General features: G+C 50.1%; 23 protein-coding genes and 1 long non-coding RNA gene across 52 annotated transcripts; 13 read left to right on the top strand and 11 right to left on the bottom strand.

Annotated features, from left to right (window-relative positions):
* Nucleotides 1–9726: 9726 nt before the first annotated feature.
* On the top strand, nt 9727–52980 carry BCL9L (BCL9 like). Of its 3 annotated transcripts, none has more exons than XM_028707459.2 (8): nt 9727–10037; nt 39537–39654; nt 40206–40331; nt 41532–41730; nt 42164–42248; nt 43064–45347; nt 48626–48886; nt 49454–52980. In XM_028707459.2, the coding sequence occupies exons 2-8, from the start codon at nt 39615–39617 to the stop codon at nt 50512–50514; spliced, it is 4056 nt and encodes a 1351-aa protein (XP_028563292.2). In that variant the 5' UTR covers nt 9727–10037; nt 39537–39614; the 3' UTR covers nt 50515–52980. The 3 variants fall into 3 exon arrangements, with proteins under 3 accessions (XP_028563292.2, XP_028563290.2, XP_028563291.2); XM_028707457.2 differs by having other exon boundaries at nt 39537–39918; XM_028707458.2 differs by having other exon boundaries at nt 9730–10037; nt 39537–39918; nt 48722–48886.
* Nucleotides 52981–54831: 1851 nt separating this feature from the next.
* On the bottom strand, nt 54832–63828 carry CXCR5 (C-X-C motif chemokine receptor 5). Its single transcript, XM_028708200.2, has 2 exons — nt 63754–63828; nt 54832–57439 (listed from the first exon to the last, which is right to left on the bottom strand). The coding sequence occupies exons 1-2, from the start codon at nt 63805–63807 to the stop codon at nt 56207–56209; spliced, it is 1287 nt and encodes a 428-aa protein (XP_028564033.2). The 5' UTR covers nt 63808–63828; the 3' UTR covers nt 54832–56206.
* A 7588-nt stretch (nt 63829–71416) lies between these two features.
* Nucleotides 71417–93938, top strand: DDX6 (DEAD-box helicase 6). Of its 2 annotated transcripts, none has more exons than XM_028707556.2 (14): nt 71417–71526; nt 77362–77815; nt 81106–81169; nt 82177–82281; nt 83153–83282; nt 84192–84338; nt 84463–84557; nt 85082–85204; nt 85334–85462; nt 86066–86182; nt 86700–86763; nt 87342–87443; nt 88914–89096; nt 90269–93938. In XM_028707556.2, exons 2-13 carry the CDS (start codon nt 77616–77618, stop codon nt 89087–89089), a joined length of 1452 nt encoding a protein of 483 aa, XP_028563389.1. In that variant the 5' UTR covers nt 71417–71526; nt 77362–77615; the 3' UTR covers nt 89090–89096; nt 90269–93938. The 2 variants fall into 2 exon arrangements, with proteins under 2 accessions (XP_028563389.1, XP_028563388.1); XM_028707555.2 differs by lacking the exon at nt 71417–71526 and adding an exon at nt 74234–74443.
* A 676-nt stretch (nt 93939–94614) lies between these two features.
* Nucleotides 94615–104962, top strand: TREH (trehalase). Its single transcript, XM_028708877.2, has 15 exons — nt 94615–94786; nt 95622–95722; nt 96212–96359; nt 97645–97732; nt 98678–98778; nt 98894–98986; nt 99205–99321; nt 100582–100704; nt 100832–100881; nt 101179–101379; nt 101903–102120; nt 103717–103828; nt 104075–104187; nt 104512–104565; nt 104700–104962. The coding sequence occupies exons 1-15, from the start codon at nt 94638–94640 to the stop codon at nt 104832–104834; spliced, it is 1803 nt and encodes a 600-aa protein (XP_028564710.2). The 5' UTR covers nt 94615–94637; the 3' UTR covers nt 104835–104962.
* Nucleotides 104963–106729: 1767 nt separating this feature from the next.
* On the bottom strand, nt 106730–150339 carry PHLDB1 (pleckstrin homology like domain family B member 1). Of its 18 annotated transcripts, none has more exons than XM_077919412.1 (27): nt 149864–150339; nt 145417–145489; nt 144657–144780; nt 144189–144359; nt 132111–132236; nt 129942–131296; nt 124273–124545; nt 122222–122362; nt 121858–121989; nt 119417–119545; nt 118512–118667; nt 118300–118410; nt 117962–118051; nt 115200–115301; nt 114528–114629; nt 114062–114205; nt 112867–113034; nt 112644–112754; nt 112143–112245; nt 111617–111911; nt 111107–111197; nt 110298–110444; nt 109554–109773; nt 108703–108788; nt 108442–108471; nt 107873–107911; nt 106730–107577 (listed from the first exon to the last, which is right to left on the bottom strand). In XM_077919412.1, exons 2-27 carry the CDS (start codon nt 145474–145476, stop codon nt 107437–107439), a joined length of 4647 nt encoding a protein of 1548 aa, XP_077775538.1. In that variant the 5' UTR covers nt 145477–145489; nt 149864–150339; the 3' UTR covers nt 106730–107436. The 18 variants fall into 18 exon arrangements, with proteins under 18 accessions (XP_077775538.1, XP_077775539.1, XP_077775540.1 ...); XM_077919413.1 differs by lacking the exon at nt 149864–150339 and adding an exon at nt 147565–147696; XM_077919414.1 differs by lacking the exon at nt 107873–107911 and having other exon boundaries at nt 149864–150332.
* Nucleotides 150340–155985: 5646 nt separating this feature from the next.
* ARCN1 (archain 1 coat protein complex I subunit delta) lies at nt 155986–163938 on the bottom strand. Its single transcript, XM_028707540.2, has 10 exons — nt 163787–163938; nt 161785–162048; nt 161252–161431; nt 160935–161140; nt 160415–160576; nt 159767–159932; nt 158818–158965; nt 158528–158636; nt 158220–158424; nt 155986–157064 (listed from the first exon to the last, which is right to left on the bottom strand). Exons 1-10 carry the CDS (start codon nt 163787–163789, stop codon nt 156975–156977), a joined length of 1533 nt encoding a protein of 510 aa, XP_028563373.1. The 5' UTR covers nt 163790–163938; the 3' UTR covers nt 155986–156974.
* A 170-nt stretch (nt 163939–164108) lies between these two features.
* Nucleotides 164109–168257, top strand: IFT46 (intraflagellar transport 46). Of its 2 annotated transcripts, none has more exons than XM_028707547.2 (12): nt 164109–164264; nt 164344–164440; nt 164544–164620; nt 164774–164907; nt 165929–166003; nt 166086–166179; nt 166674–166802; nt 166910–167028; nt 167199–167265; nt 167421–167481; nt 167661–167746; nt 167922–168257. In XM_028707547.2, exons 1-12 carry the CDS (start codon nt 164214–164216, stop codon nt 168015–168017), a joined length of 1086 nt encoding a protein of 361 aa, XP_028563380.2. In that variant the 5' UTR covers nt 164109–164213; the 3' UTR covers nt 168018–168257. The 2 variants fall into 2 exon arrangements, with proteins under 2 accessions (XP_028563380.2, XP_028563379.2); XM_028707546.2 differs by having other exon boundaries at nt 166907–167028.
* A 408-nt stretch (nt 168258–168665) lies between these two features.
* Nucleotides 168666–173111, bottom strand: TMEM25 (transmembrane protein 25). Of its 2 annotated transcripts, XM_028707542.2 has the most exons (8): nt 172687–173111; nt 172264–172593; nt 171734–172024; nt 171327–171458; nt 171214–171244; nt 170775–170875; nt 170588–170674; nt 168666–169217 (listed from the first exon to the last, which is right to left on the bottom strand). In XM_028707542.2, the coding sequence occupies exons 1-8, from the start codon at nt 172742–172744 to the stop codon at nt 169144–169146; spliced, it is 1104 nt and encodes a 367-aa protein (XP_028563375.2). In that variant the 5' UTR covers nt 172745–173111; the 3' UTR covers nt 168666–169143. The 2 variants fall into 2 exon arrangements, with proteins under 2 accessions (XP_028563375.2, XP_028563376.2); XM_028707543.2 differs by lacking the exons at nt 171214–171244; nt 171327–171458 and having other exon boundaries at nt 171676–172024.
* A 1224-nt stretch (nt 173112–174335) lies between these two features.
* Nucleotides 174336–176586, bottom strand: TTC36 (tetratricopeptide repeat domain 36). Its single transcript, XM_028707548.2, has 3 exons — nt 176325–176586; nt 175360–175548; nt 174336–174840 (listed from the first exon to the last, which is right to left on the bottom strand). Exons 1-3 carry the CDS (start codon nt 176431–176433, stop codon nt 174542–174544), a joined length of 597 nt encoding a protein of 198 aa, XP_028563381.2. The 5' UTR covers nt 176434–176586; the 3' UTR covers nt 174336–174541.
* Nucleotides 176587–179252: 2666 nt separating this feature from the next.
* On the bottom strand, nt 179253–226197 carry KMT2A (lysine methyltransferase 2A). 2 transcript variants are annotated; one of them, XM_028708595.2, is made up of 36 exons: nt 225754–226197; nt 212257–212326; nt 208935–211618; nt 207807–207984; nt 207341–207575; nt 206508–206572; nt 205893–206276; nt 205456–205529; nt 204705–204833; nt 204047–204160; nt 203369–203515; nt 202856–202951; nt 202415–202535; nt 201956–202069; nt 201358–201542; nt 200042–200215; nt 199553–199663; nt 199201–199274; nt 198669–198862; nt 198162–198268; nt 196550–196687; nt 195460–195618; nt 195205–195322; nt 195030–195108; nt 194685–194845; nt 193750–193908; nt 188596–192856; nt 187913–187996; nt 187281–187345; nt 186746–186916; nt 186401–186475; nt 185741–185915; nt 185107–185214; nt 184775–184858; nt 184223–184352; nt 179253–182791 (listed from the first exon to the last, which is right to left on the bottom strand). In XM_028708595.2, exons 1-36 carry the CDS (start codon nt 226180–226182, stop codon nt 182516–182518), a joined length of 11928 nt encoding a protein of 3975 aa, XP_028564428.2. In that variant the 5' UTR covers nt 226183–226197; the 3' UTR covers nt 179253–182515. The 2 variants fall into 2 exon arrangements, with proteins under 2 accessions (XP_028564428.2, XP_028564429.2); XM_028708596.2 differs by having other exon boundaries at nt 182653–182791; nt 185088–185214.
* Nucleotides 226198–230391: 4194 nt separating this feature from the next.
* On the bottom strand, nt 230392–303397 carry ATP5MG (ATP synthase membrane subunit g). 2 transcript variants are annotated; one of them, XM_077919743.1, is made up of 4 exons: nt 303393–303397; nt 233080–233192; nt 231361–231521; nt 230392–230722 (listed from the first exon to the last, which is right to left on the bottom strand). In XM_077919743.1, the coding sequence occupies exons 2-4, from the start codon at nt 233141–233143 to the stop codon at nt 230624–230626; spliced, it is 324 nt and encodes a 107-aa protein (XP_077775869.1). In that variant the 5' UTR covers nt 233144–233192; nt 303393–303397; the 3' UTR covers nt 230392–230623. The 2 variants fall into 2 exon arrangements, with proteins under 2 accessions (XP_077775869.1, XP_028563524.2); XM_028707691.2 differs by lacking the exon at nt 303393–303397 and having other exon boundaries at nt 233080–233277.
* Nucleotides 236493–249349, bottom strand: UBE4A (ubiquitination factor E4A). Its single transcript, XM_028707690.2, has 20 exons — nt 249196–249349; nt 248751–248902; nt 247830–248006; nt 246939–247051; nt 246172–246324; nt 245916–246075; nt 245525–245727; nt 245045–245236; nt 244354–244687; nt 244039–244165; nt 243147–243454; nt 241888–242020; nt 240594–240781; nt 240012–240112; nt 239805–239918; nt 239330–239504; nt 239065–239245; nt 238572–238719; nt 237807–237964; nt 236493–237357 (listed from the first exon to the last, which is right to left on the bottom strand). The coding sequence occupies exons 2-20, from the start codon at nt 248872–248874 to the stop codon at nt 237222–237224; spliced, it is 3225 nt and encodes a 1074-aa protein (XP_028563523.2). The 5' UTR covers nt 248875–248902; nt 249196–249349; the 3' UTR covers nt 236493–237221.
* LOC114585948 (T-cell surface glycoprotein CD3 gamma chain-like) lies at nt 251524–259467 on the top strand. Its single transcript, XM_028708854.2, has 5 exons — nt 251524–251762; nt 253280–253489; nt 258006–258137; nt 258304–258347; nt 259010–259467. The coding sequence occupies exons 1-5, from the start codon at nt 251702–251704 to the stop codon at nt 259073–259075; spliced, it is 513 nt and encodes a 170-aa protein (XP_028564687.2). The 5' UTR covers nt 251524–251701; the 3' UTR covers nt 259076–259467.
* CD3E (CD3 epsilon subunit of T-cell receptor complex) lies at nt 260979–269168 on the bottom strand. 4 transcript variants are annotated; one of them, XM_028708454.2, is made up of 6 exons: nt 269050–269168; nt 265461–265587; nt 262932–263162; nt 261985–262155; nt 261375–261421; nt 260979–261092 (listed from the first exon to the last, which is right to left on the bottom strand). In XM_028708454.2, the coding sequence occupies exons 2-6, from the start codon at nt 265507–265509 to the stop codon at nt 261036–261038; spliced, it is 555 nt and encodes a 184-aa protein (XP_028564287.2). In that variant the 5' UTR covers nt 265510–265587; nt 269050–269168; the 3' UTR covers nt 260979–261035. The 4 variants fall into 4 exon arrangements, with proteins under 4 accessions (XP_028564287.2, XP_028564285.2, XP_028564288.2 ...); XM_028708452.2 differs by lacking the exon at nt 269050–269168 and adding an exon at nt 268843–268924; XM_028708455.2 differs by lacking the exon at nt 269050–269168 and adding an exon at nt 267339–268688.
* Nucleotides 269128–271474, top strand: LOC114585625 (uncharacterized). The gene is made up of 2 exons (XR_003703933.2): nt 269128–269234; nt 270820–271474. It is a non-coding gene; the product is annotated as an uncharacterized LOC114585625 (long non-coding RNA).
* Nucleotides 275225–282905, top strand: MPZL2 (myelin protein zero like 2). The gene is made up of 6 exons (XM_028708103.2): nt 275225–275389; nt 277565–277731; nt 278575–278785; nt 278923–279067; nt 280448–280513; nt 281499–282905. The coding sequence occupies exons 1-5, from the start codon at nt 275332–275334 to the stop codon at nt 280503–280505; spliced, it is 639 nt and encodes a 212-aa protein (XP_028563936.2). The 5' UTR covers nt 275225–275331; the 3' UTR covers nt 280506–280513; nt 281499–282905.
* On the top strand, nt 283042–291021 carry LOC114585441 (myelin protein zero-like protein 3). Of its 2 annotated transcripts, none has more exons than XM_028708101.2 (6): nt 283042–283319; nt 284552–284718; nt 285742–285952; nt 287331–287496; nt 288261–288315; nt 289755–291021. In XM_028708101.2, the coding sequence occupies exons 1-6, from the start codon at nt 283268–283270 to the stop codon at nt 289779–289781; spliced, it is 678 nt and encodes a 225-aa protein (XP_028563934.2). In that variant the 5' UTR covers nt 283042–283267; the 3' UTR covers nt 289782–291021. The 2 variants fall into 2 exon arrangements, with proteins under 2 accessions (XP_028563934.2, XP_028563933.2); XM_028708100.2 differs by having other exon boundaries at nt 283047–283319; nt 284549–284718.
* Nucleotides 301060–308960, top strand: SCN2B (sodium voltage-gated channel beta subunit 2). Its single transcript, XM_028708294.2, has 4 exons — nt 301060–301334; nt 304501–304667; nt 305440–305650; nt 305920–308960. Exons 1-4 carry the CDS (start codon nt 301265–301267, stop codon nt 306117–306119), a joined length of 648 nt encoding a protein of 215 aa, XP_028564127.2. The 5' UTR covers nt 301060–301264; the 3' UTR covers nt 306120–308960.
* An 11171-nt stretch (nt 308961–320131) lies between these two features.
* On the top strand, nt 320132–334889 carry SCN4B (sodium voltage-gated channel beta subunit 4). The gene is made up of 5 exons (XM_028708558.2): nt 320132–320561; nt 328932–329092; nt 329854–330100; nt 330424–330550; nt 330997–334889. The coding sequence occupies exons 1-5, from the start codon at nt 320507–320509 to the stop codon at nt 331085–331087; spliced, it is 681 nt and encodes a 226-aa protein (XP_028564391.2). The 5' UTR covers nt 320132–320506; the 3' UTR covers nt 331088–334889.
* Nucleotides 334890–337597: 2708 nt separating this feature from the next.
* TMPRSS4 (transmembrane serine protease 4) lies at nt 337598–363337 on the bottom strand. Its single transcript, XM_028708878.2, has 13 exons — nt 362936–363337; nt 351785–351818; nt 350143–350256; nt 349661–349813; nt 348557–348689; nt 344932–345036; nt 342948–342988; nt 341635–341794; nt 341042–341208; nt 340238–340333; nt 338778–338920; nt 338321–338470; nt 337598–338153 (listed from the first exon to the last, which is right to left on the bottom strand). The coding sequence occupies exons 1-13, from the start codon at nt 362936–362938 to the stop codon at nt 338142–338144; spliced, it is 1311 nt and encodes a 436-aa protein (XP_028564711.2). The 5' UTR covers nt 362939–363337; the 3' UTR covers nt 337598–338141.
* An 8165-nt stretch (nt 363338–371502) lies between these two features.
* Nucleotides 371503–379101, top strand: SMIM35 (small integral membrane protein 35). The gene is made up of 4 exons (XM_028708562.2): nt 371503–371518; nt 372401–372517; nt 375517–375550; nt 376151–379101. The coding sequence occupies exons 1-4, from the start codon at nt 371503–371505 to the stop codon at nt 376254–376256; spliced, it is 273 nt and encodes a 90-aa protein (XP_028564395.1). The 3' UTR covers nt 376257–379101.
* IL10RA (interleukin 10 receptor subunit alpha) lies at nt 379056–386099 on the bottom strand. Its single transcript, XM_028708561.2, has 7 exons — nt 385978–386099; nt 385600–385723; nt 385245–385423; nt 384014–384174; nt 383413–383563; nt 382554–382675; nt 379056–381070 (listed from the first exon to the last, which is right to left on the bottom strand). Exons 1-7 carry the CDS (start codon nt 386027–386029, stop codon nt 380174–380176), a joined length of 1686 nt encoding a protein of 561 aa, XP_028564394.2. The 5' UTR covers nt 386030–386099; the 3' UTR covers nt 379056–380173.
* A 14095-nt stretch (nt 386100–400194) lies between these two features.
* Nucleotides 400195–415876, top strand: TMPRSS13 (transmembrane serine protease 13). Its single transcript, XM_077919806.1, has 12 exons — nt 400195–400201; nt 401009–401119; nt 404784–404906; nt 405131–405260; nt 406260–406352; nt 408958–409001; nt 409704–409863; nt 410451–410626; nt 410762–410860; nt 411015–411157; nt 412131–412283; nt 413819–415876. Exons 1-12 carry the CDS (start codon nt 400195–400197, stop codon nt 413837–413839), a joined length of 1260 nt encoding a protein of 419 aa, XP_077775932.1. The 3' UTR covers nt 413840–415876.
* A 1456-nt stretch (nt 415877–417332) lies between these two features.
* Nucleotides 417333–456912, top strand: LOC114585186 (putative FXYD domain-containing ion transport regulator 8). Its single transcript, XM_077919805.1, has 12 exons — nt 417333–417692; nt 436258–436317; nt 436875–436913; nt 437019–437093; nt 437942–437978; nt 439657–439719; nt 451674–451687; nt 453456–453494; nt 454292–454366; nt 455911–455947; nt 456066–456102; nt 456709–456912. Exons 2-11 carry the CDS (start codon nt 436260–436262, stop codon nt 456094–456096), a joined length of 468 nt encoding a protein of 155 aa, XP_077775931.1. The 5' UTR covers nt 417333–417692; nt 436258–436259; the 3' UTR covers nt 456097–456102; nt 456709–456912.
* The last annotated feature ends 24259 nt before the right edge of the window (nt 456913–481171 follow it).

Here is a 481171-nt window from a genome sequence, read left to right as displayed (position 1 = left end):
TAGGTATTTGCTAAGTCCAGTATGCGGTTGGATGCTGACTGTTTGGTGGGGGGTTTTCTCCTGGAGAATTCACCCCCCACCTCCCCCTGTCCAGATTAGTATGTGCTTCCCTTTGTTCTATGAAGCCGGAATGCAAATAGATTTCTCTCTCTCTCTTTCTTTTTCTTTCTCCATGTGTAAGTAAGGGATCAGGTTGCACTGGGGATTTTCTGCGCTGGCTGGAAGGAAACTAGCCTGTACCAGTTAGAATCAACATTCCATCTTTGCCACACAGTTGTCTGGAGTGATTCACCGTAGTGTCTGCATTCAGGGGAAAATGCAGAGCAGCAAATGCAGCCATCTTTGCCCATCTTCAGATTCCAACGCAGCCCAGACAGCTCCAGTCAACATACAGCCCCCTCTCATAAATGATGTTCGGCAGACCAGCCCACTGTGCCCCCTCCCTGGATACCGTGGCCTCATAACTTGTGAAATGACATGCCAAATCCGAAACAAGGGAGTGTATGAGAGAGCACTAATTTAGGTGCGTCAGCAGGAGCAAGAACTAGCGTGAAGAGCTATGAGTACACCAATGACCCCCAGCCTTGGAGGGAAGACCATAATTCAGCAGGAGAACACCTGCTTTTGAAGGTCTCAGGTTCAGTCCTCTGCATCTCCCAACAGAGCCAGGAATATCCCCTGTCTGAAATGCGGAGGAGATGCTATGAGCTGGTACAGAGAAACCATCCTGAGCTAGATGGTCCAAAAGTTCAGTGTAAGGCAGTTTCCTATGTACAAATAAAAAGTTCCCACTATTCCCTCCCAAGTGGAAATGCAGGGAGACTAAGGCCTCTGGAAAAGGGGCTGGAGGAACCACCTGAAGCCTGAGCTCTTTCCAAGGCCAGTTGGAACTACTCTTCTTCCTGAAGACTCACAGTGATGGCACTAGCAGACAGGCCAGCTGCATCAGAAGCCTCTAAGCACCATGACTGAAGGTGGAAAGCAGATGGCTGTGGGCCCAGGGCCTTGCAAGTGTCCTCCCAGGGAGGGAGGGAGATGCACTGGTGAACCCTTCCCTGTGGCTCCCTCTGGCAGTTGCTTCAGCAGGGATCTGGCAGGGCCTGGCTGCTGGCAAGTCAGGGGCTTCTCCTTGGCTCGTGAGCCTTAGATCCAACCCTGCCTCTCCATGGCTGTTAACAGCCTCAGACTCTGGAGATAAACAGCTGAGGGCAGCCATCACCTTCATTAATCACTTGTGAGTGATCTTTCAGGACTCTGGACTAGGCAGACCCTGGGTCTGATCTTGCAAAGCAATCTGTATGTTCCCTCCAAGACCAAGGAACCAAGCCCTGGAGGGAATGTGTATGGATAGGAGGAATTTTGTAGCCACCTACATGCAAGGACGGGATGCGGGTGGCGCTGTGGGTAAAACCACAGAGCCTAGGACTTGCCGATCAGAAGGTCAGCGGTTCGAATCCCCACGACGGGGTGAGCTCCCGTTGCTCGGTCCCTGCTCCTGCCAACCTAGCAGTACAAAAGCACGTCAAAGTGCAAGTAGATAAATACTTACCACTCCGGCGGGAAGGTAAATGGTGTTTCCGTGCGCTGCTCTGGTTCGCCAGAAGCAGCTTAGTCATGCTGGCCACATGACCCGGAAGCTGTCTGCGGACAAACGCCAGCTCCCTCAGCCTATAGAGCAAGATGAGTGTGCAACCCCAAAGTCGGTCACGACTGGACCTAATGGTCAGGGGTCCCTTTACCTTTACCTTACATGCAGGGACAGTGACTTGCTTGGTGGATGAGACACCTGAGCATACCTGGGATCTCCTGGGAGCAGCTGAATCAGATGTGGCCTATGATATGACAATGTGGTCTGTTTCTGTTTATGGAAGGTGAGCAAAATATATTTATTCTGCTCACTTTACCCCTGGAGTTGCATTCTTCCATTGTCTCCCAAGGCAGACTGATGCACACAACACAACACAACACAACACAACACAACACAACACAACACAACACAACACAACACAACACAACACAACACAACACAACACAACACAACACAACAACACGTGATAAGGGATCCATGTGCTGACTCTTTGTTTATAGCTCAAGTAAACTTCTGGAACACCCCAATTATCTCATATTTTGAAAATGATTGGGGGAGTGTTGATAGGGCCTTTCCCCCATCCTCCTGCCAGCAATCCCCCTGTTCTGTCAAGTTCTGAACTTCTGGCTCTAGTGGTGGCCTCAGATCTTGGTCCCTCCTTCCAGATTTTCAAAACCCTTTCAGGGCTGAGCTTTCAAACACCTGCCTCAGCCACTCACCTTCCGCTCTCTCCCCAGCAGAACAAAGAGCTCCATTTCCCTTTGATTTCCATGTGTGTGGTGAGTGACAATAGCAGAGCAAGTCAGGACTGCTCAGGAGAAGACTCTCACATCTGCTTCAGCTGGTGGGGACGGATCAGTGACTTTTGTCAGAAGGGAAGTTGCTAAGAATCGGGTGGGAAGGGAGTTTGACGGCTCCTATCAGTTAACCCCCCCCCCCCCAACCCAAGCTCCTGCAGAGAAACCAGAGCTGGCCTTGCCTTCATTGTAATCCGTGCCAGGTGTCTCTCTGCCTTGGAACATGGGAAGTATATTTGGAGAACGGCAGTGTGTTTCTGAGCATGTATTGAGCGGCTTTTCCTTTGTCAACAAGCTCTTGCTCAAAAAGCGGGTCTTCCTTAGCTAAAACCTGATCTGTAGCCCAACAGCAATGGATACTCATCTGCCTCTGATGGGCCAGGGGCCAAAAAGCAAAGAGCCCTTCACCTTGGAAAAGGCCTTTTCCTTCCTTGTCAGCCTCAAATTCTTGTCCTGGGGGAAGGGTTGTGTGTCTCACCTGTAGGCCTCCTGCCCAGTGAGCCACACGGGTTCGTTGTGGCCTCTCCTTCCTTCTCTCTGCACATTGTCCTAAAAATTGGTGCTTGCAAACTGGTGCTTGCATGATGCCTGGAGACTCAAAGTGTCCTGTTAATTTCTGCCTTTGCCCCAGGAACTCGTGGGGTGATTCACTGTGGTGTTTAGGGGCAGAAGCCTATCATGGGGTTGCATCACCACTGATGCTAATGCATTGGTTCTCTTTGCATCTAAGGAACATGAGAGCATCTTCACTGCACTGGCCTGGGATTGGTTGCCACAAATGAAGCTTCCATGGATTCTGGGGCTGTGGCCATCACCGTTGCTCCCCTGTTCTGGGCTGGACACGTTTAGGTAAGCTCTGGGATAGCTCAGTCAGTATAGCATGAGACTGTTAATCTCAGGGGTCTTGAGTTCGAGCCCCGTCTTGGGGATAATATTTCCGCATTGCAGGGGGTTGGACTAGATGACCCCCGTGGTACCTTCTATGATTCTAGGAGTTTGCAGGTGCTGTGCCAGTGATACAGCAGCATCTCCCTCTGTATGGGATTGCTTGGTAAAACGGCATTCATTTGCATATGGGAAAAGAGCAGGTTCCTAAGCCGGGGGTTGCTCCCCTGGATCAGTCTTTGTTGCTAGAGGCCCAGGTGACCTTAGCGGCTAAAGGGGTCTTGTGCCAGCTTCAGCTGGTAAAACAGCTACAAATGTTTCTGGACCGGGATAGCCTTGCTAGTGTAGTCAATGTGCTGGTAACCTCCAGACTGGATTACTGATTTGGGCTCTACAAAGGGCTGCCATTGAGGTAGGTCTGGAAGCTACAGCTGGTGCAAACTGCAATTGGTTGACTGCTCACCGGAGCAAGGTAAAGGTAAAGGGACCCCTGACCATTAGGTCCAGTCGTGGCCGACTCTGGGGTTACAGCGCTCATCTCGCTTTATTGGCCAAGGGAGCCAGCGTACAGCTTCTGGGTCATGTGGCCAGCATGACTAAGCCGCTTCTGGTGAAACCAGATCAGCGCACGGAAACACCATTTACCTCCCGCCAGAGCAGTACTTATCTGTCATGCTTTCACACTGCTAAGTTGGCAGGAGCTGGGACTGAGCAACGGGAGCTCACCCCGTTGCGGGGGATTCGAACCGCCAACCTTCTGATCGGCAACTCCTAGGCTCTGTGGTTTAACCCACAGCGCCACCCACGTCCCGCTCATTGGAGTAGGGTATCGCTAACAAGTCGTCCCACTGTTAAAATAATTGCACTGGCTACCAATTAGCTACTGGGCTGTTTAAGGTGTTATGGTGCATAAAATCCTATACAGCTTGGGACCAGGATACATGAAAGATCATGTCAGAACTTGATCACCGTGGTCTGCAGGCAGGAACATACAGTATCTAGTTAGGTGCACCAAAGGTGCAGGCCTGGGGGGGGGGCAAAAAACATGGCATCTCTTCACTCTGGCTCCAAGTGGCTCGAAGCCCTCTTGCCCACTTGCGGGCTCCCTGCTGCTCTGGGTGGTTGGGAGATGTGTGCAGGCTGCTCTGGGTGCCTTGGCAGAGGAATCTGGTGGCTGACATGGGCCTTTGCAGCAACCCTGTGGGGGCCCTCTCCCCAGTCGGCAGGCAGTGCTATTAGAAGTGTAGGTGGAATGTTCAGTGGGGCTCAGAGGAAAGAAAGATGGAGAGTTGCGGAAGGAGGGAAAAGGAAGGAAGGGAGAAAGGAGGAAGAAGGGAAGACAATGAGCTGAGGGAGGAAGGCAGACAGACAGACCAGTGGAAGAGGCAGAGCAGGGCAGATTTGAACTCGATGGGTATGGAGGAAGTGACTGATGGAGCTCTAAAGGCAACAAAAAGCAAACTTTCTGAGTTTCTTATCCAGGGTCTCTCCCAGCTTTGGAGATGCCAATACAGCTCCTTGCCAAGGTGCAAATGAGCCTAGGTATGCCTCTGTCTGCAGGCAGAGGCCTCCTGCAAATACCATTTTATCCATAGGTCTGTTCTTCACAATGTAGTAGGTAGGAACTGGGCCTTTAGTGTGGTGGCACCTGCCGTGAGGAATTCCATCCTCTTGAATATTGTATTAGACCAGCACTGTCTGTTTTCTTTTCAGTGCCTACTAAGCTGAGATCTTTCCCAGTCTGCATCTGTGTTGGTTGTTTGTTTGTTTAATAAAGATGTTTAATCACTTGTTGTTTGCTGCCCTGGGCTCTTGTGGGAGGAAGGGTGGGATATAAATCAATAAATATACTTGACACCGGCAGTATGTATTTCACATGTGTTTCACTTTGGCTATGAAAAGACTTCCCTTGACATTTGACTTCTTGACTTTGGTAGGGGGGCTTAACTTTCAAGTAAGCACGTTTAGGATTACAGCCTTATTTTAATTGCCAGTTTTTGATTCAGTTTTATGGGTGGAAAGCACCTTTCCTTCCAGCAACTTGGGGAGGTGAGTGGGGGAGAGCTACTTGTCTGGGGAGGTGCGCTGTCCCGCCCCAACACCACCTTCGTGGCCTCTTTGGGAGAATGTCCTGCTGAGCCACTCTGAAAGGGCTTGGAGGGACAAGAGAAACGGTTGCTATGAATGGTTCAATCTTTGTGTGTGTGTATGGGGGGGGGGGTGGAATCAGCCTGCAGAGTAGAGGAAAAGCCAAACCTGAGGGCAGCATGGACACCAGTGAAAGCTGCAGCCACCATCAGGATTTAAAGCAGATATTCTTTTCCCCAGCCCCACCTGAAGACACCAGGGACCTTCTTGCATGCAGAACAGGTGCTTGTCCTTCCCCCTTGCAAAGCCCAGATCCTCCTTCAGCAGGACCCAGAGCGTTGCCTGGGGTTGGTGTCAGCCTGTGTTGCCGCAACTGCATTGCATACAGATGTGGACAGGGCAACATCTGCTTGTGTTGCCTCTTCCCTGCTCTTGCACTTTCAACAGCAGCCTGACATGGGAAAACACACCAGGGGAAGCTTTTCCAGGAACAGGAAAAAGTGCTGGGGAAAAGCTTCACCTACTTCCATTAAATTCATTTTTCTGCACCAGGTTGTAAGTGAAAAGGTAGGAAGACTGGCAGCTGGGTGCAAGGGGGCACTGGAGCCCTCTTCTGTTGCTACGGGTGCTTGAAGTGTGAGGTGGGTGGGGGGGCAGAGGGAGAGCTCATAACTATTCACAGCCACTCCCCTCCCTCTCCCTGCAGTTGGAAAGAGGGACACTGTGGAGCGCCCCCTCCACTCCCCCTCTTCCCGTAATACCTCCAGGCCTCTGCAGGAGGAGCGGAGGATCAGAGCGAAGAGTCAAGGCATCTCTCCCTGCCCTGCTCTGCTGCTGCACTGCTCACTTACTGCTTCGGAGGCTGTGGTTTGCCATTTCCATGGGAACCATTAGTTGCTAGGCGACTGGAGCATCGTCTGCACTGAGCCCTCGCATCTAATTATCCCATCACAGTGGCTGAGAGGGTCTTGGAGGGAGCAGGGGGATTAAGTCTTCCACCTCGGCAGATCTACTGACAACACTTTAGGCACATTTAAAGGAGCAGCATGCTTTTTTATATATATCACACACACATACACCAGCAGTGATGATGCTTGATCTCCGCCTCCTAGTACCTCTTGCTTTTCCCACAAATTGGACATAGGATGGACGCTGGCTTGGCCTTTGCTTGGCTCCTCTTGCTGCAAGCACAGAGCAGCTAACTTTGAAATAGAATATGGCTGTGAGGCCACACGTCCAACCAACAATCTCAAGCCTTTTGACCTGCTCCAGTCCAGGAAATAGGGGCTAGAGGAAGCGAGGGCACTCTGCACATCCTCAAAGGCAGTCTCATTTCTGCTGTCACTTTTAGATGTTCCAGAGACAATCCTCCCTCCAGAAAAAAATTGTGAGGCTGACGTGTCATCCTGGAGCCCCTGGTCTGGTTTCAAAAGTGCTCTCACCTGGACACATTGCTCTGCATCCCCTTCCTGTTACACATCTACATGTCACAGGTGGAAGCCATAACATTACAGCGGGGAGATCTCCACCCACATTCTAGGAGTCTCTTGGGAAGTGAGCTAAAGAGCAGTTTTGTGTTTCTCTGACTCGGGGCCTTTTACCTACAGTTCCTTTCCCACCCTCAGCAGACCCTGGACCTGCCATCAGGGAGGTACTGGACCCAGGGTCTTTGCAGCAGCTTACAACATAGCAAAAGGGATGCTATTGGCATTCAGGGCTGGAGATGCTGGCACAGAGACTCAGAATGGGGACAAGGGACTGAGAGGAGGAGGCGGCGGCAGAAGCTGCAGGTGGCTGTTCTCTGGCCCTGTCAGGCCTTCCACATCCCCCCCCCCACCTGATAATCCGATTTACATCCCCTTTTCTTCCACTGAATCCTCCTGTTGCCATGGGAACAGGATTTTCACTATATCACCAGCATCCTAAAGACACCCTTTCCTTGTCTTCTTTCTGCAGAGGTTGCAGAGGCCCCTGAGACCTGGCAGCAGAAGGGTGGGTGGTAACAGGGGCCAAGGGGAGCCCATGGGGCTGGAGAGGCAATGAGAGGCCTCCATCCTCCACCAGCAGAACATCTGAAACCTCCCAGTAGGCTTGCCTCACCTTGCTCCTCTTTGCAATGCAGCTCACAGAGGGAGGCAGCAGTGAGTGGGCTTTCAAAGGACCCAGACTGGGGCCTTTGGGGCCTCAATCCAAGGGGTAGTTCCCCACAAATTTCAAGATGCTTTATTGACCTGGTTCTCACAGCAAGGAAAAACAGCTTTAAAACTCCCAGAAATATGAAATAACAGTAAACTTGCCATGACAGCAAAGCACATTTGATGGAGTGTCTATGTCTAAACCTGGTAGGTAGCTGTGTTGGTCTGCCGTAGTCGAAACAAAATAAAAAAAATTCCTTCCAGTAGCACCTTAGAGACCAACTAAGTTTCTTATTGGTATGAGCTTTCATGTGCATGCACACGAAAGCTCACACCAATAACAAACTTAGTTGGTCTCTAAGGTGCTACTGGAAGGAATTTTTTTTATTTTGTTATGTCTAAACCTTCTGCTTCAGTCCCGGATCATCTCCCCACCCCAGCAAGAACAAGATGCCAGAACCTGCCATGCATGATGCCCTTCTGCCCACATCACACCTGGAAGCCACTATTTCTTTTCAGGTGCGCTGGGCCTGGCTGCTCAATGGGGTCAGAAAACCACTCTGCACACGCTCAGAGGCACCTTTATTTATTTCATCCGTTGCCCGGCTGGGACCTGGCATTGCCAGCAGGCTCCGCTGGGTGTGTGTTCTGGCTCCGACGGGACGCACCAGCAGCTGCCGGTGGGGAAGCCGCTGCTAGCCGAGCCTTGGGCGCCAGGCGGCGCGCTCTCTGTCTCCTTTCAGTCCGTTGGGTGCTGCTCGACTCCGCTGGAGGGAGCGGGGGCCCGGCCTGGCCTCCAAGGAACGAGCCGCGCCTCAACAGAGGCTGCCCCACGGCATCCCGAGCGCCCGGAGGCGTCCCAGGAAGGCTCTTCCTGCGCGTCTCCCGCGGCCGCCCTAGCGAGCTCCACTCTTGCACGGAGGGAGGGAGGGAGAGCGCAGCTGCAGGCGCCCGCCGCCCGCTTTACTGGCGCGGCTTTGCCGACGTCTCCGGGCCCGACCTGGGAGGAGGGCGCCCTGTCACGATAAGAGTCCCAGCTAAGAGCGCCTGCCAAAATTTCCTGCGCCGGCCGAGCCCGCAAATACTCGGAGGACTCGGGGTCCCGCCCCGTCTCTTTCCCGCGACCGCGCAGGAAAGAAGCAGCCAGGCAGCCCGGACTCCTGGGTTCCCCGATTAAGTCACTCGCTTCCCTTCTCCCACCCGCCACGTGCGCCGCCGTCCCTGTTTATCTTCGGCACAGAACAGCGACGGGCAGCCGGATCTCTGGGTATTTAAAGGGTTCCGTCACGTTCTAAAGCTGCCTTTCTCTTTCAACACAACGCGCACCCCTATGTGTCCACCAAGCCAAGTCCACGCGCTAAGCCTGGCTTATAAACGACCTGGAACCACACTTGTAATCACACTTGCGTGGCTGGTTCAAGGATGTGACGCCTTCACTCGTGAGAAAAGGCTCTCCTTCGCCCTGCCTCACAACACGTGCAGACTTTGATCGCTTCCTTAAGCTGGATCCTTGGAGGCGACTTCTAACGACGGGGCGCGCACGTACCCTCACTCTCCTCCAGGGCCCGCGCGCGCCAATGAAACAGAGCCGTCGAACACCCAACCTTTGCGTTTGCCCTCAAAATTTTCGGACATTCGACATTTATTACTCCGAGCCAAGTGCGACGAGGATGGGGGGAAGCCCCAAGCGGTCCTTGCGACGGCCGAGCTCGCTTTGGGCCGCCCACTGAGGAGAGCGGCCGGGAATCGCTCGGGTGGGCTGGGCTTGTCCTCCCGCCTGCGACGGCGTTGCGCAAGGCAGGCGGATGGTGACAGCAGCCCCCGTCGGTGGCCCTTCCAGCCAGCCGTGGGCTACTGCGCTCCCCAGAGCGGGCGGTGCTTGGTGGCGGCCAAGGGCGCTGCAGCTTGCAGTCCGTCGAGGAATCCAGCCTGCTCGCTTGCCGCCGGTGCCTCCCAGGTGGAGCGCCTTCTACCAAGCAGGACTACGGGGCGGCGCCTCTTCTGTCTGGGCAGTAGTGCCGGGCCTGGGGGCGCCGAATGCGCGGCTCGCCCGCCCGCCCGCCCTTCTCGCTGCCAGCCGGGTGCTGGTCCCCGACAGGCCGCTGGGAGGCCTCGCCGAAGCGGAACGCGGAGGAGGCGGCTCTTATTTTGACACGGCGGCGTCGGCGCCTGCCTGGAGTAGCTCCTCGTCTGAAGCCGAGCGAGCGCTTCTCTTCCCCCCAAATGAGCAGTCGGAGGCGGGCAGAGGCAGGCGGACGCGGCGGCGGGCGCTGCCCGTTGGCACCGGCGGCGTCTTCTGGGCAGGGCGAGGCCGGGCCAGGCGCAGCGGCAGCGCGAAGGGGCGACGCGGGAGCCGCCTCCGCGGCGCGGCCCGGCAAGTGAAAGCGAAAGAGGCGGCCCGGCGGCGCTGGAGGAAGAGGAGGAGAAGGGAAGGACCGGCCGCCGCCGCGCGTCCCGCCTGCGCCCCCGCCTTGCCGAGCAGCAGCAACCGCGGTGCTCCTGCGGCGGCCATGGGCGAGCCCCGCGGCGGCCTCTCCTGAGCAGGTAAGCGGCAGCGGAGCGCCCTGGGCCGAGCGGGGCATTGTTTGGAGCCGCGGTGCCAGGCGAGCGCCGAGCAGGCTGCTTGCTTGCTTGCTTGGGCCGCGCCTGGGCTGCCTCGGCGGGCCTCGAGCAGCCCGAGCCCGGGGGCTGCCCCCGAGACGGCGGCGGGCAAGGTGAGGCCTCCCTGCATGGCCTCTGGGCACAGTCTGCTCGCAGGAAGGAGGCCTGCGCGTCGGGGCGAGCTGCCTTGGGGACGTGACTCGTCCCTCTCGCAGGCAAGACGGGACAGAGCTCCTGTTGCTGCGGCTCCGCTGGCAGCGGCAGGGGTGGCTGCTTGGCTCCCGGCGTGGCTGGGACGGAGGCAGCGTGCCCGCTCCCCTGCCTTTCGGTGCGAGCAGCCGGCCACCGTGGAGCAGCTCACCTGGCGCTCCTTAGGGCAACGATGGCAATGGTGCCATTGGCTGAGACCCTCGGAGGGGAAGCCGCATCTTGGCAGGGGGTTTTTGCGGGGGGTTGCGTGTGGAGCTGGGGAGAAGAAATCAGGAAAGCCTTTGGGTGCCAGAACCTGGCCCTGTCTTCCCCAGATGTTGAACTCAAACTCCTCCTGGCTTCTGGTGGGTGTTTCCAGGTGGGACTAAAACCCTCCTGTGGCTTTAAGAGCCATGTGGTTGTGGTGTCCAGCAGTGCCCTTTGCCACCAAATCCCATGTAGTTTTGTCATCTTCTGCCCGGAGGATCTCTCTCCTGCTGGCCTTCCCAACAAGAGGAACCAGCCCTGGGCAAGGTCGGTCTGTGAGCTTCCTTGGTGTGCCACTGCCATGTTGGGCCTGGAACAAGCCACGTGGTTGTGTGTGTATGTGACCCTAAGAAGAGTGACTTGAACAGAGCGGTGGTGATGTCTCGATCCAGGAGCCCTCTTTGACCTCTGAATGGAGAGGCGCCTGGCACTTATTTCCTGGCTGTAGGCGGGGGCGGGTTTGGATTGTGATCTTCTGCCTGTGAGAACAAGCTGTGTCTTGGTGCGCTACCATAAACCTCACAAGTCTGGAGCTGAGGGATAGCTTTGTAATGTTTTAACATTTTCCCTGGCAGTTGGGGCAGGTGACCTGTTAGGAAGATGGTCTCTGGACCCAAGCAAGGTGGTTTCAGGAATTGACCCAGTTGAAGGTAGCTGCTGCATGGAGGAGGCTGACTCGGAGTCATGAAACGGGCCAGCTCTTGGGTTGCTAGGCTGAGCTTGGGGGCCACTGCGGTCCCAGGCTGCCAAAACATCTTGGCAGCCTGACTTACAATGCCACAGAGTTCTTGCCTTTATACACCTGGGCTAGTTGTATGGGTCAAGAAAAAGCAGAGAGGTTATCGGTCTCCCCTGCCAGGCTACCTGAAGGCTCTTATTGCTTTCTGCAGGTGACCAACCTGGAGGTGACTGGCAAGTCTGCTTTGGGCAACTGGGCTGCCTGATTTGTGCTTTCACCTCTGCTTACACTGGGGTGTGATTCCTTCCTGGCAGATTTGGGCAGGGTGATCCAGGGTAAGCTCCACAAAGTTCTGGAAGTCTTCTCCCTCCCCCCCCCCCACTTTGCCTACACAGGATGATTGCAGCCCTAGGTGGCAGGCAGGCACTTGCAGCCTGCTAGCAACTTCCTGGGAATCCTCTGGCTTCCCTCCACTCAGATCTTTGGCCTGTTTCTCTGCCCTTCCCCCACCCCCTGTGGTGTCAAGGTGTTGCTTCTGCCACCAGAGAGGTGGTCTGCAGACAAGGCTGCTTATTGGCACTAGCTAGTCATCTGGTCAAAGGTTCAGATGTACCAGCAATAGAGAGACATGCACCTGAGAGATGCATCCATGAATTGCATGTGACACTGTGGGGGTCCCAGGGTTCACCTCTCAGATTGTGTGGCCCCACTCTTTGCGCAACCAAAAAGTCTTGGCCCAGCCTTGACAGGGATGTTGGACAGGCTGGGTTAGCCTACCTCATTATGTGTGCCAAAAATCAGATTCTTTATTTTGGTAGATGTGGCTGGGGGGGGGGGCGAGGGGAGCAGAATTTCATTTAGCCAAATGGGCACTGTGGCTGTTGGTGGTGAGAGAGAGCTGTCCAAGCTACAGCTGGTGCTTTCCAGTCATCTGGACTCATAGGACTGTTGCTATTCTCTGGATCACTCATGCTAATGATCTCTCACCTGGCACTAAGGAGGGTGCTGCCTGTTCCATCTTTAGGACTCTAAAGGTGCCCTGGCAGGGGGCATATCCGGGACTGAGCTGTAAGGCCTTGTGGGTGGCCATGTGCACTGTTTGCTGAGCCACAGGCTCTGTTTGCTGAATGTCTGGGGACAGCATCCCCCCTCTCTCAATTCCTTTGCATGTTCTCTTTCTTGATGGATGCCCTGCCTTTGGCACTGTTTGTAGCGGACACTGTGGGTCTCCTGGTATTGGGTTGCCTCTCCTTGGAAGCGGCTGCATGCTTAGGCTTTGAGTGTCTTTCCATTGTGCCCCCTCCTGTCTTGGGCTGGACCAAGTCCCTCTGCTACTGAACTCCTGAGATTCTCCTGGTCTTGTTTTCTGCCTCTAGTTGTGGGGTTGTAGACTGCAGCCTCCGCCACACACATGCCTCTGTGGTGTGAAGATGAGCATTTGGCTTTGGGGAAGGGGTGCTGAGGCCAAAACAATGAAGCTGTGAACTGTTGAGTGGGCAAAGTGTGTGAGCTTGCTCCAACTGCTAGGCACGACACACGTGTCCCTGCAGTATATATTGGTTAAAACTCAGAAACTGGCCAAGAGCAGGGGAGTGAGAGGTTGAAACGTGGTTGCTTCTTGTCCTTTTCTGATAATCTTCTTGATCTTCTGCTTTAGGCCCAATCAGGCAGCCTAAGTGGGACTTAGAGGGCTAGAAACCTGGCTGGCGTTTTTGGGTTTCAGCAGTAGCTAATGAAGGCAGCAGTTTCCATTGCTTTCAGCTCAAAATTGTCCTGACCTTCTGCCTTGACACTTCATGGATTCATGGGTTTCTGTCTCTGCTGTCTCTTGGAGAGTTTTAGTGCACCTCTTTCCTTTCTCGCCACCCTTATTGGTAGGTTTGTTCTTGTGTAGTTCTTCAAGAGGGGAGCAGGTAGAATTTGATCCAGGGAATGGCTGCAAAGGGGTTCTTTACTCTACTGGGGTGGTTCAGCTGTTGAATGATACTAGGGTGATATCCTCAGTCCCAGCAGGATATTGCTTGCCCAAAGGGCTGGGTAAAAGCTCTTTGTGGAGAAGGAAGGGATGTAAAGAGCTGGCTTGTACTAAACCAGATCCATTGGCTCATCCAGCTCAGTAGTGGCTGGCAGTGGGTTCCCCAGGGTTTTAGGATGGGACAAACTAAGATGCTCTACCACTGAGCCTTCGAGACAGGACGTATGTGCCCTCCCAGCCATTGAGTATGGGGACTGGTGGAATTCCATTGCTACTTCTGCTGCATCCTGGATTCCAAATTTCTGCAGGCATCTTGTAAATGAGCCTGTGATAGTGCTCCCCCCGCAAATGTGGCTGGGCCTCACCCCAGAGCAGGCTGCCTCCTATTGAGACAACCAGGAGGAAGAGGAGGAGGAAAGAACCGTTTGCCAGCTGGGCTTTGGCCTCAGGGTGTTGCTGTTGGGTGTTGGGCAAGACAAGTTGAGCCCGGCTGGAACTGCCACAGCTGCACCAGTGGCCAGCAGCGGTGGGTCGGCGGGCTGAAAGCAGCTTGTGTCCTGCCTGCCTGCTTGACTGTGGCCTGGTTTGAACTCCTCCCTGGCAAAGGAATCCACTGGGCCAGGCAGGAAAGCCGAGCTCCCACCAGCCCAAACAGGAGCTGCCACCTAAAGTCTCTGGGGCCTGGTGCAATGCCCAGCAAATCAGCGTTGCATGTGGAGGTCTCTGCTGGGGGTGGGAGCGGTGAAGAGTATGTGTTTCTTGGTGTGTGTGTGTGTGGGGGGGGATGTGCAGCTTGGAATCGGCTCTTTGCATGGCAAGAAAAGTGCTGAGTCGAGGCTTTCCAAGCGACTGTGGCCAAAGCCCAGCTTGGCTGCCAGAAGCAACAGAGCTGGAATTTCCTCTACCGGGTGCCAGCTCATCTCAGGCTGGCCAATGTGTCTGCGACAGGGCCAGGGTGGTGGGGGGGAGGGAGGGGGGCTCCTGGAATGGGAGGGGGGGCTTGATGAGAAGCCAAGGACTACCCCCCTCCTCTTCTTCCTCCTCTTGCTTTATGCCTGGTTCTTATTTTCTCTCCCAGGACTGAGCTGTTTTGCATTAGGAGGAGGAGGAGAAGGCTGCGTCCCTCCCTCCTATTCCTGCCCTGCTCCAGGGGCTCCCCATGCAGCTGCTAATGAGCTGAGCCTCCTCGTCTTCTCTCTTCTAACCCCCCCCCCCCAATCTTTGGCTTCACTTGGAAAATTTTACAGCCTTTTTCTGAAGGGAGGAAATGCCAGTAACGGCTGTCTCTTGTTTTTATGAGGGGGTCCCAGCTGAAAGGGGAGAGACCAGGGTGGGGGCTAATGTAGCCCAGCCGCTCCCCGTTCTCAAGAATCGCTTCTAATGAGGAGCAAGGCTGTGCTGGTTTTATGGATAGGATCCTGGCTACAGAAGTGATGGAGACTGGTGAGTGGGTGGGTGTCCGTCAAGGGAGAGCAGTGTTCTAGGTGTCAGCCAGTGACCTGAGACACCTGCCAGTAGCTCAGTTGGTTAGAGTGGGTGCTGATAACACCAAGGTTGCAGGTTTGATCCCCTTACGGGACAGTCACATATTCTTGCCTTGCAGGGGGTTGGGCTGAATGACCCACGGGGTCCCTTCCAACTTTGCAATTCAGTGATTCAATGTTGGAGTAAAGGAGTATGTAGCAGGGGTGCGATGCTCTAACACAGAGTTTAGGGACGCTCTTTGGACCCTTCACAGGGGGTTGGAGGCTCATGTTTGGATGAGTCACACAACTCTTCCCGGATCTTTCATAAGTTTTCACTCTTATCAGCTTCACATCCATTTCAAGTCGCCGGCCTCCTTCCCCATCTCGGACTTGCTTCTATCCTCTGTTAGTTGGTTATGCTCCCCTCTGAATCTTCAGCAGCCTCTTCTTGGGGGTGGGGGGTTGCCCTCAGTGCGGCATGGTGGTACCAACCCCTTAGCTGGTGCTTAAATGAAGCAGTTGCCACTAACTTTCAGGGCTTTGAAGAGGTTGCTCCGGCTTGGGCAGCCTAGAACGGAACCTGCCTTTGGGGCTGTCATCTCAGTTTGTTGTGGCTCTCCTCCCCTTCATTGTGAAGACACCAGGCTGCCCCTCCCGGCTGCCCCCACATGCTACCTGGCTGCCAGAAGGATGTACTTGAACATGTGCAGGTACAGCATTTGTAAGGAGGCACAGTGGCCAGCAGCCACACAAACCTCTGCAGCAGTGTTCAAAATTTGCCAGGTGCCAGGCACATTTTGAATGGGGCTGTCAGCTACTTGCTACCAAGCCTGGGTGCCAGGATGGTGCCTGACATCTCCATCATCTGGACGTGCATGCCTGGGGATCCTTGGATCTCAACTCTTTTCACACACTAGCAGCACATCCTGTAGAATTCTATCTGGCATTTTATCTGCACAATCGGGATGAATTTCAGGAACCAAAAAGTCGTATTGAAAAATATGACTTAGGAGCCGCCTGGCCCCAAAATGGCAGCTAGGCATTCCGTTTTGGTGACTGTAACCCTGGTTTTAGGAGCCATTTGGTGCCTATCTTATACAGTGGTACCTCGGGTTACAGACGCTTCAGGTTACAGACTCCGCTAACCCAGAAATAGTACCTCGGGTTAAGAACTTTGCTTCAGGATGAGAACAGAGATCGTGTAGCGGCGGCGCAGTGGCAGCGGGAGGCCCCATTAGCTAAAGTGCTACCTCAGGTTAAGAACAGTTTCAGGTTAAGAACAGACCTCCAGAACGAATTAAGTTCTTAACCCAAGGTACCACTGTATATCTGAGTTTCTAACACCTCTCTGCAGACAGCAAATAACCACAAGAGGGTGGGGTGTTGTTGTGGTGGATCATACGGAGGAGCTTGATAGTTTGGTGTGCCCTGTGGCCCACTTTGATTTTATTGTTTCACCTTTTCGTAAGCCACTTTAAGGGTTTTGTTGTTGTTTACAATCAAGTGGTATATAAATTTTATGAAATAAATAATAGGGGCAGGTTGACTTGACCCTTAATTGTCTTGAGCTCCTGGATGGTGGCTAACAGGGTGAGGTTGAATCCTGACAAGACAGAAGTACTGTTTTGGGGGGACAGGGGGTGGGCTGGTGTGGAGGACTCCCTGGTCCTGAATGGGGTAACTGTGCCCCTGAAGGACCAGGTGCGCAGCCTGGGAGTCATTTTGGACTCACAGCTGTCCATGGAGGCACAGGTCAATTCTGTGTCCAGGGCAGTTGTCTACCAGCTCCATCTAGTACGCAGGCTGAGACCCTACCTGCCCGTAGACTGTCTTGCCAGAGTGGTGCATGCTCTAGTTATCTCCCACTTGGACTACTGCAGTGTGCTCTATGTGGGGCTACCTTTGAAGGTGACTTGGAAATTGCAGTTAATCCAGAATGCGACAGCTAGACTGGTGACTGGGAGTGGCCGCCGGGACCATATAACACTGGTCCTTAGAGACCTACATTGGCTCCCAGTACGTTTCCAAGCACTATTCAAAGTGTTGGTGCTGACCTTTAAAGCCCTAAACGGCCTCGGTCCTGTATACCTGAAGGAGTGTCTCCACCCCCATCGTTCAGCCTGGACACTGAGATCCAGCGCCGAGGGCCTTCTGGCAGTTCCCTCACTGCGAGAAGTGAGGTTACAGGGAACCAGGCAGAGGGCCTTCTCGGTAGTGGCGCCTGCCCTGTGGAAAGCCCTCCCCTCAGATGTCAAGGAAATAAGGAAATATCCTACTTTTAGAAGACATCTGAAGGCAGCCCTGTTTAGGGAGGTTTTTAATGTTTAATGCTGTATTGTGTTTTTAATATTCGATTGAGAGCCGCCCTCAGTGGCTGGGAAAACCCAGTCAGATGGGTGGGGGTATAAATATTACTACTACTACTACTATTTATTCTCGTCAGCCTGGCTTTGCAGTTTCAGGCTGTTTTGATTGCAGACGCGCTTATCCCAAACATAGTTAACAGAATCCGTCCCATCTTTGCACATACAGTAGACATTCCTCCAGGGCACTCCAGGACTGATTGATGTGGAACCTCCAGTAGATGCCTCTCTGTTTGCATGGTGCTGTTGCACTGGTGCATGGCTCTTGGTTTTGTTTTTAAACCAATGCAGCAATTGTGGTGATTGCTTGGAGTCCACAGTTCCTCTGCATTCTGAGGCAGATGCCCTGGAAGGCTTGGTCAACAATCTTGATGAGCTATTGGCTGCTGAACTATTTAGGCCTGAGCTTCTCTGTTGATTATTGTCAAGAGCTCTAGGCTCCAAATACAGATGAAAGCCAGCTTGCACGGCTTAAACTTGGAGATAGGAGAGAGTTAGGAACTCAATAAGTCTTTCTTTCTCCACTAATGTTGAAAGAATTATTTCTCATTATAAAGCTATTGAAATTATATTTCCTCTCCTTGTTGGGGGACAAGCATTCTGTTGAAATAAGAAACGAGCCTGGGGAGGGGAGGACTTGTTCAGACGAGGGTGGAAGAAGGCTGTGTGGGTGGTGCTTTAAATTCCTCCAAGAATTGAGGAATCTCCCCCCCCCCATGCCGATTCAGGTAATCGGAGGCTTCCGACAGTGAATCAAAGCAGTTTGATCGATTAAAACTGGCAGCTGCATTTCTAAGCCTTGCATGTCATGCCTGCTTTTTGAATTCTCCTTTCTTGGGATACTGGCTGCAAAGCCGGCCTCAGCTTAGCCACCTCTTTGTGTCACACAGGCGCAGGTGACCAGGCTGCCCATTGATGGCAAGAACAACTTAGCATTTCTTGCTGGGATGGGGAGTGGAGACTACATTGATCTTAATGCCTTTTTTGTGGATTCCCCTCTGTATAGCACTGCGTTCAGCCCACTTCCAGGTCTGTTGCCAGTGCTTGTGTAGCAGCAGGAATTGTACGTAACAAGTTTATGTTAGCCGTTATGATTTAGTCCTCAGTCTTTCCATGTTGAGGTCCTGCATTGCAGGGGTTGGACTAGATGACCCTCAGGGTCCCTTCCAACTCTGCAATTCTGATTCGATGGTCCCTGGCTCCTCCCTCCATGCATTCATTCCAGCATGCCTTTGGTATGGCACCAGTTCTTCATAAATTGCTCCTCTGTAAGACAGACAGAGTTTCTGAGGTGTGCCTAGCATTGAGGATTTGGTGAGAGACTTTAGGTGTATTTGCACAGCTCACTGATATGTAGTATCTCCTAGGGCCAAGGTCTCCTGATTGCTAGGGGGAGAGTTTCTGAAAGGGAGTACCATCCTCCCCCACTGGGTGTGGGTCAGGAGGCAGATTATGGGCGGGTGGGGTTGTGGCGAGGGGGTCTGGGGGAGGCAGCTCCTTGAATGCTCTAGCACATAGCTGTAGAAGCCCACCCATGAGCCACCACTTTCTCCCCTCCTGCAGTTCAAAGCAACATTCCACGCCAGAGCACAGCAGGGAATGGAACAGGCAGCTGGGCAAAAAGGATGCAGAGGACTTGAGCAAATGAGCCAAACTGCAACCTGCATGGAGGAGATTGAGAAGGGGGTGGATTTGGCATGTGTTGTATTTGTGAATCACAGTGGCTCTGCTCAGCTGCTTGGTGCTGCTTGCAGCGGCAACCTGGGAGCCACAGGTGTGCTGCCACCCTGGGTTCCATGATATGAGAAAGGTGAGATACTTGCAGAAGGAAGAAATAATAATAATAATAATAATAATAATAATAATAATAATAATAATAATAATTTATTTGTACCCCGCCCATCTGGCTGGGTTTCCCAAGCCACTCTGGGCAGCTTCCAACAAAGACAAAAAATACACTAAAATGTCACACATTAAAAACTTCCCTGAACAGGGCTGCCTTCAGATGTCTTCTGAATGTCAGGTAGTTGTTTATCTCTTTGACATCTGTTGGGAGGGCATTCCACAGGGCGGGCGCCACTACCGAGAAGGCCTTCTGCCTGGTTCCCTGTAGCTTTGCTTCTCACAATGAGGGAACCGCCAGAAGGCCCTTGGCGCTGGACCTCAGCCTCCAGACAGAATGATGGGCATGGAGACGCTCCTTCAGGTATACTGGGCCGAGGCCGTTTAGGGCTTTAAAGGTCAACACCAACACTTTGAATTGTGCTCGGAATTGTGCCATGATGAGGAACTTGCCCTGGGCTAGCCGCAGCTTGGGCAACCTTTGGGGTTCCACCTGTGTGTCTCTGTGTGTGACTTTTTATTCTTGGGTTGGGTGTGTCCCTGAACCCACTAGGCGGGCTCTGTCCTGTTATGCCACGCACTGGCAGAGACACTCTGCTCTCTCAAGAGTAATGGGAGAGGCAGAGAGGACAGCGCAGGGTCTGAAGTGCCAAGGCTTCAGCTGGGCAGAAGCTGGCTGGTCTGGCCCACCCAAAGTGCCCTTTGGAGGGGATCTCTTTGTAGCTCGGCTTGTTTTTCTGCCTGGCCGGGGAAGGGGGTGGGTGGGCAGTGACTGCCTCCCACATCTCCTGTGCCATAAAATGGAGCATAGGGGGGGTGTTGTTCTGTCAGCTCAGGAGGCTTTCCCTCTGTGAAAAGAAGCCGGAGGGGAGGGAAGTGGGACTGGCCAGGCCAAGCCAGTCTGGCCGCTTCTGCTTCCCAGGGGTGGGAATGCTCCCAAGCCCCCCCTCCACCCCGCTGCCTTCCGGGCCTCTCCTCCTGCCCTTTGTGTGTTCTGCAGGCGCAGGGGCAGATGCCTGGCTGCCTGCAGAGGCTGCGGTTCTCTCCGGCATCAGCTGCTCCCAGTCGTCGTGGATGAGCGTCAGGCAGAGGAAGTGCGCTGCCCTGGGTGGAGGGAGGCCTCGCGCCAGTCCCCCCTCTCGGGTCTCGCCTCTTTCCTTCTGTCAGGAATGCAGCTTGGGAAGGCAATTTGATTTGGCAGCTGAGGCGAGCCCAGCAGTGAGGGACAGGGTTGGGGGCGGGCGGGCAGCAGGCAGCTACTGCTGCAAATGTGAGCACACATTTTGCAGAACTGGACCAGCGGCAGCGGTGCAGGAGGCTGCTGTTCCCAGTGGGGCAGGATAGGGAGTGCTGGAGCTCCACCCGCTGACCACTGGAAGCCCTCCTCTCTAGATCGCAGCTCTGTGGCTGGGTGTGTGTGTGTGGATTTCCTCAGGGTCTGCCCACAAGTGTTTTTTTTCATTTTTGCAGCCTTCAGGGTGGTTCAACACCTCCCTTTAAAGGAACACACACACACACACACACACACACACACACACACACACACACGACTCTTGGGGTGCTCCATTCCGTCCCAGGTGATTCTCTGGCTTGCATAGTGCAGTTTGTGATGTGCCATTCCTGCTCAGCTAGGGCTGGGGCCTGAGGCTCCTGCTGCCTGGTTGGGGGAAGCGGGAAGAACCCTACTTTCAGGTAGGGGGCATGCTGTGTGAACTACAGTGGGCAAGAGAACCAAGTACCTTTCCTTTCTGGTTCCTGCTCTGCATTGGAAATCAGTTGTCAGCTCTGAGCCATCTGCACCTGCTGCTGTTACCAATTTTCTGTGGCTGCAGAGCAGGTTGGGTTGGGTCATCCTGAATGCAGGTTATCTGTGCCTTTCCCAGGGTGCTCCCTCTGGAGGTGCTGTTGGTGTCAGAAAGCCTTGCCAGCAGTGCGGTTCAACCCTGCTCACCAGCGGTTCCTAACCCTGATGGATATGTTCTGCCTCCACTGTCAGAGATGGCATTCTTCTGAATACAGTGGTACCTCAGGTTAAGTACTTAATTCGTTCCGGAGGTCCGTACTTTACCTGAAACTGTTCTTAACCTGAAGCACCACTTTAGCTAATGGGGCCTCGTGCCGCCGCCGCACAATTTCTGTTCTCATCCTGAAGCAAAGTTCTTAACCTGAAGCACTATTTCTGGGTTAGTGGAGTCTGTAACCTGAAACATATGTAACCTGAAGCATATGTAACCTGAGGTACCACTGTATAGTGGTACCTTGGTTCTCGAACTTAATCCGTTCCAGGAGTCCGTTAAGACTCCCAAAACCATTCTAAAACCAAGGTGCGGCTTTCAATTGGCTGCAGAAGTTTCCTTCACTCAAGCAGAAGCCGCATCGCACGTTCGACTTCTGAAAAAAATTGGCAAACCGGAACACTTACTTCTGAGTTTTTGGCGTTTGGGAGCCAATTTGTTCGACAACTAAGGCATTCGGGAACCAAGGTACCACTGTACCAGTTTCTGGTTAGCCACTGTGTGAACAGGATGCTGGACTAGACGGGCCATTGCTCTTCTTGTGTTCTTACCTGCCTGGGAAGAGATGATCTTAGGCAGTGGTGCTGTTAAGTCATTTCAGACTCTAGACTAGATAGTCTTATGCGACATCCCCTTTCCAGGGTTAGAAAGTCAGATATATAAGCTAGGTGCCAAGTGACTCCTTAAACCAAGGTTACAGTCGCCAAAATGGAATGCCTAGTTGCCATTTTGGGGCAAGACTGCTCTAATGTCTTATTTTCTAAACAATAGGCTGACAGCTTGATTCTCAGTTAAACGTTTGGTTAGTTCAGATGACAATTTGAGCTAGTTAAGAACTTCGGGAACTTAAAGAAGAAAGTATATAACTGACCTATTAGAGTGTTGACTGCTCCTGCTCAAGCTGCATAGAAAAAGCATTTTGGTTCCTGAAATTCATTCTGATGGTGCAGAAAAAATATAACTGATAGAATTCTACAGGATGGGGTATTAGTGTGTGAAAACAGTTTAGATCCAGTGATCCCCAGGTATGCATTTCAAGGTGTCATCCTGGTGCCCAGGCATCTTCGCTTGGCTGCAAGTGGTCGAAAACCAGGTGCAAAATGCGCCTGGCTAATTTCAAACACCGCCCTTCCCCTGCTTTAGATGATGACGTGTATTACTTCACTTACTGCCAATGTGGTTAGCCTGCCCTGCTACTGCATTTGGGGCCCCTTCTGCTAATTCTTCTGAACAGAGAGCCCTGACCCTGCTGGCACCCCTGGCATTAGTGCTCTCCATCTTCTCACTGAAAATTACTGTGTTTCATGGGATGGCTGGACAGGATGCAAGCCTTTACATGACTTTCTGGATAGAAGGAAGCTGATTGCATGCCATGAGAGATGGGCAAGGGGAGCAGGCCAACATTACCTAGTGGGATATGGGGCAGGCTGGAAGGAGTGTGGCATTTTCAGGAGGTGCAGCAGGTAGTTGTCATGGACTGGCTGGATGCAGAGAAGTAGTGGCAAGCCCCAGCCGGGTAATCCCCAAGGGGGAAAAGGCTCAGACCCAGGGCATTTGTGGTGGGAAGACAATGAGTGGTCAGAGGGAGAAGAGGGAGCAGACAGGAAGGAGGAGGAAGCTGAAGAGGTAACAGGATTCAGTAAGCAGGGAGAGGCTGGGACACGGAGCAGGCCTGATTCAGAGGCTAGAGTGGAGGGCAGGGGCCAGTAGACAGAGATGAGGTAGGCTGCTAAAGAATCCAGGGAATCTCTCCTCACTCTCCCAGAACATGCAGAGAGATGAAGAGGGCAGAGGAGAGTCTGGTTGTGTGCAGGCACAGTCTCTGGTTGTTTGGGGGAAACCCTGGAGGGGAGGGGACTTAGGCGTCTGTGGAAAGGCGGGGACCTTCAGTCCTTGCAACTGTCTCACTGGGGCAAGGCCTACCGGGAAGAGTTGCTGGGATCAGTAGGCTTGCACTGTTTTGGTTTCTTCGAATAAAGAGTTAACTTCACTGACACCAGTGTTTTTTTATTGCTGACCTTCACCTGACTCCGGCTCCTGACGGTAGTGGGCAGTGTGCTGCCTTAGCCTGGGGCCTTAGAGTTCCCTGGGAACTAGAGAGCACTTGGCTAAGGACCTCCTGGGCATGTGGGGTGGGGAATTGTCACTGCCCTTGCTTCGCAGCTGTGTGGGGCACTGATGATGGGGACAGAGAGCATCATCACAAGTGCAGGAGGGTAGACTTCCTGCGTATATTGTGGGAGCTGTCTTTGCCCTCTGCTGGAGCCCACATGCATTTCTTTTGCCTGTCTGCGTTGAACGGGGGGCTCCTTTGCCACACCAGCCTGCTTCTGCTTCTGTGTTTGTGTTCCTGCCCCTAATGCTGCTCAGCATGTAAAGGATTGGGCCTGCCACTGAAGTCTCATCTTTCTCTGCTTCCGCCTCCGCTGGAAGGGGGGTTGATGCAATCAGCAACGTCAGGGGAACTCTGGATTGCCTTGAGAATGTGTTGCTGGTCGCAGTTCAGTAAGTGGTACAGCTGTCCACCGTGATAACATCCCGCCATGCTGCCCTCGAGTGACCTTACACACTGCTCCAGTCAGAGCTGGGATATCCTACTTTGGGGGGTGGAGAAGGGAAGAGAATATAAGTTGGAGAAGTGCAGAGATGGACCAATAACCCTGGAAGCATGCTGTGTGCATGCACACAACATTTTCTGAGGGAGGAGCAATATTCTATTCTCATTGGGCTGCCTCCTTCCTTCCTTCCTTCCTTCCTTCCTTCCTTCCTTCCTTCCTTCCTTCCCCCCTCCCTCCCCCCCTCTGCTGCTGGGGGCTGAAGCATCCTACCCATGGAAAACCCGCATGTGCCCAGGCTTGAGTCTGGGCCAATAAGGAGTCTGCTTTAGATACGGTCTGATGTGCCCCAAAGTGCAGGTTTTGAGTGCTGCTTGCTTTTTGGTAGGCGACTGTCTGCAGGTGGGTGAATCTGCAGCCTGCTGCCCATCTCTGCCATCTGCTGCTTCTGTTGCATGTCTTCAGGATTCTCTCTCTCTCCCCCCTCCCTCCACCCTGGAAGGCCAACTGTCCCTGCTGGGACTGAGCAGAGCTTGTTGGCTGCTTCCTGCAATGGGTTAAGAAAGCCACAGCTTGCTCAGTGCGGTAGGAGGGGGTGTTAGCAGTTTGCTCCAGTTGGCGTCTTTCCCAGAGTGCTTTGGAAAAGCACTGACCTTAGACCCTCAGTACAAACTCAGCCCAGCACGTGGGAGGCAGAAATTGCTCCCAGACCTTCAGGCTCCAGCCTGCAAGAGACGCCTGCCACAAAGCAGCCATTTTCTTGCTCCAGAGCGGGCTTCCTTGCCTCGGGCTCCTCCTTCCTCTGCTGGGCTCCGGGCTAGGGGTGAGGTGGCACTGGGCAGTGCCACAACAGTCCTGTGGAGCAGGCAGGCAGTCACCACTACCCTTAGTAGAGAGCTGTCCCATGTGTGGGGTCTCACACATTTTGGTGTGTCCTGCTCTGCTCAGGGTTACATTTGCATGGCACACAGCCAGTCCTTCCCCATTGCAGGGCTGAAGCTGCTCTGCAAGAGCCACATATTTTATCCTGGCTTGACATTCTGCAACCGAGGGCTTGTTTGTTTTATTTGAGCTATTTATATACTGCTTAATCACCGGGATTTCTTGCTCTAAGGGGCTAGTGCATCACAAACGAAATAACCTGTCCCGGATAGAACTCTGTGGGGGAAGCTTTGGAGAAACCCAAGAAGCTGCCCCAGCTCTCTCGGTCCACCTAGCTTGGCATTGTCTTTGCTGCACTGACTGGCAGCTGCTCCCCCTGGGTTTCAGGCAGGAGTTTCCCCCAGCCCTACCTGGGGATTGAACCAGGCCCTTATGCATGCAGCGTAGATGCTCTGCCATTCAGCCGGTGCCACCAGGGGGTACCTGCTATGAAGCAGGCAGCTCCTGGCCCACAGCAGCAGCCCTGTGTAAAGCCCTCTGGAGCCAGGGAACCTTTCCTAGTGTCATTAATAGAAAATAGTCTCCTTTTTGCCAGCTCAGGGAAACTAGGAGGGCCCTGGGAAGGGATGCCGCAAGCCACAGTTCGGCACTCAGTGCCCCCCTGCAGTGTTCTCCTGCCTGTGGCTGATGCAGGATCTGCTCCTTGCTCTGCCCCCCCCCCAGAAGCCCCACTGCTTACCCCCACTGGTTCCCGGCTGCAGAAAGTGTTTTGTTTTTAACTGTGCATGGCAGGCAACCAAGCTGGCTGAGTCAGTGAGCTGGCTGGCCACCAGAAATCAAACTGTGGTTTCTCCCCCTTTTCCCTCCCGCCTGGATTTTTTCTTTCTTTCTTCACTTAGCGACAGTTTCGTGTATGCACAACAAAGCTCTTGCTGCCTCCGCTCCCCTCTTGGGGCTGGAACAAGTGTGAGCTGGTTGGATTCCTCCATGGGGAGAGCAAGCTGGGTGGCAGCAGCAGCAGCATTTGGTATTTCGGCACCGGGTGGAAAGAGCAGCCAGCTCCAGCCAGAGGGACTTCACTCTCTCTGAAAGCCCTGAGCATCCTGCCGGCCCCCAGCGGGTCTTGCAGGAAGGGACCTCTTGGGCCAGCCCTTGCTGGCTGGTGCTAGGTCCCCAGCGAGGAAGACCTCTCTGCTCCTTGGCTGTTCTGCATTCAGTGCCAATGCCTGTGTAGTGCCAGCGGGCACTTGCTTCCTTAGGCAAGGCACTGCCGTGGGGGGGGGGGAGCTCCCTCTTTGTTTAAAAACAGCATCACCAAGCCTTGTAGCATCTTGAAAGCCTAACAGATTTATTATGGCACAGGCCTTTGTAGATTAAAACCCACTTCATCCAATGATCAAGTGGACACAAAAAAGCTTATGCCACAGTATGTCTGTTAGGCTTTAAGGTGCCACAGAATAGGGCCGGGCGATACCTGGTTTTCAACATCATGATATATCACTTGCTAAACATTGCAATATACCAATATATTACACTGTCTGAAATAAGGATGGAGCTATGTAGAGGCATTGGCTGGCTTTGCGGTTTCCCCCCACATTGTGATTTTTGCATAGTGTGCTCGCGTACACACACATAATAACTCGTGATATATTGCCAGGTCAAATATTATAAAACCAATATCATGATATGGACTTCAGACCAGTTTTGAACGATATATCAATATATCCCCCAGCCCTACCACTCTGGGTCTGTTGGAGCAGAATAGCAAGTGTGGGTCACCTCTCTCACTGGCTCTGTGCTGTTTTGGGTCTGAACTCCATTATTTTTTTCTGCACCTTACAAAGGGTTCTGTTGTCTATTGATAGCCTGGTGCCTGGGCAATTGCGGGGGGGGGGGGTGCTCTTAACTCTCCCCAGCTCCTTTTGTTATGGGTTCAAAAGCTATTGGCCCAGAGCAGCTCCACACACTCAAGTAAACAAGGAGGACCTGCCCCTTATTGCACAAGACTTTCAGTTGAGAAGTGTGCGTTAGGAAATGTTGCTGGCAGGAGTGAGAAAAAAATCCTTGGCACCCGGACGACTCCTCAGAGGGGTGGGGGGGGTGGGATGCTGGCACCCAGGACTCTGGAAGCCTTTATGGCTCTGGCTTCAGGGAAGTTTGCACGAGGAACCAGAGACAGTTTCTTAAAGCAGACCAGCCTCATTCCTTAAAACTTGGGAGAATTCTCTTGGACTGTGATGTGAAAGCATCAACAATATGATCCTTGTACTGTATGAGCAAACTGCGGGAACTTTGCTAAATATTAATTCTCTCCAGGCGGAGTTTTCACCTGATTAGCATGTGTAAAGGCTCCCAAAACGCTGCAGCAGTGTGTTACCATCTCTCTGTTGGAGCAGCGGACAATAACGACCATTCAGACCGAAATTGAAGTGTGAGCTGCTTGGGCTGTGTGTGTGTGTGTGTGTGTGTGTGTGTGTGTGTGTGTGTGTGATGGTGGGTTTGTTCTGGAGGGGCCGCACAAAAGGAACTTCCCCCAATAGGGTCCCAGGAACAAAGTGCCGGGCTGCCTAGCAGACCTTTTCCTTCACTCACCCCCCCCCGTAAGTGTGTGCTTGTGTCTGTGTGGTGGGAATAAATGATTGAATTAAAAACAAAACTTTACGCTTCAACTGTGTCATAGCGGTGGTTTTAAAAAGAAACAGGCTCAAGGTGAAATCTAAATTTAATGCAGAATGTTGAAACCTGCCATTACCTTACCTGCTTAAAAACCCCGTGGCCCTCTATGCAGCATGGACTGTGTGGCTGTTTTGCTTTCCCCTTCCTTTCCTTTCTCACATTAAAAAAAATAAAATAAAGGAGGGAAACCATCTGACTCTCAGAGGCCAATTATTCCATGCATCCTCCAGAATAGGTCTTGTATTGTTACCGTGTGATTACTATATGGGACGGGTCCCTCTTGGTTCCCCTGGGGTCTGCCAGGCACTTCAGGATCAAGTGCTCCAACCTGGAATGCTTGGCTACTTGATCTCTGTAGCACTTGTCAAATGCTGTGGGTTAAACCACAGAACCTAGGGCTTGCCGATCAGAAGGTCCGCGGTTCGAATCCCCATGTCAGGGTGAGCTCCCGTTGCTCGGTCCCAGCTCCTGCCAACCTAGCAGTTCAGAAAAGCACGAAGTGCAAGTAGATAAATAGGTACTACTTCGGCAGGAAGGTAAACAGCATTTCCGTGCGCTGCTCTGGTTCGCCAGAAGCAGGTTAGTCATACTAGCCACATGACCCGAAAGCTGTACGCTGGCTCCCTCGGCCTGTAAAGCGAGATGAGCGCCGCAACCCCAGAGTCATCTGTGACTGGACCTAACAGTCAGGGGTCCCTTTACCTTTTACCCACTAAAAAGCACAGGGGTTTCCTAGCCACTTTGTGTAGAAACACTCTTCTCAGTAAGGAGCAGTGTGACTGGCTTTGGGAAATTCTGGTTGAAATAGTGATGTGTCTCTTTCTCCTTCTGGGTGCAAGCATCTTGCTGTGGGGTATGCGATTTCAACGGGGAAAATACCCAAAGGCAGAAGAGCAAAGCAGCCCCCCACCCCTTCCTCTGCTCAGGACCCCCCCCCAAAAAAAAGCTAAAGAGAGGCAGTTCTGACCTTTAGCTTTCAAGTAAGCAAGAGCCCTCCCTTGTAGGTGGGTTGGGGCCCCCCAAAACGAAATCTATCTATTTCCCAATTCCCACCTCCATCTCTCCTCTGACTCAATATAATTTTGATGGGGGGGGGGCAGGGTGGGAGCTGCATGGTGCTGCCTTTCCAGAGCGTGTGATGGATTTGGGTCATCCTGGGTGCCAAGTCTTGCTCAGGAGTAAGCATCAGGGTGGATAAAAATGATTTTTTAAATAAAAAAATCGGATTTTTCAAATTTAAATTGGAATTTTTAAAATTTAAATTGGATTTTAAAAATAAAATGCTTTTGGAGGAAAAAATCTTTCTAAAGATAATTTTCTATTTAAATTACATTATAGTCCAAAGGCTATTCATCATGAAATAAGGATTTGTTTAAGTTTTTCATGTGTGCTAAAACTCAGTCTAAGTTTTTTTTTTAATTGTTTAACCACATCAGTTAAAAAACATGGATACATGTGCCATTAGGTTATTGTTTCAGTTAAAAAAATTGTTTAAATTGTTATTAAGTAAATGATTGTTTCCCCCCTTCCAATAAAGTACAGCAGAAAAGTGGTCCAAATATAAACTTATTAAACCACACAATAATTTCATAATTATCTGTCTATGTATTTCTAATAGCATAACCAAATCAGTAATTTCTGATATAGCTGTAAAAACTACTCTGAAAATTGATTATTCCAAAAATGAAACCTTCACCTGGTTGTAGATATTATACCAACAAGAATCAGTCTTTCTGCAAAAAAATGATTTAAATCAAGTCTTACTGACTAGCGATTTAAATCAAATCCACCCTGGTAGGCATGTTCTCTGTGGCCATATGTTGGCACTGGAAATGGGCATGTGAGTACCCCTCTGGCCTGTTGCAGACACTGGTCAGAAAGTACTTTCCAGCATCTCCTGCCTGATGCCTGCTGGCTCCCTTAGAAAGCACTTGCACAGCATGGGACCCACTGGAAGGAACAAGCTACCTGCTGCCAGCCATTTGTTTGAGGCCTGGCAATAGCTTGGTGCTGAGGAGCAGAAGCAGGTGGCTTATTGACCCAGTGCATCACTGGTTGTGCTGGCAGGTTTAGAATAATGCTTTCTTAGGTGAGGGGAAGACCCTGTGGGTCTGTCTGGTTGGGCCCTTGGAAAGCCAGTGGGGTGTTGTGACTAGAAAAGGAGAGCCTTAGGCTCAAATACTCACTCAGGTGTGAAGCTGACAGGCTGATCTCGGGATTGCCTACCTAACAGGGTTGTTGTGAGAACAACAACAGCAACCGAACCACGTACCTCATTTAGAGCCCTGCAGAGGAAAGGCAGAATACAAATGCAGTAAATATTATTACTTTGCACATCTTGAAGGCAGCAGCCTCAGGGAAGGGCGGGGGGAAGGCTGTTGCGAAGTACAGTGGCCTAAGTTTGCTTTTTTTGTAAATTCCACTGTTTTCAAAATATTTCTCTTGCGGGGGAAGAAGTGGCGTAGAAGCTGTTGCATCAGCTGACCTGTAAACAGTTTGCTTGTATAGGGAGGGTTCAAAGACTTCTGAGCATCTCAGTTCTTACCCGTGCCCTCGAAATAAATAAAGCAAATCTGAATGATGTTATGAAATAAAGGGGGGGGGGGGGCGGTTTTAAAGCTTGCTTGCAGGCACGACTCGAGGAAGCCACAGAATTTGGAACCAGTTTGAGTGGAAGGAGAATAAATATTGCCACTGGTCCTTGTCCATCACTAGGAGGTGCAAGGACTGTAGGGCAGCAGAGAGGCTTCTTATGTTCTCTTCCTTACCAAAACACCAACCATCGTCTAAAAGTTCTCATGCCAAAAGATGTAGGGAGGTGTCAGTGTTCTTCCAGTTTGGGTCAGCAGGTGTTGTACTATAACTCCTGTCATTCCTAGCCAGCTTAGCCCCAGTGGTCAGAGTTGATGGGACTTGTAGTCCAACAGGGACCCAAGGTTGAGGATCACTGGTGTATAGGTCAGTCACCACTTGTGGAAATGGGTGCAGACTGACTATCTTGCTTAGGAGCAGTTTTGGGCCTTGAATGGTTGATTCCAGAGCTGCGGTTCCCCAAATGGGAGGGGAGCCTCACTCCCAGGGGAGGCAGAAAGTTGCCAGGGGAGGGCATGGGTTTCTCCCACCATACAGCAAGAACAGGCCCTGCATCACAGCACAAACCTGCCCTTCATCATACCAGTCCTTACTCTCAAAACAAATTATGTGCCCCACTTAGGAATTATGAATATTAAGCAGTGTATAAATACTTGAAGTAACTAAAATGGGGAGAGGCGCCCTGCCTCCTTTAAGTTGGTTGTCTTTGCTGAAAGGTAATGGGGGGAGGGAATTATCTTCTGCTTTAGACAAGGGGGGGGGAAACACGGGTGGCGCTGTGGGCTAAAACACAGAGTCTAGGACTTGCCAATCAGAAGGTCGGTGGTTCGAATCCCCATGATGGCGTCCCTGCTCCTGCCAACCTAGCATTTCGAAAGCACGTCAAAGTGCAAGTAGATAAATAGGTACCGCTCCGGCGGGAAGGTAAACGGCATTTCTGTGCGCTGCTCTGGTTCGCCAGAAGCGGCTTAGTCATGCTGCCTGCAGACAAACGCCGGCTCCCTCGGCCAATAAAGCGAGATGAGCGCTACAACCCCAGAGTCGTCCGTGACTGGACCTAATGGTCAGGGGTCCCTTTACCTTTCAGACAAGGGATGTGATACTGCCCTTATTGGGGTCTTGTCATTTAGCCCCCAAAGAAAGAAGAAAATAAACTCCCATAGGGAAATAGGCAAGCAGGCGATGAGACTCTTTCCGTCTGGGCATCATGGGCCACTTGTGGTGCGGAGAGGGATGGCAAGCAGAGCAGCTTGATCTGCTAGGCTCTTGTTAGAAAGCCAGCCAGCATTTCTTTGGGGGGGGGTACTGCTCCAATGGCCAGGGACGCTCCCATCAGCTTCACCTGCTCAAGTTGTCCCTCTGCAGAGCTGAACAGGAGAGAATCTCCTCCCACTAACCTGAAGAAATGTTCCTTGAGAAACGAAAGGGCTGCCTGTGTGTGATTGCAGCCTGGGCTTCCTTCCTGGTGGGAAAGAGAGGCTGCCAAGGAGTATCCTGGAATGGGCAGCCGGGGTCTGTGTGTGCAGGGGGGGGGGGGAGGGCTCCTTTGTGTGGCTCGCAGATGCTTCATCCTGGGCCTGTGCAATTAGGTCCCTGTACTGGCCTTGCCCTCTGTTCTGTCCTTTGAACAAGCAATGCAAGTTATAACAAGGAAACGGTAGCAAGGAGTAGTATCCAGTGATGCTTTATGCAGAACAGACACACTGAAATTAATGTACTTAAATTGGACCTGTATTCATAGAATCATAGAATAGTAGAGTTGGAAGGGACTCTGAGGATCATCCAGTCCACCCCCCCCCCCTTGCAATGCAGGAATATGCAGCTGTCCTTTACGGGGGTGGAACCTGCAACCTTGGCGTTATCAGCACCCACGCTCTAACCAACTGAGCTATCCAGGAGTTAAAGTAAACAAGGAATTATGTCAAGGATAGCTGAGTCAGCAGAGCCTGCTACTCTTCATCTCAGGGTTGTGGGTTCGTGCCCCAGTTTGGGCAAAAGTTTTCTGCATTGCAGGTGGTTGGACTAGATGATCTGTGTGGTCCCTTCGAACTCTACAGTTCTGTGATTCTACATTGGGGAGGAAAACACTGGCAGTTGGAATCCTTTTGCTTCTCTCTTTTTACAGGATTTATGTTTTTTTATGTTTATGCTTTTCCTTATCAAAGTTTCAGGGTGGCTAGTGGCAAAAACATACCCCATTTTTTAAAAAAAGTTTTATTTTTATTTTATTTTTAAAGGGTGAGAAAAGTACATACAACATCTCTGTTTTCAATTCTTAAGAGTCCTTTATTCAATGTGAGACACTAACTGTTATAGTCAGTAGATATGAGGTCAGGAGAGAAGAGTTTTTGAACAAGATAGCAAAACCGAGTAATGCCAATCCATTGAAACAGCAGGTGAAAGCAAACAACTAAAATCTGCATAAGAACGTAAAACAAGCCCATCTAGTCTAGCATCTTGTTCTCACGGCAGCTAGCCAGGTACATAAGCAGTACCTGAGCACAAGAGATGCCCGCTCTCCTGTGGTTTCCAGCAACTGGCATTCAGAAGCAATTGCTGCCTCCAAACCAGGGGTCAGCAAACTTTTTCAGCAGGGGGCCAGTCCACTGTGCCTCAGACCTTGGGGATGGACGGCGGACTATATTTTTTTTGGGGGGGGGGAGAACAAATTCCTATGCCCCACAAATAACCCAGAGATGCATTTTAAATAAAAGGACACATTCTGCTCATGTAAAAACACCAGGCAGGCCCCACAAATAACCCAGAGATGCATTTTAAATAAAAGGACACATTCTACTCATGTAAAAACATGCTGATTCCCCGACAGTCCGCAGGCTGGATTTAGAAGACGATTGGGCCGGATCTGGCCCCTGGGGCTGTAGTTTGCCTACTCATGCTCCAAATTGTGGAGGAAGAACATTGCCATTTCGGCTAGTAGCCGTTGATAGCTTTATCATCCAGCCTATACTTTTTTTTTAAAAAAAGAGGAAAGATCCCATTTAAACACAGTGTTAAAAGACTGCCTCTTCTCTTTTTAATGAAATACCTTTCTAGTGGTGTCTCAAAATGTCTTGGTATTTTTAAGTACCTTGTTATGAAGGACACAAAATATGCGGAGTTGAGGCAAGCTGGCTAAATCTGGTGGAGCGAGCAGCAATATGGAAGCAATGAACATCCTGTGGACTTCTGGCAAGAGAGATGCATTCTGCAGGGGAGGGGGGCTCTCAGAGGCCACTCTTAGTCCTGGGGAAACAGATTCAGAGTTTGTAATGCAAGGAGGTGTCCGTGTTCTTGGAACCAGAAACCAAGGGTTTAAAAAGACTGGGGTGTTGGGGGGGTGTTAAGGAAAGCAGATAGGTTTTTTCTCCCTCTCTTGCGATATACTGGGTCATCCAGTGAAAAGGGACCAGCAGGAGATCTGGGATAGACAAATGAAATAATCTCTTTCCATGACCTGCCCAGTTAATAAACACATCCCCACGTGGAAATGGTCTCTGGCCTAGGTGGTCTAAGAAAGGGAATAGACATGTTCAGGAAGGAGGAGAAAGGTATTTCAGGGACTATTACTATGTGAAACCTCCTTGTTCAGAGGCAGTCTATCTGAATGCAAGTTGATGCAACTGGGGGGAGAGGCTGCTGGGCTTCCAGTGGCATCTAGTTGGCTAAAGTGGTAAAGAGGTTGCCGGCAATTTCTCTTAACTGTTTCTTTCTTTGCTCTGGCGTTGGCCTGATGAAGCCTCTCCCTGCCCTTGGGTCGATCTTTGTGGCGTACTGGGTGGCTGCCCAAAGGAGCCTTGTTAAGCCAGCTGCTCAAGTGTCCCTAGTCTTGGCTGGCAGGGTACTTGTACTTCCATACTACAGCAGCAACTGTCCCTGGTGCTTCCTTGCCAGGAGAAAGAACCACCCAGATTGGCAGAGCCCCTGAACACCCCCTCTGGGTCGCCTTTACACCTGCCTACCCAGTGGGACGCGGGTGGCACTGTGGGTTAAACCACAGAGCCTAGGATTTGCCGATCAGAAGGTCGGCGGTTCGAATCCCCGTGACGAGGTGAGCTCCTGTTGCTCGGTCCCTGCTCCTGCCCACCTAGCAGTTCGAAAGCATGTCAAAGTGCAAGTAGATAAATAGGTACCACTCCGGCAGGAAGGTAAACGGCTTTTCTGTGCGCTGCTCTGGTTCGCCAGAAGCGGCTTAGTCATGCTGGCCACGTGACCTGGAAGCTGTATGCTGGCTCCCTCGGCCAATAAAACAAGATAAGCGCCGCAACCCCAGAGTTGGCCACGACTGGACCTAATGGTCAGGGGTCCTTTTTACCCAGTGGACCTAATCTCCCTGCTGCAGGATGCTGAGCTTCCTCACTGGAGCAATCATGGCTGCTGGAAGGAGCCAGGTGCCTTTGCAGGAGGTTGAGGCTCCTTGGCTTATATTATAACATGTCAGGGCAGGATCCTGTGTCACTCCCTGGAGGCCATTGTGGGTAGTAGACTGTAGCTGTGTCTTTGGGACATGTGGCTTTGCACGGAGGGAGTGTCTGCCTCTTTTCTTACCCACTAAGCTGAGATTTGCATGTTTCCCCTTTTGTGGAGTGTGCTGGGCTTGCTTCTCCCGCTGCCTTCAGCCAGTCCCCCAGAGTGGTTGTGCCTGGGCAGGGGAGTGCTCTCTGTGTGTTTCCTCCTTATCCTTTTCATAGCGCCCTGGCAAGTGCTGAATACTGCTGCGTGGGCAGGGGTGGATGGATACAGGCATGTGGACACACGCGGAAGCAGGCTCTGCCATGCACGCTGGCTTGGCCGGCTAGTGCTCAGCGTGTGGTTGGTTGCAGGGTGCTGAGAATCAACAGACTGGCCTTGGAAGTTGCACAAGAGTTCTGGGTGCTGAGCAGCTGGTTGCTATTGCTCCAGTACATGTGGGGCCGAACTGCTGATGTCCAGTACTTAAAGGTGTATTTATTTAAGGGTGGATAAAAATCAATGATTTTTTTATTAAAAACCCAGTTTTTTATTTATTTAAATCAGATTTTATTTTATTTAAATCGGATTTTTCAAATAAAACGCTTTTGGGGGGGGAAATCTTTCTAAAGATCGTTTTCTATTTAAGTTACATTATAGACCAAAGGCTATTCATTAGGGTTAATGATTTGTTTTAAGTTTGTCATTTGTGCTAAAACTCAGTCTAAGGTGTGTGTTTTTTTTAAAAAAAATTGTTTAACCACATCAGTTAACAAACATGGATACATATGCTAGAATGTTATTGTTTTGAATAAATTGTTTAAATTGTTATTAAGGAAATGATTTGTTTTTCTCCTTCCAATAAAGTACAGCAGAAAGGTTGTCCAAATATAAACAGTTAACGTATTAAACCCCACAATAATTTCATAGTTATCTATGTATTTCTAAAAGCATAACCAAATCAGTAATTTTTGATATAAATGTAAAAACTACTCTGAAAATTGATTATTCAAAAAAATGAAACCTTCATCTGGTTGTAAATATTAAGGTTATACCAGCAAGAATGAGTCATTTCTGTAAAAAATATATGATTTAAATCAAGTCTTACTGACTAGTGATTTAAATCAAATCCACCCTGATTTATTTATGCAATGCACCTTTCCTTTCTGGGTCCTGCAAACGCTTTTATGATCAGTGTCTGGGCAGGTTCTGCAGCTCAAGCATCGTTTACTCCTTCCCCGTTCACCAGTTACACAAGGGGTACACTCCCACCCGCTCCCCCATTTGTCTTCCAGCAGCCCAACAAGATGCCTCCTTCAGGATCCATCTTCAACTGAAGTTCTTCAGCTTGAGGCAAAGATGGGGAGGGGAGGGGCTTGCAAAAGCAATTTCATTTCATTTTTCATTTCACTTTTTATTTGTATACCCCTTTCTTGTTTGACTATACTACAAGGCAGTTTGCAAGCTAAAGAAAGAACAACATAGGCAGCAAAGATAATAACACCTAATAACAATCTGATCCAATACAAAAAAAAAAAACCATAATGAAAACATAACTTTAAGATAAACAACTTAATGTTTGTCAATTAAAGCAATATTCAGTAATCCATTAGAACAGTAAAATTAAATATCAGCAGATAATAATTATAAACAGTTTACACTTAACAATTGCAATAAAGAATTACTAAACTATAATCAATAAAAAATAACGGCAAGTCGCAATGCATAAAATACTACAAAACCATGTAAAAGGGTCAAATTGAGAGACAAGGACCATTGTTTACCTTGTAGTTGAGGAATCTGTTCTTTAATCCAGGCCTTAATTTTTCCCAGTACAGTGGTGCCTCGCAAGACGAAATTAATTCGTTCCGCGAGTTTTGTCGTCTTGCGATTTTTGTCGTCTTGCGAAGCACGGTGTCGGAAAAGTTTCGAAAAAGCTTCAAAAATCACCAAAGTCTTCAAAAACCTCAAAAAAGGCTACCACACCGCGTGCTATGAGTTGCTCCTCGAAGTCAAGTCGCAACTGTATTAACGGTGCTAAGAAAAAGGAAACAAACTTGCAAGACGTTTCTGTCTTGCGAAGCAAGCCCATAGGGAAAATCGTCTTGCGAAGCAGCTCAAAAAACAAAAAACCCTTTCGTCTTGCGGGTTTTTTGTCTTGCGAGGCATTCGTCTTGCGAGGTACCACTGTATATATCAGCACCAGCCCTCTGAGCAATTTTCAATACTACCATGAATTCCTGAAATATGTGCAATAGTGTTTTCAAGTACCTCTGAACATGTCCAGAGTGCCTGCCGACACCCATAGCCTCAACCTGTCCCCACCTGCTCAGATCTAAGAAGCAGCAGCCCCAGCCATTCCAAGCTAGCAGATCTGCCTCTGGGGAGACGGAGTCCTGCCTGAGTGGAGCCCATTGCCTTTGAGGTTTCATGAGGAGAACTTGGGGAAGTTCACTGCCCCACAGACGCCATTAAAAGTTGGCTCCCTCCCCACCCAACAACCAGCCAACAATTGATGTCCAATGACAGTAAATAGGAAGAACAAGAGACCAATGGTTGGGAAGAAATGGCGAGCCAGTGTGGTGTAATGGTTAGAGTGTCAGACTGGGACTCGGGAGACCAGGGTTCAAATCCCCACTTGGCAGTGAAGCTCACTGGGTGACTTTGGACCAGTCAGCTGCCTCAAAGGGTTGTTGTGGGGTTAAATAAATAAATATAATAATAATAATAATAATAATAATAATAATAATAATAATAATTTATTTATATCCCGCCCATCTAGCTGGGCTTCCCCAGCCACTCTGGGCAGCTTCCAACAAAATATTAAAATACTGTAATACATCAAACATTAAAAGCTTCCCTAAACAGGACTGCCTTCAGATGTCTTCTAAAAGTCAGATAGTTGTCTATTTCCTTGACATCTGATGGGAGGGCATTCCACAGGGTGGGAGCCACTACCGAGAAGGCCCTCTGCCTGATTCCCTGTAACTTGGCTTCTTGCAATGAGGGAACCGCCAGAAGGCCCTCAGCGCTGGACCTCAGTGTCTGGGTAGAACGATGGGGGTGGGGACGCTCCTTCAGATATACTGGATAAATGAAGAAGCGAGAGAATCACATGTACCACCTTCCTCTCCTTGGTTTGGGGCGGGCGTGGGGAAGGTGGAATATAAAGTGTAGTAAATGTGAGTAGCACAAGAGGAATATGGAAGACCTATGCTCAGAGAAATCAGAAGCAAATGTACATGGCTGGGTTTTTCTGGAATGGGCTACTGGGATGGTTTTGAAAAGAAGGGCTGCAAGGGAAAGACCTACCACCCGAAGGCTGAACTAGGGGGAGAGATTGCACTGGTGGGCTGTTAACCCTGGCAACTTGGGTGTCCCAAATGTGGGAGCTGTGCTGTGGGCAGCCTTACAGAATGGGTGGGGAGGGGCAGGATTGGCGGCTTCCTGCCACCCTTCTTGTTTAACCAGGTCAGGCCAAGAGGTGGTGCTCATACCATGCATGTGCCTTGAAAGCTCGGTTAGAACATGGTGCTCATAACACCAAGGTTGCAGGTTCGATCCCCGTGTGGGATGGCTGCATAGTCCTACACTGCAGGGGGTGTGGGAATAGATGAACCTCGGGGTCTCTTCCAACTCTATGATTCTGTGTGTGCATGGCACAACTGGAAGCCTCCGGGCACAGATGCCACCTGTTGCCCTCCTGCTATAGGACCCTGTGGCATGTGTGCATAGCCTTGGGTTACTCTTCCTGCTCCTCCACAACTTGCAGCAGTGAGCATGCGCCCTCTGTGTTATCTGCATCTGCCCCAGGTGAGAGTCCACGTGTTGCCTGGGGGCATCTCAGGCCTTTGGCCACATCCTGTTCCCTCTCTCCTCCCCCTACTCTGCGTGTGTCTGCCCCCCCCACCCCCCGCCAGGCAGGCTCTTGTGCTGGGCAGGCCTGGGTTAGGCAGCATGGAAATAAATCTCTCCTGGTGTGGAACGAAAGGGGTATAAATATCCCGGGAGTGATGTGATCTTTCCAGCTGCTATTAATAGGCCCCCAGAGACTGAGCCAGCCAGTGCGACAGGCTGACACTTAAAGGGACAGCGGCTCCCCTCCTTCCCTCCCTCCCGGATTGCAGGCAGAGAATTAATCTTCATCCCTGCCTCTGGGATTGCCACCATTAGATGGGAGTTAGAGATGGGCGCTGGTCAAGGGGAGGAATGAAGGGGCTGGCCTGGCAATGCTGCCGTCACAGCCCTCAACCCCAAATTAAACTTTTCACAGGCATGGAAGTGTTGGCTGCCTGGGCGCCCTCTGGCCTCAGCTAGCTAGCGGGCATTGCTTCACCTGTAGGAATGAGTGCACTGGGTTCTTCAAGTGTGGGCCTGGCACGGTGCCCATACATGTATGTCCCAAGGAAGCTTTTCCATTCCTCTGTCGTGTCTCGGTGTGCCTGCCTGGTGGCACTGAGTTGGCAACCCTGGAGAGGGGGAGAGCATCTCCATTCCCACGGCTGCCTCCAGCAGACTCCCTGGCAAGGGCAGCACGTTGAAGGGGAGGAACAACCGGCTGCGGAATCACAGAGAAATGGTAGGCCAAGGAGCCTGCTGCCTCTCCTGGAAGCAATAGGAAAACAATGCAGGCCCTTCCAAAATATCCACATAGTTTTCCATAGAGACCTAGCTCTGTTCCTCTGGAACTGGGTGAAGCTGTGCAAGTGCTACTTTGCCAGTGCCCGGGGTTAGTAATGGGCTGCATGACGGTCAATGAGCTAAAACTAGATGCCAACAAAACAGAGGTACAGTGGTACCTCGGGTTAAGTACTTATTTCGTTCCGGAGGTCCGTTCTTAACCTGAAACTGTTCTTAACCTGAAGCACCACTTTAACTAACAGGGCCTCCTGCTACTGCAGCGCCACTGGAGCACGATTTCTGTTCTCATCCTGAAGCAAAGTTCTTAACCCAAGGTACTATTTCTGGGTTAGCAGAGTCTGTAACCTGAAGCGTATGTAACCCGAGGTACCGCTGTATTGTGGATTGGTGGTTCCCATGTCTGGGAACTGGAGGGTTGGTCTCTTCTGGACGGGCTTACACACTCCTTGAAGGATCAGTCTCTTACTATGGCGTACTCCTTGACTTCCACCTGGTCACTGGCAGTGCCTATGTCCACCTCCAGCTGATAGTTGGGCCACGGTGACTGGCCCATGGCTTTGTAACCTCTAGACTTGACTACTGTAATGCAGTCTATTTAGGGCTGCCCTTGAAGATGGCTTGGCGATGGCTGCTATTGCAGGCTGAGTTGTGACTGTGAGAGTGTTAACTGTGTGGCAACACAGGACCGTATAACCTCGGTCATGAAGGAACTGTTGTGGTAATTGGACTGGGCACTTAGGTGGCAGCCTGGTCTGCTTCTGGACAGAGGCTAGCAGTGGTTGCGCTTGGTCCTCCACCCCCAGCTCTGACCGCCATTTTTCTTCCTTTTCTCTTTTCCCCGCCCCCTTGCACAGGTGTTTTGTCCAACAGGAAGAAGCAGCAGGGACTTGGAGCTTCCTCCAGTGTCGCTGCCAGAAGCCTTAGCCAATCAAATGCACCCTGACAATAAACTGACCAATCATGGAAAGACAGGTAACAGCAGTGCCCAGCCCCAGCACCATAATGTGAGCCAAAGCCCCACCTGCAACCTGGGCACGAAGGGCGTGGGGGCAGGGAATCATGGTGGCAAAGCCAGCCAGCAAACTCCTGGCAACTCTGGACTGAAAACCAGCCAGCCTCCTGTGCCCGTCTTTGGGGCCTTGAAGGGCAAAGTGAAGCGAGAGCGGAGTGTCTCCGTGGACTCCGGAGAGCAGCGGCAGGAAGCCACCACTACCTCACTGGACAAGGAGCTGAAAGGTGAGGGGCCTGTTGGCTGGAGGGAGAACGGCAGGCTGGAGCCATCTCCGCAGTGCTGCCCCCTGCTGAGGGCTCCTGCCTCTGCCCAACTTGGCTCCGCCTTGCCTCTCTTCCAGGCCGGAGGGTGGGGGCAGGACCGGCAGAGGGGGTGTGGCCATTCCCTGGGTGCCGCTGCCGCCACTAACACCTGCCTGCTTACCTGCCTGCCGCTTTCCCCTCTCGCTGCGCAGTTGCCCCTCTGGGCCAGAGGAGCAGCGGGTGGCTCACGGCGCATTCCTTCCTTGTAGGCGAAGTGGCCCCCCGGAGCAAGCGGCGCTGCGTGCTGGAAAGGAAGCAGCCCTACAGTGGGGACGAGTGGTGCTCTGGACCAGACAGCGAGGAGGAAGAGGAGAAGCCTCTCAGCAGCGCCCACAGTGAGTCGTCCTCGTCCCCCCATGTGTGTCTTGCATGTCCAGGTGTGCGTGGGGAAATACTGGCCCCTAGTGGCTTAGCATGAGCCCAAAGGGCTGCTTGACTTGCAGCATTTTGAGCATCACTTACTCTGGGATTTGCATGTTTTGCTTCCTGAAACTGCAGTGAATTGGCACCCAGAACCTTTGCCCACAGCCCTTCAACGCAGCGGGCAGCAGCCCCGCCGGAGCACACATGCAAACCATACATTTAAACTACACCCCTGCCCCAAGAATATTGGGAGCTGTAGTTTGGTCAGAGTGCCAGGAATTGTAGCTCTTTGAGGGGTGAACTAGTTTGCAGGATACTGTGAGTGGGGTAGGAAAAATGGACTTTAACTGTATAGAGTTTTTCACAGCATCCATCTCCTCGGGTTCTTTGCAGCTGTTCAGTTTCTTATTATTTGGATGGAACACATTTATTATGCTATTTTATTTATGCTAAAATTTCGGCCTCACTTTTCCAGTTGGGTGGAGAGGCACAATAGTTGGGTGGAGAGGCCTCACTTTTCCAGTTGGGTGGAGAGGTACATACGAATTGTTACATTTTTAAAACAACAACAACAACAACAACAACACAATAACAATAATCTGGTCATTAAAAGCAGCAAAGTAGTAGTAATAATAGTAATAATAATAATTTATTATTTATACCCTGCCCATCTGGCTGGGCTTCCCCAGCCACTCTGGACGGCTTCCAACGAAATATTAAAATACCATAACGCATCAAACATTAAAAGCTTCCCAAAGTAAATAACAGACACCCCTTGAAACAGACCCATTCACAACCATGACTTCCCATCTCCTTTCCTTTGGCCATTCCAGCCATTTCCTTAGTGAGAAGCCTCCCCACCCTCATCTCCCCCAGCAAAGAGGGATCTGTGATAGCTGGAACCAGCACAATGTGAAATGCATGGGGGACAGGGAGGGATGGGAACCTTCTCTTGCTGTGTTCTTTTTGTGGGCATGACCAGGAAATATCATCACATACAGGATGGGGATTGAAATAAACTGGAAAGGAGGTTGAGCCTCCCTGGATATGGACCTCCAGCTGTGTCCAGGCTTTTCAGCTCCCTGCTTCCAGCTCCGAGGTTCTCCTGCTGGACCCAACAGCTGACCAGCGGCTCTTGGCTCTCTAACTCCTTCTCTCCCCTTCCACTGCAGATTGTAATGTAGCGGAGTCGGCAATGACCGCGGCCTCGCAGCTGGGCCCGGGACCCAATCCGCTGCCAGCCTTGAGCGAGAGCAACGCGTCCGGCACGCCCCATGGAGCAACCCCCGGCCTGAGGTCAGACACCAGGAACAGTGGCGGGAAGCAGCCGTTGCAGTTCGTTTATGTCTTCACGACGCACCTCGCTAACACGTAAGCCTTCGTGTGGCGGATTGGGTTCCGGGCCTCCCTCTACCCGTGGCTTCTCCTGTGGGCACGGCTTGGTGGGCGGCTTTCCAAACAAACCCACTTCTGCCCAGAGTTTGTGCCCCTCTCGGCTTCGCCACTCGGCTCCCCTCACCTGTGGCTGAGGCCTTGCGGCTCATTCTTCTCCCCAACGGGAATTGAAAGGCCCTCCAGCCCCACGGGGGCAGCGTAGAGTCAAAGGAAGCATTGCATTCCCTGGGACACCCCCCTTCCTCAGCCAAGGCATCCCTTCCTTTGCATTCAGGGACCCCAGTCACGGGTACCGTTGGTGGGGAAACAGCAGGCAGGGCTAGGGGAGAGCCCAGGTTTCTTAACCGGATGCATGTGGGACGGGCCGGCAAGACGTCTGCTTCATAGCCTCCCTTGTTTGTGCTTGCAGGGCGGCAGAAGCTGTCCTTCAAGGCCGAGCGGACTCCATCCTGGGCTACCACCAGCAGCATGTGCCCCGGGCCAAGTTGGATCAGGTAGGAAAAGGATGGGGGTTCAGGGCTTTGGAACTGCTACGGGCAGAGGTGTCACGGTCCTGTTCACAGGCGATCGAAGTCCCGGCTGGGGACATCAGGACCGGGGGCAAGATGGCAGGGTGGGAGCAGGAACGGGGGTCCATAAGCCAGGAGTCAGGAAGCCAAGAGTCCAAGGGTCAGAGAGCCAGGAGTCAAGACGCCGAGGGTCAGGAAGCAAGGTATCACGAAGTCAGGGGTCCAAGGAACAAGAAGCAAGGAGTCTTGAAGTCAAGGGTCCAAGGATCAAGAAGCAGCGAGTCAAGAAGCCAAACACAGCAAGGCAGGAAACATGTTGCTGTGGCAAAGAGCCGAAGGGAAATGCTGATCTTATATCCCTTCCCAGCTCTTGCCGCCAGGCGCTGTGAGTTACCAGTCAGCCTCACCTGTGCGGCTGCACCTTGCCTCTTCAGAACAAACCTAGGAAGGCCCCAGTCCTGCAAAGTCCTATTGGTCACAGGGCCTGGCTCCTGCCAGACAAGGGGTTGTCAACCTGGTCCCTACCGCCCACTAGTGGGCATTTCAGGATTCTAGGTGGGCGGTAGGGGGTTCTACGGCACAAGCTGAATCCTCCTTCCATCCAGCACTGGTGGGCGGTAAGGAAATTTTACCATCAAGAAAGATGCATCAGTGGGCGGTAGGTATAAAATGGTTGACTACCCCTGGCTGAGGGTTTGGGTTGTTGCGGGCCACACCATTGAAGGTGAAGGTTGGACGTGTGCACCCTGGAACAAGGCATCCACTCACCCCACTGACCCTCCTCCTTTCCTTCCCTGCAGGTGCCCATCCCAAAGATACAAGCCACTCCCGAGCCGCTGCCCATCAACCCGTCTCCTGCCAGCACCCCGCAGTCCCAGCCCGCTGTGCCCCCGAGCAGCCAAGCCCAGGGGCAGCCTCCGGCTTCTGCACCGCCACCTCCCCAGCCTCCGGCACCCCCACCGCTGGGTCTTGGCCAAGGACCGCTGCCCACGGCCGGCCCCCTCCCGCAAGAGGGGGCTCCCGAGGATGCCCGCCGGGACCTGACCCCCAACTCCGTGGGGAACGGCAGCAGCAGCAGCACCGCCCCCAGCGGCACCCATCCTAACACGCCCACCGCCCCCAGCTCCTTGCCTGCTGGGGCCGCCGATGGATTGATGGGGGAAGGGGCCAACGCCGGGCCCCCCTCAGTGGGGAACGGGCCCCGCAACGCCCTCAACACGGAGGGCCTCTCCAAGGAGCAGCTGGAGCACCGTGAGCGGTCTCTGCAGACCCTGCGGGACATTGAGCGCCTGCTCTTGCGCAGCAGCGAGGCCGAGCCCTTCCTCAAGGGGAGCCCCGGGGCTGGCGAGGGGGGCGTCCTGCCTCCCCAGGCCCCTCCCCCGCAGGCCCCCCAGGCCCCTCCCCCTGGGGCCCCCGGCTTGAAGAAATACGAGGAGCCCTTGCAGTCCATGATCTCGCAGACTCAGAGCTTGGGGGGCCCCAGCCTGGAGCAGGAGGGCCCTGTTCCCTCCGGAGTGGACATGGGGCAGCAAATGAACATGATGATGCAGCGGCTGGGCCAGGACAGCCTGACGCCCGAGCAGGTGGCCTGGCGGAAGCTGCAGGAGGAGTACTACGAGGAAAAGCGGCGCAAGGAGGAGCAGGTGGGCATGCACGGCGGGCGGCCCCTGCAGGACATGATGATGCCCCAGCCCATGGGCACCATGATGCTGCGGGGGCCTCCGCCGCCCTACCACAGCAAGCCCGGCGAGCAGTGGCTGCTGCGGGGCGTGCCCATGGACATGCCCGAGCAGATGCAGCTGCGGCCGTCCTTTGCGGGGCCGCGATTCCCCGGGAACCAGATGCAGAGGGGCTTCGGGGGCATCCCCAACCTGCCCCTCGAGTCGCTGGGCCCCATGGGCAGCGTGCAGCGCCCCCCGAGGCCCGGCATGGCCTGGAACGAGGACATGCCCATGGCGGGGCCTGGCAACTTCGCCCCCGGGAACCTGCCCTACCTGCCGGGACAGGGCGAGGCAGAGCGCTTCGTGACGCCGCGGGCTCGCGAGGAGATGCTGCGGCACCACCTGGAGAAGCGGCAGGGGGCGATGCAGCGGCCCCTGGGCATGGAGATGGAGCGCATGATGCAAGCGCACCGGCAGGTGGAGCCGGCCATGTTTGCCGGGGAGGGGCTGGGCATGGAGTTTGGGGGCTCGCGGGCCATGCTGAGCCCGCCGCTGCGGGACATGGAGCCGGCGCTGGGCCCCGGCAACCTCAACATGAACATGAACGTCAACATGAACATGAACATGAACTTGAACGTGCAGATGACGCCTCAGCAGCAGCAGATGCTGATGTCGCAGAAGATGCGCGGCCCCGAGATGATGCCCTCCGAGGAAATGGCTCGGCTGCGTGCCCCCAACGGCACTGCAGCCATGATGGGGGGGGCCCCGAAAATGATGATGGGCTCCCCGTTCCCCAGTCAGGGGCAGCAGCAGCCGCCACCACCACCGCCTCCTCAGCAGCAGCAACAAGGCTTCCCCGGCATGCAGGGCCCGTACCCTGCTGTGCCACAGGAGATGAGCAACACCACAGACATGTTTGGCCCCGAGCAGGGGGGCATGGGCAGCACCACGCGGCTCAGCCACATCCCCCTGCCCCCCACCACCAGCGCCCCGTCCACAAACATGCACCAGGCGCCCGTCAGGGGCCTGGGCCGCCGCCCTTCCGACCTGGCCCTCAACATGGGGCAGATGAACTCTCCCAACGTGGGCCGCCTCAAGTCTCCAACGCTCAGCCAAGTTCATTCCCCGCTGGGCACCTCCCCTTCCGCCAACCTCAAGTCCCCGCAGACGCCCTCCGCCATGGTCAACCTGCCAGCCGCCAGTGCCACCAGCGCCCCACTCAAGTCGCCGCAGGTTCTCAGCTCCGTGCTCAACGTCCGATCCCCGACCAGCTCCCCCGGCCACCTCAAGTCCCCGTCCATGGCCGTCTCTTCTCCAGGGTGGGCGCCCTCGCCCAAAAACGCCCTTTCCAGCCCTGGCATTGGGCAGAACAAGCCAGCCCTTGGAATGAGCAACTCTGCACCCCTGGGCAGCATCGAGCAAGGTAATGGGCCTGGATTGTACCCTGAGGGCAGGGACTGCAGAAGGAGCACGTTGCTATTGAAAATAGCCAGTTTTAAATTGAAATGCGACTCTCGTGTTCTTTTTTTAAAAAGTAAAAAGAGTAAAGCCTACATTTATCTTAAAATTGGTTGTTCTTATCAAACAGGAAGTAGGCATCTTTTTAAAAATGGAAATAAAACAGGGCGGGGGGGGGAGTGTCTGCATTAGATGTCAAGCATTGCAAATACGGCTCAGTAGATTAACCGTTAGGGTGGCGCTGTGGGTTAAACCACAGAGCCTAGGACTTACCGATCAGAAGGTCGGCGGTTCAAATCCCCGTGACGGGGTGAGCTCCTGTTGCTCGGTCCCTGCTCCTGCCAACCTAGCAGTTCGAAAGCACGTCAAAGTGCAAGTAGATAAATAGGTACTGCTCCGGCGGGAAGGTAAACGGCGTTTCCGTGCGCTGCTCTGGTTCACCAGAAGCGGCTTAGTCATGTTGGCCACATGACCCGGAAGCTGTACGCCGGCTCCCTCGGCCAATAAAGCGAGATGAGCGCTGCAACCCCAGAGTCGGCCACGACTGGACCTAATGGTCAGGGGTCCCTTTACCTTTACCTAGATTAACCGTTGTATTATTATTTGCTTGATGCTGAGGATCGGCTGCTAACAAGTTATCAGCAACATCTGGGTCCAGACACTCTCCTGCTGCCCTGTACGCCAAGCCCATTCTCTGAGCCCTTCTATGTGCCCCTGTTGCCCTGCTTTATGCGGTGCTTGCAGTTCTCAGGTTGTATGTGCCGTTCTGCCAGCTTCCAATGAATATTTGCTTCCTGTTTCATAGGGAAACACAAATTACAGTGGTACCTCGGGTTACATACGCTTCAGGTTACATACGCTTCAGGTTACAGACTCCGCTAACCCAGAAATAGTGCTTCAGGTTAAGAGCTTTGCTTCAGGATGAGAACAGAAATCGTGCTCCAGCGGTGCAGGGGCAGCGGGAGGCCCCATTAGCTAAAGTGGTGCTTCAGGTTAAGAACAGTTTCAGGTTCAGAACGGACCTCCGGAACGAATTAAGTACTTAACCCGAGGTACCACTGTATTGGAAAGAAGGATCAGCCCTTTCTTGTTTCTGGAGAGAGATGGGCAATGGGTCTGAAAGCAGGTGGTCTGTTTCTGTGTTCCGAGAGAACCTCCAAATGGAAACCCTATTGAAAGAGAAATACTATGTATACCAGCTTTCTCCAACCTGGTGCTCTCTGGATGATTTGAACTGCAACTCCGTCGCAGCCTCTGCTGGTTGGGGCTACTGGGAGTTGTAGTCCAACCTATCTGGAGAGTTATAGGTAGGTAGCTGTGTTGGTCTGCCATAGTCGAAACAAAATAAAAAAATTCCTTCCAGTAGCACCTTAGAGACCAACAAAGTTTGTTACTGGTATGAGCTTTCGTGTGCTGCCACATACATCCGGACAACACCATTACTGGCCCCAACCACATCAAACATACCATCTCAGAACTATTTAATTGCTCATCTTCTAACATTGTGTATGCCAGTGTTTCCCAACCTTGGGCCTCCAGCTGTTTTTGGACTACAACTCCCATCATCCCTAGCTAGCAAGACCAGTGGTCAGGGATGATGGGAATTGTAGTTCAAAAACAGCTGGAGGCCCAAGGTTGGGAAACACTGGTGTATGCCATCAAATGCCAAAAGTGCCCTTCAGCTCTCTATATTGGACAAACAGGCCAAACCCTACGCCAAAGGATAAATGGACATAAATCTGATATCAGGAATCACAAGACAGAGAAACCAGTAGGAGAACACGTCAATCTCCCAGGACATTCTACACAAGATCTCAAAGTAGCTGTCTTATTACAAAAGAATTTCAGAAATAGACTGGAAAGAGAAGTTGCTGAATTGCAACTTATTACCAAACTTAAAACCATGGAGAGACCTGGTCTGAATAGAGACATTGGATTCTTATCTCATTATACATGATATAGCTATTTTTAGCCGTCACACCCATTGCTTTTTCCTGTAAGACCAATTGCAGTCGTTAACAGTCATCAACAGGTTTACCACACCTATCAGCCAATCACCCATTCCCACCACCCTTCTGAGTAATACCCCTCCCCACCCTCTCACTATATATAAGGGTCTGGTGACTTCTGTTTTAGTGTATCTGAAGAAGTGTGCATGCACACAAAAGCTCATACCCATAACAAACTTAGTTGGTCTCTAAGGTGCTACTGGAAGGGATTTTTTAAAATTTTGTTTCGACTATCTGGAGAGCACTAGGTTGTGAAGGCTGATATATGTGCATGTTTTCATCTTGCAACTGGCAGGCACTTTTAATCAAAAATATACCTGAAGTATATGTGGGAAACGGTGGTTTAATACATGACCTGAACATACAGTGGTGCCCCGCAAGACGAATGCCTCGCAAGACGGGAAACCCGCTAGACGAAAGGGTTTTCCGTTTTTGAGTTGCTTCGCAAGACAAATTTCCCTATGGGCTTGCTTCGCAAGACGAAACGTCTTGCGATTTTTTTCCGCTCCCCCCCCCCTTTTCTAAGCCGCTAATAGCCTTTTAGCCGCTAAGCCTTTAATAGCCGCTAAACCGCTAATAGCGCTAAGCCGCTAATAGGGTTGCTTCGCAAGACGAAAAAACCGCTAGACGAAGAGACTCGCAGAACGGATTATTTTCGTCTTGCGAGGCACCACTGTAGTTTTTCATCAACTCTTTGCCCTTTCCCACACCAGTGGGTTGGGTGGGAGTGAAATGCTGTGGCGATTGTATCCCTTTGACAACAAATGCCACCCTCACTCTGGGGCCAATATGCGCCACTGTCTTTGGCTGGCGTTGTTGTGATGGGCATTGGTTCCTGCGCAAGGGCTGCTCGCAAGTAGCGGTAGGAGCCAGGGGCGAAAAAGTAGGCGGAACAATGGATCTGATCCATACCCTTGGGGCAGTTGGCCACAGAAAATGTTCAGAGGTTTCTACACCCCTCTATAGGAAGCTTCCTAATACCCTGTCGGTCCAGTGGCCTAGTATCGTTCCACACTGACTAGCAGTCATAGGCCCTTTAAGGTTTCAGACTTAGGTGGTCTTTCCCAGATCTGCCAGGAGATGTGGTTCTCTGCCACAGAATCACAGCCCTTCCACACAAATATTTCTCCATGCGTCCAAGCAAGAGGTGTTGTCCCGGTTCAGGGATGCTGTGGAGGCCGCTGCCAGCTCTGAATCTTGCTTCCTAAGCCGCTTGCTGTCTCTCTCATTACAGGTCCGATGGCGCCTGGGCCTAGGAGCAGCTCCTCTGCCCCACCTAGCAACCCCTCTGGCCCCCTGAACCCCAACCTGCCTTTTCCTTCCTCTCCAGATCCACCCCCGTCCCAGAACCCCTTGTCACTCATGATGTCCCAGATGTCCAAGTACGCCATGCCCAGCTCCACCCCTCTCTACCACAACGCCATCAAGACCATCGCCACCTCGGACGATGAAATGATGCCCGACCGGCCGATGCTTCCGCCAGGTGCCATGTCTGGTAGGTATCGGTATCGTGGGACCCGCATCCGGCTGGATAGGGGAAGGAATTGGGGCTGCCTTCTGCCGCCTCTTCAGCCATGGGGTCTGCATTGCCTTTTTTGTGGCTGGCAGGGAGAGTCTCCAGCTCCTTCCCCCAGTTGTCCCGGAGAGGCTGCTTCAGATACTCCTGCAACCCTGAGAACCCCAACAGGCATTTTGGCTAAATGCAGGTTAAATGGCACTCAAAGTGGCAGCTGGTCTCTTTGCCTTCCTTCGTGATCTCTGCTGCCAACTGTGCTGGCTAGGAAGGGCATCTCTAGCTGCAGTGGGGTGAGCCCCTGGCATCTTCCTCCAGTTATTTCTGGAGAGAGAAGTGGGGAATGTGCCTTTCCTCCCGTAATAAATAATTCTGTCTTGAGAGAGATTGGGGTGGGGTGGGGCTGCCGTTGCTGAGCCTCCACATGCCAGCCCTGCTTCTGTCCTGCCTTTTGGGGGTGCGGGGGGGGTGCTTGGTCCCCATGGCTTCTTTGCTTCCTGTTGCCTTGCCTGCCACCTAACAGCCCCCCCTCTTTCTTCCTCCCTCCAGGCATGGGTGGGAACCAGCCCAACCAGATGCACATGAACTCCGTGGGGCCAGCTCCTGCTCAGAGCCCCATGGGGATGAACCTGCCGGGGCAGCAGCCACTCTCGCACGAGCCCTCAATGTCCTCGCCAAGCCCCCTGGGCGCCAACATTCCCATGCACAGCGGTGCGCCCCCCCAGAACCCGATGATGCTGCCCCCCAATGCCCAGGACTCCCTGAACCAGCCCTGCGGCCCTTCCGGACAGCTGATCTTCCCCCCGCGCCTCCAGCAGCCCCCTGCGAATGGGGGCAATATGCCCATGGCTCCCGGGGGGCCCGGTGTCCAGCAACACTATCCGCCAGGCTTGGGACTGCCCCCGGAGGAGCTGCCCCCACCGCAGCCGGGGCAAATGCCGCCGCAACAGCAGCAGCGCATGGCCGGGAGGATGCCGCCGGAGCCCTACCCATCGGTGCTTCCTGGTGTGGCTTCGGTGCTCAACGACCCGGAGCTGAGCGACGTGATCCGCCCCACGCCCACCGGCATCCCCGAATTCGACTTGTCGCGCATCATCCCGTCCGAGAAGCCCAGCAGCACACTGCAGTACTTCCCCAAGGGCGAGGGGCCGGGGCCCAAGCCGCAGCCGCCCTCCAACCTGCACCTCATGAACTTGCAGAACATGATGGCAGAGCAGGCCCCGGCCCGGCCCGGCCCTCCGGGCATGCAGCGTGGGATGGCCATGTGCCACCCAGGACAGGTGCCCCCCGTGCTGGGCAGGACAGGCCTGGCGCCCCAGCAAGCCATGATGAGCAACAGCATGCACCAGGGCATGATGTTGCCCCAGCAGCAGAACCTCCTCGCCCAGCAGAACTTCCTGCTCATGCAGGCCAAGCAGCGCAGCATGTCCGTCTCGGGGGAGATGTATGCGCAGCCGGGTCACATGATCTCCCCGCAAGGCTCGCTCATGGGCCCCCCACCCCAGCAGAACCTCATGGTCTCACACCCCATGCGGCAGCGCAGCGTCTCCCTGGACGGTCAGATGAGCTACGGCCCAGGAGCGGGCGGCATGGCCAACCTGCCCTTCTGAGGCTGGCAGCGGGGAGCCTCCTGGTGCAGCCATGCTGATGCCAGCCCCTGTCTCTGCCCTGGCACAGAGTTTGGTTTGGATCTTTCCTCTGAGTGTGAATTTCTTTCTTTCTCTGTCGGTTTCTCTCTCTCTCTCTCTCTTTTTCTCTTTCTCTTTTTTTAAGTAACCAAAATGTGCAAGAGGGTTTGGAACAGCTGTAAATAGGTTGGGGGGAAGCAGCAGCAGCAGCAGCAAAGTTTTGCTGGCTTGGAATTGTTTGTATTTCTGTGTTTTAATAGAAGCCTCAAAACCTGTTTTTTGGAAGAAACAAATTAAAATACAACCCATTGACAAAGTTCGACTCATTGTGGACTGGAAATCCCGAGCTCGAGGGCCCAGATGCAGGTTCCACCAGCTGATTCTCTCTGCTAGGTGCCAGCTAGTCAGGTGATGCAGTGGCCCTCTGCGTAGTCTGGCGGAATGCCTCCTCCCCACCTTTCCCCTTTTCCCTATGTGAGGGAAGGACGTCCTTTGGCTTGTATGGTTTTGGTCCAGTCTAGCCATGCTGTCAGCCCAGCAGCTCTACTCTGGGTCACTACTTTGGCACACAACCATATATTCCCCCCCCCCCCCAGAACTCCGCACAAGACATTGGTCCCCTAGCAGGTTAGGAGCAGGTTCGATGTCTGCCTCTCTTCTCTCTCATTTGTGCAGTCATAGCATTTGGAAATGAATGGCCCTTTTCTACAAACAAACACACACACACACACACACAGCCAGAATGGGAAATGTAACTTAAATGTTGGCCACCTCCTCCCATAAGCCCCTCACGTTTAGTGCCCCCTTCTTCCACAGTTTCCCCTCCAAGGCTACTGATTTGCATCAGTAAGATGGGAGAACAGAAATCCCAGCATTCCCATCTTATTTTGGCTTGTTGCAGTTGCTACATATGTTCTCTCACAGGTCAAGCAACCCTTTGCCCTGGTGCATCTCTTCCTGTCCCCTGCCCACCCCCCTCAAAAAAACCACACACCTCTATACACATATGCCACATAATGCGAGCAAAGTGGGGAGACGTCATAGTAACTGTGATTCAGTCCATGTCAAACGAATGTTTCATTGATCTCCTTTACTTAATTTGGCTTGAATCGTAGAAATGAGCCAGTTGAATGAATGGAGACTAAAAGCTGGCTTTGCCAGAGCACTGAATCAGAACGTTTGAAAAGCCCCGTCTGCACTTTTGGACTGTTTCTGATTGAAATATTTGCATACAGAAAAAGTGAGCAGCTTGATGACTAAAAGCAAATATAATGCAGATCTGTGATATGACAAAGTTCTAGGCATCTAGTATTAAGGAGTGGGTGCTCCCCACATCTCCCCACCCAGCCCATGCTCTTCTGCGCTTGTTCCAGTGCTGCACACACCTCGGTAGCATTTATCTGTTTTTGCTTGAGAAAGGCCTTGTTCATTCCCCACCAAGCCTCTATGGCAAACACCATCACCTGCTGGGTGGTACCAAGATGGCACCAGGACCTGCAAGCTTGCGATTGCTCACAAGGACGACATTCCCAAGCCCTTAGAGCGTGCCACGTAATAAAGCCAAAATTACCTGCCCTATTTTAAATTCCATCTGGCCCTTTGAAAGGTGTGCGGTACTCCTTGCAGAAGTGTGGAGATGTCTTCATCCTCCCGCTGGCAGCGAAGATGACCTGGGAGGCATCTAAGGTCTTCTGCACTCAGAACTGATCAGTGAAAGGGGTACAGAAGTGAGGGAAGGGGAAGCGGGGAGTCAGTTGTCCTGAAAATCAAAGGGAAATGTTCCTGGTTTGCGTATTTGCCCTTGTGGCTGTTGCCCCAGCCGAAGCCTGTGATCCTGATCCTCTGTGGCAGCCGCACCTGCCAGGTGTGTCACCTTCCAATCTGCTGCGTCTGGTTCATCAGCAATATGGTGGTCCTAGGCCCCTTGCCACGCAGTCATTCACACAGCCCTTTGCTCCCTCCCTGCCTCACCTTGCGCTGTGAACGTTGTCCAGTCTTGTGTCTTGTGCTTTCTCGCTCAGCTCCCCAGCTTGAGCGGCGTCTGCTGAAAGTCTGCCCTGTTCTCCTCTGTCTCTTGCCACAACCTATCCATTTCCCGTTCTCAACACACACATGCACACACACCTGACCCAAGCGATGCAATTTCAAGCAATCCAAAATGCCCACAACAGATGTGTTTGTGCCCAGGTAATGGGGACTGGCCCGCTCTCTTGTCATCCCATGTGGGGAGGGGGAAGGCCCCTCTCCCTGCCACCCATGCATTTTGTACCATTCTATAAATATATATATATATAAATATAAATATATAAATACAATATGTGAAGACATCTTATTGGTTTTTATTTTGAAATGATTTCTAGGCTTGTTTTTGGGTATCTGTGCTGCCTGTAACGTATTGATTGACCTGTTTTATAGGTGCCTTTTTATTAAAAAGACATTTCAAAACTCGCTTGGAAGGAGCCTTTTGTGGTGTCTTTGAGTGTGGGCAGGAAAGGGCTGCTTGCTAGTCTAATGTATGATTGAGAGGGGCCCCGAATCTGCAGAGTTGGTTTATCTGGACTTTCCCTGGCCACAATATTCCGTGCATGTACGCACACACCCTCGTGATAAGACCCATTTTTTGTGTTAGTCACTAGGTGGCTTTGGACTTGGTTGTATCCTATGCGATTCAGGGTATTCCATTTACAGTCGTACCTTGGTTCTCGAACAGAATGCGTTCTGGGAGTCCGTTCGACTTCCGGAACTGTTCAAAAACCGGAACACTCACTTCCGGTTTTGAACGTTCGGGAGCCGAAATGTATGAGTTCTGGGGCGTTCGAGAACCAAGGTATGACTGTACTGTTGCTCTAAGGGAGACTGCAAAGTCTCGGCCTTCCCAAGAGCCTCTCCAGGCCTTCGCTTTGCCATCCTGAGCCTGTTTTGTTTCACAAACGGATGCCAGCAGGAGCAGGAGAGGAAAGTGGGCACAAAATCACTTTATTTAATGTACCCTCTGATATTATTTGCAATAGGAGCAGAGTAATGCTGAGTAACATTTCACACAAGCTTCTCGTGCCCCCCCTCTCCACACACAGCCCTCCTCAGCTACATGAGCAACACACACACACACACACCTTGCCAGCTCCCAAACAAACAAGGACTCCTGCGCAGGTAGCAGGTGCTGCGCTGACAGGAGATGTTCACCTTGTTGAATGGGGAGCTGCATGCAATCCCAGGGTGCAAGTCCAAATGTGGTTCCCAGCTGAAAGAGGGCGGCTGCAGAGTTGGCTTTCCACAGGGTAAGGCAACATGTCAGATTGCATTTCCCACTGGCCGTGGAGGATGTGGAAGGTGAGAATTTCACCCATTTGGTCCAAAGGAAAGCTGGGATGGGAGAACTGCGTTTGTTTACCAGGAAGTTAGTGGTAGAAGGGAAGCCAACTCAAAGAGTTCACCCTGTGCTGTTGGTGCTGGCTTCAGTCTCTCCACTGAGCTAGGAAGGCAAATGTCTGCCCTTTGTTTACTTCCTGGGCAGGGTACCTTGGCTGCAGACATCCTTACTTGAGTGCTGGCAAGGCTGCCCAGTTGCACAGAGGCCACTTTGCACCATGGGATTTCCTCATCCAAGCAAGAGGAATTTAAACGGGCAGCCATAACATGTCCACTGAGCACAGCGTTGCTCTTTTCCCTTTCAGAGTCTGTGACAGCACCAGCAGCTTCCTGCTTGCTTAAAAGGTACTCTGGGGAACATCTGGATGGGTCTCCAGTTGGGGAGCCCAAAACATCTTCGGGAGAACTGGGCAGTAGCCACAGGTATTTCCAGATTCCAGCTCATTACTGGGCATAGGCCAGTGCAGGGTAGGGGGAAATGTGATCGAGAGAGGGACCTGACACTTTCCTTTCATGGTGGTTTCCTGCCTTTCCCTAAATAATTTTGTAGAAGGCTGCAGGGGGCAAGATTTGGTACAACTGTTGGGAAGGAAGTTTTGGAGGAAAATAAAATTTCGAGTTGCAAAGGTTTTAGGTTATAAAGACCCTTTAACCCAGCATTTCATTTTAAAATAAAAATCATGTGGAACATTTGGTTAGGCCAGAACATAAGGAACTGGTTTTTATGGGCTTGTTGAGCATAGAATCCTGTACACAAAATATTGGAGATTTCCAACACTTAAAGAATAGATGGATAAAATATATGACTGTCCTTTATTTATTAAAATGTATATATAAACTGTTTTTATAGGCTTGTTGAGAATAGAATCCTGTACACAAAATAATGGAGATTATTTCCAACACTTAATATTAATGAATAGATGGATAAAATATGTGACTGCCCTTTATTTATTAAAAAAAATTATATACTGCTATTCATAAAAATAGAGTGGTTAACAAAAGTTGTACATAGAACCATACAATATAAACGGGATTAAAATGTTAAAATCAGAAATCAGCTATTATGGAAAGATGTATTCTTAATTGCCTGCATAGGCCTCATGGAATAGATATGTTTCCAGCAGGTGTTTAAAAGTTGGAACAGAAGGTGTCTGTTGAATCTCTTGTTTGCAGCTATTGCTAACTCCACAACCTTTTAAGGCTATCGAGAAGGAAGAGAGGCATAAAAACTTGGTAAAATGAAAGATATTTATTGATTATGGTTTATTCCCAAATATGAGTTATGAGTTTACCATGTATTAATGAATAATTTGCTAATAAGTAATGCAGTGTGTGTACGTGTACACATACATATACGGGGTTTCCCAGGGTTGCCATACATCCGGAAGCAGTGTCCAGGCAGAAATTGGCAAAATATCTGGGAAAATTTGGACGTATGGCAGCGTATTTTTTGCCAATTTACCTTAAAAATACGTCAAAAATGTCATTTTTTTGCAATTTTGCCCAAAAAGCTCAGCAATTTGGGCAAAACTAAAAAAGATCAACAACTTTGGGCACAAAAAGCTCAATAACATTTGTGTCTGGATTTTCATTTTTTGAAATATGGCAACCATAGGTCTCTCTCCCCCTCCCCCTTTGAAATCGTGCTTTTCGAAAGTGAGATTATGGTACATACTGTGCTGCTTTTTACTGTTATAATCTGCCATTTTATTTCAAACTTGCTTAATTTATTGTTATAGTATTGTGTATGTTTTAGCAATAGAAAAAAACATTTCACACACACACACACCCCAAAAGCCTGGGGGGAGGGTCTGGGGCTTGTGGATTTCATTAAGAGCCCCCAATTTTCCCCCTCCCCGAATGTTGAGCACGGGGTAAGCAGCAGGATAGGAGTCTCTGCAACCCCAGAGGAAGTCATGTGGGCCATAGTTGATTAATAGTGGGGCTCCCCCTTTGTATGCCTGGGCTAACCTTATGCTCACAACTTGAGCAGATGCTTGTGAGTCGTCTTGGTTGAGCGCTGGGGCACAGCAGAGCTCTGAATGAATAGGCAGGAGAGGCGAGTATTTCAACACAAAGAAGGAGTGGCAGGGCTTGCATTGAAGCTGACAGTTACACATTCTCCGAGGCCCGGGGGCGGGCAGGGGGAAGCACTAAGGGAATATGAACCTGAGAAGCAAAAAGCAGGGTCTGTATCTGGAAGCATCGCATGTTCGCCAACATCACGGGACTCTCTTCCAAGGAAGCTGGAAGGAGTGTGCACATTCATCACACACAGGATTTCAGGAAGGTGGTGCCTGGCTTACTAAGCAAGGTTCTGCTCCTCCAGTCTTTGGTCTGTCGATACTTGCTTCTGACTTGGCTTAAGCTGAGCCCCAGACTCTCCCCCCTGAGCCCTTTGGTCAGCTGGGGCTTGGGGACAAGAGGAGGAAGGAGGAGAGCCTTTGAATGTGGTTAGGGGATTTGTGGAAGATGGGGAGGAAGGGTGGCGGTTGACGAGCGATATGTTGGTCTCTGCGGTGCTGCTATCCATCCTGCAGGTGCCCAGGATGTCCTGCAGGGTGCTCTGGCTCAGGCAGCCCAGGCTGTTCAGAAGTCGGCAAGCGTCGTGACGGAACCGGATGCCCACGAAAGCATAGAGGATGGGGTTGAGGCAGCAGTGGCTGAAGGCAACCATCTCGCTCAGAATAATGGCCGTGTTCAGCTCAACCGCACACCCGTTGTTGGCGGTAGCCAGCTTGTTGAGGGTGTCCAGGAAGATCACCACGTGGTATGGAGTCCAGCAGAACAAGAAGACGCTGGTGACCAAAATGGCTACTCGAACCACTTTCTGCCGCTTCAGCCGCTGGGAGCGGCACAGGACCCTGACGATGGCTATGTAGCAGAAGCACATGACCAGCGAGGGCAGGAAGAAGCCCACGATGTGATATAGGAAGCGTGTGGCCAGCCACGCGTTGATTCCATGTTTGCCGTATTCTCTGAAGTGGCAGATGCTGGGCTGGTTGTCCCTGCTCGGCCAGACTTCTGTGAAGAGCAGGTCAGGCAATGTCAGCAGCAGAGAGACAACCCAAACTCCCAGGCATGTCAGGTGGACAGAGATGGCTCGCTGCTTCTGGAAGGCCCACAGCGCATGCACCACGGCCAGGTAGCGCTCCACACTGATGCAGCCCAGCAGCAGGCTGCTGCTGTAGAAGTTGATTCTGTTGGTGGCGCTGAGCACCTTGCAGAGGAAAGGTCCAAAGATCCAACCGGCTATGTTCTGGACAACCCCAAAGGGGAAGGTGAACACGAGCAAAAGGTTCGCCAAGGCCAGGTGGAAGAGGAAGAGCTCGGTGGAGCTGCGGGAGCGTCGGTAGCACCACAGGATCACGATCACCATCAGGTTTCCGACACCCCCCAGCAAGAAGATCAGCATGTAGACAAAAGGGACCAGGAAGGCCCTTAATTGACGGGTGGTGCTCTCATCCATCGTGGGGCACATGTAGTCGGTGTAATTGGAGAGTTGTTCCGCATAGTCCGACGTATTGTAATCATCTAACTGTGGAACAGAAAGCAAGACAAAGTCATTACCAGGTGATGTGGCAGGGATAGAAATGTTATTTCCCCAGGCCCTGCTGCACTGATATTCAGCAATGCCTCCATGCCAAAATGCTTGAAGACAGAGAAACATTCATGGAAAGACTGTGTGAGTGTCTGGAGGCATAGCTGTCAACGTTTCCCATTTTTTAAGGGGAATTCCCTTATTCCGAATAGGATTCCACGCAAGAAAAGGAAAAAGTTGACAGCTATGGTCTGGAGGTGGTTGGAGGATGGATGCTGGCTAACAGATTGAGGTTGAATCCTGACAGGACTGGTGACTGGGAGTGGCCGCCGAGACCGTATAACGCCGGTCCTGGAAGACCTACAGTGGCTCACAGTACATTTCCGAGCACAATTCAAAGTGTTGGCACTGAACTTTAAAGCCCTAAACGGCCTCAGCGCAGTATACCTTAAGGAGCATCTCCACCCCCATCACTCAGCCCAGACACTGAGGTCTAGCACCAAGGGCCTTCTGGCAGTTCCCTCCCTGTGAGAAGTGAGGTTACAAGGAACCAGGCAGAGGGCCTTCTCGGTAGTGGCGCCCGCCCTGTGGAACGCCCTCCCATCAGATGTCAAGGAAATAAACAACTATCTGACTTTTAGAAGACATCTGAAGGCAACCCTGTTTAAGGAAGTTTTTAATGTTTAATGTTTTATCATGCTTTTAATATTCTGTTGGGAGCTGCCCAGAGTGGCTGGTGAAACCCAGTCAGATGGGCGGGATATAAATAATAAATAATAAATTATTTTTATTTATATTATTAGGCTGCTTGGTTTCTGCCAAATTGTTTTTATTGATTTTCCGAATTTTATCAAACCCACCACAAACTAAAACAAATTTAATACAATCAATCAATCATGTATTGTGTTTGACTAAAAGCCATTACAAATTCAGTTACAGATCCAGCAAGTCAATTAAAACCTGTTAAAAGAAATCCAGAGATATACATCCATTTACAATAAGTCAAATTAATGAATCGCCTGCACAGCCTACAGCGTTGTCTTTTATATACTGCAGCTAACACGAATACTTTAAGCGGCTTTAGCAAATAGGGCTGTTTTGTACGTGACAAGCGGATCACAGTCAGGTAACAGTCAACATATTTTCACTTCAAGGTTCTGTCCCTGTAGCAGTGCCAGCATCTGTTCCAAAAAAATCTCTTTCTGGGGTTTTGATAGAGCTGACAATGGAGTATATAACAGGGGAGATCTTCTACCTCACCTACCCCACAAATACAAAGTCTTAAATGCCTTGGAACACTTCTATAACTTCCATCTAAGACTGATGTAGGCATTGTTTGAAAACTGAGAGCTGTAAATGCAGTTCTTGGGGAGGCAAGGTAAGTTGACTGCAAGTACTGAGCTCTGGTGTGGGTAAAGGTAAAGGTACCCCTGCCCGTACGGGCCAGTCTTGCCAGACTCTAGGGTTGTGCGCTCATCTCACTCAAGAGGCCGGGGGCCAGCGCTGTCCGCAGACACTTCCGGGTCACGTGGCCAGCGTGACAAGCTGCATCTGGCGAGCCAGCGCAGCACACGGAACGGCGTTTACCTTCCCGCTGGTAAGCGGTCCCTATTTATCTACTTGCACCCGGGGGTGCTTTCGAACTGTTAGGTTGGCAGGCGCTGGGACCGAACGACGGGAGCGCACCCCGCCGCGGGGATTCGAACCGCTGACCATGCGATCAGCAAGTCCTAGGCGCTGAGGTTTTACCCACAGCGCCACCCGCGTCCCTGTCCCTGGTGTGGTTAGATTTCAGCAAATAGCACCAATGGGAGAATTCTGAGATGGATTAGTGTTAAGTCTTCCTCATTATCCTGTTTATAAATCCAATCCCTAAGCAGTCTTTTAACTCCAGGGAATACAAAAATATCTGTTGTCTGGTTTTTTGAGGCTAGCAGGTCTTGTACTAACTTCTTGTACTAACACCCTTCTTCCATTTTCCCTCCAGGCAGAGTCTAGGCAAGAGGTCCTCTGGCATATCCAGGACCCTTTTATAGTACGAAAAAGTAGCCATCTCCGCTTTTACATTGGTACCTGGGGTTAAGTACTTAATTCGTTCTGGAGGTCCGTTCTTAGCCTGAAACTGCTCTTAACCTGAAGCACCACTTTAGCTAATGGGGGCCTCCCGCTGTCGCCGTGCCACTGGAGCACAATTTCTGTTTTCATCCTGAAGCAAAGTGCTTAACCTGAGGTACTATTTCTGGGTTAGTGGAGTCTGTAAGCTGAAGCGTATGTAAGCTGAAGCGTATGTAACCCAAGGTACCACTGTACAGACACCACGCCTGTCTCTGTCCTAAGGAAGGTAGCTGGGGTACCTGGAAGTACTGCCTGCAGATACTTTAGGAACCTATTCTGGCCCACTTCTAGGTCTTTCGGGTTATTATGATTCATCCCCCAAATCTCAATACCGTACTGCATCTGAACTACTACTTCCCAAGATAAACCTTTAGGGCTGGGATTACCAGCCTGCCACCTTTAGAATAGAAAAACTTCAGGATAGCATAGGCTGACTTCTGTACTGTTGCTGTTATAGTTTATAGCTGAGGTTTCCAGGAATTTTTCTCATCAAAATATACCCCCAAATACTCTGGGCGGCTCCCAACAGAATAAAACATCACTTGGGGGTATGTTTGCCAAAGACAAAACCATTGAACGTGATGGTGACAGCAGTCCTAATGGACCAACTGCTAATTAGGACCTGCTAACGTTACCAGAATGGCCCCCAGTTTCAGAACAAGAAGTGATCTTACAGGTGCCTTAATGACTGACAAAAGTACTGGAGAGGACATAATCCCTTCAGAGTTCTTTAAGAATAATTCTGAGTGGTGGTCTTCCCTCCTAGCAAAATTATTTTCTCATATAAACTACTGACACTTTCGCTGAGGACTGGAAGCAGAGTATTATCATCCCAATTCTCAGGAAAGGTGACAAACATAACCCCCAGAACTATCTGCCTAATTTATTGGATATAAGCTCTAAAATTTAATATAATTTCCACCAAAATTGACTTCCCGCACTCCATCCTTGATGCGTCCATAATTTCCTCTTGTTGCCGCATTGTTTTGGAACCTCATAGCTTCTGGTACCCACCCCACACGATCAATCTAGGAAGATACCATGGTCAATGGTATTGAAAAACACTGAGAGATCAAGAAAGAGTGATAGAGTTGTCCTCCTCTGTCCCTCATTCAATACCAGATCATTCAACAGGGCAACCCAAGCTGATTCAGTCCCCAAAGCTGGAAGTGGTATTCAACTACATTTTTACTCTGAGTAGACCTATTGGAATTCATGAATATGACAGGTTTATTAATTTCAGTGGGTCTGCTCTGAGTAAAAATTTAGCTGAGCACCACCCCATATTTGCTAAAGACTCAAGAGACATATTTGAACCAGGAACTGCCAGTCACAGCTTTCAATCTGCCAGATTGCAGATTCATTTGATGCCTTTGTTGGACCCGTATCTGATGCAAATACTTCTAAATAAGGCCCAAGCTGCTCCCTCAAGATAGCAATCACCCTTGCTGCTCACAATGACCCATTTCTTCAGTTTACTCATGCAGTTTGAACAAACTTTCTCTCAGAAAGGATGTTGTGGTTTTCAGCTGCAGAGAAGCAACTTGGTTGATACTTTCTGGTGCCCTGGTGCTCTCAAGCTGCTTTGCTGTTTGTTTTGCTATCTGGACCTGAGAGGAATTACGCCTGTCTAACAATGGATCTATAGCTTCATTGGACTTGAATGACCAAGAGCAGCTAGTGCGCTATTCTTTAGCCTACAAGATCTGGACTTAAAACAGTCCAGCTTTGTTTGCACATGAAAGTACAAAACAGACACACAGCCTTCTGGGCGAGATCAGACTCGTGGGGATCCCATTCTCAGCAGAAGTCCAGTTTTCATAGCGTTGATTGGTTGATTGTCCCAAGCAGCAAAGCCATCACTTTCTCCTCTTTGAACAGTTTTTTAAAGTGTGCAATCCTCACCCTCCACATTTAAAGGTACTGAACAAACGATTATGCCACCATTGGGGGGGCAAGTTTAAGACTGAAATGTGATTTAAAAACAACATCGTTTCAAGTACTTGGAAGGGTGAACTACTGCTTTCCTGACATATACAGTAAAGGGAGCGTAAACACAAAGAGGCAATCAGAATTCAACTCCCCAAATGGGAGGGAGCTCACCTCCTGACCCCAAAACATACTCTTGATTATTTTAGTTTTGTCTGAATGAAACTATTCTTTTGTTTAACACTGCAATTTTTGTTCAGAGTCATTTAGAAGCTCTGATCAAAAACCACATCAACCTCATATGCCAAAGTGGTTGTAACTGCGCAGACTGCACAGCTCCCATAGACATAAAGCCAGCTGAACTGGTATAACTTATTCCTTGTAACTTATTCCTTTACAAGGAATAAGTTATCCCAGTTCAAGCATATTTTGGCTCAGCCTAGCAGTGACTGTGGCATAAGAATAAGAGAAGATCTCTGGATCTGAAGGTCAGTTAAGGTCAGTTAACTGATTGATTATTTTTAGAAAGTTCTCAGACTATAACCCTACCTCTCTGCCAAGTAGAGATTGAGCGGTCTGTCAAATTTGGTTCTTTCACTTTCTAATTTTTCTATAATATTAATTTTTCTCTCCAAATTTCTGCAGAAATTTGCAATAACAAAACCTCATGAAAATTCATCGGCATTTCAGTGCAAATTTCTCTCATTTCTGTATAAAGTTTTGACTAATGTACACATTTTTGTAAGCAATCACCCAAACGTAATGCATTTTGTATATCATTTTCACCAATTTATTTATATTCATGCATACTTTCCTCTAATACCGTATATGCATTTTTGTAAGCACTGTTTAGTTGCAAAATGCAGATAAGCGTGAATATTAAAGGATGGTGGCGTTTTAGTTTTCATATTGTTTTGGGAAGTGCTAGTTTGAGAAATTTGCCTTTAAATGCAAACTGAATCGAATCTCCCCTCATCCCTATTGCCAGTTCCTCTCAAATTAGCTAACAATATGAAATATTCTTTGACAATTTGTCTCATAACAATACAACAATAAACACAGGCTTAAAAGCATATTCTCCAAGACTCTCAGCAGCAAAGGAGGCTGAATAGAAGGTGGAGTCCACACACACACACACACACACACACACACTTGCATGGTCCTCTGTTCAATTAGCCTGAACTCCCCCAATTCTTTGGAAGGCTCTGCTTTAGAGCTCTGCTACTTAGGTGAAATGTGATTTGAGCCATTAAAGAAAAGATTGACAGGAGGCCATCGCAGTGTGGTACAGTCCAGCAAGAGCTGAATGGAGAAGCAGGACAAGAATGACTTTTGTGCCACCTTCACACCCACGCACTGCGTTTTTAAGTGTCAGCTCACCAGCCAGAGAGAGGGAGGGAGAAATGAGAATTCATCTTTCTCTCTAGGGGGATGAGGGGAGCAGCTTTCTTGCTCTCTCTCCCATGGGACTCAGTGGTTATGGTGTCCTGCCTGCAGCGGAAATCTCACCAATCTGTGAAGTACCAGCCAAACCACCATTGCAGGCAACTTCCTCCTGTTGATGAAAAGCACCCAGATCCTGCTCTCAGCTTCTCAAAGGTGTCTTCTTCTGAAACCCATTTGCATACTGGGACTCATACCCCCTTTGCCATGGCACCCTCTTTAGGCTTCACTCAGCAACCCCCCCCCCCTGCACACACATGCTATTCTACACACACGCAGCCGCAACTTGCACAGAGTGAGCTAGTCCAAAGCAGACAACTTCGTGTCAGTTGCCTCTGTGTGGCCATGCTGACATCTTAGCGATACGTGGAAGGAGCGATCCACAGACTCAAGAATGGACCACAAGCACCTTCCGAGTCTTTGCTGCAGAAAACCTTCCAATCAAATATAATTGCACAACTTTAATTTGACAGTACATGTGAATGAAACCCACCTAAAAAAGTGGGTTTAGCTAAAACAGCTTGATCTGCCCACTCCTCTCTGCAACATTTCCTAGCCTCAGGATGAAACTCCCTCTCCGGGGCTGAGACTACATCTTTAGACTTGCACAGACCTCTTTGAGAGGGGAGATACTCTAGAGAGCCCAAAAAGCCACAAATCCACAAAGCTCCCCACCCCGAAAAATTTCAGCCCGCAACTTCCATTCGTAATATTTCCGATTTAAACTTGTAAGCATCCCAAATGACATGTCTCAAATCCCAACCCTCACCCTTCCGTTGCCCCACTGTGGAAGCTGAGCCTATGCCAAACTAGCCACAACTCACCATGAAGTTATCAATGGAGATGCCTGTCATTTCTATTACTTGGGAGTCAACCATCCTCAGCAGAGTCTCGCTTTGTCTTCAGAGAGTGCAGCTAGTAGGAGGAAGGGACGGGTGAAGAAGGCTCCTAAATTGCTTTGCAAGGCAAATTGAGAATCTCCACCCACACACTCCACAATCACGTTTTTTAAATTATCATTGTAAAAGTCCCCTGTTGTTGTTGGTTTTTTTGGGAGGGGGTGGAACAAAAAACTTCCTCCATTTCCTGGTATTTCAGAGTGTTCAGTGAAGTTCTCCATCCCCTTTGCTTGAAATAAATACTACTACTACTACTACTTCTTCTTCTTCTTCTTCTTCTTCTTCTTCTTATTATTATTATTATTATTATTATTATTATTATTATTATTATTTTATACCCTGCCCATCTGGTTGGGTTGCCCCAGCCACTCTGGGTGGCTTCCAACACATAAAAACATAATAAAACCTCAAACGTTAATAGTAACAATCTGATCCAATATAAAAGTCACAATAACTTTAAAATGAACAACTTATATCAAACAATGCAACATTCAACAATCCATCAGAATCTAATGGTAAACAGTAAAAGTAAACATCAACAAAGAATAACAGTTCACACTCATCAACCACAATAAAGAATTGCCAATCTACAATCAATAAAAATAACAGCAAATCACAATGCATAAAATACCACAAAACATACAAAACCATGTGCTGTAAAAGGATCAAATGGAGAAACAAAGACACACAACTTATAAAACTTCTTTTTTATAAATATCCCTGAACTCCTCTCTTCCCAGCTGCTCCTTCCCAGCAGCTGCTGTTCTCAAAGTCATAGTCTGGGAAAGGCTGGGTTGGGGCAAGGCAGTTGGAAACGCCACTGTCTGATGAGAAACAGAAAGTCTCTCCCCTCCTGGTTGTTCCTCTGGAGCAGCTCTCTTATGAAGGCTTCCAGGGTTCTAGTGTGGGGCAAGACAGGTGGAAGTATGCCAAGACTTTTTAAGTTCAGCATCTAGGCCTGAAGCCAGGTAGAAATGTGTCCAGATAATCCTTTCCCTTCAATCATATACCCTCCAACATTTCTTCGATGAAAATAGAGACATCCTATTCTATCATCATCATCATTAATGCCCCACTCATCTGACTGGGTTGCCCCAGCTTCCAACACATATAAAAACATAATAAAACATTAAACATTAAAAAACCTCCCTATACAGGGCTGCCTTCAGATGTCTTCTAAAGGCTGAATAGTTACTTATCTTCTTGGCTCAGGGGTCTCATAACTCCATATCCTCCAACACTGGAGAAAATAGGGACGTCCTAAGGAAAAGCAGGACATTCCAGAATCAAATTGGAGACTGGGGTGGCTTCTGTAAATCTGGGACTGTCCCTGGAAAATAGGGACACTTGGAGGGTCTGCAATCACACCTGAAGCTGACATGCCACCACTGATGAACCACCTTGTCCAAGCACCCCAAATGGTTTTTTAATGTACAGATGGATGCCAGCAACAAGTTCCATGTAAGTGTCTATCGTTCAGGTAGACTGAAACTTTCATCTGCTTTCATCTATTGCAGTGCTGCAAAACAATGAATTTGATAACCATGGCTAATTCGTTGTGATTTTCTGTGTGTGTAAGTTTCCATGTGATTATGAAATATCCTGGCAATCCTATGAGTTGTTGTTGTTGTTTAGTCATTTAGTCGTGTCCGACTCTTCGTGACCCCATGGACCAGAGCACGCCAGGCACTCCTGTCTTCCACTGCCTCCCGCAGTTTGGTCAAACACATGTTCGTAGCTTTGAGAACACTGTCCAACCATCTTGTCCTCTGTCGTCCCCTTCTCCTTGTGCCCTCCATCTTTCCCAACATCAGGGTCTTTTCCAGGGAGTCTTCTCTTCTCATGAGGGGGCCAAAGTATTGGAGCCTCAGCTTCAGGATCTGTCCTTCCAGTGAGCACTCAGGGCTGATTTCCTTAAGAATGGAGAGATTTGATCTTCTTGCAGTCCATGGGACTCTCAAGAGTCTCCTCCAGCACTATAATTCAAAAGCATAAATTATTCGGTGATCAGGCTTCTTTATGGTCCAGCTCTCACTTCCATACATCACTACTGGGAAAACCATAGCTTTAACTATACGGACCTTTGTTGGCAAGGTGATGTCTCTGCTTTTTAAGATGCTATCTAGGTTTGTCATTGCTTTTCTCCCAAGAAGCAGGCGTCTTTTAATTTCACGGCTGCTGTCACCATCTACAGTGATCATGGGGCCCAAGAAAGTAAAATCTCTCACTGCCTCCATTTCTTCCCCTTCTATTTGCCAGGAGGTGATGGGACCAGTGGCCATGATCTTCGTTTTTTTGATGTTGAGCTTCAACCCATATTTTGCGCTTTCCTCTTTCACCCTCATTAAAAGGTTCTTTAATTCCTCCTCACTTTCTGCCATCAATGTTGTGTCATCTGCATATCTGAGGTTGTTGATATTTCTTCCGGCAATTTTAATTCCGGCTTGGGATTCATCCAGCCCAGCCTTTCACATGATGAATTCTGCATATAAGTTAAATAAGCAGGGAGACAATATATAATTGTTGCTTGTTACAAGTTTTTCTCATAGTCAAAGCAGCACAAGCATCCCTGATGCAAGGGGGCCCAGAAGGCCTGCCAGGTTTTTAAATGGTTCCCTACCTAGCTTCGACTGAGTGACAGCTGGCACTTTTAGCAGTTAGTCTGGGCACAGGGCACACTTGCCAGGCAGTCTGCAAACACCTTTCAGGAAGCTGGGAAAGATGGTGGACGCCTCCTGGGGCAGGGGGATGTGTATTTCTGCAGGTTGAAATTGCCACCAGGATTTTTCAGTCTTCCTGCTAGGTATAACCTATCCTTTGCTTGTGTATTTCAGAAAAATCAGTGCATCTCTCAGGTTGAAACGGAGGGCAAAAGATCGGGGCTTTTCTCCAAAATCAATATATGGGCAACTTTTTAAAAACATTTTATTGGTAAAACCTATTGGTGTTTCGCAACTTTCTGACTAGTTGCAGGACCTTAGCCAGACCTAGCAGAGTATACGCAGAATCCACGGAAGCAATTGGCAACTTGGCTGCAGACAGGATAGACGAAGCAGGAACCAGGAACTTGTAGTTAGGTGTTTATTATATACAGTGGACTATTTACAGGAACAGAACACGGATCTTTTGCTAGCTCTCTCTGACACGACTCACAACTCCTACACTCACTGACACACTGAACCACTGAACTCCAAACTCTGAACTCTGAACTACCAGTTAGTAGGCCATTAGTTATCACTCCCTTGAGAGAGCTTGACCAATCAGGGAGCCTCTGTTATCACCAGGCAGACTTACTCCTTCAGATTGCCTTCTGGCTGTCTGCCAAACCTTAATTGACTCTGTGTGAGTAGCTGCACGTACATGGTTTCCCAACACGTTTTACCTCTCCTACTGAGGTTAATGGGAGGGAAATTTCCTGGGTCAGATACCAAGCTAGTGTGCAGCTGCTCCATTGATGCAGGTGTAGCTGTGGACTGCAGAGGTATAAGATCTGGCATGGACGGGCTGCTCCCATCAGTGACCCACCCACAGCTCTTTTTCACCAGTGTTATCCATCTGGTGTCATTTTGGTGGCATGATGGAATTTACACCAGCTGGTGGGTCCTCAGCAGTGGGTTGGGTCTTGAGTAGCAGTGGCTGCTTCCCAATCTGCAAGATTAAGAAACGGGAGCCACATCTATAAAATCTGCAAAAAAGTTCTTTGATTTCGGATTAAATGTTACCCGTAACTGGGAACTCTCAGGCTGTGGAACACACGAAGTGTGTTAATATGCATGTGGATTACACAGATCTAATGTTTCCATATGTACCGGTACTTTGGTTTACATTTGTCCACACATGAACGCTTTCTGCTGAACTCCATACCTGACATTTAAAGCACTCTTACAACACTTTAAAAGCCATGGAGAATGCTGGGAACTGTTGTTTGTTATGGGTGCTGCTGGGAATTATAGATTTGTGAGGCCAGTTCCCTTAACAAAGTTTCCAGGATTCTCAGTCACTGTTAAAATAATGTAAGAGTGGCTCTTCATCAGATCCATTGTTATCTTGAGTTACAGGAGCATGCCTGTTGATAACACAGACATCCTGGGATTGGTAAGCCAATTAAAACCTGTAGCATGCTTATTAAGTAGTGGGTGGACATAGCAGACGACACAGAGATTTCTCCAAGTAGTTCTTTATAAGTAAGCTGGAACTGAACTGAACAGCAAACAGTTCAGCCGGCCTGCTTTTATAGGCAGCCAGCTGTCAATATTCTAACAACAACAGCGCAGGGTTTCCCGCCTAAATTATCTTACGTGGACCTGAGTGAAAACTATATACACAAAAACCCCTGGTGGCCAGCGTGAGAACTTCAATACATAACAATGATAAAAACCCATTGTGTCAAATCAATAAAAAAATGGTAGCACTGATCTCTTTCTCCTGACAAATTGCATTTCAGTGGTTTCATACATGACCTGCCATTGATTTAACTATATTTATAGTGCCTCTTAGGTCGTCAATTCAAGTCTGCCCAGACTTCCGGTTCCAGTCTGCCTTGATGGAGGCAGCTCCTACAACAGTGGGAGATCTTTAGCAAAGGAGAAACAAGGCTGATTGACGGTAATTATCCTTGCAAGTTCCCCCCAGGGACAAGGGGGAACGGGCTTCGCTCACAGTTCGTCTCAGTAACTGGCTCTCGCTGTGGCATGGAACGTGTGAGGCAGGGAGGCACTGAGTGCAAAAGTACTTCACCTGCTGATAATGCTCCATGGAGAAGCAGAGGTTCTCCTGTTAATTAGAGCCTAATTTGGACTAATGTACAGGTGCGTGGTAGAAAAGATGAGATCACAAACTGCGGAACAAAACCAACTGCAAGGTCATTAAGGTTTGAACTTGAGAGAAAACTTCATTTGGTGCAAAAGATGATGCGGGGGGAGGGGAGCCTATGGCTTCTTTATATAAAGTTTTCCCCCCTTTACATTTATGATTTGGCAATGCTCCCTTAAATGCTAGTTCAATTTTTATATGTACAAGTGAGGAAAAAGGAGGAAACTGTAGCTATGGAATACAACATTAAATGGAACTGTGTTTGTGTTTTTTTAAAGGACAAAGGGAGGGAAGCTCTATGTTGTAAAAAAAGTATGATGGAAACTTAGATCTGTGCTGGAACCTTTAAAGACATTTGACATTGCCCAAACCCTTAGCCCAGGGGTTGTCAACCTGGTCCCTCCTGCCCACTAGTGGCCGTTTCAGGTTTCTAGGTGGGCGGTAGAGGGTTCTACGGCACAAGCTGAATCCTCCTTCCATCGAGCACTGGTGGGCGGTAAGGAAATGTTACCATCAAGAAAGATGCATTAGTGGGCGGTAGGTATAAAAAGCTTGATTACCCCTGCCTTAGCCAAATACCACCCTAAAAGCATCATCTGCACATTACAGGCAGCGGTCTACAACAGAAATCCTGTCTGCCAGGATACCTGATAATGGTTACTGATTGCATTTCCTAGGCCCCCTGACCATTCCATTGAGATGGTAAATACTGAATCTCTTATATACAAACTTATAGCTATTGGCAACTTAACAGTTTGCTCAAATTAACAGAAACTTGCCAGACTGGATTTGCAGGAAGGGCGTGTTGTAAGAAAAACTACTGCTCCCTTTCCCTTATGGGGTATTCCAGAACCCATATAGAATCCTTGAGGGTTCCCTATCGGGAGGAGGAACTAACAGAGGGCAAGCAGAGTATATTTGAGAAGCAAAGTGGCTAGTAAGCCTGATCTTTATTAAAGGAAAAGAAACTGTTGCAACTGGACGCGGGTGGTGCTGTGGGTTAAACCACAGAGCCTAGGACTTGCTGATCAGAAGGTCAGCAGTTCGAATCCCTGCAACAGGGTGAGCTCCTGTTGCTCGGTCCCAGCTCCTGCCAACCTAGCAGTTTGAAAGTACGTCAAAGTGCAAGTAGATAAATAGGTACCACTCCAGCGGGAAGGTAAATGGCGTTTCCGTGTGCTGCTCTGGTTCGCCAGAAGCAGCTTAGTCATGCTGGCCACATGACCCGGAAGCTGTACGCCGGCTCCCTCGGCCAATAAAGCGAGATGAGTGCTGCAACCCCAGAGTTGGCCACGACTGGACCTAATGGTCAGGGGTCCCTTTACCTTTACCTTTAAACTGTTACAACAGGATCGCCACTCACCACACGCAGGAGGGAGGAGAAGCCAGAACAATGGTGTGCAAGCCCTTATATAGACTTTTGAAATTGCCCACCCTGTAGCCCAAGACCACCCCCCCTAAACATCATACATACATCACAGAATGAGGCGGTCTCCAGCAGAAATACTGTTTGCCAGGATACCTGATAATGGTCGCTGATTGCATTACCTGGGCAGTCTAGCCATTCTTTTTTGATGGTTAATACTTTTGTGATGGTTAATACTGAATCCAGGTCACAGACTCACCCTATTCATATGAAAATACGCCCTTAAGACAGGATTTGTAAGCAAATGGACAATGGGGAGGCTTTCCCATTTTCCTTCCTCACTGCAAAGGAATATTTGAGGTCATTGGGAGAGTCAACATGGCTTCGGGATTGTTCTCCTGTGCTATTTCTGACATGTGGTATATATACTTATGTATGTGTTTGCCTTGTACATTTTATATTTGAGACCTTAGAATTTTTATAACAGTGGTAAACCCCTTAGGTTCCAGGCAGTTTTGTTAATAGGATTTGCAAGTGAAAGGACAATGGGAAAGCTTTCCCCATTTCCTTCCTCCTACTGCAGAGGAATATTTGAGATCATTTTGGGAGAATCAAAATGGCTTTTTGGGATTGTTCTGTTTGCCAAAATAATGTGAGATTTTCCTTAAGTAATATTTCCTAATATTTTAAAGGGTGAGGGTTTGGTTTCTGTGGAGTGTGTGTCTACTATGTGTGTGCACCCTAACTTTTTATGACAGGAATAATTCTGAGTCTCCTTAATCTCAAGACATTTGGAACCAAATGGCAGCTTTGTGGAGGAAAGAGGGGGATCCTGGAGGAGCAGAGAGAACTGAGAAATCATTGCTGCAACAGGAAGGCTTCTTTCGTCCTCTCTCTCTTTCACACACACTTTCATTGTCTCAAAGCAAGAAGTGAAAATCTGAAGGGCCTCTTTCGATCTGAATGCTTCTTTAGCAATCAAGAATAAATATAATTTGAGGGGTTGCAGTATCACAACACAGCCCTATGCATCTTGATGTGAAACAATTCCCGTTGAATTAATTGAGAATTACACCCAGATAAATGTGCATGTCCCACTTTGCCCTAGTGGATTGTAGTGCTTCTCTAGGGGGGAAAACTCTGCTCATACAAAGCAAAACTGAATGGACTTTGGGTGGGGTGATGATGTGGGAGATTTGCAGTCAAATCTAACAGTGCATTTTATTGCTAGTTAGCATGTGAAAAGGTTAAGACCACAGAGCTGTATTGCTGATAGGCGGACTCAGACTATAGAAACATACAGTACCGGTAATTGGTAGAGAAGGTTCTGTGTGATGTCATTTCCCCTCTCCTGGGAGGAAGAAGCAAATAAGTATTTCCTGTTCCTTCTCCCACCCCCCTTTAACCAGACATGGGAGTGGATGTATGTCTGCTTACTCCTGCATCAGGCACATTTGCTGTAAATACTAGTATTTGTCTGCATTTGTTTTACTGCTGCTGCACAGGACGAATGCTTGACTGTGAGTAAACTTTTAAAACTTACTTTTCAGTTTGTTTACTTTTCAGCCTGTTTCTTTGATAAACAGGGTAACAAAAGGGGGAGATCGGCCTAACAGCTAATTCCTATGCTTTCATTTAAACTGCCTAAAATAGGATTTAAACTCCGCTCAGCCCTGTGCTTTTAAATGTTTATACACACACAGGTCTGTAGAGGGATAAAATATAGTTAATATTGCTGGGAACACGAGAAGAGGAAAGAGATTCCATTTTGCCTCAAGTACTAGGCATAAGCTTGAAGCAAGAAAGGCATAACTTTGGACTTTTCTGTAAACTTTTCTGAAACATCTCCCATGCAAGAGAGACCCAGAACCAAGAAGAAACATCTCTTTTAAGGGCTTGCATTTTGGCATGGAGAAGGAGGACATCCCCTCTACAAACAGTCAGAAATTACATAAGGCGGGGTTACTCTGCCTCAGGCAGGACAAGACAGTTTACACAAAACATTAGCATTTGATAAGACAACCAGGATGTCTGTCAGACATCCCTCAATGCAGAGTATCTGGGCAAACAGTGACAATTAATACAAAGGAGGTTCATAGATATAGGAGAGGAATCCCTTCAGGAACTTCCCCTGATTGCTGTCTAAGTCAGGCATCCCCAATCTGCGGCCCTCCAGATATTTTGGCCTACAACTCCCATGATCCCTAGCTAACAGGACCAGTGGTCAGGGATGATGGGAATTGTAGTCCATCTGGAGGGCTGAAGGTTGGGGATGCCTGGCCTCAGTGGGGACTTATGTGGGGACAAGGGGGACTAATGAGGCAGAGGAAATATTTTGAGACTTAAGGAGAGCCAAGATAGCTTTTGGATTGCTCTCCTGTACTATATTAGATATTTGGTTTATATACTTATGTGTGTGTGTTTACCTTGTGCAATTATCAACATTTATTCTATATTTGAGACCTTAGAATTCCTATAACCCTAATAAATCCATCAGATGACTGGAGAGGAGTGACTGTAGGACAGACACAAAGAAGGACTTCTTCACATAGTGCATTAACGAGAATTCGCTCCCATGAGATGTAGTAATGGCCACTCGCTCCGGTGGCTTTGAAGATCGTACAAATTAATGGAAGGGGATAAGGCTATATCTGCAGCTACTAGCTATGCTCCACCTCCGTTTGAGTTAGACCAGGGGTCGGCAAGGTTTACCTCACATGGGCTGGTTCACTTCAGCGGAGATCCCTCCGTGGGCCAGATTGCGCATGCACCCGTAATTTCCTGCATCTGCGTCTGCGCAGATGCGATTTCCGGTGCCGCAGAAGTGAGTCTCCATACCTGTGCTGGTTTAGCGGACTCACTGAGCGGCCGGCTCAGTTTGGGGGTGGCTTGTGGGCCGGTTAAATGACCCCTGTGGGCTGCTTGTGGCCCATGGGCCTTAGGTTGCCGACCCCTGGTTTAGACCACAGCGCCACCCACGTCCACTGTGAAGAAGAGATATTGGATTAGATGGGACTTTGTCCTGATCTGACCACAGGAAAATGCGTGGTGGACACTGTCTGTGCAGACAGTGCGCTTGTTCACAGCACACATGATGTATCCTTGTGGATACTGTTGCCACCAACTGTTATAAGAATTCTAAGGTCTCAAATATAGATGTTCATCAATGTACCAGGCAAACACATACATTAAGTATATAAACCACGTGTATGAAATAGTACAGGAGAGCAATCCTGAAGCCATTTTTGACTCTCTCAAATTGACCTCAAATATTTCTTTGTGCAAGGAGGAAGGAAAGGCTTTCCAATCGCTTTTGGACTGTAGGGACTTACACCTCCCTGCAAATACAGTCTGGCAAGTACAGTGGTACCTCAGGTTAAGTACTTAATTCGTTCCGGAGGTCCGTTCTTAACCTGAAACTGTTCTTAACCTGAAGCATATGTAACCCGAGGTACCACTGTATCTGAGCACGCTATCAATATGTTTAAGAGATTCAGGCACTAAAGTATTTACCATCTCAAAGGAATGGCCAGGCTACCCGGAAAATGCAATCAAGGAAGGCATTATCAGGTATCCTGGCAGGCAGGAGAGAAGCAACGCTTTCAAATTGTTTTGTGTGTATGTTTTGTGGGGGTATCTTAGGCTACACGGTGGGCAATTTCAAGTGTCTTTATAGGGGTTTGCGCAGCATTGTTCGGGGTTATCCTCCCTCCTGCATGTGGTGAGTGTGGACCTTGTTGCAAGTTTATTTCCTTTAATAAAGATCAGGCTTTGCTTTCATATACTCTGGTGGGCCTCTGCTTTCTCTCCGACCGATAAAGATCTCCTGAGGGACTCTAGACAGAATCTAGATATTCCACAAGGGAATTACAGGTATTTTCTTATAACAGTGCTTAAGTGGTTTTGAAACTACAGTACTGTAGGTACATTTGACGAGGAGGGGGAGGAGGAAGCAGCGTCCATCTGCCATAAGGGCGTAGTAGAGCCTCCATGTACAGGAGCAGAGTCTGCCCCTGAGCACCCGCGTCGAGCACGGCCCAAGGAGGCGCGCGCAGCTCGGTCCGAAGAGCGCAGGGAGGGAGGGGGCGAGCGTCGCCGTTCGAGCGCGGCCGAAAACTCCTCAGGAGCCTCTTCCCTCCGCAGACAACGGAGCGGCGCTCGGAGCATGCGCGCCCAAGCGTTCGAACGCCGAGGGGGTGGTGCTTCCGGCGTGGGCGGGGCCTGCCCTGAGAGAGGAAGGAAGGAGGAAGCCGCCATCTTGTTGTCGCGTCGCCGCCGCCGCCGCCATAGTCCGGAGCAGACCCACCGAGTGACGGGCTAGGAGATAGGCCGACACCCGGAGCGGGAGACCGAGCGCAGCAAGGCAGGCGCGAAAGAAGGGAAGAAATAAAGAAAGGAAGGAGGAAGGAGAGAGCGAGCGAGCAGGCAGCAGGGCCGGTGAGGCGCTTCCCCTCTGTGAGGCGCGGGGGCGGCAGAAGATGGGGCGCGCGCGTGCGTAGCTGGGCCTGGGATCGGGGCCTCCCTTTTCCTCCTCACACGCCCCTCAGCGACGAGGAAGCAGGGAGGGGGGAGAAAGCGGGACGGCCGGTCGACGGGCCTCGGCTTATGGGGTCGGCGGGTGCCCGGTAAGGCCCGACGAAGCTGCCCCTGCTGAGGGACGGGCGGCGGCGGCGGCTTTGTCGGCCTTCAGGCCGCGCCCCCTCCCCTTCCTTTCTTCCCTCTGCTTCTCGGTCCAGGAAAGCGCCCGGGGCCCCGGCAGTCGCAGCAGTTTCCCTTAAAAGCGGCGCTCTGCGGCTAAAGGGTTCTTGGAGTGCGCCGGGTGGAGGCTGTGGCCCCGCGGGATTCTGGCCTAGGTCTTGGTGGCTGCTCACTTGTCCAGCCAGAAACGGAGGGTGTGAAGCTGGTTCCCCACCCCCTTCCCTTTCTCAAAACCCCCCTCCGCTTTGCCGACACATAACCAAAATGGGGAAAGGGTGAGGGGAGAGAAAGAGACGCCCTGGAACTCTTGTTCCCTCCTCGGAGGGAAGCTGAAGGGCCTGGAAACCTCCTTCGTAATGAAAACGTTGCAGCCCCGCCCCCCAAAAAAAATCCAAAAGGAGGAAATGATCTTAGTGTTATAGCCAACTAGCTTCTACACGGAGTAGACCCACTGAAGTTGATGGATATAATCTAGCCATGCCTACTCATTTCACTGGGCCCCTTCTGAGTATGAATAGTAATTGATGCAAGCCATAATATGCAGCTTCGCTCCGCAGCCTGGCTGTGGAGAAAAATGTTTTTAAAGCTGCTACTTCTAACACCAAATTTTCGGTTGTTTTTTTCAGGGTAGCAGGCCCTTTATTTTCATTTGTGGCAGCTGGTCAGCCAGTCTTAAGAAACGGGGGGTGGGGGGTGTCTTCTGACCAGTGCTGTAGTTCCAGCAGGGGTTAGGGGGTTGCTTTGTGGGTCTTTTGTGATTCTCTGCCTTGGGCGTATTGAGATGCGGTTGGGGGAATGTACTACGCTCACGCACATAGTGACATTTTGGCCTGGGAATTTCTGGACTTGCCATTTTGGAAGAAATAGTAAAATAGTTCCTCAAATCACAACACTTGCAAAAGAAGGAATGCAGACTTTATTGAGTACACTCTTGTATAATCAAGCTTGTATCAGCTACACTCTTGAGCGCTTGCAAGCACTTTGGGGATTGCTCAGGGAGGCCTAGAGTGGTTTTATCTTAGTCACTTTTCAGCAGAGTAGTAAGAAAGCTAGCTACACTGCAATATCAGTAACACAAACATTTCAGAGGCCTCCCAGCAGCTTCTGTTTAGTTTTCTGGTGGTCTGCAGCCTCTCCTGAGTGACTATACTTTTGTAACATATTCTCAGAGGAACAGTTGAGTTTTGAGGGTACATACCCTTCTCTTTACATGTAACTTCAATACCAAGACTTCAGCATGTGCCATCCATAAAGAGGCTTTGCTCTGGAATCTTTGTAAGCCTGTAAGATGCATCTGGCAAACTTCACTCCTTATTTCCAGTCAGGTGGCTTTAGCTGAAGAGCTGCTCTGCAATTCAGAAGCCAAACTTCCTGCTTGGAGCGCTTGCTTGTTTCTGTGAAGTGCCATAGTTAGAGCTCCTTTCCCTTAACATGATTTGCAAGCATGTTTTGGGGCCACTAATTCTATATGTGCACAGGAAAGGGCTTTTCAAAGTCACCCTTTCATAAAAATTGGAGGGGGGACTTGTCACTGTCCCCATACTGTGTGCCTCCATTTCATTTCCAAAACAAGTTCCCCTTTAGAAGTTTTTTTTAAAAGGCAGCACACCAGTGTGCAGACTTCATTTGCAGCAATATTTTCAGCAGATAGGAGGTAGTGTAATAAAAACAATACTGAAAAGAAGAAGACAGTACATTCAGGATATTAAGAATTTTTTTTGTAGTTTTAGTAAGAGTTTTGGAAACAAAGTTTAGAGAGCTTATGGCTAGTTTATTAACAAAGACAATACACCATCTGTACTGGCATCCTTTTGCAATGCAGAGTTGCTGGGGAACTAGTGGGAGTCTTTTTGGATGTGTATCAAATTTTCTCATTTCCAGAGGTGTGCCTATGTTAGTCTGTTGCAGCAAAAATGAGTTTTACAGAACCCTCATGACACTAGGTCAGATCCATCAGGACACAAAGGATTCTCTTTTCTCTCCACCCCTACAGCCCCCACCGGCCCCAGAGGGTCCTTCAATGTTTGCAGTTGCCCAAGTGAAAGTCCCGTTGCCACAGTTGGGATATCACTGTACTGTAAAAAAAAAATTATTACTTGGTGGATTAGAGTCCACTTCATCAGATAAAGTAAGTTTGTTCTCAGTGGGCAAATTTATATACATCTGGGTGTAGAGAGAGAAATGAGAGAGAAATGTAAACAATGAGGTCAGATAGAAAGGAATGCAGAAAGCCTAGTAAGTGAAAATTGCATTAAAGTTTAAAACGTCATAAAATTACATAAAATAAGCAGGGTGATCATGATGATAACTTATTATTTTACTTTAATGTAATTTTCTGGCTTTATTTTTTGTTTTATTTCTGTCTCATCTCAATGTTTATATTTCTCTTTTTCCCCTCATGTGTATATATATCCACCAACCCGGGAGCACACTCAGTGCGTTTGAAGGGGGCCCTAGTCCATCAAGGCTTGTGCCATAAGAAATTTGTTAAGTCTTTAAGGCACCACAAGACTGTTCATTGGGGTTTTTACCTTATCAGTAGTCTATTAGTAAAATAGTTCTCCTAATCTGTCTGCAACGTTGAGGACATCCTTCCAACTGGTATAGCTTGCAGCAAATAATTAGAAATACTAACAGTATTATCTTATCTTTTTCAGATTGAACTGAGTGGTTTTTGGATAGAACTCAAGTTTGTCAGAAGACTTTTTTTTTTTAAGAGAGTTGTTCCACAGTGCAAGTTACTGCTTTACTCTTGAGTGACTTTACAGGTGCTTGCCTGCGTTGCAATAAAAGACTCATATATTGAGCAGGACCTTATTTATCTCTTCATCTTGGAGAGTCTAATAAACTATTACAGTTTCTGTACTCACAAAGTTTTGAAGTTGAAAAAGACATCTTTATAAAGCAAAACATGAGTACAGCCAGAACAGAGAACCCTGTTATAATGGGTCTCTCCAGTCAAAATGGACAGCTGAGGGGCCCCGTAAAACCCACTGGTGGCCCAGGAGGCGGGGGAACACAGGCTCAGCAACAGATGAACCAGCTGAAACATCCCAACACAATCAATAACGGCACTCAGCAGCAAGCACAGAGCATGGCCTCCACTATCAAGTGAGTACTTGCCAAACTACTCAGCAGCCATGTTGGTGCTTAAAGGATGACCTCCAGAGTTCTTCCTGTGGGCCTGTTTTGCCAACCGGAGCAGTACTTGATGCCAAGCCTTAACTGCCATCCTTTCTGTTCTGTTAGTTTTCATGCATTCTAATTGTTGATCATGAAATGCCCTCATGTGTTTGTACAGTGTTTCCATTGTTAATGAGATTGACAAAATCCACTTTGGTTGTGCTAGGCTCTGAGCACTTTGGACTCCATAGCTGCATTAATCAGACCTTAACTAGTGTACTGTGTCAGGTTCTGGGTGCTATACTTTGAGGATGCAGGCAAATGAAAATGATTTAGAGGAGGGCAACAAAGCTGATCAGCCATATGTAAAGGGAGTCATATGAAGGATGGAAGAAAAAACTGAGTGTGAATGCCCTGGAGGAAAGCCTAAGTGGTAACATGACAGCACTCTTCACATACCTGCCCCAGAGGACAGGATTAGGTCTAAGGAGCTTAAGTTACAGGTGGATAGATTTTGGTTGAAAATGAGGAGAGCCCTCTTGATGGTTCTAGCATCAAACAGGGAGGTGGGCTATATTTCCTACAAATCACCCTTCACCTCTCTGATTCTGTGGAGCTTCAACGATTTCAGCAAATACTTAATTGGGATTCTTGTACTTCAATGCTTAATGTGTATTTGTATCCATCAATGCACATGGTGCTTTAGAGAACCCTGAGAAGCTTATAATAATAATTAAGCATGTTAAACATATTAATAACATATGGTTTACACAATAATTCAGTATATGTAACTGCAGAAAAGCTTTCCTAATCAGAGAAACTTTGACTACTTCTCTGAGTAGCCTAGGCTCCTTGATCCAATAGCAAATTGCTGCAAGCACAGAAACACTATTGAGAGAGCTGTATTAATAATTGAGGCCAGCTACCCCAGAGAACGGTGAAATCCACAATCTCAGGAATATTGGACTTGTGCCTTAGAGGTAAGAACCATCATACTGATATTCACCTGGAAACAAGCTCATTGGCTACCAGAGGACTTACTCAGAATTGGTGTTGTGTATTCCCAGTAGCTGACATTGGTGATTATACTGGTGGCTGCATTTGTGATGGACTGAAGTTTCTGCATCATCTTCAAGGTCAGCTACACATAGCTGCATATTGGAAGAGTGAGGCTTCCAGACTTGCATAACAGTGGCAAGGCTACTTGCCCCCTGCCTTATTGGTTGAAACTGTTGAAATGTACTGCTGTCTGTAACTTCCACCTAAGAGTCCAGGAGGAAACTCCAGCAATTAACTTATTTCAGGAGTGTGACCCCACTCAGAGCAAACAGTTCCATCTCTTCTCAAGTTATAAGATTACCTCCTATGAGCATCTGTCTTGTCTGGACAAAGTTTGATATTGACCCTCATCTTGATCATTACTGACTTCAGGCAGTCATTTAAGAATTATCTTACCTGGTTCAGATAGGAAAGGAATAGAAACTGGGTAATCTCTCCCAGTGGCTTCCTGTCTTGTATTAATAGGGTGGGACAAAAGAGATACATGCAAGACCCCATAAGAGAGCTTCTGCAGGAAAGAAAAGCCCTTCATTATAATCACCTGTAATTGCCAGATAGGGCAGTAATGGAAGACCGCAAAGTGGTCTCCCCGGTACTTTTTTCTGGGGGAGATGCAGGGCTACGCATACCCCTAAACATTTTGTGAATCTTTGTACTTTTGTCCATTTAATGTATTTATTTTTCCCAATTTGAACTATAAAATGGTGGTTTTCTTGAGTCAAAATGAGAGTACCCCATATCATTTTTGTTTAAAAAAAAGCACTGGGTCTCCTTATTCACAAAACGTGTAGCACTTCCAGAAAGATGCCATAATCATTAGTTACAAAAACTGCTGAGAAGTTCAAGAGCATTATTGGAGTTATGCTCCCCATGTCTCTTACTGGAAGTCATCAGCTATGGTGATTAAGGCAGTCTGCCTGAAACCACAGCCAGAAGCCAGTTTGATATGGACCTAGATAGACAGCTCCTTATCTATAGTTCACTCAACCACTTTGGCTATTAGGAATATTGGCCTAAAATTTCTTAGTTTATGGTAATCAGGAAATTTTTTTTTAAAGTGGTCTTACTATAGAATTTTTTGGTTGAGATGAAAGGCATCTTTCCCCTAATGAAGAATTGACTATATTATGAATTGATTATAGTGTTTATTAAATCTCTTTAGACAACTTTTATGGAAAGACCCAAGACAAAATACATGGCTTATAAAATTTAAAACCATAATTAAAACAATTGTCCATAAAAATAACAAAATCAACAGTGGCAGAAAACACTTAAAGAAGAGATATTTATTAATGTGCTGTCAAATGCACACGGTGTAGAAGGTTTTTACCTGGCACCATATAGATACAGCAATTTCTGTGCCAGGTGAGCTTTGGGAGAATATTACCGAGGTTCAGAACCATCACTGAAGAAGCCTTCCATGAACATTTATTGGAGCTGACCAAATAGATTCACGTCAATAGGCACCTTCTACAAAGATAAGTGCCCTGAACCACACAAGGCTTTATGGGTTAAAATCAGAACCTTGAATTGACCTGGAAACATAGGCAGCTAATGTGGTTGGGTTAGACTTGTAGCCTGATCATCTGGCTGCTGCATTCTTCATTAATTGCCATTTCTGCACCTATGTTCAGCAAAAATCAAACAACTTCCTGGTTTTTAATACAATTTCAGGTGCTTGCTTAACATTTATTGGGTACTTGACTGCATAATGAGGGCTTTGGATCATATGTCTGAAGAACTTTGTGTCCTGAAACACAGGCTAAGGTGGTGCACTGTCGGTCTAGGGAATCTTGTCTTGCTTAGTTAGCAGCTTGATTAAAGTTGCCACTATTGCTTTCATTCTGACAAGTTTTCTAAGGCATGGATTTTGCATCTGCCACATGCGTAATATAAGTACAGTATATGGACCTCATCTGACATAGCTGCACAGTATAGGTTTTACACCGTTTTAATTGTCATGCCTTCCCCAAAGTGTCCTGGAAATTGTAGTTTGGCGAGTGCTGAATATTTACCGTTGGAGAGCTCTTGTTCCCTTCACAGTCCTATGAGAGGAGATGGCTATTATATGAATTTAAGCCTTGGGGTACATTTGAGGAAGCGTTAGTTTTTCTTTGGTCATGTTCTCTGGTTTGCATTTCTGGCTCTGTGGTACTCTCAGTCCAGAGTGGAATGGTGCATCCTATCAGCGGCTGACAAGTCTTATTTTCTCACTTCAGACCTGGCGATGACTGGAAGAAGACTTTAAAACTCCCTCCAAAAGATCTGAGAATTAAAACTTCGGTAAGGAGTTCCTAAACCTAGAAAGCATGCAAAAATTGGGCTTTAAATATAATTGAGGGAGGTGTGTAGGTGTTTGGACTAAAAAAGGTAAAGGGACCCCTGACCGTTAAGTCCAGTCACAGACAACTCTGGGGTTGTGGCGCTCGTCTCGCCAGCGTTTTGTCCGCAGACAGCTTCCGGGTCATGTGGCCAGCATGACAAAGCCGCTTCTGGCGAACCAGAGCAGTGCATGAAAACACCGGAGTAGTACCTATTTATCTACTTGCACTTTGACGTGCTGTACTAATCACATTAGGGGACGCAGGTGGCGCTGTGGGTAAAACCTCGGCGCCTAGGACTTTCCGATCGCATGGTCGGCAGTTCGAATCCCCGCGGCGGGGTGCGCTCCCGTCGTTCGGTCCCAGCGCCTGCCAACCTAGCAGTTCAAAAGCACCCCCGGGTGCAAGTAGATAAATAGTGACCACTTACCAGCGGGAAGGTAAACAACGTTCCGTGTGCTGCGCTGGCTCGCCAGATGCAGCTTGTCACGCTGGCCACGTGACCCAGAAGTGTTTGCGGACAGCTCTGGCTCCCGGCCTATAGAGTGAGATGAGCGCACAACCCTAGAGTCTGTCAAGACTGGCCTGTACGGGCAGGGGTACCTTTACCTTTTACTAATCACATTGGCTGTGTAGAATGGACCGAAGGGCTTGTGCATGCAAGCAACAGCATCTTTTAGTACATATTCTCCATGATGAGCAAATGGACAAGAAGCCAAGGAAGCTGCCTTACACTGTTGGTCTGTCTTTCTGAGTAGTTTCTACACTGGCTGGAAGCAGCTGTCCAAGCTTCCAGGAAGGGGTCTCCTCGGCCCTATCTATAGAATGCCAGGGATTGAACTTTGGGAGCTTCTACATGCAAAGGAGGTGCTGTCCCACTGAAGTATCACTCTGCTACCTGCTTTTATCTGGTACTGAAATTGAATGTGTGAGAGGGCATGAGCTGACTGTTCTACTTTGCTTGTTCAGGATGTGACATCCACAAAAGGAAATGAATTTGAAGATTACTGCCTGAAACGGGAGTTGCTGATGGGAATTTTTGAAATGGGCTGGGAAAAACCATCTCCGATTCAGGTTGGTTTGTGTGACAGGAGCAGATGTAAGGTGCTTACCTGGTGAATGAAAATTCAGCTGGTAGACGACTTTTTGAGCTGGATGGTGCATGATATGGTACTTTAGATGCCTGTTGAGCAAGATGCTTTATTTTGCCATGTTGCTTTCACTGGCACTCTGGCAATATCTAATAGATCAAACTTTATCTAGCTGCTGTGTGGATAACTGAGGCTCCTCCCTCACCCATGTATGTCCAGAGTTCAGGAACATTATTGTTCAATACAGTTAATGCAGAACTTTTCCTGCTTGAGTCATTCTTTTTCAGCAGTTATAAACTTCTTATAGCTGACCAACTAGGAGCAAAGCCATTATTTTCTCAATAGGCCATTGGTGTCGCAATAGCCTGAAAAATATTTATGTGGATTCTGTATTAAATTGTTTGTGCATCCAGTCCTTGGCTGTATGGAGGGCAACAGGGAGAAATCTTGACTCGTTGCTTTTTCTGTGACTCTGTTTTACTGGAGGACGAGGCTCCTGTGCTTTGACTTTGGTTCATCCTGAAAACTGTATATCATCTGAAGAAACTGGAAGCAGCTATCTCTGCCCATTTTTGAAAAGGGAAAAAAAAACCCTAGCTAGTTAGTTACCTGTTAGTCACCATACTTACAGGGTGAGAGCCCCTCTGTAGCTTCTATCACTCTGCTTGTGAGAGGTCCAGTTCATGATGGTAGACTTCTTGCTTGGGTGGCGTGGTCATGCATGGAAGATATGTGCTTATTTGCCCTAGCGTAACTAATGCTACATTAGCTCCAGTGCATTTCCCCCCACCCTTTGCTCCCAGTAGAGGTAAGCATTGTGTTTTCTTATGCTGATCCTGGTTATTTATTTTAAGGAGGAGAGCATTCCCATTGCTTTGTCTGGGAGGGATATCTTGGCTAGAGCTAAGAATGGAACCGGAAAGAGCGGCGCCTACCTCATTCCCTTACTTGAACGGCTTGACTTAAAGAAGGATAACATACAAGGTGAGTTGAAGATGGGAAATAAGTAAGCCCCATGAGAACTTTGTCCAGATCTTTAAATTTCACCCATGGCTGTGTTGAATCCCTTACTATCTTTAACTTCCCACTTCACAGATGTCAGGAAAACAAAGCATTAGACAGACTTTCTCAAGGTTGATAATGCTGCTTTATCCCTGCCTGTTCAACAACACCCCTTTAACCTTTAGCAGCACGTATTAAGAAGACTGTTCCTTTGATTTACAGCACACTTTTACAGGAAGTAAAATTTGAAGGGTTGAACTGCAAACTTGCCCACCCCAGAGTCGTGAAACAGTTGCTGAGATTTTCTCTGCATTGTAGAGATAAAATGCTTGAGAGTAGATTTAGTTGATGAAAATTACAATGGGATGCAATTAAGTGTTTCTTGTTACAGTATGCTCCCGCCAGCTAAGAACATAACTTATTTTCTGAATCAGTCTATCTTTAGTCCAATATTCTTGGTCCAACTGGATGCCTCAGGGAAGCTCATTTGCATACCAGGCAAGAGGGTGATAGACAGCCCCCAATATTTGTTGCTTAGAAATAATTGCTTCTGGACTAGGAGAAACTTCCTTTATTGAAGCTCTCTGAGCTAGTGACTTAAGACCACCACGTTAGTGAATTCAATCAATTAATTGTTCATTTTGTTAATAACTTTTATGTCCTGAGCTTGCTGCCAACTTGTTTCATTGATCTTTGTAGTCTAGGTTTTTAGATGTTTGAAGAAAAATTCTCTTTCCATTGCCTCTGTTTACAATGAACACTTTTATTGTATCTCTGTATAAGCTGGTAAGGACAATGGGATTTTTGAAAGTCTTGTGTTGAGCTCTTAAAGGGTACAATATATGAATGCAAAAATCCTTGGTCTGCCCTGAATATTCTTCTTTCTTGCAGCAATGGTGATTGTTCCCACACGAGAACTTGCCCTGCAGGTCAGTCAGATCTGCATCCAGGTCAGCAAACATATGGGAGGGGCCAAAGTGATGGCAACCACAGGAGGAACCAACCTGCGTGATGACATAATGAGGCTTGATGATACAGGTAGGATATCTTGTGATGCTGAAGTGTAGAGCCCTGGACGCCCTAGGTGGCACCTGACTGTTTAGTTTCAGACTTCCATAATTCAAGTTGCAGCTCATCTCTGTGTGCTTCTGTGTTTTTGCAGTGCATGTGGTGATAGCTACGCCAGGGAGGATTCTGGATCTCATCAAGAAAGGAGTAGCAAAGGTGGACCATGTCCAGATGATTGTTCTAGATGAGGTAATATTAGCGTTGCCAGACTCTGGAATCTGTTCTTTGCAAGTTAAAGTAGCAGCACGTGGCAACTCCTGTTCCTTGAAATGCATTTTGAGTTCAGGCCTGTATCCTGGTACCCTTGCAAAGGATGATTCTTCTGCTTAAAAGGGGTAGGGGCTGCATGGAAAAATAAGGTCAAGTTGATTCTGGTTAAGGTCTGGGAAACATTAATGTCTTTAGTGGCTGGGGAAACCCAGCCAGATGGGGGGGGGTAGAAATATATTATTATTATTGTTATTGTTGTAGTTATTGTTGTAGTTATTGTTGTTGTTGTTGTTGTTGTTATTATTATTATTAATAATTATTATTATTATTAGAATAAATTATTTATTTATTTAGGCAGGCAGGCATGTTAAAGTGAAGCTGGAACTCTAATTTGGAACTACAGTAGTTGTAAAGACAGACTAGTAAGGATCTCTGAGCGTTGAGCAAGCTTTTATATGTTGCATGAAGACTCCAGTGTTAAATTGGTCCACTTGTATTTGCAGGCAGACAAGCTGCTGTCCCAAGATTTTGTTCAAATAATGGAGGACATTATTCTCACGCTACCTAAAAATAGACAGATCTTGCTATACTCAGCCACTTTCCCTTTAAGTGTACAGAAGTTTATGGTAAGTGCAGCGTTGATTATTTTCTTGGACTGTTGGCACTTGCTACAACATTTGATAAATCCCTCTTTTCTGAATGACAGGAAATGTCAAATGTCAAAATGCCCAAATGTCAAAATGCTTCTCTTTCAGAATTCCCACTTGCAGAAACCTTATGAGATTAACTTGATGGAAGAGCTGACACTGAAGGGAGTTACTCAGTACTATGCCTACGTAACTGAGCGCCAAAAAGTTCATTGTCTCAACACACTATTCTCCAGGGTAAGCTGTGATAGACCAAGTCATATAACTAAACAGTAAACTAAGTAAAAGCCGTTCATCTAGAAAGCACAGGTCTGAAGACTCCTGGAGAGGAAATGAGGGTTTACATGGTGGCCTCCTCTAATATAGTCCAAATGCAAAGCTGTGTTTGCATATCTGCACCCCATCCCCCATAATTTTTCCCGTAGAATAGAACGCTGAATGAGAAATTGTCATTTAAGAGGCTATGCATAGCTGTAGGCTTCATGTTCTGGATTGTTCTGAAGCTACATTTCTTTCCTGAGTTGGGGCTTAAGTTGTGAGGGGCTCAGGAACTATGCTGAACTGAACCAGCCGCACCACTTGTTCATCTTGCAGCTGGTAACTCATTTTACCAGAACCATTAGAACTACTTTGAACCACCTTTCCTAGCCTGATGCTATCCAGATGTTTTGAACATCCAACTCCTATCAGCCTCAGCCAGGGGAGGATGATACATGGTTATGTGTGAGAAGTGTTTGTGCAGTTTATAAATGAGATGCTTTGTTGTGATAGTTTTGTCTTTTTAAAAAGATTAATTGCCTTGGAATTTTCAGACATTGAACACTTTGTATTTGTATTTAGCTCCAAATCAACCAATCAATCATCTTCTGCAACTCTTCCCAACGGGTTGAACTACTAGCTAAGAAAATTTCCCAGCTGGGGTATTCGTGCTTCTATATCCATGCAAAGATGAGACAGGTCAGTATGAAGTTAAAAATTAACAAGCATCTATAGGATTTTAATGCAACTTGGTTCCTGATACTAAGGGGGGGGGCAGATGAGGAGATAGATGCTGTTCAGATGTTCCCTTCTTGCTGCATAACACATTTAAATACTCTCTGGAACCACCTTTAGTTCTGTTACTACTCGTATGGCACCGAAGTATGCCAGTGTTTGAAGAGATTTCCTTCAGTTCTTAAATGAGAGTCAGATTGGTACTGGCACAATGGGGGGCTAAACAGATGGCTAAATTAAGATAGAATTGGGGTAACCTAGTGTGAAAGTGGAAGGCAGGAACTGATAGGGAGTGGCCCCAAATATAGCACTTCAGACTTGCAATATCTGGTGCAGCAGTTTTTCCTGCAGTAAGTTGTGCTTTGTGGCATGAATTGTGCAAACTGTTGTTTTCTTGCTGTTTCTCTGGAGATTCCCAGCTGCTTGGTCTCTCAGCATCAGGGGATGTTTTGGTGAATAATCTCTTCCTGTTTCCTACCAGGAGCACCGCAATCGTGTGTTCCACGATTTCCGGAATGGCTTATGCCGCAATCTTGTTTGCACTGGTGAGTACCCCTTTTGTTTTCTCTCTGGCTCATGTCTCCAACCTAGTGACTATTCAATATCAAATTGAAAGTAGAATATCTTCTCTGTGCTTCCATTTTGGAAATTCATTAAGCACCTTCAGTCAAATAGGAGAATGCAAGAGGGGTATGGGCATTATTATGAATGGACGTAAGAATGAATAAGGGGGAAAGCAGTTTGGATAACCTCCCCCAGCTTCTTGTTGGCTTAGTAGTTATCCTTGAAGAGCATTCGCAACTGAATGGTGCAACAGTTTGAGTAGCCAAGAAACGCTTTGTCCAGGTTCTGAATTTTCTTGGTTGGGAAAAGTTAGCTATGGGACAACTGTGTATTGTTCATCATAAATATCTGTGTGGCTGTGAAGGGTCCTTCAGGGTTAGTCCTTTAAAGAATCCTGCAGCTCTTGAGGCTAAAGGAAAAACTTAGTGCAAAATTAGTTGTGTCTTGGTTTCCTGTCCTGCTAATGCCTGTTGGCAGACCATCTTACCACTTCTTGGTTGAGGAGGGCTATCCTTGTCACTTTAGTCAAATTATCTAAACTGAAAACTTCATTTTTCAGATCTGTTTACCCGAGGTATTGATATCCAAGCTGTGAATGTTGTGATAAACTTTGATTTTCCAAAGCTGGCAGAAACTTATCTCCACCGTATTGGCAGATCAGGTGAGAAAGCTGTGCAGTGAAGAATGACAGCTTATTTGGTAGCTTCTCGCCAAATACTGCTCAGTGAGCAAGCAGCAGCCAACTTTGACTTTGTCCTTCATGTTGGAGACCATGGTCAGATTAGAGTTCTTTTGGTGCACCAGCCACCCCTCTGTTAAGCAGAGCTGATGTCATCAAGCTCTTTTCCTTTGAAAAAAACAATCCGTGAGCAATATTGCCCTTATTCAGTCATTTATTTCTGCACAGTTCAGATTACATAGAGAGAGGGGAGATGGGACCATGTGGGTCATCCCTCCACTGATACTACCCATGTGTTGGGGAACATGTAGGCTTCTCTTTCTTCAAACCTTTCTACAATATGTGGACAGCATGGGGTGAAACATAATGGCAGGGGTGAAGCTAATGTGTGGGGTATCACTATCGCTTATCCAGCGATCTTGATTCAGAGGAAGTTAAACCAGGGGTAGCTGTCATGATACCTCCAGATGTTGTTGGACAGCAGCCTCCATCATCCTTGACCATTGGACATGCTGGGTGGAGCTGATGGAAGTTGGGAGTCCCACAAAATCCAGCAGGCCTCATGCTTTCGATCCCAGAATTTAAACAGAGAAGCCTTATTGAGTTCCCATCATCTATGCAGTCTCTTAACCTGGTGCACTTTACAGAGGGCCGCCCTTGAAAACTCAGCTGCCGTAGTTGCAGTTCACCTGGTGTGGTAGTGGGTTGACACAGATGCATTCTCTGCAGCAGCTTTGTTGTCTGCTGATTTGATTAGGAGCACAATGCAGTGCACCAGTGAAGTCCTACTCAGGCCACTTTCTGCATGATTCTGTGAACCATACTCCCTGTGGTCCTACCCCAACCCATTACACTCTGAGAATGGGCACCTTTTCAAGAAGAGCTGGGGGGAATATTCTGAAGCAGGCTCCCCGCGCCCCCATCAGGATTGTTGGTTGCCCACTGCAGGTTTGAGGAAGCTTTGCAGGGGAATAACCTAATCTTTCTTCTTGTTTCAATTGCTATGCAGCAATTAGTTCCACAAATAGAAAGTTATTATCTATCTATCGTAGATAGCAACATATTTCATATGATATATATGTAATCTGTTTGGATTGAACAAGAAAAACAACATGCAAATAGCTTTATTACAGAGATCAAAATGTGAGTGGGCTAGCCTTGCTTGATTCTTAACTTTGTACTTCACCCCTCCTCACAGGGGAATAGTAAAATGCCCTTTTATTATTTTTGTTGAAAGTTGAAAATACCAGAATAAATGGGGATGTGAAACTTGAAAGTGCAGCTATACAGGGTATGGGGAGGAGAACTGGGTGGCCTTTTGAGTCTCGTGCTGGGGTTGAACAGTCTTCAGCATGGCTGCTGAACCAGCCATGCATTAACTGACAAAGGACAAAAGCTGCTACAAGCCTGAGGATTTTCTCAACTTATGTCAACCGATTTCTCTCCTTAAAGGTCGATTTGGCCACCTTGGGCTAGCCATCAACTTGATCACCTATGATGATCGGTTCAACCTGAAGAGTATTGAGGAACAGCTGGGTACAGAAATCAAGCCCATCCCCAGTAACATTGACAAGAGCCTGTATGTGGCAGAATACCACAGTGAGCCTGTAGAAGATGAAAAACCTTAACTGCTGCGTACGTATCTGACTTGGGGGCTGAAGGGAGAAGCAGGCTGAATTAGACTGGCCAATCACTTCTGGAGAGGTGGCTGAATAGGCCATTCTTGCTCACTTACCTGTCCTGTGCATGCCTGTGCAAAGCAATGCTACTTGTCTCCGCACTTTGCACTTATTAGTTGTTAATTCCCTATATTTATGAGGTCTGATAAGAGTTTATAGCTTGGTCATAAGGATCACTGCTTTCTTGTGGCTTTTGGACTTGTGGAGTGTCAGAGTGAGCAAATTTTCTACTTGACTCTTGGATGTACATCTTTCAAAGAGCCTGGGGGCAAGTTTACTATTCCCCCCCCCCCAAACAGTGGCTAGAGATAATTTTCTTTCTCAGGCTCCGTTAGTGGCTGTGAGAACAAATTGAGGGGCAGCTGATAGAAATAAGGGGCTGTAATTCAATGGTAGAGGATCTGCTTTGCATGCAGAAGGTCCCAGGTTCAGTCCCCAGGGAAGGAGTAGGTAAAGACGCCTGAACTGAAACTTTGAAGAAGTGCTGCCAGTCAGTACTGAGTTACATAAGACCACTGGTCTGCCTTAGTATAAGGCAACTTCCTATATTGTTGACATTCGTCTGTCTTGAGAGACAATGGAGTGCACCTTCCGGGGTGAAGTCAAACCGCTGGAGAATCACAGCACCTGCTGTGGCTGCAGAGACGTGTACAATTGTTGGGTGCCTAAGTTGTGTGTGTGTGTGTGTGTGTGTGTGTGTGTGTAAACAATTTCTCACATGTAATGGAGTGTACATGTGTTCTTACAGGAGTTTAAGGATGTCTTCCTATCAAAGGGCATTCCTATAGCTCGAAGAATGTACAAAAGAATAATAGAATTGTAGAGTTGCAAGGGACTAAAATATTCAAGCGTCTTGATTAAGAAGTAGCAGGGAATTATTTTTTAAATCATTTTTCAAAATACAAATAATTCTTCTTAAAAGTATACAGAGAAAAATATTATGCAGGAGGCAAAAAGATTATGCATGGGGAGCTAACCAGGAAGCATCTTTCCTTCTATTTATGCTGCACCTTGCTACCTGGCTTTGAGCTGTGATCGCAGCTTTGGCCTACACACCCTATAGCAAAAGTGTCAACTTTCAATACATTTTGTGTGGTACTAATGTGAGTGTTTCTTCTTCCTTTCTAGGCTTTGCTTAAACACACAAGCTTAAAGCCCTTTGATCCGGATATGTGATACATTGTTTCTTTCGGGATGCCCTTCTCTTTGTGGGTTTTTCATCTATTGTTTTTGGAACTATGAAGATTAAAGAGCTGAGTTTTTTTCCGTTTTTTTTTTTTTTTTTTAAATCTGGCTGTGAGGATGGAAGCAGAAAATAGGAAGGAAATACCTTTGTTTTTCCCACATGTTTGCACTGTGTGCTGACTGAACATTAGTTGCACTAACTGCTGGTTTTAATTTCTTTCTTTGTGGTGGAGAAGAAGAACTCTGAAAAGAGAAGACTCCCAAATTCAAGCTTGACTCTGCAATTTCAGATTCACCCACAGCCGCCTGACTGAGTGCATTTCAACTTCTCCCTGGCTCCTCATCTGTCTTTTAAGCTAAAGAGCTTGTTACTTATTTGTGCAAAGTGCCTTATGCTATGAGACCATTCAGAATATCACCTTTCAGATACAGCCCAAGGAGTCATTTTGGTTCAGGTCAAAGTCTCTCTCCCCACCTCCACTCCCTTCCCCTCTCGCACACATGCTGGGCCGGGAGGTGACACTTGTCAGTAATACTTTTTTTTTTTTTTGTTCAACTTTTTTTTTTTTTAAATGGAGGAGTTGAGATGCAGATGCAGTTCACCCACTCTGTAAATACGTGTATTTAAACAAAAGAACCCGGACCACCTGGGTTGATTTGAGTGCAACATCGACACCCCAGGAGGAAAGAGCCACTTGCCACCCACCTGCAATATGGAGCCATCCGAAAAGCCCTCCTTGTGCTCTTGTAGAACACTACAGACTGGTTTCCGTGAGTCTCCGTTGGTGGTCACAGCACTTGCTAGGTAGACTTGTCTCAGAGCCGTGGTGTTCTTTCCTTTCTGAAGCGTGTTCCACAGAAAATTGGATGTGTATACTTGTATAAACTCTGTAAATATGTGTTTTTTTCTGTTATGGGTTCATATATAACTTTCTTTTTTCCTGTTTTGATGAAGTTTGCTGGGGTTAAAGGGATTATAGATAGATCTTGACAGCAGCTAAAGGTGAGAGGGGCTCAGTTTTCTGCAACACTACTCCATGCCAAGCACTACGACTTCAGACCTGGAAGAGATCTGGGGGTGGGGTAGAAGTGTGTCTGGGGAGCCCTTTTGGAGGCACACCTGGATTCCTGCCTACAAGAAACTCCAGGAAGGTGGCATCTGTGCTGGAGGGGGCACAGTCCTCCTTTGCCTTCTTGCAAGATAGAAAAGGACATGCAAAGTGTGGATTTGAGACTAAAAAGAGCAAAAACTGTTGGCCAATTCCAGAGTTCTCTTGGATTACGTTGCCTCTTTCGACTTCTTTTTGACTTTGTCTCAAGCCTGTCTGCCTAGAGACTGGAGCAGGCCAGGGCAAGCCCCTCCTTGCCCCTGCCCAAGCCTTTGCTCTCCTCTCCCCTCTCTGCTGCAGGTGGCCCGCATGCCTTGAATACGACAGGCAAAAGCTTTAGGTCCAAGTAGTGTTGCTTTAAATTGTGCCCCTCCCAATATGCTTGATGTTTGGCCTGATCTGCAGGCAAAAGGAGTGAGTAAACTCGACCTGTAAACTTCTTAAGAATTCCCTTCCAGCCTGACCAGCAACAGGCTGCCAGGAGGCACCAGGGCAAGCACAGACCCTCTTTGCTCAGACATAGTCAGAAGCTGCACTTGCCACACCATCCTGCTTTCTTGCCCCAAGGAGCTAAGTTACCCTGATTTCTCCCACGATGGAAAATGACAACCTTACCCAGCCTACTGCTTAGAGGTCTGTGCTTAGAACCAGGTGCTTCCTGGCAACACCTTTCAAAGTGAAAATGTTTTGTCTAGTAACTCCACAGTAACGTAGCAGAAGCTGCACTAAAGTATAGCTCCACTGCTGGGGACTTTACTGCAGCTGCATCAGACTGGCAAGTACTCTGTGTGGGGTGGGAGGGGGGGAGGGATGCTTTGTGGGTGGGAAATTCTGACCAAAAGCAAAATCTTGCTCTTCTGCTGCAGCCAGTCTTCTGTCTTCCTAGCAGAGGAGGGAAGGGGGGTCATTTTAGTGCAAAGGTGACAAGTGTGCAGGAATCTAGAACCTCGTAGGAGCATGCACACCTGACATGGTGCCATGAGTTGAGGTGGCCCCCATGCCCTGTGCCATGCTCAGCCGGTCACTCTTGAAGCACAGCATTTTTAAATGGAAAGTATTACTTTAAATGTGGCCTCCTAGCAGGGGAGCAGCATTTGCGTAGATTCTTGAGCGCCAATCTTGGGTGGCTTTTGTTGGGTCAGAAAGCCACTTGGTGCTGGTTGGAAGCCCTCTCTAGGGCATAGAGGGACATGTAAATGGAAAGATGCTCCAGTTATTGACTAGGTAGACCCTGGTCTCCCTCCCATTTCCCCCTCTTAATCTGAACAGAAACCCTGAAGATTATGGGCTCGTGTTCCTAAATTGCCAATGTAGCTCCATTAATATTCATTGTGGCAGCCTAGAGCAATCTATTTTATGTTGTTCTGGCTGGGTCCAAAGAGAATAAAACACTGATGTACCTTGTGGCTGGCTTATCCCCCTGGATTGTGCAAGGAGTAAGCAATCTACATGATAAATCCCCCCCAGAGCTGGACAGGGGCAAAGCCAGGCTTGGGATACTTCAGTGTGTTCTTTCCAGAATGCCTGGCACTCGCCAGAGATTGCCCATGAGGGTGGGTGGGGGTGGGTAGGTCTTATTTGCCTTTTTTTTTTTTTAAAGATATATCCAGAATGAGGTGGGAGCATCTTTCCTTCACCTGCTTTTGTGTCTGTTGTGGAGCTGGATGAGATCAAGTAAACAGGACACAAAGGCAGACGTGCTAACATCGGGCATCTCATTCTTATTTTTTATTTTTATTTTATTTTGGGGTTGGGTTTACCTACACAGGACTCATGGACTGCTGCCAGTGAAGGGAGGCCTTGTGCGGCTTCTGGTGCATGGCAGTGTCTTTGCCACAGTGTGCCATTGTTGCCAGCAGTAGGCTGACCTATGCTGCTGGTGCCAAGCATGCCGTGGGTTTGGGGGGCACAGCTACCATTTCTTCCCTGGCAGAATATGGAAAGGGTAATCCCAAGTGGGAGCACACTAGATCTGCTGTGACATTTGTGATGCGCCTCTGCTATGCCAGGATCTCCCTTTTGGCAGCATTCCAGAGTTCTGTGCAGGGGGTGGGGGGTGGGATGCAGAAATATACAAAGATAACGGCTCTGCTGTGTCTTAACCAGGAATTGTGGGGAGGGGGTATCTGGAAGAAAAATTAGTCTCTATTCCCCTTATTGAAACAAAACTGGAAAACGTCAGGGGGAGGGAAGTTTTGTTTTCAGTTCAAGCAACATTGTATTTCATTAGTCCTCGGTCCAGGCCATGTTCACTGTGAACAGTGGGGACTAGAATTTGGAAACGGGATGGGGTGGGGCGGGAGGGAAGATAAAACATTTTTTTGAACTGGTAACTGGCAAATGTCCAGTAGAGCTCATGTTTTTGGTTTGATATGTGTCTGCGCACACAAGTATGTAATAGAAGGCTGACCATATCTGTGTCAGAGGGCAGAAGTGATGGATGATAAAAGCCTGACTTACTTTTCAAGAGAGAATTAGCTCAATAAAAGCTCACTGGGACTCAAGCTTGCCGTTTCAGTTTCTTTCTTGGTCCGGTGGGGGCGGTTTACTTTTGTGGGGTGGTGAGAGCATTTAAGTCCAGGGAAGATGTGATGCATAGGCTTCTCTACAGGACCTTGGCAGCAAACTACCCCCCTCAACTGCTGCCACCAATTTGCCTTGTGCCAATACTGTCTAAGCCAGGCCCAGAGGAACTGGCACCTGCTTCTGGTCTAGCTGAACACTTCCTGTCAGGTATCTCAGCAAGCCCGGCTGGTAGAATTAGGGCTTTCACCCAAGTGCCAAAGTGGAGCAGCTGTGTTTAGATGCTGCCTTCCCTGGTGTTTGTGCCCCTTGTAAAGGAATGAGCAACACCAATTGTGTGGGGGAGGTCAAGAGAAGTAGCCAGGCAGAAGTAAAAGTGATCCTTCTTTGCAAGCACTTCATCTGCATTCATGAGTGGGGGGGGGGGAGAGAGAGGACTTCCTTTTTATAGATCAGTCAGCGCCAGATTCTGCTACTCTTTACATGGAGTGCCATGGGAGCATAAACTAGACTCCTAGTTCAGAGTACTGTGCTCCAGTCCCTTCCACAGGTGCCAGTCTGTAGCAGGCTCCACCCAACTTCCATAGCCAAATGCTATTGGCCTGTGGCACACAAGCCACACCTACACATTCTCTTAATAAGTCCCAGGTCAGGTTCCAGAGTTGCTTTTTGGTCTTCACATGGGTAAAGTCCAACAGCTTTCTTTGCAGCAACTCTCTACAGCAAATAATTGTTCCACCAGGATGGCCTGGTGGGTGCTCCTAGGTATCTGCGTAGCTGTTGCTGGGCAGCAGGCAGTGGCAAGCAGCTTACCACCACCCTGTGACAGGTGAGTGAGTTTTCTGGGGCTATGGAGAAACGGGGGTGAGGGTAGGAGGCAGGAGTATGAGCTTCTTCAGGTTCTACCCAGGAGAGCATTTTTGAAGACCTCCTTGCCACTGCACTAAAACTGAAGGGATCCTGAGTGTGCTGCAGTGGTTAGTGCTGGCCTAGGATACAGGAAGATCCCTTCACAGCCATGAATCCCTCTGAGAGAACTGCATTGCTCGCTGGGGGAACAGCAGGAAATAAATGAGGTTATCAGAGATGTTACAGTATGTTCTCCCAGGATGGTAGGAGGCACCCCAGTCAGGGGGCTTAGATGCTCTTTGCTCTGAACCATGGTTGCTGATCTGATGAAAGGAGCAGCCGCAAGGGTCCCTTCCTTTGCCAGCATCAGGCAGGGCTCACTTTCATCTCTTGAGGGAAGTTGGCTGCGAGAGTGTCAAGTGGTCTGAGCCTCCCCCTACTGGTTCCACACTGTCCTGCTGTTCTCAGATGTTCTGTGCCAGGCAAAGTGGCTGGCTGGTTACTTGCCAGGGAGAGTGTGGAGAACCTCTGTCCCCTCCATGCCTTGCTCTGCTCGCTTTCCAGGATGACTGCAGTTTTCTCTCCTCTGGCCTTCCATTGTGTCACCTCTTCCTCCTCAGGTGTATGCTGTGAAAAATCAGGTCTCAAGTCACTTTGATTGGGTGAAGATAGTGTGTATTTGTAGGAAAGGATAACCCCAAGGTCTGGCAGGCAATTCCCTCCCCGCTCCCCACTGCCTTTAGAACAGAAGGATTCCGCTGGTGGCGGTCTTTGCTGACCCTCTTACACTTGCTTCTTTCTCCCCACCCCTCCAGTGAGATCTACTGCACCGGGGAGCTGCTGAGGCAGGTCCAGCAAGCCAAGCTCTTTACAGATGACAAGTTCTTTGTGGACATGCCGCTGAAGGAAAGTCCAGGTGAATTGGCAAGGCCCAGTCAACCCCACCCTCCACCCCATGGGGAGATGCAGGACCCTCATTATTCCCCCAGCCCTCTTCTCGCTGAGGCCAGAGCCTCTCCCCCCAAAGGGTGTATCTATTTGGCTTTACGAATACCAGGTTTTCCGGTTTCTGTAACAAGTCAAGGCAATTTGCTGGAGCTTTCAAAGTCTGAAATGTACACAGTTTGGAATGTGCCAGCTTTGGATAACACCCGGAATGACAGCAAGACAAGCTTGCAGGTGGAACCTGTCATCTCCTGAATGGTGTGGCGGTCTTGGGGGACAGCCACCCAACCTCTGTTGGAGTGGCCTAATTTGCTGCTTGTTCACATGGCAAGAAATGTGCTGGTGCTGTGAGGTTAGACTTGGGGATCGAAGGCTGGGGCTTGCTAGAACCATCCTTATCTCCTAAACCCTGAGTCTAGACAAGGCCTGGTCTTTGCTGTGATATCTCTTCCCTTCACAGAGGTGGTTCTGGAGCGATTCCAGAAGTTGGTGAACGAGACGCCTGGCAGGGACTTGACCCAAGAGCAGCTGAAAGTGTTTGTAGATGAAAACTTTTCCCCACGAGGGCAGGAGCTTGAGAACTGGGAACCTCCAGACTGGACAGACAGGTAGGGCTCTGTTGCCCAGTGTTGACCACCTCTACCCACTTCCTCTCTCTACCAGCACAGCTTGGGGGCAGGTTTCGGGGAGCAAAAGAGCTGGGGCTGGGCGCTGTGTGCTCCTGTTCTGTTCCTTTCGGACTGTGAGGTGTTTCAGAGCATTACAACGTGCTCTTATGTGGAGCTGCCGTCTAGGACTCTTGAGAAACTTCGCTGTAAAATGTAGCAGCACAACTATTAAGTGGGACTACCAGGTCTTCAACAGTCACACTGGCTTCTAAGTCCTTTCTGGGTTCTGTTCAAAATGTTGGCATTGACCTATCCAATCCTAAATGTATTGGGGCCAGGTTACTAGAAGGGCTGCCTCTTCTCCCACAAACACGAACCTGCCTGGTTGCTAAGCTCAGGGGCTCCTCTTCATCTTGCCACCTTCCGAGGTGAGTTGGGTGGTGACTCATACCCAAGGTGCCGTCCTTGTGGTAAGAATGGGCTTCTGTGCCACCTTGCTCATTACTTGAGGGAACACACCGTAACCACATTAAGCTGAGCACTGCCCCATTGCAATAGAATAAATAAATGCTGAGTCCCTAACTGGACTTGCTTTATTTCCTTGGCTCCACATTTTATTTAAGAAGAAGACGAAGAAGAGGAGTTTGGATTTGATATCCCGCTTTATCAGTGCCTGAAGGAGTCTCAAAGCGGCTAACATTCTCCTTTCCCTTCCTCCCCCACAACAAACACTCTGTGAGGTGAGTGAGGCTGAGAGACTTCAAAGAAGTGTGACTGGCCCAAGGTCACCCAGCAGCTGCATGTGGAGGAGTGGAGACGCAAACCCGGTTCACCAGATTACGAGTTCACCGCTCTTAACCACTACACCACACTGACTGTTGTGTTCCCTCAACAAGGTGGTTTAGAAGTCCATTCTTACCACACCCTGTCATGAGAACATAGGAAGAGCCCTTCTGTATCGTGTTCTCACAGTGGTCAACCAGCTGCCAATGGGAAAAACACAAACGGGACCCCTGAGGACAAGTTCATCCTCCCCTCCTGTGGTTTTCAGCAACTGGTGTTCAGATGCACAGAGCATAGCCATCATGACTTAGGAAATCTCTGAGTGGTGTGCCTGGCACCGTCCTTCTCCTTTGCCCAGGGCTCTTGCAGGTTTTGAGAACTAGGTGAGAGAGCCTCGTGAAGCGCCTCAAGGTCTCAATTGTTGCCTTCTCTTTGGGAGTTGCCATGTGGCTCTTGAGCAGCTGGACTGGCCTCTCCATCACTCTCTTTGCTCTCTTTCTAGCCCCCCACTTCTTCAGGGGATTGCGGACAAGAAGCTGCAGTCCTGGGCCCGGGATCTGAATGCCATATGGAGGCAGCTAGGCAGGCAGGTAATCCCCAAGGGCCTCCAGAGCTGAGGGCTGGCTGTGGCCCAGCAGAGGTCGACAGACAAATCTTTGCGATTTCATTAGATCATTGGGAAAAACTTTGGAAATCAGATAGTAATTTCACCACATGCATTACTATCAAAGAAAACATTATGAAGATGTTTTACAGGTGGTACTTAACCCCTGTAAAACTGGCTACAAATTTATAAATGAACATCAAATCTGTGTTGGAGATGTAAGGTATCAGAGGGATCCTTCTATCATGTCTGGTGGGGATGTGATAAAATTAAATTTTTTTGGGGGGGGGGGAATATACATGAGGAACTGAAAAAAATCTTTAAAACAACAATTGGTAAGAAGCCTGAAACATTCCTTTTAGTAATTATAACAAATGACATCCGCAAAGACATGAAGAGAATCTTTTTATATGCAACAGCCGCTGCAAGGTTATTGATTGCAAAAAATTGGAAATCAGAAGAAGTACCAACATTGAAAGATTGGCAACATAATTCTTTTGAAATGATTGAAGTAGCAAAAATGACGGCAACAATTAGAATGCAATCTAATCAAAATCTCAAACAGGAATGGAAATGTGTAGAAGAATACATGGCCAAAACATGCTCCAACGATAATTTATTGATACGTATAGACTGATTTCACAAAGTTAAGTTAAGCTAAGCAGATATATAAGACTGAATGTTTAATTATTAAGATACAAAAAATACAATCTCAATAATAAAGTTATAAAATAATAACAAGGAAGTCACGCATGGGTGGAGGGAAGACATAGGGCAAGAAATAAGAAATGGATAAATGTTGGTACATAATGAAATGTGAACTTATGAATATAATGTATATGTATCATTATGTAAAGATTTCATATATGTATTGCAACATTATAAATAAATAATTAATTAATCAATCAGTCAATCAATCTTTGCCTTTCAGATGAAACCAGAAGTCAAAACTAGCCCTGACCGTCACTCCCTGATCTACGTGCCAAACCCACTGATTGTGCCTGGTGGGAGATTCATTGAATATTACTACTGGTGAGAAGTGTGTAGAGTCAAGGATTTGGTGGGAGGGGCGTCTTCTCATGCCTGGCAGCTTCTTTTCAGTCTATTTGCTACTGCCTTCCTCTAGAACCCTGGTCTTTTCCTGCAGGGATTCCTTCTGGGTCATTGAAGGGCTGCTGCTCTCCAATATGACGGCCACCGCCAAAGGCATGATTGAGAATTTCCTCTACCTTGTGGACAAGTGAGGTTCTCCTGGGGTGACGGGGCGGGTCTCTTCCTTCTGCTCTGGCTATCTCCCGAAGGGATGAGAAGGGGGAACGAATGGCCAGACAGAAGTGTTTGGGCTTATCTTTGGGAATGGAAGGGAAACACATACCCCATCAGCGCACTGTGTGCGCACACTTCATCGGCGCAAGCTGCCATACACTCTCCTGCTCCAATTTTGTTTCCCGATGACAGATTGGGCCACATCCCAAATGGGGGAAGGGTCTACTATGAGCGCCGAAGTCAGCCCCCCTTCCTCACGCTGATGGTGGAGAGTTACTGGAAACACACAAACGACACCGACTTTTTGAGGTAAGAGCCCTGGTTCTCTCCAGTCCCCCATCCTTTTTTTTGCAGGGGGCATGGAGGGAAACCCAGTTTTGTGCTGGTGCTTCCTCTTCTGCTTCTTCCCCTGCTCTACGCGGGGCTGCCCTTGAAGCTGTCCCAGAATGCTGCAGCGAGGCTCCTCACGGGGTCTTTGCCATGGGAGCATATTCACCCAGTGCTTTTCCAGCTGCACTGGCTCCTGGTGGAGTACAGGGTCAGATTTAAGGTTCTGCTTTTGACCTTTAAAGCCCTTCACGGCCTAGGACCCTCGTACCTACGGAACCGCCTCTCCCAGTATGCCCCACGGAGTGCCTCAAGGTCCATAAATAACAACACCCTAGTGGTCCTAGGCCCTAAGGAAGTTAGATTAGCTTCAACCAGAGCCAGGGCCTTTTCAACACTGGCTCCGGGCCTGGTGGAACGCTCTGCCTCATGAGACCAGGGCCCTGCAGGATCTGATTTCTTTCCGCAGGGCCTGTAAGACAGAGTTGTTCCGCCTGGCCTTTGGCTTGGAGCCAGTTTGATTCCCTCCCCCTCTTTCTTTTTTCTTTCTCCTCCTGTGATGAGGCTGCATTTTAATATTTTAATGTTTCAATATTTTAATGTTGTATTTTAATCTTGTTTTTAAGTTGTATTCATTCAACTTGTTTTTATTATTGCTTGTTAGCTGCCCTGAGCCCGGCCTTGGCTGGGGAGGGCGGGGTATAAATATTATTATTATTATTATTATTATTATTATTATTATTATTATTATTATTATTATTATTTTATTGAGATGCTGGGTGTGGGGAGGTGTTGGACTGCCTGCTCAAGAAGGAATGGAGCTGGTGATGTGAAAAGGACAGAAAAGTGTCCATCTTCTTCCCCCTGTTTCAGCCTCTGTGCAAAAATGTAGCTTCCAAGTGCCTTTCCTGATGTCTCTAGGACATGGGTAGGCAAACTAAGGCCTGGGGGCCGGATCCGGCCCAATCGCTTTCTAAATCCGACCCGCGGACAGTCCAGGAATCAGCATGTTTTTACATGAGTAGAATGTGTCCTTTTATTTAAAATGCATCTCTGGGTTATTTGTGGGGCATAGGAATTCGTCCATTCCCCCCCCCAAATATAGTCTGGCCCCCCACAAGGTCTGAGGGACAGTGGACCGGCCCCCTGCTGAAAAAGTTTGCTCTAGGAACTTTCCCAGCCAGGACATACCCTGCCAATTGTGCCCAGTTGCTCTTTCTGGCTCTTTCCCCCTTACCTCAGGCACAATCTTCATCTCCTTGAGGCTGAGTACCAGTTTTGGCAAGATCACCGGGCTGTCAATGTCTCCTTTGGGGGCAAGGAATACACCTTGAACCGTTACAATGTCCAAGTTGGGGGGCCCAGGTGAGGTGTGCAACGCATCACATTTGGAATTGGTTGGGCAGTCACATGCCCATCTTCTGAGGTGGCGATGGGCTTCTAAGAACTGAATTCTCACTAAATCCACCTCATTTCACCCTCCTCCTCCCAGACCAGAGTCCTACATGAAGGATGTGGAAACTGCTGCTGGCTTAGATGAAGGTAACTAGCCCTGCAAGCCTCTGCCCTTTGCATCCCTCTAGGGCTGCTTTTTAGGTTGGATCCAGAGCTGAACCTGTGGGCAGAGGAGGCTTTCATATTCCCCAGCTACCCAACAGGGTCCCAGGGATTTCCCTCTCAAGACCTGGTGGGGTGTTGCTTGGCCTTGTAAACCAGGGGGAGACAACAGGGGAGCTCCATCCAGGCCTTATTTGGCAGTGCAAGGCACATTGGGGTGCTTCTCCCTGCCCTGCCTCATTGATTATCTTTTTTCTTCTCCTGTCCTGTTTCTTTGCACAGGAGCCCGGGAAATCCTCTGGGCTGAGCTGAAGAGTGCAGCTGAGTCAGGCTGGGATTTCTCCTCTCGTTGGTTCCTCCCGGAGTCATCCCTGCTTGCGGCCTCCCTGAAAGACACCAAAACCAGTGCCATCGTGCCGGTGGACTTGAACGCCATCCTTTGCAGGGTGGAACAGCTTCTGGCCACGTTCTATGGGGTTCTGGGTGAGACATCTGAGATGAGGTATCCCCTGGGAGCCCAATGGGTACATAGCCTCCAACACGCCGCAGAGGAAAATTGGGATGTGCGTCTTTTGGGGTGGCCGGTTTGTGGGAGCCAAACCAGGATGTCTCGGATCCAATCAGAAGCCGGGATGACTTCTGTAATTCCTAGATGTCATGCTTAAAGTGGAACAGTTATGGGGTATGTGGCTGCAGGGGTCTTGAATGGTGCAGCCCACATCCCTGGTGGGTGCAGAGCATATGGTCCCTTGGACTGGCTCTCAGGCACAGGATGACACAGCTGCATAGTCAGGGGGAACCTCGTAGTCCACCTCTGTGGTTGGTGTTGCACATCTGCTGTGGGTGCCACCTTGGCAGAGGTGAGCTGGAACCCCTGTATGATGCTGAGGAAGAGAGGTCTAGCCAACTAGGCAGAGAGGATACACCCTGGATTAATTGGAAGCTGAGCCTATGGGACAGAGGTTTTTTGGAGCTGCATAAATTGAGGCTGCTGTTGCCTCTCCAGGGAACAGCGAGAAGGCCAACTTCTTCCAGGCTGCTCACGAGCGAAGGGTGGCTGCCGTCCGTGCTGTCCTCTGGAGCAACAGTACTGAAGTCTGGCTGGACTACAACCTACAACAGGAGAGGCACAATGAGGCTTTCTATCCAACCAACCTCATGCCCCTGTGGATGGAATGTGGGGTGGATGTGGCCACTTCCGAGAAAGCCCTTCGCTACCTGGAGGTAAGCAGACATAGGGAGGTGGGACTGGGTTGGGGAGGTGGAGGCTGGGACCTCTCCAGCTAGCTGGAGGGAATTGGGAACAGTTCCAAGAGCTGGGGAATGAGGGTGCCCTTCTCTTCACCCAGACGGACTCCTGGGTGCTCTTGGGGGCACTTTGGAGTTTAAGGCAGGCTTCAAAGGAAATCTGCCAGAGCAGACCTGAAGGAAGGAGAGTGAACCCAGTGGCAAAGCTGCATGCTCTGCTACCAGGGGCAGAGAGCAAGTGGGGGCATGGCTGACACCCCTGGGGGTGTGACGCACCTCACAAGGGTGTGGCATGCGTTATGGGGATGTGTCACGCCACCTGTGGGGGTGTGGCACCCGGTGTGCAGTGGTGGTGCGCGGCACGGGGGCAGGGGCTGCCACGATGGCACCCTACCGGAATAGTGGTGCCGGGGGCAGTCCACTCCCTCCGCACTCCCGTTCCTCCACCAGTGAGTGGAGCACTGTTGAAATAAGCCTTCCAAGCGTTTTGTCAGGTTTAGTGGGAGAGAAGCCCTCTGGGCTTTCGACAGGAGGCAAGTTGAGCAAGAACTTCTGACCGGGAAGAGCAGTGATGGAATGAACTGCCAGGGAAACCGTGAGGCCTTCTCCTTTAGAGGAAGGCTTTGTGGGAAACCTGCACCAAGTCCTTGGTCAGGCAGCTGCTGAGGGTCCTTTTATGCAAGACACTTCCCGTGAACCCGTTCAGCTACTGACTGTACCTCTCCCCAGGGAGGTTCAGCTGACACCTACATGATACAGCTTTAGGTGCCAGGCAAAAATGCTACTCTTTAAAGTGACATCCAATGCCCACTGAAAATGTGTGTGTGTGTGTGTGTGTGTGTGTGTGTGTGTGTGTGTGTGTGTGTGATGTGATTTTATATTGTAACTGCCCTGAGACCGGCAGGTATAGGTGGTATACAGATATAATAAACAAACTAAATTTCAGCTGCTACTTCTACCTCCCTACAGTACCTGTGATTTGCGCTTGCCGAACTCTAGCAAATGCGCTGTGTTGCATGGGTGACCCCATGGCATCCTCTGCTACACCAGCCTCACCCTCTGTCCAGGCCACTGTCCTGATTCCTGAAGGTGCCCTTCTGCTCATTGTTGCTCCAGACACACAGTGGCAGACTTTGGGCTCTCAATTATTAAAATGGCGCCCTGTGCAATGCTGAAATTTGGCGCGCACACTCACCCACTTTCTTGCTCTGCTCTAGAGCATTGTTGAGGTGCCCCCTGCAGTGTGGCCAAACCGGTTGCACTGACCTATAACTGCCTCTGAACCACACAGTGTGTTTGTAGTGGTTAAGAGCGGTAGACTCGTAATCTGGGGAACCGGGTTCGCGTCTCCGCTCCTCCACATGCAGCTGCTGGGTGACGGTGGGCTAGTCACACTTCTCTGAAGTCTCTCAGCCCCACTCACCTCACAGAGTGTTTGTTGTGGGGGAGGAAGGGAAAGGAGAATGTTAGCTGCTTTGAGACTCCTTAGGGTAGTGATAAAGTGGAATATCAAATCCAAACTCCTCCTCCTCCTCCTCTTCTTCTTCTTCTTCTTCTTCTTTGTGCCCGCAGTCGAGTTCAGCGCTCTCCTATCCCCACGGAGTGCCCACCTCTCTGGTTCGAACACAGCAGCAGTGGGACCTGCCAAATGCCTGGGCCCCTCTCCAGGACATGGTGATCTCAGGTAAAGCCCTGTTCTGAAATGTTCTAAAGGGAAAACAGAGCTCTCTCTTTGGAGGTTTACTAGTTCCAGGTGTTGCAAATATATGCCCCTCTGCCAATAGCACAGAAGGGGTGTTTCCACCCACCCCTTCTTGGTCTGCTATTGCCAGTTGCAGCCTTGCCTCACCCAGGGAAAGATGCTGCACTGCTCCTCTGCAGGGCCGCTGCCACCCCTGCTTGCATTCTGACACCACTTTGTGCTCGCCAGGTCTGGCCAAGTCCTCGTTGCCTCGAGCACAAGAACTGGCCTTCACTTTGGCACAGCGCTGGATCCGCATGAATCTGGCTGTCTACGAGAAATACCACTACATGTATGAGAAGGTAAGACGCACACGCACACACCCCGTGCTCCCAGACCAGCCTTGTCTTGCTGCTGCTGCTGCTACATAGCAGATAATCCCGTGTCTGGTACTCTTAGCCACTGCCATCCTTTATTCCCAATGGGGTTGGTGAACAGGCGTTTGGAAGCTCTCTTAGCTGTCCTCCAAGCCTGCTTCGGGTACAAGAAGAGAAAACCCTCCCCGTGTTGCTCTGGGTGGAGTGATTGTCCTGCCACACACTCCATACCCAGCGTCATCCTTACCCACACCTTACTGAGGTTGTGTACCTGCCTGTCTGCCCTAACTCCCCCCTTTTTCCCCCCAGTATGATGTCGAAGGCGATGGAAAACCCGGTGGTGGGGGAGAGTATCAAGTACAGGTGAGGCATTAAGCCCTTTCCCCCATCAAAGCCATAAACTGGTGCCTGCTTCCACCACATATGGGGCTGGATGTAGGGGCACCTGGCTGCAGCTGCTGTGAAGCCTGGATTGACCTTCCCATCTCCTTTTGCAGGAGGGGTTTGGTTGGACCAATGGATTGGCTCTGCGTCTCCTGCATCTCTATGGCGACCGCCTCACCTCTGCAGGCACATTGCTCTTTCGCTCCTGGCTCTGCGTTGGGGCCTGCCTTGTTCTGTCCTTGATCTAGGAGTGGCGGCTGCTGCCGGCCCAGAATGTTGCTCCATCACCAAAAGTGGCTGTCCTTCTGATGTCTGTCTGGGTGGGCTGGTGCTCTGCATGGCTGGGGCCAGAGAATAAAGCCAATTTGCTTGCTTCTCCTCTGCATCTCTCTACACGCAATAACCCGCCCTGACCACCACATTCCCCTTGTGCAAAGCCTACAGGAAGCGAGGCAGTGTTGTGCAGTGGTTAGTGTTCGACTAGGACCAGAGTTCAAATCCCCACATGGCTGTGACACTCATGGGGTGTCCTTGGGCCAGCCACTGCCTCTCAACCTAACCTCCCTCATAGGGTTGTTCTGGGGATTGAATGAGGAGGAAGACCAGGTACACCACTTTGAGCTCCTTGGAGAAAAATTGGGAATAGAAATGCAATAAGGGCTAAATCAGTGCCTTGGTAGATCAGGTCGCTCACTGTCCTCCTCCTCCTCCTGGATGTTGCTTAGCATTGGTCCCTTCCCACAAATATCCATTAGACCAGTGGTTCTCAACCTGTGGGTCCCCAGATGTTGTTGAACTATAACTCCCACCATCCCTGAGCTCTGGTCTTGCTAGCTAGGGGTGATGGGAGTTGTGGTCCAACTACATCTGGGGACCCACAGGTTGAGAAAGGCTGCATTAGATGTTGCTGTCTCAGCAAGTGGTATATTGCCTCTGAAAAGGGCGGCTTCACCTCGGGACAGTGCCTTGTAATCACTCCCAGATCTTGAGGAAAAGAGGCAGGAACCAAGGAAGGCTAAATAGAGCGTGTCTGCCTGGTCCTACCAGAAGCTTTGACACTGCACTGCCTTTAAGCAGCTACAATACTGTGTACATCTCCGATTTCTCCCTTAAAATAAAGAACACTGTAGAGAAGGAGAAAGTTTGGACGAGAACAGCCGGAATCACCAAGGGGCTGCTGCAAACATTTTTAGCATAGGGGGAGTTAAGGGGGATGGGACTGTGGTATTAAGTTTATGTTGAGTTGTGGGAAAAGGGAAGAGGGAGATTTTCTTGTAATACTGGGACTTGGGGGCCACCCAACAAAGGGGATTGTTGGAAGATTCAATTCAGACAAAAGGAAGGATTTCTTTTAACAGGGCCTAGTTAAACTACGGCATTCATAGTATCGTAAGGGGGGGACCATCTAGTCCAACCCCCTGTGATGCAGGAATCTCAACTAAAGCATCCATGGCAGATGGCCATCTAACCTCCGCTTAAAAACCTCCAAGGAAGGACAGCCCACCACCTTGCAAGGGAGTCCGTCCCACTCTTGAACAGCGCTTTCTGTCAGAAAGTTCTTCCTGATTCAGTCCCACAAGTACTGATGCGCCCAGTAATTTAAGACAGCTTTAAAAATGGGATTAGACTTAATTCCTGGAGGATGACAATGGGGAATATCAGTAACTTCTAAAAGTCAGGCTTGACGGCACTTACAGTGGTACCTCGGGTTACATACTCTGCTAACCCAGAAATGGTACCTTCGGTTAAGAACTTTGCTTCAGGATGAGAACAGAAATCGCACGGCAGCGGGAGGCCCCACTAGCTAAAGTGTGAGACCTTTGTGCTGCCCAAGAAAGGCTGCTCAGAGGTTTCTGTGCCTGCCCTCGGTGCGATTCTGGCCAGCATCCTTCCAGGGCTCAGATTCATTTAAACGCAGGCAATCTTGGAACTTGTTTCTAATAATTCCCAAATCTACGCTGGGCATGGCTATGGCAGTCAAGATGGGAGAGAGCTTAGCTTCCAGGACAGGCCCCGCTGCCCAGATGCAAACCTGCCACCCTTTAAGAACACTACATGATGCGCACTGTGGGTGAAGTTGGGGGGATGCTGCTGTTACCTGGCGGTCCCCTTTACATGGAGGAAAAGAAGCAAATGTTCAGGCTCTAGTTACACAAAAGGTTTTATTGTCCTTCTCCCCCCCCCCCCTCAACAGCAGCAACCTCAACAGCCCTGAGGCACAGAAGGAGAGCTGCTGTAGTTTTTTTAAAGCAAGGTATAAAAGTGACCACCGAGGCAAAAGAAAAGAAATCCACCTCTTCTGGCCGAGGGTAGGATGGGAAGAGGACCAGGCTGAGCTGGAGCCCACCTTCGCCTGGCAGCGGGGAAGGTGTGGGGAGGGGTCTGCCTGCTCCCAGTACCCTACCCTGAGCCTTGGACTAGGCAAAGCCAGGGAGAACAGGTGTCGGATGCTACTCTCTCCCCCAACAAGGCACATGGTGGTAGGTGAAGCCCACCCTCCCCTGCGGTTTATAGGGCAGCTGGCACAGACCATGCCGCTAGTCCTCAGGAGGAAGAAAACTGGGCTAAGCGCCAGAAGGCACCTGTGTCTCCCCCAGCTGACTTCTGCTGCTACGTGGGCCCTGAGCGCTTTTTTACAGGAACTGAGCATGGGGCAGAGCTGGGGTAGCGTGAGATCTTTGGCACAGGTGGCCCCACGAGGCTGCCCTCCTGCAGCTGCGGCAGTGATGGAGGCCTGGCAGGGCCTTGTCAGTCCAAGCGAGTCTGGCTGGTGTCTCTTCCTGCCTCCCTCGCAGAGGAAGAGACAGCCAGGTCAGGGCTCACGGTGGCATCCTCTGGCCCTCCCCTCCGTCAGTTCAGGAACTGCGTGTAGCCCTCGGCTCCTGTCACGATGACATCCATCCAGATGCGCATGGCCTCGGCCGATGGGGCCACCATGTAGTAGAGGCGGTCGTGAGTCTTGACGCAGAAGGTGAGGGCCGGGTTGGGGCTCTGCCGAGAGAAGAGACAGGCTCACCTGGCTGTGCAAGCTGCCCCTAGCTAGAAGGTCTCTCCCCTTTCCCCCAAAATTGGTTCCGTTAGCACTAAGGAAGTTGGAAAGAGACTCAGGGCAGCTAGAGGGAGTGTGTTAAGAAACCAGCTTGTGGAACGGAGAGATGCCATATCTACCCCCTGACCAAATGTCACTGAACCCAGTTAGAGTAAGCAGAGGCTGCTTTTCCACAAACACCCCCCATCTTGCCCCCCCCCCACCCCCCAATGCACGGTAGGGAGCGTCGAGACCAACCTCTCCACTGAAGGGGGCAGGGAGAAAGTCGGCTAGGTGCTGGAAGAGAATAGAAAAACAGGAGAGAATTAAAGGCACCTTAGGAGGAGGAGGAGGAGGAGCTGGGCTTGAAGGCTGGGTGCAGCCACCAGGCATGGCTCAAGTTAGTAGCAGAAGCGCCCAAGGCCAGTTTGACTGCAGGATGAAACATGGCTGAGAGGAAGCTGGGCTGCGATTGCAGTCGGTGGCAGGGCCCTGTGAACGTTGCCCTCCAGCCTGCATCATTTTAATATTTATTCTGCGTTCAGAGGACCCGAATTCTTCACCAGGGATTACCAGCCAGTGTCCAGCCTGCACACTTTTCAATGCCATTCTGACAGCCAGGAGGGTTGTTGTTAATTATTATTATTTTGAGAAGTCATGGCACGTTGTTAAATCCTGTCTCTCGCTCCGCACACAGGCACTGAGCTCAGGTCAAAATGCAGCCGAAACCCTCCAGTACAAGGAGGCCGTGTTAGTTCAAATGCTCAAGGCAGTGCAGCATTTAGGGGGAGCCACCAGGCATGCCTATAAAAGAGGATGGTACCTACACTGGCCAGGCTGAGAGAGAAGAATCCCTTCTGGAGGAGGAGAAAGAGAGAGAGAGAGAGAGAGAGAGAGAGAGAGAGAGAGAGAGAGAGAGAGAGAGAGAAAGGGGCAGAGAGAGAAGGGAAGTAAGAGTCTAAGAGGGAAGGAGGCTTGGCTGTATGGCTGCGTTAAATCCAGCAACACCCTGACTCCCCGTCCAGCCCCTGCCCCCATGTGAAGTGGCTGCCCCCAGAAAGGGATCCTGTATCCCCTGCTTCACTCACCTTGGCTGCGCTGCGCAAGTGATCATAATAAACCTCCTCAATAGCCTGGAAGTAGATGAGGCCCTTGAGCTTCGTCTCATGCTTGTCTGCATATAGGATAGAGAAGAGGGAGTCAGCAGAGTGAGGCTAATTCTGGGCAGGAAAGAGAGGGCAGGGCTGTTATAAGAATTCTAAGGTCTCAGATATAGAATAGATGTTCATAAATGTACCAGGCAAACACACATACTTAAGTATATAAACCACGTGTCTGAATAGTACAGGGGAGCAATCCTGAAGCCATTTTGATTCTCTCAAATTGACCTAAAATATTTCTCTGCAAGGAGGAAGAAAATGGGAAAAGCTTTCCAATGGTCTTTGGACTGTAGGGGCTTACACCTCCCTGCAAATACAGTCTGGCAAGTATCTGTTAAGCTGAGCAAACTATCAATATGTGTAAGAGTTTCATGAACTAATGTGTTTACCATCTCAAAGGAATGACTAGGCTACCCATAAATTCCATTGAAGGAGGCATTATCCTGGCAGACAGGAGAGAAGCAACACTCTCAAATTTCTGCTGGAGACCTCTGCCTCCTGTGATGTATGTATGATGTTTTGGGGAGTGGCTACAGGGTGGGCAATTTCAAAAGTCTTTATAGGCGCTTGCGCACCATTCTTCTGAGTCTCTCCTACCTCTTTGCAAGGAGTGGAGGGAACTCCATTGCAACAGAAAAATAAAGATCTGCCTTGCTTTCTATGGATCTTGCTTTCATCCATTCATCTCTGACTAATCATGGACTTAAGAGGACTAAGTCCCTTGGGGAGTTGGGCAGCAAAAACCAAACCCCTTAATTTTTTAAAATAACAGGGCTTACCTGCGTAGTAGGAGAGAGTGCGCCGCAGGCGGTCAAAAACGAACCATCGCTTCTTCCAGGACTTGATTTTACCCCCCATCTTGACCAGGTAGCCTTTGCACATCTTCTCGGAGAGGATGACGTGGCTGCAGGTGTCCACGCTGTGGCCAGATGATTCAATGTGCGAACGCAGGTCGAAGTCCTCTTTGCGGATGGGCAGGTAGCGCGTCAGGGGGCGGGCCTGTGTGGGGCAGAGGGCAGTTCCCACGTCGGGCCCAGTGCAGCCCCCAGGGCTCCCAGCTCATGGGAGCCACACTGAAGGAGGAGCTGCATGCCAGAGCCAGGAGGGACCCCAAGTTTGTTCAGCGCAACCAGCTGCAATCTCCAAGCCCGTTTAGCTGGAAGCCCAATAATGCCCTCATTTCACATATTTTGCTTTTGCGCCTGATGACTGAGCGGGTCATGAACTTCATTCCATGTCAGGGAGTGGCAACAGTTCATTCAAAATGGCGGCACCCGGAGTAGGCCAGGCCCACGGAGGGAAGGAAGGGCTCAGCAGGGCTGGCTATGAAGAATCCTGGCAGGCTCCCCTCTTAAATGCTGGTTGTCCTTTCAGACCCCCCAACCCCAGGAAGTTTCCCATGGTCCAGTGGGAGATGATTTACTGGGCAGCAAAGCAGCAGCCTCCCTGCCACCTGTTCTGCCTCTCCTAACTGGGACCAGAAGAACAGGAGCTGTGCTCAGCCCATTGCCCCCGTCCCATACCTGGGCAAACTGCTTTTCTCGCATCTTGACCTCCTTCTCGATGAGCTTCTGCCGCCGCGCCGTCTCATCCTGCAGACGCCGCTCCAGCTGCTCCCGCCTCCGCCGCTCGTCCTCCAGGGCCTGGCGCCGCAGCTCCATCTCTTGCTCCTGCAAGGGGCAACCCACATCAGCACCTTGCTCTGTGCCACCCTGGGATGCCACCTGCCCACATGTATCCATACAGGGATGCAGAGAGTCAGACCCGTTGGACCATGTAGCTCAGGACTGCCTACACTGACTGGCAGCAGCTCTCCAAGGATTCAGGCAGGAGATTTTCCCCAGCTGTACCTGGAGATGCCGAGGATGCAATTGGGGACCTTTTGCTTGCAAAGCAGATCCTCCAGCACCAAGCTTTAGCCCTACCTAGTGAGCTCCTTTCTTTTTGATGTGTCTGCTGTAAGACTCCAGCGCTCATGGCTCAGAAGAAAGGGATGGTGTTTAATGAGAACATAAGTCGCCTTATGCCAGGTGAGATGACTGGTCCATTTAAGCTCAGTGCTGCCTACACTGACCAGCAGTGGCTCTCCAGGGATTCAGGCAGGGGACATTCCCAGCTCCACCTGGAGATGCCATCAAGCATTGAGCCTGGGACCTTCTGCACTACCAACGAGCTACAGGCTCCCTTCCCTTCTTGACTCTGCACCAACATTTTTCCCAATCAGCCCATGTGCAAGGGGCTGCAGTGCCCAACCAAGGGGAGGGAGAGTAGGGGGAATACAAGAGATAAGGGGAGGTGGCTGGGATGTCTCAGCCCCCAGCTTTTCTCTCACCCGCGATTCCATCAGGCGCGACTTCTCCGCGTGGGCCTCCTTCAGCATCTTCTCCATCTCCTCGATCTTCCCTGCATCTGCCCCGCTGGCGCTGCAAGGCAAAGCCAGGCTGTCAGCGGCGAGCCATGCCAGTGGGCTTCTCTGCTACGGGGCAACACCCAGACTGGGCAGAGGCAACGCTCAAGAGCCATGCGAGAAATGGAGGAAATGGATGGATGGTGGTCGGAGGGAATACTCACTGCTTGCCGGGAGGGCCAGAGGGCAGCTCACTTTCTGCCTCCCTGCAGGGAGCTCTGCCTTCAGAGCCCAAGAGAAGCCGATAGAGACATTTGGAGGGCGGGGGAATGGGGAGAGGGGAGTAGCAGGGGCAGAGAAGGCAGCCAAGCCCAGGGTTGCCTCTCGATCCACAAAAGAGGAAGAGGAAGAGAGTGTCCCCCTCCTTCCCTAAGCAGGGCAGGGGCTGAGCTGCTCTCCCGGGCCTCAGGGACGGCGGCTGTTGTCCCGCTGTACCTGGAGACGTTGTCCGGGGAGCAGGCGGAGTTGCCGCTCGTGGACAGGTTGGTGTCGAGGCTGTCGGAGCTCTCCAGGCTGAGGGTGTCGTAGGCACGCTCCCCGTCTTCGTTGGCGCGCAGGCCCAGGCCCCCCGGTGGGTGGTGATGGAGGATGGAGTGGTGGATGAGGGGGGAGTACGGAGAAGGGGGAAGGGGCTGCCCATGCAGGGCCTCCCACTGGGACTGAGCCTCGGCTGCCGCTTTCTGCTTCAGGTCGGCCAAGCGCCTCCGCTGCTCCTCAATCACCTGCTGGCCTGCAGAGATGCCCAGGACAAAAGCAGGCTGAGCACTGGGGGCAGCAGCTCAGCGCCCTCCAACCAGTCCCTGAAGGCATTCGTACGCCAGGAAGACACCCACACACCAGGGCCAAAATCACCACCCCCTCCCAACATCAGACCAGCGAGCAATGGAGCTGGCTGGGCTGCGGACATTCTCCTGCCCCCCACCCCACCCCAAACCACTCTCTCCCGCTCCCCAGCACCCACCCTTTTGCTGAAGGGCCAGTTGGCGCTTGCTCTCGATATCCTGCAGGGTGCTGGCCAGATTCCGAGGGAGGCTGCCGGTGCCGTTTTGTGGGGACAGGGCGTTCTGCGGGAGAGAAGCAGTTTGGAAGCCAGACCTCTCAGTCCCAGCTGCCCCTAGAGCAGGGTGCTATGCTGCGGGACTTGACATCTTTTCGCAGGGCCTGCAAGACAGAGCTGTTCCACCAGGCCTTTGGCCAGGGCACAGCCTGACTCCCTCCCTCAGCAATCTTCGCGGAGCTCTGGCCCAATGGTTGCCAGTGGCTTGAATTAATTAATTTTATAATGAATGATTTTAGAGTGTTGTTTATGCTGTACTTTTGTACTGTTTTATTGTTGTTAGCCGCCCTGAGCCCGGCTTCGGCTGGGGAGGGTGGGATATAAATAAAATTTATTATTATTATTATTATTAAACAGGGCTGCTGGCGAGGCTCCCCCCACACCTCGCCCGCTGTCCCACTGTACCTTGGGTGAGGGGCTGCGTCCCAGAGTGGCCACGTTGAGCTGCGAGGAGGAGCTGCCCCCTTTGGGCCAAGCCAAGCTGCTGGAGCCACCGTCCATCTTGGAGCGATAGACCTGCAGGAGGGAAAGAGGTTTGGCAAAGAGGGCGTGGCTTGTGCCCACATGGGACGTGAGGGGGGGGCCTCCAAGGGGCACAGCAGCACCTCATCCGGGGACGGTTCGTTACCTGTCGCGGGTCTGGAGATGAGTGAGCTTTAGCAGGCAGAGGAGGAGGAGGAGGGGAGGAGGAGGAGAGACAAGCAGCAGGGGGGCCTGCTTCAGCCTCAAAGCCAGCTGGGAGGTCCTGGGCGAAAAGTGGCAGCCGCACTGCGCTCTCTGCCCACCACGGCTCTCTCTGAGGGTGACGGGCAGAGGGTGGTGGCGAAGGAGGGCGAGAGAGAGAGGAAGGAGACAGCGTGAAAGATTCAGACGGGCAGGTGGCCGAAAAGCAACAGCACGCAGGCCAGACAGATGTTAGGCACCAGCCCCTGCCCAGCCTGCAGAGATCTGTGGGTCTGGCCCTCCTGCACCTTATTCTTCTAAAGGAGAAGACACTGAGTAGCAGGATACACCGTATTTTTCGCTCCACATGACGCACCTGACCATAAGACGCACCTAGTTTTTAGAGGAGGAATGCAAGAAAAAAAATGTTTTTAAAGGGAGCGCTGAGCAGAGCCTGTATGCATCCCAGGCTCTGCTCAGCACTCCCTTTCACGTGCCGCGTGGAGTGTGTGTGCGGCGCTTGCAGGCTTTTCCCCAGGAGGGAGATGCCCCCAAGAGCCGCACACACGCTCCACGTGTGTGAAAGGGAGTGCATGTGAAAGGGAGTACGGCTCTTGGGGGCTTTTCTGGGAGGTGGGGGAAGGGACTGAGGGGCTGCCGTCTGTCCCTTCCCCCACCTCCCGCAAAAGCGAGCAAGTGCCGCACACTCTTTACAGGGTGCGCGGCTCTTGTGGGCTTTTCTACAAGGTGGGAGGACAGCCCATCAGTGACAGACTGCCCTTCTCCCACCTCGTAGAAAAGCCCGCAAGAGCCGCGCGGAGTGGGGGCTTTTCCTGCCTGCCTCCCGCCTGCATTTGCTCCATAAGACACAGACACATTTCCCCTTACTTTTTAGGAGGGAAAAAGTGTGTCTTATGGAGCAAAAAATACGGTAAGTATTCTAAGTAAATACACCTCAAGGCCAAAATAATCCTCCCTCTCTCTCCCGCTGCCCCCAACAGACAGACAAACACACACAGTTATAACTCAAGGTCCCCTGCTCCTCCACCCCTGCCCCAGTGCCTTGCCACGGTCTGCAGGTCAGCCCGCCTACCCCAAAGGAAGCGATGGAGGGAGGGAGAAGGTAGCAAGGGGGTGGGGGTTGCCGCAGAAGCACAAACCTGGGGGCAGCTGGAGGAGCAGAGCAGCGCCGCCGGCAGGGCAGTAGCAGCGGAGTCTGCCGCAGGGGGGCTGGGGGAGTGGGCAAGCCCTACAGCCGACCTGACGCTGCCCAGAATCACTGCCAGTTGGTCAGTTGTCACGTACTGGGCAGGAAGGAAAAGGCAAAGAGTGAGAGGCAGGCTGCAAGCAGTCCGGGAGTGCACAAAGCTGGTGGAGAATTGGGGGGGGGGGAGGAGGCTGAGGGGGAGGCGTGTGGGGAGAACACCAGCCTCCCCCACAGCAGTCTTTTTGTGGAGGAGGCTATGCTAGGGACTCCCCAAAGAGTGGGCTGAGCTAGAGTAGGCTCCTTGTTGGGAGGTAGCATGGAATATGGACATACCTCCTTTCCCACCTGCCCCTAGACATCTCCCTTGGCTGCATGTACTGTTGCACCAGCCCCAGCAATGGGACCAGAAAGGCAGGTACCTCATAGGACAGTGGGGGTGCAGGTGAGGGGACGGCAGGTGTGGCGCTAGCATCTGGCCCACAGCCGCAAAATGGGAAAACGTCAGAAAGTCTCACGTACTCCTAGAAGCAGCCAGGCAGAGAGGAGGAGGAGGAGGAGAATCAGAAAGGGATTGGGGCACTGAGTGAAGGGAGCAATGTCACACACACACACACACACACACACACACAAGCATGGCAACCTGGGAAGGGCCTAACCTGTGGCCTGTGGCCCACAGCCGTGCCAGGTGGCATCTACCTGCAAGAGCTACCCAGAGTAGAGCATCCTGCTCTGAGCTGTTGCCCCTTGCCCAAGTGAGGCCATAGTGTGAGTGCCTCTGCCAAACCCAGGAACACTGGTGCCCACTGCTCAATGCAGAGATCCGTGGGGAACAGACATCACACTAGCGAAGAGCAGGGAAAGTCAGCAGGCAGGAGCGTTTGTGTGCATGTGGGTCGGAGGGAAGAAGTGATGTATTCCAGAGTCAAGTCTGGGTTGAAACACCTGCCCACAGGTCTAAGGCACGCTGCAAAGTCCAGCCACGGATGGGCACAGCCAAGCCAAGCAGGGAGGAGATGTTGCAGCGCATGCAACAAGCGGGGAAGCAGCTCAGAGGCAGGCAGGCATGCAGGCAGGCAGCCACATAGCATTACCTCTGTCCTCCCTGGGTAGAGCTGGGCGGAGGAAGCAGTAGCTGCACAGAAGGGGCTTGCAGAGTCAGCCGCCTCCCCCAGCTCAGAGAAAGGAAGCGTCTCCTGCGAGGATGGGAACAGCGGTGAGGGAGCTGCAAGAACAGCAGGACGCACGGAAAGGGGGGGCACGAGAGGAAAGTGGTGGGGTCTGTTCAGGGCAGCCGAACTACAGGAGAACCCTGAAAATGTCAGCTCAGGTTGTGGGGGGAGGGCAGGGGGGAGCCGTCCCGCCCTCCCCCTCTTCCTTTTCCCTTTCTTCTTCTGTGATGGACCTCCTATTTGGGGACTTCCCTGGCTTTTCTGGCCCACGTAGGACTAGTCTGGACAGTTGACCTTGGTGAAGACTTGATGTTTTCATCCCCCCCAAAAGTTTTTGATTGAGTTCCTACTGAAATGAGGCTGCATTTTAATGTTGTATTTCAATCAATTGTTTTACACTGGTGTTGGCTGCCCTGAGCCCGGTCTTGGCTGGGGAGGGCGGGGTTAAAATAAAATAAAATAAAATAAAATAAAATAAAATAAAATAAAATAAAATAAAATAATAAAAATAATAAAGGCTGTTTGGGCAATTTATTCTCAGAGGCAACGGAGGGGCCGCAGAGAGGCCTTCTTCTGTTTCCTACCCCACTAAGTGCTCTTGTGCCTCATCGCCAGTACGAGAGGCCCCCGCCCTCAAGCTTCTCCAGAAGGGAAAAAGAAAACAAGTCAGAGAAAGGAGGTTACTGCTGGGAGTCAGAAAATCACACAGGCAATATAGAAAACGGTTGCAGGGATATTGTGGCCTGAAGAAAAACGGGGAGGGAACATGTCTTTCAGGGGAGCCCCAGCAGCGTCCCCCCCATGTGCACATTTTAAAGAGAAATAGCCCCTGTAATATTTTATACAGGTGGTAATTATGCAACACCCAAAAGAACAAGACAGAACTACAGAATAAAATCACAGGAGAGCGGCCCAGACAGGTGGTTTTCTAAATACTTTGGGCGGAACTGCTCAATGTCTTCTGGGAAGATTCTGTTAAATGCACAAGGTGTACACTCCTTTAACTCCAGAATTAAGGGAGGGTCCTTGTCCTCAGGGCAGAGCAGCTGCATTGCATGCAGAAGGAACCAGGTTCCATCTCCAGCGACGTCTCCAGGTACAGGCTGGGAATGGACCCCGCCTGGTATCCTGCAGAGCCACTTCAGTCAGTGCAGACAGTACTGACCTAAATGGATGCAATAGTCTGGCTCAATATAGCACACTTAGCTTATAAAACATGGGAATGTCATAGCTCTCATACAAAAATTGAATTCCATGTTAGTGGGAAATGTGGTCCAGAGATGGAAGACCCTGCTAATAGAAATATTCCATGGATCACAGAAAGGAGTCTGCTAAACAGCAACAGATGTTTAGATCTGTTCAGAAAAGTGAACTAGGAAAAATATATTTTAGAAATGGGTTTGTGGAGTAAGATATTGGGATGGCACACAGAAATGGGCCCTTTGTTGGATTCTATTGCCCTGCCTGCGTTTCCGAAAATTTAAAAGGAAGGACGTCGCTGCGAATTCCATGCCTGTTTTTAATTATGGCTGCCCCCAAGTTAAATAAATTTTAGCTGACTAACAACAAAAGAGTCCCTCCCCTCCAGCTTGAGAAAGAGGGGAGAGGGAGGGGGAGGCAGGATGCCCCCTTCTAAGATAGCACCAACCACCTGCAGCTTTCATTTTTATCAGCAGTTCTGCAAAGCACTTAGATTAAAAATAACTGGCCTTTTTGTTGCCGAATCAGAATGCCTTTTTAGTTTATTTAAGTAGGATTTTTAATCTATTAATCAAAGTGATCAGTTCATGAAAAGTTGCAAACCTAAGACTATAAGAAGAGCCCTGCAGCAGCTGGACCAGTCCAAAGGGGCTGATCTAGTCCAGCATCCTGTTCTCACAGAGACTGACAAAGATGTCTCCAAGCAGGGCATGAGGTGGTGCCATTTTAGGGGCTGAAACTTAATTTTTGCAAATTTCTTCAATGAAGGGTCTTAAAAATGTGTTTTTGGGTATGAGGAATTCAAATCTGCTATTGTTTTCGTGACTGCACAACATTTAGCTTGGCAAGTCCAAGTCTGATGAAGAAGCACATGAACTGCTTTCGGAAAACCAAAGAATTTTATCTTCTGAAAATGACAGGTAATGCTTAATAATAATAATAATATAACTGCAAGAACTTGGCAATCATTTTTAATGATTTCTATGCGATTTTACACACATTTTACTAACCAAGCAAAACTAAACGAAATATGTTTCGAGTTCCCAATACAACATTTTAGCACCCTTCATTTTTGGAATTTGAAGGTTGAAAAATTCAGCACGCCCTAGACTGGAAGAGTCCTTTTTTAAATGGTTCTGGGAAATCTCAATAATGGGAGATAATAACAACTATCTATCTCGGACTATGGGAGACTGGCTGGAGAAGCTCTGGGCATGAGGTCCCAGCACACGAAGCTTTCCTGGGCAAGGTTTGCCTCTTCACCTCCCTCTCAGCCTCCTTCTAAGGGTAAGGAGAGATTGCCATGGAACTCTGCGCTGTTAGCAGGGTAAGGTGGGATGAAGGCAGAAACAAGCAGCGCTGCTAAGACAAGGGCTCACTACCCACTGCAAGTTCAGGAGGCTGCAAAAGCCTGCACCCTTGGGGCTTTGCTGAAGCCCACCCACCCACCCGCAGAACCTGGGCACCCACAGAGGTCCTTTTACCTCTCGCAGAGCTGTAGAGGCCTTGGGGAAGCCGGAGCCACCAGTCAGCACCCGGTACCGTCTCTCTAGCGCAAGGAGGGTCTCCTTCTCCTACCACGGGGAAGGAAAAGGGAGAAGCTTGTTGGGGTGCTTCCAGTCATGCCACCCAGCCTCCAGCTGCCTCTCCCCTATGGCACAGTGCCAAGGGGAGAGCCATGCCCTGCCCCATGTCAATAGGCCAGGTCCCACCTAACCTTACCCCTATGGGGGAATGGTTCTGGCAGGACAGAAGCCCCACCCCAGGTGGCCCTGCCCTGCCTCGCCCAGCTCTGGCAGATGCCCTCCTTGCCAGCCAGTACCTTCTGCAGCATCTGCAAGGTGGTGGCTTTCTCCTTGCCCAGCCGGTCAGCCTCCTGAGCAGCCTGCAGCCTGATCTGGTTGGCTTGACTCTCCAGCGCTGCCAAGCGTTCCTGCGGGGACACGGAAAGAGCGGGGTTGGGGGCTGAGCAAGTGCCACGTGGCCAGTGCCCCCCGGCTCAAAGGGCTTCCTTCTCCGCTGTCGCCCACCCACCTTCCTCCGTGCCACGCTGCGGTGGCTCTCGGCTTTGCTGTGCAGGAGCTGCTGGCTGAGCATCTCGCGTTCCTCCTCCAGGCGGCTCTCCTTCTCCAGGTGCTGGAACTCCAGGTCCTCAAACAGCTTCGTCTCCGTCTCCAGGGCCTCCGCTTCCTGCAGCAGGGACACAGCGGCTCAGCGGGGACTCGGGGAAGGTGGCTGGCTTGGGCAGGGGGAAGGAACATTGGTCCATCTAGCTCAGCAAGGATTCCCAGGGGTTTTTCTCCTGGAGATGCTGCTGGAGATTGGACCTAGGACTTTCTACGTGCATCCAGTCCAAGCCTTCCAGAGGGTCACAGGGCAGGTGGGACAAGGGTCCAAAGGCTGCAGAGCCAGCAGAGGCAACCTGAAGGACAGGGCTGCTCTGGCTCTCCTCTGCAAGCAAACCCTTGCAAAAAAAAACAACAAAATGGCAGAAGGTGAGCTCTTTTTTAATCAAAAGGACACGTAACCAGCAAAACGGTTCAAGGAGGAAAGTAGCCTGAGGGGCATTCAAGAGCTGGCAGCCTCCTGGAGACTCCTCTGGTGCCAGCAGGAGCCATGAGAAAGGGGTGTAGGGTAGGTTTCTTGAGGAGCTGCTGGGCCTTGGCAACCCTTGCTCCCTGCCAGGATGGGCTCAGCTTCATTCCAGTCTTAGCCCCTTCGTGCTCCGCAAAGAGGGCTCAAGGAGAGGAGGGCCCCCACCCATGATCTGAGCTCCCTCTTCCGGAAAAGCCGTCCTCCCAAGAAGACCTGCCAGGGCACCAGGCCCTGCTGAGTTGTGCCCCACCAACCCAAGCCAGCCTGCCATGCTTACCCTCAGCCAGGCGCTGACCCCGGCTACAGGCGGGGAGATGGTGGGGGGCAGGGGAGGAGACACTGACCCTTTGCATCTGGTCCTGCAACTGCTCCCTCATTGACTCAGGGCAGTTATCAAGCTGGCGCTTGAGCTCAGAGTATAGTGCCCGCAGTCGCTCAAGTTCCTTCCTTTCAGCATCAACCTTTGCCCTCTCCTGAATCCGGGAGAAAACAACACACACGGAAGAGAGAGAGAGAGAAAGAGAGAAAACACACTTCTCAAGAGCAGGCCATGCAAAGCAAGGGGGCAGGAGGTTAGCAAGGGGCTCAAACTCTAACAGGGTTACCGGGCAGCTACTGGGAACCTCAGTCTTGCGTCTCAAAGTCACCATGTGCCCAAAGGGCAGGCTTGGCCACCCACAAGTCCTCTCCGGCCAATTACTGGCCTGCCCAGAAGAGTCCACCATGTCAGCTGTTGCAAAGATCTCTAGAGATACCCAGGAGTCCAGGAAATGGGCATTTTCAGGATGAGACACACACCCTCCCTCCAGCCCCATCCCAGCCACTCCAGAGTTGACTCACGATGCACAAGCATTGCTATGTTTGAGACACAAAACTAGGCTCACACCTCTCTGGAGTTAGTGCAGCATCGTTTCCTGGGGGTTCTGGGCACTTTGGGGTACATGTCAGTGAGTGAGTTGGCAGCAGGAGAGAGGCACCAGGCCCACACTGGGGGCAGCAAGCGCCTTGCCACCCGTGGCCAGGGCTGCATGCCAGATCTGACTTCACAGGAGTCCACAGAATGTGGCAGGGGCACACAGTGAAAACCAATAGAATGTATCATCCAGTTTTCCTTGGGGCAGAATCTCAGGGTCACTGGCAGAGGAAGAGGCGTGCAGGGGGAGCGCACCACCCCCAGCAGCGCTATCCCGATGGGGTGCCATTGTGGCTGACCCCCCCCCCCGCCCGGGCTGGGTGCCACGCCCCAGGACGCGCACCACGCCCTCGGGACACGCTCCACGCCCCTACGTGCCAGCCCCGCCCCGCCTACTCTTCGCCCCCTCCCCCTGGTGCCGGAGCATGAAGCTTCACCACTTCTCAGGGTGGGTGGGTGAGTGTCAGTTGCAGCTTTTCAGTTCTGGGTCAGCCTGCCTAGGCGTCATGCCCTGGCACTCCATCCACACAGACTGCCCTGTGCAGTATTGACCCCCACCCCCTGGCTTAGGTCCTCCCGACCCTGTGAAATTAGATCACTTGCACAGCCCTCAAGGACTCCACATCACCCTGAGTTTTTATAGTGCATTTAATGTGCCAGCAGTAGACTGGGTGGTTCTCCACTGTCCTTAACGAATAATCCAAAGCTGGGGAGGCCTACACACTGGGAAACAGAACAGCAAGCCCTGAGCCCGCCTTCAACGGCATCAGCAGTTGTGCATCCAAATCCGCAGTTGTGCATTAACAAACCTGCAAGTTTCCCCGCAGCTAGACTGAAGCGCTGAAGACCCCTGCCTGTTGGGGGGCAACTGGCATGGGGGATAGGGAGGGCACCCAAGCCCCTCAGCCCCCCGCCCAGCTCCCCAGGAGGTGCCAAGGCTAGGCCCTGGAGCCGTGTCCGTGCCAGGCAGCCTCCGATCGGGTGGGATGTTTGTACACATGCAATAGACCCTCCCTCCTCCTCCTCCTCCGCCTGTCTTTTGGGCTTCAGCCATGCTCCGCCTCACTGTCTCAGTTAGGGTGGCCCACCAGCAAGATGCAGGCAGGCAGGCATCCAAGCAATCAGAGTCAGAGAGAGAAAGAGAGACAGAGAGAGAACGGAGAGAGGGTTAGAGCTGGTTAGTGCGAGGCGGGGGGTTAGTGGCAGCGCTTTGCAAGGTGTGTGCGTCCCCTCGGGCTCCCTGCGGGAGCAAAGGTTTGAGAAAGGCTGGGAATCGGCAGCCCCCAAACAAGCACCTGGGGGGGCTAAATGCCAGGGAGTCCAGGGGCATGGTGGGAATCGGGTCCCAGGGGCAACTTGCTCCCATCCCCAGCCAGCCAAGGTCTGGAGCTGCCTGTCTTGCAGGCAAACAACTTCTTAATGCCTCTGGTCTGGAAAGATGAATTGGGGCAAGGAAGGGCCCAGCCTTGAGCATCGCCAGGGAGGTGGATGCAAAGAGCACTGCCTGGCTTGAGAAGAGACACCTCAGACACCACAGCTTGGAAAGGGAGGGCTCCCCTCTGGAGCCCCCCAAGCGCTTTTCCAGCTTGCCACCAAGCACCAAGAGGAACCGCCTTGAGTTCAGCTCCCGAGCGAGTCACCTTGGCTTGAAAACCCAGCAGAGAGGTGAGGGAAAGTGCCAGGGCCCCTTTGGCAACCCAGTTCCCCCCGGTGTAGCGTCCTTGGGGGCGGGAGGGTAAGGAACAGAGCAGCCAAGCTGGGCGGAGCAGGGCCAGCCCAAGCCGAGGGCCACATATGGCCTGGTTGTGCCTCCCCAAAGGGTGGCTGGGTGGCACTGGGGCAGCCAAGAGGCCTCGGGCGCCAGCCATTTACCTTGTCCCGGTGGATGGCGGCGTCCAGACCAGACATGCGCTCCTGCAACTGCTGCACTGCCTTCTGCTCCTGCTGCAGCTGGATCAGCTCGGCCTCCCGCTCGCCTTGCAGGAGGGCCCGCTCCATCTCCGCCTGGGCGAGAGACAAGGAGCCCCATCATGCTAAGACTCAGGGCCCAGGCCTCTCTCTGCAGGAGGAGCCATCGGGAGGTGGGGGTGAGCCTCCCTGAGCTCCAGCAACTCTTCATTCATGAATGAAGTCTATGACAGGGTCCCTCCTGGGGTGTGCCCTGCCCATCAGCATGACCAAACGGGGCACAGCTGAGAGGAAGGAGCTCTACCCTTTGCCCTCATCCCTGCCTAACCTCCCGGGCTGTTTCCTGCAGCTGCTGCTCCAGCTCCTTAGCTCGGCTCTTCAGCTGATCGACGCTGGCCAGGACACGGGTGCGCTCCTCCTCCAGCAGGGCCGCCTCCTGGCTGGCTTTGGTGCTGGGTGGCTCTTCGTGCTGCGGAGGGTTTGGAAAAATCAGCAAAGAGGGTAGCCTAATTAGAAGACTAATTTGACACCTCGAAGCTACAAACATGAGTCTGACCAAACTGCGGGAGGCAGTGGAAGACAGGAGTGCCTGGCGTGCGCTGGTCCATGGGGTCACGAAGAGTCAGACACGACTAAACGACTAAACAACAACAACAATTTGACACCGGGAACAAAATAAAGTTGATGCAAGAAAACTTCATGTGTCCTTGATGAATAGGCCTCCCTGCTGCATGTAAAGCATAAGCTGACACATTTAAAGAAAAAGGGAGAGAATGCTTCTCTCGGGTCTTTAAAAACATAGAGAATTTGATAAGAACAACATAAAGGATTGCCATATTGGTATCCTCAGACTAGTTGCATCAAGGAAGCCTTGAAAGGGGGGTTATCAATTCTCCTTTCAGTCATTTTTTGTATTATATTGCTATGTTGTGGTGTTCAATGCTTGTCAATGTTAATAGTCTGGTAAATATGTCCAAGAGGGACTATGTCTTGGTAGATTAACGACTTTGATAAAGTGGGATTATAAACCTTGGAAAGGTTATAATCAAAGGGGGGAATAATGAAAAAAAAATCAGTGACCCCAGGTGTTTATTTTTTTTTTATTTTAATCATGTTTCAATATTAAGTGCATTTAACCTTTGGCTAGAATGCATCCATGAATGATTCCCGCATGTCTGCATTTTGTGACTCTCATGCCTCATTCCTAGGCTGCATTCCATCTCTCCGATCTTACCCTGAAAGTGGCACAAACGGCAGGATGTTTTCCTGTGTCTGTTGTGAGTTAGCACTGGCATCTCCTTGAGAGGTTCCAAGGACAGGCATGGGAAAGGAATGTCAACAGCCTCCACTGAATAGTTAGGACCAAATGGTTTGGGACACGCCAGGAAAGTTGATTACCAGTGTGAGGTCAAGGATCTTTATATCCCATGACCTGTAACCTTTTTTGAGGTATGTAGAAGAATGCTTGATGTTTATGACTCCTTGTCTGCTGTGCTTGAAATCCTGCATAAGCTTTGTTACGAATTTGCTCTGGGCAATCCTCCTAACTAGCATCAGGCAGGTAGCCGTGTTGGTGTATCTGAAGAAGTGTGCATGCACACTTGAAAGCTCATACCAGAACATTCTTAGTTGGTCTCTAAGGTGCTAGTGGACAATTTTTTTATTTCTTTCTCCTAACTAGCAGTTTTGCTGAATGGCTGTCCTATTGCAATAGCCCTAATAAACTGGATCTGCTGAGTCTTGCTGCTAATTCTCTTGGTTCCATGTGTTCTGTTTAATAGGTGTTCCCTGTGTAACAAACAGGTGGGGTAGAAATAAATTCATACCATTCCTTCTATCAGATCTAAATGAGCAGATAACAGCAAAGGTTGCTAGGTTCATAGCAGGGGCAATCAGAATAAGGGCAGCTGATTCAGGACTTTAGATTGTGCTCTTATATCAAATTTCCTTTTCTGCATATACCATAATGTTTTACTGTTGCTATGGCCATTGGCTAATGCGAATAAAGTTTTATCTGAAATTCATACCACAACACCAGCCATGAACTCTGTTAGCCAGAGGTCTCCCAGACACACTGGGGGTGGGACAGGCATATAATTCTTCTCCCCAAAGAGATGGAGAAATGCACAAACCACTCTCTCCTCTCTTGAGCCTACCAAGGTTACATGCGAAGTCAGCTGCCCTCAACCTGTTGTGGGACTCCAACTCCCATCAGCCCCAGCCAGCCTGGTCAGGGAAGATGGCAGCTGTATTCCCAAAAAAGTGACAGTGGAAAGTGGAAAGTGGAAAGTGCCAGTTTGGGGAGCAAAGGAGCACTCCACCGAGGGCAGTCCCTTATGCTCCTCCTCGTCCTCCCAGCTCCAAGCATGGCCCTCTCACCTCCTGGCCGGCACTCTCCGTGCTGCTGCTTTCCTCTTTCAGGTGGTCCTCATCCGAGCGCTCCAAGCTCTCCCTCTCCCGCAGGCCCAGGGTTCCCACCAGCTGCTCCTTCGCTCGTCCAAGACTGATGGAGCCCTTGGAGGGCCTCCTTCCCGGCTGGCCAGCGCCCTCGGCAGCAGCGCTGGGGAAAGTGTTGTGCTCCTGGCCCGGATCGCCATCGCTGTGAGTGTACTCGGCACACAGGCTCAGGATGGTCTCCAACCGCTGCCGCTCCTAAGCAAAGGGCAGAGGGGTGAAAGGAAAGCTGTCAGTATTGGCATCCCAGAGCATCCCAAGGCTTTCGGTGCTCTGGCAGGAGCCACAGCTGACCCCACCCCACCCCGGCTCCCTCCAACCTCTTGGCTCTTGTGGTTGGCCAGTTCCCCAACCACTGGCTTTCCCCAGCCTTTTCACAAGGGAAAAGTGAGAACGTAGCATTTCGTGTTTTTGGCCAACCTGTTCAGTGTCTTATCACACAGCTGCTTCTGTAAGCACAGACCAAAGCTGGCAAAAGACATTTTGGTGCGTGAGCAAAGAAGACCCAAAGAATTTTGCAAGCACGGACTCCAGCTAGCCTGAGACAATATCTGCCACTGTCTCTCATGTCTTGTTACGCTGCCGTTTCTACAGGGATATACGCTCGGTATTTATCACTCCTGTTATACAAAAATCTCCAAATGGGTCCGAACTTCAATGTCTAAAATTACTGGTAGAGGACAAGGATCTAGAGATCACGCTAAGGGTGGCCAAATTCTGTGCCATAAAACTTAGGGAACAAGCTGTACTACCAAAATGATTAAGGTTTTAAATGACAATTTTAGGTTATATTTTAGTGATAAAGATTTAATATATATTTTTAAACTGCCACTATATCCGAATTGTCTCTGTTATAGCCAACTGCAATTCAATGTATTCCTGTTGTGTTTTATGATTTTCCTGATATTGTAAGTGAGCTGGGTCAGGTCTGTGACCGTAATAATAAAATTCTAAACGATATCTGCCAGGAAGGTCTTGGAGCTCCTATGTTCATTGCAGCAGAAGGAAAGAAGGGGAGGAGAAACACGCTCAGAGAGAGAGGCTTCCCTCTCTCTTTCATAACACAAAAACTGGGGTGTCATCTCATGAAACCGAGTGGCTGGAAACTCAAGGCCAATGACATTCTGCCCTGGAAGGCAGAGAGGGTAGGGCAGAAATACTACAATCAGAAAGGGGAGAGCCGTGGTCCTTCTGGTGGGCAGAAACTTAGATATTTAAGCGAGGTGCCAAACGGCACCTTAAACCTGGGTTACGGTCGCCACAACGTCTATTCACCTTGGGGGTCGCTTCCAACGTTACAGCTCTATGATTCTATGATCTCAACTACATTGCTCGACTGTACCTTACTCCATTCACTTGTCCCAGTATGCAAGGAAGAGAAACACACACAGCGGAGATGGAAATGGTATTAACCAAGACCGAGGTTTTGAAAACAGTGGCTGCCAACCTGGCGCCCAGAAATCTCCGCGTTGTCGCAATTGAACTCGAGCCAGTAGCAAAACGCACCTGGTGCCTGGGGGATTTCAAATGCTGCTTCCTGGGGGTGGGGTTACCATGGGAAAGAATAGGGTAGACTAAGTGGAACCACTCAGGTCTGGTCCAACTGCTGCAGCTAGCCATTGGATTTTTTATTTATTGAAAGCCTTCACCCAGCATCTTACAATATTGATCTGGCATAAATGCAATTTGAAAATTAAGGCTTGTATGAGCCCTTCTATCTGAGCCCTATCACAGAGATCTTTCAGAGAAGTGCTAGCAGCTATCTGCACCCCTCCCCTCCCCGCCCCCATGCTACAGATGCCCAACTGGCCTCCCCCAGCAGTTGGGTACTACGTGTCGCTGCTGCTCCCATGCAGGCACCTTTCCTTTTGACTTTCAGGTGCCTCGTGAAGATCTTTTTATGCCAACAGACCTGTGCATCTGTTTTCTTGAGCAGCCAGTCATTTTAATGATCATATATATAAAACTGTATGAAAGGTAAAGGACCCCTGACAGTTAAGTCCAGTCGTGAACGACTCTGGGGTTGCGGGGCTCATCTCGCTTTACTGACAGAGGGAGCCCGCGTTTGTCTGCAGACCGTTTTTCTGGGTCATGTGGCCAGCATGACTAAGCCGCTTCTGGCGAAACCAGAGCAGCGCACAGAAACACTGTTTACCTTCCCGCTGGAGCGGTACCTATTTATCTACTTGCACTTTGACGTGCTTTCGAACTGCTATGTTGGCAGGAGCAGGGACCGAGCAATGGGAGCTCACCCCGTCGCGGGGATTCGAACCGCCGACCTTCTAACTGGCAAGCCCTAGGCTCAGTGGTTTAGACCACAGCGCCATCCACATCCCATAAAATTGTATACTGTCCTGCTATATGGTGCGGACTGAAGGTATATAAAATACTTTCAAGCAAGCAAACAAACATCTGATTCGGTGAATGAAACAGTAAAGCCAGCAGCTACCTAAAACAGGAGTCCAAGGAAATTAAAAGAGCCTCCCCAGGCAGGAAGATGGTCAGAGCAGGGAGGGCTCAGCAAACTTCCGTACGGAGCTGCCTGTACAATGGCAGCAGCTGCCCTGGGGAAAGAAAGCCTTTCTCCTGCTCTGGTGCAAGGAGCCACATCATAGGGTTCTGAAGGCTCGACAGGTGTGCTTTCAGAGTATGTCGCCTTGAGGAGCCTGATACACCTTGACTCAAGGCTGGGCCACCTCAACTGGGCTACAACAGGTGCCCTTTAGAGCTGGCAGAGAGAAGCCAGCCGCCAGCAGGAAGGAGGAACTTGGCACCCTTGGACCTCACCCATCCCACTGGGAGAAGGGCCTCACTTGCCTATGCACCTTTTCACTCCTGCACAGGTGTCCAGGTCAGCTGCTAACCAATGAAGGACAGAAGAGGCGTTGCAGGTGGGGGCAAGGGGGGGAGGAGAAAGAGAGGCTGAAGGAAACCAGGCAAGCGCCAGAAACTGCCAAGGAGAAGCTCTGCCACTTTCCCTCCATGTCATAGTGAAATCCAAGTCTAAGGAGAGCACCCCTATTTTAGCTTGTATGTAGCCCAGGATCCTGTGCCAAGCTAAGCTTCATCAGGACTAGAGCAGGCTTTCGTGGGCAACCCCCAACACTCACCTCTCCCAGCCCCCCCCCCAACTTCTACAAGAGATCAAAGCAAATTCTGTCCTGGGAGAACAGCCCCCAATCAATCCCCACCCCTGCCGCTGCTTCGGCTGTGCAGAGTGCCAAGTGGGATGGAGAGGCGAGCAGCGTGCAACATGCACAAAGGCTTACGGTACTCACAGTGAAGTCCGGAGTGACTCTCATCTCACAGACACATCCCTCCAGGCCTTTCACAGGCAAGGAACACAAACACCTCCAGCCTCCGACAACAAAGTCGAGAACCGAAAAAGACGCTCCCCGCTTACCCCGGCACGTGACCAGGCTAATGGCAGGGTGCAGGCACAGCAGCAACAGCCTCTCCCCCCCCACCTCCCCACCAGCTTATTTCTCCTCTGTGAATCACACAAGCTGTGCAAACAAGCAGTTGTGAGTCAGTGCCCAGCCACTGGCGAGACAACAGGCAGCCTGCAGGGTGTAGCTGGGGACTGGCACAGCAGCCCAAGGTGGCACGCTCCACCAGTCTGAGCCAGGCAGACACACAGCCAGTCCTGAGACCCAGACCCAGCTGGGCAAAAAGGCTGCAGAGTTACTCTGGCTAGGAGCTGTGTGGTGCAGCTGGGCTCAGAGGCTGGGCAGGCACACAAAGCACCCCACCCTGGTGTTAGCTCTGCCAGGGACTGCCCAGAGTCAACAGTTAAGGACGTAAGAAGAGCCTTGCTGGATCCAGCCAATGGAGTATCCGGTTCTCACAGTGGCCAACCAGATGCCTGCGAATCTGCAAGCAGGATTCAAACACAAGAGCGCACTCTTCCCTTCTGCCGTTTCCAGAAACTGGCATTCAGAAGCACTGCTTATTCCAGCTGTGGTGGCAGAGCACAGCCATCATGGCTAGTAGCCATTCGTAACCACGAATTTGTCTAATCCTCTTTTAAAGACTATCATTGCCTCCTGGGGGAGGGAGTTCCATAGTTTAACTGCACTCTGCATGAAAAAATGCTTTCTCTCATCGGAGTGCATTGGGGCCCCTCCTGTGCCATTCCCGGGGAGCACTGGGGCTGTGATGGGCAACGTCCGAATGATTGGTAAGGAGGTGCTTATCACCAGATAGGAACCGCAAGAGTTAACTCCAGGCAGGCGGAGCATAAAACAAAGCGACAAATGCCAAACGGAGCATGCTCAGTCTGCGCCGCATGGGAAAATCCCAGAGAATGCACCGTTTCAGGCCTGGGGGTTACAAGCCGACTCCCCCCATTCGCAGCTCCACCTCACCCCTCATCCCAGAGCCAGGTGTGCCTTGGGGGGAAAGCTTGTTGTTCATCTGCAGGGGACCACAACCCACACATTCCTGCCTCACGTCCCCAGGCAGACACTCTTGCAAAGGGGTCTGACTCCCCCGTGTTTTGTACAGAAACTGTTCCACGCAGCTATTTCTGCCACCACCTTGCTACCTGCCCAACACACAGGCTGATTTTGCCCACCCCTTGATAACACCCCCCCCCCCCCGATAACACATCTTGGTAACTGCAGCTCAAGGCTTGGGCATGTGCGAAGCTGGAAATTCCAGAAATATCACTGACTTCCACCCCCACCCCCCTCAAACAATTAGCACCCCTAGTTGTTGGCTGCAAGGAAATGCATGTATTTCACTTAAGATTCCTAACGCTCCTGGCAGGGCAGCCCCCCAACCTTCCCTTCTCTCTGGGGAACGGTTATTCCTTCGGCCTGCTCAGAATTCCCTCATTCATTCCACATCTAAAGTGTTAGAAACGCATATATACAAGCTAATCGCCAAACGGCACCTTAAACCAAGGTCACAGCTGCCACAACGGTGGTGGATTTTTGAAAAAAATATTAATATTTTTCATTTCATTTCTCTACTGCTTTATATTTTAAAGAAAAAAATCTCAAAGCGGTTTACAACACACTAAAACATCAAATACAACAAATTCAAGCTTCAAGAAAAATGCTTCAGTTCGTTCTTTAAGGTTCGTTTTGCCTTCCCCTTATTTATTTACCTACTTAATTCTGCTGCCCCCTAGCTGAAGTACTGTAGGAAGACAGTGTGGTCTAATGGTTAGAGTGTCAGACTAGGACCTGGGAGATCAGGGTTCAAATCCCCGCTCAGTCAGGAAGCTCACTGGGTGATCCTGGAGTCAGTCACAGCCTCTTAACCTACCTCACAGGGTTGTTGTAGGAATTAACTGAGGGGGGTCGTGAACCATGCACTCCTTAGAGAAAAAAAGTGGAATAGAAATGCAGTTTACAAGCTCTTCTGCCTAGCTGCTCAAGAAGGCTGGAGAGGTCAGACAGTTGGTGATGTCAGTCTGACCTCTCCAGATGTCTGGAGATCTCCACCTGGTTGCAAAAGGTCCTGCGCAAGTCGCAAAACACGCCTGGTGCCTGGCTAATTTCTAACACTGCAGCCCACCCACCTCAAAGGCACCCCGTCATTACAGAGGTCCTTGTGCCCGCTGCCTGAGCAGGTGCCCCACTCACCAGCCGCTCCATCTCCTGTTCCCGGAGCCGCTCCTGGCGCTGCCAGCGATGGTATTCCCTCAGCTCCCCCTCGTCGCCGCTGAGCTCCGAGATGCTGTGCTTGCGCTCCCGCAGGGGCCCCGGCGTCAGCTCCAGCCCCCCAGACAACTTCCGGTGCAGGCGGGGGCTCTGGCGCGGCGAGGCCGAGGTCAGGGAGCCCAGGCTGTAGGCGGGGCTCAGGCCGGTTGCGTAGCTGGGCTTGCGTTGGCCAGGCTCCCTGGCCAGCAGGGTGGGCGAGGGGCTGCGTCCCCGCAGGCAGGAGAAAGAGGCAGACATAAGGTCCTCAATGGGCTCCCTCCGCCAGCCACAGGGGGCCTCGCCGGCCTTGGCCTGCACTGGGGGGCCGCCGTGAGGGGCTGGCGACACTGCCCGGCGGGACAAGGCGGGGCTGAGAGGAGGCAGCTCCCGCATGCTCTCCAGAGGCCGCCGGCTGAGTCGGGGGCTCTCAGGGGGCTGCAGGGCCCGGCTCGACTGGCTGAGAGGCACAAACCCGGCAGGCTCAGCTGGCAGGAAGCCTTTCCCCAGCCCTTGGCGGGAGGTGCCAGCAGGCGTGTCCCGCGCTTCCCGGAAAGGGCTGGGAGGCCTCTCCTGCAGAGCCGTGGCCTTGGTCCGTGGGGTGGAGGGCGACTGGAATTTGGGGGCCAGGCGTGGGCTGGTGGGTGGCTGTACCCGAGGGCTGCCCGGCAGGCTCTCGCTCAGGCCGGCGGGCAATGCAGGTGGAGGGGAGCTGCGTGGGCCCGGGCGGGGGTTCTCCCCCGAGGGCCGGGCCCTGCGGCTGGGTGTGGGGCTCCGGGGACTCTCCTGTGTGGCCCTCCGAGCTGTCCGTGGGCTCCCCGGCCCCCGGGCTGGGTTCGGGCCTCCGGTGCTGCTCGGCAGGTCCAGGCTGGCCCCGCCGTGAGGAGTCAGCATGGTGTGGTTGAAACTAGAGGAGCGAACGGGCACCACCGGAGGCAGGGTAGGGCCCTGGTCCTGGGTGCCAGGCGAGTGGCTGGCGCAGCTGCTGCTGCTTGCGGGAGAGGAGAGGGGAGAGAAGGGCGGGGAGGTGTTTTCGTAGCTGGATCCCACAGACATGGCGCCAGGGCTCTGGGGAGGCGACAGCAGGTAGCGCCCACCCCTGCCATTCACGACGGAGGAGTCTGGTGACGGAGCGTTGCCGCGGCTGCTGGGGAGCTGCCTGGGAGTGCTGCCTTCCTCCTCCAGCACCAGGGAGTCCATGATGTCCTGCAAGTCCCGCTCGATGGAGCTGACCAGGGCACTGTGGCTGTGCCGGGAAGCCTTCGCCGTATCTTGGTTGCCGTTCAGAAGGCTCTGGGCCTCTGTGGAGAGAAAAGGGAAGGTGGGCTGGGGGATCTCTTGCCCCTCCACTGCTCCTGCTCCCACCCCACTGCTCCTGCAACTACTGCAGCTCCCTAACCCCACACATGTTGCCTAGGAGCCATGCTCAACTTCTGCGGACAGGAAACTTTCCCCCTGAAATCAAGGTTTATCAAATTCTCTGGACTCAAGCCACCAAGTTCTGCATTGGCAGCAGTGACATCATCATCATTAATTAAATTTGTATAAATTTGCATATTAAATTTCTATACCCACAGGTCTCAGGGTGGTTGCAACATAAGCTCACGACATAAAAACACAAAATTCATATTAAAAACGAAAACAACCCAATACCGCCACCCTCCTCAACACATTTTAAAAGGGCATTGGATGTCAATCGGCCAAGGCAATGTTTTTGACATGTGCCTAATGTTGTGTAAGGAAGACACCAGGTGAACTTCCCGGGGGGAAACATTCCACAGACAGGGGGCTACTGCAGAAAAGGCCCGTTCTCATGTTCTCCTCCAGATCTCTCATGGAGGAGGCAATCACAGAAGGGCCTCACATTTCACATTTTGCAGGGAGCTGAAGGAATTCCAAACCACAGCACAACAGCAGAGGTTCCCCCACCCCAGACATAATGTCCCTAGACAGGGAGCTGGGGGTACTCAACCCCCAACAACCCCATGGTTATGAAGGTCAAGGGAACATCAGGGGCAAAGGGTCATGTGGCTATTCCAAGTGACTGCAAGGATGGGGGTGCTGTGCTGTAGCTCCCAGAAGCCCACTTAAACCTCGCCCTTGAAATTCTCCTACCTGCTGTGAGCCCATGCTGGGGTGCAGGGCTTCGCCCCACGCTGGGAATCATGCTTTTCATCCACTTCGCCTCAGCCGGGTGGTTGAACCGAAGGAAGGTCGACTGGCCCAGGCAGATCATACACCCTGAAAGAAAATGAGAGGACTGATGGGGAGGGGGAAGATTCACAGTGATCTCACAGACTGAGCAGGAAATCAACCCTATTAAAACATACTTTGGGGTCCCCTCTCCCTGCGCTTTGAACCCACGTCCCACAGGGGTTGCAAAAAGGATTACACTGCCTTGGGGCCTCTTCCAAACGGCTGGGGTTCAGATATGACTGACCCTGCAAAGGGCCCAGTACCAAGACAGCCCATTGTCACTTTCCCAGGACAGCGTCACAAGGGAGAGTCCAGCTGGGTCCCTTTTAATGGAGTTGGTGCAACGCATAAAATAGGATCTTGGAAGCATGTCAAAAAGTGATCAGGTGGGTGCCAGATGTTACATGGCAACAAGCTGTGGGCAGAAAAGGAACAGCAAAGGCCACGAAACGCAGAAATAGCTACTGGGAAGAGTTAAACCAGGAGTTGGGGGTGCATCTGTGGCTCTTGAGATGCTGTCGGGACTCCCAGCTCCCACCAGCCCTCAGCCAGCACAGCCAATGCCCAGGGATTATGGCAGCTCCAGTCTAGCAACATTTGGCAGTCCACAACTGTGACCCACCCCGAGTTAAAGGAATAGGACAAGACCAGCCTGGCCTGCAGGAGGCCAAATGAGGCCACCCTAAGAGCCGCAACCTGCTGACGGGGTTCAGATGCTGAGGTTAAATAATAGCAGCAACAGTTTCCACTGTGAATGCTGCGGGGGCCCAGCCTTGCACTCCCACTCCAGCCCAGCTGTCCAAGTCTGTGAGCAGCTCTGTGAATGACAGGGCAATGACAAGCTGCCTTGTGCACACAAAAGGTGTGGCGGGGGGGGGGGTTGTGCGCAGAGGCGGAGCAGCAGGATTCTGTGCCTGCAGGGGCAGGATTCCAGCTCCCTGGCTGGCCGACAAGCCAGCTCCTGCCTGGAGCGCTGCTGTGGAATGTGAGGCAGCGTTTGCGGAGAGCAAGGTGTGGAGAAGAAGAGGCCCGCCACACCCCCTCCTGCGCACTCCTCCTGACACCACCGGTGCACTTGCAGAGGCGCCGACTTTGCCCACCCAGCACCTGCCACAGAGGCCACCCTGCTTCTAAGGAGGGATTGGAACCTGTCCAGAGAGAGAGAGCCAGGAAGGGCATTTCTTTATCTTACTTATGCAAAGGTTGGGTGGCTCGGCTGACATCCCGCCCCAATGCAGACCCCCTGGCTTTCACCAGAAATTCCCAGCCCCCTTCTGGACCCCTTGATCATGCAGCAAAGCAGGCGGTAGAAGCAGCTTCTTTTGGGAAATGGGACAGGGGAAAAACTGGCACCAGCAGCTGCTCCTTCTGCAGTGGCGGCTGCCGGCTTCCCGGCCACAAGGAGAAAAACCCACAACTAATTCTGGTCTGGTCTTGAGCTCCCCAAATGCCAGAGTCAAATCCCTCCGGACTCACCAGAACCTGGCCAGGGCAGGTCCACACCACCCAGAGAAGATACACAAACACACACACACACACACACACACACACACATTCCTGGATTTCAGAAACTGCCATGTTGGCAAGCACGTTCCTGGCCATTTTTAAAACAAACCAAGGAAATTGAAGGTTACTAAAAACGGAGCCTTTGGGTGCTCCATAGTAACCCTGACCAACCCTTCCCCTGGCAGGACTGGATGCAAAGACAGCCGTGAGCTCTAGCCAGGAGCACCTTCCAGGCAGGTTGCACTTCCTCTGGGGTGCAGCTGCTGCTTTCTGTCAATCAGGTGCAGTCACATGGCTCCCAAGATCAAATGTGCAAACATCACAATCATCCCACCTCCTTCTTAATGGGATCGCATGTTTAGCTAATCCCAGGAGTCTGAACCACACAACCCTAATATCTGCTCCTTGCCACATGGGGAGCGGGGGAGTGTTCAGAAGCATCACTGCCCCCTACTGGAGACGCAGAGCATAGCCACAATGGCTACTAGCCATATTTAGGGCTATCCTCCATGAATTTGCCTAAGGCTCTTTTAAAGCCACTTAGGTTGTCGACAATCCCTGCCATGAGTCTGAGCGTTGAGAGAGGAATAAAAACTTTTCTCTCTCCACCTTCTCCATGCATTAGTTTATATACTTCTATCGTGTCACCTCTTATCTAAACAAAAAAAGTTAGAATTACCCACACACACGTAAAGAACGAAAATGTTGGAGGAACAGAGCATTTTTCTCCAAGGACGGCCACCGTAAAGGTCAGTATGTTGAAATGTTCTCCAACTGGTTTCTGAATGCAGCCATCGCTAATGTCTGATTTGTGTGTCTTTTTATTATTTTGTCTATAGAGTGCAGGAGGGCTTTGGTGGTTGGTAATGGAATATAGGGCATTTTGGAGGAGCTGGCGAATAAACTCGATGTTATGGATCACGTTACTAGGCAGAATTCTGGAGAAGCGAAAATTGCTGCTCAATCCCTGCATGTTTCTCCCCCAGGGACAAAACTGGTGCTTCTGCACAGCCTCAAAAAGGACAACTTGACCAGCCACCCCCACAGCTCCAGAGGGGAGCTGCCAGGCTTATCTTACAACGCAGCAATGAATCTTGCAGCTCTGTGCGTGCGACACAATATGTCTCCTCTCAAGGAAAGGCCCGGGGAAGCATCCTTTAGGCAGGATGAAAGGAGGACTTGTGGGCAAGCTACTTTCCCAGGGGGTCAGATTAAGCATCTCTTCCACTGGGCCGCCCAAATGACTTAAGTTATACGGGCAACACAGACATGTACAAATTCAGAGTTCCCATCCCACCTTTCCCTGAGTCCCCAAACACTTCATACCAGTCAGGAGGCAGGAAAGATCACTCTGGGGAGAGGGAGGGAGAGAGGAGAGGAAACCATTCTGTCCTCTGTCCTGCCTGAACCCTGGGAAGAAGCGGAAGTACGTAAAAGCAGGAGCCAGCGAAAGAACAGGTGGCTGTCCTGCAGAGGAGGGAGGGGGGCAGTCTCTGCCTCTCTGCCATCCCTATACAAGGCTCAGCATGTGGAACACAGCCAAGGAGGGGGAGGGAAGGGGCAGTCGTCCCCAGGGCTTTGTGCCCCACCAAGCTCTGGTGCATTGGAGCACCAGAACTGCCACATGTCAAATCCCCCCCCCCCTCAAACAATCTGCTCTGTAAATCTCTCTGCTCCCCTCCCTCCTCGGCAGCATCGCTGGGCCTTTGTGCTGGGATCTCAGAGATAAATCACCCACGGCTGAGCTGCTCCCCATCTGGACTTCTGATCCCGATGGCTGCCTGGGAAAGGCACATATGGACCCTTCTCATTATAATGTCTATAGCAGTTCAACTATGCAGCAATAAATCACGGCCTCCACCTTGCTCACAACAACCGTGTAAGGTAGACCACTGACGTTCCTTTTTAAGGATAAACTGCGGCTGAAAACAGTGGCTTGCATGACCTGTTGTTCATCTTCTGGTCCTAACAGGCTCACCGTCTAACGTTCAAGTCTGACCAATGTTACAGTGGTACCTCTGGTTAAATACGCTTCAGGTTACACACTCCGCTAACCCAGAAATAGTGGTTCAGGTTAAGAACTTTGCTTCAGGATAAGAACAGAAATTGTGCTCTGGCGGCGCGGCAGCAGCAGGAGGCCCCATTAGCTAAAGTGGTGCTTCAGGTTAAGAACAGTTTCAGGTTAAGAACGGACCTCTGGAACAAATTAAGTACTTAACATGAGGTACGACTGTATAGGGCTGAGTGGATCCCCAGCACAGGACCACATAGCCCTGAAGAGCTATGCAACTAAGGAAAACTGATGTTTGGCGCAAGTCAGCCAGCAGCTGCAAACATCCAAACCAGGGAATCGATCCCAGCCATCCAGGGTGCAGGTGGGCTGCAAGCATCATTCCCGCCCACCCCCACACCCCGTGGCAGCCCCCTGCCCTTTTGGCTGACCTTCCGGACCTTGCTCCCTCAATTCTCAAAGACCCCTCAACAGAAGCCACACTCTGAGCGCAACCTGCTCCTCTTAGCCAGCGCGCCGCCCACTGGCCGGTGGCATAACTACCCAAGCATGGGGGGGGGGCATAAGAGAGGGAGGCGGATGGACTCGTCCAGGGAAGGCCTGAGGGCCACGCGGCCCAGGCAAACCCCCTGGTCGCTTCCAAGACCATGTGATGCGTCCCCCCCCCCCCGTCGGGTGCCACGTCTCCTGTGGGCAGCGGAGGCGGCAAAGAGCGCACGGGCCGCCAGGCCTGGCGCAGGATCAGAAGCCGTCCCTCGGGGAAAGGGCAGAGGGGAGGCGCGCAAGGCGAGCCGAGCCGACTCGGAACCGGATTGCGGGCCCCAGCCTGCCTCGCTTCCCTGGGCCCGCCCAGCTTCTCTGCGCCGGGGGAGGGGACCGGCATCTGCGCCCGGCCAGGTCCAGCCGCCGGCGCCACTTTGGGGACTCCTAAAAATAGCGCCTGCGGCTGGAGCGCCTGTTGCAAGCCCGCCGAGGCCCGGGCGGCCGCCGCCTTCTCTCCCTTGGAAGGCACCGCGGCGAGGAGGACGCGCCCCCGCCCCCGGCGCACTCACCTGCCCCCGTCGTGCCGCCGCCGCCGCCGCCGCCGCCTCCTCAGTGCGGAGCGCCCGATCCCGGTCTGGCCGCGCCTTTCGCGGTGCCAAGCCCGGCCCCAGCTGGCGGGGTCTATTCAGGGGGCGGCTCCTCCCCTGCTTCCGTCGCGCAGCCGGGCAGGGGAGACCGGGGAGAGGGTGCCGCTGAGGCGGACCTCGGGGGGGGGGCGGTCTCGGCAGGAAGAAGGGGCGCAGCGACGGGACCCCTGGAGTTGGGGGGTGGATTGCGGCGAAGGCCCTTGTTCTGCAGGGCCGGGGTCGCCACCGGCGCTTCCCCCGGAGCAGCGCCTGGACGGCAGAAGGGCTGCGCCCTCGTCTGGCCACGAGGCGGCTGGCCGGGCTTTACTTCGCGCAGGTTGGTAGGGACAGAGACTGCCCGTCGAGGCTGGGGCTCGGGGGCCGCCCCCACCCGGAGGACTCGCTAGTAGCAGCAGCCCTTTCGCTCGACTCAGCTCCGGCTGGGGGGGTGGGGTGGGGTGTGTGGCAGCCATGACACTGGCCTGCCTTGCAGGCTTGTTGGGAAAGGTGGCCGAGAGAAAACCGGAACCGTGACCAGTTCAGAGCTGCGGAAAGGCGCCGCTCTCACCCGCTTTTATTCCGCCAATAAATTCTGTCCTGGTGGGTCCTTAAACTGTTTCAACATCCCTTTGAAAGAAGCGGGCTCTAGGCGAAAAAACAGCGCCAGACACCTCCCCCCCCCAAAAAAAAACCCTTTTTGTTTCCCCATTTAGGCTCTACACAATTTTGGACTCTCCTTTGCAGGCGGCTGCCAAATACAAGAGCATCGCAGCATTATTTTGAATGCCCTCTTTTCTTGGGGGGGGGGGGAGAGAAATGACCCCCTGCAGTGTGGACCTTGCCCACCCGCATCTGTGCCGCCGAATGACGCCAGGCTGCTTAAATTGTAGTATTTTCACTGTAACTTCCTCCAGATTCAGCTGATCAAGGAGTGTGATTTAATGAATGCCCCCCCCCCCAAATCAGTTTTGTTGTCTCAAGGGTAGTGTGCCTGCACAGCTAGCTCACAAGCTCCCCGAGAGACAGTGTGGGTGCAGCAGACATCAGACACCTATGGGAGAGGCTTGCTCTTATCGTGCACCTTAAGCTCCCTTGCAGGGCCATTGTGAAGTGAAAATGAGAGTGAGATGCACTGAGCCCTGAAAGAGGGGCAGGAGAAAAAGTTGACAGACACAGAAAGCAAAGCAGCCACCTCTTCCCTTCACTGGAAAGGTCAAACCTTCACAAGGTGACCACTCTGGGGCACGAAAGGAGTGGGGCAGCAGGCTCCCCCATGGATGCTCACCTGGTGCCTGCCCCAATGCCAGACCTCTTTTCACTTGCCCTGGCTTTTATACTGCTTGGTCCGTTGAAAACTCAGCTGGCTGCTTGAAACTGCTCTTTGGTATGGCCATGTTTTAAAGCTTGGTTTACATAGGTGTGCTTTTTAAGTTTTTTCAGCGGGTGGCGCTATGGGTTAAACCACAGAGCCTAGGACTTGCCGATCAGAAGGTCCGCGGTTCGAATCCTCATGACAGGGTGAGCTCCCGTTGCTCGGTCCCTGCTCCTGCCCACCTAGCTGTTCGAAAGCACATCAAAGTGCAAGTAGATAAATAGGTACCGCTCCGGCAGGAAGGTAAACGGCGTTTCCGTGTGCTGCTCTGGTTCGCCAGAAGCGGCTTAGTCATGCTGGCCACATGACCTGGAAGCTGTACGCCGGCTCCCTTGGCCAATAAAGCAAGATGAGCGCCTCAACCCCAGAGTCGGTCACGACTGGACCTAATGGTCAGGGGTCCCTTTACCTTTTTAAGCCTCTCTGGAAACCTGCTGAAGATGGTGCCTAATGTCGGTGGTGGCATAAATAAAAAAGAAACAGTGCTTGGGAGAAAGAGAAGGTACCTTAAAAGAAGAACTGGAGAAGCCCAGCGCCTTGGACAAACCAGCAGAAACTGAAGCCAAATCACCCCTGAAAAGCAAGAGTCCGCAGGCTAGTAGTAGCACAAGCCACCAGTTGTCTCTCCAGGAGGAAATTCTTGGCACAAGGTCTCCCCGCTGCTGCATGGACTGGGCCCAGCCTTTCCTCAAAATGGAGTAACGACCTCATTGGTGGAGGCTGCTGTCGGTTAGAAAGCATCTCCCTCCCACCCCCAGGTTGGACAAAGGGACAGGAGAGATCCAAAGGCAGGCCAGGTTGTACCCCAGCTATGACTAAAAAGGGCCAGAGTGAAACCCCAAGCCCCCTGCCTTCAAAACTCTGAGTGCATCGGCCCCTGGGAGTTTCTGCCCCCTGCCAGGATCCTATTTTTGGTCAGGGTGCACCTCAGCCTCCTGAGCTGCGATTTGGGATGAGCTTTCAAGGGACATGGCAATGATGTGCTTTGAACTAGGGCAGCCTTGGTGGGATTTACTAGCATGGAAAATATAGGGCAACTGCAGGGTCCTTTGAAGGGTGATGGGCTGCTTCGGCTTCTCGCTGCTGCTGCTGCTGTCCCTCCCACATGTGAGATCACAGTTTAGCAGCACAATGGGGGGGGGGAGGAGAGGCGGGAGGCATCTATAAGAGCACATCTGTGTCTGCAGTCTGCTCGCTCTCTCCAGCCAGGCACAACAGGCTTCGGCCCACGCCTTGCGAAAGCATTTGTGTGTGTGTGTGGCTGGGATTGACTCAGTCATGGAGAGAAGTAGCTCAGCTATTTTCCTCTCTCTGCCCAGGGGAGTCCTCGGGGCTATTAATTTTTAAAATATTTTTAATGGGATTCTTTTTCCAGGGTCTGGGCGGGCAGGGGGGTGGGAAAGAAAGTGATTCAGGCAGGAAACATGGAGTATCTTGGAAAATCTGACACTGTGATCTTTGTATGAAAGGGCTGGCTGCTGCTGCTGCACCCGGTGGTGTGTGGAGGAGCTCCCTAGAAAATGTGTGTGTTTAGGGCGGTGGAGGCGGGGGAAGTCCTTAAGGAGGTCACTAGTTCCAGATCCCCATTCTTTGCTCTGCAGAGAGCAACAATTCGCTTGACGGTTTCTTCAGTCCACACCAAAGCACAGACACCGACCCCATCCCAAAGAGAAAATGACAACAGGGGGAGGAGGAAATAAGGGACTGAATATTGGAGAAAGGGAATGGCAGTGCTATGTCTTGGGGCCGGAACTAGCACATGCTTAATGCCCAGATGTGGGTGCAAAATGGGAGCCTGTATTGATGTAGGCATGTGGTTTTTCAGCCCCCTTTCAGGCAGGTGAGGCACCAAAGCTCTCCACTGTGGTCCAAGGCCAATGCAAAGAGTCTGTTGGTTTGGTGTTATTATTATTATTAAATAACAAAGCCCCCAAGAGCAGGAAACTCTGTGTGCAATGCTATAATGCATCCTGAACATCAGTTCAAAAACCAAATTGGGGCCATTGCATTATTAGGCACAAAGAGTGCATACTGTTTTGCGGTATTTTGGTGGGCCTAAACATTATTTTTTAATTTTCTTATGGACCAATATGACTATGCTTTACTTTTTATGTGACCTGAACATGTCACTCGATGTGTCAAATAAATACTTTAAATCTCAAATTAGTAGGCCACGTGAACTTGCAACATCAGGTCAGATCACCATCATCAATAGCTGAAGAAAGCTGTTGCACTCCTGTCCTGCTTTGTAGGCTTCCCACAAACATTTACTTGATCACTGGGAGGAAGAAGATGCTTAACTAGGTAGGCTTCTGTTCTAACCCAACAGGGCTGTTCCTAAAGAGGGAAATGAATCTCCAAGGGCCACAGCTGAACACCTGATTTGCATGCAGAATGTCCCAGGTTCAATCCCCAATGACATTTCCACATAGGACTGGGAGAGACCCCACCTGAAATCCTAGAGACCCTCTTCCTGCCAGGCAGTGTTTAAAAAGCCTGAATTGGATTGACTTAAATGGGCAGACTTCTCCACGGAACTGCTGTGGGTGACTAGTACTGGTGACAGACATGCTGTCAATTTCCTGACAAGTGTTCTGGGAGATGGAGAATGAAGTCAGGGAGGAAGTGGTGTACTAATGGGCAAATTGAACGAATTTCACTCAAGTAAGACTGGGCTCATGTATCACAACAAAAAGGTCTGTAGATACAGTACCCTAAATTATTGCCCTAGAACAGCTGGTCAAGGAACCAACCAGAGAGGAGATGACCCTGGACATAATCCTTAGTGGTACCAGGGAGGACTTGGAGAAAGATGTAAGTGGGCAGTTTCCAAGAAAGTACAGTCACATTTGACTTCAAAAGAGGAAACTTCTGAAGAATGAGGCGATGGGTTAAAAAGGAAGTTTGCAAGGGAAAGTCAAAAGTCTCATTAACCTTTGTCAGTAAGCACATGAAGAAGGGTGTTTTGGCAGAGAGTACATCCTTAGCCTTTCAAAAAGCATTTGATCAAAGTCCCTCGCCAAATATTCCCAAGCAGTTATGGAATAAGATCCTCTTATGGATCAGAAACTGGTTAAGAAACAGGAAGCAAAAGAAAAAGAGTAAAATTGCAGTTTTCCTGATAGAGGGGAGCAAGAAATGGGGTGCCCCAAAAATCTGTATTGGGACCTGTGTTTTTGAACTTGTTTATCAATCACCCGGATTTAGGAGTGAGCAGTCAGATAGCCAGTTTGTTGAAAACACCAAATCGTTAAGTATTTTTTATCTATCATTTTCCATCATGTACGGCTTCAAATAAGTTTCCATATGGCAAGTCATATAGTAAAACAAAATAGGCTGGCAAGAACAAAAAGGGATTGCAAGGAGCTCCATGAGGAGCTTTCCAAACTGGATGACTGGGCGTTGAAATAGCACATCCACTTCCATGTAGGCAAGTCTAAAGGGATGCACTATGGGGCAAAAAGTCCTGAGTTTACTTACACACTAATGGGATCTGAACTGCTAGTGACTGCCCGGAAAAGCAGTCTTTCAGTCACAGAAGACAGTGCAATGAAAACGTCAACCCAGTGTGTGGCACCTGTGAAAAGGGTGCACAATTGGTGCCTCTCTCTGAACCTGGTATCTGAGTCAGACTTTCTGCTGGCTCTTGCACTGTACCCACCCAGCCAGGAATTCTGGGCAAGTTCACTACAGATAACTCAGGTCAAAGCATCACTAAAGATCAAGCACCAGGGAATTCTGAAATTCCCCTGATCCACTTTCCCATTCCCTGTCCCCCAGCTGCATAGCTGCTGTAGGTTGTAGATTGCAGACAGCCCAGTCCTACTGCAAAATTTCCTCCCAACCAGCTGCCTCCCTCCTGCCATACTGGTCAGTATGTGCACCATTGATCGGGACGTGTTATGCCCTTCTACTCTGGGTGTGATCACCCAAGTGCACTCCATTGCCAGGTGGGAGCAGCACCTGGACATTCGGGACCACACACCTAGATCTCCCAGGCCTCCAGGATGCAGCCTCAGTCCTTCCCTTCATTTGGGAGTAGAAAGAGTAAAATCATAGCAGCATCTCAAGCATCTGCAAAGCAGTCAAGGGAAGGAAACACTGGCGAGTGGACACATTCAGCAAACCACCTTCCACCCACCAGTGATGTTTGGGAGTGGATCCCAAGGGGGCCAGTTTGTAGAGCGAAGGCAAGGACCTGGTCTGGAAGACCCCAGCTGGGAAAAAAGCTCTGGTCCTCTCCAGAGTCAGTTAGGAGTCAAACTATCAAGGTAGCTGCAGAACCACGCAGGCTTTCCCAGTCTGCCTGGAGCCACCAAGTGAGTGTTGCAGAACTGCCAGTTTCACGGCCTCCCAGCAAATGCTAGCTTGGCATCTGCCAGGGAACAGCCCCCTCCTCCCCTGCCGTGTCCCTGGCAGCCCCAGGGACAAGGACAGGCAGACGAGCAACAGCTTTTCTCTCCACACACCCCCCCCCCTTCTCTTGATGTGTGCAGAGAAAGAGTGTAGCAAAGCGCTATCCAGCAGCCGGCCCAAACTTGGGAGGCTAAAGACATTCTTTCCCTCTCCGAGCTTGGACTTGTCACTGTTCCTATTTTGTTGAATTTCCCTTTGTTTGTGCCAGCAAGAGCCTGCCTGCCTGCCTGCCAAGGACAAAAAGCCACAGAAGAGAGATTTGCTGCAGTGCCAGCATCTTGGTGCGGCCCCATCAGTGAACCTTCCTCAGCAACAGCAGCCCACACTTTTTGGGGGTCCCAGTGGTTGCTCCAGACCCCCCAGGAAGGGGGTTCCCCAAGTCCCCCTTGGGGCACTGCCTGGCCTGGAGCCCACCAGCCACCCACTTTCCTCAAGCGTCCCTCTGCACAGACAGTCTCGGTCATTGTTTGGGCTGCCCACGTGCCAGCGCTGCAGCTGTCAGGAAGGACCTTTGATATCTGACAGCAGTCTAATCCTTGCTAAGGAGGGGCCTCGCCTGACAGCAGCCCCTCCCCACAGCTTCCTCAGGCCAGGCCAAAGGCAGAACTCAGCAAATCATCAGGCAGAGCGGAGCCAAAATTCATTTGCAGATTATGAAAAACCACACCGGCAGCAGATTCGTCGCTGTCCTCCCTGGTTGTAGACCCCAAGCGACTCAGCCTTGCCTCAGAAACAACTACCAGGACAGCCAAACTGAAAGAGTGCCTGACCAGCAGCCACCTATGGCATAGCTGTCAACTTTTCCCATTTTCTAAGGGAAATTCCCTTATTCTGAATAGGATTCCTCACAAGAAAAGGGAAAAGGTGACAGCTATGACTACGCTGGAGTCAGGCCTGGCTGTCCACAGGCCAAGGACCTACCTAGGCCGCAGCAGGCATTGCATGGCCAAGCTAAACTCTAGTAAGGTAAAAGCAAAGTGAGCTCCACAGCCCCCACCAGAAAGCAGCATGCTACCCCCACCCTTCTTCTCCCTTCCTCCAAGGTTGATCCTCAAAAGAATGTGGGCACATGTTTTATCTTCTGTAAACCACTTGAGAGTTTTTGTTTTGTTTTTACATTTTTACATTAACAAATAAAACGTTTGCAATCCTGGATCCTCTAATAACCCTTTGGACCTGCAGGACATCCTATGGGTCTGCAGGTCCCTGCCCCACAACTCCAGGCACCTCCTGCATCCAAGGAGCCGCTGCCTCTGCGCATCAGCTGCCATGACCCCTACCTGGGGGGGGGGGGAACAAAACCACATCCCATTGCAGCCCTCCCAAGGGAGTTTCAGGAGTCCCACCCACTGGCTTCATTTTGGGACAAGGCGAAAACATTTGTTGCTTTCCAGGGCCTTTGGAAATGTAATCAGCTTCCTTGCCAACAAAGCTACTCTGTATATGTGGTTGACAGAGGTTGTTAGAGTCATTTTTTTTTATTATTGTTGGGCTACAGTGTTAAGTAGCTGTTTGCTCCCACCCGTAGAAAGGGAGGGATATATTAGTAACAAGGAAAACCACCAACCCATCAGCCTCCTTACCTTGAGAAAGGCGTGTGGGGCGTGTGACTGCCAAGCCATCTATGGCACACGGGTTGCCACAGGGGTGCAGAGTGAGAGTCCCGTGCGTGTTCTCGATGAAGCAGTGCTTGGGTGCCACGCCAGCCCCCTGCAGCACAATGTCCCCGGCGGCTGAGCCCAGCATGGTTTTGCCTGCAAGGAGACACAGGCAGATGCTCAGCAGGGCAGGATGTGGGGCAGTCACTGCCCCCCAAGCGGCTCTTCTTCCTGGCTAGTTCCCAGGAGGAGAAGCAGGTGCCCCCTCTGACCTAGGGAGCTTGACAGCCAGGGGCCTGAGAGTAGCCAAGGCTGCCCAAAAGAGATTCCTAAACTGGATGTGCCAGCGCATCGAGGTTGGAGAGATTCTGCTGGGCCACCTTTCCTGCCTGATGCCCTGATATTGTCCTCCGCATAGGAAGGGGCTTCCCAACCAGCCCTGCAGGTACTTACCTTCTTCCAGAGGCAGGAGAGTGATGGCAGTGCTGAGACGCCCGCTGCCCAGGCTCACCAGATGTGGCTTTTCAGTCTGCACTTTCAGGCCTTTGCCTGTCTCGGTCAGGTCTAGAAGACTGTTCTGCAAGGTGGAGAATAGCTTTAACTGGCTGCAGCTCCTCTGGAGCCTCCATCTTCACCCACCACCGCGAGATGTGGGTCTAAGGGAATGGGGTGGATGGCCAAGGCATGGGGCTGGCTGAGATTCGGGAGAAGGTGGGAGAGGAAGGAAGAGAACTGCCCCAGTTGCAGGCAGTATCCAGGGTCTGTAGCTCACTCTAATAGGATCACAGAGCAAGCCAATTAACCCTAAGGGATTTAGGGCCAATCCTCCTAATTGGACAAGAGCTGAGGAGCAGGGAGCAGCCCTGCTCTGCTGAAGCCCTGAAGGCTGATGAGCCAAGGAGAGGAGGAGGCCATTGGTACTGCAATGGAGGAGCGTCTCCTGGTCATTTGGGGCTGAGACCCTAATAAAACCAACAATAGCACAGCACTTAGTTACAACACAGAACTAGGGAAAGTCTTCAATTGTTGCCAAAAGATAACAAAGCTGACTCCAGGCCAACTCCATAAATAAGGGGCCAGCACCGAAAAGGCCCTGTATTGTCCTCCCTAGGCTCACTCACTGGCCTGAGGGTGAGAACCCCGCTTTGTTTGCAAGTATTTTCATTCACAATATTCCAAGTTGTTGTTTTTTCCATTCACAACATCAGCTCACCTGTAGACGTGCCTGCACTCGACCAGCTGGGCTGGCCACATTGCGGTTACAGGTCTCCATGGCAACAGTCCCCCTAAAGGAAAAGGGAAGGTCAAAAATCCTAGCCCAGAAGATGACCCAAAGTTCCACCTAGGAGATCAATCCCCCCCCCACAACACATCCTGAGTGACCATCTTGTTTTGACTTCTGCGTCAAAGCCACTTTGAATAGTGTAGAAGGGGGGGGGGGGATTAAAATAAAATCTAGGTTTCTCAGACCCATATGTTGAATCTGGGATTAACCAAGAGTAATCCCTTGCCCCCCCCATCTACCGCACCTTCACCACCCAACTGTGTCTGCACACATCCCCCCCCCCTTGTTCCCTGATCTCTCACCCCATCTGAAATCTAGATTGTAAACAGACCTACCTGCCCCTCTGGCACGATTACAAGAAAGACATGTTGCTTTCTCAAGTACATGGAAGGGTGTACATGAAAAGCAACAATATCACACTGACAACATGTTTAATGCCCCCATAGCTCCAGCGATTTCATTTCATTGTCCCTTTTCTGGTTTTCTCTCTCTCTCTCTCTCAGCTGTACCTCAGCTGTATCCAAACTACAAGAAAGAAGATTCCACCTAAACATTAGGAAGAACTTCCTGACAGTAAGAGCTGTTCGACAGTGGAATTTGCTGCCAAGGAGTGTGGTGGAGTCTCCGTCTTTGGAGGTCTTTAAGCAGAGGCTTGACAACCATATGTCAGGAGTGCTCTGATGGTGTTTCCTGCTTGGCAGGGGGTTGGACTCGATGGCCCTTGTGGTCTCTTCCAACTCTATGATTCTATGACCTCAGATCTCTGCACCCCCAGCCCCCTTCTTGGGAGGCCACCATGACAACCACAGTACGCCACCTACAGGCCGCGTCCCAACACTGCCCTACCTTGGAGGAGCCACCTGGGCCCCATCAGAGGCAAAGCAGTCACTCATGCGCCACTGGCACAGGTCAGGAGCCCCCAACCCACAGCCCCCTCTGCGGCAGGGCAGAAGCACATGCCTGCCTCTGCCCTGAACTCTCCCTCCCTCCCTCCCTCCCTTTCCCACCTCCCTGAAACGAACACAGGTCCTCCCAAGGGGATGCAAGAGTTCTTCATCAGCAGAAAAGGCAGCCAGAAGTCTTGGCTTGTTGCCTTCCTTTCTCCTCAAGTCTGAGGGAGGGGACACCTCCTCAGGAACTGCCTTGGTGAGGGTGGGGGGTGGTCTCCCTGTTCCCTTGCCTTCCCCTCTCTCCTCCAGAGCTGCTCCAGCAGGTCACAAGCCCTGACAAGCAGCCTCTGTTCTGGAGAAGGGAGGGAGGGTGGACACCCCACCTTGCCAGCAGCGACAAGGCGGCTTTCTTCTCCGTGAAGAGGTCAGAGAATGAGGCGCTTGTGTGGCTGGGAGTGGCCGGGCAGCAAATGCCAAAGGGTCGGAGCTCCAGAAAAAGTGGGCCCGGGACGGCTGCGAGCCTCCTCTTGGGCCTGGGGACCGAGCGAGTTGCGGGGGCTCCTAGCCGGACCACACACAGAAAGCACACAGAGAGGAAACAGAGAGGAAGAAAAAAGGTCCTCTGAGGGAAGGGGAAGGAAGGGAGAAAGGGCAAACCTGCCTGTGAGCCCCAGCTGTGATGTGGCCCCTTCCAGGAGAAGCTGACAGACCTCCTTGTGGGCCACTCCCTTCCCAGGCAAGGCTGCTTTTGGCCTGTCCTCCCCCCCCCCCCAGGAAAGAGCCTGGGAAAGTTGGGGGCGGTAGCCCTGGTCTTGAGCTGGGCCAAGGCCTGGCCGCCCACAACGGCTGGATTGCCAAAAGGGATGACACAAGAGCAGGGTGACCAGCTCCACCCCCCCCACACACATTGAGTTGGACCAGAGTGAGAACTGTTCTGCCCGTCCGCACCCCTCCAGTCCTCATGCAGGAGAGTCAGCCACAAGGAGAAGGAGGGGGAGCCAGTGGTGGGGCACAGATGGCACTGGCAAGGCTTGCCCAAGCTAAAGAGGGCTTGTCAAAGAGCCACGCAGCAGCAGAGCATTCCCCACAGTGCCAAGAGGAATGTGTGCATCCTCCACAGTCCAGGCCTATAGGCAAAGAGGGTCCCCAAAGGCCTCCAGGCCCCCCTCAAGAAAGGGAGACTCACCTCAAAAGTCTTCCAAGACAACCATCCTGACTCCTGGAGGGCCACCCGAAAGCTCTGCCGTTCCCACAGCTGGCAAGAGGCTCTGGAGGCCAGTTCCCTTTGCAATCCTGAGTCACCGGGAGGAAACAGCCTTTCCTGTCCCATCCACAGGCGAAGAGGGGAGGCCCAGGCCAGGCCACAGGTTGCCAAGGCAACAGCGGACAATAACAGGGGCAACAGCCACTTCCCCTTGGAAAACAAACCAAGAGCTAGATCTATCCACCAGGCACACTGGCTCAGGAGTCCCCCTCCCCAGTTCCCCAAGGGGCCGAGGTCTCCTTTCAGCTCCTGTGCCCCCAAATAAGTCAGGCAGCAACCTGGCAGCTGCAGCCCCAAAAGCAACCATGGAAGCCCACCAATGCTCACTGCCACATGGGATGCTCACAGCCATGTGCTTCTCCAACATTAACATTAGCAGATGGATATTTCAGATCCTGGCTACCCAACTCAAGCTGGGGAGAGGAACCAATAAACTGGGTGAATTCAAAATTGCCACCAGATTAGCATCCAAGTACCAAGAGAGAGGCGTCCCTGGATGGCTCTCTGTGGCTGCCAGAAAATATCACGCACACACGATGCCTTCCTTATTCCCAGGACTGGCAAATCCTGATTAAATGAAGGGGGGGAATTGCCCTCCGCTCATTAAACCCTTTAATGGGGCAGATCCAAGAGCAACAGGCTCCCTGGTTCATTTGTGAAGAAAGTCTCAGAACATTCTGGGCACCGCCCTGAGCACAAAACAGAACTGGCCCCAAGGAGGTTAGCCACAACTAGGCAAGGCAACCAGACAATTTGTCCTTTGCCTCCAAGGGGATCAGCCGTCTCAATGGTGGACCGGATGCCTTCCGCTCTGTTGGTGCAGAGAGAGAACTGATCTTAAAGATGCACTAAAAGTATTTGCTGTTCCAAGGTCTCCAAAGAGAAACTCCCTGAGGACAGGGATACTATCCTTGGTGTGTCGTAAGGGCTAAGAATTACTTTTAAAAGAGGACTCCGTATTCTTATTCTTTTTGTGTGTGTGTTTTTGTAGCCACCGTTTTATTATATGATGAAAAACTTTAATAGAAATCTCATTACAAAGAGGAACTCTCTAAGAGTCCTGCAAGTAAGAGAAAGCATCCCTCCACTCATCCTCCACCAATGCCTCCTGTCACTATGGCAGGCAGGAGTTACACAGGTTCAGCCAGAACATCATAGCAAAGCCATTCTCCTGTACTGGGAGAGCATTCCCAGGGATTCTCTGCTAGGGGTGTGGAGAGGTTATGGCTGATCAGTCCCGCTGCTGCCCACTCTGGGTGCCTTGGCTTTTGGGGTGGCTTCACCTCAGTGCCTTTGGAAGACCCTCCACCTTGTCCTAAATGAGGCCAGGTGCTATCCCTCGCCTTGCTCCCCACCTGGGCCTCCCATAAACCAGCATCGCAGGTAAGCAGAGAGAGGCTGTCACCGTTAAAGTCTCCAGCCGCCTCCCTTGTCAGCTCAACAAAGGAAACGTGCACTTTTAAAAAAAGCCAGAAAAGCATTGCATTGTTTCAGGTGGGGAGAGCGACGCACACAGCTTAATCCTGTCCACAAGCCATATACGATGACCCAGATCTTTTGTCCCTAAGTCTCCACCGGAATTGTTGGAGGGGATCTGTACTCATAACGTCCCTTTAGGGCGCTCGGGACTCTGGCACAGAGGGCAAGTGCTCAGGGCTCTGAATCAACCCCCTCAGGTGGGAACAGGATACAGGGACCCTCTTTTCTGCTCCCCAGAAGCGCGGGGAGGGGGCTCCATGCGGCTGCCAGTCTCCCCTCCTGCCAAGACGCCGCAGGTCCCCCTTCTCTCCCGTCCCGAAGACTCGCTCGCTGCGAGGATTAGGGAACAGAAATGCCAAAAATGTGTGGAATGCGCCACGTCCGTCCAGGCAGGGAGGCGGGCAGGCGAGCTCCCCCCCCCCCGTGCCCCCTTCAGGTGCCATCCAGGAAGAAGCTCCCTTGGAGAAAGACAGGAGAGGGGTCGAGCCAATCGCCTATAAGGGAGGGGGCACCGCTGGCTACATGGACATATCGCCCCCCCCAACACACATATATACCCAGACACGGATACGAACAATAGCTGGGGGGATTTGGAGAGGGGAAGATGGGGGGGGGGGTTCGAAGGGGCGAGGGAACCGCCCCAAGCCTGGGAAAGAGCCCCCCTCCCCATCCCATTTCCATCCCCAGCAGGTGCGTCCCGTCCAAAGAAGGGAATTATCCTTCGCCGCCCCGTCCCGCTTACCTGGCTGGTGGCCCCGACGGGGCGCCCCCACCTGCGGAGCCCGCTCGCCCGCTCGCTCGCGCTGCCTCCGAGCGGAGCGCTGGAACCCGCGTCTCCTCCTCGCCCAGACCGGACTCCTCTTTCCTCGGCGAGGGGCCGCCCCTCCGCCTCAGCCCAAGGAGGAGGGCGAGCCGGAGGAGCCCCCGCCCCTTCTCCCCGGGCCTGGCCTTTGTTCGCCGCCCTTCCTGGGGCACTCTGTGCCAGGCTGGGATGAGCCGCTGCCCGGCGCGTGACCTGCCAGGCACGCCGGATGCCGCCCGCCCGGGGACTGGCAGTGCCCCCCGGCTAGTGCCCGAGGAGGAGGAGGAGCAGGCAGGGTTGGAAACCGGAGAGGCGCTGCTCGCTGGCTGCAACCCGAGCTGCCGCCGCCGCCGCCGCTGGAGGAGAGCCTGAACAAAAGGGCTGGATCAAGAGAGGTGCCGGGGCGCAACTGGCTGGCTGGCTGCGCCTGACTTCGACGCCCCGTCTGGTCCCTTGGCAGCGGCACGTGCTCCGAGGGAGGGTGGCCTCCTCCTTCTCTGGAGTACGGAGGAGACGGGAGATCTCCTGGTCGCAATGGAGGGAGACTGCAGCTTAGTGGCACCAGCTGCTTGACATGCAAAGGTGACAGATTCAGTCTGCACTTCCAGCGAGGGCTGGGGATGCCCCTGCGTCTGAAATCCTGGAGAGCTGCAGCCTGTCTGTGTGGACAGTTCTGAGCTAGAGGGAACTAACGGGCAAGGCAGCTCCCTCTCTCAGTCTTGCTGCCTTGGTTGCAACACCCAGTGGAGGTAGAGGACAAAGACTCCTTCGCCCTAGTAAGCAGCCGGTACCCAGAGGTATTTTCTTGCAGGAGATGAGATGGCTGGAATAGAGGATGCAGCAGGGCAGCTGAGTCCACGTGGACCTGCTCTTGTGGTCCTTCCTGAACCACCTGCTGTCTGACCCTCCACAGGGGGGCGGGGAGAAACAGGGAGTCCCCTCCTTTTGGTGTCTGGGCACTGGGAGGCAACACAACAGCTCTGCCTGGACTCTCCCGGCTGCCCGATTCAGAAAGAAAGGTATAGGGAAAAGAAGAGGAGCAGGAAAGGAAGCGTGAGGACCAGAAAATGTCTCGAGGCAGAATCTGGGCCAGAGACAGTCCCAGGGATTTTCCTAGCCCAGCTTCCTGTACTGAGTCATGGGCTGGGGGCAGCCAGGCCAGGCAGGGTCAGCTAAGACATCCTTCTGGGTCCCAGATCCACCACAGGTGATGTTGTGGCCCACCCACCACCTTGTGTGGAGCTGGCAATCATTCAGCGTGGAGGAGGAGGAGGGGGCGATGGAGATAATGAGTTGCCGGCCACATTCCCCCTTTTTCCCACAGTCCAAATATGCTGGCAGAGACCCTGCAGCATCTGGAGCCCATCAACCCCCTCCCTGCTCCGCTCTGTGTTACACAACGGGCTGCACAGCTGTTCAAAAGGGTGACTTCCAGAGGCCCAGAGCACATCAGGCAGCAGCAGCCCCCACAGGACTTCCAGGAAAGGGACAAAGCTACAGCCACAGCCGGCAAAAGAAGACCCCCCTCCCCCTCAACTGGGATATCTTCCTGAGTGTCAGGTAGAGCCAGTGTGGTGCAGTGGTCAGAGTGTCAGACTAGAACCTGGGAGACCAGGGTTCAAATCCCCACTTAACCAAGAAGTTCACTGGCGGTGTCCTTGGGCCAGTTACTGCCTCTCAGGCCAACCTACCTCACAGGGTTGTTGTGGGGATTAAATGGGGAAGGGAAGAACCATACACGTCACCTTGGGCTCCTAGGAGAAAAAGCTGGGATATACCGTATTTTTTTTGCTCTATAAGACGCACCAGACCACAAGACACACCTAGTTTTTGGAGGAGGAAAACAAGAAAAAAAATATTCTGAATCTCAGAAGCCAGAACAGCAAGAGGGATCGCTGCGCAGCAATCCCTCTTGCTGTTCTGGCTTCTGGGATAGCTGCACAGCCTGCATTCGCTCCATAAGACACACACACATTTCCCCTTACTTTTTAGGAGGGAAAAAGTGAGTCATATAGAGCAAAAAATACGGTAAATCTTCAGATGGAAGATGGAGCAAGCTTGTTTCCTGCTGCTCCAGAGGGCAGGACCCAAACCAATGGATTCAAAGTACAGTGGTACCTCGGGTTAAGAACTTAATTCGTTCTGAAGGTCCGTTCTTAACCTGAAACTTTCTTTTTTTCTTTTTTTCTTTTTTAAATATTTTATTAAGGATTTTCTTGTTTTACAGAAGTGTAGTGCCTCGTTTTTTGTTTTTTCCATGTAACATTTTTACAAATCCATTTCATTTGTTGAGGCATTAGGGGGAGAAGAAAGAAGGAAGAGGGAAGAAAAGGGGGGTGGAGAGAGGGAAGATGGATGGGGGTGGGGTCGGGTGGCGGTGTTTCTATTATGTTTAATGTGTGTAGAGTTTGGTATCTGGATCCCCTCAACCCAACTTCGCAGTTGGCAGAGAAAACTACACTCTTTCATCTTCTCACATAAAAAACCAAGAATAAGCTCCAAATACCTGCACCTCCCCACCTCAGAAGGAGGATGGGGAATCCCCAACATAGAAGCATATTACACTGCCAACCTGAAACTTTCTTAATCTGAGGTACCACTTTAGCTAATGGCCACTGTGCCGCCACTGTGTGATTTCTGTTCTCATCCTGAAGCAAAGTCCTTAACCCGAGGTACTCTTTCTGGGTTAGTGGGGTCTGTAACCTGAAGCATCTGTAACCCGAGGCACCCCTGTACAAGAAGGGAGATTCTGACCAAATATTAGGAACACCACTCTGATGGTGAGCTGTTCAGCAGTGGCACAGACTAACTCAGAAGGTGGCGTTGGAGGTTTTCAGACAGGTTAGGTGGCTATCTGTCAGGCATTCTTTAGCTGTTTTTCGTAGGGGGACGAACAAGATGATCCTTGCCGGCTCTTCCAACCCTACATTTCTGATTCTATGAAATGCAATAAATAAATAAACATATAGAGGCCTGGAAGGTCACACGCGGTCCCTCACCACTGCAGTATGTGTTGCAAAAACCTTACAACAGCTCTGCGGGGCTGGGCAGCGCTATTTCAGCATTGCGGCAGAAGGGGCTGTGGGCAAGAACAGGACACCCCAATATCTTGGCAATTTCCCCCCGCCAGTGAACCCCCTCCCCCATTCGGAGAAAGAGCAAACAGAAGAAACAGCCCCAAATAATTCCCAGTTGAAACAAATTGGCTCACACAAGAGACCAACCTAATTATAGCTGAACATTACATCACCCCGGGAAGGGAGGTCCCTGGCGCATCTTCCTTTCCCTGCCCCCTCGAGCCCTTTTGAATAAAAGAAGGAGCCCCTGCATATTGAGAGGGAGATGCAATCCCACTGTGTGATGAATCCTTTCATCTTCCAGCATAGTTGAGTTTAAAGGGCCCGGATGCGCGCCCTGGATTCGCCTTTCCGAGGCCAGGAGGCCAGCAGCTGCAGCCTCTTGAGAGGACCAAAACAGGGGGGGTGAAGACCCAGCAAAAAGGGAAATGAAAACAATAACAGCACCGCTGCTGGTTTTTCAGAGCAGAGCACAGGATCCAGCATGGAAGCTGGTTGCCTGACGTGTTGCTCCTCTTTGCAGTGGGAGAGACAGCCTCATATGAAGCTTTCTGTATTGGTAGATACAGGTGGTTTTGCTGGCACACCGACCTGTCAAGAAGCTGTAGGGATGCTCAGGCAATCCAACTAGCAGGAGATAAACCAGGTGTGGTGAACCCCTGGCCTTCCCCATGTTGTTGGACTCCAATTCCTACCAGCCCAAACCAGCACAACCAATGGCTAGGGGATGATGTATTCCAACAACATATGGGAAGTCACAGTGGAGGAGACACCTGGGAGAGACTAGTGGGCCCCCACACTGGGGGTGGGGTGGGTGGGGGGTGGGAAGGAAACTACTGTAGATACATGATTTTTAAAGAATACTAAACATGAAGTGAATGTAAAAGAAGAGATGGAAGTGGCAGTTTGGAATGAGAGAATAACATAGAAGTGTGAAAGGAGGAGAAATTACAAAAAATGAGTAAAACTAGTTTGAGAGCCTTTGGGTTGTTAGCCAATAAATGCAAATTCTTGTTCAGGAGCTATTTTTGGACTGGTTCACAAGAGGGACAAAATTGTATTTGGGTTTTCTATTAATTTCCTTTTGTTCCAATTCTTTGGTAAACAGTGGGTTTTCCTGGAGGAGCAGCAGGACAAAAAATATATATATCTCAAACCTGTTATTATTGTTTGCTACAAAATGCTAGAAACCTTGGTACAACAAGAGTGTGGTTGAGCCCTAAATTATATCCAATTAAACACACTGAAATTAAGTTATTCATATCTATTCTTTTTAGTGGGTTTACTCTGAATAGGAGTATTGCTGGACACAACCCCCTAGATAAGCAAATTCTTCCGAATACCTCCACAGCTAATGCTTATATTCAAATGTGTAATCTACAATTCTGCAGGTGCCGCTTCCTGAAACTTTACACATACACAGTTAAAAATTTCTGTCTGCTGTATCCATAAAATGTATTATTTACAATTTCAGAATGCAGAAAGAAAAAGCTTTACCTTATTATTTATATTTGGGTGCCACCCATGTAACCAGAAATTGGGGTGAGAGTGGATGGCAGTTTCATAACCCATGGCTAGATAGATTGCAGTTCTACTCAGGCTCTTTCAGGGCAACATCTCTCACCTGTGACCAGCAGACTTGAAAGGTTTGCAAGCAGACCAAGAGGCTCAAGGACTCTGCAAGTTAATCACAGTCAAGCAGCTCAATGCTATTAAGTTTGCACCCAGAACCTTATTCCAGAGAACTGTAAATGAATACCCCAAGCTTCTTATTATAGGAAACAGTGATGCATCCTGGGGGCAGTTGTCTCCTGAAGAGCCTCCCCTTAGCCTCCCATTAATATACCATTAGTGAGTAATATTCCATTTCTATTTAAATAAAACTTTAAAAGGGAGACTAGCCATTTTATCAGACAGCAAATCCCAGTTACTACTATTTGGTAGTGGTCAGGGCAGTGCTCATTTATCCTTCCACTGGGTGAGGAAGAATTCAAAGATAGCAAAATACATTCGGAACTTTTTCAGATCAGCTGTGAACTCCTTCCAGAATCTTCAACTTTCCAAAATTCTCTTTTTCACTTAATAAATTAGCCACTTAATAGGCGTAAGGCAAGTTGCATGCACATCTTGCCATTCTGAAAGGTACTTCCTTATTCATTATATTTCTTCATTATTTGGTTTGTGTGGCATGGTGTCCTATCCAGTTTTGCCTGTACCATGGAGTTTGACTGCTCTCAGTAGCAAAGAGCCCCCGATTGGTCTGTTCACTGAACCTGGAATCTATGCAAATGAAGTTCCATTATATGTTACAAGTACCCAGTACCTTTTGATTTCTGGGTGCTATTCAACTGAATTGTATTCAGAGAAAACCCATTTATTTTAATGGGACTACTCAAGAGTATGACTAACAGTGATTAGCAGCCCCATTCCAAAGCTGAGAATGAGTGTGTCTGAACTGTTATCGTGGCGCCTGGGCTCTGCAGTTTGGTCCATGATGGAAATCAGAGACACAGCCTCAGATGCCTCTGCAGTCTTAAGACAGTACTCCATTGTTTGTATTTACATATGCAAACTTTTGTCTTGTAGAAGTTTAGACTTTACCAGAGACTGATATTTTGCAACAAGGACCCTCCACCCCACATTCTGTGTTTCTGCAGAAGGGCAAGGAAGTCACTTTGGCCTTGGAGGCTGGTAGCTCCCAGCCTTGCTGTTTGTCAGTGCATGGCCATACAGAGCAAGCTTCACAACTGTAGCAGAGGTAGGCAGAGTGTCTATATATCTTACAGATACACATGTGTGTCCAGCATTGCCACTCAAACCTTGAGCCGATTCCCCGTTCCCCAAACTGAGCTGTCAAGAGGAACCTAGAAACAGCTGCTTCAAAAGCTCTTCCATGCCAGCTCTGTGTTTAGCTCCCCACTTATAATATTAGCTCTTAAGATCAACCCCCGTCCCATTCCAGGCAGCTACATAGCTCCACGCATCTCATTTTAGAATAGTCTTTATTGGATTCAGGGGCAGGGATTCTTTTGTGTACACTGGAATGTGTTATAGGCCCTAGCTCTTTATGTTACAGGGTTACAAAATCTTATTTAAATATCACTCTTCCCCCACCCTCCTCAATGTAATTTAAGAAAGAAAGAAAAAAGCCTCCTTTGGTGGAACTAAACTTGACTCCATTTTAAAAATCAGACAAGACAACTCTTGAACACAGCTGGATCAGTAAGATTCGTAGCTACTCCTACAGTACAGGCCTAGACCACCCACCCCAGGGACATTTTGGAAAGGGCCACATCAGCAATGAGGCAGCGTGGGAGAAGCTGGTGACTTAACAGGTGGGCACAAACTGGCACATGCCCAAAGCCACTTGGGAAGTCAGTGCCTGCCACCGCATCCGCCTGCCCCAATCAATGGGCAGTTCAAGGGATTCCCAAGCAGGGAGGGTCAGAGACAGTTGCTTCTTCTTCCTCCTTTGGACAGGCAGCAGCTTCAAGAGAGTGAAGTGTCTTCAGAGAGCAGTCCAGGAAGTGGACAGTCAGGAGCAGTGGGGCCAGAGGTTCCCTCACCCAGCACCTGGTGCAGGGAAAGGGGTGCCAGGGGCTGGCCTCTGCTTCCTGCCAGGTTAGAGGTTGCTGGATGTCCAGGCTGGTTTCCCTTGACCAATGCTGGATTAAGAGCCATTCACCTCCCATCAGAGTAAGGAATCGGTAACGAAAAGGGATGCCTTGGGGACAGGGAAGGGGAAAGTTACTGTGAATTAAAGCACAGGAGGAGGAGGAGGAGTGTGCCTAAGGAGTAGGGAGGCTGGCCGAACCAGAGAAGCAAGCAGCCTCTCCCTGCCTGACTGGCTGTGACCTTGGAAATGTTGGTGGGCGAGCAAACATGTCAGTGTCCCCTGACACAGAAAGGGTTGCACCCCTCTCCCAAGAGACCACAGCCTCAAAGTCTTGCTTGCTGCTTCCCTGCAGCAACAGTTACAGGATCTCATACTTGTCCACGAGGAAGGTGGTCTCTGTGGAGAATCTCACAGGACTATTCCCATCTACCTGGGTCACTTTGGTAACCTGCGGAGAGGAAGCCATATGGTCAGTCAAGATGAAATAGCCTGCTACTGGTCTTGGATCAAATTGCTTTTGTAGTACAATGGTACCTTGGGTTCTCAAACGCCTTGGTACTCAAACAACTTGGAACCCAAACCCTGCAAACCTGGAAATAAGTGTTCTGGTTTGCGACCTTTTTTCAAAAGCTGAACATGCTGCGTTTTGAGCATTGCGCTTCTGATTTGAGTGCCACACTTCCATGTTGTTGCGCTGAGGTCTGTCTGTTTTTGCTACGTTTTTGTGGCTCTTTTTTGTGTGACTGTGTGGAACCCAGTTCAGCTAGTTTGATTGATTGTGTGATTGCAGTACATTGCTTATTGCTTTCATTTTATAGATCAATGGTCTCATTTGATAGTAAAATTCATGTTAAATTGCTGCATTAGGGGTTGTTTTTAAAAGTCAGGAATGGATTAATCCATTTTGCATTACTTTCTATGGGAAAGCATGCCTTGGTTTTGGAATGTTTTGGTTTTGGAACAGACTTCAGGAATGGATTAAGTTTGAGAACCAAGGTACTACTGTATATGCTATGAGACCAAAACAACTCTCAAGGTATGCTGACCTGTGCCTCTCCCTTGCACACTTCAAAAGGAAAGAGTTAAAGGCTCTCCCCACCCCCCCAAAGTGAAGGAGACACTTTGAGGAAACATTATTAGCCTATGAAGGGACAAGGACAATCTACACCAATGCGTCCTTTACACACAAAGTCATGGTGCCAAATAGGACACACCTCAAGGGAAGCCACCCCCGTTGCATGCAGAAGACCTGTATTCACTTCCAGTTAAAAAGCTTATGCATCCCCACCCACGTTCCTGCCCTAGACAGTGCTTGTGTGTATGTGCAGGTACAGGGGGAAGGGTGTGGCTTGCCAGCTGTTCTGGGTGCCTTAGCACACAATTGCCAGGCAGCCCCCTGCCCCCTTGGGAGCTATACCACTGCCAGGAGGATCCTTTTCCCACCTCTGCATTTTCAACGTTGGAAAGGAAAGCAGATTGCTCATCGCACTTGCCAGATGGAGAGCATAACTGTGGGCCATATGGAAAGGCAGGGTGTTTTCCAAAATAGAAGCGGGCAGCAAACAGGACCACAGCCTCCACTCGAGGCACTTCCCAGACTCACCTGGATGTTGCAGTAGTTCTTCTTGGAGACGAAAGAGACGTGCACAGGAAAGAAGTCATTTGGCTGCCCGTTGATGCTGAATTCCAGGCTGCCGCTCTTGTTTTTGGCATCGATCACAGGCAGGCACCACTCGAGGATGTTTCTCCGGCTGTCGTGGCGATACTCGCCATCAATCTCCCCAATCACAGGAGCACCCACGTTGGACCTACAGAAGCAGCAATGAGTGACCACTCAACTCCCTTGCATCAAGGCTGACCTTGCAGCTGGTTGGGTGAATCAGGGGATCAGGAGGTGCAATGGCTACTCACGGCAAAGGGATGGTGATCACCACGTCATTTAACTCCAGGTTCTCCTCTTGCAGCTCATACTCAATGTTGACATCACAGCCACTCCCGCTCTCTGATGGCCAGCAGTTAACTAAGACACAAAAAGCACCCCTGCTCATCACATGACCTTCTGCCAGCAGCAATGGGCTCTCCTGAACAGGGACAGGAGGAAGGTCTACTGAACCAAGGGAGCTATGCCTGGTTCTAGACTCATGGGAGTGTTATGTCCGTCTGCCCCTCCTCAACGCCCAACCAGATGTGCTCACACTTACTTGTCAGTGGAATGAATGACTCCTCTGTGGTCTGCAGCCGCCACTTCAGGACTCCCACATCACTATTTATGGGGAAAGACTTCTCTGGGTTCTTCAGGCCGATCAAGGACTCTGCCGTAAAAAGCTTCTTGTCAACATTGGGGTGAGTCTGAAAAGAAAAAACTGGTAAGATTCATCTGTAGATCCAAAAATTAATCATGCCATGCTCCAAATTCTGGAAGACTTTCACTAGATTAGCACACTAGCCTGCCACTCAAATCTAGAAAGATTTGCCCATGCACAGCACAGACAGGCTGGGAAGCTCCTTAAGCACAGGCAAGAATGGTGAATCATTGGGCTAAAGCCTTCTATAAGAACATACAAACTTTTTCTGTATTGTCACCATTATTTGCCTCAGTTCCTCAGACTCCCATCCTGTGAAAGTTAGTTCAGGCACAGAGATTTGCCCAATATCTTCCACTGTAAAGACTGGTACATAGAATTAATTCAGCTTCTTTGCTAACTCCCTTCTCTTCAGCACACATTTGACTCCCTTGTCAACCAAAGGTTTAGCCACCTTCCTAGCCAGTCTCTAATACTAACATTACTCAAGATTTTTTAATTGTTGGTTTCTCTGTTTTCAGAAATTTGCACTTGTACTCTCAGTGTCTTGTTTTACCCCTGCCCTGTTTAACCCATCACACATGTTTTTGACTTAAATCTTCAGCCCTATTCCAAACCTAATGCTCTTTAGCTCCTACTGGCTTTATACCCGCCATCAAATTCTTCCCTCAAAGACAGGTCTTGGAGTACTGCTAACATCAGAATCAAGTGCAGCAGAACTCTAGATAAGGATGCCCTCCACCCCACCCATGGGGCTCAATTAATCCCCACAACTTGTATCATGGACAGCACCTTTCCACCTGCATGGGCGGCAGTAGGAGCAGCAAGGCCAGTGGGCCAGCCATACCTGGAGCTGCACCCCTTTCTTGTCCTCGTTCTCAACGTGGATGCGAATCCGGGAAAACTTTTCATCCAGGATCCGCAGCATGATCATGCCGTGGAGCTCCATGTTCTGCAGCCCTCCATCCCGGCCGCAGGTGAGCGAGATCTTCTCCTCTATTTTCATGTGCACACTAGAGAAGAGAAAGCCTGAATCACCCCCGTGCATTGCTCTGCACTGCCTTCCCTTTGGCAAAAGTAGGCAGGCCCAAACAGGATGTGGAGGTTTCGCTCCCACTGGAATGGCCCTCCTTCCAAGAGTGAATCTCCCCAGGCTCTGCTAGACTAGATGAGCTGCTTGCACTTCCCATCCTTTAACCCATTCCCCTCTCCAACCCCAACATCATTCCCTCCAACCCCTGTGGCTCAGGGTAGTGACTAGATCAACTCCCCCTCCCCCACACCGTGTTATGTGCAGGACTTATACCTCAAAGAGGTATCTCTTACTCCTCATTGGGACACACTCTGGGCACCTGCCCAAAATTCTGTCAACTCCCAAGAAAGCCACGCCCCAAAAGGAAGGTTAAGGTTGATGATACAAGGTGGCCTAGGAAACCACTCTGAATCCCAGCCACAGTTTCACTGTCTTCTCCCACTGCAGAACACAAAAACCTACCTCTCCATGTTGATGGGTGGAGCTAGAACAGTGGCTGCTTCTGAGGATCGCTTGCCAACCAAAGTGACAATGTTTTCTCCTTCAGAATTTAGCTTGTCCACAAAATTGTCCACTTCCTTCCCTTTTGCGCCAAGCTTGAGTGCCTTGTTTGAACCAGATGGCCTAAGAAACAAAAAGCAGTGCAGAAGTTTTTGAGACATCCTTTCTCCACAGAAAGAACCCAGAGAGTGTCTGAGATTCATAGTGGCAGTGCTGCTACAGCCTTCCCCTTATCCTCATGCTCTAAACACACACGGATCGTATGTACAGTATGGCCACCAGAGAGCAAACATGTCATTCAGCTACTTGGGAGACACCGAAGCAGCCCCCCACAAGAACAGTCAAAGAAACCCAGAGGATCCAGATTGGAGCACCATCAACAGTCTCAAAAAGACCCAGAACTCTCCCACTTCTGAAGGTGGCCACTCATGGCAACAAGAGGTCCACAAGCCCTCACCTGCTTCTTGCCCAACCTTTATACCTGGTAGGTGTTGGAGTCACTTTTGGTCGCTCCGTCTCAATGATGGTTTCGGTAATCATGGCAGCTGTGCTGCCTCCTGACATGGCAGAGCTTCCAAAACCACCAAACCCTGGTGCTTTGGTGCCCCGGCGCTCAGCATCCCTTCGAGCTTGCTGCAGTTCCTTGGCTTTCCGACGCATCTCTGCCTTGGCCTCCCGCTCCTGAGTCTACATATACAAATGAGAAGAAGAGGACAAGAAAGGAATTGATGGCCTGGACCAAATGCACCAGAGTCCTGGGCCTGGAGCGTAGGAGGCCACAGAAAGCTTTTGGCCTACCTCACGGACAGCTCTGAAGACTTTCTCCTCATGAGAGTCCATCTCAGTAAAAGTGCGGATCTGGGCCAGGTTGACGTTTTCCCGGTAGCCAAGGGCAACAATCTCATCAAAGGCAAATATCAGATCAAAGCAGTGCTCAGAGATCTCATTCTCCTCCAGGGCTCGACAGTATTCTGGGATCTGGAGGGAGTCAGGGAAAATGGCATTCTAATGAAGCAAGGCAACCGTGGCCAAAACCCACTCCACACATCTTCATAGACCTGCAAAGCCCCCAAAGCCTCTACACCTTTAGCTGAACCTTATTGGTCCAGGAGCCTGTTTCAAGGGCAAAAATTATCCCAGCTAGCTCCCCACACTTATTCTAATGTGATCAGGTGGATCAGTTCTTCACTTTCCGATTCCAGTATCAAATAAGTAAGCACAGCAACACAACCCAAGGAAAAAGCAAGCTCCATAGGACAGCTGCTCCATGTGCAAACCCTCCCTCCCCCTGGGTATTTTGCAAGCCAGGCAGCTTGAAGCAAGATCCTCACCACTCTAGAGAAAAGCCGGAGAGTTTCAAGGTCCTCCAGGATGTTGCTGTTTTTTGTGGTGATCAGGACCATGTAGAGTTTCTCCATGGGCTGGTAGACGTAGCGGACGCTCTCTGTCTCTACGAATGTGTGCTGCTTCCCTGTGTTCATGAGCTTGGGGAAGGCTGCCAGCAGCCCCTCAATGCGGGTCCGTGACATCTCTACAAACTGGCGTGAGACGATCGCCTTTCCGGCTTTCGTACAGACGGCAGCTGCCAAGAGCACCTGTGGAGACAAGAGCTTTTGTCAGCCTCATAACTACATAGAAGATATAAGAGCCTTTCAGTTGAATCAGTGGTCAGCCAAATACCTATGTGAAGCCTGGAACAGGGCCTTGTGATTAGGGCTGGGCGGTATATCAATATATCATCCAACACTGGTTTGAAGTCCACATCATGATGTTGTTTTCATAATTTTTGACCTGACAATATATCACAAATCTTGGTGTGTATGTGTGTGTGTACTTTGCAAAAATCACAATGTGGGAAAAACCGTGAAGTCAGCCAAAGCTACTCTCGATTCCTGCAGTCCCCGTTAACTCTGCCAGCTCAGCTCTCGCCGGCAAAAATCATGATACGGGAAAAACTGTGAAGCCAGCAAATGCTGCTACATAGTAGTTCCATCCTTATTTCAGACATGATATATCGGTATATCGTGATGTTTAGCTGGTGATATACCATGATGTTGAAAACTAGGTATCACCCAGCCCTACTGACAACTGGTAAGCAGAGGTGGAAGTAATACATAGGAACTGTGCCTAATAACCATCATTAGCATTATCCTTCCTTTCCTGCCTTATGAGCAAGGGGCAAAGGTTCACACAAAGCCTGTCATTTTCTTCCTATAACTCAAGGAGACCTCTGCCTGAACTTTGGTGCAGGAGAGCCACGTTTAATTCACTGCCACGAGGTAGCTTTGGTTAGGCCAATGTCACTCAGCCTAACCAACCTCAGAAAGCTGTTGTGTGAAGAGCCACCATTGTGCTGAATTGTAACATCTCAAAAGTCAAAGGTTTGTATTAAGGAGATCCAAATCAGCTGGCCTGTGAGAACCATGGCATAAAGTTAAAAAATCTGAAATTGCCAGCGATTTGTGATTCATGCCCAAATAATTCACAATTAAAAATATATATGAAAATTTAGCAGGCAATACTTGACTTAAATGGAGATCTTTTCTATATTATCCAATCCAAAATATACTGTAGAGCTGACGGAAGCCAAATTTCAACTTGCCCCAACCTTTTGCTCTAAACTAGTTTTGCAACATGATTTGCACAAAAAAAGAACCCTGCTGCTTCATCCTTGGCCCAGCTGACGGCTTCCACAAATGCTCCGCAACTCCTGGCGTTTGACACAGGCTTTTGCAAACCGTGAAACATTTTGACACCAGCAAACTCACTGGTGGCTGTTTTTACCCTCCTCCCTCCCCCAGTCCAGTTTCCCTACCAGAGGAAAACCTGGTGGTTTTTTTGGGGAGCAAGTGAAAAGTGCAGTTGCGAGATTTCTGTGCCTACCAGTTGCAGGGCGCCTTTCTCAGTCCCAGCTTGGAAGTAGTATCATCGCGACAGCCTCAAGGCTGCCTCTTGTGACACGTTACCTTCCACCGGCAGCCACGGGCTCACGGAGGGAGGTGTTTGGGTGGCGCAGGCGGAGGCCCTTGAAAAGCTGGCAGGCTCCGGAGGGGCTTCCACAGGCCCTCCTCCACCTTCGGCCTCGGAAAGACGCCCCCGTCGCCCCGGAAAGCAGCGCTTCGCCCGCGGTGTCTTGGGAGGCGGCCAGGCAGCCGGCAACGGGCGACCGAGGAGCACCCACGGCCGACTGCCCGCTGCTCACAAGGGTGGCCGGAGAAGGAGGAGCCCCATGGAGGCCAACGGGATCGAGCAGGCCCCGCCGACACCCCCCATCTCCCCCAGTGGCAGCCGCTGACCGCGGAGGGCAGCGGGAGGCCCCTGCCGGACACTCACCATGGCGAAGGTGACGGCGAAGATGGCAGCAGCAGCAGCGGCGGCAGCGTCTCCGTTTCCTCCTCTCCCCTCCGGGCCCGAGCGCCTCTCCGCTCCTTCTGCCTGCCACACAAGATGGCGGCCCCGAGCCACGTCTCCCAGGCGGAAGCGGCGGCGTCACGCACGCAGAGGGCACGCCGCCACGCCCCTCGCCCCAACGGGTGTCCGCTAGGCCCCGCCCACCCGAGCCAATTCGCCGGTGGCAGCGCCGCCATCGCCGCCGCCGCCCTCCCTGCCGGTAGGGGCCGCTGCATCCCCTCGCTCGCTCCTTGGCCACTCTAGCGAGAGGAAGGCGAGTTCTCGCGAGGGCCTCGTCTCCCGTTTCCCTGGAGACGGGGCCGCCTAGGCCTCGCTCGCTCGCGGGGAAGACTTGGTCCTACTTGGCGATATGGCGGGTGCGCCGCCGCCTCCCGCAGCGCCGCCTGAGGCCGGCCTACAGGTGAGGAAGGGCGAGCCTTTCGTGGGCTGGGTGCTCAAGGGGATCCGGCTCACGTCCCGTTTCTCTCCCCACCTCGTAGACGCGGATCGTGGAGAACCAGCCTTACGATGAGAGCCTGGACGTCAACGAGACGGAGGACGTGGCCAGCATCTACGCGCCCAGCCCTCCGCAGCCAGGTATGGGGGGCTGGGACAACGGGGGCAGCGCACAGGGTCGGGGGAGCCGGGTGGTCGCCCCCTCCGCCTCTGACTCGGCCCTTCTCTCCTGCCACCGTCTCAGGCCCTCGCCGCGTCCGCTCCCAGCACAAGAGCCTGGCCGAAAACAGCAGCGAGGAGGACGACGAGGAGATACTCAAGGTACCCACTGAACAGCAGCCTCCTTCCCTCCCCCCCGCCTCCCTGTTTCCTGCCTGGAGGGCCAAGGAAGCAGCGGGCTGGGGTCGTGGTGGTGATGGGGCTGCTTGAGGGCCGAGTTGGCTCCCACTCCTTCGCTTTCCCCCTCTCCCCCAGGAGAAGAAGGCCTCCCAACTGGCCTCCCAGCCTCGTTTCAGTGGGAACGAGGTAGAAGACGAGGACGACGACTCTTCAGAGACGGACTCTGATGACGATGACGACGATGAAGAGCATGGCGCTCCTCTGGAGGGGTATTTGCAGGGTGGGGGGTGCCGGGAGCCATGTGGGGAGGGGGAAGTTGGCTAGGAAGGGCATGTGCTTGGCTGCCAACACATTTGCTACTTGGTAGTAAGCTTACATGCAGTTGTGCCCTTGTTTCCAATTGGCATGGCGTGTGCCAGCCTTGCAGACTAGACTGCCCAGGAAGATGCTTTCCTAAGTCGATTAATTTTGGTGGGGCAAGGGATGCCTAACCGCCAAGGATCCAATGAGCAAAAACAAGTCCTGGAGCCTTCCTTGGCCTTCAGCCTGTTTCACCCACATACTCCCTGCATAGGCCAGTTGGAAAGTTGAGAAGGTTCCTGTGTGATAACTTTCAAGCACTGAAGTCACACGTTTTAAGTGAGGGTTTGCTGGCTTCCAAAGGTCCCCATATACTGTCAGTTGGGTAGGATAGCAGTCCATAATATTGGGTTGGGGAACCTCTGGACCTCCAGATGATGCTGAACTACAATGCCCATTATACCTGACCATTAACCACACTGGCAGCTGGGGCTGTTTGGAGTTGGAGTCTGGCATCCTCTGAAAGGCCACTGATTGCCCACCTGTTCTGTAATATAGCAGGCAGGTAGAAGATGGTTGAATGTCCAAGCAGATCACGTGTCCCAGGAATATAGTGGCTTAGCTAGACCAGTCAGTCTGTTTGCTGTTTTTGGCAGCCTCACCCCTACTAAGCTGTGTGCTACACTAAATGTGTATCTGTATGCAACTTACAGGTTTTAAAAAATGGAGTGTGAAAATAATGCAGTTTCTGAGACTGCAGCAGGTGTGGAAGAATGTAAACCTTCCCCAGTGCGGTCTTATGGAAGGTGCTATTTGCTTCAGGAGGAAATATTTTTGGCCCATAGGGCGGTGGGGTGGATGGAGGAGAGTGAGAATGCAAGCTGGCTTTTCTTTGTTTCTCCTTGGAGTCAGACTCTCCCTCACCCTGCCTTTGAACACATCCTATTTCCATTGCCTCCTGCCCAGCCTCACCACTGGCTCTTTCCCCAGGGCATACAACTCAGCAGATTATGACTACCTGCCAGTCTCCCTGGAGATCAAGGAGCTTTTCCAGTACATCCGGAGGTAAGGGGTAATGTGGATCTTGGCCGCATTGTGGGCAGGCGTGTCTCTTTTCAGGCTTCTGCTCACGGTGTCTGCTCCTCAGGTATTCTTCACAAATGATTGACCTGGAGCACAAGCTGAAACCTTTCATTCCAGACTTCATTCCAGCTGTTGGGGACATTGATGCCTTCTTAAAGGTACTGCATTCATTCTGACACTCCTTTACATGCAGCACTGGCTGAGAACTGCCACACAGGACCCTTTCCCTGCAATGTCCATAGAGAGCTGTCATCTCTCTATGGAGGTGCAACAGGGCAGCACTGTCAATGCTTTGCCTCCATACCCATAGTCAACAGTGCTGAAAGGTTAGCTGCTTTGCAGAATCCTTGTAGATAAGTGGGAAGAATTTTTGTTGCCCTCAAGTGATGCTTATGGCTTTCCCACTGAGCATCTGCTTGGCCACTGAGAGGACAAAATGATGAACTACAGGGGCCTTTGGTGTGACAGGGCAGCAAAGGTTTCTTTCAGATCCTTGGCTTTCTCAGCAGGCAGGGCCACATTTTGCTTGTTATAGTGATTGACCATTCCCAGCAGAAACTCTCTTGACTGGTCTTGTTCCTGGGTGTGTACACGAAGAATAGAATAATGGAAACTCTCACGTGCAAAGGACACCCTGGCTTGTTTCTCATAGGTTCCACGCCCTGATGCGAAGCCAGATAATCTTGGATTGCTGGTGCTGGATGAGCCATCGACCAAGCAGTCCGACCCCACTGTTCTCTCCCTCTGGTTAACGGAAAACTCTAAGCAGCACAATGTGGCCGTAAGTGGGAGAGAGGGTGGGTGAAGTGACTCCTCTTGGATGCAAGACAGCCCTTGGTTCTGTTGAGGAGGCACATTGGGGCATGTTCTGGTCTCTGTTTCCAGCAGCAGATTAAAGTGAAGAGCCTGGAGAATGCTGAGAAGAATCCCAAAGCCATTGAGAGCTGGATTGAGAGCATCAGTGAGCTGCATCGCTGCAAGCCCCCAGCTACAGTCCACTATGCTAGGTGGGCCTCTTCGAGGGAGGGATGAGTACAAGGGCAAGGGCAAGGCCTGCCAGCACTCAGCCCCACCTTTGCTCCATGCTGGGGGTGGGGGAAGAAAGCCAGTCTGCAAATGCACCCTCTGTGTGGAGGATGGCCATTTCAAGCTGCTCCCTGGTATTTCTTCCTTGTAGGCCCATGCCTGATATAGACACACTGATGCAGGAGTGGTCTCCGGAGTTTGAAGAGCTGCTGGGAAAGGTAGTGTCTGCCAGCTGTCCCCCTCTCCAACTTCTAGTTTTGGCCTGGCCTAAGAGAGGGGGCTTGTCAGCAGGAGGGAGAAGCTTGTGGGCCTCTAAAGAGATTCATGCAGAGAAAGAGAGTACTGAGCTGACCTTTCCCTCTCTGCTTTTCAGGTGAGCCTTCCCACTGCAGATATTAACTGCAGCCTGGCAGAATACACAGACATGATATGTGGTGAGTGCCCTTTTGCTGATGTGGTGCTCACCTATACCAATCCTTTTAGGGGTAGAGAGCTGCTCCAGTCGGTGTCGGAATTGGCCTCTTCTCAAAATGCCCCTCAGCTATGCACCACCCAACAAAAGTCTCCTTGCTTGTTGGAATCAGACTAAATAGCCATTATTTTTTCTCTTCAGCTATTCTGGACATTCCTGTCTACAAGGGCCATATCCAGTCCCTGCACACCCTTTTCTCCCTCTACTCAGAATTCAAAAATTCACAGGTAGGAGACACAAGGATCTGAAGAGCAGCAGCTCTGGTCTGGTGTCCATGTTCATGTGGGGGCACTGCTGAATGGATTGCTCCCTGCGTCTTTTCCCCAGCCTCACCTGGAGTGGCCTTGCCCTAGCGCTGCCTAAAATGATGGTGTTCTCCCTGCCCCCTTCTCTCTCCTGCAGCATTTTAAGGCTCTGGCTGAGGGCAAGAAGGTTGCAAGCCCTCCCTCCAATCCCCCCTCACAGGCTGGTGAGACAGACATCCTGAGCTTTACCTGAGACGCCTGCCTTCCCGCCCCAGGTGGGACCTGTTCCAGAGAAGTGCCAGCCTGTGGTGCTGCAGGGCCTGAGGCCTTCTTGTTTGGGCAACCACTATTCAGGCTTCCAGTGGACCTAATGGAGCACAGTCAGGATCTGGCTCAAAGGCCCCTGACCACTCAGAAAGCCACCAGCATCTCATCTACCTTCCTTTGTACAGCTTCTGTGAGAATTTGCCTTATTAAAGTTTTGCTCATAGTGCTACTTTGTCCTTGAAGGAGATTCACAGCTGTGGAGGGTAGGCTGGGGCTGCAGCCTGAGTTGTGGATGGACTCAGAACAATTTCAGAGTACTGTGGCTATTTGGGACTCTACTTACATGCAGGACAAGGTCCAGATTTATTCCTCTGTTGTAGTGTACAGGGAATGCCCGTATAAAGGGTTCAGAATTCAAATGCAGCAAGTCTTAAATGAGCAAGGAGCCTTTTCCTCCCTTAAAGTGTCATTTACCAGCTCAGACACTGGCCAGCTCAGCCCATTGAGCATTGCCAAATCTGTTAGTGGTGAGTAGACACAATGTGTATTTCCTTCTGAGCCCTGCCTCTTTTGCCTGGGCTTAGGCTGTGGTTCCCTCCATTGGCTTTCTGAAGGGGAAGGACAGGGACGGCACTTTGATCACAGCCATTTATTTGTAAAGTGCAGAAGCTACAAAGCAGCATGCTTCAGCTCAGTTGGCAGCAGCAGCACCAGGGCTTGCCAGTTTCCTGGTGGCCTGGCTGGCCCCCTTCATGCCAAGGAAGAGCCATCACATGCAGATTGAGCCATCCCTGAGGTTGGGAAGAGGAAGGAGGAGTGGGCCAACCGATGGCTATAGTGGGAGGGACGTTCTTCAGGGGAACACGAGTCACTTGGTGGGCCTAGAGATGTACTGCAGCTTGGGGTGGGGTGGGGGCAGCCCTTTGCAGCTGCAGGTCTTCCTTGGACCACAGTCATCAATATTCTTCTTTCAGGCACTGGGGCCTCACACATGGGATCTTGCTTTAGAGGTGCAAGGCCCCATCCCTGCAGTTCAAGCTGCCTTGGAAGTCCGCCTCCTCAGGACTTCCGCTGCTGCTCTTCACGCCTGCTGGTGGGTGCAGCAACAGCCCTCACAGCCAGATCTCGTCACTGCTCATGCTGGAAGCTCTGTAGATGTATCCAACCATAGGGTATCGGCCAAAACCTGCAGGGCCAGAGAAACTGAATTGGGCTACTGACAGATATGCAACCCCAGCATATATTGTTTTCAGAGGCCAGATTTCAGCTTCTTTGGCCTTTTTGTTAAGAAAGGGCTGAGTATGTATATCTGAATGGGTGTAGGCAGTGTCTTGTAAGCCAGAGTGTGGGGAGAGCCAAATAGCATTTGCAAGACTCAAAACCGGTGGTTCAGGGCCCTCCCTATGAGCATAATCCAGCCAAAAAGGTCATCCTGTCTAACTGGAGAAGAAGGCTACAGCTGTCATCGTTTGGCCCAAACCCTGGTATATGGAGGTATATGCTGCTTCTGAATGCCAAAGTTCCATTTAGCTATTCCAAGGAGTTGCCACTGATAAGACTTCAGAAACTTGCCATCTTTTTAAAGCAGTGGATCCCAAAGTGCAAGTCTAAGCTGATGTGATAATGGCAACTCCTTGATTTACATCACATGAATTTTGGGCCTTAAAAGTCTTCTCTGCCACCAAAGTGGTTCCCAAGTGTTAAAAATGAAAGACTCGAGTCTCATGTTAGAAGTGTTAATACAGGACTATAAAACATCAAGAAATAGAAAAGCTGTAAGAGCTATTCTTCATACTGGTTAAGGATTACCAGCAATGGTTATTTTGTGTTTGCTTATAAAGCCTGAGACCCACTTGCAGACTTCACAACCCATAGGTACGGAAACATTTTAAATTGATAATTCATTATGTGTTGTATGAAAATGGCCTTTACCTCTATCCTGAAGCTCCCGCTAATCAGATTCATTGGCTAACGTGTTATGAATAACCCTACCACTTTTGTCATAACAGGGCATACTTGTGTACACCTCTGTTATGAACCCTCATCATCTTCTTGACTAAAAAGCCCCTGACTTTGTACTTTTTGTCATAAGAGAGCTACTCCAGCCCTCAATAATCTTCTGAACGTTTTCCAGCTCCTCAATTACCTTCTCTGAGATGAGATGAGCAGAAATGGATGCTCTATTTTTATGTATTTATGGATTTGTATATAGAGATGCTATAATGCTGGCTATTTTGATTTCAATTCCTTTCCTAATAACCTTTCAGGGAATTTGCCATTTTCATTTTCTAGTCACTGTGCGCTAAAGATCTCTTTTCTAGTTAAGTCAAAACATAATGTTTTAAATGGTCGTTCTTTTGTCTGACCCAGCTCTTCAGATACCTCCCCAGAAGAAAGCATCTCGGGGGGGGGGGGGGGCATCTGCCCAATATCTGGTGCAGCTTCCCTTAGCCCAAACTTGCCTCATTAAAACAAAGTAAAACTGGCGTTCAGTAAAGAGGGCAAACTGAACCCCTAGCTGTAGAGAGCAGCCACCTCCCAGCCCTCACTTCTTACCTCTTTCTACAAGGGCAAAGTTGTTCTCTGGCTCAGAGCGGGCCTCTTCCTCCTGTTCCACTGCAGCTCCTTCCATCCTGACCTTGGCTGTGGAGGAAAGTGGTGTGGGGCTAGGGCCTTTCAATGCCTACCCCCTCAAATACCTCCCAGCCCCAGGGTGAGACCTTCAGGCCCCTTTTCACCCTACCTTTGGTCTCGGGGGTGAGGTCATTGAGCTGTAGGTTGGAAGGGAGGGACATATTTGCCCGGGGAAGCCGTGCTGCCATTGGCCTCAGGTTGTTGGAGTCACTGTGGTGAGAGCAGAAGAACCCATTGGACTAGGCTTCGTCTCTTTCCCCAAGGCAGATCTGAGACCACATTCTTTCAGATTCTCCACCCTGCTCCTGGTTCTCTGGGCTGTTCCAGTGAAGACTGGCTGGCACCCTTCCAACTCGGTTCCTTTGACGCCAGGACCAGACTGTGGTCTCCTTGTGGCTAGTGCCTAGCAAACTGGGCCGCTCTCTTACTGCCAGGGTCCCAGTGTGGTGTCCATATAGACAACTACAGGGGAAGGCAGGGAGCAAGCAAAGCATTTTTACCCCAAACTCAGTCCCGCTAGAAGAGGAGCCTGTGGCTGGGAAGGTTACCTCAGAGGCAGCGGCGCTGGTGGGGCAAGTCCTGCAGGGTGAAGAAAGAGAATTGGGGAGGGCCAGTCCTGGCAGGGGGAGGCAGAATCCTGCTTGGCTTCCCCTTCACCTACCTGCCGCCTTCTTGCCCTGCCGGTAGATGGCACAGCTGATGAGACCACCAAGGGCTAGGACAGTTGCCAGGGCCGCCACACACCCCACCACAAGCACCAGAAGGGAGAGCTCAATGCGGGTATCCAGGAAACCTGAGGAGACCAGAATTGCCTGTCAGGGCTCTCAGAGTGTCTGCCACCTTCCAGCTCTGCACCCTGAGGCCTCGCCTGGTATGGGGTGAAGGGAGAGCCTCTCCCCCAGACTCTCAGACCAGTTATTGGGCAGGCTGTGCCATGCAGGGCACTTGCCCCAAGGACTCACTGCCGTGGGGGCTGACCCAAGCAGAAAATGGGAGGACTTGTTACTTACTTATTGGGCCCGTCATGCAACCAGGACCCCCAACCGACGGTGACATCCCAACCCCTACCGGACAGCGGAATAGAGGAGTTGATGATGCCCACATCATTGGAGGCGCTGAAGGAGAAGTTCTGGGCCCGGCTGCTGAGTTGCACTTGCACGGTGTGGTTGGTGAGCCAGGGGTAGGTTTTGGTGTCCACAATGAGGAAGTTGGAGGTGTTCACCATCACCTGCCCATCCTGGTCCACCCAAGTGATGTTGGCAGGGGGGTTGGCTTGGACCAACACAAAGAGCACCAGGAGGAGGCCCGGCTCCCTCGCCTCTTCATAGTGGGCATCCATCTTCACGATTTCTGGTTTAACTGTTTTCGGGAGACACAAAACCAGACAGTGTACCCCTAGGCATGCCCGCAAAGCGCTGTCTTGAAGCAGGCGGGCTGCGGGGTGGGGGGACAGAAGGATAAGGCGGAGGTGACACCTCGCCAGATTCATGGGAGGTAGGAAGCCCCGGTTGCAGGGCTGAGCTTGGAAGTGGCTGGGCATTTCCAGGCGCCATCGATCAGTCGCTCACCCACCCACCGGCCCCGGCAACCCCTCTCACACTGCACGTTGAGAAGCACGGAGGCGTTGGAGACGTGGCCCGTGGCCGGGTCGGTGGCGGAGCAGTTGAGCTGGCGATCCAGGCGTCGCGCTGTCACCACGAAGGTGCTGCTGCTGCTCTCCTCGAAGGCGCCGCCGTTGCCACTGCCACTGCCGCCGTCGCCCGTGGCCAGGAACCTACCGGAACCGCTGGTCTCCTGCCGCTCGCCGTTGAGGTACCAGGCCAGGCTGGGCGCCGCGGAAAGGCAGGTGAAGGCCCGTCTCTCCGCCTCCTGCAGGCTGCTGAACGACAGCGCCCGCCCGTCGATGGTGGTCTCGGGCTCGGCCAGGCCTGCGCAGAGCAGAGCAGAGCCCAACTTAGCCGGCTCGAGGGGGCGAGCAGTCATAGCCCGGGACCCCTGGGTGAAGCGCGCGCCCTTCTCACCTGGCGGGGGGAGCAGCAGCAGCAGCAGCAGGGCGGACAGGGGGTTGCCGGGCGCCATACGCCTCCTTGGCCGCCGGCCGGGCAGCAGGCAGGCAGGCGCTCCGAGGAGACGACCTTGATGCGCTCCAAGCTGGCAAGACGCGGGGCCCGCTGTGTTCTGGCTCCCCACACTGCGGAGCCTGCACCGCGCAGCCCGGTCCCGTCGAGGCTGCGGCTGCAATGATTGGCCGGCAAGAGCCGCCCGCCGCTCCGCCTCCTCCTTCACGTGGGCTCCTTGGCAATCCCGGTCTGGATCCTTCGCTCCGCCGTGTGTGTGGGAGGCAGCGGCGGCGGGAGCCTCACCTTCTTCTTGGCCGATGACCACCCTTCGCAGGCGGGCTGGAGAGATTTGCTTCCTAGCAAACCCTCGAGGGCAAAATGGGCTGTCGGCCGCGAGCTTCTCCAGAGAACGGGGAGGGGAAGGCGCCTCTGCTGACTGCCTCCCCCTCCACTGGCCCCGATTCGCTGCATGACGAAGAGGTGCTCTGCCAGAGTTGTCTGGCTCCTCCTTATTCCAAAGCAGTCTATCCCTGACATTCTTGCATTGCAGGGGGCTGGACTAGATGACCCTCGGGTGTCCCTTCCAACTCTACAATTTTTTGACTCCTGAGCTCACCCCGCCAGGGAAAGCTCTTGCCTTCACTCCGTCTCCTTTTGAGTTCCCACAGGCATCAGGAAGGCCACCTTTAAAACACCTGGAGTTTAAGACTGGTGATTCTGAGAAGTGATGGGGTTTATGAGTGCTTTATGAGTGTATAAAGCAGAACTTGGCCACATGAGTGTGTTTGGGGCAGGTCATCTTCTGCCATCAGGACTCCTACATCTTTCCTGGTTAGTTCAGACCCCCTTAGCAGGTCTGTGAAACTTGGATTATTATTTTTTTTATCCATTGTAATTGCATTTGCCATTTTACTGCTCATTCACTCAGTTTGGAGAGATCCCTTTGCACAGATCTCGTGGGTTGTGAGGCCACACCAAGTGGGTCACAGAGAGGCTGGATTCCAGCTTAGGCTGAGCAGACGAAAAGGAGCATTGCATGTGTGTCTGGACTAGGTCAAGTTCTGGATGAGACACCCATTTTATCAATTTCTACAAGTGCTCTGATATGGCAGGAGAAAGGTATGAGCCAATTTTTAATACGATACATATTTCTGGCCAGTCACATGCCTGTTCCTTTCTCCTGCCACATTGCAGCACTGGTTTTCATTTAATAGTAATGCTAAGGCAACACTATGTATATTGCTCTGTTAATTGCCGTTTTAGAATTAACAGCATGCACTATTAGCAATATTAAGTATAAATTAAAAGTGAAAGTGGGTCCCATGTTGCAGCTTGGGACTCAGAGGTGGGTCTTGGGTCTGGATCTGTTGAACAACACTGCTTTAGAACTCCTCCTACTCCCTGTATAGTAATGTTGTGACTTGTATTGGTTTCCACCAGTTTTCCAGGAGCAGATAAACAAACAGGCTTGTAATTTCCCAGATCCCTTTTGAATCTTTTTTTAAAAGTTGGTGCTACATTGACCGCTTTCCAGTCCTCAGGTAGGAAAGCTCATCTTAGGAATGAGCTACGTATTGTTTCTCAATCTGAACAATTAATACAACATAAAATTACAATTTTGTCACAGAGATCTTTATTAAGAAAGAAACAAAGCTTATTACAAAGGTTTTTCAGGGTGCTTAATTTGCATAGTTTATTCCGGACCATAACCCGATGGAACATTGTTTTTATATTATCTTTGGAGCTTGAAAGGTGGGGAGTAGCACCCCCAGCTTGTCTTTGGGAGAGGAATTGCAGGCTGAGCCCTTGTTTGTCCTTAGCGACACACTTTCTCCCCGGAGGAAGCCTCCGTCTGGGGCTCTTTGCTTGGGCCCCTCAGTTTCTTTATCATTTCGGAGAGCATCTGATTGCAGAGGGCTGCGTACGGATTCATCAGGACCAGCTGACGACGGGCAAAGGCACTGCCCAGTCTGGCCGCTTGCTCAAAGTCCCTATGGGCCTCTTGCTCGTGGCCTTGCAAGCGCTGGATCAGCCCTCGCTGCACAAACGCCTGGCAGGCTACACGGCCAACACCCCTGCTAAGCTGCAGTGCCATACCCAGGTCCTCCAGGGCACCTGACAGGTAGAGAAGAAATACATGCAAATGATGGAGGGGAACGCCATGGAACCTGCCTTGTGAATCATAGCAGAGATATTGCAGAAGGGGAAGCAGCAGCAGCTGTGCCCACACAGTGGCACCATCTTCAGCATGGACAGAGTTGGAATGGAAAGCAGTTGTTTTATTAAGATTGGGGATTGTTTTCAGTGGTTTGGGTTCCACTTTAGGTAGCAGGTTCTTAGCTCAGAGCTTTGATTCTCGGGGACCTTGTAGGGCTGGCTGTGGCATGGGGAGATGCCCTAGTAGGTGGGTTCCCATGCAAGCAGATGCACCAATATTGAGCCCAGAGAACAGGTGATGGGAAGGTCTCTGAAAAGCCCTTGAAGAGGACAAGGGATGTGGTGTTCCCTGTCCAGGGGGTTTGCTCAGCCCTCCTTTTGCTAGGCTCAGGCTACACAGCAGACATGGTGCCTGTCCCAGGCAGAGGGCCCCTATCCTCTGTGTCAATGCAGAACAGCACTGCCTTGCTCACTTACTTGCTGTGTTGCCCTTGAGGCGGAAGGCCTGGGCCCGGTTGTTGTAGGCTGCGGCTCGCTCAGGAAGCAGCTGAATGGCCAGGTCAAATCTCTCCAGGGCCTTCTGCAGGTCTCCAGCTTCGGCAGCTTCAATGCCCTGGATCTCTAGCTGAGTGGCTTGTTCCAGGAGCTCCGGGTCAAAGGTTGCTTCTGTCTCATTATGAGGAGAAGCACAGTTTTGTTAATAGCTCTGGGTCAAGGGCGGGGGGACAGAAGACAGCTAGGCTATATAGGTATGCACCCCCCCCCATTCTACAGCCACTGGAACTTCCACTGGCCTCCAATCCGGTGCTAATTACACGGATGACTACAATTTCTCAGGGACAAGGGGACAGAAAGCCTCTGGGGGGAAAGCCCACCCACCTTCTCCAGGGCAAAGTGCAATGAATTGTGGTCAGGTGACGATCAGAGGTCATGCTGCACCACCATGGACGTGAAGCCTGCAGAAAAAGGCTGGCAAGTTTCTGAAAGCAGCTTCCCCCCACTGCAGACCAGGGGTGCCAACTTGGATAAAATATTTAGGGGGCAGGTATAAACCCCAACCCACCATAATTGATCGCAAGACATGGTCACACACACAATTTGAATGGCAATACCCATCAACTTTTGGGGCCCCAAGACCCCTTCAATATTTTATTGGGGGGTGTCGAAGGGACCTCGGCCCCTAGGAGTTGGCTCCTATGCTGCTGATGGTGAGGGAGAGGCCCTCTCTTCCAGGGCCATGATATGAGAGCCTTGTAAAGGCCTCCTTAATGAAAAACAGAGGGATTTCCTGCTGCTCCAATTACACAGAGATGGGTAGGTGGGGCTTTCCCCTTTGCAGCCCCCCACCATCCTTGAACCTCCGGGAGCTCAAGGTAGAGACAGATGATGCCTCCAGGAAAGGCCCTCTCCCCTGCCCCATCTCATGCAGAAGCCAAACTCACCTTCTCCGTTGAGGGTCTCCTGCTCCTCCAGCTCATCAGAGAGGTCACCAAAAGGGGCGTCGGGCTGGAATATGCTTTGCAAAACTGCCCTGTCGTGTGCTGTCGCCATGTCGGCTCCTGTGGATGAGATCTTGAGTGACCTGGGAGAGCAAGTGGGGGTGAGAGAGAGAGGGGCTGGCTTACCAAGCAGCCAATAGCATTGGGGGAGGAGATGGGGCAATGCCCTGCTGCTGCTGCTGCTGCGTCTAGGTCTAAGTGGGTGCTGTTGCTGGAGCTGAAACAGGGAGTTTTTTGACCCCCAAGCACACTCCCAGGGCTGGGGGAGGAGCAAGAAGGGCGGGAACTAACACAGTGCAGGAATAACAAAAAGGGGAGGGGGCGCACACATACCTCCAGCCAGCCCAGATGCTCTGTCCCAGAGTTCCTAGCATCACTGGTCTAGCAGCAGGGCTGGAGAAAGGTCGACCCAGCCGCTTTCCCTGCTGCAGTAAAGACCAAATTTTCCTAACAGGCTTTGGGGGATTTCTGTAGCTAATCCGGATTACATTTGCTACTGTTTTGAGTTCCACGTTTTACTATGCTGTGTTACGGAGCAGTTCAAACCACAAATCTGCTAGACTGGAAGGGGCTAGGATGCAGTGCTACTGCCCTCCACAGCAGAGAGGAGCCCACGCTGCTGGGAATCTGCTGCTGCTGCCGCCAGAAGTTCATCTGTCCACTAATGGGCAGCTTGGTGGATGCAAGTCAGGCCTGCCACTGATCTGCCTGTCAAAAAAGGGGCATATTAGAAGCCAGCTGGCTGCCATATACAGTGGTACCTTGGGTTACATAAGCTTCAGGTTACAGACGCTTCAGGTTACAGACTCTGCTAACCCAGAAATAGTACCTTGGGTTAAGAACTTTGCTTCAGGATGAGAACAGAAATCGTGCTCCGGCGGCGTGGTGGCAGCGGGAGGCCCCATTAGCTAAAGTGGTGCTTCAGGTTAAGAACAGTTTCAGGTTAAGAACGGACCTCTGGAACGAATTAAGTACTTAACCCGAGGTACCACTGTATATGTAACCCCTGCTCAAGACTGCAACTATGCTTGGGCGCTATGCCTGCCAAAGGGGCAGTGCACAGGGACATGTCCTGTGGGAAACAATGGGCTCAAGCTAATCTGGGAAAATCAGGCCCCTGCCCCACTCACCGGCTACCCTCATGGTGGCATGAGAATGCCCTCCAGATGTGGTGGAACCATGCAGGCAATCAGTGTTTGGCAGGATATAAACCACACCTGTGCCAGCCACAATTATTGTTTCTCTTGTGCAGTGACATTATGCCAGCTGCACTACTATTGCGGGGACTTTTGAGCTTGGGATGCATTTCTTGAATGCTCCTCTTGCCATGCACAAGGCCAGGTAAAAGACAGAGTGAGCAGTCTCAAGGCATGGATGAGACAGTGGTGCCAGGAGGCAGGGCTTGGATTTGCAAGATGCCAAGGGACGTGGGTGGCGCTGTGGTCTAAACCACAGAGCCTTGGGCTTGCCGATCAGAAGGTCGTCAGTTCGAATCCCCGCGACGGGGTGAGCTCCCGTTGTTCAGTCCCAGCTCCTGTCCACCTAGCAGTTCAAAGGCACGTCAAGTGCAAGTAGATAAATAGGTACTGCACTGGCGGGAAGGTAAACAGCGTTTTCGTGCGCTGCTCTGGTTCGCCAGCAGCAGCTGTCATGCTGGCCACATGACCCAGAAGCTGTCTGTGGACAAACGGGCTCTCTCAGCCTATAGAGTGAGATGAGTGAGCAACCCCAGTTGTCCGTGACTGGACCCAACGGTCAGGGTACCTTTACCTTTATGGGACTTTTGGGGACAAGCTGGACCAATGCAAAAGGGATGGGCTCCACCTGAACCAGTTTGCTGGCACCTAAAATGAAAAGGGTGGCAAAGAAGCTTTTAAACTCCTAGTCAATGATGGCTGTGTACTACTTCCAGTATCGGTTAGCAGCCTGCCTCTGCACATCAGTTTCTGTGTACAAATGGCAGTGATACCCTTTACACTTGGGTCTTCACTGCGGGCTTCCCTTTGGGGCATTTGCTCAGCCCCTGGGATGCTGGACTATATGGGCCTTTATTTGGATTCAGCAGGATTGTTTCCCCACAAGGGATGCGGGTGGCACTGTGGGTTAAACCACAGAGCCTAGGACTTGCCGATCAGAAGGCTGGCGGTTCGAATCCCCGCGACGGGGTGAGCTCCTGTTGCTCGGTCCCTGCTCCTGCCAACCTAGCAGTTCGAAAGCATGTCAAAGTGCAAGTAGATAAATAGGTACCGCTCCGGCGGGAAGGTAAACAGCCTTTCCGTGCACTGCTCTGGTTTGCCAGAAGCGGCTTAGTCATGCTGGCCACATGACCCAGAAGCTGTACACCGGCTCCCTTGGCCCATAGAGCGAGATGAGCGCCGCAACCCCAGAGTCGGCCACGACTGGACCTAACAGTCAGGGGTCCCTTTACCTTCTGGACAAGGAAGCGTGTAAGACTGTTGCAGCACGTTCACCTTACAGAATATCAGATATACAGTTGTCTGACTTCCAAAACGTTTGGGAACCAAGGCACAGCTTCTGATTGGCTGCAGGAAGCTCCTGCAGCCAATCAGAAGCCACGATGGATGTTTGGGTTCCAATAACGTTCACAAACAGGAACAATTATTTCCAGGCTTACGGTGTTCAGGAGCCAAAACGTTCATCTCGAAAGGCGCTCAACTTATGAGGTACGACTGTATTGCAACAAGGAAAGAAGCCCAAGAGGTGAAGTAAATGATCTTACCTTGTGTTTGTATGGTGCAGCCTAGAAGTGGGTTCCTTTTTTATTGTTTCTTGAGAGCTATATACAAACTTGCCCCCCTCCCCTGCTGAAAACCTCCACAGCCTTGATCAATAAATGAAAACACCATCCTCTGAAGCAATAAACTTGACATGTTTATTAATTAAACTATCACTTAAATAAAAAAGTGCATAGAAAATAAACATGTTTAAAAACTCCTTTTTTTGTACAACTATATACACTTGTTTTTACATTCAGTCTTTCATGGAACTTTTCAGTCATTTCTTGAACTACTGAAAGTACTTCCTTCATCCCTGTGACGATGACAGGGAATTAACACTGATGCAGCACGAGAGACGCGTTTCCTCTTTTTAAAGAAAACAAACAAACAAACAAAAACCCAAACAATCTGGAAGAACACGAGAAATAAAACGAAGAGAGAGAGAGATTGGTTTTACATGATAAGTTGCTTTTTCTCTGGAACAAAACCCTGTTTGCGTAGCTTTTGCACGGTTTGAGACAATTATTCACTACCTTGAGCTATTAAAAGACGGCTACGTTGAATCAAAGGAACATCACGAGCACAGTTCTCGGCTGAGAGGCAAAGCTGCAGGACCTTGTTAAGGTACCAGGAAAGCAGATGACGCCGTTTTGGTACCTCAACAATCAGAACCCAGGAGGAGGCAGCGAAGGCGGCAAGAAACAAGTTGTACAAGAACTGACTGTTAACACTGAAGGTCAGGAGAATTCATAGCCAAGCCCCCAACAGCTTCCTGGGGGTTTGCATGCAGGCAGACTGAGCCAGAGCATCCACCCCTCCACCCCCGGTCCCTTACCCAGTCCTCCTTGGAGGAGGGAGACGTCAACTGGCCCCGAAGCCTCTGGCTTGCTGGTTTTCCTGCCTTTTGAGCAACTGGAACACAACTCTTATCTATAGTGTTAAAGAGAATTCAAAGCCAGGCTTCAAGACATGGTGCAGTACGATATTTGTTCCTATATATACCATATTTATAGTTATAAAAACTTGCAGGTGTGTGGGAGGAGGAGATGGTGGAGGGGAGGAGGATGGAGCAGCAATCTGGGTGAGAACGACATGATTCTGCACAAAGAACAAGAACCCGGTATTGCTTCGCAAGGGAGGACAATGAAGAGAAGATTATTATACCCCAGCCCTTTGCAGTGACCCGCTTTTCCTTTAAAAAAATAAACACCTTAAAGGTTTGACTCTTAGTATTCTCAGGTATCATGATCTCTGTCAGTCCTTAGAAATTATACATTCATATTGCCAGGAAGCTGCGTGGAGCTCCTCCCTTTGCTCCACGGATCAGAGCCAACACAACTGGCCAAGACCCCAACCCTTCCTTCTCTCCGTTCCTGCCGGCCTCCCCATGGAGCCCAGGCACAGTGGCATGCATGCCTTCTTCCCTTGGGTTACTGGCCATAGTGGCTGCCTGCTGCTGAGCTCAGTCAGAACAGGGTTTAGCAGCAGCAACAGCAGCAGCAAATGTCAGTGAGCTTGGACCCCAGTCCAGCTCTGCCCTGAGCCACATGCTTGTGCTCCTCCTCCTCCTGTTCCTTGCTTGGAACTTCCTTGTGGAAGAGAGGAAGAAGCAAGGGACGGAACTCTCTTCTGACCTGGCAGATACTGGCCCAGGGCTTTGGTAGCAGCAGGGGACATGCAAATTATGTTCCTCTTTGGCCCACAGGATGTGGCAGCCTGGAACAGGAAAGCTGGAGGGCTACTCAATTCCCCCAAAACTCTGCCACATTCACCACAGGCAACCCAAACTTGGGTTTTGCGCCCCCCCAATAGGAGAAATGGACACATGCCCTGTACCACTCCAGCTGTAGCGGAAGGCTTAGTAAGTGCTGGCCTGTCCTCCCCAGGCAACTGGAAGCTGGGCTGCAGGAGAGGCAAGATCTTCATAGGGAATGTGCTTGTTGGCCCAAAAGAAGCCTGGCTGCTGCTGCGGCTTTACTAGGCAACCATAGGAAGGTTTGCTTGCAGTTTCAGAGCCAAGGAAGTTTAATCTGGTGGCATGAGATGGAGCAGACCAGAAATGTTGGGTTACTGAGGTGTGGCGTGGTGGGATTTTGGCTTCTTCCCAAGAGAGAGGAAGGTCAGGGGGTCCCCTCTGTGCTGTACTCCCACCCCCATGTTAAAACCCAGCATCAATGCTGGGTTCAAAACACCTCTTGCAGATGTGTGTGTATCTTCTCTCCCACAATGTGTAATTCGAGGTCCAGCCAAAGCTTCCAGAAAACTGGAAAGGTTCTCCCCGCTGCCCCCACTGCTCTCTAGAGGAAGGTTCAGACTGCAGGCCTGGCCAGCAACCTCCTAAAGCCCATCCTATTAAAATAATAAGGTCATTAAAAACTGATTCTTTTAAATTAGGATGACAACCACAATTGAAAAAATAGTTTCATAAGTGCTCTTCGCTATGAAGTGCTTCTCATAGAAAAATATACAAAATATATTTACATTTACAAAACCTTAAATACTAAACTGTAAACAGAAGAACCAAGTAAAATCCAATGACATAATAATTCAAGAGGGTGCAACTGAAGGAGGCTGAAAGGAAGTTGTGCTGCTTGTGTTTGCTTTTAAACGGGCACATGATCCCACTAGGGAGATCCATCACCTTTTGGGTCCCCCAATCTTGGACCAGGGAACCCACAGCCTCTAGCTCACTGGGAGTGTTGGCACTCCCTGCCTTTTCCTATGTCAGAGAGCAGCTGGTAGGGAAGGAAATGCTATCAGCTGCTGTAGGCTGGTGCTCAGAGAGGCGCCAGGCCCACTGCCTATGGGGCTCAGTTTCCTCTGGAGTCCCAACTGGAGGGCAGATGCAGGGCAGGGAGAGGGCTCTAGGGACTGAATGCCTGGCAGGACAGCCTGCTTCCTAGGGCAGGGAGTCCTCCTCGGCTGAACTTCTAACCTAACCTCACCCAAAGCGCATGGAAGCCCTCAGTCCTCATTGCTTGCCTGCTCAAATACTGATGAGCTATTCCTCAACAAGTCATGGGAATTTCAGGGAACAGCAACCAGAGGCAAGACACAAGGGCAGCTCACGGAGACCTGCAGGCCATGTCTCCAAGTCTGAGGAGGCAAGGGCCCACCAAAGTGTGCGGGAAGGGAAGCCCCACCTCTCAAGGCAGTCCTTGGCTGCTGCAGCAGCCCAACACTCCAGCAGTTTTCCTTGCAAGATGGGACAACGAAGTCCATCATCTGGGCAGGACCTTTCACAAAGCCAAGGAGGCAGCAAACAATACCAGGCCTCGGCCACCTGCTGCCTGGCTTGACCCACTTGCCGTGGGAGGGCCACCCCACCCACCCCACCTTCCACACGCCTGAGACTGGCGGAGCCCAACCCCTACGACAGCCAGGTCAGGTCAGCGTTCAGTTGAGGAACCGGCGGCATTTCTTGGCACCGCAATTGCAGGGCAGCTTGTTGCTGGCGTCTTCGATAGGGAACTTGTAGTCGTAGGTCAGCTCCTCGCCGCGGTAGATCTTGCGCATGGCAAATATGACTATGTGCTTCTGCCCATCAATGTTGATGACTCGGGAGTAGCAGTTGGGCTCACAGGAGTGGTTGATGAAGCGGGCTGCGTTCCCGTGCATGGTGGCGTCCACCACCTCGGAGTCATCAATGCGGAACATGTAGCAGCCGATGCCCTGGGCCAGGAGAGGAGGGGGCAGGGAGAGAGAATGGGCTAGTTTCAGGTCACAGGGCACCACCACAGCTAACCCTTCAGACATGACCAGCTGCAACATAAAAGCCAACCTATGCCTTTTCAACACGCCTTTTAAAAGGTTGCCAAAGGATGTGCCAGGGAGACTGACTGATGAGTGTCTGTATTTATTTGAGTCTCTGAAGTTTCTGTGAATTGTTACAGGTCTTTATTGTAATGTATTCTTTATTGATGACATACTTTTGTTTTAAAAAGAAAGTAAGCCACTCGAGATTTTTTAATCAGAGGCTGGATGGCCATATGTCATGGAGGCCTTAGCTGAGATTTCTGCATTGCAGAGGTTTGGACTAGAGGACCCTCCCAACTCTAAAATTCTCTTTCTTTTTTGTGCTGCAAGCCTAAGAAATCTTCACGTATCATAATAGTACAACTGGAGGCCTCATTCCAATCAGGTTTTACATTTCAGCCTATGTTGTAAGAGTGCTGCTAAGGCTGGCAACCTGATGGCTTTCCTGTCCAAACACAGAAAGGCTGAGCTTTTCTCCAAATCTGAGCCCAGTAAGGCTCAAGAAGCCCCAAACCAGGTTCCTGAATAGGGAAGGCGGGAGCAGAGCCAGCTCCAGATCCCTGCATGAGGATTTGCTAGACACACTGGCAACATCTGGGATGGGGAGCCATACCTTCTATGGTGTGGAGGGGGGAATGCATGGCAAGAGCCCCACAACCCTTCCACCCTCTCTGCCCCACCAATTGCCACGTCTTGCAGCAGCCCCTGCCTGCACCTGAGAAGGACCTGACTACCAGCTCCTAGGAAAATCAGGTACCAATCCTGTCACCTCAAGAGGCTCCTAGGACAAAATGTCCTCTCCCGATGGGAGAAGAGGGGCCACGGTGAGGGAGGACTAGCTGCTCTCTGAGCCATCTTCTGCTTCTGTTTTCCTGAAGACAATAGCAACAGAAGCTCTCTCTTCAGCAACCCAAAAAAGGATTACAGGCAAGCTGTCACCCTACCTGCACTGGGAGCTGGGCAAGAAGGAAGGGTTGCCAACCCACTAAAGGGTAAATTCAACTTAATTTACATAATCCTGCCTAGTGAAGCAAGTGGGAGGGGCAACCCCCTCCCTTCTGCAGGAAAATCAACCTCTTCCTGTGCAGCCACCACTTCTCATCCCTCTTTTGCTTCCAAGGCTTAAGTGCTGGCACTTGCCTTACGTAAGGAGGAACTGCTCAAGTGCTGGCAGGGTGACCCCTGCACTGTGCATTCCGACCAAAGAACCCAGGGCCTGCTTTTCCCAGTGCTTTAGTGAAGGCCTGGGCAGCCCTTGTCCTCACTCAGGAGAACCTCAGGGGCCCTGTGGCCAGCACTCATGACCAGCTGGGTTTCAGCAGTGCCTCCGCTGTTGCTAAGGCTTACCTTGCTGTCGTAGTACTTCTCACGCTTGTCAGTTAGGATGGAACGGATCACGTTGCCGGCATACTCGATCACCATCTCTCCTGCATCGATGTTTCTTTTGCAGAACAGGCCCCGGCCATGGATAGGAGACCTGCCAAGGAGGAACACACAGCGCAGCCACGGGTGTTAGGTGCTGCAACCATAGAGGTTGCAAACATGGAGGCAGGTAGGCAGGCAGGCAGGCAACACAGCTAGGAGCAGATCTGTCCACATGACCTAGGAGAGTCGTTCCAGGCACTTTCTCATTGCTGTTCTGCTAAGCCCTGCTGGCTTAGGCTGTTCTACCCTCCCCATCGTTTATCCTGATAAGGTGGCCTCCACCTACCAACAGCGGTGGAGAGCAGGCGGGGGGCGTGGCGTGCATCCTGGGGGCGTGGTGCGCCACCTGCGGGGGCGTGGCATCCAGCGGGGGCAGCTGTGATGGAACCCCACTGGTATCGCGCTGCCGGGGGCGATGTGCTCCCCCTGCCCCACTCTACCTCCGCCAGTGCCTACCAACTCCCACCCACCTACCTGTAGACACCAACTGCCTCCTTGGAGGTTTTCTTCAAGTGTCGGAACCGCATGGGCATGGGAAGGTCCATGCTGGTTGCCCTCCTGAAGAGAGGAAGAAAGAGGCTGCTTGAAAGAGTTCAACCAATGGGGCCTTGGAGCTGCCAAGCCCCACCTTGCTCCACAAGCCACTTTGCAGTGCCAACTGCTGAGAGTTTGGCTTATGGGGCAGCTGCAGGAGGCAAAATCTGCACCCCTTCCCCATTCTTTAGCTTCCCACCACTGCTGACGAGATCAAAAAGGAGCAGCCTTCTAGCCCTCCCCACCAACTCGCCTCCGCACCCGCTATGTACCGGGCAGACTTCAGCTGCACCTCCTCTTCCTCCTCATCGTTGGGGTTGTACTCTGGTGGCTGGCGGTGCTTAGAAGCCAGGAAATTGAACATGTCGAAGGCAGACTTCCTGCAATGAAGATCCAAGAGGCGTGAGACTGGCTCTCAGGGTTAACGGGCTGCCTTACAAGCCACACAATGCTCCTCTCTCCTCCAGGACAATGCGACATTCCCAGACTGGCTGCCAGAAGCCCACTAGGCTCTACACTGGCTCCCCATACTGTGTGGAGAAACTTCAAAGTGTCTGGTCTGAGCTAAAACCACAGCAGCCCCTTTGTAGAGCCTTCTGTGGGATTCTAGCAACCTTTTCCTCCCTGGGGGTGGAGATACTCTGGTCTTCCATCATGTGACCCTCCTTGTCTTTGACAGTTGGGGGAGTTAACCCTCTCCTTCCTGGATTCCTCCTATATGCCAACTAGGGAGCACCTGGGCCCAAGTCTGTTCAATGATGACAGGCTATTCATGTGCCTCCCTCCCAAACTGATATTTGAAGAATTTATTTTCACTGTCTCTCCACAGAAAGCCTCACCCCCAAACCACTGAAGGATCTCTGAAGCAGGTGCTTTGGTTTTATGAGCGCAGAGTCTGCCACTGACCTGAGGTGCACTTCAGCTCTGGCAGAGCCATGGGGGTTCACTGGGGGCTCCTTGGCCTCCTCTGGCTTATGGAACCGGAACTTGTAGTTGTGGCAGTGCTTTGCTCCAGACAGCTGTTCTATCAGGAACACAACAGCATCGTGCAGAATTCCCAGCATCCTCAATCCGCTCACACCTGGAATAAGGAGAGAGTAGGCAGGGAAGGCAGCTTGCTGGTAGAAGAGGCTGTCCAGCCCAGGCTATGCCCAGTGGCTCCCTTCAGTCCTCCTTGTAAGAAGAAGACTGGTGGTGATGGCGGCAACATGGCCCAGCCTTTAGGCAAGAAGCAGCTCAAGAAACTGGTGGACCAGCTCAAATGGGCCCAAATCTCCATGGCTAGGCACAGGCTTAAATGATGCAGAGGGTGTTCCAAAAGAAGCACAAACCTCATTCTTTGTCCTTAAGCTGTTTGTGCAACCAAAGTACTGTATCCTAAGAAAACAGGGCATCCTGTGAGACTCTTTCTAGTGTTTATAGAGCGCAAGGAAGCAGGCCCAGGTGGCAAAGTCCCTGCCTAGGTCTTGGCCTACAGGACAGCAGTGACATTCAAGGCACTTTCTTATTGTCTTCCTATCCATGCAAGGGGTTTGGAATTCCCAACCCTGCTGCCGCCTTTCTTACCTGCGAAGGATAGCTGCTTCAAGCGGGCATTGGAACGAGCCTCCTGAACCTTGTCAGTCAGGGATTGCCAGGCCTCTGAGATGAAGATAAACAAGAAATGATTCAGTGGGAGGGAGGAGTGTTCCAGAAAAGCTTCCCTTTCACTCCTTTTTAAACCATAAAATTCACAATTGCTGCCAGGTGGCTCTGCATTCCTGCAAACTTCACGCAGGGCTGTCCCCTGCAGCACTTGGAAAGGTGCAAAGCAGTCAAAAGTGACCTTTGTAAGATGAGCACAGCGAAAATGCATCTAACCCCAAAGCAGCTGCAGCAGATGTCACCTGCCCCACCTGCCCCCTTTCCCACCTTCAATACTTTCAGCACAGATCTGAAATCCATCATCGCTTGAGATCTCGAAAATCAGTCCTTTCTTGGGCTTCTTCTCAGCGAGGCTCTCCTTTCTCTTCCGCTCTTGCTGCAGCCAGAACATGAGTGGGGAGCTGAAAGTGCTCTCTTCATCCTCAGAAGCTCTGGAGTCTGGAAGGAAAACAAGATCTTCTTACCTCCAGAGTCCTTGGCAAAGCCAAAGCCACCAAATAATGAACATTAAGAATGTAGGGAAAGGCTCTCATGAACTAAGAGAGCTGCCGAGGGCTCTCTCAAGCAGGGCTGTCATACAAGGAGAATCATAGGGCAAGCTTACAACTGGGAGTAATAATAGCAATTTTATTACTGATACCCTGCCCATCTGGTTGGGTTTCCCCAGCCACACTGGGCGGCTTCCAGCAAGGTATAAAAACATAATAAAACAAAAAATTATTTTGAAGATATATGTGCCTTTCCAAGTGGAACGTCTGTGAACTGGTGCTCAGTTTGTACGTGAGGTCGATGGAAAACATACCTGTGGGCTCTTGCTCACTTGCAGTGCTCTGTGCTGTCTGTGATTCTGGAACAGATGCCGTTTGCCTGTGGAGAGAAGCACAGCTGGAAACAATTCAAGAATCCGCTCCTGTTTCAACAACTGAAGCCTTTTAGGAGTTTTGATTCCCCAGCAGATGCCAAAGGGAGAAGCTAAACAAAACACTCTGAGCCATGAGTCTCCACTGGATGGAGAGGCCTGCTACTTATAATACGTTTGGCTGAGTGGCAAGCGCTCCAAAAAATGGACCAAGCCACAGCACAGCATTGTCTGTCCTTCTAAACAGCAGGGCAAGTGGGAAATTGGGATGTTCAATGCAAAGAACATCACTTGGAGCTTTCTGAGAGGGGTCTCCATGTTTTAGGCAAGTAGAGAAAACTTAAAGCCTCTGAGGTCAGCAGTAGAGTGACCCTACTGTAGGCTCTGGTTATCAATGTTTCATTGTTGGAACTGCCCAGAACATATTCAGAAGTGTATTTGCTTTCTTGGGGCAGAGCAATGTTTGTGCAGCCAGGCACATGTGTACCTCTACCTGCCAACATCCCTCCCGCCCCACAAGCATACATCAAACACAGGCACTCTTGATGTGACCACAACCTGAGAGACTGTCTTACCTGTCTGCCACTTTGGGTGGGGGCTGCTCTACACTTGTGGCCCCTTCCTCTTCTTCCTCCATGTGCATCTTCAGGGTAGGAATCCTGGAACAGACAAGATTATTCATACTACAATGACTAGTCACAAGCCAGATAATGCTCCACTTGCAACCAATGCAAGACTGACCTCTCTGGCTCTCCAAGAAGCAACATTTATCAAGCAGCATTTACAAGAGAAGCTCCTTTTTAATAACGTAGCTGTTGGATTTTCTAAAGGAATCTCTCATAATAATATGGAGTCAAAGAGGTGATCTTGAGCTGCCACTGAGGCTGCCAAATCTAATTTCCACCCCCCACACTTTCCCACTTAGTACAGTCCCATCACACCCACTGCTGCAAATAAAGCAGATCAGTAGCATGAACAGCTAGCAGCTCAAGCAGCTTCTCCCTCTTTCCTTCAAAGAAAAGGCCCTCAAGCATCACAGCTCATATTCAGGAGCTGCATCAAATACACAACAGCTTTCTGATTCAAATGTACATTGGCAGACAAGCAGACTGCCTGCTGGCTTCTGAATGAAGCTTGTTTTCCATCTAGGCTTTGTTATAGAAGTTCCTACAGCAGAAGTACTAAAGAAATAAAAAGGATGATGGGTTCAGAAGGGGTTGGGAGAACAGGGGGGAGACCAAAGACCTCCATCTCTTACCCTCCAGCCAAGTCCTGAGCTGCGGAGTTGGTGCCTTGCTGGGGAATGTGCTTCTCAGGGGAGCTGGACCAGAAGTGAGACATCTTGTGCTTCTTCCCAGACCCTTTGCTGATGCTGCTGTCTGATGAGGACTGAGACCGTTTCACTTTGGCTTTGACCTTCATGGAGGAGCTTCCAAGCAGCTGGTCAGAGGATGTGGAGCTTGCGGGAGAAGTAGAGCTGGCACGCGTGACGGATGAGGAGGTCTTGTTTTGCTCCAGTGCTGCAGGGTTAGTGATGTCCACCAACTGGGGAAAGCCTGAATGCGGAGGAGCTTGGGATGGCGCAAGGTCCACCTGAGGCGGGACGGCACCAGTTTTGCTGGCCAGGATCTGTGTCAGAGGCCCAGGCTGGTAAGATCCTTCGGGGTCAGTGGTCATGCCCATAGTCTGTGCAGAAGGCAAGACACAGATGCTGGATGCTGCCGTCCCCGCCACTGAGACTGTGGACTGGGCCGATGAGGCATCGCCTAGTGGTGAAAACATCCCGGAGCCAGATGGTGGCACTGCGGTGTGCTGCTCTGGAAGACCCAAGCTCTGTTGAGTGGCTTTGATCAAGAGGTTGCTGATGGAGCCCATGTCAGATACTCCTTGCAGCCCAGAGCTAGGTAGTGCAACGGACCCCCTCCCCAGCACATGTCCGCTGGGGACTGATGTGCCGGTGGAAGGTGCTGATGACGTTGGCATTGACACCACATTCAGCATGGATCCAGCAGAGGCTAGGCCTGTCACTGGCCTGTTTGCAAGATGACCGCTGTCTGGCCCAGCCACGCTAGGGGGTGTTCCAACTGCTGCTGCAGTTGCTCCCACCCCTTGGGGCAGCAGAGGGGTCTGCTCAAAGTACATTATCCCAGACTTTGAACGCTTGATGATATTGGGGACAGTTCTGTGGGATGCAGGGTTACTGGCAGTTCCCAAATCTAGCAGGCCTGGATGGCTGGGGAGCTGGGAAGGAGTGAAGTTAATCAACGTCATGTTGGGGACCATGTCAGACGGGGTTATGGCGGAAGGGGCAAGCTTTTTGTTCTTGCGCGATGGCAAGCGCGAAATCTGCCTTTTCTTGCTGAGGCCAGAGGGTGGCGTGGTGGCTGTGGACCCAATCTCGGCTCTCTGATTTGCTTCGGGGTCAGGTGGTTGCTGGACACCAATCAGAAGTCCTGAGGCAGGACTGCCAAGGGAGGATGGGAAGCTGCTTTGGGGGGCTGCAGAAAAGGAGTGCAAGTGTTGGTGATGGGGCATCGGCAGTAACCCTTTGCTGGTTGGTGGAAAGAGAGGCTGGGAGGAGGAAGGCAAGCTGGGGTTTACACCGGCCCCTAGTGCCAGCCCTGGGCCCAGGGGCCCAAGCACAGAAGCGCTGGCCTCCAACACGCCCTGCGCAGAACTGACAGAAGAGGTCAGCTGTATCTTTTGCGTGACACCATTGGGAAGAGTTTGAAGGACGTACAATGGCTGCATGTTCTGATTAACCACCAGGAGTTTTTCTGCAGCTGCCTTGAGGTGGAGGGGGGCTGTCTGCACAGCAGCATTGGAAATCTGAGATGGGCCAGGGTTCTCTGTGGAGTTTGGGCCATACTTAGGATTCTGAAGTGGGAGGGTTGGAGAAACTGGCACTTGGAGACCAGGTGTCCCGCTATTTCTGGCCAAGTCTTGGCTGGCTGAACGGCCTGGCTCTCCTGGTCCACATGGGGGGCTGGCTATGTGCTCTGCTTCCATGTGACTTTGAATAAAGGGGTCAGGGGTCAGGTGTCCTTCAGGGCTTGGGTCCACTCGTGGGCTCAACAGAGCTGGCTCCCCTTCACTGGAGGAAGCTTTCTCTGTGACAGTCACCCTCTTCTCGGCAGACTCCGTAGAAGGCAAAGCTAAGAGTGATCTCTCCCCTGACGAGGAGGAGGAGGAGGAGAGCGAGGATTCTGAAATGACAGCAAGTCTGCCGTGATTTTGGCTGGGCACTGTCGGGCTCCGAGTGGTCAAGACAGAGAGGTCAGAAGGCAGTTCCAGAGGCAGCTCAAACTGCTCCTCTGCCGAGATGGATGACGAAACACTGCTGTCAACAGGCTCTGTGGTTGGCAGCTGCTGAGAGAAGACTTCAAAGAGGCCCATATCCTTGCCCCGGTTGGTGGTGTCAAGGCCCAGCCCGTCTCCCAGCGTCAGGAGCTCGGAGGACGATGACTCAGGGCTCTCTCCGAGGGCTTGCATGGAGGGGGTGTTTTTCAGCACAAAGTCCATGATGTCAGACGGGAGAATGTTCCCGCAGTCGTCACTGTTGTTATTGTCAGAGTCGGACTTGAGCAGCTCTGTGCTGAAGGTATCCAGCAGGGTCTTCTCCGAAGGGGTGCTGGCACGAGGGCGGCGGCTGGCCTCTAAAGAACTCAGCTGAGCTTCCAGAGGATCCTGGCTCTGGGTTTTTACGCGGCAGTTCTCCATCTTGGGCTCGGCTGCTTTGTGGCCAGCTGAGCTCTTGGTGACTTGTGCTTTCTCCCCACTCTCTTCGCTCCGATCAAGTTTTAAGCTCTCTGTTCCATTTTCTTTGCCACTCCTTTTGGTCACTGGATTGACTTTCCTGGTTGTCACCGTGATGCTTGTGTCACTTTCTGTCCCGTCATCCACACCATCCAGCTGAGAGATTTTGGGAAGGCTGCACTGTTCCTCCTCCCGGAATAAGTTGTGAGGAGAAGCAAGATGCTCTTCCGTGTTTGAGACCACTGTCCTGGTGAAGTTGTAGTAGTAAAGGTCATCCTCGTCCGACGTGCTGAGGTCATCGGCACCATCTACTTGCCCTTCAGCAGACCTCTTTCCCCGCTTCTTCCCAGTGGAGTTGCTGTAGAAGGGAATGTCTTCTTCACCGTAAGACCTCACACCATACAATGGAGTCAGCCCAAAGAACATGTTGGATCTGGCCCGTGCGCTGCGCCGGGGGTACCGCCGCTTGTAGGCCCCGTCTTCCTGGGCTTTGGCTGTCTCCTGGAGCATCAAGTTGCTCTCCTGAACAGGAAGACTCTGGTAGGCCTCGCTTGGAGCCTCGGGGACTGAAGCGCAACTTGGGCTGTCTTGAACCAGGGAGCCGTTTCCTGACCGTTCTGGAGTGGAAGAGGATTGTGCCAGGGAAGCTGGTTTGCTCTCCTTAGGCTGAGATTCTACATCACCCTCCCTCTGAATGTTCTTGGACTGGCTATCACCTTCCATCTTGAGAGGAGTCAACGTGACTTTCACTGTGCGCTTCTGGGAAGTCTGCAGATCCTTGGAAGTGGCCACTTCGCCCTGGGAAGGGACCTTGGAGGTCTTCTGGTTAAGCAGCTGTCTATCGGGGGCCTTCTCTGAAGCCACAACATTGTTACAGAGCTTCTGGTTCACATGCTCAGGCGTCACAGCTTGATGAACAAATTCTGGCTCTGCGCTGTCTTTGTTGCTAGGTGTGAGGAGGCTCGGATTTGTAAAGAGTTTATTGGAATGTCTCTCTTTGGCTCCCCTTTTCCCCTTCTGCGGCCGCCTATCTCTGCCTGCAGAAGGTGCTGGGTCACTTATGGAAGGAGGAGATCTGTTACTTGCCCCAGAAAGCTTGGAGATCTTTGCTTCTGGATCCTCGTAAGAGCAGTTCTTTTCTGGCTTTACAAGATCCACCTGCTGCTCTTGCTCCTTCTTTGGGGGTCTCTGATGTAAAGGTGGAAAGGCTACTGCCTCTTTGGAAGAAAACAGCCCAGAAGAGGGCTCTGGAAGCTTCCCTACTTTGCTGGTGTTTGGCTCGGTGCCAGAAGCACTCTGCACAGGAGTACTGGCCTTCAAATTGCCCAGGGAAGAACTTGCGTCTTTTTGGCTCATCAGCTTGCTCTTCTCTGTCCCTGGAGGCCCCATTGCTTCTAATGACAGTGCTCCCTCCAAGGAAGTGCTTGTGCCTCCACCTGTCCCTGCTGGCCTCTGACCACCACAGGGAGGGGCAGAGCTACTCTGGGTGGCAATGCGTCCGGCTGCTGGGCCCGAAGAACGCTCTGAAGGCTTTGTGCTCAAGTCGTGCTCTGGCAAGGGAGACAGGCTGGGTGTTGAAGAGAGGCTGTGCCTGGAGGAGTGAGTGGCCCCAGCTCTGCTGGAAGGCATCATCCAGGATCTCAACTGTGGAGGGGGCAGAGGAGAGGAGGCGCTGTGTCGTCTGGAGCCAATGCTTCGAAGTCCAGATGACAGAAGGGGGTCTCCCACAGTCACGATCTCGTGTGTAATGTGGGTGGGGCTCCCTGGAAAAAGATAGAAGATGGGGAAGAATATTAGAACTGAGTTTGAGGTCATCTGCTGAATGCAAATATTTGGATCTATGCAGACAATGAGTAAAGCAAAGCCCAAAGCCCCAGAGTCAACCGCTTTCTTGATCTAATTATTCCTTCTACTGTTGGCTTCATTGAAACAAACACTCTATAGCTTTTTCCTTCTGACTTCAAGTTGCACAGGAGCATGTTTGGTCTTGCCTACCCAGAAATATTTCTTAACTGTAAGAACAGCAGACTGAACTTTCCCTGAGGTTCTTTCAAATTCTGATCCAGCCCCCTGACAAACTCCTATGGTTGGGGAGGAGGAGGGGGTGGCCATCTGAGCTGCAGATGGAGTTCTGGGCTTCAATATCCTGACAGGCCTTTTCTCACCTAGGCCAGGTCTTCTGACTTCACAAGGTGAGTCAGTCACCAGCTAGGATTGTCGGTGAGCAGAATTTGCAAAGTACATTATCCTTCAAGGCGTGGTTTAGAGTTCTTAGTTCAGTTTTGTTTAAAAATGGAGCCCACCTCAGCCCAAAAGCTCAGGGAGGTTTACAAGTTGTCAGCAACTCAAACATGGTTCACATGACAAGGTTAAATGTGAGGAAAAACTACATGTTAAGTATGTAGGTGAGATGCCCAGAAAGCGGATGGGGAAATGACTGAAGATGCCCCCCTCTACCAGCATCCTCAGAGCTTGGCCTTTGATGAGGACGGACAAGTCTTTTGCACCCCAGCACTTATTAAGCCCTAAACCCAATAGAGAAGGTGGAAACAAGGTTCCATGCCATTGAGGACAGCCTGAAGAAATTGCTAAACTAAGAATGAACAGACGTCAAAGAAAACCAGAGAAAGCAGCGGAGGAAGGTGGAGGGCCAGACCTGCAGAGGGCAATGGCCTTGAACCAGGAGATCGCAGGGCGGGAGGAAAACTTGGCGCTCTGATCCGCAGAGCCCTGCAGTTCTGAGAATGTGGCAGGAAGTCTGAAGAGGGAGTGCTCACAACCGCTGACACTGCATGGCCTTCTCTGGCTGGAATTTCTGATGAAGAAGAAAAAGAAATAAGGAACTTATGGATTCAGGCAAAACCCAGGGTGCATTTGAACAAAACAGCTTCAGGGAAGTAGGGGAGTACTAGAGGCCTTTTCCCTCAATAACATCCTTTCTTCCTCCCTCAGGGAATGTTGACAGAAAAATCTGTATACATGGAGGGAGGCAGAAAGTAAAAGAGTGAAAAAAAGAAAAAAGGCTGCAGTCTTTTGGCATCTAGGCCAAAACCAGAATGCAAAGCTGGACATTATGTGTCATTGGGAGCAGGTGAGGGCCAAACATTAAGAGTACTAGGTAGAAGCACCCCCCCCCCCCCACATGCCCCAAGCATCTCAGAAGGACAAAGTCCCTTGTTGTTTCAGATCAAGCATATCATAATCTAGTCTCCAGAAACGCATGACACCTGGGCAAATGCTGGAGTGTCTTTCTGCACAGAGCAGAGTTGGGAGCTGAAGACCTCGATGTTCCTCCCAACACTTATGATTCTGTGACTCAGTTATAGAACAAGGGCCAGGATCCACTCCAAATCCTATTGCCAAAGTAGAGGATGTGATCTTTACCAGGGAACCCCCCTTTTTTGCCCTACTCCAAGTGTGTGCTGCTACTGCTGTCACCAAAAGGTATTACAAGCCCTGTCTCATAGCAAAGACTGACCAGAAGAAGGAAGCTTTTGTCTTTGGAAGTGCTGAGCAGTACAAAAAACAGGCACCCACAGGCCTGGCACAAAGGCCACAATCTCAAGCCAAGCCATGCCTGCAGAAACTTGCCTGAAAGTGGCCTGGGGCTGTGCGTGATGGTCCTATTGTCATCGTGCTCTACTGTGCTGTTGATGTCTGGCTCAAGGATAGGAGGGCGGCATTCCATGATCTTGCAAGTGTACACACAGCGCTTCCGAGCATCCGTTGTGCTCCAGTACACCCGTGAGCACCTGGGAAAACATTTAAGAGTTACAACATCTACACAGAGCTGTGCATGCCTGCAAAAGCCCTTCCCTGGGGCAAGAGGAGAAGGAAGGCCAAAGACTTCCTGGGTGGTCCTCACAGCATCTTCCAGGGAAAGTGACATGGATTCTGCTGCTGCTGCTGCCTATTCAGGAGACAGCTCCTACTTACTGATAACCAATGGGGAACAGCTTGTCTTCACAGTCAGACAGATCGCTCAGAATCCCGAGGCAGTCAATCGTCATGGACCCTACAAGAAAACCAAAGAGGCAAAGTTCTGTGTGAGGAAGGCAGTCACTAAATTCCACCAGGCACATTGCCAAGGCCAGAGGCAGAGGGCCCTCACCAATCATCATGTGGATGTTCTCTGGCTCCAGACCATGAAGAAACCTTCGTCTCAAACTAATCCCTTCAAAATCCACAAAGACTCTTCTTAGGACTTCAAAGCCATTCTCGGGAACCACCTACAGCAAGCACACACAAAAAGAGGCCTATACAGTATTAAGGTGAAAACACACAGCCTGAGCTGAGAAGAGCAGGGAAATGGGGAGGGGGGGGGAGTACAGCTGGGCAAAGGCCTGGGGGTGGTGGCTGGGCTCACCTCTCCTTTGATCAGGTCCCGGTGACGCTGGCAGTAGACTTTCTTATCCTCCAGGAAGACACAGTTCTTGGCCCGGGAGCACATGAAGTGATAGTTGCTTGTGCAGGAGGTCAGGCAGCAGCCCACTGTGGCACCCGACTTCAGGCAAAATTCACATCTCTGCAAGGTTCGAGGGTTGGGTTTTTAGGGAAAGCATCTTGTTGTTATGGCCAATGGCCTAAACAAATGAACTGGACTAGTGCAGCACTGTCAAAAACAGCAACACTCCTAATATGATTATCTATGACATGCATATCAGATTGCCAACAAACAAAGAGAAAGCAACAGAACTGCTGCTGTTCCACCACTCATTTAGCAAACACAATTCATCTTGTCCAAAACAACCTGTTAGTAATCTGAGTGCAGCCTTTTTTCATTGTTGTTCATTTACAAACTCACACATTGTCTGGACTTCCCAATTTAATTCCAATTTAGGAGAAAGGTGGTTTTTTAAAACAGTTTAGAGCAATTTCTGAGCATGCAAAAGGGATCAGTGATTAAGAACACAAAAAAGCTGCCACAGCCACTAGCCACAACTGCTGGCAGTTGCAGGACAGCAGCCCAAGCTGGCCACCTGGGATTGTGACTTCCTACACTTCAGGCCACTGAGAGTCCACAGAAGACACCCCTTCCTAATCATTACAAGGAGACGCGGGCACTTGCTCACATCTGTCTGCTGGAGAAGCCAGGTGATGATCTGGTTCACATGCTACAATAATAGAGCTGCTTGTGAATGTCCAAGTAACCAGTGCTTTTGATTCTTTGCAGTCTGGAACTGCTGGAAGCTGAATTCAAGGATCTCTGTCTTTTTCAGATACACCATCCTGTGAAGCCCATTACTTCAACTGTGGAGAATCATGTGAGGCTTTTGCTCTTTTTTAAGTTGGGCCATTAACGTCAAACATGAGCTGTCTCTCCATGGAGACATGCTGTGGGCTTTCCAATATTCTTCTTTGCTGTTGTAACAGCAGAAGAGAAACATTTTAGCTGCTTTTGAAATGTAAATCCTCATTCCTGGACAGACTCCTGAGCCCAACCTGTTCCTACTCACCAGCTGTTTCCCTCTGATCACTGCCACGTGCACATTCTTCAGGGAGCCATCGTCATCTTCAAAAACTTCAGCTGACCACAGGGCACAGTTCACATGGGTCCACTCATTCTGGCCGATGTAGAGGAGACGGCCAGCATCCTGCAAGACAGCAGAAGGCCACCAGAAACACTCAGAAATCAGGCAAGTGCACTCCCCACCCCACAACTGCTGGGCACATGTTGCAGCAGCCACAGTGAAACAAAAGCTGGCAAACATAAAGGTGGCTCATGGAATCAGACAGTTTAAAGGGTCTTTGCAGCTGTCTAGGCCAACCCTCTGCTCAGAACAGAACATCCAGTGCTAGGTTATTATTATGATTTATTATTTTTTTATATCGCCCTTTGCATTCCCAGCAGACAGAGGGCTCTCCAGCCCCTGCTCAAAGACCTCTAGAGAGAGGGAGTATTTCACCACCCCTCCATTGTCCAGCTGCTCTTACTGTCAAGAAATTTCCTCTATTGTTCAATCCAAATCTACCCTCCTGTAACTTAAGTCTATGAGATATAACCCTTTGACCCCCGAAGTCATAGAGAACAAGCCTTTGCGAACTCTTGCATGTGACACAGCCCGTTCAAGGATTTGTAGAGTGCTATTAGGTTCCATCTCAGTTTTCTCTTCGCTCAGCTAAGCATAACTGGTTCCTTATATAGGACTTGTCTTCCATACTTCTGACCATCTTTGCTATCTTCCTCTGATCCCATCCCAATTTGTCTACATCCTCCTTGATATGTGGTGCCAGAAATGAACATAGTGCTCCAGATGAGGTCTGACTAGTGCAGAATAAAGTCAGCTATTCCTTCTTGTGACGTGATGATGGCTCTGTTAATGCGGACTAAGATCTCACTGCAGCCACATCACACCCCTGACTTGTGTTCTGCTTGTGATAAGCTACAGTCCTGAGATACTTTTCACATACACTTCTGCCAGGCCATGTATTGCCCATTCTCTCCTTGTGCATCTGATTCCTCCTACACTTGTTCAGAACTTTGCATTTGTCTCTACTGAATTTCTTTTTGTTGGGTTCTGCCTATTTTCCCTTCTGTCTTCTGGGGTCCTAGCTGTCCCTCAAAGTTCAGTGCCATTTGGAACTATGGTAAGGATTCCCTCTATGTCCTCATCCAATATTTAAATCCTTATCAGGTTTCCAGTTCCCACCAAAAGTCATTGATTGTTGGAAGAATGCCAGGCCCAGAACAGAAGCCTGCAGCACTCCACTCAAAACATCCCTCCAGTTTCATGAGGAACCACTGAAAAGTGTCTCTTAACAGGGCACTTTTCTGACCAGCTGTGAAACCACCAGATATTATCACCTGTCCCCATTTACAGAGCTTGCTAATCAAAATAACACAAGCTTTGTAAAATGCTTTGCTGTTATCAGCTAAATTATGACCACAGCATTTCCACAATTCACTAAGATAGTAACCTGCCTTTGTTTTTTTAAGAAAGGTAATATTAGTCTGCCTCAGCTGGACTGAGTGTGCAACAAGGATCAAGCCTGCCTTTCAACCTTAACTAGAACCAGAAGGCAAAGCCTCTACAGCTCACAACACACATTCTTGACAGAGCCACTTACATTCCCACCATCATCGCCATACTTCAAGCAAAGTGCACACTGCCGGTTATCCTCCGCATCTGGAGGAGGGGTAAGTTCTGGGCTGTCCTCCAAGCTTCTGTCAGAACCTCAGAACAGAGAGAGAAAGAGAAAGAGAGAGAGAAAGGACTGATCACTCCTGAGAAACACTGCTTGGAAGAAAATGTGGGCTGGGAACTGTTTACTGGAGAATAAAGTAGCTTGCAAATGTCCAGAGCAGCAAACAGTTTTAGCTGCTCGCTTGAATTGAAAAGGTTTTCTTCACTTTAAAATAAAACACAATTTAACCAACCATGCAGATGTAAGGGTGAGGCAGAGAAAGAGGCTTGGTTCAGACTTCGAAGTCCTGGCAGATGGTGGGTAAGGCAAAGAGCCTCTCAGTACCTGACTCTGGCTGGCCCAGACTTTCCCCAGATCTAAAGCCTGCCTCCCCCAGTGTCAGCCTCATTCCCTAGCACTTCCCCCAGACAAAAAGGCTCAGTTTCTCACTGGATATAGGTGGTGTAGAAGGATGCAGTGGAGTTGGGGAGTCTGGCTCTCCAGGACCTTTGGGTTTTGGTGCTGGAATGATTTTCTTCATAAGAGGAGGTTGTTGAGCACAACTGTTTTCTTCACGCTCCTGCCACTGTGCGTAGTTATGGTCGAGTGATGGCGGCAAGACAGCATTAGGCAGCATCCCACTGCTAGAAATGAACAAAAGGTAGCATCAGACTTGGTTGCACCTAGGAGGCCCCAACTATAGCCCTTAGGCAGGTAAAGCTCCCTCATTCACTGCAAAGCTGTCTCTGCAGGGCAAGGGGCAGGACTAAGACACAGATTGGTACAAGAAGGACCACAACCCACTTCTACTTTCTAGATCAGGAACTAATTGCAGCCAGTTGCTTTGAGAAGCAGGAGAGGCCCATCTGGAAATTCAATTCTGATCTTCTTTCCAAGGGGCAAGAGAGCTGGCACCACCTTTGGCTGAAACAGGCAGGTCAATTGCAGCAAGTGAGTGCTGGAAGTGGAACAAGTTACTTACTTGGTTGTAACTTTATTAGGTTCCCAAAATCTTGATTTCTTTACACTGAACCACGGAAAAACACGTTCCATTTGCTTAAAAACAAACAAAACACCCACAAATGTATTAGAAATGCTTTACAGGACTCAACACTAAACACTTGAAGAAGTCTACTGTCCAAGATCTCTGCAAATTTACAGTCAGGAATGATTTATTATGGACTTAAAGGTCTGCCCAGACAAGATCCTAATTTGTTTCACAGACAGCCACACAGTAGCTTGAACAGAAATATGGGCTCCTTGGGGAGTATTAAAGATGCAACTTCAGTGCACCAGTTGCCAATTTATTGAAAATAAGATGCAGCTTGGCTTACCCGAATGAAGAAGGACTTCACCATGCTGTTGGCCTTCTTAAGTTCTGGCTGCCCTCCATCAGCATTAATGGCTGCTTGGATTATCTTTACAATATCATCACTAAACTCCAGCTGCAAGATGAACACACACAGAAATCAGCTTCCTATCCTCTTCTGTGATATACTTTATCCAACCCTCTTCCCCACCCATGGGTGCTGAACATCAAGTGGCAGAAGTTCACCTTTTCCTATTCAATTTTTGAACTCCTTTTTATTCCCTGCCTATGTTTCAGAAGAGCAGCATGGCCAACATAAAACACTGTAGCATGGCCAAAACATCCATGCGCCTTCAAGGCACAAGGGGGGAATTTATAGCAAAAATGTAGCATTTTAGGACCACCTCAATGCAGTTCACAACAGCAAATTGATTTGTATATCCCATCATTTCCTTCTCCTCATGGAAGCTATGATGAAAGCAAGAAGGGGATGCTGACTGAATTGTTAACGCACCACAGAAATGTAGCCTCCTTGCTCCATTTTTCTTTTCACTCCTTCCAGGTCCAGCAGCTGCTGTTCTTCTTGCTTGCTGACTTCAGTGAGCACAGGAGGGTCTGGGCCTTCTGGGGAACTTCGGGATGGGACGCTCTCTTCCGTCTCAGGATTTAAGTCAGGGGGTTTGGCCGCCTGGAGACACAACGGTAAGAGAGTACAACAGTTTCTGAGCCCAGCACAAAGCATTTCTTTAGTAGGTCTGTGGATAGAGGTTAAGAGCCAAAGAGCCTGCAGAATCAGGCCAATAGTCCCATCTAGTCCAACATTCTGTTCTGATGGTGGCCAACCAGATGCCTTTGGGAATCCTGCAAGCACTACCTGAGCACAAGGATCTAGTTGACTGAAAGGAGCATAACAGAGGATTGGAGGAGACAAGCCCCCTTCATGTCTGAATTGTGTGAGGGGGCAACATGTCTTGGAAGGGGCTGCACTGCACCCCAGGTCACCAAGTTTGGCCCTCACATTCACACCATACGTGGGAGCATCTGCAGGGGAAATGCCTCTACGTGAGCTGGAACCTTGGTAATACCCAGCAGAGCTCTAGACACAGACATCCACATCTAATGCATGAATCCTGAAGCCCTTGGAGGCAGAGCCCTGCAGGCCTTTTCTGGCTATAGTCTCCTTGGTTGGAAAAAAGGCTTAGGGGAAACAAAAACAGCAGAAAGGGCGTGATGGAAGTTTATACAACCTTGAGTGGTGCAGAAAGCACGAAAGGGGGAAGTATTTCTTTTCAAGGCCCAAAATAACAGTTAGCAGTCAAGACACAGTCAAGGTAGTAATAATAAACACAAGGAGAGGTCCATGGTGAATGGCTCTTACGAGGGGTCCTTCCTGGATATGGAGCAAGGGTCACAAGTGAGGCCACAGAGAAGGGCAGCCAGTGCTGTGCAAGCTTGACCAATGGCCTGGCCCAGGTCAGGCAGATACAGACCTACAGACTCCCTTCTGCCCGGAACATACTCCCTCACACATGCTGTCAATTAGCAAGGCAGAGTGGTAGCCATTGCCATATGGGTTCTGCTCATGTTATGGGTTCCTCTGTGATATCCATTGCAAGACAGAATATCAAACAATTGGTTGGAACCTTTGGCTTGTCACCCTCTCTCCCTCTCCCCACCCCCTCCCACACACATCTGGCACTGCATTTCTAATGCCGCTTTTCTTCTAGAAACACTAGGAAGAATATTGTGCTTTAAAGTCCAACAGCACCACTCTGAGCAGCCAGAATTCAGGTACATTTGTATGGTTTTTAGAAGGAGAGGTAGGCCCACCTGTCTATAACGCAGCAAATGGCTGGATGTCCTGGAATTTAGTAGGGCTGTTAGAACCTGCTTCAAAGAAAGCTGCAGCTCTTTCTCCAGTGCTAGCCGCCATTCAGCAGGAGGTTGTTCTGTGCAGTTAATGCAGGTGTAAGCCACACTCTCTGGCAGGTTGGAGAGGATCTCGTACATCTCATCTGAAGGTAGACAGGGCAAGCATTAGGGGCAGAGGGCAAGCCTTGGGAGGCTAAAAGTGTCAGATCTGTGGGGGATCTGGCAGCATGGTAGGAGGTTACATCGTGCAGAGGGGCTCAGCTGTAGGGATTCCAATGCCTGTCTTGGGAAGAGATTCAACAGGGAGAGGGTCTCTCTGCACACTCTCAGGAACCCACAGCACAACTGCTGCCTGCAAAACTGGGCTCCGAAGTCCACAGCTAAGCACGATTAGCTCAGGATATTCAGCTCCTTGGCTTCTGCACCCTAGTCCAAGAAGAAACAACCCACCCCTTAGACCAAGATGAAACTGCAAAAAGGATCTCAAGCACAAGGTTCCTGGTTGTAAATGTTCATCCTACTCCTCCATATATGCAGGGTTGGAAGCAGTCCTCACCTGAGAGGTTTTCACACTTGGAGTGGACCCAGCGGTCACATTTCCCACACTGCATCATTTTGCTCTCATAGTCATCGTCATCGTAGCATTTGTCACAGACGGGGCAGAAGTTCCCTACAAGCAAAACAGAGAGGCGGTCCAGATCTCCCACCATCAGTATACAAAGCCAAACACTCAGGGCTGGCTAGCGGTCAGGGGACTCCACACAAAGGGCAAGAATGGCTATGAGTCATTGCCACTGTTAACAGCCAGCAGCAAGTACTATACTTGCCCCCTTTCAGTGTGAAGGTGCTCCCTGCTGCTGTCCCCCGCTTCCCTAGAGGAAGTACTGGAATTTAGCAAAGCAAGGGCTGCATCTGCACATGGAACTGCAGCTGCCAGCATTTCCCAGGCCATTCAGCATGATACAGCATACTTCCGCAGCAGACCAGACCTATCATGCACCCAGTCTCTCCACACCTTTAGCGAAGAGTTTGGCACAATCGTGACACAGAGAGAAGTCGTGAGACCATTGGGCATCCCACCCTTTGCCTGGCGTTGTCGCTCCACAGCTCTTGCAGCGGACACATTTCGTGCAGATCTGGAAAGACAGACAAGGAATAAAGGGCTGCACAGCCTCTCTCTGGGATCATAGGATTCAGTCATAACAGGCACCAAAGATGCTTCCCTTTACGGGTGAGCCATGGAACAGAAAACCATGCCTCAGCCTGCCTCTTTCGCAACGGCCAGTTGATGGGGTTGCCATATCCAGCAGTTTATGATTCAGACCGATTTTATTGCATATCCTTGTAAACAGTGGACCACTTTCAACATCAGGCTAAGACACCTGGCAGTCTGATTACAATAAGAGGGGAAGGTATCCCTGCCTTACAAGTGTCCCCACGATGCAAGAGAACTCACCCAAACTTTCTTTTTCTTCGTAGGTTTTGTTGGGTAATTTGGTCCCAGGCACTCTGGGTGATAGCTGTTTCGGCACTTGTTACACTCCAGCAACTGCTATGGAAACATGGAAAACAGCAGCAAGTCAAGCCTAGATGCTCCAGTAGTTGCTTTAGACCAGAGCTTTCCAAACTGTGTCTCATGACGCATTAGTGTGTCAGCTGCAGTGTGTAGGTGTGTTGTACGAACACTCCCCATGCTTTTCCCGGGGCTGGAAAGGGGATAGTTTAACCTCCAGTTTGCTAGTAAAACTGAATTACTATGTTGCAAAATGATGTTTGTCTAAAAAGTGTGTCACCAACATGAAAAGTTTGGAACGCTCTGCTTTAGACATTTGATGACTCCTAGTTCAGAATGAGGAAGCTGTGTTGGGGAAACTGAGCATCCCCGGCAGCCATCCCTTGCGACGCCACAAACCCCACATCCCAGAGGAACAAAAGGAGACAGGCAAGCTCATCAAGGGACTCCGACTACCTTGGTGGCCTGATGCTGCCTCCCACACACATGGCAGAACTTGCAGCGACGACAGCACCAGTTTTCCAACTGGTCCTCCAGGGGGCGCTCACTGTCCTCCAAACAGAACTTGTGGAAAGGCTCACAGCACACCTGGCAATACACAAACTACAAGGGAAGGGGCAAGTCAGTAGGTCAGCCACATCCTGCAGCAGTTGTGCACTTCAACTATTTGCCCATCAGCTTGCCCTGGATGGCTGGCTCCAGAGGGAGAGGGAGGAGGAGGAGAAAGTCTTTGGTCACCCCACCCTCATGGTTTGGTCCCCAGTTTCACATAACAGTTGCTTCAAAGAGGCTTAGAGAGCCCTCTTCCACCACCAAGTTCCGCACCATTTGTCTGTGGGCTGTTTTATCTCCAGAGCCCCTCTGCAAGAGCAGCATGTATTTGTGAAGCTACAAAAGGTCAACTGCAGCCGGTGCCTAGAGACATAAGTGCTTATCTGACACCACACCTCCTGCTTTGAGAGGCAGGTAAAGCAGCATTTCAAATGGTAGTTGAAGCTGCAGCTCTAACTGATGGCCTTTATTCGGGATTCAATTCCAGCTTCAGATTTCGTTTAGTTTTAGGTAGCTGAAATATCACACACACATACACCAAACAGCTTGGTGTGGACTGTCCCTGTGGGACCTCACCCTTACCTCAACATGCCCACTGCTGGCACAGAGGAAGCAGACCACCCTAGGAGTTATCGGGACAGAGGTCAGGATACCCAAACCGCCCATTTCCCAAACGTTCTCAGCCTCACAGTCCTCCTAAAAAACACAAAAGGAAGAACATGGAAAGGGAATTATCCTTACACCAGGCCCAGGGGTGGTGGAAATGACAAGAACTGGAGCAAAGCAGGAAGATCCTGTACACATCACTATGAAAATGTTTTGTTTGCCAAAGGAATGTGCTAGATGGAGTTACTTAACCTTGGTTCTCTCCACACCAGTGATACATACCTAGACATCTTCTAAAAGGCACGTGGCAGCAGTATATGCATGCCGATGTACTGCCTAACTAATGCTGTTGCTAACAATAAAGACTCTCCTAGGGCATTAAGAGCCTCAGGAGGCTGCCTCGGTTTACGGAAACTGCTGCTATTCCCTTTTGTATTCATCACTCTTTCTCATCCTCCTGTGTGCTATCTTAAGAAGCAACAGGCTCTACAGAAAACTAAACAACTTTCGCCAGAACAGCTCTTTGTAGAAAGATGGGAGTTTCAAGGAAGAGATGTCGCCACATCCTACAAACCCCCAAGGCCAGGTTTCTGGTGGAGAAAGGCAGGGGCACCTCCCCAAACCACCCTGTTACCTTGAAGTCTACTCGGATCCTGTGGACTCCATCTATGAGGGGTTTCTGTTTGGAGCTGTTCCCATTTGATAAAGTGCTCAACAGGTTGAGGGTACCATTATCTGGCTTGCTGACTGGGGGTGGTCTCTCCTGGTGAAAGAGGGCAAAAAAATGGCATTTTCTTTGCTCAAGCAGCAGAAGGAAAACCAACATTCAATATATATGCAGTTAGTTATGGGCTGGAATCTAAGGAGGACTCTCTTCTTTCACATTTTGAAAAGCAAAGAGCAGCAGGGGTTTCAGAAACTGGAAAGCAAAATCTGAAATTTTGAATTGGTCTGTCTTATTTTGAAAGCAAACTCAATCCAGTAGGTATCCATCCCCAAACATGAACTGAAATCTATTAGTGTTAAAAGGTGCATGGCCTTGTCTTTTCTGGGGGGAAAGGCCATTCCATGCACAAACTATTGGCGGCGGCGGCGGCGGGGGGGGGGCGGAGAGGGGAAAAAACCATAGTGAGAAACATCATCATCTGCACACCAACCTGAACTTTGAAGAGTCAAGCAAAAGGACCCCTAAGAGCCTAGAGCCACTGTAAAAGCAGCCCATCTGTAGGTGATGCCATCACAGGGTCAGAACTTGTACCAAAGGGCATCCTCAACTTGTGCTGTCTTCATGGGCTCTCTAAAAGCCAGGAGAGCTACATGCAAGGAACCAACTATGAAGAAAGCTCTTTCTATTCACTGGAGACATAGAGCAACTTGCAGGTTACCTTTTCTTTTGGCTTCTGTTTCACTGGTAAGCTTGGACGAGGAGTTATTTTCTTCTGTCTGCTTTGCTCGATCCCTAGGAAAAGTACAAATGCAGTTTGTTAAAAGCCAAGAGTTGCTTCTAGCAGTCAAACAGAATTTGGGGACTTAAGGAGACAACAGCAACTTCTTAAGACGCTGTTGTGGAAAGCTGAAAACAAAACACAGTGAACTAGCAATTCCAATTTGTTAGGGAGGAGTGGGCACTATAGGATTTCCTGCAGCTCGCCACACACTTGCTAACCTGCCCAGGTGTGTCCAAGGCTGCTCTTTCCTGACCCACTTAAGAGCCCAATTAGTACAGCAGATGTGGTCACATCTCTTCCATGGAGTCCAGAGGTGGGCTGCTTGACTTTGCAGAGGCAGCTAACAACTACCCTTGCTGCAATTGAATACCTACCCACTTCTGGTGGTGGAGCTGCCTTCTTCTTGGGCTCCGCAGGGATGGTTTTGGGGGCTTCCTTTTTTGGGGGGCCTGTACTAGGCGGTGGGGTGGGAGGCACCTGCGTGGGGGGCGGTGCCTGCTGCTTGCCAGCCTTCCGGGCTGCAGGGGGAGGGGCCTGCTTGGTGTCTGGGGGAGGCGGAGTCAGTGGTGGTGGGCCCTCCTCACTCTTCTCCTCACTCAGCTTCCGGGCAGGTTCACTGCCCCTTTTGGAGGCATGATCCTCTTTCGCCAAGGTGAGCTGAGGAGCAGCTGCTTTCTGTCCAGCCTCTGGCTGGCTCTTCCCAGCATGGATCTCTTTCTTTTCACTGGACTTGGATTTCTTCTCTTTCTTTTTCACAGCTGTAAAGCAAAAGCAGCACCTCAGATGCAATGACCGATAGCGCAGCCTATGGCACTGGCCTCCCCCAAGTGACCGACGGCCAGAGGGGAGGGTGGTGCCTGAGGAGTATACGCCAGCCTGCCCACACTGCCTAGATGGAGCTGAGGCTGAGGCTGAAGCAAAGACTCTGCAGCTGTTAACTATGCCTTTCTCTCCCCATCGCAATAGAAATAAGGAAAAAAGGCACCTACCTTTGGCTTGCTTCTGGAGATAGGCTTTTGATGGCATCCACTGCAAATTCTGACACTTCCTCATCCTAGGGGGGAATAAAGGAAGGAGATGGCAAGAATGCATCACCCGTCACAAACAAGCCTTTGGATTCCCAGGCATGTTGCAGGCTGCTGCATCTCAAGTGGAAAGATATCTGCTTTGGAGCCATGCCTAAGTTCGAGATCAATGGCAGACCAATCTGGCTAAAAGGATGAGAAAGATCGCCCCAGCAGCACCAGCTCTGCTATGTCAGCCTTTCTGCTATGCCGAAAAGCAACTACTTTTGAAGCATCTTCAAAAAGCCTTACTTTCAAGATGCGAAGAAGATAACTGTTCTCCCTCTTTGTTTAAGATCTGAAACCTTGCCCTGAGGTTTGGCCAAGCCACTGTGAGGAAGGCTGCTCAGAGGAAGCATGCTGTGGCACATATTGACCCAAGGGATCAACTCTCCACACTACACTTTAGTTTTCACGTTCAGCAGAATACACAGCAGGGTAAATCCAAAATCTGAAAAGGCTGAAGAAAAGAGGAGGTAGATCTCTCCACTGCCCCACCCAATTTCCCTGCCACTCTCTTGAGAGCCCCCAACTGCCACTTTAAACTGCAAGAGGAAGGAAAGGCAGCAGCCAAGCTCAGAGGATGACAAAGTCACTAGTCTTCTGCTCCTTAGCTCTTCTTTGATGCAAGTGAAAGGATCTTCCTCTGGCTAAATATTTTATAGGAAACAGGGTAGAAGCACCATAAACCAACAACAGAGGGCCTTATTCCCAGAGCAACGGGAGGGCAGGGGTGGGCATCACACCCACACACTTACTTGCAGCACTGCTTCTTGATGTTCCGCCCACCAAACTTTGGCTTATCCAGGCAATTTGTGCAGACACCACAGTCCTCTGGGACCTGGCAGCCTGGGCACTGCCCACAGCGCCTTGACCGCCGGCCTTTCTTCACAGGGGGCTCCTGGGGGGCCTTGTTTCTGGTAACTGGCTTGATAGGTTTGATGGGAGGTGCAAGGGGCTCGGCATCTTCTGAACCTGCAACTGAGGACTTGTCTGTGAAATGAAAGACCAGCTATTAATTCAGCAATCAATAAAGGAGAAGTGAGTCCTCAACAGAACTGACTTTGCTGGCCATCGCTGGTTTCTCAGAACAGCTTCACAGCGGGGCCCATCCAGATTTCCTAGAAACACAACTCCTTCATCCTACAGCCTCGCATACCTTCCCCTGCCACCGATGCACCCTTGGAGAAAACAGCACCCTGCAGCATAAATTCAGACACTTACCATCGTTCCCCATGGAAGACAGTATCTTCTCTCGTTCTTCCCATGGTAAGGCACTCAGAGTGGGCATGTCATCTGGAAAGACGGCTCGCTTGCGGCCTAGTGCTACAGCTGCCCTTCTGCAAACATGCTTTATGCGTGGCCCTCGCACGGAGGTCTCTGAAGAATCACTCTCTTGACCCTAAATTCCAAGCAGGGCAAGAACACAGGAAAAGGCTGTTAAGACACAATCAACCATCCCACAGGGAGTGATTCAAGTTCAAAAGTAAAAGCAGTTTGTCCAGCAGAAGGTTAAAGATCTCTGAACCTTCTCTAAATGTGTTTTCAAATGGAGGACACAGCAGAAATCAGAAGTAGTCCCCCCCCCTAATGAACAGTAAACTTTTAAGTGTAAAAATACTTAACTAAGGCTAAGACTTGCAAAGAAAGGAACAATTCCTGCCACTACTTACACAAAATGCATCAAACAGCTAGTTATGCACCTCATGCGTGACCAGAAGCCCACCAAATCCTACACCTGTTAGAAAAGTGCAACAGCTTTGGTGAGACATCTGGTAACTGCCATGCATCCCTCGGCTGTTGTGTATTTGTTTGTGTGTGTGTGTATATGTCTGGCCAGGGTGGGTTGAGATTGTCTTTGGCAAAAGGTAAGTGGAAGCATTAATAATAATAATAATAATAATAATAATAATTTATTTATACCCTGCCCATCTGGCTGAGTTTCCCCAGCCACTCTGGGCGGCTCCCAATCAAGTGTTAAAAACAATACAGCATGAAGGTAAAAGGCTGCAGTGAGAAACCTCTCACCAGTAATTCAAAAAGGAAGGAGCCATTGCTTTCCCTTGGGATGGGCAAGACATGAGATCAAGGCAACAGGAAGCTTCAAAAAGACACCTCAGTGGGAACTGTGACTCCAAAGCAGAGGCAGCTAAATGATGATCTGAGGTCACGCTCTGGTTTGCTTACAGGGACCTAGAAATCTGAGACGCTGCACCTACTCAGGCCACTTATGTCAAGAGCTTTGGCCTCCCCCTCACGGTGCCAGCCAGGCACTGCATGGCCTTCTATTGTCATAGTTATTTCCCTTCATGTGCTACCTCTTTTTCAAACCACTACTTTGGGGGTAAATACCTGTCCTTTTGGCTGATCCACCTGCTTCAGGGACTTGCTCTTCTCAATCTTATACAGCTGGGCTTTTGCTTTCTTGAGGAGGCTGGCCACCCTCTTGTCAGTCATTGGAAGTTTGTCTGCATGAGCCAGCACTGAGCTGATGGAGGAATGTTTCACAATGTTGACTGAAGCAGCAGCTGGGAGACGCAGGGATTCTTCCTTTTCCATGGAAGGAGCAGCCAATCCAAGTTCCAGACTGGATTTCTCTAACCCCCCTCGGCCTTTCTTGGGCAGTTTGGTCTTGATGATGGCTGCTGCTGAGTCTACAAGAACCACAGCAGGCACATCTGCTGCTGGATCAGCAGCCGCCGATTTCTTCCGGCCTGCAGTTTTTTTGGCAGAAGAGGAAATGGCTACATCTTCACGGACAACTTTTCCTTTGGAAACTCGAGTCAGTGGGAACAAAGCTGAGCTGCTCTGAATCTCTGGAGCCTTTTTCCTTTTCTCTTTCCTGGACTCCCGCTTATTCTCTTTCTCCCTCTCTCTATCCCTCTCTCTGCTCTTCTCCTTCTCAAGACCTTTGTCACTTTCTTTATCTTTGGATGGTTCCTCACTGGAGGCTTTGTCTCTGTTCTTGCCCCTCTCCGTCTGGGGACTTGGTGTGAACCATGGAAAGAGGGGAGTGGGGCTCCCGGATGAGAAAGGCTCAGCCGGAATGCTTGCCTGCTTCCTCGGTCTCTGGCTTTTCTCTGCCGACTCCCCAGGATGGGAGAGAGAATGGGAAGGAAAAGTAAAAGTGGAGTTTAAGGCACTGGTGGTAAGGGAACCCACAGGAATGCTTGTCAGCGAGGAAGAAACTGATGAGGATGGAGTGAGAGTGGACAGGTCAGAGGTGCTTAGTCTTCCACTTCTCGTCCTCATGGAGTGCGAAGGAGATCTGGGTTCTGATCGAATTGGGCTGAACCCTCTCTTCTTCCGCTTCTTCGAAGAGGATGCTGCTGCAGTGCTTCCTGCTGCCGATCGACCAACAGAAGAAGGCAAAGTTACAGACTCAAAGATGCGTGAGTGGGCCTCACTTGGGGTGAACCTTGGAGCTCGTAGCAAGGGGCTCCTTTTGTGTAGGTCGAATCTTGTTCCAGAGTGAAGAGGAGAAAACAAGCGGGCTGGAGCTGCAGCTCCAGGCGTTGAAAAACCAGAGGCAAAGCCAACATCCTCAGGGGTCAGCGGAGGAGGCCTGAAGTTATCAAAGATGGGCTTGCGGATGAGACCTTCTTTGGCATACTTGGCTGAGGAAAAGTACTGGGGTTCGGACCGAGAGTGCTTTAGAGAGGTCCAACGGAATGTTGGCTCTCGAAGAATCGACTTCCGCTTTTCTTGCATGGGAGCAGCTGAGGAGGGCAGAAAGGGTGATGCCAAAGGGATGGTGGGGGGCATAAGCCAAGGGGCATGGTCTGAAATGCCGGCAGCTGGCTGGAGTGGTGGCGGCGGGGTGAGAAGCGGTGGAGGAGGAGAGGAAGACGATGACTGCTGCTGCTGCTGGGACACACTTTGGAGGCTGGGCAGTTTTTTAGCTGCTTTGGGCACAAAATTTCTCTCTGCCATAGAAAACCTCCTCCTCCTCCTCTCGCCACTCTCGTTATCAGGGGAAGGGGATGTGGGCAACGGAGGGTGAACTTCTGGAGTATTGCTGCGTTCTTCAGATAAGGCCTGCATCTCTTCTGAGGCCTGAGAATCTGTGGACGTGTCAACACTGGGGCTGCTGGACCGTGAGGAATCTGAAGACACCTGAGAGGAGTGCTGAGAGGCGCCGCTGGACTTCTCACTGGACCCACAAGAGGGAGCACTGAAGCGGCTATTTGGTGTGGATTCCGGACGGGCTATTTTGATTGGTGGATCATAGTCTTCATCTTCAATGAAGCGCTTGGGAGTTTTAATGATCCGCGAAGAGATCGCACTCACCACTGGCATGATGAACTGCCGGATGTTTTTGAGCTGCGTCCTCCCCTTCCGGCCTTGAAGCTTTGCTGCTTCTTTCTCGATCTTCTTCTGGGCCCCCTTTTTAGCCCTCTGCAAGAGTTGCTTGGCAATCGTGGCATCCGTCCTCTTGGAGGAAGGGATGATCCTCACAGGCCTGCGGGGGCTCTGCCTCACAGCTGGCTTCTCATCCTTGGACAGGGGCGAGACTCCATCTTTCTCCTTTCGCACCTTCTGGGCCTTCTCTAACGGAGAACTCACAACTAGAGCTGGTGTGGTCTTCAAGCGATCAGAAGATGGTGGCCTTCCTCTCCTGCGTACAATCTGAACCCCTTTTCTTCCAATCTGGAGCTTTCCAGATTTGAATTTAGACTTCAGTGGAGAGAGTTTTCCTGCTCTTAGTTTCTTAATTTTTGCAGCATGCTGAAATGTAGTGGAAGGTGCTCGCTTTATTTTCTTTAGAGTCTCTTTTTCCTCCTTGCCTCCTTTCTGAGCATCTGGAATGACCTCTTTGCGGGTGATCTTGAACTTCACACTGCTAAGTGCAGGAGGCCTCCCTCGTCGCTTTTCTGCACTTTTCAATTCTTTCCTCTTTAATTTTTCCATGGAGATGGGTTCTGGTTTGCTTGAAGGTGAATACACAGGTGAGGACTCTGAGAGCACAACTGAACTTCGGTCTGAGCTGTTTCGGGGTCTCCCACGAGGTTTGCGTGCGCTAGGCTTGACTGAGGCTGCAGGTAAAGTGAAGGAAGGGGAAAGAAAGTGCACATTCAACTTCTCTGCAAGATGGGAATAAGTGTGTGCGTTTCAAAGTCACACGGTATGCAAACAGGCTATTGAAAACAAAGAAAACAAAAGTTCATATATAATGCTTGTTAACTGCTGGAACCAATAGCTTCTGCTACAGGAAAAGGATTTCTCTCCAGTTGACTGTTAAAGTACTGTAAGTTTTCCCCACCATGAAAGCTAGTAGCTCTGGAGATTAGTTGGTCAGTTCCACTTGTTTCTTTCCAAAAATGTAGACTAAGGATAGTATTCAGGATAAACCAAATTGAAAGCCCACTATGTACTGTTGCATTGTTTACTTTTAAAACATTGCTCATGTTAAAGACAAATGAGAGGTATTATACAATATGCACTCGATTTGACGCCTATTTAAGTACTCAACCCATCAATCCTTGCAAGCCAAAGGCCCCCCCCCATCCCTTTGGCAGAGCTTAGTCACATCCCTACAGATAAGGTGCAGAGAGATAACATGTGTTACCTCAACGGTTTGCGGCACTAGTGCAGTCTTCAGACCAGGCCCATGTAGACCGTTTTAAGAAAAAACTCCCATGAACCTGACAAGATAGTAGCAATCTGAACATACCTGTGGGAGATTTGGTGGGACTTTGTCCTTTGGCCTCATCATCTGAGCCAAAGCCTATGAACTGCTCATCCTGCAAAAGAGAGAGAGAGGCAGTTTAATAGACTAGAAAGATCTACAGCAATGCTGATTGCTTGGTCCCAGGTAAGTGGAGGATGAAAATAAGTAGTAACAAGCCCCACGGGGTGTGTGCTAGAGTACCACCAATGTAAGGCTATCAGTGGCTACTAGTCATGATGGCTGTAGACTACTTCCAGTATAGGAATCAGCATACTTTTGAATACTAGTGTCTGGGCAGCTGAAGAGAGTGAAGAGAGTGCTGCTGCTGTGCTTATGTCCTGCTTCCTGATGGACTTCGCATAAGAATCTAGTTGGCCCCTGTGAGAATTGATGTTCTAGATGAGCCTTTGGTCTGATCCAGCTGCAGGGCTCTTTTTGTGTTCTTAATGCGCACTCAGCTATATATGATAATGAAACTGTGTCTTACAAACCACAAGGGAAATGCTGGATAAAATCTAGGACTGAAGGGCAGGACATGAAAACGCATGAATGAAACTGAAAAGCACCACACTGAGGCTGCCCTCTCTGGAAAGGCTATCTGACGATCACCGGTCTATGGCCACTTCTGCTGGATGGACCACATGGCAGCCACACTCCTCTTCTACAGTAACCACTTATGCTCACCAGCACAGAACTAAATGATCAAACTCACAGCCACAAGGTATGGTGTTGGCCACATCCTAAACAGGATCATACAAACTCATTGAGGAGGGAAGGCTTATCAACAGCTACTAGTCAGGATGGCTAAAATAGAACCTCTGTGTCCCTGGATGCCAGATGCTGAGAAACAATCAAGAGGGAGGGGGGTGGAGCTGCTCCTTGCATGTGGGTTCCCAGGAGCATCTAAATGACTGCCAGTTACTATTATGCCAGACTAGATCCAATTCTTGTGGCCTTAACCTGAAGCTAAAAGGACACCAGCCATCCCATCCTGCAGGTGCTAGTTCTCCCATATTTCAGGGCTGGGGGAACTCCTCTACTTGCCTGTGACATTAAACACTGATAACTGCCAGCATCTTGAGTAGCAACATCAGTCTATTGTTTATTTCCAAAATGCCTGACACTGTGCCGGGCAGGGTCCTTTGGGGGAACACAGCATATCCTTCTGCCATCTGCCAAAAATGAGACAGGCCACCCAAGGTCAGCATAGCAGGGAAATCCCTGTACCAACTGCGACAAGGATCCTCCTTTCCCCAAGTGTAGCTCCCTAAGCAGGAAGTGGCAACTGTTCAATTAGCTGAATGGAAAGAGGTGTGCTTTGGGACAAATGAGGCGGCTGACAAACCTTGCTGGCTCTGCTCATGTGTGTTCCCAGTTGCAGGCATTTTATTTGCCCCATAAACCTTGATGGAAGAATCAACTGCAGGATTCAAACTGGATGGGAAGAGTTCACCGCTGGCAACCATTCCAAGCAGAACACCATGCACAGGGTAAAGTCCCCTCTACCTCAAGCAGAAAGAAGCCACTATGGCAGCAGGACCCGGATAGCCTAAACTGGAAGTGCCATTCCTGCCTGCTAGGTCTGGCAGGAGGAGGGCTGGAACTACACCCCCAATGAAAGAAAGAGAGGAGGCACCTGTGGCAGCCTTTGACTCATACAGTGATACCTCAGGTTACATACGCTTCAGGTTACAGACTCCGCTAACCCAGAAATAGTACCTTGGGTTAAGAACTTTGCTTCAGGATGAGAACAGAAATCGTGCTCCGGTGGCGTGGTGGCAGCGGGAGGCCCCATTAGCTAAAGTGGTGCTTCAGGTTAAGAACAGTTTCAGGTTAAGAACGGACCTCCGGAACGAATGAAGTACTTAACCCGAGGTACCACTGTATTCCAAGCTCTTTACAGCTATCAAGTCTGGAGGCTTATGGTGATCACTTAACTCAAGGTCATCCAGAGGACCAGCCTTCATTTTTGTGTGTGCACCCCTTCAGCATACTTTTTTGGGGTAAATAGAGTACCCTGGCTTTGCCCAGAATTACAGGTGTTGCTTCCAGTTCTCCATGTTTAACTATAGCAGGTCACCCTTGCAATCTGTTCTTCCCAGGGAATGCAGATCATTCCATTGCCACCTAAGGGTATGTGCACAAACATACCACACACACACACACACACACACACACACACACACACACAGGTGTACTTGATATAGGAAGAAACATTAATTCTGGGAAGAGCTGTGCTACAGGCCATAGCTAGGAACAGCTGATTCAAGATGAGAGTCATCTGCTGGAAGTCAGTTCTAGAAAAGCAACTTGAGGAACAGCTGCTTTTTGGCTGCCTTTCTTCAACATTCACAACACTGGACTGCAAAGAGGTGGCTTGTTTTTCAGCATTACGTCAAGCAGCAAATTCTCTTACTAGCATTGGCAGGAGGGAGGGGTAGGATGTGTACAGAAAAGCAAGCAACATGCCTGCAGATTTCTCTAAAGCAGAATATTTCATGAAAGATAAATTCAGCTGCAGCCTCTGCATCTGAGCTGAATCAAGCAGAGCTGCGTAAAGAGAATTGCTGTGGTGAAAGCGCATCACTCACAGGCCCTGGTTTTGCACACAGCACTGCAAAGAGCAGCAGCTTCGTCATATCTCCTCTGCCAGCCACTCCCCTTGGACACGTGGGGCTCCCTGCAAGAAGTAAACAATGTTCGGCTGAGGAAGGACTGAGGCTTCCTCTACAGAGCTGGCCGAAAATTACAGCTGCTTAATATCAACAGAGACTGCTCTGCAAAGCACAAGGGTAGCCTTTGTAGCTACTAAGCTGGGAGAAAGATCCATGGACAAGCAAGCAGGGAGAGAAGTTTGGGCATGTGACCAAAGCTTCAATTCTTCCATTTCCCCCTTCCTAGAAAGCAAGCACATCAGTCCCAGGCATCCTGAAAGGAACAGCAGCCTTGACTAACAGCTGGAAAGCCAAAGCTGGGCTCTAACCAGCTTCAAGGGAGGCAGTTCAAATAGATCAAAGGCTGTAAATCCTCCAGCCACTCTTTGCAATGATTTCCTGCTGTTGTGAGTCCAACTTAAGGAAGAGAGGGAGGCAGAAAGGCAAAGCAATTCCAGACTACCTAGGGATGGAATCTGGGTATCCCAGTCCTCAGCTCTGTCTCAAAACACTTCAACAACACTTTGTGCCTTCATATTTCAGCAACTCATCTTAATCCCCCCAAGCAACCAATTCTGGATCACAACCACATCTCACTGAATTTCTGGCCTGCGGTACTGTTCCATGCTCAGCCACTGAACTCTTTTCTGTTTTGATCGCCAGCCACCAAGAAGCAGAACCTTGAGTCTAGTTGCAGCTTTCTAAATTAAGAATGGGATAGATAGGTGTTTGAACAATGGAAGAATGCAATGTAAGGGCAGATATTTAAACTTATATAAATTATGATATAGCATTTGGCCAGACCATATAGAAATCTTTCCTCGAGAGCCTTGTCAACCAGCTTGAACATAATCATTTTTATGCATAAGTCTTCTTATTCTACTGGGTACAAAATGATCCCAAAGTGAAAGTTTGATATTTTTCTTCTTTACCATTAAGCATCCCACACCTAAGCTCTGTAATAGACAACCCCATTATATATTTTTTGCATGATTTCATTGGTGTAGGTTGTTAAATACTATGACCTTATCTCACAGAGATCCTTTTGGAAAGACTCATTCTCTTAAGCTTGTATATTACAAGTGCACCAGAGGTGCCCCCTTCTTATTTATACCAAGCTGTGTGGGAAGCAGCTTCCCCATGGCACTATCTCACTGCCCGTGGTGGTGTGTGTATGAAAACATCACAAACATGTCAGTTCCCTTCTATCTGATCAGCTGGTGAGAAATAGACAATAGACCAAAAACAAAACAAAACAACCCCTCCAAAAAAACCCAACCCAGAAAACATTCCTTGACCTAACCTTTCCTTCCATGGTTCCTTATATCCCCCTTTCCTCATGTTTTTTCAGTTCACCTTGTCTATCGCAACAACTTTTATATACTTTATTATTTCTTACTCTGCTGAAAATCTTCCCATCCTGCTAGGTAAATTGTTTACTTATAGTACTTTCCCATATATTCCATAAACAACATCTAGTCCTCTTTATAGATTTCGCCATTTTGGTTTCTTATTCTAGTAGTCATCCCTGCTAAGCTCTGCATATAACAGTTTAATGTGCCATTCACTCAGCAGTAGGTTAGAGGGCCGAACACCCTCTTTTACAAAATATGAAAATGGAGATTCATCAGCTTCTGTCTGATGTGACAGATTCTTTCACTTTCAAGGGGACTTATATAATAATTCCTGTCTTGGGTGAAGCCAACATAGCAGTGGATTGGGTGAAGCTGCAATTTTCTTTTAATTAGTCAAGAGCTTCATGGTCTGAGTATACGGAGGCTGCACTCCTGGATCTCAAAGCCTTTTTCTGCAGCCACTCAAGTCACCAGGCTTGAAAAGAGTCTCCCTTCTTTCCCTTCCCTTCCCTTGTAAGAGACAATTCCTCCATCCCTACCCACAAGCATCTCCAGTGGGAATCTAGTGAACGATGACTCAGGAGCCAGTGATTTAAGGTGGAAAAATTCCCAGTGCTTTTATTTTTCCACAGAAACTCTTCCGTTTCATAAGTTCACTATTAACAATGAACAGATGCCAACTGTGAACAAAACATTAGGCAAGATTGACAGTTTCAACATTTTTAGCTTTGCTTACTAAACACAAGTAAAACAGACATGCTGAATTTGATTAGTCTCTATGGCATCAGAAAATTTTCTGATTCCAACTGATTTTTTTCCTAATGCAAATCACCTTATGCAAATCTGGGTAATTTGTACAGGATTCCCCCCCCCCCCCGAAAACTCAAATCACTCCCAGGGACTGTTGTGTCTTCTTACAACTGAGACAAAAGTGGAACCCATCTAGCTATGTTCCTTAAGCTTTAAAACAGGACAACTGTAGAAGGCTCTCCACCCTATCTGAGTGACCCAACAGCAAAATAAAGTCAATGGGATTACAAAATGGTTGAGTATATATCATGCTGACCCCCCAATTAAGTTAGAAATGGAAAAAGAGATTGCAAGTCTGTAAGGCTTTGGGAAGCTTTAGAAAAACAACATGGCCCAAGCTGAGCTTTGCAGACAGACCAGAAGCACTCCATGTTTAAGCAGGCCATAGATTTGCTGAAGAAAGCCGGTCCAAGTTACCAGAGAAACAGGTGCATGAGACAAGGATCTTAGAGGATTTATCAGTTTCAATGTAAAAGCATTCCCTCAACATACCTTGGCTTTTTGTTTCTCCTTCCGGAGCCAAGAGGAAAATGCAGCACCTTCTATATTAGATGAAGCAGCAATGAACCTAACTGACAGAGAAGCTCCAGAAAGAACAGCCTTTGCAGTAGCAGCAGCATTGCAACAGGGAGCCTGCTTCCTATCTACTTAAGAAGCTGGGGCTATGATACGGGTCTGTGCTAGAGCAGAAGCCAGGCAGCCCAAGGAAAAGAGATGGGGAATAAGTAGGCTGCACTGCTTTATAGCCCCCACAAGTCATGACTCCAGTTTGGGTGCTGTCCCTTCCTGCAGAAAGTGTCAGTTGGGAAGGGCTTTCCCTCACCCTTCTCATATCTTTTGGCATTATTGTCTTCAGACTTCCCCATTTTCTGAGGCTCTTCATCCCGGCTTTTGACACCTGAGGTGTACATTTTAGGACACGCATTATTTCTGTAATTTTAAGTTGTTTTAAATTATTTTTAACATTGTGCTTTAATAGCTGCAATAAAGATGGGTAATAAATTATAATGCTAATAATAACAGCATGCAAACCTTTCACTAATTAAGTTTTTTCAGATGATTCAAATAGTTATGCAGAAATGATAATTCTCCCAAGATCCATCTAGAGTCCTGGCAGACTTTCCTCTCTTAAAGGATTAACTTCCATCACAAAGGATAAGTCTTCTTCCCTGTTTCCTGATTTCTAATCTTTATGTATCACTTTTTGGTGTAAGTGGCTAAAAGGTAGGAAATAAAAGAAAACCACCCTAAATATTTTTTTAAAAATCTATAAATAATAAAAACAAAGGTCAACAGTTAAGACTTAGTTAATACAAATAAAGAGAGTGTGCGTCTTTAAATGGTATTTGGGGGCCAATCCAAAGCTTCAGAGATCCAAAGATTCCTGGTTGCAGCCATGGGGCTTCTGACAGCCCCAAACAACTGCCCCCACTTCCTGTCCCCAGGTTCCCAGCTAACTGTGCAGCCACAAAAGAATACCAAAGCCACAGCAAGGAACACAACTTATATATAAATGACATACACAGTGGCGCTCCATCACTTGAAATAGACAACAAGCAGCCAAGACTAATAACAAAGGAGGAATAATGTTAAGTCTTCTATCAGAACCCTAACACTTCTAGACTCCCCCTGGAGTCCAGACACAAACACATCTCAGGAACCTCCTTCAACAGGGACTGCAAGGATAAGGGATCCCACAGGTGTGCAAAGGAGTGCGGAGCCGGTGCTTAAAAAGCTTACACATTTATTCCCAGGTGTTTACAATGCAATTTAAAATACGTAAACATCAAAAATATTCAAGGAAGGCAATACAAAACAACAACATGTTAACACAATTCAGCTATCACCCTGAAAAAGCATCAGAGAGGGAAACCATCATACCAGTGGCTAAATTATCATTTCATTAAAATGATAAGAGAATCAGATATTGGCTGCTTATTGTCTATGCCAAGTTAAAACCTGATAAAGCTTTGGGAGGGGGACATTGTTATTATGATTAATTTATTATTATGCTTTTTGTTTGTTTTTATTTTTACGCTCCATAAAATGTTTTCTTAATGTTGTACACTGCCCTTGGATCTTTGGATAAAGAGTGGCATATAAATTGAATTAATCATCATCATCATCCTGGGATAGCTCAGTGAGTAAAGCATGAGACTCATCTCTGCGTTGTGGGTGGACTAGATGACCCTCATGGTCCCTTCTAACCCTATGATTCTAATAAGCTGGGCATCTGGCAGAATTTGTGGAGGGTGTTCCACAGATCAAAATGTTCTAGCTTCTGTTGCCTTCCCAGTCTGTGTGACAGACAGTCATGCAACGGGTGCAGCAATCTGCAGCATGCAGACAGAGTAATAGAAACTTCTGCATTTGTTACTTCTCTACCTGTCATGCAGCTTTCAAGAGCACAGCACAGGAATCCTGCAAGACCAATACTGCTGGTGAGCCCATTCACCTAAACCCTTCCACAACTGGCCTCTGCTCTTGTGATAGTTAACAAATAAGGAACTAGCACCCCCTACAGCTGCCATGTGCTAAAGAGAAAAAACTCCACCAGCCCAGGCCAAGGAGGGTCTGCATATCCTGATTAACATCTCGCATCAGCCATGCTGAAGGACACCTCACCCAGAGAATCTAAAGGCAGAAGACCCAATGGCACTTGGACACCTCCTCCCCTGCTCCAGCAGCAGAGACAGTGATGAACCAGAACTGAAGGCAGAGCAAATGGTTCAACACATCTAGCAAAATGAGATCAACCATCCCTGGGCCCTACTCAGGAGGACAAAGGGGGGAAAAACCTGAAACAAACTCCAGATCTAGAGGGCAGCTATAATAACTATCGCATGCCGCCTGTCCTTGCTGTTGCAACACCCTTTTCTTTCTCTAGCTTGAATCCTTGGCTGGACAGCTCCCTGCCTGCTTTGGCACACCTTGCCTTCATTGCCTGACCAGCTTCCCAGTCTCATCATATGACAGGAAATCCATCCACCCCACTCATGGTTGCTGAGGAGACAGCAATTCAGTCCCCTCCCAGCCATGTCCAGCCCAGTAACTCCTGGGGTGATAATTAATGTAGCAGCTGGGCTCAGTTCTGGAGGGTCCTAACAGTGCTTTGAGAAAATCGTCAGCAGACATTGGTAATTATCCTAACAAAAAGGGTATGTCAATGAACCGGATGTCGGGACTGGGTATCTTGTGGCATGAATGAGTCAGTTATCTGAACAGGGCTACTGGAGAGTAATTCCAGTTGCTGCACTGTCTGGTATGAGTCTAACCCAGCAGACCGGTACCAGGAATTGAACCCATGATCTCATGTATGCTAACCAGTGCAATGCCACAACATAGGCACTTTTAAGATTGGGGTGGGAGACATCTCATGGATGGAGTGGGGGGTAGGAAGTGGTACGTGCCAGGAGCTTGGCCCCAGAAGATCAAAACGTCCCAACCATAGGGGTTTGTTTTTTTTATTTACAGGCTCCTGCATTATGTGAGTACGGCAGGGATAGCCAATGTGGTGCCCTCCAGATATTGCTAGACTCCCAACTCCCATCAGCCTCACTCAGCTTAGCCCATGGTCAAGGATGATGAGAGTTGTAGTCCAACTAGTGTCCGGAGGGCAGTGTTGGTTATCTCTGGGTTAGGTTATCCCTCTCTGGTCCAGGAAGCCCCAGCCCTAGTCCTGCTACCTCACCCTTTTCCACATCTAAAGTTACTGCTGCTCACAAAGGGGAGCTTCCCTCCTTGTGGAGGTCACAAACCCATTGCTCCTGGGCAGCTCAAAGGGTGGCCTCCTGTAAGTTTGCTGATATAGCTTCTATTCTTGTTTGTCTGCATGGCTCTTCTTTGCCAAAAACACCCCCTCACCTCACAATACAAACATATCTTGTGCAGCATTACTTGTGTTGCCTGTGTAGTATTGCTGGCCCCATAGCAAGACTTAACCTTACTCCTGGGAAGCCTCTGATTGCTGAGCACTGGGATGCCTTTACTGGAGGAGGTGCTCTATTTCTGGGAACTAGAATATGACTATGGGGTGGAAAGAGTGCTTCTGCTGGTTCCTGTAAGTTGATTGGTGCATTGTGTGCATTGCTAATGAGGGGATCTCATCACCAATTGATGGACGGCACCAGAGCTTTTACGGATACTCTGGGAGTTCTGTCAGTGTCATTACATTTTTGTTTTTGTTTGCACAGTTGTTGTTGTGCCACTGATTGTTGTTGTGCTACTGACTAGGCATAGAAACATAACTATATTAAACCAGCACTGAGTTTAATGTGCCGAGTTTAACTCTTTCCCAGAAGAATCTCATGTAGCAGGAGCACAGAATGGGAGCCCCTACCCATTATGTCCTTGAGAAATTATTTTGGGGGGAAGGGGGGCAGTCTTTTGGCTTTCTTAGTCTCCAGTAATGCTGTTTAAGATAAGACAAGATGCTCTTCATGTTGGATGTTTTAATTTTGAGCAACTCCTAAGTTTTACAAATAAATAAATAAATACCTCTTTCTTCAAAGGTGCTCTATTAATTTAACTCCAGCAAAGTCCTATTGGACAGAGGTAGCACCTTTCATTTGTCTGCCATAAAGCACTGTTTTTGCATAAGTCAATATAAGCCCAAGTGATAAAGACTGACTTGGCAGTCACATATTCCCCTGTTCCCCAAGTGCCAAGATCTTCTTTGGAAACAAAGTCTGCAGAGCCGGAGAAGGTGTTTTGTACACAGCAAGCTTCAAGGTTCCAGGGAAGACTGGGGGCTGATGTTTTACTAACAGGAGCCAAGAACACATCCAGCAGCTTAGCTCTTGAGGTTTAATTATGCAGGATGCTGTCAGGTGGACTTTGGTAATATAGTGCCCTGAGCAGGGACAAAATCCCCCCCAAGTATTTCTTATTTTCACAAAAATTCCTTTTAGAACAGTTGCTTTTTAATGGATCTTCTCAATATTATTACTATTTTGCAATCCGTTGGCTTGGCACTCTAAGATAGGGAACTGGCTGCAGCACCCTAAACCCAGAGCTGACTCCAGCTGAGAACATTATACTACCAGGTGACTAGAAGTACAACATACCAAGCAACAAAGTTGCTATGCCATCAGTGTAAAATGTACAATTCTGAGTGGCAAAATTTCAAAATTATGAAAGAAAAATATATTCAAACACAGTTCTGACCATCCCTTCCTGCAAAGATTTCAATAAAGTTCTTTAGCTTGCCTCCTAAAAAATTATGATCCATTCACCATTACAGTGCAATAGTGACACCACTGTTTTAGGTTACTTGTTTGTTTGATATCCTGTCCTTCAGTTGAACTTTGAAGGGGGAATTACAGCATATAAGGATAATAAAAAAGAAAAACATAACAGCTGCAAAAAAATTAATAAGATTCCCAATGGAATAGCCTAAAAAGAAAGTAGCATTAAAAGACCTCTGATGGGTACCAGAAAGGCAATTAAGATGTCATTTACATGCTAAGCTTCTTTCTCAAATACTTAAAACCCAGATGAAATAGCAAAAATTATTTTTTTCATCATTAAAGTTGTATGAAACAAGTTCAGCATTCTTAAACTTAAGTTTTAATTATGGGGGGGGGGGAATAAACAGATGTGGGTCATAACATCTGTTGCTGAAAGAGAACTGAAGCTGCTCTGCTGCTCAGAGCACTTAAGTGGCCAATTCTCTGCTACATCACTGAAAGGCCTCAGAAAGGAAATAGGCTCTGCCACAACAAAAAATGCAAGACCATCAAAATCTCTGTCACCAAGGAAGGTGTGGCATACTGATATCAATATCAAATAATTTGAAATGAGTGGGACATGCCCCCGTCATTCAAATCATTTTGCATGCAATTAATTTTCCTCTTAGAAAAGTTGCGACAACATCAAGCATCCCAGTGGCAACTTCAGTCTAAGTTTCTCCAAGTCCTACCTGAATAAAACAAATCTAAACTGGAAGATCTAAGATAATAAGGGACATATTTGCAATAAAGGTTCCTTATCAGGTTTGTGTCACTGCACTGATATGTACTGATTCATCTGTAAATAACTAGGGCTCCATATTTTACATGAGTAGAGGTCCACATATTTTTTAAAATTACTACATCTACACAATTTGGTTAAATCAGATAAATCAGATATATTCTGTCTCTGAATAGGACCACTTTACTGAGCATATGTCCAAAGTTTATTTTAAAAATGTAAAATGGAAAGTTTTTTTCTTAAAATATGTAACTGCCCTAATATGTCTCAGATAGGTTATTCCAGCTATCCTAATAGCAACACAGCTGTTTTAACAATGTTTTCACTTGAAAACCCCACTTTCCCAGAAAAGAGTAATGACTGAAAGAGCTGCTTATTTGAAGGACTCCTTTAGAAAAGAAAGAACAATATACTCAATAAAGTGGTTGGGACTAGATGTATGAAAAACCCAAGTTCAATTGTCTGGGCCTGGAAGCTAATCTTTCTCATTTATAAGCTATTTTTAAGAAATGAAGTGATACTAAAATGAGCCCCATACCCATTTCTCTTGAGCTTCTTTGAGACTGGGTAAAGTCAGTTCTCAGCCTTGTGGTTTATTAATCTTTGCTTAGTTACAGCAATTCCATGCACACATTTTCACATGTAAATAAATCTGAAAAAGACCTGATTTAAAACCTGTTTACATAAAATTATTGCATCCAACTGCTAAATTCATGAGGGAGATGGCATCTAGCACTGTCTAGGGCTTACCTCAAACTGCTCAAGAGGCTCATTCAAAGAGGAGCAGAGGCAGGTGCCTTGTCATTAGGAAGGAGAAGGTAAGCAGCAGGTTGTATCAACCAGAGTAAAATCATAAATAAGTGCTGCATAACTGTTTACAGCCTTTGACTAATCAAACCATCTATGGCCTTTTAAACTGTGGCCTTTTAAACTTTTAAACTGGAGGGGTTATTGTTTTTGTTTGGTATTATGTTATATATAATATATGTTATGAAATATTATATATAGAGAGAGTGTGTGATTTTATATTGTAAACCACTCTGTTATCTTTGGAAGAAAGGCAAAACAGAAATTCAATAAACTAAACTAAACAAACAAACAAACAAACAAACAAACATAGGAAGCAGCCTTATATTGTCAGACCACTTAATCCATCTAGCTCGGTATTCTCTACAATGAATAGCAGGAGCTCTCCATGGTTTCAGGCATGCAACATTCCCAGTCCTACCTACCAATGCCACTGGGGCTTGAACCAGGGACCTTGTGCATACAAGCTAGATGCTCTACCACTGAGCATCTAAGGCCATTCCCATAAGGAATGATTTTGGGGGACAACTGTATAACAACCTTCTTTAGTTTGGAGCCTTCCAGATGTTTTTTGGACTGCAACTATGCACAACCATACAGGTTGGGGCTGATAGGAGTTGTAGTCCAAAAAGCTCTAGAGGCTATCAGATTGGGGAACACTGCTGCAACGCAAGCTACTTAGCCAGCCTCCCAACCTAAGAAATAGAAATACCCCATGGTATTGCAGTCCAATATCTGAAAGGCCAACAGATTGAACATCCCTGTTTTACAGGAATATAGGAAGGTAGGGAAAGTACTGAACAGAAGAAAGAGAAAACCATAGAATCATATAATTGTAGAGTTGGAAGAGATTCCTGAGGATCATCTAGTCAAACCTCCTGCAATGCAGGAATTTCAACCATATCATACATAACAGATGGCCATTCAACTTTTGCTTAAAAACCTACGTGGAAGGAGAGTCCACCGCCTCCTGAGGGAGACTGTTCTACTATCAAATACTGTAGCTCTGTCAGACAGTTATTCCTGATGTTTAGTTGGAATATCCTTTCCTGTAACTTGAAGCCATTGATTCAGGTCCTAGCCTCCTGACAGGTCTTTAGGGCTATCATATCTCCTGTCAGTCTCTTCTTCTCCAAGATAAATATGCTCCCTTAACCAGTGATGCCTGACCACCTAGACACCCTTGCTTGCAGGGAGGCCGGCAAGCGGATAGAAGAGCGCCTGGCAAGGACGCATCCCTACACAAAGTGCATTGCAACTGTGGCGAGATGGCTTCCCTGCAGGAGGAGTGCGGAGGCAGGCAGGATCGTGGCCCCGCGGCTTTGATAGTCGGGAGGAGGGGGTGGGTGGGAGAGAGCTCTTCTTCCCCTCCCAGCGGGCAGAAATGCAGGTGCGAGCGGGCCTTGCCGCTCCCTCCCCGGCGAGAAGCGCGGATGCTTCCAAGGAGAGAGAGAAGGGAGAGGGTGGCGCTGGCGTCCTCGCTCGCTCGCTGCTTCTCCCGCCCCGCCGTTCTTCGCGCGCAGCAGCAGCATCTCCTCCCGGGGAGGCGAGGTGGGCGTGCCTGTCAAGTCTCCCGCGGCGGCCCAGGCTGCTGGTTGCGAGGCGGGCACGAGGTGGGCGGATCCCCTCCGGGAGGTGGTGGTTGTAGCGGGGGGGGGGGGTTAAAGAAAGCCTCCGCCTTCTCCCGCTCCATCCATCCCGAGGCGGCTCGTTTCCCGCCGGGCGCGAGCGCAGGCACGCCCCCCATCTCAATGCCGCCCCGCGTGCGCGCGCGCTTCTCTCTTCCCCCGCCACACACGCGAGCGAGCGCGCGTGCTAGGGAAGTCTCCCCCGCGCGCCCCCCGCCGCACACATCCCGCTCCCTCCCCTTCCCTCCCCCGCGCGCCCGGCCGCCTGCTCCTCACCTCTCCACTGCCCGCCTCAGCACCGCAGGCCGCCCGGAACCGGCGCAGGTTGATGCCGATGGTGGCCGAGACCTGGAGCGCCGCGTCGAAGCCCGGCGCCACCCCGGCACTGGCCGCCGTCGCCGCTACCGAGGAGGCAGCGGCGGCGGCGGCGCCCGAGCCGGGAGCAGCAGCGGGTGGAGGCGGAGGAGGCGGCGGGCCGAGGGCGGCGGCGGCGGAGGCCGAGGAAGAGCCGCCCGCCCCGCCCCCTCCACCGCTGTTTCCCGCCGGCGCGGCCGCTCCTCCGCCGCCAGCCGGGCGCTCCTCGGGCGGCTCCCCGCGCAGGCTGCGCACGGCCGGCACCCGCACGCGGCAGCCCCCGAGCCCGCGGCGGCCCCAGCCACAGCTGCCGGGCCGGGCCGGGAAGCGCCACCGACCGCTGTGCGCCATCTTTACTGTGAGGCGACGAGCCAGAGAGCGGGGCCGGGCCGCGCCCGGGAACCTGCCTGGCGCACAACCCGCCCCTAGGGGCGCTGCAGACACGCGGCTCCCATCCAGGTTCCCGGGCCCCGCCAGAGCGCCGCCCCGCGCCTCGCCTGAGCCATGGCTCGCCGCAGCAGCCGCGGCATAACAGCGGAGCCTATACAGGGGCTGGGGCCCCCGCCCGGGAAGCGGGACACCTCAAAAGCCCGGCCGGCCTGCGCGGCATAACTTTGGGCGGCATGCTCGGCGCGGGGCCCCCGGCTGGGGCGGGCCTTCAGCTTCACTGCGGCCGCCTGGTCCGCCCAGTGGCCACTGGCGGGGACCGCAGCAAACGGCGGCGGCAGGAACAGCAGCTGCTCCTACGGCCGCCCTTGCGAGGATGCCCGCCCGCGGCAGCCTCCTGCAACAGGACGAGGGCAGCAGGTGCAGCGCGGCTGGAGGCGCTGCAAGGCGGCCGCCCCAGATCAAGAGCAGGCGCGGGTGTGGCCTCGCTCACGTGCCAAAACTTAGCCTGGCGGCAAAACAGCGAAAAAAGGCGCTTAGAGAAAAGAGCATCCTGGTGGCGCACCCTGCTAGGCCTTTCTTCTTTCTAAGGGTGCAAGGCCAGCTTCGCTTGGCAACTGGAAGTCTCCGCTTCTCCGCCTCTAGTAAGGCTGCTCTCTTGCCCTCCCTTCTCTTCACCTGGCACCAGTGCGAATTGCCCCTCTGCCTCCATGGGGGGGGGGGGCAAGGAAAGTTTCACACCAGCTTTGCTGATGAAACCCAAATTTGGCAGACGTATCCGTTTTGAATCCTCGCAATGGGGTGAGCTCCTGTTGCTTGGTCCCTGCTCCTGCCAGCCTAGCAGTTCGAAAGCACATCAAAGTGCAAGTAGATAAATAGGTACCGCTCCAGCGGGAAGGTAAACGGTGTTTCTGTGTGCTGCTATGGTTTGCCAGAAGCGGCTTAGTCATGCTGGCCACATGACTTGGAAGCTGTACGCCAGCTCCCTCGGCCAATAAAGCGAGATGAGCTCCGCAACCCCAGAGTCTGTCACGACTGGACCTAATGGTCAGAGGTCCCTTTACATTTACCCGCATGCTGTGCAGGAGCTAAGTGGGAAATAGCATCACTCGTCCAACTTCCTGTTTCAGCTTAATGTACCCATTCTGGGACTAAAAGGAAGCCACCCTCAACACTTCATAACAAAGGTGGTGGGAATTCGGCTTTGTGGTTATCAGATGAAGCCCTCAATGGCCACATTTCCCATATTGGCCTTTCTTTAAGGACAGCCACAGCTTGGCAGACTAAGCAGCAGAAGCCTAGCTGGACTGATGGTGTGACTCACTCTTAAATTTCTGTAGCTGGGGAGGCTGGGATAGGCTAAGCCAAGGACTCGCCCGAACAGATTCCCTCGGACTGAATGTGCCGTTTGGGTGTCCATATATTGCTTTCACCATTGCTAAAGGCTGGGCCTGCTTATCCATGAATATCCAACAGCCCCTTTGTAACCATGAAAACTTTGGGATGCTAGGCAATTCCCCACCTGCACTTAACAGGACTGGTTAAGGGGAACACAGGACAAATAACAAGGGACCAGCAGGTCATGTAGTCCAACCCCTAGATAGATGTCATTATCCAGGCATAACAAAAACAAGACTCGATTTTGCTGTTGGACCACACAAACAGCAGCATTATTAACCAGGCCAAGGTAATACAAACATGGACTTCTCTAGTGGCAGACAGCGGATATGTAGCAAAGCCCACCAGGGAGGTTGCCACCGCTAAATACAATCTGAGCTGCAGAAATCGGTGTTACCGTGCTGTTGTTGCTGCTTCCGATCCCCTTCTGTGGTCTCTCAATCCTGGGGTCTCTCACCAGCAAGCCACAATTAAGTTCTGTGTAGGCATTGCCTGCTGGGATGCTAAGCAACTACACTGAAACAATACTGTGATTTCTCAGCTGGAAACAGGTGGGGGAGGGGGGAGGAGAGGGAGGTTGGAAAGCCTCTGCACCAGAGACCCAAGTCTTTGTAAAGCTGTGCCATTACTGTACTTAGTTTGTGGTGCACATTCAGATTCCTGGGCCCTAGCAGAGAGCATTCCTTGCTGTCAAGCAAACTGGTGGGTTATTCTACAGCAACTCCATTATAAACATTAATATTCTTACCCACCTCTGTTTTAAAACTTTGCAGTCCTAGAAAGTGGAGTGCTGTAGTTCCAAACAAGGGCAAGGAAAGGAGCCACCACTCCAGCCATGCACCTCTGAATATACCTCCTTACAGACTGCACTCACCAGAAAGGGGTGGATTCCCTTGCCTTTCTTTTCCTGGATCATAGGCCCCAAGTGCTAACTCTGATAGCCTCCTCACAAACTGCAGAATGACGTTAAAAACTAGGATTGCCACCTCTATGGGTACAACCCATATTAGGCATAATTAAGCAGCACATTGTGCCACCTGGTCTGCTATCAGACTGTGCAAATAAGGCTCATCTTTCTCTAAAAACCGAGGCATTCCTTTGGCACAGATCCACATCTATATATAGCTGGACATTGCTAATGTATTAATAGTCAGGAAATGACTAAAGGGAAGAGGACGTTTCTTGGGAGTTTTCGATCTATAAAAGACACTAAATTTCAAGGCTCAAAACCCACACTAAGTTTACTGAGGATGCCTTGTTAAGGGGCACTACCATATATCCGATCCAAATAACTTTATTGTACTAGCCCCTGGCCATGACAAATCTGAATCAAAAATAAATGCAAACAAAAGGGGTGTTGCACCACAAATAATTGTCTCTTATTTGGATCTCTGTGTTTCCCTTACAGTTCGCTATGTTGTCCAGGGTCTTCTTTCTGATCTTTTTGGCAGCCAAAGCAAAAAGGGTCAGTGAAGCATTTACATGGCTAAGAAGCCATAGGACTTTCTCTGCCAGGGAGAGACATCTTATACAGGCAGTATAGTGAGAAATCGCCTCCTGGGTCCCACTACCATATAGGCCAGGACACTTTGATCAAGATGTGTATTTTTGGCATTCTACCCAGTTTAGCAATGCTGATGGACAAATATGTTCCACTCCTCTTTGCAACACAGGAGACTGGAAGGACTGTGGCCATACTTGCCTTCAGGTGCTCCTGACTAGGAAAAGGATTAAATATTCATTTGGAATTCTGGTCTACTGTTTTTAGGAGCAAGCTGCAGTACAACAGCACATAAAAAGAAACGCCTGCTAAAACCTCATGCTCATTAACAACCAAGCTTCATCCATCACACTATGTTTCTCCCTGTAAGGTCTGTACTCCAGCAGACCTGCCAGAGTAAGGAAAGCCATAGTTTGCTGCACTTCCACACAAAGTTAAATACAAAGTCATGCAATAATGAGGTTATATTTAAAGCAAGGCAGGTTGAGTAAAGTTATCCTTCCAACAGCCCAGTCACATTGGTTTTCAAGGAATTAGCATGATAGGTTTGGTGGCTGTTTTTTTAAGTCGTGAAACCACTTCCACAGCTGGCAGCACTAATGTGCTGCATTTATAAACGTGTCAATGGTGTCACGCAGACCCTAGCACAGAGCTAAGGCCAGTGTAATGCTCACTCACTGCTAGGCAACCAAAACATTATTGAAGCATTAGTTGATCAAAGGCTATTTAACATGGATACACAAATCAACCTTTGTTTCACAATTCCCCCCTTGCTATTAGTGACTCCACTCCATCTTAGGAAGCAACTAATATTTCAGAAGGCAAGTACTAGAAGTGGTGCCTGAGCAGGGCTTTTCTCAGTGGTTGCCTTGCCACTGAACACCTGGCTGGATGCAACCCAGTTAAGTTTGCCTCCTTCATATTCTTTAAAGCTTTCTGGGAGGAGTAATTAATGCCCAAACAGTGTTTTCACCCAGTACTTTAAGGATATGCTATTTTAAGTCATATTCTACTTGGTATTTAAAAAACCATATGAAAAAAGTGAGGAATGGGTTTTTGCTAGGAAACTTATATTGTTGTAGGGTGCCCAAACAGTAGAGCTTCAGAGGGAATCATCCTGCAATTTTAGACTGAAACAGGATCCAGGAGAGGCCAAGGTTACAGTATTTGGGTAAACTGCCTCAAGAGCCTGGTATTTCTACAAATTCTAGCATCAGAACAGTATAAAGGCACTTCAAAATACAGGGCAACAATCAAGACATACTCCCATTCACTTCTGAGTCATTCTTTGTATAGCGTTTATTTGAACAGCCAACCACTGGTGCCCACCCTATCCCCCAACAGGAGGAGGAAGAGTAGGAGTATTTTAGGGATCCTTGTCTGCATTCATGTCACCATCATCTGATTCTGCCCCAATCTGAATGTTATTTGTAGAGACCACCACAATTTCATCTCAGCACTGTAATTTAATACTACGACACTGTTAGGAGTAGAAACCAAAAACTTTCAAACATCATAGCCAATCAGGCCACGTTTGCCTATGATTTCACCGATGTAAAACCACATTAGCACTTCAGTAGCCACCAAGCCGTTCCTCAGCACTTCCTGAAAGAAAAGAGAAATATTTCACAACTTTTGCCACTTTAGCAAATCCTCCCTCCAAACACAAACCCCATTCCAGAGGCTTCCTTATGATCTATGATAGGGTGCATTACACGGCACACTCTAGTTCCTAGAAAATATCTGCGCCCATGCTTCCTCCACAGGATTGAGAAAGAAGGAACAGATATTTTAGCATTTCAGCTTGTGGCCCCCAAATTCATCCAAGATTCCAGCTTCAGGAATAGGAGCTCCTATGAACCAAGTAAAACTTTGCAAGTTACATCACCTACGGTCAAAGAATGAAAATGCAACTGCATGCCAGTTTACAAACAACTTTGAGACTATGACTGACTGTTGCAGGCATCACCGTTCTGGACAAAGAAGCAACCAGCCAGGATGAGGTCAGAGGCCCAGCCCACAATCTCAGGAGTTTTTTAAAAAAACTTTAATGATTTACAAGTTGTAATGTTTTAGAAAAATCACAATGATTGTATCAGGGTAAAGCACCAACAAGGTGTTCAGTTGGTCTTTTGCTTAATATTGACTGAATCCACTTTTTACATACAGCCAGATATAACCTATTATAGATATGAACAGCTATAGCTTAGGGTAATGACCTTTCACTTCTGGCTTGCAGTTACCTTGACAGTGAGCTGTTTGATGCGGCCAGTCTGCATGCTCTTCACCAATCCTTTCATGCCATCAATGGCCTTAGGAATTTCAGCAGGAGTTGGGGGAACCAATTCAACTTTAGCATAATACAAAAAAGTGGCCAGGCGAGGCTTTGAATAAGTGATAGCAGCTGAAAGAGATAAGAGTGGAATGAGATGAGAGCAAAAGCAGGTGTGTGCAAAGCAGACATCTACAAATCACCATAAACTAATGTCCCACTGTGCCAAAAGTGGCAGTTTCCTGACAGCAGGTAAAACTATCGTCATTAAACACCTGCGTCCAGTGGGGGATCACTGCTCTCAATCTGCACACAATGGCCATTTAATATGAACTCTTGAGTGAATAACCAAGGTTAGAAAAGTAGTCCAAATCCCTAGCACTGGCACATTTTTAAGCACCAGAGCAAAGCAGCACTTGGAATTTTTCCAACTCTCTAGGTAACTATTTGCACACGTAGGTCAAAACCTGCAGAATCCAAATATTCAGTGCCAGAACTCATTTGAGTGTTTAAGTACATTTAAAATAATTTAAGCATTTGAAGTAAAGCAAAACAGTGCAATTCTGGTCCCTACTGGCAACAATAGTAAGTGCCTTTAACAGTTTGGAATACCATTCAATAAGTAAAGCTCCCACACAGGTGATGGCAACTAAGAAAAGCATCATCTCTGTAGTGTTGCCATGTTGATAAGAATCCCTTCCCCAGCATGGCATTGTTTGCCAGGTGTCATCATGGTATGGTTCATGGGCATAGCCAGGGGTAGCAGCTGGCCCCCCCTAAATCAAGTCAATAAATAAAAAAAACTAAGAGTAGAAATTGGAGAAAGATTTTGACAGATTTATCTGAGCAGCTGGGATCAAAAGAAAATAATTTAAAACAACTGTTGAGACATTTCAGCCCGAATCTGCTAAACAGAGCCAGACAGAGGATGACAGGTTCTGCCCCCTCATAATCTCGACTACCTTCCACCCTTCCCAACATAAATCCTGGCTATGCCCATGGTATGGTTTTAGATTCTAGGTTGTTGTTGTTGTTTAGTCGTGTCCGACTCTTCGTGACCCCATGGACCAGAGCACGCCAGGCACTCCTGTCTTCCACTGCCTCCCGCAGTTTGGTCAGACTCATGTCTGACCAAAATGCTAGGTTAAGACCGTCTTATTCTTCTGGGCATGCGAAGGTCAGTCCCACTGCATGCACATCAAACAGTTTTATTGAACGGCTGCTTGATTAAATTTTATACATGTTCTCCCATGAACTCCAGTATTACTTGCTGCACGGCATTACTGTGGGATGGGATTTAAAGCCACAGTGCGACTAAGCAGCAAACTCGTTCCTTTGGCAGAAGCCACGGCAGGACGTCAGGTTCCCTTGGGGCAATTTACCGGTTCGACGCAAGCCTCAAATGAAACCCCTTCCCCGCCCGACCTTCGGCCCCACAGCTCTCGGAGCGGCCGCCCCCAGCACCGAGGCTGGGGAAGGAGCAGAGGGAGTGGGGCAAAGCGAAGGGCCGCCCCCTGCCAAGAGCGGCGACGGCTCGTCGCCCGCCCCCTAACAGGAAGCACGGCGCCGCCTGCTCTTCTTCTTCCAGCGCGGACGGGAAAGCGGCGGCAGCCGGGCGAAAGAGAAGCGCTTCTTCTTCAGCTGCCCCTGAAGGAAACTCGCCCAAGCCGGCGCCCCTCCCCTGACTGACCAGAAACAAGCTTGGGCCCTTGGGTGGTGATGGCCGACACCAGCTTCTGCGCAGCCTGCGCCATCCCGGGAGCGAGCGGCGGACGGAGGAGGACCGGAGAGGAATGAGGAGGAACAGCGGACAAGCAGGAGCCGCTCGAAAGAAGCCCCCTGAAGGTCACAGCCAGGCGGAGTGTAAGGACCCCGCCGCAGCTGCCCAAGCTGTGCCGGTCTCGCTCGCGCCGCCCACGCACTTAGCCCGGAGGAAGCGGGCGGGCGGGCGGACGTGCCTGCCGGGCTTTCTCAGTGGCTGCTGACTTCGCTTCCTTACCCGCGATTTTTAAAATATTTTTTCCTCTTTTCTTTCCAGCAGGCGTTTATCGAGGACAACTGTCTACGGGGTGGGGTGGGGAGAATGCTTGTGCGCGTGCGCCCTTCGCAGGCGCTGACGGAAGGAGGGTGAACGAAGTCCGTGAAATAAGGCAAGGAGCCGCTTCCAGCGAAGCGCACGCGCAGAAGCGGAACGCGGCCCCAGGCTGGCTTCCCCGGAGAGGGAGCAGCGGGCTTTTTCTTTTTGTCCGCAGCCTGGAGGGAAAGCCGAAAAAGAAAAAGAAAGAGCCCGTGGCAGGCCATGAGGGCACCCTTAGAAGGCAGCCGTCATAACACACGTTCCAAATGCATAGATATTTGCGTGCAGGTGATGCGTTGGGGGCGTTACAGTTAAATAACAGCTGGTTTTGAAACCACCATAGTCACTTAAGCCTGTACAGATAAAGCCTGATCCAAGAGCACTTTTTGCATGCAGAAGGCCCCAAATTCAGTGCCTGACATTTCCAGGAAAGTCTCAGATCCCTGGCTCAAACTATGGAAAGTTGCCACCCATGTAGACAACTCTGAGCTAAGTGGACTTTATAAACCAGACATTATAATAAATCTGACTTTATTTAAGGCAGCTTCTGACATTTCTAAATCTGAGCTTTCACAGCAGAGTACAGCCCCATCCATCACCGGGGGAACACCCCCTAGGCCAAGGTTTCCCAAACTTGGGTCTCCAGGTGTCTTTGGACTACAATTCCCATCATTCCATTGTCTTGCCAGCTAGGGATGATGGGAGTTGTAGTCCAACAGCTAGAGACCCAAATTTGGGAAACTGTATCCTAGACCAGTGTTTCCCAACCTTTTTTGGGCAAAGGCACACTTGTTTCATGAAAAAAATCTCGAGGCACACCACCATGCCAGATGGGGAAAGGTCACTTTTTACTTATTCACTTTTTGAATAATAAGAATTATACGTCATGGGGGGGGCAGGATTTTAGAGTTGTTTAGGTGGGGCATGGCCCCAAAAAAGGTTGGGAACCACTGTTCTAGAGCAAGTAAAGCTACCCCAGAGGGGGAAGGGTGGATTGAAAAAGTGGAATGAGGACAAGAGCCTATTCTTGCCAGGCTGCTGCTACACCCACTGGTCTTCCAATTGATCCAAATTGGGTCGCAGTGCCAAGTGCAACCGTGCAAACTATATGGCCAAAGATTTAAGAAGCTGGTCCCCCAAGTGCAATGTGTTTGGGTTCAATGTGGAAAAAGTTGACAGCGGCGGGTCTGCACTTGGAGGGCAGGAGCTCTCCAAGGTTTCCAAGGCAGGGATCGACGCCGGGAACTGATGTGCCTGGGATCCTTTTCGTGCAAAAACACACCTACACTCTGCCCGCTGAGTCACGACGCGGAAGCCTCTGTGGTTGTTTGATGCTTGTTCAGCATTTGGCGGTCATTCTGGGGGGTTGGGGGGTGTCTGGAAGAGGGGCAGCCCCCCGCCAAGCCCCTCGAGGCCCCGTCTCGGCTGCCCCTCGCCTCCTTCCCACGGCTCCCGGGGCTCCTTCCAGAGAACAGGAAGGCCCGCGACCTGGGGCGTGTGTATCCCCCCCCCCAGTCTCGGGCGCCTTGCTCACCCGTTCAGCGGGGGTCCCAGGGGTCGGTTTCCCCCTCCGGGACGAGGCGCAGGACTCCCGCCAGGTCCGCCCGGCACTCCCAGGAGCAGGCGGCCGACAGGCGCAAAGGGGCCTCCAGCGGCGGGAGCTTTTGCGAGGCCAGCTGCCACCGCCAGGCTGCTGCCGCTCGCCATGGCAAGCAGGAAGCCCCCCGGGCTCTGGGCGCCGAGAGGATGCTACGCGGCGGGACCATACGCGGGCAGCGGAGAAGAAGAAGGGCGGCGGGAGAGGGGCGGTTCTCGAGGGGGGAACTCAGCTTCCCAAGATCGCGGGGCTCACCGGACGGTTCTTCCCCGCAGGAACTTCCGCCCTTCCGCAGCTTCAACCGTAGACGTATTAGCATATGATAGGATGAAAGCTGGCCATAGAGAAAAGGCGAAGTTTGGCTGTCCGCAGCCTGGATTCCCGGGTTTCTTTCGATGTTACAGCCCCGTGACGTCAGCGCCACGCAGGCAGCCAGACGGCGAGAGCCCCGCGCTGGGCGGCCTCTCCTCACCGCCGCCGCCCCGCCTCTCGACTCGCCCGCCTCCCTCCCACGGCACACCAGGCAACGTCTCGCGGCACACTAGTGTGCCGCGGAACACCGGTTGGGAAACACTGTCCTAGACAAACCACCCACAGTGCCCCACTTCAATGTAGTGGCAGTAGCAGCATGCTTTTCACCCCCCCCCCCCGATACCTGCTTCTTCAAATTCAGGTAGGGGGAGATACTGTGGGACACATTTAGACAGACCCTGTCATGGAGCCCTATCCAATTAATTAAATTTCTCCAAGCCAATGCACCCCTGAATACAGGCAAGTTGTGGAAGGAAGGGGAGGTGGTTGTGGAAGCTATGGATAGGAGGAAGAAAGTGTCACAGGGCATAAAAAGATGGGCCTGTGACAAGCATGTTGCCTGCTTTGTGGGTATCTGGATATCACACACTGTGAAAGGGGGCGAGAAGAAGCACTTATGGTGCACCACTGATATTGGGAAACAAGTCGTGCAACCCTAAAAAGAAAGAAAAGAAAGATTAGGAAGCCCAAGGACCTCAAGAAAGCAGTTTCATAATTGTTATTTATCTCCTTACACAGGACCAGCTAGACAGCTCAAAGTGCAGGATCTCCTCCGGGAAGATTTAAATGTGTTTAGGCCCTGTGGAATGATTGTGGAGGAGTCTTCTATAGGGTTAGGGTTTTCTACACCAGGCTGGAGTGGAGGAAAGCCAACAAGAATATACGAAAAGTGTCTATTTCTGGAGAGCTAATCAAGCATATGTTCTACCTCATTTAAATGGAGCAGGGTAGAATATTTAAAACAAAAAATACATACTTGCTTTGAAATGGAAATACTGAAAACAAAGAGCAGCCAAGGGGCATGTTGAGCACACCAACTCCAATAAGGTTGCAGCAGCTACCCTGGTAGAGAGGAAGTGGTTGAGGGTAGAAGGCTACAGGCATACAACACCAAAGAAACATGGACACCTGACACTTTTATTGGTCTAAAGTGAATGTCATACTATATACACACTGCATACATATTGACATGCAACAGGCACAGTATAAATGCAGGCAGGATTTATAGGGCACCTGCATGAACATGTACACAGTGCTTTGGGCGCAGGCCCACCAGCCCAGAAGACTTAAGTCATTGCCAGCAAAAGCAACAACGGGGGCTCATCACCACAGTATGATATGTCAAGCTCGGGGAGGGGGCAAATGCTACAGCAAACATTCACCCAGCCTCTTGGCATCAGCTTCCTCTACCCAAAGGCTGTTGGCGGATAATAGTCCCCCTGTGTGGACCAAAGTGAGTTGCAGATCTCCACCAATAGTGTCAGGATTGCATAAAGAAAGGTCTGTCCAATGGGGAGAGTGCAGCTTTTGCCTTCACATTAAAACAGAAAAAAAGTTTCTGGCACGAGAACTGCTGCTGCAACAGAAGGGAAACCTATCTGGGCAGGGATACCGGGAAGGGCAGTTGCTGTGGAAACCGGACAGCAGGTGAACCAAAAAGGCAGGGAGCAGCTAAAGATTCCTGACAAAAGTCCTAACGGCAAAAAAACCCAAAACCAAAAACAGGCCCATAGAACCCCCACACTTCTCCCCCCACAACTCCGCAGTGGTGGCGCAAAAGAGGGAAGGAGCAGGCAGCTTAAAGGTCCTGGGGGTTGCGGAAGCCCAGCCAGGGCCACAATCCGGGTCACAGAGTCCCTTCCAGCTGCTCCTTTTCTTTCTTCCGCTCTGCGAGCCACTGCTGGATCCGCTCCTTGAGTTCAGTATTTGGCCTGATCTGGTCCATGGTGAGGGGGCTCCGGTTGAAAGGGTCAGTCTGGTCACTACAAGGGGAAGAAACACCAGGAAGCAGGTAAAGGAGAGACAGATATGTGGGCAGGAGGCAGTGCCACCAACCTTTGGAGATGGACACACAGGCCCACCGCCACCCCACCAGATGGATATCAAATCAAGGAGGAAGTCATCTGGCAGACCAAGTCTGCCTTTTATTTGGCCACAGTTGTGGAGGCCCAATATGGTGCTCTGACAGACCCCCCAATGTGCAACCATTGCTGTGAGGCAGCCTTTTGTAGTGATAGGAATTAGGTATTTTAGAAAATTGGGTATGCCTGGAACAGTAGAGCTAAGTGAGGCAGACCCAGGGATAAATTGGGCTACCTTAACACCAAATGAGTTTGGTGCTTGGAGCTAAAGCCACCTAATGTTTTCCTAGACGAGATAAGCAATCAGTTGTTCAGCCTTGACCCTGACCCCTTCCCAGCCTTGTGAATACCTCAGGAGGTGCCTGGCAATTGTCGATCTATCTACGGTGACCCGAGAGGAAGGCAGCAGCACCGGGTCCATCATTAAAGTACTCATGATAGGGTCCAGAAACTCATCACAGGCATCCGCATAGGTCTCCTCTTCCTGCAGTTGGCGGTCTGCAAGGGACTAGAAGAAAGCCCAACAGTTGTTAGAGAGGTCCCTGCCTGCTCAAGTCAATGTTGGGCTGGATGAGAGAAGGAAACGTCTCCCCAACACACCCAAGAAGCTCAGCAGATGACTAGTTGCCGCCAAGCCTTTGTTTAATAATAATAATAATAATAATAATAATAATAATAATAATAATAATAATTATTATTATTTTAGATTTATACCCCACCCTCCCCAGCCAAGGCCGGGCTCAGAGCGGCTCAGAGTTTAAGGGCAACAAATGAGAGCAAAGTTGTATTCTTGGGCCTGGCTTAGCTCCAGGAAGCGGCAAGGAATGTAATTCTGGCTTATGGAAGGGGCTAATGCTCCCACTACACTCAGTTTCGTTCCCTTGCCTTTCCTTTCATGGAGGGACTTAGTGAAAGCCCATAGCACAGAGGGTCTGCTCCTTGCAAATGCTACTAGGTAGAGAAAGCCGCCTTCCCACAAGAGCATACACAAGCTGCCCGGCTCAAAATGCCAACAGCAGAGGATGAGGCACCAACAGGCAGCTCTCCAAAAAGGAGGGTTCCTTTGTGGAAAGCAGGGAGGAAGCTAGCGCCAGCTCCCCTCCACCACCCCTCACCTTGATCCTCTCTGCCAGGTTGCTAAATGCCACAATCATGTTGCCAGGCTTGTTAATCTTCTTCAGGACTCTGACTGTCTGAGCAAAAAGAGTTGGGGAATACGATCGCCCGTCCTTGGGCACTGTGGCACAAAAGTTCTCCGCGTCCCTGAAAGAGAAGAGGGATGAGACAACACTGGGAGCAGCAAGGCCCTTCCACATATGCAAGGAAGGGAGCTTCTCTGCTCTCTTCCCTAGGCAAGCCCAGTCAGTCTGCCTTACAGCTTTCCACCTTTGGCATTCTCTTGCTCTCTCACACTTCCACAAGCATACCAATGCTCTTGGGCTTGAACAGACCAAAGGCTCAGCTGGCCCTGCCCTCTTTTTGAAACAGTGGTCAATGAAATGCTCCAAAAAAGGGAATGTTGGGGGAAAGCATTCACTGATTTCCCCTGATACTCAGAGGGCTGCTGTCACCACCACCAAGTTGCCCTCTCCTTCTCAACACACATACCCCAGATTTAAGTAGATGGTGCAGATGTCAGAAACCAGCTGTTGGGGTTTGAAGTCAAACTCGCTGAAGTCTTTGACCTTTAAAGCCCCCATTTTGGGGCCCACCAAGTGCTGCAGGAAGTAGTTGAGCATGGAGATAATGCGCTCAGCCAGGAAGGGGTGCACAAAGAGGGACTTGATCTCTGCAATGTAAACCAGGTCTCTGTGAGGTCCCCTGAACAGCCCAGCTCCCCTCCTCACTCCTAGCTGGAGAGTTCTGTCATTACCTGAAGTCAGGAAGGCCAGGGTCCCAATGGTCTCATTGGACATGATGTTGTGGAAGCGAGCCAGCTGCCCAAACATCTGCAGGCTGGCTTCCTTCTCACGCCGCATCTCTGTAGACAGGGCATCCCACTCACCCCGGTCCTTCTCAATCTGCTGGATCTTGATCTTACTCAGGTACTGCAGAGCAATTTGAGGTGGGGGAGAAAGGGAGAGAAGAAAGAGGGTGTATGAAGCACACATAACCATAGCTCATTTTCCACAATCTTCTATTAAGGAGGTGGACAGCAGCTGAGAGGGGCAACAGCAACAGATAAGCCTAACTGAATTTCCGGAATGGGCCTCTTTACTCAACACAGGCCAGATGCAGTTCTCTCAGGCAGGTATGGCAGAATAGAGTTCTCCAGCTCACACCAGCAGAGGAAAGTTTGAGAAAGAGCAGTAGAGCAAGTGATGAATACACAAATAAAAATGCTTTACCTGAATGGCTTCATCCAACAAGAAGATGGCATCATTCATGAGCAAGTTTAGGAAGCGCAAAAAGAGAGGGGGATTCATTGCTTCTAGGTTCTTTGAGGCATAGTCGGCGAGTGCCTGCAAGAAGATGGAGGGGGAGAAAGAGATGTTTCCCTCCCAGAGATGATTGCTGTCCTGGCTGAAGCAACTCATGCACCTCCCAAGCCTTACCTTGATGCTTTCCCGGTAGGAATCAATGCCCCACATATACCTGAGGATGGGGTACATAGGCCTCCGATAGTTGAACTTCTGCTCGAACTGATGGGGATCCCCTAGGCAGGAGGAAAAGAACAGGCCAAGCCAAAATGAATGCCAAGATCTGGAGGCACCACAAGACCAAGGAAGGGATGTTTTGCTCACAATATGGCAGGTCCTCCTGCTTCAAAGCTGCATCTTGGCATGGCAGTGTGCTACTGAATGTCCAGAGAGAACAGCAAAGGGCTGGCACTTTCCACCCTCCTCTCTCATGGTTTACACTCAAGAAAAAGCATGGACAGCTCAGAAATGTGCCCCGAGCCATGAACGGTACAGGGAGAGACGTCACCCATGTCTGGTGCAGAACAAGGTGCTCAGAGGACTTGGGAGAAAAGGAAAGCCCCCTTGCCCCTGAGCGCTGCTATCACAGATGCAAAGCATGCAACTGGGAAGATGGCTCTGTTGAGCAGGAATGGAAATGGCAGCAGCTCAAGGAGGAGGAAGAAGATGAAAGTGGCACTGCTAGAGCAAAGTCCCTCTCTCCCACCACCCCCTTACCAGTGAACTCAATGTCCACAAAGACCTTGATGAGCGCCTCGGCAAGGTAGGCAGCATGCCGGTAGGAGCAGAAGACCCTCTTGCGATGGAAGACACTGGAGACAAGGGGATTCTGCACCTGGTCCATGTGAGGCATTACAGCCTCTAACACTTCAGCCAGCTTGGCTCGCAGGTGTGGGTTCTTCATCCTGCAGGAGGGCAAATGAGGATCAACCACCTGGGAGGACATTCAAGGATGACTGTTAGCCCTGCCATCATATCCTGGTAGCTTTGCTTCTTAGTGGCTTCCTCTTTGTCTGCTGTTGACCGCAATTCAGAGACACCACTGGGACAGAACTTGGAAGATGCCAGAACCATGAGGCAAGTGCCCCAACTTCTGCAAGTGTTACCTGATTTCTTCCTGGCTCAAGTGGAAATGTGGAATTTGATCTCCTAAAACCCCAAAAGCTTGGACGCCGAGGACCTTAGAGGCTAACCCTATAATCAGCAGGGAAAGCCCTGCTGGTGGTGTCATTGCTGGCGGTGACCCAAAACAAGACCTTCTTAGTGGCAGTTACCCTTTAGTGGAATACCCTCCCTTGTGAGGTTCATTAGTCTTCCTCACGATTAACTTTTAGGGAAAAAATTTAAACGTTCCTGAAAGTTGGCTGAAAGTTTTGTCCCCAGTAACCTTGAAATTATTAGTCGGAGTGTAGGTAATTAATTTTAGGCATTTTTAACTGTTCCTGGAAGTTTCAGTTGCGCTGTTTGAGTACGGACATGCTTGCCACTCTGGGCTCCTTTGGAGGAAGGTGCATGATATAAACTGAATAAACAAATAAACAAAAATAAATAGCTATCTCACAATGCAGCAGTCAATATAGTTGTTACAGCGAGGGTGGGGAAGCTCCAATCTACTGACCAAACATGGACCTGTAGGTATCTTTTGGCCTGCCAGGCCATTTTCAGAAAGCCACACCCCACACCTGACAGGTAAGGGCAGGACCTCAAAGCCCCTTGTTGTTCCTTTGATGGAGAAAGGGGCTCAAGCTGACAGTCTCTGTTCCAGAATACAGAGGGAGGCAGAACAGGAAACCATTACCAGCTGCCTGAATGGCTTAAGCTTTCTGCACTGGCCTGGTCTTCCATGCTAAGGTGTAGGAGCTGTAGCATCACTGCTTGGCTCAAAGGGGATTGATTTGTTCTGGCCATAACCTCTCTCCCTGCCTTGGTACTCCCAAATATTTACTGGTGACCACCCTTGAAGCCTGGATGAAGGGTAATGAGGTGGACAAGTGGCTGGAGAGGCCATTACCTGTCCACATCCCCAGTGAAGATAGTCACAAAATGAAGGATGTGCTCCAGGGAGTCAGCTGACGTTTCCAGAAGATCATCAGCAAAGCGGCGCAAGAATATGAAGAAGTCACCCAAGTTGTCAGCAAAAAATTCTGCAAATAAAAAGCTCCAAATGAGGTGCTTGCTGGGAGAATGTTCAGACCCAGCCCTTGACCAGAAATAAAGAACTTACTTAATAGTACAAAGACTCCTAGAGCAGGACAGCATTTTTAGCTTCTCCGGGGTCAAACTAAGCATACTCCAAGACACTACAACCTGGCCTTTTCTAAAGCTCACAGGAAGAGAAACCTACTTGTCATCATGGAAGGTGTTGGAAATGGATGCACACTTGCAGCTATTTCACATCTAAGGATAGAGACAAATGTGTTTGTGTGTCCCCATCCATTTCACCGTCTCTCTAAGTTTAGCTTTTTAGGTAGCATACACCATCATTGCCAGCAAGACAGACTCCTCTTCTGGATTGTACATCTTTCTGGCACCAAGGGAGAAGGTCCCTAAGATGTAGCAGGGGAATCTTTTAGAGCAATGTGGAATCTGTACAGCAAGTGATGTCCAATTCAGGTATTTTGTGTGGTGTCCTGGGAAGCACAGCTGGTTTGTTTTTTTGGAAAATATACATTTGTCCTCAATTGCAAAGACAAGCCTAAAACCACCTGGGCCTTCGGTGCCTGCTCATGGGGGCTTCCATGTCTGGTGTTTCTGCTGCCAGCATAATTCTCAGGCCCTCATACATCAGCATCTCTTCCATTCACAACTCCAGAAGCCTCAACCTTCCATCTCTAGACTGGAACTATAGACTGCACACAAGCACAGCCAATGCAATGTTTTGCCCCAATTATTTCAGTGATGGGCGTGGATGTTTTTGGGTTGCCAGACTTAAGAATCCTAGACTATGGTCACCACTGCCACCTACCTACCCAGGGATGCTGCAAAAAGCCAGCTAGGCCCACTCCAGAGAGAGCAGAACTAAAGGCCCCTGCTTGTAAACTATTTCGCTCCATCCCAGAACTTTTCTAGGTCAACTAAACCCTGATGAGAACTACACAAGGGTATATTTTATAATTCTCTAGATGCCCATCAGTCAGACTAGAACAGCAAGGGTGCTCTTAACTTTCAGGAAACTGCTGGAGGAAAAGAGGTGTTCAAAATCTTGTGATGCCAATATAGGCCAAAGAGATAAGCCCAACATTTCCGAAGGGGAAACCCCTTGCTGGTCACCTGGGACATAGGCCAGAGCGTTCTTCTCCACCTCAGACAGAGGGAATGTCAGGTCTACCAGCTCGGTCCCTTGGTTTCCAATGGCCAGCTGGACCAGGAGAATAGCCATGGAGACCTGCAGGTGAAGACAGTTCTGCAACATCTGCGGCTCTGTCATAGCTGTTTTGGTGGAGAGATAGATGGTCATGAGACGCTCAAACTGCTCCCGAAGGTTGTCTGCTGAAGGGCTGGAGCTCTGCTGAGCCTCTCGCCAGGCCACCTGCAGCCGGTGAAGGCTTTGGTTTAGTTTGATCATCTGGTCATGCAACCTGTACAAGCAACAGAAATACATACATTAACCAGAAGGACAGAAGCAAAGTGGGGTGTACAAGATATCCTCTGTAAGTATGAGGGGGAGATGTCCAAGGCTCCCCCACTGAACTAGAGATGCAACAAACTCAGGTTTCCCAGGAACAGAACCAATTCTCTCTTCTGGATCACACAAGCAGCAAACTGGAACAAACTACTGCATCCAGAGGCTTTTTGCAATCCTTTGTTTGATAGCTGCTTTGATTTGAGGGGGTTTCCACGTCATGGAGGGGGGCTTCAAGGGGACAGCTGGAAATCATGTGCATTGGCTTTACTGGTTTAGCTTCTTCATTATAGCAGTAAAATCCCCTTTCCCCAAACCAATGTCTGCTTAAACAAATTTGGTTGGGGCGCTCTCACATCACTGTTCTCGTTACAGGCTTTGCCTGTCAGTAGGATATCTCAGGTCACCTCAGCTTGCGAAGGCTGCCAACCAGGCTTTTACAACCCAATCCTGCTGTAGGCAAATTTTCAGTCTCTAAGGAAGAGGCACTTGCAAGGCCTTGCCGTTCCCACACACCCATATACCCTCTGGAGGTAGTACCTGTGAAATCCTAAATGGAGGGTATACTGGGTCAACACCAAGTTCTCCGTCACGAGGTTGTAGCTGGGGGCAAACTCTGGCTCCTGCTCAGTTGTGGCTGGGATCAAGCAGGTTTCTTTCTCCAAACCTTGAAGGAAGTTAACAGGAATTGCTTCCCCACCAAGCAACACCTACCAGGAGGATGCCAGAGCCAATGGGAGCACTCTGGTTTCCTCCAGCTCTTCCTCTGCCCTTGGCCAGCAGCCTCCTCCCTTACAGGCTGCCTTGCCAAGAGTACGAGGACAAGATTTGGGCACCTGCAAAGTCGTGGCTCACCTTTCATATGCACATTCTTGCTCCGCTGCTCTTCCTCATTCAGCTCTTTCAGCGCACAGTAGGTGGGGTCGAATGTGAGGAGCCGGGGCGATCTGGGCTTACAAAAGGGCTGGCATAGCCTGAGGAGGGCGGCCCCCAAGTTGAGGAAGAAGGCATCCGAGGCATACATCTGGAAGAAAATCTCTGGCATCTGGTTGGCCCATATCTTCGTGCGGCCTGCATTAGCATGGAGACAGTTTCCCAGCCAGGACAGGATTCGGTGCTTTGTTTGTGGTGATAGCTGCAGCAGGTTCTTGAGCATCTGGTAGATCTTCTCATGGAACTGAGCCATGAACTGTTACCAAAACATCAGAAGTCTTAAGATGTGTACAACAAACACACACTTGCTCAGTCTTCCACATGCAGTATCTGTGCTCTACCCACTGAGCTACGCCTCCTCTCCCCTAAATTCCTTAACTTTCAGCAGTTAATGGGTCTTGGTCTTCTCAAATACCCCAAGCATCATGAATTTCCTGCGGAGGTTTTCACTATACTTTGATGTTGACAATCTGTGACTTAAGGAACAACCAAGAACCCACCAAACCACACTAGAGAGATAAATTTAAGAGACAGAAGCTGTCATTTTCCGCTGCTGTCCCCTCTACTCTGCCTGGTTAAGCTACACTGGTATGAAATGTGCACATCCACCCACCTGGTGGATGTTGGATTCCTGCACCTTGATCTCCTGAGGGCTGGACCGAGAGGGATTCAAGAAGTAATCGTGGTTCTCTACCACACCTGGGGTCTTCAGCAAGCATGAGATGCTCAAGATAGCTCCCAGCAAAGTCTTCTGGTAGAGCTGCCCATTGGCTGGGTCCTTTGGCTGGATGTACTCTACAAAAACCTGAGCAAACAGAAACAGAAGGTACTGCTGGTCAGCCACTACAGGTAAAGCCCCGATATAAGTAGTGGAATGAAGGACACCCTTTTATGGAATGATGGTTCTGCCATATTGGCCAGCCTATCACTGATGCATGTTGTAACCACAGCACAGAATCAGGAAGGCCATGCTCTCTTCACAGTGAAGAGAACAAGCAGCTACCCCTCTGCCCAGGAGGTAGGCTGAAGATGGCCATGGCTGATTGCTTTGCTGCTCCCTGGTACCCTGAAGATAGGCTAGCCAAATGCTCACTTTCGCTATATCTTTCTGCCTAGTGAAGTAGAGGAGCATGTCCAGGTAGGAGTATAGCAGGATCTGGCAAAGGTGCAGCTCTCGGATCCGTCCCAAGAGGATATCAAAGACAGGCACCATTACTTCCTCAAAGGTCTTCACTTCTTCATCCATAGTGAGGCCTTCTATGACTTCCTCCAGGAACTCAGTTACATCTTCAAAGCCTACAGTAAGAGAGTAGGAGAGAAGTGAACACCAATCCTTTATGCATTCTCATAGAAAGATACAGGCACCCCAACACATTTACAACTATAATAAAAAGGTGGGGTATCAAAGGTATCTTTGAGGGACCTCCTGCAGTTGTAGCCCATTAACTTCTTCTAGGGTGCCCAGCTCTGCCTCTGTAACTTACGGGCTCCTGTAAGGGACTCCAGCATCAAGTCCACTAGCTGCTCGTAGACATTTTGGTTGATATAGATCTCCGGGGTGAGGAGGACCGTGCGAGTGTTGGACACAGAAAGGTTTCGGCAGCGCATGGCAAAGGGCAACAGGTTCTCTGGCACTTTGGTAATCTAGGAGAACAGAGGAGAGAACTTTGTCTCTGGTCTGCTGGGCTGCTCCGCTCAGGCAGTCAGACTTGCTGACAGGGATGTGGGGCGTTGACCCACCTCCTCCTTTGCCCTCTGGAAGCTGGCAAAGAGGTAGCGAAATATGTGCTTCTCCCCTGCATCTCTGTCAGCTGATAGATTCTGTATGCCAGCCGAGGTCATGTGAATCAGGTGATTCCCTGGTTCAGGGAGGAGTAGCCGGGTAAAGAGAGCCTGGAGAGACATGCCAAGCCGGACATAAATGGTCAGTACACAACCCTGCCCACCCACCAGCCACATAGAGCAAGTGCCCAGCTATGTATCAAAAACACACAGTAAGACCTGAAGGTCATCCAAGACAACTCCTGTGGCTAAGGCCAGATCCTTCACCCACATTATCATGAGCTGCAAGCAAATGGGTGATAGGATTCAGGCACCCACATCAGACAAGTCTGCTTGATTAAACAAAAAGTCCAAAATGCAACGTTGGTGGCTCTAGAACAGGGGTGGCTAACTTGTGCCCCTCCAGATGTTGTTGGACTATAACTCCCATCAGCCCCAAACCAGTATGGCTAGTGGTTGAGGATTATTCAAGTTAAAATTGAACAATATTTGCAGGTCCATAGGTTACCCAGCCCTGCTCTAGAAAGTGAGCACTACAAATGGAGAGAAGGCAAATGTCTTCCATTCACAAGACTGATCCAGCTGAAGGGTCCTTCAAGAACATCAGCACAGAGAACAGTGTGTCCTGAAGGGCAAAGCCTGCATCCTTCACCAAGGCTCATGGATGCTCTGCCAAGCCCTCAGCCAGGCAGAAAAATCAACTGCATTTGCATGTGCACAGATACCTGCTCCACATTCTCCATGTCAAGCCAATCCTGATCCTCCAAGTCTGTTGCCATTTCCTCCAAGTACACACAGCGTGCAGGAATCCCATTGCCACTTTTGAGATTGGGGTCACCTGCAGGTTGGGAATCATCAAACCAGCAACATCAGTAACACCACAAGCATGAATCTGTGTCCCTACAACCCCAAGCCCCCAACCCATACATCATCCTCCCACCCCACCTTTCTATTTATTTATTTAATTTATATACCATCCTGTACCCAGAAGTCTCATGGCGGTTCATAGAACAAAATCAACATATAAAACCACAAAATATATAATCAAAATAAAAACAACAACCCAATAACCCCCCTCCCTAGTTTGAAAGACGTTAACTTGATTTTTCCTAAAGGCAGAATTTATTTTTATCAGTTCACTGGGGAAGAGGAAGGGAGAGATTTAAGCTTTGTTTTATTGAGTGCCAGTGGCACAGCACATGCCTGAAGGGACACAGCCATTCCAGCATTTTGGAACTCTTGAGAGACTTTTAAGGCAACTGATGCACATAGGGATCCAAGCTTGAGGGGTTTTCTTGCCCCACACAAATAATTGTGCAGCAGAATAGAGCAGCACTATTACAGGAAACACTACTCCCTGCCACCACACGTGATGTGTCAGGAAAGCATTTATACAGTGACAAGCATAGTGTAAGAGAAACCACACACAGCCAAGTTCTTTAGGAGATTCTGCAGCACATAGTACAGCAAAAGTAACTACAAGTGGAAGATTATCTGTGTTGAGTCTACAGCCACCATAGAATACTGCAGCCCTACTCTCAGGAAGCTGCAAAAATCCCAGTATAACTGAGAGTTCCTCCTAGTCTGGATCCCAGGAACTAACTCCCCATACTCACTGTTGTCAAGCGTGATCAGGAAGATTCTCTGGATCATGTGGTTGATGTTGAGCTGCTCACAGAGCTCCTGCTGGGAACGGAATGAGCGGCTGATCTCAGCCACGGAGTAGTCACAATCATCCAGGCTTTCAGACACGCTGTTGTCAGAATCATCTTGGCTGGCCGAGGTTTCCTCCACTGGAGAAGTAGAACTAGTTAAGAAGCAGCCTAACTTGGCCCCACCAGGCACCAACCATGCACCCTGGCCTTTTGCCCTGGAGGGCTCTGTGTCAAGAAGAAGGAGGGACCAGCATGGCCTTTGCCTCAGATTTGGCTACTTGATAACATGTCAGGCATCAGGCAAATATAGCTACCAGCCACAAAGTCAGCTTACCACAAATCACAAACATGTTGTTGTCGCCTCTAGAAAATGCATGGAGACTGGTTGCCAGCCCCACATGGGCACCACTTGAACCTTATCACCCAAACACAATTTGTTTGCCTAACCGGGCCAGTCAAGACACAGAAAGGCTGCCTCAGTGACTATCCCGTCACAACGAACTCTCTCTGCTCTTCCAAAGATTTGCACAACCTGAAGCAGAGGAAAAACCCTTCCATTTGGAAGCCTGCAGGTAAGCCAGTGAAAAACTGAGGATTTCAGCACCTACTAGTTTTTATCCATTTTAATCCAATTCTTCTTTGCACCAATTCCTTAAAATCCATATTAGTTTTTGCAATCTATGGTTACTGATGCCCAGCTTTTGGGGCGGTAAAATGGTCTGTCGTTTAAAATAAGGACAGGGAAGGGAGGGGGTACAGATAAGATCACCCAAGTGCTTTCAGCAATACCTCCACGCGGGATTCAACCTTCGATCTGACCCAATGTTTCCTAGGCCAGGGGCGTCAAACCCCCCCCCCACCAAAAGCGAGGCCACCTCTCACCAACGGGCGGCGTCAGTTGCTGCTGCTTCTGGATCTCGGCGAAGTGCTTGGCGTCGGCGACGGAGCCGAAGAGGGCGGCGAAGGGGTTACTGGAGATACTGTTGTTGTTCTCCTGGTCGGTCATTTCCCCGCCAGGCGAACTCCATCCAGGGCTGGGGACCAAAGCGAGAGAAGGGCCTCAGAGGCCGCCTCGGAAGCCCTCTTTCCAGGGCCCGAGGAGGGAGCCTAGGAAGGCCCGACGCCGCTGACCCGCAGCTGCGGCAGAAGCGCCGGGCCAGGAGGCGACGGTGACGGCGGCTCCCGCGCACGGAGGGCCTCCCGGCTGGGCCGAGCAACCCGCACCGCACCAAGGCTCCCCCAAACCAGGGCAACCCCACCGGCCTGGCCTGGCCCTTCCAGCCCAAGGCTCGGAGCAACCGGACCCGCCGCTTCTTCGCCTGCTTACCGGTCCGCGACCGCTTCGAGACCACTTCCCAGTCAGTAAACTTGACAACGCGTGACGCCACTGGATCGCGGCAACACGTCATCGTACAGGGTCGGAAGCGGGCCCCACCAATGGAAGAAGGGGAGGCGGGAACGCATGGGGGCGGGGCGGGGAGAGAGAGAGAGAGAAATTAGAGCCACAGAGATAGGAAAAAGTAAGAGAGGACTACGTGGTTGTGTTCCTAGCTCGCTTCCTATTTCCCTTTTTGAGAGGTGTAAAATCTAAGCTTTTTAATACAGCTGTTCCCTGGGCAGCAGCCATTCCTTGCACTGCGCCCCGAAGGTAGCAGAAGACACGGTTGTCGCCTCGTAGGAAACGTTTGCTTCTCCCACAAACCGCCACCCGTAAGTTCCAGTATTTGCAAAATTAGCCAACGCCAGTTCCAAAACAAATACAGTGGTACCTCGGGTGACATACGCTTCAGGTTACAGACTCCGCTAACCCAGAAATAGTGCTTCAGGTTAAGAACTTTGCTTCAGGATAAGAACAGAAATCGGGCTCCGGCGGCGCGGCGGCAGCAGGAGGCCCCATTAGCTAAAGTGGTGCTTCAGGTTAAGAAAAGTTTCAGGATAAGAACGGACCTCCAGAACGAATCAAGTATTTAACCTGAGGTACCATTGTACTGTACATTCTGCCGTCCTCACGCCGCAAGTTGTAGAGAGGGGGCTGCGGCCGAAGGATCACATCTCGCGAAAGGCTTGCAGGGCAGTTTGCTCTGACTAGGGACAGCTGGGAGGGTGAAATCGCCCCCTCTGACTCCCAATAGCTCTCCTAAGAATGGCAGGAGGTCCTGCCCCGCAGCTTCCCTGGACACAAGTCGTCCCCCGTCCCCGCTTACAGCCATGATGATGTGTTTCAGACAGGATTGATGGAAGTGAAAAATTTGAATAAGATGTAAAAGTATGTTTAATTACTGTTGAAAATGATATGTTAAAAAAACTAATAAAAAATTATATATATATGATGATGTGTGTTTCATATCCCTGCAATTGCAACTGAGGGTGATGCATCCGAGGAAGTGGCCTCTTGCCCTCGAAAGATTATAGCATAAGGATATTTGTTGGAACACGAGGAGCCACGGGCCTCTTCGTTGCTTTTTGCTTGCAACCGATGCTACAGAAGCTCAATAACTGCTCTGAAGGTTCTTTAAACTGTAAACACTTTGAAATCGTAGCTCTGTAATAGGATCAGACTGACCGTTCACGTTTCTGAAGGCGGGACTTCCTGGCTGTATTTGAAGCCTTGCTTTCCCACTTTGTCCACCAAGGTAAAAGTGACAGCTGTTCATATGAAACAATGGCTAGAGACCCAGTTTTGCTTTGCTTTTGTGTAGCTCTGTTTGGACAGCAGCATATCCATCCTTACCCTCTGCCCACACATATAGAAGTGGTGGTGGAAGTTCATACACACTCTTTCTATATCTGTATATCTGTTCTAGCACTGCAGCCGAGTTCATTCTGTTTCATACTCAGATATTCTTGTGAAAAATCAATGCCGTTTTAAATGGTTCTTTAAAATATTTCAGAAATGAAAATCAAATCCACAAGTATTATCTCCATATTGCAGTATGAGAGCTGTGGCCAAATTTAAGTAGAGCTGTGTCGCTGGACCAGACCCAATGGGGATCCATCTTATTCAGCCTGCTGTTTTCCAGTCATCAACCAGATGCCTTCTTGGGAAGCCCACACACAGGACATGGAGAAAACCACCCTATCCAATGGAGAGGAGAGGGGGAGTTATACAACAACCCTGCGATGCAATCCATCTTTCTCATATACTAGACAGTGCTTTGTAATGCCACAGTGGAAGTTATATCCCACCTTGCCCCAGCCCACAATTGTCATTTTCTGCCTGCGGCTGTTTTGGGTTTCCAGGATTCACCTCACCATTGGCCCCACCAAAATACCCACCCTCTGATGGTGTGATGGCTGCATGCCACCCCCAGCGAGTACACCATTTCTCTAGACAACAGTTCATGAAGTTGGCAGATCTGGTAGTGGGGGAGGGGGGAATAGTGTGTGGTGAGGAATCAGTTAAATTTCCATGTTCTGCAGGCTATTTCCTTCCATTTAAGAACATGAGAAGGGGCTGCTGGATTAGATCAATGACCTTTCAAGTCCAGCATCCTATTCACATACAATCCTACCTGCCTGTGAGAAACTCTCAAGCTGGACTCAAACACAAGAGCACCCCCCCCCCCGCCCCAGTGATTCTTTTCGGAAATTGTACTCTTTCTTAACATCTATTCACTCGTTCATTTCCCTGCACGGTGGGGACAGAGAGGCCTCCCACCCACAGGTTTCCTGTTCTTGGCTGACTACAGAGATGTTTTCTTCTACTTTCATATCCAGCTCAGCACAGCACTGAGCAAAGGGCACTTCTTTGTGGGTGTCTTTTTGCAAAGTGAGCAATTTCATTTCAAGGGAAAGAATAAGCGGGTTATCAACACACACTCTGAAGAAGGGTCATGGGACGCAGCCAGCATCTCTTGTGTGCAGCCTTCCTCTTTGGATTGCTCTTCTCCAAAGGTAGGACCTCACTCAAAGGCCCTTGAGTCCAGCCTCAGGAAAGGATCTGACATTTGTGGAGGCGGGGGAACAAAGACAGAAAAGTGAAGAAGTTGGGTCCTTGAGTGGGAAGACAAAGAGAGGCAACTAACCAATTCACCTTATAATGTTCATTGACAGATCCTTTCCCATATTATTTTTGCCTGTAACTGTGCTCTAAAACGCTTCCCAAAACCTGTATGTATCAAATGCTTGAAAAGAAGATGCTCGCCACATTTACCTTCTGTGTCCCACCCTGAAAGGCATCAGGTCTTACTGGCTGGACTCTTATTGTTGGACCCTATGAAATGTCAGTGCCTTGTTCAAAGGATAAAGCAGAACCACCAACCACAGGAGACAGGTTCCATTTGGCCATCAGGATCAATCACCAATCTACGTTAATAATAGCTGTCATCACCACATCTTGTACCAGAGAATTCCACAAGAAATATATTCATCTGCGTCTCTCTCCCTCTCCCTCTCTGATGAATGTCCTACTCTTCCACTTCATTGTACGACTCTGGGTTGTAGTAGTAGTGTGTGTGTGTGTGTGTGTGTGTGTGTGAGAGAGAGAGAGAGAGAGAGAGAGAGAGTGAGAGAGGAGCAGAAGCAGACTTTCCTCTGTCCAATGTGCATAATTTCATAAACCTCAATCATGCCCCTTCTCCCCATCACCATTTTTTTAAAACGAAGACACCACAAACACATTAGCTTTTCCTTGTGACACAGGGTGTTCTAGCCTCTTAATCATTTTGGCTGCCCCCACTTTTTTTTCTTTAGCTCTTTGGTGTCCTTATCGAGATGTGGCAGCCAGTAGTTCAAATGCAGCCACACTGTAGATTTACACAATGCTGTGTCCATCTTATTGTCAGTCCCTTTCCTAGCTGTCCCTTAGTGTGGTATTTGTCCTTTTCATTCTGCCACTGCTGCTGAACACCGAGTGATTGCTTCCATTGTTTTGCAGTGTGAAGATGCAGGTGTTTGTGTTTGGGCTGCAGACATTGTCCTGATGTCTGTGTCCAGATGTGGGCATCGCTACCACTCCTTGACACCAATAAGTCCCTTCCCACAAAACATTTCTGTTTCTGTTTCAGAAGTGGGTGGAATAGTGTGATGTTGTGGCTGACTATTGGCACAACTTAATTCCCTCCCTCTTTTATTGGATAGTGGAATGACTTACCTTTCTTCATAACTCAGTTGGTTAGAGTATGGTGCTGATAACGCCAAGGTTGCAGGTTCGATCCCCATATGGGACAACTATATATTTCTGCATGGCAGGAGGGGGTCAGCCTAGTAGCTTCCTCCTCTTCCAGCACAAGCAATATGGTCTATGTTTTTCATCACTTATGGGCGTTCCTGTAAAAGGGCCTTTACCTTACGGTTGTGGTCTTCCTTCATGCATCCCAGCTGTGGCTGATCTTGGGTCCCTCTGAGTGCTAGATGGACCCAAGGGCTCTGCTGCGGGTGTTTTCCTCCACCTTGTCATTCCTTTCTCATAGGTATTGCTGAGGATTCCATCACGGTGAAGCAGCAGAAGAATAACATTGTCCTCTACTGCGAAGCGGAGGATAAAAACCTCCCAATAAGCTGGAGGAAAGATGGGAATGCATTAAACCACGGAAACTCTAGCCTGTCTTTGGGTGACATCCTGGATGACCCGAGAGGTGTCTTCGAGTGCAGTAGCGCACGTCTTCAGGTGTTCGTCCGAAGTGCGTGAGCCCTTCCTCCCCCATGTGAAGGGACAGGAAAGCAGTGCTAGTCCAGAGAGTCACACAACTGAGAGGGTGGTGGGAAGGGGACACACCCAGATTTGTGGCCACTTGGTGGGGACTACGACAACCCTGTCCAGTGTGAAGGTGCTTAGCCTGGCAGTTGTGATGTTGTCAACGGCCCTGGTGGAGCCTGCTTTCTTTGTTTCCATATATACGGTATATATATATATATATATTTGCTTTCGTAGATTTTCACGGGTATAGGTATGCAGGTTTTGGTGTCCTCGGGTGTCTTCCCGTGTAAAAGTTGGGGTGTCTAGGCGACGTTTCGACGAGGTCTCACTCGTCATCTTCAGGCTGGTGCTTTCGGCTTCTTGTTACTGGAACAGAGCAGGATCTCAGTGTTTGAGTTCCTATAAATACTGTTGAGGGGTGTGGTGAGGAAGTTCCCAGGCTAGTGTGCCTTTTCTTCTTTTGTTCCTTAGTTGCTTGAGGGATATCTTGAGTGATTTCTTGAGTGATATCCTGAGTACCACTTAGGTGGGTCATTAGGTGTGGATTAGTTGCTAAAGCCTTAGTGTCTTGACCTCTTGAACTTTGTGAAGAGTTTTTCTGAGAAGATGGCTGTAGTTGTGCTCTGGCTTGGCTTCGTGTATAGGGGCGAGCTGTGGTTTTGTGGCCTGTGCCAGCCAGATCTGTGTAGGGATTGCAGGGGGGTGCAGCATCCGGAGGTGCCATCATGGTTTGGCTACTGGATGGTGTCTGTAATTTATCTGTGGAGAGGGTCTGGGTTTGGGTCTGGTGTGGTTGATTGGTGATGGCGTTCTGTGTGCCTCTGGATCTGGTGTCAGTTTTTGTGGGGAGGGCTAATTTCCAGATGTCTGGCAAGCGGGATGTGTCGTCACGCTTGTTCATGTTGTGAGGGTGTTTCTCTATCTCGATGGCTTCCATGATTATTAGGCCCATTAATGAAGCCTTGACAGCCATTCAAAACAAATACAATCCCCCCGAATACATCTTGGACCTGACCAACCACTGCCTAACCAACACGTACTTCATCCACAATGGACAAAGATACAAACAGATAGAAGGAGCACCTATGGGATCACCCCTCTCACCGGTCATCGCAAACCTGTACATGGAACACTTTGAAACCAATGCTTTAGACAAGTCAGAACACAAACCCAAACTTTGGCTCAGATATGTTGACGACACCTTTGTAATTTGGCCACACGGGAAGGAAAAACTGGACAGCTTCCTCACACATCTCAACAGCCTACACCCCAAAATACAATTCACTATGGAAATAGAAGCCAACAACCAACTTCCCTTCCTTGACGTCCTAATCTACAAAAAACCTGATGGCTCCCTAGGACACACTATCTACCGGAAAAAAACACACACCAACCGCTACTTACATGCACAATCACACCACCACCCTGCACAAATAAACTCCGTAGCCAAGACTCTCATCTCCAGAACCAAACGCCTGGCTGACAAAGACCACTTGACAACTGAGTTACAGAATCTCTCAAATGTGTTAATTGCCAATGGATACCAGCAAAACAGGGTTACGAAGCTAATCCAAAAAGAAACACCCCCCAAAAACCAAGACACAGAAGAAAACAATGGCATGGCCCTCCTTCCTTATATCAAGGGCACCACAGATAAAATTAGCAAAATCCTCCATAAACACAATATCAAAACAGCCTTTTGCGCCAACCAAAAGATAGCCAATATCCTCAGAAACCCCAAGGATAAAATCCAGTTGGAAAACCAAGGGGTCTATGAAATACCCTGCAAAGTCTGCCCAGCCACGTACATTGGACAAACAAACAGACGAATAAATGCACGTATCGCAGAACACAAGAATGCCGTCAAAAAAGAAGAAAAAACTTCCTCTCTTTTCCAACACATGAAAGAAACAGGACACGAAATTAATTTTGCAGATTCCAAATTGCTCTCTAACATGGAACATCACCACAAGAGAATAATCATGGAAGCCATCGAGATAGAGAAACACCCTCACAACATGAACAAGCGTGACGACACATCCCGCTTGCCAGACATCTGGAAATTAGCCCTCCCCACAAAAACTGACACCAGATCCAGAGGCACACAGAACGCCATCACCAATCAACCACACCAGACCCCAACCCAGACCCTCTCCACAGATAAATTACAGACACCATCCAGTAGCCAAACCATGATGGCACCTCCGGATGCTGCACCCCCCTGCAATCCCTACACAGATCTGGCTGGCACAGGCCACAAAACCACAGCTCGCCCCTATACACGAAGCCAAGCCAGAGCACAACTACAGCCATCTTCTCAGAAAAACTCTTCACAAAGTTCAAGAGGTCAAGACACTAAGGCTTTAGCAACTAATCCACACCTAATGACCCACCTAAGTGGTACTCAGGATATCACTCAAGAAATCACTCAAGATATCCCTCAAGCAACTAAGGAACAAAAGAAGAAAAGGCACACTAGCCTGGGAACTTCCTCACCACACCCCTCAACAGTATTTATAGGAACTCAAACACTGAGATCCTGCTCTGTTCCAGTAACAAGAAGCCGAAAGCACCAGCCTGAAGATGACGAGTGAGACCTCGTCGAAACGTCGCCTAGACACCCCAACTTTTACACGGGAAGACACCCGAGGACACCAAAACCTGCATATATATATATATATATATATATATATATATATATATAGGTTTTTCAAATTTTTTTTTGCAATCATACAAATTGCAAAAACACAAATTATGGTACACACATTTCTAATGCACATATATTTGACTTCCTCCCTTTTGTGCTTTCCTTTTGATTTTAATTTTCATGCTGGATTTTCCACATTACTCCATCTAAAGTTATTCTTTAGTTTCCCATAATAATATGCTTAACCACTTGTTTTACATTAATCCTACTAATGAGCTATTTGCATACATAAGTTTTACAAATTTTCCACAAATTTCCCCCAATCTTTAATAATTTATTCTTCTTCTTGGTTTCTTATTACACCCGTTAACCTTGACAGTTCAAAATAATCCATTAATTTAATTAGCCACTTTTCCAGGGTTGGTACTACAGCTTCTTTCCATCTCTGGGCAAAAACCATTCTAGCTGCAGTCGTGGCATACATAAACAATTTGGGGGGGGGGGGTGTTTTGGTATCTCACTATCTACTATCCCTAAAAGAAAAGCTTCTGTTTTTTTGTTAAAAGTTATCTTAAACATTTTCTTCAATTCGTTATAAATCATTTCCCATAAAGCTTTTACTCTCTTACAAGATCACCGCATATGGTAGAGAGTACTATCTTTTTCTGGGGCTTGTTTCCTAATTACCGTAATTGGTTAAATTAAATGAACAATCTTATTTCAAAAGCAGATGTTTTACTACCTGCTGTTGCATGGAAGATCTCAGACACCATCAAAGATTGGCAGCTTCTGCATGGGAGCTGTCAAATACTAAACGCCTTTGCTCACATCAGATCTGACTGTGATTGCATTTTTTAAAGAAGTTGAAATCAAATATCAAATATCATTGGATGTCACACAATGACATCAAACTTAGAATACTTTTCAGATGAGAATTTTGAGTGACAAAATTTATTTCTGTTCCATTTTTAAGCCTCTCAGCTGGCTTGTTCTTTTGTTAGTGGTAAGTATCCTGCTAAGCATATTGCGCAGGTCTCTCTGCTGGTTGTGGTGCAGCAACCGTCCCTGGGCTCCGGGGTTTGTTTTGTTGGGTTGATGGGCTGTTTGGATGTTAGGAGTTGTGTTTAGCTAGAAAACCCACCCTACAAGCAGAAGTGCTTTTCATCTAGTCCCAGGTGGCAAATGGCTGTTTCCAGTGCTTTTTTTCAAAACAAACAAAAAAAATATGTTTAGGGTTACTCTCATTTTGACTCCAGAAAATCACCATTTTATAGTTCAAATCGGGGGAAATAAATACAGTAAATGGACAAAAGTACAAAGATTCACAAAATGTTTAGGGGTATGCGTAGCCCTGCATCCCCCCCCCACAAAAGCGCTGGGTGTTTCTAGTCACTCAGTGGCGAGGGACCATCCATTTACAGTGGTACCTCAAGTTAAGAACTTAATTTGTTCTGGAGGTCTGTTCTTAACCTGAAACTGTTCTTAACCTGAAGCACCACTTTAGCTAATGGGGCCTCCCGCTGCGCCGCTGCTGCACGATTTCTGTTCTCATCCTGAAGCAAAGTTCTTAACCCGAGGTACTATTTCTGGGTTAGCAGAGTCTGTAACCTGAAGTGTCTGTAACCTGGAGCATCTGCAACCCGATGTACCACTGTATTGATTATTCTTGTCGTTTGTTAAATTTCTATCCTGCCCGTTCCCCCCAAAGGAGCCCAGGGTGGCAAACATCAAAATTAGTACAGTTTCCATGTGCTCAGAGCCACACTCTATTCAAATCAAGCCACATGTGGACAAAACTCAGGTGTGCTTGTGAGCATAGGATGCATGTTGAGTTCTCTCCCTCTTGACACAGTGTGCCAGAATTGTATTCGTCTGGACGTTGCCGCGATCATGGGGATTCTGCTGGCCAGCATCGTGGCTACGTTTTTCCTGGCTGTTGGCGTGTACTGCATTGCTGCGGGGGAGCCGGGCCGACGATCTCAGGGTGAGCATTGGGGCACAGGCAGTTCCTGGGAGATGGGGAAACAGCCTTGAAAAAGGGAGCAATGTCTATGTTGGCATCCACGCTCCCATACCTGGTATATTTAATTTTTAATTGTGTTAATCACCCATTTGGAGTCATCCTGAAATTTCCTGTTTTGACTTTGCAGCTTCTGACAAGCAGACCCTATTAGCCAATGAGCAGCTCTACCAGGTGAGTGTGTGCCTGTGGTCAGTCCCTTCCTCTCCTCCATGGTGGTGTTTTCCTGGACAGCTCCTCCCAAGCTGTGAAATGAGGGGCCTTTTGCATCCAAGAATTCCTTGACTTCTGCAAAGCTTCTTCTGCCTCAGCCTAGGGTGCTGCTTTGCAGAGGCAATATATTCTCCTGGGAATCATGATTCTGTCTGTGTGTTATTTTAAAAAGCTAGTTTCTAGCCCTCGTGGCCAGAGATTAGCCACCCAATGGGGTAAAATGAAGAGACTGTGGTGGCAGAAAATCCCCAAAGCAACTTCATTTGGAAAAAAAATATATTAAAGGAAGAATAAATGGATGATGAGAACACCTGCAGTTCTTTCTGGACAACTGAAGTTTGCTGTGATGTGGGGCTTGTAGAAGGAAGCAGGGAGAGTCCTTAACTCTTGAAACAGAAGCTGCAGCTGTTTCCAAATATGAGGTGTGTTGGTGCTCCCAGCCCTTTCCTCTCTGGCTTGGAGTCAAAGGCCATTCTTAAGCCTCCATTCTTAAGTGGAAGAAGCACTTACACCTATCCTTCTACAGGAAACAGAGCAGCTTTCTTTTCTTCCCTAGTCTTGCCCAAATCCTCCTTGGTCAGTACAGACCCCTGTTCTAACCGCAGGCCTCTCTTCCCCTCCAGCCTCTCGGAGAACGCAACAATGGGCAGTACAGCCACATCGGAGTGGCCAAGACCCGCCACCGGTGATAAGGGGACAAAGCATTTTTCCTCTGATGTGGCAGCGAAGAGTGAATTGCTGATGGCTCCTCCTTTGGCCATGGGGAGCTCCAAAGGGAAGGTTGCTTCAAGCTATATTTAAGGGTGTAGAAATAGTTTGACTGTTGCTGTGCTTTCATTTCAAAATGTAACCCCTGTCCCTACTATTGAGCTGGTATCCCTTTGTTCTTCCTTCCCCACAACTTTCCCCTCTGATTTGAAGGGGCTCTAATAACTAAGAAAGCCAAAAGGACTTTTGTTGTTTCTGCAGCGATCCACTTTGAACATGGTCTGTTCGCTCTGAGCTGTTTTATAGCAAGCAATGCATCAATAGAATGAAATCAATAATAATAAAGGAAATGCAACTCCAGTTTCCAACGAAACTGCATCTCATTTGTGTGCGGTGGATACCTTTCTAAATTACTTATTTTACTGAAAACAAATTGCAGTCTTTTGAGTGGTGTGTGGCTGAATGTGTTTTGAAGGAAGATGGGTAGCTTGCTCTGAGAGTTTAAGCTCCACACAAAGTCAGCAACTTGCACAAAGGCGCAGCCACACATTGGACTCCGATGCCTTTTGCACGTAGGAGCTGTTTTTCGCCTTTCTTGAAAACGCAGCTGCGCTTGCCTTGACCACATCCTGCGGAACAAGTGCTGTGGTAGCTGAGTGCTGTTACGTGGGACCACAGCTCTTCCCGCAACTGCCACTTCCTGTGGGGCGAGGGAATAAGTGTTTGCTACTTGCCCTTCCCCATCAAGCAGTCCCTGGGCAGCAGAGAGAATTGAGGGGCTCCCAAGAGGGTGCTGAGGGGCTACTCAGCCAGAGTTTCTGGCCCATGGTGTTAATGCAGTCCTGCCTTCTGCTGCCGCCGCTCTGACTAGCGTATCTTCCTCACCTGCCTTCCTGACAGCTTTTAAGTTTTCCCACCCTGGACATAACCAGAAATCCCTGCCTTCTCTGCCCTGCCTTTTCCCACTATGCCACATCCGTGAATTTTCTTGAGTCCCCTGTTAGTTACAAAGTCATCAGGAGTTCCCAGCAAAGAACATACCAACCCATTAAAGAATGACGTGCAAAGAGAGCCAGTGTGATGCAGCACGCTGGCCTGGAAGGCACTTTATTAGAATTCCTTGCAAACACAACCAAAACAAAATACATACAGTTCTGTCCCCCAAGGGGTCAGCGCATCTGCTGTGGTGCCCAAACACAGCATGGCTGGGTGAGAGAAGGGCAGCAGAGAAGTCAGCTTAGATTATTTAATCAGGACCGACCATCCTCCCTGGGTCACAGGAGCACTTTTGGGGTGGGGTGGGGACCAGACTACAAAGAGGCTTAAAGGTGGGCCAGGACTGATGAATGAACAAAGGGGAGATGCCTTAGAACAGGGCTTGGCTTCTGTCAGCCCTCATAGTTAAGGCTCTACAATGGGACAAGCCTCTCTGCCCAGCATTTCTCCCCCACCTACATAGCCCAGCAACCAGCTCCTGCCCAGGTGTGTGGCTGGAGAGGAGGAATCGGGAGAATCTGAGCTGGCTCAGAGTTGGAACACCATTCACAGTGCAAGCCCAGGTGGGCCTATGACCCTAAGCCCATAGCACCCTTCCCAGTCCCTGTGACTTGTCCCAGCTCTCTGTGCCCCACATCCTTCTCTGCAGTGCAGGGCTAAAGTTGCTCCAGGCATGGCTTGGATACGACGATTGTCTGACCCAGAAGGAGGCTCTTCTACTGGGCCATCAAGGAGCTGGGAAGGACCCCATCGGAGGCGCACCTGGACCCATTGAAGGGAGTGGACTGAGCTGCAGAGAAGGAGGGTGGTTTTCCAGGCTGTGAGACTCAGGGAGAGGTGTGTGGCGACCCACCTGCCACCAAGGGAAGCTGCTGGTGGCAAAGGGAGATCAGCAACAATAAGGTTTCGTGGCACTGCAGCTCCACACAGAGACTGTGGTGTGTCTCAGAAGGCCCTGGGCTCCAGCCCAGCATACACCTCCCGCTGGCCTTTCCGGATGGGCTGTTGGAATAAAGAGGAGAGGTTACTCACCAAAGGTCCTTCTGTGATGGGGCCATTTCTGTCTCTCCCTGGAGAGGCCATGGGGGTCACCAGCAAGCAGGGCCTGGTTGCCTCAGGTGAGTAAGCAGCTGCCCCCAGAGGGCTGCGGGGCCTTCCTGCCAGGTGTGCCCAGTCTAGCCCTTGGCCCTCCCAGTGCCGATGGTGATCAGGTTCCAGGTTCTTTGGCCGCCCTCCATAGACTCTCCCTCCCAGCCCCTGGCAGCCACCCTCTGCTGTGCTTACCTCATAGTCTGGGTTTGGGACAGGTGGGGGGCGGTCCACCTTTTGGCCTGGAAGACAATGCAAAGTGGGTATTTGTTAGCACAGCCAAGAATTGGAGGTGGTTATTGCAGGGCGGTTAAGCATGGGGCATCAGCCCCTGTCCGCACATACAAGGAACTCCTGGGTGCTTTAGCTGAACTACTTTGTGTCAGAACGATGGGGCTGTAAAGTCCCCCCACCCCACCCCACCCCACCCCAGAGCAACTGCTGCTGCTATGACCTCTGGGCTGGGCCAATCAGGATCCCTGCTGGGGTCTAGCCAGCCAGCCAGCTGGTTTCTCCTCCAGTTCACCCCTTGAAGCAAGCCCTGAACCAGCTGATCCCATCCCAGCAACACCCAGAGGAGCCTTCAGGTCTCCCAAATTCTTAAGCTGTGGGCGTACCAGAACCCACCCTTGCTACCAAATCTGCAACCCTCCCCGCCTCCAGCTCCAGATGGGAGCCATATATGCTCGGCATTCATTTACCAATCCAACCCCAGCTTAGATGACTTCCAATTTTCTCTGTGGGACAACAGAGGAAGCCGAAGGCACCCCTGTGGAGAGCCCTGGTGTACCACAAGAGTACTCACCTCGTGTCCGTCCGCGGGCGCCTCCCCCTGTGGCCCCACCACCAAAGCTGGTGGCAGGCTTCTTGCTGCTGCAGTAGTAGACCAGGAACATGATCCCCAGGGTAATGAGCAGGTCAGCAACGACGATGCCGGCCACCAGCCCGATGCTCAGCTCCATGCAGTCATCACAGGCTGCCCAGGAGAGCAAGAGAGTCAAGCCATGGAAACTGGGCCAGCCCTACAATTAGGCAGCATGGGGCAAGGAAGGGCCCATATTTTATTGACCAACGTGCACAGAGCCAGTGGCATAGCATAGGTTGCTGGCGCCTGGTGGGTAAAATGTTGCATCCCCTGGTGGATTGGGCAGCCTGGTAGTGCTGAGCCATCATGCGAGGAAGCTCTGTTGTGCTCCGGTCCAGCAGAGGAGCTCTGCATAGAGCTGCCCTCCAGCCTGTAGATGCTCCTATACATACAAGGGGGTGGGTGGGATTTGTCTTGTCCTTCACTGCAGACAGCAAAGTGTATTGGGATGTCCTGGAACAATCTGGCTCTGGAGAAAGATCTCACTGCTTCCTCCAGTTTTATCCAAGTCTGCTAGGGCCAGGCTTTGTTTGCAAGGTCAGGGAATGGATACCCCAGACTTGGCTTCTGGCACAGGAGGAGGAGAAGCTCTTTGCATCTCCCTTGGATCCCTCCAGCTCCCACATCAGAGGAGCCCTGCAGCTGGGTCAAGCCAAAGGTGGACCAGCTAGCCCAGTGTCACAGCAGCCAATGAGATGCCCCAAAACAAAGCCTGCAAGCAGGAGAAGAGCGGGACAGCACTCTTCTCTCCCCCCCCCCTTTCGATTCCACCGACTGGTATTATTCAGAGGCATACTGGGGTTGGAGCATAGTCAACCCTCACAGTAGCTCTTGCCTGAAGAACGCAGAGGATTTCTAGCACCAGAACCTCAAACTTGAGCACTGACCTTTGATTTGCAGATAAATCTTGCGGGATGCCGTGCCATTCTGACAGGTGAAGTCACCCTTGACCACTTCCATGTTGTTCATGGCTTCAATGGTCAAGATTTCATTTTCTTCGGTGACATTATAATTTCCATTCTTTTTATTGACCAGTTTCCAATTGGCATTTTCTAGAGGGCAGGTGACAGTCACGCGGCGCCCAGAGATGCCCACTTTGTGCGATTCAGAAGATGAGGCTGGAGAACAGAAGAAAAGACAGGTGACCACAAGGCTAGGGTAAAAAAGTCTCCACTCTGCCCTTTCCTTGGTGCCTCTGGCTGAGAAAGAGCTCTGACTTAATTCACCAGCCCCTCGGAAAAGCCTTGTCCAAGGTCTTTAGAAACCTTTGGTTCTCTCTGTTTCAGGACCTCTCATGCCAAGGGCAGTGGGGGGGGGCCCTTCATGTGGAACGTAGTGGGGGGAGCAGAGCTAAGGGGAAAGTAACAACAGCTTCTCCCATCTGTGACAGTTCTCTCTCTACCAGGGCATTTAAGAGATAATAAGACTCATGCTTTTAACTCATAGGAGTTTTTATTTGAACGGACCACAGCTGTTTTTGTCAGGAACATCGGTTAGGATGTTTTGTTTCATATACTTTTGAATTAGAACATTTAACAGCAGAAATTATGTTGAAGCTGCGGGATAGAAATTATGGAAACAAGCACAATGCCCCCTCCCCTCTAGTTAGCATACCTTCCAATATTTCACCAATGAAAAAAGGGACATCTATTCTATTATTGTTATTATCTCTACCCTGCCCATTTGACTGGGTTGCCCCAGCCACTCTGGGCAGCTTCCAACATATATAAAACATAATAAAACATTAAACAATTTTAAAAACCCTTCCCTATACAGGGCTGCCTTCACATGTCTTCTAAAGGTTGTATAGTTATGTATCTCCTTGGCTTGGTGGTCGCATCACTCCATACCCTCCAACATTTCTCCAGTGAAAATAGGGGCATCACGGGTGGCGCTGTGGTCTAAACCACATAGCCTAGGGCTTGCCGATCAGAAGGTTGGAGGTTCGAATCCCCGCAACAGAGTGAGCTCCCGTTGCTCAGTCCCTGCTCCTGCCAACTTAGCAGTTCAAAAGCATGTCAAAGTGCAAGTAGATAAATAGGTACTGCTCCAGCGGGAAGGTAAACGGCATTTCCGTGTGCTTCTCTGGTTTGCCAGAAGCGGCTTAGTCATGCTGGCCACATGACCCAGAAGCTGTACGCTGGCTCCCTCGGCCAGTAAAGCGAGATGAGCGCTGCAACCCTTGAGTTGTCCGCGACTGGACTTCACAGGGGTCCCTTTACCTTTACCTTTAAGGGGGAAGCTGGACATTCTGGGATCAAATCAGAAACTGGAATGGCTTCTGTAAATCTGGGACTGTCCCTGGAAAATAGGGACAAGTACCTGGAGGGTGGGGTCTGTGTTAGGTATGTGGGCGGGGGCCTAGCCCCAATCTGCAGCAGGGCCAAGATGGGGGTCAAGCTATGCAAGAGAAATGTGGAAGTTAATATCCCCAGGATTAGTGTCTGCAAGGAAGCTGTGAGGAATCCAGCTCTGCTGCTACTGCTGGGTTGATTTTCAAAGGATTCAGGGCCTCACCTGCCCAGGGATAGCCTGATCCATGTAAACATGCTCTTGAGCTTGATGGGGGTGGGGACATTTCCCAGTTCACTCAGTGCCTGTGTCCTTTTCCTGGCATATTTTAAGCCCCAGTGCCCCAAACCACCTATGGCTGGAAACACTTGGAAGCCGCCTGCAGATAGCCCTGGCACCGTCTACCAGGGCCCCTCCCTAGTGCCCCAATCATCTCTCCCTCAACAGAGCTGGCTGAAGCATGGAGGAGGAGGAGGAGACGTCATCCCGAAACCTGTGATCCTCCTGCTCAGCCCCTTAAAAGTGCTTCTTGGGTGGAATTTTAGCAAGGACCGTTCTTCAAGGCCCTTTGGCACAATGGCTCCTGCAGCATCTGCAGAGGTGCTACCAAACCCTCGCTTTAAATGAGTTCCAGGTTACCTGCCTGTCCCTACAGCCCCCTGGCTGCATGTATAGAATCAGAGAACTGTAGAGCAGGATGGGACCCCTACGGTCATCTAGTTCAACCCTCTGCAATGCAGGAATCCTGCCCACAGCCATTCTTGGGTGGGCTCGAACCACCAATGTTTTGGTTGATAGTCAGATGCACTGATCCACTGCACCACAGCAATGGTCTGGGAGTTTCCTGTGGTGTTAGGGGAACCTCTTTCAGCATCATCAGCGAGGGGCAAACTCTTGGATTGGCTGCTCTGATGTAACCCAAATGGGCCACCATGGTAGCAGAGGAGGGCATTGCCTTCGTGCCCAGTTTGTGGGCTTCCAGGTTCCCTTTGGTGGCCACCGCTAGGAACCGAGGCCTAGATGGACCTTGGAGGGCCCTTTTGACCCAGCAAGGTGATGTGTGTCCTTCTGATGTCCTCCCACCCAATCCAGCCCTCCCACCACAACAAACCAGGTGTACTTACACAAAGGGAGGACAAGACCCAAGGCTGCGAGACAGACTCCCAGGTGCATCCTTCTCCGTTTCCAGCTATCTCCTGGCTCTTGCTTAATTAGACTTCTCCCATCCAATTCGTGCCACCTTGTTTACTCCTGTAAAGGGAAAGGGAAGGTATGCTTTTGGGGTGTCCTGGAATCACTGAGTAGGAGTCTTGGCAAGTCTTTCAGCAAAGAGAGACTGAAGACACTCAGAGTTTCCACTGCAACATCCTTGGAGCAGCTTGAAGTGTCTGCGACACACAAGCCCTGCCAGGAAGTGCAGAAGCGTAAAGGGCGGGCGGCGGTGGTGGTGGTGGTGCAGTAAAAGGCTTGCCTACTACAGCTCTCCTGACATGGAGCTGAAATAAAAAAATTAAGGTCTTATATATATAATAAATGTTCATAAATGTACCAAGCAAACACGTACATAAATATATAAACCACATGTCTGAAGCAGAACAGGAAAACAGCCCTGGAACCATTTTGGCTCCCAGACTGACCAAAAGTTTGCTCTGCAAGGTCAAAGGAAAATGGAAAAGCCTCCCCATTGTCTTTTCATTCACAAAACCTGTCTTAAGGGTATATCTGTGTATGAATAGGGTGAGCCTGTGACCTGGCTCAGGAAGTATTTATCATTACAAAAGATTGGCCAGGCTCCCCAGGGTATCCAACAAGTAAGCATTAACAGGTAACCCACCAGACAGGAGATAAACAACCGACAGGAGGTAAATAACGTACTCAGATTTCTCTTGAGCCACACCTCTTCTGTGATGTAGGTATGTTTCTGGGGGTGGTCTTGGACTCCAAGGCGGGCAATTAAAAATGTCTATATAAGGGCTGACACACTTTTGTTCTGGGTCCTCCTCCTCCTCCTGCGTGTGAAGGGGGCACCCTGTTGCAACAGTTCAGTAAAGATCAGGCTTACTAGCTGCTTTGCTTCTCAATATTCTCTGGCTGGCCTCTGTTATTTTCTCCGACCGATGGAGAACCTGCAAAGGACTCTAAAAGGGCTCTTGTGTCCTCCATAAGGGAATAAGGGCAGATATTTGTTTATTACAGAGCCCAAAAGGCTGCCGACTGTGGAGGAAAGGAGTACTTTGGGACAAGGACAGAAAAGAAAGCAGCCCAAACGAACTCTGGCCCAAGGTCTCCTCTGAGGCTAGTGCAAGCCTTGCCTCAGTTTCCTCAAGTCAGCCTGCTGCATCGTGCCAGAAATATTGGGATGTCGCCAATGACGCAGAGCAGACGCAGGGAAATGTATGAGCCCAAGCCAACCTTTCCAATTAATTCTAGTGGGTCTCCTCTTGAGCAGGATTGCATCAGAGGCCACCCATTGAGTATCTGTGGGCTCTCCAGATACATGCCAATTTCCTCATTTGAGCTCCCATCAAACCACAGAGCCCTTGGACTCTGATTTATAGGAAGGCTTGTGAACACAAGTGGGGATAGGAAGGCAGAGCACACAAAATGCTATCCCTGACCAATAGCTGCAATACCCTCCCTAGCCCTGGGCCTGAGCCCTTTCCCCAGGAGACCCTTTGGCGGGGTGTGTGTGTGTTCCCTGTTACATGGCTGGAATTGTGACTGTAGGACCTGCCACTTCTGTGGCAATGGGAGATCCCCTTTTGACAGCCCCTTATAGGTTTGGCACCCACTCTGTGGCAACGCCTCCCTGTTACCCATATTGTGTCCAGCTGTCCTCCTTGCCCCCTGGGTTGGGTGCTCCTTGCTCCCACCCCAAGGATTCTGCTGGGGGCCTCCCTGCCCTGGGCTGAGCCCATCTGTTTCAGTAGCTGTTGGCCTCTGTGTTAGTTTGGAGTCCTTAGCTGTGGCTGGATTGCATTTCTAATCCGGCAGGGCAATACCTGCTGCAAGGGATGTTGGGAGTTGTAGTTCAGCAGCCGAGTCTGTAGGGCTGTTGCTGAGAGGGCTGCAGGAGGACCTCTGGTGGTGTGTGATCTTGCAAAAAAGAAAACAAAACATAAGATCACATAAGATAAAACTGTTCAAAGTGTGGGGATTTTTTGCCAGTGCTTTTTTTTCCCTGGAAAAAAGGTGAGGGAATTTACCCCAAGGATTCTTTATTTATTGCAGGTGTTATAGAAAAAACAGGGGGTTTGGCTTTTGCTTCCCAACTCCCCAAGGGACTGATCAGTCCATGATCAGTCAGAGATGAATGGATGGAGGCAAGATCCATAGAAAGCAAGGCAGATCTTTATTTTTCTGTTGCAACAGAGTTCCTTCCCCTCCTTGCAAGAAGGTAGGAGAGACCCAGAACAATGGTGCGCAAGCCCCTATAAACTTTTGAAATTGCCCACCCTGTAGCCCAAGACCACCCCCGAAAACATCACGGAAGGAGGTGGTCTCCAGCAGAAATCTGAGAGGATTGATTCTCTCCTGGCCAGGATACCTGATAATGACTTACTTGATTGCCTTTTCTGGGTGGCCTGGCCATTCCTTTGAGATGGAAAATGCTTTAGTTCCTGAATCTCTTCTGCGTATTGATAGTTTGCTCAGCTTAACAGACTGTATTTGCAGGGAGGTGTAAAAAGACAATTGGAAAGTCCAAAGACAATTGGAAAGCTTTGCCCATTTCCTTCCTCCTCACAGAGAAATATTTGAGGTCAATTTGGGAGACCCAAAATGGTTTCAGGATTGCTCTCCTGTACTATTTCAGACACATGGTTTAGATGCTTATGTATGTGTTTGCCTGGTACATTTATGAACATCTATTCTATATTTGAGACCTTAGAATTCTTCTTTTACTATTTATACCCCACACATCGTACTGGATTGCCCCGACCACTCTGGGCAGCTTCCAGCATGTATATAAAAATATAATAGAACATTGAACAATAAAAAACCTTCCCTATACAGGGATTGCCTTCAAATGGCTCAGGGGTTGGATAACTCCATACCCTCCAACATTTCTTCAATGAAAATAGGGGCATCCTAAGGAAAAGTGGGGCATTCCAGGATCATATCAGAAACCGGGACGTCTTCTCTAAATCAGGAACATCCCTGGAAAATAGGGACACTTTGGAGAGTCTGCATACACTGCCAGAAAGACATAACTATTCCTATTATTTTGAGCCCAGCTTGGGCATAAAAGCTGGTGCCTTTCCCAGCTAGGAATCTTTTGATCAACAAATACTAAAAATCCTCAAATAAATACTTGCAGGTGTTCAGGCTCACTCCCCTCTCTCTTCCCTGGCAAGCCCATCAGCAGGCAAACCCCTCACTCTCTCCCTTCTTCCCCTGTATTCAGGTTTCAGTCCCATCGGGTGGGACACCCATGGATCATCTAGTCCAACCCCCTGCGGTGCAGGGATCTCAGCTAAAGCATCCATGACAGATGGCCATCCAAACCTCTGCTTAAAAACCTCCATGCCCCAAACTCTTCCAGTTGCTTTCTTCCGATTCTTGCCCCCAAACCTTCCCTAGACCCCTTACCCAACCCCCTTCCTCCTCTGCAAACCTCCCCTTCTCTTCCTAGAGCAAGTAACCCTTTCAGCACTCCAGCCAAATTTCCTCCTCCCAGCCAACAACCCCCCCCCTTTTTTTTTTTTGCCTGACCACATCTCCTAGTTTTCCTTTGTGTTCCTCCCGGGAATGCTTTAGAATGAGCGGTAACTCTTTGCAGTGGTTGGACTTCCGGGAAAGATGGCGAATTAGGGGGAGCCATCTCTCCCAGGGCTGATCCAGACGCAGGAGTTCGGAACCAGACGGAGGAGACCCTAAACCTTCGGGTTGGAGAAAAGGTGAAGCTCCATCCAACCTTCAAAGGCAGAAGGGGAGGTAGGGGAGCAGCTGAACGCCGGGAGAAGCGGGGAGGGAGCCCGGCCATGCGCTCTGCTTTAGAGCAGACCCCAAGCAAAACACGGGAGGAGAGGAGAAGCGGGGAGATCATCCCCACATTTCGCTCCGGCCCCGGATCTCCCCCCCCCCGCCCAACAAAGGGGAGACCCAGGTTCAGACCCGGGTCCCGAGTCGCCAGCGACTCTAGCCGCATTTTGGAGAGAGGGACGCAGCGATTGCGCCACCGGAGAGCCGGGACCGCGAGGAGCAGGAGAAGGAGCGCGGCGGCTTCTGGCGCTGCCTCCCTGAAACCACTGCTGTCGCTTTGACCCTCGGCCAGCTGGGTCTGCGGAGCCCGCTACCGCGGATCGGGACCCCGCAAGCCCAGCCGGTCCGCTTTGGACTGGGTGAGCGCGGAGGAGACGGAGAATGGTGGCGCCCACGGAGGAGGCCTGAGCCGACAAAGGCTCCCTCCTGCGGACGCTACCGATCTCCAAGCTTCGTGAGTTTCCAAACGCTGTGAAAACCATCCTCAGGTTGGTGCGCTCCAACGGAGACTTTCAGAAATAAACAAACAGATAATTTTTTTAAAAAAATGCTTTCTTTAGAGGGGCAATTCCCCCTTTCCTTTTTATCAGTTTTCCTTATTTTTACTCTAGTCTTACGTTTATTCCTTAATCATTACCCCTGCACGCTTTTTAAATTTTTAAAAATATTACTACTACTATCATTGCTTTCTCCTTTCCCCCTTTTTTCTTTTCTTATTAATTTTATCACCATTATTATAATTATTATCAATATTTGCATTCCCCACCCTTCCCACCACACCAGGGAGACGGGAAAGATATGTTAGTTATGCAGCAGAATAAACCAGGACAAAATTCAGCCAGGGAGGCCGAACAGTTCTTAAATTTGTAACTTTCGCCCCCCCCCCATTCTTTTGGGTGGGTATATGTGTGCTTTATTTCACATTTTAACTTGAATCTTCATTCTGATTTTTGATTTTTGACTTTAAATTTTTAACTTCACCTTCCATTTTTAAACTTAACTCTCTGCCTTGATTTTTGACCTTCATCTTTAAATTCTTATCCTTATACTTTTTATTTGCACATCTTCATTTTTCTTCTTACTTCAATATTTTACACACACACAATCCCCTACCACAACCCATCTGTTTCCCCCTTTTCCTTCCCCCTGTACCAGGGCCATAGCTAGGGGGTAGTGAAGTGAGCCCCTGCGAGTGGCGCAGGCGAGGGGTGTGTGTGCAAAACTGGCTTAAAATATGTCCATAGATATGTCTGTAAATAAAAATATCATTTATTGCATCATAAGAAAAGGTTTTTAATAGAGGGTGAATTGAATGGGTGGAGGAGAGGCGGAAAGAAGAGCTAATTTGTCCGTGGCTAGGGGGCACAATCTGGATGGTTCTGCCACGGGCGCAAGATCACCCAGCTACGGCTGTGCCCTGTACATTTTTACTTGTCTCTTGTATGCTTGCATGTTTGTCCTTCTGTCTGATTGTTTGTCTGTCCATCATTCTGCCTCCAGGGCATTCAGTCAGCCACTGCGGTCCGAGAGAAGCCCTTCAACCAACCAACCTGCTCCTGGGAGGTCAGCTGTCCTTAGGGAAGCAAGAGCGAAACAAGGGCATAGTAAAAGGAAAGAGGCTCACCAAAATCATCGACTGCAACATTTAAGACCCACAGCCCAGACGCAACAGCGAGGGGTAGGTAAGGTGAAAGCAAGACACAACGGCAAGAGACCTGCAGAACCCCTACCGCCAAAAGCCACACCACACAACCCGAAAGAGGGATCGACGGGAAAGCCAAAATGGCCACAACCAAGGGGGATACCGAAACCACAGAGACCGCCATGGCCCAAGGAAACAGTCACACAATGCAACCACACCAGGACCCAGAAGACGTTGACCAGAAAGTTAACGAAACCACCAAAGAAATGGCTAAACTGATGAAACAATTAGAAGAGATGGTGGCCAAGGTCGATACTCTCCGAGGCAGCATTACCTCCTTGGAGAGGAAGAACCAGATACAAGGAAAGCATTTACAACAAGTACATAAAGAAAACAGGGAGCTGAAAAGCAAGCTAGCGGACCTTGAGAAACGCGTAACAGTGGTTTCAAACTCTTCCAATGCGGCCTTGTGTTAGTGTGTTGTTTACAATAGAATAAAACTTGCTAACTGTTCGTCTCTCTGTTTCGTCTGTGCAAACTCTTGGGGTGACCATCCTGGATCAACAAATTTAGGGGTCTCCTGGGTGTGTTTATTGCTGCTACCAGCCAGCCATGTGAGGGATAGGAGATGGCTTGGGTTTTCCTAGGAGAACTGTCTCTCTTTCCTAAAGTGAGCAGTGGGTGCAGAGTTAGGATTGCATATTAAGGCCACAAATGACTCTTAGTCACGATGGCTGCATGCTACCCCCTGAGGCAGTAAATGCCTCTGAATAATACCAGTTGCCAGGAATCACAATTTTAGAGTGAGCTTCATTAACTATGAACCCCAAGATTTGGGATCTCCAAACTGGTGCCAAAGTTTTGTAATAGTTTTGCATCATTTTGTAGTGCAAAACCCCCACATTTTGCAGTAAATTGGACCGTGTTGGGTTTGGGGGTGTTAAATATGAACCCTGCTTTGAAGTATCAATTCCTCAGTTTGGGGAGGTCCTACAAAATGTGGGGTTTGCACTACAAAACAATTCAAAACTTTGGCACCGGTTTGAAGTGAACCAGACTATGTTGAGTTTTGGGATGATACCTATGACCCTCCCCAGTTTGAGCTCGGTTGCTGCAAAACATGGGGTTTGCTCTGCAGAACGCTACAAAACTTTGGCACTGCAAATTTTGGGGTTCACAGTCAATGAAGCTGAGAGTGTGGCTGTGGCGCTCAGTTTCTCCTTGTGGGCCTCTTCCCTTGGGGCAGGGGCAGCAAACTTTTTCAGCAGGGGCCGGTCCACTGTCCCTCAGACCTTGTGGGGGGGGGCTGACTATATTTCGGGGGGGGGGGAATGAACGAATTCCTATGCCCCACAAATAACCCAGAGATGCATTTTAAATAAAAGGACACATTCTACTCATGTAAAAACACTCTTGATTCCCTGACCGTCTGCAAGCCGGATTTAGAAGGTGATTGGGCTGGATCCGGCCCCTGGGCCTTAGTTTGCCTACCCATGCTTTGGGGCATCTGGTTGGCAGCTGTGAGAATAGGATGCCGTACTTTGTGGGTTCTGTTTTGCCTGCTGCATCTGGTGCAGAATTATTCTGATGCCCCTGTCAGTGGCTTCCTCTTGCCTTTGAATCCAGCTCATTTGGGATGTGTGCATTCTTCTCTGTTGTAAAGGATCCGCAGGACAAGAGAGGACAACCTGGGGAGGAGGGCAGAGGCAGAGAGGATATTAAGTTATCTGGGGGGAGGGTTAATAAGATCTCCCTGGGGAAAGCTCTCCCAGCAGCCAAGTGACATCAATATAACATGAATGGAAGATATTTTGTTCCCAAGTAGTCTTGCTGCACACACTGCATGGTCATATTTAGAGGATATTTAGAGAATGTTTAGAAGGGAGTGCAGAGCACTGGAGACTCAGAAGCCCTGAGAAGTAGCTGCTGTGGTTCTCTGAGCTGACTGCCCCATTCTGATGGTTACTTCTCAGGCCAGACAAAGGGAAAATCAGCTCAAATGCAATCCATCCTTTTCTGTCAGATCAGCTTTCGGCCAGGCCAGAAAGCACAAAGTGCCTTTGTGGAGCCAGCCGAGCTCCCTCCCATCCTCTCATCACCAGAGTAGGAACCTGTTCAGCAATCCTTGCTGCTGTTGCTACATGTTGAGACCTGACCCCAGCTGTATGCCCTTCCCACAGCCCCAGAGAAGGAGGCCTCGCTGTACCACGGTCCATTCTCAAGAGTTCTCTGTTGCACTCTTGGAAGACACAACAGCCGGACTGGCAGGGAAGCATTGCTGGGGGTGGGGAAGGGCTTCCAGGCCAGATGTGGGGGGCTTTGCCCTAAACAACCCTGCTGCATGCTGCTTCAGCCGCCCCTGTGCTGATGGTCATGTCGCCTGTTATTTGGACCTGGCCTAAGGTGCATAAGACATCAACAGGTGCCTACTCCAGAACCTGCTTGCAAGGCAGGGCTCGGCTCATCAATGGAAGAGAGAGCCTCTGAGCATGTGTGAAATGACCCTGTAACCCCCCCACCCCCCCATAAACACATGCATGCTTCTTAGGCTTTAGAGTTTGTCATTGTGAAGGCTTCCTTGTTGTCTCTGCCCACCCCGCCAGCAATGATCTCCCTGCCTCTGCCTTTCATTTTGAGATCTGCCTGGAGCTCCTTGAAAGCCTTATTCTTACTGATCACTTGCAATAAATCATTTTAAATTCTTATCCCAGCAGCATTAAGGTTGGAAGGTATTCACTAGGGCTGAGCTGAAATTCCTCAGAAGACATTTTTCTTCTGACTGAGTGCCCAGTATCTATTTTCACACCCTTAGGGGGAAAAAGGAAGCCACTTTTCAGAATGTTCTCCACATATTTCCCCCCATCCCTGTGCCCTGGAACAAGGTTTGATCTGGGGCACATTAAACTAAAAAGTCCCGAATGCTGCAACTTTCACTGCCATCTCTCTCTGAAGAAATTCAGGGAAATGGTAACTCCTCTGAGTAAGAGGAAACATCATAGATGTGTTGAAATTATGGGTGGCATGGAGAAAGTGGTCAGAGATTCCCTCCCCCTCCATCTCATAACATTAGAACTTCAGGACAGAAAAAATAAAGGATTTCTTCATGCAGGGCATAGTTAAACGATGGAATCCTCTCCCACAGCAGGCAGTGATGGCTACCAATCTGGGTAGCTTTAAAAGGTAAAAGGTAAAGGTAAAGGGACCCCTGACCATTAGGTCTGGGGTTGCGGCGCTCATCTCGCTTTATTGGCCGAGGGAGCCGGCATACAGCTTCTGGGTCATGTGGCCAGCGTGACTAAGCCGCTTCTGGTGAACCAGAGCAGCACACGGAAACGCCGTTTACCTTCCCGCCGGAGCGGTACCTATTTATCTACTTGCACTTTGACGTGCTTTCAAACTGCTAGGTTGGCAGGAGCAGGGACCGAGCAACGGGAGCTCACCCCATCGCGGGGATTCGAACCGTCAATCTTCTGATTGGCAAGTCCTAGGCTCTGTGGTTTAACCCACAGCACCAACTGGGTCCCTGGCTTTAAAAGAGGAGTAGATAAATTCATGGAGGATAAAGCTACCAGTGGCTACTAGCCAGGATGGGTAGTTTGTATATCCTCTGCTAAGAGGCATCATGCCTCTGAATACCAGTTGCTGGAAAACACAGGAGAAGAAAGCGCTGCTGCACTCAAGTCCTGCTTGTGGGCTTCCCATAATGGGCATCTGGTTGGCCACTGTGAGAACAGGACGCTGGACTGGATGGGCTGCTGCCTTGATCCCACAGCTGGGCTCTTATGTTCTCCCAGTTCCTCTGACCACAAACAGGGTGGAGAACTTTGCAAAGCCGTTGACACAGAGCACCAGCATTCGCCTCTTGCTTCTGCCATGACTTAACGAGGTGCTCCTGGTCTGATCATCAGGTAGATGCCAAAATGGAGAATGGCAATCTCTTCTCCCCCTCTCTTCGCTGGAGCTAAGCACCCCCTGCTCAGCTATGGAAGAATTGAAGTTAGCAGAAAGAGAGAGCTCCTGAGCATGTGGGGAGGGCCTCCCCTGATGAATCACAATCAGCCCTACACATTGAGGAGTGCTACGTGCAGTCAAGCTACAGCCCCAGTTCCTCCCTGGAAACTACTGCCTGCCCCAGGGAAGTCAGGGTGGAGGCAGCCTCAGCTGTAGCAGCAGCAAGACTGGGAGAGGCTTCCTGGTTTGGCCTGTGGGAGGGAGAGGGGAGGGGAGGAGGAGAAGCAGAGAGCCCTCTTGGCTCCACCTTGTTTAGTCCCGAGCCAGAAGGGCACCTGAGAGGAGTGGCTGTACTCTGCTGCAGCAGTCCGCCTCCTCTCCACCGTCCCAGCGGCTGGCACTGCCTGTGGAGTGTGGACATGGCACCCCGTTCCCAGGGGCTGCCTGGCCCCAGCTGGGTGGGCTTCCTGCTGCTAGGTAAGGACTACAGCCCTGCTCTTTTCTCCCTTTGCTTGTCAATCCCTGCCCTGGGCTCTGCTCTTAGGGGCAAGAGCTCCAAAGCAAGCTGGCAGGCAGGCAGGCCGGCAAGCCAGCCACTTTCTGGGCTGTGTGGACAGTGGGGAGCTCATAGGCACTCTTGGACAAACAGGTTTGAGGTGTCTTCCAGGCACAGAGAAAGACTCCCCTCCACTGTCATTTCCTTGGCCTCCTATGGGAATGACCATGTGAGGGTGCCCAGCAGAGGGCTCAGTGCCCGAAGGGGATGGCCAGTAGTGGTCTCATTCTGTTCAGGCCAGCTGCGCTGCTATTGCCTGCCTGTACCTGCGCAATGTGGCATCAACTCTGCTTTTCTCCAGCTGTCAAACGCCATCTGATTGTGGACGGTTTACCCTGGTGTGATTGAACAGGGGCTGTGGTGAAAATATTGTCCTGAGCTCCTGTTTATTCTGCGTGTATTTTTTCCTCTCTGCCAACCTTCCCCTCCCTCTGGAGGGCTCTGCCAAAAAGAAGGAATGTTTGTGCTCTGCTCCGCTGAGAGATAAAGGGAGGCCAATGCGGGAATGCAGGATCAGTTTCCTCTCCCGCAAGGGCTTGGCTTCTCTGGAGACCCTCCTTCCCTCCCTTGTGAAAACAGACCTTCACACCTTTCCTTAATGCAGCACTTTTAAGAAGAGACACTTGGCAGGTTTTGTTTTTTCACTGTTTCGCTTTCCGCGCCATTCCCCTTTTCCATGCCGGAAACCGAGGCCAGAAGGCAGCCGCGTTTTATGCAAGACCAGCCTGGCAATGCCTGTGTCCTAGCATGCCCAAGCCCAGCGCTCTACCCGTTGCATCACACGGCGACAGAGTTCATTCGCTGTGGACACAGAATCAACTCACGTGTTTTGTAAGCCGGATGTAGGAATCAAACATCTCTATCATAAGGAGTTACTTTACCATGAATCACTTAGAGGAGAAGCAGAGCCAAGGTCCTGGCAGAAGTTTCTTCCTTCTTCTGCAGAGGCAGCTCTTGGCTTTTCCTCCAACCTGACGAGGGTGGTGGTGGCAGCCTAGGGATTTATGGATCAGGTGGTCCAGCTGCTGCCCAAGGGCAGAGAGACCTCTTTGGGGACCTTGCCACCTTCCACCCATGAGTACTGGCTTTGCCCAACTTCTAAAAGACAGCTGCTTTATTTATTTTACTGTTTTATTTTGTGCATCGATACCCTGCCTTTGTTGCATCATGGTCAATGGGAAGGGAGCGGTGATTCCCAGGTGTCCTTTCACCTGTGCCCTAAGCAGATACAGAGTGCCTTAGCATCCAAACAGAGGCTGCAACCTTTGGCATCTGGGTAAGTGCAGAGACCCTTTCCCTGAAGACTGAAATTAAGGAGCTTCTCAGGGTGAGCAGGAGAAAGAGATGGGCAGCTAGCAGCCCAGGGACTAACACAAGCCAGGTTGGGAGATTTTAGGCATGGGAATCCTTTACTCTAGAGCAGCCAGTCTCCAAAGCGACTGCTCAGTTTTATTTACTTAATTTATGAATTGCTTTCCCTATAACATCCCCATGTGACTTAACAATAAAAATAACAACCATGAAGATACAATCTCAACCTAGTACCCATAAAAACGGGGATGAAAATATCCATTTAAAAGGCTTTTTGGAAAAGGAACTTATTCCCTAGGCACCAAAAAGTCAGTGAATATGCTGCCTGTCTGTTATGTAAAGGAGGGGTTTCCAAAGAGTAGGTGCTACACTGGAAGAAGAAACTCATTTTATTTTGGGGTAGCCTTTTCTGCCTGACAGTTGCAGGTAGGAGAGACCAAAGTCCCCCCCCCCCCATGCTTATAGTGTGTAGCAGGAGCCCATCTTCTTCAGGAGCTGAAGCCAGGCAGGGCACTGAGTCCAGCCATCATGCCATCTTTCAGGGCAGTTGAGAAGCCCTCCCCTTCCAGCCAGGCCCAAACCCACCAAAAGGGCAAAGTGCCACCCCAGGCTGCCTGAAAGTCATCCCAAAGAAGGTTTAGCCAGGGGATCACCAACCCTCTCTCTTGGCTCTGGGGGATTATTGGTGCTAAACTGGAATGCTGACACTCTCGTGTGTGTATGTGTGTGCGCGCGCGTGCCTCCCCCCTGTAGGAGCTCATTTTCTATGCTTCTTTCCCCTCCAGTGCTCTGGCCTGTGTCAGCTGTGGACATTTATACCCCTAAGTCCCTGGAGGTCCTAAACGGGACAGAAGTGCGCTTGAAATGCACCTTCCGCAGCTATTCTGCAGTCGGGTCAAAGTTGACAGTGTCCTGGCACTTCCAGCCTGAGGAACCCGGGAGATCTGAGTTTGTAAGTTCATCTCTGCAGCCTTTTTGTGGAAGGTGACCTGGGCTCTTCCCCAGGGTTGTGGCCCCAGTTTAGTGCTTGGCCTCTAGAGGATCCTGAGCAGCTGTGAAGTTGGGAGTTTTGCAGCCCGGTTTCTGCAATCCTTTCACCACCTGCCTATACCCATGTCCAATATGTTCTGAATAAGCACCCTGCACCCTCGTGGAGCAAAGGGGAGTGGGTGTCATCTTGTACCATAACTATGAGGCTCCAGAGACCAATCATGCCCAATAAAGCGGGACTTGTAAGTGGCTCTTGCTGATCAAATGTTTACAGATCCTGAAAACAGCTTGTATTATAATGTCTCTGCTCTGAATAGCTGCAGCTGACATCCATGCAACAAAAACCAGTCCCTGATGGGAAGATGGTTCAGATTCCTCTTTGGAGATTGGCTTAATCAAGAGCAGTTCACCACTGTTGGGCAGGGCTGGTCCAAGGCAATTTTGCTGCCTAAGGCAGAGAGCTAAAAAGGTGTTCACCCTCCCTAGCTAGGACCCGCACTTTGAAAAGTCTTGCTGTCCCACTCAGACACAAATCCTTTCCTACTCTTGGTGCTGCCTGAAGGAAGTTGCTTCACCCTGCTGCACGGCTGGGCCAGGCCTGACTAGTCAATCTCACCCATTCCCAGGGAGTATATTCATTTGGAGCTCACCCTCCTGCTCCTCCTCCAGGCCATTTTCAGTTTCAAAATCTCCTGCAGAAGTGGGAGGTCCTATCCACAGAGGACCGAGGTCACTGAAAAGTGGCTGTCATTTAATACCAGCAGTGGCAGGCATGATAGCTGGGCTTCTCCTTGCAACTTCCTAGGTTTTCTACTACAGTGAGGAGCCTTTTCCGCCGACATCAGGCCGCTTCAAAGGCAGAGTCACATGGGATGGCAACATCCACAAGAACGACGGCTCCATTATCCTTTGGGACACCAAGCCCAGTGACAACGGGACCTTCCAGTGCCATGTGAGGAACCCGCCTGATGTGGACGGTCCGACTGGCGAGATCCAGCTACGAGTGGTGACGAAAGGTTTGTGACTTCGGGGGGAAGGTGCAGGTGGGTTTGCTGGGGGGGGGGAGAGGGTCTGCTCAGTCGCCAGTGCTGCTGGGGTACAGGGGCCACTATATCCCTCTTGCACACCCAACATGCCTTTCATCCCTGCACAGTGACTTTCTCAGAGATCCACATCCTAGCGTTCATCATTGGCGCTGTTTGTTTTCTGATGATTGTCATCGTCGTCGTGGTTGTCATCTGCCGCTACCGGAAGAGAAGGCATGGAGATACGGAGTCAGAGGTGGAGGAGACAGAACTGTAAGTGTGTGTGTGTGTGTGTGTGTGTGTGTGTGTTTGTGTGTGTGTGAGGAAGCTGGCTAGAGGCAATTTGCCTGGCCTTGTGGGAACCACAACTGGTCTCTTGGCCGTCACAGAAAATGGACACCAACTGTTCACTAATACAGGTAAATCACTCTCTTCAAAAAAAGATGAAGACAATGACCACACAGCCTTGAGAGACAGAGCAAGGGATGGTTTGGGGCTGGGATCAGTATGTAATGGCTGCAACAAGGAACCAGGAGTGCCAGAATTCACTTGCCTGGATCCCATGAAGCTTTAATGGGTCACAGGCGAGTGCCAATGGGCCGGGTTGTTGACAGGCTCTGGTGAACCAGAGAAGTTAAAATGAAAAAGGCCGAGTCTCTACACATGTGGCAGAATGACGTGGGCCTGAGGTGGGAACCATGGAAGCATCCAACTGATATTTATCACTTCTAAACAGACTGCATTTTTAAAATCCTCCTAAACATCTTAGGATCCAAACTCCTGATGGGGGATTGGTCTGCCTGTGTCTTGAGGTCTTCAGCCAAAACCTTCACTCAGGTGTCTCCTTTATCTGGTACTCAACAATGAAAGTGGTGGCTTCCCAGCTGGGGAACATACTCCCAAGATAGGTTCGCCTAGTGCCAACAGTGAACGCTTTTCAGCCCCAGGCAAAAGTGTTTGATGTAAATTAGTTTTATGAACTGTGTTTATTGCTTTGTGGTTGAAATTGATTGCATACCACCCAAGTCCCAAAAGGATGAAAAGCTGTATAAATATGTTTTGTAACAGATAAATAAAACCTCCTTTCCAATGGAAGTTTAGCCCACTTGGGGAGAAAAGTTCTACTCCACTCTACTAACAGCTGTGCTAGTTTCCCATCGCAAGCAGTTTTCATTGTAGGGCCATTCAAAGTTGGGACCCACACCCTGCAGCTTACAGTTTTCAGTTTGGTGCAGACCATTCTGCTATCTCGTTCTTCTGCTACGTACACAAGGTGAAGGAAATTCATTGCAAAACATTTTGATGGCTTTGTGTCGAAGTGGAGGAAAAGTTGGGCCAGAAACTGAACTGCGTTGCTCCACAGCTGCCTGCAAGTGGGGCACATTTGCTGTGTTACTAGCACAGACTTGTGACCTACACAGTGAGCGCTGCACCGAGTGGATCAGGACAGTGACTTTGGCAGGACCCAGGACAGCTGAGCTTCACTAGCTTCTAGGTTGGGGTTGGACCTCCTGCTGCTGCTCACTGCGTCCCAAATCCAGGAGGGACTCCTGCCTTTCATTTTACACAACAGCCTCTTTTTTCCTCCCTGACCCCGAGGCCAGAGAACTTGGCTGGCTTCCTAACTACTGTCTTTGTTGCATTTGATAACAGGCCAGAGAAGGAGAATTTGAAAGAGACGGAGAAGCACCTGCTGGAAGAGGGAGCCTAATGTGCCCGGTAGGTACCTTTGGCCTTGCCCCTTTCTCCAGAAGGCATTTCTGTCACCAGGTGGGTGGTAGAGTCCAAGGTGGGTCAGCGGAAGCCCAGAGGAAGGCATCTCCATCTAGCCGTTCCAAATGTTTGGGGAAAAGGCCACAGCTCAATAGCAGAGCACCTGTTTTGCAAGCAGAAGGTCCCACTTCAATCCCTAGCACTATTTCCTGGTGGGACTCGAAAAAGACCCCTTGTCTGAACACCTGGAGAGCTGCAACTAGCCAGTATTGACATAGATGGGCCCAATGCTCTGACTCTCTATAAGGCAGCTTCCTATGTTCCCCTCTCCCTGCAAGAAAGATCACTTATAGGAGCTTTCAAATAAGATCTAGTGCTTGAGTTTGGCTTTTTCCTTCTTTCTCCACTCCCCTTTTCCTTTAGTGTTGTGCCATTTTTATTCTAAACCTGAGGGTAGGGACTATTTTATTACTGATTATTGAAAACAATTCTGGTAACATTTATTTTTGGGCTGAATGGCAAGATCTAAATACAGTGGTACCTCGGGTTAAGTACTTAATTTGTTCTGGAGGTCCGTTCTTAACCTGAAACTGTTCTTAACCTGAAGCACCACTTTAGCTAATGGGGCCTCCTGCTGCTGCCGCGCCGCCGGAGCACGATTTCTGTTCTCACCCTGAAGCAAAGTTCTTAACCCAAGGTACTATTTCTGGGTTAGCGGAGTCTGTAACCTGAAGCATCAGTAACCTGAAGCGTATGTAACCCGAGGTACCACTGTACTTTAAATGAATAAAATAAAATTGAAGGGAGCTGAGAACATTGTCACATACCTTGCAGCTAGAGGAATTGAAACCTTTTTATGCAACTTGTTGGCACACTCCTGCAGTGTTGCCCTTGCTGGCCTAGGTTGAACCCACCACCCTTTCCAGTATTGCCCTCAGGCTCAGGGGCGAAGCCTAAGAGTAACCTGTCTACCTGTCTGTTCTTCTCACAGGTCTACTGCCCACCCCCATAGGAGCTGGAGGCTGGTTCTTCAGAGTTCTGGATCAGAGGTGGCGGATGCCACAAGACAGCTGTCCCTGATTCCCTTGCCTTAGAGAAGTGCATCATCACTGCTGTTATCTTCAAAGGCCCTCTGAGGCTGCAGCTCTTGGTGGAAAGACTTTAAGGCTTGGCCTATAGCAGAGTCTGGCAGTTCCTAGTGATGCTATAGTGTGTGTGGGGGTCATGGGGGGGTCCCCAGCCCTGGCCTGGTGCATATCTGTGAGGAATTATTCCAAGCAAACTACTGAAAGGGGGACCCTCCATGTACAACTTTCAGAAAAGGCAAAGACTCCAACGCACAGCCTCTTTCTCAACTAGGACTATGGCACTCTTGCACAAATACAGTCCAACTTTCTAAGTTTCTGGGGAGCTCAGCCTGGCTAGACTCCTGAGGCTTAAAGGATAATAATAAAAAATTATTATTTGTACCCATAGGAGCCCTCCCTACCCCTACACAGCTAAATTTGCTGTTAAATGGAGAATAGAAAGATAGAGTTGAAAAGGACCATCAGTGCAACCCCTTGCAATGCAGGAATCTTTTTGACCAAGGTGGGGCTCAAACCCACAACCCTGAGATTCTCCTGCTCTGCCAGCTGAGGTGTTGCTCAGAGTCACAGTCCACAGTGCTCCAATCATCCTATAACCAGCAGTTCAGTATCCACAGTAGCTCCAATATCTGTAGGGTTGGTGAACATTTTGAGCCTAGGGAGAAAGAAGCTGACGATGGGTGGGGCGTCTGGGTTTCTGTTTCTTCACAGTGAGCCATCACCATTCCTTTCCCTGCGCACACTGCTCCCCATGTGCAAGACAGGATTCTCTTCCTCCTCCTCCTCCTGGATTTCTTCAGCCGCTGTGGTATCTGGAGATGCAAACGGACTTGTCCAAACGCTGCGACAAACCCCTCCTCCCGCAGAACTTGCACCCAGCGCCATTTGCAATTCAACAGCTTTCAGGACTGGAGGCTTTTCAGGAAGCATCAGCCAGCCTTTCTCTGCGCTGTATATTTATTGCTCAGAAACTGCCTTTCAGCGCTCCAAACCAGGCCAGTTCAGCCTCTGCTTGCCCCACTATTTGGGGAGGGGGCGAGCGAGGTCACATCTGTAGAGCCCCTTCCTCCTCTGCTAGAGGACCTGCCCTTCCCCCGCCAGCCAGCAGGGGGTCGTCCTGGGCCCCCGAGTCAACTGCCAAGCGGGCCCGGTCTGCTTCTGGATATGGAAAGGGGTCGGGGGAGGGGGCACCTTGGGGGCGCCGGTTTGTCCTTTGCCCTGAAGTTTAGTTGTCCGTAAGAGTCTGGTTACGCAATTGTATGTAAATAAGTTGTATTTCACAATAAAAACCGTAGACCTTTGGAAGTCAAGCGAACTTTCAGCCTGTTTTTTCCCCGGGCTTCTCGTGGGGAAGCCGGCCAGCCGGGAGGCCCCTCTTCCCGCGGCGAGGTATCGGGAGAGGGAGGCAACGCGGGCCGGCAGCGCCCTAGAGAGAGAGGTGGCCTGGCGAGGGCGGCAGTATCACTGCTCCGTATCCCGCTTGTGGAACCGGTGACGCCGCAGAGCGCTTGGATGACTCAGTCGCGACTGGCGTCTTTTCGGCGCCTCTGAGCACGTGCAGAGTGCCGGCTGCTGGGCAGGGAGTGTCTCTGGGCGGCCATTTTGAGCCTCTCCCCTCCCTTTCCGGCCTCACCTGGGCGGACAGGTGTCGTCCGAGGAAGTGGCGAGGAAAATGGGGCTCTCGCGGAAGAAGCCTGGCGGTGGGGTCCTCCTGCTTCTGTGGGGTGAGTGAGGGGCGGAGGCGGGAGCGGGGCCCTTCCCTTCCCTAGCGCTGTGCTGGATCTCGGGCTTGGCTCTGGTCCTGTGGCCGAGAACAGCCGCCCGGGCCTGGTGCCAAACAGCGAGGAGCGCAGCCCGGTCTCCTCCGGAGCAAGTCGACTCGGGGTCCAGCTGGCTGGCTGCCTGCCTGTCGGCGGTACGGAGTCAAGAGAGACATTGGGGTGCGGCGAGGGCTCCCTTCGTGGATTCCAACCGGGAGCGAATCGGGGCCAGAAGCCTCGTGCCCCTTTGCCTGCTGCCCGGGGAAGAGGTGCACGGCCAGCCCGGCTAAAGGAATTTTCTACCCGGAGACGCGACTCCGCCAAGTGGCGGAGTGAGGCGACGGGGCTCGGCCCTCCCGACTCCTGTAGGGATGGTGGACCACGAGACTGAGCTACCTTGCGGGGTTGTTGTCAAGAGAGCAGCTGCCCAGACCCTCGAAGTGCGCTGAACGGGGGAAAGCCAAACAAATGCCCAGAAGTCGTTGTCGTAGGCTGAAAGTATCACTGATGGGTTGTACCGAGTGCTTTTCTTACTCCGAGTAGACCCACTGAAACGAGTGACCCACTGAATAAAATTAGATCTGCAGCGTTGGATACAGTGAAAAATAAAAATCTGTCCCAACAAGAAAGAAAATGGGAATTTCCCTCTGAGGTGGAAGCACTGAGACTGGCACTTCTAATGGAACCCACCCCAATCCTCCCCACCCCAGACTAAATGTTTAGGTCCCTGCCTCTGGGGCTGGTGTTAGACATTGTGCTGCCATAGGCAAAGAATAACCTCCACTTCCAGAGCACTGCAGCCTATCTTGGGGGGTGGGGAGACCATGGGGGGCACAGCACCATCCTTCCAAGACATTGCTACTGCTCCCCCTTGTCATCCGCTCAAGGCAGTTTCTTCCTTTTGTCTAATGATGGGGCCCCTTCTCGCCACCTGCTGGTAGTTGCTATGTCTGGAGGCTGCAGAGCACCAGAAGGTGCTGTTTTTGGGAGTCCTTTGTGGCTGGTTCTGTTGAGTTCCTGATCTCTGCCTGGCCAAGGGAAAAAACGGTGGGCGGTTCCTTTGCTGAGCTAAGCACTTCCTGCAGAGTGGGTCTGGCAGAAGAGGGAGCAGCAGGAACTCTTCCTGTCAACACCTCTGCGCTCTTGCTCAGGTCTCAGGTGACTAACCCATCTCTCGGGGTTATATTTTGCAGCAGCCCTTGCCAGAGTCCACTCCCTGGAGATCCAGGCTGACTCAGACGTCCAGGCCTTTGTGGGTGAGGCTGTGATCTTGAAGTGCTGGTTCAAGTCCTCCTTCCCAGTCACAGAGAAGCTCACCATCGATTGGACATACCGACCTCTTGCAGGGGGCAGTTTGGAGCCGGTGAGTGGTGCTTTCACTGTCTGCCCGCTGGCTCTTGGCAGAGTGGCACACCTGCTTGCCACTTCTGCTGTGGTGGATGCCACTGGTGCACAAGGTGTATATGGTGGCATGTGTGCAGCAGAGTCTTTATCCTGCTGCTCTGGGGGTGCCAGTTGAATGGCTTTCAGTATCCCTGAGATCATCATCCTTCCTGCAGAAGCATGAGCCTACCTTGCTGGAATGTTGCTGCAGTGAGATTGGCTCATGAAAGGCCTTGAGCCATTGGCTCTTGGCTGTCATGGGACATGATGCTCACCATCTCTATATTTTTTTAAAAATAATAATTTTTATTTGATTTTACAAGTGCAGAATTATAACAATACAAAATACATATCCATATTTAGAGACTTCTCCGAATCTCTGGACTTCCCACCTTCCCCTCCATGGGTCCAACTGTCAAGCTTTTCGACTGCATGTTGTTGCATAATTGAGGGAACCAGGCAGTTACAGGGAACCAGGCAGAGGGCCTTCTCGGTAGTGGCACCCGTCCCGTAAAACGCCCTCCCACCAGATGTCAAAGAGAAGAACAACTACCAGACTTATAGAAGACATATGAAGGCAGCCCTCTTTAGGGAAGCTTTTAATGTTTAACAGACTACTGTATTTTAATATTTTGTTGGAATCCACCCAGATGGACGGGGCATAAATAATGAATTAATTTTAATTTTAATTTTTATTAATTTATTATATTTTATATCATTCCATATTGTCCATAGTATCTGCTACATTACAAGTGTTATTGCAATCCTGATAATGTTTTCATCTGCTTACAGTGGTCTCCCAGACAAATTATATTTCCCCCCCATTCTTTATTAAAGTTTTGGTCTTTGTGGTTCCTGAGCTTTCCAGTCAGTTTTGCCATTTCGGCACAGCCCAACAGCTTAGCTTGCCATTCTTCTCTGGTAGGGACTTTGTCTTTTTTCCATCTCTGGGCTAGTAGCATCCGTGCGGCTGTCAGTGCTCACCATCTCTTAACTCCTCTAGATCTTCCACTACCAGTCAGATGCCTATCCAGCTAAGAAGGGCACCTTCCGTGATCGGGTATCCTGGGTTGGAAATGTGGCCAAGCGGGATGCTTCCATTAGGATCAACAACCCAACGATGGACGACAATGGGACGTTCACCTGCGCTGTGAAAAATCCCCCTGATGTGCAGCATAACATCCCCCAGACTATGCTGACTGTCACTCAGAGAGGTAAAGCAATGTTTCTAGTCCCTGTGGCCATGGTGGTTCTGCCTCCCCGCCTCTCCCAAGCCTTTCCTGTCAAGAGCATTAAAACCCTGTTGCTGTTTCCTGAAAATCCCAGCCTCTTAGTGCCATCTCCCCTCTGCCATCCTCCACCAGTTGCATTTTCTAGCATGCACTATTTCAGGAGAATGGGAAGACAGGCCCTCATTCTACCCTGGGGGCTGCTAGGGTTGAGCGTCAGATCTGCTCACTTCCTGTCTTAGTCCCCAGAGGCTGGTGAGTACAAAGTGAAAAGAGAATGGGTGGGGCTCACTCACTGTATCTGTGTGAGCCTGCAAGTAGGACCTGTTTTTTTGCCATGGAGAGAGGCAAGTTCTTTGGGGTGTCTCTTCCCTTTCCCCCTTTTGGAGATTGCAAAAGCCTGCCAGGCCTACAGAACCAAAAGTTTATTTTGAGTCGTTCTTATTTTAATGTAGAACCATGGCTAAGGACATAGACAGCCACCTCACTTTTATTTGGACTGGTGTCAAGTGCCCATTGCTGAAGAAGAATGGCCTGATGTGACCAAGAAACAAATAACTCAAAACAAAAGCAACATGCCTAAAACAAAGAACTTTAATGACGTATAGAAGTTCAGAGTCTGTGTTTCTCTTGATTCTTTCTCAGTTCTACAATTGGTATTTGCAATTAGTTCATGCTAATTACAGTGGACCCTTGGATTACGTTACCTTCAGGTAACATAACTTTTGGGTTGCGAACGTGGCAAACCTGAAAGTTTCACCGCGCATGCGCAGAAGTGCTCTGTACGCCTTGCGTGTGCGCAGAAGCAGCGTCTCTGCTTATGAAATTTTTGGGATGCGCACAGACCCCTGGAATGAATTAAATTCATATCCAGAGGGTCCACTGTATAAAACATTCATAAGTTTATTCAGTTTATATTGTATTCCTGCTTTAATTTTCATCATAAGCAATTTGCTTTATTTTCTGTAAGTTACTTTCTTTTCCTTAAATTCCTTAATACTATTAAGCTTTAATAAGCTGATGGATTTGTTCCAGTCACAAAAATGAGTCTGCTGCGGAAATCCCTAGTTAAGCTTTCATGTTTCACCATGTTTCTGCTGAAAAATTCAAACCCTGATGGGAAGACTCAGTTAGCATTTGTGCATTGGCCAGGGATTAGCATGGTATGTGCTTACCTCCCATCTTCTGTTCTGGGGACTGGCTGTGACGCCTCCTTAATCCAGCGTTTTGCCTTCTTTTCTCACGTGGGTTGGAAACTCAGTTGTGGTTTGATCTTGGGTGTTCCCCTTGGAGCCTCTGTTCCCCAGAGGCCCAGCCTGCCCTTCTGGTGTGCCTGTGGCCTGATTCCTGCCTCTTTCTCCAGGGGCCTCCTTCCAGCTGACGTCAGCTGGGCTTCTCTCCATCCTGGTCTTCCTCCCCTCTGCCATTGTGGTGGCCTTGCTCCTGGTTCGAATGGGCAAGAAGCTCGGGGTGCTGAAGAGCAAGAAGAAGTGCAGCTACAAGAAGTCCTCCATCGAAGTCTCTGAAGAGTGAGCACTTTGTGTTCTATGCTTAACCAGGGAGAACCAGGATGTAGCGTTTGGGATGGGGATGGCTGCCCTGAGGGTTCTTGTTGGGCTCCCAGGGCTTATACTCAAGGTCACTTAATGGAGATTAATGACACCACCCCATACAACCCTCACCATGCCCATGATCTCAGACCAAGGGGAATATAATGAGCAGAATATGTGGTTATTGTGGAGCAGCTGATTCAGACTGTGAACTCTCCATAGGGCATCAGCAGGCGTTTTGATGATTGACACTCCACTGCACCTGTTGCCTCAAAGGCATGTCCCACCTACTGCCAGCTCCTGCATAAATATTGGGAGCCTGGTGGTCTGCGGCTGTTGATCCACCTGAGAAGCAGGTAGTGGTGGACTCACCTTCATTGGAGGTTTTTAAACAGAGGTTGGGTGGCCTCCTGTCAGGGATTCTTTAACTGTGATTCCTGCATTGCAGAGGGTTGAACTAGATGGCTTTGGAGGTCCCTTCCAACTCCACAATTCTGTGAACAGCAACCCCATGGAAGCTTTGTGGCAGATGCAGGGGGCAGGGTAGGGCGAGTCTGGTCAAGCCTCACCAGTGAGGAGCTGCTTGTCAGGATAACTGGGTTTCTTTTGGAGGGGATGGGCAGAGGTAGAGCAAGCTGGCTGGCACAGGTGTGCAACTGACTGCCCTGGGGGTTTTGAGGGGGGTGGGTGCCAGGCAGGCAAAGGAGACACATGCTGGACTCACCTCTGTGCTCTTCCTGTAGACCTGAGCGACCTAAGTGCAAGGAGAGGCTGGCCACCTGGTGTCTGCGATGTCTGGTAAGCAATAGTCCCATTCTTGCACACAGCCAGTTTGACGCTGGCAAGATAGCAGGGAGGGCAAAGCATCTTGGGCCTGCCATCAAATTCCCATTCATGCCTGAGCCAATTCAGAGGCCAAGATTGAAGTCTTCTGCCTTTGCCGCTGTAGGTGTCAGAAGGGTGGAGCCGTTTGTGAACAGGGCTGGCCTGGGGGAGTGGGTTGGGGGGCATAGGAACAAACCCACTCTCAGATACCACCCATTGTTTCCATTTGCCCTTCAGTCATGAGAGGTAGGGTGGAGGCATGCTAGTCATCTGGCCCTGGAGAACCTCTCTTTCCCTCCTGCCATTGCTAGCAGGTGTACCATTTTGGGCAGGGGCTGCAAGGGGGATAGGAGAGCCAGGTGAGCACCATTTCCTGTTGCAGCTGGCGTCCAGGGTGGGGGTATACTACAGCTTCATCTGAAGTACTCTCCCACCCTTTCATAGGGCTGGTCGTTAGGCTTGAGTGAAGCAGCTGCCTGAGGCAAATGATTTAGGGCAGGGCTTCCCAAACTTGGTTCTCCAGCTGCTTTTGGACTACATTTTGTATCATCCCTGACCACTGGGATGATGGGAGTTGTAGTCTAAAAACAGCTGGAGACCCAGGGTTGGGAAACCCTGGTTTAGGGTCTTGTGAAAGGGTAACAAATGGCCAGCGATTTAATCCATTATTATATTTTTAGTCCCAGAGAGAGGCCCTTTCAGGTTTTTCTCATTCAGGTGCCAAAATGACTTGCTCTATGTACCTTGACCTGGGGGAGGAGACATTTACTGTTCCACCACAGGTAGCAAAATGTCTTTTTGGGCCAGCCCTGTTTGCCAATGAAGCAAAGACCAAGCATTGGATGGGTGGGAGAGTTGTCTGTCCCTTTTGTTTCTGAACATGGATGTTTGTGTGGTTGGCACGTGGACATTTTACTATGTGATAATGTTGTGAAGTCCACAATTGCACATGCAAACTGTAGGTTCTTGGGCCTGAGCTGCTGGTGAATTTAGAGTCTCTGTGCTGGTGTTCAGCCAGAGTATACAAGGAGGTTGTCAGCAAGAGTACAAAATAAGACTGAGTTGAAGGATTCTGTTGGTTACGCAAGGAAGTGGCATTGCAAGTGTGTGCCCTGGTCCATGAATCTAGTATTGTGTCTCAGTCCATTTCCCATAGTGGTCTCATCCTCATATGGAGGTTTCTGAAGAAGACCAGGGTGTACACTCTGGCCTGCTGGGCCTGTGTGAGAGAGAAGAGAGGGGCAGAATCTAACTGAGCTTCCTTGCAGACATTTCCAGATCTGGGTTCAGTGAGTTGCTTAGCACAAAATCCTCCAACTCATTTCCCCAGCAGTAAATTTCTACCAGGTGAGGCATTTGGAGGGGTCTTGTTGGCTCTGTTGCTTGACCTTTTCTTCTTGCATTCTGTTCAGGATTCAGATGATGAGGATCCCTACTGACTTGAGGACAAAGGTATTTTTTCTGAATGTCATCTGAAGGCCAGCAGGATACATCCCAGTGATTCTTCAATGAATGGAACTTTGGCGCTGGACTTCATGGTGTCAGGGGGGCTCTGATGGTGTGTGTGGGATCAGGTTCTACCTCATGTTGCGGATCATCAAGATGTTACAGCTTCTCATTGGTTGGTGTGGCTCTTGCCCTGTTTCTCTGGATGGAGAATGCAGCCTGTGGGGATTACAGCTGTCTGTTTGGACTGTTGGGTTCTGGGTAAGATGACCTGTGCTGATTGACACTCTTGAGCTGCTGCTTCTCCACACACTGCGTTGAACTCAGCCACCCTTTAGCACTTGACTCATGAAGGTATTACTTGGTGGTCCTCCTCCTTGCCATATTTTTGCACAAACCTCCTGTCTATTTCCAACTCCCACAACAGCAGCAACAGCAAGAACAAAATGCTTGGAAATGGTGTGGGCACCTTGTGTCTGGTGGCCAGTTACCACTGACGTAGAGAAAGGGCTGGGCTATGTCTGAAGCAGGCAGATGTTAGCGCCTGCAGTGGCTTGGAGAGAGTTGGGCAGGTATTCCATGGCTCAAGGTACCAGAGAGGTTCACTGTGCTTTTCTTTCCAGGGAGAGAGAAGGGCCACTGTGTGATCTTCTCCTTTGGCTGCTGCCCTTGGCTGCTGGTTCAAAGCCAAGCTGGCCGTAGGTAGTGGAGCCAGAGCAGGTAATGGTGGGGGGACTGGGCTTCCTTGTAATGAAAGCCAAGTGTGGCGGCTGGTCTTGTGCCTGGGGCTGGTATTACGTTCCTAGGTTCAAGCAACTTGGAGCTAAAATGTAAGAAGAGCCTTCATTTGGAGATCCATGCACACCTCAGGATGTCTCCCAAAGGTATGGGCATTTGGGAGGCCCTGGGACAAGACTCTAGAGCAGTGGTTCCCAATTAGCTAAGTACCGTGGACCCGCTGGGTGGGTTACACTGCCTCACTGGGGTCTGTGGGCCACCGGTTGGGAGCCCCTGCTCTAGAGGACTGTTCCGCGTTTACTTACAGAAGAATTTCCTCTTTGTCAGCCTGACTTTCCTCTCCAGAATTGCTGCTTGTGTCTGTGCAGATGCCAATATGTGCATTGTCTCCTCCTCTTTCACAGACATTTATTCCTCAGTGGGGCCTTTCTATGGATAGGGGCTGGGGGAGGAGGATTCCCATCTCTCCTGTAGCCAATAAATATCTTTTACCAACCCTGTCTAATGGTCTTTTTTGTTCTGGCCAGCAGGCAAGCTGTTGAAAGAAAAGGGCTTTGCCCAAAGTGGACAGGGCCAAAGCTAGCATGCATGCATGCATGCATGCATGCATGCATCAATCAATCAATCAATCAATCAATCAATCAATCACACAGTAATGTCTATGCTGATTGGCAGCTGCTAAATTTTCTCCCTGGTGCTGCAAGGAGTTGAACTTGAGAGTATGCCTCTCACAGAGGCAGTAGACTTCTGATTGCCATTTGCTGGGAATCAGAAGTGGGGAATGCAATTGCATTTGGGTCCTGCTTGCTGGCTTCCCATAAGAGGCATGTGGGTGTCCTCTGGGAGAGCAAGATCCTGGATAACACAGGACCCCTTTGGCCCGATCCAGCAGGCTCTTCTTAGGACCTTCTGCAAGCAAACAGAGGTTCTACCACTGAGCTGCAGCCCATACATTAGGGTTACCAGGGTTCCCCGGGGACAGTCCCTGAATTTGCGAATAAGTCCCTGGACAAATTCTATCCCCGGAATGTCCCCGGATTTCATCTAATGTCCCTGGGAAACGCAGCAGCGGCAATCTCAGCAGCCTGGAGCAGTTGGCTCTGGCTGGCTTCAGGAGCTGCTCGGAAGTCCCCATATGATGATGGTGCAGGGACTCTAAGATGCAGCTTCCGGGCTGCCTCCACCTTCCCTGACCCCAGCAACTAAGCTGTGAAGGGAGGCTTCGTGCTGCCTATCGGAGCAGCCTCCCAACTCCTACTTGTGTGCAGACAGGAGCGGGGCGGGGATCTCTCAGCTGTGAAGGGAGGCTTCAATGCGTGCAAGCAGGAGGGGGTAGGGATCTCTCAGTTAGGCAATGGGAAGCCTCCCCAGCTTAGGGCTCTCCGCCCCCTTCTGTTTGCACACAAGTAGGAATGGGATTGGGGCTGCTCTGATGGGAAGGGAGGCATCGTGCTGCCCGAGCCTCGCCGCCGCCACCGCTCTCGGCCCTCCTTCTCCGCCTTCCATGCCTGACCCACCCTGCACCACTTCCCCCCCACCACCACCACTGAAGAACCAACAACTCAGGCTGCCCAGGCTCATGGAGAAAGGAGATAGAAGCCTCGGAAGAAGGGGAAACGTGGCGGTTGAGGTCAAGGCGGCAGCCATCTGCAACCGCCATCGCTGCAGCATCAACGTCCCAAAAGTGTAGTATTTATTTTTTTATTTATTTAAAGTATCCCTGGATTCATTGAAAAAAATCTGGTAACCTTGCCATACATGCGCCCATAAGATGCACACATACGCATACAGGCTCTACCAATTCCAGCAACAGGGCATTGCTTTGAAATGGGGGAAGGGGGGTTGTAAGGCATGGGGGGGTTAACACTTTCCCCAACTACACCCCCTCCTTCCCCCCAAATGCTTCCTGGTGCATCTGTTAGGCTTGGAAGAAGTCTTTTATAGGAACCATGAGGTCAAAAACTTTTTTTAAAAATGGGGAAAAATTATATTGTATTTAAGAGAGCACTGCAAGCAGATGAAAACTTTAGCAGGATTTTAATCTCACTAATGTAATGTGTGACAAACATCATGGACCATATGGATTGATATAAAATATAGACTATGGAATAATATGCAGCTGTAAATGTTGACAGTTGGACCCATGAAGGGGATGGGGGGAAATCTTGAGATTCAGCGTAATCTCTGTATATGGATATGCATTTGGATTGTTATAAAATAAAAATGATTTCAAAAAGAAAAAAGGGCTACTTGTACATGCAATTATAGTTAAAATATATGATTTATTTAAAAAATTTAAAAAACCAGATATTATATGGTAAGAAAGAAAGGAAAAAGGAAAAGGAATGATGGGAGGTCAGGGCAGGCAGACAACAAACCCCCTGATTTTGTCTCCAGCATCTGTTTCTTAGAGGGTTACTGGTTTGAGGACATGGGGGTTCTGAAAGGCTTTTAGTGTTGATGGACCCATGAAGCCCCATTGCGCCATCATCTACCCCTCCTCTTTTGGGTATTCCGTTAAAGGAATCCAGCGGTCGTGGATCTTGTCCGATGCCTGCTAGTGGCTAGGGCCATGGCAGGACCTCCGGTGACGTCATGGGGGAGCTTCCAGTTGTATTTGCATCAACAAGCTCCTCCCATTGGTTGTTAACCCTGATATGACTCCCGGCTGTGTGGGGTGGAGTCTTGTATTGCTGTTTCATCCAACGCCTAAGCCAATACTACTCACATGCTGTAACCAATAAAAGTTGTGGCCTAATTTTGCCCATTAACCAAAAATAATGTGTCTGTGTGTCTTATTATAATCCTATGCGGGTGGATGGTCCTCGACTCACAACTACAGATTGGCAAGGTAGTGAGGCTTCCCACGGTGGTCTACATGGTCCCTACGAGTGTTACCAAAGTGATCTGGCTGAAGCCTGGATGCCTTTCCTTCGGCTCCCTTTGGGCCTGTCATCACCCCTGTCATCACTCCCAGCCCTATCGCTGCGAGGGCTCCTTCGGCCATTGCCCTGGTCACATGTGGCTGGCTCTTTCCCAGCCCCCTCCCCGCCATCTGTTCCAGCTGGGGCCTCTGATCTGTTTTAATTTGTGGAAAGGCAATGCCTTGACAGCGCTGGAGAGCTTTACCTTAAAAGCAGCCAGGTCAAGTTCCTGTCGAGCAACTATCAAGTTTCTTTGAAACATGAAACCCACCCTTCTCTGTTTCTCCCTCCTTCAGATGTATAAGAGAGAAAGTCCTTGGCTGAAGTTTATTGAGTGCCACAGAGTGACTCCTTCCTTGCCATCACCCTGAAAATGGAAGCCTCCCCTTTCCACCAGCATCCAGCACTGCCCAAAATGAAAAGCATTTAGATAAAGCAAGAGACATGTCTCTTGCTTCCCCAGGCAGCACTGGTTTAATGCAGGGGGGCTGGGGACATTTTTCAACCTGAGAACTCTGTGGGTCATTCTTAGCAGGTTAGAGGGGGCGCCCACTAGTCAGTCACCCCATATCTTCTGATGCCAGGTGGCTCAAAGTTCAAGCCAGGAGCAGGCAGAGCCTTAGCTTTGATCTTAGCTTGTACTCCCACAATGATAAGATTGGAGATTAGCCTCTGCTTGTCACCTTATGCAATCACAGAGCAAGCAGAGACTAGTTGTCTGGCGGGATTGTTGTTATTTCTGTTGTTTAACCGGGTTGCCTTTCTCAAAAACCACTCAATGCACCTTACAGAAGCATAAAATATTTGCTTGCTTCGTCAGTTCGTATGTTAACATTGGAATGATACTGAGAAGTTTAGCACGAATTCAGGAAATTTTCCATATTTTGTTGCCATTATGCAGCCAACATTGTTATGTGCAAGTGGAACTTCAGAGGAGATTGGGGCGGGCTTGTCCATGGGGGGGGGGGGTTGCTGTCATTTATTATACTAATGAGGAGTTTAATTGTTAATCACATTTAAACAAAAAATCCTACAAAGTTTGCATTACACACACACACGAATATATATGACTATATATATCTATATGGATACACACACACACACACACACACACACACACAATTGTTGCTAATCTGTAACGAATTATCAACATCAAACAGTTCTTAATGGAAGTTAAAATTCAATGTCAGTTAGTGGTTCCCCCTTAGATTTGAATTGGAATGAGTCCTAGGACTCAGCTACATTAGTAAAAATAAAACGTTATAAAGCATTATAAAACTGTGGCACCAGATGTCGCTGTAGAGCTGAAATTGGAACTCTCTGAAATTTTCCATTGTGGGCTTTAAAATGGCTTTTCCCCCAGAGCATTTTCAGAGGTTTTTTTTTATAGCTGTGTAGATGCAACCCTAGACAGTATGTATTCACCATGGTGTTTCCTAATTCTGGACAGGACAAACACAGCCTAACGTCTGTTGTCAATGCTCTGGTAATCTCTATGTTGAATTAGTGCAACATAGGGCTACATAGAGCTAGTGCAGAATTCAGCAGCTAGGTTGCTCAACAGGGCAAGACAGGTTGAGCACATAACACTAATCCAGACCTGATTGTTGTTGTTTAGTTGTTTAGTCGTGCCCAACTCTTCGTGACCCCATGGACCGGAGCACGCCAGGCACTTCTGTCTTCCACTGCCTCCCGCAGTTTGGTCAAACTCATGCTGTTAGCTTCGAGAACACTATCCAACCATCTCGTCCTCTGTTGTCCCCTTCTCCTTGTGCCCTCCATCTTTCCCAACATCAGGGTCTTTTCCAGGGAGTCTTCTCTTCTCATGAGGTGGCCAAAGTATTGGAGCCTCAGCTTCACAATCTGTCCTTCCAATGAGCACTCAGGGCTAATTTCCTTAAGAATGGATAGGTTTGATCTTCTTGCAGTTCATGGGATTCTCAGGAGTCTCCTCCAGCAAAACAATGTTGCACTAATTTAACAGGTCATAGTGGAGAGTTTTGACCAAACGTGATCCACCTGGAGGAGGAACCGGCAAGCCACTCCAGTATCCCTGCCAAGAAAACTCCATGGACAAAGACAACAGACCTGATTGTACTTGCTACCAAATAATTTCTAGGCCCAGTTCAAAGTGTTGGCTTTGGGCTATAAAGCCTTATGTGGCTTAGGACACCAATATCTCAAGGACTGCCTCTCCCCACATGAACCAACCCAGATCCTGCAAATGTCACCTGAGACCCTTCTCCATGAGCCTACTTCATGGGAGTTCCAGAGGGTGGCAACATGAGAACAGGCCTTTTCAGTGGTGGCTCCCTCTTTGTGAAATGCTCTCTTCAGGGAAACTCAGCTGGTATCATCTGTATCTAAAAATGAAGCAAAAACCTTCATTTTTACCCAGGCTTTTGGTCATTAATTTGAAGAGGTTTTAAGTATTTGTGGCCGCTTTTGGTGGGGCATGATTGGCTAGGCATGTGTTTTATTTACGGTATAAAGGTGTGGTTTTTTACTTTAGTTTTTTTTAAAAAAAGATTTTTAATTGTGTTTGTTGTCATTGGTTTTAGTATTTCTATTGTGCTTGTAAAATTGCTTTGAGTCATTGCCATGAGTAAAGTGGCAAATAACCCATCAACAACATAATATGTCCTTTCTTCAAGCTTCTGATAGAAACCAGATCTCTGCATGCTTATGGGATGACATGATTCACACCTTAAGAATTTACAGTCGGTTTCAATTTACAAGCAGAAGTTTGCTTTCTCAAAAACAGAATTCCTTGTGAAATAGTTGTAATTACATAATGCCCAATTCAAGTTGCATCATGTTTGATGGAAAGTTATTATAACTATGGGGAAGTTACAAACTTTTGACCCATAGTCCTGGAAGGAGGAAGTCAGTTAATTAAGTTCTTTTAGCATAACAATTTATTTTGGCTGCAGTCCTGTGTGTGTTTACTTGGGAGTAAGCCTTATTGAACTTGATGGAACTTGCCTCTGAGTGGATATGCATGAATTGCAGTGTTAGACTTCTGTCCCATTTACACATTTTTATTATGTTACTTCTCCCACTTCACATTTCTTTTTAAACTTCTGTTCTAGACAAGGAATGTCACTTTTGTTATGTACTGCCATGTAAATTTTGTATATTCCCAGATTAAATGTGATTTTAGCCTCATAGCATTTGATTGCTGGTATTGTAGTATGTCTTTGTGGATGTACTGAGAGTTTTATGAAATCCGTAACTGCCAAGAGTTTGGACTCAGCCTCATTAGTAAAGAAACAGTTATTTGAATGTGCTATAAATGTGCAACACCAGATGGCGGCAGAGAGCAGGAAATTTTAAAATGCGGTTTTCCATAGGGATTTCTTTCTTTTGTTATGATTGAGTAGAATTCTATGTTAGGAGTTTGATGTTTTCTATATTGTATTTATGGATTTTGAGGTTTTCTATATTGCATTTAATTTTAATTTTTGGTAAATTGCTTGGTGATTCTTTCTGATGAAAAGTAGTATAGTCATACCTGAAATAATAAATAAGTCTATAAAATATACAGGGTTTAGGCCCAAACAATGAGAATTCACAGAAAACAAAAAGCACACCACAAAAAACTAACAAAATCAAAACTAGCAGAATATTACTGTACTTTTCCATGTATAAGACTAGGTTGTATTTCCCCCCCCCAAAAAAAATGTTTAAAGGGGGGTTAGTCTTATACACAGGGGCAATCTCCCCCCATTTTCTTAATTTTGAGTCCCCCAAATACATGAGGGCAATACATGGGAAAATATGGTATTTTACCTTTTACAAGACTCTGTGATTGTTGTTTTGGAGGGGAGAAAAGGATGAAATACCAGGAGAATCCAGTCTGCCTTAAAGCACCCTGGATTAAATAATAATAATAATAATAATAATAATAATAATAATAATTTTTATTTATATACCCCGCCCTCCCCAGCCAAGGCCGGGCTCAGGGTGGCTAACAAGCAATAATAAAAACAAATTGAATGAATACAACTTAAAAACAAGATTAAAATGCAACATTAAAACATTAAAATGTTAAAATGCAGCCTCATCACAGGAGGAGAAAGGAAAAAGAAAGAGGGGGAGGGAATCAAATTGGCTCCAAGCTAAAGGCCAGGTGGAACAACTCTGTTTTACAGGCCCTGTGGAAAGAAATCAGATCCTGCAGGGCCCTGGTCTCATGAGGCAGAGCGTTCCACCAGTGTTGAAAAGGCCCTGGCCCTGGTTGAGGCTAATCTAACTTCCTTAGGGCCCGGGACCACTAGGGTGTTGCTATTTATGGACCTTAAGGTCCTCCGTGGTGCATACTGGGAGAGACGGCCCCGTAGGTACAAGGGTCCTAGGCCGTGAAGGGCTTTAAAGGTCAAAACCAGCACCTTAAATCTAAACTAAACTAAACTTTACTTAAACTAAAAAGATTAAAACTAACCTATCTAAGCTTCCCTTTTAAGCTGCAAAGGGATGCACTCTGAAATTTAACAATTGTGAGGAAGGATAAAATATAATAACTATACCCTCTCCTAGCATCCATTCACATCCCTACAGAAATGGCCTTAAGAGTGAAAATGGCCAAAGCTTCCTAGTCCACCAAGGGTAATCTCAGCAGGTAATATTACAACTGGATCAGGCCAATGGGGGCCCATCTGGTACAAACATCTGTTCTCCCTGTGGCCAACCGGGTGCCTCAATGGGAAACACACAAGCGGGACATGGGAGAAATAGCACCCTGCCCTCTTGTCATCCCGGCGGTTGTTATCATGCAGAGGGATACTACGTCTTTCAGGGTGGGACTACGGTGGACCTAGCAAACCCATTAAGCCACATTTCCCTGTCCTTTGGAAGACAGTGCCAAACTTCTGGGAGGGGGGCTGGTTCTGCCCCTTGGGACTCCAGGCCTCTGCCAATTGCCTTTTAGGACGTAGGACTCCTTTCGCGAGCGTAAGGGACTGACTCAGCTGCAAGTCTGCTCTGACTTTGCAGAATTGGGCTGCGCAGGTTGTCCTGGTAAAGGAGAGTGCCTTGAAATATTAATGAAGTGCTCCTTAAATTTAAGGAGGAGTAAGTGCAGCGGGATCTACTTCAGAGGGGGCCAGTTGGAACCTGCCCAGGATGGTAGTGATGGGCAGTCTCTGTGAGCGCAAAACACCCTAGAAGTCAGTGTACTGTCACTGTTGTCAAATTAATGGAGGATAGGGCTATCAGTGACTACTAGATATGACTTATATACAGTGGTACCTTGGGTTACATACACTTCAGGTTACATACACTTCAGGTTATAGACTCCGCTAACCCAGAAATAGTACCTCGGGTTAAGAACTTTGCTTCAGGATGAGAACAGAAATTGTGCTCCGACGGAGCAGCGGCAGCAGGAGGCCCCACTAGCTAAAGTGGTGCTTCAGGTTAAAAACAGTTTCAGGGTAAGAACGGACCTCCGGAACGAATTAAGTACTTAACCTGAGGTATCACTGTACTAGCCCTGTGCATCGGATTTGGCTGAGCCCAACAGGGTAGATTTGAAGGGCCTCAGACAAGTCAGGTACACACAGCCAACAGAGCTGGGCCATTCTCCAGCTTCCTTAGCCCTCCTTGCCTAGCCCAGTGCATAAGGAGCATGAGTGATAGACCCAAAATTCTCCTCTTTCTAGTAGGTGTATGAACACCTCCACCTGGGGTTAATAGCCAGTGAAACCATCTGGACTCAGAAGCCACTGGGGTCTGATGCCCATTAGGACTGCCAGGGTGGAAGATTGGAAGGATAACAGTTTGCAGAACAGAAGACAACTAATTCTGTGTTTGTCTCCATCCCCCCTGAAAAGACAAAACCGGATAGATGTCAAGAAGAAGGCAGGCAGGTGCAGACTGAGGTTGGTGGCTCGGTGCCCTCTCCTTCCTGCGCAGGATGAGCCCAGCTCACCATTACTTTCTATCAGGAAGGCGAGAGTGACGGGAGGCCGCTTGCATCAGGACTATGGATAGCGCCCCAGTAGAAAGACGTGACTCTGGGATAGGCCGGCGAGGCGCTGCGCTGGCGCTTGGAGCGGCTCAACAGTCCCTTCCTCGCTCCCCTTCCCCACAGTAGCCAAGTCTCTTCCTTCACCCCTAAGCAGCCCCAGCAGATGAGAGACCAGTCCAAAGCGTACCCACAACACTGCCAGAGCCCTCTCTGCGCGGGCTCTTTCTGAGCGGACCCGGGAGACGCCACCCAGAGCCTGTGCAGAAGCGCAGCCGGCTGTATTCTTTGGTTTCGCGTTGCCGCCCTCCGACATTTCCCAGCAGCTGCAGCAAGGCGCGCTTGGAGCGTCCAGAAAGCGGAGAAGTTAAGGGAGCTCTTTCTCCGCACCCGACACTTCAGCCAGTGCCCAAGGAAGGAAGCAGGATAGCCAAGGCAGCTCCGGGGGAGCCTCGCCCGGCCCACATTCACTTGTGGGTGGGGAGGCCTTCGGAGCCTGCAGTGTGTTTGTATGGGGAGCGGGGCGTTTGATTCGCCGCTGGCTCCCTGTCCCGACTGGTCCCCAGCAGCTCCCACTGGCAACGCAGACTGGGCAGCTCAGGGCCAACTGGGAGGGGGAGGAAGCAGCCGTGGGAAACAGCGCTTGGTGGAGGGGAGAAGAGAGGGTGGCGTGGGGTCTGTCTTGTTTGCTTGCTGTGGAAGAGGCGCGAGAGCATCCATCCATTCCCTGCCACCTACTCGCCTGGAGCATGCTGCCGCGCCACTTCCTGTCCTCCTGGACGATTGCGCGCGGTGGGGGATGGGGAAGAGCAGCTGGATTACCTAATGCACACTGGGATGCCTAAATTGATACTCTTGACCCTTCTCGCCCTCCCTGCCCAGTCGCTGGGGTAGTTGCTGCGAAAAGAGGAAGGGGTGTGCGCGCGCGTAAGAGTCCCATAGCCAGTCGGGGGGAGCAGCTCTGCTCTCTCTCTTGCGCGGGGTTGTGTTGCTTTAGTTGGGAATATGAAATGCATTTGGCTCCCCCAGGACCAAATTGAGGGGTCAGGCAATAAATCATTTGCAGAGCAGGGAATTCTTCCCCCACCCCCGCGCGAAGGTCCCCTACCAGCCTTCTCCTCCTGCTCAGCATGTTTTGGGGAGGGAACCCTTGAAATGGGCATTTGCTCCAGGAGGCACTCCGTGCATAGTTTGGGCTGGAGGACAAGAAGACGTCCCTCTGAAGCGGGTGGCTGAGAAGTTGACTTCGGCCGCCGGCTCTGCTCTTTGGGAAAGAGCAGCAGCCCAAGAACGTAGCAACAGTGACAACTGCTTTCTCCGGGTCCAGGTCCAGTCAGCTCTGGCGGGAAGATGCTCTCCGGGTCTTTAGACAGGTGCCTTTCCTCAGTCCTACCTGGAGATGCTGCTGTGGGTTGGATCTGGGACCTTCTGCGTCCAAATGCGGTGCTTTGCCCCTGAGCTATGACCCTTCCCTGACCAGAACCCGGGGAGGGCAGGCAGGGGGTGTCGAGATTAATCCTCCGCTCTCCCCCAGCCCGCCGCCCCCGCGGAAGCTGGGAGCATCTCTCATTCCCGGCACATAAGGGTTTCCTGCCCTCCCACTTCCTTTGCTGAGATTCGCCAACCACAGAAATGATGTGTCCCCCCGTTTTTTAACCGCGGCTGCAGGGGAAGCACCAAACCCTCCAGCCGGCCATCTTGGAGCCCTCGCCATAAAGCTTCCAGAACATGATGTATGCCTCCGAGTCCAAACCCCGCATTTGACACTCCCCTCCACCCAAGCCAAGCCAAGCCAAGCCAAGCAGCGCACCGCCCGGCCCCCTCCCCCTCTCCCCGCTAGGCCCGGAGGATGAGCCGAGAAGCCCCCCGGCCCCGGAAGACGCACGCCCTGGCGCTCCTCATCCTCTGCCTCGCGCTGGGTAAGTGGCTTCTGGGGTCCTGGCATGGGGAGCTGAGGCAGGAGGGGAGCAGCGGGGAGGGGGCTGCTGCTGCTGCAATCTGGCGAGGGCCGCTGCGGATCTGCCCGGCTCCGCAGTCCCACTGACAGCTGCGCTCCAGGGAGGAGAAGGAGGCGCCGCTTTGCCTTGGCTCCAGGGCGGGCGGGGAGCGTCTTTGGGGGGCGCCTTCGGGGAGGGCCCTTTCCTGGCCAGCGCCCCTCAGTGCATTTGCTGGAAGAACCGGCCAGAGCCTGTGCTTCGCCAGAGCTACACAATTTTTGGCCGGATCAGTCGCCAGCAACGGAGAATATCAATGCCGAGGAAAGCGCTCCGGGCCTCGGGGGGCAGCGGCTGAGGGCAGTGTGCATGTGGTCACTCTCTCTCACACACAGCTGTGCCGGGGTTGCCAGATGCTGCTCCGCCTCCTATCCTGGGGACCAGAGTTGCTCCCTCCCACGCCTGCTTGGGTCCTCCCAAAATGAGGCACAGGTTCTTCCCTCGCTTAGACTGTGGGGTGTGTGGGGGGGGGGATATGCAGCTGCCACCAGGCGACTCCGCAGGAAGAGAACCCCCTCTTGGTTCAGCAGGGGCCAACCACTGCCTCCCACCCCCTAGGATACTGCGCCGGCGCCCACTCCCCAGCATTCATAGGGGCTTCTCTCAGAAGCCTTGTGGGAGCCTTCGAGGGTTTCCTGGCCACCGCTGGCGATGCCCAGCAGTGGCTCCTCCTGCTCTCACCTTCCAAAGGGCCTCTGTAAAGGCCGACTTAGCCACCAGTGGCTCCCTGCTGCCAGGCGCGACCTTTCTACAGCAGTCCGTGATCACCAGTTCCATGTGGGAGAGAAGAGACGAGGAGGGTGCGCCTAGGACCCCGGGGCCAGAACTGGATCTGGGCCTTCGCTACTCCCCACTCCCAGCCCCTTCTTACTCGGCCCCCTCCGTTACAAGGCTTGTGTCCCGCTGGTCGAGCACACAGCCCGGTCTGCCTCTCCAAACAGGAGCGCGAAGGGTCTGCAAAAAGCGCGAAGGCGACAGTTTTGGAAAGGATGAGGGGGAGAAAGGCCAGGCTTTCTGCGGCTGGGCTTGTGGGGAGAAGAGGACGCTGCTCTGGGTAGCCAGCTCGGCGAGGAGCCCCCTGATCTCTGCTGCAGATCCCAGCTGAACTAAGGGTGCACCGTCTTCCCCTCGGGGCTCCCGGGGTACGGCGAGGGGGAGGTGTGTGTTGAATGTGTTCCAGTTTTGCAGTAGCATCTGACGAGCCAGGAACTGCCTCAGCAATTGCTGCATTCAAGGCACTGCAGAGGCTGCAGCTTCTGCAGCACTGAGGGCTCCTCGGAACAGCCAGGAGACCGGTTTGCCAGCCGTCAGCAAAAGGGACTGACAGAAACAAGCTGACCTTGGACTGCCTGCCTCAGGCGTCTCCTTAAAGCCCCAGGGCTGCCACCCAGCTGCAGCAGCGATTGGGAAGAATGACACCCATACCCGTGTGGGGCAGCAGAAATCCCTCTACTCCTGAGCATGCGCCCAGGGTGGAGAGTCGGGCACGCACGCTGCCATGATTATCCCCTCGGGGGTGACTCAGGTGGGGTCTTAGGGCCACGCGGAAGGAGCTTTGGTTCGGAGCAGTGGTGCAGCCTGGGAATGTCAGACCCCAGACGTGGTGGCAGGTATTGCTAGTTCAGTCCTGGAACAGGTACATAATCCAGGCATCTCCCCGCTCTCCCCAGCCGCCGTTTCGTCCTCTGCAATTCCTTCTACGTTCCTGATCTGTTAACGCCAAAACAAAAAGAATATAGTGTGCCAGCCCTGATCAGAAACTGAACTATTCTGAGCATCTGCAGTTTCACGCTTTAAACTCGCCTTGATCCCCCGCGTGGCTGATCGATAAAGAAGGTGAGGGTGAGGGGAGACCCTTTTGGAGATCTGCCTTCAAAGCCAGGGGGACCTGGGAGGAACTGCTGCGATGAGCGCGAAGAAACGGAGAGGGAGAACGGAAGCGGCGGAGCTGTTGGCCGGCTTCTTGCCGTCCGTAGCCGGGACGGAACAGCGGCGGACGCAGGAGCTCAGCGCGCGTCCTTCCGTAGCCAAAGCCTCTCCAGCAACGCGCGCAAGAGGGGGAGCGCTCTGCCTTCAGGCTGGCGGGGAAGTTTTCAGACGCCCCCTCCCCCCAAAAACCTCGTTTAGAAAAAAGAATAATCCCAAATAACTGGGCCAGAATGCTGGCGGGAGGGGGAGAAAAACAAGGGGAGAGGGGAGGTTTGGAAAGGGCATGTGCGCTGCATGCAGAAGGTCCCAGGAGCAACCCCCGCGGGCATCTCCAGGTAGGGCCAGGAGGAGACGCCTCTGCCTCAAATCCTGGAGAGCTGCTGTTGCCAGTCAGTGTTGACAGTACTGGCCTATATGGACCAATGGTCTGACTCGGTATAAATGCAGTTTCTTAAGTTCCTAATGGAGTGCTGATGAAAGGGGCAGGACTGACTGCCTGGCGCCTTGAATAGGAGCGGTCCACATTGCAACCAGGAGTCGCTCGTCCCACTTCTCTGGCCATCAAAGAATTGTCAAGTTGGAAGGGACCCCAAGGGTCATCTAGTCCCTTGCAATGCAAGGATCTTTTGCCCAAAGTGGGGCTCGAACCCACATCCCTGAGGTGCAGAGTTTTATGCTCTACTGACTGAGCTATCCCGTCAGGCTTGTTCTATGAAATTCTCCAGCTACGTTTTTCCGGTACAGTTGGGATCCCGTTTTAAATGATCACTTAATATAGAACTGTCTTGAGCACTTTCTCCTTTGGAAACAAACAAACAAACCAACCAACTCCCAGAGGGTCCTTTGTCAAGAGTCCGCCTTCCTCCAAAAAGGGGGGGGGGGTTGCCGACCCAACGTTGCTGCCCTTCGTGTGTAATGGGTGGGTGGGGTGGGAGATCAAGCGAGGCTGGATCTGCACTGATCTGTATAAATGCTATGAAATAAAGGCTATTAGAAAAAACAACAACCCTATATAACTCTCAATGCAATTTCTCATGGCGGACTGATTGCTGCTCTGCAGCGCCCTCTGGTGTCACATTTTTATAACACATTTTAAAAGTTATGACTGACCGGTGTAGATTCGCCTCTCCTGTCTTACCCTGTTCTCCTCTTCTTCCGGCAGTGCCAAGCAGCCTGGGCATGGAGGTCACGGCGCCTTTCACCATCATGGCCCTGAATGGCTCCTCCGTCCGCCTCACCTGCACTTTCAACTCCTGCTACCGGGTGGAGAAGAAGCAGTTCTCCCTTAACTGGACATACCAGGAATGCGACAACTGCACCGAAGAGATGGTGAGTCTGCAGCCCGCAGCTGAGCTGGGCGGGTCACTTCCTCGAAGCATGCTGCGGCGCAGAGGCAGATTGAGGGGAGTGCAAAACTGGGTCGCCTGCACTGGGTGCCCAGCTGAGAGGGCGCTGCAACAACAACTTAGCGGCAGAGCCTGGACTTTGGAAGTCCTTGCAACCCGTCCCCAAATGCGGTTCCTGTGAATGTATGTGTGTGGAGCGAGCGGGCTGTAGCACTTATTCTACTCGAAGCTGCCAAGCGTCTACTGTGGCCTAAGTTTCTTGTTGCCACAATAAATGAGCAAGTCTTTAAGGTTCCAGAACTCTGTTCGTTGTGTTTGCTGTAACAGATGAGCTCTGCTGCCCCTTTTAAGCCACGATCAAGCGGAATGCACTCGTGCATGTGCTCAGAGGCACGCGTTTTATTGCAACCACCTGTCCCAGGGATAGTCTTTGCTACTGAAGCCTGTTTTTATTTTATTTTTTTTAAAAAGGGTGTGTGATACATAGGAGCCCAAGTCCTAGGGGCCAAGGGGTCTTTGCCTCCACAACAAAATACTTGAGGGCTCCCCCCAACCAAAGTTAATGGGCATTGCTATTCAAATGGTGTGCGTGGATCCCTTCATGTGATCGATTATGTGGGGCGGGGCTTTCCTGGGTACCCCCAATTCAAGATAGCTCCCCTGGTGTGATATATCAGTTTGTCGCAGCTCTCCAGAGCGTCCTGCGTGGACTGCGGCAGTCTCTGCTCCTTAACGCCCCCCCCCCCCGTCTCCAGTTTCTACAGTTTAGGTTGAAGATTGTTCCTATGGAGCAGACCCGCTTTGGGGATCGCGTGGAGTTCACCGGGAACCCCATCAAGAACGACGTCTCCTTCACCCTCCACAACGTGCAGCTGGACGACGAAGGGACCTACCACTGCTACGTCATGAACCCCCCTGACCGGCAGAAGGGACACGGCAAGATCAGCCTGATAGTGATCACCGAAGGTCAGTCAGCCTTCGGGAGGCCTGCCGTCTATGGTCTCCCTCTCCCCCTAGGACCCACCCCACAACAACACGCTTTTCTTACCTGCTGTGCTGCAGCGTCCTAGAAAGGCCACGCCCACCCCAGAAGCCCACCTTCCTGCAAAGCCTGGGCGGGGAACACCCCTGCTCCCCTAGCCCCTCTCTCCAAGCCCCCTCGGGGGATCAAGCCTGCTGCGCGTGCCCTTCCTCAGCCCCGTCCCCCACTAGTCTCGGCTGTGTCTCCTCCGCAGAACCTCCCGAGCGGGACTCGACGGTGGCCGTGATCGTGGGCGCCACGGTGGGAGGGTTCCTGGCCGTGGTCATCCTGGTGCTGGTGGCTGTCAAGTGCGTGCGGCGCAAGAAGCAGCAGAGGTTGAACACGGACGACCAGAAGACGGAGGAGGAGGGCAAGACGGACGGCGAGGGCAACCCCGATGAAGGCACCAAGTAGACCGGTGCCCGGCGGCCCGGGATGGTCCCCTCCTGCACTCTGCCCTTCCGTCCTCCCGCATCCATGAGCTTCCTCTAAAGACTCTCCACTGGTGTCAGAAGTGTCGAGGTCCCTCCCTCCCCCACTTAAGCCTCTCCTTTGAGACCTTGTACGCAGCTGGGCAGGGCGCTGCAGAGCAGATCTTCCTCTGTGGAAGAATTCCAGGGCTAAAAAGTTGGGGGGGGGGTTTGCAAAGGGAGGATTTGGGGGGGGGGTGAGAGCGAGGGCTCGCCTCCCAACTTGCCACAGGGAAGGTCTTGACCTGTTCCTCCTGCCCCTGCTGTTGGTCCTCTCTGCCCGGCGCCCGCCCCCACCCACCAGGTCACCTGGGGCACCCCGTGAGAAACTCTGCCCGCTGGAGGGGATCTTTTCCCTTCCTGAGCGGACGCCAGGGGGAGTGTTTGTGTGTGTTGCTGCTGAAAGGGAGCATTGGCCCCAGGAAGAGAAGGGGGTGGGGTGGGGGAAAAGAGGTTCCCCCTTCCGATGCAGAAACTGCCACTTATCGTCTTCCTTCTACAGAAGCCACAAGCACAACCCACTACTGCCAAACGCAACTCACTGCCAGCGGGGCGGGAGGGGGAGGTCGAAAGGGCGGCACATTCTGCACTCCCTCACAGAACCGGCATTTGCAAGCTCACGCGTGTCAGCTATTCCCTGATCCCCATCCAAACTCACACGACCCCCTGATGTTTCCTATGCCCAGCATAATTGGGGGGAGGGTCTTTCTGGGAATAGGCTTTTTTGGGGGGTGGCGGGTGGGAGACTGCTTGTTTATTCCCTGAGAGCATGCTGCCTGTGCCCCGCGCCATGCTTTTTCTTCTTGGGTGGGCGACTATGCTTTCTGCTGGGAGGAGCGCTCCTGAAGGGCCCTGGCGGAGGAGAGGTCTGGATCTCATGGAGGGGCAAGATCCTGGGCTTGTCTGCCTTGTCCTCCCCACTCCACGCTCCGGCTTTCCTTTCGGTAGAGCGCACTTACCTGGCAGTGCCCGTCAGCCTCTTGCTGTAAACTTTACCAGGGCTCTAGGGGAGCAGAGCTGGATCAGGTCCCTCGGTGCTTGCTGCGTCCTTGGCTCCGAAGCAGGCAATTCCTGGGTGCCTCTTCCTCTCAGCCGCAGCTGGGCTCCAGGCCCGGACATCGTCCACCAACCCTGGGCCCCGTGCATGACCCTGCCGTCCTTCAAGGGGCTCTCGGTTTTCTCTCACTGTCGCACCTGGGGACAAAAAGGCAGGGCAGTGAATCCCCCAAAGTCCTTTTGCTTCTCCCATCCTTCTCCCATCTGGCCGGGCCAAGGCTCTGCTCCGTTCCTTTCTGCCTTGCTGCGATTGGCTCGTTCTCTGCTAAGCAGGCCACAAGGTGGTGCTCTCGTCTCCCCTGACAATGGAGCCAGCTTTTGGTGGGGGGGGGGTCGGGTCACCACTTGTGGGAATGTTTAGGAAGGTAGGAGAGGATATATTGTTTTGATATTATCCCTCCTCACTCACCCTAGTGAGCAAACAGCAGAGCGCAGTCCCTTTGCAACTTATTGGAAGCAAGTTGATGATTCGCTAGAGTCTTTTAATTAAGCAATCCAGTCTGGCTTGTTCCTGGTAAATTTCCCCTTTATTTCCCTTTTAAAATAAGAATAACGCAGCACAGTCTTCTTGAAAAATAACAGGTTTTTTCTCACGTCCAGTTCACAGCAGTAATCTGAAGGCAGGCTTTATCTTGTGGCTAGAGTTACATTTGTAGAGAAAAGTTAAGTCCGAGTTAGGTCTCCATCCTCTGTAAGGATGTGCCATGTGCTGGCTAAGAGCCAGGAGCAGTAGGGATCCAGAAGTGAAGATCCAAAAGAGGAAAAGGGATGATAGCTGCATGGCTAGCTCTTTTACATGGACAGCTAGCGTCACGCCCATCCACCTGGTCACCCACAGGGAGAGGAGGCTCCAGAGCAGATATGACAGGAAGCCCTCCCTGTCTGGAGCCACTTCCCCCTGTGTGTCCATTCTGGGCAACAGGAAAATGTTGTACTTGCTGCTCTATCAACGCATCCCACACCACTAGCATCCCCTCTGGAGAAGGGGGTGATGGTTCTTCTCCCCGGAGTCCCTCGTCTGAAACGCGGGTGGGGGAGAGTGCAGGGCAGGCCGGCTAAGGGCACCTCGTCGGCTGGTTCCAGGGCCTGGAGCTGCCTTTGGTTCTTGCTTGACTTTCCCCGGACCCGTGGCTCGATATCCCCCCCCCCCCCCAAACACACCCAGGGGAGACGCAGACGCCTCTTGCTCTCGCCACCCGGCAGCTCGACGGCGCCCCCTGCCGCCACCTTCCTGTTCTTTATTGTTTTGCCAAATTTTGCCGTTTGGTTCTCAACCAAAGCCACAGTATGGAATGTTTTATTGCTCTTTTCGTGCGTACGCAGGAAAACAAATATACAGATAACGCATACCTATACACATGTACATAGTCAGGAAACGATTTCGTTGACCATACTTTGCACATTGGCTGTTTGTATTTTCGCTGTGCTGCTGCTGCTATGTTGGGAGTAAGCATTTTTAATGCCTGGGTCTGTCTCGGGGAATCGGAGTCCAGGGAAATAAAACAGAGCGCGCAGCTCAGAACAGGCGTAGCTCCGCCTCTTTCCCGGGACAGCTGGGCAGTGGGGAGACCTCAGCTTCACGAGCATAGACCGGGCAACTCTGCGGGGTCCTGGTTTGTAGGATCCTAGGATCCTGAAGGCCGCCTAGTCCGCCTCACCCCAACACAAAGCCTAGGGCAGGGCTTACATCCAGAGCATATTAAATAATAAAGATGATCGTGCCTCTGAACATGTGCAGAATGCCTTTCCTTTGCAACCGAATAGTCATCGCCTGCCCTAAATGGTTTTCTTACGGTGGTGCCTGAAGGTTCATTCCGCCGCCCATCCTTGTCGGAACCAGCCGGACTGCCTCTCTCTTGAGCCAAAGCGGGCGGAGGATGGTCTGCGTCTTGGCGTCGGAAGAAGCGGAACACCTGGCGAAGAGCAAGCTTCTTCTCTGTGGACTCAGGGAATGGGCGTAAAGAGGAGCGCGCTGGGGGCGTGGCAGGCACCGGGTAGCAGGAGTCTGCTCTCAGCTGGGGAAGCGGGTTTTGCGTCTGGAGCAGCTGCTTGCAAAGTTTTTAAGGACAGGCGTCAGCTACCTGGGATAGGGCGGAGCGGGGCGGCGGGAACATTATTCCCTCGAATCCCTCCAGTCAAAGGACACACCCACCCACCCACCCACCTACACCCACACCCACCCAGCCAATGCCTGACTTCAGCAAGGGTAGTTTGTAGTTTAGTACTTCTGAAATTATCAGCCAACACCGGTGGATACTGTGCCGAGGGGAGGGAACACAATTTTAAGCACCGAAGGTGGAGGGGGAAATGAGAAAGAAATCATGCTAACCTGACCGCTGGCTCCCTTCTGTCTATGACAACCGCGTGTGTTCCATAGAGCGCCGCACAAGTTAACCATTAGGCAACGCAGCCCGGGGGTGGGGTGGCCAGGCCATCCCTATCCGTGCCAGGGAGCTGCCTCCAGCTTCCAGTCCTCTCAGCGAGCTCGCTTTTCCAGCCACTTTCGCGAACGTGGGGATGAAGGCGAGGCGAGCCAGAGAGTCTGCTGTTCTCCAGAGGGCGCACAGCGAAAAGCGCCAGGTTCGACAGTCTTGCTCCTGCTGGCGGCTTATCTCGCAGTTCCCGAGTCCTGGGCCTCGTCTGGCCAACAATTCCCGAGTGAGGGGGAGCCTCCTCCTCCTCTCCTTGTCGCTGGGAAACCGCGAGACCCCCGCGGAAGGCGGGGCACCGGCGCGCTGATCCGCGATCTCGCTGGCCTCCGACGGGGTGGTCCTGGACAGACGCCGCACTTTCCGCCCCGGGACGCAGAGTGGGACCAAAGCCGGCTGGACAGCACCCTCTACCGCCCGCCGCCGCCCAGTTTTGGCTCAGGCATGATCGGCTCCTTCCCTTCTGCCCGCTCCGTCGGTGAGCGCTTCCCGCTCCTTTGCCCGGAGCTTGCAGAGTCACCATCTGTCTTTGGCCAGTTTCTCTGGGAAAAGACAGCTCGAGGGCACGTTGCAGGGCCCTAGCAGCAACGCTCTAAGGTGGCTTTGCACTCCTTATTTGCTCTTCTTGCAGGTTCCTTCGTCCCGTCCACAGAAGGAAAGTCAGAGAGAGACAGAGAGAGAGAGAGAAGCCAGGAAAGTTCCTGGGCGGAGAATGACGCCCCCACTGCTCAGTCCCTGAGTTTCAGGGTTGGAGGAAGGAGCGTGGGAAAGAATAAGTGCTCTGAAGGTGCAGCGCCCGCCTGGGTCCGCACACAGGCGCAGCTTGGCCTACAGCCTCCTTGCCCGGGACCTTTTCTGCCATATCAGCACTTGGGCGCGCGGGGGGGGGGGCGGAGGGGGGGGAGAGGCCACAACCCATTCAGCCTACCGAGGGATGGCAACTGCCACGGCTCTTGATGCGCAGGACAAAACTGCTAAATGGCCTTGAATTCACCCTCAGCTGTTCAGTGGAGAGGGTGACCCAGCCTTTATAATCAGATAAGTGCCTTCCTCCGCCCCCGCCTGCATTTGAAAGGGCCGAAGTGCTGCCTCCCGCAGACCCCACCGCACCAGACCGACCACCTAGATGGGAGGTGGGCAGGTCTTTCCTTAGAGCGTGGGGCTGGTAACACCAAGGTCGCAAGTTCGATTCCCATTTGGGACAGCTGCATATTCCTGCATTGCAAGGACCCTCAGGGTTACTTCCAACTTTCCAATTCTATGATTGCCTGTCTTCTTGCTCTGGGCTTCGGCCTTTCTCCTTTCATACACCTATGCTTATGAATTAGGAAAGCTGTTTCCCATTATACCTAGGTGGCGAAAGTAACTCTGCACATGGTCAGAGGCATTTCATTACCTGAGTCTTAGCCATGGCGCTCAAAGAAGTCTGCTGTGGCAGACCCCTGAATCAAATTTAAGCCCATTTCTTTGTGGCAAAAACAATTCACTTTTTTTTCTATTTTGGGGTAGGAAGCATTCTGTTTTTAAGAGGTCAATGAAGGGCTTTTATTTGGGGGGCGGGGTTGAAAAAAGAACTTTGGACATTTAAAACGTCTTGAGGCTATTGTTTTGAAGCTTGGCAATGCAGAGAGTGTGCGCACCCCACCCCAAAGTTCTATATTGCTGATAGGGTGGGGAATTGGGGAGAGCTGTTTCTTCTGTATGGCTAGGGCATTCCATCTTCTGATTCAAAGCATCTGTTTGCAGAGAAAGGCCTCCCTGCTGAGGAGATCTGAGTCCAGCAGTTTACCCCAGTGAGCCCAGGGTGGAGCAGGGACTTGAACCCCCCAGTGGGGGCGTTTCTGACTGGCCCATGACTCCCCAGGGAAGTTCACCTGGCACCTTCATTGTACACCTTTAGGCACCAGGCCAAAATGTTCCTTTTTAACCAGGCCTTTGCTTGATCCCATTTACATCCTATGCCCTTTTAAAATGTTTTTTTTTTTGGGTGGGGGGGACGACTATTGGGTTATTAGGGACGCGGGTGGCGCTGTGGATAAAACCTCAGCGCCTAGGGCTTGCCGATCGCATGGTCGGCGGTTCGAATCCCCACAGCAGGGTGAGCTCCCGTCTTTCGGTCCCAGCTCCTGCCCACCTAGCAGTTCGAAAGCACCCTTAAGTGCAAGTAGATAAATAGGTACCGCTTTCTAGTGGGAAGGTAAACGGTGTTTCTGTGTGCTGCGCTGGTGCTGGCTCGCCAGAGCAGCTTCATCATGCTGGCCACATGACCCGGAAGTGTCTCCGGACAGCGCTGGCCCCCGGCCTCTTAAGTGAGATGGGCGCACAACCCTAGAGTCAGACACGACTGGCCCGTACGGGCAGGGGTACCTTTACCTTTACCTTTATTGGGTTATTGTTTCTATTTTTATTAGGTATTTTATGTTTTTATATCTTGATTTTATTCTGTGAACTGCCCTGAGAACCCTGGGTATAGAGCAGTATATAGATGATGATAATAATAATAATAATAATAATAATAATAATAATAATAATAATAGTTTCTTTGAGACAAGGTGAGATCATGCAACTTTGAGTTCCTCTGAGTCCAGACACCCATTTTCAATTACACCTGTAGGATGATTTGTGCTGGTCACACACAACCCTGCTTTCAGTATTATCCTAGATTTCTGGTTAGTGAATATAAGGAATTAATATCAGAATTTAGCTAATACTGGGAATGTTAAAGGGGGATGCCAAGCATTGTTGCAATAAAGTTTGGGGTCACAAGCTCAGCGCTTGGGATAAGCCAGCATGACAACAGGTGTGGATGTCCTATATATCAAAGAAGGTGCTCAGGTCTGTGGTTGCCACAGGTGGCGGGGAGGGTATGAGGTGGCAGAGAAATGATGCACGTTGTTTTTTGTAGGAGTTTGGGTTTTTCTGCAAGGTGTTCTGGGAAGAACAGGAACCAAGGGCAGACCTCCAAAAAGTTGCTGGCAGACCAGAACTCCATGTTGGTGCTGGCTGGAGGAGGCTGCACTGAGAGATCAGAGCCATGCCTGACTGCTGCTTTAAAACCCAAGCTTGCTGAAGCTATGAGAGGGGCAATGAGAGACACTTGGGATATACGGTAATGTTCTGTAGCCCCTCCATGGAAGACTTTAGGTGTACATACGTAGGTGTAAAATAAACCAAATATCTGAAAACATTGCAGTCACTTCCATGCCCTGAATTCACAATGGAAATATGAGCCTGGAACCTCTCAAATCGTGCTACTGCTTGGCAGATATTGGGGTGGTGTGCAACAATATTATTTCTGTGTGCAAAAGTTCTGAGGCTTCATATCCAGTCAGCGCATAACCTGTCACTATCCTCAACTTTTCATACCGCAAATGCTTGAGTTTGTTCTTGTTCTGCTTCTGGTATCCTATAGCCCCTCCAGATAGCAATAATGTGGTAATTTCAAGGAAACATCACAAAACACCTAATACTGTAAAGCAGAACAAATTCACCACTAATTGCACCACTGAGTCTCTTGGGTTTGCTGATCAGAAGGTCGGCGGTTTGAATCCCTGCGATGGGGTGAGCTCCCAATACTTTGTCCCAGCTCCTGCCAACCTAACAGTTCGAAAGCATGCCAGTGCAAGTAGATAAATAGGTACCACTGCGGCGGGAAGGTAAACAGTGTTTCCGTGCACTCTGGTTTCCATCACGGTGTTCCGTCATGCCAGAAGCGGTTTAGTCATGCTGGCCACATGACCCGGAAAGCGGTCTATGGACATATGCCAGCTCCCTTGGCCTGAAAGCGAGATGAGTGCTGCAACGCCAAAGTCACCTTTGACTGGACTTAACCGTCCAGGGGTCCTTCACCTTTACCTTTTTACCCACAATAAAATGCCCACCTGAGGGCCCCCAAAGCTCTGCCTGTGGGGGGAGGGGGGAGGACTTCTAGAGGCTACAGCCACCTTGGGGGAAGAGCTGTATAACCTCACTTGCATCCTCAGCAGCAATGGAGGCTTTCGGGAGTCCACACACTCACGCAGCCTTTTCCATTCTGTCCACAAAGGAGAGGCTCAGGTGAGGTGATGGGGAGCCACTCCAGTCTCTGCAGAAAGGGGTCATTTCTTGGGAAGAGAAAGCTCCAGGGGAGGAGGCAGTGGTCAAGGTGTCTCAAAGCCACCAAGGGCAGGCAGAGGGTAAGGAGCAGCCTGGTTTGACTCTGCTGCTTGTCTGCCTACCCCATGGTCTCAGAATAGCCCTGGAAACATGAGTCTCCCACCACCCTCTGGCCTACCTACTCCAGCCGGAAGAAGCCCGGATCTCTGGTTTCCTGCTACTCTGGGAAGGTGACACCTGTCTGCAGAAGCTGACAGCTCCAGATCTAGGGATGTTTGGATTTTCCTGAAACCAAACCCTCCACCTTATGTGCAGCTCAGCAGAAAGGAGACACTCCAAAGCCTTCTGCATTTCAACATCACCTCGGAAGGGGTGCCAAACTTGGTGGAGGTGGGGGAGTGCTCTGGGAGGGCAGGGGAGGGGGGAGGACCTGTGATGCGACTCTGTGCATGTTGGGCAGTTGGTGGGGGAGGGGAGACTGGGGTGGGAAGAAGCTCACGTCATGGTTGGCCCACCTACAGAATGTCATCTGAGTCAGGCATAGCTCTGTGCTGGAACCCAGCGTGCTAAAGACAACAGTTTTGTCGAGCATGTACAGAGGAGCTTTCCAATTCCTTTGAAACAACCACAGCATCTGGAATTAATGTCTTTTGGAGGTTAGAGATTTATCCCTGTCCAAGGAAAACTTTCTCTGCACCGACGTGGGAAAATTCCCAGCCCCCACTCCTGGACCAAAACATCTTCTGGGATGTCCTGATTTCCACTCTCCTGGAGGACGTAGCTAAGTCAGCACTTTTCTGAACACCTGCTGGGCTTACTCCTTGGCCCACTTCTATTTTTGCACCTTGTGATCAATCAGAGAGAGCACACAGAGAGGGCACCGTGGTGGCTCATGTCAGGCAAAGTCAGCCTTCGCACCTGGCATGGATGAGGCATAAACAGCCCCCACCTTCCCATCAAGGTGCAAATTGTTTTCTAAAAAGGGAGATAGAAGAGAAGGGCAGTCTGCCTAGGCGAGGGGCTCCTCTTCCCAAAGAGAGGGGCGGACCTGAAAAGGAATAACCCGCTCTGCTCAAGCGAAGGGCACTTTCACAGAGACCAGTCATGACTACTACGTAGTGGCAAAAAGCAGATGGCTTTTTAAGGACTTCGTGGAGGCTTGATTCAGCTGTGGCTATCAACCATGTTAGCAAAATGGAAGCTGAATGTCCAGAGGGGACATATCTCTGATGACAAAGTCTTCCTGGGTACAAGGAAGAGAGGGAAGGGCTATCTCCAACCTGTGAGATTCCCAGGTTGTGGTCCAAGTGCTGAGCAAGGCAGACCATACTAGAGTGTGCCAAAGGCAAGAACAGGTGGGAGGAAAGAACAAATATTTGCAGGTCCAATGGCTCATCCGTCAGTGCTGAACATGCCACCCCATCTTCTCTACATGAAAGAATGCTTGAGCCAAGCAGGCCAGTACCTATTAGGGAAGCCTTGTGGGTACCTGGTCTGTGCTGTATTGGGTTCCCTTGAGAGCAATGCAGCTGTGCATGTTCCTGGGTGGAGTGGCTTTCCCTAATATGGTACCTTCCAAATGGTTTGGACTACAACTCCGATCAGCCCTAGCCAGGGAGTGTTAGGCATTTCATCCAAAACCATCTGGAGGGCACCAGGTTGGGAAAGGCTGCTGTGGGGTTTCACCTTTTCAGATCTCCCTGCTTAACCATTGCATCAGAAGCACACCCCATGCCCCTCAAGCAGGACTCTTGCTGGCAACAAACACCAACACAGAAACAGCCTTGAATGTGATATGCTGGGGCATTTTGATGCAAACCGCCAGCCCTCTGGTTAGGCAGAGGGACTGTAAAACGCTAGTCCTTTTGCTGACTCTGGGGTCATTGCCCTGGCTGCTCTTCAGAGGAGTCCCACCTGAGCTGGCTCTCTGCAGTGGAAATCCTGCACCACCACCAGGATGGATTCAGCTCCCTCCCCTCCCCATGCAGAGCTGGTGCCCAAAGTGCTTGCAGTGAGTTTCTGGCAGCTTTACAGCTCTTTATTTCACAGCACAATCCCTGAGTCATGGTTCCTTGCAGGTTTGGGAGCCACTGCAGCAGCAGCGGCAGCAGCGGCAGCAGCAGCAGCACTCCAACCTCCCTCAGACCTACCATGTCTATCACTTCCCTTAAGCCAGCAGAAGACTCACCAGTTAAGGGTTCTGCCTGCTGACTCTCTGTCCAGAAATTACCCCAACTTCAATAGCCATTGCAGCTGTGCTTTCAACTGCTGCCCCTCTTTGGGGGTCTTCCTCCTGAACGCTCCTCTTCTTTTGAGATCATTTACTGAAAGGAATGCCCACTGCAGATGTGAGATTGCTGCCTAAAATTGCTAGATCAGCATTTGCACATTTAAATGTGCTCTCTCTCTCATAATTTACTTTCCTTTCTGCCCCACACCCTTCCTGAATTCCAGCCTCTGTTAGTGGGGGGGGGGGAGATGGCTTGGAGGGGGCACCAATTTGTGCAGGCTTACTGGAATGGCTGGAGGTGTCCTGCCGTCACTAGAAGCTGCAGCAACTCAGGGTTGCATGCCTTGTGCCACATTTGTCGTCCCTAAAAAGGTACCCAAATTTGGCTGCCTCCCGTGCATGCTGAACTTTTAAATCTGTTACAAGCTGGCTTTATTAGTATGCCAAAGGCTATAGCTCAGTGGTAGCACACCAGTTTTTCATGTAGAAGTTTCAAGGTTCAATCTACAGTGGCATCACCAGGCAGGGCTGGGAGATAACCCCAGCTGAAACCCTGGAGAGCTGCCTGTGGACAGTAGTAGGTAGGCCAATGGCAGTTTCCTATGTTCCTATGCATTGTGAGCAGCTCACAGCCTTGGCACTCCTTCCTTGCACGCCACTGCATCAGAATGCCTTCTGATCAGGCAGGGATCCTGAGATGCAGATATTTGGGCTAAGCCAGTCATGTGCCCCTGAGCCAGCCGGGTGATGAGTCTACAATGCCTGTTCTTCTGGTCCTCATGATCAAGCGGTGAAATGGTCCAGCCTCACATCAAAGAGCCACAAAAAACATCGGAGAGAACCAAAATTGGCTTAAGGGTTTTTTGTATTACCTATCACTCACGACCTGCTGTTGTTTGTAAAGTATTATATTAAAACTGCAGCACATGCACAGGCATGAACGGCCTCTGCTGCTCTCCTGGTGATTCAGGGAGATGCAGCAGTGAATTCCTTTGTGGTGCGATGTGGCATACAATAGTTTTTAAGGCGTCACAAGACTCTGTGTTGCTTTTGCTGCAATGGATCAATGCCCTGCCTCAAGAAACTGTCATCTCCTGCAGCATCGTGTGTTTCTGTGCTTCTGTTTAACTGACTCCTGGGCTTTAATGCTTGTCCTGCTCCCCACATTAGATAGGCTCTCCTTGGCCAGTCATCTCCCACTTTTCAGCTCAGGATATGGGCTACTGCATCAGGGAGGCAGAGAAGTAGCCAGCCTGGCCTAGGACCTGTGCTTTAAGGGGTCTAGGAGCCTGGGTGGGTGGGGAAATAGAATCTTCTCAGCTAAAATATAGACTGCAAATCAGAAAAAGCACAACCAAGGCTAAAAGAATGTCTGTGTGGTTAACAAGCAGAATCAAGAGAGCTGTCAAATGTAGAGAGACCTTTTGGAATAATATGATTAATCTTTATTGTAACATGTGATACAAGTCTGTACGTTTGCCAGGGCACTTTTTGATGTTTGAAGTTGTAAAATTCTGCTTGATTTCTATTGTTGTTTTGTAGCAATCTGAAAAATGAAAAAGACATGTCAAAAAAAAAAAAAAAAAAGAAAAGAAAAAGAAAAAAGTTGTCAATGTGACTTCCTTCAGAAAATGGAAGTTATGCCCAAATACATTAGAAGTGGGAGACAGGCTAGGGAGATGGTTGGACATCTGGGTAATAAGGGAGTCACAGGTGTGCTGAAGGCGGAAAATGAGATTTCAGAGAAGCTGAATGAATTATTTGCCTCTGTTTTAACATAAGAAGGTAAGGAAATATGCTGTTTGATCAGACCAAAGGGGACCCAACTAGTCCGGCAACCTGTTCTCACAATAGCCAATGAGATGTCCCTTTTGGACAGTCTGCAAAGCAGAGCCTGAATGCAACAGTAGCACTCTTCCTGCTTGTCATCCCCAACAGCCTGTATTCAGAAACACACTTCCTCTGGCAGTGGAGGTAGTATACAGCCATTGTGGTTAGTAGCCACTAATGGTATTTTTGTCCTTGTGACACAACAGTCCCTCACCAACCACTCTCAACTAAGCTTAGCAGTCTTGGGATGATTGGAGAGCTCCTACTTGATGGATTGAGGATTAAATATGTAAATTCAATTTTAAACCTCCTATCCCATGTGTGTGGGAGAAATATGACAGTAAATAGCCCTTTTAGAAGAGTAAAAACACTTCTGCACTTTTGCTGCTTACTGGAAGCTAGGAAATAGGCAATCACATATTTTATTCCCTGTTTATTTGTGGTCTGTTGACCTTCCCTTCTTTGTCCCCTTTGCAAAGAATGAACTACACGTTTTAGTAGGATGAACAAAAAGGTTTCCTTACATTTCAGTGCAGGCAGCAAATACCTAAGAGTAGTATGTGGGGAAAAATATTTCTTAGCTACAAAAATGGAGTCTGGGCTCTAAGCAGAGCCCAGGCATGTATGTCTGCTCACATCACTGGTTTGAACGAAGAGAGAGCATGAGCGCTCAGACAGGGAGGAAGTATATATGATTATCTCCTTTGTTAGAAATTCCCACCAAAGCATTAAGGAAGTGACCTCACATAGTCCCTTCTATAATGATTCAGGAACTCTATGTGTTTAAGCCCCTCATCTGCCTGTCTGGGCTATCATGCCTTTGTCATTTTGACTTGAAATCCCACCCTCCTCTCATGGCTCAGTAACTGGAAAGCAGAGAGCAGGAATAGGAGGACAGTTCTCTGGGGAGCAGAATCTGGGAGAGTGCTGCTGCACTCATGTCCTGCTTATGAGAACAGGACGTGGTCTGATCCAGCTGTGGGGCTCTCCTCCTGTTCTTAATGTGCTGCTGAGGCGGCACAATTGCAAACTCCTTGAGGGCCTCCATCCATTAATGGATGCCTATCCCCATTACTCTTCTGCTGATGGCATCTGCAACTGGATGCCACACCCTGGAGGGAAGTGATCATGTAGGACAAGCTGGAGTCTCTCTTTAGCCTTAACAGCCTTTTATGCTTCTGAAAATCAGCTGCTAGAAAACGCAGGGGGAGAGAGTGCTCTTGCACAGGTCTGCTGGCAGGCTGCCCAGGGGCAGTTGGATTGCCACTGTGAGAACAGGATGCTGGACCAGTTCCTGCAGGGCTCTTAGTGTGTCCTTTATGTTATGTTCTTAAGCTATTTGGCCAATGGTCCAGAGAAGCATGTGGGGGCAAGACAGGCTTGGCCAGCTGTACCACAAGGCCTGTGGCAGCTGCTCCACCATGATCTCATGATGATTGTCCCTGTTCTTTGGTAGCTGCTTCACCCTGTCTAATGGTGGAGCTGGTCCTGAAGTGGACAGCACCACCCACCCCGTTGGTCACAAAAACGACTGCCTATACAGTATATTAAGGGACGCGGGTGGCGCTGTGGGTTAAACCACAGAGCCTAGGACTTGCCAATCAGGAGGTCGGCGGTTCAAATCCCCATGATGGGTGAGCTCCCATTGCTCAGTCCCAGCTCCTGCCAACCTAGCAGTTCGAAAGCACGTCAAAGTGCAAGTAGATAAATAGATACCACTCCGGCGGGAAGGTAAATGGCGTTTCCATGCACTGCTCTGGTTTGCCAGAAGCGGCTTAGTCATGCTGGCCACATGACCTGGAAGCTGTACGCCGGCCCCCTCGGCCAGTAAAGCAAGATGAGCACCGCATCCCCAGATTCGGCCACGACTGGACCTAATGGTCAGGGGTCCCTTTACCTTTATACAGTATATTGTGCAGCTTGTTCTCACCCAGGTCAGGTGATAAGGAAAAGAGCTCCCGGATGAGGCCAGGTGGGCTTCAGGTGTGGATGGGCGATCACATCGCAGTGAGAAAGAAGGGCTAGAATACTCGTGTCATGATCAATGCTGAGTGGGTGGGACCCACTAACTGGGATGCCCAAGGGCATTTGGGATGGGGGTCGAGTAAGGACATCGCCCTGATAAAGGAGGACTTTGACCAACTCTGATGCTCCCGGCAGACATGGCTGCAGAGACTGGCTTGGGAGCCCCTGGCATCAAGGGCGAGGAAGCGAGCTTCTCGTCCTTTTTACTGGTCCCGACCCAGATTTTAGGATCCTCACTCCGGCGGAGGCTCTCTGCCTTTCTAAAAAGTGACCCACGCGAACAGCCTTCCCTGCCTGCTTGCAGACAGGGCTCCAACCGACTCGCCCCGTCGGCGCTGCGTACCGGCCAGTCCCGCAACTTTCGCCAGCCTCGCGGGCCGGGCAAAGAGGCTTTCTGCTCGCTCGGTCCAGTCCAGGGCTCGCTGCGGAGGAGGCGGTCCCGCCAAGCCGAGCTCGGAGCCGGCTGCCTCCGCCCCTCGGAGCCTCCCAGCCGCGGCTGCTAGAGGGGGCGGGTCGCGCGCGCGGCAACTTTTGGAGCCCGAGAGAGCCGCGGAGGCTGGCAGCGAGGGCAGGCAGCAGCGGAGCGAGAGCCACACTTGGGACGCCGCTCGCTCGCTCGCTCGGGCCGGCGGAAGAGGCCACTGCGGCGCTGCAGCTGGCGAGGAGATGGCCGGGGGCGCGGGCGGCGGGGCCAGGGGCTGGCTGGGGGTCGCCCTGGTGGGTAAGTAGCGGGGCCGGCAGGCGGGGAAGGGAACGGCGGAGGCGAGTGGAGAGCGGGGACCCGGCGCAGGTCCTGCCGCAGGCGGCGCGCCCGAGCTGGGCAGGGAGAGGCGAAGCTGCTGCCGGTTCAGCTGCGCAGAGTGGGGTGGAGGGAGCCGGGAGGGCGGGCGGGCGGTATGCCACACCGCAAAGCAGGGGCGCCTCCCACCCCGAAGAGGACCGCGCCGGCATCTGGGCGGCTGGAGCGAAGTGGGCGCCTGCCAGCAACTTGGCTGCGGGAGCCTGGCTACGAAACACCGCCCCCCTCCCCACGCAAACACACCGGCTTTCTCCGGGCCCGGAGGACAAGCCCCCTCCCCGGGAGCAACTGCAGCAGCTCGGGGCCCCAGCAGGACATCCTGGCCACCCGCACCCGCAGTGCCGCTGGGGCTCCCTTGCAAGGAAGAAACTGCTGCTGTCCAAACTGCAGCTCCGTATCCTCCGACTCCTGAGTGCGGCGGCAGGGCGGGGGGAGGCAACATTTGCTTCTGCTCTGCTCTGTTGGGACAGGCTCCTGTCTCCTCCCCGTTGGAGCTCCAGTCTGCCTGCATCTCGTCATCTTTTTAAAAAATCATTATTATTTCTTCTTCTATTTTTATGTAAAATCGTACTGGAATGGGTATATTAAATAGTGTATAGTTCAAGACAACACACACCAGTGCCTAAGGAAAAAGAACTCTGATAAAGGGTGCCTTTAGTTCAAAGCAAAGGAAAACTGGCTCTACCGCCCTCCCATCTTGTGGTTGTGGGGCAAACCTGCTCCTGCTCTTTGACCCATTGGGACTTGGGAACAGCGAAGTCCCCAGACCCAAGACCAGGCCACTGGTCATTAATTTAAGCACAATGGCCCTACTCTGCACCCACTTTCAGAGTCAGTGTCAGAACATTAAAAATGCTCCCTGCTGCTGGATCTGGCCAAGGGGGACCCATCTAGTTCAGACCATGTTGGCCAACCAGATGTCTTTTCTGGGAAGCCCACAAGCAGGACTGGAGTTGAACTGGTATTCAGAGGTGGAGGTGGAACATAGCCACCACCAAGCCTACTGATGGCTCTCCAGGGGGAGGTCAACAGGCAGTGCCTGCCTCCCTGTGCATTCTGCTCCAAGGCAGCACAAGTCTGTGGGTGGGCAAGTCAATGGAAATGCAATCCAGAGATGGCAAAGGTCTCCCATGCTCTTGGTCAAGTTGAATGGCCAGTCCAGGTAGCAGAGTGCGACCTGTCTTGAATGGGGTGCTCTCACATGTTAGCCATGCTCCCAGACTCGGTTTTAAACCTGGATGCTCAGGTGGTTGCTGCAGCTAGGAGTGCTTCTGAGGAAGTTAGGCTGGTGTGCCCATTGCACCTGCCCCTTGAAATGGCAGATCTGGCCATTTGTGCCTTAGCGATGCCATGTTTGGATGACTGTAGCATGCTCAACATGGGATTGAAACCGCCAAGTGTTTGGCATGCTGCAGCCAGACTATTGATGGGAGCCGGGACTGTGTGCATTGGCCTCCAGTCATAGGGAACAGCTGCACTGCCTTCCTGTTCATTTCTGAGCCCAGTTCAAAATTAAGTTTTAAAGCCCTGGATGGCTTAGGCCCAGGTAACTTGAATGACCTCAGATCCTCCAAGTGTCCCTGTTTTCCAGGGACGTCCCTGATTTAGAGAAGTCATCCCAGTTTCCGATTTGATCCCAGAATGTCCCACCTTTCCTTAGGATGTCCTTGTTTTCATTGGAGAAATGTTGGAGGGTATGGAGTTATCTGACCTCCGAGCCATCTGAATAGGGAGTATAGGGTATAGGGAAGGGTTTTTTTTTAAAAAAAGTTTAATGTTTTATTATGTTTTCATATATGTTGGAAGCTGCCCAGAGTAGCTGGGGCAACCCAGGAAGATGTGTGGGGTATAAATAGTAAAATTATAATTATGGAATGGGACGTCCCTATTTTCATCGGAGAAATGCTGGAGGGTATGTAACCTGACTCAGCTCTGCTGCCCAGGCATTTAGTGCAGCACCAACCCAGGCGGGAGGGTTTTTTTGGAGGGAGGGGGGCGGGGCAAGTTTGTCATGGTCCTTTGAGCATCTATCCCCTGCACCACAAAACTGCTCTGTCTTGGATCTGGCTTAGAGGGCCTGCTTCTGGTATTGGGCCATAGAGACATCTGACGGACAGCAACTCGCTCAGCTGCCCAGAGATGTCCGAGGCAGTCTCAAAGGCCCAGAATGGTGGTCCTGGGTGACTTCAGCAGTCACATCAAGGATACCTTTTGCCCTACTTGGGACTTTTTAGCAACCATGGGGCTGGCCCAAAATATCACTGGTCCAATGCATAATGCAAGGCATACCCTCAGTTGAGTCCATGTGAGAAAATGGGTTATCTGAAGGTAAGGGGTCCTATTGTCATGGTCAGACCACTCCCTAGTGAAGTTTGGGCTTATGACATCTGTCTCTCCCTGCAGGGGTGGGGACCTCTTAGAATGGTCCCTCTACACAGGCTAATGGATTCCTGAATGCTCTGGGGGAATTTCCCAGTGGGTAGAGTTGGTTATTCTATCAAGACCCTGCTTTCCCTATGGAATAGTGAAATGTTATGGGGCATTGCTATGATTTCTTCCAAATATCTTCTGTGATCCTGCAGAGCCTTTTGGGCTGTGGGCAATAAAACAAGCTGGCCAGTTTAGCAACAGCGGGTGCCTCTTAGAGGGTGCCCACCCCGTGATCAGGGGGAGCAGGGCATTTACAGCACTGCTGCATCTCCTGCCTTGTGGAAGGAATTCCATCCCTGCTATTATCAGGCAAGCGCCAGCTGTATCAGTCCTGTGATGCTGGCTCCAAACCTATTTTTCACACATGCTTTTTCCGAAATGTGACCTAGCTATGCTTACCATTGATCAATATGATTTGAGTTTTTTTAATGGAATTAGATAGATATCCATGGTTCATTGTGGTTTTACACAACTTCAGTATTTTCCTATGGAAAGTGCTATATCATTTGTCTAATAAAATAAATAGCATTTAATCCTTGCCTATGCTGAGCAGAGTAGATGTTGACTGACTTGGACCCCCAGAGCTTCACGGTAGGCAAGTGGGGAGTCGCTCCAGTTCTTTAGCCTCCCTTGGTCTACCTTGGTCGCTGTATTATTAATTGCACCACCATTGTCTGGTGTTTTACAGTGTGAGATTGGCTACCTCCCTGTTTAAACATTATCACCAAGTTGCAAAAAAAGAAATGGAGGGAGAGGGGCCAAGGAAGGGTCACAATGGAATGATCTGATTTCTGTTTGCTTTACTAATCTCAGCACTGGGCTTTTTGGGGATCCAGAGAGCAGACCTTGCATCAATGAGCTGCAGGGACTATGCATGTGTCCTGTGATTGTGCTTCTGCTATTTGGGGGCTGGCCCTGGCTCTGAGGCTCCCTAGCTCTTCTGGGGTGGCTCATGGCCCCAGGATGACTTGCTACGCTCTTTCTGGCAGGAGCTGCAGTGAGATGATGAGGCCCCAGGAGGCCCCCATCCATTCTGTTTGCAGGAGGAGGCCTGGGCAGGTTGTTGCTCCTAATGGAACTGGTTGCTCAGCAGCCCTTTCCTGGAAGAAGGGAGGCCTCCTGTGGCCCTCTTGGAAACTCTGGAAGCTGCTGGCTTCAGAAAGGCAGCTCACACCACACAGGTGGCAGCTGCAGGCTCCTAGCCCTATCTGGAGAACATAGGAAGCTGCCTTTATACAGACTCAGGCTCTTGGTCCATCTAGCTCAGTATTGTGTCTCTCTGCATTGAGTGTCTCTCCAGGATTTCAGGCAAAGGAGCCTCTTGGCCCTACCTGGAGATGCTAGAGATTAAACCTCAGACTTTCAGTTTGAAATGCAGTTGCTCTGCCACTGAGATCTTCCTGATGCTCCTGAAGGTACCACTTAATCCTTGACCCAAGGAGCCCCAAAATCTGCTCCCTTTTAGCTCCCTTTTACCTTTTTATCCTTTTGTTTATTTAAGAGATTTTCATACCACCTTTCATCATTGATTCCATTGGTAGGCTGGAGTCAATGGCTGGCTGGCTGCTGCTGCTGGTTAGAGATGCAGAAAGGAGCTGTCACAAAGTGCTGGTCATGGCTGGATTGATGCCCAAAGTAGTGGAGCAGGCCAGGGAATTGGCAGGGGCCATCGGACTGGGTTTCCAGCTCCTGGGCCTGGCTTGGGATCCTTCTGCAGTCTTGCAGAAGCTCCAAGCCAGATTCATATGGATGCATTCTCTTCTGCAACAGGCAAGCTCCCAACTCTCTGAGCCTTGGCTTGTTCTGCAGCTGCCTTGCTCTCCTGTCAGTTCCTTCAAAACCATAGCAAGCGGGCAAAAGCATTGAGGCCCACTGTGCTCAGCCAAGGGGATTCCTGCAGTTAGGGTTATGATGCTGTAGGTGGTGTCCTTCCTTTGGGCTCCTTTCACTGAGCTCGGGGGGGGGGGGGAGAGAGCCTTTGTAGGTGCTAACTTGCTGGCTGGAGTGTGGTGAGATATTTCAGAGGGTAGTTGCTCTGCTGGCCCCCAAAAGCACACAGTTGTACAGCCCGAGGGTTTGCAAGACAATTATTTGGCTCTGGCCACAGGACCTCTCCAAATCTACAGTCTTGCTGGGCTGGCCTTTGGTCTGTTCTTGGACAAAGGGAGTCTACTTTTCCAGGCTCTGTGAGGAGGCAAGCTGGATAGAGAGCACGGTGGTTGAGGCACGTGCAGCAGAGGATGTGATGGCGCACAGCTTAGCAACTGCATCAATCCCAGTTCCTGATACTTGTTTGCACTGAAGATCTGGGGACTCTAGAATCTCTTCATCAGCCGGGCCCCTCTTGAGTGGGTGCCCAGGACCAAAGCTGTGGGGGAACCAGCGAGAGAGAACCTTATGCATTCCCGGTGCTTCCTTTCTCTTTCTGCTTTGTTAATATATATGAGAAGATGCGGGGAGAGAGAGATGCAAGTTGCCTGATGCAGCAGCTCTGAAGCTGGCAGTCTGAAGGTCATCTGTCAGCTGCAGCACCAAAGGCAAAGCTATCTTCCAAAGAGACTAGGCTGCCCAGATATCTTTGGTGGGGACAAACAGCACATAAGAGATGGAGCCTGTCTGGCTGGGCTAACTAGCAAATACTGAGGGTGGGTAGCATGCAGGTGTGCAAAAGACTCTGAGAGAGGGTTTTTTTTGGGGGGGGAGGAGGTGTCTTCAGGAGCATCTTGCACTTTCATGCTTCCATTTCCACATCTCTTGCAGAGGTGGACCTCATTTCTGGGTATCGACAAGGCAGGATGCTCAGATCTTGGGAGGTTCCCCAATCCTTTACCTTGTCCAATCTTAAGCATCAGCCACTGATTTCCCCATATGTGATAACTGCAGATCCCCCTTGCAGGCCTATCAAGAGGTGGTCAGAGCTGTGCTCATTTTACAGAGCTTAGAAGAAGCTCCTGATGTAGGAGGACAGGCTAAGGATGAGCCATGCCCGCTCCTCTGCAGAGGACCCCTGGGGAAGGGAAGGGCCGTAGCTCAGGAGCAGAGCCCCTGCTTTGCATGCAGAAGGTTCAAGGCTCAATCTCCAATGGCCTCTCCAATGCCTGAAACCCTGGAGAACCCTGGGCATCTGGTTGGCCACTGTGAGGACAGGATGGTGGGCTAGATGATGATCCATTGGGATGATGATTCATAGAATCGTCGAATTGCAGAGTTGGAATGGACCCCTGAGAGCCATTGAATCCAGCCCCCTGCAATGCAGGAACCATCAGGCTCTTCTTGCATTCTCATGCTGTGTGGTGTGACCCCTCTCTTGAAGGTTCTAAATTAGGGCCCCAAAGAAGGTTTGCAACCTTTTCGATGAGAACAGACCCTGAGCTGACACTGTATGTTTGGAACTCTTAAGTGCTGGAGGGAAGAGGGGGGGGGGAATAGCACTAAGAGGCAGCTTGAAACTTTAAGCAGCCAGCTTTTTATTTATCCTAATAGCGCATATGACAGCTTATAGAGTTATAGACTTTGCGGTTTACAATGCTTTCACTTTGAACACAGCCTATAGACTGATTTAACAATTATGAGATTAACACTTCCCTGAATGTTCCTAAGCATATCATCTTCAACTCTTAAGTCTCTTAAGTATTTTAGAGGCACCTTTCCCCAGGAGAATTTGGGTACTTGAGCTGTGAGGGGCAGTCAGGCAGGACTCAGAGGGCAGGTAGCTAAAGGGTCCTTGGCCTGGGTGGAGCTTCTATCCATTGGCCTCAGTTCCAGTATTCTTCATTAATGCCATTTGTTGAACAAGCGTTCACTCTTCTGGTTGTTTTAGATAACATTCCAGTGAACAAGTCTCTAATGGACATATGGCCTTTTTTTTTTTTTGCCTTGCTGGTCAGCTGTCAACAGGCTTTTTATTTCTATTTTCTTAGCATTCATACTCTGCCTCTCTTCCATTATGGAACCCATGAGCTGCCCAGGAGGTCACCCATCTACGGCACTGACCAGACCCAAACATGCTTAGCTTCAGCAAGGTGGTGGCCTCATATCCTTTCAGAACATACCCTGGTATGTCCACATTTCTGGGAGGGCCTTTGATGCTGTGATCAAGTCTTAGGCTTGCATCTGCCTAGCTTAGGGTGATCAGCACATACTTGGCACAAGGGTGTGTTCTTGGCCAAAGAAAAATATGTTCTTCATCTGTGTGTGTGTGTTCATTTTCTTTGTGAAGGAAACATTACATCATTTCAATGAAAATCCAGTTCTTCTGGTCAACATGTTCTTTGTCTAGAAAACATCTTCTGAGACACTCTGTCATGTGGCCTCCCTGACTATTTCTGGTGACTTTATGCTACCCTCTGTGGTGGCTGTAAACCTCTTCATTTAAGGCATGCCAGTTTGTTGTAAGAGACCTGGGGCAGGTTGAACTCTGTGGTAGGCAGTGCCCCTTGGGCAGAGTGGCCACTTCCTGCCACTAACCCCACTTGCGCTGGTTGCAGAGTCCCGATTTCACCCACTAATACTGGTGCATTGGCAATTGCCAAATACTGGGTGAAAACTGTTTGGGTGTGTGCACTTATCACCAGGGATGTACTCTGGGTTAGTATCTGGCATAACTCAATGATAGACCTCATGCTTTACATGCAGAAGGCCCCAGGAGGAAACCCTGGACATCTCTAGCTAAAAGGATGGCAGTTAGCAAGTGATGAAAGAAATCATTTTCTGCCTGAGGTCGTAAGAACATTGGAAGCTGCTTTGTGTTGAGTCAGACTCTTTGGTCTATCTAGCTCAGTATTGTCGACACAACTAGATGGACAAATAGCCGCTTCCCTGGTGGAAGGCAGCTCCTTCTGCTCACCTGATGGAGATGGATCGAGGACATAATTAGTAAGTTAAAATTTAAACTTCCTGTCCCAAATGTGTGGGAGAAATATGAGAGTAAACAGGCTGCAACACTTATTCACTTTTGCAGCTTACAAGAAGCTAGGAATTAGGCAATTACACCTTTTATCCCCATTTATTTGTGGTCTGCTGACTTTCCTTTCTTTGTCCCCACTACTAAGAATGAACCACAAGTTTTAGCAAGATGAACAAAAAGGTTTCCTTACATTTCAGTGCAGGCAGCAAATACATCAATATTGTATGCAGTTAAAAAATCAGCTACAAAATACAAAATTAGTTTCTATAATGGCATCTGGGCTTTGAGCAGAGCTCAGGCATGTGTGCTTGAACATCACCGGCTTGAAAGAAGAGAGAGAGGTCAGACAGGGAGGAAATACAAGAAGGAAATACATCAGATTGTCTCCTTTGTTAGAAATTCCCACCAAAGCATTAAAGAAATGACTTCTATATTAATTCTGGAACTCTATGCATGTCAGTTGCTCGTGTGCCTGTCTGGCAATCATGCATTTGTGTTCTTGACTGGAAATCCCACATCACCTACGTCCATCATTGGGGAGGGCTTCCTGCTTGGTGGTGATGGATGTCAGCTGCTCTGCTTTCCTCTCTGGAGGTGTGTGGAGGAAAAGAGGGCACTTCCAGACAGCCTGTTTACTGAGCATTCATTCTGATTGATTTGCAGGAAGATCAGATGACATTGGCAATTTAATGAGTGCCCACTCTGATTTGTTCCTGGGGAGGTTAGATGACATTTATTTCATCAAAGCAAGTGTTAGCCCATACTGTCCAATGCATCTTCCAATCAATTTCCTTATGGCAAAAAGTCTGATCTTTGGGGCAAGTGGGTTTCTTGCACAAGAACTCCCAAGCAACTATAGCAGTGACACCCAAAAACAGCTACAGTCTGGAAGTGCCCAGAGTCTTCCCCAGCAGAACCACATTACAGTCAACGTGCCTCTGCTTTCTCCTCCTTAGGCCTTCAGCTCTGCTCTGTGACACTTGCCTTGGAGGTTTCGGTGGGCAAGGCGGCCGTTATCTATGTAAAGAATGGCACGGATGTCCTCTTGCCCTGCACATTCACCTCTTGCATCGGAATCGAGAGAGCCAACTTCTCGTGGATCAGCAATAGCACTGAAGTGTGTGGCTTACTACACTTTGCAGGCGAGGGGTTGGATAGCAAAGTGGAAAGGCATCATGATGAGTCTCATTAATAGCCAATGGTGTAACTTTACTGCTTTTATGATTTGCTGATTTGAAGGACACAAAGGCAAAATACACTTGTCTTAATAAGTAATGAGTGAAGGTCTAATTCCTTCCATGTATAACAGCTCACACACAGAACTGTGACCATCTGCTGCCCACCCCCTCCTGTCTCAGCCATGGTCACAAGGGAGGTGGAAAAAGGTCGGTTCCCACCTGGTAAGTCTCTTATCCCCAGAGCATCCTTCAGGAGCTTCCAAACAGAGGCAGTCTCTCCTTGACAGTTTTAGCTGTCCTGAGAAACCGGCCCCCTTTCAGCTGTGCACTTTGAGCTGTATAACATGGAGCAGGGCTCTTGAGTGTGGCTGCCCCGCTCTGTGGAACAGCTTCCCTTTTGAGACAGGACATCTGCCCATCTTCTGGAAACCCTGCAAGATACTTTTGTTCCAGCAGGCTTTCCCAGCTGGGTAAATGGGTCTTTGTTCTAACTCTTATTGCTGTTTTTAAGTGTTTCTGCTGGGTTGTTGTTTTTTTATATATCACATTGAGACACATGTATAGAGGGTGATTAAATGATGATGATAATTAATGCATCAGGCAGCTCTTTCCCCACCCCAACCCTGACTGTTTGACCCATCAGAGGAAGCTTCTTCTGGACCACCAGACCCTTTGCTCTTTGGTTTTTTCCTTGCTGCAGATATTCAAAGGAATCATCAAGAACAAAGACTCCAAGCCAGAGCCCTATCCAGAGTACAGGTCTCTCATCAAGTACGAGATGCCAACTGATATGGCCCTCAGCAAGGATAACCGGGAGTTCAACGTCTCCCTCCTGCTCCTCTTTGCAGAGTTCAGTGACTCTGGGAAATACACTTGCTTTGTTAAGAACCCAAAAGAGAAGAATGCCAACCATAGTGCCACCATCACACTCAAAGTGGTCGTGGAAAGTAAGTACCAGTTGCCACCAGGGCAGCTGTTGGGGGCCACAGGGGACCAGCTGCTCCTTTTGTCCAGGGGTTGTGTTGGGGCTCCTTTCCCAGCCCTGGCATTGGGTGGCGAGACAAGCTGGGTCTTCCTCACATGTATAAGGCGTGGAGGCTGCATCTCACCCAACAGCTGCCATATTGGGGAGGAAGAGAGGGAGAGAAGGGGGTGCTTGAAGCCCCTTCCTTGGCTCATGGCACAGCCTGGCATGGATGTGCAGGCAGGGGGCACCCTACCACCCAGGGCCCCTCTTGCCTCACCCTTCCCTATCTGCTCCCTTCCCCAGTGGAGAAGAAGGACAACACGCTAACGCTGATCATTGTGTCAGTCGTTGGGGGCGTCATTGGACTCCTGGTCCTCATCATGTTGATCAAGAAACTCGTCCTCTTCATTCTCAAGAAGACACGGGAGAAGTGAGTGTGGTTGGTTTCCCATTCCCTGCCCACTTCCCCTTGGGAGCAGAGACTGGGTCTCCTGAGAGGCTCCCTTTCACCAGAGGGGCTGGAAGGCCTCAGCAAAGTGGGGCCCAGTATGGCACACAGCATGTGGGCTCCAGCACGGTGTAGGCAACTTGTGTGGTTTCTTTCTTTGGAGTATCACTGGGGTGAAGGGATTCCTTGCCTTCCTGGAGGCCATCTCGTCCCTGTCCCACCCTGGGCTGCTGTTGCAAGCCCTGTTGAGCCCCAGACCTCCTGAGAGTGGTTTATGTCTCTGGGAGGCCTGCTTGCTGAATGGGAAGACTTCCCCACCTTGGGGCTGCCATTGCATAGAAGAAGGGCGGTGGTGGTGGTGGTGCTGGTGGTGGAGAGGACGCGCTGCTGGGAGCAGTGATAGTTAGCCTCTTTCTTGTTCTCCGCAGAGAGTGTCTTGTGACTTCTTCAGCAAATGACAACACAGAGAATGGGCTAGCCGGCTCCAAAACAGAACAGAAATCCGCCCCAAAGGCCTGAGGCCGCTGTGGAACTGGTGACCTGTGAGGCCCTGAAATCCAGGCCCAGGAAGAAGAGGAGGAGAGTCGACCATTTCCAAATGATTGATGCTTGAGACACATGACTATATTACACAGTTGGCTGCAACCAGCACTGCTTCTCAGATAAGACTGCAGGCATTGGACTGGCAGGCCGGGGGGAGGAGGGGCTGTGTGCTCAGGTAGTTCTTAAGCCACCAGGAGGATGCTGCCAGATGGGATTTGGTAGGTGTGAGCTTGGGCATCTTCAGTGCAAGAGCCTGGGCTGGCAGGTGGGCGTGGTGCCAGGGACTTGGTTCTCCTCCTGGGCAGAGGGCAACCAGCTGATACAGATGGGCTGTGATCCAGGGGAAATGCTTGGCGCCCTCTTCCCTGCCAGCCTCTCACAGGAGCTGAGGCTCATTTCTAAAGGATGGGAGGGCCAACACTGCTGGGACAGAACTTGCACAGGTAATAGGAGTTTGAAGCACTACTGGGAGCCAGACGCCATTTTGCTTGTACCGCTGCTGGACTTTGTCATCTTTCCTGTATCCTGGAGTGGGTGGGAGAGTGGATGAGCTGCAAATTGCACCTGGAGCCTGCTGCTCTGTCACCACTACTGCCTGCCCACCCACCCACCCACCCACCACAACAGCTTCACAATATTTTTTGTTTGTTTTGTTTAAAGCTTGTGTGATTGTGAGGCTGAGGGGGATAGAAGAAGCAGCCTGGCTCTCACTGCTCATGCTACACCCCTCCGAGGTTGGGGTTCCTGAAGTGGCGCTCCCCACCTGCAGACCCCAGGGCTCTTGCAACACCCAGCATGGTGGTGCCCTTGCTCTGCTCTCAGCTGTTCACTGTAGTGAGGAATGGCACCTTTTCCTAGGCAGCCTCTTTCCAACCCAATTGGTGAGTCACAGTCCTGGTCCCAACTTACTTGCATTGGCTCCTTCTCCTGATCTCCTGGTGAGAGAGGAGATGACGAGAGCCAGGAGATTCGCTTCTTGTTTCAGGCCTTTGGACCACCTTGGAGCTGTCAAGGCCTTAAGTGTGAAGCAAGCCAATTCCCTGGCACTCCCCTCCCCTCCTAGCTGGCCTGCCTCTTTGCCCTACATCCCTCCCCCTCTCCTGGGCTTCCTGCTGGGAGAAGAGGAAGGGAGTCTCTTCTGTCTGGCCACGCTCAGCAGCAACTCTGATGGGAACCTTGCAAGGCTTGCATCCATCTGCAGGTTACATTGTCTTGCCAGGATCATGACCAAAACACTTGATCCAAAAGGCCTTGTCTTCTCTGCTACCCAGCAGCCCTAAAGCCCCCATTGCAGGAAGCTCCCCTCTCCCAGGACAGCTTGGTCCCTCTTTGCTGGCAAAGGGTGGAGGGAGGCCTGGAACCCCTAACCCTCTGACATCACCCGTTCTGTATTTTATTTATTGGTCGTTTGCATTTATATCCCACCTTTTTCTCCAAGAAGCTCAATGTGTTATGCATGGTTTTCCTGCTCCTCATTTAAACCCTGTGAAGGTAGGCTGAGAGGAATTCATTGATCCAAGGATTTTAACCCTGGTCTCCCAGGTCCTCATCAGACACTCTAACCACCACCACCACCACCATTATTATTATTATTATTATTATTATTATTATTATTATTATTATTATTATACCGCCCTAAACCCAGAGGTCTCACTCTACCACACTGGCTTGCTAGAGCCACTAATATCTCCTCTGTGATAAATAATATATATATAAACCTATCTCCCTGTAGCCAGGCCAAATGGGGATCCTGCAAAATGACACGGACAGAGAAGCATGGCAACCTCACAGCTGCATCCCCATCGCTGTGTGTTTGGTTCAGTTGGGCATTTTCAGAATTTGGAATGTTGTCTTTCCCTGTTTAAACTGGGGCAAGAAATCAAAGCTCTGTAGGATAGTGGACCCAGATCCATGCTGATTTTTTAGCTTATGGCAGAAATTTACAGGCTTTTTTTGTTTACCATGAGGACTAGCATCAATAACACTAATAACTAATAATAATGAAAGCTATGCGTTTGCAAATCCTGCGCAATGTTGTCCTCCAACCCACAAGAGGCCACTTCCTCCGCATTGTGGTCTGGGAGAATTTGGCCAAGGGCAGCGTCCAAATCTCCTGACCTCCCAAGGGCTTGGGGAGGAGGGAGGGAAGGAGGGAGGCAGTTCTGGGTGGCGCTCCCAACTCCCATTTCTCATTGAAGAGATACATTTCCTGTGCGTGACAGAAAAGTGGCCGAACAGATGCCATTTCTTCTGGGGAGTAGGAGAAATGGCCAGCTCCTACCGCAGCAGGGTTCTCTCTCTTGCTTTTTGGGTGCCTTTGAAATAGTCACATCCTTCATCCGTGCCTCAGTCTCCCATACGATGTGTAATAATATCAGCCTACCCTGTGTGGTGGTGGTGTAAGGAGGCTTGATTCATGACCGTTGTCAGATGCTTTGTAAGTGTGTGTGTGTTATTAGGTTGAGAGGAAGGCCAGCAAAGTGAGTGCAAGAATTTTAGCAGCTGTGGCAGCAAACATGGATGGCCTCAGCTCTCTCAAGTGACTTCCTGGCTGTCTTGCACTCTCCCCCCCCCCCCCCACACCCCACAAGCTTTGGAAAGACGCCACCTCCCCATTTCTGGATCCTGCTGTGATTTCTGCTCCTATGTCTGCTTTCTTTCCTCCTCCCCCCTGACCCCCATCCCCAATGCAAGGAGGTGTGAACAGCAATAACAGTGCAACCCAGCCTGAGCCAGCAGCCGGCAGGGCGGGCTGGTGTTGGACAAATTAACCAGATTCCTCAGGTTAATGAATTCTCTTCACTGGGTGTAACAGCAAATCCAAAGAAAAAGAAACTATCACCCGCCTCCGCCTGCCTGCACTCCTCTGAACCATCTGCCTAAGCAGGCTGGTGGAGGTGGGTGAAGTCACAGTCTGTGAAATTATTTGGCAATAATTTCAGAAGGTGGGAGCCTGGAAGGGCCAAGGAAGGGCTCCAGTTCAGAGCCAGGCTTGCAGGCAGAGCTCCCATGGGTGTCCCGGAGCCGCCCAGCAGGGGGCACCAGCTGCTTAGGGTGGAGGAAGAAGTTGAGGGGCAGCACTGGCCAGGGAACCTCCTGTCCAGGAGGCCTTCCGGGCTGGGCTAACACTGATGCCCCTCCCCTCCCATGTTCCTCCCAGCTCTGCTTTTATTTCAAGCTGAGCCTTTGCCCCAGGGCGGGGGCAAGTTGCCACCAGAAGCAGTGGCCGGCTAGACTCTGGTGCAAAACCTGAGCCTGCCCGTGAGAGTAGCTGGTGGGACACTGGTCCTGTGCTGGCTCTTGGGAGGTCTATTTCTCTCCCCTGGTCGCTCTTCCACTGGCAGTAGGACCCTGAGGTTGACCCTGCCTGCAGCTTCCCTCAAGGCCCTGCCTTCCCCACTAAGGGCTTTCCATCACCAAGCTGTCTTGCGCTGATGCGTGCCCCCTCACCCCGGGCCACCTTGCTCCCTTTGCAAATACAAGAGACTGTCTGAGCAGAGCTCTTTCTCCCTCCTGATCCAGCTGCTTCTGCCACAAGGCCTCCCCACTCTGCCCTCCTTCCCTTTCCAAAGAGGCTGGCAGCCTCTGCTGGAGCAAGCCCGGCGCTGCCTGCATGCGCTCATGCCAGGAGGAGGAGGCGGCAGGCTAGCATAGAGGCTGGGCCAAGCACAGGTGCACCTTCGGCAACCGGTGTTGCCTTTGAGACTTCTCTTTTGCACTCTCGAGCTGTAATTGGCTTCATTGCCGTGAATGAAATAAAACCTTTATATTTACTACAGAGGCTCCTTGGGGCTGCTTTCGTTTTGTTCTTTGGAGTGTGTGCAAGTGTCTCGACGACGCTGGGTTTGCATGTGTGTTAAAACGCACGCAGAGGCAGAGATCCACTTGATCCTTTTTTCTCTGAGCTGAGCCAAGACATGCATGCCGTCCTCCATGGCTGAGAGCCAAGGCCTTCCTGATCCCACACTGAAAAATAAGTAACTTGTAAGGGCAAGGATGAAAAGGGACACGGGTGGCGCTGTGGGTTAAACCACAGAGCCTAGGGCTTGCTGATCAGAAGGTTGGCGGTTCGAATCCCCACGACGGGGTGAGCTCCCGTTTCTTGGTCCCTGCTCCTGCCAACCTAGCAGTTCGAAAGCACGTCAAAGTGCAAGTAGATAAATGGGTACTGCTCCGGTGGGAAGGTAAACAGCGTTTCCATACACTGCTCTGGTTCGCCAGAAGCGGCTTAGTCATGCTGGCCACATGACCCGGAAGCTGTACGCCGGCTCCCTCGGCCAATAAAGCAAGATGAGTGCCACAACCCCAGAGTCGGCCACGACTGGACCTAATGGTCAGGGGTCCCTTTACCTTTATCTTTAAGGGCAAGGATTACCAGAGGCACCAAACCCTTTCTTCCAGTGCTGGATGCTCTGGGGCAGGATTTGTACTGGGAAATTTCCAAGAGCTGGTCCTCTCTCCTGCACTTGGGGAAGGGTTTGCTGCATTTTCTTACCCTCTGTGCTGCTCCTGCTCTGGCACAGAAGAGAACAGTTGCTGGGGACAATGGCTATTTTATGGGACAAGTAAGCAGCCACCTGGGGCTGCTGAACTTTGGGGTCCAAAGCTCAACCTACGAGACCAGCTATGTTCTCTTTGGGCTTTCTGCACGTTCAACTGGTAGCCAGGGCTGGCTGCCTCCTTTACTGTGCATTCTTAAGTTTCACTTCTGCCACTTCTCTGTGGTGGTGGAGGAGGATGAAGCAGAAGGTATACAGGGCAGATCCCTGTGCCTGAAGTTCTAACATTTGCAGGAAGGGAATTTCTAACATTTGCAGGAAGGGAACAAAGGCTGGTAGTGGTGACAAAGAGACAAAGTTCCAGGTCTTATTGACAAATTAATAAACTGAGAAGTCACCAGGCCCGGAGGGCATCCACTGCAGAGTTCTTAAAAGAACTCAACTATGAAATTGCTTGTGTTCCAGCAAAGATTTGCTACTTGTCTCTAAGATCAGCTTCTCTACCCGAGGACAGGAATTGGCCAATGCAAGACCAATTCTTAAAGAGAGATCGAAGAAGTCACAGGGGTGTGATTAGGGCGACATTTAGGAGGCCTGAGTATGTGAGGCATCCATCTGGTCCCTTCTAGTTGCTGGAAACAAGACAGGTCTCTGGATCCTAGTTCCTACTTCTTGTGCCCTCCTCTTCCCCTGTGATATTGACCTTGGACACTTCCTTGAGCTTGTTTCTGAACCATGTTTGGACCTAGGCTGATTCTCTGTGCTTGACCTGGGCTTGTGGAGACCATGCTGCTGCTGGAGCTCTGCTCTCTTAGGTACATTTGTTGTTAAAATAATTTACCCTCCTTAGACTGAGAGCCTCACTCCTGCTGGAGCATGGATAGCTTGCTGAAGATGTTGATCCAGTGTACAGCAACTGTGAAAAAGGCAAATGCCATACTAGGGATCATTAAGAAGGGAACCAAAAATAAAACTGTCAACATCGTAGGCAAATCTGTTATAGAAATCTGTGACATAATTGCACTTGGAACACTGTGTACAGTTCTAGTCATCTCATCTCAAAAGGAATATTGCAGAGTTGGAGAAGGACCAGAGAAGGGCAACCAAAACGATCAAGGAAAGCTTACAGCATTTGGAACCTTTTGGCTTAGAGGAAAGCCAGGTAAGGGGGTGGATATGACAGATGTGTATGCAATTATGGACACAGCTACATTAGTAAAGAAACAATTTGAACGCGCTACAAACATGCAACACCAGATGGTGCCAGAGAGCAGGAAATTTCTATATAGTGATTTTCCATAAGGTTTTTTTTTTTTAGTTTGTTATAACGATCTAATTTCTGACTTATTTATAGCAGGGTTTTTTCCTGTGTGTAGACCCACCCTATGTCTCATAGTACTAGAATTCAGAGCCGTCCAATGAAGCTGAAAGATTCTGGAGGAAATAACTTCTTAATAAGGCACATGCTTAAACTATTGAATTTGAAATTTCAAGATGTAGGGATGTTGGGTGGCTTTAAAAGATTAGGCGAATTTGTGGGGGAGGATAAGACTATCAATAGCTTCTAACCACAACGGCTCTTTTCTCCCTCCACTCTCATAGGCCATATGTATATGAAGACCCCATCTAGGAGTCTCAAGTAGGGAGAGCACTGCTGTTGTACTCATGGCCTGCTTGTGGGCTTCCCATTGGAGCAGCTGGTTGGTCACTGTGAGAACAGGATGCTGGCCTTGATGGGTCCCCCTTGGCCTGATCCAGCAGTCAGGCTCCTCATATTCAGAGGTAGGCAGTGTTTTTGTGAAGGCAGGGAAAGTGGTAGCCCCTCACCCCCGTTCCCTGTCAAGATGGACTGAGCTCTCAGTTTTTCCGGATGCCAAAATGAATGCATGACTCCAACAGCTGTTGGTGCGGCAAACCTTGTACTGGACTCAGTCTGGCCGCAAGCACAGGTTCAAAAGTCTTTTGGTATAAAACATTCCTTGATTTATTCCAAGCGGGGGAGGAAGAGGGATTTGTACAGGGTGCAATAAATAGGAGGAGGAAGAGCTGCTGGGTCAGACTACCACTTTGGCAGGCCTGGTCAGAGGAGGGACAGCCTCAAGGCCACAGGATGCCCAGGTGAGACTGAGAAAAAGATGGAAAGCTAGACAGAGAGCTGTCTTTATCCTAGATCTGGACCCAGCCTTTCTCTTCAATTGCTCCCTTTGTCAGTGCCAGGTCACAGGGAAATAAACTGCCTCTCCTGGGTTGCAAGAGCTTCCCCAAGCTCTGCCAAGAAAGATAGCAGGAAATGGAAAGGAACAGAGTAGCTGGCAAAGTGGATCTCAGGTGGATTTCAGCAGCAGGAGCCATAAATTAACATCTTCCCCGGGGAACCTTGTCCAACACCTTCTTGAGGGCCCCATCCTGTGGCTGTCCTCTTGCCTTTCCCATGTCCTCAGTGGAAGCTGCAGCAGGACTGGAAGGACGCCCTACACGCACGTTGCTCCAAGGGCGTGCATGTGTGCAGGACAGTTGCGGCCGGTCTGTTCTCAGGACTCTGTCTGGATGAAGAAAACCCACAGAGGAACCGCCTGGTGACCATCTGAGGCAGAGGCACCTGGATGAAGGATCCCATTCCCCTGGCGGTGGGCAGCCTAACACTGCCCACCCACTGCCATTCTGCCAGGACAGAAAATGGGTCCTACCCCACAGGGAAAGCAACACTGACCCTGAGGATGGTGTAGATCCAGTTGAGGTAGGCTTGCACTTTGGTGTAGACGCCAGGGGTGCTTGGGCTTCCGCAGCCATGGCCCCAGCTGACAATGCCCACGATGTGCCACGGGCCCTGTCTGTGCACCAGTGGCCCTCCGCTGTCTCCCTGGGTGAGAAGGAAGACACAGGCTGCATAAATGTGGACAGGACTCAGCTGAATCCCAAATGGAAACACTAGGGATCAAGAGCTCTGCATGTCGCGTCCTGCTCCTAGTTTGTCTCCCATGAAGGGCAACCAGCCATGCCTTGCCCTCTATAACCCACATCTGTCCCCTCTCCAAATGAAGCTCAGCTTCAGCGTCATCGTTCTTAGAAAAAGGGAACTGATGATTCCCTGCTCTGCCCACCCTCCTGCTGGGACTGCCGAGCTGGAGGAGGAGAGTTGCGGCCTTTGATCTTTCTGTGCCACTTACCTGGCAGGTGTCGGCTCTACCCTGATCACGGCCTGCGCAGAGCATCTTTTCGGTCACCTCCCCATGGTAGGCATCAGGTGCGTTGCAGATGCGGCTGTCAATCAACTCCACCTGTGCCTCCTGTAGCTCCTTGGACAGTGTACCTAGCAAAAAGCATGGTGGAGACGACTTCAAATTATGGGAGAGGCTGCAGTGGCCCAAAAGTATTCCCAGCCCATCTATATGTAAGGCTGGAGGGTTTGTTCCAAGCCAATTTCACGCTTGGAGTCCTCATTCCAGTTGTTTGCTTTGCAGGTCCTTTCCCACCTGGCCTGGGAAGGCAGGGCTCTGACTCCAGCTACAAAAGCTGAGGCTGCTGAAGAGACTCTTGGGGTTTTGTTGGGGTTGTTTGCTATTGGTTTTTTGTATCTTTATTATAGATTTTGTTGTGATTTATGTGGAAATTGTTCCGTTAGGCTGTGTATTTTTTAAGGTTTTATTTATTGCTCAGAGAGACGCGGGTGGCGCTGTGGGTTAAACCACAGAGCCTAGGACTTGCCGATCAGAAGGTTGGCGGTTCGAATCCCCGCGACGGTATGAGCTCCCGTTGCTTGGTCGCTGCTCCTGCCAGCCTAGCAGTTCGAAAGCACGGCAAAGTGCAAGTAGATAAATAGGTACCACTCCGGCAGGAAGATGAACGGCATTTCCGTGTGCTGCTCTGGTTCGCCAGAAGCGGCTTAGTCATGCTGGCCACATGACATGGAAGTTGTACATCGGCTCCCTCGGCCAATAAAGCCAGATGAGCGCCGCAACCCCAGAGTCGGCCACGACTGGACCTAATGGTCAGGGGTCCCTTTACCTTTACTTATGACTAATTTTGCTATTTTGCAGCTATTTTTCCCCCTTCATGTTGTAAGCCGCCTTGATCATGGTTTGAAAGGTGGCATGCAAATAAAATCAGAAAGCTGCTTGATATCGAGTCAGACCACTGGTCCATCTTGCTCAGTATTGTCAACACTGACTGGCAGCAGCTCTCCTGGATTTCAAGCAGGGGAACATTCCCTCCCTACCGGAGATGCCACCAGGGACTGAACTTGGCACCTTCTGTATGCAAAGCAGATACTTTACCACTGAGCTATGGCCTGTCCCCAAGGCTGGCAGGCACGCTTTGCTCTTTTAATGAAGGCATGTTCAGGGCTGCCCAAGCCAGACTTTTGTTTGGGTATGGGTACCTGTACCCACTTGCCTGCTCTTGGTTGGTCTCTGTAGGCTCCTGGGCTCTGTCTGCTGTCCTCAGGAGCTGCACCTTGTGGGAACAGCTTGGGAGTTCAAAGGCACAGCAGGTACGGTAATCTCCCCATCTAGAGTGTGGCATCCTTGCTCAGTCCTAAGCAGGCTGCAGCAGAGACCAGAAGGCAGCTGGCCCGGCACTTGCAGGGCAATGGTGGGGAAGAAGATGAAAATGCCAAGGGAAAACTCACCATCTTGCTTGGTGGATCCCCAGCCTGTCACCCACAAGGGGGTTCCTGGGACCATTTCGTCATCAAAGAAAGGCAGGCAGATGGGCTTCACTGACCCTGCAGCAGAAAAAAGGGAAAGAAGGCAGTTGGGCAATGTCTTGCCAAAGGCAAGGTGGTTCTTTTTATGAGATTCAGAAGCAATACAAACACAAGTGAGGGAGAAGATTAAAGATTTGATTCTAAACAGCAAGCAATATATACATCACCAAGAAAGCCCTTCGATCTGCCATTGGGAAGCCCCCAAGAAGTGGCAAAGTGACCCCCAGGTAGTCTCAGGTTGCACGAGCTTCTGAGAGCTATGCCCCCAAACCATTCAGTTTATAGATAGCTAAATTGTTAGCCTACGTGCCTTGCCCGACTAGCTAGTGCAGATTATTAATTAGCTAGCTCCCCTCTTCCAATACTGCACGTTCCTCCAAACAATGTCTAACATCAAAGAAGGTCAGAAGGTACCCTGCTTTATCACTTCTTCCTTCCACCAGATTATACATTAAAGGCTGCTCTCAGCCATCAAAGAACTTTAACAAGCGATAGAGAAGGGAAGTAAACAGAAGTAGGAAGAGATGACCATGTCAGATCACTAAACTCGAAATTGCAAATATCTCCCAGAAAATGTTGCCCACATAGGCAAGCAGCAAGTCCAGCATCTCAGCTGTGAACTCCAACCCATTTCTGCAATGGGCTTGGTTTTTAAGGAGCTATGAGTCCCTGGTCCAGCTAGAGGTCCCTAATTCCCCCCAGCTGGCAGTCTGAGAAGCCTCTCACCTGGGAGGTTCAAGGGGGTTTGCAGCTTGACCAATGCAATGTCCTCATCTTTGGGGAACATGTACTTGACGTCGATGACGAAGACCTTCTCCACAGGGACAGCAGTGGCATTTGAGAAGATTTCTGAGCCACCTTTCACCTGCCAGTACTTTGTCACCAGGTTGGTCCTGAGAACGGAAAGAGGCTCACCTGTTTGCTCTTCCCCTTCAGTGGCAAGACATATGCATGCCACAAAGGGGCCCAACTGGCCAGAAAAGTAGCCCAAACTGGCTCAACCTACTGATGAGCCTCTATGCTGACAATGATGAGCCTGACTGCTCTCCAATGTCTTCAGTCCAAGCTCCTGTTAAAGGCATAGGAGCATGAGCTAATAAAAAAGATGGCAACCCTAGTCTTGAACCAGGCCTGGTGAAAGTGGGCCTGGTGGTATTTCTGGTTGAAGTCTGCATGTAGGTCCTGCTTTGAGAGAGCAGAGGACTTTTGCTCCTCCCTGGGCCTGCCTTGCAGCCTCTGTTGTGTCTAGATGCATTTCCCTCCAGCATTGATGGGAATCAGATCAATTCTTGCTAGGCCCTAATCTGGCACTCACTCACCGGAAACAGTGTGCTGCTGTCAGAACCCACTGGGGGTCGATGATGCTCCCTCCACAGACATGCTGCCCCTTGTGCTGCAAGCTGGCCTGCCATGGCCATGTCTTGATGGAAGCTGGACCACCACCCACAACACGCGGTGACTTCGAGTTATGGCCACAACCTACATCCAAAGGGTAGGCAAATCAGGTTCTCAGTTCAGCATATGATGTTACCTTAGGAGTCTGGTTCAAAGGGACAAGCAGGGTGTGGAGCGGGACAGAAGATAATGCTGCAGTCGCGAGTCCTTCTCTGCAAAGTCAACTGCTAAGGATAACTGCAGGCTCACAGAAAGCCCAGCACTGTCAGTTGTCTTTTTAAGAGACAGGTTTAAAAGGTCTAAGGGTTCTGGGCTGAGTGCTAGTCTGTCCCCCACCCAACAGCCCAGGCTACGGAAATTAATCTGCTAAAGTTCTTCCTTCATGCATGATGCTGAGCCCAGACATACAACACTTGGCAAAACACTTGGACCTTCTTGCCAGAAGACAGGATTTGGGCTCCTGACTCACTCAAGGGGGGACCTGCACCCTCAAAGAGCAACAGGTGGGTTTTTTTAAAATAAAATTATTTATGAATTTTCCAAAAATACAATACAGTCAATCAAACAGCTCCAAAATAGAGTCTCTTCTTGATCGACTTCCCTTCCACTCTTCCATGGTTTCCTCAAGTTATCATTTGCTGTTGCATATGATAATTATTCTAATCCTTCTTTCATCCATCTTATTCTAAAAGTAGCTTTTAGTGCTGAGCTGATGGCAAACCAGCTAGCATTTTAATGTATTTACAATATTTTAAAAAATAATAATCTACAAAAGGTTTCCAATCCTCTTTAAAGGCTGTCTCATCTTGTTCCCTAATTTTACTAGTTAAGCTTGCTAATTTAGCATACTCCATCAATTTCATCTGCCACTCCTTTCTTGTAGGTGATGCATCATCCTGCCAGTTTGGGGCACATAGTACACTCACCACAATAGTTACATACAAAAATAAGTTTCTTTGGTTCTTGAAAGGGTAACAGGTTAAGCCACAAGGCAGGTGCTTGCTTGGAGGTGGAAGTTCAGCGCCAACGTTCACACCAGTCAAGTCACTAACAAGCACGTGCCCTGCCTTGCTGGGGTGAAAGTTGGTCCAGCCCCAACCTGAATAGTGCCCTCATGGACCCAACCCCCGGCTCCCGGGCCTTAAGATGGGTTTGCTCTGCTGGCAACAGCCCAAGTCCAGGCAGGTCAGTGTTACTGCTGCTCTGTAGTCAGCACTATGAGCCCGCACATACTCACTTGAGCAGGAGAGAGAGATGATGGAGCCAGAGGGGCACTGCCTGTAAGAGAGAGACCTGGTCAGAAACTGCTGCCAAGTGGTCACGGGTTAGGAGACAGGCATGAGAAAAACACGGCCTGCTTTACTCACCCTAGGAGTCAACGTGGGCATGGCTCAGGCTTCGCAGTGAAGCAGTGCGGATCCGCTTTGGGTCTTGCATAGGATTCAGTGGGAACAGAGGTGTACATAGGCTCCCTTGCACCCTTGGTGCCCTCCCTCCCTTGCACAAAGAGCTGGGTGCTCCAGTCACACTTCACATAGTGGCTGGCTAGGGAGGAGGCCCCACATGGCTGCTGCAACGGCCCACGCCAACAAGCAGATTCCTCTGTTGAGGTGCCCATAGCCTGTGCACCTTGACTAGCTACAGAGAGCAGTGAAGGAGCAGGCCAGGAAGCATACAGGTGGGCAGGCAGGCTCCTAGCCACTCAAACACAGAGTGGAGAAGCGCAATTTTGCACCTCCTTGGGCCTGCACCCTTGGCCAACCAACCTGGCCAACCCCAGGGTACATATGCCCATCACTCCTCCTTCTGACTTTATCAGACAAAATTGGCCAGTTTGGGTCTCTTCTGTGGGATGTAGCATCACTGAAGCAGTCAAACACAACATTTCCTAATTCCTAGAGTGGACACACAGGGGACTTCCTGTCGTACCTGCTCTGGAGGCTCCTCCCCCTGTGTGTGACTAGGTAGATGCGCATGACCCTAGCAGACCCTACAAAAGGGTGAGCCACACAGCCATCTTCCTCTCTCTTTTGGTCTCTTGCCATCTTCCTCTCTTCTGGCTTCTAGCTAGCAGCACATGGCTCATCCTTAAAGAGGATGGAAGCTACAAGGTAGAAAGTCTGAGGCTTAGCTCAGATTTCTTTTCTTTACAAATGTAACTATAACCACAAGATAAAGCCTGCCTTCAACTATTGTGAACTGAATGTAAGTAAACTTTACTCTTACTTTAAAAGGAGATTGTCGTGTTATTATTTTAAAGAGGGAAATAAAAGGGGAAACTTACTAGGAACAAGCCAGACTGGATTGCTCAACTTAAATGATTCTAATGAATCCACCAACTTGCTTCCAGCAATGTGCAAGGGGATGTGCTCTGCTGCTTGCTCACTAGCGTGAGTGAGCAAGGATAATATTTAATCAATATATCCTCTCCTACTTTCCTCAACATTCCCACATCTTCAAACCATGTGGATTCCGGAGCCCCCCCTACCTCCCTTTCTCAGCCAATCTATGTTGGGTACCATTCCAGCCCCTACCAGGGGCAACTCCTCCCACCAAATCAGCCTTCAAGAAATCACACCTCAGTTCCATTCGGTGCAAAGCAAATGCATTAAAGTCACTGAACTCACAACAGCAGCTTTGGGCTTATTTACACTTACCTTTCCTTCCACGGTCCTCACTTTAAAGCTCTGTGTTCGAGCATAGGAGGGGTTGGGGTTTTTTTTTGCCCTGGAGCATTCCCTGTGAAAAGCTGAATCGACACAAATCCATAGAAGACCCAAATTGACATTTGCTCCAAATGAGCTCCAGAAAGCAAGTTTTCACAAGGAAAGCTCTGGGGCAGAAAAAGAGAAAAAACCCCACTCAGACACAGAGCTTTAAAGCATGGACCTGTGTCTGGATAGAGCAGGGCAAAAGGTTAAGTATGGATAAACCCTCTTGTCATATTAACAGCAAGGGAGAGAGTCCCATGCAGATGGATCCAGGGGTTGCGGGGAGGGCTCTGAGCAAACTTGTCATTTGTTGGGCCTTCTCTTCCATCTAGTGGCAGGCAGCTGTGATCCAGTGAGTGCCAAGCAGCTGGATCCATCCACCACTGTCATTTTGGACAGGGCCCTGGCATGACACTGTGTTAGGAGTGTTGTAGGAAATCTAAACTGCCCCTTCCTCATAGCAGGAAAGCAGCAGTCTCCCCACCCCCTCACCTGCTGAGCCTCACTCACCTTTCTGAATCTGTCCAGCGGAGTTCCCCACTCTGTAGAATCACCTGTCTGAGGAGCTGCCCCTGCTGCTTATCACCAGCCGCCACAGGGCTAAAGGTGGGGACACTGCAAAAGAGGGAAGGAGCTTGGCAACAGGGGCATCTGAATGCAGGTATACAACCCCATGCCAAAGTGGAAGCATTTTTTCCATGGGCAAAACAGACACCAAGAGCTGGCCGGCCGGCCCTCTGTCCTGCATTAAAGTCTAATGTGCTGACCCACACTTTGGGGGGCTACAGTCATGTGAATAAAGCATTGTGCATTTCTAGGAAGGGCCTTAAGGTTCTGCTGCTGTGTCAGAAATCTTTCTCTCCCAAGATACCGAGAAGGATCCTGTGAACCCAGTGGAGAGGAACCACCCTCCTCTCTTGATGGCCTGGCCTGGGACATTGACTTGAAAGATGATCCTTGAGCCAGGATACTCATACTGGTGAGATAAATGCACTTTGCATGTGCTCAGAAGCACTTTGTCTTCTCCAGGGCTGAAAGAGGTCCTGGATCTGACCCTCCAAAAGTATCAGGAGCATGACCTGATGACACTCTGCTATTGCAATCAGCTCTAACCTGAGACCTCACTTGATCCCTGTCCATATTTCCCAGTTTAGCAAGGGCAATCCTTATTGAATTATTTTCCTGGTTCCTGTTGAATCGTTGTCTCTATTTTGCCATTTTGGGGAGATCTTGGCGTGCCTCTTGATGGGCCTTTATTTAACCCCATAGGACCACTTAAGCAGAGAGCAGCAGCTGCCCCTTGATTCAAGCTGGACCAGGCTTGCGTAAAGGCACCTGATGGGCACCCAGTAGCTGCCAGCTCACCACCAACCACCTGGCAAGCAGGTACCCTTGCACAGCGCAGGCTGTCTGGACTGTCAGCTGGGTGCACCTGAGTTGTGCAATGATTCTCTAAGTTGTGGTTGAAAAACTGTCTATCAACCATGCTGGCTGTGGCTGATGGGAGTTGGAGTACAGAAACAGTTGGAGTGGCACTTGCTGTAATCCGGGGTTTCCCAAACTTGGGTCTCCAGCTGTTTTTTGGACTGCAACTCCCATCATCCCTAGCTAGCTGGAAGAGTGGTCAGGAATAATGGGAACTGCCAACCAAAAAAACCAGGAGACCCAAGTTTGGGAAACCCTGTAATCCTTCCTGGGAGTCTCAGTGCGGGATCCTCTGCAGGAAGATGTCAGGGAACTGACATCGGAGCTAGAGGCGGAGGGAAGGCTCTCAAATGATGCTGGAGAAGGGCCCAGCAGGGAGAGAGGCAGCTCAGCAGAGGGGGAAGCAAATCAGCGCAACACCAGGGATAAAGGGGGGCAGATGGGGGAATCGTCGAGAGGGCTCCAGGACTCTTCACTGGACACCAGCGGGGAGAGCACAGGTCCTCCGCTACCCACGCCCTCCCTGCGCAGAAGACTTCCGCGCAGGGAGAGTAGGAGGAGACTGGGCGTCAAACAACTTTTATGTTGGAAAAGGTTTAAGAAACGCCCACTGACGGATTCTGCTAGCGACTGAGGCAGCCACGGTGAGAAGGGCTGTCCAGAAGAAAGGTTTAACAAGGCAATTTAGCCTGGAGAGGCGGCAGCTTACGCATGAGCAACCCCATACTCATTACAGAAGACTAGGGCAGTGTTTCCCAACCTTTTTTGGGCAAAGGCACACTTGTTTCATGAAAAAAATCTTGAGGCACACCACCATGCCAGATGGGGAAAGGTCACTTTTTACTTATGTAAAAAAAAAATAAAAAAATAGTAACAGCATAGAAGGTAATGGTAAATGACTGTTAGGGTCTCCCCCCAAATGCAGAATTCTATTAATATCTTCCTTAGCGAGCCGCGTTAACCCCTGTAATGCTTTCTATAGAGTAAGCATAGGGGACACTGGGGGATGTGGAACCAAGGGGGCAGTGGGCCAATAGAGTTCGGGATCTACTGCTTTAAACAGAAATAAGAGCCAGTGAGTTCTTCCTTTTTTAAAGTATCGTTTCAGCGGGGACAGCAGTCCGGATTTCCAAAAAGCGGCGCTTTTTTGCGTCTGAGCAAAGAAGAGAGAGAGGGGAAAAAAGAGAGAGAGATTGATTTGTGGCTGCGCAAAGGGGGGAGGAGCCCAGGAGTAAAAGTAGGAAGGACGAAGGGAGGGGAAAGGAAAGTTAATAGAAGGAAAGGTGGGTGGGAGAGAAAGAGAAAGAAAGAGGGAAGGAAGGGGGGAAGAGAAGTGGAAAGGAGGGAGACCGAGGCGGGGGAGAAGCGTCTGGAGAGTTGCTCCGAAGTTTGGGGGGCCGCGGGGGTGGGCGCGCGTCCCAGGAGGCGGAGGCCAGCCCGGGCTGGGAGCCGCGCCGCGGCCCGGGGGCAGTAGGCGGACCGCGGCTCCTAGGATGTGGAAAGGGGACGGCGGCGCAGGGGGAGGAGACCCGCATGGCTAGGGCAGCGCGCAGGGGGAGGGGAGCGGGCCGGAGGCGGGCGAGGGGGGCCGCGATCCCGCGCGCCGCGAACATGGCCTCCTTCCCCGCGGGCCCCGCCGAGCCCCCCGGCCGGGGAGGACGGCGCCCCCCCGCCGCCGGAGGAGAGCAGAGGCAGCAGGAGGAGGACGAAGGCGCTGCCGAGGAGGCGCGCCAACTTCTGCCAACTTCGGCGCCCGCCCCGTCGCCGCAGGCTCCTCCCGGCCGAGAGCCAGAGGACGGCGGCGGAGCAGGAGGAGGAGGATCGGGTTTGGCGACGGCTGCTGCGTCCTCTCCAAGCGCGGGGCTGGCCTCCGCCGCGCCCGATCCTCCGCGCTCGCCGCGCTTCTCGGTGGAGCAGGTCTCGTGCGGGTGCGAGGCGCTGCTGCAGGCGGGCGACACCGGCCGGCTGGGCCGCTTCCTGGGCTCGCTGCCGCCCGATGCCGAGGCGCCGTGCCTGGAGGCGCAGGCGGGCAAGAGCCTGGCCAAGGCACGCGCGCTGCTGGCCTTCCAGCGCGGCGACTTCGCCGAGCTCTACCGCCTGGTGCAGAGCCGGCGATGGGATGTGGGAGGGAGCTCGCTCGCCGCCCCGCATGTGCCTATGTGGGGCACGTTACAGCCCCGTGACGTCAGCGCCACGCAGGCAGCCAGGCAGGCAGACGGCGAGAGCCCCGCGCTGGGCGGCCTCTCCTCGCCGCCGCCGCCCCGCCTCTCGCCGCCCGACTCGCCCGCCTCCCTCCCACGGCACACCAGGCAACGTCTCGCGGCACACTAGTGTGCCACGGAACACCGGTTGGGAAACACTGGACTAGGGAACAGGGATAGTAAACATGGGAGTGACTTCCAGGGAAACCCATCACAAGCCGCTTCACAAGCTCCGCCCTCGAAGTTCCTGTGGGGGAGGCAGATGCGAGGCCATGAATGGGTCCCCCACAAGTGATGCACAAGGGGCAAGTGCAGCCACGGTTGAGGGGGAAGCAGGTCGCCCAGGGAGCCGGCGCTGACGCCACCGGGACATAGATGCACAAGTATTTCAAGGCGAGTGGCCCTGCAGGCTGTGGCTGTGGCGATGCAGGCTCCCTCTGCTTTGACATGGAGGTCCTGGCAGCTGCTTTCACCCTGTTTTGGCATCAGACTGCCCCCCCCCCACTTACCTGCTGTAGCCCATCTGCTTGCAGGCAGCCGTGGCCATGGCGAGGTCAAAGGCGTCGTCATGGCAAGCCCAGGCCCAGTGGCCCGACTCTCTGTCGCGCACTTGCAGGCTGGACCTGTCGCGGGAGAGACGGACTGTGGAGAGAGAAGCAGAGGCCCAGGCAGCCATTGGTTTCCTTCAGCGGCAGATCCTGGCTGGCTGGCTGGCTGCCTGCCTCTGGTGTGACCCGAGTGTGATATATGAGAGTGCTGGAAGTGAAATAGTTAAACAGGTTACCCAATCAGAACCCAGGGGGGTGGAGTCAGAGGGACTATAAAACCATCTCTGGGAAGGGTGAAGAGGGGGAGTTCATTGGGAGTTGGGTGGTTGGTTGGAGTGGGAGTGAATAGGGATAGAGTCTGTGGGTAGGTTGAGTTAAAGGTAAAGGTAAAGGTACCCCTGCCCGTACGGGCCAGTCTTGACAGACTCTAGGGTTGTGCACTCATCTCACTCAAGAGGCTGGGAGCCAGCGCTGTCCGCAGACACTTCCGGGTCACGTGGCCAGTGTGACGAAGCTACTCTGGTGAGCCAGAGCCGCACACGGAAACGCCGTTTACCTTCCCGCTAGTAAGCGGTCCCTATTTATCTACTTGCACCCGGGAGTGCTTTCGAACTGCTAGGTTGGCAGGCGCTGGGACCGAGCAGCGGGAGCGCACCCCGCCGCGGGGATTCGAACCGCCGACCATGCGATCGGCAAGCCCTAGGCGCTGAGGTTTTACCCACAGCGCCACCCGCGTAGTGAAATAAGCTGAGTCAGGAACAGTTAGGAGCTAGGAAGACTAGTAAATATCTGAGAGGTGGTTTAGTGAGTGAGAGCAGGTAGCGGAAGTTATAGGCTGGGTAGGCACCCCATGATTGTAATTGACTGAGACCGTTTATGAAACCACACGCTTGTGAAACTGCAATAAATAAACAGAAGTTTATGTTCCAATCTAACCCTGACTGGACTCAGTATTTTACCAGGTGGGGCCTGGGTGGTGGCAGCAAGAAATAAAGTAGTGACACAGGGATCAATAGATGGTGAAATGTCCGGGGACCCTGTGTGATCGCCACACCAAGGACTCACCTCCCACGATGGTGCTATCCGGCATCTGTTGCACGCAGCCGATCTCGTCTTCCCCCCAGGCACAGTCCACGCTCCCGTCACACTGGAGGTTGAGGGGGATAAACTTGTAGGTTTGGCTGCAGAAGAAGTAGTAGGATTCCACCGCTATCTTAACTAGGAGAGAGAGTGAGAGCCAGGGTCACTTTTGGGGTTCTCTGGACGGCCCAGCCCCAGGCAAGCCCCCAGCTGTAGCCACGTGAGATTCTTGTGAACATCAAGCCTGGTGAAGCTGCCTGGCTTCCTTTGGGGTGCCCCAAATTCTAGAGTTGGAAGGGACCCCAACGGTCATCTTGCCCAACCCCGCTTCAAAGCATCAATGGGGCTGGAGTGGGAATGCTTCTTCTTATGCACCTTGTGGAAGAGGAAAACAAGTGGGAAGGGGGGCAGGAGGACGGTATGAGCTGGCAGTTCCGCTGCACCCTCACAGCATGAGGGTCTCTTACTGAGGAAGATGGCAGTGATGAGAATCCCGATGCACAGGATGGCGGCAATGACAGGGATGCCAATGCGTATGAAGGCTTCCTTCCTGGTCAAAGCCTTGTCCGTGAGTGAAGACTCTGTGAACATAGAGAGAGCTGGTTGGCGGGGTGGGCATGCTGTGAGTCTCCTTCATAGGCCATTTCCAGAGCTTGCTTTGTGCAGGAAATGAGCAGCCAAATCAATACAAATCTGAGGTTCTGCCCCTCCCCCCACTAAAAAAAGCATGCCCCTTCCTTACAAAAACCCTGACTGCACCCATGAGCCAGTCCTAACAAATGCATATTCTGGCTAATAATAATAATAATAATAATAATAATAATTTATTATTTGCACCCCGCCCATCTGGTTGGGTTTCCCCAGCCACTCTGGGCAGCTTCTAACAAAGGTTAAAAATACATCATGAGAAGGGGCTATCACCACAGAGCTGTATTGCTGATAGGCAGATGATCAGACCATAGAAACATAATTGGTAGAGAGGGCTCTGTGTGATGTCATTTCCCTTCTTCTCCTGGAGAGGAAGTAGTTGTACTTCCTGCCCCTCACCCCCACCCCCTGTGAACAGCCACGAAGGTAAACATGCCTCTGTTCGCTCTGGTTCAGGCATATGCTTGGAGCTGGTTATACTGTAAATATAAACATTTTTCCTGAATAGTTTTTTATTGCTACTGTTGCTGCACCAATACATGATTGCTTCCAGAGGGCTCTAGTATTACAGTCATACCTTGAGTTGAAGTTGCTTCAGGTTGAGCGCTTTCGGGTTGCGCTCTGCGGCGACCCGGAAGTAACAGAACGCGTTACTTCTGGGTTTCGCCGCTCGCGCATGCGCAGACTGTCAAAATGACATCACGCGCATGCACAGAAGCGGCGAATCGCAACCCATGCAGACGCATGGACACAGGTTGCGTTCACTTCAGGATGCGAACAGGGCTCCGGAACGGATCCTGTTCGTATCCAGAGGTACCACTGTATGAGAGGGAGAGAAAATGTTCTGTCCGGCCACTTTACCCACACTATATAATTTTATGCATCCTCATGTTCCCCCTCCCCCTGCCACTTACTTACAGTATCTTTTTTTCTAAATCAAAAAGCCCCAAATGTTGTAGTCTTTCCTTACTGGATGGCTTTAAAAGAGGATTAGACAAATTCAGAGGAAGGAGGCTATCAATAGTTACTAGCCATAATGGCTATTCTCTGCCTTCACTGTCGTAACCACCAATCACATAAAGCTGAATGTTGGAAGATTCAAGACTGCCACCAACTTGCTATGCTGGATAAAGTGGGCCTTTACCACAAGTGTCTGCTTTGTATAGTTTTAAATTTAGTTGCTGTTTTTGTGCTTTTAACTATTTTTGGCGTGCATCGCCTTGAGACAGTTGTTCAGAACGCAATTAAAAAATCAGGGATTGTCGCAATCTTAGTTCTAGTGCTGCCTTCACATCCAGAAGCAGTCTGCCTTGGAATTACCCACTCTGGGGGGGGGGCACATTGGGGCAGGGCTCTTGTGTGCATGTTCTGTCCTGCTTGAAGGCTTCCTAGAGGCATCCTGGTCGACTCCTGTGTGAAAGAGGATGCTGGTCCGATTCAACGGGTCTCCTCTGTCCTTACCTCTGCTGTTGAGTGGCTGCTCAGTGTCCTTATCCTAAAAAGCAAAAGGAAATGTTATCATCAGGATGGGAAAGGCAGCAAAGTCCTGGGAGCAAAACAGGGAGGACTCCCCCACCATGCCACACTGGCACACCTTCCATCGTGGAAGTATGGCTCACTGATGAGAAGCATTCCAAGGTACTTATTTAGATAGAGAGGCAGTGCGGTGTGGGGGTCAGAGTCAGCGTTCGAAATTAACCAGGTGCCAGGCGCATTTTGCACCTGGCTTTCGACCACTTGTGACCAAGTGACCAAATGCCTGAGCACCAGGATGGCACCTGACATCTCCACCATCTGGAGGTGCATGCCTGGACTTGATGGATTCTGGACTGTTTTTACACACTAATACCCCATCCTGTAGAATTCTATTAGTTATATTTTATTTGTACAATTGGAATGAATTTCTGGAACCGAAATGCTTTTTCTGTGCAGCCTAAGTAAGAGCAGTCACTGTTAAGAAAAGAAGGTAGGAACTGGCCGATATATATGTGAGCTGCCCCTGGATCAAGTGATTTGTCTTCTTTAAGTTCTCAAAGCTCTTAATCTAGCTCAAGGTTGTCATCTGATCTAGCCAGATGTTTAACCAGATGTTATATCTATCTAGCCAGATCTTTAATCCATCATTTGAAAAATAAGACATTAGAGCCGTCTTGACCAAAAATGGGAACTGGACATTCCGTTTTGGCAAATGTAAGCTTCATTTAAGGAGCCATTTGGTGCCTAACTTAAATATGTGAGTTTCTAACACTGGTTAGAGCGACAGACAAGAACTGGGAAGACCTAGGGAGCGATATCCTACCCACCTCTGAAGCTCACTGATTGAACTTGGTCAAATCACTCAGGCTAGCCTACCACACAGGGTTGTTAAGCTAAAATAGGTGATGTGGGGGTAGAGAACAGTGCACAGGGCCTTGTCCTTGAACTCTCTGGAGGAAGATCTTTATTATACAACTGTAATAAATAAATAAACGGCACACTGGAAGAAGCAGCTTGGTTTGCTCTAAGTTTGGTAGGAATGCATTATATCTCTAACACTGACATACATAAGCTGTGCAGTGCTTGTTCCCTGGAAACAGACTAAATCTCAGCTAAGGAAACATTACTCCAGGGAAAGCCCTCAATTTTCCACCTTGGAACCCAAGCCCACATCGATTCAGCAGGCAATTCCTTTGCGACAGCCACGCTCTGACGTTGTTTTGGCCTGGGAGGTCGAGTCTTCTGCTTCTTTCCACCATGCCCTTTTGTTGCCTGAGCAGCAGGGAGGAAGAGGAGGGAGGGAGGGAGCGGGGAGTCTCAGGAGGCAAAAGTCCTCCTGAGGAAAGCAGGATGGGTTGCTGCTAGGAGACTGCCAACTTACTCTTGGCAGCCTGCACCGAGACAGAAAGCACCTGAGCTCTACATGAAGAAGGAAGCCCTCTGCTTTCTGAGAAGCCAGCCCCTCTGCTTCTAACCAAGGGCCCAGCCAGATCCTGCTTGGTTTTGCCTTAAGTTGGCATCTTTGACAGTGATGCCAAGAGACTCTCCATTGCTGCTGCAGTGGAAACCATCACTAGATCAGTTGCTTTAATGCCTCTTTTGCTCCTGAGCAAGAGCATTTATTTACCTGCAGGGGCAACTCTTGGATCTTGCAATGACAGGTAAGGCCTGGGTTGATATGAAATGGGCATTGGAGGTGCAACCCTCCCCTCCCCCCAGTATCTGAAAACAATCTAGGTCCAGTTCAATGTGACTTTTCACCTGGAGTTGCCACCGAAACCACCTTGGTTGCTCTGGTGAACCAACGGCTGCTGGGAGCAAGGGGGTATGTGGTCCAGTGACTTCTCTTGGGCCTTTCATTGACTTTCAATACTACCTCTCTTAGTCTCCTTCTGAGCCAGCTGACAGGGCTGGGAACTGGGGATGCTGAAACCCAGTAAGGCTGGCTGTTGCAGTGGTTCAAGGAGGTTGAACCAATGGGCTGAATGAGGGCTAATAAACTGAGTGCCAGTCCAGGCAGGATGGGGATGCTGTTGTGGGTAGGTAGTTCAGCTGATGGGAGGTGGTAGTGAGTGTTCTGGATGGGTTTGCATTCCCTCTTAAGGATCAAGGTCAGAGCCTATGGATGATATTAGATCTGGCCTCTTCTTTAGAGGCTCAAGTGACAGATTAGACCTTGACAGATTAGAGAACTGGGCCAAAACAAACAAGATGAATTTTAACAGGGAGAAATGTAAAGTATTGCACTTGGGCAAAAAAAATGAAAGGCACAAATACAAGATGGGGGACACCTGGCTTGAGAGCAGTACATGTGAAAAGGATCTAGGAGTCTTGGTTGACCACAAACTTGACATGAGCCAACAGTGTGACGCGGCAGCTAAAAAAGCCAATGCAATTCTGGGCTGCATCAATAGGAGTATAGCATCTAGATCAAGGGAAGTAATAGTGCCACTGTATTCTGCTCTGGTCAGACCTCACCTGGAGTACTGTGTCCAGTTCTGGGCACCACAGTTCAAGAAGGACACTGACAAACTGGAACGTGTCCAGAGGAGGGCAACCAAAATGGTCAAAGGCCTGGAAACGATGCCTTATGAGGAACGGCTAAGGGAGCTGGGCATGTTTAGCCTGGAGAAGAGGAGGTTAAGGGGTGATATGATAGCCATGTTCAAATATATAAAAGGATGTCATATAGAGGAGGGAGAAAGGTTGTTTTCTGCTGCTCCAGAGAAGCAGACACGGAGCAATGGATCCAAACTACAAGAAAGAAGATTCCACCTAAACATTAGGAAGAACTTCCTGACAGTAAGAGCTGTTCGACAGTGGAATTTGCTGCCAAGGAGTGTGGTGGAGTCTCCATCTTTGGTGGTCTTTAAGCAGAGGCTTGACAACCATATGTCAGGAGTGCTCTGATGGTGTTTCCTGCTTGGCAGGGGGTTGGACTCGATGGCCCTTGTGGTCTATTCCAACTCTATGATTCTAAGTGGCCACAGTGGCATGAAGCACCTTTTGCTACCTGTCACCCTCCCAGGTGGAGAAAACCTCAATTTCCACTAACTACAACCATGGGGCTGCCCATGAGCACTCCCAGAAACTTCATCTGCTTCAGAATAAGAAGTCAGAATATTGATCTGAACTGAGAAGCTAAGATATATATATTTTTAAATGGCAATTTATTGATTCTCAGATATCATAAAGCCAGACAAAATAACACATTAACTTTTAAACAAATGAACTGACCAGTTGGGATATATTTTGCCAGTACAGAACTTTCCCCCCTTGGCTCCTTTGTTTCTCAACACAGTTCAAAGAGCTGGCTGACTAGTGACTATATAGCATAGGATCAGGGCATCTCAAGGGGCTCCTGCACCCAAATGAACCTGCCCACTTTCACTAGTAGGCAGGTTGGAGCAGGGCCTTTTTGGTGATGTCACCCCTGGTTGTTTAATGCTCTCCTCAGGGGCCCCTGTTGGCATCAGAGCTCCACTAGCCTTGAGGTGCAGAGTGGTGACTTCTTGCTTGGTTTTGTTTTTTTATTGCTTTATTGTGTCTTTGAATTGAGATAGTTTTAAAATGTTTTTGGCCACCTTGGAAGATTCATCTTGAAAAGGTCTCCCTTTGGTATTGGGCAAATGGAACAACTAAGCAATCTGTTGGTGCATGGCTTACATTGCTCCCAGCAGCCTCCCTTCCTGAAATGACAGAGGTGATATTGGATGTGGGTTGTTGTGATTCTCAGGACTACTAGTACAAGAGGTTTCCAGTGTCCACTCTGAACTTTCTAATTTCGGGATTGCAGTTCAGGACTGCATGGTCTCCATGGCAGTCATGGGGCTGTCCAGTGATGCCTTTGGCTTGACACATATGGCTGGTCACCCTCCAGATCTGATAGCTTGAGGGTACTCTTGGATCCAACATTACCATTGGAGGCCGGGGGGGCGGGGGGCGGGGAGAGTGCCTTCTAACAAATTTGACTGGTAGCACAGCTGCAACCTTGTCTGGACACAGATAGCTTTGCTTCAGTTGCCTAGCTGCCAGTGTGGTGTAGTGGTTAAGAGCAGTGGACTCGTAATCTGGTGAACCGGGTTTGATTCCCCGCTCCTCCACTTGCAGCTGCTGAGTGACCTTGGGCCAGTCACACTTCTCTGAAGTCTCTCAGCCCCACTCACCTCACAGAGTGCTTTTTGTGGAGGAGGAAGGGAAAGGAGATTGTTGGTCGCTTTGAGACTCCTTAGGGTAGTGATAAAGCGGGATATCAAATCCAAACTCTTCTTCCAGGCTCTGTTAACCTATAGGCTGGATTGCGGCAATTTGTTATATGTGGGGCTGCCTTTGAAGATGGTTTGGGAACTTTACTTATGGCAGAATGCAGCTGCCAGAATGTTACTGGAAACAGGAAAGTGTGAACTTGTACAGTGGTACCTCGGTTTAAGAACAGTCCTGTTTACAAACGATTTGGTTTACGAACTCTGCAAAACCGGAAGTAGTGTCCCAGTTTGCGAACTTTACCTCAGTCTAAGAACATAATCTGAACGGTGGAAGGGCACCAGTGGCAGGATGCCTCATTAGGGAAAGCGCGCCTCGGTTTAAGAATGGTTTTGGTTTAAGAATGGACTTCTGGAACAGATTAAGTTCGTAAACCGAGGTACCACTGATTCTCACTCAGTTGCATTAGCAGTCATCGGGTTTTGGGTTAAATGGCAAGTGCTGTTTCTGACCTTTAAAGCCCTATACAGCTCAGGGCCTCAATTCCTCAAGGGCTGCCCCATATGAGACTGCCTACTGTGCTCATCATATGAGGCACTTTTCCATGCACCTCCAAAACAAGCACTAATGGGGGATGTGGAACTAGTGAATGGTCCTTATTTATAATTGTGCCCCATCTGTGGAACACTCTCCTCAGGGAGGCACACCTGGCACAAACCTTACTATTAGTTCAGCACCAAGTAAAAACATTTTAATCTCCTAGGCAAATTAACAGATTTAATGATATTGTAACAGCCACTTAAGTTGGGCTTTAGTGTGTGTTTTTATTATTGCTCATATGTTGATAGTGTGCATTTTAATACACTTTATTATGCTTTACTGTATCAGGTAAGCAAACACAGAATATCCTATATAAAAATTTGTTTGGGACTTCTTTTTAGTATAAGATGATATACAAGTTTAATAAATCAAAATAAATCTATAGTCATCTTTAAACAAACAACAGAAAATGGCTGCAGTGAGATCTTAGTTTACATGGGAGCTACTAACCAGGAGAGTGGCTTAGCTCCTTCTAGCAATTAATTAGCTGTTAACAAGTTCACGAGACAGATTTGCATATGCAAATATCTATTTGTCTTTGCAATTTTTCAGGGCAAAATTAATTCTTCAGAATTAATTCTTCAAAATTAATTCTTGTCAGGGCTTATTCTGATGCCAATAGGGTCTTCTGGGCCCAATGTATTAATTTCCTCTGGGCAAGTGAAGATGCCAGGTGGCTTAGAGGGGGAGTTTCATTGGCACCGCCACCAGCAGGACATCAAGTCCCCCTGTAAGCAAAGTCTTAAAACATTAGATAATGCATTTTAAAAATTTGGAGAGGGGCAAGGGGTCTGTGGCCAAGTGTGAAAACACCCTAGCCCACACCTGAATGCACCTGTTTTGCTGTTGGGCTTCTCAAGGTGAGTATTTGCTTGGTTGTTGGACTAGATGGGGCCCCTCTGGTTTGGTCCAGCTGCAGCCAGGCTGTCTTCTGATGTTCTTTTGCAGAGAGGCAAATGTCAGCTCAAAATCTGAAGCTCCATGGAATCTGAACTTCTCCCTTCTGGTCTATGAAATAGGCTAACCCGATGAGAATATGTGTGATTGTGTTCTGGCTGACTTTTTGCAGAGGAAGGACTCCACTGCTGGGCTCCAAATTAGCATCTCATCTCCGCCGATATTTGGGGAGAAAAGAGAGGGCGGGGAAGAAATATTAAAGTGCGCCCTCTGATAGAAACACTGTCCATCGTTCTTAATCTGTAGTTGCCACACAAGTTGAGCGACACCCAGACGGGGGGGGGAGGGGGGGGAGAGAGAGAGGAGAAGAGATCTCCTCCCCTGTCTTCCCACCAGAGCAGATGTTGTAAAAGGAGAAGGCTTTTGCTACCATCTGCTGGCTGCCTGGTGTGGGCTGCATCAATAGCAGTATAGCATCTAGATCAAGGGAAGTAATAGTGCCACTGTATTCTGCTCTGGTCAGACCTCACCTGGAGTACTGTGTCCAGTTCTGGGCACCACAGTTCAAGAAGGACACTGACAAACTGGAACGTGTCCAGAGGAGGGCAACCAAAATGGTCAAAGGCCTGGAAACGATGCCTTATGAGGAACGGCTAAGGGAGCTGGGCATGTTTAGCCTGGAGAAGAGGAGGTTAAGGGGTGATATGATAGCCATGTTCAAATATATAAAAGGATGTCATATAGAGGAGGGAGAAAGGTTGTTTTCTGCTGCTCCAGAGAAGCGGACACGGAGCAATGGATCCAAACTACAAGAAAGAAGATTCCACCTAAACATTAGGAAGAACTTCCTGACAGTAAGAGCTGTTCGACAGTGGAATTTGCTGCCAAGGAGTGTGGTGGAGTCTCCTTCTTTGGAGGTCTTTAAGCAGAGGCTTGACAACCATATGTCAGGAGTGCTCTGATGGTGTTTCCTGCTTGGCAGGGGGTTGGACTCGATAGCCCTTGTGGTCTATTCCAACTCTATGATTCTATGATTCTATGATTCTAAGGGATGACTCCGTTAGCATGGAGTGCATGGAGGCAGGTGGAAAGTGAAAAAAAGGTACAACTCTTGGTGAGGAGGAAAGAGACTGGCTCACCTCTTTGGCTGCTTAGATGGTGCCAGGTGGAATGGCTTCTAGTGGAAGGAAGTATGAATGATTAACTTAGAGAAAGCTGCAAAAATAGTAGGGCAAGAGGGCCCATTGCCAGTTGTTGCTGCTGCTGCTGCTGGTGCAGGCTGCCTAGAGGGGTGACTTGGGTCAGGCTGTCTGCCTTGAAAGTCTCTGTTCACTCTTGTTGGAGCAGCACTCAAATGGTGGAATATGTCATTGATCCATCCCTGCAGTAATACCAGTGCCTGGATTGCTGTAAATCAGCCTGCTTTGATTGTGCCATGTTTGATGCACAGTATAAAGCAAGCTGGACCATAAAGAAGGCTGATCGCAGAAGAATTGATGCTTTTGAATTATGGTGCTGGAGGAGACTCTTGAGAATCCCCTGGACTGCAAGAAGATCAAACCTATCCATTCTGAAGGAAATCAGCCCTGAGTGCTCACTGGAAGGACAGATCGTGAAGCTGAGGCTCCAATACTTTGGCCACCTCATGAGAAGAGAAGACTCCCTGGAAAAGACCCTGATGTTGGGAAAGATGGAGGGCACAAGGAGAAGGGGACAACAGAGGACGAGATGGTTGGACAGTGTTCTCGAAGCTACCAGCATGAGTTTGACCAAACTGCGGGAGGCAGTGGAAGACAGAAGTGCCTGGCGTGCTCTGGTCCATGGGGTCACGAAGAGTCGGACACGACTAAACGACTAAACAACAACAACATAAAGCAAGCAGCACATAAGCGGCACACAAAACGCTAACAAACCATTCTACATTCTAAATCTTATATTAATAATCCAATAATTGAGAGATTATTAATATAAAATTTGGATCATTAATATAAGATTTAGAACGTAGAATGGTTTGTTAGCATTTTGTGTTCCGCTTATGTGCTGCTTGCTTTATACTGGTCTACTATGAGAATTGGGAGCATAGGTTCATTTTTTCAATGTTTGATGCACAGGCAGTGGTGGGAGCAGGTTGGCCTAATTCAGTTGTCTTGTCCTGCTAAGCGATGCTGCTTCTGGACCAGAAATTAGAAGCATCTGCTGGGGGAGGGAAGATGCCTAGCCATCTCCTACCCTCCGAGAGGCACCCGTGAGCTGTCTGGGTGGCCACATGGCCCTAGATGGCAGTTTTGGTGCAGCTGGTTGACTGTGTGCATCATTGCCCTCCTCCTTGGGGACCTGCTGCCTGTGGGCCTTACCTGCCTTACCTGCTTCCTCATACCTGTGTTTACATCAATAGTTTCTGATTTCACACAGGGCAGAGGCATAGCATGGGGGGTGCCATGGCCCTGGGCACAATTTTGAGAGGGAGTGCAAGCAGGCACCCCCACAGCAGGCTCCTTCATTGGAACCTGGCTCTGCGCCAGAAGGAGCTGTGCCCTGGCTATGGTGCTTGTGCCTGGCACAGCTCTGACCCAGAGGAGGAGAGCAGGACGACAGTGGGCAGCAGCTTCCCTGCCCCTCTCCTACCCTGAACTGTGCTGTGTGGGAGGGTGCCCTACACAGCCAGCACCCTTTGGGGGTGCACCCCATGCGCCCACCCCAGGCAGCGCGGGCACATACTCTGCAGCTGACATAGGGCCAACCAAGCCACATTTACCTTCTCTTTTCTCTGCCATCACCCCACACAGGAGGGATTTATCCTCCTACAGCTGTCTGGGTGTTGTGGAGCTGTTGGGGTTTGCAGCCAAATCACAAATGCATGTTTTGCTAGACAAGCACAGGGCTAGTAGACAGAGAGTTCTCGAACTTCCTAGAGAGGAGCCTCTGTACGTGGTCCTTCCTTTGCCTCATTAGGACATGAACTTTGTAACAAATGAGACAATGCTTTATATTCCCTCTTGCCTGTGAGGAGACTCTCTTTCCACCATGCCTCCAAGCTGACCAGACGCACATGGCTAAAGCTCCGGCTTTCAAACATGCTAGCTAAAACTACCAACTTTTATTTTACTATAACATAGAAGTATTTTTCCGTACACTATTTTGTTGTATATCCTGCCTGCATTGAAATGTAAGTAAACCTGTTTTTAGTTTATCTTACTAAAAAACTGTGGTTCATTCTCCGTAACAGAGGAACGTCAGCATACCACAAATGAAAGGGATAAAAAGGTATAACTGTGCAATTCCTAAGTTTTAATAAGCTCTTAACCTTATAAGTGTTTTAATAAGCTATTAAATTTATAAGTGTTTTTCTCATAGCCAGTTTTCATTTTGTATTTCCCCAACACACATGGGATAGAGGTTCAGATCTAAATCTAAGATTTAATCCTCAGTCCATTTCCCATGGAGCCCTGCTTGGGTTAAGTATGGTTGGAGGCCTCTTGAGGTCTCTAATGTCCAGGGGAAAGGAAGCAGAGGGAATGGGGGCTTGCCAGCTGCTTTAGGGTTGCTCTGAAGGAGCAAGTACCGTAAATCTAGAGATGGCATGAGCCCTGGGAGATGAACACCTGCTCTTCTTCACACCTCTGCATGTCCACTGCAAGACCAATTGATGGGCCCACAAAGTATGTCATGCAAATTGTGACAGACCTCTCGATTAGGCTAAATCTGGGCAATGCTAAGTCAGGTTTTGCGTGGTACAAAGCCACTCATTAGCCACAGGAGAGGTGGTTTTAAAAGATCCTTTTACAAATATATGAAAAATAAGATCAAGTACCCAACCTAGCAGTATAGGCACCCAGACTGATTCCTTGCTTTGGCTCAAAATCTGGGGAGGTCCTTTGGAAGGAAGGCAGTGCCCTCTGACATGCCTGTTTCCTTCTCTCTGCCTTCCAGGGTGACAAAGCTTGCTTCAGCTGGTGCAGTTGAAGCCCTCCCTCTCTTTGGGCCCAGATGTCTCTTCTTCCCATTCACAGAAAATCCCTCCTGCAGGGTGACATCCAATGTGGATCCTGGAAGCAATTAGGGCTGCTGCTCTTTCTGTCTGAGTGGTGCCAGTTGGCTTATACAAAGAGCTGCTGGGGATTAGCAGCTGGGGAAGAGGTGTCCTGTCAGTTCGCGGAAAGGCACGCTCCCTGGCAGGGCATTAATAGTGCCATTGTCACTGGGGAGCCCCAGGGCGCATCTGGGCAGGACTGCTCAAAGCAGTGTCTGGTTCCCAGCTGAACTTCTCAACTGCAGCAGCAGCAGGGCAACGGAAGGCAGCGAAGTCTCCTTGTCACCCTCTGCCTGCCACTTCCTGGTTCCTTTGCTGCCTGCATATTTGTAGGCTCTGTTATCAGGTTACCACTCATTTTACCACCACAACTACTTTGCACTTATGTAGTGTAGCCTTTTAGACTTGGAGCACATCAGAATATTCAGGGTAATCCATGTGCACATTATCCTTTTCTAAACCTCACAATTGGGAGTGCTTTCAGACATAGGATTTTTTTTGGGGGGGGGGGCAGAACTGACGTGATTGGTCAATTAGTTAAGTATTTTTATTTTGTACTTGATGGGGGGGGGGAGCTGCTCCCGCCTGCCCCCTATTGGCTACACCTATGCTTTCAGCTGAGATTTCAGAAGGCCACTTTGCAGCTCACACTCCTCACAGACACAAAGCAGTGTAGAAGTAATTACCAAGTCCACCTGCTAGGCAAAGCACAGTGGAACTTCTATGTCCAGAGGCAGTCTACCTCTGAATACCAGATGGCGGACGCAAACAACAGGCAAACAGTGTCCCACTCTCCCTCTTGTGAGGTGTATGGCTGGCAATTGGTTTTCCAGCAGGAAAAGGCTTCTCCTATGTTCTTTTGCTTTGAGAATCTGCCCTTAAGAACAGAAGGCCCCTCATTTTTGCCCATGGGACTTAATCTGACTTTCATTTGGCTCAGTCTGTTTCAACAGACACCAACTCTGATCCATCTGCTTCAACTCTGACCATTGGCAGACTAGCTTTCCTTTGCTGCCACAACTCCCCCCCCCCAAAAAAAAAAAATAATAATAATCTGGAAATAGGGAAGGGGCTTCCTGGTTACTGTGTACGTAAGCTCCAAAACCTCTCAGTGGAAAACTAATGCCTAGTCTTGTGGCCAACTCAGGATACACAGAGAACCCCCCCCCCCTTTGTCTTTCATTCAACATAAGCACACGAACTGGGGGTGGGGTATTAATTAGTAACTGGCTGTTCACAGTGCAGGTTGTTGCTGCCATTAGTTCCTGTCTGTGTGCCCAAAGGTCCTGCCAGCTTCCCTATTGCCCAGTTACCAGGAGGTGTTGTGGTTTCTTCTAAAAAGGTTGAAAGGCACCCCACCCTGGCAACTGGGTCAGAAGAAAGCAAATTTAGTACACAACACTTACCATGTTTATTGCAACCGGGGCTCCTCTCTCTCCGGTCACCTTCACAGAGGGGCAGGAGGCGTTGCCCTTGTCGTCACCAGGGATGCCCAGAGGGCTTCGATGTGCTGCTCTCCAGGTCGCCGAGGTCCTTTCTAGGTCTGGAGCGGGTCCGTTCCCTTCTCCTCACTTGCCCCTTGGTGCCAGCTGTGAGTGTGAGGTCAGGCAAGCAGCGCTGTGCCGCCGCCGCGCCTGCTTAAGACTTGGCTCAGCTGGAGTCGTCAGACGGGACTGATGATCTGGGTTGTAACCTGACGCTCACCTGTCAGTGGCAACATCATCACCTCCTCCTGCCTCTAACTTGTGAAGCCTGAGTGAGTCACCCTCCACCGCAGTTATCACGAATGGGAAGTCCTGGCAAGGAGGATGGATAGGGCGTCGGGGAAGACTGGCTCCCTTTCCTCCTAAAGCACAAAAGACAGGCGCGCACACCCTCCATCCCTAAGGGACCTTGGATACCTGGCGCCTAGGTGGTCCATAAAGTGAACCCCCCCCCCCGGGGTGGGTCGGGGAAGATGGGAGGGAAAGTATTTCAAGGTGGATGGTGAAAATTGGGAAACCAAGGACACAGGAGACGCTTGCAACTCAGGCCAGTCTGCAGAATCACAGATAGATGATATAGATAGATAGATAGATAGATAGATAGATAGATAGATAGATGATAGATAGATAGATAGATAGATAGATAGATAGATAGATAGATAGATAGATAGATATAGATGATAGATAGATAGATAGATAGATAGATAGATAGATAGATAGATAGATAGATAGATGATAGATAGATAGAATTTATTACGGTCGGAGACCAGCTTACAAAGCACACTTGGGGGTACAATCCCAGAAGGAGACCAAAGAGTCTTTGCGGTACTGATGCGATCAAACAGACATTGAAGACGGCAGATCTGGAGATGCTGAGCTCTGACCTGGAGAGGTGCTGGGCTCCAGGGACCTCTTGCTCCTCTTTAAACCGGACCCTGCCAATTCCTGCTGCCTGCTTGTCTGGCTTGTGGGTGGGTAGCTGAGCCTTTGTCAAAACGTCGAGGGGCTGGCCAGATCTCGAAGAGGAAGAAAGGAAGCTCCCTCTTCCAGGGGGGACACCCGGGTGGGTGAGAGGCAGGACCCCCAGAAATGGCAGTGGTTCCACTTGCCCAGGTTGTAAGCCAGCCTGCATTGGCAGACGTTAGCGAGGCGAAGGGCGCTTCCAGGTGCAAAGCATAATTTCATCGACAGGTGAAAAAGGAGAGATCAGGCAAAGCGATGAAGCCCCGCCACTACCACCCACCGCTTGGGGAAACTTGGGCTTGGAGAGAGGAAGGTAGCTTTCAGTCTGGGGTTTTCGGGGGTGGGAAGCGAATAGAATCATGGAGTTGGAAGGGACCCTGAGGATCATCTAGTCCAACGCCCTGCAATGCAGGAATATGCAGCTGTCCCTCACGGGGATCGAACCGGCAACCTTGGCATTATCAACACTGCGCTCCAACCAACTGAGTTTTACATCTGGCGTTAGCCAGAGCAGAAATGACTGGCAAGCCCTCCGCCTCCCCAGTGGAGGCCACAGGATGGCCTGTCTGTTCCCATCCTACAAAGTCCGATGGGGGTGGGGGCCAACAAGCTCCCCGCCCTTTCCCCCAAATGTGCCCAAAGCCCCATAGTAAGCCTGTTTTCCAAGCCCCGCCCGCTCTGGGCGACTCCTTGCCGTCAGTGTGAGATGCCCTCCTGGTGCCCTCGGCTGCCCCACCCTGCCCCGCCTGCTTGCCTGCCAGTCACTCTCTGCCTCTCTGTGCTGGAGCTACCAGGGCCGGGCTCTGCCCGCTGCCTTGGCACCTTCCCAGTGCACACTGCCGGCCTGTTAAGTTACCGAAGAACGGGCGGGATCAGGCAGGGCGGAGAGACACCTGGAAAAGACGAGGTGCCGGGCGGCGTCATCCACCACCGCCAGCGGACTGCCTAGGAGGGGGTTGGCGTGGGCACCAGGAGCAAGGGCGAGTCCACGACCTCAACTCCCTCTCTTTGTGCACCCAAATGTAGGGACGCGGGTGGAGGAGCTGCAGGAGGCGGCTGTCTCTTGCAAGGAGGCTGTCAATGCGCCAGACGGACAGCGGGGAACCCGGGAGCCTGGTGGGTCACTCAGGTCAGCAGAAAGGCCGCTCCGTTTGGGCTGCTGCTGCGCTCTCGCCGAGAAGGAAAAACAGCTTGCTGTCAAAACAGAGAAGACCTCTAGGTGCCCCAAGAGCCGATTACTCAGCCAGGTTGACTCAGGTGAAGGAGGCGTAGTTCTTCCTCCAGCGCTATCTCCTCACCTGCCCACAGGCCTCCTCAGCAAGCTCTTCTGAAAGACTGGTCAGAGATGCTAGTCCCTGAGGTGTCCTCAACCCAGCTGGGACTGCATTCAACTCTCAGGGCACAATCCAGAGGTTAGGGGCAGGGGTGGGAGGCATTGGAGCACCCCTTGCTTTCAGGCACAGGCTCAACTGCTCCCATGTGGCTCAACTTGAATAAGATATTGGGGGTGCCCAGGTAAGCCCGGCCCCGTGTAACTGATCACATGATGCAGTGCACACACACCATTTGAATGCCAATGACCATCAACTTTTAGGGACGGCCCCCTCAATTTTTTGGGGGGGGAGAGGATGGCAGCCCCATCAGCCCCTAGGAGTTGGCTCCTATGCTGGGACTTGTAGGGAGCTAATCTGGCTGGGCCATGAAGGGAGTGAGGGAAAGAGTTGTGGTGGATTACTCCCAGTTGCTTGATCCTAATCTCTTGCAGACAGTCTAGGTTTGGGAGGCTACTAAGGTTGTATCCAGAATAGGAGTGGCAGCACATCCATACACCGCCCCCACCCTGCCTTTCCAGCCTTTGCAATGCAAATGATAGTAGACATTGTTTTATCAGTGATTTGAACATTCATGCGCATGGAGGCAGGGCAGAAGTGCAGTTCCTGTTTCCTTCTAAATGAAAATTGGGTGTGATCTGTACATTTTTCGCCTGGGCACAGCTGAGGTGACTCAGGGGCCTTGGATGTTTTGTGCACACAACAAATGTTGTGAAGAGGAAATATGCGCTCTTGTGTACTCTCATCTTCCTCTAGACCAAAACACAGCCCTACGTCAGGCCTGCAAGAGTCAGGGATTAAGGCCAGTTTCACAAGCAGTGCTTAAATCAGAACTTGTCGTTCCTCTGCCCGTCACTCAGATCTATTATGTATTTGTTTTTATTTCACATATTTATAACCTGCCCTTCACCCTAAAAAAATTATCAATAGTCAAATCAAATGGCAGCTGCAGGATAAGAATACAGCCATCAGAAACAATGGAACCTCTGGTCTAAAAATAGAACAGGAGGTATATCATTTGTCAAACTAAACAGTGACAGGTGGAATTATCAAACAGGGTTATACATGCCTCCCTGACCGGACTCCAAACACAAGCCTGCAGCAGGGTTTGTATCCTAGTTCAAGAGAAGAGAGGAGGAGGGGTCTAGGCTTTGGGCTGCGCTTAAGCGACAGTGCAGATAATTCATTCTGCCTGAATGCAACAGACTCACATTGTGTCTGGTTTGCAGTGTAACTGAGAACTTTTTTTTTAAAAAGATATTTATTAGAATTTTACAAAATGAAAAAAGAAAAAAGAAAAATACAAATTAAAAATAGATAAAAAACAATTCCATCTTTCCATCACTTTCTTTCATTTGCTTATTTCCCGGACCTCCTCACACCTCGCTTTTTGTATTCCAGTTCAATTTGTTAGTTCAGCAAATCCTTCCCCTCTTTGTTTATCCTAATCTTTAATCTTAAAATAATGTAACATTAAATTTTTGTCTGTTAATAGTCCATTTTTTTTCATACTCCTTATAGCGTTATAGCTAAAAACCACATAACTTTTCATCCAACATCATTCTAACATTCATTAATTTTACAATATTTCTGTAGGTAGTCTTTAAATTTCTTCCAATCTTCTTCCACCAACTCTTCTCCCTGGTCTTGGATTCTGCCGGTCATTTCTGCCAGTTCCATGTAGTCCATCACCTTCATCTGCCATTCTTCCAGGGTGGGTAGATCTTGTGTCTTCCAATACTTTGCGATAAGAATTCTTGCTGCTGTCGTGGTATACATAAAGAAAGTTCTATCCTTCTTTAGCACCAATTGGCCAACAATGCCCAGGAGAAAGGCCTCTGGTTTCTTCGTAACTGAGAACTTTTGATTGGGTCAGACACCACTCAAACGTCCTCCCAACCTTCTGCCAGCCTGTCAATGTGCAGCCACTTGGTGCTGAGCTACCTGAAGGAGCTTTTTAATGGGGGAAGGGGAGTCAGTGAGGTTGGAAGACTCCAAGATTCAATAGGTGCAGCAGGAGTGCAGAGACCTTGCCAGTTCCTGTGTTTTTGCTGCCCATCTGAGTCTAAAGGCAAAGCGAAAGATGGCGGCTTCCTTGGATGAAGGACTCATGTGAAACTTGGTGGTGAGTCCTTTCCTCTTATTTATCCCAGCAGCCAGGGGACCATGTATGGTACAGTGGTACCTCGGGTTAAGAACTTAATTCGTTCCGGAGGTCCGTTCTTAACCTGAAACTGTTCTTAACCTGAAGCACCACTTTAGCTAATGGGGCCTACCACTGCTGCCGCGCCACTGCTGCGTGATTTCTGTTCTCATCCTGAAGCAAAGTTCTTAACCCGAGGTACTATTTCTGGGTTAGCAGAGTCTGTAACCTGAAGTGTCTGTAACCTGAAGCGTCTGTAACCCGAGGTACCACTGTATACCTAATTTGAGTGTGGGAACCAACTGACTCAACTCCTGCAGCCCTCCGTTCTGTGATAAGGACCATGGAAGAGAGAGTCATGCGCCATGACTAACAGCCTTCAGAGGCAAGCAAACTCCACAAGAAGAGCCTTGGGCAGTTTCAGGAGAGGCTGCAGGAATCTAGAGCTGGGCACACACTGGCTGGGCAATCAGATATATTTTCTGAGCTTCTCTGACTCAGAGACAGGCGTGCTTCCGTGCTAGAGCAACTTGTGGTGGTGCAGGCGGAAGACAGAAACTTACAGAAGCATGAAGGTCTCTCACCAGCCCCTGCCTTAGTGTATGTGGTGAGGTTGCACAAGCACTGTCCAGGGCGGGAGGCCCCTGAAACTAGAGACGCAGACCTGAACAACTCTTGTGTTTGGTGAGAAGGGCCAGAAAGATTGAAAGTGGTGATTAGCCTCTGGTTCAGAGAGAAGCACCTCAGCTGCTGCGTGATGGGTGCTGGCCTCAATTTGGGTCAGGTTTCACCCATGCTGTTTGGCGTCCTTCTCACCAGCAAGGCCCAGGGAGTTGGGGCTGTGGAGGATTCTCATTGTGTGCCAGAGTTTGCTTAGGAACGGGTTTGTCGAGCAGGACCCTTCCTGCGGGCCCTGCCAGCCTCTGTTAGCTCAGTCCTTGAATGGGCTAAGATTTCATCTAATGAGCAGCAATTCGTCACACAGGGCTGTTTTCATGGGCAGAGGTGGTGGGGAGGTGTGTGGGAAAGTGCATGCCCCCTCTGGTCCCCAGCTGTACAAACATGGCTTGGAAAGGCCCTTTCCTGGGGTGTAGCTGATGCCAAAAGCTCTGCTGGTTGCATAAATGGAAAGGTTGCAGGACGCTCAATTCTGGGCAGCCAGAGCACATGATTGTGGAGGGGGTTGTGCTTTGGTTCCCTCCCCCAGGCTGGAGTTGACAAGGGAGAAGGTCCAAAGAGACTGGGATAAGGAGGAACTGGAGGAACTGCCTGCCTAATCCACAAGCCAGAACTCAGTGGCCCATTCCTGTGAGTAGTCAGGCTGGAAAAGAAATTTGTCTGGGACCCAGGAGTGGAGGGGGGCTGCAAGTACCAAGCTGCAAGTACCAAGCTGGGTGTCCTAAGAAGCATCACATAAGATGGGGCAGACCGTAGCACTGGAGCATGTGAAATTATGGAGGCAGATAGATAAGAGTGACCCCCATGCATGTACATAGTGTATCTTGTGCCAAATAGACACAGTTTAACCCTACCTCCACATATCCTTGTTAAGTGATAGGTGCCAGATGAAAAGGATCTTATTTCAGGAGGCCTTTGCTCTATGAAAGTTGTCCCAATGGTTGTTGGGCTTTTGCCCCCCGGTTTTCAGATACGTTCACTTATATTTCAAATTGCATATGCTGTATGTTTTACTCCTTCCTGTAAGTCGCTTTGAGATAAGTAGCAAAAAGCAGGGTACAGAAGCCTTAAGGAAATTAAAGAAATAATAGAGGTGGGAGGCCAAAATTTGCGCCTACCCTGTCCTCACATTGCCTTCCTAAAGGTGGCTGCATTGGACTGGAGCTGAGCAGGAGATAAGCAGGCAGACGCTCTTATTTGCTCCTCTCCATATCAGATAAGTGGTTCTGAGCTCCCTCTAGGGTTTTATTGGTGCTGAGGAGCTTTCAGCTGGACTATGCTATTCTTTGGGTATGGTATCTTTTTTTCCAGAGTCTCTCCCCCACCTCATTGCATTTTAATTATAGTGTTTGATGACTCTTGGTTGCTTTGGGTGATTATTATTCTTAGGTGCCAGAAGATTCAGTTGCATGCAACAATGGCCAGGTGATTATTTTTGATGGATGTTTGCAGACATGAGGTTTACATGGATTATGACTAGGGACCTCCAGATTCCCAGACCCTCCCTGTACCTTTAACCTCTTGAGCTGACCTCTCTGTCTCTTGGATGTTAGACTGATATGTCTTAGGTGGCATCCTGTTTATAGCTTCCTCCTCCCCGCACCTCGCTTGGACCTCAAGATGAGAGGTCAATCCTGAATCGTCCTCTAGAACAGTGTTTCCCAACCGGTGTTCCGCGGCACACTAGTGTGCCGCGAGACGTTGCCTGGTGTGCCGCGAGATGTTGCCTGGAGGGAGGCGGGCGAGTCGGGCGGCGAGAGGCGGGGCGGCGGCGGCGAGGAGAGGCCACCCAGCGCGGGGCTCTCGCCGTCTGCCTGCCTGGCTGCCTGCGTGGCGCTGACGTCACGGGGCTGTAACGTGCCCCACATAGGCACACGCGGGGCGGCGAGCGAGCTCCCTCCCACTTCCCATCGCTGCTCGCTTCGGCCGGCCTACTGGGCTGTCACAGGTGGAAGGCCTGCGCATGCGTGAGGTTTTCGCGCCTTCGGGATTCCCTTCACGCCTTCCTCCTCCCGGGTCCTTGAGAGCGCGGGAAGCGGCAGCGCGAGACCGGCGTTGAGCCTGGTAGGTATTGCGCTTGCCAAGGCAGTCATTTGGGAAATGAAAACTTGCAAAGCAAGCAACCAGTTCAATCTGAAGTACGTGTATGCTTAATATCCTGTATCTGAAACCTGTTCTGCCCCCTCCCCCACACTTGGTGCCATTTTCATCTACACATGCAGCAGAGTAAGTTGACCCAGAATAGTACCAATTCAGATGGCAGATGGGAGAATGACAGTGCTGAATGCTTTCCCATGTAGAACTGTCCCTGCAAATAAAAACCTAGCATATTTGGAAGAGGGATGCTAGCCTAACCATTACCTTCTATGCTGTTACTATTTTTTTTTTTTTTTTACATAAGTAAAAAGTGACCTTTCCCCATCTGGCATGGTGGTGTGCCTCGAGATTTTTTTCATGAAACAAGTGTGCCTTTGCCCAAAAAAGGTTGGGAAACACTGCTCTAGAAGAACAAAGGAGCAAGTTGGAAGGGACCATGGGGGTCATCTAGTCCAACCTCCTGCAATGCAGGAATCCTTTGCCCAATGTGGGACTCAGACCCACAACCCTGAGATCAAGAGTCTCATGCTCTACCAACTGAGCTATCCTCAGGCATGGGTGCCTTGTTGTTCTCCAGATTAGCTTGCTCGGTTATAACTAGAAACTGTTATATCCAAGTTATAGAAGTATTTCCTACAATAAACTACTTTGTTATTTTTCACCAGGCATAGGCAAACTCGGCCCTCCAGATGTTTTGGGACTACAACTCCCATCATCCCTGACCACTGGTCCTGCTAACTAGGGATGATGGGAGCTGTAGTCCCAAAACATCTGGAGGGCTGAGTTTGCCTATGCCTGTTTTTTACACTCTGCAAGCAACTTTCTGTGTGCGATTGCAACCAAGAGTAGACACTATTGGTTGCAATCGCACACAGAAAGATTACATGCCAAACTCAGCTTGCCCTGCATGCGAAAGGGTTTCAATAGGTAACCGACCCAAGTTAATCCCCATGATTTTCTTGTAGCAGAGGGGCATCCTAGAGGTTCTGCGGAGGACTGCAGGGCTGGGAGTTGCCACCCCTGGCCACTCTTGGGCCTGACTTGAGGTCCAGCTGCCTCCTCTGTTGGAGCTGGAGCCAGCTGTGATTCTGTCACCCACAAAGTGGGATGTTTGAAGTAGCTTTGCCTGCAACCTGGAACATTCTGCGTCAACATCTAGGGAGTGGCCACAGCTAAGAGGTGAGAGGCATGCAAAGCAGGGGCAGGCAGGCAGGTTGTTGGCTTGGATGACTGGAGGGAGAGCTCCTGTTTGAAGAGCTGGACTGCAGAGGAAAAGGATGGACCCCAACACAGGTAAATTCAGGGGACACCTATCTCCCCTCCAGGCTTCAGGGCTTTTTCTTAAAAGGGGAGGGTATTCTGGGTGCTCCTCTGAGCACTTCCAATGAACATGGGTGCTGCATGAGTTTCACACTGCATAGAGCACAGCACAGCTCATGGAACCAAACTACCTTCACAGGTGTCTGACCCTAAAGGACCAGGGAGGTGGCACCTTCACAGTGTGTTTCCCACTGTTGTGACACTTCTCTGAGTGGCCAGAAGTTTTAGGGCAGAGCAACCAGCTGTGTTATGGATAAGGAACAGCACGGGAGATGCATGGTGTTTTTGTAGTTTTGTAATATTTGCTTTATTTAGAAGTATACAAGGAGACCATAGGTGGAGGTTTGTTCTGTATGTGCATTTCTAAATCAATCTCTTTTTCAGTGCCACTGGTCTTTTTTAAATAACCCAAAACAATTTTCAACAACTTCAACACAAAACAACATTAAAACACAATAAAACAACGCTGAAACATAACTTTGTGTTTTTAGCTTTAATTCATTTATTTAAAAGTACATTTCAATTGTTTGTTCTTTTTGCAAACTGAACTGGGAATATGATTAAAGGCTAGTATAAAATGCTCGGCATAAATAAATAAATCACATTCTTTTTTGGGGGGCGGGGGAAGCCAGGCACTAAGGGTGGCATTCAACACTGGTCCTACTGACAATAGACCTGTTGAAGTTAATTGACATAATTAACTTAGGTTATTGATTTCAATGGGTCAATTCTGAATTGAATACAGCCCTAAGAGCAAACACCTACAATCACCCATTATCAGCCTTGGGGGATAAGAAGGCTCTTCCATGTCTTCCTTTGACTGGATTCCATCTGTGGGGCTCTTTGTCTTTTCAGAAGGGGAGCCCATCAGCGTTCTTGGCCTCATCCTTGGCGTCAGTCTCTCCCTCTTGATCCTTGGTGTCCTTAGCTATACCATTGCAAAGTGGTACCAGGAAGGACACTGCTGGAACAGTAAGTATGGGGTGTGGTTTGCAGTTGCAGTTTAGTGTAGTGTAGTGAGAGCCCAGGGCTGGATCTGTAGCAGAGGCTGGGGGCTTCCACACAACTGCTGTAGGCATGACACTTGCCCGTTGCCCTGGCTATATCTGCTCCCCACACATGACCCATGGACCCTCTTTCCCCCCAAAAGGCATGAGGACCTTCCAATAAAGAGCAAATGGTTCATTTACTGATGGCTGCTAGAGCTACAATTGCCCAGTTTTGGAGAGACTTGGCAGGTGCTCTGGTCACATATCAGTACAACAAAGTACAGGAAACAGCCCTTTTAGAAAAGTTAATGTATAAACTAAGGGGTTCCAGAGGTCAGAGCAAGAAAGACAGGTTCACATCAGAATGGTTTGGTTTTATTATGTATGTTAGCAAAGAGGAACATGGTCAAAATTTGCCTCTCGCATATAAATGCATCTGGCTAATACAATAAGACTTGTGTAATAATATTGTATGGTTCTTCTTGATGTAACAAGGGATGCTTATTCATGATGCCTATTATTATTATTATTATTTACTGGTACAGGTATGATTTATTTTTATGAGCCAGCTAACGTTCTGTGAGTTTACGGGTGGGTCTACTGTTATCTTTTCTAACAGTTACTACTGTATGTTACTTTATTGCTCAGTTGTGATGTAAACTGAAATGTATTAGTTACATAAACACACATAACCTTTGTGATCTGCATAATAATTTGTTGTCTGCAGTTACACTGTAAAATTCAAATAAAAATTATCCCATTAAAAAGCAACAACATGAAGACTTTCCAGAAGCATTTCCTGCTGGGGCTAGCTTCTAATGACTCAGGTTAATATGTCCACATAGAGGGGTTTACCAATTTGCATACATTTTTCATATGCTGATTTATATGTCTAGATGAAAATTTAGAAATAATTCATAGAATGATAGGTTCATGGAATCATAGAGTTGGAAGGGACCCTGAGGATCATCTAGTCCAACCCCCTGCAATGCAGGAATATGTAGGTGTCCCTCACGGGGATTGAACCAGCAACCTTGGTGTTTTCTGTACCACGCTCTCACCAACTGAGCAATCAGTCTGCCAAAATACAGCCCTTGTCATTGTTGAGCTACCCCTCAACTGGTGAGGAAGGTCTCATGGACAGCAAACTCCAGATGTTTAATGCCACAGATGTGGAACTTGCGTCAACAGAGCACAGAGGTGCCTGAGCTGTTGAAATTCCAGCTGGTCAGGAGTGAAACTTCACAAAGCGGGTCTTATTGGTGCTGACTCATCCTGAGGGCTTTTGCCAGCATGACAGGGTATTTTTGAACGCCTGACAAGGGGAGGGCAGAGCAGAAGCAGCTGAGGTGAGCAGAGGAAGGGAGATTTCAACAAGATCCCCAGGACTGTGGAGAGTTTCCAGTTATCCCTGTGGGTTTCACTCTGGACAGTCCAAGTGTTAAAATCCACACTTTTAAAAAACTATAAGGCCACACTGGGGTGGGGTGGGAAAGCGAGGTCAGACTCTGGGTTTCACATGAATTGCCATGAAGAGGCTGCGTCCTAATATTTCAATGTTGTATTTTAATCCTGTTTTTTAAATTGTATTTTAATCAACATGTTTTTATTATTGGTTGTTAGCCGCCCTGAGCCCGCTCTTGGCTGGGGAGGGCGAGGTATAAATAAAATTTATTATTATTTTTATCATTTCCCACACAGTCCCTGTATGTGGCAAGTAGCAGCTCAGGATGTGTGTGATTTGGACTAGGAAAACAATGCAGTGGAGAGAGGAGAGTTAACCAGGGGTCAGCAACCTTTTCCAGCTGTGGGCCGGTCTGCTGTCCCTCAGACCATGTGGTGGGCCGGACTATGTTTTTTTGGGGGGGGGAATGAATGAATTTCTATGCCCACAAATAACCCAGAGATGCATTTTAAATAAAAGCACACATTCTATTCATGTAAAAACACCAGACAGGCCCCACAAATAACCCAGAGGTGCATTTTAAATAAAAGCACACATTCTACAAATATAAAAACATGCTGATTCCCGGATCGTTCGTGAGCCAGATTTAGAAGGCGATTGGGCCGCATCCAGCCCCCGGGCCTTAGGTTGCCTATCCCTGGTTAACATACATAATCCTCCTCAACTGGGACAGCCCAGCTTTGAATTATGGCCTCACACAACTACATGTGCTCTTTTAGGAAAGTTTAGGAGCTCTGCTCAGGGATCTCTGCCACCGTCACCTCTTGTGGGACCCTCAGGCCACTCTATAACTTGTGGGCTCCATGCTTGTGTTTCCAAGAGCTGCTGTCACAGACCCCCAAAGTGTCCTTATTTTACCGAGAGAGTCATGGATTTACAGAAGCCATCTCAGTTTCTGAGTTGATCCCAGAATGTCTCGCTTTCCCTTAGGATGCCCCTATTTTCTGTCAGCATTGCCCTTGAGCCTGTGCCACGAACTGGACTCATTCACTTCAGCCCCTGACTGGGCTAGGCGAGCTGGGTAGCACTTCCAGAGACCACCTTCTGCACAGGAACAGGTCAAGGTGCTGTGGACTCACAGCTTAGAGTTGTGAACACCGGATTCACTCCAACAAGAAGACAGTCGTCGCACAGCAGAGTATAGCAGAGTATAGCAGAGCATAAACGACTCGGAGAGCAGCTCTGTAGAATATCTTCTTTATTCTATCTACAACTATAATATACAACTATATACAGAGCTAAATGAGGTCTAAACGAAAATGCTGAACTGCACTGAGTGTCTGCAGCTGCTCTTAGCAGCAACCTTATCTACACACACGATCTCTCTCTAACACTCAGCATCTCTCTCTCCCCCCCCCACACACTTTGATGTGTCTCCTCTCTGGAGAATCAGCAGATTCTTGGATATGGGAAGGGTTGAAATCTCTTCATCTTCATGGGAGGAGTGTTGGAGGGTATGCTGTCAGTCTTGCGGTTCCTAACAGTTTCTTGACTCCCTCTTCTTCTTTTTCTTCCAGGGCCTAATTTTGTCTTCAACCTTTACCATATCCGGTATGTAAAGACACACACCTGCATGCCCATCTGGCCATGAAACTCTGCAAGACCCCAAGCTTTTAGCTCACCTTGGATCCTCTGCAGGGTGATGGTCACTATTAACAGAGGGAGGGAGGAGGGACGGGGGGGGCGGGGCCTCAAGCACAGTGAGCTGACTGCACATGCCAGACCACTGCAGCAACTGCTCACAAGAAAAAACCAGGAGAGGGCCAGCAGAGGGCCAAACAAAGTCCTCTGTGGGGCTTAACATATTGCATACTCCTACACCAATTTCTACTGGTTTGATGAATGACTTCCAGTTTGGCTTTGTTTCCATCTTTGCCAACTGGAACCAGCATGCTAAAACTCTCATCTCCTGTTCTCTCGTGTGTCTGTGTTTGCCTGTCTAACGGTACTCTAGGACAGGCTTCCTCAACCTTGGCCCTCCAGATGTTTAGAGACTACAATTCCCATCATCCCTGACAACTGGTCCTGCTAGCTAGGGATCATGGGAGTTGTAGGCCAAAAACATCTGGAGGACCGAGGTTGAGGAAGCCTGCTCTAGGAGAAAATGAGGGAGTGGGCAACTGTCAGTCTGTCTGTCTTTGTCCCCTTTAGCAACCTGAAATCGGTGGAGGTGGAACTGGCCCCTCCTTTCACCATCAGTGGCTCCATGCGTGAAGCAGGAAGTGGCTACGTGCGGTTCCACGACAGAGGCACCTAAGTCTGAGGAGCTGCCAACTCTGAATCTGGTCTCAGTGACTCTCTTTCCCAGCAAGATCTTGGAGCTCAGGCAACTGCTTCTCCAAGAAGTCTCCCAGGAGTCTTGGACCAGCTGGACAGCAGTAGCCATTGGGCATATGGCTGCTTGGTCGTGGTGCTGCTCCACCCAGACTACCACTGTTGGTGCCATCTTTTCACACCCTGCACAGCTCAAGGGTCTCGGCAATGTGTGTGCGTAAAATGGGAGAGAGTCTTTTCAGCTCTTCCTGGCTTTCTGTGAGAGAGGTTGCAGGACTTTTGACACAGTCCCTAAACAACCACTTATAGGGAGCAGGGCTGGAGGACGTTGGAATCTCTGGGTAGGTCTCAGGAGCTTGTGCAAGCATCCAGATGAAACCAGAAGTTTGCAGAATATCCCTCCGCTCTGTCAGAAGCTGCCAGGCAGCTTCTGGGTTCTGTGCAGCTGCCCCATGTGGAGAGGCACAGAAGTGCAGGTTGCCATGTGTTTAGTGGTAAATGTACTGCCCTAGCTCTGCCTACCCAGGCTGCCCATTGAACCTCCCTGGACAAGGAGAGGGTCGCCGTTTTGCCTTCCTAGGTATTCTCTAGTTCTGACTCCATCCTAGGATTTCCACTTGCTGGCTCCTTGGTTCTGGCTCCTGGTTGCTGTTCATCGCCAGCTTGCTGGACCAACTCTTGGCTCCCAGCCCCTGCCCTCAGGAAAAATGGGCCCCTGACTTGGAAGACGCCAAGCTGGTTGCCTCTCAGTGCTAAAAAGTTTCCTTCTTTGGGAAAAAGTTCTTTGCTGCTTTGGTCAGCCTTCATCTCACCCCATTCAATGCTCAAAAACAGGACACTCTCCCCTTCTGCGAAGTGTATGAATGGCATGAATTGGAGTTGCCACTAGCAGGGATCTGACTCCTTTCTACCCCAGATGGTGGAACCTACCAAGAAGTCCCTATGCACCCTTGCTTGGCATTGCCCCATTGACCAGGTAGTAGCTCCATGTCACATTGCACTGAGGCCCCATGATTCATGGTTTGGCAGGTCATCAGGGCAGACTAGAGAAAACTCTATGAAGTGTCCTTGGGGTGATGGCAGGCTGTGGTTTGGTGGCTTTGCTTTTTCAAGGCCTCGGTTCAGATCCTGGCATCTCCCATTAATCCGTGCCTTGGATTGAAGAGCTGAGAAAGACCCTCCACCCATAGAAGCTTGGGGAGCTTCTCCTGGGAAGAAACAATAGTGCTGGGCATTATTTATAGGGCTGGGGGTTTACAAGAAAATGCCTGCTCGTACCTTCGTTGTTTTACTCAAAGAGCCACCCTAGGAAAAATTCAACAGCTCCACCAAAAAAGCACAACTCCTGAGACCAAAAGACTTGTGTCTTGCTCTGCAGCTGCCTGGTGACCACTTCCTGAAACCTCCTTTGCATAACATGCAAACAGACTTCCTCCAACCGTCACACTGTGAGATAATTTGGGGAATGCACAAGGCTGTGGAATTTCTTCTTGGTCATTTGTGAAGCAGCTCCCTGTTTAGAGGAAGTCCAGAACCTCTGAAGGAGAGCTGCAATGTTGTGTGTGGGGAATTTTCCAAGAAATTGTATCTGAAGGTTTTCCAGGCTTTCCAGAGAAACTATCTGTCTTGCACAGCTCAGCTCCAGTCTGCTCCTCTGGGGAGCTAAGAAACCACAGACCCATGAGGAGGTGAAGCTGCTGCAGTTCCTTTGACTTCCTTGTGCCCCCTAAAACTTTTCTGTTTAAGGAAGCCTCCTCAGACATCTAAAAGTTCATGTGTCTTTTAATCTGTAATTTTAGCTTAACGGATGCTTTTAATTATATTTTGGACTTTTTAAAATAACTTGAACTTTTACTGACAATTTACTGTATCTTTTACATTTTTTGTAAATTGCTTAGAGGCTTCACTTACAGTTAAGCGGCATACAAATTTTGTCAAATTAAAAAAATCAAATGCACAAATTATTCGTAGTGGTGCAAAACGGAGTGTGAGAACATAGCTAGGGTTTGAAAACAATTGCCTGCTATTGCTGTTAATAGTCTCGCTTGCCAAATACAGCTGTGTCTTATTCTTTAGGGGTGGATTAAGTCCAGAGCCAGCTGCAAAGCACAACTCCCCTGTGGCTCTCTGTCCATGCTAAGGGAGGAGTTTCACTTCCTTGTTGCATCAAAACAAACCCAAGGCTGCCCTTGTGGATTTGGCTCATAGGATGGTTGGCAGGTACAGCTGCAGATGGCCGTGGGCTGGACTGTGCCACTTCAGAGAGCAGAGGGGTGCTCAACAGTTTGAAACATTTCCTCTAAGTTTAAAAGCTCCTAGCAATAGAAAAGAAGGTGCCATCGCTAGGGCTGGGCCAGACCTTTTCTTCCAGATGTGCTGCCCACGCCTGCTGCAGTCTGATGTGGTCTGGTGCAATCATTCTGATGTATGTGCAGAGCAGTCACCTGATCTTTCCACTTGGGGGCAAAAGCTTGCATTTGCAAATGTACCAAAAGGGAGGGTACATTTAGCTTGTCAGGACATCAGTGTGCTTGCAGTCCACTTGACATCAGTAGGAAAAGGAACCGCCACCAGCTCTGGGAGCTGTGAAGTGCACAGAGCAAGACCATTCGCCAGACCAGGAGCCTCTGCATCTGACCAGCACCTGCCAGGTGAGGAGCTCTGCACAAGTGCAAGCACCACACACTTGGTCCTTGGGTGCTTCACGGAGGGTTTTCATCCCAAAGCAGCTCTTCAAAGCGGCATGGCATTTTAAATAAATAAATACACTGAAGTGCATTGATTTAAAAAACAACAACTTGTATGCTTCAAATAGATTTACAAAATAAATAAAATAAATAAAGTCAGTTTGTACAAAATATTTTGAACATTTAGCGACCTCCCTATAATCATGATAATCCTGAAAGAAGCTCACAGAATCCTCTTCCTAAGGGCTGGCAAGGCGAGCTTGGGTACTGAAGCCCGTGCCCAGCTGAACACATACATTTCTTAGCACCCCTCACATCAGTGGCCAAGGCAGGGCATCCTTGGCTGGCCCTGGCATTGCAAAGGGGGCTGAATCTGGGCTAGTGCAAGTTCCCCCACTAAGAAGGAGGCAAGTCCATCTTCTGAATCGTCTGGAAGGGCCCTTTGCTGCTGCCAAGGGCAGATCCAACTGCTTCCTTCGTCTCTGAGAACCCCTGGCTGACATCAGAGGCTGAAACTGGGCTTTCTGGGCTCAAGGCTTCTTGCTGCTGTACAGGGAGGGGGAGGGGTGGCAGGTTGGCTCAGGGCCAGCAAAGCGACCTCCACTTCACAAAGGCATAGGCCAGTCCTGCTGAGTCTGTGTCTATTGCTTATGATGGGGTCACCATCCTTTCTATCTCCAAAGCTAAATGCAAGGGTAATGATGTCTGCACCAAAATGAATGGTAGGCAGCTGAGGAATCTCTGCGCTCTTTGTAGGAAAGGAGACACACACACACACATACATATATTCATCCTGAAGACACTGCAGCTGTTGCCAGCAACAAGCTACCAGTGCTCAGTGTTGCAGAGACAACCCCAATGATGTGTGAAGTGTCCTCTCCTTCCACCGCCCACAGCTACCTTCCTCTAGTTGCTGCAGACCTTTTCAGGCAGACATGCACCACTGCCTTGACCTCCCTTCTTGCATTCGAGTCCCAGAGCTTCTCATAAACATCTGGCGTCATCAGCCTCCTTCCTGCTGCATGTTTTATGTCTGTGACTAGAATAAAACATGCTGGCTTACACGTATGGGTTTTGGGGACAGAGGAAAAGTGTATCACGGGGAAGGGATGTCAGAACTAGAGTTCTATCTGCCCAACAGAAAGGGACAGTTAGGAGGGTCCCCGATCCTGTCCCTTCCACGCGGCAGCCCCCACCTTTCTGTGTGGCTGTATTAGAGCTGTGCTATCTCCCATTGACTCAGCTTATTGGGAGGCAGTCCTTGCACCCAGTACTGCGGGAGGGTCCGGACACCGAGGCTCAGCTGTGGCACAGAGTTCGCTTGTGGGGAGATGCGTGAAGAGGGGCTCACCAGTTCTTGCTCAAAGAAGCCCAACGCCAAGAGGGTCTTGGGGAATTCAGGGGGCAATCCCAGCTGCTCCAGGGGGATGCTGGCAGGGAAGGGCTCTTTCTGTTGCTCTGTTGTGCCAAGAAAGTCATTGGTAAGAGTCCCGTCCCTTGCAAGGCCAGAGGGGGCACAGATGGAGGCCTGTTTCAAGTACCCAGTAGCCAAGACGGGCTCCAAAGGGGTCGTCTCCTCTGTGCTGAGGGGAGGCTGGGAGCAGCCCAATATCTCTGAAGGTGTCCCTGACTGCTTCTGGTACCCAGAAAATATCTGGGCCTTGGGTGGGTCCTCAGCTTCCGGAGCCACCTGCTCTGCCCCACTGGAAGAAGAGGGAGCCTCCAGCAAGAGCTGCTCCTCCCTGCTGAGGCCGCCCATCTTGTCCTCTTGGGTGCCTCCCTCTTCACTGCTTCCCAGAGACAGCCTCCCCAGGCTGCCAGAAGGATCCTGCAGGCAGATGCCACTGTCTGTGCTGCAGCCGCTGCTGTCCATCAGGTCCCTGAGCACTGCACCCTGTGTTAGCAGCGTCGGCAGCCAGAAGCAACCTCCCAGTGGTGCTGGCGCTGCTTCCATTCCACACTTTGTGCTGTCAGGATGGACAGGGTCCTTCGGTCCCACGGAGGAGGGCGGCTGGATGGCATCCACCTCTAAGCACGATACCAAGTCTTGCATCCCGAGCGGAGGCATCTCCTTTGGCACCCAGTGCAGACTGTGCTTTACGGGAGATTTCTGGGAGGCAGAAAGAAAAGGTTTCAGTTGCGGCTTTCTGGCTTCTGTACACTTCTGCCAACCAGGTGCTGGTCACAGCTGGAAGGGCCTTTCAGAAACCAAAACCTGTCTCCAAGACTCTGGTCAATAGTCCTTTCCTCTTTGCGAGGTTGGAGGGGCAGTGAGTCCTTCTCATTCACTCACCTGCCAGTCTTGAGCAGCCCAGGCCTGGTGCCAGGCACCAAGTGGGGAGCAGGCAGGCAGGGTCCCCTGAATCTAATGCTAAGGATCCTGCTGAGCCCCTTCCCCCAGCCACATGTCGATACCTGATGAAGGACCCCTGGGACTGTCGGAAGAGGAGGTGGAATTACCCCATTGACCAGTAGGGATGCCAAGAACTTTGGGTCCAGGTCAAAGATTGCTGGCACCATCTACTGACCCAGTTGTTGGTAAGCAATTCCCGAGAATCCTTCACTGGCAACTCCTGTGGTTAGGGCGATGTTTAGGAGGCTGGAGTATGTAAGGCGTCCCTCTGGACCCTTCCAGTTGCTGGAAACAAGGCAGGTCTCTGCTATTTCACTGCTCTGCCTTGGTGCACCTTCTGCGATATTGACCTTGGACTGTGTCCTGTCCTTGCTTCCAGAGCACGTGTTGGACCTAGACTGATTCTCTGTGCTTGACTTGGACTTGTTGAGGCTACCTTGCACCCTTGGGAAAGTGTGTTGAGAAAAGTCTTTCCCTTCCTTGGACTGACACCCTCACCCCTGAGGGCACCCCTGACACTTCGTTGCCTGAGGCAAAGGACAGGGAGCCTCCCCCCTTCCAGTTATCTAAGCTGACTGGGTTGTCAGTTGAATCCAAGTAAAAAAACGAGAGGATGCCCGCCCCTGCCCCCAGTTGCAGCTGAAGACAGGAAGGTAGCTTGGGGGAGGGGCAGCACACCACAGTGTCCTCTAAGACCTCACAGCTGATGCCCACTCCACCCCCTGCCACCCTTTGCCTAATGATAGAACCAGCTTCTTGCTCGATAAGGAACTGAATCCACCCAAGGGAAGTAAAGAATTTGGTGGTAGAGAGACAGCTCTTGTGGGGCTGGAAGATGTGAGTTTGAGTCCCACCCCCAGTCATGCACTCAGCGTGGATAGGTCAGTATCTCTCAAGCCTCAATCCCTATCTGCAAAATAGGAATATTAGCAACTTATTTTCTATGGCTTTGCCCTACATAAACCTGGTTTTCTTTTATAAGCACTCCCTGAAAGACAGCTAGGTGCTCTTAATAAATAGGTGGGGAGGTGCAGAAGGGACCCTGAATGTGCGGGCTAAGTCCTAATGAGCTGCTCATCCCCCTCTGGGTTGCCTTCTACAGAAGTGCAGGCAGTGACTCTCTCTTCAAGACTTTTCCATGGCCGCAGAAGCACCCCTGGGATTCAGTTTCCTATTTTGCCTGCACAGTTGGACTACCCATAGGGAGAGAGGGCTCTGAACCTCCCTGTGAAGCACTTACCAGTAAGAGAGGTGCCTCTTTGGGTTTCCTCACATAGGCACAGGCTGCTCCCAGTCCCAGACCACAGAGGACGATCACCGTCAGGAGGGCCATGCTGGAGATGAGGATGGATCTTACATGGTCTGCAAAGAAGAGAGCAGCGGCCCCTGATTATTCAACCGGATGTCCTGATGGGGGAGTTCTGCAGGCATCTGCAGGAGATTGCTAAGTGCACTGTAGAGACAGGAGTTCCTGGAGAATCAACTGTGGGACCTGAGTCTGTGTCCCCTCCATTCCTCTCTGTGTGCACTGCCTCCCTCCCCCTGCCCCCCGCAATGAACCAAGCCTCCTTGAGGAGGTGAAGGGAGGGACTGGCACAGCTAGGCTCCTTACATGAGAATGTGTGCAGATGCAAATGTGTCAGAGACACATGCTATGGAGAGAAAGAAAGGGTTGTAGCTTAAGAGCTCAGCTGGTAGAGCATGAGACTCTCACTCTCAGGATCATGGGTTTGAGCCCCATGCGTTGCATTGCAGGGGGTTGGACTAGATGGCCCTCGTGGTCCCTTCCAGCTCTACAATGTTATGATCCTATGAACAGCAACCCCGTGGATGCTTTGTGGCAGATGCAGAGGGTGGGGTCATTAGCTACCTGGGAGGTGCTTCCAATGTCTCCTGCTGTTGACTCTTCACCAAGCATTTAACTGGGCTGCTTTACTGGGCTCAGCTTGCCTTTGCAATCCCCTCCAGTGGATCTCTCTTCCTCCCCCCCCCCTTCTCTTTTTGGTACCTGTTGATCTCCATCCTCTCTCTCTCACTCTGCCACACAGAAGAACAGTAAGTGGGGGGGGGGCTGAGGAGGAAGGGGACTGGAGCCTCACCTTCCTCAGTGGGTATTGAGATACACTGCTCCTCTGTCCTCTTGCCAGGACTTGCCTGGGAGACCACCCGTGGCTCCACACTGATGCAGTAGCGCTCTCCCCATGTCAGCGATGAGAGGTTAAACTCCAGGTTGGTCTTAACATACTCAAACTGCAGAAAATAATGTGAGAGTTGTCAGTCCAGCTCAGTCCAACTCCAGGCTGGCCAATGATATCCGGCTCTAGCCAAGTCCCAGTCAGTGCCAAGAGTGTCGTCTCTGTCCCCTGGCATCCTCAAAGAGACTAGCCCTCCCTATGCCAAAGGGACTGGCCCTCGCCCTTCTCTTCTTTGTGAGAAGCACCTGGAACCTTCAGCAACTGCATCCCTCCCTAGTATGCCACCAAGAGGGCTTCCTCTAGGAACAGAAGGGGCCACCTAGGACAAGTTCCCTGCCAGAGCGTGCAATGCCCATCCAGAGAGAGCGCTCCCAGTGGCCAGCAGAGCAGAAGGAGGGACGGCGAAGTGGGTGCTGTAGCTGGGTGCTCTCCCACCCCCACCACAGGCCGACCTTCCCCCTGAACTCTTCCAGCCAGGGTGCCCTGCCATCCACCACAGCCTTACCTGGATATTGTCAGACACCTTCCGGATATGGACATGGTATTCCTCCGAGTGGTAGAGGTCCTCATAGGTTATATTGTGCCACCTGCTGGTGGGAGGTTGCAGCTTGACTTGGATCACGTTGTGGGAAAGTGAGAGGCTCACTCCTGCCAGTCGAGGAGTTGCTGGGAAAATGAAACAACCACAAATAATTAATGGGGATTTCTGTTGGGGGAGTTTTAAAAACTGAGTGTGACGTTCCAAGGTTAGGAAAATACTGTTGTCCTAAATTGGGGAATTTGCCCTCTACCCTTCTCACGACTATTTGTCCACATCTATTGAGCAAGGGAGGTGTGGGTGACAGTCACCCCTTGACAAAGCCTGGACCCAGATCCTGTAAAACAGAGAAGCTGGGAAAACCCTTCAGCCATGCTGGTGAAGAGTTGTTCCCATCCCAAACTCCAATGGCCTTTCATGTTTCCTGGGGTGCGCAGACACCGAGCACACAGCATACCAGTAGCCAAGAGGATGCTTGCAATTTTTTTAAGAGGCCTGACTTATAATGTTGCGGTTCTGCTTGCTCAGCTCTGCATTATTATTGTGCTGCTGGGATTTGTTAAATAGATTTGGATATTTATTAATTTAGTCATTAAAAATAGATATTTCTTTGCAGCTAGGAAAACAAACAACACAAAATAACAAACCAAGAACAGACAGTAAGGTCACAAATTGTATTAACTATGGATGATTGCAGTGATGGCATCTTCAAAGTCGTGATTTGAATGTACATTGAAGTTTCTTTTTAGGGATTATGTTTGCTTTATTCCGCTTCTTGTCACAGTCTGTTAGCCACTTTGGAGAAATAGGCTAAGCAGCAATTTTAAACATAAACACAATGGGACACAGACCAGGGAGCTGGGGGGCAGAGGGCTCTGGGAGGCGGCCAGCCACCCAGGATTGCAACGTTAGAAAGCTGCCTTTATGGGTCCATCTAAACTCAGCCTTGCCTACACTGACTGGGAGCGGCTCTCTAGGCAGGAGAGTCCCTGCCGCCCCTGCTCGGAGATGCCAGTGGGGATTGGGACCTTCTGCACGCACAGCAGCCTCTCCACCATCCCTTTCCTCGCTGCTGTCGTGCGGGGAGCGCGCATCTCCTTGCCCGACGGCGGGGCTGGTCAAGCGCACCAGCTCCTAATCCGGATTCTCTGGCGCGGTTCACCCGCAACTGCCGGTTTCCTGGGGGTGGGGCGGCTACCTGTCTTGGGATCGAAGCGATTCGTCTGGGTCCAGTTGGAAACGCGCGTCCCGGTCACCGTCCGGACTCTGGCGAAGTAGGACTTCGAGGGCTCCCGCGTCTCGTAGGAGAGGTCGCAGGAGTGGCTCCGGACGCGCGTGCAGTTCAGCGCTGGGTTCCAGCCGCCGATCTTGCCGTATCTGCAAGAGAGGACCGGGCGAAGCGGGTGAGCGGAGAGGAGGAGGCCGGAGTGGCGACGGGGCGGGGGGCGGGTTGCCTGGGATGTGGACCGAGACCCTTCCACACTTAAGGCGGCCGGTGCAGATGCCCCCCCAAGACCCCCAGTGCCTCCCGCGACGGCCCTTTCCCTTCTTACCGCATGTACTGGACGTCGTACAGGAAGAGCCCGTGTCCGGTTCTCGGTGGCTCCCAGCGCAGCTCGTGCTGAAAGGTCTCGGCCACGAATCTCACGCGCTCGGGCGGGGCTGGGATCTTCTCTCCTGCAAAGGCAGCGGTTACCGACGGATTGTCCTCGGTTAGCTAGGCACCGCGGTGAGCCCAAGAGGGACCAAGCCAGGGCTCCGGGCGGGCGAGGGCATCTTCCGCCCGCTCTCCTCTAGAGGAGGAGGGCGCGGCCACGGAGAGACCCAGACTTGGCACCCTCAGAAGGCAAGGAGAGCCCCGCGGCTGGATCAGAAAGCCAAGCCCCACGCCCCGTCGAGTCCCGCGACCCTCTCCTGCCCGGGATTCTCACCGTGTCCCCGAAGGCAGCGTAGGAGGAGCAGCAGAAGCGCCGCCAAGAGCATTGCCCCGTCCCTCCAGTCCAGGCGGCTGCGGGCCAGCGAGTGAGCGAGGCTGCGAAGTGGGCGGGGAGGGAAGCGCGGGCAACGTTTTTCGCTTCCCTCGGGGCAATCCCCGCCTACGCCACCTCCCTCGGGGAATGTCCCGCTGCTTCTCTGGGCAGCCCGGCGGCGCGTCCCCCTAAGGAGGCGAGAGAGCACTTCTGGATTGAGGACTGAGCCGCGCGAGAACCAGCGGCCCAACACGGCAGGCGGATCCGTTCACCTGGTCTCCTCTTCCCTATCTGCAGCTGTTTTTAAAACAACAACAACACATTTTTATTAAAAATTTGAGAAATCAATTAACAAATCATAGCAAAATACAAACTAACAGTTGTTCCACTGAAAGCAGTCTCGGTGAGTTCCAAAGGAGCCTTAACTCATACAGCATAACTTTACTATTTCACTCCAGTAGGCCTTTCCAAAGATTTCCGTGCGATTGTGAGCTTATGCCAGTACGTTTCCGAGCACAATTCAAAGGGTTGGTGCTGACCTTTAAAGCCCTAAACGGCCTCGGCCCAGTATACAGGGAAGGAGCGTCTCCACCCCCATCGTTCAGGTCGGACACTGAGGTCCAGCGCCGAGGGCCTTCTGGGTTCCCTCGCTGTGAGAAGTGAAGTTACAGGGAACCCCTGTAGAACACCCTCCCATCAGATGTCAAGGAAATAAACAACCCTCTGACTTTTAGAAGACATATGAAGGCAGCCCTGTCTAGGGAAGTTTTTAATGTTTGATGTTTTATTGTGTTTTTAATATTCTGCTGTGAGCAGTTCAGAGTGGCTGGGGAAATGCAACCAGATGGGCAGGATATAAATTACTATTATGATTATTATGATGACGATGATGATGGTAGTGGTCTTCATTGATCAGGCAACATGCAGGTGACATGCCAGTTTTTCTGCTAACCCAACAAGCATGAGCCAAGCATCAGGCCCTCGCCTAATTTCCAGCATTCAACCACTATGAATGCTGGCCTGCATGGCTCAGTTGGTTAGAGTGTGCTGCTAATGATGCAAAGGCTGCAGGTTCGATCCCTGGGGCGGCTGCATATTCCTGCATTGCAGGGGGTTAGAATAAAATCATGAGGTTGGAAGGGACCCCAATGGTCATCTAGCCCAACCCCCTGAAATGCAGGACTCTTCTTGCCTAACTTGGGATATGAACCCAGGGCTCTGAGATTAAGAGCCTACTGACTGAGCCATCTTAGCGGGTTGGACTAGAAATTCCAGAAAATCACTAGATTATCCTCAGCGCCCCTTCCAACTCTACAGTTCTATGGTTCTCTGCTTCCACCCCTACTGCTGCTGTTTGCAGGTGTCTGTTGAGGCTCCTGACTGGCAGCTGCTCAGCCCTTTCTTGGGCGCTGCGGCCGGCATATCTGTGGGGCGGGATCAGTGCCTGATTTACATATAAGCTAAACAAGCTATAGCTTAGGGCCCTACTCTCTTGGGGCCCCCCAAAAAAATGAAAGAAAAAAAAATCTGGATGTACAATTCCAAAATATAAGATAAAAAACAAATAAAATAAAACGTACATACAGCAAGTGTTTTGTGTTGTGTAGACTCCTATGGTGTAAGTAATGGGCCCTGCCTGCTAGCCTGCTCCCTAAAATATTACTATCACTATCAATATACTTCTTAATTGTATTTCACTATTAATATACCGTACTTCTTCTTAATTGTATTTCAGTTCAACAATTACCTTGATAAGATACACATTTTGTTATGTGCAAATGGCTTTAGATACCTATTAGGTCCATAAATTACCATACTGTATAGCATATATTCAACACAAAAAACAGCGACAATTTGTTGTTGACGAAGGACAGCTGGACATATAAAGGGCCCCCATTACCTTCAGTAGCTTAGGGCCTCATCAAGCCTAAATCCGGCCCTGGGCAGAGTGGAGTCCCCAATGGGGTGTTTGTGTGCAATGTCCTACCCACGCCCCTTGCCGAGCCCTGCCAAAGAGGAAAGTTCACTAGTTGGTGCGCATGTGGAAGCGTTTAGGGGTGTATTATTGATACATGGGCGTAGCCAGTATTTATGCTGGGGGGCGTCAGGACGCCCACCTGTCACCATCCTCTTGTCTGTCTCTGTCTAGCAGATTCGGAATGAAATGTTTTAAATTACTTTCACTTAAATTACCCTACTTAATTCTTACGACCTCAGCAAGCATTTCAGTTTCAAATATCCTGATTATTTCTACTTTCAATTTAGCTTTTTCTTTTTTACTTGATTTAGGGGGGCAGCGGCCCCCCCTGCTTACTATACTAGGCCTGGAGTGGGTGTTGTCATCCAACGAAAGGGATTACCAGGGGATTCTGCCAGAGGAAGGGAGACGGTGTCCCTCTGGGGGCTGTCGGGGGTCTTTCCTTCCTCTCCCCCAGCAGGGCTCTTCTTTCGCCAGTCGTCAGGGTCTCTGCCGCTGCCCCTCCTCACAGAAGCGCGTCCAAGCTCCGAAGGGAAGTAAGTCCACGCGCGCCCCTTGATAATCTCCCGCACGTTCTAATACTGACCCGTGACTCAGATTTAGTGCGTGTGCCTGTGTTTGCCTCGTATATTGTTGGGGAAAGCAAAGTGTGTGTGTGTGGGGGGGGGGGTCACAGCTAAAGCCCACCTCCCATCTTCAGTTTCAGGGGCTGGCGAGGATAAGGTGACAAAGCACAGGGGCATAGGGGCAGGTGGGAATAATAATAATAATAATAATAATAATAATAATAATAATAATAATAATTTATTGCAGTGGTACCTCGGGTTACATATTCCGCTAACCCAGAAATAGTGCTTCAGGTTAAGAACTTTGCTTCAGGATAAGAACAGAAATCGTGCCCTGGAGGCGCGGCGGCAGCAGGAGGCCCCATTAGCTAAAGTGGTGCTTCAGGTTAAGAACAGTTTCAGGTTAAGAACAGACCTCCGGAACGAATTAAGTACTTAACCCGAGGTACCACTGTATTTATACCCCGCCATCTGGCTGAGTTTCCCCAACCACTCTGGGCGGCTTCCAATCAAGTGTTAAAAACAATACAGCATTAAATATTAAAAGCTTCCCTGAACAGGGCTGCCTTCAGATGTCTTTTAAAGAGAAGATAACTGCTTATTTCCTTCACATCTGAAGGGATGGCGTTCCACAGGGCGGGCGCCACTACTGAGAAGGCCCTCTGTCTGGAAAAGAAATGCCACCTCTCGCGTGCCCTGTGGCTGCCACCTTTGGCCGGAGGGGATCCTAACAGTCCCTGTCTGGAGTTTTCAGGATGAGGTCACCGGACCACTGGTCACATCATGGGTCTTGATGAAAAGGCTCCACCCCACCCACAACCGGTCAGAAGCGGCACGTCTCTCCTCTGGCAGTGATTGCCGTTGGGTCGGGGAAGAAGAAAGGGCTCAACTTCCCCTCTGCTTTGGAGCAGCTGGGAGAAACCCAAACTGCAGGCTGAGAGAAGAAGTCTCGGCCGGCTTCTTCCTCCTCACCCGCCACAGTTCCACAGGAAACCCCAGAGCGAAAACAACCGAAATGGGGAAGGGGGAAAAGAGAGAGTCTTAGAAGAAAGAAGCAGCGCTTCGAGAAACGAAAGAGGCAGCAGAGCAGAGGGGTGCGGAGGGGTTGGCAGGGCTGGATTTGGGGGGGACAGGGGGGTAGCTGCCCGCCAATCATAGCTGTCAAGTGTGCCTTATTTGAAGGGACAGTCCCTTATTCCAGCGCCATGTCCCGCTGCTGTCCCTTATTGATGGATGTCCCTTAAATGTCCCTTGAATGATGTCCCTTCAATTTCAAAGGAAGCAGCTCCTCTCCCTTCCAGCCAGGGAGGAGGGAGGCTCCAACTGTGTTGCTTGGCTGTGTTGCTCACCCAATAAGAAGTCGAAGAACAACTGGGGGGTCGAGCTTGCATGCCTTGTGTGTGGCTAGTTAATGCAAGCTGAGGGGGTTTTTGAATGCTGGACGCCATTTTGTTGCACGTGCTGCTGCAAACTTTTGCTGCTGTTGCACGTGCTGCTGCCGGGGAGCCATCTTAAGTTGAGGCTGCATAGGCCTTGTGGTGCATGTGATTCAGATTCTATTCAGTTGAACCTCTGGTTACAAAGTTGGTTGGACAGTGTTCTCGAAGCTACCAGCATGAGTTTGACCAGACTGCAGGAGGACAGGAAGACTGGAGTGCCTGGAACAGGTGAGGCTGCAGGTCCCCTTATTTTGGCTGCTGGTCCCTTATTTTCAAGGCTGCTGGTCCCTTATTTTCAAATCTGTAAGTTGACAGCTATCCTGCCAATCAATACCCTAACAAAAGCCTGCCTCCCCAAAATCCTGGCTACTTACACCCATGGCTGGATTAACCATTAAGCAAAATAAGCACTTGCTCAGACATCAAGGAAACGCAGGCACCGCAGAAATATTCAATTGCTGCATTTACCATGGACTTTGCAATTAGAAAAAGGCGCCCCTGGGTGCCATGGTCCACTGGTTGAAAACCACTGCCATAGAGGCTGCGCATGGAGCTCCATTTCTCTGTCCTCCTGCCATATACCCTTAGAGATCACCAGGGGGAGCTCTGGAGATGGGAAACTTTGGAGAAAGCTCCTACAAAACTGCCTGACCTCACCACACACACACATGGGGATTTGAGTACAGTACATCAATAACACTTAGAAGCCCAACAGGGACATTACCTTAACACTCCAGACACCAACATCAAACCTGCTTGCCCCAGGTGAGCTCCAGGATGGACAGCAACAGATGAAGGTGTTCCCAGTGTGGAACTGCAGCCACATGCTGCTCTTCTCTCTGCTATGCAGCTGCCCAAAGTACAGGAGCCCTACTGGAGCAACCAGCTGGCAACCCCATACTTAAACCTTTGCCATCCCATCCCATAAGTTCTGTGACAAGCACAATTACCAATATCCTGCCTAGTGCCCTAGCCCTGACCTGATACCAGACATGGAGTCCTTGTAGGATGAATCAGACACTCCACAGGTTGAGGATCTTAAGGAGCAAGCAGGGCTCCCTGCACCCAGTGCTGAGGGACCCTTTGAACTCCCCCAGCTCCCAGTTTATACTGGACGATGGAACGGTCAGAGGAAAGAGCAGGCTCACTCTGTCTTTGAGAGCGCCAGCAACAACAGCTTTGGTTCCAGGCCAAAAAGCAAACCACACAGTATGTGTCCACACAGCCCTAGTTGTTGGTCTTCTTGTGACTAAGTGATCCCTGTTGCAACTGTGCTTAAGGGGAAGGCTGGAGCAGATGAGGTTTCCCTCTTGCTAACAGCAGCACAAGTCTCTGGGTCCTTGCTCCTGAGTCTTGACCTTCTGTATCTGCCTTCAGCTCCCTGTGATATTGACCCTGGAGTTGCTGCCTGACTTTGTCTATGGGTCATTTTGGACTTAGTCTGACTCACTGCACTTGACCTTGGCTTGTTTGGACTGTGCTGCCCTCCTGCCCTCCTTGGTGCATACTTTGGTGAAAGCTTCTGCCTTCTGTAACTGGGACCCTAGCCTCCTCCTGTTGGATTCAATGGCTCTGGAACCAGCTCTTTCTGTTGGTGAAATGGTAGCTGCAAGCAAAAGCACTCTCTGTCTCTGCCCCCGTATTCTCAAAATGGGACAATAATGTATCAGCAGCCCGCCTTACAAGACTGTTGTGAGCAGCTGAAGCGTGCACCACTGGGCATAGCACTTCAAACACTCAAAAGCACTAATACAGTGGTGCCTCGGGTTAAGTACTTAATTCATTCCGGAGGTCCATACTTAACCTGAAACTGTTCTTAACCTGAAGCACCACTTTAGCTAATGGGGCCTCCTGCTGCCGCTGCGCCACCGGAGCACAATTTCTGTTCTCATCCTGAAGCAAAGTTCTTAACCTGAAGCACTATTTTTGGGTTAGTGGAGTCTGTAACCTGAAGCGTATGTAACCTGAGGTACCACTGTACAAACACGGAAAATAATTATAGTTGTGTCCAAACTGTAAATACTGTGTGGGAGGGGTTGGGGTGCATATTGAAACTTTAGGTTTTGTGCAATTAACATGGATTAAAGTGCTATGTTGCCCTAGCACAACAAGTCCCTGTCTGGGGGGGTGGGGAGACAGAATATAAATACATATATATTATTAATAATAATGTCCACTGGAAAAGAAAACCCAACCCAAAGTGATATTTGAAGTTCCTTCAGATGACCTATTAAGGATTTATTTTGAATTGCTAGCACAAAGCTTACATGGAGGTTAGAATATATCTGGTCTTCACTGAGCATTCATCCTGATGTCCTTGCAGAGTGTTCATATATCTTCCCGTTGGTAATTCATTACCCCACACTTCAAAATGCAGACTCCCATCACTTTCTAAACTGCAAATGCCATTGCATAACTGTGGTCACCCCTCACAACTTTGGCGCTGTGAGAGCAAGGACTCCCATGCAGGGCCAGATTTAGGTTTGATGAGGTCCTAAGCTACTGAAGGTAATGGGGCCCTTTATATGTCCAGCTGTCCTTTGTCAACAACAAATTGTCACTGTCCTTTGTGTTGAATATATGCTTTATGGACCTAATAGGTATCTAAAGCCATTTGCCCATAACAGTCCATGCAGAATGTAGGTACCCTGTATATAGAAAATGAGCAAACCAGTGATATTTTAGGGAGCAGGCTAGCAGGTGGGGCCCATTACTTACATCATAGGAGCCTACACAACACAAAACACTGTTGCTGTATGTAGGTTTTATTTTATTTGTTTTCTATCTTATATTTTGGAAATGTGCACCCAGTTTTTCCCCCTTTAAATTTTTTTGGGGCCCCCAAGAGAGTAGGACCCTAAGCTATAGCTTGTTTAGCTTATATGTAAATATGTAAATATGCTCCCATGGCAACGAGGAGCCTTTCCAAATATGAGCCCTGCTCCTGTTCTTTGTTGCAGCTCAGCTCCCAGTGAGAGACAGAGATGGGCTGGAGGCTTGAAGAGGCAGGAACAGCCTCCTACCTCCACCTGACGTTGCCGTTGCATCTTGCAGAGTAGGCTGGTCGAAACCATCTTTGCCAATGTATCTTCTGTGGGAGCTTGTGACACCAGCCCATCAGTATGATGAGTGAACTGGGAAGCAGCTTTCGTAATGCTTTTGCCACGTAAGAGCAGTAATTGGCTTCCTCGTCCTCAGGTGCTTCCGGCCTCCCTCTGCTCTGCCAGACAAGACGATCAACCGGTTGTGTAAGGCTGGTGCTTGGGAAAAGCACCTCAGCAAAACATTGAACAGTGCTCAAGAGGACCAGCTGAGCCTGGCGACAGGCAAGGACAGGGCTCAGACGTCCCCCACTGGATATAGCCCACATTTGGACTTAGTACAGAAGAGGCCTTTCATCTGCTACTGACTCATCCAAGGACACTTCCTTTTATTCCGTGACTCTGCTACATTTACTCAGGACCTTTTGGTCAAAAACACATCTCTGAGCGTTTAGTCATGGTACCTGGCTGGAGAGATGGGTTGCCTCTATTGTCCAGGCAGTGAGCTCCTCACCAGAGTCCCTTCTTTGGGGGTCTCTCCCCATCATATGTACAACAGCCAAGGAAGAGCCTTGTCAGTAGTGGCCCCACTCATGTGAAACACCATCCTCTTCTGAGATGCCCAACATATTTTTTGGGGGGGGGAAAGAGCTGCAGAGATGGGTTGTCGGTAACACAAGGCTACCTGAGGTAAATACCCCCTTAGTGGTAATCTTATAATAAACGCAAATAATTTATCATTTGCTGCACTCGGACTTGCTTCAGCGTGCTTAAAGTGTCGGACTGCAATCTGGGAGACCAGGGTTCAAATCTTCACACAACAATGAAGCGCACTCACTTTCAGCCTAACCTACCTCACAGGGTTGTCGTGAGGATAAAATGGGAAGGGGGAGAACTACGTATGCCACCTTCAGCTCCTTGCAATAATAGTAGTAGTAATAATAAATACTCATCTCCGAGAGGCTTGCCTGGCTAATACCTATCCTGATATCATTTCAGTGCCAGGCAAAGGTGTTTCTTTATTTTATCCTGTCTTTTAGTTCAGTCTGTTTCATTTTGACTTGCCAGGGTTTGCTGTTTTTTTTAATGGTGTTTCTAGTGATTTTTCTGGGGCTTTGTATATGTATTTTAATATATAATTAAATTCATTTTGTGGTGTTTTAAGATTTTGAAAGCCATGCAAGGAATTTTTTTTTAAAAAAAGAAGCAGAGTATATATTCCTCAAATATAACAAATATTAATAAATACATCTGGATACATGTCCCTCCCTCTTCTAAAGGCTGAGGGTGGGTGACAGTGATCCTTATCCCCAAGACTCACACAGGAATCAAGTGTGTGCAAACCAGACATCCCTTCTCAACCTCCCAAGCCCAGTTTGCAATCTGTGTTTCCATTTCTTTCCCATGGTTTCTTCACCCTGGAGCCAGCTCATCCTGCCCCCTGAACCTCCTTCTCCCTTCACCAATCAAAGAAGACAGTCTGGCTGAATCAAACTTCTCTGGGGAATCCAGTGTCTGTCGAAAGGCAGAACTGAATGACACCAAGGGACCCAAACTCCAAGCCTTGGGGGTCGCTGCTGACTCACTCTGCCTTAGCACAAACATGGATTCACACACACACACACGTACACACATACAGACATGTACACACCTGTCCTGAAACCAGGGGGGATACTGAGCCTTTGCCTGCTGCTGCCTTTGGATGCTAGCCAGGTGATAGGACAGCAGCCCAGAGACTAAGTGAACAAAAGATGTGGAATGTTGTAAGGGGCTTGCATCTTTGCTGGGGATGCAATGGCTAAAAAGAAGAACCCAAAGGGAAAGAGTATACCATCACTGCAGTTCCTGTGAGAAGTGAGGTTACAGGGAACCAGGCAGAGAGCCTTCTCGGTAGTGGCGCCCTCCCTGCGGAATGCCCTCCCATGTCAATGAAATAAACAACTATCTGACTTTGAGAATACATCTGAAGGCAGCCCTGTTTAGGAAAGTTTTTAATGTTTGAAGTTTTATTCTGTTTTTAGTCCTCTGTTGGGAGCTGCCCAGAGTGGTTTGGGAAACCCTGCCAGATGGGCAGGGTATAAATATAGTAGTAGTAGTAATAATAATAATAATAATAATAATAATAATAATAATAATAATGTGGTACCTCGGGTTAAGAACTTAATTCGTTCCGGAGGTCCGTTCTTAACCTGAAACTGTTCTTAACCTGAAGCACCACTTTAGCTAATGGGGCCTCCCGCTGCCGCCGCGCCGCCAGAGCACGATTTCTGTTCTCATCCTGAAGCAAAGTTCTTAACCCGAGGTACTATTTCTTGGTTAGCGGAGTCTGTAACCTGAAGCATCTGTAACCCGAGGTACCACTGTAATTCTGTGTGCTGTTAATGGCAATTGAGAGGCTTCCAGAGATCAGAAGCAGCTTCCAAAGAAATTCTGCTCCCCAGCAGGACCCAGACCTGGGTGGTTTCCCCGGCCAGGTAATTTGTCTCTCTGCTACTCCTTCCAACTGACATGCTGTTGTCTCTCCTGAGTCAAGGAAAACCATCTCCTCCCCTGCTCCTGATGATGACCTCAAGTGGGTGGGGCTCCCCGATACTGCCTGCCTGCCTGCCTGTGAAGGCTCTTTAAAGGTCTAAGGCTAGGCAGGCTCCAGGCTCAAAGAGCTAATGGCGCGGTCAGTGTGATGCCTCCCTAGCTGGGTTTCAAGGGCCACTTCTCTGAGCCAGGAGGGAGCTGTCCCAGCACACCTGAAGGGCAACACCTTCCACCTGCCTCCGGGAATCTGGCAGGGAAGGAACACAGAGCTGAGCAGCAGCGCTTCAGGTTGGTCCAGTTTCTTCCCTGGATTCCATCCGTGGTTGCCACACAGCTAACAGGGAGTGAGCCAGGCAGGCAGGCCTGACGGACGGACGGACGGACTCCCCATTCGGAACAGTTGCCACTCCGTTGGGTTGGCTGGCATCCACAGCCCAAGAGTGAGCAGGAAGGCCACCCTTGGCAGTTCACCATGGGCACTGGGAGGTGGCAGTGACCCAGAGCTCCTGGCAGAGAGAAGAGGCCATGGAAGAGAGACCAGCGAGCCTGGTAAGTCAACAGAGGAGGAGATGCAGGGGCCTTGATGTGGGTCATGGGGTGAGGGGTGGAGACTGATTGAAACAGGGCAACAGGCTGGAGGTGGGGGGAGGTGGACTTGAGCCTTGTCCTGAGAATCCCAGCTGGGCAAAAAGACCTCACTTGTGGGGCTGACAACAGACAAGGCTGCTCTCCCCATCCTGATACTTCCTTGTTTTCCCTTCCTCGCAGCCTCAGCACCACCAGCTGGCATCCTGGGGCAGTTGCTGGTGATAGATCCTGATGTTGAAAACCAGATACCGCCCAGCCCTACTTGTTTTCTTAGCCCAATGCGCAATATTGTTTGCAAGTTCTTCTTCCTAAGTCTGAACCTCAGGCTTCCTTCGTTACCAAAGCCCTTTGCTCCTTGTAGTATCCTGGGGGAGATGCTGAGCAATCTCCCCATCCCCTACTGCTTTCTGGCAACTTTTCAAACCTTCCAGGCCAGGAGCCAAAACATTCTGGTGCTCTCCTCTGCCCCCTTTTCATGTTTGGTCAACAGCCACTGTTTTCTTCTTCCCGGAGCTGAATAATCAGGATTGCTGCTGCTGGAGGTGGTAAAACCACAGGACTTCAGGGTAGCTGTCCTGAGGCTGGTGGTGCTTGCAGATGGTTTGGGACAGCTGCAAGGAGAACCCCAAGACAAGATCCTGGTGGAAAGGTTGGCCCCACAGTGTGCCCATTGTTGTGCTTGCATTGGTAGGTGGGCCTCATGGATGGGGGCTTCTTCCCCCTCCCTCCCAATTAGACCAAAGGATGTGGGTGGGGGTCCGTGCCAAATATCTAATTGCCCTCTTTCTGATGTGACCAGGGGTTCAAGCAATTCACGCCCATTTTTAGGAGGAGGGAAGCGGTTCAGCCTGTGTGTGTGTCCATGTCTGCTTATCTATATTTAGCCACACAACTCAGTGGAAGCCTCTGCACACTGACTTCATGCTGCTCAGCACCTTTTAGGATCAGCCCAAAGATCCTAGGCTTGAAAAGCCACCAGAACTTCAAGTATTGATGCACGTAGAGGAAACAGGTCTTTGGAAGCTGTGCTGACAGAAGGCAGTTTCTGTCTGGCCCTCTGACAAAAGCTTAGAAATCAGAAAGTTCTGGCTGTGCCTCCTTTGTCTTGAGCAGGAACTATTTCCCTTTGGAAAAACAGCCAGTTCCCTGTTCTTCTGTCTCTTCTTTGACATGAGGGCTGCCTTTCCCCATATGTGGCACTGATGACTGAGAAGCCCTCTTGGAGCTTGTCAGGGCCAAACCAAAGCTTGCATTGGGGCCAAAAAGGAGACGGGATGACACAGGAGATCTGTGGCTGGGTCTCTCGGCCATTTCATGTCCCCTTAAAAGCCGTAATGGGAGGGAAGCCCTGCAAACTGAATTGCAGCAGTGACATGGGAGTGAAACCTTCCCCTCACTCCCATTTCACCACACACAACACCAGGCTTATAAGCCCCACAGCAGGGCTAGCAGCAGCTTGTGAAAAAGATGATGGTGATCCAGTTAATAAGGTTGTTAGTGAATCAGAGAGAGAGAATTTTCCACCTGGTTGTGACATGATGGCCCAGCAGCATTCCATGGCCCTGGGAGGCATCCCTGCATTTAGAAAAGCGCCAGGTTGGAACTGGGATCATCATTTCTCAGGCACTGCTGGTCACCTGCTCCCTGCACTGCCAGAGTTGCTGCAGGGCAGAGGGGTGGAATTTGCTGGTAGTTTCGGCTGGGGCACATGTTGGAGTCGTTCAGCAGAATCCCTGATCTGGATAACTGAGCTTTCCACCCCAAGAATGAGTTTCAAAGCTTTTCTGCAGAACAGTCTTAAAACTAGATACGTATAAACATTACTAAGAACAGAATACAAATTACACATTGCACTCACTACATTAAACTTTTATATTTCTAACAGCATGTACAAAACAGCCCATAAGCCTCCTGGCCTAGGAAGTCAAATGACAACAGAGGGCCAATTGGGTGCCACTGTCTGCTATAAATACTCCCAGATCTGCTTCCTCTCAGTCTTGGCAACTTGGCCTTGAGTGAGCCCATGGGGTCCTCGCCCTGTGTGAGTAGACATTTCTGAATTTGGACTCTTCCAGATGACCTGTACATGGAGCATCTATTTGCCCTGGTTTGTTTGCACAAAGCTAATGCAGTTGTTAGACTACTGTTAGATCCACAGAATCCATTGAAAGCACTCTTACAACACTTTCACAGCCATGGCTTCCCTCAAAGTATCCTGGGAACTGCAGTTTGCTAAGGATGTGGGCTTCGTAGATCCACCATTCTTAACAAATTACAATCCCCAGGATTCTCCACAACTGTAAAAGTGATATAAGAGTATTTTGAATAGATGGTGTGGATATGGACTCAGTCTGGTCTTTATTGAGCCTTCATTCTGATTTGTTATACAACAGCTAACATTTATCCTGAATTCATCCTAATGTGCTCACAGGGTGTTTCTACATTCAATCACCCCACATTTCCAGTGCTTGTCACTGTCACTTTCCAAACTGCAAAGTGTTCAATGCTTTCTTGAAGTGGATTTTCTGCGTTAGAGCAACAGAGCTCTTTAATTCACTTTAACTGTGCAAACCTAAAGTTCCCAAACACATTTGAATCCCTCCTGGAAAAGTGACAGGCTGGAGGCACCCCAGGCTTCTTGCCCAAGAGACTTGCCTGCCTTTGCCCACAAGGAAGACAGTAGCAAGCAGATGCAAATAACCAGTCCTTGGCTATTATAGGTGTGTTCCCAAAGCAGAGGTGGGGGCAGCCACTGCCTTTCCAGGGAAGGAAGTGCCTGAACTGAAGCACCCAATCCCCCCTCCCTTGGTTGCTCAAACAGATACTAAGGATTGACTCAACAGGGTGGCCTCATTGAGGGGGAGCCATCTGCAGTAAGTGGATGCACACACATAGATCACACCAGAATCGATCAGGTGACTTCTTTGCAAAGATGCCCTGTGTTCCCATCCCTTGAAGAAGCAGCTTAGGAAAACATTTCTGGAGGTCCCTGTGCAGCCTGGACTCCTGGCCAATAGAACAGGGTTGGTCTGGGACATTTTGCATCTTGGGGCAAAATGCCTCACCCCACTGCCTCCCCCTCCTCCAGAACTGTGCCCTACCCCTGCCTCCATGGGGGGTATGCTCACAGCAAAGGAGGGGGCAGTGGGGGCATGGCAGTGTGGTGCAGAATTGGAGGAGACGGGCCGGGTTCTCCTTGAGCCCAGATCTGCTGTCTGAGGCAACTGCCTCACCAGGGCCAGATTAAGACCTTTAGAGGCCCTAAGCACTTAAAAGATTTCGGTGCCCCCATATATCTAATTCAAAATATAAACAATAATAAACCATAAAATTAAATTATATTTTTTCAAAATGAAACCTACAGCGAGATGGAAGGTAATGTTTATTTTTGTATACTTCCACTTTATTTATATTTTTGGGGGGAAATTTCTCCTATTTTTTCTAATTGCAAAGTTTTTGATCAGAACCTCAAAACCAATCTTACACAACACATCTGCTTCTATACTTAGTAGAGATAAGGAATCCAGCCTGCCTTGTTGCATAGTCATTCCATTGGGATTTTTAATATACTTCCAAGTGAGAAAATGAATGGACAATTTATGACCACTAATGCTAAAAATCTGGCAATGGAAAATTTATGTGGTGCCTCTAAGCATGTGCTTATTTTAAAAAGGTAAAGGGACCCCTGACCATTAGGTCCAGTCGTGGCTGACTCTGGGGTTGTGGCCATGAGTGAGGGTTTTTTTAAGGCCTCAGTCATGTTGACCTTTGGCTTCATCAGAAAAATAGCTATGACCTGAGACCCTTTTCAGAACCCTTTATTCAGTCTGAACCCTTTTTACCTGCAGGAAACTCCAACCGTGCATCATGCCAACCTGAATCCCAGCTCTTGTGCCTCATCATCTGTCCTGCCCATCGTGGCCCAACCTCCCCCACCAGAAGAGACCATTCGAGGAGTTGCCTTCAGACCCTACCCTACAGACTCCAGACTGGCTCCTGTGCCCTGCGTGGCTCGCGAGACCTCAAGGGGTAAGATGGAGGGTGGGGTGGGGGAGAAGGAAGCCACCTGATGGAAGCCTCTGCTGCTGTTGAATGTATATTGAGGTGGGAGAATCTGGATGGTATATCCCAGGCAGGACTGGCAGAGTCAAGAACATCTGCACCTTTCAAGGGGCTAATGGAGAAAGGCAAAGTGTTAACTCATCCCTTCCTCTTCTTGACTTCTGAGATTTCAGGGTAACACAACAGAGAAGGAAGAAATGAGCACAGTCAGGGGACGGAAGGAAGCAGGTGTCCCCAAGAATGAGGAACCTAATTGGCCTTCAGAAATCAATACAGAAACAAAGACTGTAAATCCTGCTTTCCTAACAGTGGATGGGTGTAAAGATTTTAAAACAGTGCTAGTCAAGATGAGTTTGTCTTTAAGAAAAAGCTTGCAAAATGTCTTCTCGGAAAACCTTCTTCTGTTGTCCAGGAGAGATGGGTGAAAAGCTTAACATACATTTTGGGCTCTGCTTGAGCCTTGGACTATTGAAATTTCTTGATTAGTAATTGTGGGTAGAAGGAGGGACCCCATATCTTGGTTGAATATTGTCAAAGGAGTTCTACATTTAAATGTACAAATGATAAGGGAGGAATGGTCCAGACTTTAGCGAAAGGAGACAAATTAATTTAGCCAGATGCTCCTTGCAACTCAGTTTTGCTTGGACATGTGAGTCTGGTTTGCTGTAATAGAGTCTCTCTCCAAAATTTCCTTCTATGGTGTGGACTTAACCATAGCAAAGCTGGATGTTTTAGGGGTATTTCATAATCGTAACCAATCTGATTCTTTTCTTTCTCCAACCGCAGCCTCCTCCACTCCAACGTTCAAGGCGTCTTGGAGGATGGGCCAGAAGAGGTTGGCCCTCATTGTCTGCATCTTAATCCTCATTGTGCTTCTGGTGGCCCTCATATTGCTGTGTGAGTCCTTCTCCTCTTGTTTGTGGTGGGGAGGAATGTGTCTCTGCTCTTCCTTCATTCCTGGGAATGAACATCCTGCTTGAAGAAGAGGGCAGATCTCATACAATTTATGGGATATTTTTTAAAATATCCCTGAATATAGGTAAAGGTAAAGGGACCCCTGACCATTAGGTCCAGTCGTGGCCGACTCTGGGGTTGCGGTGCTCATCTCACTTTATTGGCCGAGGGAGCCGGCGTACAGCTTCCGGGTTATGTGGCCAGCAGGACTAAGCCGCTTCTGGCACAGAAACACCGTTTACCTTCCCGCCGGAGTGGTACCTATTTATCTACTTGCACTTTGACGTGCTTTCAAACTGCTAGGTTGGCAGGAGCAGGGATCAAGCAACGGGAGCTCACCCCGTCGTGGGGATTCAAACTGCGACCTTCTGATTGGCAAGTCCTAGGCTCTGTAGTTTAACCCACAGTGCCACCCACGTCCCTGTCCCTGAATATATTCCCCCCCAAATTCATATTGGGCAATTCCCTTTTAGGCCAATCAAAATAGTACAAAACAGAGTGTGAGCATTTGAGATCTCCAGACCTGAGGCTAGATGGCAAATGAACTGGGGAGAGAGGGAACTTTTTTGGCTTATGTTGAAGCTATGGAGTCTCCACCTGGCTGCAGTCTTAAAAGAGAGTGGGGGGAGGATGGAGAAGACATTCAAGTGAGGTTGTTTTAGGTGCTAGGCAGGCATCAGGTTTCACCAGAGAGCCTTGGAAAGAAGAAATACACAGTGGCTGATTTCTCCCATCTCTGGAACTACAAAAACCAGCTGCAGCTACTCATCTCTCTGTGTCCCCTTAGGCAAAACACACAGGGGCCTTGAGAGGTAGAAAAGTCTTTTCTTCTCATATTTTTTTATTTTGAGAAATCAGGTTGTTTAGGTTTGCATATATTATTTCCCCTCTAATGTTTATTTTTTTTAGGGTGGGGATGAAATTACAGAATCTTTTCTTTCCAAACTTCTCGTCTACCACCCCAAATTATTTGGACTACAACTCCCATCAGTCCCAGCTAGCACGGCCATTCTGCCCGGGGATTATGGGAGTTGTAGTCTGAAATATCTGGAGTGTGCCAGATGGGGGAGGTTGTTTTGGTATGTATTTGTGCGTAGAAGCTTCTGTTTTCTCTCTCCTGGGGTCCTCTTTGGGTGTGAGAGTAAATAACTAATCGCAGTATGACAAGGAGGGACTAAGCCAGAAACCAAATACTTGACTGAGGGGCCTGTATGTGCTGCAGAAGACACACAACAACCCAAACCTCATCTCGCCTTCCTTTTGCTGCAGGGCAGGAAACATGACAGATACCCTGGTGGGTGGGTAAATTTGGCCCTTGGAGTTCTTCCATCTGTTTTGAAGAGCCGAGAGTCCTGTGGCTCATGGGAGGGGCCCTGCTGTCCCTTACACCTGTGTGCGTTCTTCTTCCTTGCTCCTCTTTCACGTTCTTAAGACTATGTACCCACCATACATTTAAAGTACATGACCTCCCCCAAAGAATTATGGGAACTGTAGTTCGTTAAAGGTTCTGGGCATTGTAGCTCTGTGGGAGTAAACTAAAGTTCACAGGATTCTTTGGGGGAAGTCATGTGTTTTAAATGTATGGTGTGTATAAGAGGCTTACCAGTTGTGATTTTAAAATGAGGAAGCAACGCAAAGGCAACAAGCAGTTTGAACAGGCAAATAAATGCAAATGACATGGTGTTACCGGGTGCCCCATTTTTCAGGGTTCTGACTCTGCCAAGCCTGTCTTGAGAACTCCCCGCCCAGTTTTAGATGTGACCTGGATTCATGGCTCCTCCCTTCCTTGGAAAATTGGCTGAGAGCCCACATTTCCTCACAAGGACACACTGGCTGGAGCCTTCTTCTCTTTCTCTTCTGTTTTGGAGTCAACAATTGGGAAGGGAGAAGTTGGGGGAGCAGCTGCAGGCCAGGCTCCCTTTCCTTGGCATCCATCCCATCCTCCTTCTGCTGGATGGTCGCAGGAGGGTGGCTCCTAAGGCTGCCCATTTGTTGACCTTCTCAGTAAGCTATGAATGCCGTGACAACTGACTATCCATGCTTCAGAGGTCCCCACTTGTTCTGCGCACACACCCCACTGTGTTCTGCTCCCATTCCATACCATGGCATAGCCATCTGTACAGGAAAGAGAGTGGCTGTCACCTGATCAGTGTGACTTTAGCAGTGCCAATTTTTAAAAAGAAAAATCCTTTTTGAAAATTGCACATAAAAGGATTTTTCATTTAAGTGTTATTACAGTGTTGTTGTTTTTCTAATATAGGTGTTTTGGCACTCATTAAAATATGAGATGGCTGTCACCCCTAAAATGGTGCCAATTGGGAAATATTCTTGTAATTAAAAAAAAATCTAAAATGTTTCCATTTGAGCTCCACTGCATGAATCTTTTTTATATAGGCAAAACAAAAAACAAAACCATTTTAGCATAAGGTCAGGTTCAAAAAACCTGTGCTGCAAAAATAGCACTGACCAGGAAAGTAATTGTGAAAGTGATGTGTTGGGTTCGCCTGCCCAGTACATATGTCACAAGGCGGTAAGCACAGTGCGAAAGTCAGTGCTATTTTTCTAGTAAAAGATCTGCAGGAACTTGCCACGAATGCCTCCCTCGTTCTCTTATAATGGCAATAGCGCCCACCTGTGCTGGAACTGAGTTCCAGTGAGTTCCGGCTGCAAAAAAAAGCCCTGGCCGAAGGCGATCCACACTGGTATAGATTATGCTTTTGTTTCCTTCACCTATATTTTTAAGCGGAATTTTCTGCAAGCTGATGAACATGGGAGGAGCACAAGGAAAGCATTGGGGGAACTTCCAGTCTTGGAGGAGGAGGAGTTTGGATTTAATATCCCGCTATATCACTACCCAAAGGAGTCTCGAAGCAGCTAACATTCTCCTTTCCCTTCCTCCCCCTCACTCTGTGAGGTGAGTTAGGCTGAGAGACTTCAGAGAAGTGTGACTAGCCCAAGGTCACCCAGCAGCTGCATGTGGAGGAGCAGGGAATCGAGCCCGGTTCACCAGATTATGAGACTACCGCTCTTAACCACTACAGTAAACCCCAGTTGCTGGGAATTAGGAGGGGATAGAGGACTGCCGAGGCTCTCAGATCCCGCATGAAGTTGACCGTTGCCATAGACCGGTTGGGCCTTGGGCCTGGTGGCAGCTGCAGGGCTCTTTTCACCTTCCCAATTACCTTTTGATGATTGTATCAGGCAGGTGCCCTGTTTTGTTTTTAAAAAATGAACAGAGTGTGGTCAGCATCTAATATAGAAGCACTTTTGGTGTCATTTAGTTTATGAGGGATCGTCATGCTCACTTTGACCACATGCTCTGTGTGTGGGAGGAGAGTGTCCTCGTTATCCTCTGGAGGTCACGAGGATCACGAAGCCCTGACAAGGGAGGCGGTGTTTTCTGAAGGCTTGGAATTCCCTTCAGGGCATAACAGCTTCCCTCTGCTGGTTGCTGGAGCTTTCCTGACACCTGGTGGACAAGCCGTGGCAAAGAACACAGGAGCGTAAACACAGAAGCCGAGACAATCTGTCAACGCAGCTCAGCTCAGCTCAGAGAAAAGAGGGTGAGATTCATGAATCCCTCTCCCTCTTTCTCTGCCCCTCGCAGTCTTGTTCTGGCGCTCTGGCACAGGCATCGTCTACAAGGAGCCGGAGGAGAAATGCGACAGCCACGCGGTGCGCTGCGATGGAGTCGCCGACTGCTCTCAGCGGAGCGACGAGCTGGACTGCGGTAATGCCTTCCCCGGGGGTGCGGAGGGAGGGTGGTGGGGTGGGGCGACCTGCGGAGCTGGAGCCGGGCAAGGGCTCGCCGGGTCGGGAAGGTGGCCTCGGCCGGGTCTCCTGCTTACTCCGGCGAGAGACGGGCTTGAAGCACTGCTACCGCCGGGCTGAGTCTTCCTTCTCCTCCTCTTCTTCCTCGCGGTCCTCACTGGCTCCTCCTCTCTGGCTCTGCAGTGCGCTTCGCCGGGAACGAGTCCTTTCTCCAGGTCTACTCGGGGCCCCAGAATAGGTGGCTGCCCGTGTGCAGCAAAGACTGGACGGAGGATTTATCCAGGAAGACCTGCCGGCAGCTCGGATTCCTCAAGTAAGTCCTGGGTGGAGGCAGCGTGCCCCAGCAGGCAGGCAGGAGCGGAGAGAGACAAGCAGGCAACCCTCCTCCTCTTCGGGCAGTTTCCAGAGGGTCTGCCGCCAGGCGCCTCCTCGCTGCCATCCCACAGGGGCTTACCTGCTTCTTCCAGCAAAAAAGGAGGAGATAAAAGGGTCCCTGCCTTATGAGGAATGGTTGAAGGAGCTGGGTATCTTTAGCCTGGAAAAGGGGAGCAAGCTTTTCTTGTCCTGCTCTGGAAGGTAGGACTCGAACCAATGGCTTCAAGTTGCAAGAAAGCAGATTCCGACTAAACATATGGAAAAACTTTCTGACTGTGTAAGAACTGCTTGACAGTGGAACAGTCCGGAGCTGGTGGAGTCTCCTTCCTTGGAGGTTTTTAAGCAGAGGCTGGATGACCATGAATGCTTTAGTGAGAGCCAGTGTGGTGTAGTGGTCAAGAGCGGTGGACTCGTAATCCGGTGAACCGGGTTCAATTCCCTGCTCCTCCACATGCAGCTGCTGGGTGACCTTGGGCCAGTCACACTTCTCTGAAGTCTCTCAGCCCCACTCACCTCACAGAGTGTTTGTTGTGGGGGAGGAAGGGAAAGGAGAATGTTAGCCGCTTTGAGACTCCTTAGGGTAATGATAAAGCGGGATATCAAGTCCAAACTCTTCTTCTCTTCTTTAGTTGAGATTCCTGCACTGCAGGGCTTTAGACTAGATGCCCCTCGGGATCCCTTCCATCTCTACAATTCTGTGATTCTATGTGGGGTGCCCCTTCCCTCAGGCAGTGGAGGCCCAGGCAGGGGTGACATCCCTCTGCTTCCCTCGGGGGCAGACCCCTCTAGACACCCCCTCCACCTTCCATCTCATCCACATGTGCCCCCTCCACTGCCTCTGTCTAGTACAAACACATGCTGGGGCTGCCCCAAGATAAGCCTTGCGCCCCAAAGATTGGCTCTCGCATCCTGACCACGGCCTCTTTTGTCTCCCCAGTGCCTCCCTAACAGATTATGCCCCTCTCTCGTGGTCTGGGAACAGCTTCACAGCCAGAGAAATGAACAACACAATCCAGCAGAGCCTCAGAAGGTAAGGGAGCAAGGAGTGGTCTTTGGAAAGGGGAGAGGACAGCCCCTCCTTCCTATCAGTGAGATTCTGAGACAGGGTAGCAACCCCTTGCTAAGATTGGTCGGCTGTTATTGATTGCCCCTTTGTAGACTGGTGGTGGGGCTGCACTGGCCCCTCGCCAATCCTGGGACCTGCGGGGTCAGCCCAGGAGATTTTCGTACCTTAGGCAAAGGTCTAGATGGTGCAACTCCCCCACCCCCCATTTCTGATACAGAAACCAACCAGACTGGCTGTTGAATCTTCTTTCAACATGGCTGGAGAAGAGACCATGCCCTCCACTGCACCTGAGGGCAGGAAGTGAGCTTAGGGGATGCAGAACTGACTGTGTGGTGTACACGGCTCTTTCTCCACCAGCTCATTGCCGCTTGAGGCAGCTGTGTCCCTATACCAAATGATAGGACTGGCTCTGCTATTGCCGTAAACAAACTGTGACAGATCCCAGGGACTATTTCTAGAAGCTTGCAGTAGGGAGCATGGTTTGACTAAAATTTGGGTGAGTCAGGGGGTGGGGATTGTAGATTTCATTAAATGCACCTACACACACACACCACACACATAACACAAGCAGTACATGGGGGGGGGGCAGAGGGATTACTAGAATTAGTACGATTCCAGCTTCTTCCCTCTCTTGCTTGCCTACCCAGAATGCCAAGGGCTGCACCCTTCCATTGCCACAAATCCACCCCAAATCTAGGTATCCTTAGATCTTCCTGCCATACAGCAACTCATCATGCAATCCTGGATGGGCCTCCTCCTGCAGGGAAGTTCAGCAACTATAGTTCAGGGTGGCCCAACTGGGTTCAACTTCAACATGGAACCCACAGACCATACACTGCCTAAGCAAGGCACCAGACTTTGGGAAGGAGGTGCGGGGCTCTGGCAGGGTGCCCTCCCACATGGGCGTAGGCAGGTTTCATGTTGGGGGGGGGCCCAGAACCTCAGTTAGTTAACAAATTTTATTTATTTACTTGATTTAGGGGGGCAGCTGCCCCCCCCCCCGGCTACACCTATGTCCTTCCACTTCCTTCCCAAAGCTAGGGAAGTGTTAACTAGCCTTTAAGAAGGAGTTTGGAGGACTCTAGGACCCTGTCAGAGCTCTCACCCTTCCTTTACAAAGTCCAGTGACTCACCTAACTGGCTTTGGGAAGACAGTGCAAGGGCTGTGTGTGTGTCAAATGTTTGCAGAGGGTGCCAAAAAAGTCCTTGAGGGCCATATATTGGATCACCCTGCTCTAGTGGAAAGAATCAAGGAAATACACCCCACCGCTTGCCGCTGTCCAAGACCCTGGGCAGCTGCTTGGCCACGTGGATGAATGGACTGATCTGGTCTAGGGCACTTTCCTGTGTGCTGGTTCCAGATTTCCCATCATGCTTAACCATCAACAGAAGTTCAATTCTTCATTACTAACTTAAGTCCCATGATCTTCCGTGGGTCTATTCTACATGTGTCTGGGATCTGAATCTAACCCTAAAGTACATGATTTCTGTGTGGTTATTGTATATAGTCTTGTGTAACTTTTGAACATTGTTTAAATGGTGTCTGTGTGTTTGTGTACAGAAAGATCCCCCAGATTTGTGTCTCTCTCAGGCCAGATTACAAAGATGTTGTTAGCTGAAGCTGTGAATTTCACAGGAGATCAGTTTACCATGTGCTTCCTGACAATGGTGCCATCTGCTATGCAAAATTATTCAAGGCATTACTTCCCTTTAAAGAACAAAATCCTAACATCAAAGGAGCTGTGAGAAATGAGACTTTTCACACCTTAAAATGTGTGAGTTCCAGAACATAAATTAACAATTATTGCTTAACCAAGTGTTTTGTTGACCACCCTCCCAAGACTGGGGAGGCAATTTGTTGGCTAGAGTCTGCCCTTCTGAACTGCAATGAGGACATGGCCGTTACGGGCTCACCTGATACATATTGGAGCATGTGAGATCGCCATCCCGCAACTCTTTTAAATGTGTTTTATTTAACTAAGAACTAGAAATGGCAAAAGAACTCCAGCTAAGTCTGCCAGGTTTATTATATGTTGACTGGGGCCCCTTAACCCTCGAAAAGTCTGGTTTAAGAGAGTCAGCGGAACCATGAAAAATGCTGAACTTTGAGAAGCGAGGTGGCTCAAATCCTCCCTTAGCCAAGGAGGCCTTGAGAAAGCCACTGTTCCTTAGATCAATCTGCTGGGAGGATAACACAAAGTTGGGGAAACTCACCTGATGGATGTGGCACTCCTTTCTCCCCCTTGGCATCGGCCTTTGCCTGGGCACTGTTTGGATCATTGATTCCCTGGGCTGTCTAGCACAGGGATGGAGATCCCTTTCCATGCCTGTTCCAGCCAAGCCTGCTTATTCTTGGCACACAGGTGCTCAGAAAGCCCATTTGTGGTTCAGGAGGAATGTGGTCCTTCCTGGCACCTCCATGTGTAAGTTAGGTGGCTGGCTGGCTCCTGGAGACATGATCCTACCCCACCTCAATTCTCTTGGCCAGGGAATCCCATTGTGTTGACTCTGCAGCCTGCTGGACCCATCCTCTGAAACCTAACAGAGTCTGTTTTCGTCTCTCCTCAAGGTCCCAATGTGGCACTGGGAAGTATGTTTCCCTCCGATGCACAAGTAAGGAGACTTTGCTGTTATATAGGTGGGAGGTAGGTGGGGAGGGTCCCCTCCTGGATCTCATGTTATTTCCATTGCTATACCCAAGAGACTGAGCTGTGAGCTACCCTGAAGTGATCCCTGCCTGACCATATATTGCCCAGTCCCTTCATTACGCAGAAGCATCATGAGCCCAGCACAGCAGAGAGGTGTGAGTGAGAAATAGGAGCCTCCAGTGGTGGATGGTCTATTAGGGCAAATGGGGCATTGACCCACTCACCTTGGCCACCCTCTCCGCCTACCTATGTATCTGTCTTCTGATATGCAGCCCAGAGGGTGGGCGTGGCTTTGAGCTTCCTCCTCCTTGGTCTCCGTGTTGCTATTGTGAAACTCATCTGGGAGGGGGATGGAGACAAAACTAGCACCCATTGCTCTGCCTCTCTGCCTGTCATTGTCTCCATCTACTGCTTCCCAGTCCCAGGAAAGTCCCTGGGTGGGCCAAGAGATGGGAGTGGCACATCACTAGAGAGAGGGGGCAGGAGGAGAAGAGTTAAAGGAAGCCTTGGGTGATACAAAGGAGCTGTGCAATGCCAGATCTCACCATGGCATGTTTTGGGCACAAGCTCTCCTGGGGCGCAAGAGTTCTCTGCTTGCCCTTCCAGCACCCCTGGTCCCTTCCAATGCTACAATTCTATGATTCTTACATGTCTTCTCTCCCTGTAGACTGCGGGCAAACAATGTCTGGCCGCATTATTGAAGGCAACGAAACAACAATCAATAAGTGGCCTTGGCAAGTGAGCCTGCACTATGGGTCGATTCACATCTGTGGAGGGACCATCATCGATCCTCAGTGGGTCCTCACAGCAGCTCACTGCTTCTTCATGTAAGTGGCATCCCTGGCCAAAACTTGTGAGGTGGGGGCTGAGTTGGAGGGTTGGATCTGCAGGGGGAAATTGACCTTCTGGGTTTCCACTGTGGCTACATGTAGTTTTGAGGGATATCATGGCAGGCTGGAGAATGAGATCCAATGAATCCAGAAGGTCCAACAGGAAGGAAGGAAGTGGACTATCTGCTCTGACATCCCATCCCTGATACCTACTCCACCTGTTATTGCAAGGCAGGAGATGCCATGCCCACTTCCCTGGACAGGTCACCCCACTCCACTCTCTTCCTCATCCCCCCCCCCGTTTGCTTGCAGCTTCCTCCCAACTGCAACGTAAGCCCCACCAGCCCCTGCCCTGTCCTTTTTGCCCCCTGCCTCCCCTCCATGCCTCTCTTTCTGATAAAGTAGCTGCATCACCTGGCACCCAGTCCTGATCCAAAGCACGTTCTCCCTCCCTCTCACATGCACCCCTGTCACATATAATTCATGTTCTGAGCACACGTTCCTGCTGAGGAAGATGGCTTTGGGCCAAAGCAGAAGCGACTCTACCCTAACCTGTGTGACATTTCATCCTTTGGGCATCTAAGGAATAGTGTGAAGATCCTGGACCAGTGGAAGGTGTATGCTGGGGCCTCCAACCTTAAGCAACTGCCTAGTGCGGGCATACCTGTTTCACATATCATCATCAATGCCAAATACGATGATGATCATGATGACTTTGACATTGCACTGCTGAAGCTCTCGAAGCCTCTGACCTTATCAGGTAAAGCTCCCTGACTTTATGCTGCCACATCTCACCTTCATCCCTGCCTTCCTGGTGCTGAGGTCCCTTGGTGAAACAAGCCCACAGCCTCCCCCTCAAGGGGAAACTAATCTCTCTCTCCTCTCTCTGCTTCAGCCAATGTCCGCCCAGCCTGCCTCCCCATGTTTGATCAGAAGTTCCTGCCTGGGAGGACCTGCTACATCACAGGCTATGGCAAGACAAATGAGAATGAAGGTAAATTGGGGTGGGGGTTCTTCATCTGATGGGTTGTAGAGCTGCAGCTTGAGGGGTGCAGAGGACCCCAAGCCAGCTGCAGAGCAAACTCCAACAGGAGGTGCTGGTGTGCCCAGGAGAGCTCCTCCATCTCATCATGGCCTGCTTATTTCAGAGAATACATCGCCAAAGCTGCGGGAGGCAGAGGTGAAGATAATTGACTACAGACTCTGCAACAGCCAGAATGTCTATGACCACTACCTGACCCCACGGATGATGTGTGCTGGGTACTTGAAAGGGGGAAGAGATGCTTGCCAGGTGAGATTGGTATTTTGCTGAAAGAAGGCAAGGGGGTGTGATTTCAAGATTACCCATGGGCCCTCAGGTTGGTCATCCCCCATCCTCTTCTCACTGGTGCCAGGAGCCAAGTGCCAAATGCCCAGTGGCTGAGGTGGGTGCACTGAGCACCAAGTGGACTGCTTTGACCAGAGGTGTCAAGCGTGGAGAGTTCCCCTCTCCCTTTGGTAGCTTCACAGATAAGAATTAACGAGCAGTTGATAGGTTTATAGTCCCTTTATTCCAGCATCATGTTGCAAGCACAAACACACAATTCTCCGCAAGGAGATCAGTTGCCTACTTTGAATCCTACTTCCGCAGCAAGGAGTGCACCAATGAGAAGTTCCTTCCCTTCCCTGCCTCTGTGCAGACCTTCAAGTCCGTGGGGAGGAAGGGTCCCCCACGCTCTCAACTGATGTGTCTCCCAGCTGCTCCCTCCCTTTTGGATCTCTTGTCATTATCTCATAGCTGGGTAACTCCTCCCTAAGCTGTTTTGCTTCTGGGTCTGCCTCTCTCTCTGCTTCTGAAAATGCTGGAGGCAGAGGGGTGGGGCGAATACTCCCCCTCCACTTCTGTGAGGAGTTGATCTGCCTATGACTGCATTCCACAATCTTCATATCCAGACCATTCCCTGACATGAGGTGTCCCTAAGAGGCTGTGCTTTCTGGGGATGGAGGGCTCAATAAATTACAAGTCCTGTCCAGCTCTTTAAAACATTGAGACAAGTGATCTGCCTGCTGTGTTGCCATGAGAAGAGGTTACACCCAGGGTACACATCCTGTCAAATTCTAGGCCTGCAGTGGAAAGTCCCCCTATGTGGTGCCTTCATGGGCCTTGCTCACAAGCCACTGTGGCCGACATCTCCTGGGGGACCCAAATGTCAGGTGGCTTCTGCTCCACCCTTTCCCAGCCTCTGGTTCCATCTTGCCCCACTGACGTTCTCTCTCTGTCCCAGGGTGACAGTGGAGGCCCCCTGGTCTGTAATGACAGCTCCCGTTGGTACTTGGCTGGCATCACCAGTTGGGGGACTGGCTGTGGCCAGAAGAACAAGCCTGGTGTCTACACGAAGGTCACAAAGCTGCTTAGCTGGATTTACAGCAAAATGGAGGTAAGGGAGCATGTGAGGAGCCTGCTGGGGCCCGGCTGACTTCTTTTAGCTTAGGAGACGGGCAGGCAGATTACAGGTGAAGATGCGCTGGAAATGGTTGCAAAATGTTTCTTCAATGCTCTGCTTAAAGATCAGAGGTTTGTCCAGCAACTCCTGAGCCAGCGAACATGCCTCTTAGTGGGAGGGAAGCACGTCCTTGAGTCATTGCAACTTCTAGGTCATGTTATGGGGACAGATCTGAAATAGCTAGTGCCAAAGCCATTCTTCACCCATCTTCTGTCCTACAAAGGTGGACCGACATGGGCGTAGTCAGGATTTTTTTTAGAGGGGGGTGGGCATTATGTTGGGGGAGAGAACTGAGTTATTGGCAACACAATTGGTCAGTTAGCTAAGTATTTTTAATTGATTTAATTAATTTTTAATAATATTTAATTGATTTAGTGTGGGGCAGCTGCTCCCCTGCCCCCCTGGCTATGCCCATGTGGACAGAAACTTATATTTGCAACTGAATGCATCTCCTTTTCATTGCCCTGAAGAAGATGCCCTGGGGAGTTCAAAAGTGTGGGAATGTTGTGGATAGTAGGAGAGGACATATTGATTAAAGTACATTCCCCAGTATGTTGCAGGAAGCTAGTTGGTAGATTCATTTGAATCTCTTTACTTAAGCAATCCAATCTGACTTGTCCAGATTGGGTTTGTTCCTGGTAAATACCCTCTGTTACCTCTTAAAAAGAATAAAGACACAACAGTCTTTTCTTAAAAGAAACAAGAAGTTTACTTACATTCAGTTCACAGTATGATCCTAAAGACCTGCTTTAGCTTGTAGTTACAGAACAGTTTTTGAGTTCAGCCCCTATGGGAATGAGCCCATGTGCTGCTGGCTGAGAGCCAGCACACAGCAAAAGCATCAAGATGGAATAAAACAAAGAAGAAGAAAGAGGAAGGTGGCTGCGTGACCAGCCCTTTTATGGGGTCTCTAAGGGTCATGCCCATCTACGTGGTCACATGCAGGGGGAGGATGCTCCAGACCAGGTGTGACAAGAAGTCCTCCTGGCTGGAGCAACACCCCCCTGTGTGTCCAGTCTGGGCAAACAGGAAGTGTTGTACAGTGGTACTTCTGGATGTGAATCGGATCCGTTCCGGAGCCCTGTTCGCATCCTGAAGTGAACGCAACCCACGTCTCTGCGTCTGCACGTCTGTGTGTGCGCGGGTCACAATTTGCCACTTCCACGCATACGCATGACGTTGTTTTGAGTATCTGCGCATGCGTGAGCGGCAAAACCCGGAAGGAACGCATTCCATTACTTCCGGGTCGCAGTGGAGCGCAACCCGAAAACGCTCAACCCGAAGCTACTTCAACCCGAGGTATGACTGTACTTGACTGCTTATGTTAGATCTCATAAAAGCTTGCACATTCCAGAGTAGCCGAAGTTCAGTCTGGCAGCAGGTGCCCCTTTCTCGCTTTCCCCCAGTTGTGGGGAGGAAGCAGCTGCTTTCCGTGGGCTCATTTCATTCCTTCCTTCCTTCCATTCCAGAGCCAGAGCCAGACTGACTGAGAAAAGAAGGGCTTCTTCTGCCCCCAGCACCACATCTGTCTTCCCATGGAAAGGTCCTCATGGAGGCTGTGGTGGCCAGATGCATTTTCCTGCTCATGGGCCATCAGGATGACTGTGTGGCAAAGGACAACCTTTTCCTCTCCCCTCTTCTGGTACTTCTGGGCTGCTGCTGCTGCTGTTGCTGTCAGTGCCTCTTGGACTCTGGCTTGTGCCTCTGGGGGCTGATGCGACTGATGCTGGGCCTGGAATGGAGCATCTGGGAGGAGTGTGGAGTGTGATTATGTCCTCCCCAGAGAATCAGCTGTGCTCAAGCTCTGGAACTGCTCTTGGGATCAGGTTGCATTGGCCAAAAGGGAACAGACCACTTCTGAGTGTTTAAGGTCACCTGTTTGTGCAGTTTGGACCAGGAATGGATTGGATTGGTCCTTGCACTTGGAAATGGGGCAGAAGAGGAGCCCTTGTAGCATCCTTGGCTGCTGCATCTCTGCCTCCTTTGCATTTTAGAATCACTCTGGCTACACCACAAGACCTTGGAAGCTAGGCCCACCTACCCACTAAGCCTCCCTCACTGGGAAGTCCTCAGGGCACAGCTAAGAAATGCTTCAGCCTTAGGTATATCCATGCCACTCACCCACTCTGGGGGAACTGGACCCCACCGGTGACCCTATGTGGAGACACTGGCAAGCTGCAGAAGGGTGCCTCTCAGTCCCCAAACTGTGGCACTCTGTCGTGGGAACAAGTCTCTTCTTTGCCCTTCTCTATCCTGTTAAACAACACACCCTTGTAGGAGGACCTGCCTCCTTTGCTCTGGCACAATGGCTTCCTATGGGGCATTCCCATTTGCAATGTCAAGTGAGATGCAGGCCATTGGTCTACCTGGCTCTGTACTGTCTGCTTGACTGGCAGTAGTAATAGCCCCACCTCCTGAAGCTTCAGGTGTGGCATTTTCTTAGCCAAGCACCCTGGAACTTCCACCTACTGCATGCGAAGCAGGTGCTCTACCACTGAATTATGACCTCTCCCTTTGAGGTAGACCATGGTAGCGAAGCTGCCTTCCTATAGTGCAGAGAACTTCTTATCTGTGTCTGCTACCAGTAGCCAAGGGCCCAGCCACCAACTATGTACCATTTGCCTGTTGGCAAAGGCAGCTGTTTTGCCACATCAGCGTCATAGAGAGAAATGTGCATAATTGGTGTGTGGCAATAATAAGTTTGCTAACAGGAGATGCAGTGGCATAGCATGGAGGGGGCACAGGAGCGGTCGCCCTGTGTGCAAAATTGTTAGGGTGTGCTTTCATCACTGGACTCTGTTGGCAATGTCTTCTCTATGCAAACCAGGAGTGACCTCTCCAGACAACAAAGCAACTCTTCTTATCTCTGCAGCTGAGATCTCTTGGGTGATGTGGACGCAATTAGGCAGTTGAATATGCATGTGTACTCCATCTTTTCCCCTCCCATTCCTTGTGTGGCCCTGGGCACTAGCAACCCACGCTATGCCACTAAGGAGGTGCGAAGAGGAGTCAGCCTTAGTACTGTGCCTACCCCAAAGAACTGGGGCTGTTAGGGGGCTCCTCGTGCAGCAACATGCTCTTTAAAGACCACACCCCATGCCACAATTGCCTCTAATGTTTATACACATTTCAACATTAGCCTGATAGTAACTGTTGGGCAATTATTTCTCCTGAAATCGCATTTCCGTAGCTCCTGGGTTTAGACTTTTTCCTGGTGTTGGAGGGAGAGCCACTTCTCCTGATCTTAGGGCACAGGATGATGTACAGGGTGACCTTCTTGCCCATCAAATCCAGAATCCGGGGACTTCCCAGGTGCATCTGGGTGCTCACAAGCAGAGCTTGATGATTAGCCCCCTGCATCTGGTACTAGGAGGTAATTTCCTCTCACTACAATGGCTCAACCTAGCTGTTTGGGGAAACAACTGTAGACAGACCTCTCTCCTCCACAGTGTTGCCTGATCCTCATTTAAAGCCACCCAAGCTGGTGGTTTTTGCCACTTCTTGTGAAAATGAATTATATTATTTAATTATGTGTTGTTTGAGGAAATTCTTTTGCCTGTCGTCTCATTCAATTACATTTGGATAAACCAGAGTTCTGGGCTTTGCATTTGAAAAATGCTCTCCTGGTCAATTTACACAGATGGGCAGTCCCTTAAGGAGTGGTGTCTTTCCTGCAAGCAGCTTCCTCTCCAAGAGACTGCACCCCCCCCCCCACTCCCCACAGAAGCCAAACAATTACTGGGTTAGGCTCCTAAAAGACCATTCTCCAGCACTGCAAGGTCAGCAGGATTTCTAGGGCTTAGAAGCCATTGGGCATCCGTCTGGCAAACCTTGGAGCCACCTGTTTTGTTAAAGGAAGAAGAGGGAGAGGCACTGAATGCCCCCAAGGAAGGGAAGGCAAGTAGGGTGTGCAGGGAGAGGGAACACCCTCCTGGTATTCTTGGACTCCAACTCCCATCAGCCTGACAGGCAGCCCAATGGCCAGGGAGGAGCAACAGCAGGTTCACCGCCCCTCTGCTAGAGGTATTGTGTGGCTGTGTGTGATGTTGATGCACCTTGGTCTTGAATGCAAATCTCGAAAGAGCCTGGTCAGGAACAGGGAAGCCAATCAGCTCGGCATTTGCCCAGTTGATGCAGCAGCAGTTGTACTAGCCCCCAAAGGACCTAGGCATTTTCCACATTGGTACGCATTGCTTCAATATTGAGCTGCCAAAGCTCAGCACCTGCTGTTCCTGCTCGGTCCCTGGAAAGCTGCTACAGCTGGATAGCAGGGAGTGGACAAGGCAGGGCCTCCTGTTGTTCTTCTTGCTCCAGTGACCAGGAGGAGGAGGCTTCTATCCAGACAGGCAGCCCCTTAGATAGCTAATGGTGGTGTGCTGGGCAGCCAAACCAAGCCAACTGCTTGCTCCTTGCGGAAGAGGTGGAGAATCGCATTGTCTTCTGTCCCCGACGGAAAACTAGGCTGCCCTGCCGGAGACTCTTCTCCCGCCTCTAGAGCTGACCAGCTTTCCCGACGGTTAGAGACACGCAATGGCAAGTCGCCACTTGATGCTGCTGGCTCGCTGTAGCCCCCCCCCCCCCAGTCAGGACGAGGGAGGGAGCAAGGCAGGGTCCGCGCGGCAAGGCTTCTGGTGCTCGACGTAAGCTCGCTGGACCGGCGGTACTCTCATGAAACGTCGAGGTCCGGGGTGGGGTGGGAGACACAGCGGGAGAGCCGTTTCCAGAGTAGTGTGGAACAACCCAAGTCCTCCCAAGGCTGGCCGTAGTTGCAATCGCGGTGAAGGCGCCGCTGAGCATGGGCAGAGCGCTTTGCCTTCCTCCTAAGCACCGCCAGGCAGCTGGCATGGCGTCGAGGGTCTGCTTGAGCTTAGTTGAGACCGCGGCAGGCAGGCAGGCGGTGCAGTCGCTGGCCGCTCCAAAACGGAGACTGGCGGTCTCGGGGCTGCGTCCAGAAACACGCTCTGACATCAGTGCAGGTGGCGGAGAGACCACCCCCCAGCTCGCCCCTGCTCGCTCGCTCTCCCTCCCTCCGTCTGTCTGCCAGCGCCGCCTCCCCGGCTCCGCGCAGCTCGCCCCCCCCCGCCTCCCTCCCTCTTTCTCAGCCGAGCCCAGCCATGCCCGAGCCCGTGGCACGCCCAGCCCCAGCCAGCCACGAGGGGACGCGGGCTTGAGCGCAGCAGCGCCCGAAGGAAAGGAGCCACCCGAACCCAGCCTGCCAGCCTCGCGCGCCGCCCTCGCCCTGCGATCGCCGCCTTCGTCGTCGGACCGGCCCCCCTGCAGCCCAGTCTCGTCTCGCCCCGCCAGACGCCCGAGAGCCGCCTTCGCCCTCGCGCCGCCTGCCCGGTAAGCGGGGCCCCCGACGGGAAGGTAGCCACGTAGCGCAGCCTTTCGGCCCCCACTCCAGGAGACACCGGCCCGGCCGACGGCTGCCTGATGGGCTCCGTCGTCGCGAGCGTGGAAGACCCTCCCCGCCCAGCGCAGCCGGGCTGCTTCCAGGCGCCGCGGGAGACGTGACCGGGGAGCAAATGCCTCCCCCGATGCCCCGCCCGAATCGTCCTCCCCTCGCACTCGACGGGTCTCTGCCCCGAGGAGCCGGACGGGTCCCGCTCGAGCCCTCTGCCCGTCGGCAGCCCTTCCGAATGTACACCAGCTCCCTCCCGTTCCTGGGCATAGCACCCCGGGGCCTTCCCACTTACGGACACCCCACCCACCCCCAGTCCGCGCCAGGCCAAAACTGTCCTGAGTGAACAAGCATCCGACCTGGGGCGGCATGTGCTCCTAAATATGTTGCCCCCTTATCACCCCTTGGGATTTTGGGGATCAAATCTGTAAAATAAATAAAAGGGACAGACAGAGGGAATAACCAGGAGCCAGCCTCTGAGCATTCGCAGAGTGTCTCCCTTCAGGACCAGCATTAACGGCGGGAGAGAGACGGGCCAAGAGGGCGGCTTCTTTGGCAAGACTCTGCTCCGGCGCCCGGGCATCGCTCACACCCACCCTGCGCCCTCCTGCTGCGTGGTGGGGCTTGCGATGCCTGCTTTGGGTGCTCAGCGGGAGTTCCCGGGAGCTCAGTGTCATCGTCACCCTACCTTCGCCAGGCGCTCCCTCCCGCCTCCCCAGCTGCATCTCCCTCTCCTCCCCCCCCCTTCAACGCCCCACTTGTTGGCACCGCTGTGGCTCTTCTTGCACATGCCCCGCAGTCTGTCTGTCTTGCAAACCCGTCCATTGCGCGGCTGTGATTGGCCTTGCTGTTGCCGTGCCAACCACCTGCTAGCACGGCTCTTCTTTCCGTGGGTTGCCTAGTTACCAGTTATCTCCCCACATAAGTCTGGGAGGATGTTTTGCCTTGACTAGTCGCTCTCCCCCCCCCCCCCGCCCGCCCGCCCCGGCCAACCTCTACATTCTCCCCGCTCCCTCCCTGCTCGTGGATGGAATCCCATCTGACAGCCTGCAATTTCGCGCATTGTCCGCCTCCGCCCCCCCCATCTATGCTCCCCCCACCCCCAGTCCCTCTCTCCTCATTCTTTTCTCTGGTAAACACAAATCCAGACTTGCATTCCAAACGCATTGCATTCCCCTTTGCGAGGCGACTTTTCTTGACTGTGGGATGATTCGGGCGGTTGGAAGGGGATTTAACGTGAACTACAGGAAGCCATTATGGTCGGGGGTGGGCGGGAGTGGGGGGGTAGATGGAGGAGAAACCTTGTTTATCTAGAACAACATGAGAAGAGAAACGATGGAGGTGGAGGAGGAAGAGGAGGGAGGTGTTTCGTGCTTTTTTCGGGGGGGGGGGGTGTTGTCCCTCTGCAAAATACAGGCACAATTTTGCAGGAGGGAGGGATCTGTGGGAGGAGGGCCGAGGGAGGGGCGGCCGATCTGGTTTTTGCAACATGAAGAAATGTTTTCAAAGTGGTTCGAGACTTCCACGCAATTCCCTCCCTGTGCGCATGCGCCCTCCGGGCAGCCCCTCCTTGGCATCATCTGGCCTCCATCATCTGGTAGAGGGAGGGGGTTCAGCTTTCTCCCTCCTAGCTTTTGAAAACAAAAACCAGCTGAATGAAGAGAGAGAGGGCGATGGAGGGGGGCGGGCTGCAATAAAAGGCAGAGTTAAGGGCTGTGGGGTGGGGGAGGCCAGGTGGATGCCTGCCTGCCTGAGATAATGCCATTGCAATGGAGACACATCTGATCTCTGACCGGGATGGGCTTTAGCTGCTGGGGGAGCCACTCTCTGGAGATGCCCCGAAAGAGCCCCTGAGAGAGTCATGGTTGCCACCATTTTGTGGAGAAGAGGGAGGCTTGTCTTCTTTCTGGGGCTCACGTTGCAATTAAGCAATTAAATGACTGGGTGAAATGGATGATAGCAATTTGTGAGTTATCAGATCTTTAAAAGATGTGAGGCCTTGAAATCAGAAGCGCTGATTTTCTAAAATCTGTATCCTAATAATCACCATATTTTTCCGTGTATAAGACAACCCATGTATAAGATGCCCCCTGTTTTGGGGGACTCCAAATTAAGAAAACACCCCTCAGCACTACCTGTGTATAAGACGAGCCCCAATTTTAAACCTATTTTTTTGGTAAAAAAAACAACCCTAGTCTTATACACGGAAAAATACGGTATGTCTGTGCTGGCTTGCATGTGGGCATGATGTGAAGGAATAAGTTCCTGGAGGACAAAGCTATCAATGGCTTCTAGACATGGTGTCTGTGCTGTCTTCCATGGTCAGAGGCAGTAATTCTTCTACCAGTTACTGGAAACTGCAGGAGGGGAAAGTGTTCTTGTGGTTGTGTCCTGTTTGCCTGCTTCCCTGAAGTAGTCAACCTGGTTGACTACTTTGAGAAGAGGATAGTAGACTAGATGGACAATTGACCTGATCCAGCCAGCTCTTCTGGCGTAGATGCAGAACTACTGCACTCTAGCTTCAATTTACTGGAATACACATCTGAGATTTTTGGGCATGCTCAGTTGAAAGTGTTATAAGCCATTTTGACTCTTTCAGTGACCTCAAATATTCCCCTGCAGTTTGAATGGAAATGGGAAAAGCCTCCCCATTGTCTCTGTGCTCACAAATCCTGCCTTAAGGGCACATTTGGGTATGAATAGGGTGAGCCTGTGACCTGGACTCAGGAATTAAGTGTTTATCATCAGAAAAGAATGTCCAGGTAAAGCCAGACTGTCCAGGTAAAGCCATTAACAGGTTTCCTGCCAGACAGGATTCTGCTGTAGACCACCCCTTCTGTGATGTTGAAATAAATTTTAAAAATTAAAAAATTGTCCAGTAGCACTCTAGAGACCAACTAAGTATGTATGTATGCTTAGCTTCAGCAAGGTTGTTCCATCATGTTCCTTCAGGCCACATCCCAATTTTGGGGAACAGGAAAGAAAAACTTTCAGAGCAGCTGTTAGGAGGAGACATTAAACACATGACACAAGAACACAGAAAGTGTGTTGGAAGCGAGCTTGAGCTGGCAGAGTACAAAAACTGATTTAAATCAAGTTTTCTATTCCTAGTTCCTAGTTCAGACACTTCATAAGCAAAATATTAGATGCTGATTGCTCGATACAATTGCTAAAACAAGCTGACTTTGAATTAAATGAAATCCTTACACTGCTTATGCAAAAAATTATGGAATATATGAAAACAGTTTTACCATTTTCGAAACAGAATGTGATACATTGCTTACAGCCAAACTGTAGTCTCCACTTCAGCAGATGCATGAGGCATAATCCTCAGGTACAGGAATATACACAACTGGAGGGTGGGGGTCAGAGGAAATGTAATGCAAAATGTACTTAATAGCCATGCATTTATAACTTGCAGGAATGCAAAATAAGTACAGTGATCCTTGACCACAGCTGTGATACATGATAAAATAATCACCCTGAGAATGCGGAGTAAATTTATGATTTAGTTGTCTGTCCCCATATGCCTGTGCATTTCTTCAGCTGAAGAATACCACTTTATGTTTCCAATGAAGTGGACTTTAGTCTATGAAAGCCTATGCATAATAACATTTGTGAGTCTTTAAGAACCGGTGCTCTACAGGTGTCGCTGGACTACAGACCCCACCATCCTTCCTTGACCATTGACCATGCTGTCTGAGGCTGATGGTAGTTGGAGTCCAACAACATCTGGAGACCAGCCGCAGATGTTCCCTGCCCCTGCTTTAAGATGCTTTGGACTTGTCCGCATTGGAGCATAATTTTGCTGTTAATCTGCTTTCCCCCATTCTAATTAGACTGAAGTAGTTCACATCCACATGCATTTGGATGTGTACATGAGAAGCAACTTCAGTCCACACCAGTAGGTGTTCCCTTCTGTGTTTGTCCTTGCCTTCTAATTTGTTGACTCTGTTATGCTAGTTAAGTACTGACAGGGCATGTGCACAGGTAGCTGACCTGCGTGCCTACCCTACTCACACAAGGAGTGTGCAAAAGTATACGGTCAGGCAATTGTAAATTTGCTTGTGTGGTTTTCTTGTTTTGTGCAGATAAGAATAAACACACACACACACACACACACACACACACACACACAAAATCAGGAGCAAGTTAGCAATGTGTCAGTGAAGTTAACTCTTTACTCAAAGAAACCAAAACGGTACAGGCCTAGTGATCACAGCAACTCTTCCCAGTAGGTCTTGGCAGGGGCGTAGAAAGGGGGTGTGGTGGGAGCAGACTGCCCCGGGTGCCCTCAATGAGGGGGGGGGGTGACATTTGGCGTGCCACCTGCCTGCCTGCGACTCCCAAGCCATTGGGGTAAGGGAAGGATCTGCACTGCTCTGCCAGTGGCATTCCCCCCTTCCCCCTTTGTTTTGACAGCTTGGGGGAGGCTTGGGAGTCGCAGGTGGGCGGCGTGCCGAATGTCCGCCATGGGAGGCTTGCTCCGCCCCCAGCTGCAGGGTGCACATGCTGCTCCAGGCACCTGTGCGGCTATCCCACACCTGGGAGGGTACCTTTCGCGCCATGCCCCCCTCGGGACCACACCTGGGCAGCACGGGCATATGCTCCTCCACTGGGTCTTGGCCCTATGAAGCAATTGTGAGGACGAAAGATCCTCTTATTTCCACTGCTCCCTAAGACTCCTTTTCCTTTGGGTCCTTCCCAAGCAATCTCAGGCTCCTTTGTCTAGTCTCTCGTTGCTCTGCCTCTTCATTCCTCTACATTTTCTGGGAGACCAGGGAGGAGGGGAGCTGGAGGGAGAGACTTCCTGGATTCTTCAGCAGCCTGCCTCACCTCTGTCTCCTGGCCCCCATTCCTCTCCTGCCTTAGAATCTGGACTGCTTTTTGCCCCAGCCTCTTCCTGAGCCCTGTTACCTCTTCAGCTTTCAACGCTTCCTCCTCGCAGTCTTCTCCCTCTGACCACTCATCATTGTCCCACCGCCAATCCCCTGGCTCTGAGCTTTCTTCCCCTGGGGATTCCCCTGGGGGGTTCCCAAGTTGGTGCCTCCCTCCATTCCTCTGCATCCAGCCAGTCCAATCACAAACAAACAAACAAACAAACAAACAAACAAACAAACAAACAAACAGGCTAAGCTCTCGCCTGGCCTTGCTAGCATGCTGGAAAAGAAATGAAAGCAATTATATATATATATATATATATATATATATATATATATGTGTGTGTGTGTGTGTGTGTGTGTGTGTGTGTGTGTGTGTGTGTATTTCAGATTGCTGCCCAATATATATAGTGTAGAATTTTTGAATGTGGTTTGCTTGTACAGTTTTCTGGTTTTGTGCAAATCTGAGGGATCAAAAGCAACCACCACCCCTCTATTTAAGAGTACACTACACCGTACATAGTTACAAATACATCCAGAAAAGAAATGAAAGTGTTGTGGAAGTGGTAGGCATGGAAAAGGAAGCAGCAGAAACTGACAATTGATCCATCCACCCAAAAACACTGAAGCAAATCATCTGCGACCCTGAGTGGAACAGTTTGGAGCATGATTTTCCCCAATTTATCTGATTATCCTCATATTGGGTAAACTTGAATTTACAGCAGGAAAACATCAAGGTTGGTGTGGTTTGAGGGTAACATCATGTTGACTACACAAATTAAATGGGAATTCAAGCACACAGTAAATTGTGGTGCAGACAAGCCCTTTAATGTTCTTGCTGCAACAGCAAACCCTCTGTAAATTATCAGAATAATGTCAGTGTACATCTGCATATACTGTCTTGTTTGGCTTCAATTTGTGCCATGCTCTAATTAGATGGTAATTAGATTTTAAATGCATAAAACCTGTCTTTTATTTTGAACATTGATTTCTGAGTGCAGATGAATACATCAAGGAAGACAATTTATGTGCAGACTCAAATATCCAGGACTGCCTAGAAGTAAAGGCTAGAATTTATTGGGCCGAGAGTGGGTTTGGTTGGTAGGCAGAGTTATAAACATATATTTTGAGAAATGAGAAAATTGCAGCAATCAAGAAGCTAGTGGGAATCAAACGGATCTCCTAACTGAGCTCAGACAATTATCCTGGTGAGGATGATCTTAATCTACAGGATAGCATCTCCTGGAGCTAGGGACCAGACCCCAGAACTTGCAATGATTTGGGAGCTTCTGGTCCACAGTAATGTAAGTTGAACATTATTCATCTTGCAGTGTTCATAACGCTTGACCTTCAGAGGCTGAGATGTTTGCTTCTTTCCCCTGGTGCTTTCCTTACCTTGAAGAGAAGGTCTTTTGAATTTCATATGCTTGACTGAAAACAGCACCCATGGCTTCTGCTTTCAGGAATTCTAAGAGAATGTGGTATGCTTTCTTATGTCCGCCCCCCCAATCTCAAACCTGGGGACTAGACTCTCCCACAATCATAGATGCATCAAAACAACAACAAAATAGGGATGCTTCTCTGCTCCTGTCCCCCAAAGTGAAAAATTTCACCCACTGCCTAAAATGGTAGTTGGTCTTACAATGACTCCAAACTTCACCCTCACCACCGACCACAGTTAATCACAAACCGGGTGGCACTGATGATGATAGGATAGGGGGACTGTAAGTGTTAAGACGTTTCCCCTGCCCATATCTTTTTGCTGCCTCGGCACCTCTGTCTGCTACAAAAATTACAACAGAGAAGCCGAATCAAGGCCTTTTGAAGAAGTCTTAGCAAACCTATGGAGAGATGACAGGGGTTCACAAGCACTTCCTGCAGGAGGGTGTTCCACAATGTTGGGGATTTAACTAAAAAGGCCTGCTGCTTGCAGAGGCAAATGTGGTTTCTGTGCAAAGTGGAATCGGAAGCATCGTTCTTTTGTCTGTAGGGTTTACCGTGCAATCTGATTACTCGGAAGCAAGTCCCCCTGTGTTCAACAGGGCTTGCTCCTTATAAGTTCAGGAATGCAGTCGTCATTCTGGGGAAGTTTGTGTGGGAGGAGGCAGCTAGTGATGTTCTCCCTGATATCTGGATCCTCGTCCAAGGCTGTTAATGTCTCAAGTGTCAAAAACAGCCTCTGGAACTGAGCCCAGAAACGAATGAATAGCTGCTGCAGCTGCTTTAAAATAAAAGAGGTGGTACAACTGAGACCTCCCATGAATTGTGGAGTGTTTCAGTTCAGTGTGTCAGTCAGCCAGCCAGCCACCCCCCTTTCAAGGAGCTCCATTCCACTCTCCCACACACCCTGCCTTGGCCCCAAGAGACATTCTTTGTCCACCACTGACCGTGTTCAGTCCTCACTATTTGTTGTTGTAGAGGCAGGTTGCTCCTTTGGTCGTTTTTCCTATAGATTTTTTGTACCTCTGTAAACATTTGGGGTTTACACCCCTTGGCTATGGTCCTGTTGGCGCTCAGCAGCTGAGCTTTGCATGAGAGGGAGAGACGACTACACTGACTCAAGCTGTCAACAGGCAAGCAGCAACATTTTGTGCTAGCTGGAGCTTTTGTTTACAAAGGCAGGCTTACATATTTAGATAATCAGGCGGAGGAAAAAACCACAATAATAAGGAACCTCCTCTCTGCTCAAGCAAGCAAGAGAATCTTCTAGGCTCCAGGGCTGTTGCTAGGCCCTTAAAAGACTTGAGGCACAAGCCTATGATTAAAATCTGCATGAAATCTGCATATGCTAATTTGCATGTCTACATGTAAATTAGGTCATGTCTACATGTAAATTAGAGAGCCAGTGTGGTGTAGTGGTTAAGAGCGGTAGTCACGTAGTCTGGGTAACCGGGTTCGCATCTCCGCTCCTCCACGTGCAACTGCTGGGTGACCTTGGGCCAGTCACACTTCTTTGAAGTCTCTCAGCCCCACTCACCTCACAGAGTGTTTGTTGCGGGGGAGGAAGGGAAAGGAGATTGTTAGCCGCTTTGAGACTCCTGAAGGGGAGTGAAAGGCGGGATATCAAATCCAAACTCCTCCTCCTCCTCCTCCTCCTCCTCCTCCTCCTCCTCTTCTTCTTCTTCTTTCAGAGAGCACCCTATGTAAGCAAGGTCAAATAATTTTTAAAGCTTAAAAAGTGAGGTGAGGATGGCGTAAGAGATCTGGGGAATAGTGCAAAAGACCCAGAGCTCCACCCACCCTCTGATGAAGGGCCACCTGTGTGCTTTCTTCCAAGGTTGTTTCCCCCACAAAGGCAACTAAGCCTTGCAAAAGTCACATCTGAGATACAGTGGCACCTCGGGTTACAGACGCTTCAGGTTACAGACTCCGCTAACCCAGAAATAGTACCTCGGGTTAAGAACTTTGCTTCAGGATGAGAACAGAAATTGCGCGGTGGCGGCGCAGCGGCAGCACAAGGCCCCTTTAGCTAAAGTGGTGCTTCAGGTTAAGAACAGTTTCAGGTTAAGAACGGACCTCCGGAACGAATTAAGTTCTTAACCCGAGGTACGGCGGGTGGTGCTGTGGGTTAAAACACAGAGCCTAGGACTTGCCGATCAGAAGGTTGGCGGTTTGAATCCCCGCAACAGGGTGAGCTCCCGTTGCACGGTCCCTGCTCCTGCCAACCTAGCAGTTCAAAAGCACGTCAAGAGACATTACACATACTTCTGTAAAACAAGAAATCTTTAATAATAATAATTAAAAAATTAAATTAGAAAGCATGTCAAAGTGCAAGTAGATAAATAGGTACTGCTCCGGTGGGAAGGTAAACAGCGTTTCCATACGCTGCTCTGGTTTGCCAGAAGCGGCTTAGTCATGCTGGCCACATGACCCGGAAGCTGTACGTCGGCTCCCTCGGCCAATAAAGTGAGATGAGCGCCGCAACCCCAGAGTTGGCCATGACTGGACCTAATGGTCAGGGGTCCCTTTACCTTTACCACTGTACTTAGTGGTGGGTAATGGGCCAAGCTATGCTTTTGGGGGCCACGTTCTGTCTTGCGATGTGCACTTCAGTCTGATGAGCTGAACCCCCTCCATGCCCAGGAGAAGCATCTCCAAATGGATCTGGCAATTGTTCCAGGATAGGTTAGGACATGATCCCTTAGGGTAGTGGGAGGGAAGGAGGTAAGGGTGGCCTGTCCCATCTCACCACCTGAGGCAAAATGAGGTGGTGCCTCCTGATTTTGCGGGACTCTTGAAGCTACCACAGCTGCTACTCTTGGCTTCTCCAGCGATGGTGGGAGGTTGCTCCCATGGAGGTGCCCCTTGGATTCTACCACCTGAGGCAGCAGCTTTAGTCTGCCTCATGGAAAGGCCGATCCTGGGAGGAGGAGCCTGAGGCTCTTGACAGGTGGGAACAGGGGGCTTTCTGCAGCCTTCAAGCCTGTCAAGTCAAAACTGGGATGGCAAAATGCCCCCTAAAAGCCAGCATCCAATATTTTAGTGCCAGTCCTTCTGTGCAGAATGGACAACAAACCAGCACAGATGTTTCTGGTGGTGCCTGTGACTTTTCCACTCTGAATTATCATCCAAGGTGTTTTGTTCTTATTTCTTCCTTGTAGCACTAAAAAAAGGTAAAAAGGTAAAGGACCCTTGGACTGTTAAGTCCAGTCAAAGGCGACTATGGGGTTGTGGCGCTCATCTCGCTTTCAGGCTGAGGGAACTGGCGTTTGTCCACAGACAGCTTTCCAGGTCATGTGGCCAGCATGACTAAACCACTTCTGGTGCAATGGAACACGGTGACGGAAACCAGAGTGCACGGAAACGCGGTTTACCTTCCTGCCACAGTGGTACCTCTTTATCTACTTGCATTGGCGTGCTTTCGAATTGCCAGGTTGGCAGGAGCTGGGACAGAGCAACAGGAGCTTTCTCTGCTGCAGGGATTCGAACCGCCAACCTTCCAATCAGCAAGCCCAAGAGGCTCAGTGGTTTAGACCACAGTGCCACCCACACCTTATTGCAAACCACTGCTGCTCCTTTTCTTTATGGCATTTGCACTGGTGGTTGCGGTGTTGTGCTTTCCCCCACACCACTGCTCCTGCAGCCGGGCTTGACCGCAAGCCAAGGGGTCTCTCTCTTTCTGTCTTTCTCTCTCACTCCACCTGCCAGGAATGCATTCATGTGGCGGGAAGCACTTGTCAGGCACAGTGCAGGCCGGGTTCAGAATCTCTGGAGCAGAAGACTGAAAAAACCTCCCTCACACTAGAAGCCTGATTGATGTTGAAGCAAAGTGACATCCCTGCCTGTGTTCACACATGCACCCCCCTTTCCCCCTTGAGGCAGCTAAGCTGTGCAGGCAAGACTCAAGGGCAGTACCATGATTTTAACCAGGTTTGATCTTTGGTAGATGCCTCCAGGCCCCTTAACAAGAACAGGAAGCTGTGATGTTAGCAGGGGCTGGGTGGCTTCGGGAAGACGATGGGCAACATTGACATTCTCTCCTTTGCTGAGCTGCAGAGATGAATTTCCACTCTTCTTAGGGTGCAGAAAATGCAGGGTTTGGGCTCTGCCTGTTTTAAGGGGCGGATGAAGAAAAGGGCGCAATGTGCTTGAGGCAGAGAAACTCTTCTCTAAAGGGGTTGGTTTGGGGGAGATCTGTGACAGACGAACTGCCAAAAGTCTGTCTGTTCCTTGGGGTTGCGTGTTGGTGTTTGTATTTGGGGAAAGCCGGACCCTTGCCACCTGGATGCTTCTTTTTAACCGGGGTTCACATAATCTGTGGACAGAGAGCAGGCCTCCATTTTTGCCTTGCCTTCTTCTACACCCTGAAAAATCAGATAGGAAGGAAAAGTGACGCCTACAGCCAATGAGTCAACAACAAATCCTGAAGTTGGGTCGTCCAGATTGGTTTAGGAGGGAGGAGGGGAGGCAGGCAGGCAAACTGAGAGTGGGGGCGGGGAGTGTGTCTGTGTGACTAGGCAGCAGAACTTGCAAAAACCATCATGAAAAGCTACAGACAGGTGCAGGATTGGCTTGGCTGCCTCTGCTGTGCACCGGGGGTAACTTAAAAGCAAAAGGGAAAGGTGAATGTTTGTGCAGTCCTAAAAGTCCATTTTCTAATGCACGTTATAAAGAAGACTGAGATGAAATGAATGTCCTCATTTATCTGATGAAATCCCTCCCTTCCAATTAAAATCCAACGCTAGGTATGTTGCCCTCTAGCCTGGTGGGCGGATTTTGTGTGTGGCTGAAATATATGATTATAGCCGAGTAAACACAGAATGAAGAGCCCATTTTCAAAGGATGGAGTCCATGGTGTTCTGACTGGGCTGCCCTGCACCCTCAAAAGGACTGAGGCTGCTATTTACACTCACCTTTATGCTGAGGTCCCTGAATGGGAGCAGGTGCTCACCTTGGACTCAGGTGTGTGCCCTTGTGTATGTGCAGTACTGGTGTGTAGCAGTCATGAATGGTCAAGTGTGGGGGTGGGTAACCTCAGACCTTGTGCAATGTCATAAGGCAGACTGAAGGGACTTCCTCAGTTGGGGATTTTGGAAGGTGCCCCCCAACTATTTCCTTTTCGTCTCCCCATCACCACCACCATTCTGATCTGTTGCCACGCGACCTACCTGGGCTCCCTTTTTCAGCCTTTTGTCTCAGGTGAGGAGCAGTGGAGGATGACACCCCTTCACTAATTACCAGTCCAGATGGCGTCTGGACCAGGGAAAGACGTCATCTTGTTTTGGGCTGGCCATGTGTGTTCTTCAGTTCCCCACCCACCCTGGCCTCCTCTCTCTTGGTGCGAGTGACCCAGCAGTGCAGCTTTCCAGTGCTGCTCACCAGTAAATGCTTATCACAGATCTTTGCTTTACTGCTTTGGAGCATTTTTGCAAACTTTCTCTGAGTTTTTGCTTTGTGGTTGAGCAAGCAGCTGCCTGATTAGCACATGAAATCCATGCTCTCGTACTAAAGCATGCACTGATATATTTGCATATGTAAATTCCCTAAATGTGAAAAGCCTGTGTTAAGTTTTGTATTCCATTAATCTCTTTCTTCGCATGAATGATGGAGCTATTGGCCAGCAAAACAAAAGCATCCCAAATATTTCTCCAGCTGGATTACATGCTGCAGGAGGAGGAGGAGGAGGTGGCCATACTGTTGTCTTTGCTTGCTGTGTGCCAGATCCTGCCATAGGGCTGGGGCAGCATGTGGAGGCTGGCAGCCCTTTCCTTGACATCTGTGGCTGGCACAACAAAGCCGTGGCTGGTGCCCCACCCCTACCCTCTTCTCTCCTGCAGGAGGGTCCTTGCACGTGGGAGAAGAAATAGCTTGTGTGGAAGGCTGCCCTTTCTGTAGCACACTGGGTGTAGGAAGCTGAAAGCAAGTCCCTTGGCATGGGGAACTTTCTGAGACACACCAGCAAGAAGCTTGGTTTTGCCTGGCTGCTCATTACTTGAGGGGAAGATTTCCTCAATGACAAGCTTTGCCATGGGGTCCTCTTGGTCAGAGGGAGGCTATCAGTGGCTTCTAGTCATGAGGGTTCTATGCCGTCTCCATCTACTGGTCAGGATCCCACAGTACCCCTCCATCTCCATCCTGGAGAGGAATCCTGGGAGAGGTCTTGTGGATTTCATGGTTAATATTTAAGAAGAGGAGAGGCCCAGTTCATGCTGAGGACTGCAGCTGAGCAGGCAACACTGAACAGGCAGAGTATCTATCTCACTCTTTGATCTTGCTCAAAGGCCGCTTTATGTCTGGCCATTAGGAGGAGGGAGAAATCACAAAAGAAAACGGCTTGTTGCATGATAGATCTGCTAAATGATGCATTAGTCCCCAGACTGACTGCTGTCCTCAAGGCAGAGACTACTGGATGGACAATTTAGACAGCAGAATAATAGCAGTAGGAACAGAGCACACTTGACTCACTGGGTAGTTCTCATTGCGGCTTGATCTTGGCTCTTACCATTTATTAGGTTACCCAAGGGACTTCCACAGAAAAGTTGGATGCTTTAAATAAAATCCCTGATCCTTTTCATGGGTGACTGAGACTCTGATTGCACAGGAATCCCTTGGCACACTTGACTAATCTTGGGGATCAAGGATGGCTGGAGAAGTGCTTGTCTTGCCGCAGAAAGGGCTGAGTGGAGCATGAGAACCAGACTCTGGTGGGGAGCCTTCCAGACGGGGCTCTGCTCAGTGTTGAAGCCAAAAACAGCTCCCTGCTCCCCAAGATGAGAGAAGGTCTCTCCAGGTGCAGCAGCAGAAAGCAGACTCCCAGCAGAACATGCCCATATTGCAGACAGGAGGTCCTTGGGGCTCCTCTTGCTGTGCCGAATGAAACCCCGCTCACCAGCACTGGCAAGGACACCTATGTTATTATCATCCCCGGAGCAGGCTGCTGTTGTTCCTCCTCCCATGCCATGCAGCTGGTGGCAAGCTCTGGCTCAGGGACATGTTAACAAAGGGAAGTCCAAGGACAGATTCTAGCCACTTGCCCAGCTCAGTGGCTGCCCTTCAAGGTACAGCAGGCAGACCCAAATCTGGCGTTGCAGCATTTGGACAGGTGGCATCCAGCTGGCAGCCCCTGCTGAACTGTTAGGCTTTGCTAGGAAGTGTTTCCACAGCTCTCTCTGCCTCCTTCCCACCCGTTTTACAGGTTCCAGTGGTCACTTGCTGAGATGCTGTGCCTGGGTGCAGAAAAACACACACCCCATACCTGGAAAGGGCTGCCCTGAATCATTTTATACAATTTAAACATGATTTGTATTTTATCTTTACAATCTTCCATAAATTGTTATCGTTCTATGTTTCACGTTGATGAAACGAATCACAACAACAGCAAACAAAACAGGAAAGTCATTCTAGAGCAGGGGGCAGCAAACTTTTTCAGCAGGGGGCCAGTCCACTTTCCCTCAGACCTTGGGGGGGGGGGCTATATTTTGGAAAAAAATAATAATGAACGAATTCCTATGCCCCACAAATAACCCAGAGATGCATTTTAAATAAAAGGACACATTCTACTCATGTAAAAACACCAGGCAGGCCCCACAAATAACCCAGAGATGCATTTTAAATAAAAGGACACATTCTACTCATGTAAAAACACCAGGCAGGCCCCACAAATAACCCAGGGATGCATTTTAAATAAAAGCACACATTCTACTCATGTAAAAACACACTGTTTCCTGGACTGTCCACGGGCAGGATTTAGAAGGCGATTGGGCCAGATCCGGCCCCCAGGCCTTAGTTTGCCTACCCGTGTTCTAGAGGGTCTTTACAATGATAAACCTATTTGCAAAATATAGGGAACCACTTAGAAGAGAAGAAGAGAAGAGGAGTTTTGGATTTGATATCCCGCCTTTCACTCCCCTTCAGGAGTCTCAAAGCGGCTAACAATCTCCTTTCCCTTCCTCCCCCACAACAAACACTCTGTGAGGTGAGTGGGGCTGAGAGACTTCAGAGAAGTGTGACTAGCCCAAGGTCACCCAGCAGCTGCATGTGGAGGAGCGGGGAAGCGAACCCGGTTACCCAGATTACATGACTACCGCTCTTAACCACTACACCACACTAAGCTAACTTAGTTAAAACAATTCTGCATTAATAAATTAATATTCCCCCCATCTAATTTTAATCATTTTCAGTTAGTTCTATATTACTTCTAAGACAGCCTTCCCAATATTTCATTATTACACAACAGTATTCAATGTGTACCGAGCGTCCAATAAGATTTCTTACATGATTGCCATTCTATTGCACAACTTCTTGTAATATGATATTGTCTGCATTAATATTCTCTGCCAGAGTCCTTGTTCCCATTCGGTGGTTGTTGAGAGGTCTGATCACGGGTGAACCCAGCTGTCTTGTCTAGCATGTCCCTAAGCAACAGCCACCACTGCCACATCCTCTGGTGACAAATGCATCAAATCCTTTCAGGGGCTATCTTCCATGTTCTTGTTACATGCATCCCTGAGGGATGGTTTGCTCCTCTGTGGCCCTGGCTGTGACTCTCAGTGCAAGAGGCGGCTTGGGGAAGGCTTGGGGCAGCAGAGTCAGTGGTCAGGCAGAAGGACCCTCTACACCCCAGGCATCCCAGTGCCTGTTCTGTAGCTGTGGGTGGAGGGAGGGAGGTTGCTGGTTGGGCCTTGGATCCTGCACCCATGGCTTTTGAGGCTTAGCTCAGTGGCTCTGTCCAGCACCCAGGAAGAGGTTCATGGGGGGGGGGGACCTGCTTCTTCTTTGCCTGTAGCCCTTTCTGCTCTGGGGTGGAGGATTGGCAAGCCAGGCAGGATGTGTGCTGCAGGTCATGAAATGAAGTCCCCTACGGACTCCTTACCTGCCCAGCAAAGGAAGCGCCACATTGCCGAAGAGAAACGTCACACACGGGCTCACGGTGCATTGTGATTATCATTCTTATTTATTTATATATATCCATACAGCTTAATTACCAAGGTGGATTCTACATTCAAGACGGCAAGGAGGGAAAGCTGTGTATGCTCAGAGGCACACTGCCTCTCAGTTGCAGACCTGGCATGAAATGCTGGTGTGTGTGTGTGTGTGTGTTGTGGCTGGGCAATGTGTTCCAGCTGCATTATATTTTTGTGGTGACATTTGGGGGTAGACCAGAGATTCTTTCACAGCTTTCCTCCCAACAGAAATAGCAGATGGTGCTTTTGGTATTTTTTTGCCAACACCATGACAGAGAGGGAAAGGGCTGAAGTCCTGGTCATGGCTGTAGCGCTCCTTATCCCCAGTGATAAAAGAACTACAGTCATACTTTGGAAGTCGAACGGAATATTTTCCGCAAGTCCGTTTGACTTCCAAAACAATCAAAAACCAAAGTGCAACTTCTGATTGGTTGTGGAAGCCCCATTGGACATTTGGGTTCCAAAGAATGTTTGCAAACTGGAACTCTCACTTCCGGGTTTGTGTTATTCAGGAGCCAAAATGTCCGAGTACCAAGGTGTTCAGGATCCAAGGTACAACTGTATTATCTTTTAAAAAAACAACAACAACCCCACAGACACGTTAAAAGTAGTTTGGCCCTGAGTAATCTGCAGGATGGAACACAAGGTTTGGCTACCTGAAGGGCACTTGAGAGAACTATACACCCTTTGAGTGGCAGCACTCCAAGGTACGAGTTTGCTGAGTGCTTTCTGACCTGTGAAGAAAGACTCCAGTGACTGGTGGCTATAAGTTATCAAGGCAGCAAATGGGGCTCTGTTTGCAGACAGGGACAGCATCTATCCTTCATATAAAAAAGGGCAATCCCATATACAGGACAACTTCCCAGCATCAGCACCAGTGTGAAATTTTGTTGCACAGAGTTGGGCCTGGGTCACAGATGGGGGAGAAATAGATCCAGAACCTCATAGGTAAATCTCCCTTCCCATTGGTGCACCAGCTGTGACCCTATCTAGAACTGTTGGGCTTTGTCACCTTTATTCATGCATTAGTGACTTCCAGCCTAGACTACTGCAATACACTTTATTTGAGGCTGTCTTTTAATATGGTTCAGAAACCAAAACTGGTACAGGATGCAGGTTGGGTGGGACATATGATGGGACATATGATGCCTATATTGCACCAGTTATACAGGCCACCAGTATGTTTCCTGTTGGATGGATTTTAGAGGGTAGGAGAGGATATTTAATTACTACGTAATTTATTATCCTGCTTTTCACTTCTGCAAGAAAGCAAATATTTATTTCAGCAGAGTTAAAAATCACCATCCATGTGCAGCTTATCTTTAGAAGCTTCGGAGGCAAGGTTGTGCAGCCTTCTAAAAAGAAATGTTATGTTATCCCTGGGGTGCTTAGGCAGACTTGGACCATCTCCCATCTGAGTTCCCTCTTCACAAAGAAATCACTTTCAGGCCTGTTTTAGGCAAAGAAGAAAATATAAAGTTTACTCAAGCCAAAAGACGTGCCAGATAGATACAGTGATGAAAATCAGGCAGGCAATTAATAATAATTAAAAGTTACAAGAGCCCATTGTTCAGCTCAAAAATGGTGTGTGTTCTTTGGAGAGAGCTTGCTGGCAACCTATCCCATTGTAAGTAAGAAGAAGATTGTGCGCAGTGAGAGGAAGAAGAATATTAAGTTTTCTATTGTTCCCTTTCCACCACAAAGAGGTTATGTGACATCATACCCCCGTTTGTGACTCTCTAACAATTACACAGTTGTGGTCTTGGCTGCGCATTTCCCCACATTCCCAGCCCATTTCAAGACATTTAAAGCCCTAAATGTTTAGTTTCAGATGATTTTAGGGACTGCTCCCACCAATGCAATGCAGCCTGTACTTTTAAGATCTGTTTTGGACGACCTGTTGAGATGCTTACCTATGAACACTATTAGATTGGCAGGCACACAGAATGGAGCCCTTTCGGCAATGCCTCCCCCACCAAATTATGGCCTGGGACAAGGCAAGCCTATTTGCTTGTTGGTTTTAAGCAGGCTTTAAAAGCTCACGTTTTGTGCTGTTCTGCTACTCTGTGTATTTTAAGTGATATTTTAAGAGTTTGACTTTAAAGGGCTTTGAGCCACCGACCTTCAAGCCCACTTGGAGGGTGACATGTGCTGCTCCTGGGCAGTGAGTGGGCAGCTGCTCTGGAAAAGATAGGAGGCAACTGCCAAGGGAATCTGGTAGAGATCTTCCCACTGTGGGGGATGTCACAGGATTCCTTGTCCAACACAAAATGGGCCCAATGAGTTGCAACAGGGTTGTATGGGAATGTTGTGGGTAATAGGAGAGGATATACTGATTACTATAATCCTTCCTAACTCGCGCTAGCAAGTTTCTTTATACAGCAGAGTGCATTCCCCCCTTTACACAGCAAGAAGCTGGTTGCAGACTCATGTGAGTCTCTTAAGACAATAAGCAATTCAATCTGGCTTGCCCAGATTGGATATGTTCCTGGTAAGATCCCTTGGATCCCTCCTAAAAGAATAAAGACCCAACAGTCTTATTCATAAGTAACAAAAAGAAGTTTTCCTCATGATCAGGCAGAGCACAATGTGATCCCTGAAGGCAGGCTTTAGGCTTAAAGTTACAAATATGTACAAACAGGTTTACCCCAAATGGGAGATAACCAAGGTCTGCTGGCTGACAGCCAGCAGTACAGTCCAGGTGAATCAGGCAGGATGAAAAAGAAGGGAAGTGGCTACGTGACTTGGTCTTTTACTAGGTCTGGAAAGGTCCAGTGGTGGAGCAACATGCTGCAGCCCCCAGAGCAGAGAACAGGCGGGGGAGAGGCTGGCGTGTGTCCTGGGGGTGTGGTGTGTTGCTCGTGGGGGCGTGGCACGCATCCCAGGGTTGTGTGTCCCGGAGGGGCGGACACGATGGCACCCTTTCCCCAATGGCACCCAATGGGAAGGTCACGCCTACCTACTAGTCACATTCAGAAGGAAGGATGCTCCAGCCAGGTGTAACAGGAAGTGCAACTGGCTGGACCAACATTCCCCATGCATGTTCACTCTAGGCAAACAGGAAATGTTGTACTTGACTGCTCCAAAGGATTACATCCCACAGGTTGGAGGGTGGGCTGACTTGCTGCAGTGCTAACTGTCCTGTTGCCACACATCTCCCATTGGCCCTTATTTGGTCTGACCGCCTTCTCCCCCTTTCTGCTTTCTCTCTTCCTCCTCAGCAGCCATGGAAACGGGGCTGATCTTTCTCTGCTCTCTGCTGGTTCCAGCGATGCTGGTGGATGGTAGGTAGCAGTCTTGGATGGGTGGGGAGAACGGGTCTCATGAAAACAGCTGCCCCAACCCAATGCTCTCTGCCTGAGGTTGCTGCCAGTGCCATCCCTGGAGAGTGAGGGGCCACCTGATGAAGAGACTCTTCAAGAGAACAGGGCAAGGCACTCGGGAGAGGTCTTTGCTTCTTGAGCCTTTAGGAGCACACACAGGTTCATTCTGCCACTGTTTCTCTGTGTGATGAAAGTGTTGTGGTGAAGCATTATCTCCTCGGGTGACTCGGGTATTTGTACTATTGAATTAATTTTCGTGGGTATGTAATCAGGCTTTCAAAGCTAAAACACCTGCAAAGCATTCACTTACAGAAATAAATCCTCTTGATATCTCTCCCACTCCATTGGCTACTCCCTAAGCCCCAGGTAGCAAAAGCCCCAGTTTCTCTGCCCAGAAAATGCACACACACACACACACACACACACACACACACACACACTCTGGGGGAAATGGATTCTCATGTATTTTGCTGTGGATGGATTCATATTCATGGGGCTCTTCTGTTTTTTATTTCCAGTGACTGATCAAGAGAAGGAAAAAGACCCCTTTAACTATGGTGAGCATCTTTAAGCACCCTTTCCTGTGCTGTGTGTTTCTGGGCATTGCGACCTGTTTGCAAATGCAGCAGCGGGCAGCATCTTCCTTTTCTCTCCCCCTCCAGACTACCAGACCCTTCGGATCGGTGGCTTGGTTTTCGCTGTGGTCTTCTTCACTGTGGGGATCCTCCTTATACTGAGTGAGTCTGCAAATTTCTCTGCAGCCCTCCCGTTTGGTAGAGTGAGGCAGCCTCCTCAGGCGGCAGAGTGAAAGGCGTCATAAAAAGGCAACAAGCTGTCAGCTTATTAATGGGCTATTGCTGCATATTGTGTAATCTCAAGGAGGGGAAGGCAGACCTCTGGGATTTTCTGCCTCTGGTGCCAAAATAATTTGGCCACCCTTGACTGCTGTGTGATTTGGCTTGTGGGCGCCAAATCTATTGCACCTCAAGCAGCAAAATGGCTTGGCCTGAACAGCGCTGCCTAAATTTGCCGCGAGGGACAGGGCTGCTCTGAATATGAAAAGTTGCCATCAGTCTAAAACACTGGCCCGAAGCCCAAGATGTGTGGTGACATATGTGGAGGACACTGAGGCCCCGCCTGGGTGGCTCCTCTTCCCTCCCCCCTCCTCCCATGCAGTACCTTCAGTTCCTCTACTACAGCCTAAATGAAACCTGCCTACTCAGGAGGCAGCTTCAGAGCCTCCCATCCCAGCTGTGGCTCTCTTCTTCTCCCTCTTCTCTCTTGGGTAGCAAGAACGGGAGAGGAGTGGTTTGGTTCCTGCTCCTGCAGACAGAGGATGAGCTGTTGCTCAGCTAATGAGCTCTGAATGTTCTCACTAGTTTCCAGAGACCCAAGAATTCCTTAGATACACCACCATGGGATGAAGTGGGCTGCAGCAGCAGCATGGAGATAGCCTGCCACTGAGGAGGGCTCTGGTGGGAACTATGCCCAGTGATGCTTTGGAGGGACATCTGCCCAATTTCCAGAGGCAACCCTTTGTTGAGGTTCTGGTTCCACGTTCATGGCATGCTCTTTCTTTTCCTAGGCAGAAGATGTAGGTGCAGTTTCAACCAAAAGCCAAGGTATGTGGCAGCATGGAGGATCCTCGGGTTCCGTCTGGGTGACACCTCAGCCCCTTCCCCGCCCCATCCATTCATTACTCCTATCAAACTTGAAATACAATGACATCCTATTCCAGGGAGCAAGGGCCACAGTGGCTGCAACCTTCTAGTTGGATTCCTCCAGTTGGATTCCTCCAGCTTAGATCAAGTGTGTGTTTTTTGACTGAAATAAAAGCAGCCTTGGAAGGAGTAGCTGAGAGAAGAACTTTTGATCTCTCTGCCCAAAATTCCAGACACACCAACTTCTCTTCCTTTTCCACCTCAGCCTGCAAGGCTGTTTTTCTTGCATGGGCAACTACAGGCCAGCATGTCACATCCAGTTTAGACCCAGGGAGCAAAGTTAAAAGCATCCTTGTACTTTCCCTTAAGACATTTGGGGAAGAAACCATAATTCAGTGTTCGAGCATCTGTGTTGCATGCAGAAAGTCTGTGGTTCATTTCCAGGCAGCTTTTCCAGGTAGGGCTAGAAGATGGGATAAGCCCCTGCCTGAAATCTTGGACAGCTGCTGCCAGTTAGTGTAGCCAATACCACGCTTGGGAGACCAGAGAGCCAGTGTGGTGTAGTGGTTAAGAGCAGTGGACTCGTAATCTGGTGAACCGGGTTCGATTCCCCGCTCCTCCACCTGCAGCTGCTGGGTGCCCTTGGGCCAGTCACACTTCTTTGAAGTCTCTCAGCCTCACTCACCTCACAGAGTGTTTGTTGTGGGGGAGGAAGGGAAAGGGGAATGTTAGCCGCTTTGAGACTCCTTAGGGTAGTGATAAAGCGGGATATCAAATCCAAACCAATGGTCTGACTCTGTATAAAGGTAGCTTCAGGTGTCTCTGTAGGAGTTGCCTTGACAGCTGATGGCCTTGAGATTCAGGCAGGCTGAGATGGGAAGTGTCCCTCTTAGGTGTCTTTAAATTGTAAATGTACTGTAATTATAGATTCCCAAGATGGAAAAATACATGAGAACAGTCTTTACAGAACTGTGGCCAGAAACACCAGCCGTTCATAGGCCCCTGCCTGCTCCCCTAATCCCAGCTGGGGCACGAGGCAATTTGGCCATTCCACTGCACTCTCTGTCTCTCTTTGCAGGGCTCCTGGAGATGAGGAGGCACAGGGGGAGAATTTGATTGCCTCAAATGGTAAGGGCCTTTCATATTTGCTGTGCAGAAGCTTCCTGAGGGTCCCTCCTCCTTCTGCGTGGGGAAAGAGCCTCCTGGCACCTGACCAAGGGTGCTTTTGAAGGAGTGCTTCAGATACGCTCTGAATTCCTGACTCTGCCTGCAGTCTGTGTGCTCAAATGTTTCTTTTGTGCGTAGAAGTCTTGGCTGCAAGAGGAAGCAGCCAGGATGCTTTGTGTGACAGCAGTGCTGGTTTGCAGAAGCAGACAGACCACTTTAACTGCATGGCCAATTTTCTAGGAACTCTTGGTTGAATGGGAAATAGTTTCTCCCTGCCTGGCATTTGGGACGTCTTCAAAAACTCTCTTGTCCCTTTTGTCTGGTAGTGGGAATTGCCAGACCAAAAGGAGTGGGTGGTCAGATATTGTGTTCCGACATAGCAGCTTACCTGAGTGCTCCTTACAAGGACAAAATGTACATGGAGGAGTCAGGGACATTTTTCAGATGGTCTTTTTTCTTTTCTTTTCTGCAGCAACAGGAGCACAAAAAGCAGAGAACTGAACAGAAATTACGAGGTGAGCTTTCCAGAGAGGAAGTGAGTGCTGTGTGGCATTGCATGGGGTGGCAATAACAATGGGGTGGACTGAAGCTTGGGCAGAAGGCTGACCCATCCACACCGCTTCACCCTATTTCTGTTCTGTGGAATGTGGTTACAGTGATTTGAGAATTGGAGAGGGCTTCTGGCTTCTTTCCCCAGTTTTGGCTACATGAGGGCAGCATCTCTTGAGGGTGGGTTTCTTTTGCTTCTTCTCTTGCTCGTTTATTTTTTATTGCATTTATACTGAAACAAACAAAACCAGTGACACCCCAGGGGTTTCTATGGATAGCCATTTGCTGTGATTCAGTGGTAAAATGTGAGTTTCTCTGGGGAAAATGCCTGGACAATAAAGGAAAACACATGGACATAGAGCTGTGCCTGGAAAGGGCTGTGCAAAAGGAAGTCAGAGTCAAGGCTTGAAACCTTCCTGAGCTGGAAGATAACAAACACTAATTACAGCTTCTCCTTTTCCAGTGGGCTCTTGCCCTGTCTCCCAACTCTGCCAATTAAAGGAGAGAAAAGATGAAATGGGGGTGCAAATATTTCAGCATTCCTCCCACACTGGAGCTGCATCACCCCCCACCTCCCCCCATGACCCTCTCCCAGAGACTGCTGGGTGGAGCTGGGGGGCAGGAGGAGCCTTGGATGAACAGCAAGGCAGAAGCCCCAGTTCTAGGAGCTGGAACATGTTCCTTTTGAGCTCCTTATGGAGGCCTGATCTAATCCCCGGTAGTGGCTGCAGATTTCTGCCTTTGCAAAGCCTGTTTTCTCTGTTGAATGTTGTCCCTCTCAAAGGCAGAGACACACTCACATGCAGATGGTGTTTTCCTTGAACTTGGGTTCTCCCCTCCTGCCAAGTTGTTTGAGTGACTGCTAGTTGTGAATGCAAAATTCCTGGCAGCCGGCCAAGAAATGGCCTTGCAGGCTGTTGCAAGCAGAGGTGTGTGGGAGCCACAGGCGGCTGCCTGCCGCTTCTTCTCCTAATGTGTGTCTTTAAGATAAACGAGCAGATGCAATCTCTTGATCTTGAACCACGCAAGTCAGACACAACCAGCATGCCCAATCTGGGCCCCTTCCGAGAAAGGCAGCGTGTCCTCCCCCTTGTGCTCCACCGCCAGCAAAGCTGAAATTTCCAGGCTGCCACCTCTCCTTTCCTTCCTTTTTCTCTCCTGTAGATCTAGAGACCAGACAACGGACAAGCGGACCTCAGATGCAAACAATGTGAAGAGAGGCTGAGGCGAAGGACCTGCCTGGGTCCTTGCAGGGAGATGCTGCCAGCTCTGTGTCCACGTTGGGCTGTGTCCTGGAACATCGGTTCTCTCTTTAAAAAAACTCCCCCACCCCCAACTACTGCCAATACCGTCCACCTGTGTAATGTTAATCCGTGGTGACCGTTGCCTCCAGTTCGATGTTGTCGTGTGAGTCTGTTTCTCTTCACTTCCCTCATGCTGTTTTGACGTGATGCTCCATCGCTGGAGAGTGAGAAAGGAGGTTCCTTCAGCCTGTGCAATATCCCCATAGGGTAACTTCTCTTCCTTGTACCTTTCCATGACCTCAGGTGCTGGCCAAAGCAATGAAGTGAGGCTGGGGGAGAGAAGAGGGGGCCGGAATCTGGCCCAGGATATTTATGCATATAATGTGCAGTGTTCAGCCATAAAGAGCAGCTCACTTTCTCTTTCCAGCCCTGCCCCCCTCGGTCCCCTTCCCCTCACCATAAGAAAATTGCTGTGTCCTCTCTCGCCTCCAACCAATACTCAGCAAGGCTGATGAAGAGAAGCCCCCTGCCCATGCCACTGTGATGCCAACCTGAGGGAAGATGCCAGTGTCTTCTGGTGAAGTGGAAGGAGGCAGAAAAGGGAGCTATTTCTGTCCGAGGTGTGAGGGGAGAGCTCTCATTTCCCAACTCCACACGTGACTAGGAGAGGAAGATGTCAGCAACAGCACTGCCTCGCTTACCTGGGAGTGCTGCCTCTGCAAATCTCTGCCCCCCAGCCCCCTCCAGCCACGCCACTGTGTGGGGAGATCTGCAGAGTTTCCAGGTTTCTTCTGCAAAGCCTTGGAAGGGTGACATCCTCACTTCACACAGGCTTGGCTGGAGCCATGCTGTGCAATTGCTCCCGGTCTCAGGGCCGAAATGGCACCAAAAGGCAGGAGCATTTCTCTTTTGCAGAGCTCAGCCTCCTCCACCCCATCGCTGCCCCATCAATTTGTCACCACCAGGTTGTCTTTCCACAATGCTTTACGCAGCCACATGTGCAAATTCAGCTGTTAAATTTGTTCCAATGCTAGGTTGAGCCCCTGCCCCCATGACCGATTCAAGTCAGCTCCATGCCATTGGAAGGAGGGAATCCCTATCCTCTGCCTTGTCTGGGACAGTGAGGATTTGCAAAGGGATTCGGCCCCTGTCTCAGTCAGCACAGTTTAGCCCCAGGAGGATCACTCTCTGCCCGGCCCGGCCAACTTTTGGTTTCCGACCTTGATGGACTTAGGCCACTGGGAATGCCTGTGCAGGGCAGTGCGAGTGCTGTGCTTGGGGCCACCTGCCTCCCACCCAGGTGGCCTCATCTCCTGCTCACACCAATGAGTGAGCGGGCCACCCTGCTCTGCCCCCTCCACCAGTGTTTGCTGTGTGTACACCACCAGTCGTCTGTTGCCATGTGCCTCTCCGTTGTGTCTGTAGTGTGCAGTTGGTAACAGCCATTTAACACACCTGGTAGAAAGCCATCCAGCCGTAAAAGTGTTGTAACTCTGAAAGCCAAACCCACTGTTGTGTCTTCATCTGAAATAGGCAACCCTGCTGTGCTGCTGTGATAAAGGACTTGCATTTTTGTGTTGTGTCCCAAAACCCACATGAGAAGAGGAATAAAATATCATTTCTATTTCAGTGGCTCTGGCTTCTCTCTGTGGGCTTTAGCTGTCCTACCAGCCCTTGCTCTCTGTGGGAGCTGCTGGTCTTGCCCAGGCCTTCCATGTGTGAGCTCTGCTGTGACTAGAAGGTGCCTGGCCCTCATTCCTCCCACACCAGTGGTGGACCGTGGGCTTTCAAATTCCAGCTGTGCCCTGTGCAATGCCAAAATTTGGTGGCCTCCTGCCTCTCACCTTACATTCCACATCATAGTTGCAGCGCCTGTGAGGCTCCACATGCATTGCAACCAAAGTGGTTGCACTCACTCCCCTAAATCGACCTCTGCTAACACCCTCAACACTTGCCCTGCCCAGGGTACCTCCTGCCCAGTGCCCAGATGGGCCCCCTCTTCTCCCCATTAAAGTAAGAAAAAGCTGAGAGGCAGAACTGCTTTGCAGAAGTTGCAGCCCCCCTCCATTCACTCTGTCAAACCCGGCACAACATCCAGAGCCTAGGACTTGCCGATCAGAAGGTCAGCGGTTTGAATCCCCGCAACGGGGTGAGCTCCCATTTCTTGGTCCCTGCTCCTGCCAACCTAGCAGTTTGAAAGCACGTCAAAGTGCAAGTAGATAAATAGGTACCGCTCCAGCGGGAAGGTAAATGGCGTTTCCATGCACTGCCCTGGTTCGCCAGAGGTGGCTTAGTCATGCTGGCCACATGACTCAGAAGCTGTACGCCAGCTCCCTCGGCCAATAAAGCGAGATGAGCGCCGCAACCCCAGAGTCGGTCACGACTGGACCTAATGGTCAGGGGTCCCTTTACCTTTTACCTTGCAGAAAGCACCCAGCCCTTTTCCTTTGCTTTGAGATGGGACTCCCTCAGTGCAAGGGATGTGGAACCTCCTCAGGAAGCAGTTCACTGGTATCGATTCTGGGCCAGACCAGGACATTTTTCTGCCAGAGGCAAAGGACAAGATGGTGCAACCCCACACCCTGTTCCAGAAACAGAAGCCAACCATTCTGGTAGCTGAATCTTTCTTCAACACCAGAGTAGGAGAAGGAGATCTTGCCCTCCGCTGCATCAGAGGGGAGGAAGCGAGCTTAAGGGGTGCACACACAGTTCTCTCCTCCTCTACCACCTCACTGCCTCCCCCCAGAACCTGCTGCCAAATGATAGGGCCGGCCCTCAGATAATTAATTCAAACACAAAATGTTCGGCAAAAGAGTCATGCACTGCAGGGGGTTGGACTAGATAATCCTTGTGACCCCTTTCAACTCTACAATTCTATGAAATGTATGATAGGGTTGGCTGGCTCCAGGCAGCAACGAACTGCCTACCAGGAGGACTAGCATACAGGGCAGGCTGGAGGAGTGGTGAAAAAACATCAGTTGTTGCCTGCAGAAGACCCTCTCCTTTTGCCACTCTTGATTTCTGAAAAACAAACCCCTGCTTGGTTTGGGATGTATCTCAGGCATCCCCAACCTGAGGCCCTCCAGATGTTTTGGCCTACAACTCCCATGATCCCTAGCTAACAGGACCAGTGGTCAGGGATGATGGGAAGTGTAGTCCAAAACATCTGGATGGCCAAAGGTTGGGGAAGCCTGATGTATCTCTTCCAGGAGTAGGGGGAAGGGGACAATTACCAAAAAGTTCAGCAGTCAAATTGGACTTCCTAAAGGAAGTAACTTTTCAAAAATGAGGGGGAATGGTAAAAAGGAAGATGAAAGGGAACATCAAGAGGATCAAATAATAGATGCTTAGCTAGAATGCTTATTGCAGATCAGGAAATGGCCTAGCAGAGCCAAGAGGACAGCAACACTGTTAATGAGCAGAGTTAAGGAAGCCATTAGAGGCAAGAAAGCTTTCTTCAGAAAATGCAGATCTTGTCGAAATGTGGAGAACAAAAATGAGCACCAACTTCGGTAAAAGGATTGCAAGCAGACAATAGGGGATACCAAAAAGGAATACAAGCACATTGTGAAAAACATAAAGGCCAACAGCAACAAAAAAATACTTAAATACATTAGTAGCAGGAGGCACTGTTCCAGTTTCACTTGCCCCCTCCCTCCCTTTTGCCATGCTAGGAGGAAGCAAGCTGGACCACTGGCCTAGTGTTACATATGAACAAATGCTTCTCTCAATCAAACCATGAGAACAAACCAAGAATGAATAGGGATGCACCTGGACACCACTTGTTGGGGAGCATGGCTGGGGACATCGTGCTTGTGGGCATCCCAAAAAAGACACCTGGTTGGCCTCTGTGAGAACAGGATGCTGGACAAGATGAGTTGTGGCTGGATCCAGCCTCAGGGCTGCTCTTATTTATTCATTTTTGCTCTTGGAGCGCAAAGCCTGCAAAGCTGCCTACTGTCAAAATTGGGGGTAGGGTGGGGACATTCTAAGCCCTTTTGGGAAGCATCAACAGTTGCTTAATGGGGAGAACGCGGGGGCCCTTTTTGCAAGCTTCCCAGAGGAATCCAGTAAGTGGAATGCTGGGCTAGGAAGAGGCCCCACTTTGATCTGAGCTAGCAGGGCGTTTCTGAGATAGAATCTTAAAAGCTTCCCTTGCTGAGCATTTAACATGCACGCTGGTGCCACCTGCTGCTGCTTGGTTGCAGCGTTGCACTTTTGCTAGGCTGAGCCACCTTAAGGGAAGAGTGCTGCACCATGGACTGTGCACGAAGCACACAGGGAACAACACCGGAAACGGCTTTGGATTCTTCATCTTAAGTGGACTGCAAAGGACTGGGGTGCTCCTGTGGCTGACTGGCACTGGTGCTGATGTCATGAACCTGCCCCCAGCTTCTGTCTAGTGCTGGAGAAGCACAGCATGGTTAGCTTGAGGCTGGGATGGACGCTGTGGTTCAAAGCAGAGAGCAGAAAAGCAACCTGACAGAGCCATCAGTTGCTCCACTGAAGGCACTCAGGCCAAGTTCACAGCAGAGTGATGTAAGAGCATCAGAGGAGCCTGGCTGCAGCTGGAACGGGCCAAATGAGGCCCATCTAGTCCAGCATTGTGATCTCAAACTGGCCAACCAAATGCCTCCTATGGGAAGCCCAAAAGCAGGACCTGAGCGCAACAGAACCGCCTCCCCCCACCCCCAGGTTACCAGCAACTCAAATTCAGAAGCATTACTGACTCACAGTCATTGGAGGCAGAGCACAGCTGCCATGACTAGTCGGGTAGTCTTATTTTCCATGAATTTATGTGATCCCCTATTAAAGCCATTCATTGGAGGGAATTACTGACACTTATGGGAGTGAGCTTCATGAAGAAGTACTTTCTTTCGTTTGCTCTGAATCTTCCAGCAAGCACCACTGGATGTCCACAAGTCCTACTATTATGCAATAGGGAGGAAAAGCTTCTGCGCATAATGTTATACACATCTCTATCATGGCCCCCCCTTTTTTTCTGAACTTAGTCACCTTCTCTGTAAACTAAAAGGCTGCAAATGTTTTAGCATTTCTTCCTGGGGGAGTTGCTCCAGCCCCTTGACCATTTGGTCGCCCTTTTCTGAACCCTTTCAACTCTACAATATCCATTCTGAGGTGAGGAGACCAGAACTGTCCATGTGCAGTCACACCATAGATTTGTAGAACACCATCATTATATTGGTTTAATTTGCAATTCACTTCCATAAAATTTAACATAATGCTTGGTTGGAATAAAAATACTCAAAGCTGTTTGCTTTGAATGGCAGGTGTAGGTTGTGCACTTTTCTTTTCTTTTCTTTGCTCAGGACCCTGTGAGCCTAAGGGTGGTGGTGGGGGGGTTCAGGCTCAGTTCCAGGTGCTGTTGCAAAAGCTGAAGTCAGTTCTTCCTGTTGGCTTCCAACAGTGGTGGCATCTCAAATATCAGTGGCTCCCTTTGAAATGCCGAAACCCGGCATCCCCCAACCTTCTCTTGAATGTCTTACTTGTGGCCAAGGTTGACTATGCCTGCATATGCACACACACAAACTGGGCTATAAATGGGCTGTATATGCCAAGGTGGTCCATATACAACAAGAAGACATGATGAGACTTGTTACTTGCGGATTTTCAGTAACCCAACCATATGAGCTAGTGTCCTGGCCAAGACTGATGTTAAAATAGGTAGTGTGTGCATGGGTGGGGGTGAAGAAATATGCTCATCCAGTGAGAGGCTAAAGTGATGCTCTTCATGTGCTCACCCCAGGAGCCAGCAAGCACCAAATTTAGGCGAAGGGGAATTGGGTGCATGCTTAGTACTTGAGGGGTAGGAAGACAGTAGGCAGATTCATATCCAGCCTAGAGTGGACACTGGCCACCGTGCAAGCTTAATTTCTTGTAACAATGCTAATGAATCTGTGTTTCTTGCCTCTGCTCATGCAAGGTCACCGGGGTCACTGCACAAACTTGTATTGAGCCAATCCAGGCCAGAGAGCAACAGTGCACGAGAGAGTCCCATTGTGGATTGCAGCCCTGGTTGAAAATTAAACGGCAGCAGCCAGAGAAGAGAGAGGGGAGGTCCCCATTGGGTGTGGTGGGAGCAGGAACATGGGTCCTTGCACACTTGCTCACTCAGTAAAGGCAGCATCTGGTTTCTCCCACTAGGCATGGGCAGGAAGGGGCACCACAGGCAGAGAGAACGGAGGAAACAGCCTACTTATGAGCCCATCATGGTCACATTCCATTAGCTTTGCTCGGAGCCAATTCCAGTGGAAGAGCCATCTGTCTCCCTCTGCCCTTGAAGGGGCAATCAATAGTCTGTAACAATGGCCCTCCCACACTCTGGCACCAGGGCCTCCATGAAGGATCCACACACTCTGAGCAACACACACACACAACATCCATGGGGTGTGTGGAACAGTCAGACATTAGACTCCTCCTGATAAAGCCATTAGCCTTAATTTAGATGGGTGCTGGCTAAGAACAATATGAGGAGGGGGCAGTTGGTCACCCTACCCTGAGACTCCAGGTACAGAATGAGACTTTCTGAGCCCCAGGGCTGTTTTTTGCCATAAAACTAACCCCTCTTCTGATGCCTGACTGGGCAGTCAATGATTGACAGACCTTGAGAACAAAGACCTTCTCATTCCTAACTGGCACTTGGATGATTGAGGTGCAGGTTTGTGTGCAATTTGGGGAGAGGGTGATTCTAGCACTCAGCATCTGTTGCCTGGGACTCAGCACCACCACTGGCAACTTAAGGAAAGATGCTGAGGCCTCTCCCTGGTGTTTGTTTACATTCACACTCCTTTCAGCTCTCCCTCCGATAAGAATAAATCTGTCCGCTTTGAAGTAAGCAGGGGGCGGGCATCAGATTCTTTTCTGTTTTGCAGAGGAAATGAAAAGGCCAACCCTCTGGAAGTTGCTGGTGTGGATCTTGCTCACTCAGCCCCTATATTTATGGCGTTTCCTCCACCATTCTGTTTAACCAAACATTCAAAGCAACTTAAAACAATACATATATACGTATTTATACACACATGAAAATGAATCTAGCAAAGCAACCAGAAACTGCGAGAGAGATCTCCAATATAGGGAAGGAAGAGTAGAAATTTATTATTGTTGTTGTATATTATTTAATCTCTATACAGCTTACTATTTTTAAAAAATATCTCTTAAGCGGTGTACAGAAAACAGAAACAACAACAGATAACTAAAACAAAATATTACAAAAATACACAGTTACATATAAAAATGTTACATTAATACAAAGTTACTAATATAGAAAAATCAGTATCAGTTCATTTTCCTTCTGATACACCCTGCCTCTCAGCCTCTGGGTTCTCACCTAGAGTCCAAACAAACTCTCATCTCACCCACAATGAGAAGAGTTCCTGGAAACAGTAGGCTCCAGCATAATCAAGACTTGCTTTCTTTGGACAAAGCCAAGGTGGATGGTACTTCCTCAGGCTGCCCCAGCTGCTCTCTCCACACCTGGTTCCAGGGACAGCAGGTTTGTTAAGTTTCCCAGCTGGTCCCTCTGCTCACAGCTCTTTCTTTACCCTCTGTCCTCTCCTCCTCTTCTTCAGCAGCCTCAGCTGAAGCGAAAAACACATTGTGCATCTGCTGTAGCCCCACATGCCATCATTACACTGAGTTGTGGAAGCCCAGGAAGGACACAGAGGGTAGTGAGGTCACACAAAGCTTTCTCTGCTCTTTTGCTGAAGCTCAGAGAAAGCTGGCAAGGCTGGAGGGGGGCTATGGCCCTTTTGATGCCTTGGCCGCTAAGGGTTTGACTGCACTTTAAGCTGGGACTGGCAGAGGTCATCAGTCAAGATGGCCAAAACAGTTTACACCCCAAATTCAGGCTGGAAACCAGATTGAAAAGGACCCAAGGGATGGGTCTCAACCAGAACTGCCTCAGCTGGGCTGCCATTGTTTGCTTAAGAACTTCACCCAAGAGCGATACATTTGAGGTAAGCTAACAAAGAGGTCAAAAATACTGGCCCAAAGGCTGCTTCTCTCTCCATTGAGTAGCTCAGCCACCCCAAGAGCTAACTCAATACACTCTGGCAACAGGGATAGGCCATGCAAGCAAGTGGCAGGACTCACCTCTTCAGGTATTCTGCCCACATCCTCAGGCCAAGCAAACTGAACCGTGGTCTTATGAACCTGACAAGCGGAAATCATGGGACCATCCTTAATAGCAGCATCTGTGAATAATGTGGACTCCAAGCTGGAGCAGATATGATTGATTTTTATCTGCAAAGTGGTTTGCAAACTGGTTGCAGCAGAATTTGAAGGCTCCTCTGTCCCCTACCAGGGACTAGCATGCAATTTCCATTCAGAAAAGCACCACTGCCAGCCTGCACAATCCATTACTGATGCCATGAGAGCTTCCTTTGCTGCCATCATTGCCATGGGGCTGTGGCTCCTTCTCAAGCAGTTTCGGCATGAGATTCCTTACACCATTGATCTTTCTACCTGTGCCCCAGTAGGTTGCATCTTTTTAGGAGGTGAAACTTATTTTTTGCAAATTTATTCAGTAAGGGGTCTTAAAAATATGTTTTTGGGTGTGAGGAATTCACATCTGCTATTGTTTTTGTGACTGAGCAACATTTAGCTTGGCAAATCTATGTTTGATTAAAAAGCACATAAACTGCCCTAGGGAAACCAAATAATTTCAAGTTTGCCTTCTGAAGAAGTCAGATCATGCTAATTTAAATTTTAGTTTCTTTGCATAAAATATGTCTAAGCATGCAACATTACCTTGTAATCATAATACAACATTAGAAAGTAATGACATCAATTAATAAGAAATTTAAACAAGTTTCAGGAGGAACTGCTGATCTGAATTGTCTGCTTTCAGTATAACTTTAGTTGTATCTTCGCGACAGTCAGAGAAGATGCAGTCAATTTCACCTTTCTGACAAAGATAATCAAATTCCTGATCCAGGGATTTCATAACTTTTTCTTTCTCCCTCTTGACTTTATTGTGATCCAACTACAAGTTTCTTGTCTTCTTCAGCGATCAAGGCAGCATCTATAAAGGTGGCTGTGCTGATGACAGCTGTGGCACACAGGCCCTCTACTTGCTAGAAACACAGGTCTTTTGCTCCTTGTTCTGGAGTATATTCCACGCCCCCTTGGTGAACTCATTGCAATATTGACCTTGGCCTGTTTCTTGACCTGTTCAGGGATCACATTTGGTTTTAGAATGATTTCCTGAACTTGACTTTGATGTACTGTATTTGGACTGTGCAGTACCTGCAACCCTCCCTTTTACTTTGGTAAAAGGCTTATATTTCCTGGATAGAGACCCTAACCCCAAGGACATCCCCTGAAGCAAAAGGCAGAGCTTTTTCACGCAGTGCACAGTGAAACCAATTTTCATCCCACAAGATGCCTGCCTTCTGCCTCATATGGCTTTAAAGGGGGCTAGACAAATTCACAGAGGATAAGGCTTTCAGTGGTTACTACTAGTTATAAAGGAGGTACTATATCCAATACTGGGGACGCGGGTGGCGCTGTGGGTAAAAGCCTCAGCGCCTAGGGCTTGCCAATCGAAAGGTCGGCGGTTCGAATCCCCGCGGCGGGGTGCGCTCCCGTTGTTCGGTCCCAGCGCCTGCCAACCTAGCAGTTCGAAAGCACCCCCGGGTGCAAGTAGATAAATAGGGACCGCTTACTAGTGGGAAGGTAAACGGCGTTTCCGTGTGCGGCTCTGGCTCGCCAGAGCAGCGATGTCACACTGGCCACGTGACCCGGAAGTGTCTGCGGACAGCGCTGGCCCCCGGCCTCTTGAGTGAGATGGGCGCACAACCCTAGAGTCTGGCAAGACTGGCCCCTACGGGCAGGGGTACCTTTACCTTTTATATCCAATACTAGAGGCAGTATGCCTCTGAACTACAGTGGCACGTCGGGTTGCAGACGCTTCTGGTTACAGATGCTTCCGGTTACAGACTCTGCTAACCCAGAAATAGTACCTTGGGTTAAGAACTTTGCTTCAGGATGAGAACAGAAATTGTGCGGCGGCAGCGGGAGGCCTCGTTAGCTAAAGTGGTCCCTCAGGTTAAGAACGGACCTCCAGAACGAATTAAGTTCTTAACCCGAGGTACCACTGTACCTGCTTCTGGGGATATTAGGTGGGAGAGGCTGGTGCGCTCCTGTTCTGCTTGTGGACTTCACTTTGCGGCATCTGGTTGGTCAGTTTGAGAACAGGATGTTGGACAAGGAGGGCCTTCAGTCTGATGCAGCCTATTTTTATAATGCTGCTTTATTGTTTTTACTATACAACGTGCTATGGAAGGCACCACAAGGGTAATCTAGTCCAACTCCCTGCAATGCAGGAATCTTTTGCCCAATGTGGGGCTCCAGCCCATAATATGCTTCTAAGGAAACAGATCAAGGCCCTTATTTGCCCCTTGTGCACAGATGGAGACAGGGAGGCAACTGCTGGGTGCTGGGCATCCTCCCCCTGGTTCCTTTGGTCCTCTCCTCCTGCGGCCAGTCCAGGCCCTTCCCTTCCCCGGGCCGCCCTCCGTCCCTCCCTCGGCCCCTCCGCAGCTTCACCTTGTGACTGCCTGGGCTAAACATTAGACGGGCCCCATTAATGGTTAATAGAGCCTTGTCCCCGCCGCCCCTTAAGGGACGCTCCGCTGCCTCTGCCTCTCCAGACACCCTCTGGCCGCGGCAGCTGAACGATGGCAGACGGTAAGCGCCCCTCCCCGCCCCTGCTTGGCCGGCTGAGCAGAGCTGCTCTCCCTCTCCCTCGGGGCGAAGAGACTGAGAGGGTCCTGCATCCGTTCTCCCCTCCCTCACGCGCCCCCAGCGCAAAATCCTAACTCAAGCAGCAGAAGAAAAATGCTGGAAAGGAAAGCAAATACCCCTCCCTATGGATTCTTTGCCCATCTTACACCCTGTTGGAGGGCGAAGCTGTGTCGTTCTGGTGCCCTCACCAGAAAAAGGATATTGTAGAGCTGGGGAAAGGAGCAGCAAAAGAGCAACCGAAAGGATCAAGGGGTTGCAATAACATTTGGGTGTGTGTTTTTTTAGTTTAGAGAAAAGGCGAGCAAGGCTTCTCTTAAGATAGGGGTGTATAAGATGATGTGTTATAAGGTGTACATTCTCTGTTTCTTCAGCTTGTAAACCGCCTTGGGTATTGTAAAATAGAAAGGCGGTAGCCGCGGTATACAATTTAAAAGGGAAATGAAATGACGGCGTGGAGAAAGCGAACAGGGAGAAACTCCATCTGTCATAACACTAGATCTCCTTGGTATCCATCAAAGCTGAATGTTGGGAGGCTCAGGACAGGCGAAGGAGTGTTGCAATTCGCTCCCCAAGCTGTAGTAACGGCTATCAACTTGGACGGCTTTAAAAGAGAATTAATTAGACAGACTCCTGGAGGAGAAGAAGGCTGTTAAAGTCTGCTGACCCCGATGCCTCTGTTCTCCCTCCACTGTCGGAGGCTGTGTGCTCCTGAGTACCGGTTGCTAGAAACCTCGGAAGGGGAGAGTTGCTGTTGCACTTGGGTCCTGCTTGCATTGGGACGTCTGGTTGGCCACTGGGGGAAGGGATGCTGAAAGGAGATGGGTCCCCGCTGGCCTGGCCCAGCTGCTGTAGGGCTCGTCTTGCATTTCTTGTACCTTGGGTCTGAGGGGGTTGGTGCATAATGACACCGAGTCTCTAGTGGTCCACGCGCTTTCCTTCGGTTCCCACAACCGCAGCAGCACCTCTAGGAACGGGGCAGCTTTGACTTCGGCGCAGGATCCCACCATGCTTTCCGGATTCAGGGTCCTGTCCTCCCTCCGTCTGCAATGGAGAAATCCTGGGGTTAGAGGGAGAGTTCCCCACCCCCCAGAGTTTCCTTTCCAGTTTCTTCTTCCCCTAGAACTGAGCCCCAGGCACCCATGGGGGTTTTTTTTGCCTGCCTTGGCAGTGCTCTGCTCGGCGCAGCTTCCCTACTTCTGTGGGGCAGGCGGGTGATAGAAGTAGAGAATCGTAGGCTTGGAAGGGACCCCAAGGGACATCTAGTCCAACTCCCTGCAATGCTGGAATCTCAACTAGGTCATACATGGCAGGTGGCCATCCAAGCTCTGCTTAAAAACCTCCAAGGAAGGAGAATCTACCATCTCTCGTGGGGGTCAGTCCCTTCATTTCCCTCCTCCCCGGACGGGCGGCAATTAGGGGGTGGAATTAGCCACGAAGAGGAGCAGGGAAGCTGTGTAGCCTGAAACAGCTGCTGGGGTCCTCCGGCAGAAGCAGCGCGGCCAGTCTTTCCCTTCGGCAGGAGAAAGTCCAGCTCCTTTCCCCAGTATACAGGCGCCGCGGTAGGAGGAACTTCTTCGGCCAAGGACTCCAGAGCTCGGCTGGAAAGAAGCCGTTGCCGCCGACGCAGCTCTCGGGTTCCACCGCCCAATGGCTCCAAGTGCTGCCGCGGGAGCTGAGAGTCTGACTTTCCCCTCTCCTTTTTCTCCTCCAGAAAGGCTCCCCGAGACCGCGGTTGACAAATTCTCTTACGGTAAGGAAAGGGAGTGAGTGGGAAGGGGGGCTGTGCTACCCTTACGGCTCGCTTCCTACAGTAAGGGGTGGGGTGTGTGACGCCCAATCCCATATGGCAAAGCCTAGAAAATATTTTCTTTGGGTTGGGTGCAGATCCAGCTTAAGCCATGGTTATACAGTGGTACCTCGGGTTAAGTACTTAATTCGTTCCGGAGGTCCGTTCTTAACCTGAAACTGTTCTTAACCTGAAGCACCACTTTAGCTAATGGGGCCTCCCGCTGCCGCCGCGCCGCCAGAGCACGGTTTCTGTTCTCATCCTGAAGCAAAGTTCTTAACCCGAGGTACTATTTCTGGGTTAGCGTAGTCTGAAGCATATGTAACCTGAAGGGTATGTAACCCGAGGTACCACTGTATTTGCAATTGTTTGAAAGATGAAACAAAGGCAGCAATACTTTCAAACGCAACAAACAGACTACAACAGTGCCATACATTGTACCACCAGAGTCACGCACAATACATTCCCTGTTGTTATTAAAGTCATAAAGTTTGGGGTTGGAAAGTGAGGGTTGTATGTCTTTCCACTTCCTCCCATATTTGTTCTTTCCCCTTTCCCCTGTAAAGTATCGAAACCTGCTCCACTCCCCCAGCTTCAAAACTGGCAGAGATGTAGCAGCTAATTGCTCTGTTGAATTCCCCTGTAACTTAGCCAGGGAGGGGAGGCTCCCAAGAAAGCTGATGCTCAGAGCCAGAGGGACTCCCTGCAACTGCTGCATTGGTTTAGATTAACTCTCTCTCTCCCCCTCTTCCCCCCCTGAGATTATGAAACCATTCGCAATGGGGGCCTGATCTTTGCGGTTGTGGCCTTTCTGATTGGACTTGCCATCATCCTCAGTAAGTACAGTATTTTTTTCTGGCGGGGGTGGTGAGCAGTGGCCTTGTCTACAAAATGGAAGAGGGGAGTGTAGACCAGAGGAAAGAGGGTGCCAAAGTGGGGTGGGTGTCTCTGGGGGCAGAAAGGAGGAGGGAGTGAGCAGCTTCTTTCCTCGCCCAGCTCAACAATAAGCAAACTGGTGATGGAGGCCCTGACCTACAAGACGTTACTCAGCATGCTCCTGAAGTGTGTTCACAAAGGCCCATGCAAATGGGTGGATGGGGTGGGCACCATGCCTGCTGCTTGTGGGAAAGAGCGGTTTCTGAGTGCAAAAGTCCCTCCCTTTGGGTGCCCCGTGCCCCTTTCCCCACCTTCCTGCTGTCATTACCCCAGGGATCTGCTGTAGGAAAATTCCAGCAGCCCTTGTGATCCAGTGGAACTTCCCCAGAGGAAGATCCTTGTATTTGGTCACAGGTGCTCCTCCTGCCCCTCCCTACCCCACAGCAAGAAAGTGAACTAGGGGGGTGGGGTGCCTGTTCCCCACCTCTCCTGAAGGCAGATCTGCTGTGGCCTGTCAGCACACACCCAGGCTCCAGGCTTGAGTGGGGAGGGGGAAAAGGTTCTGGTGAACTTCAGCCCTTGGCTCACACTTGACCAATCCAGAGACTGAAGCCCCACAGGAAAAATTAAGTTCAGCAGGTAGAGCTTCTCCTGACACTGATTGTTATCTCTACGCCAGGAAAAGCTTCACCTGCTAGATCTCAGGAGCAGGAACAGAAAAGGAGAGGAAGGGTCCTACCACAAAGCAACTCCCCTTCCTACCAAATCCCAAGAAGGATCCTCCTGCCTGCCTGAGTGGCAGTTACCGTTTTAGCCCCCACCCCACCCCCACCCCCAGCCTCTTTGACCTGCTTGTGATGCCATTCCCAGTCTGTGGGTCACTGCAACGTCAGAGGTCCCCTATCCTGCTGTTAAAGAGTTAAACACTTCCCCCCTCACATAGACACAAACACACTTCTCCATCCCTGAGCTTTGCTAGATTTTTATCTCAGTGGAAAGTTCCAGTTCTGCAGCAGCACATGAAATTCAAGGCTCGGCCAGTGTTGGCAGGTGGTGAGAGGGTGGCAGGCCCCCCTGCAACGGAGCATCAGGAAGATAAGATGTGGGGAGGGCCACAGGGTGGGCCAACCAGTGTTCTGCAATGGAGAGATTTGGGGATTATTTTCCTGGCAGTGGCAGGCCTTGTCAAATTTCAGCAGGGCCCTGTGTAAAGCCAAAATTTGGTGCCTCCGCCTCTCGCCTTCCATTCTACATCATAGTTGTGGTGCCACCTGCAGTGCCCCCTGATGCCCTGCACCCAGTGCGATCAAACTGGTTGCACTCCCCTAAATCTGCCTCTGTTCCTGGGCTAAATGGGGGTGGGAAGAGTGAGGTTATGGGGCAGCAGCAGGCTGTAAAGGAAACCTTGAGGAAAACATGGGTTGTGGGGGGGGGGGTGCCCACCATGGGGGAAGGCAGGGCACTCTTGTTTGTCTGAGGCCTCATCCTGTTTCTTTGATTCCAGGTCGGCGTTTCCGTTGTGGAGGAAAGAGGAAGCGAAGGTGGGTGCAATTTTGTCAGGATTTCCCCTTCTCTGGGCACAGGCTGCATGGAAGGCAGTCTGCGGGGCACCCAGATCATGTTAACGGAGGTGTGGTCTTCTCCCTTTCCTTTTTCTAGACAAGGAGATGATGAAGATGACGCAGTCTGAACTCTGGTATGTTTGCTGAGGGGCCTCAGAGGTGCCTTTCCTCTGGCAACAGCTTGAAGGGGCTCTAGCCAGGTACTGCCCCTTGACCAGAGGGGTCCTTTGGGAAGGGAATCCTCCAATGAGGGGTCCCCTTCCTTGCCCTTGCTAGTCAGTTGCTCATCTTGGGCTTCACTGCTGCTTGTTGCAAACCCTGTTCTCCAGGGCCATGCCAGGCCTTGGAGTCCCCTTCAAATCAGTCACACATGACCCAGTCCCAGACTAGGAGATCAATTTCTGGACCTGGGAATGTGGTCATCCTGAGTCATCCCAGCCCAGGGAAGGAAATTTCTCCAAGGCTGTGCAAGGAACATGCCCTCTGGAAAGACTCCACTAACACCAGAGCAATTGCCCTCTCTTTATGGATCCTCTTATCTCTTTATACTGCCCTGCCAGAATACTTGGCGCCTCACAGAGCTGCAGGAGCAACAATGGAAGATCCCTGCTCTCAAAGAACTTCTAAAATTGAGTCATGGGGGAAGCAACAGACATGGAGGGAAGGATGGTGGGGGCATGTACAGCTTGGTTAAGGGTGGTTCACCAACATTTTATGTCTTCCACTCTCCCCCTTTGCAGCACTCCTCTGACCAGCCGATGAGGTCCCTGCTGGAGCCAAAGGGATAGGCCCATCACAGCAGCCAAATCTTTTGCACTCGACAAATGAACAGAGCAGCTTTCTGATTTCGGAGCTGCACCCAGTCTGCCTGGAATTCTCTTTCTGTAAAACAGATTGCTTTCTTCTGTGCTTTATTTAATAAAATGTCCACTAGGGAAGAGTGACATTTGTTGTGTTGTTTGTGCAGAAGGGAGGGGCAACTGCTCTTTATCCAATTTCTCTGCCTCCTCTCCATTTGTTCCAGATGTGTCCAGGTCTGGGGCCATCTCAATCCTGACCCCATCATGGCCACTGGGCACAAGGGCTCCTTGGCTGAGAAGCACCCCTCAGCTCGCTGGGAGCAGCGCCAGTTCTTGCTACCATATAATGAAGAGCAGTTGGCATCACCTCCCCTTCTGTACCAGGTACACTGGAGGAAGTGTGTGCAGGCCAAGATCCCAGCTTTGCCAGGTGAAAAGGCATTTATTTCTCTTTCTCTCTTTCTTAGTTGTTTGGGGAGGAGCCATAGCTCAGTGATGGAGCACGTGCTTTGCATGCAGAAGGTCCCAAGTCCTCGCTAGTATCTCTAGGTAAGGTTGGGAATGTCTCCTGACCCCTTCCTGAAACCCTGGAGAGTTACTGCCAATCAGCATCAATGATATTGAGCTAGATGGACCAACGATCTGACTCAGGATAAGGCAGATTCCTGTTTGTGAGTGATGCCCAATTGGAGTGTGACTTCTGTGGGCTTATTGGGACTGAACTTTCAGAGCAGCCAAAGCTGTGTTAGTGTATGTAGTAGCACAAGCAGCAGTGGAGAGTCTTGGAGCACCTTAAAACAGCCTTCCCAAACCTGGTGCCGAACTGCCCAACTTGCAGCAGCAGCAGCAGGCATAGCTGATAGTCAGCAATGATAATGGGAGTTGCCATTCTAAAGACCTAAAGAGCAGGCTGGGAAAGAGTTTTTATTATATAGTAAATCAGATAAAGGGGACTCCAGTCCACAAAATCTTATTCACAATAAATGTGGGATAATCTTTATGCTGAGACGAGATACTGTGTTTGCTTATCAGAGTGAATCTACACCATAAATCTAGGATTCACAGAAGAAGTGAAGAGGAAAATTTGTGGGTGAAATTCCTAAAGCAAAACCCACACTGCACGCATACATACTGCCAGCTCCCAGGTGGTTCTCAGACATTATTATTTTTGCTGGATGCCTATAGAACATATAGGCCTGCTGGTCGGGTCAGGGAATATGCTGCTGCCTCCTCTCTACACAGAGAATGAGCAGGGACTGCAAAGAAAACTGCCAGTAGCATAGCAGCTATAGAAGCAACCCAAACTAGGTGTTTAGGGGCACTAGTGAAGCAGCCAGGTGTGCTCCAGAGGAATCCCTTAGCAGGATCCCTTGCAATGTCAGACAGGATGCTCACACTGGAATCCTGTACTCTCTGTGCCGAGGGTGTTTGTGTGTTTCCCTGTAATGGCACCTCTCTCCCCTCTGCCACCCCCCTCCACATTTGAAACTCCAAATGACAAACTACCGGTAGTCTGGCCAGGCCTGGCAAAGACGGACTGGTGCTGCCACCTGGTGTCTGCCACTCTCCCAACAGCTGTGTCCTTATGTTTTCAAGCTAACTGACAAAAGCAGGAGCCTGCTTTGTGACATTCTTTCCAAATGGAGCTTGTGCAGAAATTCCAATGTGTGTGCTGTCCTCCATGACCAGTCTTTGGCAACGTGTCGCCAACACTCCCCCCTTCCATAAAGTGTGAAATGTACTGCAGTTGGATGAGAGTGATGTCTCTGGGCCACCTTAAGCAAGCGAGATGGATAGCTCAAGGTTCTAGGTTCAACCCTCATATAGGGCAAAGGTTTCCTGCATGGCAGGGGTTCCTTCCAACTCTACTATTCTATGATTCTAATCAACCCCCTCAACTACATCTTACATCTTGGTACCTGAGCTTCAGATGAGCATGAGGTTTAGAACTGCATATTCAGGCCATTGCCAGACACCCAAATGGCTGTTAATGGCTGGGCGCTAAACGTGTGCATGTTGGGGGCAAGATACAGTACCTGGGGTGGGTAGGATAGATCTGGTCCTTACAAAGAAGCATTTCCCCCCAAAGAGTTGGAAGGAGGAGTGCAGAGGAGACACAGCTGAGATACTCACTGCAAATGTTCCTGTGGATAGAATTCTCACAGAAAACTCCTTGTGATAAACGGAGCTGTTTGTGATGGAAATGCTGATGGGTCAGTTGCCTGGTCACAGCTGCACTTCTCTGCACATGTGGGCCCCTTGGCTGGTCTCCTGCTGCAGCTTTTCTGTTGCAGACTGGGGTGGAAAAGAGGACCGAGGAAGACAGCATAGACTGATGGTGAACTGCAGGAGAGCCGCCGCCTCCTCCTGCCCCAGGACATTTTGTAGGCTGAACCAAAGGAGAGGCGTGGCCATTGACTCTCACTTCAACATGAGTAATGGGGTGGCACAACACCCTCCAGTGTACATGGGTGGCAGGAGGCCCTTTTAGGAGGTGCCTGTAGCACACATGGCTCATATTTTCAATGGATGGACCCAGTAGTGGGTCAAGGCCTGATCCAAGTTGGATCGCAACAGAGGCACTACCACCATGCAAATATATGGTAAAAGATTAAGAGATGGGTCCCAAATGGATGTGTGGGTAAAAAGTAGGTCCTGGGTCTGGAAAGGTTGGGGATAACGTGGCCTAAGGGGTTCAGGAAGAATGGATATGTGTTTTGTTTTGTGTGTGTGTGTGTGTGTGTGTGTGTGTGTGTGTTAGAGAGAGAGAGAGAGAGAGAGAGAGATGGCTGCCACCTAACTTCTGCTGCCTAAGGCAAATGTCTCTCTCTGCCTAATGCTTGGGCCGATGTCATCTGCACAGCTATTGAAAAGGCAGAGGACTCTCCCTTTTTGCATCAGGTTAGAACAGAAGCTGCCTTCTGCTGAGCCAGACTACCAGTCAACCTAGCTCGGTATTGTCTATGCTGGCTGGCAGCATCTCTCCAGGGTTTCAGATGGGATTTTCTCCCAGTTGGAGATGCCAGGGATTGAACCTGGGACCTTCTGAATGCAAAGTATGTACTCTACCACTGAGCTACAGCCCTTTCTGAAGACTTTCGACACTTCTGAGTGCAATATACTAACTTGGAAATAGGCACATTTACATGAACAGTGTGTGTGTCTGTGGGGGGTGAAAAGTCAAGCTAGGCCTACTGCACCTTCCTTCTGGCCCTCCTACCTGCTCTATCAACAGACATCCTTCCTATCAGCCTTGCTAGCCAGATGGAGACTCCACATTCAGAGTCAGTCTACCTCTGAATGACAGCTTCCAGGGACAAACAACAAGGGATGTCTCTGGTCCTTATGCCCTGTTTGCAAACTTCTCAAGTGATATTTGCCTGGCTACTGAAGGGAACAGTATACAGACGAGGTGGGGTCTGAGTACCACAACATCAAAACATTCATTAACCAAAAAGAAGGTCATAGGAAAGAAAATTCATTTCCTTCCCACCTTTCCTGCCAAAGAGAGAAGATGCCTCCTTTGTTCCCACGATGCCAGTATTGTCTCCTCTGGCCTTTAACCCTCATAGCCAATGAGTCAGCCAGCCAGCCAGCCAGCCAGCCAGCCAGCCAGCCAGCCAGCCAGCCGCTTCTTCTTCAGTTCCCTTCCAGCCACAAACTCCCAGCTCAACCTTCAGCTTAAAGAGGTGCACAATTTAAAACATGCTTTCTCTGACCTCCAGAGCTGGGGTGAGCCCCAGGCCACCCTGAGATGCACAATGGAATGGGGTGTGTCTGTGTAGCACTCAACAAGGCTCTCTGGTGGCTGGCAGGGAGGAAACCCTTTTACCACACCTTCCAGAGTGGCGCTGGCTCCAACTTAAAGGTAAAGGTAAAGGACCCCTGACAGTTAAGTCCAGTCACAAACGACTCTGGGGTTGAGGCACTCATCTTGCTTTACTGGCTGAGGGAGCCGCCATTTGTCTGCAGACAGTTTTTCCAGGTCATGTGGCCAGCATGACTAACCCGCTTCTGGAGAAACCAGAGCAGCATACGGAAACGCCGTTTACCTTCCCGCTGGAGCGGTACCTATTTATCTACTTGCACTGGCGTGCTTTCAAACTCCTAGGTTGGCAGGAGATGGGACCAAACAACGGGAGCTCACCCCGTCGCGGGGATTCGAACTGCGACCTTCCGATCAGCAAGCCCTAGGCTCACTGGTTTAGACCACAGCGCCCCCTGCGTCCCTCCAGGCTACAACTTAGAACTCCTAAAAATCCATACTAAATTAAAAAGATTGCCCCATGTATACACAAACTGAGTAAGGTAACAAACCATGTGCTATGATTAGGGAGGCTGCAGCGGCCCTATGGTTTCCATTGGCAGACTCTCCCACTAAGTTCATACAGAAGCTTTTAGATGTGTGAAACAAAGGGTTGGTGTTCAGCTGAGGGCCACTAGAGGTCAGCCTGGGTATACATTTTGCCCAGGAGTCCATAGCCCCGGTCTCAGACATTCTCCCCTTGTAAGCCGGCCTCTGCTTCCTTGACTCCAGATCCATCTTTCCCCAGGACATTTTAAACAAAACTTATGCTGGAAATGCTGGCCTTCTATACATACGCTGGAATGCCTTAAAATTTTACCTTAGGCAAAGTTTAAAATCAGCAAGGGCAATCCCTGCTTGCCGAGGAACAACTAGGAATGTATACCGTATTTTTCGCCCCATAGGGCGCACCGGCCCATAGGGCGCACCTAGGTTTTTGGGGGGGGCTTCCCCCAACCCTGACCCCAGCCCCAGAACAAGCTGCTATCCTCAGGGATGCAGGGAGCTCTCCGCAAGCCGTGGGAGCCCAGCGCGAAGTCACACCGGGCTCCCACGGCTTGTGCAGAGCTGCGCGAAGCCCGAAGCCTGGGGCGCTCTGAGCTCAGCGCGCCCCAGGCTTTGGGATGCAGGCAGCTCTCTGCAAGCCGTGGGAGCCCGGCGGGAACTCCCATGGGCTCCCAAGGCTTGCGGATAGCTTCCTGAAGCCTGGAGAGCAAGAGGGGTCGGTGCGCACAGACCCCTCTCGCTCTCCAGGCTTCAGCGAAAGCCTGCATTTGCTCCGTAGGACGCACACACATTTCCCCTTCATTTTTGGAGGGGAAAAAGTGCGTCCTATAGGGCGAAAAATACGGTACTCTGAACACACCCAATTGCAGCGATAGATTTACCTGCCCCATCACTGATATCAGGTGTGGGGGAGGTAGGGGAAATGAGGACCCTTGGTAGGCCTAATTTGGCCCCAAGCCCAATTGTTCAGGTATTTGGGGTGTGGTGCCATCAGCATGACACCTTCTCTCCTTTCTGTATCATTGCAGGGAGTCTCTTGAAGTCACTGCTTGGCTTCCTTGCTGTGTAAAGGAAGGGAGTTTAAATAACATGGAGAATTCACAAACTATGAATTGCAAATTATAAGCTAGGCACATTATGTTATCCAGAGCTTCTTAAAGTTTGGTTTATATATTCAAACAAGAGCATTAACAAAAGGAGTTGAATATTCAAATTTTTGTGTACTTGTCACCATCCTGCTTCTAACCAGGAAGGGGAATAGGTGGTTCCCAGAGCAGGTTGCCTTAATGCAAACTTGGTATTTGCTATAGAGAAAGGAGCAATGCATTTGATGAGGAGTATTGGTCTAATTGATCACTGCAGATGGTGACAGCAGCCACGAAATTAAAAGACGCCTGCTCCTTGGGAGAAAGGCGATGGCAAACCTAGACAGCATCTTAAAAAGCAGAGACATCACCTTGCCAACAAAGGTCCGTATAGTTAAAGCCATGGTTTTTCCAGTAGTGATGTATGGAAGTGAGAGCTGGACCATCAAGAAGGGTGATCACCGAAGAATTGATCCTTTTGAATTATGGTGCTGGAGAAGACTCTTGAGAGTCCCATGGACTGCAAGAAGATCAAACGCATCCATTCTTAAGGAAATCAGCCCTGAGTGCTCACTGGAAGGACAGATCGTGAAGCTGAGGCTCCAGTACTTTGGCCACCTCATGAGAAGAGAAGAGTCCCTGGAAAAGACACTGATGCTGGGAAAGATGGAGGGCACAAGGAGAAGGGGGCGACAGAGGACGAGATGGTTGGATAGTGTTTTCGAGGTTACCAGCATGAGTTTGACCAAACTGCGGGAGGTAGTGGAGGACAGAGGTGCCTGGCGTGCTCTGGTCCATGGGGTCACGAAGAGTCGGACACGACTAAACGACTAAACAACAACAACAACAACATTGGTCTAATTTGTACCCTAAGCAAAGAGGGCAGGAGGAAGGCGTGATTTGTTCTCTGACCTTGTCATAGTTAAAGCAAGTTCCATGGGGTGTATTTCTCAAGGGGTGGGCAAAGTTTCAGAGATAGATACATCCATTGAGCAAGCAAACTGCTGGCTAAAATATCTCTGAGGTTTCTCTGCAGGGATGGGAAGTGATGTCACTGATCAGAGGTGCCAACTTGAATAAAATATTGGGGGGCAGGCAAGCCCCGCCCTGCATAATAGATCACATGATGTAGTGCACACACACCATTTGAATGGCAACGCTAATGAACTTTTGATGGACCCAGCCTCCTCTAATATTTTTGAAGGGGCGAAGACCCTTTAGCCCCTTGGAGTTGCCTCATATTCACTGATGGAGTCATTAGTGAATCATTATAAATACAGTATTTGGCAATGGAAACAAGGGTGCAGAAGACTCCATCCCCAAAGTGGAAACTGGATGACCCCCCCCCCATGCCTATTCTCTAGGAGACGCAACCCTGCCCCTGAAGCTAATAACAAACCCAATTTTATATACAAGAAATGGGAGATGACTTATTAAAACTGATTTTCCCCCCTCATCTACCAGTTGATCCAAAATAATGTGTGTGCTTTCTGAGAATTCGATGTGCCATCAAAACTGAACTGTCCTAAGCAAGAGAATGTCACCATCTCAAAAATAATAAGGGATCATTTCCCCCAGGTGGCTGCAGCCTCAAAACAAAGATTCCTTTCCACGCTCCAAATGTGGCCAGTTCTCTGCATCCTCTTCTGCTCATCTTCCATCCATGCTTGGGCCCCACATCATCCCTCTAATCCACATAGATGGGGCGGCCCACTGGCTGGGTCCTTTGCTGCTTGAAGTGAACAGATTAAGGGGGCTGAAAAGCCTTGGCTGGATTTCCTAAGCAGGGTGGGGGGTGGGGAGTGCTGTCTGGGCACCAGATGGCATGCAGCACAGCATTTGCGTTACCCTATCCACCTCAACTTGCTTCCTACCCACAAGCTGCTCTAGTGTCAATAGCAGGTGAAGTGAACAGCCCAGGGAGGGGTGTGTGTGTGTGCCCCATTGCAGACCAGCCAGGTGGGGCTCATGTGAGCCACAAACTCTGTGACCTGATACCTCCTGAGACCATCTGCCCAGGATCAGCAACTAAACTCAAAGATGAGCGATCATTAGGGTTCAACTGGAAGAAGCCAAACTAATCTCCTTGTAGAGGGGGCCCTGGGGACCTGAGAGCTGACGGAGAGGGGCAGAGCACCAGGGGTCAAGCCACAGACACAGCAGTGCCTCCTCCCAAATGCCTATCCATTTAAAGTTTACAAAACCAAGTCTCACCCTAGAAGTCAGAGTAGGACAAGATATTTAAAGTGCATAACTGGAAAGATGGTACCTCTTGAGGAAAAACTATAATATACAGCTTTTGGCTGGTGAGCCTATGATAATTCTCAAGAGCCAAACAGCTTTGGATCTCTAGGGGAGTATGTGCCTTAGCTGATTTCTTCCCTGTGCCCACCCCCCAATTGCTGAGGCTCTTTCAGAGCCCCTATAAATTCACTCACAAATTGTGCCAACTGAATTTGGGGGAGGGCCATGGCTTACTGAAAGCGTATCTGCTTTCCATTCAGAAGGTCCTGGTTCAATCCTTAAGGAGAGACCCCTGCCTGAACTCCTGGAGAGCCACTGCCTGTAATTGAGCTAGAGGGACTTGCAGTCTGACTTTGTATATGGCAGCTCCTGATATTCCTTAGAGTTGCATTCAAATTGTGTAGGAAGAGTGGCATGCACTCTGGAAGTACGTAATCCAAAGTAGATGTGGGCTTAGTGGAAACACAATTTCTTTCTCTTACACACTTACACACACACACACACACACACACACACACACACACACACACAGCTCAACACTAAGGCGCTGGGCTGTACAATGAAGTGGCTAAGTTTGCTGGAGTTTGCTGAATTTGTCAGGGTGGTTAAAACAAAAAGGGATTGTGAGACTATCCAAAAGAGAACACGATAGAACTCGGGGAAATCCAGTGAAGCAGAGTGTTGGCTATCAGTGACTACTAACCACAATGGCTAAGCTGTACCTTCAATGGTACCAAATAGTATGGGAAACAGCCTTACTAGAAAAATTAACCAATAAACTGAAACTGACACAGGGACAAACAGAAGAAGATGCCTTTACCCCGGGATAGCTCCCGTTTATCACATACACAGCCCAACAAGACAATGACAATAACCCACCAACAGCATACAGATCAATATGGCTAACCTGATCCAAAACACCCACCCACCCCACTCACACACAAAAACAAAGATCACCACAGCCAATCACAAACAAACAACCACACCCTAGGCCAACCCCAACCTCTCTCACCACCAAAGAAACACAAATGAACAGCAGAGAACCGGCACGAGCAACGCTGACACGAAACCCTACATACATTAAGCAAAATAGAAACATCGCCACCTGACCCCACCCCCACCCATCTTCCCTCCCCTCCACCCCTTCCCCCCCACTAATGTCTCAACAAATGAAACTGATTTGTAAAAATATTACATGGAAAAAATACGAGAGACATTATACATACTTCTGTAAAACAAGAAAAACTTTAATAAAAAAAATAAAATAAACACTGTTTGCTGGAAACTGCAGGAGGGGAGAGCGCTGTTGTGCTCAAATCCTGCTTTCAGGCTTCCCAAGGGCAGGATGCTGGACTAGATGTTTTTATATTCTTAATATTTCCTCCTCTTCCTCCTCCTCCTGGCTTTGAAAGACTACTCTGAAGCTGCTTTCAATTCAGTGGTGGCAGTGACCATGACAACACCCCCTTGCTATGCCCCTTCTAAGACTACACAACAAAAAAATAACTTTTGAACAATGCAGAGATTTATGACTTACATTAATATCAAGCCAGCCTTTTTCTCAATACCCCACCAGCACCAGGACCCAACCAGCACAACTGCTTTGGCTAACAATCAGAACAGTTCTAGGGAATTCAAAGTTTGCTCACTGTTTTGTGGCATTTTTGTTGGTCCTAATAATGCGACTTCAGATTTAAAAAAAAAATAAAAGTGGCAGTGTAACCCTTAAGGATGCGTGCTAATGCAACCTGCCCTCTTCCTCTGCTCAGTTTCTTTGGTAGGTTTTTCTGGCAGGAAAAAAAAAGCTTTTCTTTGGCCTACCAAAGATTGACAAATAGCACCAGGGACAAGGATATCGTTGCCTCTGCTCTGAAATACGTGGTACTGCTTTGCCCCAGCCTGTTTCTGCCCCGTGGGTTTGGATGGGATTTTGAAAGGAAATACTGAGCTAAATAGTGATGTATGGAAGTGAGAGCTGGACCATAAAGAAGGCTGATCACGGAAGAATTGATGTTTTTGAATTATGGTGCTGGAGGAGACTCTTGAGACTCCCATGGACTGCAAGAAGATCCAACCTCTCCATTCTTAAGAAAATCAGCCCTGAGTGCTCACTGGAAGGACAGATCGTGAAGCTGAGGCTCCAATACTTTGGCCACCTCATGAGAAGAGAAGACTCCCTGGAAAAGACCCTGATGTTGGGAAAGATGGAGGGCACAAGGAGAAGGGGACGACAGAGGATGAGATGGTTGGACAGTGTTCTCGAAGCTACCAGCATGAGTTTGACCAAACTGCGGGAGGCAGTGGAAGACAGGAGTGCCTGGCGTGCTCTGGTCCATGGGGTCACGAAGAGTCGGACACGACTAAACGACTAAGCAACAACAATGAGCTAAAAGGGTAAAAAACAACTTGATAGTGCTTTAAGGAGCTAGCTAGCTTAGCATCCCCTGCTTGTTACTTAAGGGAAAGTAACCCAAGGCTGGAGAGCCCCAGTTGTGTTTTGCATGACCCGCCCCACTCTCCTCTAGGGAACGAACATCCTTTGCTAGGCAGCTACACGACAACGTCAACAAAAGGTTGCTTTCGCTGTGCTCGTTCCGTTTCCCCCCTCCAACTGCAGAAAATCCTGCTTTTTGAAAGCAGTACATTCCACGTGGATCGCCTCGGCGCCGAGCTAGTCTTCCGGCTTGTAAAAGCTGTGAGGTCCTTGGGCGTGGAAGCCTCTTTCCGGGCTAAGCAGTTATAGCCAGGTGGTGGTGTTTTAAATCAACCTTTTAACACGTGCTTGTGTTTATTATTGTTTTAAAATATTAAATTATTTGCACAAAATGGCTCAAACGAAAAAGCATTTTAGTGCAAAGTTAACAACTGATTTTTACACACACACCCGATGCTGCCTTTTGGTCCTTCTGATTGGTCCCACCACTGTGTTAATCCCCCCCCCCCGCGGAGTCTTCTAATTTCTTCTGCTTTCTAACATCGAACTAGTAGCGCTGGAATTATGGGAAGAAAAAAAAACATTTCAGTGCAAATTGCCAAAATAATGTATAGAAATGGATGAAAAGTGACTTTAAAACATGAGATGCGGAGGTGAGCTTCCCTTCCTCGCCCGCCCAGCAAGGTGACACGCAGTAGGGCAGATGGGGTACACCGGGATGAACACGTAGGGTACACGTCGGGATTTTTTGTTAGGGCGGCAGGACTTTTGTTAGGAGGGGGGGCAGAACCGATGTGATTGGTACGTTAGTTAATTATTTCTATTGTTTTACTTGGGGGGGGGGGCAACTGCTCCCCCTTGGCTACGGCCATGAGTCTATTGCAGATCTGCACGCAGCTTCCAGCGGAAAAGCAACGACCCTGGGATGAGCCCCGTCTGGAAACCCCCTTCGAAAGGCAACCCGGGAGCGCATTGTCTGCCTGCCCAGCGCTCAGCGCGCGCGGAGCTTTTGTCTAAGGTGCAAGGGGGCAGGGGCGAGAGCTGCTCCGATGCCCTCAGCTGTGAGGCTTTGGCATAGGCACGATTAATTGGTCAATTTCTATCATATTCTTCCTGCTTCTGTAAATTAAATGCAGCTTTTTGTTTTTCTTGGAAGAAAATAATTAATCCCCCACCCTCCTGAGGAGAGGCCATCTGCCCCAGCCTCCTGCCTCTGCCGAGCGTTTGAGCCTCAGCCCTCTGGGGGAGGGGATTAGATCTGGAGACGGAGGCTGCCTCTCGTGGAGCGCCAACACCTTCCGCCCCAGGTCTCAAAAGTGCTTTGCAAACATTCATTTATTCCGCCATGGAAGACCTAGCAGGGTTCTGTGTCGGGCGCAGATGGGGAGAGCGAGCGAGCGAGGGAGGCGCCATCTCCCCTGCCAGCGATCGTGGCCCAGAGATGCCCAGAGCCCCTTGTCATCGTGTGTACCTATTCCATTTCATAGGGGGTTAAAGTTACCACAGCTCCCTTTAGGAAAGGAGGTATCACTGGAACTGGACACCAGAGAGAAACCAAAGAAGAGAATGGCTTTGAAAGGAGACCCTCTTCTCCTCAGATGACACCTTCTGCCAAAGCCTAGGGAACCTGAGAGATACCAGAGCAGCACACAAAAAGCAGCGTATTAAAGACCTGCAATATGTCACCCACTGTTTCCAGCTCTACCTCTTAATCCAAGCTGGGAATCAGTAACCAGCAAGGGTGGGTCTTAAAGATGGCATCAAACACTCATCCTGTCTCTTTTCAGAGGTGAGGGAGCTCCAGAGAGTTGGTTCCTCCATAGAAAAGGCATTTCCTTGGATTGCTGCTTACACTTGCTGGGACAGCCACCTCTGATGATCTTAGCAATTGGTCAGGTCTATTAGGGGAGAAGGTGTTCCTTCAGATATCTAGCCCTCCAAATTGTACAGAGTTTTGCGTCAGCAAGAACACCTTAAATGTGGCTCAGTAAAAAAAAATGGTAGCCAAAGCAGCTCCTTCAGAACTGGTAAAATATGGTTGTGGTAGGCTACTCCGTAAAGCACTCCAGCCACCATGTTCTGTATAACCTGCAGCTTCCCAACAAGAAAAGGTAAAAGGCACTCCTAGCCATTAAGGACAGTTATGCCTTCATTGATAACAATGGTGCTATTGGAGGAGGAAGATGCTAAAGACGACGGTGGTTATTCAGCTGCAGTTGTTCTTGGAGGGACCAGTGCAGGTTTTGGGCTCTTGAACCTTGCTGTACATTGTTTGGACTCCCTGTGGCATTGAGCTTGGACCATTGCCTAATCTTGTCTCTGGACTATGTTCTGGACTGATTTCCTGTGCCTTTTCTCTCTCTATCCTGATCATTTCTACCTTCTGACAAACTCAAGCTATATAAAGGTTGAACCTGGTGCATAGAGATCATTGATGTATTACAGTTGTTTGATGTATTACAGTATTTTAATATTTTTTGGGAAGCCACCCAGAGTGGCTGGGGAAGCCCAGCCAGATGGGCGGGGTATAAATAATAAATTATTATTATTATTACAAGATGGGGTATTGTTTAAGGGCTGTTGCTGGAGTCAAGATGCTTAATTTTGGAAATGTGTGATTTTTACTTTCATCTGGCTTCTTCTTTAACATCAAACAATCCATTGATAATCCATTGATAAGTCTGTTCATTAATATGTGATTTAACAAGCATATTGTTTATATTACTATTTAAATTTTGTTATACCTTGTAATTGTTAGTGAATTATCTTATGAAAACTTCTTGATGTGCAAGCTGCTTTGAGCATGGCTTAACATGGAAAAGCAGCTCATAAATAAACGATGGTGATGATGGCAACAGTGTCATGCTTTTCCTTGATAGGCTGGGAAGGACTTGGTTGTTGCACACGTCAGCATCAATGTAGGCTGCCGAGTCTACAAAAGGCCTGCTTGAATGGAATGGAACCGACTGCTGGCACTCAATAGCAAAAAAAGGTAGCAGACGAGCTTTTAAATTTGACTCCAGGGAAAAGCTTGCAAGATCTGGGGAGCATTCAGTTCAGGAGATATTGAGCAAAAATGTTCATGATCGTCCAAATGAAGGTGGGGTGGAACTAGGCAATGAAAGAGCACTGAAGGAAGACATGATAGCCATTCAACATTCTATAAGATATATTGTTCTATTCTCAGCCGCACTAGACGGGCCATGTTCCCATCTGAGCACAACTCCTGGACTCTGCCAGGCCCCTATCTCTTGGAGAACCTCAGAGACGGGAGTGGGGTTTCCTATAGCGCTTTAGGGACTGTGGTGCTCTCCTAAAGTAGTATGCAACACATCCTCTTCTGGGAATGCCCTTTGCAGCCCAGTCAAGGCACAAGTGAGCACCACCTCTCAGTCTTCAACTTGCTCTGCTGCTATTCTTCAGGGATATCTGGCACTGCCTGTCCAGGACTCAGAGACCTTTGGCATGCAGAAGAAGAATGAGAAAAAAGATACCTGCCTCCGGAGAGTCATTAGCCCAGAATTGACCAGCTTATCTCTGTTCTCCTCCTGTTAACCACAGAACACTTTGTGTCCAATTATAGTAAATCAAAGATGAGTTTATTAAGGATAGTGGAGACAGTTGAATAGGCAAAGGGGGAAATGGAGCAGTAGCACTGCAACGAAAGATAGAGGAAAGCAGCTCCTTCCTGACCCTTGAGAGCTGCCTTGCTGTATCAGGTCAAGGATGGTCCATTTTGCTAAGGTTGCTGTTTCCAGCAGAGGCCAGCCACAAGATCACGGGAAGCCCCCAAGCAGGGCATGAAGGCCACAGGCCTCCTCCCACTGATTGTTCCCCAGACGTGGCATTTAGATGCAGACTTCTTCTGAACATGGAGGCTCCATTAGCCATTGATAAGACATTGACTCTCTCAGGAATTTGTCTTTTCCTTTTCAAAAGCCATATGAGGCACAATTCAGACCCTGCCAGAGTCCCGTGGGAGCTGCTTATCTCTGGTCTACCACTTTTCCAGTAAGAGGTACAAATGCATTTAGAATACTTTTTGATTTCAAATGGGCTCTTAAAACTATTTTATCCTGATCAATGTTTTTAGTTACAGCTTTTGTGGCTGATAATGGCTTTTACGTTGCTGTTTTTACTGCAGGTGTGCTATTATTGGGATTGTTTTTAGTTTGTCTGACTTACTCTTTTACTTGTAAGCTGCCTTGGGTTTTGTTTCATCATAAAAGGCAGGGGATACCTGTCAAAATAAACACATAAATAAAAATACAAAAAGTGATAATGTTCCGTCTGTTCTGGTGTTGCCCGTTCCCCTCAGGGCCAGAGATGCCGGTGTGGGAAGGAATGGCTTCCTTCTCTTGACAAAGGTATACAGATGGTCTGGCAATGGGGCTACAAAAGCATGTCAAGCAGCAACTCCCATGCAGCTAAAAGCTAGTGGTTATCACTATATCTTGTGACTGTGAACCAACCTTGCAAGTTGTGTGATGAAGTCATACTCCCCTGTGCCCCCCCCCATTGCAAACCTGCCACAAATAAATTTTGGTGGTCATCCCACATTTTTTGAGGGAGAAAAACATCTCTGCCATTCTTTACACCACTACTGGAGAGCTTACACACTTGTCCAACTGCACCCCCACCTGTCATATTTAATCTAGAAAACATAAAGAGTTCCACATGCTAGTTTGTTGGCCGCTGAGATGAGGACAAAGGTCCTGGACATTATAGCATGGTAAAAGGGACTGCTCTTTCACCCAGAGGCTGCTCCACAAGGGCCGACTAGCTGCTGTTGCTGAAGATATAGGCCGTGGCTGGGGAACTGAATACAGTGGTACCTCGGGTTACATACACTTCAGGTTACATACGCTTCAGGTTACATACACTTCAGGTTACATACGCTTCAGGTTACAGACTCCGCTAACCCAGAAATAGTACCTCGGTATAAGAACTTTGCTTCAGGATGAGAACAGAAATCGTGCTCTGGCGGCGCGGCAGCAGCAGGAGGCCCCATTAGCTAAAGTGGTGCTTCAGGTTAAGAACAGTTTGAGGTTAAGAACGGACCTCCAGAACGAATTAAGTACTCAACCCAAGGTATCACTGTATGGCCCTTCAAGTCTATTCCTCTGGCCCTCAGGTCACATCCCTCACTGGCCCTGCTTCACACCCCAAGTGTTTTGCATGGCTGGAATGTGTCCTTTAATTCTGCAATGCCTCTTGTGCAGAACTGTGTGCAGAAATGAGCCAACTGTACAAAGGTAACATTTGCATCTGTTGCTCTAGTCACTTTTGCCCCGTCATGCCCGCCATTGGTATATGTGTGGTCACTGGTAGGTTACCAGAAAGGAGTGTGGCCTTCAGGCTGAAAAACGTTTCCCACAGGAAGCAAGGCAATGGAAGAATCAGATAGGACACATGGTATGCCTAGACAGTCTCTCCAGGAGGACTTACTTCTGCCAGACAAGGGGTGGCTTCCCAGAGGTGGGGGGAGGAAGAGGAGGAGGAAAGGGGCTCCCCAGGAGTAACAGCTTGTTGGAAAATAACCTTTTTTTACCTGGACACTGCCCCACCCTAAAATGGGCTGCTCAGACTGTTTCATGAAAGAATGAGGCAACACTACAACCTGTAGCTCCTTCAAAATCTGCTGAGCAGGCAGATTTTGGAGGCTCTTCAGACTGTTGTCCACAAAAAGTTTTTGCCAATAAATCTGCAGGCTTAAATCCTGCTGCTGTTTTCTCCTTGAGTTCTCAGTCTGTGATTTCTTTCAAGTTGCCATGGGCAACTTTAATATTTCACGGCAAATCTTTTCTGCTCCATAAGGGGGTTGGGGACAGGGGTGCCAACTTGAATAAAATATTGGGTGTGTGTGTGTCAATCACAAGACACACCCACCCCATTTTAATGGCAATGCCTATCGACTTGGGGGGGGGGTCCCGGCCCCCTCAAATATTTTGAGGGAGACCGAAGGGAGCTCGACCCCTAGGAGTTCGCTCCTATGACTGGGGAAGTCAAGCCTCTTGGACATACAGAGTCTCCTCTATTGTACTATCTTTGGTACCAGAATTCAACACATTTGATACGCTGGGATTCATAGTTTTTGGCTGCCCCTGTGTCCCCAACCCCACAATCCCCAGAAGGCCTGGGCTGGGCAGAGTTTTATTCTGAGGTCATCACAGCTCTCTGCTTATAAACCCCCACTCCCAATGAGTGTCTTATAAATGGTCACTACTAAATCTGTCCAATTCAGTATCGGATCAAAAGTTAAATTCAAATTTGGAAAATCGATTAGGGACCCCGTCTCCTTTGGTAGGAAAGGCCCTCTGATGAGTTATCAATGTCTGCACTTATTCATTCACTCTTAGATTCTATGAACCAATCCCTCAAGGTGATTTACAACAAAAATAACAACTACCGTCAACCAGGCAACCAGGCAAGTCCTTAAAAAACAGTTAATGAAAATAGTTTATAAACAATTATTAACATTTCAGGAATAGAAAAAGGATTCACACTCCCTCCTACTTTCCAGCAAAGCCTGAAAGACACCCAGGAATGAATCCAGCCTCTAAACTGAGAAAAGGAGGATGCCACAACCAAAAAGGCCATGATGATGAGAACATCAGAAGAGAATTCTTGCATCAGACCATCTACCTGGTCCTGCATCCTATTTCCCATAGTGGCATATGAGAAGATCACAAGCAAGACATGAGCATCACAGTGTTTTCTTGATGCTATTCATAGCAACTGCAATGCAGATACATGCACCCTCTGATACTGGAGGTAGTATATAGCCATCCTGGATAGTAGACTTTGATAGCCCTGTCTTTTATAAATTTGTCTAATTCCCTTTTAAAATAAAGTTGGTGGCCATTACTATATATTGTGACAGTGAATTCCATAGTTTAACAACGTGCTGAAAGAAGAACTACTTGCAGTGCATAGTTCTATCAATTTCTCCAGTTTCCATGATGTTCTCCTTTGAAAACCAAGCTCTTCAACTGCCTCATTTAGGCTCAGAGGCTTCTGGCATTAGTATATAAAACAACAATACAGGTCCCTTTTCCACTGTCTATAGCACCTTTGTTTCCCCCTTTGGCTTCATTGACTGGCTATCATATCTGTTGGAAGTAGGGATGCAACACAGCTTGCAGTAAAGAGTTTGCATAGGGTTAAGACAGATAAGAGTAAACCACCTCCAGATCCCTCAACTGTCTCTTTGATCTCTGCTGACCTATCCTTTGATCTTAAGACTGATATTCTCAAATTGCATCCTCTCTAACTTCTGCTTCCCCTTCCTCACTTCTCTCGGACCTCAAGCTGCAAGGCCATCTTGGAACTATCTCTTCAGGGAACAAAGGGGAAAACATGGCCATCTTTGTTTTCTTCATCTTAGGTCAGTTTGGAACTAAAAATGTTATATTATCCAAGTTGCGTACTGCTTATAATAAACAATTTATTTTCCATCAACAGATTTCATGTGTTGATTGCAAAAGGAAATCCTACTTTCTAAGCAGATCCACAACTCTGCGCATCATTTTCAAAAATATCCTACTGCACCTTCACAGTCTAGAACTATCCTACCCCCATTTTCATCTTCACCCCTTATGGATGGTTTCTTCCAAATTGGATACTCCCCAGCTCATTGGCTTTCCCCTAGGAGACAGTTTAAAAGCCTCCCTGTCACATTTTTGGTATTGAACACCAGCAGTCTGGTTCTATTTCAGTTCAAGTGGAGCTTCTATTCAGTATGTCCCTAAACATTCTCCAGTGCCTAACCAATCAAACTCCTCCTCTTGACACTACCATTCTCATCTGCACATTAAGACCCTTCAGCTCCACCTGTTTAGCTGATCCAGAGTGTGGAAGAGGTAGCTTTTCTGAAAAAAACAGCTTGAACATGATGGATTCAAATTTCCTACCTAGCAACCTAAATTTTGTTTCCAAGGCTGCATAACTGCATTTCCTTATGTTGTTGGCACCAAAACTGCCAAGACTCCTCCCCAGCGCTACCCAGATGAAGTGTGAGATCTGCTTTCCTTGCACTAGACAGGCAACCTGCCACATACATCTTCTATCCTGGATTAGCAGTCTGATATCTGACAATAAAAATGGTTCCTTCCATCTCAGCTTCTGATAAATTCACTTTGGTTAAATAAATTAAAGGGCAATATCTCAAAAATGCATGGCCCAACAAAGGTATTATGCTATTATTGATTTTGGGAAATGCATTTGAGTTAAACCACACAGTTGTGTGCTACTCTAAAGTTTTGACGAAAGCCTAATGGACCACTTTCACTGGATAGTTGCTAAACCTGTATGAAAATTGGTGAGAATTCTATCCAGCCCTGTAATCTTCTTACAGAGCGGACCTCTGATCTGGACAATATAATTCCCTAACACAACTGTGCTGCATGTAGTGAGATGCTCCTGTTCCTGTAGCAAAAGGGAAAAAAAGGAGGGAGGGAGCTGAGAGGACTGACAGCCCATATGGGCAGCCTAGGCATATGGTGAGGTATCAAGAGGAAGGGCCAAGAAGGGCCCAGCTTCGCTGGAGGCCAGTTTTACTACATTTCACCAAGTCCCATTTTGAGAAGTCTGAGATGTTTGTGTGAATATAATCAAGGCAATTTGGTGGCCCAAATTCTGTTTTGCTCTTGTTTATTTTCAGGTTTAGGGAAGCTTTTTGATCAAAAGACTTCAACCAGGTTATGACTTGATTATGAGGAGATATTTGGTGTGGATCCTCTTTGCAAGCTAGGTGGGTTCTAATCCATGCCTGTGGACTGCAGTGTCCCTGTATCCACTGAGCTCCCAGGAACAATGCTGATGACTTGCCAAATGCCCTACATGTGGTATCTGTGGGCTCCATTCCACAAATCATCTAATAACAGTGGAGCTCCCTATGTTTCGCTTTCACACAGATCCTGAGGTCTTCTGTTCTGAAGAAACTTTCTGAGGAAGTAACCCACTCAGGTTTAGGTTTGCTGGGGCAGCCACACTAAAGCTGTTTGGTGAAGAGGGTGTGAAGAAGAAACAAGAAAGCAGAACTTGGGATATATTCTGATGACTTACCAATAGCAGGAGCACTGAATGCTAAATGTAGCTGAAGAGACTCGCTTGGCAGGGACAACAAGGCTGAGCTGGAATGGAGCCACACATGTGATTCTCCCTTCCTTTGTTTTGGTCCCTGAAAGGTTTATCCATCAATAGCAAAGTGTTCGCCAAAAAGCTGTACTCCTTGGTAATAAATTTTCCTTTCACCCTCCGTAAAAAATAGTGTTTCAGTCCTCCTTGTACCCCAAAATGTTCCTTTTTTATTGCAAACTGACAAGACCTGAGGTGGATGCTCTTCTTTTGGTTGGCTGAGGGGATCCCTGCAGTTCTTGTTCCACAAAGGAGATTCAAACATTGCCTAACAGATGATGGAACCCCTCCATGTTGCCTCCGTTTGTAAAAGTTTGTGATTTATGCACATCAATAATATTGGGGTAGTTCCCCCTTCAACAGAGGAGTTGGAGAAGAGAAATCACAGATACTGAACACAGAGATCAACAGAGGGTAAGAATCTACAGGTTTTTTGAGGGAGCAACCTATAGGGGCAACCCAACTAGATGGGCAGGGTATAAATAATAAAATTATTATTATTATTATTTGTTAATAAGGTGTCTGGGCAGCCATCAGGGGGAAGTTGTGCTGTTCATTACTTTGCAAGTTAATAATAATAATAATAATAATAATTTATTATTTATACCCCGCCCATCTGGCTGGGTTTCCCCAGCCACTCTGGGCGGCTTCCAACTGAATATTAAAAACAGTACAGCATCTTTTCCATACTCCTTTTACCATCACTTCCCACATGGCAAAGAATATAACAACTTACATAGCACTGGGGAATTCTGATACCCCAAGAACAGAAGTGCAACCCTGAGGAGAATGCACAGAGTTATGCGCAACACAAAAGCAAAACAGACGATTGTCCTGGGAGTGTTGTCGTGGCTTCATTTTGGACCACCCTGGCTTTGCAAGGTGTTCTAGCCTTTCAGTCAAGGCAAGCAGAACTCAATAGCCAGCAGGTGCGCGGCTGTACAGCTGAGCCTCAACAGCCGCTTCCTGTGTGTGGATATTTGTCCTGGTTACTCTGAAATGCTTGCAGGGGGCACGTGGGACCATTAAAAAGTATTAGATACATAAAAACGAACATGGTGTGTGCAAAGCAGGCCCTGCCCGGGGCTGAGAGGGAGCCTGCCAGGCCCAATTCTCCCGCCCTCGGAAGAGAGACGATAGACGGCGCCGCCGTGCTCGGAATGAAGCGCGGCCCTTTTCTTCGATGGGGCTTCCTCCTCGCAAGGTAAACGAGCGAGCTGGCGCCCGATGGAGCCCCTTCGCCAGGCCCTCAGGACCCCGCTCCGGAAGCGCCACGAGGGAAGGTTGCGGCGGCGGGAAACTGTGGCGGGACGGAGCCCAGGAAGCCGAAGGGAACTGAGCCGCAGGCCGAGGCTGCCGCTCGCCCAAGAGGCCTGGCCTCGAGGGACGCTGAGGCGGCGGATAGAGATACTTGGAATCTCCCACGCCGGTAGGAGGAGCCCCGCCGGGGTGTGAAAGTGGGCACTGGGCCCCGGTGTGTGGGGCGACTCTTAGCCGGAGGGGGGGGGGCTTCAGAGCCTAAGCCAAAAGCCAAGCGAAAGGGGTCTCATCCGGCCCGCTCAGCGCCCTGTCAGACGCCTCTGAGAAGCCCGTCACTCGTGGGTGGGGTGTAGGCCTCCCCTTAGTCCCAAACCCCACGGCCCCCAGGTAGGGAGGAAGGGAAGCAGGAGTCTCGGACGGGAGGCACTCATTCATTCATTTCCCCCTCTTTAACCACAGGAGAGCGTGTCGCCGCCGCCGCCCATCGGGTGGGCGCGTGTGTGCACCAGGTAGCGATGAGAAACTGTGGGCAGGGAATTGCCCTGGGGGAGTCTCTAGGTATCCGGCTAGCGCCTTGCAGGTAAGGCTTTTAAAAAGGTAAGGCGGAGCTCTAAACTCTGGGTAAGGTTGAACCTTCCTTTCTTGCATGGGGCGATCGACAGCAACCCTTGAAACCGCGCTGACTTTCGCGGGGCCCCTTGGCTGAACTGGCTAGGGTCGATGGCGTCGGGCGACATCCGGAATATAGGAAGCTGCCTTGTACTGAGTCAGAATCATTGGGGCAGCTAGCTCAGTATTGTCTACACAGACTGGCAGCACCTCTGTGAGGTAATGGGGCGGACCAGGGTAATATGGCGCCCTGAGCAAGAACAAAATTTGGCACCTCCCCCTCCAAGTAGTTCTTATTTTCACAATAATTCATTTTGATACAGCTGCTTTTTAATAGATCTTCTCAGAAGATACCTATTATTATTATTATTATTATTATTATTATTATTATTATTATGTGCCCCCTCAACTTAGCACCCTGTGGGGGGGAACCGCCCTAAATCCGGCGCTTCAGGTAATGTCCCCCAGCCCTACCTGGAGATGCTGCTGGGGCTTCCATGTACTAGCCAGATGCTCCACCATTGGGCTACTTCTCTTCCTAAGGGCCACAAGCTCCCCTGCTCTGCCTTAAAAGGAGAGCAAGCATTGAGCAGCAAGGCAGAGTGAAACTGAGGAGGGAGGCAGGACTGCCTGGCTCTGTGTCTTTCTTTCGGCATGATCTTTGGCATCACTCTGCCTCAGTTTCCTGCTGGGCAAGAGGAATAGTGATTCCTTGTCCTGGAGAATGTAATAGGCAGAAGAGAAAGCACTAGCTAAGGTCAAAGGATACTTTACAGCCCTCTGACCTCTGGATCTTATTAAGAACAGGCTCTTTGCCTAGGCTGAAGTGAGGGCCACTGATGGGGAAATGCTGAATATAGGCAGACTCTGTTGTGGCTTGAAGATGGTGCTCAGCTCAGATGCTGCTTTGCACACCAGATGCATAGGTTGCAGGACTGAGCCAGGAATTCTGGTGCTGCTGGGAAATGGTGCATGGGTGTTCTTGTGTCCTTGGAGCAAGTGTCTGCCCAGCCCTAAGAAAGAGCAAGCATTTGCAGAATATGTACTTTTCCTCTGGTCTTAGTCAGCGGACAGGCTTGTAAGGCTTGCTTGGACAGTCCTATCCTAGAACATTGTACTGTGGCTAGAAATGTTTGACCTGAAATACATCTCTAGGGCCAAGTGCCTTTGATGCAGTAACTGGTAACTCCCAATTAGTGAGTATGAGACAGCTCCGTGTGCAGCTTGCCAGGATGCAAGGCATGAAGACTGGATGTGTCTCAAGGGGTTGGTGGGCAGGGAGACAAGAGACTGCCCATCCAAAGGTTAAGTCGATTTAGAGTGGCAAGACACTATTAGAAAAATTGTGATGATTGGTTAGGAAAGGATGCGTGGCCATCATGGTGCTGTGAAGAGTGTACTTAATGGCAGAGCAATTCTCGATGCACCAACACATCTCCAGTGTAAGATAAGCTATATTCTAGCTGTTCCTGGCCAGAGGGTGGGATGGAGACAGTATAAATCTTTATTTTTTGCCTCTCCTATAGGGTGAATTTAAGATACATTTGCGTTTTCAGGTGGTGTACACCAAGACTGTGTACACATTACCAGCTTAAAATGCAGCTAGGTTATTTTCCCCCCAATTTGGGTCGAAGCTGGTTTTGGGAAAAGCACTTCAAAGTGCCGCATGTCATAGAAAACTACAGGAAAAATGCAGGATGGACAGGGACCATGTCTAATGTGTGGACACCACTTCCAAAAGCAGTGGTTGGAGCACACCAGATGCAGAGTGAACAGGAATATGTACACAACCCTGGTTCTGTGGGTAAGACAAGTGAATGAAGAGAGTTAGGATGCAGGGCAACTTCCTCTCCCTGCCCTCTACATGTCCATTCCCTCCATTGCCCTCTTGACATATCTCCTTTTTTGCCCTCTACATCAGAACAACAGCAACCAGTAAGCAGATATGGTGGGTTAAGCCATTTATGCTGGCTCATGCCCAACTCACCAAGAGATGGGAATATATGCTACATCCTGACCTCTCCCAACTGGAATATCTGGGGGTTGGGATTGCACTGTTAGCTCTTGGATGAGAGGTTCTGCTTCTGTGGTTGGTGCCAGGATACGTTTTAAGGATGTTAAGCTGCAACTGTGCATGTACAACAGCGCACACAATGGGGGCCACTTCAAACATGGGGACCCATTTATTTAGTTTTTGTAAAAGCATGCAATAGTGGCGATAGTGGGGCTGTTGTGACCATAGCTGTCAACCTTCCCTTTTTTTGCGGGAAATTCCCTTATTCCAGCGCCGTTTCCCGCTGCTTCCCGCTGCTATCAGGTAGACTGTCCCCGGGACAGGTGAGGCTGCTGATCCCTTATTTTCAAATCTGAAAGTTGACAGCTATGGTTGTGACCCACCTTAGATCAGGCAACATCCTAGTAGTGGCTCCTGACCCACCAGTTGAAGAAGTAGTGGCCTCCAAGGGCACTTTCAATTCTGTGATTCCAGAATTCATATATTTAAGAACAGGGGTAAGGCAGACTTCAGACTTGATATGTGTGTGTGTGTGTGTGTGCGTGCGTGTGTGTGTGTGTGTGCGTGTGTGTGCTGAAACAAAGAAAGCTTGGGGGAGAACCAGTATACTAGTGTATACACACATACACCCACACTCTTACTAGTATACTGGTTCTCCCCCAAGCTTTCTTTGTTTCAGCAACATTATTATTGTATTTTATAAAGCCTTTTTGTTGTTGCTTTTGTTAACCGGTTGGTAGTCAGAAACCCCTTGGATCTAGGAGATCTACCTTCAGCCCACCCCTGTGTTAGAATGTACACAGCATTGCAACAGATGTCTCTCACAACCATCCAGGCTCTGATCTAGCTCAGGTTTGGCACAGGGAGGTCTGCCTCATGAATTGGAGGTAGCTCCTCAGCGCTGTGGGCTTGTGAGCACTGCAGGAGCTGCAGAGTTGCTGGGGGAATCCTTGGGTGTAACTGAATTGCCCCTGTGGGGTGGGGAAGTGCCTTCCAGTGCCCCTCTCCTGGAGCAAAGGGAAGAGAGCTGAGGTGCACCCAGTAGGCAGCTCTTTGCCAGCGATGCAAACCCCTTTCCCCGTGCATATTCGCTTGGAGCAATTCCAAGCCCTAGGTCAGCCTGTCCACAGGATAAGAGCCTTTGAGCCAGTCCGGACAGAGGCTGGGCGCCGGGATGACCTCTTGCCACTGCCCGCTGGAAGCGGAAACTGCTTGGCGTGGTAGCGCCGACTTGGTGGCTTAGGAGCGTCCAGGTGAGAAGGACTGTTGGGTGCGCCTCGGCTCGGGCTGCCCTCCTTTGGGCATTC

This window comes from Podarcis muralis, chromosome 15 (genome assembly GCF_964188315.1).
Source record: "Podarcis muralis chromosome 15, rPodMur119.hap1.1, whole genome shotgun sequence".
Classification (NCBI taxonomy): Eukaryota; Metazoa; Chordata; class Lepidosauria; order Squamata; family Lacertidae; genus Podarcis; species Podarcis muralis.
Note: the sequence above shows the minus strand (reverse complement) of the source record. Positions and strands in the feature narration are given on the sequence as shown.

Bases quoted from the DNA above. Each gene is read 5' to 3' on its own strand.
- ARCN1 (XM_028707540.2), bottom strand. The intron at 159,933-160,414 runs GTAGGTTTTTGT...TCTCTTCTCTAG, and splicing joins CCACCCATCAACATGGAGAG to TGTGCACATGAAAATAGAGG. The intron at 158,966-159,766 runs GTATGGCTGGCC...TTTTCTTTTCAG, and splicing joins AGAAAGGGGTGCAGCTCCAG to ACTCACCCCAATGTTGACAA.
- TMPRSS4 (XM_028708878.2), bottom strand. The intron at 348,690-349,660 runs GTGAGTCCTTGG...CTCTCTCCACAG, and splicing joins GGATAGCACCATCGTGGGAG to TCCGTCTCTCCCGCGACAGG. The intron at 338,471-338,777 runs GTAAGTGGCACA...CTTCTCACCCAG, and splicing joins GTAGAGCCGACACCTGCCAG to GGAGACAGCGGAGGGCCACT.
- SCN2B (XM_028708294.2), top strand. From the start codon at position 301,265: ATGAGCCGAGAAGCCCCCCGGCCCCGGAAGACGCACGCCCTGGCGCTC. The intron at 304,668-305,439 runs GTGAGTCTGCAG...CCCCGTCTCCAG, and splicing joins ACAACTGCACCGAAGAGATG to TTTCTACAGTTTAGGTTGAA. The intron at 305,651-305,919 runs GTCAGTCAGCCT...TCTCCTCCGCAG, and splicing joins CCTGATAGTGATCACCGAAG to AACCTCCCGAGCGGGACTCG.
- MPZL2 (XM_028708103.2), top strand. From the start codon at position 275,332: ATGGCACCCCGTTCCCAGGGGCTGCCTGGCCCCAGCTGGGTGGGCTTC. The intron at 277,732-278,574 runs GTAAGTTCATCT...GCAACTTCCTAG, and splicing joins AACCCGGGAGATCTGAGTTT to GTTTTCTACTACAGTGAGGA. The intron at 279,068-280,447 runs GTAAGTGTGTGT...ATTTGATAACAG, and splicing joins GAGGTGGAGGAGACAGAACT to GCCAGAGAAGGAGAATTTGA.
- SCN4B (XM_028708558.2), top strand. From the start codon at position 320,507: ATGGCCGGGGGCGCGGGCGGCGGGGCCAGGGGCTGGCTGGGGGTCGCC. The intron at 330,101-330,423 runs GTAAGTACCAGT...TCCCTTCCCCAG, and splicing joins ACTCAAAGTGGTCGTGGAAA to TGGAGAAGAAGGACAACACG. The intron at 330,551-330,996 runs GTGAGTGTGGTT...TGTTCTCCGCAG, and splicing joins CTCAAGAAGACACGGGAGAA to AGAGTGTCTTGTGACTTCTT.
- TMPRSS13 (XM_077919806.1), top strand. The intron at 405,261-406,259 runs GTAAGTCCTGGG...TTGTCTCCCCAG, and splicing joins CGGCAGCTCGGATTCCTCAA to TGCCTCCCTAACAGATTATG. The intron at 410,861-411,014 runs GTAAATTGGGGT...TGCTTATTTCAG, and splicing joins CAAGACAAATGAGAATGAAG to AGAATACATCGCCAAAGCTG.
- CXCR5 (XM_028708200.2), bottom strand. From the start codon at position 63,807: ATGGTTGACTCCCAAGTAATAGAAATGACAGGCATCTCCATTGATAAC. The intron at 57,440-63,753 runs GTGAGTTGTGGC...TCTGTTCCACAG, and splicing joins TCTCCATTGATAACTTCATG to TTAGATGATTACAATACGTC.
- SMIM35 (XM_028708562.2), top strand. The intron at 372,518-375,516 runs GTAAGTATGGGG...TTTTTCTTCCAG, and splicing joins GGAAGGACACTGCTGGAACA to GGCCTAATTTTGTCTTCAAC. The intron at 375,551-376,150 runs GTATGTAAAGAC...TGTCCCCTTTAG, and splicing joins TTCAACCTTTACCATATCCG to CAACCTGAAATCGGTGGAGG.
- IFT46 (XM_028707546.2), top strand. From the start codon at position 164,214: ATGGCGGGTGCGCCGCCGCCTCCCGCAGCGCCGCCTGAGGCCGGCCTA. The intron at 167,029-167,198 runs GTGGGCCTCTTC...TCTTCCTTGTAG, and splicing joins GCTACAGTCCACTATGCTAG to GCCCATGCCTGATATAGACA. The intron at 167,747-167,921 runs GTAGGAGACACA...TCTCTCCTGCAG, and splicing joins CAGAATTCAAAAATTCACAG to CATTTTAAGGCTCTGGCTGA.
- PHLDB1 (XM_077919412.1), bottom strand. From the start codon at position 145,476: ATGGAGACCTGTAACCGCAATGTGGCCAGCCCAGCTGGTCGAGTGCAG. The intron at 131,297-132,110 runs GTAGGAGAATTT...TTCTCTCCACAG, and splicing joins CCAGCATGGGCTCACAGCAG to AGGCCCAGAGCCTTCTGAAC. The intron at 109,774-110,297 runs GTATGGGACGGG...TGCCCCACACAG, and splicing joins GAGAAAAGCAGTTTGCCCAG to GCCCGCCCCCTGACGCGCTA.
- LOC114585441 (XM_028708100.2), top strand. From the start codon at position 283,268: ATGGGGCTCTCGCGGAAGAAGCCTGGCGGTGGGGTCCTCCTGCTTCTG. The intron at 285,953-287,330 runs GTAAAGCAATGT...CTCTTTCTCCAG, and splicing joins GCTGACTGTCACTCAGAGAG to GGGCCTCCTTCCAGCTGACG. The intron at 287,497-288,260 runs GTGAGCACTTTG...CTCTTCCTGTAG, and splicing joins TCCATCGAAGTCTCTGAAGA to ACCTGAGCGACCTAAGTGCA.
- CD3E (XM_028708454.2), bottom strand. From the start codon at position 265,509: ATGCACCTGGGAGTCTGTCTCGCAGCCTTGGGTCTTGTCCTCCCTTTG. The intron at 262,156-262,931 runs GTCAGTGCTCAA...TCTCCTGGGCAG, and splicing joins GATTTATCTGCAAATCAAAG to CCTGTGATGACTGCATGGAG. The intron at 261,093-261,374 runs GTAAGCACAGCA...TTATTCCAACAG, and splicing joins TCCCAAACCCAGACTATGAG to CCCATCCGGAAAGGCCAGCG.
- KMT2A (XM_028708595.2), bottom strand. From the start codon at position 226,182: ATGGCGCACAGCGGTCGGTGGCGCTTCCCGGCCCGGCCCGGCAGCTGT. The intron at 200,216-201,357 runs GTGGGCCTACCT...TTGTGTCTCCAG, and splicing joins ATTTGCTGCGTTATAGACAG to GCGGCCAAACCCCCTGACTT. The intron at 187,346-187,912 runs GTAAGACAGTCT...TTCTCTCCACAG, and splicing joins CCACCCAAAGTGGCAGACAG to GCAAACGGCATCTGTTCCAG.
- DDX6 (XM_028707556.2), top strand. From the start codon at position 77,616: ATGAGTACAGCCAGAACAGAGAACCCTGTTATAATGGGTCTCTCCAGT. The intron at 81,170-82,176 runs GTAAGGAGTTCC...TTGCTTGTTCAG, and splicing joins ATCTGAGAATTAAAACTTCG to GATGTGACATCCACAAAAGG. The intron at 86,183-86,699 runs GTCAGTATGAAG...GTTTCCTACCAG, and splicing joins TCCATGCAAAGATGAGACAG to GAGCACCGCAATCGTGTGTT.
- ATP5MG (XM_077919743.1), bottom strand. From the start codon at position 233,143: ATGGCGCAGGCTGCGCAGAAGCTGGTGTCGGCCATCACCACCCAAGGG. The intron at 231,522-233,079 runs GTCAGTCAGGGG...TATCTCTTTCAG, and splicing joins AGGGCCCAAGCTTGTTTCTG to CTGCTATCACTTATTCAAAG. The intron at 230,723-231,360 runs GTAACTGCAAGC...CTTTTCTTTCAG, and splicing joins TCAAACAGCTCACTGTCAAG to GAAGTGCTGAGGAACGGCTT.
- TREH (XM_028708877.2), top strand. From the start codon at position 94,638: ATGGGTAAAGTCCAACAGCTTTCTTTGCAGCAACTCTCTACAGCAAAT. The intron at 96,360-97,644 runs GTAGGGCTCTGT...CTCTCTTTCTAG, and splicing joins CCTCCAGACTGGACAGACAG to CCCCCCACTTCTTCAGGGGA. The intron at 97,733-98,677 runs GTAATCCCCAAG...TTTGCCTTTCAG, and splicing joins GGAGGCAGCTAGGCAGGCAG to ATGAAACCAGAAGTCAAAAC.
- IL10RA (XM_028708561.2), bottom strand. From the start codon at position 386,029: ATGCTCTTGGCGGCGCTTCTGCTGCTCCTCCTACGCTGCCTTCGGGGA. The intron at 385,424-385,599 runs GTAAGAAGGGAA...CCTCTCTTGCAG, and splicing joins TACGACGTCCAGTACATGCG to ATACGGCAAGATCGGCGGCT. The intron at 381,071-382,553 runs GTAAGTGCTTCA...TCTGCCTCCCAG, and splicing joins AAGAGGCACCTCTCTTACTG to AAATCTCCCGTAAAGCACAG.
- LOC114585186 (XM_077919805.1), top strand. From the start codon at position 436,260: ATGGAAACGGGGCTGATCTTTCTCTGCTCTCTGCTGGTTCCAGCGATG. The intron at 453,495-454,291 runs GTAAGGAAAGGG...TCCCCCCCTGAG, and splicing joins GGTTGACAAATTCTCTTACG to ATTATGAAACCATTCGCAAT. The intron at 455,948-456,065 runs GTGGGTGCAATT...TCCTTTTTCTAG, and splicing joins GGAGGAAAGAGGAAGCGAAG to ACAAGGAGATGATGAAGATG.
- TMEM25 (XM_028707542.2), bottom strand. From the start codon at position 172,744: ATGGCGCCCGGCAACCCCCTGTCCGCCCTGCTGCTGCTGCTGCTGCTC. The intron at 172,594-172,686 runs GTGAGAAGGGCG...TGCTCTGCGCAG, and splicing joins GCTGCTGCTCCCCCCGCCAG to GCCTGGCCGAGCCCGAGACC. The intron at 169,218-170,587 runs GTAAGAAGTGAG...CTGGCCCTGCAG, and splicing joins CTTTGCCCTTGTAGAAAGAG to GTTTTGGCCGATACCCTATG.
- TTC36 (XM_028707548.2), bottom strand. From the start codon at position 176,433: ATGGCGACAGCACACGACAGGGCAGTTTTGCAAAGCATATTCCAGCCC. The intron at 175,549-176,324 runs GTGAGTTTGGCT...ATAATGAGACAG, and splicing joins GGAGACCCTCAACGGAGAAG to AAGCAACCTTTGACCCGGAG. The intron at 174,841-175,359 runs GTAAGTGAGCAA...TCTACCTGTCAG, and splicing joins CCTCAAGGGCAACACAGCAA to GTGCCCTGGAGGACCTGGGT.
- LOC114585948 (XM_028708854.2), top strand. From the start codon at position 251,702: ATGGGACGCAGCCAGCATCTCTTGTGTGCAGCCTTCCTCTTTGGATTG. The intron at 251,763-253,279 runs GTAGGACCTCAC...CCTTTCTCATAG, and splicing joins TGGATTGCTCTTCTCCAAAG to GTATTGCTGAGGATTCCATC. The intron at 253,490-258,005 runs GTGCGTGAGCCC...CTCTTGACACAG, and splicing joins TCTTCAGGTGTTCGTCCGAA to TGTGCCAGAATTGTATTCGT.
- BCL9L (XM_028707457.2), top strand. From the start codon at position 39,615: ATGCACCCTGACAATAAACTGACCAATCATGGAAAGACAGGTAACAGC. The intron at 40,332-41,531 runs GTGAGTCGTCCT...CTTCCACTGCAG, and splicing joins GCCTCTCAGCAGCGCCCACA to ATTGTAATGTAGCGGAGTCG. The intron at 41,731-42,163 runs GTAAGCCTTCGT...TTGTGCTTGCAG, and splicing joins ACGACGCACCTCGCTAACAC to GGCGGCAGAAGCTGTCCTTC.
- UBE4A (XM_028707690.2), bottom strand. From the start codon at position 248,874: ATGACCGACCAGGAGAACAACAACAGTATCTCCAGTAACCCCTTCGCC. The intron at 243,455-244,038 runs GTACTACCTCCA...TTGCTTGTACAG, and splicing joins CTCCATTTAGGATTTCACAG to GTTGCATGACCAGATGATCA. The intron at 242,021-243,146 runs GTGACCAGCAAG...TTTTATTTGCAG, and splicing joins CGCTCTGGCCTATGTCCCAG to AATTTTTTGCTGACAACTTG.